Source organism: Rhinatrema bivittatum, chromosome 7, assembly GCF_901001135.1.
Source record: "Rhinatrema bivittatum chromosome 7, aRhiBiv1.1, whole genome shotgun sequence".
Lineage (NCBI taxonomy): Eukaryota > Metazoa > Chordata > Amphibia > Gymnophiona > Rhinatrematidae > Rhinatrema > Rhinatrema bivittatum.
Genome location: NC_042621.1, coordinates 307,590,871 through 308,091,609, shown reverse-complemented (window position 1 = coordinate 308,091,609; position 500,739 = coordinate 307,590,871). Strand labels below are relative to the sequence as shown.

Genomic DNA, 500,739 nt, shown 5'->3' with positions numbered 1-500,739 from the left:
TATCAAGGACTTCCGGACCCCTCTGGCTCTTCGTCTTGCACGCCCCCCCAGCTGACCCCAAACCCTCGAGCTCTGCTGAAAGCCGTAAAACTCCAGATTTCCAGAGCTGCTCCTCATCAGCTCCTCAAAAGTGAGGGACTAACAAAACAGCAAGGAAGGCTGCTTAATAAAGCCGGGGAAGCAAAACTACACAATAAGCAGCCTAATGTTCAACAATATCAAATTTATTACGTAGAATCAAATTATGCATTGAGCCCGACTCCAGCCGAGTTTCGCCCTTTTTCAGTAGGACTGCATCAGGGGAATTTGCATATGATAATCTAAAATCCTCATCAAGGAGTTGTGGGTAAAGCTGTGAAAAGTACAGTACCATGGTTTCGGAAGAGACTGAAGTGATTTACTATACTGAGATCCTGAATGTTTGTTGTGCACCAGGTCGGCATCTAAATCCTCAGCACGCCGGCGCTGGCGTTTCAATGGTTTCGTAAGAGATTGCAGTGTTTTGCAATACTGAGATCCTGAATACTATATCTGTTTCAAAGTGTGTTGCATACAAGGTCAGCATTTGAATCCTGTACTTTTCACAGCTTTACCCACAACTCCTTGATGAGGATTTTAGATTATCATATGCAAATTCCCCTGATGCAGCCCTACTGAAAAAGGGCGAAACTCGGCTGGAGTCGGGCTCAATGCATAATTTGATTCTACGTAATAAATTTGATGTTGTTGGACATTAGGCTGCTTATTGTGTAGTTCTGCTTCCTCATCAGCTCCAGCAGGAAAGTCCCGCGGATAACTCGCCGGCCCGCAACATAGTCAGCTTTCTCTAAAATTTGGAGTCACACTCGCCAGTCCTGGCCCTGCCCTGGAACGCCCCCTGCCGTGCCCCTTTTCCGATCTCCTTCCTCTTCACGCAGGCACGGGCATGGACACGCGCGCCTGGCGCACGGCCCGCACACGCACCGACGTGGCCCTTTCTGCGTGAGCAATCCTCGTGTCCTCTGGGGGCCCTTTCCTGCCGCCCACCCGGGAGGGAAGGTGACGGTGCAGACAGGTAACCTCGCTCGCCCTGCCCCGAGCGCCAGGTCTGAGGGAGCCCTGGGGGAGAGGGCAGGAAAGGCTGAAATAATATCAAATGGAGAAGTGAATAAAGCACAAGCAGAAGCCTTCATGGTGGCCCTAATGAAGCCACATTCCCACTTACCGGGGAGACTCAAGCATCGCTGGAAATCACAGAGTTAGGGGGGGGGGCAGACCCAGCCCACAGAAACTGGGAAGCAACGAGTGAAAGAGGGGAGAGGTGAGTGACTGCGCGGAAAAATATGAAACACCCACTGTGCATTATTTTTTACCCTTTGTGAGCTGAAATGTTGTATTTCCACCACCCCAGAGCTCGGTGGTCAGACTGAATGGCCCTGTTCTGTGAAATGTTCTGGGGGGGGTGGGTAACGTCCAGAGGGGCAGAGAGGATGGGGCTTAGAGATGATAAATCCTGTGCTGTTTTGGGCGAGGTCAATGCCCTTAATCCCAGCCTGGACAGAAGGACACATGCTGGTGTCCGCCAGGATGTAAGGCCATTCTCTGCTCAGAAAGGTGCAGAACATCTTGGCATGTCGAGGCAGATGAAGACAACAAAGTAATCTGCTGGGAAAATATTAAAGGAAGCAGGTGCTTCATCTCTTACTCCATCGATAAGCATGAGGTGCCTGGAGAGAGTCGTGGGGGACACACAGCGCAGCTTGCTGCAGATGCATTCATGATGGGTTTTCTCTAACATGGACTTTTTTAGACTCTGAATTGCAACTCTTTGCACACTGGATAAATAGGCTTGATAAACATTTACAGTTTATAATAGTACGGCATCACTTTGGGATTTCATATCTAGATGTTTTAATTTACAAGAATCAGGACTGAGGCCATACTGAGTGAGGAGTCTCGTAAGCTGTTGAGGTTTCAGAGTCATCACACTAGCACATTTAAACTGGCCAATTTATTCCTGTTATTGATGAATACAATAAACAGGTGAATGTGCTGGTTCAACGGGTATCCAGTGAACTGATAAAGCAGACTTATGAAACAGTTCGATTTTCTGATCACCAGGATCTCTTAAAGTACAAATGTCATCCAGATTCTTCCAGATTAGCGTTTGTATTAAAACGCACAACAGCAGCAGCGGTGGCAATCACCATGTCAGTAGAAAAGCATTGGCCTATCCTCCTTTTATATGAAATTTTGTAAAGAACAGCCATTAACTGCGCTCTCCCATCCTGTACGTTCGATGTTTCTGACCACTCACATACAACTGCAAGGACCACTGAACGTCATGCCTGCAATGCTTGCGAATTCTGTGCGAACGCTATTGCGGGACTGACCCCGTAACTGGAAACCAAGTTAAAAGAAAATTGGGATAGACTGCAGTTCAGGCTAGGTGGTATATATATGTTATAATATGTTATAATTGTTTTTTGTAAAATAGGGCGGACTACGCCCTATTCCCTTGGTTATCTGGAAACCGATGTGATATCTCGATTGAATGTCGGTATATAAAAGAAATAAATAATAATAATAATAAATATCTAATTAAATCCTGGCCCTAAATTATACATTAGATGGAGCAAGAGGAAGATAAGAACCAGACTCGTTCAACACGGCATGGGTAAATGCTCCCATAGTGCAGCTCTGTATCGATCTTTGATCATCTTGAGTGGACTATTCTGGAGCGAGTCCAAAAGTCTACACGTGCAGGAAACAGCCAGGATCTAATACTTAAAAACCTGTGCTCCGTCTGGACTGAACGAAGCCTTCGATCGGGTCTCACTGATATAAACCCTCTTTTTTTGATTGGTCAACTGTATTGCATGCTCTCATTGGACGCTTCCAGGTCAAAGTGCAACTTTAAAATGTAAGAGCGAAAAGGAGGCGTGAGATTATGTCAGTGGGGTTCTGCTGGAGTCCAGCAGCCAAATAATTCATTTCTGCCCCCTGATGAAGAGAGTCCTTCGAAACGCAGCCACGTCGGGTCATTGAAAGATTGCAATATTGGATGTATTGACGGCCGCAGTTATCATGGCTTAAGTGCTTTTAATTTGCAGGTGTTTAAAAGAAAGCTTTTAAGAGATGGAAGTAATCTGGAGGTTACAGTGGAGCTGATGATTCTATCCGGGCACCTCAAGTGCATTTAACTTAGAAGCAGCCACCTACTTTCTGTAATGTTTTCAGAGCAGACTATTTGGTTTGGGAATGATCTGTCTATCTGGAGATCGTGGAAATTCATTCCTATAGTGGAGATTGATTGGATTAATATGGTAGATGAAATGATATCACTCTCCAGGAGAAAGCTGTATGACCTTGCACTAAGGAGGTCATTCACCGGTGGCCTTGCCTTGCCTTGCCTCAGGTATCCTCCAGGAACCCACCGTCTGTGCGGAATTCCCTGTTGCTATCAGTACTGGGGCGACTCCGTGTTCATGCTAACATGAGGGGTGGCGCTATATGTTACAGAGCATTCACTCAAGCAGGGTGAAAGTTCTGCAGGAGACAAAATCTAATGTTGAATCTTTATGGATAGAATTCCAGGTGAAAAAGGGAATAAAATAGTAGTGGGGCCAGAATGAACTGACAGACAATGAAATACTAAAAGAAATTAGGGAAGCTAACAAAATCAGCAGCACAGTAATAATGGGAGATTTCACTTACCCCGGTACTGACTGGGTGAACGTTACACATCAGGACATGCTGGAGAGGTAAAGTTCCTGGATGTAATAAACGACTGCTTCATGGAGCAGCTTGTAGAAGAACCAGCAAGAGGGGAAACTATTTTAGACCGAGTCCTTAGTGGAACACAGGATTTGGTGTGAAAGGTGTTGGAGCCACTTGGCAACAGTGATCACAAAATTATCAATTTGACTTAACTGGAGGGAGCACAAAAAAAGAAATCTACTGTGACAACATTTAATATTAAAAAAGGTGACTATGATAAATGAGGGAAATGGTTAAGAAAAATGGAAAGGAACTTAAGAGTTTAGCTCAGGCATGGACCTTGTTTAAAAATACCATCTTGGAAGCCCAGATCAGATGTATTCCATGCATTAGAAAAGGTGGAAGAAAGGCTAAATGACTATCGGCATGGTTAAAAGGCGAGGTGAGAAAGGATATAATATCTAAAACAACATCTTTCAAGAAATGGAAAAGCCTTTCTGTGATTACTCATTCTAATTGTTTGATTTAAATTTGGTACACTATTGTTGCGTGCACATATTAAATACCTAACATTTTGTTTCAAGTGTTACTGTTCAGTCTAAGTTATTTGCCGCACATTAATACTTTGTTGCTAGAGATATACCCATACCAGAAATTATATTCAAAGATGATGATTCAGAGGAATGAAACAAATCTCAGTGAACCTGGAAGATGTACTAGGGTAAATTGACAAACTAAAGAGTAGCAAATCACCTGGACCAGGTGGTATACATCCCAAGTGCTGAAAGAACTAAGAAATGAAATTGTGGACCTGCTATTGGAAATTTGTAACTATCACTAATATCATCTATGGTACCTGAAGACTGGAGGATTGCCATTGTAATGCCAATTTTTAAAAAGGGATGAAGGAGAGATTCAGGAAACTACAGACCAGTTAGACTGACATTCGTGCCAGGCAAAACGGAAGAAACAATCATAAAGAACAAAATTGCTGAACATATAGATAAGCATAGTTTAATGGGAGAAAGACAACATGGATTTACCCAAGGGAAATCTTGCCTCACAAATTTGCTACATTTTTTTGAGGGAATAAACAAACCTGTGGATAAAGGATGAGCTATTTGATACAGTGTATCAGGATTTCCAGAAAGCATTTGACCAAGTCCCTTATGAAAGACTTCATAGGAAATTAGAAAGTCATGGGACAGGTGGCAGTGTCCTAATGTGTATTACCAACTGGTTAAAAGGCAGGAAACAGAGAATAGGACTAAATGTGCGCGCCGAGCATATTTTGCTTCTCATGAGGGACTTTGTCAAATGCCTTCTGAAAATCCAAATACACTACATCTACTGGTTCATCTTTATCCACATGTTTATTAACCCCTTCAAAAAAATGAAGCAGATTTGTTAGGCAAGACTTCCCTTGGGTAAATCCATGTTGACTGTGTTCCATTAAATCATGTTATTTAAAAGTTCTGTGATTTTATTCTTTATAAAAGTTTCCATGATTTTTCCTGGTACTGAAGTCAGGCTTACTGGTCTGTAGTTTCTCAGATCACCCCTGGATCCCTTTTTAAATATCGGAGTTACGTTGGCCACCTTCCAATCTTCAGGTACAATGGATGATTTTAATGATAGGTTACAAATTAATTGAAATAGGTCTGAAATTTCATTTTTTAGTTCCTTCAGAACTCTGGGGTGTTTACCATCCGGTCCAGGTGATTTACTACTCTTCAGTTTGTCAATCAGGCCTACCACATCTTCCGGGTTCAATGTGATGTAGTTCATCTGAATCGTTACCCTTGAAAACCTTCTCCAGTACGGGTACTTCCCCAACATCCTCTTCAGTAAACACTGAAGCAAAGAATTTATTTAGTCTTTCTGCAATGGCCTTATCTTCCCTAAGAGCCCCTTTAACCCCTCGATCATCTAACGGTCCAATTGACTCCCTCGCAGGTTTTCTGCTTCGGATATATTTTTAAAAGTTTCTACTGTGACTTTTTGCCTCTATGGCAAACTTCTTTTCAAATTCTCTCTTAGCCTGTCTTATCAATGTCTTACTTTTAACTTGCCAATGCTTATGCATTATCTTATTTTCCTCTTTTCTGGATTCTTCTTCCAATTTTTGAATGAAGATCTTTTGGCTAAAATAGCTTCTTTCACCTCCCCTTTTAACCATGCCAGTAATCGTTTTGCCTTCTTTCCACCTTTCTTAATGTGTGGAAAACATCTGAACTGTGCTTCTAGGATGATATTTTTTAACAATGACCACGCCTCTTGCACACTCTTTACCTTTGTAGCTGCTCCTTTCAGTTTTTTTCTATTTTTCTCATTTTATCAAAGTTTCCCTTTTGAAAGTTTAGCACGAGAGCCATGGATTTACTTTCTGTCCCACTTCCAGTCATTAATTCGAATTTGATCATATTATGATCACTATTGTAAGTGGCCCCACCACTGTTATCTCTCTCACCAAATCCTGTGCTCCACTGAGAATTAGATCTAAAATTGCTCCCTCTCTCGACGGTTCCTGAACCAATTGCTCCATAAAAATGTAATTTATTCCATCCAGGAACTTTATCTCTCTAGCATGTCCCAATGATAAATTTACCCAGTCAATATTGGGGTAATTGAAGTCTCCCATTATTACCGCACTACCAATTTGGTTAGTTTCCCTAATTTCTCTTAGCATTTCACTGTCAGTCTCATCATCTTGACCAGGTGGACGGTAGTATACCCCTATTACTATAGTCTTCCGACACACAAGGGATTTCTACCCATAAAGATTCAATTTTGTATTTAGTCTCATGCAGGATGTTTATCCTGTTGGACTCTATGCCATCCTGGACATAAAGCGCCACACCTCCTCCCGGGTGCTCCTCTCTGTCATTGCGATATAATTTGTACCCCGGTATAGCACTGTCCCATTGGTTGTCCTCCTTCCACCATGTCTCTGAGATGCCAATTATGTCAATCTCATCATTCACTGCTATACATTCTAATTCTCCCATCTTACTTCTTAGACTTCTGCCAATTACAAACATTTCACAGCGTGTTTTTTGTTTGTATTAACATTCTGCTTTTCAGTTGATAGGAAAAATTTGGAATCTTTTAGCTGAATCTTTACTTATAGGCACATGGGCTCCTTTTCATATTATTGGAACCTTTCTGTTGGGATGCCCTAACTCTAATGCTTCATTAGTATCTTTGGAGATACCTCCCTCCGAACCTTCTGCACTCCAACACACCTACCCACAACAGCAAGGCTCTCTGTACCCAACACACCTACCCACAACAGCAAGGCTCTCTGTACCCAACACACCCGCCTACAACAGCAAAGCTTTCTGTACCCAACACACCCACCCACAACGGCAAAGCTCTCTGCACTCCGACACACCCGTCCACAGCGGCAAAGCTCTCTGTACCCAACACACCTGCCTACAACGGCAAAGCTCTCTGTACCCAACACACCCGCCCCCAACACAGCAAAGCTCTCTGCACCCAACACGCCCGCCTACAACAGCAAAGCTTTCTGTACCCAACATGCCCGCCCACAGCAGCAAAGCTTTCTGTACCCAACACGCCCGCCCACAGCAGCAAAGCTCTCTGTACCCAACACACCCGCCTACAATAGCAAAGCTCTCTGTACACAACACACCCACCCACAGCAGCAAAGCTCTCTGTACCCAACATACCCGCCCACAACACAGCAAAGCTCTCTGTACCCAACACAACCAACCCCAACAGCAAGGCTCTCTGTACCCAACACACCCGCCCACAGCGGCAAAGCTCTCTGTACCCAACACACCCGCCCCCAACAGCAAGGCTCTCTGTACCCAACACACCCGCCCACAACACCAAAGCTCTCTGTACCCAACACACCCGCCCACAACAGCAAAGCTCACTGTACCCAACACACCCCCCAAGCAGCAAAGCTCTCTGTACCCAACACACCCACCCACAACAGCAAAGCTCTCTGTACCCAACACACCCGCCCACAGCAGCAAAGCTATAGATTTTAGAAAGTTTGCTTTAATAAATACGTTTCTTGAATCTTCCTATTTATTTTGCCTGTGGGTCTTGATTGCATTGTAATCTCCAGAGAGCAGGAGCTCTGTCTGACAAAGTGAAGTCTTATCTGCAAAAGCTCATTTCTCAATAAATCTGTTAAGCTTACAAGAAGCCGCCGTTCCCATTGCTCGGTGCATCTGAATAGTGCTGCACACAGGACTCCAGGAATGATAGGTAGTGTTATATCCCTCAGTGCTCTCCCGGCTCAGGTGCAGATTCTGATACAATCACACAGGAAGATGCTGAGGCCTGGCAGGACACTTTCCACACAAAACAAAAGGCTGCGGGATGAACCTCCTGTCTGTTCCTGCATCTTGTGGAAAATATAGCCCAGCTCAGAGCCCAAAAGCCAGGGAAAGCTTCTGCCCCAGTCACTTACCCAAGCTGCCAGGGGAGGAGAAGCTCTGGATGTTTACAGCGCTCAGGGTCTGGGACTCAACTTTCCAGCAGCTCTCAGGCTCAGGATGGGGCCTCTGCTACCAGCGCCGGACCCGGTGCCTCCAAGAAGAAGTTTGAAAGCTGAGACACACAGGAGGCCAGGGCAGAGCAGAGCAGTGCAGGCTCCACCCCGCAGCTCCCCGGGGAAGGCAGGCTGCATTACCTCACAAATATGCAAGTGCTCCAGAGGCATCTGTGCTTCCCAGGGCTGCAGGAATGCAAAGCCCACACTGCTGTGGCATGCCCCAGCACATCCAGCATCGGCTCACCCAAACTCAACTCTGGGCTTTACTGCTGCTGTGTGTGTGTGCTCAAGCAACATGTGTGTGACTGGCTCTGTACATTGTGTCTGGGGGGGTGTACGCTGCGTGTGTGTGACTGGCTCTGTACATTGTGTCTGGGGGGCTGTACACTGTGTGTGTGTGACTGGCTCTGTACATTGTGTCTGGGGGGGTGTACGCTGCCTGTGTGTGTATGACTGGCTCTGTACATTGTGTCTGGGGGGGTGTACGCTGCCTGTGTGTGTGACTGGCTCTGTACATTGTGTCTGGGGGGGTGTACACTGTGTGTGTGTGACTGGCTCTGTACATTGTGTCTGGGGGGGCTGTACGCTGCCTGTGTGTGACTGGCTCTGTACATTGTGTCTGGGGGGGCTGTACGCTGTGTGTGTGTGACTGGCTCTGTACATTGTGTCTGGGGGGGCTGTACGCTGCCTGTGTGTGACTGGCTCTGTACATTGTGTCTGGGGGGGCTGTACGCTGCCTGTGTGTGACTGGCTCTGTACATTGTGTCTGGGGGGTGTACACTGTGTGTGTGTGACTGGCTCTGTACATTGTGTCTGGAGGGCTGTACGCTGCCTGTGTGTGACTGGCTCTGTACATTGTGTCTGGGGGGGTGTATGCTGCCTGTGTGTAACTGGCTCTGTACATTGTGTCTGGGGGGGCTAAACGCTGCCTGTGTGTGACTGGCTCTGTACATTGTGCCTGGGGGGGTGTACGCTGTGTGTGTGACTGGCTCTGTACATTGTGTCTGGGGGGGTGTATGCTGCCTGTGTGTAACTGGCTCTGTACATTGTGTCTGGGGGGGCTGAACGCTGCCTGTGTGTGACTGGCTCTGTACATTGTGTCTGGGGGGGTATACGCTGCCTGTGTGTGTGTGACTGGCTCTGTACATTGTGTCTGGGGGGGTGTACGCTGCCTGTGTGTGTGTGACTGGCTCTGTACATTGTATCTGGGGGGCTGTACACTGTGTGTGTGTGACTGGCTCTGTACATTGTGTCTGGGGGGTGTACGCTGCCTGTGTGTGTGTGACTGGCTCTGTACATTGTGTCTGGGGGGTGTACACTGTGCGTGTGTGACTGGCTCTGTACATTGTGTCTGGGGGGTGTACACTGTGTGTGTGTGACTGGCTCTGTACATTGTGTCTGGGGGGTGTACACTGTGTGTGTGTGACTGGCTCTGTACATTGTGTCTGGGGGGTGTACACTGTGTGTGTGTGTGTGTGACTGGCTCTGTACATTGTGTCTGGGGGGGTGTACACTGTGTGTGTGTGTGACTGGCTCTGTACATTGTGTCTGGAGGGGTGTACACTGTGTGTGTGTGACTGGCTCTGTACATTGTGTCTGGGGGGGGTGTACACTGTGCGTGTGTGACTGGCTCTGTACATTGTGTCTGGGGGGTGTACACTGTGTGTGTGTGACTGGCTCTGTACATTGTGTCTGGGGGGTGTACACTGTGTGTGTGTGACTGGCTCTGTACATTGTGTCTGGGGGGGTGTACACTGTGTGTGTGTGTGACTGGCTCTGTACATTGTGTCTGGGGAGGTGTACACTGTGTGTGTGTGACTGGCTCTGTACATTGTGTCTGGGGGGGTGTACGCTGTGTGTGTGTGTGACTGGCTCTGTACATTGTGCCTGGGGGGGTACACTGTGTGTGTGTGTGTGTGACTGGCTCTGTACATTGTGTCTGGGGGTGTACACTGTGTGTGTGTGACTGGCTCTGTACATTGTGTCTGGGGGGGTGTACACTGTGCGTGTGTGTGACTGGCTCTGTACATTGTGTCTGGGGGGGTGTACACTGTGTGTGTGTGTGACTGGCTCTGTACATTGTGTCTGGGGGGGTGTACACTGTGTGTGTGTGTGTGACTAGCTCTGTACATTGTGTCTGGGGGGCTGTACGCTGCCTGTGAGTGACTGGCTCTGTACATTGTGTCTGGGGGGCTGTACGCTGCCTGTGTGTGTGTGACTGGCTCTGTACATTGTGTCTGGGGGGGTGTACACTGCCTGTGTGTGTGTGACTGGCTCTGTACATTGTGTCTGGGGGGCTGTACACTGTGTGTGTGTGACTGGCTCTGTACATTATGTCTGGGGGGGTGTACACTGTGCGTGTGTGACTGGCTCTGTACATTGTGTCTGGGGGGTGTACACTGTGTGTGTGTGACTGGCTCTGTACATTGTGTCTGGGGAGGGTGTACGCTGTGTGTGTGTGACTGGCTCTGTACATTGTGTCTGGGGGGGTGTACACTGTGCGTGTGTGTGACTGGCTCTGTACATTGTGTCTGGGGGGGGTACACAGTGTGTGTGTGTGTGTGTGACTGGCTCTGTACATTGTGTCTGGGGGGGTGTACACTGTGTGTGTGTGTGACTGGCTCTGTACATTGTGTCTGGGGGGGTGTACACTGTGTGTGTGTGTGTGTGTGTGTGTGTGTGTGTGACTAGCTCTGTACATTGTGTCTGGGGGGGTGTACACTGTGTTTGTGTGTGAGTGGCTCTGTACATTGTGTCTGGGGGGGTGTACGCTGTGTGTGTGTGTGACTGGCTCTGTACATTGTGTCTGGGGGGGTGTACACTGTGTGTGTGTGACTGGCTCTGTATATTGTGTCTGGGGGGGTGTACACTGTGTGTGTGTGTGTGTGTGTGACTGACAGGATACTTTAGATGCTTGTCTGTCTGAACTTGTAACGCTTTGACCTTCGGTGTGTGAGATTTCTAGCCCTTGTGTTTGCTGAAGTCGTGATGTCCTTTACTGCCCCAGTGTAACCGAGGTCAGAAAAGCCAAGAATGTGACAGCAGAGAAAGAGCAGAGGGCTCATCCAGTCCCGGCCCGTTCCCCCTCCGCTGCAGTATCACCGAGCCCACGCCATGTCAGGCTCTACCTTCACTTCTTCCCAGCACCATTCATGCACCCCACTGCCCTTTCTGTGCTACCCCTCCTTCCATCCTCTGCCCCTACAGCCCCATGTGAGTTCAGTACCATGATCCCTCATTCTAGATGATCAAGAACATGGTTAGTCTCTTGTGTATTATTTATAACTTCCAGGTCTCTATCACTTTCCCCCTGCCACTATGTCTCATCTCATAAGGTTTTTGCTAGAGACCCTGTGCCTTTCTGGGCCGCCTGTATCCAGTCCCTTCGGCACACATTCGTGCCAGTACCACTAATTCTTATCACGTCTATAGCACTTTGCAGCCTAGCATCACTGTACAAAATCATATACACAACAGTCCCTTCTTATTGGAGCTTATAATCTAATTAACATAGAGACAGGGCAAAAGAGACTTGGGGAATTTCATTTGTTAAGAAAATGGTTAAAATCAATAAGTCTGTGAGCAGGATGATCAGGGGTTAAAATTTAAAAGCAGCTTCGACAAGGTGGGCCTATAGATGGGATTTAAATATGGCAAGAGAGAGAGCATGATGAACCAGTTCAGGAAGACTATTCCAAGCACACAGCACATACAGGACTAAACCATGGAGTCAGGAACTGGTGGAGGAGGAGAAGGGCACAGGTAGGAGGGACTTGTCTGATGAGAGGAATGCATGAGGAGGGGTTAGAGAGAGATAAGAGAGGAGAGGGAGTGAGGAGCTGCAGGGTGAAGGCTCTTGTAGCAGGGAGTCAGGAATTGGTGGAGGAGGAGAAGGGCACAGATAGGAGTGACTTGTCTGATGAGGGAGTGCATGAGGAGGGTGTAGAGAGAGATAAGAGAGGAGAGGGAGTGAGGAGCTGCAGAGTGAAGGCTCTTGTAGCAGGGAGTGAGGAATTGGTGGAGGAGGAGAAGGCCACAGATAGGAGTGACTTGTCTGATGAGGGAGTGCATGAGGAGGGGTTAGAGAGAGATAAGAGAGGAGAGGTAGTGAGGAGCTGCAGAGTGAAGGCTCTTGTAGCAGGGAGTCAGGAATTGGTGGAGGAGGAGAAGGCCACAGATAGGAGTGACTTGTCTGATGAGGGAGTGCATGAGGAGGGTGTAGAGAGAGATAAGAGAGGAGAGGTAGTGAGGAGCTGCAGGGTGAAGGCTCTTGTAGCAGGGAGTCAGGAATTGGTGGAGGAGGAGAAGGGCACAGATAGGAGGGACTTGTCTGATGAGGGAGTGCATGAGGAGGGTTGTAGAGAGAGATAAGAGAGGAGAGGTAGTGAGGAGCTGCAGGTTGAAGGCTCTTGTAGCAGGGAGTCAGGAATTGGTGGAGGAGGAGAAGGGCACAGATAGGAGGGACTTGTCTGATGAGGGAGTGCATGAGGAGGGTGTAGAGAGAGATAAGAGAGGAGAGGGAGTGAGGAGCTGCAGGTTGAAGGCTCTTGTAGCAGGGAGTCAGGAATTGGTGGTAGAGGAGAAGGGCACAGATAGGAGGGACTTGTCTGATGAGGGAGTGCATGAGGAGGGTTAGAGAGCGATAAGAGAGGAGAGGGAGTGAGGAGCTGCATAGTGAAGGCTCTTGTAGCAGGGAGTCAGGAATTGGTGGTAGAGGAGGAGGGCACAGATAGGAGTGACTTGTCTGATGAGGGAGTGCATGAGGAGGGATGTAGTGAGAGATAAGAGAGGAGAGGGAATGAGGAGCTGCAGAGTGAAGGCTCTTGTAGGTGAGTAAGAGGAGCTTGAACTGCAGGCGGGAACAGATAAGGAGCCAATGTAGAGAGGAGAACATGGGTTAAGGAAGTGCTGTGCCGGTGGCGTCATCAATGCTCCTCGCGGCAGCGAAAGCACAGAGCCAGCAGGGAGGTGAGAGGTCGCTCGTGGGCTTGTCCCATGATGGCATCGCTACAATTTACAATTTATAAACACCTAAAATCAGAAGCCCTAATCATAATAGTGAAACCAAACTAATAAAAAGAATAAATCTTTCGGAACAGCTGACAAATAGAAATACTAATTTTGAAAGCTTTCCCAAACTCCTCAGCAAATACATCAAATAACAGCAAATAATGAAAAGTAATAAGGATTTCAAAAAATGAGAGTTAAAGAGGTCATGAAGGCAGGCAAGCTTTGTGGAGAGAGAGTGGGGGAGCGAGAAGGGGACAGGGATAAGGTGGAGGTGTGACCTCAGCGAGGAGGGGGAGTGGAGATGGCGGGAGGAGAGGAGCAGAGAAGGGGGATGGTAGACCTAGCAAGGGTTAAGGTTGGGGAGGATTTAGCATCAGGTAGAGCAGATGTAGTGGAGCCACAGAAAAATGTCCTGACCTGAGGGAAAGGAGACCCAGCCAGGTGAGACGGGAAGAGGGCGGGCTGCAGCCAGGGGGGGAGCAAGTGGCCAATAGAGCTGCGAGCCAATGAGAAGGGGAGAAGCAGCGAGGGATTCCCCAGTGCCTGGCCAGCAGCGCAGGGGACGCAGGGTGGGAGCAGCGCAGGGGACGCAGGGTGGGAGCAGCGCAGGGGGCTCAGGGTGGGAGCAGCGCAGGGGACGCAGGGTGGGAGCAGCGCAGGGGACTCAGGGTGGGAGCAGCGCAGGGGACGCAGGGTGGGAGCAGCGCAGGGGGCGCAGGGTGGGAGCAGCTCAGGGGGCGCAGGGTGGGAGCAGCGCAGGGGGCGCAGGGTGGGAGCAGCGCAGGGGGCTCAGGGTGGGAGCAGCTCAGGGGGCGCAGGGTGGGAGCAGCTCAGGGGACGCAGGGTGGGAGCAGCTCAGGGGGCTCAGGGTGGGAGCAGCGCAGGGGACGCAGGGTGGGAGCAGCTCAGGGGGCTCAGGGTGGGAGCAGCGCAGGGGGCTCAGGGTGGGAGCAGCGCAGGGGACGCAGGGTGGGAGCAGCGCAGGGGGCGCAGGGTGGGAGCAGCGCAGGGGGCTCAGGGTGGGAGCAGCGCAGGGGACGCAGGGTGGGAGCAGGTCAGGGGGCTCAGGGTGGGAGCAGCGCAGGGGGCGCAGGGTGGGAGCAGCTCAGGGGGCGCAGGGTGGGAGCAGCGCAGGGGGCTCAGGGTGGGAGCAGCGCAGGGGGCGCAGGGTGGGAGCAGCTCAGGGGGCTCAGGGTGGGAGCAGCGCAGGGGGCTCAGGGTGGGAGCAGCTCAGGGGCCGCAGGGTGGGAGCAGCTCAGGGGGCTCAGGGTGGGGAGCAGCGCAGGGGGCTCAGGGTGGGAGCAGCGCAGGGGACGCAGGGTGGGAGCAGCGCAGGGGGCGCAGGGTGGGAGCAGCGCAGGGGGCTCAGGGTGGGAGCAGCGCAGGGGACGCAGGGTGGGAGCAGCTCAGGGGGCTCAGGGTGGGAGCAGCGCAGGGGGCGCAGGGTGGGAGCAGCTCAGGGGGCGCAGGGTGGGAGCAGCGCAGGGGGCGCAGGGTGGGAGCAGCGCAGGGGGCGCAGGGTGGGAGCAGCTCAGGGGGCTCAGGGTGGGAGCAGCGCAGGGGGCTCAGGGTGGGAGCAGCTCAGGGGGCGCAGGGTGGGAGCAGCTCAGGGGACGCAGGGTGGGAGCAGCGCAGGGGGCGCAGGGTGGGAGCAGCTCAGGGGACGCAGGGTGGGAGCAGCGCAGGGGGCTCAGGGTGGGAGCAGCTCAGGGGACGCAGGGTGGGAGCAGCGCAGGGGGCTCAGGGTGGGAGCAGCGCAGGGGGCTCAGGGTGGGAGCAGCGCAGGGGGCGCAGGGTGGGAGCAGCGCAGGAGGCGCAGGGTGGGAGCAGCTCAGGGGGCTCAGGGTGGGAGCAGCTCAGGGGACGCAGGGTGGGAGCAGCGCAGGAGGCTCAGGGTGGGAGCAGCGCAGGGGACGCAGGGTGGGAGCAGCTCAGGGGGCTCAGGGTGGGAGCAGCTCAGGGGACGCAGGGTGGGAGCAGCGCAGGAGGCTCAGGGTGGGAGCAGCTCAGGGGGCTCAGGGTGGGAGCAGCGCAGGGGGCTCAGGGTGGGAGCAGCGCAGGGGACGCAGGGTGGGAGCAGCTCAGGGGGCTCAGGGTGGGAGCAGCGCAGGGGACGCAGGGTGGGAGCAGCTCAGGGGGCTCAGGGTGGGAGCAGCGCAGGGGACGCAGGGTGGGAGCAGCGCAGGGGGCTCAGGGTGGGAGCAGCTCAGGGGGCTCAGGGTGGGAGCAGCGCAGGGGGCGCAGGGTGGGAGCAGCGCAGGAGGCTCAGGGTGGGAGCAGCGCAGGGGACGCAGGGTGGGAGCAGCTCAGGGGGCTCAGGGTGGGAGCAGCGCAGGGGACGCAGGGTGGGAGCAGCGCAGGAGGCTCAGGGTGGGAGCAGCGCAGGGGACGCAGGGTGGGAGCAGCTCAGGGGGCTCAGGGTGGGAGCAGCGCAGGGGACGCAGGGTGGGAGCAGCTCAGGGGGCTCAGGGTGGGAGCAGCGCAGGGGACGCAGGGTGGGAGCAGCGCAGGGGGCTCAGGGTGGGAGCAGCTCAGGGGGCTCAGGGTGGGAGCAGCTCAGGGGGCTCAGGGTGGGAGCAGCGCAGGGGGCGCAGGGTGGGAGCAGCGCAGGGGGCTCAGGGTGGGAGCAGCTCAGGGGGCGCAGGGTGGGAGCAGCGCAGGGGACGCAGGGTGGGAGCAGCTCAGGGGGCGCAGGGTGGGAGCAGCGCAGGGGGCTCAGGGTGGGAGCAGCGCAGGGGACGCAGGGTGGGAGCAGCGCAGGGGCTCAGGGTGGGAGCAGCTCAGGGGGCGCAGGGTGGGAGCAGCGCAGGGGACGCAGGGTGGGAGCAGCTCAGGGGGCGCAGGGTGGGAGCAGCGCAGGGGGCTCAGGGTGGGAGCAGCGCAGGGGGCTCAGGGTGGGAGCAGCTCAGGGGGCGCAGGGTGGGAGCAGCGCAGGGGGCTCAGGGTGGGAGCAGCGCAGGGGACGCAGGGTGGGAGCAGCTCAGGGGCTCAGGGTGGGAGCAGCGCAGGGGGGCGCAGGGTGGGAGCAGCGCAGGGGCTCAGGGTGGGAGCAGCGCAGGGGGGCGCAGGGTGGGAGCAGCTCAGGGGGCTCAGGGTGGGAGCAGCGCAGGGGGCGCAGGGTGGGAGCAGCTCAGGGGGCGCAGGGTGGGAGCAGCGCAGGGGACGCAGGGTGGGAGCAGCTCAGGGGGCGCAGGGTGGGAGCAGCGCAGGGGGCGCAGGGTGGGAGCAGCTCAGGGGACGCAGGGTGGGAGCAGCGCAGGGGGCTCAGGGTGGGAGCAGCTCAGGGGGCTCAGGGTGGGAGCAGCGCAGGGGGCTCAGGGTGGGAGCAGCGCAGGGGACGCAGGGTGGGAGCAGCGCAGGGGGCTCAGGGTGGGAGCAGCTCAGGGGACGCAGGGTGGGAGCAGCGCAGGGGGCTCAGGGTGGGAGCAGCGCAGGGGACGCAGGGTGGGAGCAGCGCAGGGGGCTCAGGGTGGGAGCAGCGCAGGGGACGCAGGGTGGGAGCAGCTCAGGGGACGCAGGGTGGGAGCAGCGCAGGGGGCTCAGGGTGGGAGCAGCGCAGGGGACGCAGGGTGGGAGCAGCTCAGGGGGTGCAGGGTGGGAGCAGCTCAGGGGACGCAGGGTGGGAGCAGCGCAGGGGGCTCAGGGTGGGAGCAGCGCAGGGGGCGCAGGGTGGGAGCAGCTCAGGGGACGCAGGGTGGGAGCAGCGCAGGGGGCGCAGGGTGGGAGCAGCGCAGGGGACGCAGGGTGGGAGCAGCGCAGGGGGCGCAGGGTGGGAGCATCGCAGGGGCCCTGTCGTGAGGTCCTTGATGAACTATGCAGATGGGCTGCAAACTCTCCACTATCTGCCCACCTGGGGGCTAAGTGAGCTCCTGCAGGATGAAACTGCGCCTGCACAGGGACTAAGAGACTGCAGAGACCTCAGCCGGTGGGACTGCCTGGCCAGATAGAGAGAGACATTCCCGGTAAGTGTGCTTAGGTCAAGGGAGGAGACTACGGGTGTGCAAGGGACCTTTCAGAGCTAAGGTGTCATTCTGCCCCTGCTTCTCTGCCTGGAGCAATAGCAGGGGCAGGTGGGCACTTGTGCACCAGGTCACCAGCAAACACAGAGGCAAATGTTCCAGGAGGAACTACTCGGGGACCTCCTATCCTAAAATTCAGTGCAAGGTCACAGGTACAAAAGAAGCAGTGAACCCTGCAACTAGACAGCTTTAGTGAAAATCCCAGCCCCCTTCCCCTCCAATATAAAAACTACAGGACACAACACAATGTTACTGCTCACAACAATGGGACACCACTGCTCACAACATACTAACCACACTGACACACTACTTCCCACAATGCAACACCACTGCCCACAATACAATGATACTGTTCACAACAAAGTGACACCACTGCTCACCACATGATGATACCAACCACCCTACTTCCCACAATGCAGCACACTGCCCACAGCACAATGTTACTGCTCACAACAGTGTGTCACTACTGCTCACCACATGATGATACTAACCACACTGCCACAATGCAACACCACTGCCCACAGCACAATGTTACTGCACACAACAGTGTGTCACTTCTGCTCACCACATGATGATACTAACCACACTACCACAATGCAACACCACTGCCCACAGCACAATGTTACTGCTCACAACAGTGTGTCACTACTGCTCACCACATGATGATACTAACCACACTACCACAATGCAACACCACTGCCCACAGCACAATGTTACTGCTCACAACAGTGTGTCACTACTGCTCACCACATGATGATACTAACCACACTGCCACAATGCAACACCACTGCCCACAGCACAATGTTACTGCTCACAGCTATGTGTCACTACTGCTCACCACATGATGATACTAACCACACTGCCACAATGCAACACCACTGCCCACAGCACAATGTTACTGCTCACAACAGTGTGTCACTACTGCTCACCACATGATGATACTAACCACACTGCCACAATGCAACACCACTGCCCACAGCACAATGTTACTGCACACAACAGTGTGTCACTACTGCTCACCACATGATGATACTAACCACACTGCCACAATGCAACACCACTGCCCACAGCACAATGTTACTGCACACAACAGTGTGTCACTACTGCTCACCACATGATGATACTAACCACACTGCCACAATGCAACACCACTGCCCACAGCACAATGTTACTGCTCACAACAGTGTGTCACTTCTGCTCACCACATGATGATACTAACCACACTACCACAATGCAACACCACTGCCCACAGCACAATGTTACTGCTCACAACAGTGTGTCACTACTGCTCACCACATGATGATACTAACCACACTGCCACAATGCAACACCACTGCCCACAGCACAATGTTACTGCTCACAACAGTGTGTCACTTCTGCTCACCACATGATGATACTAACCACACTACCACAATGCAACACCACTGCCCACAGCACAATGTTACTGCTCACAACAGTGTGTCACTACTGCTCGCCACATGATACTAACCACACTGAAACACTACTTCCCACAATGCAACACCACTGCCCACAGCACAATGTTACTGCTCACAACAGTGTGTCACTACTGCTCACCACATGATGATACTAACCACACTACCACAATGCAACACCACTGCCCACAGCACAATGTTACTGCTCACAACAGTGTGTCACTACTGCTCACCACATGATGATACTAACCACACTGCCACAATGCAACACCACTGCCCACAGCAGTGTTACTGCTCACAACAGTGTGTAACTACTGCTCACCACATGATGATACTAACCACACTGCCACAATGCAACACCACTGCCCACAGCACAATGTTACTGCTCACAGCTATGTGTCATTACTGCTCACCACATGATGATACTAACCACACTACCACAATGCAACACCACTGCCCACAGCACAATGTTACTGCACACAACAGTGTGTCACTACTGCTCACCACATGATGATACTAACCACACTGCCACAATGCAACACCACTGCCCACAGCACAATGTTACTGCTCACAACAGTGTGTCACTACTGCTCACCACATGATGATACTAACCACACTACCACAATGCAACACCACTGCCCACAGCACAATGTTACTGCTCACAACAGTGTGTCACTACTGCTCACCACATGATGATACTAACCACACTGCCACAATGCAACACCACTGCCCACAGCACAATGTTACTGCTCACAACAGTGTGTCACTACTGCTCGCCATATGATACTAACCACACTGAAACACTACTTCCCACAATGCAACACCACTGCCCACAGCACAATGTTACTGCTCACAACAGTGTGTCACTACTGCTCACCACATGATGATACTAACCACACTGCCACAATGCAACACCACTGCCCACAGCACAATGTTACTGCTCACAACAGTGTGTCACTACTGCTCACCACATGATGATACTAACCACACTACCACAATGCAACACCACTGCCCACAGCACAATGTTACTGCTCACAACAGTGTGTCACTTCTGCTCACCACATGATGATACTAACCACACTACCACAATGCAACACCACTGCCCACAGCACAATGTTACTGCTCACAGCTTTGTGTCATTACTGCTCACCACATGATGATACTAACCACACTACCACAATGCAACACCACTGCCCACAGCACAATGTTACTGCTCACAGCTATGTGTCATTACTGCTCACCACATGATGATACTAACCACACTACCACAATGCAACACCACTGCCCACAGCACAATGTTACTGCTCACAACAGCGTGTCACTACTGCTCACCACATGATGATACTAACCACACTGCCACAATGCAACACCACTGCCCACAGCACAATGTTACTGCACACAACAGTGTGTCACTACTGCTCACCACATGATGATACTAACCACACTGCCACAATGCAACACCACTGCCCACAGCACAATGTTACTGCTCACAACAGTGTGTCACTACTGCTCACCACATGATGATACTAACCACACTGCCACAATGCAACACCACTGCCCACAGCACAATGTTACTGCTCACAACAGTGTGTCACTACTGCTCGCCATATGATACTAACCACACTGAAACACTACTTCCCACAATGCAACACCACTGCCCACAGCACAATGTTACTGCTCACAACAGTGTGTCACTACTGCTCACCACATGATGATACTAACCACACTACCACAATGCAACACCACTGCCCACAGCACAATGTTACTGCTCACAACAGTGTGTCACTTCTGCTCACCACATGATGATACTAACCACACTACCACAATGCAACACCACTGCCCACAGCACAATGTTACTGCTCACAACAGTGTGTCACTACTGCTCGCCATATGATACTAACCACACTGAAACACTACTTCCCACAATGCAACACCACTGCCCACAGCACAATGTTACTGCTCACAACAGTGTGTCACTACTGCTCACCACATGATGATACTAACCACACTGCCACAATGCAACACCACTGCCCACAGCACAATGTTACTGCTCACAACAGTGTGTCACTACTGCTCACCACATGATGATACTAACCACACTGCCACAATGCAACACCACTGCCCACAGCACAATGTTACTGCTCACAGCTATGTGTCATTACTGCTCACTACATGATGATACTAACCACACTACCACAATGCAACACCACTGCCCACAGCACAATGTTACTGCACACAACAGTGTGTCACTACTGCTCACCACATGATGATACTAACCACACTGCCACAATGCAACACCACTGCCCACAGCACAATGTTACTGCTCACAACAGTGTGTCACTACTGCTCACCACATGATGATACTAACCACACTGCCACAATGCAACACCACTGCCCACAGCACAATGTTACTGCTCACAACAGTGTGTCACTACTGCTCACCACATGATGATACTAACCACACTACCACAATGCAACACCACTGCCCACAGCACAATGTTACTGCTCACAGCTTTGTGTCATTACTGCTCACCACATGATGATACTAACCACACTACCACAATGCAACACCACTGCCCACAGCACAATGTTACTGCTCACAGCTATGTGTCATTACTGCTCACCACATGATGATACTAACCACACTACCACAATGCAACACCACTGCCCACAGCACAATGTTACTGCTCACAACAGCGTGTCACTACTGCTCACCACATGATGATACTAACCACACTGCCACAATGCAACACCACTGCCCACAGCACAATGTTACTGCACACAACAGTGTGTCACTACTGCTCACCACATGATGATACTAACCACACTGCCACAATGCAACACCACTGCCCACAGCACAATGTTACTGCTCACAACAGTGTGTCACTACTGCTCACCACATGATGATACTAACCACACTACCACAATGCAACACCACTGCCCACAGCACAATGTTACTGCTCACAACAGTGTGTCACTACTGCTCGCCATATGATACTAACCACACTGAAACACTACTTCCCACAATGCAACACCACTGCCCACAGCACAATGTTACTGCTCACAACAGTGTGTCACTACTGCTCACCACATGATGATACTAACCACACTACCACAATGCAACACCACTGCCCACAGCACAATGTTACTGCTCACAACAGTGTGTCACTACTGCTCACCACATGATGATACTAACCACACTACCACAATGCAACACCACTGCCCACAGCACAATGTTACTGCTCACAACAGTGTGTCACTACTGCTCGCCATATGATACTAACCACACTGAAACACTACTTCCCACAATGCAACACCACTGCCCACAGCACAATGTTACTGCTCACAACAGTGTGTCACTACTGCTCGCCATATGATACTAACCACACTGAAACACTACTTCCCACAATGCAACACCACTGCCCACAGCACAATGTTACTGCTCACAACAGTGTGTCACTACTGCTCACCACATGATGATACTAACCACACTGCCACAATGCAACACCACTGCCCACAGCACAATGTTACTGCTCACAACAGTGTGTCACTACTGCTCACCACATGATGATACTAACCACACTGCCACAATGCAACACCACTGCCCACAGCACAATGTTACTGCTCACAGCTATGTGTCATTACTGCTCACTACATGATGATACTAACCACACTACCACAATGCAACACCACTGCCCACAGCACAATGTTACTGCACACAACAGTGTGTCACTACTGCTCACCACATGATGATACTAACCACACTGCCACAATGCAACACCACTGCCCACAGCACAATGTTACTGCTCACAACAGTGTGTCACTACTGCTCACCACATGATGATACTAACCACACTGCCACAATGCAACACCACTGCCCACAGCACAATGTTACTGCTCACAACAGTGTGTCACTACTGCTCACCACATGATGATACTAACCACACTGCCACAATGCAACACCACTGCCCACAGCACAATGTTACTGCTCACAACAGTGTGTCACTACTGCTCGCCATATGATACTAACCACACTGAAACACTACTTCCCACAATGCAACACCACTGCCCACAGCACAATGTTACTGCTCACAACAGTGTGTCACTACTGCTCACCACATGATGATACTAACCACACTGCCACAATGCAACACCACTGCCCACAGCACAATGTTACTGCTCACAACAGTGTGTCACTACTGCTCACCACATGATGATACTAACCACACTACCACAATGCAACACCACTGCCCACAGCACAATGTTACTGCTCACAACAGTGTGTCACTTCTGCTCACCACATGATGATACTAACCACACTACCACAATGCAACACCACTGCCCACAGCACAATGTTACTGCTCACAGCTTTGTGTCATTACTGCTCACCACATGATGATACTAACCACACTACCACAATGCAACACCACTGCCCACAGCACAATGTTACTGCTCACAGCTATGTGTCATTACTGCTCACCACATGATGATACTAACCACACTACCACAATGCAACACCACTGCCCACAGCACAATGTTACTGCTCACAACAGCGTGTCACTACTGCTCACCACATGATGATACTAACCACACTGCCACAATGCAACACCACTGCCCACAGCACAATGTTACTGCACACAACAGTGTGTCACTACTGCTCACCACATGATGATACTAACCACACTGCCACAATGCAACACCACTGCCCACAGCACAATGTTACTGCTCACAACAGTGTGTCACTACTGCTCGCCATATGATACTAACCACACTGAAACACTACTTCCCACAATGCAACACCACTGCCCACAGCACAATGTTACTGCTCACAACAGTGTGTCACTACTGCTCACCACATGATGATACTAACCACACTGCCACAATGCAACACCACTGCCCACAGCACAATGTTACTGCTCACAACAGTGTGTCACTACTGCTCACCACATGATGATACTAACCACACTGCCACAATGCAACACCACTGCCCACAGCACAATGTTACTGCACACAACAGTGTGTCACTTCTGCTCACCACATGATGATACTAACCACACTACCACAATGCAACACCACTGCCCACAGCACAATGTTACTGCACACAACAGTGTGTCACTACTGCTCACCACATGATGATACTAACCACACTGCCACAATGCAACACCACTGCCCACAGCACAATGTTACTGCTCACAACAGTGTGTCACTTCTGCTCACCACATGATGATACTAACCACACTACCACAATGCAACACCACTGCCCACAGCACAATGTTACTGCTCACAACAGTGTGTCACTACTGCTCACCACATGATGATACTAACCACACTGCCACAATGCAACACCACTGCCCACAGCACAATGTTACTGCTCACAACAGTGTGTCACTTCTGCTCACCACATGATGATACTAACCACACTACCACAATGCAACACCACTGCCCACAGCACAATGTTACTGCTCACAACAGTGTGTCACTACTGCTCGCCACATGATACTAACCACACTGAAACACTACTTCCCACAATGCAACACCACTGCCCACAGCACAATGTTACTGCTCACAACAGTGTGTCACTACTGCTCACCACATGATGATACTAACCACACTACCACAATGCAACACCACTGCCCACAGCACAATGTTACTGCTCACAACAGTGTGTCACTACTGCTCACCACATGATGATACTAACCACACTGCCACAATGCAACACCACTGCCCACAGCAGTGTTACTGCTCACAACAGTGTGTAACTACTGCTCACCACATGATGATACTAACCACACTGCCACAATGCAACACCACTGCCCACAGCACAATGTTACTGCTCACAGCTATGTGTCATTACTGCTCACCACATGATGATACTAACCACACTACCACAATGCAACACCACTGCCCACAGCACAATGTTACTGCACACAACAGTGTGTCACTACTGCTCACCACATGATGATACTAACCACACTGCCACAATGCAACACCACTGCCCACAGCACAATGTTACTGCTCACAACAGTGTGTCACTACTGCTCACCACATGATGATACTAACCACACTGCCACAATGCAACACCACTGCCCACAGCACAATGTTACTGCTCACAACAGTGTGTCACTACTGCTCACCACATGATGATACTAACCACACTGCCACAATGCAACACCACTGCCCACAGCACAATGTTACTGCTCACAACAGTGTGTCACTACTGCTCGCCATATGATACTAACCACACTGAAACACTACTTCCCACAATGCAACACCACTGCCCACAGCACAATGTTACTGCTCACAACAGTGTGTCACTACTGCTCACCACATGATGATACTAACCACACTGCCACAATGCAACAAAACTGCCCACAGCACAATGTTACTGCTCACAACAGTGTGTCACTTCTGCTCACCACATGATGATACTAACCACACTACCACAATGCAACACCACTGCCCACAGCACAATGTTACTGCTCACAGCTTTGTGTCATTACTGCTCACCACATGATGATACTAACCACACTACCACAATGCAACACCACTGCCCACAGCACAATGTTACTGCTCACAGCTATGTGTCATTACTGCTCACCACATGATGATACTAACCACACTACCACAATGCAACACCACTGCCCACAGCACAATGTTACTGCTCACAACAGCGTGTCACTACTGCTCACCACATGATGATACTAACCACACTGCCACAATGCAACACCACTGCCCACAGCACAATGTTACTGCACACAACAGTGTGTCACTACTGCTCACCACATGATGATACTAACCACACTGCCACAATGCAACACCACTGCCCACAGCACAATGTTACTGCTCACAACAGTGTGTCACTACTGCTCACCACATGATGATACTAACCACACTGCCACAATGCAACACCACTGCCCACAGCACAATGTTACTGCTCACAACAGTGTGTCACTACTGCTCGCCATATGATACTAACCACACTGAAACACTACTTCCCACAATGCAACACCACTGCCCACAGCACAATGTTACTGCTCACAACAGTGTGTCACTACTGCTCACCACATGATGATACTAACCACACTACCACAATGCAACACCACTGCCCACAGCACAATGTTACTGCTCACAACAGTGTGTCACTTCTGCTCACCACATGATGATACTAACCACACTACCACAATGCAACACCACTGCCCACAGCACAATGTTACTGCTCACAACAGTGTGTCACTACTGCTCGCCATATGATACTAACCACACTGAAACACTACTTCCCACAATGCAACACCACTGCCCACAGCACAATGTTACTGCTCACAACAGTGTGTCACTACTGCTCGCCATATGATACTAACCACACTGAAACACTACTTCCCACAATGCAACACCACTGCCCACAGCACAATGTTACTGCTCACAACAGTGTGTCACTACTGCTCACCACATGATGATACTAACCACACTGCCACAATGCAACACCACTGCCCACAGCACAATGTTACTGCTCACAACAGTGTGTCACTACTGCTCACCACATGATGATACTAACCACACTGCCACAATGCAACACCACTGCCCACAGCACAATGTTACTGCACACAACAGTGTGTCACTTCTGCTCACCACATGATGATACTAACCACACTACCACAATGCAACACCACTGCCCACAGCACAATGTTACTGCTCACAGTTATGTGTCACTACTGCTCACCACATGATGATACTAACCACACTACCACAATGCAACACCACTGCCCACAGCACAATGTTACTGCTCACAACAGTGTGTCACTACTGCTCGCCATATGATACTAACCACACTGAAACACTACTTCCCACAATGCAACACCACTGCCCACAGCACAATGTTACTGCTCACAACAGTGTGTCACTACTGCTCGCCATATGATACTAACCACACTGAAACACTACTTCCCACAATGCAACACCACTGCCCACAGCACAATGTTACTGCTCACAACAGTGTGTCACTACTGCTCACCACATGATGATACTAACCACACTGCCACAATGCAACACCACTGCCCACAGCACAATGTTACTGCTCACAACAGTGTGTCACTACTGCTCACCACATGATGATACTAACCACACTACCACAATGCAACACCACTGCCCACAGCACAATGTTACTGCTCACAACAGTGTGTCACTACTGCTCACCACATGATGATACTAACCACACTGCCACAATGCAACACCACTGCCCACAGCACAATGTTACTGCACACAACAGTGTGTCACTTCTGCTCACCACATGATGATACTAACCACACTACCACAATGCAACACCACTGCCCACAGCACAATGTTACTGCTCACAGTTATGTGTCACTACTGCTCACCACATGATGATACTAACCACACTACCACAATGCAACACCACTGCCCACAGCAGTGTTACTGCTCACAACAGTGTGTAACTACTGCTCACCACATGATGATACTAACCACACTACCACAATGCAACACCACTGCCCACAGCACAATGTTACTGCTCACAGCTATGTGTCACTACTGCTCACCACATGATGATACTAACCACACTGCCACAATGCAACACCACTGCCCACAGCACAATGTTACTGCACACAACAGTGTGTCACTACTGCTCACCACATGATGATACTAACCACACTACCACAATGCAACACCACTGCCCACAACAGTGTGTCACTACTGCTCACCACATGATACTAACCACACTGACACACTACTTCCCACAATGCAACACCAGTGCCCACAGCACAATGTTACTGCTCACAACAGTGTGTCACTACTGCTCACCACATGATGATACTAACCACACTGCCACAATGCAACACCACTGCCCACAGCACAATGTTACTGCACACAACAGTGTGTCACTACTGCTCACCACATGATGATACTAACCACACTGCCACAATGCAACTCCACTGCCCACAGCACAATGTCACTGCTCACAACAGTGTGTCACTACTGCTCACCACATGATGATACTAACCACACTGCCACAATGCAACACCACTGCCCACAGCACAATGTCACTGCTCACAACAGTGGTCCACTACTGCTCACCACATGATGATACTAACCACACTGCCACAATGCAACACCACTGCCCACAGCACAATGTCACTGCTCACAACAGTGTGTCACTACTGCTCACCACATGAAACTGAAGGGTCACTTGCAGCCTCATGGGTCCTACTGGCCCCATGAAGCAGAACCAGGTAAGTTCTGCTGGCGATATTTATCAGTTCCAGGTCATGGGGAAAAGGAAGCTGGGGCTATTGAAGGAGAGGGAATAGAAGGAAAGGATTGTGTTGGGAGGAAGAGAGGAAAGGAAAAATAAAATGCTGGTTATGAAGGGAGAAGATGGTAGGGAAGAGAAGGTGATGATGATGACATTGACGGGGGGAGGGGGGGTTGTGGGAGAGGGAAGGTAATAAAAGAGGCGGCGGGAGAGACAGAAAGGTAATGATGCTAGGGGGTAGAGGGAATGGAAGAGGAGAGGAGAGGGTGATCATGCTGGAGGGCAGGTGCGGAGAGAGGGAAAGGAAGGGGATGATGCTGGAGGGGAGGGAGAGGGAAGGGAAGACAAGGTGATGATTGTCGTGTAGTGGAGGGAGAGGGAAGAGATGGTGATGATACTGGAGGGGAGGTGGGGGAGAGGAAAGAGAAGATGATGATACTAAATGGGAGGGAGAGGGAAGGGGGAAGGGAAAAGGTGATGTGAAGTGGGAGTGAAGGGACGCAGACGATGCCAGAGGGTGGGGCATAGGGAAGGTGAAGTGAGTCCTAGGCCAGCTCTGCCACGGCACGTGGAGAGCACGGACTGGACAGAGCAAAGAGGAGCAGCTCTGCTCCCCATCCCGCCCCTCCCTTTCTGTGGCTGCAGGGGCAGCAGCGTCCCAGGTGTCCGTCTGTCTGGCAGGGGTGCCCATGGCTCCTGTTCCATTGCATTCTGGGACCACAGATACAGAGCCAACATCTGTCTGAACGCTGGGATCTAATCCCTGCATAAATCCCTGTATGCCCCAAGCCAGGACTGACTCTGCCTGCTGCCTTCCAGTTGTTTGCCATGACACAGACACCATGCACTGCAACCACTGAATGTCACACGAAATACCTTTGCACTCCTGACCTCTGTGTCGTCACATCATGAGAGCCGTGGACTGGGAGGCTCTGGAGACTGGCACACGATGGGACGGGCTCCTGTGTAGTCTCGTGGTGAGTGTCGGGCACTGGGAGGCTCTGGAGACTGGCACACGATGGGACGGGCTCCTGTGTAGTCTCGTGGTGACTGCCGGGCTCTGGGAGGCTCTGGAGACTGGCACTCGATGGGACGGGCTCCTGTGTAGTCTCGTAGTGAGTGCCGGGCTCTGGGAGGCTCTGGAGACTGGCATACGATGGGACGGGCTCCTGTGTAGTCTCGAGGTGAGTGCCGGGCACTGGGAGGCTCTGGAGACTGGCACATGATGGGATGGGCTCCTGTGTAGTCACGTGGTGACTGCCGGGCTCTGGGAGGCTCTGGAGACTGGCACATGATGGGATGGGCTCCTGTGTAGTCTCGTGGTGAGTGCCGGGCACTGGGAGGCTCTGGAGACTGGCACATGATGGGATGGGCTCCTGTGTAGTCTCGTGGTGACTGCCGGGCTCTGGGAGGCTCTGGAGACTGGCACATGATGGGATGGGCTCCTGTGTAGTCTCGTGGTGACTGCCGGGCTCTGGGAGGCTCTGGAGACTGGCACATGATGGGATGGGCTCCTGTGTAGTCACGTGGTGACTGCCGGGCTCTGGGAGGCTCTGGAGACTGGCACACGATGGGACGGGCTCCTGTGTAGTCTCGTGGTGACTGCCGGGCTCTGGGAGGCTCTGGAGACTGGCACACGATGGGATGGGCTCCTGTGTAGTCACGTGGTGACTGCCGGGCTCTGGGAGGCTCTGGAGACTGGCACACGATGGGACGGGCTCCTGTGTAGTCTCGTGGTGACTGCCGGGCTCTGGGAGGCTCTGGAGACTGGCACACGATGGGATGGGCTCCTGTGTAGTCACGTGGTGACTGCCGGGCTCTGGGAGGCTCTGGAGACTGGCACATGATGGGATGGGCTCCTGTGTAGTCACGTGGTGAGTGCCGGGCTCTGGGAGGCTCTGGAGACTGGCACATGATGGGATGGGCTCCTGTGTAGTCTCGTGGTGACTGCCGGGCTCTGGGAGGCTCTGGAGACTGGCACATGATGGGATGGGCTCCTGTGTAGTCTTGTGGTGACTGCCGGGCACTGGGAGGCTCTGGGGACCGGCACATGATGGGACGGGCTCCTGTGTAGTCTCGTGGTGACTGCCGGGCTCTGGGAGGCTCTGGAGACTGGCACATGATGGGATGGACTCCTGTGTAGTCTTGTGGTGACTGCCGGGCTCTGGGAGGCTCTGGAGACTGGCACATGATGGGATGGGCTCCTGTGTAGTCTCGTGGTGAGTGCCGGGCACTGGGAGGCTCTGGAGACTGGCACATGATGGGATGGGCTCCTGTGTAGTCTCGTGGTGAGTGCCGGGCACTGGGAGGCTCTGGAGACTGGCACATGATGGGATGGACTCCTGTGTAGTCTCGTGGTGACTGCCGGGCACTGGGAGGCTCTGGAGACTGGCACATGATGGGATGGACTCCTGTGTAGTCTCGTGGTGACTGCCGGGCTCTGGGAGGCTCTGGAGACTGGCACATGATGGGATGGACTCCTGTGTAGTCTCGTGGTGAGTGCCGGGCACTGGGAGGCTCTGGAGACTGGCACATGATGGGATGGACTCCTGTGTAGTCTCGTGGTGACTGCCGGGCTCTGGGAGGCTCTGGAGACTGGCACATGATGGGATGGGCTCCTGTGTAGTCTCGTGGTGAGTGCCGGGCACTGGGAGGCTCTGGAGACTGGCACATGATGGGATGGACTCCTGTGTAGTCTCGTGGTGACTGCCGGGCTCTGGGAGGCTCTGGAGACTGGCACATGATGGGATGGGCTCCTGTGTAGTCTCGTGGTGAGTGCCGGGCACTGGGAGGCTCTGGAGACTGGCACATGATGGGATGGGCTCCTGTGTAGTCTCGTGGTGACTGCCGGGCTCTGGGAGGCTCTGGAGACTGGCACACGATGGGATGGGCTCCTGTGTAGTCTCGTGGTGACTGCCGGGCTCTGGGAGGCTCTGGAGACTGGCACATGATGGGATGGGCTCCTGTGTAGTCTCGTGGTGAGTGCCGGGCACTGGGAGGCTCTGGAGACTGGCACATGATGGGATGGACTCCTGTGTAGTCTCGTGGTGACTGCCGGGCTCTGGGAGGCTCTGGAGACTGGCACATGATGGGATGGGCTCCTGTGTAGTCTCGTGGTGAGTGCCGGGCACTGGGAGGCTCTGGAGACTGGCACATGATGGGATGGGCTCCTGTGTAGTCACGTGGTGACTGCCGGGCTCTGGGAGGCTCTGGAGACTGGCACATGATGGGATGGGCTCCTGTGTAGTCTCGTGGTGAGTGCCGGGCACTGGGAGGCTCTGGAGACTGGCACATGATGGGATGGACTCCTGTGTAGTCTCGTGGTGACTGCCGGGCTCTGGGAGGCTCTGGAGACTGGCACATGATGGGATGGGCTCCTGTGTAGTCTCGTGGTGAGTGCCGGGCACTGGGAGGCTCTGGAGACTGGCACATGATGGGATGGGCTCCTGTGTAGTCACGTGGTGACTGCCGGGCTCTGGGAGGCTCTGGAGACTGGCACATGATGGGATGGGCTCCTGTGTAGTCTCGTGGTGAGTGCCGGGCACTGGGAGGCTCTGGAGACTGGCACATGATGGGATGGGCTCCTGTGTAGTCACGTGGTGACTGCCGGGCTCTGGGAGGCTCTGGAGACTGGCACATGATGGGATGGGCTCCTGTGTAGTCTCGTGGTGAGTGTTGGGCACTGGGAGGCTCTGGGACCCGGCACATGATGGGACAGGGGGCTGCATCTGGACAACATATGGGAGGCTCTCATCCAAGTGCTGAGTGTCTGGGCCATCGTAAGAGGCAGCGAGTGAGCTTGCAGCTGAATTTCCCTCTGGCCCTGAGCTGGTCTGAGGGCGAGAGCCTTCTGTGCCAGTCACTGCCCTCTTGTTCTGCTCTGACACCACCTCCTCTCGCGCGTTCACCCTGCGACGGCCCAGCGTGTCCTGCCCTGTGGCCCCCGCTCCCAAGCTTTCCGTGCTGGCTCTCCTGGCGCCAGCCCCAGCCAGCGAGGCCCAGCCATCGTCACGGCACGCGTTGGCGAGGCGGCCTTGCGCCTCAGGACGCCCGTGCTGTGCCTCGCCCTCTTTACTCTCCTCTCCAGCGCGCTGGCCTTCCTCAGCAGCCGCCTCCCGTGCTACTGCAGGAGCGGGACGGGCGCCAGGCGGGGACGTCTGCCCAGGGCCGCCTCCCTTGCCGCCTTCGCTCCTTCCCGGCACCGCTTCTTGGGCAGCGCCTTCCTGCGGGTCTTTGCGGAGAGCGCTGGGAGCAGGCGCCCCTGCTGCGGGGACTGCCTGCGCCCCCTCAGTCCTGCTGCCTTCCACGTGTGCCTCCTTGGCAGGCCCTGCCACGCCGCCCGCTGCCACCTCAGCTCTGTGGCGGGATGCGCCAGGTCCCACGGGGAGCTCCGGGGCGAGCGGGGCGGAGCTTTTGCTTTGCCGGTGTTTGGAGGCAGGAAGAGCGGGGTCGGCAGGGCGCACCTCTGACCTCTGCTCCGACCCCTCCTCCTCTCCTGCGTGGCTTTCATGCGTTGGGCTTTCGCTTTCTGAGAATTGAAGATTCTTCCCTGCTTCTGAACCCCTTGCGCCCTCGGTGGCCTCGGCCTCTGGTTGGGGCTGAGGCTCTGCGGGACGTTTGCTCTGCACCTCAGCGGCTCCTTCCTGGCCTGCCCTCTCAGTGCTGCTCTGTGGAGGAGGAGGAGGAGGATGGAGAGCGCCCGGTCCCTCTGCTCCAGAAGGGGGGTGAGGGCACAGGCCAGGTGCACTCTGCTCCTTTGCTGCCGTTCTCCGCTGCTGCCCCTCCGACAGGAAAGTGGCTTCCGGCACAGCAGGCTCAGAGTCCGGCTGCACGCCCGAGGCTGCTCCTGTGAGGCCGCGGCGCTCGACGAGTCCCGGAGCGCGCTGCCGCTGCGATCCAGCCGCGGTCTCCTCCATCACCACAGCCTGGCGCGCGCCGGCTTCGTGGCACCGGGTCTCCTTCCTCGGGTCGGCTGGAAGCCCTGATCCAGGCAGGGCGTGAGCGCCAGGCCGGTGTTCGTCCTCTGCCCTCTGACTGCGGCACAGTTCACCGGAGGCCTCAGCCTGAATGGCCGCGTCGTTCTCCAGCACCTCCTCGCCTGCTCTCTGCTTCGCTGGGACAGAGGAGTCGCTGGGTCCGGGCGCCCTCGCCGCCCTTTCGCTCGCCGCTGTACATGCAAGCTCCGAGGTTGGGTGTTGCCCCTCGGGTCCTTCGTTCCCTTGCGCCCTTGTCGTGTCTCTCGGCGGATCGGAGCCGAGATTCCCGGGAGCTTGGGGGACTCTTGCTGCAGGCTTGGCATTCGTTGGCAATGCCTCTTGAGCGTTGGCGGCAGTTGGCGCACGTTGCGTATCTGATGGGCAAGCTGTGAGCTCCCCGGTCACTGCGGGGGAGCCCGGCACTGCCCGACACACGCTGGCTGGCTTTTCAGCGCACGGTGCCTGGGCTTCCTGGTGCTGCTCCACTGGGAGCACCGGGAAGCTGTCCAGAACCTCTTTGGGTGGCCTCCCACTGTCATCACCGGCGTGGCTCAGCAGGGCCAAGCGACTGCGCTCTGCGTGCTTGTGTTCTCCGTGCTTGGCAGGCGTGGGACGTAAAGATTGTGCTGCTTCAGCAAAGCCCAGGCTGCAGGGGCTCTCGTCACCCTGTGCCGCTGCCCCTGATGCCTCCGGGTCAGCGCGTCCTGCATGCAAAGCTGCTGCAGCTTTGCCCTCCGCCTCCTGCACGCGCTCTGACAGTGGTGGGTGGCTGATTGCTAGCGCTTGGAGGGTCTCACAGGGGCTCAGGTGTGCCTGGATAAGTGCAGCTTGCTCTCCAGCTCTTTCCTCTTGACTTGGCTTTTTATGATCAGGTTTGGCTGGAATTAAAACGTCCCTCTCCCCTCCAGCCTCACACAGCTGTGCTTTCTCTTCATCGTCTCCACTGTCGTCCTCGGCCTTGTCCTTCTCCCCGCAGGACATGCTCTCCACACAAGCCTTAGGGTCGCTGTCGGACGTTTCTGTGGGTGGGAGGCAGGACCGCTCGCTCTCCGGAGAGCCCGCTGGAGAAGCGGGACCTGTGTCCAGTGGTCCTGCACATCCCTTCCCTTCCAGGCCCTCCTCGCTTTCAAGCACCTCCTGTTGCTGAGCTTTGCCGTGGGCTTCGGGTGCAGACTCCCCCGGCGCGTCTTGCCTGACTGTAGGGCCGCGGTGCCCAGGGGATGACCCGTCCGCCCCCACGTCCCGGAAGGGTGGCACAAACAGGTCCCCCTCCTTCCCTTCAAGAGTGGGGACATCAGATCCCGACAGGGCCCCGTCCCTCTGCAAGGCTTCGGGGTCTGGAGGAGGAGGGCTCCTTGCGGATACTCCGGCACCGGTCTCCCCGTGAGCCGCGTCCGAGGACGGGCTCTCGCAGGCTGAGGCTGCCGCGGCTCCGCGTGGATAAGGGAGGCCGTCTCCGGCCAGGCAGCGCCGCTCTCCTGCCTGACTGTCTCTGCTCGCTTCTTGGGCGGTTGGGGCAGATCTCGCCTGCTGGTCGGACTCGGGGCTGGGCGACACCCCCGCCGCGCCGCCGGCCTCTCTTTCCGCTGCACCACTCGCTCCGTTTGCATCCTGCTCCCTCTCTGCGCCCACGGCCTGGGCTGTGCTGAGAGGTAAACCCGGCGCCGAAGCAGAAGTTTCCATCTCTCTCTCGTCGTCACCACACACCAGAAAGGACACTGCACCTGCGCTGGGCACTTCAGGCCGACCCGTTACAGCCTCCGCTGCTCCGCTCGTGCCCGTGTCCGAACCCCGAGGATGAAGGATGGCGTTTTCCTGCCTCGTTATTGGGCCATCTGCGCTCCCTGCAGCCCCTTCTGTCATAGCTGCAGTTTCATGAAGCCCTAGATCCTGTTCGGACTCTTGAAGGGTAACACAATCCTCATCCTCTCTTCCCACAGGGAGCAGGCAGACTGGCGGCTGGTGCTGGACACCCAGCTGTTCCCTGGCCGGGAGCAGCCCCGCTTCCCTGAAAGGCGTCAGCCCAGCCCGTGCTGGCCAGCGAGAGATAAGGCTTCCCTCCTCCGCTCTGCCCTTATCTCCGCTGGCGCTCAGGAAAGCTCCACCACTGTGGCTTTCCACCTCGGCGACAAGCGCCTTCTTCCCTCGGCTTCTCCCGCTGCCCCCGCAGGGGTCCGGCACAGGCAGGGGCAGAACGAAGCCTCGGGGCTCTGCGGCCCCACCGCTGGCGCTGGCAGCGTCCTCTGCAGGCCCCGAGGCCCCTGGCTCCGGCGACGCAGCTCCCGAGCCTGCAGCCTGCGTCTCTCCTCCAGCGCCGCCGCCCTTCCGCCTCCTGCTGTCGAGAAGAGCATCCCATGTTCTACAGCTTTCACAGCGCAGACCGGGGCACAAGACAGCAAGAGATCCACTCCAGCACTTCTCAAGCCTCCGGGGCCACAAAGCAGCATGCAAGACACATGCACGTCCATGCGGGAAACCCGTCCCCAAACTCCACACTGCACCACTCGCCCAGGGAGTTCTGGCACATTCTCTTCCTTTGCCAGAGGATGTGGTTAAAGCTGTTAGTGTAGCTGGGTTTAAAAAAAGCTTTGGGCAAGCTCCTAGGAGAAAAGTCCATAAATTACTATTAAGGTGGATGTGGGGAACCTATCGGCCCTTTGCTATCCTGCCGGGTACCTGTGACCTGGCTTTTGGCCGCTGTTGGAAACAGGATGCTGGGCTCTGATGTGACCCAGTGTGGCAGCTTCTTATGTTCTTATTTTATCTCCTATCGGGCAGGCACTCAGAGGAAGGTGGGACTCAGTAGCCCCCAAGGCCTCTGTCCGTGTAACTGTGTAATAGCAAAGGGGCTGATGGTCAGATGGCTCTAACTGGCTCACAAGTTCCCTGGCTAGGGCTGTTGGGCGGTGAAATTGTCAGCCCACACAGCATCTAAATATGACCCGGAGACAGGGTGCTGGGCTCAGTGGGTCTTGGCTCTGACCCAACCTTTTAAGGTTTGTAGATTCTCTAGGCAGCCTTGTTTAGCTGCTCAGATTCTGGGAGGCTCCAGGGTTTGGCTTAGATTGGAGAACAAACGTTAGCTCGTTGTTAGCTTCAGCAGTGCAGAAAAGCTGCCTTCGTTCTGGCCTGTTATGTTGTAGCCTGCAGGATTTAAGTCCCATTTCAGCCCCCAGCTAGGAGCCAACTAGATGCAAGTAAAAACAGATTACCCTAAAACGTAGTCAGTTGTGCTGGTCACTGCAGATCTTCCTGGGGGTTTCACTCGGGTCCCCCATCAATAAGGAAGAGCAGGTTTCAGCGCGGAGGTGCTGCATGGAAAGACCTGACACACAGCAGCGATGTTCCCAAATTATTGACCGGTACAGCCGATTCCTGTTCTCGTGTGCATTGCGGGGAATCTGAAAACAGTGAATAAGTTTGCCTGCACCCCGGATCTGCTTCCTTTGCTGGGATGGGCAGCGAGTCAGGGTGAATGGATGCTGTGGGCAGGAGAGGGCAGTTCTCGTGCCTGCTTCCTTTTTGTGCCACGGGTCACTGCCATGCACAGGCTGGGGGCAGAGAACGCACCGAAACGCTGCCGTGCACCGCCAGAGAAAAAGGAGACATTCCTGCGGCCACGTGAATGAGTGCGTCTGAGGGTCCTTTACGTCAGGGGAAGCGCGTTCTCCTATCATTGTTATTGATTTGTTAGAGAGCGTTTCTCTCTTTCCCACACACACACAGGGTGGCTATTCACGAGCGATGCCCCCTGTTCAGAGCCCCCTCTCCAGCCCTTACACATCCCAAGTGCTCAGCATGCGCAGGGGGGCAGCGGGACTCTCACTCACCACCACCGCCGGCGGCAGCGGCCACCCCTTCAGCTCTGCCCCACAGAAGAGAAAGCAGCAGGCACAAGGCCCTCTCTGTGATCGAAATGTCAAAGGTCATGGGCCTTCGTCAAAGAAGTGTTCGTTCCCATCCCGCGCCTCTGAAAGGAATCTTTATTGCACGAGGCCCAGCCTGCACCGTGCGCCCCGATCTGCCATGTAATGCACCCCCCTCTCCACCCGAGGAACACACAGGGGAAGGTGCTCACGCTCCGCCTCTGGGACAGGGTCTGCCGGGGGCGTTTTACCCACAAACTCTCTCACGAGCTCCGACGTAAAAATGCGCCCACACCTCTGCTTCAGGACCTGCTGCGGGCACAAAGCACCTGCAGACACCTGCACCCCACTTCTTATGCAGGAGAGTATTTATTTTATTTATTATTTAAAGTCTTTTCTATACCGTCGCAGCGGTTTACGTGCAGGCACATAAATGAATGTGGGTGGATGCGCACTACAGTACAATCTAACAGCTGCCGCCAAAGGTTCAGTCGCTCAACCTCTGTGCATTATCTTTCTCCCCAGCCTAACAGGCTCCTGGGAACGCCTAAAGGTCCCTGTGCTGTGCACTGAGGGAGGGCAGCCTACATCTCTAAAATAACAAAGAGCCAGACTTTCATCACATACGGGCCGATACAGTTAACCCTCTATTGGACGCGCGTTTTCGACGCACTAGCGTTACCCCTTATTCAGTAAGGGGCCGAAAATGCGCGTCCAAGCCCCCCGAACCTAATAGCGCCCGCAACATGCAAATGCATGTTGCGGGCGCTATTAGTCATTCCCGTGCAATTCAGAAAACAAAATGTGCAGCCAAGCCGCATATTTTACTTTCAGAAATTAGCGCCGACCCAAAGGTAGGCGCTAATTTCTGCCGGCACCGGGGAAATGCACAGAAAAGTAGTAAAAACTGCTTTTCTGTGCACCCTCCGCCTTAATATCATGGCGATATTAAGGCGGAGGCCCCAAAAGTAAAAAAAATAAATAAATTTGAAGTTGGCCCGGGACTGTCGGGTCAAAAACCGGACGCTCAATTTTGCCGGCGTCCGGTTTCCGAGCCCGTGGCTGTCAGCCTTTTGCATAGGAGCTGAGCCCAAACTGAGCATAAGTCATGCTTTATGCAGAGAGCAACTGGAACGGCGCACCAGACGGGTTCAAAGTTTAAAAAGTGCTTCTCTGTGGGGAGGACACAGATGCAACTTTCTGTCTGTTGCAGAAGTTACCTGGCCCCAAAGAACTTCCCTTCCACAGCGAGCGGCACGTAAACCAGTCCTGTGGATCCTGGGAAAGAGAGATGGGGCCCTGGGGCCACGGTTTGGACAGAATAAAAGTTAACTCCTCGTGCTGCAGCCATGTGGCTCCCACGTTGCACCCTGCACCTAGGACAGGACGGGAGCAGAGCAGCACAGCAGCCTCAGGAACGGGAGTTACATGCACCCCGTCAGGGTCACACAAGCTTCAGGGCTTTCCCGCCCCTCCCCGCACTGGCGAGCCTCGGCGTCGGAGCTGCACAGCGCATTTTCTGAGCGCTAACATCCTCGCGCCACGGGAAGTGAAGGGACGCACACAACCCCACAGGCAAAGCCAGGGGCGACTTATGAACTCAACAGCCGGCAGCCACACACTGAGGCCCAGGCGATGCCTGTCCTGGCAGAAGCAGCAGCACTTTACCAGGCGTCCCTCGCTCACAAATCATTTTATTATTCTTCACGCGAACGTGCAGAGCGCAAATCCCACATGCCAAGTACATTTCAAACACTCGCATTTGTTAAAGTTTGCTGTCCATGCACCACATAATAAGGACAAGCTGCCCTCACACTCCACAGGAATCCCATCCTGGACATTCACCTGCCTGTGCCTGCTGTCCCTCACCTCCCAGCCTCACTGCACCACATAATAAGGACAAGCTGCCCTCACACTCCACAGGAATCCCATCCTGGACATTCACCTGCCTGTGCCTGCTGTCCCTCACCTCCCAGGCTCACTGCACCACATAATAAGGACAAGCTGCCCTCACACTCCACAGGAATCCCATCCTGGACATTCACCTGCCTGTGCCTGCTGTCCCTCACCTCCCAGAATCACTGCACCACATAATAAGGACAAGCTGCCCTCACACTCCACAGGAATCCCATCCCGGGCACTCACCTGCCTGTGCCTGCTGTCCCTCACCTCCCAGCCTCCCTGCACCACATAATAAGGACATGCTGCCCTCACACTCCACAGGAATCCCATCCTGGACATTCACCTGCCTGTGCCTGCTGTCCCTCACCTCCCAGCCTCACTGCACCACATAATAAGGACAAGCTGCCCTCACACTCCACAGGAATCCCATCCCGGGCACTCACCTGCCTGTGCCTGCTGTCCCTCACCTCCCAGCCTCACTGCACCACATAATAAGGACATGCTGCCCTCACACTCCACAGGAATCCCATCCTGGACATTCACCTGCCTGTGCCTGCTGTCCCTCACCTCCCAGCCTCACTGCACCACATAATAAGGACAAGCTGCCCTCACACTCCACAGGAATCCCATCCCGGGCACTCACCTGCCTGTGCCTGCTGTCCCTCACCTCCCAGCCTCACTGCACCACATAATAAGGACATGCTGCCCTCACACTCCACAGGAATCCCATCCCGGGCACTCACCTGCCTGTGCCTGCTGTCCCTCACCTCCCAGCCTCACTGCACCACATAATAAGGACATGCTGCCCTCACACTCCACAGGAATCCCATCCTGGACACTCGCCTGCCTGTGCCTGCTGTCCCTCACCTCCCACCCTCCCTGCACCACATAATAAGGACATGCTGCCCTCACACTCCACAGGAATCCCATCCCGGGCACTCACCTGCCTGTGCCTGCTGTCCCTCACCTCCCAGCCTCACTGCACCACATAATAAGGACAAGCTGCCCTCACACTCCACAGGAATCCCATCCCGGGCACTCACCTGCCTGTGCCTGCTGTCCCTCACCTCCCAGCCTCACTGCACCACATAATAAGGACATGCTGCCCTCACACTCCATAGGAATCCCATCCTGGACACTCACCTGCCTGTGCCTGCTGTCCCTCACCTCCCAGTCTCACTGCATCACGTAATAAGGACATGCTGCCCTGACACTCCACAGGAATCCAATCCCAGGCACTCACCTGCCTGTGCCTGCTGTCCCTCACCTCCCAGTCTCACTGCATCACGTAATAAGGACATGCTGCCCTCACACTCCACAGGAATCCCATCCCGGGCACTCACCTGCCTGTGCCTGCTGTCCCTCACCTCCCAGTCTCACTGCATCACGTAATAAGGACATGCTGCCCTCACACTCCACAGGAATCCCATCCCGGGCACTCACCTGCCTGTGCCTGCTGTCCCTCACCTCCCAGCCTCACTGCACCACATAATAAGGACATGCTGCCCTCACACTCCACAGGAATCCCATCCCGGGTACTCACCTGCCTGTGACTGCTGTCCCTCACCTCCCAGAATCACTGCACCACATAATAAGGACATGCTGCCCTCACACTCCACAGGAATCCCATCCCGAGCACTCACTTGTCTGTGCCTGCTGTCCCTCACCTCACCACATAATAAGGACATGCTGCCCTCACACTCCACAGGAATCACTTCCTGGACACTCGCCTGACTGTGCCTGCTATCCCTCACCTCCCAGCCTCACTGCACCACATAATAAGGACATGCTGCCCTCACACTCCACAGGAATCCCATCCCGAGCACTCACTTGTCTGTGCCTGCTATCCCTCACCTCCCAGCCTCACTGCACCACATAATAAGAACATGCTGCCCTCACACTCCACAGGAATCCCATCCCGAGCACTCACCTGCCTGTGCCTGCTGTCCCTCACCTCCCAGAATCACTGCACCACATAATAAGGACATGCTGCCCTCACACTCCATAGGAATCCCATCCTGGACACTCACCTGCCTGTGCCTGCTGTCCCTCACCTCCCAGCCTCACTGCACCACATAATAAGGACATGCTGTCCTCAGACCCCGCAGGAATCCCATCCTGAGCACTCACCTGCCTGGGCCTGCTGTCTCATGCCTCCCAGATTCACTGCCTCCTGGACTAGCAAAAAGCAGAGCTGGATCCGATCCTATGGACTGGTTGGAATGAACCTGGTCCTTCTCCCTCAAATCCTTAAAGCCAGAACTAAAGGAGAAAGAGAGGAAACAGTCAGGGGGGTGATTCAGCTTTTCGTACGTTGTCTCACTAAGTCCCTGCAGGAGAAGTGGCAGTGTGTGTGTGTGTGTGTGTGAAGGGAGAGCCGTGCCTGTCCCTCAGCCGTCCACATCATTTATTTATTTCCAAACACTTGGTAACCGGGCCGGACTCAAAGCGGATTACAATAAATTAGAATCGCTTAACAGGTCGATATCAGCGCAGAAGCTCGAGCCCCAGGAGCAGTACAGAATTATTTTTTATTTAACATTGCACAGGGTACAAGTCTATAAGAACGTGTTTAGTAAAAACACCCTGCAGCAGCGCTGCCACACAGAAAACAGGTTTGCACGGTTTCGCAAGCTAACGCGTGGCTGGAAGCAGCGCTCGCTCCAGGGAGTCCTGGATCACTTCCTGAGCCGCTTATGAATCGGTTAGGCCAGTGGTATTCCCTTCCAGTCCTGCACAGCCAACAAACGGGGTCAGGATTTCAGGGCACGAATATGCATGAGATAGATCTGCATACAACTGATAAGTGTGCATGCGAATCTCTCTCGTGCTTCTTCCTTCGGGATATCCTGAACCCCTCGCTTTCTGGAAGGGAATACCACTGGGTTAGGCCACGCAGGGCCAGATTTAATATTCTGGCGCCTATAAGCAGAACCTGAGAGCAGGAGAGGGGAGAGACCCTGTAGATATTGGAGACTGGGGGGCTGGCCTTTGGTGAATGGGAGGAGGGTCCTCTGCGGTGCAGGGATTATTTGGCACCTTCAACGCCTGGTGCTGTAGACATTGCCTGTGCATAAATCCGGGCCTGAAGCTACAGTCTAATGCATCTTTGTTGGCATTGCTACTAGAGACGAACACAGTCGCCCCTCTGAATGTTTAGTATTTGGACAAGATCCTATGTTTGAACTCTTGACCCATCCTGGGCAGTCAAATTAGAATTGTAAATCCCCAGGACTGGAGCGAGCAGACCTGGGAAGAGGGAAGAGATGCTCCTAATTCTAGGCTCTGTAATGTCTTCACGGTTCATAGGAGAATTAATTCTGGAAGAATATAAATATGATGTTTTCAGTCTTCTGGCTCCTGTGGTTGCTCCATTTTCCTCCATCTTTCTTCCGTCGCACTCCCACATGAGGTCTGGGGTAATATTTTTAAGGCCTACGATCTACGCCTGTGCTGCTGTCTCCTCAGGTGTCTCTGTTTTTGCCACAAGGTGTTGAAGGATTGGCTGCACAGGTGACTCTCTCAGACTCGCCAGGGCTTTGGAGGATAAATCGGGTTGTTGCATCAGGTATTTGGTATCCCTAATAGGAAATTTTTTTTGCTTATTTGCAGTTTCGCCACTACTTTTTCTCGTTGGCGCTATCTTCGGGTCAGATTTCGGAGGAGAGGGAAATAGCTGATGGCACGGGGAGAAAAATTCAGTTTCCCAGTGGTCTTCGTACTGGAGAGGCTTGGTGAGCCCAGCCGGGTACTGGCAAAGAGAACCGGGGGTCTCCTCTAAATTCTGGTAACGTAAGCGCTCTGTTCAGAGGATGCAGGGCCTCAGGGAGGTGCCGGATAAAATTCTGCATCACTGCTGTACAGATGTCTGGAAAACTAAAATGGAACCCGCGAAAACCAACATCGCTCACAAATGTAAAACTGAGCAAGGAGCAATGATTCTCTTCCTGCTTTTGTGAGATAAAAAGTGGAGCATTAATGGATGTTAGGGTGAACCTTCCTTTTTGGGGGCGAGGTCTTGGGGGGGACTTGCTGTCGCTATTGGTTTCTTCGCCCCCCCCTCTGTCGTTGGCCTTATTAGAAGCACATAAGTGCATTTCACGCTTTCAGTGCACTGTGGCGAGAGAAGACGCTGCCGTGAATGCAAACAGAGTGACAGGATGTGGGCTTTCTGTTTCCTAAGGGAGCATTTTTCTGTTTGCTGCCGGAAGATGGGGACATTGGCTCCTCTCCAGGGTGGGCAGCAAAGGCCTTGCCACGTTCTGGCTCAGGATAGGGAGAGGAGGGTACGAGTGAGATGTGAGTAATGGACGTGGGGGTTTGGGGGGATAGTGAGAGGGTTGGGAGGGGTAGGAAATCTTCTCTAAAAGACGTGGCACGATGTGGAACTGTTGTATGACGCTGAAGGCCCGCTGTGCATTGCTCTCACCGCGTAATGTTGTCGGGGTATTGATTTAACCTGCTAATAAAAAGATTTAAAAAATAAAATAAAATTCAACTATCCAGCAGGGTTTTGATAAAGCACCAGAAGGAAAGCATTTTTCTAGTGAATGAAAAGCTGAAGGATGAGGGGCCCCTCAGACGAGGCTGAAAAGGGATGTGAGAGCGCACGTTCCCTCTGCAGCAGGCCTCAGAGCAGGCCTGGATTTAGGCCCAGGCGCGTCATCGCCAGCTCCCCGCCCCCGGCAGGGTTTCCATGGTAACAGGAGGCTCGCGCAGGAGGGGGAGACGGTGCCGCGGGGATTCGGAGGTGAGGGAGGATATGAGCAGGGGTGGAAACCCTCCCTGTATCCCCCCATTGCTTGTGGGCTCCCAGGATTTAAATCTGGCCCTGCTGGAAATGAGGAATCACAGAAGTGAAGCGCGCGTGAGATGGACCTCGATGGCAGGACAGTAAGGGGAGGAAGGAGGAGGCCGCAGGCCTGTAATGGCACAGCAGTGACGAGCTGCAGGTCAGCCAGAGGTGAACGGCGCCATTCATCGCCTTCTGCTTTTCCATTTTTTTTCTTTTGTTGTTTTTTGTGGCTTTTTATTTTGTTTTATTCCATTATTTTGAGCTTTTCTACATAAAAAAATGCCAAGTAAGAAAACCAATGCACATCACTGGTGCAGACAGGAAGGAAGATGGGAGGGAAAGAGAGAGGTGGGAAAAGGAGATAGCGAGAAGGGGCACGAGGGCAGACAGAAAGAGACGGGTAAGGAGAGGGTACAGGGAGGGACAAAGAGAGGGTGTAGGGTGTGCCGGCCGCAGCCAGGCCCTCTTACCCTCTTCTGCCTGCTCCACCATCTGGCTCCACTTCCCTCGTGGCCTTGGGCCGCTGCCTATGACCTCGAGACACCCCCCCCCCCCCCCCCCCCGGTGCTCCTGACTCCGCGACGCACGTGCGTGCTCCGCAGGGAGACGCTGCCATCCTGCACCGCGCCCCTCCCTAGGCGCACGCGCATCTCCTCTTCTTTTAAAGGGGCCGCGACGGGAAGCTAACCCGTGGCCCGGGATGATGACGCCACTGGCACCCGGTGTTTAAGGCCAGGCCCAGCCTCAGTTAGTTGCCTTTGCAACAGGTCTCCATGCTGGTCCTGTACTTCGTTGCTTCCTCTGGTGACTCCTCGTGTTCCTGGTTCCTGTCTCGTACGTGTTCCTGATCCTAGTTCCGTTACTCTCCCTTGTTCCTGTATTCCTACGTTCCTCTACTTGTTCTTCGGATTGACTCCTGGACCCGACCTCTGCCTTGCCTGACCACACTACTGAGATCATCTCCTGGACCCGACCTCTCCCTTGCCTGACCACACTACTGATCATCTCCTGGACCCAACCTCTGCCTTGCCTGACCACACTACTGATCATCTCCTGGACCCAACCTCTGCCTTGCCTGACCACACTACTGATCATCTCCTGGACCCGACCTCTGCCTTGCCTGACCACGCTACTGATCATCTCCTGGACCCGACCTCTGCCTTGCCTGACCACACTACTGAGATCATCTCCTGGACCCAACCTCTGCCTTGCCTGACCACACTACTGATCATCTCCTGGACCCGACCTCTCCCTTGCCTGACCACACTACTGATCATCTCCTGGACCCGACCTCTCCCTTGCCTGACCACACTACTGATCATCTCCTGGACCCAACTTCTGCCTTGCCTGACCACGCTACTGATCATCTCCTGGACCCGACCTCTGCTTTGCCTGACCACACTACTGATCATCTCCTGGACCCGACCTCTGCCTTGCCTGACTACGCTACTGATCATCTCCTGGACCCAACCTCTGCCTTGCCTGACCACACTACTGATCATCTCCTGGACCCGACCTCTCCCTTGCCTGACCACACTACTTATCATCTCCTGGACCCGACCTCTGCCTTGCCTGACCACACTACTGATCATCTCCTGGACCCGACCTCTGCCTTGCCTGACCATGCTACTGATCATCTCCTGGACCGACCTCTGCCTTGCCTGACCACGCTACTGATCATCTCCTGGATCGACCTCTGCCTTGCCTGACCACGCTACTGATCATCTCCTGGACCGACCTCTGCTTTGCCTGATCACACTACTGATCATCTCCTGGACCCGACCTCTGCCTTGCCTGACCACACTACTGATCATCTCCTGGACCCGACCTCTGCCTTGCCTGACCACACTACTGATCATCTCCTGGACCCGACCTCTGCCTTGCCTGACCACGCTACTGATCATCTCCTGGACCCGACCTCTGCTTTGCCTGACCACGCTACTGATCATCTCCTGGACCCGACCTCTGCTTTGCCTGACCACACTACTGATCATCTCCTGGACCCGACCTCTGCCTTGCCTGACCACACTACTGATCATCTCCTGGACCCGACCTCTCCCTTGCCTGACCACACTACTTATCATCTCCTGGACCCGACCTCTGCCTTGCCTGACCACACTACTGATCATCTCCTGGACCCGACCTCTGCCTTGCCTGACCACACTACTGATCATCTCCTGGACCCGACCTCTCCCTTGCCTGACCACACTACTTATCATCTCCTGGACCCGACCTCTGCCTTGCCTGACCACACTACTGATCATCTCCTGGACCCGACCTCTGCCTTGCCTGACCACACTACTGATCATCTCCTGGACCCGACCTCTGCTTTGCCTGACCACACTACTGATCATCTCCTGGACCCGACCTCTGCCTTGCCTGACCACACTACTGATCATCTCCTGGACCCGACCTCTCCCTTGCCTGACCACACTACTTATCATCTCCTGGACCCGACCTCTGCCTTGCCTGACCACACTACTGATCATCTCCTGGACCCGACCTCTGCCTTGCCTGACCACACTACTGATCATCTCCTGGACCGACCTCTGCCTTGCCTGACCACGCTACTGATCATCTCCTGGACCGACCTCTGCTTTGCCTGACCATGCTACTGATCATCTCCTGGATCGACCTCTGCCTTGCCTGATCACACTACTGATCATCTCCTGGACTGACCTCTGCCTTGCCTGACCACACTATTGATCATCTCCTGGACCCGACCTCTGCTTTGCCTGACCATGCTACTGATCATCTCCTTGACCCGACCTCTGCTTTGCCTGACCACGCTACTGATCATCTCCTGGACCCGACCTCTGCCTTGTCTGACTACACTACTGATTGTCTCCCGGACTTGACCACTGCCTTGCCTTCCGCCTGCCCTGATTCCAGCCTGTTTAACGCCTCTGCTATACTCATCTGGACTTGGCCTCTCAGGCTTCGGCCTGTTCTTACTCGGGCGCCCCCTGTCTGCTTCTCGTTCCATTTGGCACCCGGGTCTCTGGGACTCCGCCTAATCCATATCTGACCTTCTACTCTTGCTACTGCTGGTCCCTGGCTGACCCCCTCTTTGTCCATCAGAAGACCTCAGATGGAGGCCCACCTAACTCCAGCCGGCCCCGGTACCCAAGGGCTCAACCTGCGGGGAACGAGGGCTGGTTTTGGTGAAGCTCCAGCCAGCTTCCGTCAGTCAGCCAGCTCCGCCTACCGACGGTGGGGACCCGTAGTGCTTGCCCTGTGGGTAGCATCAACCCCACCTCAGCTCAAGGGTCCACCTCCTGTGCAACAGAGGGCACAGAGACAGGTAAGGAGAGAGATACAGGGAGGGACATAGAGAGGGCACAGAGACAGTAAGGAGAGAGGTACAGGGAGGGACATAGAGAGGGCACAGAGACAGGTAAGGAGAGAGATACAGGGAGGGACATAGAGAGGGCACAGAGACAGTAAGGAGAGAGGTACAGGGCGTGACATAGAGAGGGTACAGAGACAGGTAAGGAGAGAGAAACGGGGACAGAGAGAGAGGGAGGCACAGCAATACATAAGGAGGAGTACAGAGACAGGCAGGGAGGTATGACAGAATGTGAGTGTCATTATTCTTCATGCAAAAGACTTGACATGCCTGACCGTGTTATAATGACAGAGAAGGTGTATTTCTTCCTACCTTCTTGCTCTTGCAACTTCTAAGGAGCATTTTTCATCCCAGGGGACAGTAATCTTCAGGCTGGGGGTGTCCTGGTTACCGCCTGGTGATACCGGGGAAGACAGTTCATTGATGGGGAGTCTGCGGCTTAGGCTGGTGTTGTCCTTGCTTACTTCCAAGGTTACTGAAGTAAAGATCTCATGTATGGAAAGTCCAGAGCTCAAATTATGGGTGTCCTGGTTATTTTCTGGGTTTGCTGGGGTGGATATCTCTTTGCTGGGTAGACTGAGGCTCAGGCTGGAGGTGTCCTGGCTATCGCCTAGGACTGCTGAGGCAGAGATATCTTTGATGGAGAACCCAAGGCTCAGACTGGGAGTGTACTGGTTATCTCCTGGAGCAATCTCCTCAATGGGATGTCCAAAGCTCAGACTGGAGATGTCTTGACTTATTCCTGAGGCTACTGAGGCAGAAATGTCCTTAGTAGGGATATTAGAACTCAAGCTGGGGATGTCCTTGTTATTTCCTGGGTTTACTATGGTGGATATCTCCTTGATAGGGAGCCCAAGGCTTGAGGTGCCTTGGTTTACAACTGACGTTACTGAGGCAGAGATCTCCTCGATGGAGAGCCCACGAGTCAGGCTGGAAGTGTCTTGGTTATCTCCTGGGGTCAATGGGGAAGAGATCTCATTGATGGGGAGATTGTGGGTATCCTGGGTGTTATCTGAGATTACTGAAATCTCATCTATGGGGGGCTCAAGAATCAGGCTAGGGGTGTCCTGGTTCTCTCCTAGGGTTACAGGGGAGATCTCATTGATGGGTAGCCCAAGGCTCAGGCTGGGGATTTCCTGGGTATTATCTGGGATTACTGAGATCTTATCAATGGGGAAATTTAGAGCTAGACTGGGGATATCCTGATTCTCTTCTGGGGTTACAGGGAAGGAGATCTCATTGATGGGGAGTCCATGGCTCAATCTGGAAGTGCCCTGGCTTACTCCTGAAGTTACTGTGGTGGAGATCTCATTGATGGGAAGCACAAGCCTCGGGATGAGGTTGGGTTGGTTAACTTCTGAGGTTTCTAGGGAGATGCCATTGATGGGGAGCCCAAGGCTCAGGCTGGGGGTATCCAAGATATCATCTGAGAAGGAAATAGGGAGCCCAAGAGTTAGGGTATGGTTGTTCTGATTCTCTTCTGTGGTTACTGGGGAAGAGATCTCATTGATGGGGAGCCCAAGGCTCAGACTGGAGTTATCCTGGGTATCATCTGGGATTACTGAAATCTCATCTATGGGGAGTTCAAGAATCAGGCTGGGGGTGTCCTGGTTCTCACCTAGGGTTACAGGGGAGATCTCATTGATGGGGAACCCAAGGCCCAGGCTGGGGATTTCCTGGGTATTATCTGAGATTACTGAGATCTCCTTGATGGGGAGCCCAAGAGTCAGGCTGGAAGCATCCTGGTTATCTCCTGGGGTTACTGGGGAAGAGATCTCATTGATGGGGAGCTCAAGGCTCAGACTGGGGGTATCCTGGGTATCATCTGGGATTACTGAAATCTCATCTATGGGAAGTTCAAGGTTCAGGCTGGGGGTGTCCTGGTTCTCACCTAGGGTTACAGGGGAGATCTCATTAATGGGGAACCCAAGGCCCAGGCTGGGGATTTCCTGGGTATTATCTGAGATTACTGAGATCTCCTTGATGGGGAGCCCAAGAGTCAGGCTGGAAGCATCCTGGTTATCTCCTGGGGTTACTGGGGAAGAGATCTCATTGATGGGGAGCTCAAGGCTCAGACTGGGGGTATCCTGGGTATCATCTGGGATTACTGAAATCTCATCTATGGGGAGTTCAAGAATCAGGCTGGGGGTGTCCTGGTTCTCACCTAGGTTTACAGGGGAGATCTCATTAATGGGGAACCCAAGGCCCAGGCTGGGGGTATCCTGGGTATCATCTGGGATTACTGAAATCTCATCTATGGGAAGTTCAAGGTTCAGGCTGGGGTTTTCATGGATATCATTTGGGATTACTGAGATTTCATCAATAGGGAGCCCAAAAGTCAGTCTGGAGGCATCCTGATTCTCTCCTGGAATTACAGAGGCGGAGATTTCATTGATGGGGAGTCCAAAGCTCAAACTGGGGGTGTCTTGGCTTATTCCTGAGGTTACTGAGGCTGAGATCTCATCAATGGGGAACTTGAGAGTCAGATTGGGGGTATCCTGATTCTCTTCTGGGGTTACAGAGGAGGAGATTTCATTGATGGGGAGTCCATGGCTCAATCTGGGAGTGCTCTGGTTTACTCCTGAAGTTACTGAGGTGGAGCTGTCATGGATGGGAAGCACAAGCCTCGGGATGAGGTTGTCCTGATTCTCTTCTGTGGTTACTTGGGAAGAGAACTCACTAACGGGGGGCCCAAGGCTCAGGCTGAGGGGGTCCTGGCTATTTCCTTGGGTTACTGAGGATGGGACCTCATCAATAGGAAAGGTAAGGCTTGTATTTGAAGTGTCCCGGTTAATACTTTTATCTGTGCCTTTCTTCCACTGTTTCTTTTTCTTTATGGTCTGGCTGTGTTCAGAAGGTTTTCCACACTCTGCTTTTAAGATCTTGGGTGATGAAGACTCCTAAATCCAACATAAGTAATAAAAAAAAAAAGTTAGGATAACACAAAAGATATTGTAGTGAAGTCAAAGAAAATTGCATAATCTCATCACTTTTTCAGTTTATAGCCCACTTTCACCATAGGTTCAAAGCAGAGTGCAATAGCCAAAAAAGAAATACAATCATCATCACATAAAATAAATATAAAACAGTAATAACATTAATAAAACAGATTATAGACTTCTTGGGAAAGTATTTTAGAGAAACATAATCAGGGCCAGATGATGACAGACATATTCAGGGATCTTGGAGGCTTATATTCCTGTGGTGGTGAATGAATACAGAATCTAAGCCCTTCCAACCACAGGCCACTACCAATCCAACTGCAGCACCACTAGCCACAGCCACAACTCTCCAACCACAGTCATAACCCATCCAACCACAGCTGCAATCATTCAACTACAGGTCACAAGCCATCCAACCACACCACCACCCATTACAGCTGAAAACTTCCAACCAAGCCTTACTGTTCTTTTGCTGTCTACCACTTGAAACAGCTTGTTTTATGAAGTGCCATAAGAAAATGTTAAATAAATAAATAAATAAAGCCCTTAAAAAAAAAAATAAACAGTCTACAACCTATACAGCTGCAACCCTTAAAACACAGGCCATAAACCAACTCCAGGATCACAAACAAACGCCACAATCCTCCAACTACAGGCCATAAACCATTCAACTATAACCATAGCCTTACCAACTTGAGCTGTAGCCCTTCCAACACAGGCCACAATCCATTCAACCATAGCACCGCCAACTGCAGCTGTAACACTCCAACCACCACAGCAGAAAAGCCTCAAACCACAGATCACAAACCATCCAACAGTAACCAAAGCCTCAACACCGCATCCACAATCATTAAACAACAAGCCACAAATCATCCAACCACAGCACCACCAACTGTAGCTGCAACACTCCAACCACCACAACAGAAAAGCCTCAAACCACAGATCACAAACCATCCAACAGTAACCAAAGTGTCACCTCTGCATCCACAATCATTAAACAACAAGCCACAAATCATCCAACCACAGCATCACCAACCACAGCCACAATCTTCCAATCCCAGCAACATAAACTACAGCTACAACCCTCCAACAATAGACCACAAACCATAAAATTATAGAACCACCAATCAAAAACACAACTCCGCCAACCACAGCCCCTCCAACTTCAGCTACAGCTCTTCCAGCTGAAGTCATAAGCACTCCAACCATAGCCCCTGCATGCTACAACCCTCCAACTGTAAGGAAGTAACCCTCTACAGCAGAAACACCCTCACAACTGCACTCCCTTCAATTGTAGGCCACAAACCATGCAATTGCAGCTGCAACTGGCTAATCACATGCCAGAACCCTTCCAACCAAAGCACCGTCAATTGTAGCTGCAAACACTCAAACCATAGGCCAAAGGCCATCCTACTGGAACCACAGCACTACCAATTGCAGCTGCAACTCTTCAACCAAACCCCCTCCAACTGTTGCGATCCTGCCTGTTATGCAGCCTCCCAACCACTAGAGGTTCCCATGGAGCTACTCCTATTCTCGCTCCAGTCATAACTTCTGTGTTTTCATGACCCAGCAGGACTCAGTCTACTTAACCCTGCCTCTGACTAAGTTCAGCACCTTGTCATTGAGTTTCCTCAGCTCTTTGCTTGGTCCTGTCCTGCCTTGGACTACTCTCTGCTTCTGGGCCTTCCAGCCTTGCTTTTCTTTGCCTTGTGGCCTTCTCAGGCCTTCTGCTCTGGCCTTGCCCTGTGGCCTTCTCCGGCATTCTGTTCCTGCCTTGCTCTGTGGCCTTTCAGGCCTTCTGCCCTAGCCCTGTCTTGTGGCCTTCTCAGGCCTGCTTTCTAGCCTGTTGCCTTTAAGCGTTGTGTTCCTTGTTCTATTCTGTTTAATCCTGTCCTTGTCTTGTCCTGTCCTGTTTTGTCTGTTTCATTTTGTTCCAGTGTTGCAGTCTGACCCGCCCTCAGTTACAGTGTTCCAGTCTAACCCGAACTGTGTTCCAGTCTGACCCGCACTCTGTTTCAGACTCCAGTCCTGCCTTGCCTCAGACTCCAAGTTCCATCCTGTACCTCTAATTCAGTCACAGTCTAAATCCTGCCGGCCAAACCTACAGGGAGGGTGAATGGTATAGGTCAAAGATCCTCCAGCCCTGCCTGCACCTGTCCTGAAGTTCTGGACTGCCCCTATGGGGGTTCACCAGCCCTAGCCAGGACCTCAGCCATAATACCAACCGCAGGCCAAAATCCATCCAACTGGAGCACCAATGACCACAACTAAAACCCTCCTACCACAGGCCACACATGATCCAATCATAACCACAGCAGCAGAAACTGCAACAGAAAACCCTGAAATCACAGTTCATAAACCTTCTGAAAGACTAATTGATCATTTCACAGGCTCATCCACCTCATTTCCATAGCTCAAGCACTGATTTATTCTGTTTATAAAAGTTGATGTCAGATATTAAATAGTTATTGGATAAACTACTGTTAATCGTAAGATATTGTTGTATCTGTACACTGTATATAAATGTTGATGTCAAAAGTACAAAATAGTTAATGGATAAGCTACTGTTAATTGTACGAAGTTGTTGTATATGTAAACCGGAGTAAAGGCAGCTAGCTATACTTCAGTATATAAAAACTCCTAAATAAATAAATAAATAAATAAATAAACCATCGAAACATGGCAACATTCAAACTGCAGGTCACAGCCCCTCCAAATGGAGGCCACAAATCCTCTAATTGTGGCTAACCCCCCCCCCCCCCAGTTGCAACCACAGTCCTTCTAACTGCAAGCCCTTTGACCACAATTCTTCTAAAAGCAGCCTCTCCAATTACAAGCCACAAACCTCCAGCTGAAAGTCCTCCAGAGAGGAGTCATGGATGGGGAGGAAGAGGTCCGTGGTACCCTTCACGTGGTATACTGCCTTCTCAAGGAGATTAATATGAAGCGGAGCAAAACATGTGCCAATCACTTCAATCACCATAGAAAGAGAAGAGGGAAGAACTGCAGGACAGGTAGGAGAAATGGGTCTATTATCATGAGACACAGCTCAACTGGCAGTCGTCTACACCCAACACATATAGGAGAGTGGAGATAAAATGGCAACACATAACCCATATCAAAATATCAAAGCCAGAGTATGTCCTCAAAGGAGAAAGATGCAACTGCATATATTATAACTTTTTCAAAATCAGTTTTTATCTTTAGTGAGAGCTGTAGAATCATGTCAAAAATCATAGCAGAAAAACAAAACAGTGGTAGATCTTATACTTTATCCGGGACATCAGATTGTTGCACTGCAGGGGCAGTATATGTCATATCATGCCCCTGTCCTCTGCTTTACATGAGCAAGACATGCTGAAAATCAGAATATCTGAGCATTGTAGTTGCATTCGTCACTCATTTTACACTGGCTAAAGTTCGATCATGATATCTTGGAACTCAGGTTTTTCGCAATCGAAGTAGTGGAACGTCACACACGGGGTGGCAATTTCGCTGATCAGCTGGTCCATTGGATTTACACATTAAAATCAATGGCACTATATGGCTGTGAGGCAGTGCCCCTATGTTCTCCCTTAAACCAGTGCAGGACCATGCTAGGTGCATGGTCCACCTTAATTCCCCTTTTGAAAGAGAGAGCTCTGTGGGCGGGGCCCAGCAGGGGAGGAATAAGAGCTGGGACCCAGGTGAGTTAGTCAGACCAGGCCTGGGTCTCCAGGAGGAAGGCTGCTCCTGTAGAATATTGCTGTCCAAACACTGAGCTGTAACGAAGCTGTATGAGTCCTGAGGGAAGTGGTATTAACTGTGAGTAACCGGAGTACACCGCTCTGAAGGTAAAGGCAGTCTACTAAGGTGCATGTGTTAAAGTGGCAAATAAAGATAAAGTGATTTAAGAAAGGCTGGAGTCAGTCCAGGCTTGTGTCAGGGGATCATCGCTTGTTCCCACAATGGCCTTAACCAGGAGATTGTGTGGTCAGTGGGGTTTTTTTTAAGCTTTCTTGTATTCACTTCATTCAACCTTTCTTCTTGATTGTTTGACAGATTTAAATCCATAGATAATGGGCTATGACCGGCCCTTTGACACGATGTGATTTCATTTAAGACTTAGCAGTGTTCCCCCTTTCTGTGTTGCTTCTCTGTGATGTGAGTTTTGATTGGCTAATTTCAGTCATGTGATATTGTTCCATTGACTTTGATATATTCCTTCCAGTGTAGTGACTGGCTCTCTATATCACACGATTATTTTTGGCACAGTTTCTTTTATTTTCTTTATATCTGTAAGCATCTAGTAGCATGCTTTGAGAAAGCTCATTCTCAACTGGCTTTGAAGCGCCTTTTGGTGTGTATTTTATATATGTTTATGTTTGATCCTATCCTCCAGTTGTTTATAGCCTGGATCTCTTCTGCTTTGTAACTGTGATTTTTTTTCCTTGTTGCTTTTTAGGTTGTGTTGTCCTTCCCGATGCAGTCTCAGGACAAAACACGGGTAGTTTCAGGGGGACCTATCTTGTTTATGTGCTGTAGTTTTTCTACAACTCTCACTAAAGATACACAGTGATTCTGAAAAAGTTCGAATATGTGTGCTGGCATCTTTCTCCGGTTTGAAAAGAATGCCTGGCAATACCTTTGCTTTGATATTTCGATTCTTCTACACCCACCATTCACTGGCAGAGAGGTTGCAAACTGACCTAACTAGTGGAAGGGAGAAAAAGTAAAAGATTTTCACTGGCATTAGCTTGACCATCAACATACATTTAATAGAAATGAGAGATCACAAACTTACTAGCAAGACAGAGCATAAACAAGGAGTGCGAATCATCCTCAGCTATAACAATTGCCTTACTCATCAGTAAAAGTAAAATCCCGGCTTCCAGCATGCTCATCACTGCTGTTTACCTTTTGTAAGATTGATAGCAGAGCGAGAAGTAAAGGAACGCGCGTGGCCTAGAAGTTATGTTCCCTCCTGCTCAGGGAATCCTGGACATTCAGAGAAAAATTAACACCGGGAGAAAACTTTATTATAGGAGACCTTGTTTGAGATTTGATTCCTGGGCCCCTATTGGGGGTTTGTTAGCCCAGGGGTTACATAAGAAGAGGAAGAAAAGCGAGAGGCAGTACAGAGAGAGCAGGGAGAAGCTGAATGTGTGAGAGAAAGTCTCTATTCTACGGGGGCATTATACAGACCTCCGGCGGAGGGGAGGGAGGTGGGATTCAGACAGGAGGAGGGGCATCACCAGGGCCGTGTGCAAAAGGGAAGGACTTGCTGAACGTGAACTGGAGGCTACCAGCTGCGACGTCAGCTAGGACTGGAGGAGCCCTGGGTGCCTTGCAAGGGGAGTTCCTCGGGCAGCCGGGTGTAAGAGCCCACTCGAGAGGAGGCTACGCTGGACCTGGTGCTGACGCGTGGAGACGGCGCCACCGACCTCACCATAGGAGAATACTGAGGGGCCTGTGATCATTGCGTTGTGTGTTCACCGTTAGGCACAGAATGAGCTGAAGCGGGCTAAGACGAGGGTCCTGGCCTTCAGGAGGGCTGACCTGACTCCAACAGGATGAGAGAGAGTGCGGAGGGGCCCCGCTGGGAACCGTAGCGCAGGAGAGAGAATGGAGAAACCCTGCTCAGAAATAAGAGAGAGAGAGAGCGGTGAGAAAGAAAGAAAGAAATCTCCGTGGAAGAGAAACGGAGGAAGCAGAAGTGGTTAAAGCGAAGAGATCAGCATTCACAGAAGCAGAGAAGGGCCGAGGGAGGGAGCGAAGGCCCCGGGAGAGAAAGCTGCCCAAGCAATAAGAGGAGGAGAGAGAGGGAGAGGGAAAATACAGGGGGAAGGGGAGAGGGCAGGATGAAGAGGTGTAACTGAATGTGAGATTATTACCAAGGGAGTCAGACCAATTATTTACAAAAAGGCCATGGGAGGATACCAAACGAGCTCAGGAATGTGCAGGCCGCACCCTCACAGCTCTAATTAAATTGCTTTTAAAGCAGGGCCTGGCAAACCCCAGGCAGCGAGAGGTTTGAGGGTGGCGCCTGTGAACCACGTAGGCAGAGGCCGTGGCAGCAGCTGCCGTGGGCCGGAGAGGACAAGGCTGCACTCGGCGGCCTGTGCCACCCAATGGGAGAAGGAGGAAGTGACGTGGGCATCCCCCCACGTGCCAAAGGGGAAAGGAGTTTGTTATCGGGGCAGAGACTGATGAGAAGTAAGCGGCTGCCGAGAGCGTAAGGGCAGCGTCTTCTGACGGGGCCCAGGAGAGGAAGGGGGCCCCGGAAGGAGGAGGTGCTCTCTCGGTGAGGAAGAGGAGGCCTACCAGCAGGTCCACTGACGGTCAGAGGAGCCGAGAGGAGGAGCAGCAGGGCTGCATGCGGTCAGGAGGAACAGGAAAAGAAGCAGCAGCAGCTGCCGCTCACTGTGATCAGGAGCAGTAGAAATAGCAGGCTGCAGACAGGCAGGAACAGGAGGCAGGGAATCAGCAGACCCCACGCCTGAAAAAAAAAGGACAAGAGTCCCATGGGCCACAGAGGCTAAAGAAAGAAAAGGCTTCTGCTATCGCATGCACTTCAGGAGGGGGGAGAGTGAGTGAGTGTGTGTGTGTGTGTGTGTGTGTGTGTGAGAGAGAGAGAGATTGAAAGCATGTGTGTGTGTGATTAAAAGCAGGTGTCGAGAGAGTGTTTGTTTGTGTATGAGAGAGTGAGTGAGTGTGTGTGTGTGTGTGTGAGAGAGAGAGAGAGACTGAAAGCATATGAAGCTAAAATGTGTGTCAGAGTGATTGAGAGCATGTGTGTGTGTGAGAGAGAGATTGAAAGCATGTGTGTGTGTGTGTGTGTGATTAAAAGCAGGTGTCGAGAGAGTGTGTGTGTGATTGATACCGTGTGTGTGTTTGAGTATAAGAGAGAGTGTGTGTGTGTGAGAGAGAGAGACTGAAAGCATATGAAGCTAAAATGTGTGTGAGAGTGATTGAGAGCATGTGTGTGTGTGATTAAAAGCAGGTGTCAACAGTGTGTATGTATGTGTGTGATTGATACGTGTGTGTTTGTGTATGAGAGAGTGTGTGTGTGTGTGAGAGAGAGAGACTGAAAGCATATGAAGCTAAAATGTGTGTGAGAGTGATTGAGAGCATGTGTGTGTGTGATTAAAAGCAGGTGTCGAGAGTGTGTGTATGTGTGATTGATACCGTGTATGAGAGTGTGTGTGTGTGTGTGAGAGAGAGAGACTGAAAGCATATGAAGCTAAAATGTGTGTGAGAGTGATTGAGAGCATGTGTGTGTGTGATTAAAAGCAGGTGTCGAGAGAGTGTGTGTGTGTTTGTGTATGAGAGTGTGTGTGTATGTGTGTGGGATTGATACCATGTGTGTGTTTGTGTATGAGAGAGTGTGTGTGTGTGAGAGAGAGAGACTGAAAGCATATGAAGCTAAAATGTGTGTGAGAGTGATTGAGAGCATGTGTGTGTGTGATTAAAAGCAGGTGTCGAGAGAGTGTGTGTGTGTTTGTGTATGAGAGTGTGTGTGTATGTGTGTGGGATTGATACCATGTGTGTGTTTGTGTATGAGAGAGTGTGTGTGTGAGAGAGAGAGAGACTGAAAGCATATGAAGCTAAAATGTGTGTGAGAGTGATTGAGAGCATGTGTGTGTGTGATTAAAAGCAGGTGTCAAGAGTGTGTGTGTATGTGTGTGATTGATACCGTGTGTGTGTTTGTGTATGAGAGTGTGTGTGTGTATGTCTGGGTGATTGATACCGTGTGTTTGTTTGTGTATGAGAGTGTGTGTATGAGATTGAGCCTGTGGAGGAAGAGGAGAAACAGCATCTAGAGCAGCAAAACATGTATCCTGCCACCAGGCCAGAAATGTCATCTGATCTGGGACAATATGGACCAGCTCCAGAACCTGGGACTTGTTATTTCTCCCCTGCACTTTGTAATTCTTCCCTTCTACCACTCTGAATATTAATTTGTGCAATGCATAAATACATCGTCAGGTAGGAGAATATTAGGTGGGAGCTGCATAGCCAGAAAATATAAAAGACAGGAATACCAAGCAGGAGCGTGGCTAGCACCAAACCTGAACATGCCATGCAACTAGAGTACTCCCTGCTGAATACATCCTGCCCCTCCCCGCAGGTGATGCGCCTCTCCTGTATCAGGGGCTGCTCATAAAAGACAGGAGCGTGGCTAGCACCAAACCTGAATGTGCCATGCAACTAGAGTACTCCCTGCTGAATACATCCTGCCCCTCCCCGCAGGTGATGCACCTCTCCTGTATCAGGGGCTGCTCTTAATTTCACCATGGACTCTGCAGGCCCCTGCGCTCAACTGGTGCTTCTAAAGGCTGGGGCTGACGTACCGTCAGCCCCAGTCCTTCCTTGAAAAGCCAAAAGCACCGTCCACACATGGTGGCAACGGGCAGAGTCAGGGCGCCCAGAGCAAGAGGAGGAATCAGTGTCTCTGGGACGAAAGTGTGCTCAGCATGAGGAACGTCCATGCTCCCACGAGGCCTCTCGGCTGATCAGTGTGGGGAACCGGATCTGCCCATCACTGGTTTTGACCTTCCATTACAGAGATCCAGCCCTGGAAACTCAAGCAAACACAAGGTCCTGAAGTGTAAATGAGCACAAGGTGGAGGAGTCCAGCTCCTGTCTGTAACGGAGTTGTTATTCCGCATAATAAAAACTTTTAAAAATATATCCAAAGCAAGAAACCTGCGAGAGAGTCGGTTGGATGGTTAGATGATTGAGGGATTAAAGGGGCTCTTAGAGAACATAAGGCCATTGCAGAAAGACTAAATGAATTCTTTGCTTCCGTGTTTACTAATGAGGTTGTTCGGGAGATACCAGTTCCAGAGATGGTTTTCAAGAGTGATGAATCAATTGAACTGAAGCAAATCACTGTGAACCTGGAAAATGTAGTAGGCCAGAGTGACAAACTAAAGAGTAGCAAATCACCTGGACCGGATGGTATACATCCTAGGGTTCTGAAGGAACTAAAAAATGAAATTTCTGATCTATTAGTTAAAATTTATAATCTATCATTAAAATAAGTCTTCAGGTACAATGGATGGAGGGTGGCCAATGTAACCCTAATAATTAAAAAGGACTCCAGGGGTGATCCGGGAAACTATAGACCAATGAACCTGACTTCAGTGCTGGGAAAAATAGTGGAAACTATTCTCAAGATCAAAATCACAGAGCATATAGAAAGACATAGTTTAATGGAACACAGTCAACATGGATTTATCCAAGTCTTGCCTCACAAATCTGCTTCATTTTTTTGAAGGGGTTAATTAAACATGTAGATAAAGGTGAACCGGTAGATATGGTGTATTTGGATTTTCAGAAGGTATTTGACAAAGTCCCTCATGAGAGGCATCTAAGGAAACTAAAAATCATGGGATAGGAGGCGATGTCCTTTCATGGATTACAAACTGATTAAAAGACAGGAAACAGAGAGTAGGATTAAATGGTCAATTTTCTCAGTGGAAAAGGGTAAACAGTGCAGTGCCTCAGGGATCTCTACTTGGACCGGTGCTTTTCAATATATTTATAAATGATCTGGAAAGGAATATGATGAGTGAGGTGATCAGATTTGTGGATGATACAAAATTATTCAGAGTAGTTAAATCACAAGCGGATTGTAATACATTGCAGGAGGACCTTGCAAGATTGGGCATCCAAATAGCAAATGAAATTTAATGTGGACAAGTGCAAGGTGTTGCATATAGGGAAAAATAACCGTTGCTGTAGTTACACGATGTTAGGTTCCATATTAGGAGCTACCACCCAGGAAAGAGATCTAGGTGTCATAGTGGATAACACATTGAAATCGTCGGTGCAGTGTGCTGCGGCAGTCAAAAAAGCAAACAGAATGTTGGGAATTATTAGGAAGGGAATGGTGAATAAAACAGAAAATGTCATAATGCCTCTGTATCGCTCCATGGTGAGACCACACCTTGAATACTGTGTACAATTCTGGTCACCGCATCTCAAAAAAGATATAGCTTCGCTGCATGAAGCAAATATATTCTGCTTAGCTGTTTTTTTGTTAAAAACGTTATACTGTTATTATAGTTACTATGTAAAAGCTGTTAAATGGGTTACAATGTAAACTAAGTTGCTGATTCCATGTTGACTGTAAACCGATACGATGTCCAACAACAAATATCGGTATAGAAAATCCTTAAATAAATAAATAAATAGATAGATAGATAGATAGCTGCACTGGAGAAGGTACAGAGAAGGACGACCAAAATGATAAAGGGGATGGAACAGCTCCCCTATGAGGAAAGGCTGAAGAGGTTAGGACTGTTCAGCTTGGAGAAGAGATGACTCAGGGGAGATATGATAGAGGTGTTTTGAGAGGTCTAGAATGGGTAAATGTGAATCAGTTATTACCCTGGAATAAAGGAGGAGCAGGGGTGATATGATACAGACTTTCAGATACTTGAAAGGTTTTAACGATCCAAAGTCAACAACAAACCTTTTCCGTTGGAAAAAAATCAGCAGAACCAGGGGTCACGATTTGAAGCTCCAGGAAGGAAGACTCAGAACCAATGTCAGGAAGTATTTCTTCATGGAGAGGGTGGTGGATGCCTGGAACGCCCTTCCGGAGGAAGTGGTGAAGACCAAAACTGTGAAGGATTTCAAAGGGGCGTGGGATAAACACTGTGGATCCATAAAGTCTAGAGGATGTGAATGAAGAGAAGAGGCATGGGGGTGGCTTGCTTGCGGGAATGACGGCTACTACCTGGAGATAATACTCTTATTCAATAAACATACACACGGTTAATGCGACTCCAACATTGCTCTATGCTTCAACGGCAAGAGGAAATGTGGAAAAAAGGATTTGCATTCACAAATAAGCGGGGGAGTAGCTTGCTTGTTGCGGCAGTTACTATCCTGAACCAATTAAGCCTGATACTTCACTTTGAATACATATACAGTGCAGCTCACTGCTTCAATGGCAGGGGTGGATGAAAAAAAGGATTTATATTCAGACAACCACCAACAAGGACTTAATTCCACAGGCTGGGTAAACAAATAAGCATGGGAGTAGCTTGCTTGTTGCGGCAGTTACTATCCTGAACCAATTAAGCCTGATACTTCACTTTGAATACATATACAGCGCAGCTCACTGCTTCAACAGCAGGGGGAATGAAGAAAAAGGATTTGTATTCAGACAACAACCAACAAGGACTTAATTGCACAGGAGTAGCTTGCTTATTGTGGCAGTTACTACCCCTAACCAATTAAGCTTGATACTTCACTTAGATGCAGCTCCAGCACTGCTCTCTACATCAATGGCGGGGGTGGAAGGGAAATAGAACCAAAAAGTTACCAATAAGGGCCCTGACCTCAGCAGTCAGAATAACAGATAAGTATGAGAAAAATAACTGTGAAAGCTTGTTGGGCAGACTGGATGGGCCGTTTGGTCTTCTTCTGCCGTCATGTCTATGTTTCTATGTTACTCTTTCAGATAAAAGAAGGACTAGGGGGCACTCCATGAAGTTAGCATGGGGCACATTTAAAACTAATCGTAGAAAATTCTTTTTTACTCAACGCACATTTAAACTCTGGAATTTGTTGCCAGAGGATGTGGTTAGTGCAGTTAGTGTAACTGTGTTTAAAAAAGGATTGGATAAGTTCTTGGAGGAGAAGTCCATTAACTCCTATTAATCAAGTTGACTTAGGGAATAGCCACTGCTATTAATTGCATCAGTAGCATGGGATCTTCTTAGTGTTTGGGTAATTGCCAGGTTCTTGTGGCCTGGTCCATCAAGCCCAGGATGCTGGGCTTGATGGACCCTTGGTCTGACCCAGTATGGCAATTTCTTATTTTCTAAAAGTGATCTAGAAAGTAAAATTAAACACTAAACCCAATATGTCCAATAATCTCTTTCAATACCATAAAATCAATGTTGTATACCTGTATTAGATCAAGAGAGAGAAAGTGCATCACCTTCAGAAATAAGCAACGTCACCCATTCCCGACATTTCCAAAGCTTCAGTTCTGCTCTAACAGACCCTGGTGGACTCCCTGTGAGAAGGCATGAGCTGGGGACCTCCTCAACCAAAATCCTGTGGCTAAGAATGGACCAGACTAGAGCATCTACATTTTTCCCACAAATATTTAGGACCAGTGTCCCCCACTGAGTGAAACACAATGACAGGCAACTTTAATTTAGCTCGCTCAGCAGTAGGAAGCCAATGGCGAGCTGTTAGCTGGGCCAGGTTTCTGACAGGAGTGGCAGATGATGATACTCTCTCTCCAGAACCCTCCTGCCCGGGATCAGCTGGACGTGACGTTGGGTGACCCTTAGCCTGGAATGGCCTCCGCACGTGTGTGGTCCTGCTCGAGCACTCCCTGACTTTCAGCCTCTCCCAAGAACACCACCTCCCACCACTGCAGTGCTGCTTCTTAAAATTATCCAACCATTTACCTATAGTCCCACCTCATTATCTCACCTCTCTCCCATCTGCCTTGTCCGCTGTCTCCCTCCATCTCCAGCCCCGTGTCTGCCAAGTCTCACCCTTCACCCATCTCCCTTCCCCTCTCGAGAAAGGAGAGGCATTCACCCCCATGTACCACGCCGGAGGAGACAGAAAGCCAGTGAGAGCGGACACTGAATGCTGCCTCACCAAGGACCTCACTCCATCTCTGGCTCTGGAGGGCTCGGCGCGGGGAGGCATTGCCCAGGTTTCCCTGGCCTGAGCTTCAGCTGAATCCTCTGGGGGTCTGCGGCAGCCGGGAAGGGTAAAGCCCCCTCTCACGAGAACGTTCCAGAGATCTGGAAGCCAGACACAGAGTCAGATTTATTAACATCTCTTGTCAGTACAAAGGTTTGATTGTTCCAAGGATTTGTGCTTGGGAAAAAAAGCTTGGGATTATAAGGTAAGAAGACCGTGGCTGCTAGAAACCAAGCAGCACTGCAAATCCTGCATGGAAGAGGATCGGACAAGTGGAAAAGAATGATCTCAGAAAAGGATCTGCACGATTTGGAAGCTGGGGTTCAGCACCAATGTGGGCTAAGTTTTCTTCTGGCATAATAAATGCATCACAGTCTACGGGGAATCCCGAGGGAGACTGAAGGAGCCTTTAGCAGGCTGTGACTCTATATGGTAGGATTCTTTGAAAGGACTCTAGGGATACAGACATGGGGAACAAGACCCTTAGAGAGCCCCTCCACTCCTGCAATTCCTAGGATGCGGCTGTGTAACAGAACTCTGGGGATAAAGGCATGGGGAGCAGCGCCTGTAGAGAGCCCCTCCACTCTTACAGAACCCAGGATACAACTGTGTACAAGGACTCGGCGGACAGAGGCATGGGGAACATCGCCCGTAGATAAACCCCCCACTCCTGCAGCCCCCAGGATACGGCTGCGTATCAGGACTCTGGGGACACAGGCATGGAGAGCAGCACCCGAAGAGAGCCCCTCCACTCCTGCAGGTCTTAGGGTACGGCTGCGTACCAGGACTCTGGGGACACAGGTATGGGGGGCAGCACCTGAAGAGAGCCCCTCCACTCCTGCAGCCCCCAGGATATGGCTGCGTATCAGGACTCTGGGGACACAGGCATGGAGAGCAGCACCCGAAGAGAGCCCCTCCACTCCTGCAGCCCCCAGGATACGGCTGCATACCTGAAGGTCTTAGGATACGGCTGCGTACCAGGACTCTGGGGACACAGGCATGGGGAGCAGCACCCGAAGAGAGCCCCTCCACTCCTGCAGGTCTTAGGATACGGCTGTGTACCAGGACTCTGGGGGACACAGGCATGGAGAGCAGCACCCGAAGAGAGCCCCTCCACTCCTGCAGGTCTTAGGATACGGCTGCGTACCAGGACTCTGGGGACACAGGCATGGGGAGCAGCACCCGAAGAGAGCCCCTCCACTCCTGCAGGTCTTAGGATACGGCTGCGTACCAGGACTCTGGGGACACAGGCATGGGGAGCAGCACCCGAAGAGAGCCCCTCCACTCCTGCAGGTCTTAGGATACGGCTGCGTACCAGGACTCTGGGGACACAGGCATGGGAGCAGCACCCGAAGAGAGCCCCTCCACTCCTGCAGGGTCTTAGGATACGGCTGCGTACCAGGACTCTGGGGACACAGGCCATGGGGAGCAGCACCCGAAGAGAGCCCCTCCACTCCTGCAGGTCTTAGGATACGGCTGCGTACCAGGACTCTGGGGACACAGGCATGGGGAGCAGCACCCGAAGAGAGCCTCTCCACTCCTGCAGGTCTTAGGATACGGCTGCGTACCAGGACTCTGGGGACACAGGCATGGAGAGCAGCACCCGAAGAGAGCCCCTCCACTCCTGCAGCCCCCAGGATACGGCTACGTACCAGGACTCTGGGGACACAGCCATGGGGGGCAGCACCTGAAGAGAGCCCCTCCACTCCTGCAGGTCTTAGGATACGGCTGCGTACCAGGACTCTGGGGACACAGGCATGGGAAGCAGCACCCGAAGAGAGCCCCTCCACTCCTGCAGCCCCCAGGATACGGCTGCGTACCAGGACTCTGGGGACACAGCCATGGGGAGCAGCACCTGAAGAGAGCCCCTCCACTCCTGCAGCCCCCAGGATACGGCTGCGTACCAGGACTCTGGGGATCAGGCTTGGGGAGCAGCACCTGAAGAGAGCCCCTCCACTCCTGCAGCCCCAGGATATGGCTGCGTACCAGGACTCTGGGGATAGAGGCATGGGGAGCAGCACCTGAAGAGAGCCCCTCCACTCCTGTAGTCTCAGGCGACTCTGGAAAAGTAAAAACTAGATCTCCTTTCTCTCCAGCTCTGAGATCGTAAATCCTGTCTTACCGTCCCCTGGCTTCGTCCCTCTGTACAGGTCTCCTGGCTCCAATTCCAGCCGCTCACTGCCTGGCAGCACTAAATGAATGGAGCAAGTTAGTGGCAGCAAAGCCGCCGCCGCTGCCGGTGATTGTGAAGCAGCCCAAAGGTCGTCCCCATGGTGCCGGGTGTCAGGATTACAGCTAACAAGCCCAGTAACCAGGGCTGCCAACTGTCTCTAGACCAGGGGAAGGTAACTCCAGTCCTCAAGCGGTGCAAGCCGATCAGGTTTTCCAGACATCCACACTGAATATGCATGAAGTTCATTTGCATCCATTGCCTAGAAATGCATCTCATGCATATTCAGAGTGGATATCCTAAAAGCCTGGCCAGCTTGCTGCACTCACGGACCGGCATTGCCTTCCCTGGCTGTCGATTTCCAGGTCGCTCCCGTCCCGTGCTGGTCCTGGACCAGCGGCACATGGTGAGGGCCACGGACCACTCGAGGCCCAATGACCTCCTGGGCTTCCCACACAAAGGGGAAAAGCAGAGTCTTTTCTAGGCCTTTAGGGCAAGGGTGGCCAATCCCAGCCTTTGAGAGCCTCAAACATGCCAGGTTGTTAGGATATCCACAATGAATATGCATGAGAGAGATTTGCATACATTAGTGACCGTGCATGCAAATCTATCTCATGCATATTCACTCTGGATATACTGAAAACCAGATCTGTTTGTGGCTCACAAGGCCTGGAGTTGACGACCCCTGGCCTTGTGCTTAGAGCAATGGCGACATGCCCGAATTCAAATCCCACTGCTGCCCCTCGTGACCCTGGGCACGTCCCTTCACCCTTGCTTGCCTCAGCTCTAAAGGTAGATAGTGAGCCCTCTGGGGCCAGGGAAACACCTGCAGTGCCTGAATGTAATCTGCTTTGAAGCGCCTGAAAAAGCACAGAATATAAAATCTTTGGGACAGGTACTCCTGCTAGAGGTAATCTTCTCTCTCTCTCTCTGTCTGGTATCTCAGACTGATTGCACCTGAACCAGTCCTAGACTCTAGTGAGCTTTCCTAGGCAGACTGTCCTTCCTCTGGCCCCTCCCAGTACAGCAGGGAATCCTCTTCTCCTCAGGCTCCCAGCTTCACTCTGGCTGTCCTTCCTCTGACACCTCCCAGTACAGCAGGGAATCCTCTTCTCCTCAGGCTCCCAGCTTCACTCTGGCTGTCCTTCCTCTGGCATCTCCCAGTACAGCAGGGAATCCTCTTCTCCTCAGGCTCCCAGCTTCACTCTGGCTGTCCTTCCTCTGGCACCTCCCAGTACATGCGGGGAATCCTCTTCTGCCTCAGGCTCCCAGCTTCACTCTGGCTGTCCTTCCTCTGGGCAGCCTCCCAGTACAGCGGGGAATCCTCTTCTCCTCAGGCTCCCAGCTTCACTCTGGCTGTCCTTCCTCTGGCAGCTCCCAGTACAGCAGGGAATCCTCTTCTCCTCAGGCTCCCAGCTTCACTCTGGCTGTCCTTCCTCTGGCACCTCCCAGTACACCGGGGGAATCCTCTTCTCCTCAGGCTCCCAGCTTCACTCTGGCTGTCCTTCCTCTGGCAGCTCCCAGTACAGCGGGGAATCCTCTTCTCCTCAGGCTCCCAGCTTCACTCTGGCTGTCCTTCCTCTGGCACCCGTCCCAGTACACCGGGGGAATCCCTCTTCTCCTCAGGCTCCCAGCTTCACTCTGGCTGTCCTTCCTCTGGCATCTCCCAGTACACCGGGGGAATCCTCTTCTCCTCAGGCTCCCAGCTTCACTCTGGCTGTCCTTCCTCTGGCACCTCCCAGTACACCGGGGGAATCCTCTTCTCCTCAGGCTCCCAGCTTCACTCTGGCTGTCCTTCCTCTGGCATCTCCCAGTACAGCAGGGAATCCTCTTCTCATCAGGCTCCCAGCTTCACTCTGGCTGTCCTTCCTCTGGCACCCTCCCAGTACAGCGGGGAATCCTCTTCTGCTCAGGCTCCCAGCTTCACTCTGGCTGTCCTTCCTCTGGCCCCTCCCAGTACAGCAGGGAATCCTCTTCTCCTCAGGCTCCCAGCTTCACTCTGGCTGGTCCTTCCTCTGGCCCCTCCCAGTACAGCTGTGGAATCCTCTTCTCCTCAGGCTCCCAGCTTCACTCTGGCTGTCCTTCCTCTGTCACCTCCCAGTACTGCAGGGAATCCTCTTCTCCTCAGGCTCCCAGCTTCACTCTGCTGTCCTTCCTCTGGCACCTCCCAGTACTGCGGGGGAATCCTCTTCTCCTCAGGCTCCCAGCTTCACTCTGGCTGTCCTTCCTCTGGCACCTCCCAGTACAGCGGGGAATCCTCTTCTCCTCAGGCTCCCAGCTTCACTCTGGCTGTCCTTCCTCTGGCATCCTCCCAGTACAGTGGGGGAATCCTCTTCTCCTCAGGCTCCCAGCTTCACTCTGGCTGTCCTTCCTCTGGCCCCTCCCAGTACAGCAGGGAATCCTCTTCTCAGGCTCTCAGCTTCACTCTGGCTGTCCTTCCTCTGGCATCTCCCAGTACTGCGGGGAATCCTCTTCTCCTCAGGCTCCCAGCTTTACTCTGGCTGTCCTTCCTCTGGCACCTCCCAGTACTGCGGGGAATCCTCTTCTGCTCAGGCTCCCAGCTTCACTCTGGCTGTCCTTCCTCTGGCATCTCCCAGTACAGCAGGGAATCCTCTTCTCCTCAGGCTCCCAGCTTCACTCTGGCTGTCCTTCCTCTGGCACCTCCCAGTACTGCGGGGAATCCTCTTCTCCTCAGGCTCCCAGCTTCACTCTGGCTGTCCTTCCTCTGGCACCTCCCAGTACTGCGGGGAATCCTCTTCTCCTCAGGCTCCCAGCTTCACTCTGGCTGTCCCTTCCTCTGGCAGCTCCCAGTACAGTGGGGAATCCTCTTCTCCTCAGGCCCCCAGCTTCACTCTGGCTGTCCTTCCTCTGGCACCTCCCAGTACACTGGGGAATCCTCTTCTCCTCAGGCTCCCAGCTTTACTCTGGCTGTCCTTCCTCTTCACCTCCCAGTACACCGGGGGAATCCTCTCCTCAGGCTCCCAGCTTCACTCTGGCTCTTCTTCCTCTTCACCTCCCAGTACACCAGGGGAATCCTCTTTTCACCAGGCTCCCAGCTTCACTCTGGCTATCCTTCCTCTGGCACCTCCCAGTACACCAGGGGAATCCTCTTCTCACCAGGCTCCCAGCTTCACTCTGGCTGTCCTTCCTCTGGCACCTCCCAGTACACCGGGGGAATCCTCTTCTCACCAGGCTCCCAGCTCCACTCTGGCTGTCCTTCCTCTGGCACCTCCCAGTACATCGAGGGAATCCTCCTCTCAGGCTCCCAGCTTCACTCTGGCTGTCCTTCCTCTTCACCTCCCAGTACAGCGGGGGAATCCTCTTCTCCTCAGGCTCCCAGCTTCACTCTGGCTGTCCTTCCTCTGGCACCTCCCAGTACACCGGGGGAATCCTCTTCTCCTCACCCTCCCAGCTTCTCTCTCGCACCTTAGCAATGTTGCAAAGATACTTTTGGTGGCCAACCATGAAGAAGGACGTGCAAGTGTACGTGGGTTCCTGCGCTGTCTGTGCCAAGCAAAAGCCACCACCTGCGTGACCTTGGGGCTTATTACAGCTTCTACCATCACCGGATTAGCCATGGACCCATATCGCTACCGATTTCATAGTGGACCTGCCATCATACAGCGGCAATAACACCATATGGGTTACGCCGACCGTTTCTCTAAAATGGCACACTTTGTAGCATTACCAGGATTACCCTCTGCTATTGAGTTAGCAAAACTCTTCATTAAACACATCTTCTGTCTTCATGGGATGCCCAAACATATCCTATCTAACAGAGGAGTGCAATTTACTGCAAAGCTTTGGAGAGCATTATGTCAAAAATTTGACATTACCTTGGATTTAACCTCTGCCTACCATCCTCAGTCTAACGGTCAGTCTGAGAGGATGAATAGGACGCTGAAACAATTTCTGCGATCTTATGTCAACTCTATACAAAATGACTGGGCCGATTACTGCCTTGGGCAGAATTTGCCATCAATTCACATCCTGCTTCTTCGACGGGTTCTTCTCCTTTCCAACTTGTCTATGGGAGACAACCTTTACATCTGCTGCCAATTCCATTGTCAGTAGCCTCTCCTGCTGCCAAAGCTATCGCAGCAGAATAATCCCAACTTTGGAGACAGACGAAGGAACTCCTCCTTAAAGCGGGACAAAAGGCAAAGAGGACCTATGATGCTCATCATCAAAAGGCATCCCAGTTCCAGCCTAGAGACAAGGTTTGGTTAAGCACAAAATACTTCGACTTAAGCTTCCTTCTGCAAGATTTGCTCCTTGCTTTGTGGGACCTTTCACCATCCTTCGGCGATTAGGAAATTTAACATACAGTCTCAAACTGCCTCCCATCAATGAAGATACACAATGCATTTCATGTATCTCTACTAAAGCCAGTGATACTCTCCGAGTTCTGCAGGAAAGAACAGGAGCCTACCAGCCTGGACACAGAAGATGATATTGAATATGCCATAGACGACATCCTTGATGTACGTAAAAGAGGCAAGACATGGGAGTACCTCATCTAGTGGGAGAACTATGACCCAGAGGAAAACTCCTGGGAACCACTGGCCAATATTACAGACAAGGAGATGTTACACCAATTCCACCTGGCACATCCATGCAAGCACAGACCACCTGGAAGTGTTACGGCCGCCGGCCGCAGCGGTCTGCGACCAGGGCCGGCCACTCACCCGCGGCGTCGGGCCCTTCCTGGGACGGCCGCAGGAGCCGGCAGCTGCCGCTGAGATTTTCTTCATGGCTGTGCCGATTCCAAGATGGCTGCCGTTCTGCTGACTCCGCCCCCGCCGGGCCTCCTAGAGCCGCGCGCGCGGCTGCTGAGGTGATTTAAAGGGGCCATGACAGGAAATGGTCATGGCTCCTCTTCGGGACTTCTTCCTGGTGCCCTGTATTTACGGCAAGGTCTGCTCCTCAGACCTTGCCTTGGTATCTTGGCTCTTGGTCAGGCCTTGAGTTCTTAGTCCGCAGGATGCTCGTCTGGTTCCTGTTCGTCTTGGTCCTTGTTCCTGGTTCTCCCCTCGTTGGAAGGATTTCTTCTGGCTTCGACCCCTGGACCGGCTTCCGACCATTCATCTGGCTTAGTCCCTCGGACCGACTTCGGACCATTCTCCGAAGATCTACACTTGAATCGACTTCGACCTGCTGGAGACACCAGCTATCTGGATTACACAACCTGCAGGAGGCGCCTGCATCCAGATCTTCTTCGGTCTCCAGGGAGTCTCCTAAGTTCCATCAGTCAGGTTTCTATGGGCTCCTCCTGGGGGAATCGCGAGCTTCCAGGGTGAAGTCTTCATTCCACATCTACATCACCAGGCCTCGCCTTCTAATGGTAGGGACCTAGGAGGGTTTACTCTCCAAGGTAGCGCTGACTCTACCTCAAACCAAGGGTCCACTGCCAGAACTATAACAGTATACCAAGGCCATGGACCCGGTAGAGGCCTCTGATCTGCAAGTCCATCCAGGTCTCACCCAAAGGATGCTGGAGCAACAGCGGATATCGGAGTCCTTGGCATTTTCTATCGGTCAACTCCACGCTCGCTTGGATGCAGTGGTCACAGCTCAAGCCAGTCCTCCACCAACACCGACAGCATCTGTAATACCGACATACCCCCGTCCGGTAATTCCTCTACCTGCGCTGCCACGTTACTCCGGCATACCTCGTTTGTGTCTGGGGTTTCTCGACCAATGCAACAAGCACTTCCATCTTCAAGCTAATCTCTTTCCAGATGATTTGACGAAGAAGACTTACATCTTGTCCCTGTTAGAAGGCAAGGCATTGGTTTGGGCCTCTCCGCTGTGGCATCGTTCAGATCCAGTTCTACAGGATTTTCCTCATTTTTTGGAGTTATTCAAAACTGTGTTTGAGGAACCTGGTAAAGAGGCAGCCGCGGGGGCCGATCTGCTTCATATCCGTCAAGGAGGACGTACGCTCACCGACTACACAACTGAATTCAGAACTTTAGCCTCTGAAATCCATTGGGAGGAACACGTTCTTCGGACCATCTTTCTTGAAGGACTATCCGCTAAAATTAAGGACAAGCTGGCAGCTCGGGAACTACCTTCTTCATTGAACGCCCTCATTGAACTAGCAAGAAAGGGTTCGTGAGACTCTGGGTTTGAGCAGGCATATGACAGTCCCTTGTCCTCCACACTCTTCTTCTTCTCCAGTTCCCCATACTTCATCCTTCTCTGAAGGAACTACAGAAGAACCTAGGCAGTTAGGACATGGTTCTCTCTCCCCAGAAGAACGACAAAGGCGTTGCAAGGCTGGCCTTTGCCTATATTGTGGAAGTTTGGGTCATTTCATTGCTGGCTGTCCTTTACGTCCCGGGAAATTACAAAGTTTAGGGACCTCCGGGGGAATAACCCTAGGCACCACTTCACCAGCCCCTCTACTTTAATTGCCGGTTACCTTTTGCCTCGGAGGTCAGAAATTCACCACGCTGGCTCTAGTAGATTCTGGAGCCAGAGGAAATTTCATCTTGCAAGATATTGTGAAACAATTGCTTATTCCTATCCGTCCGTGCCCGAGACCGCTGACTATCTCTTCTATCCACGGAGACCCCTTACCAGGAATAATTACACACCAAACGGTTCCTCTGGATTGCTTCATTGCACCTAACCACATGGAACAAATTTCTCTATATGTTATCCAGAAAGCTATCCACCCAGTCGTCCCTGGCTGCAATGCCATAACCCACAATTCAACTGGACATCTTTGAAATTAACTCATTGGGGTGCCGCATGCCATGAAACCTGCCTTAAAGGAACAGCTTCTTCCTGTAGCTATTTGTGCACCTCTATCCTGGAGGGATTGCCAGCTCACTACAATCAGTTTGTGGATGTATTTTCCAAGAAAGCCGTGGACATTTTGCCTCCGCATCGAGAATTTGACTGTGCCACTAATTTAGTCCCTGGAACTACTCCGCCTCGTGGAAGAGTTTATCCCTTATCCGTCCCAGAGACGCAGGCTATGGCTGAATGTATTCAGGACAATCTCAAGAAAGGATTTATCAGACAATGAAAATCCCCAGCCGGGGCTGGTTTTTTCTTTGTTGGGAAAAAGGACGGGACTTTGTGACCCTGTATTGATTTTCGGGGACTTAATGCTATTACTATTAAGGACCGCTTTCCATTGCCATTAATAGCCAATCTCTTTGACCGCCTACAGGGAGCCAGGGTGTTCTCAAAATTGGACCAACGAGGTGCATACAATTTGATTAGGATACGAGAGGGTGATGAGTGGAAGACGGCTTTTAACACCAGGGACGGCCATTATGAATATCTCGTCATGCCGTTCGGTCTAACTAATGCTCCTGCAGTCTTCCAGCACTTTATTTATTTATTTATTTATTTTAAGTTTTTCTATACCGGCATTCGCGATAAATATCGCATCATGTCGGTTTTATTTATTTATTTAGGGTTTTTATATACCGACATTCTCGATATACATATCAAATCAAGTCGGTTTCCATATAACAAAACTGTCGCCGGTAAGGCGTTACATTAAACATGGTAAAGGTAAAGGGAGTACATTAAACAATAGACAAAGTATTGAACAGAGAACGTGCAGCATAACATTAAACAATCAACAAATTATTGAACAAAAGAACGTAGATCAATAAATATAAAATATTAAACGTAAAAAAGATATATAAAATAAAATAACTATGGGAAGAGCATGAGCTAGAAAGCTGATGCTTCAAGAGATGGTTTTTCATAGCAGGTGGGTGGACTGTCCAGAAAAGGTCCTGAAGGTCCTAAGTGTATAAAGTCGGTAGTGGACTTTATATTGTGCTATTTTGCTCTTTGACCTGTGTCGAATTGTTTCTGCGATTCCGAATAGGCTTGTCGGAAGAGCCACGTTTTGAGGTTTTTCTTGAAGGTAAGATGGCAGGTTTCAAGACGAAGATCTGGCGGTAATGAGTTCCATAGGGAGGGCCCAGCAGTGGAGAGTGCTCGTTTTGCTAGCGAAGTTTTAATCGGGGGAGCATATAAAGAACCTTTATAATTATATCTGATGGGTCTTTTTGATGTGTGAAGGCGGAGTTGCGAGGTAGATTTTAGGTGAGCGCTTCCCATAATATCCTTGTGGATCATTGATAATGTCTTGAAGGTGATTCTAGCTTTTATGGGAAGCCAGTGGAGGTAGAGCAGAATTGGAGTGATGTGGCTCTTTTGTTGGTGTTGGTGAGTAGCCTCGCTGCAGCGTTTTGTACCATCTGTAAGGGTTTTATGGACGAAAACGGAAGACCTAGCAGAAGAGAATTGCAGTAGTCTAACTTGGACAGAATTATGGACTGGACTACTAAGCGGAAGTCGTTGAAGTGAAGGAGTGGTTCAGATTTTTTAACACTTGGAGTTTGAAGTAACATTCTTTGGTTGTGTTGTGAATGAAAGATTTAAGGTTGAATTGATCGTCGATGCGCACCCCTAAGTCTCTGACTGAAGGTGAGTGGTTTAAGGGTGGGTATTGTGGATTGTGTTGAGCTTTGGATGTGAAGAGTGTGTGGTTTTCGTCAGGAGAGATGATGAGGATTTCTGTTTTATTTTTGTTGAGTATAAGGTTGAGGCTGGATAGCAGGGAATTGATGGATAGTAAGCAGTTGTTCCAATGAGCCCAGGTTTTTTGGAGTGATTCTGTGATGGGAAGAATTATCTGAATGTCATCAGCGAAAATATAGTGCTTTAGCTTGAGACTGGAGAGTAGGTGGCAGAGTGGAAGCAGGTAAATGTTAAATAGGGTAGGGGAGAGCGATGAACCTTGAGGTACTCCTCTGCTTGATTTGATAGGTGATTCTATGTTATTTATCTTGACTTTGTAGGATCTATTTTCTAGGAATGATTGAAACCAACTATGAGCTTCTCCTTGGATTCCTATATCTGATAGCCGCTCGAGGAGGATGTCATGATTTACCGTGTCGAATGCGGCGGATAAGTCGAGAAGAGCGAGGAGGTACGATTGTTTTTTTTCTAGGTTCAGGAGGATGGTGTCAGATAGTGATGTTAGTAGAGCTTCTGTGTTTTGTGATTTCCTGAATCCAAACTGAAAGGGGGAGAGTATATTGTTCTCCTCCAGGTAATCGGCCAGTTGCTTATTGACGAATCTCTCCATTACTCTTGAGATTAGGGGTAGGTTGGCTATTGGGCGGAAGTTGGCAGGGTCTGTAGTAGGCAAGTTGGGTTTTTTTAGTAATGGTTTCAGAATGGCTATTTTCAGTTGTTCTGGGACCTTTCCTTGAGTTAAAGAGCAGTTTATGATGTTTGCTAATGCTTTGGAGATGGTGTTGGGAATAGATAGTAAGAGCTTGGAGGGAATGGTGTCCAGTGGGTGAGAGGATGGTTTAAGTTTATTGAGGATGTTTTCAATTTCCAGGGATGATGGGGTCTCGAATGCTGATAAGCTGTATTTTTTGATGTGTGTCGGAGTGCTGGGAGGTATTGCTGTCAGAAGTTGAGTGGAGGTTGTGATAGAGGTGCTCTGGGGTGTAGTTGCTGTCGGCTGTTGGGGTGTTGTTGCTGTCAGCTGTTGGGTTGAGATAGTTGGGTTGAGATTGGCGATTGGCTTGAGGAGGTTGGTGCAACTTTAATCATTGGCTCTTTTGAAACAAAAAAAAAATCGCTGCAACTTTAAAAAGTGTAGCAGCAATTGGAAGGGCACTGCTCAGCCCTCCCCGGAAGCCCCGACGCCTCCCCAGAGCCCTTTAAAGGGCGGAATAGGACTGCAGGCACTCCCTTTACCTTCGGCGCCGCCGCCCTGCTCAGCTCCCTCGCTCCAGGTCGGCCCTCCCCGCGCGATCGGCGTCGGCTCATCGGGGCCAGGGGAGGTGGACCAGGAACAAGCCTCTCGCGAGGTCCGAGGTTTGCAACTTTAATCATTGGCTCTTTTGAAACAAAAAAAAAATCGCTGCAACTTTAAAAAGTGTAGCAGCAATTGGAAGGGCACTGCTCAGCCCTCCCCGGAAGCCCCGACGCCTCCCCAGAGCCCTTTAAAGGGCGGAATACGACTGCAGGCGTCTCGCGCCTAAGGGGCGAAACAAAGGGGCCTGGTTCGCCCCTCGCTCTCCCGAGCAGTTGTCCCACCATCAGAAGAGAACTTCCCTGCCGGCGTTCTCATCTGGCCGCTACTCATCTGCCTCACAGCCGGCCACCTCCACCTCATCGGCGCCGCCCCGCCCGGGACCCAAACCCCGCCGACCACCGAGATCGAGGCCCTGCCTCCCTGCGCTCCGACCCGCAGACCATGTGGGAACCGCCGCCACCAATCAGAAACAGCCCCAAGCAGGAACCGACGAAAAAAGAAAAAAAATGGTAAGCCCTTTAAATTCGGGCTCCTTCCCTGCCGGCGTTCTCTTCTGGCCGCGACTCACCTGCTTCACAGCCGGCCACCTCGACCGTATCGACGCATATATACATATATACTAGCAAAACCGCAGTTTCAAACAAATACTCCTACGCCTCTCTGAAACCTCCATCCATTCGTCTTCCAGCACCCACTATATCATCTTCATCCAGCAGCCACGCATTCTTCTTCGTCCAGAAGCCACGCATTCATTTTCAACCAAAAGCCACGCATTCTTCTTCATTCAGCATCCACTTCAACCTGCAGCCACTCATCCCTCTTTCATCAAACAGCCTCTCATCCATCTTACTTCAAGCAACCCACCCTACTCATCTCCATCTTACAACATCAAGACAGACTTTCTTAAAGACTCCGGACAGGATCAAATCAATTAAGATTCAACCAGCATCCACCTAAACCCTCTTTAAGGCTCCCAATTCGTCACAAAACAGTCACTATAACATCTACTTCATCCTCTGAACTCACTCAAGGATTCAATACCACTCACCAGCACCGCATCATGCCCCCATTCTTTATACCTACAATCCCTTACAATCACAAATCTTCACCTAACAAACCCAGGATTCTAGGCATCCGGCAACAGAGATTGATTCCAATCATGATATCTCCCATCTCCCAAACACTTGGACTAACCCTATTCACGCTCACATTGTTCAACGCACAATCAATCACAAAAAAACTCCACCTTCTCAACGACCACCTGACTGATAACAACCCCGACATTTGTGCCATTACAGAAACATGGCTGAAACCCACGGACACAGTTCTATTGAACCAACTCCCCAACCACCTCTATAACGTACACTCTATCCCCAGAAACAAAAAAAAGGGTGGAGGGATCCTGCTTGCCTCCAAAAAGAGCCTAGGGATCACACCACAACTTTCCACTACAATAAACAATACTGAAATTGCCTTTTTCAATTCGGACCATCTGCAAATAGCCATAGTATACTCACCTCCAGGCACCTTAGATACTGACCCCTCACCAGTAATTGAATTCACTACCAAACACTTCAAACAGGACAAACCAGCTATACTGATGGGTGACTTTAACTTACATGTAAACAGCGCTCGTTTAACCCACAACTGTGAAATCCTTCTCACAGCACTTTTGCAAACCTCGGACCTCTCGCGAGGTCCGAGGTTTGCAATTAACAAGTAGATAGGGAACAAAAGGCAATAATTAACAAGTAGATAGGGAACAAAAGGCAATAAATAACATTGATCTAAGTAATAATAATAAAATAATAGAAATAGTAGTTATTAATGAAATATTTTGAGACTTGCTCTATATATGCGTGGTAGTCTACTTGGATGACATATTGATTTTTTCCCGGGATCTACAGATGCATCGACAACATGTGTTACAAGTTTTGCAACGCTTAAGAGGGAATAGACTCTTTGCCAAGGTTGAAAAATGCATCTTCGAAAAAGAATCTCTAACCTTCTTGGGGTACATTATTTCCAATCTGGGCTTTCAAATGGATCCCTCCAAGTTAAAATGCATCCAAGAATGGCCGCAGCCTATCGGGTTACGTGCGTTCCAACGCTTTCTGGGGTTCGCCAACTACTATCATAGTTTTATCCGGAACTTCTCCAAACTGGCTGCTCCCCTCACTGCTTTAACTCGTAAGGGGGCGGACATCAACACATGGCCTGTGGAAGCTGAAGAAGCCTTCCAGGACCTCAAGAAATCCTTCCTGCAGAAACCTCGCCTTTGGCATCCGGATCCTAGACGTCCATTTACGGTAGAAGTAGACGCCTTCGCTGTTGGAGTAGGAGCAGTGCTCAGCCAAAATGACGCATCTGGAACATCTCACCCATGCTCCTACTTTTCTAGGAAATTCTCTCCAGCTGAACATAACTACTCTATTGGTGACAAGGAGCTCCTAGCCATTAAGCTTGCTCTAGGAGAATGGCATCAATGGCTTGAGGGAGCACAATATCATATAACCATTTTTACGGACCATAAGAACTTGATATATCTCCAAGAAGCCCAACATCTTAACCCACGCCAAGCTCGATGGGCGCTCTTCTTCTCATGTTTTAATTTCAAACTCCACTATAGACCCGCTAGTAAGAACATTAAAGCAGATGCCCTGTCCCACTCTTTCTCTGCAGAAGACTCGGAGGAGCCCATTCAGCATATCACTGACCCGGTTCGTATCATCCTCTCTGCTACCTTTACGGTACCACCGGGGAAAACGGTGGTGCCAAAGAGGCTCTGTAGCAAGGTGCTAGCCTGGGCACACGACTCCCAGTTGGCTGGACATCCAGGACGTGACCGGACTCTGAATCTTCTTCGGCAATATTATTGGTGGCCTGAGATGCGCCAGGATGTTCGAGCGTATGTTGACTCTTGCACAATTTGTGCCCAACACAAAATTCCAACAGGGAAAACTTGGGGTCTTTTACAATTGCTTCCTATGCCCACGAAGCCATGGACTCACATTTCCACAGATTTCATCGTGGATCTTCCACCCTCTCAGGGCAGTACAGTAATATGGGTCGTTGTGTACCGATTCTCCAAAATGGCCCATTTCACCCCGCTCCCCTCCCTCCCATCTGCTCCTTGCCTGGCCCAACTATTCATGTCTCATATTTTCCACCTCCATGGCCTGCCACAGCACATTGCATCTGATCGCGGTCCGCAATTCACGGCCCGATATTGGTCCAATCTCTGCAAGAAGTTTCGTATTTCTCTGGACTTTACCACGGCATTCCATCCACAAGCCAACGGTCAAGCGGAACGGATTAATCGTACCTTGAAACAATTTCTATGTTTATATGTTAACACCTGTCAGGACGATTGGGCAGCACTTCTTCCTTGGGCCGAGTTTTCCCACAACTCTCATGCCTGCACTTCGACTGGGGCTTCTCCGTTTCAGATTGTTTTCAATCACCAACCCCGGCCACCTTTACCCCTGCCATTGCCTGTTCCCTCACCTGCAGCACAGCTAACGGTAGCACAATTGAAAAGACTTTGGGTGCATACTCGGCAAATGCTACTATGGGCGGCTCGTACCGCGAAAAAATTTGCAGACAAGCACCGAAGACTAGCTCCTCGTTTCTATCCAGGAAAAAAGGTGTGGCTTAGCACCAGGCATATTTGTCTACGGATTCCATCCATGCAACTTGCTCCTCGCTACATTGGTCCCTTCCCGGTGCTGCAGCAGCTGGGTCCCGTGACCTATCAACTTCGTCTGCCTGCCACATTAAGAATCCACAATTCTTTCCATGTGTCTCTTTTGAAGCCCTTGGTTCTTACTTGGCCTACTCGGAAGGTGCCTGCTGCTCTGCCGCCCACAGCGGAGGAAGGCCCTATATACCAGGTTCTTGAGGTTCTTGATGTCTGGAGACGAGGCAGGAAGTGGGAATATCTCCGAGCTTGGGAGGGATTTGGGCCTGAGGAGAATTCCTGGGAACCTGCTAAGAACATTCTGGATAAGAACCTTCTACACAATTTTCATCTGGATCACCCAGGAAAGCCCAAGCCTTCTAGGGGGAGGCCTAAAGGAGGGGGTACTGTTACGGCCGCTGGCCGCAGCAGTCCGTAACCGGGGCTAGCCACTCACCCGCGGCATCGGGCCCTTCCTGGGACGGCCGCAGGAGCCAGCATCTGCCGCTGAGATTTTCTTCGCTGCTGTGCCGATTCCAAGATGGCCACTGTTCTGCTGACTCTGCCCCCGCCGGGCCTCCTAGAGCCGCGCACGCGGCTGCTGAGGTGATTTAAAGGGGCCATGACAGGAAATGGTCATGGCTCCTCTTCGGGACTTCTTCCTGGTGCCCTGTATTTAAGGCAAGGTCTGCTCCTCAGACCTTGCCTTGGTATCTTGGCTCTTGGTCCTGTGCCTTGAGTTCTTGGTCCGCAGCCTGCTCGTCTGGGTCCTTGTTCCTGGTTCTCCCCTCGTTGGACAAATTTCTTCTGGCTTCGGCCCCTGGACCGGCTTCCGACCATCCTCTGGCTTCGAGCCCTGGACCGGCTTCCGACCATTCTTCTGGCTTCGACCCCTGGACTGGCTTCCGACCATTCTTCTGGCTTAGTCCCTCGGACTGACTTTGGACCATTCTCCAAAGATCTATACTTGAATCAACTTCGACCTGCTGGAGGCGCCAGCTATCTGGATTACACGACCTGCAGGAGGCACCTGCATCCAGATTTTCTTCGGTCTCCAGGGAGTCTCCTAAGTCCCAGCGGCCGGGTTCCTATGGGCTCCTCCTGGGGGAATCACGAGCTTCCAGGGTGAAGTCTTCATTCCACGTCTACATCACCAGGCCTCGCCTTTCGACAGTAGGGATCTAGGAGGGTTTACTCTCCTAAGAAGCACTGACTCTACCTCGAACCAAGGGTCCACTGCCAGAACTATAACAGGAAGAGGTCTTGGAGGGGGCCCTTTGAACGAGGGTACTGTTGCGTCCGTTGATCGCAGACAGTTGCGACCGCTCTGCCTTACCTCTTTTTCTCCCCTTTCACTCTCTTTGGGCAAGATGGCTGTCTCCGGTGCCGAGTGTCTCGGCGTTTCCAGACAAGCATGGGCATCCCCATCTGCCATGCTCACTCCCGTGGTCTCCTAGGCCGCGAGCGCGCACATCTCCTATTCTCAAATACACGTCATGGCGGGAACTTCGGGGGCGGTCCCACCGCATGACGACAGTACCTCCGGGTATATCTAGCCTCCGCCTCCGCTACCACTTTGAGTTAGCAAAGACTTCACTTCGCTACTCTAACTGCTCTAAGCTGCACGCTTAGATGCCACTTTCACGCTAAGGGCCTCACTCCAGGAGAAGCTCTACATACCCGCTCCCTCTCGCTTCCAACTTCCCTTCGGGGTTCCTCACTAACAAAGAGAACCGCTCCTCGGGGTCTTTTCTCTCTATTTTATTTCAGGATATTGGACCATTGGGTACTCGCTCCTCGAGGGCCTATCTACTTCATATCCTGCACCAAGGACCTGCTACCACCAGGAAGACGCCATCACTCTGTGATTACCTCTGCAATCCAGCGCTCCAACTTCACCCATCAGCCGGGCGGTTTCCGCACTGTAGGATCCCGCCTATTGTGAACATCTGGGTGAGACCATACTTCTGAGCCTGTGGAACGTACTGGTACTTCGTGGATCAGTGCCTTACCTTCCTGCTTCACCATCTATCTACAGCAGTACAATAAAGACTCTATCCATTCAGTGTCTGCTATCTGTGTTAGCCTATCGAAGTGGTTCCCCAAGGGGCTCCTCCCCGTGGGTGGAGTCATCTCCATTGCGACCAAGGGTCCACAGTGCTTCAAACACAACAGTGTGAAAGCATGTTTTTATCTGTGTATGTGTGAGAGCGACAGCGCACGTGTGTGTCTATGAGAGCATGTGGGTGTATGCATGTCTGTGAGAGCATTTCTGTGTCTGTATGTGTGAGAGCATGTTTGTGTATATGTGAGACTATGTCTGTGCTGTATGTATGACAGAGTGTCTGTGTGTGTGTGTGTCTGTGACAGCATGTCTGTGTCTGTGTGTGCGTGAGAGCATATTCTGTGTCTGTTTATGTGTGAGAGCATGTTTGTGTATATGTGAGACCATGTCTGTGCTGTATGTATGAGAGAGCGTTTCTGTGTATGTGTCTGTGACAACATGTCTGTGTGTGCATGAGAGCATATTCTGTGTGTTTATGTGTGAGAGCATGTTTGTGTATATGTGAGACCATGTCTGTATCTATGTGTGAGAGCATGTTTGTGTATATGTGAGATCATGTCTGTGCTGTATGTATGAGAAAGTGTCTCTGTGTGTGTGTGTGTGTGTGACAGCATGTCTGTGTCGGTGTGTACGTGAGAGCATATTCTGTGTCTGTTTATGTGTGAGAGCATGTTTGTGTATACGTGAGACCATGTCTGTGTCTATGTGTGAGAGCATGTTTGTGTATATGTGAGACCATGTCTGTGCTGTATGTATGAGAGAGCGTCTGTGTGTGTGTGTGTGTGTGTGTGTGGGTGTCTGTGACAGCATGTCTATATCTGTGTGTACGTGAGAGCATATTCTGTGACTGAGCATATGAGAGGAGACAGATGATGAGCAACAACCCCGTTCCTGTCCCTTGCTAATCAATGACAATCTCAGAGCAGCTGGAAACCTGATGTACCCTCCTTTTCTACCCCTCCCTGCTCACTCCCTTGATCCGTTAAGTTCTTTGAAAATGTTCTCCGCAATATTCTGTTATTCAACGACTAAGAAAATATGTTGATTGTTCACAAAACCCTACTGTTCCCAACTACTATGTTAACTCCATTTGATTGTAAGATAATTGCATATGTTGGATGATAATTGCAGATTTGTAAACCGTTATGATGGCTCTACTGAATAACGGTATATAAAACCCTACAAATAAATAAATAAATAAATAAAAGATCCCAGGTATGGATAGCAGGGGATTTTTTTTCATCCTTTTTAAGTATTAGGTCTGCTGTTTTGAAATATCTTATAGGTCTTTGGGAAATGTATATGAGTTTTATATTATTGGATGTTATTCTGTTTGTCAGCTGTTTTGAAATATTCTTTTTAATAGTATTGTTTTACTTCTATTGATGATTTATATATCCTGATTTTATTGTTTGATGTTTTATGAGGAATTGTAATGTTTCTGTTTTTCCATTGTTGCACGGCATAATAGTCTGGCTTGTTACCGTTTATAGTTCAGATTTTGTCTGTACATTTGTGGATAATACATTGAAATCGTCTGTTCAGTGTGCTGCAGCAGTCAAAAAAGCAAACAGAATGTTAGGAATTATTAGGAAGGGAATGGTTAATAGAACGGAAAATGTCATAATGCCTCTGTATCGCTCCATGGTGAGACCATACCTTGAATACTGTGTACAATTCTGGTCACCGCATCTCAAAAAAGATATAATTGTAATGGAGAAGGTACAGAGAAGGGCAACCAAAATGATAAGGGGAATGGAACAGCTCCCCTATGAGGAAAGACTAAAGAGGTTAGGGCTGTTCAGCTTGGAGAAGAGACGACTGAGGGGGGATATGATAGAGGTGTTTAAGATCATGAGAGGTCTAGAACGGGTAGATGTGAATCGGTTATTTACTCTTTCAGATAATAGAAGGACTAGGGGGCACTCCATGAAGTTAGCATGGGGCACATTTAAAACTAATCGGAGAAAGTTCTTTTTTACTCAACGCACAATAAAGCTCTGGAATTTGTTGCCAGAGGATGTGGTTAGTGCAGTTAGTGAAGCTGGGTTTAAAAAGGTTTGGATAAGTTCTTAGAGGAGAAATCCATTAACTGCTATTAATCAAGTTGACTTAGAAAATAGCCACTGCTATTACCGGCATCAGTAGCATGGGATCTTCTTAGTGTTTGGGTACTTGCCAGGTTCTTGTGGCCTGGATTGGTCACTGTTGGAAACAGGATGCTGGGCTTGATGGACCCTTGGTCTGACCCAGTATGGCATTTTCTTATGTTCTTAAGGCCAGAGGAAGGGTATTAGGTACCCTGGGCAAAACTTACAGCCTATCTCCTCTCTCATCCCTGTCGCGCTCTCCCCACACACCATTAAAAATTAGGACTTCAAATGACAAAACTTCAATAACTGCCAGCACTCAACTACTTATGAAAAAGCAGGAAGGTAAGGCACCAATGAGATGAGGGTCCTCCAACGATGTAGGGATCTCTCAGGCTGCCAATTTGTCTTTCAGAGTGGGCAAGTACCCAAAAACTAAGTCTATCCCATGTAACCATTGCTAATGGCAGTGACTATTCTCTAAGTGAAATTAATAGCAGGTAATGGACTTCTCCTCCAAGAACTTATCCAATCCTTTTTTAAACACAGCTATACTAACTGCACTAACCACATCCTCTGGCAACAAATTCCAGAGTTTAATTGTGCATTGAGTAAAAAAGAACTTTCTCCGATTAGTTTTAAATGTGCCCCATGCTAACTTCATGGAGTGCCCTCTAGTCTTTCTATTATCTGAAAGTGTAAATAACCGATTCCATCTACCCGTTCTAGACCTCTCATGATCTTAAAGACCTCTATCATATCCCCACTCAGTCGTCTCTTCTCCAAGCTGAAAAGTCCTAACCTCTTTAGTCTTTCCTCATAGGGGAGCTGTTCCATTCCCCTTATCATTTTGGTCGCCCTTCTCTGTACCTTCTCCATCGCAATTATATCTTTTTTTGAGATGCGGCGATCAGAATTGTACACAGTATTCAAGGTGAGGTCTCACCATGGAGCGATACAGAGGCATTATGACATTTTCCGTTTTATTCACCATTCCCTTTCTAATAATTCCCAACATTCTGTTTGCTTTTTTGACTGCCGCAGCACACTGCACCGACGATTTCAATGCATTATCCACTATGATGCCTAGATCTCTTTCTTGGGTTGTAGCACATAATATGGAACCCAACATTGTGTAATTATAGCATGGGTTATTTTTTCCCTATATGCATCACCTTGCACTTATCCACATTAAATTTCATCTGCCATTTGGATGCCCAATTTTCCAGTCTCACAAGGTCTTCCTGCAATTTATCACAATCTGCTGGTGATTTAACTACTCTGAACAATTTTGTGTCATCTGCAAATTTGATTATCTCACTCGTCGTATTTCTTTCCAGATTATTTATAAATATATTGAAAAGTATGGGTCCCAATACAGATCCCTGAGGCACTCCACTGTCCACTCCCTTCCACTGAGAAAATTGTCCATTTAATCCTACTCTCTGTTTCCTGTCTTTTAGCCAGTTTGCAATCCACGAAAGGACATCGCCACCTGTCCCATGACTTTTTACTTTTCCCAGAAGCCTCTCATGAGGAACTTTGTCAAACGCCTTCTGAAAATCCAAGTATACTATATCTACCGGTTCACCTTTATCCACATGTTTATTAACTCCTTCAAAAAAGTGAAGCAGATTTGAGAGGCAAGACTTGCCCTGGGTAAAGCCATGCTGACTTTGTTCCATTAAACCATGTCTTTCTATATGTTCTGTGATTTTGATGTTTAGAACACTTTCCACTATTCTTCCTGGCACTGAAGTCAGGCTAACCGGTCTGTAGTTTCCCGGATCACCCCTGGAGCCCTTTTTAATATTGGGGTTACATTTGCTATCCTCCAGTCTTCAGGTACAATGGATGATTTTAATGATAAGTTACAAATTTTTACTAATAGGTCTGAAATTTCATTTTTTAGTTCCTTCAGCACTCTGGGGTGTATACCATCCGGTCCGGGTGATTTACTACTCTTCAGTTTGTCAATCAGGCCTACCACATCTTCTAGGTTCACCGTGATTTGATTCAGTCCATCTGAATCATTACCCATGAAAACCTTCTCCATTACGGGTACCTCCCCAACATCCTCTTCAGTAAACACCGAAGCAAAGAAATCATTTAATCTTTCCGCGATAGCCTTATCTTCTCTAAGTGCCCCTTTAACCCCTCGATCATCTAACGGTCCAACTGACTCCCTCACAGGCTTTCTGCTTCAGATATATTTTAAAAAGTTTTTACTGTGAGTTTTTGCCTCTACAGCCAACTTCTTTTCAAATTCTCTCTTAGCCTGTCTTATCAATGTCTTACATTTAACTTGCCAACGTTTATGCTTTATCCTATTTTCTTCTGTTGGATCCTTCTTCCAATTTTTGAATGAAGATCTTTTGACTAAAATAGCTTCTTTCACCTCCCCTTTTAACCATGCCGGCTGCACACATCACACACCCCAAAAGCTGGCTCTGCCTATTGCTAAAAAGACTGCAACTGGTACTAAATATTGCTGCAAAATTTATTTCTGGGCTAAAGGAGTTTGATCATGTAACTGAGACACTGGAATGGCAGTAAAGTGCTCATCTGAGTATAACTCTGTACTCGGACCTACCTTATGGAACACTTTGCCTGATTCTCTGCGAGCGTTAGATTATCTTGTATTTTTTTATAAACAGCTAAAGGCTCTGTTGTTTCAAGAAATGTTTCTTTCTGCTCGGACTTTTGGTTGTTAAGTGTTCCCTGCTTGTAGTCACTGCGCATGTACTGTTTTATATAGTATGATTATGCTGATTTATTACATGTTCACTGTTTTTTTGCAATTTGCTTAGCACAGCTAGTTCATGATGCGTGAAAAATAAATGTTTTAAATAATAAATAAATATACTGGCTGCCTAATATGCAAAGGATTAGTTTTGAAATGCTTGCAGGGAGGCCAGCCTCAGTATTTAGTGGATTTCCTAGTCCTGTACAAGCCAGGTAGAAATATTGGCTCCTCTCAGTTAGATGTATTAAGAGTTAAGACTGGAAAGGTTGAGGACAGTGTTTGGTTACGCAGGCTCCGTTTGTGGAGCCGAGGAGCGAGTCCAACTATTCAAAGTTTAGAAAGGTAATCAAAACCTGGTGCTATTTTATGTAATGGTTTATTGTGCGATACAATTGTGATTGTATAATAGTGTGAACATTTTAAATATAAACTGCTTTGGATTACAGGAAAGTCGGTACAAGAAAACCAATAAACTAAAGTTTTAATGCGATGCAGCTGAGGAGTAGCAGAGTGGTTAGAGCAGCAGGGCCCAGAGGCTGCTGCTGCTTCCTTTCCTCAGGTGCAAACTCAAGAAGCTGACGTAATGGTAACCCTGTGAATGATGGCAGACGAAGACCAAATCATCCAGCAAGCTGCTTCTGTAGTAAGGTACATTCAGAAGAGCACACACTCGCATGCACGTTTCTTTGTGCGCCAATGTTACTGTGCATGTAAAACTGAGGATCCTGCTCAGTGCCCCCGCATGGAAATCCCCTGCTAATGAAGGCATTAACTGTTACCCCCCCTCCAATGCAGAGCGGGGCGCTGGCTTAACTCAGGCTTTCACTCCTGGTCAGAGGTGGAGGAGAGTTTCCAGCCTATGGGCAGAAGCGGGAGTCTGGATGCAGAAAACAGGGTTTGCACACACAAGAGCACGTCTTCTGCACACAAACTACTTTCTCTGCCGACAACACTTCTCTGCACAAAATCCTGTTTCATGTGCATAAAAGTCATTTATGTGCAGATAAATCAGGGCTGAGAGGCTCCTGCCCTCCCCTGAGCACTCAGTTTAACGTGGGTTTCTGTGCAATCCAACTCTCCACGCACGAGAACACAGCGAGAGTTCACCTTTTAACCTGGGCCTTAGGAAACTGAATTTCAGCTCCAGTTTTAAGCCTCACATTCTGGGCACAGGCAGCTGAACGTAATCCGCTTTCACGGGGCTGAAAGGTGGAATCTAAATGAAATAAATGCATTTACTCAGGCAAACATGTTCCTGCTCAGGAGTGGGGCTCACACGTTTTGAATACGGACCTCAAAGCTATTACGGTATCAGGGGCCCGCCAGACAGACCCAGGCACATTTCCACGAGGGTTTCATGCTAACTAATTCACTATTGGGTCCGGCAGCCCCAGCACCCGTGATGACTCTGCGCCAGGTCACGTCAGGCCCCACAACGTCCGTGCAGCCGTTTATGGGTGCGTGGCGAGGATAAAAAGAGCGAGTTACTGCTCGCACTGCCCAGGCTGCACCTCTCGGCGGGGCTGGATAGGAAAGCTGAGCAGATGTCAGCCCCTGCAGCCTGCACCGCTGCAGCACTGACGCCGGGCTCCCGGGATCTGGCACTACAGCAGCTTTGTGGCCCCAGGAGACAAGCAGAAGACACGGCCCACTGCAGCCTCCCTCCCCAGAAACCCATACTGACCCGACAGCAATGAAGAGGAAACCAGCCCCAGGGCAACGCCCGGAGCCAGCGCATCCCCACTGCAATGGGGAAGTGACACAAGGGGCCATTCACAGCTCCGGGAGCCACAGTCCCTCCACTGCAGCAGGGAAGAGAAGAGCAGGGCCCATTGTGGCCCCAGGGGTCTGTGCACTGTCACTGAAGGAGGGAAGAGAGGAACAGGGCCCATTGTGGCCCCGGGAGTCTGTGCACTGTCACTGAATCAGGGAAGAGAGGAACAGGGCGCATTGTGGCCCCGGGAGTCTGTGCACTGTCCCTGAATCAAGGAAGAGAGGAACAGGGCCCATTGTGGCCCCGGGAGTCTGTGCACCGTCACTGAAGGAGAGAAGAGAGGAACAGGGCCCATTGTGGCCCCAGGAGTCTGTGCACTGTCTCTGAAGGAGGGAAGAGAGGAACAGGGCCCATTGTGGCCCCAGGAGTCTGTGCACTGTCACTGAAGGAGGGAAGAGAGGAACAGGGCCCATTGTGGCCCCAGGAGTCTGTGCACCGTCACTGAAGGAGGGAAGAGAGGAACAGGGCCCATTGTGGCCCCGGGAGTCTGTGCACCGTCACTGAAGGAGGGAAGAGAGGAACAGGGCCCATTGTGGCCCCGGGAGTCTGTGCACCGTCACTGAAGGAGGGAAGAGAGGAACAGGGCCCATTGTGGCCCCGGGAGTCTGTGCACCGTCACTGAAGGAGGGAAGAGAGGAACAGGGCCCATTGTGGCCCCAGGAGTCTGTGCACCGTCACTGAAGGAGGGAAGAGAGGAACAGGGCCCATTGAGGCCCCAGGAGTCTGTGCACCGTCACTGAAGGAGGGAAGAGAGGAACAGGGCCCATTGTGGCCCCAGGAGTCTGTGCACCGTCACTGAAGGAGGGAAGAGAGGAACAGGGCCCATTGTGGCCCCGGGAGTCTGTGCACCGTCATTGAAGGAGAGAAGAGAGGAACAGGGCCCATTGTGGCCCCAGGAGTCTGTGCACCGTCACTGAAGGAGGGAAGAGAGGAACAGGGCCCATTGTGGCCCCAGGAGTCTGTGCACTGCCGCTGAAGGAGGGAAGAGAGGAACAGGGCCCATTGTGGCCCCGGGAGTCTGTGCACTGCCGCTGAAGGAGGGAAGAGAGGAACAGGGCCCATTTTGGCCCCGGGAGTCTGTGCACTGTCACTGAAGGAGGGAAGAGAGGAACAGGGCCCATTGTGGCCCCGGGAGTCTGTGCACCGTCACTGAAGGAGGGAAGAGAGGAACAGGGCCCATTGTGGCCCCGGGAGTCTGTGCACCGTCACTGAAGGAGGGAAGAGAGGAACAGGGCCCATTGTGGCCCCAGGAGTCTGTGCACCGTCACTGAAGGAGGGAAGAGAGGAACAGGGCCCATTGAGGCCCCAGGAGTCTGTGCACCGTCACTGAAGGAGGGAAGAGAGGAACAGGGCCCATTGTGGCCCCGGGAGTCTGTGCACCGTCACTGAAGGAGGGAAGAGAGGAACAGGGCCCATTGTGGCCCCGGGAGTCTGTGCACCGTCATTGAAGGAGGGAAGAGAGGAACAGGGCCCATTGTGGCCCCGGGAGTCTGTGCACCGTCACTGAAGGAGGGAAGAGAGGAACAGGGCCCATTGTGGCCCCGGGAGTCTGTGCACCGTCACTGAAGGAGGGAAGAGAGGAACAGGGCCCATTGTGGCCCCGGGAGTCTGTGCACTGTCACTGAAGGAGGGAAGAGAGGAACGGGGCCCATTGTGGCCCCAGGTGTCTGTGCACTGTCACTGAAGGAGGGAAGAGAGGAACGGGGCCCCATTGTGGACCCAGGAGTCTGTGCACTGTCACTGAAGGAGGGAAGAGAGGAACAGGGCCCATTGTGGCCCCAGGAGTCTGTGCACTGTCGCTGAAGGAGGGAAGAGAGGAACAGGGCCCATTGTGGCCCCAGGAGTCTGTGCACTGCCGCTGAAGGAGGGAAGAGAGGAACAGGGCCCATTGTGGCCCCAGGAGTCTGTGCACCGCCGCTGAAGGAGGGAAGAGAGGAACAGGGCCCATTTTGGCCCCAGGAGTCTGTGCACCGTCACTGAAGGAGGGAAGAGAGGAACAGGGCCCATTGTGGCCCCGGGAGTCTGTGCACCGTCACTGAAGGAGGGAAGAGAGGAACAGGGCCCATTGTGGCCCCAGGAGTCTGTGCACCGTCACTGAAGGAGGGAAGAGAGGAACAGGGCCCATTGTGGCCCCAGGAGTCTGTGCACCGTCACTGAAGGAGGGAAGAGAGGAACAGGGCCCATTGTGGCCCCGGGAGTCTGTGCACTGTCACTGAAGGAGGGAAGAGAGGAACAGGGCCCATTGTGGCCCCGGGAGTCTGTGCACTGTCACTGAAGGAGGGAAGAGAGGAACAGGGCCCATTGTGGCCCCAGGAGTCTGTGCACCGTCACTGAAGGAGGGAAGAGAGGAACAGGGCCCATTGTGGCCCCAGGAGTCTGTGCACCATCACTGAAGGAGGGAAGAGAGGAACAGGGCCCATTGTGGCCCCAGGAGTCTGTGCACCGTCACTGAAGGAGGGAAGAGAGGAACAGGGCCCATTGTGGCCCCAGGAGTCTGTGCACTGTCACTGAAGGAGGGAAGAGAGGAACAGGGCCTATTGTGGCCCCAGGAGTCCGTGCACTGTCACTGAAGGAGGGAAGAGAGGAACAGGGCCCATTGTGGCCCCGGGAGTCTGTGCACTGTCACTGAAGCAGGGAAGAAGCCAGGCCCATCATGGCACCGGGGAACCGGAGAGGGGCAGCAGGAAAGTGGTAATGGGAAGAGAGAGGGTGGGAAATGGCTGGGAGGTATGCACTATCTGCTCTACCCCTCCCTGCTCCCTTGCCGTTTTGTTTATTAAACCCCCTGCCCAGCTTCATGGTTGAGTGAGAGGAATGCAGTGCTTTATTCATTTCTTTGAAGAATTTAGACCCAGCTCTGCAGGCGTTTCCTGTGCTTGTATTGATTGACGTGGCTGCCCTGCAGGGGCAGATGGAGCTGCACTGGGATTGGATGGGCCCTTCTGAGTAAATATTCCCTCTCTTATATTTCCCTGCCCAGTGTCACCCGTTTCCCTCCTGGCACCTTAGGCCAGTTGTTCCTTACCCAGGGGTGCTCGCTCCATTTTAGACACAGGCCACGAGCTAAGCTTGTGACCCTCTCTCTCTCCCCGAGACCCAGAAAAGCTTTGTGGTTTTACCAATTAGTAACTGCATAATCGCATTTGACTGTTTTCAACTAAATCATCACAGCTGCAAGAATGCAAGGAACCTGTAGCATCATTTCCAATCCCATGTCATCCTGCTGTAAGGTCTGTCTTTAGTCACTGCTCTGAAATACATGTTCTGGACGTTAAGGAGGGAGTCAGTCTAAATCTCTAAAGTTATCTGTCACGGAGCGAGGACAGAACTATTTTATACTGCGCCTTCCTGATCGGAAGATCATTCAAAGTGGTTTAGAAGAGCAATAACAAACTGCACCACACCATAAAATACAACACAAACAAACAAACAAAGCAGCCCTCTCAACTGTCCCCCACTACCACCATAAGCCAACCAGACCAACCTGCCCCTTAAACAGAGGCCACACATCCTCTTCTCTCTTCACTTCTAGCAATTCAGGATGCTCTGAGCTTAAACTGCAGCCCCAGCCATGCATGCACCGTCCTGACCTTCCTCCCGAGTCTGCTACCTGCTCATGCTTTCTCCTGGAAATGTAATCCCCGGAACAGTGATCCTTTTATGCTCTGTGTTATTCCTCAGTGGAGTCTGCAGTGTTTCTTCCCATTACTCTGCCAATCCCCAGCTCTCGGCAAAGCTCAGTCCCCCTTTCAGGAGTCACCATGGCGCCACATGTGCCGCACTCCCCTGGCACCACATGTGCCGCACTCCCCTGGCGCCACATGTGCCGCACTCCCCTGGCGCCACATGTGCCGCACTCCCCTGGCGCCACATGTGCCGCACTCCACTGGCGCTTCTCACTCTCCCACTGAGTTTAGGTTTCAATTTGTTTTCTTCTTTTCAAAGGCGCTCATTTTTAAAAGGATCTGCACCATCTGTCAATGCACTTTACCCGTGTAAGTGGGCTTTTGAAAATTGCTGCAATATCTGCCATTGAGTTGCCCAGCGGAAATTCCCCTGGATGAGCGCGTTACACACGTAAATAGCTTTTGAAAATTGCTGCGATTGTATCTCACATTTACAGGTGAAAATGCTCCCCTGTGTGTGCTATAACACAATCAGAGTAAAATTACATAGAAAATAAACCTCATTAATCAACATAAAAACATTTAGAATCGCATCAGATCACCGTGCAATCATGTGATGTTTGTATTGTTATATTTCCCCCAGAATAAAGTCAAACCGTCCTCCCACTCAGTGCATGCGGAGCCTCCAGGCGCACAGCAGAGCAGGAATGGGCCTCAGGCTTAGGAGGCGCTGGGCAGTGTAAGCTGTGCTCATTTCTGTAACCTTCAAGGAGCAGTTTTAGCCCAATTTCTACCGTGTCCGGTTGCAGCAGCTGGGGCACAACGAAGGCTGGGCAAGCAAACACAGATTTCTCTGGCCCACATCGTCATCTCCATGTCCCTTGCAGGCCCACTGCTTCCCAACCCGCTCCGTCTTCTGGTGGATCTGAAAGAGTCCCGAGATCAGCGCCCGGTTCAGATCCACCGGCGGGCAGAGCTGGGCTGCCGGGGAAGGGAGGCGACGGTGCAGGACACCCCCCCCCCCCCGGCTGCTGTCACATCACCCTGCATGGCTGAGCAGAGTATCCTCAGCCCCCAATAATTCTGCTCCTCCTCCAGCCACCTGGAGCCTCTTACAAGCCTTTGCAGAAAAGCAAGCAAAGCGCAGGAACCAGCTAAAGAGCAAGCTGTGCGCAAAGCAGAAGAAGAGATTCAAAGGGGGCGGAGCAAGGGAAGGCGAGCCCCATACCTGCTGGGTCCCCGGCTCTGGAGGCAGCGGGACGTCACCAGCGACCCCAGGCTAAAAACAAACAGTGAGCAGAGTTTAATTCAAGGCACCTCACTGGCTCCTCTCACTCCAGCACCAGAAGCTGTAACTTCACCCCTCACTGCCACCTGCACTCGGAAGCAATGACATGAAAGCCACTAACAGTGCAGGGAGGTGCACGTATCCTTCCGCCACCCACCTCCTTATATAAATAACACAAACTCACTGCCCTCTCACTCCCTGCAAGGATCCCTCCACCACCGATTACCTATCCAATGGTTAGAACCTCAGTGCCCTCTCACTCCCTGCAAGGATCCCTCCACCACCGATTACCTGTCCAATGGTTAGAACTTCAGTGCCCTCTCACTCACTGCAAGGATCCCTCCACCACTGATTACCTGTCCAATGGTTAGAACCTCAGTGCCCTCTCACTCCCTGCAAGGATCCCTCCACCACCGATTACCTGTCCAATGGTTAGAACCTCAGTGCCCTCTCACTCCCTGCAAGGATCCCTCCACCACCGATTACCTATCCAATGGTTAGAACCTCAGTGCCCTCTCACTCCCTGCAAGGATCCCTCCACCACCGATTACCTATCCAATGGTTAGAACCTCAGTGCCCTCTCACTCCCTGCAAGGATCCCTCCACCACCGATTACCTGTCCAATGGTTAGAACCTCAGTGCCCTCTCACTCCCTGCAAGGATCCCTCCACCACCAATTACCTATCCAATGGTTAGAACCTCACTGCCCTCTCACTCCCTGCAAGGATCCCTCCACCACCGATTACCTATTCAATGGTTAGAACCTCACTGCCCTCTCACTCCCTGCAAGGATCCCTCCACCACCGATTACCTGTCCAATGGTTAGAACCTCAGTGCCCTCTCACTCCCTGCAAGGATCCCTCCACCACCGATTACCTGTCCAATGGTTAGAACCTCACTGCCCTCTCACTCCCTGCAAGGATCCCTCCACCACCGATTACCTATCCAATGGTTAGAACTTCAGTGCCCTCTCACTCCCTGCAAGGATCCCTCCACCACCGATTACCTATCCAATGGTTAGAACTTCAGTGCCCTCTCACTCCCTGCAAGGATCCCTCCACCACCGATTACCTGTCCAATGGTTAGAACCTCAGTGCCCTCTCACTCCCTGCAAGGATCCCTCCACCACCGATTACCTATCCAATGGTTAGAACTTCAGTGCCCTCTCACTCCCTGCAAGGATCCCTCCACCACCGATTACCTATCCAATGGTTAGAACTTCAGTGCCCTCTCACTCCTTGCAAGGATCCCTCCACCACCGATTACCTGTCCAATGGTTAGAACCTCAGTGCCCTCTCACTCCCTGCAAGGATCCCTCCACCACCGATTACCTATCCAATGGTTAGAACTTCAGTGCCCTCTCACTCCCTGCAAGGATCCCTCCACCACCGATTACCTGTCCAATGGTTAGAACCTCAGTGCCCTCTCACTCCCTGCAAGGATCCCTCCACCACCGATTACCTGTCCAATGGTTAGAACCTCAGTGCCCTCTCCCTCCCTGCAAGGATCCCTCCACCACCGATTACCTATCCAATGGTTAGAACTTCAGTGCCCTCTCACTCCCTGCAAGGATCCCTCCACCACCGATTACCTGTCCAATGGTTAGAACCTCAGTGCCCTCTCACTTCCTGCAAGGATCCCTCCACCACCGATTACCTATCCAATGGTTAGAACTTCAGTGCCCTCTCACTCCCTGCAAGGATCCCTCCACCACCGTTTACCTGTCCAATGGTTAGAACCTCAGTGCCCTCTCACTCCCTGCAAGGATCCCTCCACCACCGATTACCTATCCAATGGTTAGAACTTCAGTGCCCTCTCACTCCCTGCAAGGATCCCTCCACCACCGATTACCTATCCAATGGTTAGAACTTCAGTGCCCTCTCACTCCCTGCAAGGATCCCTCCACCACCGATTACCTGTCCAATGGTTAGAACCTCAGTGCCCTCTCACTCCCTGCAAGGATCCCTCCACCACCGATTACCTATCCAATGGTTAGAACTTCAGTGCCCTCTCACTCCCTGCAAGGATCCCTCCACCACCGATTACCTGTCCAATGGTTAGAACCTCAGTGCCCTCTCACTCCCTGCAAGGATCCCTCCACCACCGATTACCTGTCCAATGGTTAGAACCTCAGTGCCCTCTCCCTCCCTGCAAGGATCCCTCCACCACCGATTACCTATCCAATGGTTAGAACTTCAGTGCCCTCTCACTCCCTGCAAGGATCCCTCCACCACCGATTACCTGTCCAATGGTTAGAACCTCAGTGCCCTCTCACTTCCTGCAAGGATCCCTCCACCACCGATTACCTATCCAATGGTTAGAACCTCAGTGCCCTCTCACTCGGCAAGGATCCCTCCTCCACCGATTACCTATCCATTGGTTAGAACCTCAGTGCCCTCTCACTCTGCAAGGATCTCTCCACCACCGATTATCTATCCAATGGTTAGAACCTCAGTGCCCTCTCACTCTGCAAGGATCCCTCCACCACCGGTTGCCTATCCAATGGTTAGAACCTCAGTGCCCTCTCACTCTGCAAGGATCCCTCCACCACCGATTACCTATCCAATGGTTAGAACCTCAGTGCCCTTTCACTCTCTCTGCAAGGATCCCTCCACCACCAATTACCTATCCAATGGTTAGAACCTCAGTGCCCTCTCACTCTGCAAGGATCCCTCCACCACCAATTACCTATCCAATGGTTAGAAACTCAGTGCCCTCTCACACTCTGCAAGGATCCCTCCACCACCAATTACCTATCCAATGGTTAGAACCTCAGTGCTCTCTCACTCTCTGCTAGGATCCCTCCGCCAGCGATTACCAATCCAATGGTTAGAACCTCAGTGCCCTCTCACTCTCTGCTAGGATCCCTCCACCACCGGTTGCTTATCCAAAGGTTAGAACCTCAGTGCTCTCTCACTCGGCAAGGATCCCTCCACCACCGATTACCTATCCAATGGTTAGAACCTCAGTGCCCTCTCACTCGGCAAGGATCCCTCCACCACTGATTACCTATCCAATGGTTAGAACCTCAGTGCCCTCTCACTCTCTGCTAGGATCCCTCCAACACCTATTACCTATCCAATAGTTAGAACCTCAGTGCTCTCCCATTCTCTCTGCAAGGATCTCTCCAACACCTATTACCTATCCAGTTGTTAGAACCTCAGTGCCCTCTCACTCCCTGCAAGGATCCCTCCACCAACGATTACCTATACAATGGTTAGAACCTCAGTGCCCTCTCACACTCTGCAAGGATCCCTCCACCACCGAATACCTATCCAATGGTTAGAACCTGAGTGCTCTCTCACTCCCTGCAAGGATTCCTCCACCACTGTTTTCCTATCCAATGGTTAGAACCTCAGTAATCTCCCACTCCCTGCAAGGATCCCTCCACCACTTTTTACCTATCCAGTGGTTAGAACCTCAGTGCCCTCTCACTCTCCACAAGGATCCCTCCACCACCGATTACCTATCCAATGGTTAGAACCTCAGTGCCCTCTCACTCAACAAGGATCCCTCCACCAATGTTTACCTATCCAATGGTTAGAACCTCAGTGCTCTCTCTGCAAGGATCCCTCCAACACTGATTACCTATCCAATGGTTAGAACCTCAGTGCCCTCTCACTCAGTGCCAGGATCCCTCCACCACCGATTACCTATCCAATGGTTAGAACCTCAGTGCCCTCTCACTCAGTGCCAGGATCCCTCCACCACCGATTACCTATCCAATGGTTAGAACCTCAGTGCTCTCTCACTCCGTGCAAGGATCCCTTCACCACTGTTTACCTATCCAATGGTTAGAACCTCAGTGCCCTCTCACTCCCTGCAAGGATCCCTCCACCAGCGATTACCTATCCAATGGTTAGAACCTCAGTGCCCTCTCACTCCCTGCAAGAATCCCTCCGCCAGCGATTACCTATCTAATGGTAAGAACCTCACTGACTTCTCACTCTCTGCAAGGTTCTCTCCAACACCGATTACTTATCCAATGGTTAGAACCTCAGTGCCCTCTTACTGTCTGCAAGGATCCCTACGCCATCAATTTCCTAGCCAATGATTAGAACCTCAGTACCCTCTCACTCTCCGCAAGGATTCCTCTGCCACCGATTACCTATCCAATGGCTAGAACCTCAATGCTCTCCCACTCCCTGCAAGGATCCCTCCACCAATGTTTACCTATCCAATGGTTAGAACCTCAGTGCTCTCTCTGCAAGGATCCCTCCAACACTGATTACCTATCCAATAGTTAGAACCTCAGTGCTTTCCAACTCTCTCTGCAAGGATCCCTCCAACACTGATTACCTATCCAATGGTTAGAACCTCAGTGCTCTCCTACTCTCTCTGCAAGGATCCCTCCAACACTGATTACCTATCCAATAATTAGAACCTCACTGCTCTCCCACTCTCTCTGCAAGGATCCCTCCAACACTGATTACCTATCCAATGGTTAGAACCTCAGTGCCCTCTCACTCAGTGCCAGGAACCCTCCACCACTGTTTACCTATCCAATGGTTAGAACCTCAGTGCCCTCTCACTCTCTGCAAGGATCCCTCCACCAGCGATTATCTATCCAATGGTTAGAACCTCAGTACCCTCTCACTCCCTGCAAGGATCCCTTCACCACTGTTTACCTATCCAATGGTTAGAACCTCAGTGCCCTCTCACTCCCTGCAAGGATCCCTTCACCACTGTTTACCTATCCAATGGTTAGAACCTCAGTGCCCTCTCACTCAGTGCCAGGATCCCTCCACCAGCGATTACCTATCCAATGGTTAGAACCTCAGTGCCCTCTCACTCCCTGCAAGGATCCCTCCACCAGCGATTACCTATCCAATGGTTAGAACCTCAGTGCCCTCTCACTCCCTGCAAGGATCCCTCCGCCAGCGATTACCTATCCAATGATTAGAACCTCAGTGCTCTCTCACTCCCTGCAAGGATCCCTCCACCAGCGATTACCTATCCAATGGTAAGAACCTCACTGACTTCTCACTCTCTGCAAGGTTCTCTCCAACACCGATTACTTATCCAATGGTTAGAACCTCAGTGCCCTCTCACTCCCTGCAAGGATCCCTACGCCATCAATTTCCTACCAATGATTAGAACCTCAGTGCCCTTTCACTCCTTCCACCATCACAATTTCAATATCATAGTAACAGAATAACAGAATAGGTGAACTGGCCCATACAGACTGCCTATTTATTCTCCAACATTTACTTATCAAAAGTGTCAGAATTTCCCTGCAGTTTTACTCCCTATGGGGATCCTTCCACCAACACTTATGAATTCACAAGGCAGAACCTCGGTGCCCTCTGGCTAGCTCTAGGATCCTTCCATCAGCATAATTTATCCTTTGCATTCTTCAGTCCCTCCCTATGCTCTTTCTGATGCTTTGCAGTAGATACAAGCAGCATGCTGCCCTCTCTGAGAAAAGCCTCTCTTCACATGCAGTAACAGTTGCGGTTCATCCAACCCACCTGGTTGTCTGCCTTGCTGGTCTCATTCCCCATGGTGAGGGAGCAGCGCCAACATACAACTCAAGAAACGAACCTGTAAGACAGGAAAGAAGAGGAAAAGCTTCATGACACATGAGAAACCTTCTCAGGCAGACTTTCTCCTCCTGCCTTCAGGCTGCATGCATTTCCTTCCTGCCGGCTCACTATGGAGCAGAGCGGTGAACATCTCCCCAGTAAAGCTACAGACACTTGTACCAAATCTGGCCGCTAGACAGCCCCGCCCTCCCGCCAGCAGAGGGCCACACTGAGCCATGCTCTCTTCCACTCTAGCCACCTCCTTGGTGGCTCCATAATGCAGCAAGGCAAGCCCTATTTAACCCTGCCTGCCCCACAGCTCGGTGCCTCATCCTTGAGTCGCCTTAGCTCTTTGCTTTGGCCTCCCAAGCGCCTTGACGTTACCTTGCTTGTTGTTTGTGTGCTGCCTTGCCTCTTCCTCTGTTGCTTTGCCTTGTATTCAAGTTCTTGAGTTGTCTTGCCTTGCCCAGTCTATGTTCTGATTAGTTGGTCCCTTGTCTGCCTGTGGTTCTCTCTTCCCTGTGGGCCTCCCGGTGGCCTTGCTCTTAGCGCTTTCCCTGCCTTGCCTTTGTCCTGCTTAGGCCTCTCTGTGCCCTATCCCCTCTGTGCGTTCCTGCTCCCTGTCCTGTCTAGTCTGGTTCCCCTGTTCCTGTCTGTCCTACCTTGCTGTCTGTGTCTGTTGTCTCCACTTCCTGCCTTGCCTCCCTGCCCTGTCTGTTCCCGCTTCCCGTCAGCCTCTTCGGACCTTCTTTTCAGTGCCCACTTGGAAAGGACCTTGACCTCGCCTGACTGCTGCCGGCCTTGACCTTCACTTGTTTCTCGGCTCCTGCTGGTAGGCCGCCTGCCTCGACCTCGGCCCAGATCTCAACTGATCACACCCGAGAAGTCCTGCCTGCCACCTGAACCTGTGGGCCCAACCCAAGGGGGAGTTGCCTGGACAGGCAGAAGTCTGTTTGCTACAGAGCCTTGGACTGCTCCTGCTGGGGGAACCCTTGCAGCAGACGCTTCTCAGAACATGCATCTCGCTGCGGGATAGGCACACACGTTCGCCATAACCGGCTGCAGGTGCCATCTCTGGATTGCAGCTTCCTCATTCCTTACATGCCTGCTCAGGAACTTGGCTTCTCATTAAACCCTAGAAGACAACTGTAAGAGATGCAAAGGCCCCTGGAAGGTGACAGGTAACCCTGCCCCAGGGTTTCTAACGCCCATCCCCATGCAGCCTGTGGCTTGCTGCTCTACGGGATACACCGGGGGGGGGGGGGGGGGGGTAGGTGCTGGGAAACCAGGACCCAAATAACATCACCGAATGACATGGACGTTAGGGTGCAACATGACAAGAGAAACACAAAGACCAAGAATTCAATTTAAAATCCTGCAAACCTGCCGGGACCCACCAAGGAAAGAGGGCTCAGAGCACCTCATGCCCGCTCAACTGCTGCAGGCAAGCCAGTCCTGCTATCTCCTGTTTCAAAGCATGCTGGGAGCTTCTCAGGATAAAGACCACTGAAATGGACCAATCTACTTGTTCCTTAGCATTGAAAGCCATGCGGCCGTCCAGCGTCTGGCGCCGTTTCATGTTTCCGAAGTCTGCATGAATGATGTAATGCCGTTGCACTGTTAATCCACTGCAACGTGTGCAAACAAGTGAGACATTTTTATTTCTTTCAGAAAGTTTTATACTGCTTTTCAGGTTAAAACAGCCCAAAGTGGTAATTTTTACCAGGAAAGCAGTACAGAAGATTTTTAAAATACATTTGTGACCATCATTCAACGCCCTTCACCAGCTGAGCACAAAATGAGCTAAGGAGGAAGGTGGCTGATTAGACAACATTATTTTCGGTTGGATTACAACAACAATGGTAGCTGTCAAAGTCATAAGCAGCTGTCCAGCTAGCTCCAGCAGAAGGCCATGTAACTGTGTATATTGTGCTTATTGTTTTCTATTTATGCCTGTCGTGCTGGTTACATCCAAGCATAATTTTACTACCTTTAACATAAGCCATGGGGGTATCATGCACAGAGCGGCAGTTACTATCCTTAACAGAAACATGGGGGTAACCTGCATGGAGCGGCAGTTACTGCCTGTAGTAGAAACCTAGGGGTATCCTTCATGCAGTGGCAGTCACTACCATTAAGAAACTTGCTGGGCAGACTAGATTGACCATTTGGTCTTTATCTGCTGTCATATTTAGATTATTATGTAATTCTCTATTCAAGGAGTTTGCATAAGAAGATACAAGCAAGGTGAGCAGATTTTTAGTGTTTCTGGTTACATGGAAAGATCTCTAATAGCATTAATAAGAAAAAAAATCCAGCACTGTGAGCTCTTTCAGGTAAAGAGAAAAAAATAAGCCCGATCTACCTCGTGAATCTGCTGAAGCCAGGGAGGCCTATGGAGGAATGTTCATTTAATGGGAGAAAGAGGAGAAACAGCAGCTACAAAAGCAAAATCTGTGGGATCCTGCCACCAGGCCAAAAATGAAATGTGACCAAGGACAATATGGACCAGCACAGAACCTGAGACCCGTCCCCGATTCTGTACTTTCTGCAACCTGCACCTTCATTGGAGTTATTAGCATTTTGTAATTTTTCCTCTTCTTAAGTATTCTATAATCTATTTATCTATCTATCTATATAAAAGAATTGTGCCCATTGGTTGATCGATCATGTCTATCTATCTCTATGAAAGGATTGTGGCCATTGGTCAGTTGATCATGTCTATCTAGCTATCTATCTATATAAAAGGATTGTGCCCATTGGTTGATCGATCATGTCTATCTATCTCTATGAAAGGATTGTGGCCATTGGTCAGTTGATCATGTCTATCTAGCTATCTATCTATATAAAAGGATTGTGCCCATTGGTTGATCGATCATTTCTATCTATCTCTATGAAAGGATTGTGTCCATTGGTCGATCGATCATTTGTATCTATCTATATAAAAGGATTGTGTCCATTGGTCAATTGATCATTTCTATCTATCTATATAAAAGGATTGTGCCCATTGGTTGATCGATCATGTCTGTCTATCTCTATGAAAGGATTGTGGCCATTGGTCAGCTGATCATGTCTATTTATCTATCTATATGAAAGGATTGTGGCCATTGGTCAGTTGATCATGTCTATTTATCTATCTATCTATATATAAAAAAGGATTGTATCCACTGGTCAGTCAATCATGTTGGTTACAATGGTTGCAAAGCCCTATTTCTAAAGTTCCCACATACAGGTAGAGGCAGGCATAGGCACACACACACTTGCCAGGTTCTTATGGCCTGGATTGGCCTCTGTTGGAAACAGGATGCTGGGCTTGATGGACCCTTGGTCTGACCCAGTATGGCATTTTCTTATGTTCTTAAGTTCACATAAATGTGCACACACATTCACGTTAGGGCACAGAGGAGAACACAAGCCCACAAAAGTGCGCACAGGTTTCCACGCAAGCACACAACCTCACACACTCATATGCAGACACATACCCACACACTTAGGCACAGGCACACATACACACAGGCTCCTCCAAACACTGCAACATGTCGAAACAAGAGAGACCTTTTTCTTTCTTTATTTATTTTAGAAATTTCTATACTGCTTTCCAGGTTAAAACTGTTCAAAGTGGTAATTTTTATCTGGAAAGCAGATCAGAAGATTTTAAAAACACATTTGTGACCAAATGCACACACGCAGGCACAGGCACCCCCACACACAAATAGGCAGAAGCCCTACACAGGCAGCCACACACACAGGCTCCCCTAACAACTCCAGGCACTTTTCAGTAATTCTATATATTACTTTGTCAACATATGTACAATTGTCATTCCAATAAAGTTATCTGAATGCGAAAAGTCAGGTTAAATCCCCAAGTGACTGCTGCAGGTCAGGAAGCTCAGGATTTGGAGAGATAATGCTCAGGTCTTTTCCTCTCTCTTGTCCCATCATATATGTTCAGTACCGGGACAGAAGGGGAGACAGAAAAGCATGAGAGAGATTGTAAGAAGGACCTGGAGGCACACAGAGTGCCCAAAAGCTGATCGTGCCACACGTTTTTGCAACATATCAAGGCAATCTCAAAATTCAGTGCATAATATCCCATGGCTAAAGTGAAACAAGCCGCAGTGGGAGCAGTCGTGTGTGAGAAACTCCTCTTTCCACTGTACAAGTATTCACTGACCGCCAATACGCAGCCTAGGGCCAGGACGGCTAATCGCGCACCCTGCAAAGGAAGTGTGGCCAGATTGCTGTCGGAGAACGCACCTTTCCACACGGTGCATGCCCACACTTCTAAGAGAATCTTCCAGTTGGGCAATCTTTGCATCTCCAGAAGATTTTGCTCAGCAGGCCTCTGAGACGGCTCCGCAGTTTTATTCTTGGTGCTCTCCATCTTCTTGCATCCAGAAAGCTTACTGCAGAGGGCTGCTTTGCCAGCAGGAATGGCTGATTTTACCGTCAGCCCCTCCTGATGATACAGAATCAGGGTGCAGGAAAGTCGGGAATCCATCATTAGAGATGGGCACATTTGCAGCTTCGTCCAGTTTTCCAAGGACTGCCCTGCATCGCATAGACCATGGCTGAATCCTAAAGAGCAGGTGGTCAGTGGAGCTGTTTGTAAATTCAAAGGATGCTGGTCACCTCCTCAGGGGACGGTGCTTGGTTGCCGATGTATCCATGCACTCTCAATTCTGGAGGTTTCTAGTTCTCAAATAGTAAAATGGCTCTGCTTTAGCTCCACTTGCCGGACTTTCCTTTGTGGTATAGGGGCCTGCAAACCTCTGGCCCTCAGTGATTCTGGGCTTTAAATACAATCATCAGGCGTCGCCCTTCACTGTGCTACCTTCCCAGCTGACCTCAGGGTATTGAAGGCCTGAGCTGGGACTCAATGGCCACGCAGAGCACTGCTGCCAGGCGCTGGGCTTTTCTCCTGTTTTCTGAGCCTCCCTCCAGGCCTCTTAACTTCATGTTGGGAGCCCTTGTCCTTAAGAACATAAGACTTTCCAGACTGCATCAGACCAAGCCCAGAATCCTGTTTCCAACAGTGGCCAACAGCTGGACGTCTCTGCAGCATCCCGAATGGAGCGACACCGGCTGAGCTTCACACGGTCATCGGTAATTAATGCACAGCCAGGAGGCGCCCAGTGCTGGTGTTCAGAATGTGAACGTGCTCACCCCATCCAAGCTGTCGTCCTGACCTTGCTTCTGAGTCCTCCTGTCCGGCAGTGTTCCTGCCTTCTCATCAGGTTCCAGGGTCCTGCTTTATCATCTTCTTCCTGCAGTGCTCTCTTGCTCTGGCGTTCACCATGCCCTGCAGCCTAGCCCCTGTGCTCCTCTTGGATCCTGCCAGGTCCTTGTGACCGGGCTTGGCCACTGTTGGAACCAGGATACTGGGCTCGAGGGACCTTTGGTCTGATCCGCTCTGGCATCTTCGTATGTTCTTGTGTTTTTCTGTTCCTCCTTCAACGAGCCCCGGGCCTCAGCTCTTCAGAGCTCCTTCCCCCTCCAGGGTGGCCTGGCTTGCTGAGCCGTTATGTTCACGAAGCAAACGCAGGATGACGTCCGTCTGACTGACACGCTCCCCTCCAGCTCTAGTCTCGCCACCTCTGCTTGCTCCTCTTCACTCTCTGCCTTGTCACCATCAGACTCCTCCCTCCTCCTCCTCCGTCACTTTGCTCCTCTCTCATCCCGTGATGTTCCGCTATCCTTTCTTTCTTCGCTAAAGTCAAGGAGAATTTTTAGATTTTTATATTCTGCCCTTCAGCCACTTCAAAGCAGATTGCATTCTCTCCTCCTCCAAAGTCACTATTTCTCCTCCTGCCCAGCTCCTCGGCACGTCATTCCTTGCAGTCACCCTTTCCATCCATCTCGCCCTCAGCCTATCACTTGCCGTGATCACACGACTCTTCACAATGAATTCCCGGGCCTCTGCCTGCCCTGCTATCATCCTGCCTCTCTCCTGCGGCTTCCTTCAACGGGCTTTGCCTTGGCTTTTTTGGATCCCAAGCCATTCTTAATCTGCTTCAGCCTGGCCTTTGCCATAATTTCCAGCGACCTCTTCGTGGCTGAGGCGAGAGTCCTCCGCTCAGTCCTCATCCTCTCTGCTGCCTTTCAACGTCTACTCTTTGACAGATTCCGGGGCTCTTTACTATCATGATCCTCCACGCCATCCCCTTCTCGGTCCGCATGACCCAAGTCTCTGTTGTACACTCTCTCCTCTTCCATCTCTGTGCCCGTTCTGATCTCTCGATGACTCCCAGATCTCGTCCTCTGCAATCCAGCTTTAGATCTCGGCTCCTTTATCTGACACAGCCTCCGCCACTTTAAACTTCACAAGGCAAGACTAACATTTCCTGCTACAATGACTTATCCCTTTTCTGTCTCAGTGCATACCGCCCCCATCCTCACTGTCCCCTTGTCCTCTCGCTCCTTCTCCGCATGCATCAAAACATTGCTAAAACATTTTCATTTATTTTAAAATATATGTTTTTCGCCTATAGTGACCATGTCATGCTAAGTGAATTACAACAATTTAAAATGCATAAAATTATCAAGAATATACATAAAACAGCACATCTAGCAGAAGTCGGCATTACCACTGTATACAATTGATTTCTTTCTGTGTTTCGCCTTTCCAAACACCCTCTCAGAGTGTTTATGCACTGTCCCATCACCTCCTGCTCCGAGGTCTGCCGCTGAAGCATCTTTCTCCGCTACAGTCTGAATTCAGCTTGTGCAACTCATGTACTTCCAGTGTCCTTAGGACCTCGTCACCTCCTCTGGAAGCTCTAACTTGACTCCCTATCTGCTTCCACATTCAGTTCAGACTTCTTGTCACCTACAAGAGCATCCATGCTAGCTCTCTCCTGCAGGCCTCCTGGTGACCTCTGTCTGTCAGGAAAGCTGCTCGTCTGTCTCTTTCACCTTGGGCCTTGCCTTTGCACAGTCACATTGGAGATTGCAGGAAGCGTGGTGGGGACCTGCAGGAGCAGGGGAAGAGGTCTGTGCCTGAATGGGGCTGGCGAAACTGCACCTGCCTGAGGACAGGGGAGGAGTCCTGACCTGTCTGTCAGGAACAGGAGATTTTACAGAGAAACCTCCAGCTGTTCCTGAGCCTGCAGAGGAGAGAGAAAATCTGATTTGGGGGAAGTTATTTATTGATTTCTAGAATTTGGACTGATATTGTGATGCAAGCTGTTTTTTTGTCTTCCAGCCTCCTTTTACAGGTGAGGGTCACAGGTTACGCTTCCAGCGCTGCCCTTCTGGCTGTGACATAGGCAGCGCTGGACATCGCCGGGAGTGGGTAAGTTTGGGATTTCTGCAGGAGGGTCCGGAGCGGTGGGTTGCAGCAGCCACTTTAGGTAGATAGTGGGGGTGAGGGTGGGAGGACCTAGGGTATCAGTTCTAATAAAGTCTGGGGGGGGATGGGTGGCTCACCAGAGGACAAACTTTCTTTTCAATGGATGTACCAGGTGATGTGGGGTGGGGTGGGCCAGGTCGCTACGAGGGGGCTGGGAAGAAATCGACTTACCTGGATATCTTTTAAAGATAAATACTTGGTTATCTGGCCACACAAGGCCACCTGCTCAGAAGAAGGTTAAAAAATTACCCAGCTAACTTAGCAAGATATATGCAATACTCGGCTAACATAGCAAGATATACGCAATACCCGGCTAACTTAGCAAGATATTCGCAATATAAGATATACGCAATACTCAGCTAACTTAGCAAGATACACGCAATACCCGGCTAACATAGCAAGATATACGCAATACTCAGCTAACTTAGCAAGATACACGCAATACCCGGCTAACATAGCAAGATATACGCAATACTCGGCTAACATAGCAAGATATACGCAATACCCGGCTAACTTAGCAAGATATTCGCAATATAAGATATACGCAATACTCAGCTAACTTAGCAAGATACACGCAATACCCGGCTAACATAGCAAGATATACGCAATACTCGGCTAACATAGCAAGATATACGCAATACCCGGCTAACTTAGCAAGATATTCGCAATATAAGATATACGCAATACTCAGCTAACTTAGCAAGATACACGCAATACCCGGCTAACATAGCAAGATATACGCAATACTCAGCTAACTTAGCAAGATACACGCAATACCCGGCTAACATAGCAAGATATACGCAATACTCGGCTAACATAGCAAGATATACGCAATACCCAGCATACTTAGCAAGATATACGCAATACCCGGCTAACATAGCAAGATATACGCAATACTCGGCTAACATAGCAAGATATATGCAATACCCGGCTAACATAACAAGATATATGCAATACCCGGCTAACATAGCAAGATATACGCAATACTCGGCTAACATAGCAAGATATATGCAATACCCGGCTAACTTAGCAAGATATTCGCAATATAAGATATACGCAATACTCAGCTAACTTAGCAAGATACACGCAATACCCGGCTAACATAGCAAGATATACGCAATACTCGGCTAACATAGCAAGATATACGCAATACCCAGCATACTTAGCAAGATATACGCAATACCCGGCTAACATAGCAAGATATACGCAATACTCGGCTAACATAGCAAGATACACGCAATACTCGGCTAACATAGCAAGATATACGCAATACTCGGCTAACTTAGCAAGATATACGCAATACCCAGCATACTTAGCAAGATATACGCAATACCCGGCTAACATAGCAAGATATACGCAATACTCGGCTAACATAGCAAGATATACGCAATACTCGGCTAACTTAGCAAGATATACGCAATACCCGGCATACTTAGCAAGATATATGCAATACCCGGCTAACATAGCAAGATATACGCAATACTTGGCTAACTTAGCAAGTTATACGCAGTACCCGGCTAACTTAGCAAGATATACGCAATACCCGGCTAACTTAGCAAGATATACGCAGTACCCGGCTAACTTAGCAAGATATTCGCAATACAAGATATACGCAATACTCGGCTAACATAGCAAGATATACGCAATACTCGGCTAACTTAGCAAGATATATGCAATACTCGGCTAACTTAGCAAGATATACGCAATACCCGGCTAACATAACAAGATATACGCAATACCCGGCTAACATAACAAGATAAAAGCAATACCCGGCTAACTTACCAAGATATACGCAATACCCGGCTAACTTACCAAGATATACGCAATACCCGGCTAACTTACCAAGATATACGCAGTACCCGGCTAACTTAGCAAGATATACGCAATACTCGGCTAACCTAGCAAGATATACGCAATACTTGGCTAACTTAGCAAGATATACGCAATACTCGGCTAACTTAGCAAGATATACGCAATACTTGGCTAACTTAGCAAGATATACGCAATACCCGGCTAACTTAGCAAGATATACGCAATACTTGGCTAACTTAGCAAGATATACGCAATACCCGGCTAACTTAGCAAGATATACGCAATACTCGGCTAACTTAGCAAGATATACGCAATACCCGGCTAGGTTAGCAAGATATGCGCAATAACCGACTAACTTAGCAAGTTATATGCAATACCCGGCTAACTTAGCAAGATATACGCAATACCCGGCCAGGTTCTTGTGGCCTGGTATTGGCCTCTGTTGGAAACAGGATGCTGGGCTTGTTGGACCCTTGGTCTGACCCAGCATGGCAATTTCTTATGTTCTTAGAAAGATATACGCAATACCCGGCTAACTTAGCTAGATATACGCAATACTCGGCTGGGTTAGCCAGATATCTCAGCTCCTCCCCGGAACGCTCCCTTTTTATCCAGCTAAATTATAGACAGATAAGTAGTTCTGATCACCTCACTCGTCGTATTCCTTTCCAGATCATTTATATATATATATTGAAAAGTGCCGGTCCAAGTACAGATCCCTGAGGCACTCCACTGTTTACCCTTTTCCACTGAGAAAATTGTCCATTTAATCCTATTCTCTGTTTCCTGTCTTTTAACGTTTGTAATCCACGAAAGGACATCGCCTCCTATCCCATGACTTTTTAGTTTTCTTAGAAGCCTCTCATGAGGAACTTTGTCAAACGCCTTCTGAAAATCCAAGTACACTACATCTACCGGTTCACCTTTATCCACATGTTTATTAACTCCTTCAAAAAAGTGAAGCAGATTTGTGAGACAAGACTTGCCCTGGGTAAAGCCATGCTGACTATGTCCCATTAAATCATGTCTTTCTATATGCTCTCCCATTTTATTCTTTATAACAGTTTCCATGATTTTTCCTGGCACTGAAGTTAGGCTCACTGGTCTATAGTTACCTGGATCACCCCTGGAGCCCTTTTTAAATAACAACAGTATCAATCTGATTCTTGGAAGAGAACATGAGCTCAGAAGAAGTAGGAGGTGAGACTTTGGGGGTCAATATTCAGCCACTGAGCAGCTAGTTAGCCACTTAGTCTATCCAGCTAACTTTAGACTGGTCCTTACAGAGTGGACGAGTAGCCTCGTGGTTAGAGCAGCAGGGCTACGACCCAGGGGGGCCAGGCTTCAAATCCCACTATCACAAGCCACTTCACCCTCTGTTGTCTCAGGTAAGCTCTGTGGGGATAGGAAAGTACCAAAAAAGCAGAATATAAAAAATCTAAACAAATCAATCTAGAGTTAACTGGGTTAAACTAACTCTGCTCCTTATCACTGGGGGCAGAAACATCTAATCTATGGTGATATTTTATTTTCCATTTGATGTTTACCTGTATTGGTTATTTGTTATTCACCAATAAAAATGTTTATTCAAAAAATAAACTAACTCTGCTCCTGCTCTAAGAACACCCTCAACCTATCTGGCCAGATTCCCATTATCTGTCTCAATGGCTTTTGAATATCTACCCCTAACCATTCAAGTCAGCATGTACATGGGAAGGAAGTTCACTACTGATGCTAATCCAGGAGGAAGGACAAGGAAAACTAGTCATTCATTTGGAGAACTGCCTTTTACATCTTCTCATAAATTAGAGTACTAAAGTTCCAAAATCTTGACTGTAAGATCTCTAAGTAAAGATAGAGCTGTAAAGATCATTTTCAGCACTGCACATCAACTCAGTAAAAGCAATGTTGGAAACCAAGTCAGCTTGCAGTGTGCTTCTTCCTGTTTAATGATCTGAGCACTCATCACTGCAGTATACAAGGACTGTATTCTGAGGATTTAAGTAACTGCACTGTGCATAAAGGGCCTAGAGGACTCGTCTTCCCCCTCTCAGGGAATCCTGGAGATTGATGTCATTTAATATCCAAGGAAGTTTACCACCACAGTGGTGATTTGAGATATGACCTCTGGAACCAGGGGCTGCACTCCCAAGGCAGTGACATCCGTAGGTCACTCTGCACTGACCTGAGGAAAGGAGTATAAATCTCAAAAGACAGTCACAAACAGCTCGGGTTTCACGACAGCTGGCCTGCCGCCGCTCTTTATGGCTATAACGTCCAGATGGTAAGTAATCCTATCCACCCAGGCCAGGCTCATCTCCGACAGCTCAGGATCCTCTGTGGCTGTCCCAGGCTCTCTCTAATTCTTTTACCGTTCTGGGCTCCTAATGACCCCCGGGAGGCTGTTCCAGGCATCCGCTGTTTTTTTTCCATGAAGAATTTTCGTTTAATTAAATGTATTTCTTATCTACGTTACCTGCCCAGGTAACAGAAACTTTTCCTATTACTCCTCAGCCTGGGACCCTGACCTCTTCTTCTACAATCGTTTTCTTGTGTTTTCTTTATACATTTGAGGTATCTCAGCATCGCCACTGCATCCCTCCTTTATTCTAGGCTGCACATATTTGGGTCCTTAAATCTTATCTCCTAGGACTGATGGGGCAGACCCTGCAGCAGTCTCACTTTCTCTTCTGGACCCCTCCACCAATTAAACATTTTACCGCAGGTGCTGCAAGTGAAATAATCCCAGAGATCCCTCATCTCCCACCTTCTGATGTCTGAGAAGCTGCCTGAACACAGGGACCGGACAAAGGTTAAAGAAAACATTGGGTTTCTGAAACCAAATCAAAGTCCTTGCTGAGCTGAAAAATTGTCAAATCTCTTTACAATGTCTCTGCTGCTCCCATAAAGTCTCTGCTCACCACCTACCCTGAGGTTTTACATACAGCAGTCTATCAAAGTCACACTGCATCACTTAATCCCCTCCACTCCCATCCTGCAGTGCACTCTCCCACCCCTCACACTGTCAGAGGGTCACACTGTATCACCTAACCCCCTGCACTCTCATCCTGCAGTATACTATCCCATCCCTCACACTGCATCGCTAAACCCCCTCCACTCTCATCCTGCGGTGCACTATCCCACCCCTCACACTGTCAGAGGGTCACATTGAATCACTTAATCCCCTCCACTCTCATCCTACGGTGCACTCTCTCACCCCTCACACTGTCAGAGGTTTACACTGTATCACTTAATCCCCTACACTCTCATTCTGCGGTGCACTCTCTCAACCCTCACACTGTCAGAAGGTCACACCGTATAACTTAACTTCCTGTACTCTCATCCTGCAGTGCTGTCTCCCACCACTCACACTGTCAGGGGTCACAGTGAATCACTTAACCCCCTGCACTCTTATCCTGCGGTGCTCTCTTCCACCCCTCATACTGTCAGAGGGTCACACTACATAACTTAAACCACTGCACTCATCTTGTGGTGTACTATCCCACCCCTCACACTTTCAGAGCGTCACACTGCATCACTTAACCCCCTGTACTCTCATCCTGAGGTGCACTCTCTCACCCCTTACACTGTAAGGTCACACTGTGTAACTTAGCTTCCTGTACTCTCATCCTGCAGTGCACTCTCCCACCATTCACACTGTCAGGCGTCACAGTGAATCACTTAACCCCCTGCACTCTCATCCTGCAATGCTTATCCCAACCTTCACACTGTCAAGAGGGTCAAACTGTATCACTTAACTCCCTGCACTCTCATCATGCAGTGCACTCTCCCGCTCCTCACATTCAGGGTTCACAGTGCATCACTTAACCCCCTGCACTCTCATCCTGCAGTGCACTATCCCACCCCTCACACTGTCGGAGGCTCACACTGTATTGCTTAACCCCCTGCACTCTCATCCTGCGGTGCACTATCCCAACCCTCACACTGTCAGAGGGTCACACTGTATCACTTAGCTTCCTGTACTCTCATCCTGCAGTGCACTCTCCCACCACTCACACTGTCAGGGGTCACAGCGAATCACTTAACCCCCTGCACTCTCATCCTGCGATGCACTATCCCACCCCTCACACTGGCAGAGGGTGACACTGTATCACTTAACTCCCTGCACTCTCATCCTGCGATGCACTATCCTACCCCTCACACTGGCAGAGGGTGACACTGTATCACTTAACTCCCTGCACTCTCATCTTGCAGTGCACCCTCGCCCCTCACAGTCAGGGGTCACAGTGCATCACTTAACCCCCTGCTCTCTTATCCTATGGTGCTCTCACCCACTCCTCATCCTGTCAGAGGGTCACACTGTATCACTTAACCCCATGCACTCTCATCCTGCGGTGTACTATCCCAACTCTCACACTGTCCAGAGGTCACAATGCATTGCACTCTCCCACCACTCACACTATCAAGTCACACTGTATCACTTAACTTCCTGTACTCTCATCCTGCAGTGCACACTCCCACTGTCATGGGTCACAGTGAATCACTTAACCCCCTACACTCTCATCCTGCAGTGCACTCTCCCACCCCTCACGCTATCAGGTCACACTGTATCACTTAACATCCTGTACTCTCATCCTGCAGTGCACTCTCCCACCATTCACACTGTCAGAAGGTCACACCATATAACTTAACTTCCTGTACTCTCATCCTGCAGTGCACTCTCCCACCACTCGCACTGTCAGGGGTCACATTGAATCACTTAACCCCCTGCACTCTCATCCTGCAATGCTTATCCCTCTCTTCACACTGTCAGAGTGTCACACTGTATCACTTAACTTCCTGTACTCTCATCCTGCAGTGCACTCTCCCGCCCCTCACAGTCAGGGATCACAGTGCATCACTTAAGCCCCTGCACTCTCCCGCCCTTCACATTCAGGGGTAACAGTGCATCACTTAACCTCCTGCACTCTCATCATAAGATGCACTATTCCACCCCTCACACTGTCAGAGGGTCAGACTGTATCACTTAACCCCATGCACGCTAATCCTGCAGTGCATTCTCCCACCCTTCACATTGTCAGAGGGTCACACTGTATCGCTTAACTCCCTTCACTCATCCTGCAGTGCACTCTCCCATTGTCAGAGGGTAACACTGCATCACTTAACCCCTGGCACTCTCATCCTGCGGTGCACTATCCCACCCCTCACACTGTCAGTGGGTCACACTGCATCACTTAAACCCCTGAACTCTCAACCTGCAGTGCACTCTCCCGCCCTTCACATTCAGGGGTCACAGTGCATCACAGTGCATGCACTCTCATCATAAGATGCACTATCTCACCCCTCACACTGTATCACTTAAACCCCTGCACTCTCATCCTGCGGTGCACTATCCCACCCCTCACACTGTCAGAGGGTTACATTGAATCGCTTTATCCCTTGCACTCTCATCCTGCAGTGCACTCTCACCCCTCACACTGTCAGGTCACTGTGCATCACTTAACTCCCTGCATTCTCATCCTGCAGTGCACTCTTTCCCCCTCCCCCACATTCACAGGCTGTCTAGGGATCATATTGAATATCTTAACTATCTACAGTGCATTCTCCCCCTCAACATTCTCGGGGGGTGGGGGTGTGTGTCAAATTACATATCTTATCTCCCTGCGCTCTTACATTGTATTGCACTATTCCACCCCCACATTGTGCTCTCACCCTGCAGTGTACTCTCCTCCCATACACACTGTCAGGGGGATCAAACTGCGTCACTTACATACCTCTCCAGTGTACTCTCCCCCCCCCCCCCACATAGTCAAGGGGTAGCACTATATAACTTAACTCTCTGTGCAATCAGCCTGCCATGCACCCCCCTCCACAAACTGTCAGGAGATCACTCTGCATACCTTAACTACCTGCATTCACTCTGCAGTGCACTCTTTCTCCCCATACAATATCAGAGGGGGTGTCACAGTGTAAATCTTAATCCCCCTGTGCTCTCACACTGCCTTGCAGTATCCCACCTTCCATGTTGTCAGGTGGTCACAATGCATATATTGATTCGCTGTGCTCTCACTCTGCTGTGTACTCTCCCATCCCTCACATTGTCAGGAGGTCACACTGTATATCTTAACCTCCTGTGCTCTCACACTCTCTTGCACTATCCCACCCCTCACATGTCAGGAGGTCACACTATATATCTTAACCCCCTGTGCTCTCACACTCTCTTGCACTATCCCACCCCTCACACTGTCAGGGGGGGGGGGTGTCACACTGCATATCTTAACCTCCTGTGCTCTCACACTCTCTTGCACTATCTCACCCCTCACACTGTCAGGGGGGTCACACTGCATATCTTAACCCCCTGTGCTCTCATACTCTCTTGCACTATCCCACCCCTCACACTGTCAGGGGGGGGGTGTCACACTCCATATCTTAACCTCCTGTGCTCTCACACTCTCTTGCACTATCTCACCCCTCACACTGTCAGGGGGGGTCACACTGCATATCTTAACCCCCTGTGCTCTCACACTGCCTTGCACTATCTCACCCCTCACACTGTCAGGGGGGGTGGGGTGTCACACTGTATATCTTAACCCCCTGTGCTCTCATACTCTCTTGCACTATCCCACCCCTCACACTGTCAGGGGGGGGTGTCACACTGCATATCTTAACCCCCTGTGCTCTCATACTCTCTTGCACTATCCCACCCCTCACACTGTCAGGGGGGGGGGGTGTGTCACACTGCATATCTTAACCTCCTGTGCTCTCACACTCTCTTGCACTATCCCACCCCTCACACTGTCGGGGGGGGGGGGGAGTCACACTGCATATCTTAACCTCCTGTGCTCTCACACTCTCTTGCACTATCTCACCCCTGACACTGTCAGGGGGGTCACACTGCATATCTTAACCCCCTGTGCTCTCATACTCTCTTGCACTATCCCACCCCTCACACTGTCAGGGGGGGGGGGTGTCACACTGCATATCTTAACCTCCTGTGCTCTCACACTCTCTTGCACTATCTCACCCCTCACACTGTCAGGGGGGGTTACACTGCATATCTTAACCCCCTGTGCTCTCACACTGCCTTGCACTATCTCACCCCTCACACTGTCAGGGGGGGTGGGGTGTCACACTGTATATCTTAACCCCCTGTGCTCTCATACTCTCTTGCACTATCCCACCCCTCACACTGTCAGGGGGGGGTGTCACACTGCATATCTTAACCTCCTGTGCTCTCATACTCTCTTGCACTATCCCACCCCTCACACTGTCAGGGGGGGGTGTCACACTGCATATCTTAACCTCCTGTGCTCTCACACTGCCTTGCACTATCTCAACCCTCACACTGTCAGGGGGGGTGTCACACTGCATATCTTAACCTCCTGTGCTCTCTTGCACTATCCCACCCCTCACACTGTCAGGGGGGGTCACACTGCATATCTTAACCCCCTGTGCTCTCACACTGCCTTGCACTATCTCAACCCTCACACTGTCAGGGGGGGTGGGGTGTCACACTGTATATCTTAACCCCCTGTGCTCTCATACTCTCTTGCACTATCCCACCCCTCACACTGTCAGGGGGGGTGTCACACTGCATATCTTAACCTCCTGTGCTCTCACACTCTCTTGCACTATCTCACCCCTCACACTGTCAGGGGGGGGTCACACTGCATATCTTAACCCCCTGTGCTCTCACACTGCCTTGCACTATCTCAACCCTCACACTGTCAGGGGGGGTGGGGTGTCACACTGCATATCTTAACCTCCTGTGCTCTCTTGCACTATCCCCACCCCTCACACTGTCAGGGGGGTCACACTGCATATCTTAACCCCCTGTGCTCCTCACACTGCCTTGCACTATCTCAACCCTCACACTGTCAGGGGGGTGGGGTTGTCACACTGTATATCTTAACCCCCTGTGCTCTCATACTCTCTTGCACTATCCCACCCCTCACACTGTCAGGGGGGGGTGTCACACTGCATATCTTAACCTCCTGTGCTCTCACACTCTCTTGCACTATCTCACCCCTCACACTGTCAGGGGGGTCACACTGCATATCTTAACCCCCTGTGCTCTCACACTGCCTTGCACTATCTCAACCCTCACACTGTCAGGGGGGGTGTCACACTGCATATCTTAACCTCCTGTGCTCTCTTGCACTATCCCACCCCTCACACTGTCAGGGGGGGGTCACACTGTATATCTTAACCCCCTGTGCTCTCACACTGTCTTGCACTATCCCATCTTCCATGCTGTCAGGTGGTCACACTGCATATATTAACTCCCTGTGCTCTCACTCTGCTGTGTACTCTCCCATCCCTCACACTGTCAGGGGATCACACTGCATATCTTAACTCCCTATGCACTGTTCTGTGAACGTTCCCATCCCTCATACTATCAAGGGGGTCACACTGCATTGCTTAACTCCTTGAAGGTGAGAAAAAGAGAGATCTGAGCCAACAGCTCTGCATAATGCACTGCAAAAAGATACAGTGCAGAAGTCTGGCCCAGCTCTAAAATGTGCCCAAGAGAGCAGAGACTGTACAAATAGAACCAGTCCTACCAAAGAAACTCTGCTGAACCAGTTCCTAATAAACAAACAATAAGTTTTAATTGTGCCGCCCCCCTCAGCACTTACACAGCAGGACAGCCAGAGAGTCTGGAACTGATACCGTGAGCCAGGAAGCTGGACCTCTCCAGTCTTCACCGCACTTCCTCCTCCCCTTCCATCTCCTTTTCTCCCTGATTACCCTGGACTAACCTGCTGAGCAAACAACCAAGCTGCCTCCACCCACAGCACAGAGCAGCCGCGCACCCTTCCCTGCCCATTACTCTGCTCCCTACCGCCCAGCAGCACCCACACCCTTCCCAGAACGTCTGTCTGTGCTGCCAATTTCTCTGCCTCCCAGTCAGCAGCACCCGCACCTCCCTGTCTGTCTGTGCTGCCCATCACTTTGCCTCCTACCCTCAGCACAAAGAAGCACCCACTGCCCCCAGGTCTGCTCTCCCTCCCAGGATACGATCAGGGGACAGAAGTCCCACTGACCATGTTCTGAGCTCCCTAAACCCCTCTTTTCCTGCACTCTCTGACAGTTCTGCAGCTGTCTCTGCTGTTGTGGTAGCCCTCCTGGCTCCTTTCCCTAGGTACGGCTAGCAGGAAGGAAGTTTCTGATGCCCAGGAAAGTTTAAGCGTGGAGAATTATGATATTTTTCATACCGTCGAGGGTGCGTCTTGCTTGGGAGCCCAGGTGGTGAAATGCTATGAGGTGAGAAGATTTTGTGGGAAAGTGGAAGGCATCAGGACAGCAGCTGGAAGAGCGAAAAGCTCCTAGCCTCAAAACATCTGCCTTCAGTGTGCTACAAGTCCAGGTAAGCGCCTGTGCTGGAAGGCGTGGTAGAGCAGCTGTGTGTACAGATTACAACACACGTAGCATCACGCAAACTCTAGCAATGTGGTTAGGGCAGCGCGCACATCTCACCTCACAGCTTCATACAGATGATATCGCTGTCTGCTCATTACAACACACTTAGTAGCACATCCAGCATTCCTACTGCATATGTAACAAGCCTTATATATCAGAACGCACATTCTTCCTAACACAGGGCCGATATCACACAGTGTCACATGATGGGAGATTCACTCCTAACGCAGGGCCCGATGTCACGCAGTGTCACAGGGTGTGAGAGTCACTCCTTCCACGGCCTGTGTGAGTCATTTAGCTGAAGGTGAATGACAGCAGCCAAGAATAGCCTCCAGATTTCCCTATAAACAATGCTTGTGAAAGCCTGTTACAGCATTGGGAAGATGATGTATATTTATAATTAAATGCAAATACAAGAGGATAAAAACAGCAGCCAAGGAGTGGTCACTGCTCACGCTGGAAGCACTGTAGCAGTCCCTTATCCAGGTGTATACAGGGCTGTAGGGAACTGTTATTATAGACCTTCCATAGAGTAGAGTGGCTGACAGGTCCTTACTGCACCAAAAACCAACAATATTCTGTGACTTCAGCACCAGGAAGCATGACTCTTCCATCCTGACCCCCAGATTACCTCAGGAGCAGTGACCCCCCCCCCCCCCCCAGGCCTGAAATCTTCCCCCACCCACATACACACATTGTGCTGGCCCTGATCAGTTCACTTCTTATGCGGCTAACGTTTTAGCTGTATAAGGGAAGGGAGAGGGGGGAATGAGTGAGGAGGCAGTGGATGGGCTTGGGGATTGTGGGGAGGGAGATGAGTGAGGTGGCTGCAGATGGGTTTGGGGACTGGGAGGAATGAGTGAGGTGGCTGCAGATGGGTTTGGGACTGGGAGGAATGAGTGAGGTGGCAGTGGATGGGTTTGGGGACTGGGAGGAATGAGTGAGGTGGCAGTGGATGGGTTTGGGGACTGGGAGGAATGAATGAGGAGGCAGTGGATGGGTTTGGGACTGGGAGGAATGAGTGAGGTGGCAGTGGATGGGTTTGGGGACTGGGAGGAATGAGTGAGGTGGCTGCGGATGGGTTTGGGGACTGGGAGGAATGAGTGAGGTGGCAGTGGATGGGTTTGGGGACTGGGAGGAATGAGTGAGGAGGCAGTGGATGGGTTTGGGGACTGGGAGGAATGAGTGAGGTGGCAGTGGATGGGTTTGGGGACTGGGAGGAATGAGTGAGGTGGCAGTGGATGGGTTTGGGGACTGGGAGGAATGAGTGAGGTGGCAGTGGATGGGTTTGGGGACTGGGAGGAATGAGTGAGGGTGGCAGTGGATGGGTTTGGGGACTGGGAGGAATGAGTGAGGAGGCAGTGGATGGGTTTGGGGACTGGGAGGAATGAGTGAGGTGGCTGCAGATGGGTTTGGGGACTGGGAGGAATGAGTGAGGTGGCAGTGGATGGGTTTGGGGACTGGGAGGAATGAGTGAGGTGGCAGTGGATGGGTTTGGGGACTGGGAGGAATGAGTGAGGTGGCAGTGGATGGGTTTGGGGACTGGGAGGAATGAGTGAGGAGGCAGTGGATGGGTTTGGGGGACTGGGAGGAATGAGTGAGGTGGCAGTGGATGGGTTGGGGACTGGGAGGAATGAGTGAGGTGGCAGTGGATGGGTTTGGGGACTGGGAGGAATGAGTGAGGAGGCAGTGGATGGGTTTGGGGACTGGGAGGAATGAGTGAGGTGGCAGTGGATGGGTTTGGGGACTGGGAGGAATGAGTGAGGTGGCAGTGGATGGGTTTGGGGACTGGGAGGAATGAGTGAGGTGGCAGTGGATGGGTTTGGGGACTGGGAGGAATGAGTGAGGTGGCAGTGGATGGGTTTGGGGACTGGGAGGAATGAGTGAGGTGGCAGTGGATGGGTTTGGGGACTGGGAGGAATGAGTGAGGAGGCAGTGGATGGGTTTGGGGACTGGGAGGAATGAGTGAGGAGGCAGTGGATGGGTTTGGGGACTGGGAGGAATGAGTGAGGTGGCAGTGGATGGGTTTGGGGACTGGGAGGAATGAGTGAGGTGGCAGTGGATGGGTTTGGGGACTGGGAGGAATGAGTGAGGAGGCAGTGGATGGGTTTGGGGACTGGGAGGAATGAGTGAGGAGGCAGTGGATGGGTTTGGGGACTGGGAGGAATGAGTGAGGTGGCTGCGGATGGGTTTGGGGACTGGGAGGAATGAGTGAGGTGGCAGTGGATGGGTTTGGGGACTGGGAGGAATGAGTGAGGAGGCAGTGGATGGGTTTGGGGACTGGGAGGAATGAGTGAGGTGGCAGTGGATGGGTTTGGGGACTGGGAGGAATGAGTGAGGAGGCAGTGGATGGTTTGGGGACTGGGAGGAATGAGTGAGGTGGCAGTGGATGGGTTTGGGGGACTGGGAGGAATGAGTGAGGTGGCAGTGGATGGGTTTGGGGACTGGGAGGAATGAGTGAGGTGGCAGTGGATGGGTTTGGGGACTGGGAGGAATGAGTGAGGTGGCAGTGGATGGGTTTGGGGACTGGGGAGGAATGAGTGAGGAGGCAGTGGATGGGTTTGGGGACTGGGAGGAATGAGTGAGGTGGCAGTGGATGGGTTTGGGGACTGGGAGGAATGAGAGAGGTGGCAGTGGATGGGTTTGGGGACTGGGAAGAATGAGTGAGGTGGCATTGGATGGGTTTGGGGACTGGGAGGAATGAGTGAGGTGGCAGTGGATGGGTTTGGGGACTGGGAGGAATGAGTGAGGTGGCAGTGGATGGGTTTGGGGACTGGGAGGAATGAGTGAGGAGGCAGTGGATGGGTTTGGGGACTGGGAGGAATGAGTGAGGTGGCAGTGGATGGGTTTGGGGACTGGGAGGAATGAGTGAGGTGGCAGTGGATGGGTTTGGGGACTGGGAGGAATGAGTGAGGAGGCAGTGGATGGGTTTGGGGACTGGGAGGAATGAGTGAGGAGGCAGTGGATGGGTTTGGGGACTGGGAGGAATGAGTGAGGTGGCAGTGGATGGGTTTGGGGACTGGGAGGAATGAGTGAGGTGGCAGTGGATGGGTTTGGGGACTGGGAGGAATGAGTGAGGAGGCAGTGGATGGGTTTGGGGACTGGGAGGAATGAGTGAGGAGGCAGTGGATGGGTTTGGGGACTGGGAGGAATGAGTGAGGTGGCAGTGGATGGGTTTGGGGACTGGGAGGAATGAGTGAGGTGGCAGTGGATGGGTTTGGGGACTGGGAAGAATGAGTGAGGTGGCATTGGATGGGTTTGGGGACTGGGAGGAATGAGTGAGGTGGCAGTGGATGGGTTTGGGGACTGGGAGGAATGAGTGAGGTGGCAGTGGATGGGTTTGGGGACTGGGAGGAATGAGTGAGGTGGCAGTGGATGGGTTTGGGGACTGGGAGGAATGAGTGAGGTGGCAGTGGATGGGTTTGGGGACTGGGAGGAATGAGTGAGGTGGCAGTGGATGGGTTTGGGGACTGGGAGGAATGAGTGAGGAGGCAGTGGATGGGTTTGGGGACTGGGAGGAATGAGTGAGGTGGCAGTGGATGGGTTTGGGGACTGGGAGGAATGAGTGAGGAGGCAGTGGATGGGTTTGGGGACTGGGAGGAATGAGTGAGGTGGCAGTGGATGGGTTTGGGGACTGGGAGGAATGAGTGAGGTGGCAGTGGATGGGTTTGGGGACTGGGAGGAATGAGTGAGGAGGCAGTGGATGGGTTTGGGGACTGGGAGGAATGAGTGAGGAGGCAGTGGATGGGTTTGGGGACTGGGAGGAATGAGTGAGGTGGCAGTGGATGGGTTTGGGGACTGGGAGGAATGAGTGAGGTGGCAGTGGATGGGTTTGGGGACTGGGAGGAATGAGTGAGGTGGCAGTGGATGGGTTTGGGGACTGGGAGGAATGAGTGAGGTGGCAGTGGATGGGTTTGGGGACTGGGAGGAATGAGTGAGGTGGCAGTGGATGGGTTTGGGGACTGGGAGGAATGAGTGAGGAGGCAGTGGATGGGTTTGGGGACTGGGAGGAATGAGTGAGGTGGCAGTGGATGGGTTTGGGGACTGGGAGGAATGAGTGAGGAGGCAGTGGATGGGTTTGGGGACTGGGAGGAATGAGTGAGGTGGCAGTGGATGGGTTTGGGGACTGGGAGGATGATTTGAGGAGCGTGCACTGTTACTGAAGCAGAGGGAGAAGCTGAGATGGGGTGCATGGCCTCGCCTGGCCTGGCCGGTTTAATGCTGATTTCCAGCAGTGCTTAGAGAGACACCAAGCACTGTTACTCCCTGTCTGTGCAGTTGGTGAGGGAGTAAGAGAAGGCAGTATTTATATAATCAGCCAGATGGTCATTAAACCTATTTAATCTGGTGTTACAATACTATTTCAGCATCTTTCAGCCAGGATACCGAATTAAAACAATAAACTTAGACCCTTTTTGGGTCATTGAGTCGACTTAACTAGGACCTGGCACCCAGTGCGCCTGCCTTGAAGAACTGAAAACCAAAGAAATAAAATAAACCTATGCGAATTATCTGCAGAGCTTGCCATATTCCTGTACATTTCTGGGTGGTGAACAAAAAATGGGAGGGGGGAAGGGTGTAACCTTGGCAAGGGAGCCGGACGGTTAATAAGTGCAGCCGCTGCTACAGCTCTCTGTGTCTGATCAGAAAGACACACAGAGCTCAGCTCTGAATAAACTCACAGGCAATAGAAGAGAGAAGCGGGCAGCTTAATCACAAAAATCAAAAGCATGGCTCGGCCACCTAACCCAAGCCAACCCAAAGGATAAGCCCTTATCCCACAGGACAGGGTCTCTGATGACAGCCTGGGGGGATGCAGGGTGTATTTGTACCCTACCGTCGCCGCCATACTAATATAAGCAAACAGTTTATAAGCCGGCTCAGCTTTCAGACTTAGAAGGGCCGCAGACGCTCTGGCCCTGATTGGCGGATGCTCTTCTCCCATCCTGTGGCAATGAGAAAAGACCTGGATAAGTTGGGCATTAAGTCAATTAACTGCTATTTTAAGGAGCCTCACAGACACAATATTCGGCAAGTCAACGGAAACAGATTTTCTCAGAACTGAATTTTCTATTCAGTTAGCACTGATCCATATGTAGGGAGACCCCCTTTTATTCCTGGGGTGTACAGAAGTCTCTGGTGAGGGAGACCCCCCAGGAGTTAATGTGTCAAGTCTATGGGGGAATAAATGTTTAAATGTTTGAAGAATTGTTGCTTGCAGTACTAATGTTTGGCCACTGCATGGCGCTGTTGATGAGCGAGTGTAATATAATGGTAAAATGGATGTATATTTCCTTAAAGCAGGGGTCAGGAACCTTTTTGGCTGAGAGAGCCATAAACGCCACATATTTTAAAATGTAATTCCATGAGAGCCATACAATATGTTTAAAACTAAATACAAGTAAATGTGTGCATTTTATGTAAGATCACACTTTTAAAGTACAATAAGTCTCTGAAAATATTACACCAGGCCTTAAGACACCAATACATCTCCTATTAGGAAAACGGACCAAGTCAGGCTGCTATAGAGTCCTACACAGAAACTACACGCCAGCAGAAAACCTCACCTGAATCACGTGCTGTCCCTCACCTAACATAGAATAAAGAGACCAAAACGCATAACAAGAAGCATGCAGACAAAAACTGAATTGGAAACTGCAACAAGCCAGAGTCTCTGTATGCAGTGTAACAAAGGAAAAAAGAAACATCACACATCCTTATAAAACAAATCAAGAAATATAAAATCATCAGCAGTAAAACTGTACTAACAAAAAGAACATATTTCGAAACAGCTGATGAGTGGAATATCCAATAATTAAAAACTCATATAAAACATTTCCAGATACCAACAAAATATTTCAAAATAGCAGACACAAAGATCCAGTAATGAAAAATAATAAGGATACAAAAATTTTTTTGCTCTGCATACCTGGGAACGTTTGAATCCAGGTGTCCTGAGATTGTTCTGAATTAGCAGGAGGTGGGGTGGTTTGCTTGGAACTTTCTCCTCTCTCAGTCACATACCAGCGCTCTCTCTCACACTGGCTCTCAATGACACACCTATACACACATGCTCTCAGTCACTCACATATACAAATGTTTTTTCTCTCTCACTTATATAGGCTCTTAATTACACATTTACACACATGCTGTCTATCTTTTCATGCTTACACACACACACGCTTTCAATCACATAAATACATGCTGTCTTTTTCTCTCACACACAGACTCTCATTCACATGCTTATAAACATGTCCTCTCTTTCTCTCATTTACACACAGGCTCTCAATCACATACTCACATGCTCCCTCACCTAAATCAGCTCTCAATCACACACATACACACATGGTCTCTCTCTCTCATTTAAACACAGGCTCTCAATCACATACTCACATGCTCCCTCACCTAAATCAGCTCTCAATCACACAGACACACATGGTCTCTCTCTCTCATTTAAACACAGGCTCTCAATCACATACTCACATGCTCCATCACCTAAACCAGCTGTCAATCAGACACAGACACACATGATCTCTCTCTTACTTATACACACAGGCTCTTAATCATACATACACATGATCTCTCTCACACACAAAGGATCTCAATCATACACACATACTCTTTCAAACAAACAGGTTTTCAATTACAAACTTACACATACAGGTTCCCAATGGTAAACTTACATTCATGCTCTCTCTCTCACAGGCAGGATCTCAATCACAGACATACTCTCTTTCACATATACAGGCTCTCAATCATTCACATACATGCAACCTCTCACTCACACACACAGGATCTCAAACACACATGCTTGCTCGCTCATTCATTCACTCTCTCTCTCCCCCTTCCCCCCCCCCCGGGAACTCGCGGCAGCAGCAGCCACCTCCCAACGCTAACCTCCTTCATTTTCAGCCCTCGCGGAGGCGAAGGCGGAGTCCCATCGGCCGCGATTGAAGATTTTCATTTTCCTCCGAGCCGCGCTGCAGTCTTCTTCCCGTCGGACACTAGCGTGCCTGCGCGGGTCTTCCCGCGCAGGCACCCGATGCTCTCCACTTCCTCTTCCGGGCCGCGGGAAGAAGAGAGCACCGGCGTGCTCTCTTCTTCCCGCGGCCCGGAAGAGGAAGTGGAGAGCATCGGGTGCCTGCGCGGGAAGACCCGCGCAGGCACCCGATGACTCCAGCGCTGGCACCCGGCTGACACCCGATGACTCCCGCGCAGGCACCCGGATGACTCCAGTCGGCGTGCTCTCTTCTCCTCCCCCCCGCGGCCCGGAAGAGGAAGTGGTGAGCATCGGGTGCCTGCGCGGAAGAAGAGACCACGCTAGTGTGGTCTCTTCTTCCCGCGCAGGCACCCGATGCTCTTCACTTCCTCTTCCGGGCCGCGGGGGGGGGGGGGGGGGAGAAGAGAGCACGCCGGTGCCGCTGACTCCAGCTGTCCTGCCGCGTTTCCGCCCGGGCTGACAGCATTTTAAGCCCGGGCGGCGGAGGACCGGGGAGCAGCTGGGTCAGCGGGGAACCGCGAAGTATGGCGACACTTGTCTGCGAGCCAGATGCAGCCCTCAAAAGAGCCATATCTGGCTCGCGAGCCATGGGTTCCCGACCCCTGCCTTAAAGGCTTGGGTCTCTCCTATTGGTTGCTGACAGAGAAACGGACAGTATAAGGGGGAAGGTTCTGGCAGGGTTTTGCTCTTTTACTCCCCTGCCCTTACCCATACAGGGTGGGGATTAGGGACCTCCAGCTATGTAATCAACTTGAGTGCCAAGCCTGCGGTCTGGGAGGCCCAGGCTCCCTTCAAAGGGGAGTGCGACCCTGCTCTTCCCGTCACGGGGAGAGGCCCAAGGCCAAAAAGAGGTGGAGAGGAATTTGTTTCCTACAAGGGTTTGGGACCAGAGCGGAGAAGGAGGACACGGTGGATGCAGCGTGGCCAGGAATGGGTTTTCCTCCCTCCCGGGGGATGTACCATGTGGGGTCTGTTCACAAAATTAGGAGTGGCCTTCGGTGTGAGGAGTTCCGAGTAATCAGCACAGAGAGAAAGGAGCGGTTTCCTCCCCCCCCCCCCCCCCCCCAGGAGCTTACCAGGACGGTGGCATGGACAGAGGACACAGGCCTGAGCTTGGAGTTACTCAGACATGGGGGGCAAAGGAGGAGCACGAGCGGGGTGAGCTCGTATCAAGATATGCCTTAGATGTCTTTAATGCGCAGTGTTAAGAAGGCAGTGATGTGGAAAGAGGTGTGAGGAATATTATGGGAAGTGCAATTATACATTTAGTGCCCATTGAATGAGAGGTTTGAACAACTCAGCCCTATGTGGCTGACACAGAGAGAAAAGGCAGTGGATAAGGATAACAGGTTGATCCTTCTGGCCAATATGTATTTGTTGCATCCGTCGGTCTCAGACGGCTTCGACCTCTGTGCCTCACCTTTCTTCCTTCTCTCTCCTCAAGCCTTGGGAAGATGGCTGCTGCCGCGTCTTCATGCCGCTCTCTTCAGTGTCCCCGGGGTCGGCAACGGCGATGGTGTTCGCCATGGATTTCCTGAGGACCTCCTAGGGTGCGAGTGCACACGCTACCCACGTCTTTATCCACGTCATGGCGGGAACATCGGGGGCGTCCCCTCCGAGTGACATCATCACATCCTGGTATTTAGCCTGCCCTTCGTTTGCTAACAAACTGAGTTAGCAAGGATTGGATTGGACTGCTCCGGTCTAAGCTGCTCTGCCACTTCCTTGCTGCCGCAGGAAGCCTTCTCTCTGCCCTCCGGGGTCATTCATCACTAACTTGGGTACCCGCTCCTCGGAGGTCCTTATGCTTTCTTTCAGGGACCTATCTGGGATACCGGGTACTCGCTCCTCGAGGGCCTGCTCTCCTTTCATTGGTGCCTTCAATTCAACTACGTCTGCCTGCCAGGATCTTCACCAATACAGCTACCAACTTCAGTGAGTAACGAACCTTGCGCAGCCTACCATCTACCTGAGCGTGGGACTGGCCTCCTCTGCTGAGGACCCCTGGACTACTTCTCTGGGTTACCCCGGGCAGTACCATCGAGCTGTATAATAAATACGTATTCTCTGTGTCTGCGTGTATAGAGTCCAGCCTGGTACTGCGGTTCCTCACGGGGCTCCTCCCCGTGGGAGTGGCCATCTCCGCAGTACCCAAGAATCCACTCCAACACCTCATAACCCTAACAGTATTGTGCTCACTCTTCTGGAAACCCATGATCTTCTGACCTGTTCAGTAACGACGTTGTAACATCTTCTCACCCATGCACATAGTTCTGGCTGGCCGGATATTCCTGAGAATAAAGTTGCCCTTGTTTGGAATTGGACTCAGTTCGTCCTATGGATGGAGGCAGGGGTCCTTAATTACATTTATAACAACATCAAAGCCGTAATTTTGAATTAAATATTACTCCATGAATAGTTTAGCACAGTAATCCTTTTTTTGCTTTATTAGTTAATGCATAGTATTTTGATAGGAGAGATCTATATTTTCCTAGGGATTCAGAAGACTTACAGTTCCACCATTGTTTCTGTAACTTCCTGAGGGTCTGTTTGGTGCTTCTTAAATTATCATTGTACCATGGCTTCTTTTGTGCTGTGTCCGTCGGTTCCCGACGTCCTCTCTCCGCCCTCACCTCTTTGGCGCCTCCCTCTTCGACCGCGGGAAGATTGGCTGCCACAGCGTCCTTCTGCCGAAGTCCTCCGGCGTCCCCGGACCGGCTGGACGCTGCAACCCGCCATGTTTACTGGAGGCCTAGGGGTGCGCGCGACGCAGCCCTGACTGAAGTACCAGCGATGGCGCGAACCTCAGGGGTGTCCCCCTGAAATGATGTCACCCGCGACGGATATATAAGGTCTTAGAATTTGCTAACAGATCGAGTTAGCAAGGGATAGGGTTTCACTACCTAAGCTACTCTGCCTCCTCGGACTTACCAGGGGTACCCGCTCCTCGGGGGCCTCGCTCTCTCCTTTGTTTTTCAGGTCAGTCTGGAACCGGTACTCGCTCCTCGAGGGCCCTCGTTCCCAGACTTGCTCCGTATTCTCTTCTGCCTGGAAGTCATCGCTGCCAACTACACCAGTGAGTTACCATCGCTCTCTCAGAGCTTTCCCTGGAACCAGGTACTCGCTCCTCGAGGGCCCTCGTTCCCAGACTTGCTCCGTATTCTCTTCTGCCTGGAAGTCATCGCTGCCAACTACACCAGTGAGTTACCATCGCTCTCTCAGAGCTTTCCCTGGAACCAGGTACTCGCTCCTCGAGGGCCCTCGTTCCCAGACTTGCTCCGTATTCTCTTCTGCCTGGAAGTCATCACTGCCAACTACACCAGTGAGTTACCATCGCTCTCTCAGAGCTTTCCCTGGAACCAGGTACTCGCTCCTCGAGGGCCCTCGTTCCCAGACTTGCTCCGTATTCTCTTCTGCCTGGAAGTCATCACTGCCAACTACATCAGTGAGTTACCATCACTCTCTCAGAGCTTTCCCTGGAACCGGTACTCGCTCCTCGAGGGCCCTCGTTCCCAGACTTGCTCCGTATTCTCTTCTGCCTGGAAGTCATCGCTGCCCACTACACTAGTGAGTTACCATCGCTCTCTCAGAGCTTTCCCTGGAACCAGGTACTCGCTCCTCGAGGGCCCTCGTTCCCAGACTTGCTCCGTATTCTCTTCTGCCTGGAAGTCATCACTGCCTACTACACCAGTGAGTTACCATCGCTCTCTCAGAGCTTTCCCTGGAACCGGTACTCGCTCCTCGAGGGCCCTCGTTCCCAGACTTGCTCCGTATTCTCTTCTGCCTGGAAGTCATCACTGCCAACTACATCAGTGAGTTACCATCGCTCTCTCAGAGCTTTCCCTGGAACCGGTACTTGCTCCTCGAGGGCCCTCGTTCCCAGACTTGCTCCGTATTCTCTTCTGCCTGGAAGTCATCACTGCCAGCTACACCAGTGAGTTACCATCGCTCTCTCAGAGCTTTCCCTGGAACTGGTACTCGCTCCTCGAGGGCCCTCGTTCCCAGACTTGCTCCGTATTCTCTTCTGCCTGGAAGTCATCACTGCCAACTACATCAGTGAGTTACCATCTCTCTCTCAGAGCTTTCCCTGGAACCAGGTACTCGCTCCTCGAGGGCCCTCGTTCCCAGACTTGCTCCGTATTCTCTTCTGCCTGGAAGTCATCGCTGCCAACTACACCAGTGAGTTACCATCGCTCTCTCAGAGCTTTCCCTGGAACCAGGTACTCGCTCCTCGAGGGCCCTCGTTCCCAGACTTGCTCCGTATTCTCTTCTGCCTGGAAGTCATCACTGCCAACTACACCAGTGAGTTACCATCGCTCTCTCAGAGCTTTCCCTGGAACCGGTACTCGCTCCTCGAGGGCCCTCGTTCCCAGACTTGCTCCGTATTCTCTTCTGCCTGGAAGTCATCACTGCCAACTACACCAGTGAGTTACCATCGCTCTCTCAGAGCTTTCCCTGGAACCAGGTACTCGCTCCTCGAGGGCCCTCGTTCCCAGACTTGCTCCGTATTCTCTTCTGCCTGGAAGTCATCACTGCCAACTACACCAGTGAGTTACCATCGCTCTCTCAGAGCTTTCCCTGGAACCAGGTACTCGCTCCTCGAGGGCCCTCGTTCCCAGACTTGCTCCGTATTCTCTTCTGCCTGGAAGTCATCACTGCCAACTACATCAGTGAGTTACCATCACTCTCTCAGAGCTTTCCCTGGAACCGGTACTCGCTCCTCGAGGGCCCTCGTTCCCAGACTTGCTCCGTATTCTCTTCTGCCTGGAAGTCATCGCTGCCCACTACACTAGTGAGTTACCATCGCTCTCTCAGAGCTTTCCCTGGAACCAGGTACTCGCTCCTCGAGGGCCCTCGTTCCCAGACTTGCTCCGTATTCTCTTCTGCCTGGAAGTCATCACTGCCAACTACACCAGTGAATTACCATCGCTCTCTCAGAGCTTTCCCTGGAACCAGGTACTCGCTCCTCGAGGGCCCTCGTTCCCAGACTTGCTCCGTATTCTCTTCTGCCTGGAAGTCATCACTGCCAGCTACACCAGTGAGTTACCATTGTTCTCTCAGAGCTTTCCCTGGAACCAGGTACTCGCTCCTTGAGGGCCCTCGTTCCCAGACTTGCTCCGTATTCTCTTCTGCCTGGAAGTCATCACTGCCAACTACATCAGTGAGTTACCATCGCTCTCTCAGAGCTTTCCCTGGAACCAGGTACTCGCTCCTCGAGGGCCCTCGTTCCCAGACTTGCTCCGTATTCTCTTCTGCCTGGAAGTCATCACTGCCTACTACATCAGTGAGATACCATCGCTCTCTCAGAGCTTTCCCTGGAACCGGTACTCGCTCCTCGAGGGCCCTCGTTCCCAGACTTGCTCCGTATTCTCTTCTGCCTGGAAGTCATCACTGCCTACTACATCAGTGAGGTACCATCGCTCTCTCAGAGCTTTTCCCTGGAACCAGGTACTCGCTCCTCGAGGGCCCTCGTTCCCAGACTTGCTCCGTATTCTCTTCTGCCTGTAAGTCATCATTATCCACATCATTGTGAGTTACCATCGCTCTCTCAGAGCTTTCCCTGGAACCAGGTACTCGCTCCTCGAGGGCCCTCGTTCCCAGACTTGCTCCGTATTCTCTTCTGCCTGGAAGTCATCACTGCCTACTACATCAGTGAGTTACCATCGCTCTCTCAGAGCTTTCCCTGGAACTGGTACTCGCTCCTCGAGGGCCCTCGTTCCCAGACTTGCTCCGTATTCTCTTCTGCCTGGAAGTCATCACTGCCAACTACACCAGTGAGTTACCATCGCTCTCTCAGAGCTTTCCCTGGAACCAGGTACTCGCTCCTCGAGGGCCCTCGTTCCCAGACTTGCTCCGTATTCTCTTCTGCCTGGAAGTCATCACTGCCAACTACACCAGTGAATTACCATCGCTCTCTCAGAGCTTTCCCTGGAACCAGGTACTCGCTCCTCGAGGGCCCTCGTTCCCAGACTTGCTCCGTATTCTCTTCTGCCTGGAAGTCATCACTGCCAGCTACATCAGTGAGTTACCATCGCTCTCTCAGAGCTTTCCCTGGAACCAGGTACTCGCTCCTCGAGGGCCCTCGTTCCCAGACTTGCTCCGTATTCTCTTCTGCCTGGAAGTCATCACTGCCAGCTACATCAGTGAGTTACCATCGCTCTCTCAGAGCTTTCCCTGGAACCAGGTACTCGCTCCTCGAGGGCCCTCGTTCCCAGACTTGCTCCGTATTCTCTTCTGCCTGGAAGTCATCACTGCCAACTACACCAGTGAGTTACCATCGCTCTCTCAGAGCTTTCCCTGGAACCAGGTACTCGCTCGAGGGCCTATACATTCCAGCTCCTGGGCTTCTATGAGACATTGTGTGAGTGTTACCATCGGGTTCAGTACATGAACTCTGCATACCCTGCCTCCTCACTATATTTCAGTTTCTCTACAGCTCAGCCTCCAGGGATCGCTGTTCCAGTATCTGAGGGACTGCAGCCCAGCCGGGCATTCCAGCTCACTACTGCCACCTCTGGTGGTTCAGTATACTGTCTGATAAAAGAACTAGTGTGTGTCTGTCTCCTAACTCTGAGCCTGACCGGTGGTCCCTCTCGGGATCTTCCCCTGATGGAGTGGTCATCTGCCACCAGCCCAAGGATCCACCCACAACTCTCCTAAACAACAACAGATTGCTAACTCCTATCTGATTGCTACTCCCAACAGATAGCAGCTCCTAACAGATTGCTAACTCCCTAGCAGACTGCTAATTCACAACAGATTGCTAACTCCATGGATCCGGTACAACTCAATGCCTTGCAGGCCATACCGGGCCTGGCCCAGCGCATTGTGGAGCAGCAAGACGCCTTGGAGAAACTTACTGCAGCATTTCATCAGCTATACACACAGAAGGTTCAAGGCACAGCTTCCAACCATGAAGATCAGTTACAGGAGGTAACTTTGATGACTGCTGTACCACTGGCAGCTCCAATCCGCTTTTCTGGAGAAATCCAAAAGACCCAGGGCTTTTTGAACCAGTGCTGCATGGACTTTGCCTTACAGCCATTTCTATTTCCTACTGCTCTCTCCAAGACTACCTACATCCTTTCATACCTGGATGGTAGGGCCCTGTCTTGGGCATCCACCTTGTGGGAATGCAAGGACTCCATTTTGCAGGACATAGAAGGATTTATGGACTTATTTAAATCCATTTTCAATGACCCTGCTCGAACCTCTGTAACCGGTTCTGCTTTAGTGGATTTGAAGCAAGGCAAAAGATCATTGGCTGAATTCGCCATAGAGTTCAAACCTCTTGCGGCAGAACTCCGCTGGGACCCCAGATGTCTTAAGACTCTCTTTTGCAGAGGCCTGGATAACCATTTGAAGGACGAGCTGGCCGCTCGCCAAACACCTGACTCGCTGGACGAATTAATAGCCTTGGCCACTCAGATTGATCACCAGCTCCGGGATAAGGTGAAGGAACTCCAGCCTAAGATGTTACCTGGGTTGAAACAGGCTAGTGCTGTCTCTACACCTCGGATGGTTCCAGTAACCCCTGCTGCTGACACAGATGAACCTATGCAACTTGGTCATGGACGCTTGACTTCTAAGGAGAGAAGATTTCAGAAGAAGCGTGGCCTTTGCATGTACAGTGGTCAGCCCGGCCATGATGTCTCTACATGCTCCACTTGTCCGAAAGCACGGACAGGCCAAAGTCCTACAGGAGGACTATTCTTAGGCCGTACTGCGCCCTCTCTTACGCTCTCTCTCCCAGTCTCCTTGACCTACGGACCAGTCACGGTTCAGACTCCTGCCCTGGTGGACTCGGGGGCAGGAGGCAACTTCATTCTCAGAAGTCTAGTGGAATATTTGAGGCTCCCCCTTATCAAGTTGAAAAACCCACTACAATTATCCTCCATGAACTCTGCATACCCTGCCTCCTCACTATATTTCAGTTTCTCTGCAGCTCAGCCTCCAGGGATCGCTGTTCCAGTATCTGAGGGACTACAGCCCAGCCGGGCATTCCAGCTCACTACTGCCACCTAAGGTGGTTCACTATACTGTCTAATAAAAGAACTAGTGTGTGTCTGTCTCCTAACTCTGAGCCTGACCAGTGGTCCCTCTCGGGATCTTCCCCCGGGGGCGTGGCTATTCCCTAAGTAAAATTGATTAATAACCATTAATGGACTTCTCCTCCAAGAACTTATCCAAACCTTTTTGAACCCAGCTACACTAACTGCACTAACCACATCTTATGTATAACTGAGGAGGTTTTAGAATTGCCACATCATAGTGAGGGATAATTTCTACTCTGCAGGGTAATAGTTTAAGTTCTTTTCTACTAATTATTAGTAAACCCCCACCTTTTCATTTAGGTCTGGGGACATGAAATACATCATAGCTAGGATGAGAAATTTGATTTAAGATAACGTTATCTCTGACAGTAAGCCAGGTTTCAGAGATGCAAAAAATAGATGGATTTAAATCCTCTAACCGGTCATTAATTAGAGGGAATTTCTTTTTGCCAGAGACTAAGCATTCAACAGAAGCAGAGTAAACACTAAGCAAGGCAGGATAAGGGAGGAGATATTACTTATCATGGGACTGGCCAGACTTGTGTTCCTTCCTAGCTCCTGTCTGGGGATTCTTCTTCTTAGGTCTCCATACAACCCCTGGCCTGGAATAGGCCCAATGAAGCACATCTGGTCCATGACTGTTGCAGAGACCAAGGCCACTGCCAAGTAAGCCCTTCAGGACTACACTTCGGGCGCGCATGGGAGAGCGCACAAATGCGCACGTTTCTTTGTCGTGCTCCTTCGGGCGCACACCTCTGGCTTCGCCACCAGCCTATAGCAGGCCCTGCTGCCTCCCTGCACCCCCTGCTGGAGTCGGTGGGCACAGATGTACATTAAACAGGGCTGCAACTCATCCCAATCAGACTTTGGATTCCTGCCATGATACCTGGCACTGCCTATTCATCAAATGGGATGTAAACTACTGAACAACTTGTGCCCCCGTTCCAAACTACCGTAATCGATTCAATAAAATGTCACGCTCTACGGTGACATCCAAACGCACACCTAACACTGGTCTATTACTGTCCACCTGCGACACGAGGAGGCTCCCGCACTGTCCCACTCTCTGAATCTGCACTGAACGTGGTCTAACACATTACTGCTCTTCAAAGGCTCATTACACGGCTCCTAAACCGTCTTCTCCAGAATTTTACCAAATGTAATCAAATTAGCAAGTGGCCTCTAACTCAAAGGCTTGTCCACAGGCAAGTTATTTTCCTTAAAAATCAGAGGAAGCGCGGCCCGCTTAAACGCAGCTGGAACTACTCCCTCCAGCAGAGATGGGTTAAAAAGGTTTGTGAACACTTCTGCAAAGTTCTCTCTCAGAAGGTAGACAATCGTTTTCCTAACGCGCATCCAGCCACCTCCCCTGGGCTGCACAGAAAAGGACTCGCTAGGGGAGACCTGTGCGTCCCCAGCGCTCAGATGCATCGGGCGCCCACAATTGCAAGGGGCACTCAGTACGTCTTTATCCCTCATTTTCCTAAGGTTGCTGAAGACGCCCATAGCTAAGCACCCCTTACATTGGGCATCTAAATTGTGTGTCCAGCAGAATTTGTTTTTTTAAATCAAGCCAATCTACATTTATTCTTCACCACCACAAGCAGTAAAATTAAGGGTTACAACGATACTAAGTAGAAGGAACCACAGAGGGCCATCATTTTAAATTTCTCATGAGCCCTTGACTTGCAGATTGACTTTGTGTAACAGGTTAATAAGATTACAGTTTCTTCTTTTCAATACGTTCTCTCTTTGAATTTTACTAAAATGTAAATGTTAAAATTCAATAAAGTATAAATTAAAAAAAAAAGAATCATGGGGTAACCTGCACAGAGCGGCAGTTACTACCCTTAACAGAAACATGGGGGTAACCTGCTTGGAGTGGCAGTTACTGCCCTTAACAGAAACATGGGGGTAACCTGCATAGAGCAGCAGTTACTACCCTTAACAGAAACATGGAGGTAACCTGCACGGAGCGGCAGTTACTACCCTTAACAGAAACATGGGGGTAACCTGCATGGAGCGGCAGTTACTCCCCTTAACAGAAACATGGAGGTAACCTGCACGGAGCGGCAGTTACTACCCTTAACAGAAACATGGGGGTAACCTGCATAGAGCAGCAGTTACTACCCTTAACAGAAACATGGAGGTAACCTGCACGGAGCGGCAGTTACTGCCCTTAACAGAAACATGGGGGTAACCTGCACGGAGCAGCAGTTACTACCCTTAACAGAAACATGGGGGTAACCTGCACGGAGCAGCAGTTACTACCCTTAACAAAACATGGGGGTAACCTGCACGGAGCAGCAGTTACTACCCTTAACAAAAACATGGGGGTAACCTGCACGGAGCAGCAATTACTGCCCTTAACAGAAACATGGAGGTGACCTGCACGGAGCGGCAGTTACTACCCTTAACAGAAACATGGGGGTAACCTGCACGGAGCGGCAGTTACTACCCTTAACAGAAACATGGGGGTAACCTGCACAGAGCAGCAGTTACTACCCTTAACAGAAACATGGGGGTAACCTGCACGGAGCAGCAGTTACTGCCCTTAACAGAAACATGGAGGTAACCTGCATGGAGAGGCAGTTACTACCCTTAACAGAAACATGGAGGTAACCTGCACGGAGCGGCAGTTACTACCCTTAACAGAAACATGGGGGTAACCTGCACGGAGCGGCAGTTACTGCCCTTAACAGAAACATGGAGGTAACCTGCACGGAGAGGCAGTTACTACCCTTAACAGAAACATGGAGGTAACCTGCACGGAGCGGCAGTTACTACCCTTAACAGAAACATGGGGGTAACCTGCACGGAGCGGCAGTTACTGCCCTTAACAGAAACATGGAGGTAACCTGCATGGAGCGGCAGTTACTACCCTTAACAGAAACATGGGGGTAACCTGCACGGAGCGGCAGTTACTACCCTTAACAGAAACATGGGGGTAACCTGCACGGAGCGGCAGTTACTACCCTTAACAGAAACATGGGGGTAACCTGCACGGAGCAGCAGTTACTGCCCTTAACAGAAACATGGAGGTAACCTACATGGAGAGGCAGTTACTACCCTTAACAGAAACATGGGGATAACCTGCATAAAGCAGCAGTTACTACCCTTAACAGAAACATGGGGGTAACCTGCACGGAGCAGCAGTTACTACCCTTAACAGAAACATGGGGGTAACCTGCACGGAGAGGCAGTTACTACCCTTAACAGAAACATGGGGTAACCTGCACGGAGAGGCAGTTACTACCCTTAACAGAAACATGGGGATAACCTGCATAAAGCAGCAGTTACTACCCTTAACAGAAACATGGGGGTAACCTGCACAGAGCAGCAGTTACTGCCCTTAACAGAAACATGGAGGTAACCTGCACGGAGCGGCAGTTACTGCCCTTAACAGAAACATGGGGGTAACCTGCACGGAGCGGCAGTTACTACCCTTAACAGAAACATGGAGGTAACCTGCACAGAGCGGCAGTTACTACCCTTAACAGAAACATGGGGGTAACCTGCACGGAGCGGCAGTTACTGCCCTTAACAGAAACATGGGGGTAACCTGCACGGAGCGGCAGTTACTGCCCTTAACAGAAACATGGGGGTAACCTGCACGGAGCGGCAGTTACTGCCCTTAACAGAAACATGGGGATAACCTGCCCAGAGCAGCAGTTACTGCCCTTAACAGAAACATGGAGGTAACCTGCACGGAGCGGCAGTTACTGCCCTTAACAGAAACATGGGGATAACCTGCCCAGAGCAGCAGTTACTGCCCTTAACAGAAACATGGAGGTAACCTGCACGGAGCGGCAGTTACTGCCCTTAACAGAAACATGGGGTAACCTGCACAGAGAGGCAGTTACTACCCTTAACAGAAGGCATGGGGGTTAGCTGCACAGAGTGGCAGTTACTACCCTTAACAGAAACATGGGGATAACCTGCACGGAGCGGCAGTTATTACCCTTAACAGAAACATAGGGGTAACCTGCATGGAGCAGCAGTTACTACCCTTAACAGAAACATGGGGGTATCCTGCATGGAGCAGCAGTTACTACCCTTAACAGAAACATGGGGGTAACCTGCATGGAGCGGCAGTTACTGCCCTTAACAGAAACATGGGGGTAACCTGCATGGAGCAGCAGTTACTACCCTTAACAGAAACATGGGGGTAACCTGCATGGAGCAGCAGTTACTACCCTTAACAGAAACATGGGGGTAACCTGCACGGAGCAGCAGTTACTACCCTTAACAGAAACATGGGGGTAACCTGCACGGAGCGGCAGTTACTACCCTTAACAGAAACATGGGGGTAACCTGCATGGAGCGGCAGTTACTGCCCTTAACAGAAACATGGGGGTAACCTGCATGGAGCGGCAGTTACTGCCCTTAACAGAAACATGGGGGTATCCTGCATGGAGCAGCAGTTACTACCCTTAACAGAAACATGGGGGTAACCTGCATGGAGCAGCAGTTACTACCCTTAACAGAAACATGGGGGTAACCTGCACGGAGCGGCAGTTACTACCCTTAACAGAAACATGGGGATAACCTGCACGGAGCGGCAGTTATTACCCTTAACAGAAACATGGGGGTAACCTGCATGGAGCAGCAGTTACTACCCTTAACAGAAACATGGGGGTATCCTGCATGGAGCAGCAGTTACTACCCTTAACAGAAACATGGGGGTAACCTACATGGAGCAGCAGTTACTACCCTTAACAGAAACATGGGGTAACCTGCATGGTGCGGCAGTTACTCCCCTTAACAGAATGCATGGGGCTAACCTGCACAGAGTGGCAGTTACTGCCCTTAACAGAAACATGGGGGTAACCTGCACGGAGCGGCAGTTACTACCCTTAACAGAAACATGGAGGTGACCTGCACGGAGCGGCAGTTACTTCCCTTAACAGAAACATGGGGGTAACCTGCACGGAGCGGCAGTTACTGCCCTTAACAGAAACATGGGGGTAACCTGCATAGAGCAGCAGTTACTACCCTTAACAGAAACATGGAGGTAACCTGCACGGAGCGGCAGTTACTGCCCTTAACAGAAACATGGGGGTAACCTGCACGGAGCAGCAGTTACTACCCTTAACAGAAACATGGAGGTGACCTGCACGGAGCGGCAGTTACTTCCCTTAACAGAAACATGGGGGTAACCTGCACGGAGCAGCAGTTACTACCCTTAACAAAAACATGGGGGTAACCTGCACGGAGCAGCAGTTACTACCCTTAACAAAAACATGGGGGTAACCTGCACGGAGCAGCAATTACTGCCCTTAACAGAAACATGGAGGTGACCTGCACGGAGCGGCAGTTACTACCCTTAACAGAAACATGGGGGTAACCTGCACGGAGCGGCAGTTACTACCCTTAACAGAAACATGGGGGTAACCTGCACAGAGCAGCAGTTACTACCCTTAACAGAAACATGGGGGTAACCTGCACGGAGCAGCAGTTACTGCCCTTAACAGAAACATGGAGGTAACCTGCATGGAGAGGCAGTTACTACCCTTAACAGAAACATGGAGGTAACCTGCACGGAGCGGCAGTTACTACCCTTAACAGAAACATGGGGGTAACCTGCACGGAGCGGCAGTTACTGCCCTTAACAGAAACATGGAGGTAACCTGCATGGAGAGGCAGTTACTACCCTTAACAGAAACATGGAGGTAACCTGCACGGAGCGGCAGTTACTACCCTTAACAGAAACATGGGGTAACCTGCACGGAGCGGCAGTTACTGCCCTTAACAGAAACATGGAGGTAACCTGCACGGAGCGGCAGTTACTACCCTTAACAGAAACATGGGGGTAACCTGCACGGAGCGGCAGTTACTACCCTTAACAGAAACATGGGGGTAACCTGCACGGAGCGGCAGTTACTACCCTTAACAGAAACATGGGGGTAACCTGCACGGAGCAGCAGTTACTGCCCTTAACAGAAACATGGAGGTAACCTACATGGAGAGGCAGTTACTACCCTTAACAGAAACATGGGGATAACCTGCATAAAGCAGCAGTTACTACCCTTAACAGAAACATGGGGGGTAACCTGCACGGAGCAGCAGTTACTACCCTTAACAGAAACATGGGGGTAACCTGCACGGAGAGGCAGTTACTACCCTTAACAGAAACATGGGGTAACCTGCACGGAGGCAGTTACTACCCTTAACAGAAACATGGGGATAACCTGCATAAAGCAGCAGTTACTACCCTTAACAGAAACATGGGGGTAACCTGCACAGAGCAGCAGTTACTGCCCTTAACAGAAACATGGAGGTAACCTGCACGGAGCGGCAGTTACTGCCCTTAACAGAAACATGGGGGTAACCTGCACGGAGCGGCAGTTACTACCCTTAACAGAAACATGGAGGTAACCTGCACAGAGCGGCAGTTACTACCCTTAACAGAAACATGGGGGTAACCTGCACGGAGCGGCAGTTACTGCCCTTAACAGAAACATGGGGGTAACCTGCACGGAGCGGCAGTTACTGCCCTTAACAGAAACATGGGGGTAACCTGCACGGAGCGGCAGTTACTGCCCTTAACAGAAACATGGGGATAACCTGCCCAGAGCAGCAGTTACTGCCCTTAACAGAAACATGGAGGTAACCTGCACGGAGCGGCAGTTACTGCCCTTAACAGAAACATGGGGATAACCTGCCCAGAGCAGCAGTTACTGCCCTTAACAGAAACATGGAGGTAACCTGCACGGAGCGGCAGTTACTGCCCTTAACAGAAACATGGAGGTAACCTGCACGGAGCGGCAGTTACTACCCTTAACAGAAACATGGGGATAACCTGCCCAGAGCAGCAGTTACTGCCCTTAACAGAAACATGGAGGTAACCTGCACGGAGCGGCAGTTACTGCCCTTAACAGAAACATGGGGTAACCTGCACAGAGAGGCAGTTACTACCCTTAACAGAAGGCATGGGGGTTAGCTGCACAGAGTGGCAGTTACTACCCTTAACAGAAACATGGGGATAACCTGCACGGAGCGGCAGTTATTACCCTTAACAGAAACATAGGGGTAACCTGCATGGAGCAGCAGTTACTACCCTTAACAGAAACATGGGGGTAACCTGCATGGAGCAGCAGTTACTACCCTTAACAGAAACATGGGGGTAACCTGCACGGAGCAGCAGTTACTACCCTTAACAGAAACATGGGGGTAACCTGCACGGAGCGGCAGTTACTACCCTTAACAGAAACATGGGGGTAACCTGCACGGAGCGGCAGTTACTACCCTTAACAGAAACATGGGGGTAACCTGCATGGAGCGGCAGTTACTGCCCTTAACAGAAACATGGGGGTATCCTGCATGGAGCAGCAGTTACTACCCTTAACAGAAACATGGGGGTAACCTGCATGGAGCAGCAGTTACTACCCTTAACAGAAACATGGGGGTAACCTGCACGGAGCGGCAGTTACTACCCTTAACAGAAACATGGGGATAACCTGCACGGAGCGGCAGTTATTACCCTTAACAGAAACATGGGGGTAACCTGCATGGAGCAGCAGTTACTACCCTTAACAGAAACATGGGGGTATCCTGCATGGAGCAGCAGTTACTACCCTTAACAGAAACATGGGGGTAACCTACATGGAGCAGCAGTTACTACCCTTAACAGAAACATGGGGTAACCTGCATGGTGCGGCAGTTACTCCCCTTAACAGAATGCATGGGGCTAACCTGCACAGAGTGGCAGTTACTGCCCTTAACAGAAACATGGGGGTAACCTGCACGGAGCGGCAGTTACTACCCTTAACAGAAACATGGGGGTAACCTGCAGGGAGCGGCAGTTACTACTCTTAACAGAAACATGGGGGTAACCTGCACGGAGCGGCAGTTACTACCCTTAACAGAAACATGGGGGAAACCTGCACGGAGCGGCAGTTACTACCATAAGACAGGATGGACCATTTGGTCTTTGTTTCTGCCAGCATTACTATGTTACTAGGTATGGGTAAGCTTTAGCTGGTTATCTCAGGTGCTCAGATGGTGGTGGCTGAATATGGGCCCCTTGGGATTTGAGGAAACCTGCAGGACATGAGCCGTTCTGGGCCAGGAGTGCCCGAGGGATGTCTGCTTTAGCCTCCTGTCTCCCCAGTGCATGGAGTCCGTTTCCAGCAGGATTTCCATAAAAGTCATCTGACTACCCTCCCATCTTATTCTTCGGGAATGTGATTCCCAGTTACCTGCCTGGCACAGTCCCCGGGCAGTGCAAGACCCAGACGTACAGAGACATTTTCTCCTTAGACACATTACGGGTCAAACTCCTCGGGCCATTTGGCCCATGCTCTGTCTGCGATAATCTCAAAGCTGAAACGCCGACGTGGGATCCAGACAGAAGGACAGCACAGACAGACCAGAAAGTCTAAATATAAACCAGGGGCCGCAGCAAACAGGCCTCTCCTTCAGTCACTCACAGCTCAGCTTCGTTTTGTCAGATCCGCTTCACAGGGTGCATTAAAGCAGCAACAAATACCGGCAGCAGATTTCTGTCCTACCCTGAGATACTTCAGCAGAAACTTTGCAAAGCAGACCAACGCAGTTACTGGGAAGTGAACTGGCACCTTACCGCATTTCCAGTGAGAGCAGAGGGGTCTCTAACTGCTCTGGGAGGCTCCCTGGCAGCGAAGTGTAAAGGGTCAGAGCCCGGCACAGCAAGTCCCTGCTGGAATGTAAAGAGCAGCTGAGAAGTAATCCTGACAGGTGGGAGAGGGAGCGAGGGGACACTGAAGCGAATGAGGAGCGGGCAACAGTGGGGTCAAGGTGAAAGAAAATGTGTATATATATATATATATAAATGGTTCAAACATGGGCAGCAGCAGTGCAAGCTTCCCTCACTCACACTCACTGTCCCACCAGAGAGCAGGTACAGCACAGGGAGCAGCAGTGCAAGCTTCCCTCACACACACACTGCCCCACCACAGGACAGGTACAGCACAGGGAGCAGCAGTGCAAACTTCCCTCACTCACTCACACACAGTTCCACCAGAGAGCAGGTACAGCACAGGGAGCAGCAGTGCAAGCTTCCCTCACTCTCACTCACACTCTGTCCCACCAGAGAGTAGGTACAGCACAGGGAGCAGCAGTGCAAGCTTCCCTCACTCTCACACACTGTCCCTCCAAAGAGCAGGTACAGCACAGGGAGCAGCAGTGCAAGCTTCCCTCACTCACACTCACACAGACACACACACTGTTCCACCAGAGAGCAGGTACAGCACAGGGAGCAGCAGTGCAAGCTTCCCTCACTCACACTCACACAGACACACACTGTTCCACCAGAGAGCAGGTACAGCACAGGGAGCAGCAGTGCAAGCTTCCCTCACTCACACTCACACACACACACACACTGTTCCACCAGAGAGCAGGTACAGCACAGGGAGCAGCAGTGCAAGCTTCTCTCTCTCTCTCACACACACTGTCCCACCACAAACTCGTGTGTCTGCTCTCATCCTACCTGTGGTATCAGTCTATAGAAACGGTTCTGCTGCCACAAACAGGTAACACTATTAGCTGCAGATCAGCAGCAGGGACAGAGAATCATCTCAGATATTTCTGGAGCTCAGTAGCTGGGAAGAAGTCAGGGCATGGATTAGCTGAGAGTTCCAGCAGCCCTCAGCATCTGCAGAGGCACAAGCTTGAAGGCTTGATGTGAAGTATCGCAGAGTTTGCCAGAAGCACGCTCCAGTCTTCAGGACATTCCACTTCGGTCACCAGCAAAGCTCATGCTAGCTGTTGCCTGGTTTGTTTATATGTGCCATTTATAACTTGCCTCGTCATTGTTTGGAAGAACCCAACGACAGTGCTATGCTGGGATGTAACCAGAAGCGCAGAGATGGCATTAAAGAGACAGACTTTGAGAGGAGGAAGAGATGCACCAGCATTTTCAGTCTGCCTCACTCCCCAAAAGAAACTCTGCAGAAATCCAATACCTTGTAACATAACACACACACACTCAGCCGGCCAGGGCTGGACGTGCTGTGCTCACAGACCCTAGGGAGAGGAGGGGGTCCCAGGCGTTGCGCAAATATGAAGACTACTGGCTGGTTCCAGAGGGAGCCTTGCTGCATGGCCCCCAGCTTCTGGGGAAGAAAGGCAGAAACCTCCGCCACTGGACCAGCTGCTTTTACAAGGAGAGCTAAAACTGCAAGGGCAAAGACTTAGTCAAATAAGCAGGTGGCCGAAGGCTGAGTAAAAGGGATTGATTAATGGGAATCAGGAAGCGTTCCGGGCAACATCAAGTTTCATATTCAAGTGCATTTAGTCGGATAACTAAGATGTTATCCGGCTAAATTAAAATGTGGCCACTTATCTGGCAAAATTCTAACCAGATAACTATTCGTACAGTTAGAATTTGACCAGATAAGTGAGGGGCATTCCAGAGAGAAACTGAGATAAGTTATCCGGCTAACTATGATCGTGCAGTAGAGTAGTTCTGAAGTTAGCTGGAGAAACGCATCCTGCTTCCCTCCAGCTTCCTTCCATTCCAGTCCTGCTTCACTCCAGCTTCCTTGCATTCCAATCCTGCTTCACTCCAGGCTGATCCAGCTCCAAGACTCTTTCCATTCCAGTCCTGCTTCACTCTGGGCTGATCCAGCACCAAGGCTCTTTCCATTCCAATCCTGCTTCACTCCGGGCTGATCCAGCTCCAAGGCTCATTCCATTCCAATCCTGCGTCACTCCAGGCTGATCCAGCTCCAAGACTCCTTCCATTCCAATCCTACGTCACTCCAGGCTGATCCAGCTCCAAGACTCCTTCCATTCCAGTCCTGCTTCACTCCAGGCTGATCCAGCTCCAAGACTCATTCCATTCCAATCCTGCTTCACTCCAGGCTGATCCAGCTCCAAGACTCCTTCCATTCCAATCCTGCTTCACTCCAGGCTCGTCCAGCTCCAAGACTCATTCCATTTGAACCTTGCTTCACTCCGGGCTGATCCAGTTCCAAGACTCATTCCATTTGAATCTTGCTTCACTCAGGGCTGATCCAGCTCCAAGGCTCATTCCATTCCAGTCCTGCTTCACTCCAGGCTGATCGAGCTCCAAGACTCATTCCATTCCAATCCTGCTTCACTCCAGGCTGATCCAGCTCCAAGACTCATTCCATTCCAATCCTGCTTCACTCCAGGCTGATCCAGCTCCAAGACTCCTTCCATACCAGTCCTGCTTCACTCCAGGCTGATCCAGCTCCAAGACTCATTCCATTTGAAACCTGCTTCATTCCGGGCTGATCCAGCTCCAAGGCTCATTCCATTCCAATCCTGCTTCACTCCCAGCTGATCCAGCTCCAAGACTCATTCCATTCCAGTTCTGCTTCACTCCCAGCTGATCCAGCTCCAAGACTCATTCCATTCCAGACCTGCTTCACTCCCAGCTGATCCAGCTCCAAGACTCATTCCATTCCAGTCCTGCTTCACTCCCAACTGATCCAGCCCCAAGACTCATTCCAGTCCAGTCCTGCTTCACTCCCAGCTGATCCAGCTCCAAGACTCATTCCATTCCAGTCCTGCTTCACTCCAGCTTCCTTGCATTCTAATCCTGCTTCACTCCAGGCTGATCCAGCTCCAAGACTCCTTCCATACCAGTCCTGCTTCACTCCGGGCTAATCCAGCTCCAAGACTCATTCCATTCCAATCCTGCTTCACTCCAGGCTGATCCAGCTCCAAGACTCCTTCCATTCCAATCCTGCTTCACTCCAGGCTGATCCAGCTCCAAGACTCCTTCCATACCAGTCCTGCTTCACTCCAGGCTAAGCCAGCTCCAAGACTCATTCCATTCCAATCCTGCTTCACTCCAGGCTGATCCAGCTCCAAGACTCATTCCATTTGAATCCTGCTTCACTCCGGGCTGATCCAGCTCCAAGACTCATTCCATTCCAATCCTGCTTCACTCCCAGCTGATCCAGCTCCAAAACTCATTCCATTCCAGTCCTGCTTCACTCCCAGCTGATCCAGCTCCAAGACTCATTCCATTCCAGTCCTGCTTCACTCCCAGCTGATCCAGCTCCAAGACTCATTCCATTCCAGTCCTGCTTCACTCCCAGCTGATCCAGCTCCAAGACTCATTCAATTCCAATCCTGCTTCACTCCCAGCTGATCCAGCTCCAAGACTCATTCCATTTCAGTCCTGCTTCACTCCCAGCTGATCCAGCTCCAAGACTCATTCCATTCCAGTCCTGCTTCACTCCCAGCTGATCCAGCTCCAAGACTCATTCCATTCCAATCCTGCTTCACTCCCAGCTGATCCAGCTCCAAGACTCATTCCATTCCAATCCTGCTTCACTCCCAGCTGATCCAGCTCCAAGACTCATTCCATTCCAGTCCTGCTTCACTCCCAGCTGATCCAGCTCCAAGACTCATTCCATTCCAGTCCTGCTTCACTCCCAGCTGATCCAGCTCCAAGACTCATTCCATTCCAGTCCTGTTTCACTCCGAGCTGACCAGGCTCCAAGACTCATTCCATTCCAGTCCTGCTTCACTCCTAGCTGATCCAGCTCCAAGACTCATTCCATTCCAGTCCTGCTTCACTCCCAGCTGATCCAGCTCCAAGACTCATTCCATTCCAGTCCTGCTTCACTCCCAGCTGATCCAGCTCCAAGACTCATTCCATTCCAATCCTGCTTCACTCCCAGCTGATCCAGGTCCAAGACTCATTCCATTCCAATCCTGCTTCACTCCCAGCTGATCCAGCTCCAAGACTCATTCCATTCCAATCCTGCTTCACTCCCAGCTGATCCAGCTCCAAGACTCATTCCATTCCAGTCCTGCTTCACTCCCAGCTGATCCAGCTCCAAGACTCATTCCATTCCAGTCCTGCTTCACTCCCAGCTGATCCAGCTCCAAGACTCATTCCATTCCAGTCCTGCTTCACTCCCAGCTGATCCAGCTCCAAGACTCATTCCATTCCAGTCCTGCTTCACTCCCAGCTGATCCAGCTCCAAGACTCATTCCATTCCAGTCCTGCTTCACTCCCAGCTGATCCAGCTCCAAGACTCATTCCATTCCAATCCTGCTTCACTCCCAGCTGATCCAGCTCCAAGACTCATTCCATTCCAATCCTGCTTCACTCCCAGCTGATCCAGCTCCAAGACTCATTCCATTCCAGTCCTGCTTCACTCCCAGCTGATCCAGCTCCAAGACTCATTCCATTCCAATCCTGCTTCACTCCCAGCTGATCCAGCTCCAAGACTCATTCCATTCCAATCCTGCTTCACTCCCAGCTGATCCAGCTCCAAGACTCATTCCATTCCAATCCTGCTTCACTCCCAGCTGATCCAGCTCCAAGACTCATTCCATTCCAGTCCTGCTTCACTCCCAGCTGATCCAGCTCCAAGACTCATTCCATTCCCAATCCTGCTTCACTCCCAGCTGATCCAGCTCCAAGACTCATTCCATTCCAATCCTGCTTCACTCCGGGCTGATCAGGCTCTAAGACTCATTCCATTCCAGTCCTGCTTCACTCCGGGCTGATCCAGCTCCAAGACTCATTCCATTCCAATCCTGCTTCACTCCGGGCTGATGCAGCTCCATAAATCACTGCCCTCTGGCCTGCTCTAGCTCCTGTCTTTGGCTCTGCTCCAGCCCCCAACTGGAGCCCAGCACGTTGGGCCTCCTTATACTATGAGTACCCCCATGGCGATGAATCTGACAGCCTTCCAGGAACCTCATTCTGCCTCCGGTGCACTTGGGCAACAACAATATGAGAGGACTCAACCCCACCCAAGCGAGTAAATCTTTCCAAGGCCAGGGAAAACAGGTCTTGAGGCAGCAAACTGCAAAGCTACAAAAAGAGAATACCGCCCTATGCCCCTATTCCAGACCCCTGGCCAGCTTTCCGCTGTCAGAGTTTCTGAGGATCTCTAAAGCAGCGTTGCCTTTGCTTTCGCCTGTACCTGCAGAAATTCCCAGTGACTGGTACTCAGCTTCTGACCTGGGTCTCCGCATTGCGATAGCTCACGATTGGGAAACTGGAAGGCTTTCCTTTGGTCCTTCTCAAGGATTTTCAGTGATGCTTGTCAGGCCCCCATGGCCTGCAGTGGCTGAGACAGAGGGCAGGCACTATGATATCCTATGCCTCCTGCCTCAGGCAATTGATTGCACTACAGCTTGGAATAAGCCGACCCAGTGGCATCGTTTCAGGAAAAACTTAGCAGAAGAAATAAAGGCACAAACAGCCAGAGGGGATTGACGCTTTCATTGACATATATTTATTTATAAACTTTTCTATACCGATATTCATAGCGACATCATATCGGTTTACAGCATAACAGCAGGTGGAAATTACAATGAACAGGTATAGGGGAGGGATTACATAGGAACAGTAAGCTTAGCAAGGAAACGTAACCATTAAACCAGTGAAATATCAACTACTTAAATAACAATTATAAAATATAATTATAACAGAAGTATGTGCAAGGGTTCAGCTAAGAGGTGGCATGACGAGTAGAGGGAGAGGTGGAGGGCTCGGATTATTGAGGGCAAGCTTGTTTGAAGAGCCAGGTCTACACTGATACCCGCCTGAGCAAGTGAATAAAGATGCAGCACGAGGAGCAAGCAGACTTGAAAGTGTGCCGATATAAAACGGCGAGAAGCTGGGCATTATCTGAGCGCACAGAAGGGATTTAGGGATAATCACGTTGAGGCCTGATTCTTACTTTTATTGCTGGATTTATAATGATTGTTTGTATTATTCCTATTTATTCTATATCTGCTTTTTTTTTTGTCCATTGACTGTACACTGCCTAGGGTTTCTTGAAAGAAAGGTAATTAAAAATGTGACCTAATAAATAATGTCATTAAGGACTAATACCAAATTATCTATGACATTGCACATTGTCTTTCATTCTCCAGCAAATTCGGTATAAAACTGGCAAGATATTATTCTCCTTGGTCTACCATCCTTATACATATTTAGCAGCCTCTGCAGCTCCTGAAATCTTCCCAGAGGGGATTGGTGGATAAACCGCATTGAAAGACAGGCCTGACTTGTGGAGACAAGACACCGTGCTTTCTCCACTGCAGCACCGTGTGCAATTTATGGCAGTCAGACTGTCTAAAGACATTTAAAACAATGTTGAAGACCTTTCTGTAAGTTGGAAGGAGAAATTACTACTTACCTGATAATTCCCTTTTCTTTAGTTCATAGAGGTGAATTCAGAAACAGTGGGTTATGCACCTCTACCAGCAGATGGAGATGGAGCAAAGCTGACATCACAGTATATAGATACCCCTGCAGTGATGTCAGCCTGCCCGTATTCTCTGCAAAAGACAAATGTGGACAAACAAAAACTTGATTATTAACAAACAACCACTCCAGTACTCAACCAACAGGAAACCAATAACTACTCTAGGGTCCGGATTGACAATTACCAGTACTCCCTGGTACGCAGCCACGCGGGAGGACCATAAGAAATTGCCATACTGGGTCAGACCAAGGGTCCATCAAGCCCAGCATCCTGTTTCCAATAGAGGCCAATCCAGGCCATAAGAATCTGGCAATTACCCAAACACTAAGAAGATCCCATGCTACTGATGCAATTAATAGCAATGGCTATTCCCTAAGTAAACTTGATTAATAGCAGTTAATGAACTTCTCCTCCAAGAACTTATCCAAACCTTTTTTAAACCCAGCTACACTAACTGCACTAACCACATCCTCTGGCAACATAGTCCAGAGCTTAATTGTGCATTGACTAAAAAAGAAATTTCTCCGATTAGTCTTAAATGTGCTACTTGATAACTTCATGGAGTGCCCCCTAGTCCTTCTATTATCCGAAAGAGTAAATAACCGATTCACATCTACCCGTTCTAGACCTCTCATGATTTTAAACACCTCTATCATATCCCCCCTCAGTCGTCTCTTCTCCAAGCTGAACAGCCCTAACCTCTTTAGTCTTTCCTCATAGGGGACCTGTTCCATCCCCTTTATCATTTTGGTTTCCCTTCTCTGTACCTTCTCCATCGCAATTATATCTTTTTTGAGATGCGGCAACCAGAATTGTGCACAGTATTCAAGGTGTGGTCTCACCATGGAGCGATATAGAGGCATTATGACATTTTCCGTTCTATTAACCATTCCCTTCCTAATAATTCCTAACATTGTTTGCTTTTTTGACTGCCGCAGCACACTGAGCCGACGATTTCAATGTGTTATCCACTATGACGCCCAGATCTTTTTCCTGGGTGGTAGCTCCTAATATGGAACCTAACATTGTATAACTATAGCATGGGTTTGTTGTGGTTATATATGTTTGGTGGATCGTTGGGTGCTGTGGAGATGACCACGCCCACGGGGAAGAGCCCCTTGAGGAGCCACAGCACTGGGCTAGACTCGGACTACACAAAAACACAATTAGTTCTTTATTTTGACAGCTTGAAGAGAGCCACCTGGTGGCAGTAGTGAGGCAGTCTCAGGGACCTCGGCAGAGGGAGCCCTTCTCTCCCGGATGACGTCAGGAGGTTCCGCAGAAGGTCTCCCAGCGAGGAGATACTGTGGATGAGATAGACTGAGAGTTAGAGTACTCACTAGGTGTTTGCTGAAGATGTGCGATTCCACCAGGTATGTTGTAGAAGGTACAGGCACCAAGGCAGGGAGAGCAGGCCCTCGAGGAGCGGGTACCAAGGTTAGCGATTACTCCGAAGGGCAGAGAGCTTCCTGCGGCAGCACGGAAGCGGCAGAGTAGCGTAGACAGGAATAGATTCGAGTCCTTGCTAACTCAGAGAGCTAGAAAATTGATGAAGGTAATATACCCGGATGGTGTGACGTCAGCATGAGGGAACGCCCTCGAGGTTCGCGCCAAGGGTGGTACAAAGACGTGGGTTGCGCGCGCACCCTAGTATGTACCTGGGAGGCGCAATGGCGGGAGGCTGCACCATAGCCGTTCCAGGGACGCCAAAGAGGTCGACTTGTAGATGCGGCGGTAGCCATCTTTCCCAGGTAAGTGGGAGGAGCTGTGAATAAGGTGAGGCAAATGGGGCGAAGCCGTCTAGGACTGACGGACGCAACAGGGTTATTTTTCCCTACATGCAGCACCTTGCACTTATCCACATTAACTTTCATCTGCTATTTGGATGCCCAATCTTGCAAGGTCCTCCTGTAATGTATCACAATCCGCTTGTGATTTAACTACTCTGAATAATTTTGTATCATCTGCAAATTTGATTATCTCACTCACTGCGAAGGGGACAGGAAGGAAGAGACAAGAGGCACAAAGGAGACAGGGGGACATTGGAGGAAAGCAGACAGAAAAAGAGGAAGGCACTGGGAAAAAGAGGGGGATGGAGACAGGAGGGAAGAAGGAATGAGAGAAAGACAAAGCATGGGGAGGGAGGAGACTAGAGACAGGAGGGCAGCACAAGAGAGGAGTGCACAGAGGAGGGGGAGGGCATATTGAGAGACAGGTGGCACAAGGGAGACAAAGGTGAAAGTTTGGAAAAGTTTTAAGGAAGAGGGAGAGAGAATCACCTGTGTATGATAGAAGAGGTTGTGCATTTGGGTGTGCATGTGTGTGTCTGACGAGGAAGCTGTGTGTTTGGGAGTGTGCATGAGAGATGAGGCTGTGTGTTTGGGCGTTGTGCATATATGTATGATAGAGGAGGCTGTGTCTGATAGAGGAGGTTGTGCATTTGGGAGATGTGCATGTGTGTATGATAGAGGAGACTGTGTGTCTGACAGAAGAGGTTTTGTGTTTGGGAGAGTGCATGTGTAGGTGAGAAAAGAGGCTGTGTGTTTGGGAGTGTGTGTGTGTCTGACAGAGGGGGCTGTGTGTATGAGAGATGAAGCTGTGTGTTTGGGAGTGTGCATGTGTAGGTGAGAGAGGAGGCTGTGTGTATAAGAGATGAGGCTTTGTGTTTGGGAGTGGGAGTGTGCATGTGTAGGTGAGAGAGGAGGTTGTGTGTATAAGAGATGAGGCTGTGTGTTTGGGCGTTGTGCATATATGTATGATAGAGGAGGCTGTGTCTGATAGAGGAGGTTGTGCATTTGGGAGATGTGCATGTGTGTATGATAGAGGAGACTGTGTGTCTGACAGAAGAGGTTTTGTGTTTGGGAGAGTGCATGTGTAGGTGAGAAAAGAGGCTGAATGTTTGGGAGTGTGTGTGTGTCTGACAGAGGGGGCTGTGAGTATGAGAGATGAAGCTGTGTGTTTGGGAGTGTGCATGTGTAGGTGAGAGAGGAGGCTGTGTGTATAAGAGATGAGGCTTTGTGTTTGGGAGTGGGAGTGTGCATGTGTAGGTGAGAGAGGAGGCTGTGTGTATAAGAGATGAGGCTGTGTGTTTGGGAGTGGGAGTGTGCATGTGTAGATGAGAGAGGAGGCTGTGTGTATAAGAGATGAGGCTGTGTGCTTGGGAGTGTGCATGTGTAGATGACAGAGGAGGCTGTGTGTATAAGAGTTGAGGTTGTGCGTTTGGGTGTGTGTACTTGTGTCTGACAGAGGGGGCTGTGTGTATGAGAGATGAGGCTGTGTGTTTGGGAGTGTGTGTATAAGAGTTGAGGTTGTGTGTTTGGGTATGTGTGTGTCTGACAGAGGGGGCTGTGTGTATAAGAGATGAGGCTGTGTGTTTGGGAGTGGGAGTGTGCATGTGTAGATGAGAGAGGAAGTTGTGTGTATAAGAGATGAAGCTGTGTGTTTGGGAGTGGGAGTGTGTGTATAAGAGATGAGGCTGTGTGTTTGGGAGTGGGAGTGTATAAGAGTTGAGGTTGTGCATTTGGGAGTGTGCATGTGTGTGTCTGACAGAGGGGGATGTGTGTATGAGAGATGAGGCTGTGTGTTTGGGAGTGTGTGTATAAGAGATGAGGCTGTGTGTTTGGGAGTGTGTATAAGAGATAGAAACATATAGAAACATAGAAATGACAGCAGAAGACGACCAAACGGCCCATCCAGTCTGCCCAGCAAGCTATGCACTTTTTTTTCCTCTTTCTTGTAACGCTTGGCTCTTAGTACCTTTTAGTTTTATTTCCCTTCCACCCCACCATTAATGTAGAGAGCAGTGTTGGAACTGCATCTAATTGAATATGTAGCTTAGTTAGGGGTAGTAACCGCCTCAATAAGCAAGCTACACCCATGCTTTTGTTTACTCGACTATGTAATTTAGTCCTTGTTGGTTGTTGTCTATATATATAGATACTCTTTTCTACATTGCTTCTGCCGCTGAAGCAGAGAGCTATGCTGGGAGATGAAGCTGTGTGTTTGGGAGTGTGCATGTGTGTGTCTGACAGAGGGGGCTGTGTGTCTGAGAGATGAGGCTGTGTGTTTGGGAGTTGTGCATGTGTAGATGACTGAGGAGGCTGTGTGTATAAGAGATGAGGCTGTGTGTTTGGGAGTGGGAGTGTGTGTATAAGAGTTGAGGTTGTGTGTTTGGGAGTGTGCATGTGTGTGTCTGACAGAGGGGGCTGTGTGTCTGAGAGATGAGGCTGTGTGTTTGGGAGTTGTGCATGTGTGGATGACTGAGGAGGCTGTGTGTATAAGAGATGAGGCTGTGTGTTTGGGAGTGGGAGTGTGTGTATAAGAGTTGAGGTTGTGTGTTTGGGAGTGTGCATGTGTGTGTCTGACAGAGGGGGCTGTGTGTCTGAGAGATGAGGCTGTGTGTTTGGGAGTTGTGCATGTGTAGATGACTGAGGAGGCTGTGTGTATAAGAGATGAGGCTGTGTGTTTGGGAGTGGGAGTGTGTGTATAAGAGTTGAGGTTGTGTGTTTGGGAGTGTGCATGTGTGTGTCTGACAGAGGGGGCTGTGTGTCAGAGATGAGGCTGTGTGTTTGGGAGTTGTGCATGTGTAGATGACTGAGGAGGCTGTGTGTATAAGAGATGAGGCTGTGTGTTTGGGAGTGGGAGTGTGTGTATAAGAGTTGAGGTTGTGTGTTTGGGAGTGTGCATGTGTGTGTCTGACAGAGGGGGCTGTGTGTCTGAGAGATGAGGCTGTGTGTTTGGGAGTTGTGCATGTGTAGATGACTGAGGAGGCTGTGTGTATAAGAGATGAGGCTGTGTGTTTGGGAGTGGGAGTGTGTGTATAAGAGTTGAGGTTGTGTGTTTGGGAGTGTGCATGTGTGTGTCTGACAGAGGGGGCTGTGTGTCTGAGAGATGAGGCTGTGTGTTTGGGAGTTGTGCATGTGTGGATGACTGAGGAGGCTGTGTGTATAAGAGATGAGGCTGTGTGTTTGGGAGTGGGAGTGTGTGTATAAGAGTTGAGGTTGTGTGTTTGGGAGTGTGCATGTGTGTGTCTGACAGAGGGGGCTGTGTGTCTGAGAGATGAGGCTGTGTGTTTGGGAGTTGTGCATGTGGAGATGACTGAGGAGGCTGTGTGTTTATGGGGGAAGTATGGAGGTGGATGTGTATTAGAAAGACTGTAACTGTGATTGGGAGCAAAACTGCATGAGAGAAGCTGATGTGGAAAGTTGAAATAATATTTTATAAAACAAAGTCTATTGAAAGCCAAGTAATGAGTGGATCGACAAATGATGGTCGCCTGTAACCTCCCCTCCAGCGTGAAGTTAATGGGTGTCCAGTTCTGGGCCTTGGAAAAGTTGGCGGCCCAGCACCAGAAGCAGGGCCGTCCCCGATGCTGCACTTTGCTTGTTTACCATTTCGTAGCTTTCCCCCGTCTTTTCCGTTACTCATTCTGTATCTTACTTTCAGAACCCATGGTAGGATTCTCACTGCAAAAAAGGGATTTGACTCTGCTCAACGACAGAGCTGAACTGCATAACCTCGAAGCAGAACGAGGCTTGAACCACTCCGCCGCCATATCTGACTCCCAACACAACTTCCATCGGATCCTCGACCGAGAGCGAGCGCCGTATCTGACTCAGAACGAGGCTTGGCTAGGATCGCCTGCGCAGACCTGACGCGCGAGTGAATGAGAGCGAGGCTTGGCTAGGATCGCCTGCGCAGATCTGACGCGCGAGTGAATGAGAACGAGGTTTGGCTTGGATCGCCTGCGCATACATGATGCGGAGTGAATGAGAACGAGGCTTGGCTAGGATCGCCAGCGCATACATGATGCGGAGTGAATGAGAGCGAGGCTTGGCTAGGATCGCCTGCGCATACATGATGCGGAGTGAATGAGAGCGAGGCTTGGCTAGGATCGCCTGCGCAGACCTGACGCGCGAGTGAATGAGAACGAGGCTTGGCTAGGATCGCCTGCGCATACATGATGCGGAGTGAATGAGAACGAGGCTTGGCTAGGATCGCCAGCGCATACATGATGCGGAGTGAATGAGAGCGAGGCTTGGCTAGGATCGCCTGCGCATACAGGATGCGGAGTGAATGAGAAGGAGGCTTGGCTAGGATTGCCTGCGCAGACGTGACGCGCGAGTGACTCAGAGCGAGGCTTGGCTTAGATCGCCTGCTCTCCTCAGATCTGACGCGCGAGTGACTCAGAGCGAGGCTTGGAACGCGCTGCTCCGTGCCCCTCCCTCCCCCCGGGCTTCCGTCGTTTTTTGCCTTCCTAACGGAAGTCGGTGCGACCGCGCTGTTTGAGTGAGAGATGTCTGAGTGCGGCAGGAAGTCCGGCGGCTCGGGCCATGTCCGCTCCCCGGGCTCCGCCGGCGAGGATCCGGAGGAGAATCCGGCCGAGGACGGCTGTGGCGGGGCGGAAGGGAGCGAGGAGACGCGGCGGCAGATCCGGCAGCAGTACCGGGAGCTGATCAGCTCGGTGCAGCGTGAGTATGCGGCATCCAGAGGTGGAGCAAAGCAGCCTCTGGGCATCCGCGGGGCGACCTGGACTGGCCGCCGGGAGAGCGTGCTGGGCTCCATGGACCTGGAGGCGACCCCGGCTGTGCAGATCACGTGAGACGCGTGATCGGTTCTGCGATGCTGCTAGCAGGGCCGGTCCTACCTGATGTGCTGCCCCCGGATTCTAACGAAGCTCTTCACGGGCTTGAAATTCTGCCCAACAATACTTAATTCAGCGTCCGAGCACTGTCTCCAGGGGATGGTGCTGCGGGGTCAGAGTGGGGCGACCTGATTTCTGATAGTGATTGAGGTTTAGAAACATGTTAAAATGATTATTGCACATGGAAGCTTTTAATTGATGCTATGTTCTGTATGTATAACTTATTTTAATTTGTGCATTCTGCATTGATATTTTGGCAATGTGGAATATAAATAACTGAAAACGAAAATAAACATTTCCAGTGGGTGAATCTGGGACACTTGTGAGAGGGGGGGGGGGGAGAGAGTGGTTTGTCCAGTGGACTGTCCCTTGAAAAGTTGTTTTGTTACTGCAAAATATTTCAAACACAATACAAAAGGAAGACACTTTCCAGCTGGTACCCTCTCAAGGACCAATCACTGTGGCAACCGCTTCCGGTCGGGGCACACTCACCAGGCAAAAATCAGCAAATGTGTCCCAGCATGCTGTAGCAACCCAGGATCAGTGGCTTGGAAGGCAGTGGTCCGTCACGATGGGTTTTCCTGAGTGTGGGACTTATAGTGCACACGTCTGGTTGCAGAGTGAACTGTGGGCATGCTGCCAGGGACGGGCAGAGGTCTGGACTCAGGATCTGTGGAGAGATGGGACTATAATTCTGCTTAATCCCCATCTGTCTAGGGAAAAGGATTATGGAAGGAAGGAAGTGTGGAGGAGAACTATATATGGAGAGCTTCCCAGGACTGAGAGTGGTGGAGAGCCTTCCGAGGGTGGCAGGTGTATAGAGCTGTCCCGGCTGGGGTTGTGGAGGAGGGATAGATTTCTGGAGACTGAAGAGCAAAAAGATCAAATTACATATAAAAGTTCTAGGGTTCTCAAAAAAAAAAAAAGCTTTTTTCCCTGTACGTACCAGGATCAGTCCAGGACACCTGGTTGTGACTCCGCACCAGTAGATGGAGACAGACTAAAACTTGTGGGCGGAGCCATATATGCCCCTGTGCCAGTCACAGCCCCTCAGTCTTACTCTGTCTCCAGTAGATGGTGCAGGTCCAGTCACAGCCCTGCCTGACCTGATTCTGGTGGTTAGTCAGGTTTGATTTTTGGGCTAGTTTTGTTTTTAATTCTTTTCCCGGGTGCCCTGCCTCCCAGGGGAGTTGAGAGGTCCTGAGGGGACTACCCTCCCCCGGTTGAGGCCGCTGCCAGGGTCGAGGACCCGGCTGGACTAGTGGCAGCGTCAGGGGTGACACCGGGGAGCCCGGTTCACTCACCCCTGCAGGAAATAGGGCTTTCAGAACCAGGGACAGCGTGTTTTTTTGTTAAAAAAAAAAAAAAAAAAAAAAAGTTTTACTTTTATTTCTTGCGGCTCTCCGTTGCCTGGCGTTGCCGCTCCGTTTCGGTCGGTGGGGGGCGTCGCCAGCAGGGGGGTGGTCGCCGAATTGCCCCGTTTTGGTTATTTTTAAATTTTTTTCCTGTGTGGTGATTTTGTCGGTGCGCCTCTGTTTTTCCCGCGTTCGCCGGCATGCCTCGGGGTTCGCAGTGCAGGGCCTGCGGCTCGGCGCACGCGCGTCTGTCCCGGGACAGCCTTTGTTCGGCTTGTGTCCCGGGTGATGAGGGTTCCTCGGCAGCACCACGGGGGGCTCGGTCCCGGGTCGCGCGATCGCCGCCGCCGCGAGGTGGGGGCCCCTCTGACAGACCTCAGGAGCTGTTCCTGCTTAGCGCGAGAGTGGCGGCCATTTTGGCCACCGGCCGGGAAATATCGAAGGAAACGGTGGGGGCTTTGTCTTTGCCTCCCGCGCTTTCCCCGCAGCGTGACAAGACGGGGGAGGTCCCCTCGGAGGGGATTCGGTCCCGGGGGGATTCCGATAGTGATTCAGCGGATTCCGGAGAATTTTATGAGGATTTTGCGCTGTTACTGCGCAAAGTCCTCAGATATAAGCGCAGCAAGCGCATACGGGGAGATGTCTCGCGTGCGGCTGTCCGCAAGTCCCCACCACGGAAAAGGAAGGCCAAAAAGGGTGCGGAAATAGCCCAGGGCTTGTTCCAGGGGAAGCGGCTTCCCCGGGGGCTGCCTCAGGAATCGGATTCCGAGAATTCCTCCGGGACGGATACGGAGGCCTCCGAAGAGCCCCTGATGGGGGCCGGGACGGCAGTACCGGATGGAACGGCACAGCCCAGTGCAGGGAAAGGTGCACAGGCCTTAGACGGGGACGACCCCAAGGTGGTGCGGCTATTCCGCAGGGAGGAACTGTCACCTCTCATCCCAGCCATTCTCCAGGAGCTGGGGATTGAGGCTCCCCCGGTGGTGGTCCGCCAGGAGGCGAATATGGATCCCGTTCTGCTCGGCCTCACAGGGCCGGCGGTCGCCTTCCCTTTTCATTTCTCGTCCACGGATATCCTCTTCAAGGAATGGGATACTCCGGAGTTGGGTTTGAAAGTCAGCAAGGCCATGGATAAGCTCTACCCTTTACTGGAGGAGGCGCTGGAGCTCCTCAGGCTCCCCGAAGGTGGATTCGGCGGTGTCCGCTGTCACGAAGAGGTCTACCATCCCGGTCACGGGAGCTACGGCCCTCCGGGATATTCAAGACCGGAAGTTGGAGGTACAACTCAAAAAGATTTTTGAGGTTTCCGCCCTAGGAGTGCGAGCCGCCATTTGCACGAACTTTGCTATGCGAGCTAGTCTGCGCTGGGCCCAGGTACTACAGGCTAATGCGGGTCTCTCTCTGGAGGAGGCTTCCCAAGCAGACAGGTTGGAAGCGGCTATTGCATATGGGGCTGATGCGCTCCATGATCTTTTACGCACTTCAGCTAGGTCTATGGTTGCAGCGGTGTCGGCACGCCATCTCCTTTGGCTGCGCAACTGGGCAGCAGACGGTTCGTCCAAGGCTCACCTCGGGGCATTACCCTTCAAAGGGAAATTGCTGTTTGGAAAGGAGTTAGATGACTTGATGGTTTCACTGGGTGAGAACCAAGCGTTTAAGCTGCCAGAGGATAGGGCCCGGATGCGCTCCTCGTTTTCCAGCAGAGCCCGTTTCTGGGGACCCCGGAAGTCCAGGACGCAAAGATCCACCGGATCCTCGTATAGGCCGTCCTCTTCTCGAAACACTCATTGGCAGCAGTCCTTTCGGGGCAAACGCTTTGGCAGGCCAGGAGGGGCTCCGTCGGGTGCGGGGTCCAAGCCTTCGCAATGAAGTTCGGCCGGCCCATCCCTCGTCGCGCCCTCAGCACCTTGTTCCAAACGTGGGGGCGCGTCTATCCTTATTCCTCGAGGAATGGGCCAGCATGACATCGGATCAGTGGGTCCTCGACGTGATAAGACACGGCTACGAGTTAGATTTTGCTCGCATCCCAACGGACAAGTTCCTGGTCTCGCCCTGCAAGGATCCCAAGAAGAAGGCAGAGGTGCTAGACACCATCCGAAGACTAGAAAGCTTGGGGGCCATCTCTCCGGTTCCGGCCGATCAGTACGGCAAGGGCCGTTACTCCATTTACTTCATAGTTCCCAAGAAAGACGGCACTTTCCGACCCATACTGGATCTGAAAGGAGTCAACAGATGCCTTCGGGTTCCTCACTTCAAAATGGAGACCATTCGTTCGGTGATCGCGTCGGTGTGGCCAGGCGAATTCCTGGCGTCACTAGATCTCACAGAAGCATACCTTCATGTGGGCATCCAACCAGCGTTCCAGCGGTTCCTGCGGTTTTGCATTCTGGGAAGGCACTTCCAGTTCCGGGCTCTTCCGTTCGGCCTGGCTACAGCGCCTCGGACATTCACGAAAGTGATGGTGGTGGTGGCTGCGCAGTTGCGTCGGGAAGGTCTTCTGGTTCACCCTTACCTCGACGATTGGCTGATTCGGGCAAAGTCAGAGAGGCTGTGTCGGCAGGCGGTGGCCAGGGTGCTACAGCTCTTGCAGTCCCTGGGCTGGGTGGTCAACTACAACAAGAGTCATCTGGAACCCACTCAGTCCTTGGAGTATCTGGGAGCCATTTTCGATACGAAACGGGGCAGAGTAGTTCTCTCTCAGGAACGGATATGCAAACTACAGTCTCAGGTGCGACGTCTTTTGTCTCAGCACCGTCCGCGAGTCTGCGATTACCTGACAGTTCTGGGATCTATGGCCTCCACGCTGGCGTTAGTCCCTTGGGCGTTCGCTCACCTGCGGCCGCTGCAGTCTTCATTGCTTTCCCGCTGGAAACCGGTTTCAGAGGAATTTTATCTTCCACTGCCTCTCGAGAGTCAGGCGCGCTCCAGCCTGAGCTGGTGGCTGGATTCCAAACATCTCTCCTGTGGAGTATCTCTTCTCCTTCCCAACTGGACGGTGGTGACCACGGATGCCAGTCTTTCCGGTTGGGGTGCAGTTTTCCAAGGGAAATCGGTTCAGGGTCTGTGGTCAGAGGATCAGACCCGGTGGTCTATCAACTGCCTGGAGTCCAGGGCGGTCCGTCTGGCATTGCAAGCTTTTCTACCCCTCGTACGAGGAAAGGCGGTCCGGGTATTGTCGGACAATGCTACCACTGTGGCTTACATCAATCGCCAGGGCGGCACGAGAAGCTCTCAAGTAGCGGAGGAAGCGCGTTCCTTGATGATCTGGGCAGAGCAGCATCTCAGCGATCTCACTGCGTCTCACATAGCAGGAGTCGACAATGTCCAGGCGGACTTCCTCAGCCAGCACCACCTGGATCCTGGAGAGTGGGAGCTGGCGGACGAAGCGTTTCTTTTCATTTGCAGGAATTGGGGAACGCCCCACATGGACCTCATGGCCACGTGGCACAACGCAAAGTCTCCGAGATTTTACAGTCGACGCCGAGAAAGGGGAGCAGAAGGGGTCGATGCGTTAGCGCTTCCCTGGCCAGCGGAGGTGCTCCTGTATGTGTTCCCACCGTGGCCCATGATCGTCAAGATCCTGCGGCGCATAGAATTGCACCCGTCCAACGTGATCATGGTGGCGCCGGAGTGGCCGTGCCGTACGTGGTTTGCGGACCTGATCCAATTGTCGGTGGCAGCGCCCCTTCGTCTGCAGGGGTTTCCGGGGCTCCTTCGTCAGGGCCCCATCTGTTTGGAGGATGTGGATCACTTCTGTCTCGCGGCATGGCTTTTGAGAGGAATCGATTGAAGCGCAAAGGTTACTCGGATGCGGTAGTTGCCACGTTGCTGAGATCCAGGAAGCAGTCTACGTCTCTGGCTTATGTTAGAGTCTGGGTAGTTTTTGAAAAGTGGTGCGTAGAGCGGGGTCTGGATCCCACTTCCGCTGCTATTCCTGATATTTTGGCTTTTCTCCAGGCTGGGCTGGCCAAAGGTTTAGCGTGCAGTTCCCTACGGGTCCAAGTAGCGGCGCTTGGTTGTTTGCGTGGTAAAGTCCGGGGAGTCTCCCTAGCTCTCCACCCGGATATCACCCGTTTTCTTAGGGGGCGAAACACCTCCGTCCTCCTTTGCGGCTCCCTTGTCCGTCTTGGAACCTCAACTGGGTGCTCTCGGCCTTATGCTCAGCTCCGTTTGAGCCTCTAAAGCGTTCTACGATCAAAGATCTCACGTTGAAGACTGTCTTCCTGGTAGCGATTGCGTCGGCTCGCCGGGTTTCCGAGTTGCAGGCTCTGTCCTGTAGGGAGCCCTTCTTGCGCATTTCCAATTCAGGGGTTTCCTTGCGGACCGTTCCCTCCTTCCTGCCTAAGGTCGTATCGGCTTTTCATTTGAATCAATCGGTTGAACTTCCCACTTTCGCGGTTGGGGAGTCTTCAGACCCAAAATCAAGGGACTTGAGAGAACTAGATGTGTGGAGGTCCCTTCTTCGCTATCTAGAGGTCACCAATTCTTTTCGGTTGACGGATCATCTGTTTGTGTTGACGTCGGGTCCGAAGAAAGGTTCTGCTGCGTCCCGCACGACGATCTCCCGTTGGCTCAAGGAGGCCATTGGTTCCGCGTACATTCTGCGGGGTAAATCACCGCCGGTGGGTCTTCGAGCTCATTCGACGAGATCTCATGCTGCGTCTTGGGCGGAATCTTCTCAGGTGTCGCCTCAAGAGATTTGCAGGGCGGCTACCTGGAAATCGTTGCATACCTTCATTAAACATTACCGGTTGGATGTTCAGGCTACTGATGCTGGGGGATTTGGAGAGAGGGTACTCCGAGCGGGACTCTCTGCTTCCCACCCTCGGTAAGTTAGCTCTGGTACATCCCAGGTGTCCTGGACTGATCCTGGTACGTACAGGGAAAGGAAAATTAGTTTCTTACCTGATAATTTTCGTTCCTGTAGTACCAAGGATCAGTCCAGGATCCCGCCTGCAGTGGTGCGCTATAGTAACGGAGAGTCCGCTCATTGTTGTTTTCAGTACGCTGACCCCTTGTTTGTTCGCTCTCCCGGTTGGGGAGTCTGTTTTCCTGTAGGGGTGTTGGAGTTATCTTTCGTTTACTTAGCAAGTTTCTATGGTTAGCTATGTTGTCTTATGGATTTTTCTACTTTGACATTACGTATGACTGAGGGGCTGTGACTGGCACAGGGGCATATATGGCTCCGCCCACAAGTTTTAGTCTGTCTCCATCTACTGGTGCGGAGTCACAACCAGGTGTCCTGGACTGATCCTTGGTACTACAGGAACGAAAATTATCAGGTAAGAAACTAATTTTCCTTTCACTGAAAAGTTCTCCCAGTAATGGGAGGTGGGAGCTCAGGCAGTGATGGATATTGGGTGCCTTCCCCCAAAGGAGATGGGTTTTAGGTGCTTCCCATGAGGCACGGGGGGAGTTGTTTTGAGGAAGTCAAGGAGTCCTAGCCAGAGTTCTGGGAGAGTGATGGAAGGAACAGTGAAGTACGGTTGGGATCTGCCTGAGTGGATTTAGAGAAGTTGCTCCAGTAGTAGCTGTGGCCAACAGGGAGGACAAGGATCTCACTGGCCAGGGGAAGCCCCAGTCTGAGAGGCTGCAGTCTGTTTGCAGCTTTCCCTTTGGGGGAGCCTGTGGGAAGAGAAGGAACCCAGTAAGAGATGGTGGAGGGCACAGGAGACTTGGATTCAGAGTCATGGATGGAAAAGAACCATTTTTGGCGAAAGTTTGGAGATTTCCCCTAAGAACTGTGATGTGCATTGCCTTGAACTTTTCCTGTCTTTTTTTTTTTTTTTTTTAAATTCCTTCTGAGATTGCTGATTATTCTTGCGTGACTGGATTTTTATTCTGGGATTCTGAATATATTTTTTGTTCTGGAACACAACTTGAGTGCGAACTGAAGGTTGTTTGTTTTTTGGCAAGACTCTTCTTGGGCCTTATAGCTCTGCTGTCCCTTTGATGGAGCTCTGATCCCAGGGCTGCAGTCAAGCTTTTTCTCAACCCTGCTGAAGGTGACCCTATGCAAAGGAGAGGTGGGGGTTACAAATAGAAAGAAGACAGAGGGGTAGGAGAAGGAGACAGGACTCAGGATGGAGGGAAAGGTGTAAGGAGGAGGAGAAGAGGTTGGAGGGGCTAGGGGCCATGGAGTAGGAGAGAGACTACCCTGGCTTGTGGAGGGCGTAGGAGAAGGGAAAGGGTTATTGGATGGAGGTAGGAGAAAAGACCATGATAGGGAAGGTGGGGGAGAGGCCCAGGGATAATGGGAGATGGGGACAAAGGACCCTGGATTTTAGGGGGAGGGGAAAGCATATGGAAGATAATAGAGGAGGAAGTGGATGAGAAATAGGGAAAGGCAAACAGGCAGGAAGCCTAGAAAACAAGGAGCAAGAGAACTGAAGCAGAAGAGAAAGTATTAAAATGTCTGTTAAAAGGAAAGACAAAGAAGGGAACGAGAACTGAAATGAGAGAGGGAGACTAACAGAGGACGGAACAAAGAGGGGTTGAGCCAGGAAATTGAGTCAGAAACACCAATAACTCATCGTAGTGAAATATCCTGGGGCCCAGTCGAACCTCTCTGACCAGGATGCGTCTCCCACACACAATTTACATTTTGGGAATAAAGAATAATTGGGTTTTGTTGGCTGGTTAGAATTTTTCCGGTGCATAATTAATTCACGTACCTGCCAGCCCAGAGGCTTTTCTGTTCTGTTTGAGGAGGACAGGGTATGGGGTCTGAGAGACATCCGGGTAGCTTGCGTGCCCGGGCAGACACTTCCTCTTCTGCTTCCCTTACAGCGAGTCCCTGAGTCAGGGGTCCTATAGGAGCATTACCCCTACCACTCCCCCCTGTGCCTCACACTCTGCTCCCCCCCCCCCGTGCCTCACACTCTGCTCCCCCCCCCCGTGCCTCACGCTCTGCTTCCCTCCCCCCCCCCGTGCCTCACACTCTGCTCCCCCCCCCGTGCCTCACGCTCTGCTCCCCCCCCTGTGCCTCACGCTCTGCTCCCCCCCCCTGTGCCTCACGCTCTGCTCCCCCCCCCTGTGCCTCACGCTCTGCTCCCCCCCCCGTGCCTCACGCTCTGCTCCCCCCCCCTGTGCCTCACGCTCTGCTCCCCCCCCCTGTGCCTCACGCTCTGCTCCCCCCCCCTGTGCCTCACGCTCTGCTCCCCCCCCCTGTGCCTCCCGCTCTGCCCCCCCCCCCCTGTGCCTCACGCTCTGCTCCCCCCCCCTGTGCCTCACGCTCTGCTCCCCCCCCGTGCCTCACGCTCTGCTCCCCCCCCCTGGCCTCACGCTCTGCTCCCCCCCCCGTGCCTCACGCTCTGCTCCCCCCCCCCGTGCCTCACGCTCTGCTCCCCCCCGTGCCTCACGCTCTGCTCCCCCCCCCCGTGCCTCACGCTCTGCTCCCCCCCCCCGTGCCTCACGCTCTGCTCCCCCCCCCCCCGTGCCTCACGCTCTGCTCCCCCCCCCCGTGCCCCACGCTCTGCTCCCCCCCCCGTGCCTCACGCTCTGCTCCCCCCCCCCGTGCCTCACGCTCTGCTCCCCCCCCCCCGTGCCTCACGCTCTGCTCCCCCCCCCCGTGCCTCACGCTCTGCTCCCCCCCCGTGCCTCACGCTCTGCTCCCCCCCCGTGCCTCACGCTCTGCTCCCCCGGGCTCTACAGGAAGGTTTTAGTAAGGAGCAGCTGCCATTGGCTGCAGGATTGGGTGAGTGAGGACTGGAGGTGGAGAGAAGCTGGGCTCAGCACTGTGATCCTGCCCCTTGCGAGCTGCACATGCACAGTGGGTTGCCTCCCTACTGCTGATCATTTCTGTAGTGCTACGAGCCCTGCCCCACTGCTACTGTTAATGGTTTTTTATCTTGGTTAGTGTAATGCCACAGGTTAATTAGTCCTGTTTTACGAGTGTCTGATTATATGATTTGGCTATCAGGTGGGATATAAATACTAGACGTATACAGAGCCCATACCGCTGCCATTACTACCTACTGCTTTCATTTAGCGGGATTCTGGGAGAAGAGATGGTGTCGCTATCTCCTGGCATTTGTTTTTTTTGTTAGAGAATCGGGAGGACATGCTGAGTTCCCGCAGTAACAGGCTGACAGAAGTGCTGGAGGAAGCCAACAAGCTCTTTGTAGGAGGTAAGATTTATTTATTTAAAACATTTTATATACCAGCATTCGTTGTGGACATCATGTCGGTTTACAGTCAACAAGTTAAGTTTGGAAAATTACATTTTAACAGGGAAGTTCAAACTGGGAGAGGGGGTAACGATAGGCAGCTAAGAAAAGACAGGGTAAACAAAACAAGGATCCTCGCAGTGAGGATAGATTATAAAAACATAGTTCCTCAATATGAGAAAAAGGGAGTAGACGTATTGTGGTCTACAATGGCACGGGTTGATGACTTTTTATTCTGGGTAAGCTTGGTTGAACAACCATGTTTTCAATTTCTTTTTGAAGTTGTTCATGCAGGGTTCAAGGCGTATGTCAGGCGGTAGTGTGTTCCAGTGGGTGGGACCTGCAATCAAGAGAGCACGGTCGTGTGTAGAGGAGAGATGGGCTGTTTTCAAGGAGGGCACAAGTAGGGTGCCAGCTTTTGCCGTTCTGGTGGGTCGACTGGACTTAGGAGTTGTAAAAGGGAGGTCTAACCAGTTGGAGTTGTGCGTGTGGATTGCTTTGTGGATTATGGTGAGTGTTTTGTAGATAATGCGTGATGCTATGGGGAGCCAGTGTAAGTCTCTGAGGATGGGGGCGATGTGATCATATTTGCGGGAGTTTGCAATGAGTCTTGCTGCAGCATGTTGTAGCATTTGTAGGGGTTTAATGGTAGAGTAGGGGGAGTCCAATGAGTAAGGCATTGCAGTAGTCCAATTTGGAAGTAATGGTGGCTTGGATAACTGTACGGAAATCATGGGTGTGTAGGAGAGGTCTCAGTTTTTTGAGCACATTAAGTTTGAAAAAGCAGGCTTTGAATATAGAGTTTACGTAGTTCTTCATGCTTAATTGATGGTCAAGGATGACTCCAAGGTCCCTAACAAAGGGTTGTGTAGAGGGGAGGTTGGGTTTAGTAGTGTAAGGCAGAGGAGAGGAGGCGGATGAGTGGGGGGAGATGAGTAGCAGCTCCGTTTTGTTCGTATTGATGGCAAGATGGAGATTGAGAAGGGCGTTAATGGCTGTGAGGCATTTCTCCCAGTGTTCGAGGGCGTCAGCGAGAGAGTTCTGTATAGGGATGATGATCTGAACGTCATCAGCGTACAGGTAGAACTTGAGTTTAAGGTCAGAGAGGAGGTGGCATAGGGGAGTGATATAAATGTTGAAGAGGGTGGGAGAAAGTGAGGAGCCTTTGGAGACTCCCTGCTGGAGAGGTTGTGTGGTGGATGTGGCGTTCCCGATTTTAACGGAGAACTTTCTGTTAGAGAGGAAGGATTTAAACCAGGCAAGAGCAAGACCTGAGATGCCAATGTTTTCCAGACGGGTTAGAAGATGATGATGGCTAATGGTGTCGAAGGCTGAAGAGATGTCGAGGAGGGCAAGGAGGTAGCTGTGGCCTTGACCCATGCCTCGGAGGAGATGGTCAGAAAGGGAGAGAAGTAAGGATTCAGTGTTAGTGTTTCTGGAATCCAAATTGTGATGGGTGGAGGATCAGATGGTCTTTGAGATAAGCCATGAGTTGTGAGTTGACAACTCTTTCCAATAGTTTGGCAATGAAAGGGAGGTTGGAGATTGGGCGGACGTTGGAGGGATCTTTGGGGTCAAGTGAGGGTTTCTTGAGGAGGGGTCTGACCACTGCGTGCTTGAGTGCATCTGGAACGGATCCATGCGCCATACAGCAGTTGATGATGTCTGCTATGGCTTTGACTATAGCGTCAGGAACGGCTAGTAGTGCTAGCCGTTCCTGACGGCTAGCACTACTACTGACGTACTGACGCAGGGGCACTTGGTTTCTGGGGTGTGGGAGTTTCTTTTGTGCAGTGAAAGCCCTGGATCTTGCCCAAAGAGAAATAAAGAGCAGGGAGAAGTAGTCAGAGCAAGTCCATGGAAGGTTTACACTGCTGTCATCAAGCTGGCGTCTTTATTCCGATTCGTTTCTTACTAGGCAAGCAATTCTCAGAGTAGTCGGTAACACTTGGGCGAACTGTAAATGGAAAGTGAGATAAGAATTGGGCTCCTGGTTTCTTTTCTGTGGGCTGCCTTGGGATGCTGCAGAGGCAATGAATGCAGCCTCCTGAGGGCCAGAAGGGGGCATCACAGAACGGCTGGGCCAAAGCCAAGCTAAGATTAGCCTCTTGATGGGGTGGAAGGTGGAGAGCTGCAGGCTGAGGCACTCCTCCTCCTTCCTGTACCACGGGAGGACCAAGCGGGCCCTCGGTCATTGCCACTGGAGACTCGGATGCTTCCAGCTCTTCAGCACTGGCTGAGCTTGTGACAGTGTCAGCGGGCAGGGCTCTGTCGGCACAAGTGAGCTCGTGCATAGCGCCCTCGGGCAGAGCCGTGCTTGTGCGTACATCGTGTGTGTTTGCTCTTCAGGCTGCATTGATAACTATTTCTGGAATGTTTATTTTATTTATTTATTTATGGTTTTTATATACCGGAAGTTCCTGTATACAATACATATCACTCCGGTTCACATTTAACAAAAATAACTATCGCCGGGGAGGCGGTTTACATGGAACATATCGAATGTAATGAACGGATAATCTATAGTACAATACAATCTATAACGGAACAACTAGGATCAACTTAACAACCCAACATGGAACATATAACTGAAGCAATATACACATTAACATATTGTTGTAAGACAAGGATGCTTGTTTTTCTTCTTGCTTTAGCTCTCTGGGAAAGCTTGACGGAAGAGCCAAGTCTTGAGTTTCACTTTAAAAGTAGAATGGCACGGCTCAAGGCGGAGGTCCGGTGGTAGGGAGTTCCAGAGAGACGGGCCTGCTGTGGATAGAGCGCGTTTCCTCAGGGTAGATTTTGCAGGTTGGGTGATCATTCTGTTCTGGTATGCCCTTCTGGTTGGTTTTTTAGAAGAGTGTAGTTGAAGCTGGAAGGTTAAGTTGAGTGGAGAGATGTTATGTAGGGCCTTATGAATCATCATGCAGGTTTTGAACTGAATCCTGTATTTGATGGGAAGCCAATGGAGATGCTGGAGGATCGGGGTGATATGGTCCCTTTTTTTGGCATTGGTAAGGATCCTTGCAGTGGCATTCAGTACCATCTGGAGTGGTTTGGTGGTGTATGCGGGAAGGCCCTGCAGGAGTGAATTGCAGTAATCTAATTTGGGGAGAATGATGGCTTGGAGAACTGTGCGGAAATCCCTGTAGAGTAGTAGGGGCTTTAGTTTCTTTAGCACGTGTAATTTAAAGAAGCATTCTTTTGTAGTGTTATTTATGAATTTATTGAGGCTAAGTTTGTTGTCTAGTAATACTCCCAGATCCCTGACTTGAGGTGCGGTGGAATATCCTGAGGAGTCTAGAGAGCTGTTGGACGTTGGTGGGGTAGATTGATCCGGTGCTATTATAAGGATCTCCGTTTTGTTGGTGTTTAGGACCAGGTTGAGGCTGGTTAGAAGATCGTTGATGGATGAGAGGCATTTTTCCCAGAAGGCCATGGTTTTGTGTATGGTCTCTGTAATAGGGATGAGAATTTGTATATCATCCGCGTATAAGAAATGGGTGAGCTTGAGGTTAGAAAGTAGATGACAGAGTGGGAGAAGGTAAATGTTGAAGAGGGTGGGGGAGAGTGATGATCCCTGTGGTACCACCATCTTGACTTGGATAGGGTGCGATTCCTTGTTGTTTATCTTAACTTTGTATGTTCTGTTCTCTAGGAAGGACTTAAACCAGTTGTAAGCTGCTTCTGTGATGCCGATGTCTGTTAGTCGTTGTAGTAGGCCCGTGTTTTCAGAAGGCGTTTGAAAAAGTTCCTCATGAGAGGCTTCTAGGAGAAGTAAAAAGTCATGGGATAGGTGGCGATGTCCTTTCATGGATTACAAACTGGCTAAAAGACAGGAAACAGAGAGTAGGATTAAATGGGCAATTTTCTCAGTGGAAGGGGTGGACAGTGGAGTGCCTCAGGGATCTGTATTGGGACCCTTACTTTTCAATATATTTATAAATGATATGGAAACCTGGACAGGTTAAGAGGGGGTGCCTTTTCAGTTTTTTTCTCTGACTCCCTCTGCTGGAAGGGGAGACCCAACCCAGCAGTCTGGACTGATCCTTGGTACTACAGGAACGAAAATTAGCAGGTAAGAACCAATTTTCCTTTGCTGCAATTACATGATGTTCGGTTCCATATTAGGAGCTACCACCCAGGAAAAAGATCTAGGCATCATAGTGGATAACACATTGAAATCGTCGGCTCAGTGTGCTGCGGCAGTCAAAAAAGCAAACAGAATGTTAGGAATTATTAGGAAGGGAATGGTTAATAGAACGGAAAATGTCATAATGCCTCTGTATCGCTCCATGGAGAGACCGCACCTTGAATACTGTGTACAATTCTGGTCGCCGCATCTCAAAAAAGATATAATTGTGATGGAGAAGGTACAGAGAAGGGCAACCAAAATGATAAGGGGAATGGAACAACTCCCCTATGAGGAAAGGCTGAAGAGGTTAGGAGTTTTCAGCTTGGAGAAGAGACGGCTGAGGGGGGATATGATAAAGGTGTTTAAAATCATGAGAGGTCTAGAACGGGTAGATGTGAATCTGTTATTTACTCTTTCGGATAGTAGAAAGACTAGGGGGCACTCCATGAAGTTAGCATGGGGCACATTTAAAACTAATCGGAGAAAGTTCTTTTTTACTCAACGCACAATTAAACTCTGGAATTTGTTGCCAGAGGATGTGGTTAGTGCAGTTAGTATAGCTGTGTTTAAAAAAGGATTGGATAAGTTCTTGGAGGAGAAGTCCATAAACTGTTATTAATCAATAAGGAATAGCCAGTGATTGTCATCAGCATCAGTAGCATGGGATCTTCTCAGTGTTTGGGTACTTGCCAGGTTCTTGTGGCCTGGTTTGGCCTCTGTTGGAAACAGGATGCTGGGCTTGATGGACCCTTGCTCTGACCCAGTATGGCAGGTTCTGATGTTCTTAATGTTTATTCTGAACAGTTTCTCGGGCACGGGAGGCAGCCCTGGATGCTCAGTTTCTGGTTTTGGCCTCTAATCTGGGAAAGGAAAAAGCCAATCAGCTCCACTCTGATATGATCGTCTTCGACCCGACGGCCTTTGCTGAAGACCTGGTAAGTGTGGAAAGGGCTCCATATTGATGAAATGTGTTCTAGGGTCGGGCCTGGCTGCGGGTCCTGCTTGTGTCTCTGGCACATTTTCTCTTTTCTCATCCATCTTGTCCTTCCTGTGCCAATCGCTTTCAGAGTGCTAGGTGGATTCCACTAAAACATAAAATGCAGAAGTTCACAGATGAGCAATTAGAAAATACAACGCAGAATGAGTTACGATAGAAGCATCAGCCTTGAGCACTGCTGTGGCTCGTGGGAACAGCTGTGAGACTTGGAGACTGGGCCACCAGAAGTCCATATTTATTTATTTACTTAGAATCTTTTCTATACCGTTGGTAAGCTAGCTGCCGTCACAACGGTTCACAATAAGGCACATAACTTCATGTTGCATAAAATGTCTTAAGTTATATCAACAAAACAGGTGCCATCAAAGTACTGCAACATAGTTTCATAGTGGTTGTGATAAGTCATGTCCAATTCTATCTGTATCAGCTATAAGAGAAATTAATACTTAAATCTCATCCTCTGTTGTTGCAATCTAATAAAAATAAAATACACACACACAATTCGAGTAAGCTGATGTGTGTGTGTGTGTGTGTGTGGGAGTTCTGCTGGCCGCATCCTGCATTTCCCTGGGTTCTACTCTCCATTCTCTGTGTGGTAGGCCTGCTTAAATAGCCAGGTTTTTAGACTTTTTCTGAATGCTTTGATGTCCCTTTGGTTAGACCTGCTCAGCTACCAGAGAGGTGACCCTGCTGTTCCAGCCCTGTGTCAGTGGTGGGGGGAGAAGAGCCCGTCGCTGAGCATTTCACGTTGGATCAGCACTACCCCTTCATGGTGCGAGTGCTCGGGGAGGAGGTGGCTGCTGCGAAGTTCTTGTTGTCCTAGCATGAGTACCAAGCCCCTCTGGATCCATGCAGATCTTCCTGCTTCCCCCTCAGGCCTGTACGTGAAGTAGGGACCTCAGAAGAATGCTCTTGGTCCTGAATCCCTTTTCCAAGAAACAGTGAGATTAATAAAATAAAACACTCAAAGGCAAGTGTGCATTGAATGAGAAATGAGCCTGGCCAGGTGGAGAAGAGAGAGCTCCCTCTATTTCTCCTCTTAGCAGAGGGTGATTTTTCTGTTCCCTCCTGTCGTCTTTCCTGACTGCTCTATAAATCGGTGTAGATGCTGCTTACTTGCACAGCTCTCTTCCGTGGCCTGCGTAGCTGTTCCTCCTCCTCCTCCTGATGTGCGGGATATCTTCCTTCCCTGTACATACCCGGATCAGTCCAAACCATAGGTTATGCCTCCCTTCCAGCAGGTGGAGACAGAGATAAACTTCAAAAGCACCCTCAGTTAAGCCGGTGTGCCTCATGCATCCCTTCAGTATTTCTTTTTTTTTTAATATTTACTCTTTATTGAAATTATAACATTGTAACAATGACATAATTTAAGAAAATAATGATCATATACCATACACATGAAACGTATAAATCATACAATTATAACATTTTTCTTTAGCCCACATCTATTGGTTAGAAGCAGAAAAACCTGATAGCAGTATTTCAGCTTTCTTATTTACAACCGTTTTTCCCCCTTTAAACTTCATTTACCCGACATTCAATCTTATCCCTAAGAAATGGATCCAGGTATATAGGATCTATAAAGACAAATTTTTTATTCTGATAAGTTACCAAGCACTTGCAAGGATATTTTAGAAAAAAACTAGCACCTATATCTAGAGCAGGGATGGGCAATTCCAGTCCTCGGCCGCAAACCGGTCGGGTTTTCAGGATATCCCTAATGAATATGCACGAGAGAGATTTGCATGCACTCTGCCTCAGTCGTATGTAAATCATTTTCATGAATATTAATTAGGGATATCCTGAAAACCCAACCAGTTTACAGCTCTCGAGGACTGGAATTGCCCACCCCTGATCTAGAGCCTTCTGCTTCTAGGAAAGAAATAACTTTCGATGTGCCTGAGTGGCCTTGGAAACATCCGGAAAGATTTGGACTTTTTGTCCACAGAATATTAAATGTTTGTTTTGGAAATATTTATAAAAGACCAAATCTCTCTTCTTTTTCAAAGAAAATGAAACCACCAAAGTGGCTCTGGATGCTATATTGTCAGTTGCATCTTCAAGGAATGTAGTGATACCTGGGCTCTCCAGGACATCCATTCCCCCTTCCTGCACTATTGTCTTTTTCCTATTAGGAATATAATAAATTTTCGATAGAACAGGCAATTTATCTTCCTCAAAAGATAAAATATCACACATTTCTTAAATATTTCCTTAGAGGAAAGTAGCCGGGTTATAGGAAAATTAAGAAAAAGTAAGTTATTAACTCTTATTTCATTCTCTAACTGCGCAATCTGGCTATGAAGAAATAAATTGTCCTGAATAAAGGATGTACATACTGTTTGTAAAGAGCCAGACTAAGCGTTAAGTGTAGAAATAGAGGTTGCAAAATTATTTAACCTGGTATCTTATTCCACTAACTTATCTCTTGTTTGAGATGAAAAGTTATGAATTTGAGATATAGTACTAGTTACCTTCTTATCTACCTGGGAGATAAGTCTCCATAAATCTAACAACGAGACAATTTCTGGTTCTGTGCCTCCCTCCACAGGCTCAATCATAGCAGGTATTATAGAGGGCAAAGGTACAAAAGATGGATTTTTTACAACTGACACATTGTGGGAAGTTCCCATAGTTTTCTCACTCCCAAGGCCTCCCTCCTCAAGAAAAGAATGGAGGTTAGCATTCTGGGTATCAACAGTTGCCCCAGGAAGTGTCCGCTGTCCATTTGCAAAGCTACTGGTTGAAGGGGTGGTTGCGAAGGGCCGGGACTCAAGGATATCCCCGAGGGTGACCCATCCCCCATGGAGTCCTTCATGGACGACGCACCCAAATGTAGAACATGGTCGTCCGTCGGCCCATACTTCGTTGATGTGGAGGGTATAGGAGATGAGGTCCAGGTCTTAGATTTTCTTTTCTTCCTCATTTTCTCTCCCAGGGGTGCGCCCCTTTGGCGCGCGGCTTTGCGCCGCTGAGCCCCTGATTTTAAAGTTCTTCCGGGCTCCTCCCAGCGACGTCAGGGCACACGAGGGGGGCGTTCCTCTCCCTCTCTCTCTCCTGTCATCGGTGCAGCAAGATGGCTTTCGCCTTGGGGATCCTCCTCCTCCCTGCTGCAGGTATCGGCTTCCTCCCTGGGCCCTTCAGTATTTCTCTGTCTCCAGTAGATGGAGGTCGTGCAAACCCTGCAATCTTGCCCTGTTTCTGGGGTGTAGGCTATCCCTTAAATTTATCTAATAGTAAACTAGCTAGTTGTGGCTCCGGAACTGGTCAGCTGATGTTTTCTCCAAGGCCCAGCTTGGTGCTATGCCGTTTAAAGGGGGCTTTTTGTTTGGGGAGGATTTGGAGCAGTTGATCAAGTCCCTGGGGGAGAATAGGGTTCACAAATTGCCAGAAGACAGACCGAAATCCTACAGAGGTTTTCCTTCATCCCGCTCTTGCTTTCGGGGACAGCAAAGATTTCGGCAGAGCAAGCAGCCAATCCAGGGCAAGCAGTACCCAGGAACCAAGCCTGGTCTTCGTCCTTTCGGGGGCGTAAAGCTTTCTGAGAGGGTGGTGCCGCCTCCTCTCCCGCTTCCAAGAATACACAATGAGATAGGGTCGGCCCATCTCTCGATCCCTTGGGTAGGGGATCGCCTGTCCTGATTTTACGAGGCGTGGGCCAACATTACTTCTGATCAGTGGGTGCTAAGCATAATTGAATGAGGCTACGCTTTGGAATTTGCTCTGCCTCTAAGAGACTTCTACCTAATATCTTCTTGCGGCCCACAAGTCAAACGGCAGATTGTTCATCAGACTCTTGAGCGCCTACTGGCTCTGGGAGCGGTCTCCCCAGGGCACTGGGGGAAAGGGAGGTACTCCATTTACTTTGTAGTTTCAAAGAAAGAGGGGTCCTTCCAGCTGGTTTTGGACCTCAAGAAGGTAAACAAGTCTTTCAGGGTGCCACACTTTCGTATGGAGTCCATGCGAGCCGTCATCACGGTGGTACGCAGGGGGGAATTCCTGGCTTCTCTGGATCTGATGGAGGCCTACTTGAACATTCCCATATGCAAAGATCATCAAACGTTTCTTCGATTTATGATCCTGGGAATGCATTACCAATTCTGCGCGCTACCCTTCGGGCTCGTGACTGCGTCCCAGACGTTCACCAAGGTCATGGTGGTGGCGGCGGCGGCGTTTCTCCGGAGGCAAGGCCTGCTTATTCACCCATACCTGGACGATTGGCTTATCAGGGCGAAGTCCAGGGATGGCTGTGTGGAGGCGATCCGCAAGGTGACCACTCTTCTGGAATCCCTCAGTTGGGTCATCAATCAGGCCATGAGCAACCTAGTTATAGTCATTGGAATTTCTGGGAGCCAGGTTCAACACGGCAGTGAGGGAAGTTTTTCTTCCACTAGACTGGAGAAACAAACTGGTGGATCAAGTTCAGTGCTTGTTGGATCTTCCCTTGCCCAAGGCCTGGGACTACCTTCAGGTGCTTGGTTCGATGGCATCCACTCTGGAGGTGGTTCCTTGCGCTTTTGCTCATATGAGACCGTTAACAACAAGCATTACTTTCCCTATGGGATCCCAAGTCAGAGAATTTTCAGTTTCCTCTACCACTCACCGATCACGCCAAGTCCAGTCTTGGGTGGTGGCTTTGCACGCACAACCTGTCTCGAGAAATGGATCTGGAGATTCCGAGATGGACAGTGGTGACTATGGATGCCAGCCTTTCCGGCTGGGGAGCTGTCTGCCAATATCATTCTGTGCAGGGCACTTGGTCCCTAGTGAGTCCGGATGGTCGATCAATCGCCTGGAGACCAGAGCGGTTTGCTTGGCTTTGCAACAATTTCTCCCACTCTTCTGCCACCAGGCGGTTTGGATTTTGTCGTCCAATGCGACGACAGTGGCCTATATCAACTGTCAGGGAGGCACCAGAAGTTAAGCAGTAGCCAGTGAAGCGGAGCTGCTCATGACTTGGGCAGAGCAGAATCTTACGATGCTAGCAGCCTCACACATCACCGGGAAGTACAACATACAAATGGACTTCCTCAGTCTGAGGTGCATAGATCCAGAAGAGTGGGAGCTCTTAAACGAGGCAATGGATCTCATCTCTCACAGGTGGGGGGACTCTCCATATGGACCTGATGGCGATGAGGGACAATGCCAAGACTCCTTGCTTCTTCAGTCGCAGAAGAGATCACAGCGCAGAGGGGGTTGATGCGCTAGTACTTCCCTGGCCAACCTCCGTTCTCCAGTATGTGTTCCCTCCTTGGCCTCTGGTGGGCAAGATGCTTCGCAGGATAGAGGGTCTCCCAGGAAGGGTAATCCTAGTGGCTCCCGAGTGGCCCTGACGTTTGTGGTTTGCGGATCTCATCAATCTGGCCGTGGAAGGACCGCTGCAGCTCGGGCATCTTCCACGTCTACTCCATCAAGGGCATATATATTTCGACCAGGCAGCTCGCTTCTGTCTAGCGGCTTGGCTTTTGAAAGGAGGAGATTGAGGAAGAAAGGATATTCAGAGGAGGTTATCACTACCTTGCCACAAGCCAGAAAAACATCTACTTCCCTATCTTACATCAGGGTATGGAGAGTTTTTGTTTTTGTGTTTTTTTTTTTAGATGTGGTGCTGGGAGAGAGAGATTCTGCCCAGGCACGCTCAGATGCTAAATTTTTTTTGCAAGTTGTTGTGGCCAAAGGTTTGTCCTTCAATTCCCTTCAGGTACAGGTGGCAGCCCTTGGTTCCATGGTTGGTAGCTCGGTGGCATCGCAGCCAGATATGGTGCGTTTCCTCAGAGGAGTACGGCATCTGAAGCCCCCGGTTTGTCCTTGGAGTCTTAATCTGGTTCTTCGCGTATTGTGTGATCCGGTGTTTGAACCCCTTAAAACGGTAACATTGAAAGACCTCACCTTGAAAACGGTATTTTTGGTGGCTACTGTTCAGCTCGCAGAGTTTCTGAGTTACAGGCTCTCTCCTGCAGGGAACCTTTTTTGAGGATTTGGGACTCGGGAGTTTCTCTGCGTACGGTACTGTCCTTTTTACCCAAGGTGGTCTCATCTTTCCATTTAAGTCAATCGGTTGAGCTTCCGGCCTTTCCCGATTTGTCAAATGATGTACAGCATGCACGAGAGCTTCGTCGGCTCGATGTTCGGCGGGCCTTGCTGCATTACTTGGAGGTCACTAATTCTTTCAGACTTTCAGATCATTTGTTTGTCTTGTGGAGTGGTCCCAAGAAGGGGCACAAGGCGTCTAAAACTACGATTGCTCAATGGCTAAGAGAAGCCATATCGTCTGCATACATTTGTAAAGGGAGGCTGGTTCCTGAGAGCCTGAAGGCCCATTTGGTTTGTTCGCAAGCAGCTTCATGGGCCGAATGCCAGTTGGTATCGCCTCAAGAGATTTGCAGAGCTGCTACTTGGAAGACGCTACATACTTTTTCTCACCACTACCGCTTGGACGTTCAGGCGCCCGGAGACTTTGGCAGTGGCGTATTGCGAGCAGGCCTTACGAGGTCCCACCCTTTGTAGGGAAGCTCTGGTACATCCCATGGTTTAGACTGATCCGCTACGTACAGGGAAAAGAAAATTAGTTCTTACCTGATAACTTTCGTTCCTGTAGTACCACGGATCAGTCCAAACGCCCGCCCAAAGACTGGGAATGGGTAACAAGTTAATCTATACAGTCCACGCGCGCAGGTTTCAGTTGTATTATTGCAGCATACTAAGAAAACTACAGTTTTCATGTTTACAGTTCTGTTCTTGCTTGATTCATTGCTAGTCCTATTCTGCTTTGATATTCGATATACTGAAGGGATGCAGGAGGCTCACCAGCTTAACTCAGGGTGCCTTTGAAGTTTATCTCTGTCTCCACCTGCTGGAAGGGAGGCATAACCCATGGTTTGGACTGATCCGTGATACCAAGGAATGAAAATTATCAGGTAAGAACCAATTTTCTTTTGCTTCTTCAGAACACCTAAGTGTTTCCTCCCTCCTGAAAGGAGCTGAATTTACAATCCTTTCAGGTCCAGCATCTTTCCCACAATGAAAAGGGCCGTAGGGTCTACAGACTGAGACATCAACATGAAAAAGGGCCCACTGAAGTTGATGTGGCCGCTCATAGGCCTTTAGTCGCAGTGAAGTCGTACAAGAAGTCATTATTCCTGTTTTGGAAATGCAAATATTATTAAATGAATATTTGGTACCTATTGTGTAAACCGGTTTGATATGTTTGCATGAAAAATTTGGTATATAAAAAAAATAAATACATTTTATTTTTGATCATAGGCAGCCTTTAACAAGTATAATATTGTAACATGACATTTGTGCTACAACCTTGTACTTGTTTTCCTAGATAGTCGGACGCTATAAGCTAGATAAAAATGCAGAAAGAACTGGACCACAGGGTCATAGAAACATCTAGAACAGGGAGAAGGCCATTTGACATTTCATCTAAAGTTATAAAAAAAAAATTTCTTGCAACAGACGCAAGGCCACTAATGCCACAAAATTCCAAGAAAATTTACTTTCCTAGCCAGATGACTCAAGATCAATGGGTTATGCTCCCCTCCTAGCAGACGGAGTCAGGTTTCAAAGCTGACATCACCTTAGATACACCCCTGCAGTGACCTCAGCCCCTCAGTATCTCTCCGGCTCCAGCAGATGCGGACGTGCTTTCCCTATGGGGATCGCTGTACCTTTTGAGAGAAGAAATTCTGCTTTTAAATTGGAGTAAAGATTGAGCCCCGCTCTCCTGCGGTGATACCTAAAGGTCCCTCCCCCAGTTGAGAATTCCTGAGGTGATTTCTGAGATCCCTCAGAGGTGTTCCTTGGTCCGGTAGCCGGTTCCCGGTGTGAACTTTGCTACTTAAGCAGCTGAAAGGCAGAGGGTTCAGGAAGCCGAGCGTGGTGGTGATGGCCAAAGCCCTCTCCCCCCGCAGCCGGAGACCGTCAGCCGGTAAGCGCTGAGCCCGGGTAAGGTTAAAATAAAAAATGTAACCTTCAGATAAGAGGGGTTTCGGTGGGACTTTCTTTGCTCGGCGCGCTATACCAACGTCGTTCTCGATCTTGGGGTAAGGGGAAGTGGGCTTCCGAGCAGGTTGAGCGGACTCCGGTGGGCTAGGCCCTGCTTTAGGCTTGGTCAGCACACCGTGTGATAGGCTGCGGCGGCGCCATTGTGCGCATGTTTGTGCCTGTATTGCCCACCATAGAGGTTCAGTACGCGCAGTGCGTGTCTGCTCTGCGCACTCGCTGTGCGTATAATGTCGCACCCAGACGTCTGCCCACAACTTACTAGGCGCGGAATACAAGTAAAGCCAGGTGCTCGGGCTGTGCGTGCGTCTCGCTGCGGCCCGTGTAGGCACCCGAAATCTGTGCGTATAGAACTTTAACCCCGAGCCATCTGAACACACAGTTCCCGTTGCCAATGGCTCCGGCAGCAAAGATTCCAGCGCAACAGACAAATGAAAGCAAGAAACTGCACGGTTAATACTCTGAATTGCTTTAAAAACATTTTTTTTTTTTTTAAATATTCAATTACCAATTGTCAATGAATACTGTTCAATGGGAGGAAGAGACCTAGAACCCCATATGCATTGTTCATTGCAGGAAAGCATATAGTCCGGTAATCCAGTCCCAGGTCTTAAAAAGCCTCCACACCAACCAATTCCTTTTTATTATATAGTTGTCCCAAAAACCTTTTTCTTTTTTTTTTGTCTCTGTTCGATAGTAAGTCCACAATGGCTTTTGAAGAACATACTGAAGAGCTGAGGTCACTGCAGGGGTCTATCTAGAGCAGTGATGGCCAACCTTTTGAGCTCAGTGTGTCAAAATTCATAAAAAACCCAAGCATAACTCGGGTGGTGTCACTTCTACAAAAATCCATAATTTCCTAGCGTGTAGCAGATGGACTCAGAACAAGTGGGTGTAGTGTGCTCGTGCTAGCAGTTGGAGACGGATCTGACGTCAGCACGGGTACATATACCCCCGCAGGAAGTGAAGCCACTCAGTAATTTCCATCTCCAAAGCAGTTTGGAGCGCCCGCACGCTCGCTGAGCCTGTTTTCCAAATCTACTTTCTACTTTTGACTTCTAAATTCTTGAGAAGATACCGACGAGCCCCGCACTCCTGCGGTGATACCCTCGGGTCCCTCCCCCAGTTGATTTTCCCGAGGTGATTTCCGCGATCCCTCGGAGGTCTAGGCCTCGGTCCGGTGGCCGAATCGCGGCTGGGATCTAGCCCCCGAGCGAGAAGGGCTCGGGCCTGGCAGAGAGGCGCCTCGGTCCCGGCGTGGACTTAGCCCCGAGCGAGACGAGTTCGGCGGCTTAGAGGCAGCGGGTGCACTTTCTCGAGCGCGGCGGTGAAGGTATTTCCCCTCTCCCCCCGCAGCCAGAGACTGCCCGGGTTACAGCCGGGAAGCACCGAGGATCAGGTAAGGCGTACATCTCTAACTTTTGGTCTCCGAGGTACGAGGATCGGCGGCGTTGCTGGTAGGCGACACGGCGTGGAGGTCGCCATTTTGTCTGCCTTGTTAAGGTATTGAGCGCCCAGGATAGGCGCCTGTGGATAGGCACACAACGCAGCACATACATTACTAAGCATATTCTTGAGCGCATACTGTATATTATTGAGCGCATAGTGCTGAGCGCATATTGAATATTTGAGCGCATATTGTACATTATTGAGCGCATATTGCTGAACGCATATTCTTGAGCGCATATTGTACATTATTGAGCGCATATTGCTGAACGCATATTCTTGAGCGCATATTGTACATTATTGAGCGCATATTGCTGAACGCATATTCTTGAGCGCATATTGTATATTATTGAGCGCATAGTGCTGAGCGCATATTGTATATTTGAGCGCATATTGTATATTTGAGCGCATATTGTATATTTGAGCGCATATTGCTGAATGCATATTCTTGAGCGCATATTGTATATTATTGAGCGCATATTGCTGAATGCATATTCTTGAGCGCATATTGTACATTATTGAGCGCATAGTGCTGAACGCATATTGTATATTTGAGTGCATATTGTATATTTGAGCGCATATTGTATATTTGAGCGCATATTGTATATTTGAGCGCATATTGTATATTATTGAGCGCATATTGCTGAATGCATATTATTGAGCGCATATTGTACATTATTGAGCGCATATTGCTGAACGCATATTCTTGAGCGCATATTATTGGCATAAGCCAGCGCCCCACATTCGCAAGACGCGATGGAACACTTGAACACCCCGGCGTTTCCAGAGGCGGCACCTCCTGACTCCAGCATGAAAGCTCTTGGCCTGTGCTCAGCCTGCCAGCTTAGAGTCATGCAGAGCGAGGAGCCAGACTCCCTTTGTGCCCAATGTGAGGAGGCCGTGGGAGCCTCGGGCCAGGACCAGTCTCAACCGAGATTTACCGATAGTTCCCCAGGGGCCACCCCGGATTTAGTGGGGTGCCCTGAACAGCCAGGAATTTCGGGGGACTTGGTACCCCAACGGCTAGAGACCGCTTCCATTTCCTGGGTGGATTTATTTAAGGGGATCCACGCCTTTGTACAGATGCAGTCAGCTTCCCGGCCAGGCCCTGCTGCTGCTCCGGCTGACCCTGCCCCTGGACCTTCTCGCCCTTATCGTGGGCACCCGCCTCCGGGCAGTCTGGTTCATGCGGACCCTGATGTCTCGGAGGACGAGTCCGAACCCCCCGAGGAGGGGGAACTTCCCTCGGGGATTGAGCCATATCGAACCATGAGGCGGTTCTTTCCAAAGGAAGATCTCTCCAACCTGGTTTCTCAGTGCCTGATGGAGTTGGCTATTCCAGGCCCCAGCACCATGGAGGCATCTACGCAGAACCCCCTGCTGGAGGGTCTTCGTCCCACAGCCCGCCATTTCCCCTTCCTGCAAGTGGCGCAACAGCTGATCGATTTAGAGTGGAATGCGCCGGAGGCCTCATTCAAAGGGGGTCGGGCCCTATCTGGCATGTACCCCTTGGATCCGGCAATCCAGGATATGCTGGCGTGCCCTAAGGTGGACGCCTTGGTTAGCGCTGTGGTCAAGCGCACTACCATTCCAGTGGAGGGGGCGGCGGCCCTCAAGGAGGCTCATGACAGACGCCTGGACGCCATCCTGAAACAAACCTTTGAGGTGGCAGCGCTGTCGTTGTGAATCGCAACCTGCTGCACAGTAGTGACGCGTTCCTGTTTGTCACAGGTCAGGAACAATGCTCCGGCAGCGGATATGGAGTCCGCTCTCTCGTTCCTTACGGATGCCGCCTCCGACCTAGTCCGTACGACAGCTAAGGGGGTCTCATCCTCAGTAGCAGCCAGGAGGCAGCTCTGGATACAGAATTGGTCAGCCGATGCTCCCTCGAAGACACGTCTCACTAGAATGCCGTTCAAGGGTTCTCTCCAGTTCGGCAGTGACCTAGATAAACTGGCCAGCACATGGGGTGCCTCTCCAGTACCTCGACTGCCGGAAGACAGGTCTAAGAGGAACCAGCGCGTTTTTCCGAGGCCCTCCAGAGGTAGAAGCTCCCAACGCTTCACTCCTTATAGGAGTCGCTACCAGGCACCTCGTCCTCAGGCCAGGAACCAGTCCTTTCGGACCAAGCAGCACAAGAGGGGAGCCGGCTCGGGTTCGGGGGACGGAGCCATAGGGGGCAGGTTAACCCTCTTCTACCCCAGATGGGTCGATTACGTTGGACCAGTGGGTCCTCGCCATCATCCGAGAGGGGTATTATCTGGACTTCCATCACATCCCTCCAGACAAGTTTGTGGAATCTTCGTGTCCAATACACAAGAAGGCAGCATTGGAAGCTACCCTGGCGAGGCTCCTGTCCTTGAAAGCCATAATCCCAGTACCTGCATGGGAAATGGATTCTGGGCACTATTCCATTTATTTCATGGTACCCAAGAAAGAGGGCACTTTCCGGCCCGTATTGGACCTCAAGTCAGTCAACCGATACTTAAGGGTCCCGAGGTTTCGCATGGAAACTCTGCGCTCAGTCAAGACCGCAGTACAGCCAGGGGAATTCCTCACGGCTTTAGACTTGTCAGAAGCCTACCTGCATATCCTGATCCATCGGGATCATCAGTGCTACCTACGCTTCAAGGTGCTGGGACGACACTTCCAATTTCGGGCTTTGCCCTTCGGGTTAGCCGCGGACCTTCACCAAGGTGATCGTAGTGGTAGCAGCGGTGCTCAGATGGGAAGGAATCCTTGTCCATCCCTACCTAGACAATTGGCTGATCAGGGAAAAATCACGAGAGGAGAGCCATCAGGCAACCAACAGAGTGATCGCTCTTCTGGAAAGCCTGGGATGGGTAGTCAACCTAAACAAGAGTTGCCTACAGCCTTCCCAATCACTGGAATACCTGGGAGTCCAGTTCGACACCCAGGCAGACAAAGTCAGTCTCACCACTAAGAGAAGGTTAAAACTCCAGACGCGTCTACGGTCCTTGATGGGAGCCAGCCGGCCCGTAGCTTGGGATTATCTGCAGGTTCTCGGTCTCATGGCATCCACCCTGGAAGTGGTACCCTGGGCAAGGGCCCATATGAGACCTCTACCGTGAGACATGGAATCTCGATTACGGGAAAAAATAGTATTACGAACAGAAAGGAAGGCGGCTGAGACCGAGAGAACTCCTCTTGTAGAAACTGCCATCTCATGCGATTGTTCCAGAAATTGAGTTGAATTCACTGAGGCTTCTTCAGGAGAATCTGATACCATTCCATCAGACCTAGGAAGAAAATTTGATTTGGTGGTCCCTGGCATAGCTGTTTCAGGAATTTTCAGAACTTGAGAGAGGTAATTTTTAAATAAATCAGTAGTGGGAAGAGATTGTATGACCGGGAAACTCAAAACCCGCAAATTGCAACTCCTTGGATAGTTTTCAATATTTTCCAGCCTCTTTGATGTAATCAAATCAGATTGGACCAAATTTTGCTGCACTGCAGTAAACCGTAAGGCCTCGTCCCATACAGAGAGAGAGAATTAGCATGAGCCAAAACCTTAAGAGTTGGTGTCCATAAAGATCTTCGTAAGATTAGAAATAGAAGATTCTAAAGACATAAAACCTTCTAGCGTTGTTTCTGGGGGTTTAACTGATCCCAAATTTGGAGAAGTAACAATCAGATCTGCACCACCTCTGCTCCTTGTTCCACTATTGGGGTAGATGTTTTAGGCACAGTTGAGGGGAAAGCCCCTTCCAAAGCTTTTCCTTCGGGGCTCAATCCTCCTGCAGTGGCAAGAATGGAATCGAGCCCCAATTTCAGATCAGCTCGGCACAGCTCCGCCATAGGCAGATGTTTAGGGGGACAAGGCGAGGTAGGCACCCTGGGGGTCAATGATGTTTCCTCGGTCAAAAGGGACGGCGTTTGCTCAGCGTCGTTCCTAAAGCGATCACTTCCAGAGCCATTCTCAGGGTGGGAGAAAAAAACCCCTCCGCGGCTGTAGGTTTTCCAGTGACGGGAGCTTTCACTAGCACACTACAACTTACCCTTTCGTTTTGTATGCGACATCTGAAATCCAAACAGGTAACAAAGAAAATTGTGGTAGAGGAGCTCTTCTCAACGTACTTCACCAGCAGCCATCTTGACGAAATTATCAGGTTAGTAATTTCTCCATTACTTCCCTTAACGGAAACATGGGGGTGACCTGCACAGAGGGGCAGTTACTACCCTTAACAGAAACATGGGGGTAACCTGCATGGAGCGGCAGTTACTGCCCTTAACAGAAGGTATGGGGGTCACCTGTACAGGGAGCGGCAGTTACTCCCCTTAACAGAAACATGGGGGTCACCTGCACGGAGCGGCAGTTACTCCCCTTAACAGAAACATAGGGGTAACCTGCATGGAGCGGCAGTTACTACCCTTAACAGAAACATGGGGGTAACCTGCACGGAGCGGCAGTTACTCCCCTTAACAGAAACATGGGGGTAACCTGCACGGAGCGGCAGTTACTACCCTTAACAGAAACATGGGGGTAACCTGCATGGAGCGGCAGTTACTACCCTTAACAGAAACATGGGGGTGACCTGCATGGAGCGGCAGTTACTACCCTTAACAGAAACATGGAGGTAACCTGCACGGAGCGGCAGTTACTACCCTTAACAGAAACATGGGGTAACCTGCACAGAACGGCAGTTACTACCCTTAACAGAAACATGGGTGTAACCTGCACAGAGCGGCAGTTACTACCCTTAACAGAAACATGGGGGTAACCTGCACAGAGCGGCAGTTACTACCCTTAACAGAAACATGGGGGTAACCTGCACGGAGCGGCAGTTACTGCCCTTAACAGAAACATGGGGGTAACCTGCACGGAGCGGCAGTTACTGCCCTTAACAGAAACATGGGGGTGACCTGCATGGTGCGGCAGTTACTGCCCTTAACAGAAACATGGAGGTAACCTGCATGGTGCGGCAGTTACTGCCCTTAACAGAAACATAGGGGTAACTGCACAGAATTTCTTTTAACAGCACTGCCCTCAAGCAGCTGTTTGACAAAACATTATCCCAGTCTTGCTTTGAGAATTGAAATTGACTTGTGCTTCTCCACTGAGAAACTTATGAGTACATGAGCACCTGTTTGTAGTATTGGACCTTCTTAATATGACCCCCAGTCAAGAGACCTCTTTTTATCACCCCTGTATGAATGTGAGTTGGATCCAATAGCACTGTTTAAGGTAAGAGCCACTATTCTCACTTGTTTTTATTTTTGTTTTGGGAGTACAGTGTTTCCATTTTATCAATTTTTGTATTGAAAAAAAAAATTGCAGAGAATGTGAATAATGGCAGTAAAGACTTGAAAGGAGGTTATGACTGATTACACTGATATGCTTGAAGCAATTAAAGGAAAACGGTATGTATTGGTATGGGTGGATAGCTTTTCACATTGGATAGAAGCTTTCCCATGTACAAAAGAAACAGCTCATGACTGAAGAAGTGCTTGCTGTGCCTTTAGTTTTCCTGTTGTGCAGTATCTCCCCGGGAGCCTTGCTGCACTGCATTGTGGGACGCTGACAGTGGCCCGGCATCGCCCCGCTGAGGACTGCCAGATGTGCGGTGCTCAGGGCACTGCTGAGGTTTTCCTTTTTTTGTTTTTTTTGTGCTGCGCAGTTGACGTTCATGGGGCTGAATCGCTTGGAAGGTGAAGGGAGTGACAGTGAAGAGGATGGCATGGCCGATGGCTTCCTCCCCAGAGACGCCTGGCAGCGAGTGGGAACCGAAGCAGAGAAGTACTTCAGGAGGGCCCCCACGTTCCATTACATGTAAGAGCCCCCGTGCCAGGGGAGGGGGCTTCACGCTGGGAGGGCAAGAAAAAGGGGCGGATGTTGGGGTAAGAATGTGCGGGGAGGGAGTAAAGGTATCCTGGGATGTACCAGGGATCCTCCATCCTGCCACAGGAGAGGGGAAATCGATGACAGAGGGCGCATTTCCTTCCCCAAAGAAGGGAGCGTGCTTTGCTTCTGTGCTAGAATTTATGCACTTATTATCTTTCTGAGCTGCCGATCCGGCCAGAGGCTCCAGGAAGGTTTGCTTCTCCCTCTAATGCATCAAAACGGTGCATTTGTGATCTCTCTTTGCTGTAGGCTGGGCTCGTTCAAGACCGATCCTCCAGTTCCAAAGCCGCGTCTGGAGAGGCAGAGACAGAATCCCAAGGCAGAGGAGCGCAGGGCTATGCCGGCACAGGTCAGGGGGGCAGGGCTGAGCGGGAGGAATGACTGTGATAGCTAAGACATCATCTGGGCAGGGTGCGCATGCCTGGGTGTGGAGCAGTCCTTGTGTTCAAATAGTTTCAAAGATCCGAAACATCAAAGCCAGGTAAAGTCAGCAGTAGTGGAAAACTGGAAGAGAGAGCCTCAGTTCAAAGCCCGTGTCTTGTCCCAGAAGCTCTGATGCTGTAACACTGCTTTGAATTTCTCTGCTTTCAGCTGAAGAAGATGGAGGAGTCTCACCAGGAAGCCACAGAGAAGGAAGTGGAGCGGATATTGGGATTACTGCAGGAGTACTTCAGGGCTGACCGTAAGCTCCCCCCCCCAGCAGTCACGCAGTTAGGGAGGCTGACGTCAGTGGCCGGGTCCAGCTTTTGGGGACACGAGAGCAGGGGAGAGGGATTGTAGAGGAGCCTCGAGCTCCCCGGGTGGAGGGCAGAGGCGTTGAGGCAGAACGGGGAGAGAGTTCACGGCAAGTCGGATGTCTGCTCAGTCTTGACGTTTCTCCTTTTTCTTCCGCAGCTAACACACCGATCTCCTTCTTTGATTTTGTGATTGAGCCCAGATCCTTCGCTCGCACGGTGGAGAATATCTTCCATGTGTCTTTTATTGTACGGGTAAGGCTCACCTAACTCTCCTCTCTGAGGGAAGTGATTGAACTCGTTCTTGAGATATTAAGGAAGGGGAAATGTGTTTCTTTTTCTCTAGGACGGCTTTGCGAGAATAAAGCTGGATGAGGACCGACTCCCAGTTATAGGTAAGCTGGAGACTTGCACTGCCAGTGGCAGGAGAGGAAACCTGTTCATGCTGAAAGCTAAGGCTCCTGGGAGTGCAGGTTACGGCAAAGAATGCAAGTTCTATGGGGTTTCTGTTTCTTTCCAGAACTAAGAGAAACTAAAGCCTAAGATGTGCTTTTCTAAATGGACTTGCAGATCTTTTGTACTACTGTTCCCTGCACGTACCCGGATCAGTCCAGACCGTGGGTTGAGCCTCCTTTCCAGCAGGTGGAGACAGACTAAAACTGAAAAGGGTTTCCTACATGAGGACAGAGCCTAGCCTGCAACCCTTCAGTATTCGTCTGTCTCCAGCAGGTGGAAGAGCTCACCCTGTGGTTCCCTGTTCACTTCTGCTTGTCCCTTTTGGGCTTTCTTTCCTTCTGTGTGTCTATCGTGTTTGGATCAAGCAAGTATTTGTCTTATTAATTAAAAAAAAAAAAGTTTGTTCCTGGATTTGCCCTCAGGGACCCGGGCCAGGCCTCCAAAAAAGATTACCCCCGCCGTTCCCGGGCCGTCAAACCGTGGGAACGGCGGACATGTTGGGTTTTTCTCCAGTTTTTCTTGGAGCTCCCTGAAGCTCCAGACCCAATTTTTTTCAGTGCACCCCCACCTCCCCAATTTGAACCCCGCACACTCTCCTCTCCCAGATCCAGACACCCCCAACCCCCAGGGGCGTTAGGACCCGTTTTTCCACTGAATTTGTGCTTTTGCTGCACAAATCCTACTTAGCAAGTTTGCAGGAGGAAGTGGACCCCCCTCCGCCCCCTCCAGTTAAGGTCCCTCAGCTCTCTGTCCCTCCCTTCCCTGCGGCTCCTGATGGGCAGGGGGGTGACCCGGGTCTGTGTGGTTCAGGGGGTCCCCCCTCCCTATCTCCTTCACCGGCTCCCCCACCTGCCCAGGATCTGGACCAGGACCCAGATTCGGCTGACGCCCCCCCCCCAGAGGGGGATGATTCCTGGGTCCTCCATCTTTTCCACAGGGAGGAATTGGAGCCTCTTCTCCCTTTCATCTCCCAGGAATTGGGGATTGACTATCCCCCAGTGGATGAGTTTTCGGCAGCAATGCCAGCTTCTTCGGATCCGGTCCTAGCGGGAGTCAGGGCCCTGCCATGCTCCTTTCCCTTCCATCCCATGCACAAATTAATGCTCCTCAGGGAATGGCAGGCCCCCGAGGCGGGCCATGGAAAAACTTCCCGGAGGAGGGTTTAGAATTATTGAAAATGCCTAAGGTGGACTCTCCTGTGACGGCGATCATTAAGAATACCACCATCCTGGTCGTGGGGGCTACGGCCTTGAGAGATGTCAAAGATCGTAAGCTCAAATTCCATGTCAAGTGCATTTTTAAAATCCTGGCCTTGGGTGTTCGGGCATCCATCTGCAGCAGTCTCATGCAGCGGGCAAGCCTTAGGTGGGTCCAACAATTACTCAGCACCCAAGACCTCCCGTCTGCAGAGGCAGAGCAGGCTGACAGGTTGGAAGGTGCCATAACTTATGGGGCGGATGCCCTATACGACTTGTTCCAGGTGAAGGCGATGGCTTCGGCGGTATCGGCCAGACGGCTCCTCTGGCTCTGACACTGGGCGGCTGATTCGTCTTCTAAGGCACAGCTGGGAACTCTCCCCTTTAAGGGTAAGTTGCTCTTTGGCGAAGATCTGGACCAGCTTATTAAATCCCTGGGGGAGAACAAGGTCCATAAGTTGCCTGAGGACCATCCGAAACAGGCTAGATCCTTCTTCCCTACTCGTACTCGCTTCCGGGGCCAACGTTGCTATAATCCAAGAGCAAGGGGTGCCTTCCCTAGGGGAAATTCTTCTCTGGCCCAGTCCTGGCCCCAGTCCTTTCGAGGCTGTCGGCCCTTTCGAGATGCCACTACCCTCCGTTCCCAACTTAGGTGGTCGTTTGTCCCGGTTTTTGGAGGAATGGGCCAAGATCACATCGGACCAGTGGGTCCTCGAAACAATCGACAAAGACTACGCTTTAAAGTTTGCTCGTGACATCCCGAACTTGTACATGGTTTCTCCGTGCGGCCACCGGAGGCGGGCTGCGGTGACCCAGACTATAATCAGACTCCAGAGGCTGGGGGCCATCTGCCCGGTTCCGGTGGCGGAGTGCGGCGCCTGCCAATACTCAATCTACTTCGTGGTCCCGAAGAAGGACGACTCCTTCCGTCCCATCCTGGATCTCAAGAGGGTCAACTGAGCCCTCAAGGTACCCCATTTCCTGATGGAAACCCTTCCGGCGGTGATAGCGGCAATACATCCCGGAGAATTCTTGGCCTCACTCGATCTGACGGAGGCCTACCTGCATATACCAATCCGTCCCGAACATCAGAGGTTTCTCCGGTTCCACATCTTGGGTCAGCATTTCCAGTTCAAGTCTCTGCCCTTCGGTCTCGCCACGGCACCACGCACGTTTACCAAGGTGGTGGTGGCGGCAGCCCTCCGGAAGGACGGTGTCCTGGTCCACCCGTACTTGGATGATTGGTTAATCCGGGCCAAGTCAGGGACTCTATACCGCCAGGCAGTGGACTGCGTACTCGCTCTCCTCTCGTCCCTAGGTTGGATAGTCAACTTCTCCAAGAGCAATCTCCATCCGTCCCAGGTCTTGGAGTTCCTGGGGGCTAGCTTCGATACCCGCATCGGCAAGGTCTTTCTACCGGACTCGAGAGCTTTCAAGTTGATGCCTCTCCCGACGGCATGGGATTATCTGCAGGTCCTGGAGACCATGGCTTCCACGATCGACCTGGTCCCCTGGGCGTTTGCACATATGCAACAGTTACAGAGAGCTTTGCTGGCATGTTGGCAGCCGGTATCAGAACAGTTTCAGATGCAGCTCCCGCTTTCAGACTCTACCATCAGTTACTTACAATGGTGGCTTTCTCTCAAGCACCTCCTCCATGGAATGTCCCTTCGGACTCCGCAGTGGATGGTAGTCACGATGGATGCCAGCCTGTCCGGTTGGGGAGCGGTTTACCAGTCTCGGACCATGCAGGGGCACTGGTCCCCAGCCCAGTCTCGCTGGCACATCAACCGCCTGGAGACCCGGGCAGTTCATCTAGCACTCAAGGAATTTCTCCCACTACTTCAGTGACGGGCGGTCCGGGTGTTCTCGGACAATTCTACCACGGTAGCGTACATCAATCGCCAAGAGGGCACCAGAAGTCGACTGGTGGCCCTCGAAGCAAGTCGCCTTCTCGCGTGGGCTGAGCAACACCTGGACTGCCTCGCGGCCTCCCACATAGCGGGCAAGGAGAACGTGCAAGCCGACTTCTTGAGTCAGCACCTGGACCCAGGCGAGTGGGAGCTGTCCTCTGCCATGGCCCTCATTATCGACAGGTGGGGTCCACCGCACCTGGATTTGATGGCAACTCTGAACAACGCCAAGGCTCCCCGGTTCTTCAGCCGCTGGCGGGAACACTGCTCGGAAGGGGTGGATGCCCTAGTCCTTCCGTGGCCGCGCGACGTTGTGCTGTACGTGTTTCCTCCGTGGCCCCTCATAGGGAAAGTGCTCAGATGGATAGAGCTCCACAGAGGCCCGGTCATTCTAGTAGCTCCCGAGTGGCCTCGCAGACTGTGGTTTGCGGATCTAGTCAACCTGGCGTCGGACAGTCCTCTTCGTCTAGGCCATCTTCAACACCTTCTCTGTCAAGATCCCATATTTTTCGACCAGGCGGATCGCTTCTGTCTTGCGGCTTGGCTTTTGAATGGCTAAGGCGGAAGGGATATGCTGAGGACGTCATCTCCACTATTTTGCAGGCCTGCAAAACTTCTACTTCCCTGGCCTATGTCCGGGTCTGGAAGGTTTTCGAGCTGGCCTGCGTGGAAGCGGGCGTTACAACACGGTTGGCCCCAGTCTCGCTCATCCTCTTTCCATCAAAGAGGTCTCTCTAAAGGTCTCTCTTTTGGCTCACTCCGTGTTCAGGTGTCTGCTCTGGGTTCTCTTTTGGGAAGCCTCGACGGCTACGCGGTTGCGTCTCATCCGGATATTGTCCGGTTCCTCAAAGGGGTCAAACATTTGAAGCCACCGTTGCGTCCTACTTGTCCCTCGTGGAGTTTGAACTTAGTCCTTCGGGTGCTCTGTCAGGCTCCGATTGAGCTCCTTTGCCGTTCCACGCTCAAGACGGTATTTCTGGTTTCTATTTGCTCCACCAGACGGGTGTCTGAGATCCAAGCGTTGTCTTGCCGCGAGCCCTTCTTACGTTTTTCGGATTCTGGGGTCTCTCTTAAGACTGTCCCGCCATTCTTACCGAAGGTTGTGTCTTCCTTCCATGTCAATCAGTCGGTGGAGCTACCTGCGTTCTCTCCTGCGGACATTGCAAGCCCTGGCAGGGATGACCTACATCGTCTGGATGTGAAACGTGCTCTCATGCGTTATCTGGAGGTCACTAATGACTTTCGAGTGTCGGATCGTCTTTTTGTCTTATGGAGTGGCTCCAACAGGGGCAATCAGGCCTCTAAGACTACGATATCTTGCTGGTTGAAGGAAGCAATCTCTTCGGCTTACATCTGTCAGGGACGTCCGGTCCCAGATGGCCTTAAGGCTCATTCCTTGCGTTCTCAGGCTGCTTCCTGGGCGGAGAGCCAGTCGGTCTCCCCGCAGGAGATATGCAGGGCAGCTACTTGGAAGTCCCTGCATACTTTTGCTCGACATTACCGCCTTGATGTTCAGGTGCCAGTTTTTGGCTCTTTTGGGTGGCAGGTACTTCGAGGGGACCTGTCAAGGTCCCAACCTGTCTAGGGAAGCTTTGGTACATCCCATGGTCTGGACTGATCCGGGTACGTACAGGGAAAGGAAAATTAGTTCTTACCTGTTAATTTTTGTTCCTGTAGTACCAAGGATCAGTCCAGACGCCCTTCCCTTTCTATCTTCCTGTCCGCTCGAAGATCCTTATGCTATGTGTCCCTTCATTGGAAGCACCGGAAGCATCCATGTGATGATTGTGGGCATTCATGCAAGAGTGTCCATGCACGGAGTTAATTCATTCATCCATCCACTGTTTTTCTCTTGTTCAATATTTTCAGAGTTCTCCTGTTATTTGCTCGAGTTCTTCTGTTACTTGCTTGTTCCATGGTGTTTATCTTCTCTGCTTTGACATATGTTATACTGAAGGGCTGCAGGGTAGGCTTTGTCCTCATATAGGATACCCTTTCAGTTTTGGTCTGTCTCCACCTGCTGGAAAGAAGGCTCAACCCATGGTCTGAACTGATCCGTGGTACTACAGGAACGAAAGTTAACAGGTAAGAACTAATTTTCCTTTGGTTCTCAGCTGTGACTTTGGCATGCTACAGGGACAGTGGGATCCTGGCCTCTCGTCTCACTCTGTAGTGACGTTTCCTCAGCATGGTACGGGGATGGCGGGATCCTGGCCTCTCGTCTCACTCTGTAGTGACGTTTCCTCAGCATGGTACGGGGACGGCGGGATCCTGGCCTCTCGTGTCACTCTGTAGTGACGTTTCCTCAGCATGGTACGGGGACGGCGGGATCCTGGCCTCTCGTGTCACTCTGTAGTGACGTTTCCTCAGCATGGTACGGGGACGGCGGGATCCTGGCCTCTCGTGTCACTCTGTAGTGACGTTTCCTCAGCATGGTACTGGGACGGCGGGATCCTGGCCTCTCGTGTCACTCTGTAGTGACGTTTCCTCAGCATGGTACGGGGACGGCGGGATCCTGGCCTCTCGTGTCACTCTGTAGTGACGTTTCCTCAGCATGGTACGGGGACGGCGGGATCCTGGCCTCTCGTGTCACTCTGTAGTGACGTTTCCTCAGCATGGTACGGGGACGGCGGGATCCTGGCCTCTCGTGTCACTCTGTAGTGACGTTTCCTCAGCATGGTACGGGGACGGCGGGATCCTGGCCTCTCGTCTCACTCTGTAGTGACGTTTCCTCAGCATGGTACGGGGACGGCGGGATCCTGGCCTCTCGTCTCACTCTGTAGTGACGTTTCCTCAGCATGGTACGGGGACGGCGGGATCCTGGCCTCTCGTCTCACTCTGTAGTGACGTTTCCTCAGCATGGTACTGGGACAGTGGGATCCTGGCCTCTCGTCTCACTCTGTAGTGACGTTTCCTCAGCATGGTACGGGGACGGCGGGATCCTGGCCTCTCGTCTCACTCTGTAGTGACGTTTCCTCAGCATGGTACGGGGACAGTGGGATCCTGGCCTCTCGTGTCACTCTGTAGTGACGTTTCCTCAGCATGGTACGGGGACGGCGGGATCCTGGCCTCTCGTCTCACTCTGTAGTGACGTTTCCTCAGCACGGTACGGGGACAGCGGGATCATGGCCTCTCGTCTCACTCTGTAGTGACGTTTCCTCAGCACGGTACGGGGACAGCGGGATCCTGGCCTCTCGTGTCGCTCTGTAGTGACGTTTCCTCAGCATGGTACGGGGACAGCGGGATCCTGGCCTCTCGTCTCACTCTGTAGTGACGTTTCCTCAGCACGGTACTGGGACAGCGGGATCCTGGCCTCTCGTCTCACTCTGTAGTGACGTTTCCTCAGCACGGTACGGGGACGGCGGGATCCTGGCCTCTCGTCTCACTCTGTAGTGACGTTTCCTCAGCATGGTACGGGGACGGCGGGATCCTGGCCTCTCGTGTCACTCTGTAGTGACGTTTCCTCAGCACGGTACGGGGACGGCGGGATCCTGGCCTCTCGTGTCACTCTGTAGTGACGTTTCCTCAGCACGGTACGGGGACGGCGGGATCCTGGCCTCTCGTCTCACTCTGTAGTGACGTTTCCTCAGCACGGTACGGGGACGGCGGGATCCTGGCCTCTCGTGTCACTCTGTAGTGACGTTTCCTCAGCATGGTACTGGGACAGCGGGATCCTGGCCTCTCGTCTCACTCTGTAGTGACGTTTCCTCAGCACGGTACGGGGACGGCGGGATCCTGGCCTCTCGTCTCACTCTGTAGTGACGTTTCCTCAGCACGGTACGGGGACGGCGGGATCCTGGCCTCTCGTCTCACTCTGTAGTGACGTTTCCTCAGCATGGTACGGGGACGGCGGGATCCTGGCCTCTCGTGTCACTCTGTAGTGACGTTTCCTCAGCACGGTACGGGGACGGCGGGATCCTGGCCTCTCGTGTCACTCTGTAGTGACGTTTCCTCAGCACGGTACGGGGACAGCGGGATCCTGGCCTCTCGTCTCACTCTGTAGTGACGTTTCCTCAGCACGATACGGGGATAGCAGGATCCTGGCCTCTCGTCTCACTCTGTAGTGACGTTTCCTCAGCACGGTACGGGGACGGCGGGATCCTGGCCTCTCGTGTCACTCTGTAGTGACGTTTCCTCAGCATGGTACTGGGACAGCGGGATCCTGGCCTCTCGTCTCACTCTGTAGTGACGTTTCCTCAGCATGGTACGGGGACAGCGGGATCCTGGCCTCTCGTCTCACTCTGTAGTGACGTTTCCTCAGCATGGTACGGGGACAGCGGGATCCTGGCCTCTTGTCTCACTCTGTAGTGACGTTTCCTCAGCATGGTACGGGGACGGCGGGATCCTGGCCTCTCGTGTCACTCTGTAGTGACATTTCCTCAGCGTGGTACGGGGACAGCGGGATCCTGGCCTCTCGTGTCACTCTGTAGTGACGTTTCCTCAGCACGGTACGGGGACGGCGGGATCCTGGCCTCTCGTGTCACTCTGTAGTGACGTTTCCTCAGCATGGTACGGGGACAGCGGGATCCTGGCCTCTCGTCTCACTCTGTAGTGACGTTTCCTCAGCATGGTACGGGGACAGCGGGATCCTGGCCTCTCGTGTCACTCTGTAGTGACGTTTCCTCAGCATGGTACGGGGACAGCGGGATCCTGGCCTCTCGTGTCACTCTGTAGTGACGTTTCCTCAGCATGATACGGGGACAGCGGGATCCTGGCCTCTCGTCTCACTCTGTAGTGACGTTTCCTCAGCATGGTACGGGGACAGCGGGATCCTGGCCTCTCGTGTCACTCTGTAGTGACGTTTCCTCAGCATGGTACGGGGACAGCGGGATCCTGGCCTCTCGTGTCACTCTGTAGTGACGTTTCCTCAGCATGGTACGGGGACAGCAGGATCCTGGCCTCTCGACTCACTACCTGATATTTCCTGCATGATGTTGCAGTGAAGAATGGCTTGCTTTTTGAAATGGATGTCGTTTCTAATCTCTCGCTGCCCGTTGTGGTTTTAGTGCTTGCGTACTGTTCTTCCCAGGTGTAGTCCCAGTTCCCTCTATTAGCATAATCTCTGCATAGTTGGGAAGGTGTTTGAAGGTGCTATTGAATTGCACATAGTGATGCAGTCAGATGTGAGCCAGAGGTGTAAAAGAATCACCTCAAACACTTCCTGAGCCTTTGTGATGTTTTTTCTTCCAGAGCCTGTAGAGAATGAGGAAGGACAAGGAGGTGAGCGCGAGAACCATTTACGGAACCAAGGCATCATTTCCCTCAGCCAGCAGGACTGGAAGGTGCAGGCTCCAGCTTCTATGCTAGGACAGTTGCAAGAATTTGGATGACCTGGGCTGGTTGGACAAACTGTGTGCAAGGGTTAAGAGCTGACCATGACTGCAGATCCGGCCTGAGTGGGCAGAGGGCATAGGAGGGATTGTGTGCGCTGACCCGACTGGGATCTGGGTGATTGGGTGGAGGCTGTGCGAGGGGAGTGACTGTGCTATCTCTGCTGGGATCTGGGTGATTGGACGGAGGCTGTGCGAGGGAGTGACTGTGCTATCTCTGCTGGGATCTGGGTGATTGGTGGAGGCTGGGCGAGGGAGTGACTGTGCTATCTCTGCTGGGATCTGGGTGATTGGGTGGAGGCTGTGCGAGGGAGTGACTGTGCTATCTCTGCTGGGATCTGGGTGATTGGGTGGAGGCTGTGAGAGGGAGTGACTGTGCTATCTCTGCTGGGATCTGGGTGATTGGGTGGAGGCTGTGAGAGGGAGTGACTGTGCTATCTCTGCTGGGATCTGGGTGATTGGGTGGAGGCTGTGCGAGGGGAGTGACTGTGCTATCCCTGCTGGGATCTGGGTGATTGGACGGAGGCTGTGCGAGGGAGTGACTGTGCTATCTCTGCTGGGATCTGGGTGATTGGGTGGAGGCTGTGAGAGGGAGTGACTGTGCTATCCCTGCTGGGATCTGGGTGATTGGACGGAGGCTGTGCGAGGGAGTGACTGTGCTATCTCTGCTGGGATCTGGGTGATTGGACGGAGGCTGTGCGAGGGAGTGACTGTCCTAGCTCTGCTGGGATCTGGGTGATTGGACGGAGGCTGTGAGAGGGAGTGACTGTCCTAGCTCTGCTGGGATCTGGGTGATTGGGTGGAGGCTGTGAGAGGGAGTGACTGTCCTAGCTCTGCTGGGATCTGGGTGATTGGACGGAGGCTGTGCGAGGGAGTGACTGTGCTATCCCTGCTGGGATCTGGGTGATTGGACGGAGGCTGTGCGAGGGAGTGACTGTGCTATCTCTGCTGGGATCTGGGTGATTGGGTGGAGGCTGTGAGAGGGAGTGACTGTGCTATCCCTGCTGGGATCTGGGTGATTGGGCGGAGGCTGTGCGAGGGAGTGACTGTGCTATCTCTGCTGGGATCTGGGTGATTGGGCGGAGGCTGTGCGAGGGAGTGACTGTGCTATCTCTGCTGGGATCTGGGTGATTGGGCGGAGGCTGTGCGAGGGAGTGACTGTGCTATCTCTGCTGGGATCTGGGTGATTGGTGGAGGCTGTGAGAGGGAGTGACTGTGCTATCTCTGCTGGGATCTGGGTGATTGGTGGAGGCTGTGCGAGGGAGTGACTGTGCTATCTCTGCTGGGATCTGGGTGATTGGGCGGAGGCTGTGCGAGGGAGTGACTGTGCTATCTCTGCTGGGATCTGGGTGATTGGATGGAGGTTGTGCGAGGGGAGTGACTGTGCTATCCCTGCTGGGATCTGGGTGATTGGACGGAGGCTGTGCGAGGGAGTGACTGTGCTATCTCTGCTGGGATCTGGGTGATTGGGCGGAGGCTGTGCGAGGGGAGTGACTGTGCTATCTCTGCTGGGATCTGGGTGATTGGACGGAGGCTGTGCGAGGGAGTGACTGTGCTATCTCTGCTGGGATCTGGGTGATTGGACGGAGGCTGGGCGAGGGAGTGACTGTGCTATCTCTGCTGGGATCTGGGTGATTGGGGCGGAGGCTGTGCGAGGGAGTGACTGTGCTATCTCTGCTGGGATCTGGGTGATTGGTGGAGGCTGTGCGAGGGAGTGACTGTGCTATCTCTGCTGGGATCTGGGTGATTGGGTGGAGGCTGTGAGAGGGAGTGACTGTGCTATCTCTGCTGGGATCTGGGTGATTGGACGGAGGCTGTGCGAGGGAGTGACTGTGCTATCTCTGCTGGGATCTGGGTGATTGGTGGAGGCTGGGCGAGGGAGTGACTGTGCTATCTCTGCTGGGATCTGGGTGATTGGGTGGAGGCTGTGCGAGGGAGTGACTGTGCTATCTCTGCTGGGATCTGGGTGATTGGGTGGAGGCTGTGAGAGGGAGTGACTGTGCTATCTCTGCTGGGATCTGGGTGATTGGACGGAGGCTGTGCGAGGGAGTGACTGTGCTATCTCTGCTGGGATCTGGGTGATTGGGTGGAGGCTGGGCGAGGGAGTGACTGTGCTATCTCTGCTGGGATCTGGGTGATTGGATGGAGGCTGTGCGAGGGAGTGACTGTGCTATCTCTGCTGGGATCTGGGTGATTGGATGGAGGCTGTGCGAGGGAGTGACTGTGCTATCTCTGCTGGGATCTGGGTGATTGTTGGAGGCTGTGAGAGGGAGTGACTGTGCTATCCCTGCTGGGATCTGGGTGATTGTTGGAGGCTGTGAGAGGGAGTGACTGTGCTATCTCTGCTGGGATCTGGGTGATTGTTGGAGGCTGTGCGAGGGAGTGACTGTGCTATCTCTGCTGGGATCTGGGTGATTGTTGGAGGCTGTGCGAGGGAGTGACTGTGCTATCTCTGCTGGGATCTGGGTGATTGGGCGGAGGCTGTGCGAGGGAGTGACTGTGCTATCTCTGCTGGGATCTGGGTGATTGGGTGGAGGCTGTGAGAGGGAGTGACTGTGCTATCTCTGCTGGGATCTGGGTGATTGGGTGGAGGCTGTGCGAGGGGAGTGACTGTGCTATCTCTGCTGGGATCTGGGTGATTGGGTGGAGGCTGTGCGAGGGAGTGACTGTGCTATCTCTGCTGGGATCTGGGTGATTGGACGGAGGCTGTGCGAGGGAGTGACTGTGCTATCCCTGCTGGGATCTGGGTGATTGGGTGGAGGCTGTGCGAGGGAGTGACTGTGCTATCCCTGCTGGGATCTGGGTGATTGGGTGGAGGCTGTGCGAGGGAGTGACTGTGCTATCTCTGCTGGGATCTGGGTGATTGGGCGGAGGCTGTGCGAGGGAGTGACTGTGCTATCTCTGCTGGGATCTGGGTGATTGGGTGGAGGCTGTGCGAGGGAGTGACTGTGCTATCTCTGCTGGGATCTGGGTGATTGGGCGGAGGCTGTGCGAGGGAGTGACTGTGCTATCTCTGCTGGGATCTGGGTGATTGGACGGAGGCTGTGCGAGGGAGTGACTGTGCTATCTCTGCTGGGATCTGGGTGATTGGACGGAGGCTGTGAGAGGGAGTGACTGTGCTATCTCTGCTGGGATCTGGGTGATTGGGTGGAGGCTGTGAGAGGGAGTGACTGTGCTATCTCTGCTGGGATCTGGGTGATTGGTGGAGGCTGTGAGAGGGAGTGACTGTGCTATCCCTGCTGGGATCTGGGTGATTGGGTGGAGGCTGTGCGAGGGAGTGACTGTGCTATCCCTGCTGGGATCTGGGTGATTGGTGGAGGCTGTGAGAGGGAGTGACTGTGCTATCCCTGCTGGGATCTGGGTGATTGGGTGGAGGCTGTGCGAGGGAGTGACTGTGCTATCCCTGCTGGGATCTGGGTGATTGGGTGGAGGCTGTGCGAGGGAGTGACTGTGCTATCTCTGCTGGGATCTGGGTGATTGGGCGGAGGCTGTGCGAGGGAGTGACTGTGCTATCTCTGCTGGGATCTGGGTGATTGGTGGAGGCTGGGCGAGGGAGTGACTGTGCTATCTCTGCTGGGATCTGGGTGATTGGGCGGAGGCTGTGCGAGGGAGTGACTGTGCTATCTCTGCTGGGATCTGGGTGATTGGGCGGAGGCTGTGCGAGGGAGTGACTGTACTATCTCTGCTGGGATCTGGGTGATTGGGTGGAGGCTGTGCGAGGGAGTGACTGTGCTATCTCTGCTGGGATCTGGGTGATTGGGCGGAGGCTGTGCGAGGGAGTGACTGTGCTATCTCTGCTGGGATCTGGGTGATTGGACGGAGGCTGTGCGAGGGAGTGACTGTGCTATCTCTGCTGGGATCTGGGTGATTGGACGGAGGCTGTGCGAGGGAGTGACTGTACTATCTCTGCTGGGATCTGGGTGATTGGGTGGAGGCTGTGCGAGGGAGTGACTGTGCTATCTCTGCTGGGATCTGGGTGATTGGGCGGAGGCTGTGCGAGGGAGTGACTGTGCTATCTCTGCTGGGATCTGGGTGATTGGACGGAGGCTGTGCGAGGGGAGTGACTGTGCTATCTCTGCTGGGATCTGGGTGATTGGGTGGAGGCTGTGCGAGGGAGTGACTGTGCTATCTCTGCTGGGATCTGGGTGATTGGGCGGAGGCTGTGCGAGGGAGTGACTGTGCTATCTCTGCTGGGATCTGGGTGATTGGACGGAGGCTGTGAGAGGGAGTGACTGTGCTATCTCTGCTGGGATCTGGGTGATTGGGTGGAGGCTGTGAGAGGGAGTGACTGTGCTATCCCTGCTGGGATCTGGGTGATTGTTGGAGGCTGTGCGAGGGAGTGACTGTGCTATCCCTGCTGGGATCTGGGTGATTGGTGGAGGCTGTGCGAGGGGAGTGACTGTGCTATCCCTGCTGGGATCTGGGTGATTGGGTGGAGGCTGTGCGAGGGAGTGACTGTGCTATCCCTGCTGGGATCTGGGTGATTGGGCGGAGGCTGTGCGAGGGAGTGACTGTGCTATCTCTGCTGGGATCTGGGTGATTGGACGGAGGCTGTGAGAGGGAGTGACTGTGCTATCTCTGCTGGGATCTGGGTGATTGGGTGGAGGCTGTGAGAGGGAGTGACTGTGCTATCCCTGCTGGGATCTGGGTGATTGTTGGAGGCTGTGCGAGGGAGTGACTGTGCTATCCCTGCTGGGATCTGGGTGATTGGTGGAGGCTGTGCGAGGGGAGTGACTGTGCTATCCCTGCTGGGATCTGGGTGATTGGGTGGAGGCTGTGCGAGGGAGTGACTGTGCTATCTCTGCTGGGATCTGGGTGATTGGGCGGAGGCTGTGAGAGGGAGTGACTGTGCTATCCCTGCTGGGATCTGGGTGATTGGACGGAGGCTGTGCGAGGGAGTGACTGTGCTATCTCTGCTGGGATCTGGGTGATTGGGTGGAGGCTGTGCGAGGGAGTGACTGTGCTATCTCTGCTGGGATCTGGGTGATTGGGCGGAGGCTGTGAGAGGGAGTGACTGTGCTATCCCTGCTGGGATCTGGGTGATTGGACGGAGGCTGTGCGAGGGAGTGACTGTGCTATCTCTGCTGGGATCTGGGTGATTGGGTGGAGGCTGTGAGAGGGAGTGACTGTGCTATCTCTGCTGGGATCTGGGTGATTGGTGGAGGCTGTGCGAGGGAGTGACTGTGCTATCCCTGCTGGGATCTGGGTGATTGGGTGGAGGCTGTGCGAGGGAGTGACTGTGCTATCTCTGCTGGGATCTGGGTGATTGGACGGAGGCTGTGCGAGGGAGTGACTGTGCTATCTCTGCTGGGATCTGGGTGATTGGGTGGAGGCTGTGAGAGGGAGTGACTGTGCTATCCCTGCTGGGATCTGGGTGATTGGTGGAGGCTGTGAGAGGGAGTGACTGTGCTATCCCTGCTGGGATCTGGGTGATTGGGTGGAGGCTGTGCGAGGGGAGTGACTGTGCTATCTCTGCTGGGATCTGGGTGATTGGTGGAGGCTGTGAGAGATAGTGACTGTGCTATCTCTGCTGGGATCTGGGTGATTGGGTGGAGGCTGTGCGAGGGAGTGACTGTGCTATCCCTGCTGGGATCTGGGTGATTGGGCGGAGGCTGTGCGAGGGAGTGACTGTGCTATCCCTGCTGGGATCTGGGTGATTGGGCGGAGGCTGTGCGAGGGAGTGACTGTGCTATCCCTGCTGGGATCTGGGTGATTGTTGGAGGCTGTGCGAGGGAGTGACTGTGCTATCTCTGCTGGGATCTGGGTGATTGGACGGAGGCTGTGAGAGGGAGTGACTGTGCTATCCCTGCTGGGATCTGGGTGATTGGACGGAGGCTGTGCGAGGGAGTGACTGTGCTATCCCTGCTGGGATCTGGGTGATTGGGTGGAGGCTGTGCGAGGGGAGTGACTGTGCTATCTCTGCTGGGATCTGGGTGATTGGGTGGAGGCTGTGAGAGGGAGTGACTGTGCTATCCCTGCTGGGATCTGGGTGATTGGACGGAGGCTGTGCGAGGGAGTGACTGTGCTATCCCTGCTGGGATCTGGGTGATTGGGCGGAGGCTGTGAGAGGGAGTGACTGTGCTATCCCTGCTGGGATCTGGGTGATTGGGTGGAGGCTGTGCGAGGGAGTGACTGTGCTATCCCTGCTGGGATCTGGGTGATTGGGTGGAGGCTGTGAGAGGGAGTGACTGTGCTATCTCTGCTGGGATCTGGGTGATTGGACGGAGGCTGTGAGAGGGAGTGACTGTGCTATCCCTGCTGGGATCTGGGTGATTGGGCGGAGGCTGTGCGAGGGAGTGACTGTGCTATCCCTGCTGGGATCTGGGTGATTGGACGGAGGCTGTGCGAGGGAGTGACTGTGCTATCCCTGCTGGGATCTGGGTGATTGTTGGAGGCTGTGCGAGGGAGTGACTGTGCTATCTCTGCTGGGATCTGGGTGATTGGACGGAGGCTGTGAGAGGGAGTGACTGTGCTATCCCTGCTGGGATCTGGGTGATTGGACGGAGGCTGTGCGAGGGAGTGACTGTGCTATCCCTGCTGGGATCTGGGTGATTGGGTGGAGGCTGTGCGAGGGGAGTGACTGTGCTATCTCTGCTGGGATCTGGGTGATTGGGTGGAGGCTGTGAGAGGGAGTGACTGTGCTATCCCTGCTGGGATCTGGGTGATTGGACGGAGGCTGTGCGAGGGGAGTGACTGTGCTATCCCTGCTGGGATCTGGGTGATTGGGTGGAGGCTGTGCGAGGGAGTGACTGTGCTATCCCTGCTGGGATCTGGGTGATTGGGTGGAGGCTGTGCGAGGGAGTGACTGTGCTATCCCTGCTGGGATCTGGGTGATTGGTGGAGGCTGTGAGAGGGAGTGACTGTGCTATCCCTGCTGGGATCTGGGTGATTGGGTGGAGGCTGTGAGAGGGAGTGACTGTGCTATCTCTGCTGGGATCTGGGTGATTGGACGGAGGCTGTGAGAGGGAGTGACTGTGCTATCCCTGCTGGGATCTGGGTGATTGGGCGGAGGCTGTGCGAGGGAGTGACTGTGCTATCCCTGCTGGGATCTGGGTGATTGGACGGAGGCTGTGCGAGGGAGTGACTGTGCTATCCCTGCTGGGATCTGGGTGATTGGACGGAGGCTGTGCGAGGGAGTGACTGTGCTATCTCTGCTGGGATCTGGGTGATTGGACGGAGGCTGTGCGAGGGAGTGACTGTGCTATCTCTGCTGGGATCTGGGTGATTGGACGGAGGCTGTGCGAGGGGAGTGACTGTGCTATCCCTGCTGGGATCTGGGTGATTGGGTGGAGGCTGTGCGAGGGAGTGACTGTGCTATCTCTGCTGGGATCTGGGTGATTGGTGGAGGCTGTGCGAGGGAGTGACTGTGCTATCTCTGCTGGGATCTGGGTGATTGGACGGAGGCTGTGCGAGGGGAGTGACTGTGCTATCTCTGCTGGGATCTGGGTGATTGGTGGAGGCTGTGTGAGGGAGTGACTGTGCTATCCCTGCTGGGATCTGGGTGATTGGGCGGAGGCTGTGAGAGGGAGTGACTGTGCTATCTCTGCTGGGATCTGGGTGATTGGACGGAGGCTGTGCGAGGGAGTGACTGTGCTATCTCTGCTGGGATCTGGGTGATTGGACGGAGGCTGTGCGAGGGAGTGACTGTGCTATCCCTGCTGGGATCTGGGTGATTGGTGGAGGCTGTGAGAGGGAGTGACTGTGCTATCCCTGCTGGGATCTGGGTGATTGGTGGAGGCTGTGAGAGGGAGTGACTGTGCTATCCCTGCTGGGATCTGGGTGATTGGGCGGAGGCTGTGCGAGGGAGTGACTGTGCTATCTCTGCTGGGATCTGGGTGATTGGTGGAGGCTGTGTGAGGGAGTGACTGTGCTATCTCTGCTGGGATCTGGGTGATTGGGTGGAGGCTGTGCGAGGGAGTGACTGTGCTATCTCTGCTGGGATCTGGGTGATTGGGTGGAGGCTGTGCGAGGGAGTGACTGTGCTATCTCTGCTGGGATCTGGGTGATTGGACGGAGGCTGTGCGAGGGAGTGACTGTGCTATCTCTGCTGGGATCTGGGTGATTGGTGGAGGCTGTGCGAGGGAGTGACTGTGCTATCCCTGCTGAGATCTGGGTGATTGGACGGAGGCTGTGCGAGGGGATTGACTGTGCTGACCCTGCAGGGATCTGGGTGATTGGGTGGAGGCTGTGCGAGGGAGTGACTGTGCTATCTCTGCTGGGATCTGGGTGATTGGACGGAGGCTGTGCTATCCCTGCTGGGATCTGGGTGATTGGACGGAGGCTGTGCGAGGGAGTGACTGTGCTATCTCTGCTGGGATCTGGGTGATTGGGCGGAGGCTGTGCGAGGGGAGTGACTGTGCTATCTCTGCTGGGATCTGGGTGATTGGTGGAGGCTGTGCGAGGGAGTGACTGTGCTATCTCTGCTGGGATCTGGGTGATTGGACGGAGGCTGTGCGAGGGAGTGACTGTGCTATCTCTGCTGGGATCTGGGTGATTGGTGGAGGCTGTGCGAGGGAGTGACTGTGCTATCCCTGCTGAGATCTGGGTGATTGGACGGAGGCTGTGCGAGGGGATTGACTGTGCTGACCCTGCAGGGATCTGGGTGATTGGGTGGAGGCTGTGCGAGGGAGTGACTGTGCTATCTCTGCTGGGATCTGGGTGATTGGACGGAGGCTGTGCGAGGGAGTGACTGTGCTATCTCTGCTGGGATCTGGGTGATTGGATGGAGGCTGTGCGAGGGAGTGACTGTGCTATCTCTGCTGGGATCTGGGTGATTGGACGGAGGCTGTGCTATCCCTGCTGGGATCTGGGTGATTGGACGGAGGCTGTGCGAGGGAGTGACTGTGCTATCTCTGCTGGGATCTGGGTGATTGGGTGGAGGCTGTGCGAGGGGAGTGACTGTGCTATCTCTGCTGGGATCTGGGTGATTGGGTGGAGGCTGTGAGAGGGAGTGACTGTGCTATCTCTGCTGGGATCTGGGTGATTGGGTGGAGGCTGTGAGAGGGAGTGACTGTGCTATCTCTGCTGGGATCTGGGTGATTGGACCGAGGCTGTGCGAGGGGAGTGACTGTGCTATCTCTGCTGGGATCTGGGTGATTGGGTGGAGGCTGTGCGAGGGGAGTGACTGTGCTATCTCTGCTGGGATCTGGGTGATTGGGTGGAGGCTGTGCGAGGGAGTGACTGTGCTATCTCTGCTGGGATCTGGGTGATTGGGTGGAGGCTGTGCGAGGGGAGTGACTGTGCTATCTCTGCTGGGATCTGGGTGATTGGGTGGAGGCTGTGAGAGGGAGTGACTGTGCTATCCCTGCTGGGATCTGGGTGATTGGACGGAGGCTGTGCGAGGGAGTGACTGTGCTATCTCTGCTGGGATCTGGGTGATTGGTGGAGGCTGTGCGAGGGAGTGACTGTACTATCTCTGCTGGGATCTGGGTGATTGGGTGGAGGCTGTGCGAGGGGAGTGACTGTGCTATCTCTGCTGGGATCTGGGTGATTGGACGGAGGCTGTGCGAGGGAGTGACTGTGCTATCTCTGCTGGGATCTGGGTGATTGGACGGAGGCTGTGCGAGGGAGTGACTGTGCTATCTCTGCTGGGATCTGGGTGATTGTTGGAGGCTGTGAGAGGGAGTGACTGTGCTATCTCTGCTGGGATCTGGGTGATTGGGTGGAGGCTGTGAGAGGGAGTGACTGTGCTATCTCTGCTGGGATCTGGGTGATTGGGTGGAGGCTGTGAGAGGGAGTGACTGTGCTATCTCTGCTGGGATCTGGGTGATTGGGTGGAGGCTGTGCGAGGGGAGTGACTGTGCTATCCCTGCTGGGATCTGGGTGATTGGGTGGAGGCTGTGAGAGGGAGTGACTGTGCTATCCCTGCTGGGATCTGGGTGATTGGGTGGAGGCTGTGAGAGGGAGTGACTGTGCTATCTCTGCTGGGATCTGGGTGATTGGACGGAGGCTGTGAGAGGGAGTGACTGTGCTATCCCTGCTGGGATCTGGGTGATTGGGTGGAGGCTGTGAGAGGGAGTGACTGTGCTATCTCTGCTGGGATCTGGGTGATTGGGTGGAGGCTGTGAGAGGGAGTGACTGTGCTATCTCTGCTGGGATCTGGGTGATTGGGTGGAGGCTGTGAGAGGGAGTGACTGTGCTATCTCTGCTGGGATCTGGGTGATTGGGTGGAGGCTGTGAGAGGGAGTGACTGTGCTATCCCTGCTGGGATCTGGGTGATTGGGTGGAGGCTGTGAGAGGGAGTGACTGTGCTATCTCTGCTGGGATCTGGGTGATTGGACGGAGGCTGTGCTATCTCTGCTGGGATCTGGGTGATTGGGTGGAGGCTGTGCGAGGGGAGTGACTGTGCTATCTCTGCTGGGATCTGGGTGATTGGGTGGAGGCTGTGAGAGGGAGTGACTGTGCTATCCCTGCTGGGATCTGGGTGATTGGATGGAGGCTGGGCGAGGGAGTGACTGTGCTATCTCTGCTGGGATCTGGGTGATTGGGTGGAGGCTGTGAGAGGGAGTGACTGTGCTATCTCTGCTGGGATCTGGGTGATTGGGTGGAGGCTGTGCGAGGGAGTGACTGTGCTATCCCTGCTGGGATCTGGGTGATTGGGTGGAGGCTGTGAGAGGGAGTGACTGTGCTATCTCTGCTGGGATCTGGGTGATTGGACGGAGGCTGTGAGAGGGAGTGACTGTGCTATCCCTGCTGGGATCTGGGTGATTGGGTGGAGGCTGTGCGAGGGAGTGACTGTGCTATCTCTGCTGGGATCTGGGTGATTGTTGGAGGCTGTGCGAGGGAGTGACTGTGCTATCCCTGCTGGGATCTGGGTGATTGTTGGAGGCTGTGAGAGGGAGTGACTGTGCTATCTCTGCTGGGATCTGGGTGATTGGACGGAGGCTGTGCGAGGGAGTGACTGTGCTATCTCTGCTGGGATCTGGGTGATTGGTGGAGGCTGTGCGAGGGAGTGACTGTGCTATCTCTGCTGGGATCTGGGTGATTGGACGGAGGCTGTGCGAGGGAGTGACTGTGCTATCTCTGCTGGGATCTGGGTGATTGGGTGGAGGCTGTGCGAGGGAGTGACTGTGCTATCCCTGCTGGGATCTGGGTGATTGGACGGAGGCTGTGCGAGGGAGTGACTGTGCTATCCCTGCTGAGATCTGGGTGATTGGACGGAGGCTGTGCGAGGGGATTGACTGTGCTGACCCTGCAGGGATCTGGGTGATTGGACGGAGGCTGTGCGAGGGAGTGACTGTGCTATCTCTGCTGGGATCTGGGTGATTGGACGGAGGCTGTGCGAGGGAGTGACTGTGCTATCCCTGCTGAGATCTGGGTGATTGGTGGAGGCTGTGCGAGGGGATTGACTGTGCTGACCCTGCAGGGATCTGGGTGATTGGACGGAGGCTGTGCGAGGGAGTGACTGTGCTATCTCTGCTGGGATCTGGGTGATTGGTGGAGGCTGTGCGAGGGAGTGACTGTGCTATCTCTGCTGAGATCTGGGTGATTGGTGGAGGCTGTGCGAGGGGATTGACTGTGCTGACCCTGCAGGGATCTGGGTGATTGGTGGAGGCTGTGCGAGGGGAGTGACTGTACTATCTCTGCTGGGATCTGGGTGATTGGACGGAGGCTGTGCGAGGGAGTGACTGTGCTATCTCTGCTGGGATCTGGGTGATTGGGTGGAGGCTGTGCGAGGGAGTGACTGTGCTATCCCTGCTGGGATCTGGGTGATTGGACGGAGGCTGTGCGAGGGAGTGACTGTGCTATCCCTGCTGAGATCTGGGTGATTGGACGGAGGCTGTGCGAGGGAGTGACTGTGCTATCTCTGCTGGGATCTGGGTGATTGGGTGGAGGCTGTGAGAGGGAGTGACTGTGCTATCTCTGCTGGGATCTGGGTGATTGGGTGGAGGCTGTGAGAGGGAGTGACTGTGCTATCTCTGCTGGGATCTGGGTGATTGGACGGAGGCTGTGCGAGGGACTGACTGTGATATCTCTGCTGGGATCTGGGTGATTGGACGGAGGCTGTGCTATCTCTGCTGGGATCTGGGTGATTGGGTGGAGGCTGTGCGAGGGAGTGACTGTGCTATCTCTGCTGGGATCTGGGTGATTGGGTGGAGGCTGTGAGAGGGAGTGACTGTGCTATCTCTGCTGGGATCTGGGTGATTGGACGGAGGCTGTGCGAGGGACTGACTGTGATATCTCTGCTGGGATCTGGGTGATTGGACGGAGGCTGTGCTATCTCTGCTGGGATCTGGGTGATTGGACGGAGGCTGTGCGAGGGAGTGACTGTGCTATCTCTGCTGGGATCTGGGTGATTGGGTGGAGGCTGTGAGAGGGAGTGACTGTGCTATCTCTGCTGGGATCTGGGTGATTGGGTGGAGGCTGTGAGAGGGAGTGACTGTGCTATCTCTGCTGGGATCTGGGTGATTGGGTGGAGGCTGTGAGAGGGAGTGACTGTGCTATCTCTGCTGGGATCTGGGTGATTGGACGGAGGCTGTGCGAGGGACTGACTGTGATATCTCTGCTGGGATCTGGGTGATTGGACGGAGGCTGTGCTATCTCTGCTGGGATCTGGGTGATTGGGTGGAGGCTGTGAGAGGGAGTGACTGTGCTATCTCTGCTGGGATCTGGGTGATTGGGTGGAGGCTGTGAGAGGGAGTGACTGTGCTATCTCTGCTGGGATCTGGGTGATTGTTGGAGGCTGTGCGAGGGAGTGACTGTGCTATCCCTGCTGGGATCTGGGTGATTGGACGGAGGCTGTGCGAGGGGATTGACTGTGTTGACCCTGCAGGAATTAAGGTGAAGGGCTGGTTGCAGAATGTGTGCGTTGTCTGTTCCCCAGAATCCCCCATGACTTTTTAAGAGACAGAATTGGGAGCCCTGGTCTTTGCTGTGATGTAATCTCAGAGGGTGTGGGTGCTGTTTTACTGATTTTAGGACGCAATAAAAGCATTGAATTTTCTGTGGAAAGGATGGATGGAGTGAATGCTTGGCTTGCTGTGATTTATTCTGTATTAGGGTTTATCCCCTTTGCCCCTCTGTCCCTCTGTTTGTGCATTCTTGTGATTACCAACACTGCCTTTTGGTTTTCTTCTCTTCCCTTAGGATATTGTGGAAACCTTTGAAATCACAGAGCCCATGATCCCCACCTTGCCAGCCTCTGAGTGAGACGTCTCTGCCGTGCACTCATCACGTGGGTGACGGGGTCCGGGGGCCTCCCAGAACAGCACTGCCACTTCATTGAGCCGGAGTTGTACAAAACAAAATCAGTAAGGTCCCCTTTAAACCTCTGTTCCCGAAGGATCATTTATACAGGAGGTTTTGCTATCTAACTGTTCCCACCGTTGTGAACTGAAGTGCATGAAGGATGCTGCTGTGCAGTTAATCATCAGGAGGCGCATTGTTCTGAACAGCAAGTGTGGACACAGTAGTTTGCTTTTTATTTCAAAAAGGATTAAAAAAAACTGCAGTAAAGGTCAAAACAAAAGGAAATGTTGGAATAGCCCCACGTCCCCCAAAAGGAAGCCGCAGTGTCGAGAGCTGGGAAATTAATTTCCTCGGTTAATTCCCAGCACCAGCTCTCTGGCCGTCCGCACCACGGCTGCTTCTTCCCTGCTGAGTAACTTCCATCCTTTGCCAGTAAAAGCTCTAAACAAAGACTGAGGACCTTGGCCCTCCTCTCCTGCGCTCTCCCCACTTTCTTTCAGCTGCACCGTGAGCGCCTGCTCCGTCGCCGTGTGCCTGACCTCCTCCTCCTCCGATGCTTCGTCCTGCCGTGCCAGATCTGCCTCTGACCTTCGGCGCTTGAGCGATCTGGAAAGGGATCCTGCCCTCCCTTCTGACTGGCTGATCGTCCTTTCTTCAGAGTAAATAATAAAGCACTTCCTGTAACAGAGTAATTGCCTTTTCTTTTAATAGGTTGGTGCCAGGCAAAGCAAGGTAACGCAGTTTCTTGATGAACGCGAAAAACTTTGGTTAACTTTTGCAAGAAACCATGAAGCGATCCTTTAAAACAGGGAAGTGAGATGCGGCTGAGGCTTTTAGCTGCCGGAGGCTGGGAAGAACACGAGCACCGAAAGCCCATTCACACACAGGTCAGATCCCTGGTGCCGGGAGCGGAGCGGGAAAGCTTTAATAAAGTCTGGCAGGATCCAGCAGTCTCACACCTTGCTGGGAGGCCGAATGGAGCATTCGGTCTTTTGTTCTTCACCAGGCTGAGCAGTTTACATGGCCCGAGTAAGATTTCCTTTTTCAGAGTGGGAAGGCGCCACGGAGCTGCTGTAGATACTTTGCTAAGCTGGGAAACCGGGATCCTTTGCTGCCATACGGCATAAACACTCCCGCTGCCAAAGTCTAAAGAAGTGTGCCTCGATGCCATCGAGCCTGGCCTGGGAGCAGATCCATGGGACAGCGCCGTGATCAGGCCCCCACTAACGCTCCACCGCCCATCTCAGTAACCGGTTACTCATCTCAGCTGCATCATAAGCAAGACCAGGACAGCAGCTTCCTGTTCAGGCCTGGGTACATGGGCACGGCCCCTGCGGTCCAACACTGGAGAAGACCTGAAGCTCTGCTGCGGCAGCTCGAGGCTGCTTCTCGCTCCTCCATTCTGGAGATTGCAGGTCTCCCCTCAGAAAGATGTCGGATATTGAAAATAGCACAGCGAAAACCACCTTAGTTTTGTGCATTCCTGGAGCAGAAAGGCCTTTTCCTCTGTAACAGGTCTTTTATGGTATTTCTGAAACTCAGCCCGAGTGTTTCTCCAACCACCTGGGAAGATTAACGCCGTAGCTGGGAGCCTTGACTGCTGCGAGCAATCCTGAACAGGGGAGGAAGGGCGCTGGCGTCCGATGGCAGGGGAATGTAATGTGCAATGCGCTTTGGGTTCATTCCTCGTGAATAGTAAAAGAGCTTCCCTTGGGCTCTCCTCGTCTTGCTGTCGGGCTCGTGGAGTAGCAGGAGGGCTTTTACCTGTATATATTCTCTGATATTACACAGCGAGACTGTTGCATAAGCCACACTGACTTTTAATGTACAGCAATAACATTACAAAAGGCCTTATTTTTAAGGTAAACTTGTATGAACTCTGTTTAATAATATAAATAGAAAACCTTCTCAGCCTATTGTGATTTTCTTTCTGAGGGGAGGGCTCTTTCGTGGGAATAGTTTAGGCTTTCTGGTGCCAGAAATGGATGCAGAGCAGAATTAAGATGTTTTTTTTTTCTAATTCTGGTGTCCTCTCTAACAGCAGTACAGACTCCTAGGCACATTGTACAATAAAGAAAACACTTGGCACATGTGTAGCAACCTAATGCCGTGCAGCACTAACTCCAAGGACTGCAATAGGAATCCATGCAGGTCTTGTTGAGACAACAGAGCAAAGTAAACTCGTACGAATGCCGACCTCGCTCCAGTCACACACACAGAATAAGACTTCAGGTTACACATGGGGGCAGGCTCTGTTGCTGAGGAGATGAGCAGGCTCGCAGAGCTGCTGCTTTCAATGCGCTTCATGGCAGGCCTGTGAAATTCTAGCTGCTCTGTCCAGGTCCTGACCCCTAAGGCCGGGGGCACACTGGGTACAGTCCATTCAGGAGGTAACATGGTCTGATCATTCGCCCAATTCTTTTTCCGTTTATCGGGGCCCATGAACTGCTAAGAAGACTCCCCAGAGTAAGACATGGGAGGCACCATCCAGTAAGAGCAGAATTTGTTGGACTGGAAAATTCAGTTTGAAAATGAGGATTGGGCCTTGGCCTCCATTGAAGAATGAACTGATAAATGCTAGTCCAGTCTGTCTATGATAAGGTGGCCGCACAGTGGGGAGTGTGGGTCCATGTTCGAGTCTCGCCTGTATTGCTGGCTCCATGGAAAGCTCTTGGAAATGCTTAAGAACAGTGATGATAACTCGGAGTCTGTGTAACACTGGAGCTGGGATGGGAACACTAGAGAAGTCTCTTAGTTGACACTTGGAGCTATTTTCGATAGTAAAAAGGATGGCGTCAAGACTACTGATGAGTATTTATTTATTTAAATAGATTTCTTGACCGTGCCCTCGAAGGTTGGGGGCAGTTTATAATAAGAAACTCAGTACAGCATTGCATATAACATAAATGAAAAGTATAAGATGGATAAATGCTGCCCCCATGTCACACCTCCCAGGACCTTTACGACACGGCAGTGTCTTCTTGTGCGCCTATTGAGCACGGCTGCTTGAAAGCACCTGCATAGCTTCCTAAATTCCTTAAGGAGTCCTAATTTAAAAAAACAATAAACATTTATTTATTTATTTAAAGCTTTTTTTTATACCGACGTTCGAAGGACGTCACATCGGTTTACATATAACATTCGGGGAAACATTACAAAGAACTCGGTAACTTTACAGTAAATAAATGTAAAAAGGAGGAGTTAATAGTAAAAAAAAAATCTAGATACTGAACGTAAGTGCGAAATGTTAGGGCAAACTAACTTGGAAGAACAAGAGGCAAAAGTTAAGCATGGGCAAGAAGTATGTGGAGGGAAATGCCTTTCTTATGCAGTATTTTTTATTTGGAGGTGGGTTGAGATATTTGACAGGAACAGTCCATGCTGGAAGCCAGTAACATGAGCTGGAGAGAGAACAAAACTGCGTTCTAGGCTCACCCTTTGTGAATGTTCAAAATAGGATTAATTTGTAATTGTGTGAAATGGTGCTGTGCCTTCTTTTGGCTCTTGGAGTCATGGTGGACAAGACTTTAAAAGCCTCAGCGGAGTGTGTGTTGGTCAAAACAAACAATATTAGATGGTATGTGGGGAAAAAAATGGAAAATAAAACAGAAGTTCCCTGTACATACCCGAATCAGTCCAGACTCCCTGCCAGCAGATGGAGACAGAGAAAGCTTCACTGCCACTGCTTGATAAGCACTGGTGCCACCTGCAGTTCCTCAGTATTGCTCTGTCTCCAGCAGATGGTGGCTGGTGCATTCACCTGCAGTTTCTGGTGGTCTTTTTTCTTTTTCTGTTTCTTTTTCTCAGGAGCATTTCTCCCAGGGGTCGGGTTCCCTGGGGGGAACCCATCCCTGTTTGGGTTGAGGTGGACAAAGCTGGAGGTCGGTAACCTTTTTGTACGCTCGCTCCAGCTCCCGTCCGTGAGGTGCAAATCTGGTGGTCCAGATCCCTCCCATCACAAGGCCGCCTAGTGGCTTTTGAGCTCGGGGCAGCTGCTTTTGTTTTTAGGGCGCTCTCTCTTCTAGCTTTCAGGCTGAGCTGAAGCTGGACAGCTCCCCTCGGCCTTAGGAGAGCAGAGGCCCGGTTATTTTTGTAAAGTAAAAAAAAAAAAAAGTCTCTTCCGGGCTCTATGGGCGGCATTTTCGCTATCGGGGTGGCATTTTTCAGGGGATGGTCTCGCTGGGCTCCGTGGATAACCCTGTGCTATGGTTCGCATTCGAGCTTGCCACGGTTCCTGCCTGCCTCAGCCGTCTCTCTCTGCTCAGTGTGTGTTTCAGGTGGTGAGGGGCCTTCTCTTTCTCCTCCCTCCGCGAAACGCTGGCGCATCAGGCCTCCTTCCGCCACCCGTTTGGTTGCTGTTGCAGATGGGGTTTCCTGCGTTGGGCCTTCGGGAACAGTGGCCATTTTAGGTACCCCGGCAGACTTGGCAGTGCTTTCAGGGTGGCTGGAGGACTCCCGCCCCCTGGCTTTCCTCAGTGCACCCAGGCCCTGTAGAGGGGTAGGGGAGCCTGGATGACTCGCCGAAGGATTTAGCTCGTTCAGGGGGTGCTGGGCCTACAGGGTCTGCTCCCTGTACTTTTTTGGCACAGTAGGAATGGTCAGACCTTCAACTGGGGAGAATGGCCCCTCCTCCCTCCCTCCCCAGCCGTTCAGGGGGCTGGGTCTGATTCTATTCGGTCGTGAGGTACTTTGTTCCCCGGGGTGCAGCGTTTACTGGGGCCACTGTGGTCAAAGGGGGAGATGGGGGGATTCTGAGGGGGCCCTCAGAGACTCCTGGGGATACAAGGCTCTCCTTGGAGAGGGTTCTAGCCCCTAATCGTGGGGCAGACTACCCAGATGAAGCGAACTTGGATGCTGTCAATACAGATCCGGGGAACAATGTGGCTGATATGCCAGTGTCCGGGGATGATCCCAAGATACTTTGTTTTGTCAGGAGGAATTGGCCCCCTTAATTCTGCTGGTCCTTGAGGAGCTTGGTTTGAAGCTCCCTCAGTCTGATTTGGACCTAGATAGGGCAGACCCGGTTGTGGATGGGACTCGTGGTCCTCCCTCGGCCTTTCCTTAGCATAGGACCGTGCAGAAGATGGTGGACCAGGAGTGGAGTTCTCCGGACGCGGGATTACGGGTGGGCTGAGCTATGTCAAAGCTCTATCCCTTACCCGAGCAGATATTAGAGCTCTTCGCTATGCTGAAGGTGGGTGCTGCGGTATCGGCTGTCACCAAGAAGACTATTATTCCGGTGGCGGGGGCTGTGGCTTTAAAGGATGTCCAAGACCGTAAGCTAGAAATTCACCTCAAGCAAATCTTTGAGGTATCTGCTTTGAGCTTTTGGGCGCCTATGTGCTCCAGCTTCATACAGAGGGCATGCTTGCGTTGGGTATAGCAGCTGCAAGGGGACCAAGTTGGTCTTGCGGAGCATTTGGAGGCTTTAGTGGCGTATGTGGCTGACGCATTGTACGACTTAGTGCGGACCTCTTCATAGCTTATGGCTTCTGCGGTGTCGGCCAGGAGATTATTATGATTGCGGCACTGGTCGGCGGATGTTTCGTCCAAATCTCAGTTGAGTTCCCTGCCGTTTAAGGGCCATCTTTTGTTTGGAGAGGACCTTGAGCAGTTGGTAAAACAGGGGACAACAAAGTCCACAAGTTGCCAGAGGATAGGTTTAAGTCCTTTCAGTCTCGGGCCCTTTTCCGTGAAGGCAGAAGGCCTCGATATGCGAGGCGGGCAACAGCGCCGCAGAGGCAGTTTGCGGGCCATGGTCAGTCCTAGGCGCAGATTCTTCGGAGAGCTCGGAGACCTTTTAGAGCCCCCTCTGGAGGTGGGGCTCTGGGGGTAAAATCCTCCCAATGAGGCGAAGCTGGCCCACTCCATCTTCTTAGGGGGGCATCTAGAGCTTTTCTATGAGGCATTGGCCAATCTCACTCAGGATCAGTGGATTCTCTCATCATAAGAGACAGTTATGCTTCAGAATTTGCTCGTCCTGTCCACGACCTCTTTTTGTTCTCCCCTTGTGGTTCATTGGCAAAGCGACATGCAGTTCGAGAGACCTTGGACAGGTTGCGGGGTTTAGGAACCATGGTGCAGGTTCCCCTGGAAGAACGGGGCACCAGGTGGTACTCTGTTTATTTCGTGGTTCCCAAAAAGGCAAGCACTTTTCCACCTATTCTGGACCTAAAAAGAGTAAATGCAGTTCTGAAAGTCCCGAGATTTCGCATGGAAACCATAAGGTCTGTGATTGCGGCAGTTCACAGTTGGGAATTCCTATCTTCCTTGGATCTAACGGAGGTGTATCTTCATATCCCCATTCATTGGGTTCACCAGCATTATCCGAGGTTCATAGTTCTCGATCAGCATTTCCAGTTTCAGGGGCTTCCTTTCGGCCTAGCCATGGCGCCGCGGACCTTCACCAAGATCATGGTAGCACGAGGGAGTTCTGGTACATCCTTATCTCGACAATTGGCTCATCAGGGCAAAGTTAGAGGCTAGTTGACACTCAGCGGTCAGGAAGGTCATTCAACTTCTTCAGCTGGGCTGAGTGGTGAATTTCGCCATCTCAGTCCAACCCAGTGTCTCAAGTATCTAGGAGCCTGGTTTGACACAAGTGTGGGCAAGGTGTTCTTGACAGACAAGAGAGCGAACAAATTCCAGTCACAGATCCACTGTCTATTGGCGTTGTGGTTGCCCAGAGCTTGAGAATTTTTGCAGGTTCTGAGATCCATGGCTTCCACTCTCGAGTTGGTTCCCTGGGCTTTTGCGCATATGAGACCATTACAGAAAGCTCTGTTGGCACAATGGAATCCGCTGTCGGAGCTTTTTCATCAGCCGTTATCGCAGGATGTTCCTACGAGGAAGAGCCTCTCTTGGTGGCTCCAAACATCTCACCTTCTTCATGGGGTCGCTCTAGATCATTGGATTGGATCGTTGTTTCTACTGATGCTAGTCTGTCTGGTTGGGGGGGCAGTTTGCCAGCTTCAGTCTGCTCAGGGTTTGTGGTCGCCAGAAGAGCGCTCCTGGTCTATCAACCACTTGGAGGCCAGGGCGGTGTGATTAGCGTTGCTGGCCTTTGTACTGATGGTCCAAGGTCATTCAGCCAGAATTCTGTCAGACAATGCGACGACCTTGGCTTATATCAGTCGACAAGGCAGTACCAAGAGCCGGACAGTAGCTCAGGAGGTGCAGGAGTTAATGATCTGGGTGGAGGCACCCTTGACCCAGATAGCAGCCTCTCATATTGCGGGCAACAAGAATGTCCAGGCGGATTTTCTAAGTCTCAGTCTTCTAAATCTGGGCAAATGGGAACTGTCAGTCAGCGATGTAACTCATTCGCGAGAAGTGGGGTTGTCCACATGAAGATCTGATGGCATCTCACCACAATGCAAAAGCCCCACGATTTTTCAGTCACAGACAAGACTACGGAGCCGAGGGAGTGAACACTCTAGTGATTCCTTGGCCTCAGGGAGTTCTACTTTACATGTTTCCTCTGGTGGGCAAGGTTTTGCACAGAATAGAGAGACACCCTGGGGATATCGTATTGGTGGCTCCGGAGTGGCCATGTCGCTCTTGGTTTGCGGATCTCGTCAACTTGGCCATGAATGGTCTGATTATGGTTCAGTCACTTCTCTCATCTGCTCCATCAAGGTCCCATATTTTTCGATCAGGCAGATCTTCGGTCTAGCAGCTTGCCTTTTGAGAGGCAATGTTTAAGGCACAGGGGTACCCAGAGAAGAAAATTATTACTTACCTGCTAATTTTCGTTCCTGTAGTACCATGGATCAGTCCAGACAGTGGGTTATGTCCCCAATCCAGCAGATGGAGTCAGCACAAGCTTTGAGGGGGCGTATCCATATATCCTACTACCCCCTCTGCAGGAGTTCAGTATCGAGTATATCAAAGCCAGAGTAGAAACCCCCGAAGGATCAAGTTTGTGGAAACAGATAATTAAAACAATTGTAACCGCAACAAGTAACTGCAAACATCCTATCAACTTGTAGGGAGTTGTGAAAAACAGCAAAAGAAAAAAAAGAAACAACTGTGAAGACACAGAGCACTGTGAACAGGAAATAGCGCAGAGCTGAGCAGGATCAAGAACCCAAAACGTGGTGGGCGTCTGGACTGATCCATGGTACTACAGGAACGAAAATTAGCAGGTAAGTAATAATTTTCTTTTCCCTGTACGTACCTGGATCAGAAAAAGATCGTACGAGGCGTCCGCCCCATACGCCACTGCGGCCTCCAGCCGATCCGCTTGGGCAGCCTCATCGGCCGGCAGATTCTGAGACGTGAGGAGTTGCACCCAAAGGAGACTAGCCCGCTGGGCAAGCGAACTGCACATCACTGCCCGCATGCCTAGCGTGGAGACCTCGAAGACCCGCTTAAGGAAAACTTCCAACTTACGATCCTGTGTGTCCCGCAACGCCGCACCTCCCGTTACTGGGATAGTCGTCCTCTTCGTGACCGCCGACACCGCGGAGTCCACCTTTGGGACCTTGATGAGGTCCAGAAAATCTTCAGGGAGCGGGTACAGCTTTTCCATCGCCCGGCTGCTCTTCAGGGAGGCCTCCGGGGTGTCCCATTTCCTGGTGAGAAGTTGTAAAAACGAGTCATGGATAGGAAAAGCTCGAGCCCTCGGCCGAAGCGCCACCAGGACAGGATCTCCCTTCTTTGAGGAGGTGATGACAGCGGGAGCCACTGGAGCAGGCGGGTCCGGTGGAGGGTCCAAATCTAATTCCTGAATGATCTGCGGGATGAGGTCGTCCAGTTCTTCCCTCTGGAAGAGGCGTAGGGTACGCGGATCATCCCCCTCCTGCGTGCCGTCCCCTTGGCCCCCGTCCGGGAGGTCAGGTCCCTGTCCCGCTGGGTCGGGCACCGCCCCCACTGCCGCTGGCGCCGAACGGACCCGAGTAGGAGGACGTGAGGCCCCCGCTCCCGAAGGGTCGGGGGGGGGCCGGCGCCGAGGGCGACATCCGTGGGATCTTAAGGGGGGGGTCCCACAGGTGTGTCCAGTCCCTGTAGATAAGCGGTATGCATGAGCAGGATAAACTTCGGAGAGAATCCCGGCCTGCCCGGGTGCGTTTCGAGGGGCGGCGTGGTTCCTGCTCCCTGGCTCTGGGTGCTTGGCTCCTGCACCAGAATGGGGGGGGTGCCCCCGCTTGTAGAGTCTTCCCGAGAGACGTTCTCCCTCGTGGCCTGCGCCTCCGGGCGCTCAGAATGTAAGCTGGCCCCCGTTCCCGCCAAAAATGGCGGAGTGGCCGGCCCGTGCCGCCCGGGCAAAAAAGAAAATTCAGTAAGGGACTGTGAGGTACCTTCCCCCCCCCCCCGGGAAGGCATCGTGCACAGATGCCCTCCCGGGAAATCTGGGACCCCGGGTCGCCGCAGGCCGCACAGCACGACGGCCGCGGCATCGGGATCACCGGAGGAGAGAGGAAAAACGGCGGCAAAAAAGAGCAAAAGCCTCGGGGGGGGCCACGCGCATGAAAGCGCTGCTGCGGGGGGGCCCGGGCGGCCCGCACTGCCCGAAATTACAGGAGGGTGCCGCGGGGGGCCTTTCCGGCCACACAACCCGCCCCAGAAGACTTTCCCAAGCGCGGCAGCAGCCCACGAGGAGCTGCAAAATGGCCGCGGGTGAGTGAAGAAAAACGAAGAGGCCGGCACCACCGGCTTTCGCGGGCCCCGGGAGCTGTGCTGTGAAGAAAAACTACAGAGGAATAAAACTTACTTACCCCTGCTGCAACGACAAAGAAAACAGCACGGCTGCAGCAAAGAGACAGGAGAGACAAGCCACTCCCCAAAAGGTGAAAGGACCCTGCTTTACTTTCTTTTTTTTTTTAAACTTTATACAAGACTTGATACAAACTTGATCCAGAGAAAAAGGCAGCAAAATAATCAAGCAAAAGAAGTGAGAAAGAAGGAAAAGGAGGAGAAGCCTGATTCCCCTACTCGCATCTGCTGGAGTCAGAAGATACTGAACGCCTGCAGAGGGGGTAGTAGTACTTATGGTGACGCCCCCTCAAAGCTTTGGGCTGACTCCATCTGCTGGATTGGGGACATAACCCACTGTCTGGACTGATCCAGGTACGTACAGGGAACTGGTTATTAGTACCCTTCTGTATGCGAGGCGCACATCTGCCTCGTCTTGCATCAGAGTCTGGAAGACATGTGGCCAAAGGTGTTGCTACTTTGCGGGCTTTGGTGTCCCAGATTTTATCCTTCCTGTAAGATGGCTTGGGGAAAGGCTTGGCATTTAACTCTCTCTGAGTTCAGGTAGCGGCTCTAACTTCTTTGTGAGGGATGATTGATGGAAGATCTTTTCCTCTGATCCTGATGTTGTACGGTTTCTTTGAGGGGTCAAGAATTTATGTCCTCTGGTACAGAAGATCTGTCCATCTTGGAATCTTAATCTGGTCCTTCGAGCTTTGTGTGAACCACCTTTTGAGCCTCTTTGTAGGGCAACTCTTAACGATTTGACTTTGAAGGTTGTTTTCCTGGTAGCCATTTGTTTGGGGCAGAGAATATCCAAGTTGCAGGCTTTATCTTGTAGGGACCCGTTCCTACAGATTTTGGATTTAGGGGTGTCCTTACGGGACTGTTCCATCTTTTCTTCCCAAGGTGGTCTCAGCTTTTCATGTTAATCGGGTGGTCGAACTTCCAGCTTTTCCCAATTTGGATACTACTTCTCCTCCTCGAGGGAACTCAGGCATTTGGACGTTCAAAGGGCCTTACTGAGATATCTGGAGATGACCAATGCCTTTCAGAGATCTGATCACCTATTTGTTTTGTGGAGCAAAGAAAAGGCTCCAGACTTCCAAAGCTACCAGTGCGAGGTGGCTCAAGGAGACTTTTGGGTCAGCCTATCCTCTTAAGGGCTGCCAGACGGGCGCATTCTACTTGATCGCAAGCGCCCTCATGGGCGGAGGCTCAGTTGGTGTCGCCACAAGAGATTTATCGGATGGCTTCATGGAAGTTGCGTACTTTTTCAAGACATTATCACCTAGATGTGTGGGATCCAGAAACTCATTCTTTTGGCGAGTATTTTGTGAGGTCCCACCCCAGATAGGGCAGCTTTGGTACATCCCAGGAGTCTGGAATGATCCGGGTATGTACAGGGAAAGGAAAAGTTGGTTCCTACCTGTAATTTTCGTCGTCGTAGTACCACGGCTCACGCCAGAGCCCGCCTGCTTGATAGAGTTGGAAAGTCTTCTGCTCAGCTATGCAGATTTTTCTTCAGAGCTTTAACAAGGGTTTTCATGTTTTTGCAAGTTAGTTTTTGTGCTTGGGTACATATCAATACTGAGGAACTGCACGTGGCACCAGTGCTTATCAAGCAGTGTCAGTTAAACTTTTTCTGTCTCCCTCTGCTGGCACGGATGCAAAAACCCAGGAGTCTGGAATGATCCGTAGAACTACAGGAATGAAAATTAGCAGGTAAAAACCAGTTTTCCTATATAATGCCTGTATTAATCTATGGTGATACCACACCTTCAGTGCAAAGAGAAACCAAAATGATAAAGGGGATGGAATGGCTTCCCCATGAGGAGAAACGAAAACAGGTGATAGAGCTCTTCAGGCTGGAGAAGAGATGGCTTGAGAGGAGATAGGATAGAGGTTTATAAAATCAGGAGTGGGGTAGACCGGTTATTTACCCGAACCAATAGTCCTAAGACCATTGGACACTCCGTGAAGCAGCTAGGTAACAATTTTAAAACATTGGAGAAAGTATTTTTTTCACTCTATGCACAATTAAACTGGAATTTGTTGCTGGAGGATGTGGCAAAAGCCTTTAGTGGAGCTGGGTTTAAAAAGGGTTTGGACAAGTTCTGGAAGAAAAGTCAAATCACAAATGAGAGCCAAATCCATTTATAATAAATTGTTAGAGATATAGCATTAACAAGCAAAGCGGCATGACTGAGCTTCTGCTGCTCTTTCATCCCTTGTCATGTGCCAGTTCAAAATTAAAGTGTCCAGGTTAGCTTTTTAGATGTGCATTTTACCCAAATGAAAATACTTACAAACAATGCCAGCAAAAATCAAATGCAGTCTGAAAAGGAGAAGCTAAACTTGTTTTGCTGTAGAAACAATATTTCAAAGTGAAGTACTTTTCAAAGCAGCTTCCTCCCATGAGTCAAGTTACAGTGACTTTGGTGCAATTACAGTAAAAAGGATATCCACTCTTAGAAATCCTCTAAGGTCCTGACATTGATGTTTTGTTAGCTCAGGAAGCCTAGAGACAGCTAGCATTAAATCACATCAATCCACCATCTTTAATTAGGTTTACTCAACCACATGACCATGGTCACCTTTCCTCATTGTATCACCCACTTCCACCTATTGTCCACTCAACTTCCATATCTAAACCATGGGGCATAAGTGATGTCAAGTTTTGTATATACACTGCTATTCCAGCTGCAACAATTTTAAATCCAAGTTGCCCCCTTATAATTGCTGGAGACAAAATATCCAAAATTGCCCATTTAAGATCATCCCAAACGCAATGAGAAACCATTGGGGTCTTGACCCAGCTCTAATTTCATGTATGTATGAATCATTCTCTGGGTTTTCCTTGTGTTTAGTGACATTTGTTTCAGTCCTTTTTGTGGATTTATGGAAAAGTCTATAAACTGTTATTAGCCATGTAGACTTGGGAAAGCCACTGCTTATCCCTGGTTATGAGTAAGAAGGACTGGAGCTATTTTTTGGGGATCCACCCTTGGAAGACAGGATGCTGGGTCTGGTGGCCCTTGCTCTGACCCAGGAGGGTAGTTCTCATGTCATTATGCTATTGGTGCGGCTGGAGATGAGACTGGGTATATGAACAATAAGTTGTTGGAGGTATAATAAATGTTTCCACAGCAGAAAATAAGCTTTCTCTGGAAGCAGATACAATGGAGTTGTGTTTCTGCAGCAACTAAATCTTTTTACCTATGAAACTATTAGTTCCTTGTAGAACTAATGTAACCTGTCTTCCTGAATACCCATAGCAATGAGTATCTGTTTAAAAAAACAAATGTCAGACTCCTCTTGGCCCCCCCTGACATTTCTTGCTAATTTTATGTCCATTGGATGCAAAACCAAAATGTGGTTAGGTGGTGTAGATGCACACGTGTATTCATCGAAGATGTGGATCCACCCAAACTATGTAATGATTCTTGCACGTCCCCTGCAGTAATCAAAATGTGTTCTGGATCAGATGTCTAATTGATGAAAAACAAAAGGACAAGCAGCTGGATCAAATTTATTTATTTAAGGTTTTTGGATTTTGGATTTTCAGAAAGCATTTGCCAAAGCCACTCTAACTAGCTGTGGCCATCGTAGAGGAAGGCAATGATGATGGGAGAGAATGTGACACCTGCCTTACATAAAAAGCATCACCTTGGCTCTGTATTGCTCCAGGCTGTGACCACTCCTTGAGTACTGGGTGCAGTTCTGGCCGCTCCCTCTCTAGAAAGACTTAACAGAACTTGAAAAGGTGCAGAGGAGAGTGACAAAGATGAGAGGGGCTGGAATGGCTCCATATGCTCAGGTGAGGGCCGACAGGGGACATTAAAGGAGTTTTGACAATCACAAATGGGGTAAAACTGGTAAACAAGGGACAGTTATTTACCCTTTCAAATAATATTAAAACAAGAGGGCACTCCATGAAATCAACCAGTAGCTTCCAAACAAGATATCTTTCCCTTATGTATCCTCTCTCACCCTCCCCCCTCCCCCTCCTTTGTCTCGTCTACCCATATCCCTCCCTCCCCTATTTATTTACTTTCGTGTTTATTGCTATATCACTGAGTTTATGAGTTTTATGTTACAATCTGTTCATTGTAAAGGCATTGCCTATATATCCCTGGTTGTAAGTTATTTGTAAACCGGCACGATGTGCAAACGGTTGCCGGTATATAAAATAAAATAAATAAATAAATAAAATAAATAAAGTACTTTTTCACGCGGTGCACCATCAAGCTGTGGAATCCGGTGCCAGGGGCCATGATTAGTGACGAGTGTAGCAGGATTTAACTTTTGTACAAGTTTGGGAGGAAATGTCCATAAACTTAGATTGTGAGCCCTCTGGGGATAGGGAAATACCTACAGTACCTGAATGTAATACACTTTGAAGCCTGAAAAAAGTGCAAAATGCAGAATATAAATCTAAATAAATAAATAAAACAGACAATTAGATTAGAAACATCTACTTTTTGGGATCTGCAGTGTACTTGTGCCCCAGACTGGCCAGGCAGAGACAGGATGCTGGTCTGAATCAGCATTGGCACTTTTTATGGTTATTTTCTTGTAGGGCACAGCTATGGGCTGTCCTGGAGGTGCAGCTGTACCACGTCTCTTAGCATTACTTATCACTTTTATGGTGCTACTTGCTGTATGCAGCATTGTACAAAATGTGTAAGACTCAATCCCTGCTCAGTAAAACTTATAATCTAATCAAGACAAATATCCAGGACGAATGAAAGCCTGGGAATTTCATTTGTTCAGAAAATGGTTAAAAACTAATGAAGCTGTGAGCAGGATCAGAATCAGAGTTGTTCTTTTAAACGATTTTACCTCTGAGATGGACTTTTAAACAGGGTTAAGATTTAAAAGTTTCAAAAGGTGTTTTTTTATATGGGATTTAAATAAGGTGAGAGAAGGGAGTATGAAGCACCAACACAGCGAAATGTCCAAGCTTCAATAATACAGGGAGCGTTATCTCTTTCTAAAAAAGTTGAAACTTTGGAAAATACTGTTATGTTAGGTATACAAATTTAAGAATTGTTAATTTTCCAAAGTGTAAGATGGTGTCTGCCAAGGAACAATTAAAAAATTATTTCCTTGAAATATTGCTATGGAATCCTGACAATCTTCCAATGATTGCAAATGTATATTTTGTAAATGATAAAAAAACAGAGTGAAACAATAGATCAAGCAATTCAAGAAATATCGTTAAATGTTACTGAGTTAGAGACTTCTTTTAGTTCCCAAGTGGAGAAGAGAGGCACGCTTATGGCTAAATTTGCTCTGCCTTCTGACAGAAAGTATTAAAAGCATTTATGTTAAAACTTACTTCTCTCTACTTGGGACAAAAAATCTGGATTTATCCGGATGTGTCTAAGGAAACACAAGAAAGATGGAAAAAAATTATAGAATTAGCTAAAGTGGCAAGAACGTTTGGAATTCAAATTTTGATTAGATTTCCTTGTAAATGTGTAATGTGAATTGAGGGAGCAAGGTATGTGTAATATGAGCCAAGTCAATTAGAAAAATTCGTGGAAGAGCGTAGGACCTTAAGGGGGGAGAGTGGCACCTAACCTATATCTATATCTATATATATATATATATATAAAAATAAAATAAATTGGACAATATAAAATATCTGTATTGCTGTAGTATTGTGTATTTTTTTTCTTTTTTCTTGTTAACTACTTGCTTAGTGAGCTCCCACCTTGTTTGGTAATTGGAAACTGGTGAATTATAACTATAAGTGTTAATTAACAAGTTGATTTTGGTGTTAGTAATTGGTCTTTGATTATAAACCTGTTTCCTTAAAATATTCAATGAAAATTGGATAATGTAATTTTGAATTTTTATTTGAATGTAATTAAAAATTCATAAAGAATTGAAAAGAAAAAAATATATAAAAAGTGCAGTGGGGGGTGGTGGCATTTGCATGGCTCCCTAGCCAAAATGGTGTTGTACTGGTCCTGTGATGGAGTGTAGTGCAAAGAGATGGTTCACTGGGACAGGGTCCAGCCTATCTGGTTTTCAGGACCTCTAGAATGAATATGCATGAATTTACTGATTGATTAATTGATATTTCATTTATTACCCATCCTTCAGAGCAGGGCACAATAAGAACATGCACAGCGTGCAGTACACTGATTATATAAACGGTTAGATGGACAGGCTGAGATAGGACAATGCAAGGTTCAAAGATAGGGGGATGGTATCATTCTTTGGGAAGGGGGAGGAAGACAAGCAGCTAGGGCACAGATTCCATCATATGAGGGGCCAGGGGAGAGAGCAATTGTCAACTAAATAGTACTCTGCGGGGCTGGGACTGGGAAACAAGATAGGGCCATTGTCGTTCAGATGCTGGAATGCTTTCTAGAAGAGGAAGGTTTTTAGGGCTTTCTGTTTAAAGGAAGTTCTTTCTTTGGGAAACCTGAATAGAAGGGTGTGGCCCCAGCACGGGATTGAGAATCATCTAACTAGGAGGTGATAAGATCATAAGACGTTGCCATGCTGGGTCAGACCAAGGGTCCATCAACCCCAGTATCCTGTTTCCAACAGTGGCCAATCCAGGCCATAAAAACCTGGCACCTACCCAAGTACTAAGAAGATCCCATGCTACTGATGCAATTAATAGCAGTGGCTATTCCCCCAAGCCTGCTTGATTAATAGCAGTTAATGGACTTCTCTAATAACTTATACAAACCTTTTTTTTTAAACCCAGCAACACTAACTGCACTAACCACATCCCCTGCCAACAAATTCCAGAGCTTAATTGTGCCTTGAGTGAAAAAGAATTGTTGCTGACTTGCTAACTTCATGGAATGCCCCCCAGTCCTTCTCTGAAAGAGTAACTGATTCACATTTACCGGTTCAAATCCTTTCATGATCTTAAACACCTCTATCATATCCCCCCTCATCTGTTCTCTTCTCCAAGCTGAACAGCCCTAGCTTCTTTAGCCTTTCCTCATACGGGTGCAATGATGAGAGAGCCGTAAGCGAGGATGACTAAGTGTGGTCCTCAACGCCACCAACAGGTTTGTTTTTCAGGATCTGCCTGAGATATCTCTGCATACAGGGGCAGCACTGCTTGTAAATCTTTCTGCTTCGTTGTTGCTGTTCTGAAACCCAGGCCGGTGGGTGGTTCTGGCGGGGTGGAGGCGGCCATGCCTGCGAGAAGTGGAGGTTTGCGCGTGCTGCCAGCAGGGGGCAGCCGTGGGGCTTTCTCCCTGCGGCGCCGCCTCCCGCCTGCAGAGTGCGCTCGCTCCCGTTTACTTTGGTGCTGCTGCTGAAGGTGGCGCCGGCAGATCCGTTCCGGCGAGCGGTGGAGGGGGCCTTTTCACCGTGCCGCCCTCTGGACCATGTGCTCTATCATGGAATACCGGGGCCTGCGGGCGGGAGGCCACTGCGGTTACTGTCGCTCCGCGGCGGGTAAAGCCTCGTACGGTGAGTGACGTGGCCTCCGCTCGTGTACCAGCAAGAAGGGCACAGGGTCCGCAGTAAAGATGGCGGCGCCGGCTTCCCTCCCCGTCTGCCCACGTCACGGGCGCCTGCGCAGTGCGGCGGCCGGTGAGGACGGGCCGGGAAGATGGCGGCGGCCGGCAGTATAGTGGAGTACTGCGGCGGAGGCGCCGGCTATAGCTGCGGCTACTGCAAGAGCAGCACCGGCAACCTGTCCCACGGTGAGCGGTGCGGGGGACACGGGAGCCCTGTGACCTTCTTCAGGGGCAACGCTGGGCGGATGTGGCTTACGAGCTCCTCTCGATCACTTTCCTCCCCTTCCTCTCGCCCACTCCCCCTCCCTCTCTGACTCCTCTCCCCTCCCTTCACTCTGAGTCCCCTCTTTCCTTTCCTCCCCTCCACTTCTGTTCCCTCTCCCCTTTCCTCTCATTCACTTCCCCCTCCCCTTCACTCTGACTCCTCTCCCCTTTCCTCTCATTCAGTTCCCTCTCATCCCTTTACTCTTACACCTCTCCCCTTCCCCCATTTACTTACCTCCTCTCCCTCCCCTTCACTCCGACTCCTCTCCCCTTTCCTCTCATTCACTTCCCCCTTCCCTTCACTCTGACCCCTCTTCCCTTTCCTCTCATTCAATTTCCTCCCATCCCTTTACTCTTACACCTCTCCCCTTCCCCCATTTACTTCACCTCCTCTCCCTCCCCTTCACTCTGACTCCTTTTCCCTCTTCTCTGTCCTCTCATTCACTTCCCTCCTCTCCCTTTACTCTCACTCCTCTTCCCCCATTCCCTCCCCTCCCTTAACTCTGACCCCTCTTCCCTTTCCTCTCATTCCCTTCCCTCCCCTCCATGTATTTATTTTATTTATTTAGGCGTTTTATATACAAAAGGAGATCACAGCGGTTTACACAATCAGCATTCACGTACTTGGATAACATTCATAATTTAGGTCCACACAACAGCAGCTACGTATTCAAAGTCATCTTCATACATGTTCTAGGTCAACACAACAGTGAATACAAATTCTAATTCTGCTATCATTCCACAATAAATAGTTCAGTCCTTATTGCTCACTTTACTAATATTGACTGTGTTACAGGCAGTGAAGTTATCAGCATATTGGTGTTTTATGTTAGTTCCTATGCATTTCTAAAGAGCCATGTTTTCAGTTCACGCTTGAAACTCTCTCTGTTTTCTGGCGTAAAGACTCTGGGAGAGAGTCCCACAGCTTGGGGGCCCGCTATGGAAAGCATTCGGTCTCTTATTTACCTTAGACTTGTGCTCCGCTTTGGGGGTACCTTTGCTTTGGGATTTAGGGCTCTCTGTGGTGTGTGTACCTTTGACGTGTCACTCCTGTTAAGCATGGATTAATGTTAGCAATGATATTAAATTTATAATGAATTCTGGATTGTACAGGAAGCCAGTGCAGTGCTATCAGCGAGGGGGTGATATGGTCAAATTTCCTTGTCCCTAATAAGTCTTGCAGCACATTTTGAAGTAACTGTACTGGTTTTAATAGTCCTGAGGGTAGGCCTAGTAATAGTGAGTTGCAATAAACTATGTTTGAGAGTATTAGTGTTTGTAAGACAGCACGGAAGTCCTGAATTATTAGTAAAGGTTTTAACCCGTGTAATATTCTCGGCTTGGAGTATCCTGTTTTAATTTAATTAATTTATTTATTTGTAAGCTTTTATATACCGACGAACGTTGGGAACATCTCATCGGTCCACTAGCTGTTTGCCTTTGCTAGTGGAGTTCTGCTATCGCGAATGCTTCAAGACGCAACATAAGAGATCATACAGCTCTTTATATGATCACATTATATTCTTAGTCGATATATAACTAATGAATTCAAGAAGATTATTGTAAGCCCCTGAGGCAGCCGTTTTGAAACGGCGAAACTCGGCCAGAGTCGGGCTACCTTTGTGTCTCCACTGCAATAAAGGATTGTTTTAAGACTACAGGCATCTATTTCTTTTCTTTCATCCTTTTGGAGTAATTGTAAAGGCAGTAGTGTGCTTTTGGGTAAACCTAGTAGTAAGGCATTGCAGTAGTCTATTTTGGAAAGGATAAAAGCTTGTAATATGGTGCGAAAGTCACTAAGGTGCAGTATGGGTTTAATTGTTTTGAGGGAGTGGAGTTTGAAATAACAGGCTCTAAGCGTGTCGTTGATGTGTTTTTTTGAAGGAAAGTTGGTTGTCAATAGTAATGCCAAGACTGCGTTACCTGTTGGTTGAAGGCAGTGGTGGGATTGGGGGAGCAACCTGTCTGCAGGGGAGGGGATATACCTTGTGTAGAGATGTACAAAAGCTCTGTTTTGGCCGTGTTACGAGCCAAGAAGTTGCTTGTGAGGAGTGTATTAATAACAGAGTGGAATTCCATGAATCAATAGCTTTTTGGAGCGTGTCTTTAACAGGTATAAGGATTTGCACATCATCAGCGTAAATGAAGTGCGGAAGGCCTAGATTAGATAAGAGAGGAGGTAAATGTTGAACAGTGTGGAGGAAAGGGAGGAGCCTTGTAGAACTCCTTGTGGCAGGGGGATGGTTTTGGAGGTACAGTTGCCTATCTGTCTTGCAGGTAGGATTGGAACCATTGCAGGGCAGTACCAGTGATGCCAATGTCTGAGAGGTGTTGGGCCAGAATTTTATGATTGACAGTGTCAAAGGCCGCTGAAATACCCAGGAGGATCAGGATATGTGATATGCCTTTGTCTAAGCTTTTGAGAATGTAGTCAGACATTGCAGTTAGTAAGGTCTCAGTGCTATGGTGTGTACGAAAGCCGTATTGCGAGAGAGAAAGAATGTTATGTTGGTTGAGGTAATCAGTTAGTTGTCGGTTGATTGCCTTTTCAAGGATTTTGGCAATAAAAGGGAGGTTTGAGATGGGGTGAAAGTTGGAAAGGTCGGAAGGGTCAAGTGTGGGTTTTTTTTTTAGGATAGGTTTGATAATAGCATGTTTAAGCTTCTGGGGGACATAACCAAGCATGATGGAACTATTAATAATATTAGAGATGGGTGAGGCGATGGTGCTAGGGATGGTGAGGAGTGTAATTAATTTGCTTATATGTTTTTTTTCTCTGTGACATTCTCATCGATCTGTATTCCTAGGTCTCGCACTTGATCCAAGGGAACGATGTTAAAAGCTCCTAGGTCTAGTGTTGGTGGGTTGATTATTGTTGTATTTCTCCATAACCACACAATTTCGTTTTTTTGGGGGGTTAGTGTTAGTTTCAGTTGAGAGAGTTTTTGTTGTATAACCTTCATGTATGTTGACAGTTACCATGGTTTTTTTTCAAATGTTTTGTCGAAAGGGATGTAGAATTGTATGTCGTCTGCATATCAGAAGTTGATTTCTAGATTTGCTAGCAAAATACATAAAGGCAGTAAATGTTGACTAGTGTAACTGAGAGTGCTGATCCCTGGGGGACTCCTGTATTGATTGTGAAGGTGTCAGAAATTTGATTTCCCACATTGACTTGGAATGTCCTATTTTCTAGGAAGGAAGAGAACCATTTGTTAACTTTTCCGTCTGTCCCGATTTTTCTCAGCTGATGGCATAGCAGGGTATGGTCAACTGTGTCGAAGGCTGCTGTTAGATCAATTAGTACCAGGATGAAGGATTCATTGTTCTCAAACTCTTGCAGTACCGTGTCAGTTAAGGAGATGAGTAGGGTTTCTGTTGAGCAGTTTTTTTGGGTTTTTTTTCTGAATCCAAATTGTTTTGGGTATAGTATGATATTGTCTTCTAGGTGGTTCTCTGATTGTGATAACACAGCTCTTTCTAGGACTTTAGCAATGAGAGGAAGGTTGGATATTGGTCGATAATTACACCAGTCATCGATTTTGCCAGTTTTATTTTTTAAGGTTGGTTTAATCACGGCTTGTTTTGCCCTAGCGGGGACCCATCCTTCTGCTAGCGAGTGGTTTATTATGGTTATGATTGTCAGAGTGATTACGCTGTGTTTACTCTAAAGAAAGTACAGCTGCAATAGGTAACTTGAGACTTTATTAGGGAAAGACAAAGGGATAGGGACAAGGAACAGAACAAAGCAGGAGGAAAGAGTCTGTTCTGGGGGGCGACAGGTCCATACAACTGTACAGTCGCCCATCCACCCCAGAGTTCTAGTGAGGTGCACAATCCTTTATACCTTCCATACTGACCAATCAGAGCGCATGCCAAGGGTGGATTCTAGATTAGTGCAGTGCATTTGAGAATGTATTAGACCAATCAGCTAATGGGTCTGGGGTGTTGCCTGGCTGCATTCCAGCACGGAGGCAGAGTCCTTTGCATTCTGTGTCTAACGCTAGTATACAGGAATACAGCACTACGAGGTGTCAGAAAGATAGTGCATACCTACATCTGTGTACTGTTTTCAGGGCACTTGCAGGAATTGGGTCTAATGGGTGAATTGCAGGCTTGATTTTTGTAATGATTTGCTTTATTTCAAGTTTAGATACTGGTTTGAATGTGTTCCAGTTTGGTTGTACGAGTTTTTGTTCCGGCTCTTTTGCTAGTAGCCAGGTTGAGAATTGTTTTTATTGTATTAAGAACATAAGAAATTGCCACGCTGGGTCAGACCAAGGGTCCATCAAGCCCAGCATCCTCTTTCCAACCGAGGCCATACCAGGCTACAAGTACCTGGCAATTACCTGAACACCAAGAAGATCCCCCTTGGTGCCTGACGCCGGACTTCTCCAGTGCCCTCTCTTCGACGCGGCAAGCATCGGAGCTCGCACGTGCCCAGCGCTGCATCTTCGGGGCAGGAGCCTCCCCTTGGTGCCCCGGCAACGGCCCTATCCAGCGGGCAGCCAGCTGAGCAAGGAAGGTGCAGAGACCACGCCTCCATGCACGGCCGGTAGGGCAATTAAAACCTCCAGCAGCGCCGTGATAGCGCTGCGACGCCGAAAAGCCATTTAATCCGGGCTCACCGGAACGGCGCAAGGTGTCGCATGCACGAAGGAGCACGAACAAAGGGGCAGGCCTCTTCGTGCGCCCCTTCGTGCTTCCCCATAGTGCTCATTTTAGAGCTTCCGGATCCTTCGGGAAGCAGCCCCCCAAGGGGCCTGGAAACACTGGCTTTGCAATAAACCTAGTATACATGGCATCCCGCTCTGAACAACACCAACAAGCATGCCAATCCATCACATCCCAACCAATGGACGAAGCAACATGGATACCCCTACTCCTCGACTAGAAAACACACCTCATGAAGAACACAGAACATTCAAGAAAAAAAGTTAGTACTTGCGATCAAACATCACATACAAGAATTTGAAAACTTACACCAAATGCATGATACTATCTTTCATACTATTACACAATCCATAGTAAAAAAAAAATGCCCATCCTCACAGATTTACCTAATGATAACAAACCAGACTTCATAGCAATCACAGAAACCTGGATCAAAAACTCTGACAACGTATTAATCAATCAAATAGATGACCCAACCTACAAAACTATCTCAATCCCAGACTAAAAAAAAAAAGGTGGAGGTCTCATGTTAATTAGCAAAAAAAGCATGCAGATGAAACTAATCACTTCCAAGATATCTTCCCCTTTTGAAGTCGCACTTTTCGACTCACCTAAATTACAAATTTGTCTAGTATACTGTCCCACTAGCTCATTAGAACGAAACTGCTCTCCAGTAATAGAATTCTTCATAGCCAACTTAACACTCAACAAGCCAATCATCATCCTAGGAGATTTCAACTTGCATATGGACACCCACCTTCTTACAGCCGTATGCAAAACAATCACGGATGCATTAGCAACAATGAGACTGGAACAAATCGTCGAGGGACCAACTCACAAAGCAGGACACACTCTTGATCTAATTTTTATGAACATGGACACCTGGGATACACACCAAACCAAAACAACTGAAATCCCTTGGTCAGACCACTCTGTCATCCACGCCTCCCTTGCCTACAGCACGAAACCCACCAAAAACAACATGAGAACCTTCACATATCACCCTCCCTTTGGTAGTGAAACACTGCAAAAAATTCTACAAGATGAACTCTCGAACATTACAAACGCAGAAACAGCCACAAACTCATGGCTCAACATCACCAAACACAACAAAATAACCCACATCCACTGTACTCCAGTGAACCGAATAGTCTACCAACAATATCAAAAAACAAAAGGTATCACCAGTATATTTTTTATCACTTAACAATATATGCAAAAGCCCAAATGTATGTAGGCCCCTTACTTACAGAGTCTGTATTATGTAACAGACACTATTTTTGTATAGGGTCACCTTGCTTTAATTTAAATTAATCATCAATAGTCCATTTTTTGTTAGAAATTTTTCATTATAATAAAAACTAATGTCACACACTCCAAGAAAAGGGACACAAATACTCATCTACTCCGTAGATGAGTATTTGTGTCCAAATAGTCCTAATGTCACACACTCCAAGAAAAGGGACACAAATACTCATCTACTCCGTAGATGAGTATTTGTGTCCAAATAGTCCAAATAGGCTTGTTGCTCATCTGACAGGGTAGGCAACGTGAGAGATGAAAGATAATCTTGAATGTTCGCCTTTGTAATATTAGTAGCTTTACTATATAGCGCGGAATAAAAGTCGGTAAAGCATTTCCGGATATCAGTACTAGCAGTAAGAATACGACCCTGTTTGTCTTTGATTTTTGCAATGTTATTAAGGAGCTGATGCTGCTTAAGCCTTCTTGCCAAGATCCGTCCCGCCTTATTACTACCCTCGAAATGTTTTTGCTTGATTTTGTCTAGATCATGAGCAATTTGTGTTGAGTCCATGAGATGTAATTCAGAGCGGGCCGCCTGAAGTTGGTGAAGGAGCTTGGAGGTCGGCGTTCTGACATGTTGGTGCGTTAAAGATGTGATTAAATGTAGGAGGTCTGAGCGTCTTCTGTCCCGTTGCTTTTTCAACGCTGTTGCTAGTGCAATAAGGCGGCCTCGAATAACCAGTTTAGAGCATTCCCACAAAGAACTGGCCTTCGGCACCGATCCTCAATTGAGAGCGAAATAGTCTCGAAGAGCCTCCTGTATCGTTAAGAGGTTGTCCTTAGATTTTAAAAGGTCTTCTCTAAGGCGCCAAAAATGGAGTCCAGAGTCTGAATCAGTGAGGTTAAAAACGATCCAGACCGGTGCGTGATCCGACCACGTGATTGTGCCAATGTCTGCCTCAATTACCAAATTTTGCAGGTGTTTGTCTATGAGGAAGTAGTCTAGTCTAGAGTACATACTGTGTGGGTTGGAATAGAATGTATATGTCCGTTCAGTAGGATGTCGTTGCCTCCAAATGTCTACAAGACTCCAAGTGTTCATCAGGTGTGTTAGCTGAGAGGAGGCTTTCCATCCCGCCACCGTCCGCCTGTTGGAGGTGTCCACTCTCGGGTTACGTACTAGATTATGATCCCCACCCCAGAGGATTTGGCCTTCAGCAAAAGTCAGCAATTTCTCATGCACAGACTGTAAGAAGAGATCTTGACCCACATTTGGCGCATAGATGTTAACAAGGGTTAAAGTGGTGGTATCACATAGGATTTTTAAAAATTGAAAACGTCCTAAAGGATCAGGATAATGGTCTTTTACAGTGAAGGTTACTTTGTTAGCCATCAGGATGCCCACTCCAGCATACTTGGAGTTCTTGGTACTAGCTGCAAGGAATACCTGTGAGAAGCCAGGGAAGCGCAACAGTCCTTCATACCGTTTGCGGACATGTGTTTCTTGAATAAGAGCGATGTCGACATGATGGGCGAGCAGGTCGCGGGCTAAAAACTGACGTTTCATATGAGAGTTGAGCCTTTTAACATTAAGGGACCAGACTTTCAAAGCCATGATTCTTCCAGAAAACTGTTCCTGAGTATCCCCATATAAGCAATAAAGAAAACAAATATCCCCAAATAAATAGCAGAAGTGGAGCGTTGTCCTGCAGACTGTGGCTCATGGATGGTAAATTCCCCCTCCCATCCCAAATCCCTATCTCTGGCATCCACCCGCAGGATACCTCCTTTCTCAGGGGTCTTAGCCACCGGTGGGGAGGAAGCCGCCTACCCCGCGACGTAGAAATAGGAAAAAAAATTGTAAACAAAGCCTTAAGTTGCAAAGAAAATGTCTAATAAACACCCAATATCTGAGCAATACCTGGTGCCCTCTGAAGAGAATCAGAGAAAAACGAACACTTCTCTAGTCAGGGCACAGTTGGTGCTTGAGTAGATCGAGCAGAGCCTCTCTGGCATTCTAGGCGTCTAGAATTACCAGCTCGCTGCCATCTTGGGGTGTTAGGTAGTCTTCGAGGTTTAGATTGTGAAGAGACTGCTGGGGTTGGTGAAGGTAGATGAGCTTTATCAAAGGCATCCGACGCCTCATCCAGGTCACGAACCCTGTAGGTTACCCCATCCACTGAGAATTGTAAACTAAATGGAAAAGTCCAACGATAGCGGATATTTTTATCCTGAAGGATAGTGGTAGCAGGGCGTAGATCAAATCTTTTGCGCATGGTCGCAGCCGCAAGATCATTAAATATATGCAGTTTATGATTTTCCCATGTCCACTCTCTTTGTTGCCTGGAAGCATTATAGATAAGATTTTTTTCCTGAAAAGTCTGTAAACACGTCAGTATATCTCTAGGCCTTTCAGTATTACGGGGGTCCCTGGACTCTATGAGCACGTTCGATGTGAAATGGTGCTGTGCCCGCTGCCATCGCTGTCTCCCCGTCATCCGCAGTGAGAAGTATAGCTTGAAATATTTTAGTGACCACCTCAGTGCAATTATTGTATTCTGGGAGCTCGGGAACCCCTCGAATTCGAATATTATTACGACGGGATCTATTTTCAAGATCCTCCACTTTTTCATGTAACATTTTGAGAGAGGCCTGAGCTAGTTTCGAGTCATCCGCCATTTTATGGATGTCTTCCTCGTGTTGTTCAACGCGGATGTTGAGCTCATCAACGCGGTGCCCCACCGCCGCTAAGTCTTCCCTTACCTCGGAGACAGAAGTCAATAGTTCTTGTTTATGCTGTTTAAGGTCCCGTCGCAAATCTATGAACCACTCCCTGAGTTCGGTACGGGTGGTAAGCTCCGCGAAGGACACAGGAGTCGCATGGTCAGAATCGAGCTCCGAGGTCTCGGCTGAGGCCTGGTCTCCCGCCAGTGCTGCGGGGGTGTCAGGCAATTTATTATAAGAAAACTGTGCGAGGTCCGGATTTTTGCGTTTCGCTGCCATCTCTGCTCCTTCAGGTGAAATCCTAGGGTGTTATTAGCTGAAAAATCGAGCTATTGCGTGTCGTTTAGGCTTTAGAAAGGAAATGTCGCAGGGAGCTGTTGCTTCAGGCGGCCATTCCCGGCGGTGACGTCAGCGCGCCCCATGTATCAGCTTTTTATAGTTTGCTAGGTAGGTTTGGTAGGCATTGAGTAGTGGGTCAGTTTTGTTCTTGCACCAGGATCTCTCTTTTTTTTCCTGAGTTCTCTTTTGGCTGATCTTATGCTATCGTTGTACCATTGATTTTGGTGTTTTGGGGTTTTTTTATTGACTTGATTTCTATCTGCTATGTCTTTGGTGATGTTGACCAACAATATCAAAAAACAAAAGGTATCACCAGTATATTTTTTATCACTTAACAATATATGCAAAAGCCCAAATGTATGTAGGCCCCTTACTTACAGAGTCTGTATTATGTAACAGACACTATTTTTGTATAGGGTCACCTTGCTTTAATTTAAATTAATCATCAATAGTCCATTTTTTGTTAGAAATTTTTCATTATAATAAAAACTAATGTCACACACTCCAAGAAAAGGGACACAAATACTCATCTACGGCATCTACGGCATAAGATCAGCCAAAAGAGAACTCAGGAAAAAAAAGAGAGATCCTGGTGCAATCTAACACTCCGATTACTATGGTGGAAGTGCAATCAGCTATTAAAGATCTGAAAAGCGGGAAATCACCTGGCCTGGACGGCTTCACGGGGATTTATTATAAACAATGCCAAGCACAAATACTGGACCCTCTCGTAGACTTCTTTAATAGCCTATCGGAGGATGAACATCTACCTCTTCATTCAAATGTTGCTGGAATTACAGTCATAGTGAAACCGGGACGTGACCCTACTCAGTGTGGCTCCTATCGTCCTATATCTTTGCTGAACATTGACCTTAAACTGTTTGCTAAAGTTCTAGCTAATCGATTAAATGTCATTCTCGCACAATTGGTACATAAAGATCAGGTGGGTTTTATACCCCAAAGGACAGCAGCGGATAATGTCCGTAAAGTGATTGATATCTTATGGTGGGCTAAACGTACACAAACACCTTTAATTCTTTTAGCCGTTGATGCCGAAAAGGCTTTTGATCTTGTACATTGGGATTTCTTATTTGCTACTCTACTTAAAATGCGCTTTGGGGAGAGATTCCTGGGCTGGATCAAATGTTTGTACCATAATCCGAAGGCAAGGATAAAAGTGAACGGACGTTATGGCAATCCCTTCTTAGTGCAGAGAGGCACGCGACAGGGATGTCCCCTATCACCTCTACTATTTGCCCTCTTTTTGGAACCATTTACTACCCGCATTCGAGCCTCCACACAGATAGAAGGGATTGCCATTGATACTAACAACTTGAAAATGTCTTTATTTGCAGATGATATCCTCCTGACCTTAACTAATCCTATAGTTTCCCTGCAAGGTGTCACAAAAGAGATATCAGCCTTTAGTGCAGTTTCAGGCTTCAAAATTAATTTAGATAAAACTGAACTCCTTAATGTATCGGCGGACCCAGCTACCATTGCAACTATCCAACAGACATACCCATTCAAGATTGCACATAAATCACTTAAATATCTGGGAGTACATATAGGCCCTGACATTCAACGCCTTTTTCATCTCAATTATACACCTTTAGTAGACAAAGTGAAAACAGATTTACGAATCTGGGATAGGGATTTTTATTCATGGTTCGGTAGGGTAGCAATCGTAAAGATGAATATATTGCCTAAATTCTTATATCTGTTTACTACCTTACCTATTTTCATCAGCAGCGCCATTTTACGATCATGGCAAAAAATTCTCTTTGATTTCATTTGGAAAAGACGACCCCCTAGGGTGGCCAGGAGCATCTTGTACCAACCATGGCGGAGAGGAGGGTTAGGCGCTCCACATATTGAACATTATTATGTAGCTGCGCAGCTTGCTGCCATTCCAGATATACATAGACTGACCTATGTAAAACAATGGGTTAAACTTGAAGAATCTCTTATAGGGGGTTACCCGCTCAAGGCCCTTTTCTGGCAGCCTAGGGACACGTGGTTACCTATCCGGGACCTTCCTATAGCCCTAGATACCACTATCAGAATATGGACTAAATGGAAAATGCGCCTTGTAGGCAACAGGAACTACTTTTATTCCACTCGCCTCTATTATAATTCTCATTTTCCTGCCGGGCAAGGTAATAGCGCATTTCAGACCTGGCATAAGCATGGGATTATTAAGATGGAGCATTTACTTAGTGGGGGTACTCTCATGTCCTGGGCGGATATACAGTCCGTGTACAACCTTCCTCGGCGAGATGTTTTAGCGGGGGGTCAGCTCCTTCACTTTCTGAGGACTCCCATCATATCCCAGGATTTGGCGCTTGGCAAGACCCTCTTTGAACACTTTTGCGAGCATGTAGATAAACAAAGGGGGATGATATCTAAATTATACTCTTTGATGTTGGGTCCCGACGCCCCATCTCATCCTTATCAGTCAAAATGGGAAGCGGACTTAGGATACACTATTACCCCCGATTCTTGGACGCAAATCTACACTCATGCACGCAAATGCTCAGTATCGGCCATATTGCAGGAGAACTGTTATAAGCTTATTACTAGATGGCACCTTACCCCCAGTACTTTACACAACAGATATCCCCATGTAAGTAATCAATGTTGGCGGGGTTGTGGCCAAACAGGCACCTTTTTTCATACTTGGTGGTCTTGTGACAAGATATCTCCGTTATGGCGGCTTGTTGCCCAGTGGTTGGAACATATTTTGGGCATTCAGGGGCTGTTTGACCCTGGTTTTATGCTATTATTACATCCCCACATTCCTATGGAAAAACCACACATGGCTTTTTGTCAACAAGTTTTTATTGCCACTCGGTTAACCATAGCCAGTTACTGGAAACAGAATATGACACCTTCGATAGCAATCGTACAGCATAAAATACACTTCTATTGTAAAATGGCAGCCATCACAGCTGAGTTACATGACTCTTCGCAGAAATTTCAGAAAGCGTGGGCACCTTACCTAACCTGGGAAACAAAACAAGCAGAGCAGTGAATTCTTCATCTTGCATGGTTCACTTTACAGTTAAAAGGTCGATTTAGATTTTACTTTCCTGATATCCCTTATTTGCTTCTTATATTTTTCCTATGATTGTCTTATATTCTTGTTTAACCCCAATAACATTTCCGTTTATCCTCTGAGGCTATTCTCCATTATTACCTATGGGTCAGGCTCATGGAGGGGGGGGAGGGGGAATTCTGAGGGTTATACACACCCAACTGTAACCTGTCTACTTCATTGGTATGTACGCTGTTTATTCCATTTATGATGCTGTAGTTTTGTTTGTTGGCATTATTTGGGTGTTTTGTATTTTTGTATTTTTGAAAATGCAATAAAATTTCAATTGAAAAAAAAAAAGCTGATACATAATGCAAAAAATGACATCTAATCGAACAAAATAAATAAATACCACCTTAACCCCAAAATGCTATTCAGCATCGTACAAAGCCTCACCAAACCACCAAATGAACAAAGAACACCTTCCAGCAATAATACCAGCAATGAATTTGCAGAATATTTCACCAGTAAAATCAAAAAACTAATAAACAGCTCCATCACCAACAACAACCCACACACCCAAACCCCAAAATTGCAGCAGAAAATTACAGCAACATGGACCAATTTCGACACTGCATCCTTTCTGGAAATCCAAAATATAATCAAAAAAATGAATCCAGCAAACCATCCCATCAATAGTATCCCCATTCAGTCAATTAAACTGGTTGTAAACTCAATAAACAAAACAATTACAGACATAGTCAACCTTTCCCTCACCAAAGGCCAATACCCTGAATGCCTAAAATCAGCAATCATTAAACCATTACTAAAAAAGAACAACCTAGACTCCAAGAACATTCAAAACTACCGACCTTTATCAATCTTACCGTTCACTGCAAAAATCTTAGAGAAAATCACCCAATCCCAACTATCCTACTACCTAGACACAAACAACATTCTTCACCCCTCTCAATTCGGGTTCAGGAAAAACTTAAGCACAGAATCTCTCTTGCTCTCGCTAAATGACACAGTATTCAGAGGATTTGACAAAGGACAAAGTTACCTATTAATCCTCCTGGATTTATCAGCTGTATTCGACACAGTCAACCATTCCATCCTAATCGACAGACTATCTGAAATAGGAATCACGGGTAACACATTTAAAATGGTTCTCCTCCTACCTATCACAAAGAAATTTCCAAGTAATGTTCAACAACAACCTCTCGAATAAAGTAAACCTCAACACAGGAATGCCACAAGGATCCGCCCTGTCAGCTACACTCTTCAACATATACCTCCTCCCAATCTGTCACATGCTAGAACGCCTTGGACTAACCCACTTCCTATACGCTGATGATATACAAATACTGGTCCCCATACAAAATACTCTGGAAGATACATACGATAGGCCATCTATCTCTCGGAAATCAAAAAGCAACTAAACGACCTGAAACTCATAATAAACATTGATAAAACTGAATTAATCATTCTAGACAAAAAAAACACCACCACCCTCACGAAACCACTCAAAACTGAAAACCTCAAAACAGTAATCTCACCTGTCACACATACTCGAAATCTAGGAATACCATCGACAAGGAACTATCTTTCAAAACCCACATAACCAACAAGAATAAAGGAAGGATATCACAAACTACTGACACTGACGTCTCAAACCATTCCTTACACAAGATGATTTCATAACAGTTCTGCAACTACTCATCTTCTCCAATATAGACTACTGCAACGCTCTACTTCTTGGACTACCTCTCACTACCATCCGTCCTCTCCAAATCCTACAGAACACAGCCGCCAGAATTCTGACTGGATGAAAAAAAGATGAACACATCACACCAACACTCATCTCATTACACTGGCTCCCAATAAAATACCGAATAGAATACACAGTACTGACAACCCTGCATAAAATAATCATAGGACAACAAAATAATTGGCTTAACAAATACATCGTAACACACTCCTAAATGAAACCTACGCTCAATGAATAAAGGTCTCATCAAAATCCCTCATGCAAGAACCACTCGACTAAACACAACACGTGAGAGAGCCATATCTATCGCCAGCCCCACACTATGGAACTCAGTTCCGTTGGAAATAAGAACTCAACCATGCATTAAAATGTTCAAAAAAGAATTGAAAACCTGGTTTTTCACCAGAGCATACTCAAATTCACTCAACCAATCAGCCTACCAAGTACACTCACAACCCAACAACAAGAAAAATGCTACTCCCCCAGATCTACCAAGGAATTCTTAACAATGGATTACCCAACCGACCTCATACAGTATACATTACTTCATATAAAGATACTTTGAATTTCTAAACCCCTACAGTTAAAGATCCAAATGTATATACATTCCTCTCTTCCTCACTTATTAACCAAGCCTATATGTAACAACAGTATATATGTAATATCTTTGCTGCAAGTAATACCTTACTGTATATAATGAGCCTTACAAGTAATATCTAATATATGTAACCAACTTACACTACATAAGTTACTGTGATGATGTGTATACAACCTGTTACATGACTCTGTAAACTGTTCTGATGGCGAAACCGAATGACGGTATACAAAACACATCAAATAAATTCCATGCTACTGATGCAATTAATAGCAGTGGCTATTCCCTAAGTAAACATGATCAATAGCAATTAATGGATTTCTCTTCCAAGAACCTATCCAAACCTTTTTTGAACCCAGCTACACTAACTACACTAACCACATCCTCTAGCAACAAATTCCAGAGCTTAATTGTGTGAGTGAAAAATTTTTTTCTCCGATTAGTCTTAAATGTGCTACTCCCTAGTCCTTCCATTATCCAAAAGTGTAAATAACCGATTCACATCTACTCGTTCAAGACCTCTCATGATCTTAAAGACCTCTATCATATCCCCCCTCAGCCATCTCCTCTCCAAGCTGACTAGTCCTAACGTGTTATGGTTAGTGGTGTTTGGGTGGATCCTTGCCACTGTGGCAGCTGACCACGCCCACGCGGGGCAGTCCCGTGAGGGACCACGGTGTCAGGCTAGACTCTGGACACACAAACACAGATTTGAATCTTTTATTAAACAGTTTTGGAAACCACCAGAGGTGGCAATAGTGAGTAGTGGATGTGAAGCCCGGCTGGGCAGGTCTCCCACAGGATGCTGGAACAGCGAATCCTCTGTAAGGCTGTGCTGTAGTGGAAAGAGACGGAGAGTTATGAGTACACAGTAAGAAGCATTCAGAGTCCCAGGTAGAATTAGGAGAAGCTCCGAGACAGGGAGAGCAGGCCCTCGAGGAGCGAGTACCCTGATCCCTTAGAGTAGAGAGACTTAGTTGTATTGTACTCACGTAGCAGTAACAGATTCCACTAGACAAGAGGTCTGGCACCGGAGCAGAGGGCAGGCCCTCGAGGAGCGAGTACCTGGTTCCAGTGAAGCAGTACTGTGGAATAGATGGTAGCTGTACCCAATGATGGAAACTGTTAGTGAAGAGTTCCAAGTAGAAGGGTGTGAAGATGCAGGCAGCGACTCAGGGAGCATGGGCCCTCGAGCAAGTACCGGTTTCCTGATGGCACCTGAAAGAAGCAGAAGAGGCCCCCGAGGAGCGGGTACCCCGTTAGTAACACCGAAGGGTATAAGAGTTCCAGAAGTGCTGGAGTGGCAGAATAGCTTCGGTAGGGAGAGCGAATCCCATCCGTAAGGTATCCGTTGCTAACTCAATGATCTAGCAAATACTGTAGGCTTAAATATCCGGGAAGCGTGATGTCATATCAGGGGGACGCCCCTGAGGTTCACGCCAACGTGAGAATAAAGATGAGGGCAGCGTGCGAGCGCACCCTAAGGACCTTGGAGGAGCATGGCGTGAGGCAGCGCCAAAGCCGGTCCGGGGATGCCGGAGAGGACGGCAGACAGATGACGCGGAGGCCATTAGTCCGAGGTGAGTGGGAGGAGCTGCAAGAAGTGAGATGTAGGCGGGGCGAAGCCGTCGTAGACCGGTCAAAATATAACCTCTTCAGCCTTTCCTCATAAGGGAGCTGTTCCATCCCCTTTATCATTTTGGTTGCCCTTCTCTGTACCTTCTCCATCGCAACTATATCTTTTTTGAGATGCGGTGACCACAATTGTACACAGTATTCAAGGTGTGGTCTCACCATGGAGCGATACAGAGGCATTATGACATTTTCCGTTCTATTAACCATTCCCTTCCTAATAATTCCTAACATTCTTTTTGCTTTTTTGACTGCTGCAGCACACTGAGCCGACAATTGCAAAGTATTATCCACTATGATGCCAGGTTCTTGTGGCCTGGATTGGCCACTGTTGGAAACAGGATGCTGGGCTTGATGGACCCTTGGTCTGACCCAGTATGGCATTTTCTTATGTTCTTATGATTTTTTTCCTGGGTGCTAGCTCCTAATATGGAACCTAACTTTGTGTAACTACAGCAAGGGTTATTTTTTCCTGTATGCAACGCCTTTAAATTTCATCTGCCATTTGGATGCTCAATTTTCCAGTCTCACAAAGTCCTCCTGTAATGTATCGCAATCCGCTTGTGATTTAGCTACTCTGAATAATTTTGTATCATCCGCAAATTTGATTACCTCACTCCATGGTATCCCTTTCCAGATCATTTATAAATATACTAGCTGTGGCTCAGTCTGGTTAAATGGAAAAGAAAGAAAAGAGAAAGCGCATGTTTCGAATATGGTTAATTTCACAATGCTTGTGGGTATACAATATTTTTTGTTGTTCCATTGTCTGTGCAGATATAGAGATTGTCTGGTTTGCCAACTCTAGAACACGCAACATATAATTGTCCATGTGAGAAGCAATCCATGTCTAGATGTAAACCGCATAATTCTAGAAATGAAAAAGAATGAAAAAAGAAAAACCATAAACTATACTCACTAAATGAGCGGTATGGTAAACGACACAGCTCAATTCCAACGCAATGTCACACGAAATAATTAAATCAAAATGAAAATAAATCGAAATCTCTGAAAATTCAACTTAACAATGCAATCGGAAACATTGAAATGGAATCGTAAAATATTTAGTCCAAGCCGTTAAGCCCGTTAAAACAGGCGAGATTTTTGTCCCCTCTCCTCCTACGTCTTTGCTCTGCTCCGCTTCCTCCCCCCTCCCCCCAGCACCATGAAGGGCCAGAGGCGGCGGCGGTGGGAGGAGCTGCAGCGATGGCCGAGGGGGCTCTCGCGAGGCGTAATGGTCCTGCCATCCCAACTCCCTCCCCCCTTCCCCGGTGGCGGAGGGACAGGCTCAGACCCCTTTCACTCTATCCTTACAGGCCCCAACTCCTCTGCTCTCCCATTCCCCTCTACACTCAACCCCTTCCACTCTAACCTATAAGTGGAGAGCTGGGGGGAGGGGTAGAGAATCTCTCGCTCATACAGCCCCCTACATAGGCTTCCTCTCTCTCTCTTGCACATACACTCTCCCTCTGTCCCTCACACACGCATGCCCAATCCCTCTGAGACACATACACAATCCCTCACATAGTCTCCCTCTCTCTCTTCCACTCACACTTGCCTTCAGCGCACATTACCACACTTCTCTCTCACACAGTTAAAACAGGCGGGATTTTTGTCCCTCCCCACCTTTGCTCTGCACTCGCAAAAGCTTGCAAAGTTCCCACGCCAGTTGTGTCTGGGAGAGAGAGGAAAACAGTCCGTCCGTTCCCCCCCCCCCCCCCTGCAAAGGGCAGGCGGAAGGCACTGCAACAGATTTGGGACACGTTGCCTAGCTTACTTTGCTCTTTCTGGCAGATCTGTGCCTTTAAGAAATCCGATCAGGGGGCTTGAGAGGGACGAAGGAGCAGGGCTCTGGCTTTCACTTTCGTCACGGTGCTTTCCTGGTAGTGGGGGTGGAGCGATGCCCATGTAAACTCTTCCCGTGGCGGCTGAGACCCATGGGCGGGCGGACAGCACTGCCCCCCCCCCCCCACTGCAGTTGTGGGATATTTACTTGGCTTCTCCTTATCTGTGGGACTCAGGGGGCGGGGGAGGAGGGCGAGCTGTTCTCTGTTCAGCTCTTTGTGCTTTGGCTGCTGCAGGCTGCAGCTTCTTGTGATCTCTTCACAGCCGCTTTCTACTGCATTTGCTCTGTTCTGGCCGTCCCAACTCCCTCCCCCCCTTCCCCGGCGGTGGACGGACTGGCTCGGCGACTCTTCTACCCTTTCCTCCTGCTGTGTGTAACTGTTCGGCAGTCCATACTCCCTCCCCCTTCCCCAGTGGCGGAGGAACGGGCTGAGCCGTTTCTCGGAGCGGCGACTCGTCTGCCCTTTCTTCCTCCCCTCTGTGACACCCAGCACATAGTGCAGAGCTCAGTGGTCCGCACATGCGCGGCAGAGCTGCTCTCTACTGCGCATTTGCGGGCCGTGGGTCAGAGCCCATTTATATTGTAGATAGCGTGTGTTGCTTGTACGTCCAACAGATGGTGCTGTTTTTCTAAAAAAGCATGTTTTTACCTGTCACAGGTGTGACATCTATATAATATAGGTATAAAAAAACACGCGCGTATTCGAATGCAACGTTGTGTCAAAAGTTCAAAGCAATCGGTGAAGAACTTTCGGAGATTTAAGATTTTGAACAAATGAACATTTACATTTTATTTAAATAAATAAATAAATATATATATATATATATATATATATATATATATATATATATATATATATATATATATATAAATTAAATAATATATATAGAAAGAATAGAAAGATTGAAAAGCACCGGTCCAAGTACAGATCCCTGAGGCACTCCACTTTTTACCCTTTTCCATTGAGCACATTGACCATTTAATCCTACCCTCTGTTTCCTGTTTTTTAGCCAGTTTGCAATCCACGAAAGGACATCGCCACCTATCCCATGACATTTTATTTTTCCTAGAAGCCTCTCATGAGGGACGTTGTCAAACGCCTTCTGAAAATCCAAATACACTACATCTACCGGTTCACCTTTATCCACATGTTTATTAACCCCTTCAAAAAAATGAAGCAGACTTGTGAGGCAAGACTTCCCTTGGGTAAATCCAGGTTGACTGTGTTTATTTTATGTATGTATGTATTTATTTATTTATTTATTTAAAGGTTTTTATATACCGGTATTAGTGTGAAACATCATATCAGTTTACATCATAACTGCAGTTTGGAAATTACATGGAACAAGGGTAGGGAAAAAACGGATTAAAAATGTGGCAGAGGAAAATGACTATAGAGAAGACAGAATGAAGATGGAACAAGATAATGCACTAAACAGCAATAATAACAGAAACATGATTAACTCATTACATGGGTCTGAGTTAAGAGGAAATTACAGCAAGGAAGAGGGGAATGAGGTAAACGGGGCATAAGGGAAATGGAAAATGGAATGAGGGAGAGACTAGCTTAGTGGGAGGTAAGTGTGAAAGAGTAGCAGGGGAGGGTAAGAGAAACGAGGGTGCAAGAAAAAATTATCATAAAGGGATGATAGAGGGGGATGCAGGGGATGGAAATGTGGTCCTATTCAGGGTATGCTAGATTAAAGAGCCAAGTCTTTAATATTTTTCTGAATTTATTGTTACAGGGCTCAAGACGAAGATTCACAGGTAGTTTATTCCAATGGGATGGGCCAGCAATGAACAGGGCTCGGTCTCTTATAGATGTGCCTTTTTGAGGGATGGAGTTTGGAGCATGCTATTGCTGTTAGTTCTGGTGGGATGGGTGGATTGTATGAATTGAAAAGGCTCATCCAACCAGTTTGAGTTATGTGTGTAAATAGATTTGTGAATGATGGTTAAGGTTTTAAAGAGAATGCGGGACGGCATAGGGAGCCAATGAAGGTCTTTCAGGATTGGTGTAATGTGGTCGGATTTGCATGCGTGAGTGGTTCTAGCTACAGCATTCTATAGCATTTGGAGTGGTCTTATGGTGGAGTAAGGAAGGCCAAGGAGGAGGGAGTTGCAATAATCGAGTTTGGAAGAGAGGGTTGCCTGAATGATAGTACGAAGGTCGTGGGTGTGGAGGAGCGGTTTGATCTTTTTCATGATACTAAGCTTGTAGAAACCTTCCTTCAGGACTTTGTTAATATGTTTTTTCATGTTTAGTGATTGGTCCATTAGGACTCCAAGGTTTCGTACGCAGGGTTGAGAGGCAATGGAGGTAAAGGCTGGGTCACTAAGGTGTGATGGCGTCAGGTTTTTTTGGTTGGATATGAGGAGTAACTCAGTCTTAGAGGAGTTAAGAGCTAGATGGAGGGTTGTAAGTAGGTTATTTATGGAAGTTAGGCATTTCTCCCAGAATTTTAGAGTATCTGATAATTGAGTCTTGTATTGGGATGATGATTTGAACATCATCCACGTAGATGTAAAATTTGAGTCCCAGGCCGGTGAGGAGGTGGCAGAGAGGAAGGAGGTATATGTTAAAGAGGGTGGAGGAGAGGGAGGAGCCTTGAAGAACACCTTGGGTGAGGGACTAATGTGAGGATTCCGAGTTGCCTATTTTTACAGAGAATTTTCTGTTAGCTAGGTAAGATGTAAACCAAAGGAGGGCAGTGCCAGAGATGCCTATATCTGCGAGGCGGGCTAGGAGGAGGTTATGACTTATTGTGTCAAATAAGAACATAAGAAAATGCCATACTGGGTCAGACCAAGGGTCCATCAAGCCCAGCATCCTGCTGCCAATCCAGGCCACAAGAACCTGGCAAGTACCCAAAAACTAAGTCTATTCCATGTTACCATTGCTAATGGCAGTGGCTATTCTCTAGGTGAACTTAATAGCAGGTAATGGACTTCTCCTCCAAGAACGTATCCAATCCTTTTTTAAACACAGCTATACTAACTGCACTAACCACATCCTCTGGCAACAAATTCCAGAGTTTAATTGTGCGTTGAGTAAAAAAGAACTTTCTCCGATTAGTTTTAAATGTGCCCCATGCTAACTTCATGGAGTGCCCCCTAGTCTTTCTACTATCCGAAAGAGTAAATAACCGATTCACATCTACCCGTTCTAGACCTCTCATGATTTTAAACACCTCTATCATATCCCCCCTCAGTCGTCTGTTCTCCACGCTGAAAAGTCCTAACCTCTTTAGTCTTTCCTCATAGGGGAGTTGTTCCATTCCCCTTATCATTTTGGTAGCCCTTCTCTGTACCTTCTCCATCGCAATGCTGCAGAGATGTCAAGGAAGGCGAGGATGTAGCTGTGGCCTTGACCTAAGCCTATGTGAATGGCATCAGAGAGAGTGAGAAGGAGGGTTTCTGTATTTAGTTGTTTACGAAAACCAAATTGTGTGGGGTGAAGAATGTTGTTGTCTAGGAAGTCCGTGAGTTGAGCGTTGACCACTTTTTCCAGAAGTTTTGCAATGAATGGGAGATTGGAGATGGGTCGGTAGTTTGCAGAGTCTTTTGGGTCCAGTGTGGGTTTTTTGATAAGGGGTTTGACAACAGCGTGCTTAAGTGCATCAGGGACTGTGCCAAGGGTTAAGGAACGGTTGATAATGTCCGTTTCCTAGCGTGTAGCAGATGGACTCAGGACCAATGGGTATAGTGTACTCGTGCTAGCAGTTGGAAACGGATCAGATTTCAATACCCCTGCAGGAAGTGCAGATCCTCATTATTTTCCGTCTCTAAAGCAGTTAGGAGCTATCTCACGCTCGCTGAGCGTTTCTACCAAATTTTAAAGAAAATTCCTACCTGAAGACGAGCCCTGCACTCCTGCGGTGATACCCTCGGGTCCCTCCCCCAGTTGAGTTTCCCGAGGTGATTTCCGTGGTCCCTCGGAGGTAAGAGCCTCGGTCCGAGATGCAGGTTTAAGTTTTTTAAGGATAGTTTCAATTTCTTTTGATGAAGTGGGGTTGAGTGAGATTAGGTTAGCATTGGTGGTGGTGGGGATGGTGGGCATGGGGGGGTGGGGTGATGGGGAATCTGAGAAGGATGTTGGCTATTTTATTATGGAAAAATAGGGCCAGTTCTTCACATTTGCTGGAGGTTTCGTGGTCAGGGATGGTGTGCGGCAAGGACTTGGTGAGATCGGATACGTAGGCAAAAAGAACTTTCAGGTTGTACGTGTATTTGTGAATTTTGGCGGCATAAAAGTCTCGTTTGGTTTTAAGAGTGGCAAGTCGGTATGTGTGCAGGCTGGATTTGTAGATAGCTGCTAGTTGCGCGGATGGGGTCTTTCGCCAGTTTTTCTTTAAGTCTAAGATTATAGAAACATATAACATAGAAACATAAAGAAGACCCTGGAGAAGGACCATCTCTACACAACAAGAAACTGGAGGGAAGTGGAATAGATGAAAATCCTTTTACAGTAGAAAATGTGTGGGAAGAGCTAAAGAACCTGAAAGTGGACAAAGCCATGGGGCCTGTTGGGATTCATCCAAGGATATTGAGGGAGCTCAGAGATGTTCTGGCGGGTCCGCTGTGTGACCTGTTCAATAGATCCCTAGAAACGGGAGTGGTGCCGAGAGACTGGAGAAGAGCGGTGGTGGTCCCGCTTCACAAGAGTGGGAACAGGGAGGAGGCTGGCAACTACAGGCCGGTTAGCCTCACTTCGGTGGTGGGAAAAGTAATGGAGTCTCTGCTGAAAGAGAGAATAGTGAACTATCTACAGTCCGGAGAATTGATGGACCAGAGGCAACATGGATTCACCAGGGGAAGATCCTGTCAGACAAATCTGATTGACTTTTTTGACTGGGTAACCAAGGAATTGGACCAAGGAAGAGCGCTCGATGTCATATACTTGGATTTCAGCAAAGCTTTTGATACGGTTCCGCACAGGAGACTGGTGAATAAAACGAGAAGCTTGGGAGTGAGTGACAAGGTGGTGACCTGGATTGCAAATTGGTTGACGGACAGAAGACAATGTGTGACGGTAAACGGAACCTTCTCTGAAGAGAGAGCGGTTTTAAGTGGTGTACCGCAAGGATCGGGTTGGGACCGGTCCTGTTCAATATCTTTGTGAGCGACATTGCGGACGGGATAGAAGGTAAGGTTTGTCTTTTTGCAGATGACACTAAGATCTGCAACAGAGTGGACACGCCGGAAGGAGTGGAGAGAATGAGACGGGATCTAAGGAAACTGGAAGAGTGGTCGAAGATATGGCAGCTGAGATTCAATGCCAAGAAGTGCAAAGTCATGCATATGGGGAGCGGAAATCCAAATGAACTGTATTCGATGGGGGGGGAAAGGCTGACGTGCACGGAGCAGGAGAGGGACCTTGGGGTGATAGTGTCTAATGATATGAAGTCTGCGAAACAATGCGACAAGGCAACAGCAAAAGCCAGAAGAATGCTGGGCTGCATAGAGAGAGGAATATCGAGTAAGAAAAGGGAAGTGATTATTCCCTTGTACAGGTCCTTGGTGAGGCCTCACCTGGAGTACTGTGTTCAGTTCTGGAGACCGTATCTACAAAAAGACAAAGACAAGATGGAAGCGGTACAGAGAAGGGCGACCAGGAAGGTGGAGGATCTTCATCGCATGACGTACGAGGAGAGATTGAAGAATCTAAATATGTACACCCTGGAGGAAAGGAGGAGCAGAGGTGATATGATACAGACTTTCAGATACTTGAAAGGTTTTAATGATCCAAAGGCAACGACAAACCTTTACCATAAGAAAAAAATCAGCAGAACCAGGGGTCACGATTTGAAGCTCCAGGGAGGAAGATTCAGAACCAATGTCAGGAAGTATTTCTTCACGGAGAGGGTGGTGGATGCCTGGAATGCCCTTCCGGAGGAAGTGGTGAAGACCAGAACTGTGAAGGACTTCAAAGGGGCGTGGGATAAACACTGTGGATCCATAAAGTCAAGAGGCCGCCAATGAAGAGTGGGTGACTCGCCAGAATGATGGCTACTGCCTGGAGACAATACCCTTATTCAATAAACATACACATGGTTACTGTGACTCCAACATCACTCTAAGCTTCAACAGCAAGAGGAAATGTGGAAAAAAGGATTTGCACTCACAAAGACGGGAGTAGCTGGCTTGTTACGGCGGTTACTACCCCAAACCAAATATCCAAATTACTACCTCCACCTTCCTCTATTCCTGATGCCTTTCAACTAGCTTGATCACTCCATTCTTATACTTCACTTCAATGCATATCCAGCATAGTTCTCTGCTTCAACAGCAGGGGAAAAGAAAAACTGTTACTTCACACATCCAGCAGAGCTCTCTGCTTAAACGGCAGGGGAGAAGAAAAAAGGATTCACACTCACAAAGCGGGGAGTAGCTGGCTTGTTACGGCGGTTACTACCCCAAACCAAATGTGCCTGATACTTCACCTTCAATGCATATCCAGCATAGCTCTCTGCTTCAACGGCAGGGGAGAAGAAAAAAACTGATACCTCACGCATATCCAGCATAGCTCCCTGCTTCAACGGCAGGGGAGAAGATAAACAACCAATAAGGGCTGTATAACATAATCTGGGTAAAAACAAATAAGCATGGGTGTAGCTTGCTTATTGCGGCGGCTACTACCCCTACTACCTCTAACTACTCAAGCTAGATATTTCACTTGGATGCAGCTCCATCACCGCTCTCTACATTAATGGCGGGGGTGGAAGGGAATTAGAACCAAGAGCTAAGAGAAACAGATAAGTATGAGAGAAGAAATGACTTCCACCCCCGCCATTAATGTAGAGAGCGGTGATGGAGCTGCATCCAGGTGAAATATCTAGCTTGATTAGTTAGAGGTAGTAGGGGTAGTAACCACCGCAATAAGCAAGCTACACCCATGCTTATTTGTTTTTACCCAGATTATGTTATACAGCCCTTATTGGTTGATTATCTTCTCCCCTGCCGTTGAAGCAGGGAGCTATGCTGGATATGCATGAGGTATCAGTTTTTTTCTTCTCCCCTGCCGTTGAAGCAGAGAGCTATGCTGGATATGCATCGAAAGTGAAGTATCAGGCACATTTGGTTTGGGGTAGTAACCCCAAACCAAATGTTTTTCATCGTCTTTAATTCTGGTGTGTACCAGGGATTTCTATTTTTTTGAGTTTGGTGTAGGTTTCGGGTGCTTAGGGGGCATAGTTCATTAGCTATGTTGAGGGTAATTTTGTTCCAGGAATTGAGAGCCGTTTCCGGGGAGGTGCAGTCTAGATTAGGAAGGGAGTTGGTGAGTGCTGTTATAAGGTCCCCTGAGGGGCAGGGTTTTCTAAAGGTGATGGAGTTTTTGTGGGAATTGTTATTGGGGTTCAGGGCGTTTATGAATAGTTGGGCATCAATACGGAAGTGGTCTGTCCAGGGTACTGGAGTGCATGAGGGTGTAGTGGGGGATGTGATGCTTGAGTTGATGAATATAAGGTCTAAAGTGTGTCCTGCTTTATGAGTAGGGGCTGAGATAAGCTGACTAAAGCCGATGGTTTGGAGTGAATTAAGGAAGGTGTCGCAGGAGGGTGAGAGGGGGGAAGAGTCAACATGTAGAGTCAACCTGCCCTCACCCAGGGCCTTCCCCTAAGTATACATCCCATATATTAATAAATCGATAGTTTCACCTTTCCCTCTTCCCCCCTTCAGCCATCCCTCCCCTACCTGCAGGCTTGATACCCCACAAGTCCAGCGGCTACTACTACTACTTTATTTCTCTGGTTCTTCCAAGTTATGTTCATTCAAGTTGTTCGCTTCCCTGTTCAATGTAAAACAATTGTTGTCGTTGTTTGCGTGCTGTTGGAATGTAAACCGAACTGATAAGTAACCCTGTTACTTGAACTTCGGTATATAAAAGCTATAAATAAATAAATAAATGTATTTATTTTTTATTTATTTAGCATTTTTTATATACCGAGGTATAGCAGAGTTGCCTTCACTCCGGTTTACATACAGAACAACATGTTACATTGAACGATGTTGGAAATATAAAAATATCAAAAATTAACAATGATGAGCAAAGACATAACAAGGAGAATGAGTATAACAGGATAACACAGGGTGGAAACCCTGAGTAGGTGAACAGAGATATCTGGGAACAATGAAAAACAGAGGACATCTGCGTCATGAAACAGGGAGATTGATTGAAGGAGATATTGAAAGATAGCAGGCTATGTTAATATACTATAAGTTCATTGATTGCAGTCTTTAAAAGATTGGCTGAGTAGCCAGGATTTTAGGTCGTTTTTGAAGGATTTTAAGTTTTCTTGATTGGTGAGGAAATGAGGTAATGAATTCCAGAGTTTTGGGCCAATAATGGAAAGGGCTCTGTTTCTGGTGGAGGATAATTTGGCCTGTGGGAGTGAGGGAATCACAAGTTGGATTTTACTAGTCGTTCTTGTTGTTCGTTGAGAGCAATGTAAGTGAATGATGTCATCAAAGGTGGAGTAATCGGCTTTGTATATTGCATTGTGAAGAATAGAGAGAACTTTGAATTCTACTCTTTTTTCAATAGGGAGCCACTGTAATTGATTGAGAACAGGTGTAATGTGATCGGCTTTTCTTTTACCTGTTAGTACTCTGGCTGCAGCGTTTTGAAGGAGCTGTAGGGGTCTCAAAGAAGATTTAGGAAGGCCAATCCAAAAGGGAGTTGCAGTAATCCAGACTGGAAAATAAGAGGGCTTGTAGGACGGTTTTGAAATTGTGGGGGTGAAGCAGAGGTTTTAGATGTTTTAATATTTGAAGTTTGTAGAAGCCTTCTTTTATTTTTGTAGCGATGTGTTTTTTGTAGTTTAGGTCGATGTCTAACCAAAATCCCAGATCTTTAACGTTCTCTTTAAGATGGACGAAGGTCTTATCAAAGTGGAAGGGAGGAATTGTTTTATGATCAGGATTTTTTTTGGCAATTAGGATACATTCAGTTTTGCTGGTATTTAGACATAGTTTGAGATGAATTAGCATGTTTCTGATTGTGTCTAGGTGTGAAGCTGCTTTAGACATAGCATCTTCTATTGAGGAGGAAATTGGAATGAGGAATTGTATATCATCGGCATACATGTAGTACGTTATGTCGAGTCTAGATAGGAGATGGCAAAGAGGGGTAAGGTAAATGTTGAATAAGATGGGTGAACGTGCTGATCCTTGTGGCACACCTGTTTCGAGGGGGATGGGGTTTGATGAGCAATTGTTGTGAGAAACTTTGAAGTGTCTTTTATTGAGGAAGGATGTAAACCAACTAAGAGTCTTGCCAGCTAGTCCAATGGATTCTAGACATGAGATAGACATGTAGATTGAAATCACCAAGTATAACTGCTGGGATTTCGATATTACTGTTTTCATATATTACTGTTTTCAGATATGAATTCTATTAGGGGAGATGGATTGTGCTTTAGGAGACCAGGTGGAGGCAGATTTGGATTTCTGGTGATTTGAAAAGGCCTAGTTCGAATTTGGAAGGGGTGACAATGTTTATGTGTCTGAGTTTGAGGTATATCTTAACGGCTATAAGGAGGCCTCCACCTCTTTTTTTGGGTCTGGGAACAGAGAAAATGTCATAAAATGGTGTAGGGAGCTGGTTTATGGAGCTGGTTTAGTAGGACTATGTCTGGATCCTTGAGCCATGTTTCTGTGACTGCACAGATGTCAGGCTTGCAATCCTATGAGAAGGTCATTAAGAATGGGTTTTTTTTTTTTGGTTAAGGATTGTGCGTTGAAAAGAATGATAGAGAGGGTAGTAAGTCCTAGTAGTTGGGTCATGAGGGAGATGAGGATGGGGAGAAGGGATTTGCGCTGAGTTGTTGGTGGGGGAGGAGGGGGTGACAGCGGGGCTGATGGAGAATACAGGGAATAGGGAAGTTCGTCATGGTGGTGGAGGTAGAGAGGAGGGTGGGTGGTATAATAGGACGAGTAAGGAAGAGGTTGAGTCGATGAGAAAGGTGCTGGATAAAGAGGATAAATGGACAACGTAGTTCAGCTGAGTATCGTTAGACGGTACGGCGTATCTCACTTTTAACAAGAGGTAGTCCTCTGATGGTGATGTCAGATTCGGTCTCGGTGGATGATGTCAGCGAAGGGGCGGACAGGCCAGCGCACGAGGACCGGGGGGGTTGTAGCCGCAGAGAGAGACAACGCGGTGCTTGGGAGAGCAGAAATCCGGGCCAAGGCATCCTGACCCCGATGAGTCTGTGCCGAAGGCACAGGTGCAACAGTAGCTAGGCTTAGGCAGGCAGCAATCCCGGGCCAGGCACCCCGACCCCGATGGGTCTGTGCCGGGAGCACGGGTGCAGTCGCAGCAGGAGTGGAGTGGCGAGGAGCTCGGGTGGGCGGCGCAGCGAAAGAGGAGCGAGAGGCAGGCGTATCTCACTTTTAAGAGGAGGTAGTCCTCTGATGATGATGTCAGATTCGGTCTCGGTGGATGATGTCAGTGAAGGGGCAGGCAGGCCAGCGCACGAGGACCGGGGGGTTGTAGGCCACAGAGAGAGACAACGCGGTGCTTGGGAGAGCAGAAATCTGGGCCAAGGCACCCCGACGGGTCTGTGCCGAAGGCACGGGTGCGGCACGGATGCAACAGTAGCAAGGCTTAGGCGGCGATTCTGGGCCAGGCACCCCGACCCCGATGGATCTGTGCCGGGAGCACGGGTGCGGTCGCAGCAGGAGTGGAGCGGCGAGGAGCTCGGGCTGGTGGTGTTCCACTCCTGCTGCGACATGGTTTAATGTGTTCCATTAAACCATGTCTTTCTATATGCTCTATGATTTTGATCTTTAGAATAGTTTCCTCTATTTATTCCAGCACTGAAGTCAGGCTCACTGGTCTGTTGTTACCTGGATCACCCCTGGAGCCCTTTTTAAATATTGGGGTTACATTGGCCACCCTCCAGTCTTCAGATACAATAGATGATTTTAATGATAGGTTACAAATTTTAACTAATAGTTCAGAAATTTAATTTTTTAGTTCCTTTAGTACCCTAGGATGCATTCCATCCGGTCCAGGTGATTTGCTACTCTTTAGTTTGTCAATCTGGCCTTCTACATCTTCCAGGTTCACAGTGATTTGGTTCAGTTCGTCTGAGTCATCACCCCTGAAAACCATCTCCGGAACTGGTATCTCCCCAACATCCTCATTAGTAAACACGGAGGCAAATAATTCATTTAGTCTTTCTGCAATGGCCTTATCTTCCCTAAGAGCCCCTTTAACCCCTGGGTCATCTTAAACATAGAAACATAGAAACATAGAAATGACGGCAGAAGAAGACCAAACGGCCCATCCAGTCTGCCCAGCAAGCCTCACACATTTTTTCTCTCATACTTATCTGTTTCTCTTAGCTCTTGGTTCTATTTCCCTTCCACCCCCACCATTAATGTAGAGAGCAGTGATGGAGCTGCATCCAAGTGAAATGTCTAGCTTGATTAGTTAGGGATTAGTTAGTTATGGTCCAACTGACTCCCTCACAGATTTCTTGCTTCGGATATATTTAAAAAAGTTTTTATTGTGAGTTTTTGCCTCTATGGCCAACTTCATTTGAAATTCTCTTTTCGCTTGTCTTATCAATGTCTTACACTTAGCTTGACAATGCTTATGTTTTATCCTATTTCCTTTTTTTTTGGCTAAAATAGCCTCTTTCACCTCACATTTTAACCTTGACTATCTCTGTTCTACCTATCTATATATCCCCCTTTTTGAAATATGTAAACCTTTATATCCCCTTGTTGAAATATGTAAACCGTTGTGATGGCATTACCGAATGACGGTATATAAAACTTGATAGATAAAATAAATACATAAATGAGGTAATCGATTTACCTTCCTTCCACCTTTCTTAATGCGCGGAATACATCTGGACTGTGCCTCTAGGATTGTATTTTTAAACAATGTCCAAGCCTATTGAACAGTTTTAACTTTTGCAGCTGCACCTTTCAGTTTTTTTCTAACTATTTTCCTCATTTTATCAAAGTTTCCCTTTTGAAAGTTTAGTGTTAGAGCTGTAGATTTACTTATTGTCCCACTTCCAGTTATTAGTTTAAATTTGATCATGGTATGATCACTGTTGCCAAGTGGCCCCACCACTGTTACCTCTCTCACCAAATCCTGCGTTCCACTAAGAATTAAATCTAAAATAGCTCCCTCTGTTGTTGGTTTGTGACCCAATTGCACCATTAAGTAGTCATTTATTACATCCAGGACATCCAGGAACTTTATATCTCTAGCAAGTCCTGATGTTACATTTACCCAGTCAATATTGGGGTAATTGAAATCTCCCATTATTATTGCACTGCCAAATTGGTTTGCTTCCCTGATTTCTCTTAGCATTTCATCATCTGTCTGACCATTTTGTCCAGGTGGACGGTAGTATACTCCTATCACTATACTCTTACCCAACACACATGGGATTTCTACCCATATAGAAATCCCATGTGTATTGGGTAAGAGTATAGTATAATTGTACATATTCCATGGTCTCACTTTGTTCACTTGTTAAGGTTACTCACCGTCTGTACCCTTTAATGGTACTGTTCCTTTTGTTTCTCCACTTACTCTCTTAATTTCCCAGCTGCCGCCTCCTTTTCTTCAGCCTGCCCCACCTTGTTCATTGTAATTTCTAATCTTTCAAAGTTACCTGTAAACCGGCGTGATGTTCCCACGAACGCCAGTATAGAAAAGTTTATACATAAATATAGATTTTACTGAGCATTTAGTCTCTTGTACGATCTTTATCCTGTTGGACTCTATACCCTCCCGGACCTAAAGTGCCACACCCCCACCAAGTTGATCCTCCCTATTATTGTGATATAATTTGTACCCTGATATAGCACTGTCCCATTGGTTGTCCTCCTTCTACCAGGTCTCTGTGATGCCAATTATGTCAATCTCATCATTTGCTGCTATACACTCTAACTCTCCCATCTTACTTCTTAATTTTATTTAACAGAGACGTTGCATATTCATTGCAGGAGTTCTTTGAAGATTCGTTATTTGAGATGGAGGAAGATGGGTGTTTAAGTTTTGGGCTGTTTCAAAGTGTAATTTTGAATTAAATATTACAACATGAATCTGTTTTGCATAGTATTGTTTGGTTTTTTTTTTTTGCTTTACTGATTTGTTCACTTTATATTGTTAATAAGGATTTGTATATTTCAAGGGATTTGTGATTTTCTAGGTATTCCATAGATTGGCATTTCCTCCATTGCTTTTCATGTTTTCTCAGGGTCTGTTTTGTGTGTCTTAGCTCTTTCTTGTACCAAGGATTCTTTTATTTAGCTGTACTGCCTTCGTTCAGGAATGCTTTTTCCTGGATAGGGCATAGGGTGTCAGCTATTTCATTGATAATTTTATCCCAGGAGACAAAAGATAAGGAGGCATTATTGTGATCCAAATCAGTTCTTTTATTTTTAATTCTTTCTTCAAGTACTTTTGGTTCTATCTTTTTTCTGTATGTGAAAGATTGATTATTCTGTGAGTTTGCTTGCTGTGTGGTGAGGAGGGTTATTTCTGCTTTAATTAGTTGGTGATCTGACCAGGGCACTATGTTGTGAGTGGAACTAATTAAGCAGTTATTGTGATTGGCGAAAATCAGGTCAAGTATATGTCCTGCTTTATGAGTAGGATTGGTTATGAATTATGAGCAGCCCATTGCTTCCATGGTGTTTACAAAGATTTTGCATGTTGCAGTTTTAGCTATGCTGGCTACATGTAGGTTAGCGTCTCCTAATATTAGGGTTGATTCAGGAGCTGGAAACATTTTAGAGAATATTTCGATTAGAGTTGAGCAGTCCTTTTGTAGTGCTCCAAGTGGGTTATAGACCAAACCAGTGTGTAGTTGTGGTGATTTTAGAATGGCCACCTGGTAGGGAGGGTTATCTTCAACTTTGTAGGGTTTTAGTTTTAGGTTTTTTTTTTTGTTTTACAGATTATTAATAGTCCCTCGCCTCACTTTGTGGTGATCAGTTTGATTTTCGAGGACATTGTCATTGTCTTTTAGCCATGTTTCAGTGATGCAGAAGATAGTGTGATTTAGTTCCTCTAGCAGATCATTTATCGGTGGGATTTTTTCCTTTAGCAGATCATTTATCGGTGGGATTTAGTTCCTTTATCGGTGGGATTTAGTTCCTCTAGCAGATCATTTATCGGTGGGATTTAGTTCCTTTATCGGTGGGATTTAGTTCCTCTAGCAGATCATTTATCGGTGGGATTAATTCATTTATCGGTGGGATTTAGTTCCTCTAGCAGATCATTTATCGGTGGGATTTAGTTCCTTTATCGGTGGGATTTAGTTCCTCTAGCAGATCATTTATCGGTGGGATTAATTCATTTATCGGTGGGATTTAGTTCCTCTAGCACATTGGTTCTCAACCTTTTTCCCATCGTGACACACCTGACAGACCACATTCACATGTGAGACACACTGCTCATTATAATTTATGGCTGAAATAAAAAAATAAAGTTCCAGTATTATTTTTATTGTTAAGAATGACACAAGGAAAAGATACATATTGTATCTGAACAGAAATTGCATAAACGGTAAACATCCCACACCAAAACAGCACCAATTTCCAGCACTTAAGAGTAACCACCTTACCTATGAAAAGGCAACACTGAAAATATTACACCAGGCCTTAAGACACCAATTCATCTCCTATTATGAAAATGGACCAAGCCAGGCTGCTATAGAGCCCTACACAGAAACTACACGCCAGCAGAAAACCTCACCTAAATCACATGTGCTGACCCTCACCTAACAAAGAATAAAGAGACCAAAACGCATAACTAGAAGCAAGCAGACAAAAACTGAATTGGAAACCACAACAAGCCAGAGTCTCTGTATGCAGTGCAACAAAGGTAAAAAAGAAACATCACCCATCCTTATAAAACAAATCAAGAAATATAAAATCATCAGCAGTAAAACCATACTAACAAAAAGAACAGATTATTTCAAACAGCTGATAAGTGGAATATCCAATAATTAAAAACTCATAAAAAAAATTCTAGATACCAATAAAATATTTTAAAAAGGCAGACACAAAGACCCAGTAATGAAAAATAAGGGTAAAATAATGTTTTGCTCTGCATACCTGGGAACATTTGATATCCAGGTGCCCTGAGATTGTTTTGAATTAGCAGGAGGAGGGATGGTTTGCTTGCAACTTTCTCCTCTCTCTCTCTCACACATGGTCTCAGTCACTCACATATACACATGCTTTTTCTCTCTCACTTATATAGGCTCTTAATTACAAATTTACACACATGCTGTCTATCTTTTCAGGCTTACACACATACATGCTGTCCTTTTTCTCTCACACACAGACTCTCATTCACATGCTTACAAACATGCTCTCTCTCATTTACACACAGGCTCTCAATCACATACTCACATGCTCCCTCACCTAAACCAGCTTTCAATCAGACACTGATACACATGCTCTCTCTTTCTCTCATTTACACACAGGCTCTCAATCACACACACACACACACACACACACATGCTGTCTTTCTCTCACTTTCAAACATGCTGTCAATCACATACTTACATGCTCCCTCACCTAAACCAGCTCCCAATCACACACACACTCTCTTTCACATGTACAGGCTCTCAATCATTCACATACATGCTATTTCACACACACACACACACAGGATCTCAAACACACATGCTTGCTTGCTCATTCACTTTCTCACTCCCTCCCCCGAACTAGCGGCAGCAGCCTCCTCCACGTCTAACTCTAAAGGCAGCAGCAATCTACTTCATTTTCCACCCTCGCAGAGCAAGGAGTCCCATCGGCCGCGGGGATTGACAACATTCTTCGTTTTTCTCTGAGCCGTGCTGCTCATTCCTCAGGCTGTGCCTCTCTTTTTTTCGGGCAGACGCTGCCTGCACTAGCATGGTCTCTTCTTCCCGCGCACGCACTCGCTGCTCACCACTTCCTCTTCCGGGCCGTGTGTGGGGGGGGGGTGTGGGAAGAAGAGAGCATGCCGGTGCCGCTGACTCCTGCTCTCCTGCCGCGTTCCTCCCAGGCTTTCAGCGTTTTAAGCCCGGGTGGAGGAGCAGCTGGGTCAGCAGGGGACCGGGAAGTGTGGCGACACACCGGTTGAGAACCACTGCTCTAGCAGATCAGTTCTCGGTGGGATTTAGCTCCTCTAGCAGATCATTTCTCGGTGGGATTTAGTTCCTCTAGCAGATCATTTCTCGGTGGGGTTTAGCTCCTCTAGCAGATCATTTCTCGGTGGGGTTTAGCTCCTCTAGCAGATCATTTCTCGGTGGGGTTTAGCTCCTCTAGCAGATCATTTCTCGGTGGGGTTTAGTTTCTCTAGCAGATGATTTCTCGGTGGGATTTAGTTCCTCTAGCAGATCATTTCTCGGTGGGATTTAGTTCCTATATCAGTGGGATTTAGCTCCTCTAACAGATCATTTCTCGGTGGGATTTAGTTCCTATATCGGTGGGATTTAGCTCCTCTAACAGATCATTTCTCGGTGGGATTTAGTTCCTCTAACAGATCATTTCTCGGTGGGATTTAGCTCCTCTAGCAGATCATTTCTCGGTGGGATTTAGCTCCTTTAGCAGATCATTTCTCGGTGGGATTTAGTTCCTATATCGGTGGGGTTTAGTTCCTCTAACAGATCATTTCTCGGTGGGATTTAGCTCCTCTAACAGATCATTTCTCGGTGGGATTTAGCTCCTCTAGCAGATCATTTCTCGGTGGGATTTAGTTCCTCTAGCAGATCATTTCTCGGTGGGATTTAGTTCCTTTAGCAGATCATTTCTCGGTGGGATTTAGTTCCTCTAGCAGATCATTTCTCGGTGGGATTTAGTTCCTTTAGCAGATCATTTCTCGGTGGGGTTTAGTTCCTCTAACAGATCATTTCTCGGTGGGATTTAGCTCCTCTTACAGATCATTTCTCGGTGGGATTTAGTTCCTCTAGCAGATCATTTCTCGGTGGGATTTAGCTCCTCTAGCAGATCATTTATTGGTGGGATTTTTTTCGCAAGCGATTGACCATGTAGCAGAAGGAGAGAAAACATTAGGCAGGAGGAGATTATGGGGGATAGAGCAGGTTCAAGCTGTTTCTTATTATGTTTTGTGCTTCTCTAAGGATTTCCATAACTTCCTTGTCCTGTAATAGTTTCAGTGATGTGGGCTGGTTCCATTATTGGGTCTGTTTGGTAAGACTGTAATCACAATTTACTCAATTCAGACGTCTCCTCACGCGTGCACAAAGGGGCAAGCTCCTTGGTTGTGCACCTGCCGGCACCTGCGTTGGTGCCGCTCCTAAGTGGACACCGGTGCTGTGGTGGACGGGCCGAGGGAGGGATCGACATCCTGGCGCTGGCTTTCCCTTAGTTCCCTTCTCGCTGCGTGGGGAGGAGCGCCTCCGGCACGCTCTCCTCGTGGTCTCCTGGTGCCGGTTAAAGCGGCCAGGCTGCCGCTCCTCTCCCCTCTTCCCTTTCCTCTCATTCACCCTCTTCATTTATTTTCCTGTCTTCTCTCTCACTCACTCCTCTTGACACAACTTGATCTTTTGCTGGCGGGGCTTGGCCTCTCTACCAGTACTTTTTTTTTTCAAGGGCTGGCTCTTCTGCTGGTAGGACCTGGGAAACTACCATTAACCTTTCTGCCACCACCACATGTGGGAAAAAAACAAACTTCCCAGTGGAGCTGATGTGGCTGCTCAGAGGGCCATGCTTTGGGGACCCCTGCCCTAGAACGAGGGCTCATGGGATGAAAGTGAAAGGGGAAAGATACAGGAGTAACGTGAGGAAAGGGCGGTGGATGCATGGTGGAGATGAGGACAGTATCTGAAGTCAAGAAAGCATGGGACGAACACAGAGGATCACTGAGGGATGGTCTGGGGTTCTATGGCATCCTGTCTTCACCACTTTTTCAGGTCTTGCTGGGGAGCCACAAGGGCTCGGAGCATTATTTTAAAGTGCAGCCCTGTGCCAGGGCTCCTTGCAGAAGTCTGCAAATCATAGACCCTAAATCTGGCCACTGGGTGTCAGCTTTGAATGATGGCCACAACTCTCTTCCTCAGGAGCCAGGAGTGCTGACTTGGGGGCCGATGCAATAATTTTCACGGAAAGCGGATGCTGACTTTTCAGCGCCCGCTTTCTTAACGCACGCATGGCGCCTGCAAGGGGGGGCCGCCATGCAATAGGCAAATTAGGGGGTTGCGCTAGCAAGGGGGTGCTAGGGTCGCTTGCACGACCTTAACACCTCCTTGCTAACGCGACCCCGCGGCGGCTGCCGGTTATGAAGACCAACGCCGGGAAACTCTGCATCTGTTTTCATAACCTGCCTCTCTGCCAGTATTAAAACAGACACCGAGTTTACCGGCGTCAGTCTTCAATAACTTGGCGGTCTGCCAATGTATTTTTTTTGTTTCTTTACTCAAGCAGTTTTTTCGGCTTTTCTGTACTTTTTACATGCGCTCAGCTATTAATGCCTGATCCAGGCAGGTGTTAATAGCTGAGCGATAAATGTGCGAATGAGACGCACATTTATTTTTTTGAATGTGGAGTGAATGAGTAATTTGCATTTGCATGTGATGAGCGCCATCTCATTCACTCCACGTTGGACGAGGGTTAAATGGGCGCTAATCCCCCTATTGCATTAGGGGGTGGATTAGCGCCCATTTAACCCACGTCTGACAGTGAGCGCGCTGTATTGCATCGCCCCTTGGGGAGCAAAGGATCAGAATAGGGGTCTTGTGCACTGCCCTTTCACGATTCAGGGAGTGGCTGTGGATGAGGAGCTTTCAAAATCTCCAATGGTTTTGTTTTAACCACCAAGGAAATAATGTAAGACTGTTGCTGGTAGAACTGCCGTCTGGTGTGTTTCTTGGACTGTATGGCACATGGTTTCTCTGACTGGCTGCTGAGCATTTATGATACATTCATTTTAAACACAGATACTTGCTTAATGCTTAAGATTGTTCAGCTTGTTGGATGGAACTGGATGTTCTCGGTGTGCAGCTTTCTGGGAATAGCTGAGTGTTTTCTGGCTCCAGGAAGTGACCTCAAGTTGTTTCTACCTCTTCCAGGGATGTGGGCGCACTCCATGACTGTTCAGGACTACCAGGACCTCATAGACCGTGGATGGCGAAGGTGAGTCTGGAGCACAGAGAGTCAGTTCAGCTTGCCTGATGAAGGTTCAGATTTTTAACCCAAGATGGAATAGGTTTTAACTGCTGATCTTGGAGTACCTTTCCTTTTTCATTACAATTCAGGATGTTTATTTGGGTATCTTTTACATTTGCCAGGAGCACCTATAATTACTTTACATTTTATAGTGGAGAGAGACTCTGTAGTACAGAAACTGCTTTTCCTGGACATACCCAGATCAGTCCAGAGAAGTGGACCAGCAGATGGAGTCAGAGAGCAAATCTTCGGGCACTGCCATATATACCAGAGTGCCACCTGCAGTCCCTCAGTATTTCTCTGTCTCCAGCAGATGGCAGAGGTGCCACCTGCAGTCCCTCAGTATTTCTCTGACTCCAGCAGATGGCAGAGGTGCCACCTGCAGTCCCTCAGTATTTCTCTGACTCCAGCAGATGGCAGAGGTGCCACCTGCAGTCCCTCAGTATTTCTCTGACTCCAGCAGATGGTAGAGATACAGCTGCAGTCTTAGTGTGTTTTAGTTGGATTTTTTAAAATTAGAATGAATTATTTTCCTTTTGGCTACAGTCGCTTCCTGAGGTGTTAGGCACCTTCGTGCGTCATCCCTCAGTCGAAGCCAGTCACCCGGGAGGTTAGACACCTCTGTCTGAGTCTCGTCCGCTACAGTTCGGTGGGTGAAAACCAGGAGCTCCTGGTTACTCACCCCCGAAGCTGCTTCAGCTGCTCTCTTAACCCCTGCAGGAGGTGAAGATTTGGCTCCATAAAGTTGCTTGACAAAAAAAAAAAAAGAGCAACTCTTTTTTGCCGTCTGCTGCTTTCTTCAGCCGAGGTGAGGAGTTGGTACAGGGGGGAGGCCTGCTTTGCAGTGGCCGCTTTGGGAGTCTGACTGACATTTTTCCTCGGCTCCTGGGGCTCCGGGGTGCGTCTGGAGGGAGGAGGTGAGTTTTTTCTCGGCTGGCCCGTTTTCAGCACGTTTCGCCGCACTTCTCAAATCAGCTGTTTTCGGCTGTGCCCGGCTTGCATCTTTTCCTGCATCGCTGGCAGCGCACGATTTTTTTCTGTCTGGGCCTGCTCTCCTCACTCACGGACCGCGTGGCTGCGCGGCCTTGCTCATGTGCCCTCGATTCAGGTCGGCTGCCTGCCATGCGTGTGGTGCACGTGGGCAAGTGTTAAATCTGGCCTCCTTCTATTCAGCCTGTTCCTCGGGAATGGAGGGCTCGTTGGGGGTCAAATTCCCCCCCCCCCCCCCCGCGGATCGTGTGTAGAGGATTCTCGCCCTGTTTTAGTCCCAGTGGGAGACTATCTCATTTTTGGGGATGGCGAGTCGGTGCCTCGCGATGCCCTGGAGGGGGAGGGGACCCGGATGGGTTTTCCCATGAATTCATTTTGTTGATGCACCAAGCCTTTCTGGCTTAACAGGCCGGGGCAGCCGGGGGACCGGTCGGAACCACCTGAAAAGTTGGGTCAAGGCGCAGAGCCGCAGCAGCGTCCAGGAGAGCACCCTCTTCTGATGGAAGACGCCCGAGGGGCACAGGATCCGTCTTTGGGGACAGGGGTTGCGTCAGTCCTGGACGTGGATCTGGGGTCAGACCCGATGCTGGATTTGAGAGATGTGGATCCGGATGACTTGGATGGTGATGACGTCCCGCCGGCGGAGGGTGACGATCCCAGTGTGGTCCGTCTGTTTAAGTGGGATGAGCTGCGACCCCTTATCCCCCAGGTGTTGGATGTCCTAGGCCTTAAGGTTTCACAAGAAGACTCTGACAATGAAGGGGTTAATCCAATCATCGATGGGATCCGGGGTCCCACAACATCCTTTCCGCTACCTAAGAAAGTCCGCAAGCTGGTTACCCGTGAGTGGGATGCTCCGGATGCGGGGCTGAAGGTGGGCGGGGCTATGGCAAAGCTATATCCCCTATTAATGGATGTTTTAGACCTTCTGAAGATCCTGAAGGTGGACGCGGTGGTCTCTACGGTCACAAAGAAGACCACGATCCCAGTAGCTGGGGCTGCTGCTTTGAAGGACATGTTGGAGATCCAGTTGAAGCGGGTCTTTGAAGTGGCCGCGTTGAGCCTCCATGCGGCAGTTTGTGCTAGCCTTATGCAGAGGGTGTACCTGTGTTGGGTCCAAGATTCTGCGTCCGGCTCAGCGGCCGGTGATGCCCTGCATTCCGCTCGTTTGGAGGCAGGCATCGCGCACGTGGCAGGTGCGCTATATGATCTGGTGCGGACTTCTGCACGTAGTATGGTGTCTGTGGTAGCGGCGCGATGGCTCCTCTGGCTTCGAAATTGGGCGGCGGATTTGTCCTCCAATTCCCAGCTTTGTAATCTTCCTTTTAAGGGAAAGCTTCTTTTCAGGGAGGAACTCGATCTGTTGGTCAAGCTGCTCGAGGAGTCTAAGGGCAATAATTTGCCAGAAAATAGGAGATCTTCTAAGAAGGTTTTTCCCACTCGATCTCGTTTTCGGGATTCTCGCTATTTTTGAACTGGCAGATATTCCAAGCCTTCTGGTCCTAAGCAAAATACGGGACACCAGCAGTCCTTTCGTGGGGGTCGCCGTTCCAGTAGGGACTCTGGACCCCTCGATGCAGGAACCAGTAAACCCTCCCAATTAAGCCTCAAGCACCCATTCCGTCATCGAAGCTGTCGGAGGCAGATTATCCAACTTTTACACGGAATGGGAAAGGATTACCTCAGACCGCTGGGTCTTGGAGGTGATCAGAGACGGCTACGCACTAGAGTTCTCGCAGCCAGTTCGGGAGGTTTTTGTGGCGTCCCGTGTGGCCTCACGCAACAAGTGCAACTTGGTTCGGGTAATTCTACAACATCTCCTCGAACTCCGAGTGATTGTCCCCGTTCCGGATGCACAGCATGGGTGCGAGGACTCGGTTTACTTTGTGGTGCCCAAGAAGGAGGGCACGTTTCGTCCCATCCTCGATTTACAGAAGGTGAGCCGTTGTCTTCGGAACCCTCATTTTCGAATGGAAATCCTGAGGACTGTAATGGCTGCTGTGCGGAAAGGGGAGTTTCTTGCGTCCCTGGACCTCACGGAGGCGTATCTACATATACCTATCCGGCTGAGCCACCAGCGGTTTCTGTGCTTCAAGGTTTTGGGGCAGCACTTCCAATTTCGGACCTTCCTGTTTGGTCTCGTAACAGCTCCTCGAACGTTCACCATGGTGATGGTAGTAGTAGCGGCTTTCCTTCGCAAGGAGGGGATTTTAGTCCATCCTTACCTGGACGACTGGCTCATTCGCACGAAGTCACGGGAGGACTGCGAGAGATCGGTTCGCATGGTGGTGATTACTTTACAGTCGCTCGGATGGGTCATCAATGTGCAGAAGAGTCACTTGGAACCCACCCAAGAGCTGATTTATTTGGGAGCAGGGTTCGATACCTTGCGCGGCAAGGTGTTTCTGGTGGCGGAACACGTGACAAAGTTACAAGACCAGATCCATTCTCTTCTTCAGAGGAAGAATCCCACAGTATGGCATCACCTACAAGTTCTGGGGTCCATGGCTTCCACCTTGGATTTGATTCCGAGGGCGTTCGCACACTTATGACCATTACAGGGTGCGCTGTTGTCACGATGGAGTCCGATCTCCAAACAATTCCGCCTACCAGTGCTGCTGCTTCCAGAGTCAGTCTGTTGTGGTGGCTATCGCGCGACAATCTCGAATGGGGGGTGGACTTGGACACCCCGAATTGGCTGATAATCTCCACCAATGCCAGCCTATCCGGTTGGGGAGCGGTGTGTGCAGACAAATCCGCCCAAGGTCTCTGGTCACCGTCGAGGGCTCCTGGTCCATCAATCGGCTCGAGACAAGAGCAGTCCAGCTTGCCCTACAAGCATTCCTACCCTTGATCCGGGACAGAATGGTAAGAGTGTTCTCCGACAATGCGACAACAGTGGCTTACATCAACTGGCAGGGTGGGACAAGAAGTCTTGCGGTAGCGCTCGAAGCGCGACTCCTGTTCGCCTGGGCGGAACGTCATCTCGGGGGACTTGCCGCCTCTCATGTCGCAGGAGTGGAGAATGTACAGGTGGACTTTCACAGCAGACAACAACTCGATCCAGGAGAGTGGGAGCTGTCTCCCGAAGCCTGGAACCTAATTTGCGCCAGGTGGGGCGTACCGTAGTTGGATCTGATGGCAACGCGGATGAATGCAAAGACAGAACGCTTCTTCAGCCGTTGACGGGAGCAGGGCTCGGTGGGTCTTGACGCTCTGGTGTGCCCAAGGCCTACGGGAATTCTACTTTGTCTTCCTTCCCTGGCCTCTCATCGGTCGGCTTCTCCGGCGCATAGAACTCCATCCAGGCAGGGTGGTACTGGTAGTGCCAGAGTGGCCGCGTCGCCCGTGATTCGCGGATATGTTCGCATGGCTCTAGAGGGTCCCTTGCAACTGGCTTATCTGCTGCGGCTGCTTCGGCAGAGTCCCATATTTTCGGATCGGGAGGATCACTTCTCTCTCGCGGCCTGGCTTTTGAGAGGCGACGTTTACGCTTGAAGGGTTATTCTGAGCAGGTCATTTCCACGCTCTTGAAGGCGAGGCGTCCAGCCACCTCTGTGGCCTATGTTAGAGTCTGGAAGCTGTTTGAGACGTGGTGCCAACAGCATTCCTGCAATCCGTTAGCTGTGGATGTCCCATGGATCCTGGAATTTCTGCAATAGGGGCTCGCTAAGTGGTTAGCATTCAATTCCCTTCGTGTTCAAGTGGCGGCTCTGGGTGCCTTGATTGGAATGTTTAATGGCTGTTTGCTGGCAGTGCACCCGGATATTGCCCAGTTTCTCAAGGGGGTTAAATATTTGCAGCCTCCCATCTGTTCTGTGTGTCCAGATTGGAGTTTGAATCTAGTGCTGCGAGTGTTTTGAGGTTCCCCTTTTGAGCCTCTCCGCAGAGCTTTGCTGAAAGATCTGACTTTGAAGATGGTCTTTTTGGTGGCCATTTGCTCAGCTCATTGGATTTCAGAGGTTCAGGCGTTGTCGTGTCGGGATCCCTTTCTTCGGATTTACGATGATAGGTATCTTTGCGCATGGTTCCGTGGAGCTTCCGGGGTTCCCTCAGTAGTCTCGGGAGTCCCCTCAGGACAGAGATCTTCATCTTTTGGACGTGCGACACATCTTATTGCGGTACCTGGAAGTTACCAATGACTTTCGATGTTCCGATCATTTGTTCATTCTCTTTAGTGGTCCTAAGAAGGGGGGCAAAGCGTCTAAGGTGACCATCTTTCGTTGGATTAAAGAGGCCATTTGTTCGTCATACATAGCCCGCTGACATCAAGTTCCATTGGGCCTCCGAGCTCATTCCACCAGGGCCCAGTCTACTTCCTGGGCAGAATGTCAGTTGCTGTTGCCTCAAGAAATCTGTAGGACGGCTGTGTGGTCTTCACTTCACACTTTCACTAAGCATTATCAACTGGACGTTAGGGCTCCTGTTGAATCGTCCTTCAGTGAGAGTGTCCTGCGTGCAGTTCTTTCAGGTTCCCGTCCAGTGTAAGGTGGCTTGGGTACATCCCACTTCTCTGGACTGATCTGGGTATGTTCAGGAATGAAAATTGGTTCTTACCTGTAATTTTCGTTCCTGTTATACCACAGATCTGTCCAGAGGCCTGCCCCTTTCTTCAGCTACCGAAAGATTGCCTTGCTGAGTTTTTTCTGTAGTTTGCACGGATCTCCGTTTTTTTGCAAACATGGTTGATGGAGCAGTTCTCTAGCAGTTGGTTTGGTTTATAGAATTTCTGAGGGCAAAGAGGTATTCCGTTTGGTTGGGTTTCTTCGCCCGTTAGTTATGTTAGTTCTATATATGTGGGCTTGAGTACAGTTCAATACTGAGGGACTGCAGGTGGCACTCTGGTATATATGGCAGTACCCAATGTTTTGCTCTCTGACTCCATCTGCTGGTAGGGATACACAACCCACTTCTCTGGACTGATCTGTGGTATTACAGGAACGAACATTAGCAGGTAAGAACCAATTTTCCTTTCTCAGCATTATATGAGGGACCCACACTCTCAGCAGTGCTCGCCTGTGCTATATAGACCTGTGTGAGAGATGCATGCTGCTGACCTGTGTGAGGGACCTACACACTCAGATGTGCTCCCCGGTGCTACAGCCCTACGTGAGGGACTAGCAGCGCCCAGGCTCCAGTGTTCAGTATTGCATTAAAAGGTAATCCTGGGTTCAGAGAGGGAATATTGGCCTGGACTTTTCACCCCTCCCATACATTTCTTGACTCTTTATCTTAGAAATAATTTTAACTATATTTTTTGTGATTTTAGGAGTGGGAAGTATGTCTACAAACCAGTGATGAATGAGACTTGTTGTCCTCAGTACACCATTAGGTGAGGGCCTCTTATGAAGCATTACTGTATTTTTGTGGGTTAAGCATGGTGCTTGTAAAATTTGTACAAGATGGACATTGCAGGAAATTGTGTCATTTATTCTGGCAGCAGTGCAGGCTTCCCACACACACTGTCCCATCGTACAGCAGATACGGCAGCAGTGCAGGCTTCCCACACACACACACACTGCCCCATCGTACAGCAGATTTGGCAGCAGGGCAGGCTTCCCACACACACACACACACTGCCCCATCGTACAGCAGATACGGCAGCAGTGCAGGCTTCTCACCCACACACACTGCCCCATCGTACAGCAGATACGGCAGCCGTGCAGGCTTCCCACACACACACACACACTGTCCCATCGTACAGCAGATACGGCAGCAGTGCAGGCTTCACACACACACACACACACACACACTGCCCCATCGTACAGCAGATTTGGCAGCAGGGCAGGCTTCCCACACACACACACACACACTGCCCCATCGTACAGCAGATACGGCAGCAGTGCAGGCTTCTCACCCACACACACTGCCCCATCTTACAGCAGATACGGCAGCCGTGCAGGCTTCCCACACACACACACACACACACTGCCCCATCGTACAACAGATATGGCAGCAGTGCAGGCTTCTCACCCACACACACTGCCCCATCGTACAGCAGATACGGCAGCAGTGCAGGCTTCCCACACACACACACACACTGTCCCATCGTACAGCAGATACGGCAGCAGTGCAGGCTTCACACACACACACACACACTTGCCCCATCGTACAACAGATACGGCAGCAGTGCAGGCTTCCCACCCACACACTGCCCCTTCGTACAGCAGATACGGCAGCAGTGCAGGCTTCCCACACACACACACACTGTCCCATCGTACAGCAGATACGGCAGCAGTGCAGGCTTCTCACCCACACACACTGCCCCATCGTACAGCAGATACGGCAGCAGTGCAAGCTTCCCACCCACCCACACACACACACACACTGCCCCCTCGTACAGCAGATACGGCAGCAGTGCAAGCTTCCCACTCACACACACACTGCCCCATCGTACAGCAGATACGGCAGCAGTGCAAGCTTCCCACCCACACACACACTGCCCCATCGTACAGCAGATTCGGCAGCAGTGCAGGCTTCCCACACACACACACATACTGCCCCATCGTACACCAGATACGGCAGCAGTGCAAGCTTCACACACACACACACACACACACACACACTGCCCCATCGTACACCAGATACGGCAGCAGTGCAAGCTTCACACACACACACACACTGCCCCATTGTACACCAGATACGGCAGCAGTGCAAGCTTCACACACACACACACACACTGCCCCATAGTACAGCAGATACGGCAGCAGTGCAGGCTTCCCACACACACTGCCCCATCGTACAGCAGATACGGCAGCAGTGCAAGCTTCCCACCCACACACACACTGCCCCATCGTACAGCAGATACGGCAGCAGTGCAAGCTTCCCACCCACACACACACTGCCCCATCGTACAGCAGATTCGGCAGCAGTGCAGGCTTCCCACACACACACACACTGCCCCATCGTACACCAGATACGGCAGCAGTGCAAGCTTCACACACACACACACACACACACACACACACACACACACACACACACTGCCCCATAGTACAGCAGATACGGCAGCAGTGCAGGCTTCCCATCCACACACACATTGCCCCCTCGTACAGCAGATACGGCAGCAGTGCAAGCTTCCCACACACACTGCCCCATAGTACAGCAGATACGGCAGCAGTGCAGGCTTCCCACACACACTGCCCCGTCATACAGCAGATACGGCAGCAGTGCAAGCTTCCCTCCCACACACACACACACTGCCCCATCGTACACCAGATACGGCAGCAGTGCAAGCTTCCCACCCACACACACACACACTGCCCCATCGTACAGCAGATACGGCAGCAGTGCAGGCTTCCCATCCACACACACACTGCCCCCTCGTACAGCAGATACGGCAGCAGTGCAGGCTTCCCATCCACACACACACTGCCCCCTCGTACAGCAGATACGGCAGCAGTGCAAGCTTCCCACACACACTGCCCCATCATACAGCAGATACGGCAGCAGTGCAGGCTTCCCACACACACACACACTGCCCCCTCGTACAGCAGATACGGCAGCAGTGCAAGCTTCCCACACACACACGCACTGCCCCATCGTACAGCAGATACGGCAGCAGTGCAGGCTTCCCACACACACTGCCCCATCGTACAGCAGATACGGCAGCAGTGCAGGCTTCCCACACACACACACACTGCCCCATCGTACAGCAGATACGGCAGCAGTGCAGGCTTCCCACACACACACACTGCCCCATCGTACAGCAGATACGGCAGCAGTGCAGGCTTCCCACACACACACACTGCCCCATCGTACAGCAGATACGGCAGCAGTGCAAGCTTCCCACACACACTGCCCCATCGTACAGCAGATACGGCAGCAGTGCAGGCTTCCCACACACACTGCCCCATAGTACAGCAGATACGGCAGCAGTGCAGGCTTCCCACACACACAGTGCCTCATCGTATAGCAGATACAGCAGCAGTGCAAGCTTCCCTCCCACACACACACTGCCCCGTCATACAGCAGATACGGCAGCAGTGCAGGCTTCCCTCCCACACACACACTGCCCCATCGTACAGCAGATACGGCAGCAGTGCAAGCTCCCCCACACACACACACACACTGCCCCATCGTACAGCAGATACGGCAGCAGTGCAAGCTTCCCACACACACACACACACACACACACTGCCTCATTGTACAGCAGATACAGTAGCAGTGCAAGCTTCCCTCGCAGTCACATTATCCCAGGCAGGTGAAAGACTGTATGCTGGCATCAATCCCCCGAGCATCCTCTTATAGAAGGATCTGCATTTGATTACCTGTCTTTCTGAATCTGAGCCCGAGGTGAGTTACAAATTCAGATACAGTAGCTAGGTCCATGCTCCAGAGAGCTTACAATCTGTTTGCACTGAGGCAGTGGAGAATGAGCTGCATCAGTGGGATATGAACCTTGACGTTCCTGGCTCTTAGCTTGCTGCTCTGACCACTATCACTGCTGTGTTTTAGTATTACTCTGTTCCTTTTTATGTAAACCACACTGATATTCTGATGAAATCGCAGTTCCCTGTACGTACCTGGATCAGTCCAGACCGTGGGTTATGTCCCCATTCCAGCAGATGGAGTCAGCCAAAGCTTTGAGGGGGCGTCACCATAAGTACTACTACCCCCTCTGCAGGAGTTCAGTATCTTCTGACTCCAGCAGATGCGAGTAGGGGAATCTGGGCTTGCTCCCGATTACCTGTAACCATTGTTCCCTTGATTGGGTTTTTCTTCTCTGTCTATTATATTTAGTTGTTTTGGATCAAGTTTGTTCTTTAAAAAAAAAAAAAAAAAAAAAAAAAGTTAATTGGTTTAATTGGAGAGGCGTGGCTTCCTTTTGGTGCTGTCTCTCTGTCTCTCTCTCTCCTTTCTCGGCGACTAGGCTGTTGTTGTCCACCGGGGTAAGTTGTATTGGTTTTTGCTGTATTTTTCTTTTGCAGCTTATTTGGACGCGGCGGCCGGTGGAACCGGCCTCCCAGCGTTTTCTCCCTCTCCCGCGGCCATCTTGCCGGCTCCTCGTGGGCTGCAGCAGGGAGCAGGGAGCTCTTCTTCGGCGGGTTGTGAGGCCAGGAAGGCCCCCCCGCGGCCTCGTGGCCTGCAGCAGGGAGTAGGGAGCTCTTCTTTGGCGGGTTGTGAGGCCAGGAAGGCCCCCCCCCCCCGGCGCCGTTTTTCAGCCGGCGGGCAGTGCAGGCCGATCGGGCCCCCCCGAGGCTTTCTGATTTTTTTTTTTTTGCCTGCCTGCTCCGTTTTCGCCAGCGCTCCCGATGCCGCGGCCGTTGCGTTGTTCGGCCTGCGGCGATCCGGGATCGCGCATTTCGCGCGAGGGGATCTGCGCTCGGTGCCTCCCCGGGGGGGAAGGCACGTCGCGGTCCCGGGACGATTTTTCCTTTTTGGCAGGCTTGCCCGGGCGGTGCGGGCCGGCCCCTCCCCCATCCCTGGCGGGAACGGCGGCCATATTGCATCCCCTGCGCCCTGAGGGGACTCAGGCAGCGCGGGAGGACAGGGATTCCTCCAAAGTTTGTTTTACTTTAAAAAAAAAAAAAAAAAAAAAAAGTTAAAAAGGGTTCAATTTGGGACGGCGTGACTTCCCTTTGCGTTGTCTCTTCCTTCCTCTCTCTCTTGGTGCGAGCTGTACCTTGTGAACCGGGGTAAGTGCATTCTTCTGTGTTTTTTTTTCTTTACAGCTGATTTTGCTCGTGGCTGCTTCGGCTTCGCCGCGTTTTTCTCACTCACCAGCAGCCATTTTGCCGGTTCCTCGTGGGCTGCGGAGGTGAGCGGGGAGATCTTCGTTGGCGGGTTGTGAGGCCAGGAGGGCCCCCCCGCGGCACCGTTCATCAGCGGGCAGTGCAGGCCGCTCGGGCCCCCCCCGCGGCATCGTTCTTCATCGGCGGGCAGTGCAGGCCGCTCGGGCCCCCCCGCGGCGCCGTTCTTCATCGGCGGGCAGTGCAGGCCGCTCGGGCCCCCCCGCGCCGGCGTTTTTTCCTTCTCGGCCCCCCCCGAGGCTTTTCGTTTATTTTGCCTGTCTCCTCCGTTGTCAGCAGTGCTCACGATGCCGCGGTCAGCACGTTGCTCGACCTGCGGTGAGCCGGGATCGCGGATTGCTCGTGAGGGGATCTGTGCTTGGTGCCTCCCCGGGGGGGAGGGCCCGTCGCAGTCCCTTAGCGAATTTTTCGTTTTTGACAGGCATGCCCGGGCGGCGCGGGCCGGCCCCTCCCCCATTACTGGCGGGAACGGTGGCCATTTTACATGCCCAGCGCCCTGAGGGGACTCAGGCAGCGCTGGATGACAGGGACTCCCCCGAGGGCTCTCCACCGAATTTGCTGCCGGACAACAGCCTGACGGGCCGGGGTCCCACGGGGTTCCCCCCACCGGGGCTTCCTCGAGTAGGCTGGGATTCTCCCCGGACTTTGTACGGTTACTGCACACTGCGTATTTGCAGGGCCTTGTCGCTCCCGCAGCACCGTCTCCAGCCAAGGTCCCGCGGCTCTCGCCTCCCTCTCAGGCCCCCCCCGTCCCGGCGGGTGTGGGGGCCACCCTGCCTCCCGCCCGCACCTGGATCCTGGGCCGGACCTGGGAGAAGGGGGCCAAGGGGATTCCACCTCAGAGGGGGACGATCCGCACACGCTGCGTCTCTTCCAGGGGGAAGAGCTGGACGAACTTATTCCACTCATTATCCAGGAGCTGGATCTCAATCCGCCGCCGGACCCGCCCGCTCCAGTAGCGCCCGCCGTCGTCTCGTCGGCCAAGAAGGGAGATCCGGTGCTGGCAGCCCTCCAGCCGAGGGCTCGGGCGTTTTCCCAGCCATGATTCCTTCCTGCAGCTTGGGACGCCCCGGAGGCTTCCCTTAAGGTCAGTCGGGCCATGGAGAAGCTGTATCCGCTACCAGAGGATTTCCTGGATCTCATCAAGGTTCCGAAAGTGGACTCCGCGGTGTTGGCGGTCACGAAGAGGACGACCATACCAGTGATGGGTGGCGCGGCCTTCCGGGATACGCAGGATCGCAAGTTGGAAGTCTTCCTCCAGCGGGTCTTCCAGGTCTCCGCGCTGGGGATGCGGGCGGTGATGTGCAGCTCGCTGGCTCAGAGGGCGCGCCTTCTCTGGGGGCAACAACTTCTCCCCTCTCGGGTTCTGCCGGCTGAGGAGGCCGCCCAAGCGGATGGGCTGGAAACTGCGGTGGCGTACGGGGCTGACGCCTCCTATGACCTGCTTCTATGACCTGCTTCGGGTCCTGGCCCGAGACATGGTCTCGGTAGTGGCGGCGCGTCACCTCCTATGGCTGCGCAACTGGGCGGCGGACACTTCCAAGTCGAGCCTGGGTTCCATGCCATCCAGGGGTAAGTTCCTGTTCGGAGAGGATTTGGACCAGATCATCAAGTCACTGGGGGAAAGCGCAGTTCATTGCCTGCCGGAGGACAGGTACCGGACCTCCAGGGCGTTTTCGTCCTCCCGCACCAGATCCAGGGCGCAACGGCGCTATAGGAACTACAGACCGGCGGTCTTCAGGCCCTCTGCCCCCAGGTCACAGCCCTGGTCCCGCTCCTTTCGCGGGTGTAGGCCTGTGCGTCCCGCCTCGGGAACGGGACAACCCTCTCCCAAGTCCTCCCAATGATGTTCGGCTCGCCCACTCCACCGTCCCCCGGTTTGGGGGACGGCTGGCATTCTTCTACCAGGAGTGGGCGCGGATCACCTCGGACCAGTGGGGCTTGGACACCATAGAAAATGGCTACGCGTTGGAATTTGTCCGCGCTCCAAAGGGACGGTTCATTTTCTCCCCCTGCGGATCGGCCTCCAAGCGAAGGGAGGTGCAGTTGACACTGGACAGGCTTCGGGTGATTGGCGCCATTGCGCCCGTGCCCTCCAGAGAGGTGGGCTTGGGCCCTTATTCCATCTACTTCGTGGTACCCAAGAAGGATGACTCCTACCGGCCCATCCTGGACTTGAAGGAAGTCAACAAATCCCTCCGGGTGGTTCGGTTTCGGATGGAAACGCTGTGCTCGGTGGTGGCGGCGGTGCATCGAGGGGAGTTCCTAGCCTCCTTGGACCTGACGGAGGCCTACACGGAATCGGGAGGTTCGGGTCCTATCGGACAACGCGACCACGGTGGCCTACATCAACCGGCAGGGCGGCACTCGCAGTCCACAGGTCGAGCTCGAAGCAGCCATGCTGATGCAGTGGGCGGAACGACATCTGGTCCGTCTGGCGGCCTCGCGCATCGCGGGCGTGGACAACGTCCAGGCGGATTTCCTCAGTCGCCAGCGCCCTGGGGAATGGTCCCTCTCCGACGAGGCGATGCAGCTGCTTGTTCGCCGGTGGGGAACTCCCCACAGGGATCTAATGGCGTCCGCGCAAAACGCAAAGGCTCCCCGTTTCCTCAGTCATCGAAGTGAGCGAGGAGCAGAGGGTGTGGATGCTCCGGTGCTCCCGTGGCCGGACCATCTTCTTCTCTATGCGTTCCCGCCATGGCCTCTGGTGGGAAGACTACTCCGCAGAATAGAAGCTCATCGGGGACTCGTGCTCTTCGTCGCACCAGAATGGCCACGGAGACCCTGGTTTGCGGACCTTCTCCAACTGGTGATCGACGGCCCCATCCGCCTGGGACATCTCCCTCGCCTCCTGCATCAGGGCCCGGTATTTTTCGACCAGGCAGAACTCCTCTGTCTTGCGGCCTGGCTTTTGAGAGGCAACGTCTCCGCTGCCGAGGTTACCAGGAGGCGGGAGTGTCAACGCTCTTGCGTTCCAAGAAGACTTCGACGTCGGCGACCTACGTTCGGGTCTGGAAGGTTTTCGAACTGTGGTGCACCGACCAGAACACGAGACCCACAAAGGCTTCGGTTCCTCAGATCCTTCAGTTTCTACAAGCGGGGGTAGACAAGGGGCTCGCCTATAATTCACTGCGAGTTCAGGTGGCCGCCCTTGGGTCGCACCCGGATATTATGCGTTTCCTCAAGGGTGTCAAGCACTTGCGACCTCCGGTCCGGGAACCTTGTCCCGCTTGGAGTCTTAACCTCGTGCTCCGCTCTATGTCGGAACCTCCGTTCGAACCATTGCGCAATGCGACGATTAAGGACCTCACTCTCAAGACAGTGTTTCTGGTGGCCATTTGCTCCGCTCGACGCATCTCGGAACTGCAGGCCCTGTCGCGTAGAGAACCCTATCTCCACTTCTCTGACTCCGGAGTTTCGCTCCGCACTGTTCCCTCCTTCCTTCCGAAGGCGGTGTCTGCGTTCCATGTGAATCAGACGGTGGAACTGCCGTCTTTCTCGTCGTCTGAACCAAGGGCTCTCCGACTTCTGGATGTCAAGCGCGCTCTGCATATCTATCTGGAGGATACGAATGAGTTCCGGACTTCCGACCATCTCTTCGTACTTTGGCCCGGTCCTCGGAAGGGTTCCCAGGCCTCAAAGACGACCGTGGCCCGATGGCTGAAAGCCAGCATTGCCGCTCCTTACGCTGGGGCGGGGCGGACTCCCCCGCCCGGCATCGGGGCGCATTCTACGCGTTCGCAGGCGGCTTCCTGGGCGGAGACTCGCTCGGTCTCCCCACAGGAAATCTGTCGTGCGGCCACCTGGAAGTCGTTACATACGTTCTCAAGGCACTATCGTCTACACCTCGCCTCTTCTGTCTCTGGGCATTTTGGCGAGCAGGTTCTCCGAGCAGGCCTCGCAGGACCCCACCCGGTTTAGGGAAGCTTGGGTACATCCCACGGTCTGGACTGATCCAGGTACGTACAGGGAAAAGAAAATTATTACTTACCTGCTAATTTTCGTTCCTGTAGTACCATGGATCAGTCCAGACGCCCACCACTTCTGGGTTGTAATCCTGCTCAGCTGTCTTCTATGGGGCGATAGTGATCATTCCTGTTTTTCACGATTTCTCAGTTCTCACTGTATTTCGCAGTCCCTCTTGGGGTTGGCGTGCTGTATTCATGTCCTCCTACCCGTTGGTGGGAGGGTTACAGTTCATTCTTTGGGTGTGCGGCTGTTTGTTGCCGTTCACTTTAAACTTGATCCAATACGGGGGTTTGTTTGTTTACTCGGGCTTTGATATACTCGATACTGAACTCCTGCAGAGGGGGTAGTAGTACTTATGGTGACGCCCCCTCAAAGCTTTGGCTGACTCCATCTGCTGGAATGGGGACATAACCCACGGTCTGGACTGATCCATGGTACTACAGGAACGAAAATTAGCAGGTAAGTAATAATTTTCTTTTAGCAATCCCTCCAGGGGCATTTATTCAGACTGTGATAATGAAGGTCGCAGGGACTTTTAATTTTGGGAGACTGCTGACCACATCGTCTAGCTCTTGCCCTACGTAGGTTGACATCACTTTAATTTAAACAGGCATTTCTGCTCTGCATTTATCTGAACTTTGTATGTTTAGGGCAAATTACAGCAATACGGTATTCCTTGATTAAGGACATTGACACGTATCAGTAAACAGCAGGTAGGAATTAGCTTAAAGTTAAAAAAATAAATAAATAAAATTGCTCAAACCTTGTTTCCCTGTACGTACTTGGATCAGTTCAGACTCCTGGGTTTATTCATCCCTGCCAGCAGATGGAGACAGAGAGAGTTTCACAGAAGCTGCTTGATCCGCCCTGGTGCCACCTGCAGTTCCTCAGTATTTCTCTGTTCCTTGTACGTACTTGGATCAGTTCAGACTCCTGGGTTTATTCATCCCTGCCAGCAGATGGAGACAGAGAGAGTTTCACAGAAGCTGCTTGATGCGCCCTGGTGCCACCTGCAGTTCCTCAGTATTTCTCTGTGGCTGGTGCTTAAACCTGCAGTTTTTTTTTTAGTTTTTTTTCCCTTTTTCTTTTTTGGGTGAGCCTTCCTCCCAGGGTTTTGGATCTTGAGGGGACCCTATCCCTGTTTGGTCGAGGTAGATGAGCTGGAGATCAGTGACCTTTTGGGGCGCTCGATCTTTAGTGATATGTGGGGTGCAAATCTGGTGGTCTAGATCCCCCTCCCTCCCACGAGGCGGCTTTCAGCCTTGGGGTGTCTCTCCCCTCTGCTCCTTTTTTCTTTTTCAGGGCCTCTTCCTCTCCTAGGCTGTTTTTGGCTGAACTGTGCTGGACAGCTCCCTCCAGCCGTAGAGGAGGAGAGCCCTTGCTTTTTCTGTTTTAGTAAAGTAAAAAGAAAAGTTTAGTGAAACAGGAAGGTGTCACTTAAGGAGCAGCTGAGCGGCGAGGCTCTGGAGCTGCCCCATCTGTGCGTTTTTTACCAACGTTTCTTTTTATTTTCTGTCAGCGGGGAGGGTTTGTCTTTTCCTGCCTCTGGGGGGAATGGTTCGCAGCTCAGCGTTCCACGCTTGCAGTGCGGCTCTGGCGCGTCTCAGCCGAGCCAGCCTTTGTTCTGCAAGTATTTCGGGGGGGAGGGACCCCCCTCTCAGTCAGGGTTCTGTCGGACAATGCGACGACAGTGGCTTACATCAATCGACAGGGTGGCACCAAGAGTCTGGGGGTGTGTCTCGCTGGGTGGAGCAGTACTTGGTTCAGATAGCAGTATCTCATATTGCGGGCGTTGAGAATGTCCAGGCCGATTTCCTCAATCGCAAGAGCTTGGATCCAGGCGAATGGGAATTGGATTCAGCGATGCAGCTCATCCGAGAACTGTGGGGTTGTCCCCACGTAGAGTTGATGGTGACCCGGCTCAATGCGAAAGCTCCTTGTTTTTTCAGCCTCAGAAGAGAATACGGGGCCGAGGTAGTCAACGCTCTGGTGGTACCCTGGCCTCAGGGGATTCTGCTCTCTGATTTTCCTCCTTGGCCTCTAGTGGGCAAGGTCTTGTGTCATAGAAAAGCATCCAGGGGATGTAGTGCTAGTAGCCCCGGAGTGGCCGCGTCGACTGTGGTTCGCAGATCTCGTCAACTTAGCAGTGGATGGACTGCTACGCCTAAGTCAGCTTCCTTGTCTTCTCAGTCAGGCTGGATGTTGGGGACCCGGGCTGGATCGTTTGGCGAAAAGTGTCTTGCGAGCGGGACTCTCCAAGTCCCACCCTAAGTAGGAAGCTTTGGTACATCCCAGGAGTCTGGACTGATCCGGGTACGTATAGGGAAAGGAAAATTGGTCCTTACCTGCTAATTTTCGATCCTGTAGTACCACGGATCAGTCCAGAACCCGCCTGATTTTTGAGGTGGAGAGTCCTCCACTCAGCTGAAATCCTTTTGGCATATGCCTTTCGTTTTGGTTAAGTACTGCTAGTTTTTTATTCACAATTTTACCAGTTTTGCCAGTTTGTTTCAAGTTTTGCGCGTCTTTTTTTTTTTCTTTCTTGGGAACATATCAATACTGAGGAACTGCAGGTGGCACCAGTGCTTATCAAGCAGCTTCAGTGAAACTCTCTCTGTCTCCATCTGCTGGCAGGGATGAATAAACCCAGGAGTCTGGACTGATTCATGGTACTGCAGGAATGAAAATTAGCAGGTAAGGACCAATTTTCCTTTAGTCCAATTAGACCCGAACACAAAGCAAACAAATAAACAAAACCACCAACCCATAAACATCCTGATCCATCCACAGAGCAATACACTGGGCAGGAGTGTAATCAAACTACATCTGTTCTAACAGCGGCATTAAAGTGTGGAAACCAATTATGACCAAGAGCCCCGTGAAGGGAGTCCAGAATCTTGTTGAGATACCCCAGTCCTCATCTGGTGCACTAAAATTGCCACCAGTACCATCTCCCCTTTTAATACCACCCTCTGGATATATAAAATCTACCTAGATCTCTGTCCAGGCAGTAAAGTGCCTGATTTTGAGGGAATTGTTGTTTTCTCCATCATGGCCTTCTGAACAGGACACCTGACACTGTCTTCCTTTCCTCTTGTAGGTGCTCCGCTCTGGATTTTCACTCTTCCAAATCTCATAAGAAAGTTTTGAAGAAAATGCTGAAGTTTCTTTCTAAAGGGGAAACCTGCAGAGGTGGGTGCTCATCGACTCCTGAGCTGCTGCAGATGTCCCTGGGGCTCCATCTGGGTGATGTCTGCCTGAGCAGCACTGGAGAGCTTCTCTCATGAGAACGTAAGAATTGCCAGACTGGGTCAGACCAAGAGTTCATCCAGCCCAGGGTCCCGTTTTCTTCAGTGACCAATCAAGGTCACACAGCCGCTGAGAGTTTGTGAATTGGCGGAATAAACAATTTAAATAAATACCTGGCAAGATTCCAGATGGTAAATGGACAACCATGCTGCTATTGTGCAGTGATAAGCAGTGGCTATTCCCTAAGTCTACTTGGTTTAATAACAGTTTATGGACTTCTCCTCCAGGAACTTGTCCAAACCTTTTTTAAACCCAGCTATGCTAACTGCCTTAACGTCCTCTGGCAGTGAATTCAGAGCTTAATTGTGCACTGAGGCAAAAAGAATTTTCTCCGATTTGTTTTGAATGTCCTACTTATTAAATTCATGGGGGTAACCCCCCCCTAGTCCTCCTATTATCTGAAAGAGTAAATAACCGATTCAAATTTATCTGTTTAGACCTCTCATGATCTTAAAGACCTCTACCATATCCCCCCTCAGCCGTCTCTTCTCCAAGCTGAACAGCCCTAACCTCTTCAGCCTTTCCTCATAGGGGAGCTGTTCCATCCCCTTTATCATTTTGGTTGCGCCTCTCTGTACCTTTTCCAACGCAATTATAAACGGCGACCAGAACTGTCTCAGGCATAGCTTTGAAGCATTTTGATCTACATTTTCTCACCATGTCCCCGTTCGGTGAATAGAAAGATGTCTAAGTCTGGTTATTCTGATAGCTCTAGCGTGGCCTAGATGCTCATGGTTTGCAGATCTAACGAATGGGCTGAGGATGTCATTATTGTAGGCTATAAAGGCATCACTCGTATGGCCTGGCCTGCCTGGCCTAGAGAAAAGTAAATAATCAGGTAAGAAGTAATTTCGCCCAGTATTAAAGGTATTTTTGTTTGTAGGGCTGGAGGTGTTAGGATTTCCTTTGGAGTTCTGTATAGTTAGGAGTGAATGACCTCACTCCCATAAAAGAGGATTAACTCCTGCAGGGTGCTGCACTGATTCTGACCTCTCTCTTTACTCATCATGCAGGTGAGCCAATGGAGTCTCATGCTGAGGCTCTCGTTGCCCCAGCCTTTGCATCAGTCAGTGAGGCAGAGCTGAGACTGCTGGATGCTGGAGAAGAGGAAGCTTGTGCCTTGAGCAGTCAGGAGCCGTGTATGGGGGTGAGCACAGAGCAGGAGATGCCACAGTGCCCAGAAACTGCTGCTGCTGCTGCTCCATCGCAGGCTGAATGTGCACCGAGAGCAGGTGAGTGAGAACTGTGCCAGGGTGAAAGGCAGTAGCTGTGTACTGCACTCAGCAGAACTGTACATCCGCTGCCAGGGTACAGGGTGGGTGGAGTGTGTGCTCCTGGGGACCAGTGGGACGGTAAAGGAGATTTGTGCCTCGCTGCTGTATGTCTGGTAATCCCTCAGATATTCAAAGGACTAATGAAATTGGAGGAATATTTGGCACAGTGCTGGAACCTCAGGAAGGCTCAGGAAAAATCTCCCAATTTTCCTCTGCATAGCAATAAGCTTTATTGTATACCGCCTAGAGTTTTAGATAGTGTGGTCTATAAATGTTTTATAAATAAATGAGTAATATGAGGGACGTACAGTGCCTTGTAAAAGTCTTCACACCCTTGTGCATTTTTCATATTCTGTCTAAAACATACAAATCAAAATGCATTAAAGAAGGAGTTCCCTGTACATACCTAGAACAGTCCAAACTCCTGGGTTTTGCCTTCCTGCCAGCAGATGGAGACAGAGAAAATTTCACGGACACTGTACATAATCCAGGGTGCCACCTGCAGGCCCTCAGTATTTCTCTGTCTCCAGCAGATGGTAGTGGTGTAAAACCTGTAGTCTGGAGTGTATATATAAAAGAGAAGAGAGCTCTCCAGTTCCTCCCAGGGGGTTGTTAGGTCCTGGTGGGGCCATCCGCCCCTGGTTTGAGGTGGACGAGCAGGGGGTGGTGACCCTTGATGACAGCTTGCTCCGAGATTCCGTGGGGCTGTATATCTGGTGGTCCAGATCCCTCATCTCCCATGGGGCAGTGTTGGTTCCACTGGCAGTTCTGCCTTTTGGGTCCCGTCTGAGGAGGGAAGAATTGAATTTCTGTTCCTGTACCGGGACAAGTTACAGATGTGGATGCGGTTTAAAAAAAAAAAGCAAGTGTGACCGGGAGGCAGTGGAATCGTTGTGCAGGTCACTCAGGACCTCAATCGCTGCTTCACCCGTCACCCAGGGTTTTCTGAGGGTCAGGTAAATGGGGTGGCGATAGCGATGCACTGCTCGCTCCGCATGGCAGTGACATAAGGCAGGCAGTGCCCTTCGTGTGCAGACTTGCGGTCATGCCTAAAGTCAGATGACTTCTATTCTTTGTGCATCCCTGGTGGGGAAGGCACTTTGGGGGAGCCCAGCGCCAGACCGACAGCTAAACAAGCTTTGCGGGTGGCAGGATCGAGCGCTGAGGCTCTTCCCATCAGTGCGGGAGTGGTGGCCATTTTCGATTCCCTAGCAGTGTCGGCAGCGTTGGTGGAAGAGGCAGGGGAATCCCTCCTCAACCAACGCCTTCGGTTCCCTGTACGTACCCGGATCAGTCCAGACTGCTGGGTTATGCCTCCCCTCCAGCAGATGGAGTCAGAGAAAAGCTGAAAAGCACCCCCCAGATATCCCGGTGTGCCTCCTGCGATCCCTCAGTATTTCTCTGACTCCAGCAGATTGAGAGGCATAACCTGCGGTCCTGGTCTGGTTAGGTTTGTGGTCTGCGAATTTCCAGTTTTCACCAATTTAATTTTGTTTACTGGCTAGATCAACTGGTTTCTCCCTTATTGGGGGATTCTTTAAAAAAAAAGTATGTTTAATGTGTTTGTGTGGTGTTCGCAGCGCAGCGAGGGCATTGCCCCCTGACTTTCCCCGGAGCTAGTGTGTCCCAGTAGGCTGGGGGAGAGCTTACCGGTGGGCCGGTCACCCTCCCCCCACTATTCCAGGGTTTTGTGCTCTGAAGGGGGCTTGCATTTGGTTTTTCTCTCTTGTCACAAAAAAAAATAAAAAAGGGCACTTAAGCCCTGTTGGGGACAGGCAGTGCGCTTGGAGTTACAGCCCCGGCCTGCCGCGTTTACTACTGAGTCACAAAAAAATAAAAAGGGCACTTAAGCCCTGTTGGGGACAGGCAGTGCGCTTGGAGTTACAGCCCCGGCCTGCCGCGTTTACTACTGAGTCACAAAAAAATAAAAAGGGCACTTAAGCCCTGTTGGGGACAGGCAGTGCGCTTGGAGTTACAGCCCCGGCCTGCCGCGTTTACTACTGAGTCACAAAAAAATAAAAAGGGCACTTAAGCCCTGTTGGGGACAGGCAGTGCGCTTGGAGTTACAGCCCCGGCCTGCCGCGTTTACTACTGAGTCACAAAAAAATAAAAAGGGCACTTAAGCCCTGTTGGGGACAGGCAGTGCGCTTGGAGTTACAGCCCCGGCCTGCCGCGTTACTACTGAGTCACAAAAAAATAAAAAGGGCACTTAAGCCCTGTTGGGGACAGGCAGTGCGCTTGGAGTTACAGCCCCGGCCTGCCGCGTTTACTACTGAGTCACAAAAAAATAAAAAGGGCACTTAAGCCCTGTTGGGGACAGGCAGTGCGCTTGGAGTTACAGCCCCTGCCTGCCGCGTTTACTACTGAGTCACAAAAAAATAAAAAGGGCACTTAAGCCCTGTTGGGGACAGGCAGTGCGCTTGGAGTTACAGCCCCGGCCTGCCGCCTTTACTACTGAGGACTCCGGAGGGGGAGGCTGGCTCACCCGGCGCGTGCTTGCTGACAGGGTACTTGCCTGCTTATTTTGGCGCGCTTTTCCTGCTGGATGCCGCGATCTTCGGCCTGCACGGCCTGTGGGGGGGCGGGGGCGCGACTCCCCCGAGAGGGTCTCTGCTCCCGATGTCTTCCCAGGGGCGAGGGACCCTCTCGGGGGCCGAGCGCTGCCTGCAGCGGAACCTCTCTCCCCTTCTCAGCGCGGCAAAAGCGAGTTCAGGGTTCCCGAGCTTCGGCCCCGCCTCCCCTAGACAGGGGGGGCGGCGGCCATCTTGGCCACGCGGCAGACAAGAGGAATCGGCGTCGGAGGAGGAAGTCTCCCCTCCTCCTTCACCGCCTGCCTTAACTCCACAGAGCACACCCGATTCGGAGGCGCATCGACCCGCGGGGGACAGTTTAAAAAGGTGGGTGGTTCCTTTTTCTTCGCGGTTTGTGCTGTTAATGCACAAAGCGTTTTTAGAGGCAGAAGCTGGTTTGGAGGTGGAAGGTCCCCCTCCACCAAAGATCCCCAAGGCAGGTTGAGATATGGGGAAAGCTGGGGCTCACTGCCCTCGTCCGCAGGGGGGTTCCGGAGGCGCCGGACCTCGCTCCGGACTCCCCGGGGGCGCCCGGGTTGGATGGCAGGTGGCTGTGGATGGAGATGACCCCCAGGTGCTCAGATTGTTTGGTAAGGACGAGTTAAGCTTTTTAATCCTTCCTGTCTTGAAGGAATTGGAAATCGCGGCCCCAGAATGAGCCAGTTGTCCAGACACGGATGCACCAACACAACCACCACCACCACCTTGAAGGTACATGGAGCCGTCGCCAGCTGAAGGAAAGGGATTGAAACTGAAAATGCTCCCCTAGGACCATGAACCTCAGGAATCTCTGGTGCTCCGGCCTGATGGCTATGAGCAGATACACCTCTGTCAAGTCAAGAGATGCCAAGAACTCTCCCTTGCGTACCACAGCTGTAACGGACCTCAGAGTCTCCATGTGGAAATGGGATACCTTGAGAGTCGCATTTACCTTCTTTAAATCCAAAATCGGCTGAAACGTCCATTTTTTTTTTTTTTTTTGGAACCACGAAATAGATAGAATATAGGAAAATTGGTTCACCCCTTTTTTAAAACTTGCCTTTGGGGCATTCTACTAAAGGCCAATTAACTCTTTAATTAGATACAGAGGGGAAAGAAACAGGATGCTTAACTTAAATTGACCTTTGGTCTTGCCTAGCGCATTCAGGGACTGAGCCAACAAACTCAGCAAGACATCTCTGTGAAAAAAAGAGAACCTCTGAGCAGAGTCCAATGCAGCTCTCAATCAGATGAGATTTCTCCCTCTTCTAGAGGTGAGAAGAAAAAATTCCATCAGAATCTTTCGGTGTCTCATGATCCACATCCCCCTGAATATTATCATGGACAGCTTCCCTGAGGCGTTTGCCCACCATGACTGACAAAATGATCCTTACATAGTAGGTTGCTTCACCTTCGCTGGGTGCCCCTGCAGAAAGGTCTGCAGACCCTGGAAACATTCCACCGAGGAGGAGGAGGAGGATGGATCTATACCAGAGCCCATAGGCCCAACCTTGCTCTCTCCAACCCTCTCTCTCAGGGAAACTTCTGCCGTTGGGAACAAGGGAGGAGAACTGACCATTGCCTCACCTCCCCCACACCACTTCCCTCCAGAGAAACCGCAGGCCAAGGGGATGTCCCAACATGGACAAAAGCTATAGTAGCCAAAATCACTTTGAGCATCTAAACAGCGATGACACAGACAGAGAGAAAGCGAGGACTGAATTGCTCCCAGATGGCAAGCCTCACAGATAGCAAGACTCTCAGACCTGTTCGTCCCCGGCACCTAAGCTCTCCTGAACTTCAGCTCTACGCGGCCTCCTGCGCACACACCGCTGCCACCCGGGCATACGCACGCATATGCGCTGGAGACTAAGTCGTGGTCCTATGTGCATAAGTACCCTCACAAAGACGTAGTCAAATCTAGGTCATGGTCTTAGGTGCACAATTAACTGCACAAATATGCACTGAAGTCTGGGTCGCGGACGTCCACGCACAGGTCTCTGCGCATGCAACTGCCATGCAGTGAGACACGCGTGCCTACGTGCGCAGGAAAAGAAGCACCGCCATGGCCTACCACATGGCTAAGCAAAGCCTGCCTGCACCTTCAGCGCGTTTAGGCCTGGATCTGTTCAACATAAGAAATTGTCATACTGGGTCAGACCAAGGGTCCATCAAGCCCAGCATCCTGTTTCCAACAGTGGCCAATCCAGGCCACAAGAACCTGGCAAGTACCCAAACACTAAGTCTATTCCATGTAACCATTGCTAATGGCAGTGGCTATTCTCTAAGTGAACTTAATAGCAGGTAATGGACTTCTCCTCCAAGAACTTATCCAAACCTTTTTTAAACACAGCTATACTAACTGCACTAACCACATCCTCTGGCAACAAATTCCAGAGTTTAATTGTGCGTTGAGTGAAAAAGAACTTTCTCCAATTAGTTTTAAATGTGCCCCATGCTAACTTCATGAAGTGCCCCCTAGTCTTTATATTATAAGAAAGAGTAAATAACCGATTCACATCTACCCGTTCTAGACCTCTCATGATTTTAAACACCTCTATCATATCCCCCCTCAGCCGTCTCTTCTCCAAGCTGAAAAGTCCTAACCTCTTTAGTCTTTCCTCATAGGGGAGCTGTTCCATTCCCCTTATCATTTTGATTGCCCTTCTCTGTACCTTCTCCATCGCAATTATATCTTTTTGAGATGCGGCGACCAGAATTGTACACAGTATTCAAGGTGCGGTCTCACCATGGAGCGATACAGAGGCATTATGACATTTTCCGTTTTATTCTCATTTCCTTTCCTAATAATCCCCAGCATTTTATTTGCTTTCTTGGCTGCTGCTGCACACTGAGCAGAAGATTTCAAAGTATTTTCAACGATGATACCCAGATCTTTTTCCTGAGTGGTGACTCCCAATGTGGACCCTTGCATTGTGTCGCTATAATTTGGGTTGCTCTTCCCTAAGTGCATCACTTTGCACTTGTCTCTGTTAAACTTTGGGAACCTTTAACACCATCAGCTCTCCCCCTTAACACCCTGCTCACTGGGCCGGCCAAGTGGCTACCCTGCTCCATTCCCATGTCTGGTCTTCCACTCCCTGGATGAGCTGGGGCTGCCGCCGAGGCAGTGGTGACATCTGCTGGCTGGTTTCAGGGCCTGCAATCGCTGGGTTGTGGGAGAAGCCCCGGTGCATGGTCCCTGGCCCATTGACCGGATGAGGTATGCTGATGGGGATATAAAATACAGGGCAGCCCTGCTCCCATTAGAGCAGGCTGAAATAAAAGAAATGAGAGCAGTTTATTTTTCAGAGAGAGTTGCCCAGGCCCCTCCCTCAGGCTGAGAATGCTGTTTAACAGGGGCAGTTTGGGGGTTTGTGTACTTTACTGTGCATGTATGGCACCTGTTGGACTTTCTACCGGCCCTGAATTTTCCACCCTGCTGGGGGTTTCCATTTGATGCTGATTTTCCAGGACATGAAAGCCATCTGGGTGCTTTAAAAATTGCCTGCAGGGACTTAACTCCCAGTAAAGTTGTTGCTAATTTGCATCCTTGGAAGGCCTCCTCTATAGCTGGACTATCCACACCAGACCGTTTCCTGGCTAGAAAGGCTTCTGACCTTTAGCCTTGCTATTGCCGCTGGGAAGTCTCTGAGGCCGAGATACTGCAGCATCTTTTGTTGGTCCAAGAAGAGGTAACAGAGCATCCAAAAATCCCCGTATCTGGAGGAGGTGAGATTTTGGACATAGAGATGAGGAAAAAGCATCCCATAGAAGCATAAGAACCTCCATACTGGGTCCAAGCAAGGGTGGAAGCAGCCCAGCCGAGGGGACTCGGGACTCAGGGAGGTGGCGTAATGCAGCCTGCACTGCTTTCAGGCAGACAGATGGGGAGCACGTGGACAAGAGAAGGGGAGCAGCAGATTAGCGCACTAACGAGAGAACGAGCAAAGCACTCGGGTGGCCGACACCTTTCTACGTCCCAGGAACGGTTTAATGGTGCGGGGCAGCCCATGCGTGTAATGCCTGGCTCGTCCTCTGCACGTGGTAGCCCCAGAATTATGAATCTTTCATTTCCACCTCGCTGCTCGCCAGCTTTCTTTTAGGAAAGCCTAGCTATTGGCGTTATCTCCCCGAGCGGTAGACTTCAACGGCTGCCGGGTTTGACTTTCTGAAAATGTCACGGAGAGGGGGGGAGAGCACAGTGACGGAGATGAGTAAAGAAGCAAATGTAACTAGAGAAGCAGAGAGATAACATTATCACGGTCGGAAAGCGAGCATGAAACCAGCCGGGCTCTTGGTGTATATCTTTGTATAGTTTTAGTTATAAGTATGTAGGCTACACTGTAAATCACCTCCAGCCTTGGCAGGCGATGAATAAGATTGTGCTAAGCATGGGGCTCCCTGTGCCCTACAAAGCTGCCTGACTTCTCACCTGCTGTTACAGTACCCAGCCCGCAGGGGTCAGCCTCGTGCCTGCTTGAGAGATGGACCATGATTTAGTCTGTCAGAAGTAATTAAACATTAGCCTGCCTGTTTACGTTGTCAGCGGAAGGGCTCAGCTCGCAGTAATCCTCTTCGTCTCTGAGGTCTTGCACCCGAGTGCCGTCAGCCAGTGCCAGAGGTTACCTTCAGTTTAAAGAAGCCCAGACTGACAGATGTGAGCTCTCGCCTTGGAAGGGAAACACAGAGATTTTCCATGATAGCACGGTTCAAAGAAGAATTAGGAAAGGGAGGAAGTGGGTATTGAAGAGCGCGGTCGTTGCCCTGTGCAGAGCGGCTTGGTGTCTCTGCACAGCCTCACAAGTTAGGCATGGGGAGGGGGGGCCTGCGTCCCTGCTGTTTATTTCTGGGGTCACATGAGCCGAGGTGGAGAGAGGAAGCAGAAAATCACAGGATGAAGAGGATTTGTAAAAAGACAAACTATTCCGAGACCACGTCACATCTGCAGAGCTTTAGGATTGGGCTCGGGGGTTATGAAGAGGAAAGAAAAGCAAATTGCTCCGGTCTTAAATTTATCCCCTGGACAAGACCACGATGGTCATTGACTGGGTCAGCTGGAACCCAGGGATTGAGGAGATCTGGGGCTGCTTGTGTGTGTGTGTGTTGGTGCCGGGACATGTGCTGTCCAGTTTATACTACGTCAGCATCGTATGAGCCATCACAACTGGAGAGAGAGGATAGAGAACTGTAGAAATGTCAAATGTATTCCCAAAGTAGCCGAAGCAGCCCATGACAAATGGCCTGCGGTGGCCTCTGCACGGGAGGCGCAGGTGCAGACCTTGTTCATCTGCAGCAGCGTTATCCAAAAGTAGCAGAAGCAGCCCATGACAAATGGCCTGTGATGGCCTCTGCACTGCGCCTCCCGTGCAGACCTTGTTCATCTGCAGCAGCGTTATCCAAAAGTAGCAGAAGCAGCCCATGACAAATGGCCTGCGATGGCCTCTGCACTGCGCCTCCAGTGCAGACCTTGTTCATCTGCAGCAGCGTTATCCAAAAGTAGCAGAAGCAGCCCATGACAAATGGCCTGTGATGGCCTCTGCACTGCGCCTCCCGTGCAGACCTTGTTCATCTGCAGCAGCGTTATCCAAAAGTAGCCGAAGCAGCCCATGACAAATGGCCTGCGGTGGCCTCTGCACCTGCGCCTCCCGTGCAGACCTTGTTCATCTGCAGCAGCGTTATCCAAAAGTAGCAGAAGCAGCCCATGACAAATGGCCTGCGATGGCCTCTGCACCTGCGCCTCCCGTGCAGACCTTGTTCATCTGCAGCAGCGTTATCCAAAAGTAGCCGAAGCAGCCCATGACAAATGGCCTGCGATGGCCTCTGCACCTGCGCCTCCCGTGCAGACCTTGTTCATCTGCAGCAGCGTTATCCAAAAGTAGCAGAAGCAGCCCATGACAAATGGCCTGCGATGGCCTCTGCACTGCGCCTCCCGTGCAGACCTTGTTCATCTGCAGCAGCGTTATCCAAAAGTAGCAGAAGCAGCCCATGACAAATGGCCTGTGATGGCCTCTGCACTGCGCCTCCCGTGCAGACCTTGTTCATCTGCAGCAGCGTTATCCAAAAGTAGCAGAAGCAGCCCATGACAAATGGCCTGCGGTGGCCTCTGCACCTGCGCCTCCCGTGCAGACCTTGTTCATCTGCAGCAGCGTTATCCAAAAGTAGCCGAAGCAGCCCATGACAAATGGCCTGCGGTGGCCTCTGCACCTGCGCCTCCCGTGCAGACCTTGTTCATCTGCAGCAGCGTTATCCAAAAGTAGCAGAAGCAGCCCATGACAAATGGCCTGCGATGGCCTCTGCACCTGCGCCTCCCGTGCAGACCTTGTTCATCTGCAGCAGCGTTATCCATAAGTAGCCGAAGCAGCCCATGACAAATGGCCTGCGATGGCCTCTGCACCTGCGCCTCCCGTGCAGACCTTGTTCATCTGCAGCAGCGTTATCCAAAAGTAGCAGAAGCAGCCCATGACAAATGGCCTGCGATGGCCTCTGCACCTGCGCCTCCCGTGCAGACCTTGTTCATCTGCAGCAGCGTTATCCAAAAGTAGCAGAAGCAGCCCATGACAAATGGCCTGCGGTGGCCTCTGCACCTGCGCCTCCCGTGCAGACCTTGTTCATCTGCAGCAGCGTTATCCAAAAGTAGCAGAAGCAGCCCATGACAAATGGCCTGCGATGGCCTCTGCACTGCGCCTCCCGTGCAGACCTTGTTCATCTGCAGCAGCGTTATCCAAAAGTAGCAGAAGCAGCCCATGACAAATGGCCTGCGGTGGCCTCTGCACTGCGCCTCCCGTGCAGACCTTGTTCATCTGCAGCAGCGTTATCCAAAAGTAGCAGAAGCAGCCCATGACAAATGGCCTGCGATGGCCTCTGCACTGCGCCTCCCGTGCAGACCTTGTTCATCTGCAGCAGCGTTATCCAAAAGTAGCAGAAGCAGCCCATGACAAATGGCCTGCGATGGCCTCTGCACCTGCGCCTCCCGTGCAGACCTTGTTCATCTGCAGCAGCGTTATCCAAAAGTAGCAGAAGCAGCCCATGACAAATGGCCTGTGATGGCCTCTGCACTGCGCCTCCCGTGCAGACCTTGTTCATCTGCAGCAGCGTTATCCAAAAGTAGCCGAAGCAGCCCATGACAAATGGCCTGCGGTGGCCTCTGCACCTGCGCCTCCCGTGCAGACCTTGTTCATCTGCAGCAGCGTTATCCAAAAGTAGCAGAAGCAGCCCATGACAAATGGCCTGCGATGGCCTCTGCACCTGCGCCTCCCGTGCAGACCTTGTTCATCTGCAGCAGCGTTATCCAAAAGTAGCCGAAGCAGCCCATGACAAATGGCCTGCGATGGCCTCTGCACCTGCGCCTCCCGTGCAGACCTTGTTCATCTGCAGCAGCGTTATCCAAAAGTAGCAGAAGCAGCCCATGACAAATGGCCTGCGGTGGCCTCTGCACCTGCGCCTCCCGTGCAGACCTTGTTCATCTGCAGCAGCGTTATCCAAAAGTAGCAGAAGCAGCCCATGACAAATGGCCTGCGGTGGCCTCTGCACCTGCGCCTCCCGTGCAGACCTTGTTCATCTGCAGCAGCGTTATCCAAAAGTAGCAGAAGCAGCCCATGACAAATGGCCTGCGATGGCCTCTGCACCTGCGCCTCCCGTGCAGACCTTGTTCATCTGCAGCAGCGTTATCCAAAAGTAGCCGAAGCAGCCCATGACAAATGGCCTGCGATGGCCTCTGCACTGCGCCTCCCGTGCAGACCTTGTTCATCTGCAGCAGCGTTATCCAAAAGTAGCAGAAGCAGCCCATGACAAATGGCCTGCGGTGGCCTCTGCACCTGCGCCTCCCGTGCAGACCTTGTTCATCTGCAGCAGCGTTATCCAAAAGTAGCCGAAGCAGCCCATGACAAATGGCCTGCGGTGGCCTCTGCACCTGCGCCTCCCGTGCAGACCTTGTTCATCTGCAGCAGCGTTATCCAAAAGTAGCAGAAGCAGCCCATGACAAATGGCCTGCGATGGCCTCTGCACCTGCGCCTCCCGTGCAGACCTTGTTCATCTGCAGCAGCGTTATCCAAAAGTAGCCGAAGCAGCCCATGACAAATGGCCTGCGATGGCCTCTGCACCTGCGCCTCCCGTGCAGACCTTGTTCATCTGCAGCAGCGTTATCCAAAAGTAGCCGAAGCAGCCCATGACAAATGGCCTGCGATGGCCTCTGCACCTGCGCCTCCCGTGCAGACCTTGTTCATCTGCAGCAGCGTTATCCAAAAGTAGCAGAAGCAGCCCATGACAAATGGCCTGCGGTGGCCTCTGCACCTGCGCCTCCCGTGCAGACCTTGTTCATCTGCAGCAGCGTTATCCAAAAGTAGCAGAAGCAGCCCATGACAAATGGCCTGCGGTGGCCTCTGCACCTGCGCCTCCCGTGCAGACCTTGTTCATCTGCAGCAGCGTTATCCAAAAGTAGCAGAAGCAGCCCATGACAAATGGCCTGCGGTGGCCTCTGCACCTGCGCCTCCCGTGCAGACCTTGTTCATCTGCAGCAGCGTTATCCAAAAGTAGCCGAAGCAGCCCATGACAAATGGCCTGTGATGGCCTCTGCACTGCGCCTCCCGTGCAGACCTTGTTCATCTGCAGCAGCGTTATCCAAAAGTAGCAGAAGCAGCCCATGACAAATGGCCTGCGGTGGCCTCTGCACCTGCGCCTCCCGTGCAGACCTTGTTCATCTGCAGCAGCGTTATCCAAAAGTAGCCGAAGCAGCCCATGACAAATGGCCTGCGGTGGCCTCTGCACTGCGCCTCCCGTGCAGACCTTGTTCATCTGCAGCAGCGTTATCCAAAAGTAGCAGAAGCAGCCCATGACAAATGGCCTGTGATGGCCTCTGCACTGCGCCTCCCGTGCAGACCTTGTTCATCTGCAGCAGCGTTATCCAAAAGTAGCCGAAGCAGCCCATGACAAATGGCCTGCGGTGGCCTCTGCACCTGCGCCTCCCGTGCAGACCTTGTTCATCTGCAGCAGCGTTATCCAAAAGTAGCAGAAGCAGCCCATGACAAATGGCCTGTGATGGCCTCTGCACCTGCGCCTCCCGTGCAGACCTTGTTCATCTGCAGCAGCGTTATCCAAAAGTAGCAGAAGCAGCCCATGACAAATGGCCTGCGGTGGCCTCTGCACCTGCGCCTCCCGTGCAGACCTTGTTCATCTGCAGCAGCGTTATCCAAAAGTAGCCGAAGCAGCCCATGACAAATGGCCTGCGATGGCCTCTGCACCTGCGCCTCCCGTGCAGACCTTGTTCATCTGCAGCAGCGTTATCCAAAAGTAGCAGAAGCAGCCCATGACAAATGGCCTGCGATGGCCTCTGCACCTGCGCCTCCCGTGCAGACCTTGTTCATCTGCAGCAGCGTTATCCAAAAGTAGCAGAAGCAGCCCATGACAAATGGCCTGCGATGGCCTCTGCACTGCGCCTCCCGTGCAGACCTTGTTCATCTGCAGCAGCGTTATCCAAAAGTAGCCAAAGCAGCCCATGACAAATGGCCTGCGGTGGCCTCTGCACCTGCGCCTCCCGTGCAGACCTTGTTCATCTGCAGCAGCGTTATCCAAAAGTAGCCGAAGCAGCCCATGACAAATGGCCTGTGATGGCCTCTGCACTGCGCCTCCCGTGCAGACCTTGTTCATCTGCAGCAGCGTTATCCAGGTGCTGCGTTGGAAGATTTGCTCAATGGGACTGGCCCTATGAGGCAGGCCCACCCCTCAGTTTCTAGAGCCGTGAACTGCATGGGGAACCGAACCCTCCTGACTGTCATATTGGTTCTGATATTCGTTGTACCCTCCTCTTGCTCCTTTAGGTTTCCAGCTCAGTTGGCTTCTATTGCATTATGAGCTCTTACTCGAGGTTTCTTCCCTTACCCCAAACCATTTCAGTGACCGCCCTTGGAAAGGTGCATTCACAGCTCGGTTCAGTGTTCTGCTTGGATTGATGGTTATGGCGAGACGGGGTTTTGTGTTTACTGTAATGTCTTGCTTTGCATCAGGCCTTGTGTTTTCTCCTAGAAAGAGCTCATTTTCTCGGAGCTGGCCTGCTGGTAGTGTGTGACGTTTGCACAATAGTTCACAGGCCTGGGATCCTGGCAGGACTTGGAGTGAGGCTTGCACAGCATACATAACCCAGCATCCTTGGGGGAAACTGTAAGAATGAAACATCCTGCCGTGCTATTGGCCAGAAAGCTATTACTAGTCAGAAGGCCATTGGTCAGAGAGCTGAAGCTAGCACTGTGTACCCTGACTGGCCAGCTCGGAAGGTTCAGGAACGCTCTAGTCTGGGCTCTGCCGAGCACTTTTTCCTGATCTCCCTAGGCAATAAAAAGGAGTGAAAAGTGTTCAGTTAACTTTTGCTGTTCCTATTGGCAGATTAAACCTTTATCTTCTCTTTCTTTTTGTTAAATTCATAAGTTTGTTAGCTCTGCCTGTCTTGCGCTGATTGATCCCGGTGCTTTTTGTATTTGGCCTAGGAGTGTTCCTAGAAACCACCAAGGGATGGCTGGCAGGTGGGATACTCACCCAGAGGCAAGCAGGACCCAGTGGGCGGGTGGGAGGTTGCCAGTGTAGGACCATGTGAGTAGGGGCCAGTGGGCCTGCGAGTGGCCAAAGGGTTAACCCTGGGTGGGTGTTAGGGATGGTGCTGAGGTATTATGTGACATTGGTTCTTTATTTAAAACATTTATATGCTGCAACAATCCATTGTGTTGGCGGATTACAATAAAAGCATATATAGCCACCCCAAAACAGTCCCGTAACAAAAAACAGTGAGCCTGCTACCGTGGCTAGATGAGTGAGTTAAACCACCATCCTAATACAAAATTGGTTTATACTCTTTGTAGGAGGGTGGTGGTTAAGGCAGTTAGCATAGCTGGGTTTAAAAAAAGGTTTGGCTAAGTTCCTAGAAGAGAAAAAAATAGGACTAGGGGGCACTCCATGAAGTTAGCAAGTAGCACATTTAAGACTAATCGGAGAAAATTCTTTTTCATTCAACGCACAATTAAACTCTGGAATTTGTTGCCAGAGGATGTGGTTAGTGCAGTTAGTGTAGCTGGGTTAAAAAAAAGGTTTGGATAAGTTCTTGGAGGAGAAGTCCATTAACGGCTATTAATCAAATTTACTTAGGGAATAGCCACTGCTATTAATTGCATCAGTAGCATGGGATCTTCTTAGTGCTTGGGTAATTGCCAGGTTCTTGTGGCCTGGATTGGCCACTGTTGGAAACAGGATGCTGGGCTTGATGGACCCTTGGTCTGACCCAGCATGGCAATTTCTTATGTTCTTATGTCATAAATTGTTGCTAACCAAGTACGCTTGAGGAACAGCCACTGCTTATCACTGCATGTTACTTGCATGGGCTGTATTTAATATTTGGGATCCTGCCAGGTACTTGAGACCTGGATTGGCCACTGTTGGAAACAGGATGCTGGGCTTGATGGACCCTTGATCTGACCCAGTATGGCAAGTCTTATATTTACTTAAATCTCAAATGGTTCCATAAAAAGAGAGATCTTTAAAGAGCACTGCTTCTCCTTCTTTAAAAATCAATGTAAGTCTTCAGGCAGTGGTTTCCATAGTAAGGGTGCAGGGACTGGGCTTATTTAGGATGCATCAGGAGGCAGTGTCCCCGAGATGTTAAGCTCCTCTAGCTTTGAGTGTGCTAATACATGGAGGGCATTTCATTGCTTTTAGGGCCTTGTGAAACACAGTCGGGATCTTGCATTTTATTTTCCATCTTATTGGCAGCCAATGAAGATGAAACAAAGCAGGTGTAAGGTATTTGCTGCGAGTAGCTCCAGTTAGGACTCTAGCAGCTGGATTTTGAATTATTTGTAAGGCTGTAAGCAATGACTCAGGCAGACCTAGATAAACTGAGATGCAACTGGGTCAGTAGAAGTGCAAAAATCATCAGCGGTTAGATAAGCTTGCGAAGCATCCTTGGCTTGAAAAAAAGAGTCCTTCACGACAGATTTAATGCTGGGGACTGCAAACCTGCTCAGAAATTGATAAGTCGCAGGTGTTTCAGCTTAAGGAAAGCGACTCAAAATAATTTCCGTTTTACTGATGCTGAACACACGTCTGTTCCTTTTCAACCAGTGCTTCATTGTGCTGAGGTAAGTTGTTAAAGTCTCCAAAACTTGGAACACTGTCGATGATACAGGGAAAAAGAAGTGAATCTCATCTGCATGGATGTTCTAATGCAAACCAAGACCTGCTGACAACTTACAAATGGGGCTGATGTGTAGATATTGAGGAGGCTGCATGGACTTGCTTTAAAGATGTGCTCTTATGCCTCTCCCATGTGTCTTCTTTCCCTGCCAGGCATAGGTGCTGACCCAAGCAAGCCACCGTGCCGAAAAGCCAAGGAGCTGCGGAAGGAGCGCAGGCTGCAGAAGCTGCTCCAGAGGCAGCAGGAGGAGCCTGTCCCCGAGCCCCAGGCTGTGCTCCTGAAAGCCAAGGGAAACCAGCAGAAGTCCATTGAAGATTTCATACTTGAGGCCTTACCAGACACTGTGGCGCATCACCTAGAGGTACAGAAGCTGCTTCACCTCCTGTGCACGGATTGATGTTTGAAATGGAGCAGGGCAATTGAAAGATTCCTGTGGTTAGATTCAGCAGCAGCTCAGGGGATGGGTGTGGTTGAAAGATGTATGTGCCATGCATGTCACAGGATCATCAGACGCAGCGGGCGAGAGCGTTGTTTTGGAGTAGTTTTACCCGCTTGTGACGCACCTTTCAGAGCTCTCCTCCCCTTTATCGGATCCATGCAGGATGAACTTTGTGTAGCGCTGCCCAAGTAACAGCTTGCATTGCAGTGGGGGTGGCATAGCTGGAGACAGCTACTCCAAAATGCACTTAAGTCCAATAAGTAGGCATCACTTAAAGCTTGCTTGTTTGACCTTTATTTCTACATATCCACATGGACTAATAAGTCAACCCCTGTACTTTGTACAAACAACCCCAGACACTGCCAATTGTTGATTCCTCTCTGACCTGCCACCAGTGCCAATCACTTTGTGTTTCAGGTTCTCAGTGTCCCAGCAGGGAGAGATGTGTGGGGAGCCTCAGTAACCAGTAGGAAGGAAGCCGGCTTCTTTTACAGCTGAAACCATCGAGCTGCCTGTTAGACTACTCCAAAAATTCCCAAACACTCAATTCTGCCTGTTCTCTCCCTTCACTTTGTGGCATCACAATACAAGAGCTAGGAGACCAACAGTCTGCATAACATCACACTGTGTCCAGGCCTCTCTCCGCTTAGAGAATACAGCAGCTGACCTGGAAGTCAAGTTTTTATAGCTTTCATGTAATGAATCCCAAATTAATTGTGTTCCATAGTGGCATAGAATGTAATGGCAGATAAAGTCCATATGACCTCTTTCTCTAATCAGATGTTCTCCAGGGACAGCAGTGCAAACAGCCACAGAAGTCATCTGATGGCATGGAGATCGGGCAATGTGCTCCCACATCTAAGCATGCATCATCATGTTCATCTTCTCACTCTAATACAGAGCTATATAGCTTTCTGGAGAGGCGGGAGGGACTGTGTGGCTGTTTGCACTCTTGTCCTTGGAGAACACTTGTACATGGACAGAGATACAGCTATACAAGTGAGGGTTGCCAGTAATTTTAACTTTGTCCATTGTTGCAACCCAAGCTGAATTTGTAGAAAACTGGAGATTAAATGGTGCTAAAAGAAATTAGGGAAGCTAACAAAATGAGCAGCATAGCAATAATGGGCAATTTCAATTTCCTAGCGTGTAGCCAGATGGACTCAGGACCAATGGGTTATGCTTCCCTGTGAGCAGATGGAGACGGAGTCAGGTTGTAAAGCTGTCGTCACCGTACATACATCCCTGCAGTGACTTCAGCTCTCCAGTATTCTCCGTCTCCAGCAGATGGTGAATGGATCTCTCCCTATGGGGATTGCTGTACTTTTTGGAAGGAAAAATTCTACATTCTAAATTGAAGAAAATTGAGCCCCGCTCTCCTGTGGTGATACCTAAAGGACCCTCCCCCAGTTGAGAATTCCTGAGGCGATTTCCAAGATCCCTCAGAGGTGTGCCCTGGTCCGGTAGCCAGTTCCTAGCATGCACTTTGCTGCTGAAGCAGCTGAAAGGCAGCGGGTGCAGGAAGCTGAGCACGGTGGTGACGGCCAAAGCCCTCTCCCCCTGCAGCTGGAGACCATCTCTGTACTCAGCCAGTAAGCACTGAGCCCAGGTAAGTAAAAAAAAAAAAAAAAAATTTTACTCCAGATTCAGAAACGATTAGCGGTAGATCTCCCCCTCTGTCTCCTTGCTCGGCGCGCCGTGATACCTCAGAGGTGTGCCTTGGTCCAGTAGCAGGTTCCTGGCATGGACTTTGCTGCTGAAGTAGCTGAAAGGCAGCGGGTGCAGGAAGCTGAGCACGGTGATGACGGCCAAAGCCCTCTTCCCTTGCAGTTGGAGACTGTCTCAGTACTCAGCCAGTAAGCGCTGAGCCCAGGAAAGTTTAAAAAAAAAAAAATTACTCTCAATTCAGAGACATTGGAAGGGTTTTGGTAAGACTTCCTCCACTCTCCTTGCTCGACGCGCCGAACTGACGTCATTCCCAATCCCGTAGGATAAGTGAAAGTGGACTTCTGAATGGGATGAGCGGACCCTGGTGCACCAGGCCCCACTTTAGGCTTGGTCGCACATCGTGTGGTAGGCCGCAGTGGTGCCATTTGGTGTGCGTTTTTGTGCCTGTATTGCCCACCATAAAGCTTCGGTACGCACAGTGCGTGTCAGCTCTGCGTACACGCTGTGCACACAGCATCATGCGTGTACATACGCGTACAACTTACTAGGCACAGAATACAAGTAAAGCCGGGCGTACGCTTTGCTGTGTCCCGTGTAGTTGCCCGAAATCTGTGTGCATAAAATTTTAAGCGCGAGCTGTCTGACCACGCAGTTACCATCGCCATGGCTTCGGCAGCAAATAAACATAAGCGCCTTTCTCTCTGCGCTGCTTGTCATATTAGGGCTGCACAGTCTGCGTTTCCCAAAAGTGGACACCCTGGTCTGTGTCGTCTGGAAGCAAACAACTATCCCAGTAGAGGGAGGAGCAGCCTTGAAGGATGCTTAGGATAGGTGGTTGGAATCCATCCTTAAGCAGGCCTTCCACCCGACAGCAATGACACTGTAGATCGCTTCCTGTTGTGCCTTGGTGGCTCATTTGTGTCTGCTTCTCGAGAGAGAGGCAGAAAGCTCAGGGGCGCATACCAGAGAGATGATTGAGCCTGCCACGGCTTTCCTAATGGATGCAAGCTTGGACCTAGTACACACCTCGGCCAGAGGAATAGCCTCAGTGGTGGCGGCCAGAAGCCAGCTATGGTTGTGAAATTGGTCAGCGGACGTGACCTCTCAGGCGAACCTCACAAAGATGCCCTTTAAGGGATCCCTCCTATTCGGTAGTGAATTGGAAAAACTAGCCAGTAAGTGGGTGAATCTCCAGTCCTCCGCTACTGGAAGATAAGAAAATGAGGTTGCATCGCCCCCTCCCATGAGAGGTTGGGCCAGGGACTCCCAGCGCATCCGGCCCTAGAGAAACTCATCATTTCAGACATCTCGGCCCTTTTGGAACCGACAGCCAAAAAGAGAAACAGGTTTGGGCTCAGTTCCGACCTGAAATTCCCAATGAAGTTTGGCCGACCCATCCATGGGACGAGGAGATAGGGGGCCGACTATCCCTCTTCTTTCAGCAGTGGGTCAAGGTCACATCGGACAAATGGGTACTGGACATCATACGAGAAGGATACGCTCTGGAATTTTGCAGCATCCCTTGGGACATGTTCATGATGTCACCTTGCCACTCCCAGCACAAAAAAAACTGGCAGTGGAATCCATGTTGATAAGGCTCCTCAGTCTGAGGGCTATAACCCTGGTACCTACACCCCAAGTAAATACGGGGCATTATGCCAACTATTTCATTGTACCCAAGAAGAAGGGGTCATTCCGACCCATCTTGGTTCTCAAGAGCATCAATAAGCATCTGCGGATAATTCATTTTCACATGGAAACTCTTTGCTCCGTCATAATGACCGTACAACCAGTAGAGTTCTTAACCTTCCTGGACCTCTTGGAGGCCTACCTTCATATCCCAATCCGTCAAGACCACCAGCGTTTCCTACGCTTTGTGGTACTGGGCCGCTATTACCAGTTCAGAGCGCTGCTCTTCGGCCTGGCAACTGCCCCCAGAACGTTCTCCAAAATGAAGGTGATCGTGGCAGTGGCACTGAGGAAAGAAGGGATCCTGGTGCACCCTTACTTAGATGACTAGCTGATCCAGGCGAAGACGTTGGAAGAGAGCCTCCAGGTGACCAGCAGGGTCAAGTCCCTTCCACAAGAATTTGGTTGGGTCGTGAACATGGACAAGAGCAGCCTCAATCCCTCCCAGTCATTGGAGTGCCTGGGAGCCTGGTTCGACACTAAGCAGAACAAGGTCTTCCTCCTTCCTTCGAGGATAAGCAAGCTGATGTGCCAAGTGCATCTGTTGATGAACATGATGCGCCCCAGGGTGTGGAGCTACCTCCAGGTCCTCGGCCTCATGGCGTCAACCCTGGAAGTAGTACCGTGGGCGAGGGCAACCATGCGGCCACTTCAACACTCCCTGCTGTCACGTTGGAACCCACTGTCTCAAGAGTACTCGATCCGCCTCCACCTACCGATGGAAGTATGTTCTCGGCTCCAGTGGTGGCGGCTACAGTAAGCTCACCTAAGCAAGGGTGTAAGTCTATCCCCATTGAACTGGATCGCCCTCACAACAGATGCGAGCCTCCGAGGGTGGGGAGCTCACTATCAGGAGCGATGGACCGAGGAAGAGGCGTGCTGGAACATAAATCGCCTGGAAGCACGGGCAGTCAGATTTGCATTCTTGCAGTTCAGCCACTGGCTCCAGGAACAGGAGGTCCGCATGATGTCGGACAACGCAACAATGGTAGCCTACATCACCGCCAGGGAGGCACCAAAAGCCACCAAGTGTCTCTGGAAATAGACCCCCTTATGGAATAGGCGGAGTTAAATCTACAAGGGATCTCGGCTGCCCACATCACGGGAAAAGACAACGTCAGAGCAGACTTTCTCAGAGGGAGAGTCTGGTTCCAGGGGAATGGGTGTTATCGACCAGAGCCTTCCAGCTCCTAATAGATCGCTGGGGCCTCCCGTCCATCGATCTACTGGCCACATTTCACAATGCAAAGGTCCCCCGATTCTTTAGTCTCAGACGAGATCTGCGCTCCCAAGGGATCGATGCCCTTATCCAGACTTGGCCAGAGGAGGACTTACTATACGCTTTCCCTCTGTGTCCTCTCTGGGCAAGATCATCTGCAAGATCGAACCCCTCAGAGGATTGGTCCTTCTGGTAGCCCTGGATTGGCTCAGACGCCCATGGTACGCAGACATGTGGAAGCTTCTTGTGGAGAGTCCCTTCACCTTCCCCCGCACAGGGACCTTCTCCAACAAGGTCACGGTCTGGCCCTTGAGAGAGCTCACCTGATGAAGCTGGGATATTCGGCAGCCATAATCGCCACCTTGCTCCGTGCGAGAAAGTTCTCAACATCTCTGGCATACATATGGATCTGGAGAATATTTGAGGTCTGGTCCATGGACCGCGGGATGCCCTCGTGAACGACCAAGATCCCTATGATTCTGGAATTTTTACAGGATGGTCTGAACAAAGGATTGTCCCTCAACTCCTTGAAGGTCCAGGTGGCGGCTCTTCTGTTTCAGGGGAGAGGTGAACGGAACCCGCCTGTCGACGCATCCGGACTTGGCCTGTTTCCTAAAAGGGGTTAAACACCTCCAACCACCCTATAGAACCTCAATCTAGTATTGGACTTTTTAGCAGGACCTTCCTTTAGGCCACTGCACAGTCTGTCTCTATGCCTATTAACACTGAAGACTGTATTCCTGGTGGCAATATGCTCGGCTCATCGCATCTCTTAACTACAGGCGCTGTCATGTCAGGAACCGTCGCTTCTTTCTTACCAAAGATAGTCTCTGAGTTTCACCTGAACCAAATCATCTCCTTACCATCCCCGGATGGACACAAGGACATGGAAGACTACCATCCCCGGATGGACACAAAGACATGGAAGACTACCGCCTACTATGCCACTTAAACATCAGTAGGCTTTTAGTACGGTACCTGGAACACTCGGAACCGGTGCGCAAGACAGACCGCTTGTTTGTCCTTCACGGGGGAAGAAAAGGCGAAGCGGCTTCATGAGCTACCATAGCCCGCTGGATCAAGGAAGTGATCACGGGAGCTTGTGGAGGCAGGAAAGCCTTTACCCCTTCAGGTCACAGCGCATTCCACTAGGGCCCAGGCCGTATCCTGGGCGGAAGCTAAGCTGTCTCCCGTCGACAGGTGTGCAGTGACGTGGTCTTCCTTGCACACCTTCTCCAGGTTCTGTCGCCTGGATGTCCATGCCTGAGAGGACGCAGCCTTTGCGAGGGCAGTGCTAACCGGACCTCGGGCAGCCTCCCGCCCCATTCAGGAGTATCTTTTGTACATCCCATTGGTCCTGAGTCCATCTGGCTACACACCAGGAAATGGAGAAATTACTTACCTGATAATTTCATTTTCCTTAGTGTACAAAGATGGATTCAGCATCCCGCTCACGGCTGCCCAGGAAAGGCACCGAGGAATCACCCATGAGGTGAATATCAATTCCATGTGGTTACGGGGAAGCCGTTGCCCTACCCCTAGTTCAGGGCATCTATAGTATTGCTGGGATACAGCGGTTATGTTGGTTGAGTACAGTTGCGGTCTCCAGTTTTTAATCAAGTTGTATCCAAATTCTAATGAAGTTTTTCAATAGTAAGTTTACACTGGCTTTTTGAAGAGAATGCTGAATGGCTGAGGTCACTGCAGGGGTGTATCTAGGGTGAAGTCAGCTTTGAAACCTGACTCTGTCTCCATCTGCTGGCAGGGGAGTACATAACCCATTGGTCCTGAGTCCATCTGTCTACACTAAGGAAAACAAAATTATCAGGTAAGTAATTTCTCCATTAATTAAGTTGTCTTAGAGAATAGCCACTGCTATTACTGGCAACAGCAGCATGGGATCTACTTAGTGATTGGGTATTTGCCAGGTACTTGTAGCCTGGATTGGCCACTGTTGGAAACAGGATGCTGGGCTTGTTGGACCCTTGGTCTGACCCAGTATGGCAATTTCTTATGTTCTTATGAAAAAGGATGAGTGTGGTGTGAAGATTGAGAGAGAAAGAGAAACAGGATGGGACTGAGGAGAAACTTGTGGGGTTGGTAGGGAGACTGACTGGGACAGATTGGGAGGACTGAGAGAGACTGACTCGTGGAGAAAAGGGTAGGAGAATTGACAAACTGGTAAGAAGAGGTTGGGATTGAAAGAGTGAGGCTGTGTGTTACTGTGTATTCTCTTCCCTTGCCTGCCGTTTGTCTGTAAGTAAAATCTCTCCGAGCTGATCCCCTGGGTGGCTGATAAGTCGCTAGAGGGCAGTGTGCCCCTTCTGTCGCTGGCCACTCGTGCGTGCTCTTACTTTACAGCAGGCGAAGCTTGGGAAGAGTCGGGTCTGTCTGTTTTTTCCAAGGATTGCGAGCTTGTCGCCACAGATCATCATTGTTTTTCGGTCAGCTTGTTTGGATCTTTCCAGATATTACATGTACTACACTGGAAGGAAGGGAAAAAATTATTGTGCTGCGTCAAGAGGCTCCATCCCTTGGAGCTAATTTCATTCTTCGTTACCTTTATCCATTCAAATTCTAAGTTTAGCTGAGATCATATCTGGATGTTCTCCTCTCTAATTAATATCTTTTTGATCGGGTATTGCATGTTTCCTTTGTCTTAATTTCTTTTATAGCCTCTCCTTTGATCTTGTGTCCCATTGAGACTTTGGATTCTGAAATAATGGCTGATATTGTTTATATATTGCTTTGTTTCCTTCTTTGTGTATTCAGTCTCAGTGCTTTTCTGTCACAAGTGCATTCTTGTTATTTTTTTAAATAAATAAATAGATGTCAGGTCTGTGGGATTTTAGCAGTTTTTCAGGCAGAAGAGCTCACTGATGCTGTGTTTTAATCCTTACTCCTGTCTCCGTGACCTCCTAAACAGAGCCCCACGTCTCCCACCACATCCCTGATGCAGCGAGCGAGAGCCCAAGCCCAGTCCTGTTAGAAACACCTCTTTAGCTGCTCTGCCGCGGTATAAACCTTTTATGGTTTCTTTAAACAGGCCGGACTGATCTGCTGCCACTGCACTTATCAGGCTGTTTACACGCCTAATGGAGAACAGCTGCTCCGGGATGGAGCGCGGGGACAAAGGCACTCGCTGAAGGACTTTGTGTATGTTTGGGGTTTAAGTCCCAGACCTGCAGGCAGGGGGGCATGGGTCCAATTTTCACTCTTTCGAAAACAATTTGGAAGAAATGCTAGAAACTGCAAAGACTTAACGTGGGGCAGTGACCTTTCCTTGCCCGAGCGGTGGCTGCTCCTGATGTGATGGAAGGCTTGAGAAATGCCAGGATTCGGTAGGAATTCTTTCTGTGGTGGGGCAGAGGGCACATGAGAACGTAAGAACCTGCCATACTGGGTCAGATCATAGGTTCATCAAGCCCAGCGTCCTGTCTCCGACAGCGGCCACTCCAGGTCACAGATATCCAGCAGAATCCCAAGGCTTTTCCCATCTCTTCATGGCTAATAGTGATTTATGGACTTTTCTTCCAGGAACTGGTCTAGACCCTTTTTAAATCCAGCTACACTAACGAACTGCTTTCACCACATCCTCTGGCAACAAATTCCATAGCTGAATGAAAACATACTTTCTCTGATTTTGTTTTAAATGCTGCCTGTTAGCTACATGGAGTGTCCCCTAGGCCTAGTACTGCTTGAAAGGGTGAAGGGAAGCTGCTTACTGAAAGAGGTGTTCCCCATGGAAGGGTGACAACATCCAAGAGCGCAGAGTTGGGTCATTTTTTTTCTCAAAGTCCAGAAGGTTCTACTTTGCTCTCTTCGTGCCTTCCCGTGCTAGCATCCCCGCACATGAGTCTCCTCAGCCTGCTTTCATCCGCTCAGCAGTCAGGAGGTTACTTTCCTCAGTGTCTCAGGTGCCTCAGACCGGATCATGACTCTAACAGTTGTGGCCCCTGCGGACAGATGTTCACCTTGACCTCTGACTCGGATCCACTGGATGTTTGTGTGTTTTCTTGGGACGCTTTCTTCCAATTTTGACAAGATTGGAGGAAGAGCTTGGTGGTGGATGATTTTGCGGCTTGTTAGTAGGTTTGTGCCGAGGTTTTTCCCACGCTGGTGACTCTCCGTGCCCATCTTCTGATGCTGGGAGTACTTGGGCGGTGGTGAATCTTGGCACTGATGGATCTGCACTCTGCCTTTTAGACGCTGGCACGTCTCGGCCCTGATACTTTGGCGCTGCTGTTTTGAAATATTTTAGTGTTTTTTGGGGAAATAGAACATTTTATAATTATTGGATGTTTTGAAATATTTAATTGGTGTTTGAGAAATATTAGAACAAATTTTGTTATATTCTCTTTATTAAATTTCTCCATTTAATACAATGAAAAAGAAAAAGCAATATTGGCTTGTCACCATATAAACATAACAAGAAATAAAAAGAATAAACATTTCAACAGACAAAACATCAGCAACTCTCCTCTAATCAATCCAAAATAAACGTTTCGAAATGCAAAGGATCCAAGAATGTAAACTTATTATTTTGGGAAGGAATTATACATTTGCAAGGAAATTTAAGGTAGAAGGTGGCTTCAATAGCCAACATTTTTTGCTTCTGGGAAAACCTGGCTCCTTTGACAGCAGAAGAAAATAGCCTTATTCTTAATCTCGTGGCAGCGGCCAAAGCCATGCACCCCTATGTGCAAATGGAGAGGAAAAGCAAAGTGATGACTTCACCTCCAGCGCTGGGGGTGACTCGAGGGCCTATGGATGATCATATCCAGCAACTTGAGGAAAGGCCTGTGAGTGGTGACTTTGCCTCCAGGACCTGGGGTGACTCAAGGGCCTATGGATAAGAACATAAGAACGTGCCATACTGGGTCAGACCAAGGGTCCATCAAGCCCAGCATCCTGTTTCCAACAGTGGCCAATCCAGGCCATAAGAACCTGGCAAGTACCCAAAAACTAAGACTATTCCATGTAACCGTTGCTAGTAATAGCAGTGGCTATTTTCTAAGTCAACTTAATTAATAGCAGGTAATGGACTTCCCTTCAAGAACTTATCCAATCCTTTTTTAAACCCAGCTATACTAACTGCACGAACCACATTCTCTGGCAACAAATTCCAGAGTTTAATTGTGCGTTGAGTAAAAAATAACTTTCTCCGATTAGTTTTAAATGTGCCCCATGCTAACTTCATGGAGTGCCCCCTAGTCTTTCTATTATCCGAAAGTGTAAATACCCGATTCACATCTACCCGTTCCAGACCTCTCATGATCTTAAACACCTCTATCATATCCCCCTCAGCCGTCTCTTCTCCAAGCTGAACAGCCCTAACCTCTTTAGTCTTTCCTCATAGGGGAGCTGTTCCATCCCCTTTATCATTTTGGTCGCCCTTCTCTGTACCTTCTCCATCGCAATTATATCTTTTTTGAGATGTGGCACTCCAGAAATCGGCTTTCTACTCAGTGAATTCCATTTACCCATTACCCTCTCTCGTTTCAATCAACCAATGTAATCTTTTTTTTGCAGTTTGTTTTTTATTGAACTATAAGCAACATACAAACAACAAGTAGATAACTAATACTCAGAAGCCTATCACAAAACCTGCATGCCAGCTGCTTCACCATTACCTGTGTCCCCCTCCCTTAGCTCAGCACACCCGTCTTTATTCTAAAGGAGCAGAACACCCCAGCACGGCACCATTTTTCAGACGGCTCCCAGACATGTCAAGTCTGATAAGAGTGGCATTTCTGATCCTCGCACTTAGTTTCCACATGAGCAAGATTTTCCAAAGGTGTTATTGTAGCAATTTCTTGGAAGGTAGTTGCAGCTTTTTTTTTTTTCTTTTGCAGTCTGTCACGGTTCCACCGGTCCGTACACCGTCAACTGCATCAGTTCCAGGGTCTACTCCCTGAAAGAGCTTTCCTGGCCACTTGAAACTCAAATAGAAGTTCGAGGTTATTTATCTTTACAAATCCTCAGGTGGGGTTTGAGCCCTCCCCACTGAGACTCAATTTCAAAAGTTCATCTCAAGTCTTTAGCCTTTGCTGTCTTTCTGGTAGGCCGTTCACAAGCAAACAAACAAAACTCTTCATATCTTCTCATAAACATCAACAAGAGAGAGAGCTTTCTCCATCGCATCCCCCAATCTTTGGAACACTCTACCTGAAGACCTGAGAACTCAACACAACATAAAAACCTTCAAAAAAGACCTCAAAACTTTACTGTTTCGCAAATTTTTCACAGACCCCCCAATAATCTGCTCATACCACCTCTCAAATGAACTAAGAACTATAATTTTCCCGTCGATAGCAGGGCTGAATTAGCCATGCTGTCATGGGATCTGTCCATCAGGCCCAGAGGGCGGAGCTTGACAAAGCAGAGGTTAGACCTTTAGTCCCTCTGCGGCTGCGCATGGGTTCCCGCGCAGGAAGTACAGATTCTCCTCAGTCTGTTCTTTCCGCGCGCCAGAACGCACGCGGAGCTTGTAATGTCTACAAAAATGTCATCAAAATCGGGTTTTAAACGTTGCCGATGTGGCAGAGTGATGGCAAAAACGGACGGTCATGACCGCTGCTATCGCTGCCTCGGCATTCATCATAAACCAAAAGAATGCGAATTTTGTTCAAAAATGTCGCCTCGGGCGCTACGACAAAGAGCTTACCGCATTCAGGAATTAATTACTACCTCTGATCCTTCAGAGGTTCAGTCCTCACCGGGACCGGTGAAGACCAACCAACAAAAGAAGAAAAGACCCACTTCATGTGATAACGTATCGGGTAACGGTCGGAGCCCAAAACAACAAAGAGGCCGCTCACCTGCCCGAAATCCGCAGCCGTCCACTGCCAGACATGCCAAACATGGCGCGGACCGCGCCACCCGACCAAGTAAGTCGGCACATGGCAATGTGCGCCATACTAAGGCGCAGGACACAACGGCGCCATCGACCACGGCGCAGGACAAGAAAAAATTAAAGGCGCATAGGCATTCTACGGCGCGGTCAGCGCCAAGATCCCTCACTGCGCAGACGGTACCGTTTGTGGACCTAACGAAGACAGCGCAGCATTCAGCACAGTCGGCGCACACTGCGCAGCAACCTCCTGCGCAGACTACGTTACCATCTGCGTAGACGGCGCCGCAGACTCCTTCTCCGGCGCGGTCCTCTTCCCATTACACTTCAGCGCTGCATTTCGATTCGGCGCAGACGGCGCCTTGTCCATCTACTGCGCCGTCAGCGTTACCTCCTGGTGGCTTAACGGCGCAGCAGCACCATTCTAATTTAACTGAATCTGACAAAATAATACGGGGGATAAATATTCCTGCAAAAGATTCCACCCGCAAACTAAGCGTAATAGAGAAGTCTCATAGGAAGGATTGGTACTCTCTCTCCAGGAAGTCCATATCTGAGGACACTACACATGGAGTAAAATCTCTCAAAGTTCATCGCAAACGGAAGCGTCATTCATCTCATTCCGCTAACTCTTCTAGCTCTCATCATCCTTCCAAAAACTCGTCTCATACACGGAAAAGAAGTCGTAGTCCAGTTCTTCGGACTCATCAACACCGTGCGGAAACTCATACTCATCATTCCCCTTCAGATGAGAGTCTCTGGAGCCAGTAAAAGAAAGCTTTCTTCCTCGACTTCGTCATCTCGCTCTAAGTCTATTACCAAGTCAACAACTTCTGTTTCTGTTTCTCAACGTTCTCTCTCTAGAAGCAGATCTCTTACCCCGGTTTCTAAATTGCCTCCGAACCAACCGGAAATCCGTGCAAATCAAAGGCCAACAATGCCATCTCACGCTAAAGAAGCGTTTTTCCAGCTATCACAATCTTTGACTGGCTTCTATGAAACCATAGAATCCGCTTTTCTGATGCCTACTCAGAATGAACCACCACCAGCTATATCAGCATCTCCACTGAAAACTGCTTCTCATCAGCGACGATTGCAGTCTCCAGTTTCAAATCACAGTCTATCACCTTCGTCTAGACACCATACACATCGTGGTTCTCCTTCGATGTCCCCATCTCTGTCACCGTCCTCCTCAACGGGGTTCCCTTCCGACCCATTAGATGTACCTGCTGAACCGTATTCTCCACCAGAGGATCTTACATATCCAAGGTTTTTGGAAAAGATAGGAAAGATTCTAAATTTACCATTACAGAAGGAAGTGGACCCTCGGGCTGAAACCCTTGGCCTCCTTCGTATTTTTGAAACTCCCGGTGAACCTCTGGCTATACCGCCACACGAATTGCTTCACCAAGTTCTATTAAAATCATGGGAAACTCCTCAATCCATTACATCTGTTTCGAGAAAATCGGACCTCAAATTTCGTATAAAGAAAGAACCACCTTATGCACTTCCACAGCTTCCACATGACTCCATTGTGGTAGAGTCAGCTATGCAGCGGTTTCGGAAAATGAGAACTCACGCTTCCTACCCGCCAAATAAAGATAACCGCTATCTAGATGAAGTTGGAAGAAAGCTTTTTCAAAATTCCATGTTGAGTACTAGGATATTGAACCACCAGTTTTACATGGTTCAATATCTTTATGAGTGTATCCAGGCGACTAAGGGTCTCTTGACCACTTCAGCCACTACTACCCCTCAGACCCTCCATGATATGGAGGAGTGCACCAGGCATTTATTACGCTCCATATACGAAGGCATGGAGACTTCCTCCAGGGCGTCCGCAATTTCCATAGCGGCTAGACGTACCGCATGGCTTCGTTCCAGTTCCATAAGAGAAGATGTCCATCACAAATTGGCGAATCTTCCGTGTGTCGGAGATAATCTATTTGGCACCAAACTCCAGGAAACGGTGGGGAAGCTAAAAGATGAGGCACTCGCGGTGCAGTCTCTACAATCTTCTGCTTCAACTCAATACCCCAGGCGCAATTTTACATCTAGTCGCCGTTCAAACTATAACCGCAGACCTTATAGGTCTTACCAACCCTATAGACCTCCTACCTATCCCACCTACCAGAGGCCACAGCAACAGTCTCAGCAAACTCAACAGCCACGACGAGGACGCCCTCGTAACCAACGTTCTCAACCACAATCTTCCACTACAACAACAAAACCTGCACAGGCTTTTTGATTTCGCAGCCACCACTTTCCCTCCATGCTCCTCCGGGCAGAATTCAAACTTGTTTTCCCAAATGGCAATCCATTACGTCCGACCAATGGGTACTGCAGATAGTACAAACCGGTTATCAGTTACAATTTCAACACAGACCGAACCTCCCGGTTCTTCCCCTACCCCGGGCTACGAGTTCGGAAACTCAACTGCAGTTAGAAATCTCCTCTCTCCTTCAAATGCGAGCCATCAACAAACTCTCACAAGCACAGATCAACCAGGGATTTTATTCCCCATATTTCCTTGTGCCAAAGAAGACGGGAGGACATCGCCCCATTCTAGACCTGCGAGAGCTCAACAAATTTCTTGTGAAAGAGAAATTCAAGATGGTATCCTTAAAGACCATTCTCCCCTTACTGCAACCCAACGATTGGATGTGTTCCATCGACCTCAAAGATGCTTACACTCACATTCCAATCCATCCAGAGTCATGGAAATACCTATGTTTCAAACATCGGAGCATACATTATCAATACAAAGTACTCCCCTTCGGCCTTTCAGCGGCCCCCAGAGTATTCACCAAGTGCATGGTGGTAGTGGTGGCTCATCTTCGAAAGCGTGGAATAACGATTTTTCCATATCTAGACGACTGGCTCGTAGTAGCCTCTTCCAAGGACGCATTACTCAATCAACTTCAAGTGATAATACCCTTTCTACAGGAGCTCGGACTGGTAGTGAATTTTTCAAAGTCCCAACTCCAACCGACACAGAAATTAACTTTCATAGGAGCTCAACTCGACACCACTCGCTGCAGAGCTTATCTTCCACAGGAAAGGCAACTTCTCTTCAAACCTCTCCTCCTCCATCTCTCCGAGATTCGTTCATCGACAGCGAGACAATTGTTAGTAGTCTTGGGTCATATGGCGGCGGCCAACTTCATGGTGCCCAACACCAGGCTTCACATGCGCAATCTTCAGTGGGGGTTGAAGCGTCAATGGAAACAGCACGCCCAACCACTTACACACATGATCACAATTACTGCAGCCATGCGACAGGACATTTTATGGTGGATGAAACCCACTGTTCTAAACAAAGGAGCGTTATTTCGCACTCCCACTCACGACTTAGTTCTAACTACAGACGCCTCAAGAAAAGGTTGGGGAGCGCACCTGGACATATACGAGACACAAGGTCTCTGGACTCCGTCCGAACGCGACCTTCAAATCAATTTGTTGGAACTCAGAGCCATCAGGAAAGCGCTTTTAGCATTTCAGAGCTACTTACAAGGCCACAGAGTAATGATTTACACGGACAATCAGGTGGCCATGTTTTATATCAACAAACAGGGAGGGACGGGATCCTGGACCCTTTGCAGAGAAACGTTGTTGATATTTCAGCATGCTCATCTCCATTGCATTCATCTACAAGCAACATATTTACCAGGAGTGGACAACACGAGGGCCGACAGATTGAGCCGAGTATTCCACCCTCACGAGTGGACTCTACATATGGAAGTCGCCCAACATGTATTCACACAGTGGGGAACCCCCACAATAGACCTCTTCGCTACGGAAGCCAATACACGGGTTCCACGTTTTTGCTCCCTTCGGCCAAGCCAATACAGGGAAGCGCAGGATGCGTTCCTGCTCTCATGGTCGCACGATCTCCTATACGCATTTCCACCCATTCCTCTCATTTCCAAGACCATCCAGAAATGTATAGAGGACAAGGCCTTTCTGATACTAATAGCTCCTGCGTGGCCTCGCCAACCGTGGTACAGTTTTCTACTCCGCTTGTCGCAGCAGCCTCCCATTCATCTCCCACAACGTTCCGATCTTCTAGCTCAAGATCAGGGAACACTGCTACACCCCATGCATGCCTCTCTGCATTTGACAGCATGGCTATTGAACGGAGCTATTTCACCGATTACAACGTCTCTGACCGGGCACAACTCATTCTTTTAGAATCCAGAAGGCTCTCGACCAGACGTAATTATAATTATAAATGGAAACGTTACGCTGTTTGGTGTACAAACAACGGGTTACATCCAAAAGATTGCCCTCCGGACAAACTGCTGGATTACTTATGTACACTTTTTGACACTGGGCTTGCTGCCTCTTCAATTCGGGTACATCTCAGTGCCATTGCAGCTTACCATACGTTGTGCAACAACGCAAGTATCTCCACTCATCCACTCCTTTCACGTTTCATCAGGGGACTTTATCGCATATGTCCACCTGCATCCAAACCACTCATACCATGGGACATTAACACGGTTTTGGAACGTCTAATGCTTCCCCCATTTGAACCAATGGAATTGGCACATCCCAAATACTTAACCTGGAAGGTAGTCTTTCTGGTAGCCGTAACATCGGCAAGAAGGGTGAGTGAGTTACAAGCATTGGTACACTATTTTCCTTACTTTCAGTCTCACCCACACAAGGTAGTACTCAGGACACACCCCTCCTTTTTACCAAAAGTGGTCTCGGCTTTTCACCTCAACCAAACCATTGAGCTTCCAACTTTTTTTCCACCACCTCATACCAATGATAGGGAAAAGCTGCTTCATACCCTGGACTGCAAACGAGTACTACAGTGTTATCTTTCCAGAACACAAGCAGTATCGAGACCGTCACAGTTGTTCCTTTCCTTTGACCCTAAAGCACCGGGTCTACCGGTCTCTAAGCGGACCATTTCTAGTTGGATTGTACAGTGCATTCAGTTTTGCTATAGATCTAGCAACATACCACTGTCCTCCACTCCTAACGCTCATCAAGTCAGAGCTTGGTCAACCTCATGGGCTCATCTTAACAATGTCCACCCAACGGATATCTGCAAAGCAGCAACGTGGACTACTCTCCACACATTCACTGCTCATTACTGCCTCCATCAGCAAACCACTCAGGACGCAAAGCTGGGGCAGGCTGTACTCCATTCCTTATCATCTGTTCCTCAAGGACTGCCACTATGATCTGATCACGAACAGTTACCACTTATATCAACCGTGATCGGGAGCTTTGGACTCCCATGACAGCATGGCTAATTCAGCCCTGCTATCGACGGGAAAAGCAAGTTTGCTTACCGTAAACGGTGTTTCCGTAGATAGCAGGATGAATTAGCCATGCTGACCCACCCTCCTCCCTGGCAGTCCATATGTCTTCAACTACCTTAGCTTAATCACAGACTGAGGAGAATCTGTACTTCCTGCGCGGGAACCCACGCGCAGCCGCAGAGGGACTAAAGGTCTAACCTCTGCTTTGTCAAGCTCCGCCCTCTGGGCCTGATGGACAGATCCCATGACAGCATGGCTAATTCATCCTGCTATCTACGGAAACACCGTTTACGGTAAGCAAACTTGCTTTACTATCTAACTCATGTTTTTACTGTAATGTTCACTTTGTTATAATATTTCAAATTTCCTTGGTTATGTTTGTTCACTATGTAAACCGTTATGATGGCTTTTCCGAATAACGGTATATAAAACTTTTCAAATAAATAAATAAATAAAGTTCCAAAGTCTGGCCCCACTGGTCCTAACTGCCACCTCCCACTGTATCTTCCCGGGATATTTTACTCGACCCTTTAGATACAACCACCCGCCTGGCAGTTCTCCTGATAAATCCAGACACACAGAAGCTCTTATATCCCCGCGCTCACCTTCTTTGTGATAAACTGTTGCCGTCCTTCTTCACACGGTAGTGGAATATCCAGAAACAAAGTCTCCCGGAGCAAACAGGTAGTCCAGTCCTTCCTCCTCAGTCCCCGGCAGGAGACTGACTCTGCTCTACTGGGGAGTCCTTTTTATCCTGTGGAAACTCCTCCTCCAATCGTAGGCGATTGGCTCGGGGGAGTCCCACCCTTAATCTCCCATACCTGTGGTTCTTCTGGGGGAAGGAACCAAGGGACGTCTCTAGCCTGGTGTTGCCGTATTTTCCTTCCCCCCTTCTCTTGAATCTTTGGTTCCGGGTTTTTTAACTGACCTCTCAGGTTTGGGACACAGACCCCGTCACACAGTCTTACAATGAGCGGTAACAGTGATATGCAAGATCAATTTCACCGTCCTAGCAGGAACATCAGACGAGGGTAATCCCAGCAACAATATTTCAGGATCTTTCTTTAAAGTAATCTGGGCCACTTCTTAATGAAATTGACAACTATTTCCCAGCCCTGGGTACTTATTGACAACTATTTCCCAGCCCTGGGTACTTATTGACAACTATTTCCCAGCCCTGGGTACTTATTGACAACTATTTCCCAGCCACTGGGTACTTATACCAGCAGGTATAAGTACCCAGTGAACCACAGTTGCCCCTTGGATTAGGAGACACATTTTGCAACCTATTAGAATCAGCTACCATCCTATATAATATCTTAAACCCATTTCCTGCAATAGATGCAGAAAGTGAGCTTTTCTCTGTCCTTGAAAAACAGAGCCTATCAATTTCACCTCCCAGATACCTTTCCCATGTGACCTATAGGTTTAGGTTTCCCAGTTCTGCAATTAATATCATTTATATTCCACTTATATCAAAATATGTGCTAAACGGATCACAAAATTAATATAAAACTATATTAAAACATCAAAAATAAAAATTCATAATACAATAAACACAAATATACTGCATAATAAATCAAAATTACATATCATAAAATATATCATCGTGTTTCAAATGCCTGTTGTTGCAACCGTCCCTTTCCGACGGCTTCACTCCGCCTACCTCTCTTTGTTTGCTCCTCCTCATGCTGCGGATGGACGCCTGGCTACCGCGGCATCTGCCTGCCGTCCTCTCCGGTGTTCCCGGACCGGCTTGGGCGCTGCCTCCCGCCATGCTCCACTTGTACCATAGGGCGTGCATGCTGCGCAGCCCTTCTTCTTATTTCCTACTTGGCGCGAACCTCCGGGGTGTCCCCCCATGATGACGTCATGATGCCCGGATATTTAAAGCCTACAATGTTTGCTAGCCTTTGAGTTAGCAAGGGTTATCCTACGGGAATCCTAAGGATGGGATTCGCTCTCCGTACCCAGCTACTCTGCCTCTCCAATCTCTATTGGACTCTCTAACGGGGTACTCGCTCCTCGGGGGCCTCACTTGCCTTCCAGGTCGCTATCAGGAAACCGGTACTCGCTCCTCGAGGGCCCATGTTCCCTAACTCGCTGCCTGCTCTTACCTTCTCTTCTGCCTGGAAGGATTCGCTAATCTTCATCAGTGAGTACTACCATCTTCACCTCAGAGCTGTTCCCTGGAGCCAGGTACTCGCTCCTCGAGGGCCTGCCTCTGATCCAGCCCCAGTGCCATCTCTGTGGAACTGCTGCGTGTGTACATCATCTGCAAGCCTCCCAGCTCTCAGGGTTCAGGTACTCGCTCCTCAAGGGCCTGCCTCCGTTCCAGCCCCAGTGCCATCTCTGTGGAACTGCTGCGTGTGTACATCAACTGCAAGCCTCCCAGCTCTCAGGGTTCAGGTACTCGCTCCTCGAGGGCCTGCCTCTGATCCAGCCCCAGTGCCATCTCTGTGGAACTGCTGCGTGTGTACATCATCTGCAAGCCTCCCAGCTCTCAGGGTTCAGGTACTCGCTCCTCGAGGGCCTGCCTCCGTTCCAGCCCCAGTGCCATCTCTGTGGAACTGCTGCGTGTGTACATCATCTGCAAGCCTCCCAGCTCTCAGGGTTCAGGTACTCGCTCCTCGAGGGCCTGCCTCTGATCCAGCCCCAGTGCCATCTCTGTGGAACTGCTGCGTGTGTACATCATCTGCAAGCCTCCCAGCTCTCAGGGTTCAGGTACTCGCTCCTCGAGGGCCTGCCTCCGTTCCAGCCCCAGTGCCATCTCTGTGGAACTGCTGCGTGTGTACATCATCTGCAAGCCTCCCAGCTCTCAGGGTTCAGGTACTCGCTCCTCGAGGGCCTGCCTCCGTTCCAGCCCCAGTGCCATCTCTGTGGAACTGCTGCGTGTGTACATCAACTGCAAGCCTCCCAGCTCTCAGGGTTCAGGTACTCGCTCCTCGAGGGCCTGCCTCTGATCCAGCCCCAGTGCCATCTCTGTGGAACTGCTGCGTGTGTACATCATCTGCAAGCCTCCCAGCTCTCAGGGTTCAGGTACTCGCTCCTCGAGGGCCTGCCTCCGTTCCAGCCCCAGTGCCATCTCTGTGGAACTGCTGCGTGTGTACATCATCTGCAAGCCTCCCAGCTCTCAGGGTTCAGGTACTCGCTCCTCGAGGGTCTGCTCTCCCTACCCTGGGGATCTCCATACTGGGGTCTTCGCCGCCAGCATAAATTCAAGCCTAGATTTCTCTTTCATCCAATCATGTTTAACTCCCTTTATTTCCATTATAGTGCTGCAATTATAAGAAATAAAATCAATAGTTCTTATGTAAATGCTTTTCTCTTTTAATTTATCAGAGTCAACTAATTTTCTAATCCAGCCCTTCCCCACGCTACTCACGCCTCGTTTGCAGGACTGTACTAAAAGCTTTGCCAAAATCCAAGAAAACCGAATCCAGCGCATGACCTTGATCTCATTCTCTGGTCCCCCCCTGTGACCTCCAGGTCAGCTGCTGTATTCTCAAACCGGAGGGAAGCCCGGTCACACTGTGATGTCATGCAGACTGCTGGCCTCCTAGCTCTTGTATTGTGATGTCATGCAGACTGCTGGCCTCCTAGCTCTTGTATTGTGATGTCACGCAGACTGCTGGCCTCCTAGCTCTTGTATTGTGATGTCACGCAGACTGCTGGCCTCCTAGCTCTTGTATTGTGATGTCACGCAGACTGCTGGCCTCCTAGCTCTTGTATTGTGATGTCACGCAGACTGCTGGCCTCCTAGCTCTTGTATTGTGATGTCACGCAGACTGCTGGCCTCCTAGCTCTTGTATTGTGATGTCATGCAGACTGCTGGCCTCCTAGCTCTTGTATTGTGATGTCACGCAGACTGCTGGCCTCCTAGCTCTTGTATTATGATGTCACGCAGACTGCTGGCCTCCTAGCTCTTGTATTGTGATGTCACGCAGACTGCTGGCCTCCTAGCTCTTGTATTGTGATGTCACAATGTTCTACATTGTTCCTGTACTTTTAGTGCTGTGCTTATTTAATGTGCTGTATTTATTTGGTATAAGTTGCATTGGGTTGAACTGGTTTCAGGAAAACAGTATAAAAGGACAACATAAAAAAAGGTGAAGCTCATGACCAGGCAGACCAGAACTCGGTGTTTGGGAATTTTCGGAGCCGTCTGATAACCAGTTTCAGCAGTAAATGAAGCTGGCTGCCCCTGCTCACTCTTTCCCCGCTGGGACACAGAGAGCCTGAGCCACACGCACGGACTGGAGCTAGCGGCAAGGCAGCGAGGAGAGGCTTACTGAGCTGCCACCTCACATGGGATAGAGGGAGCCCACAGGCTGTTTTCCTGGTCCTGTTAATCAGCTGGAATGGCTCTGTACAGTACCACGTCCATGTGGTATTGTATAGAATAGGGTGAGGAACCTGGGGGACGTGAACAATCCTGGAATAAAAACCTGGCTACGCCGTTAAGTCTGGCTGCTGTGGAGGTGCTTGCAAGCTCAGGAGGAAGGAGGGAGCTGTCGGGACACAACTTAGCCATGTCGCTCCTTAGGTGGGCCAGGGAGTCACTTACTCAGTGTCCACATCGCTGGAAGAGCTGCTACTCTCAGACCTCAGCCCAGGAAGAGTCCTGCTGCTGCTGGGTAAATACCCAGGCAGAGAGACCCCAGCTGTCTGGGCCTGGGCAGAGAGAATGAGGAGGTGGAGGTGAGAGAGGGAGCTTAAAAGCAAAAAGCCTGGAAAAGTCAAAACAGGAGAAAATAAAAACCATAAGCAAACTACAAAAAATACAAAAAGGGAGAAAAATCAGTCTAAACTGTAAAACAAAAACAAAAGTCGGGCAGGGTGGGAAGGAGGTTTCTCAGCTGCTAAAACAATTTTGGCTGCTACCTAAGTTTTTTGCAAACCTTCCAGCCCTTACCATTCTGGTGTGTGGCCTTCGCCTGGATGTGGTCTGAGTGTGTCTCTGTGTTTGGGATGGTCTGTGAAAAGTGGCATTTGTGTCTCTCTGCTTGTCTGGTGTGTTCTATGCCTGTGTGTAATGTGGCCTATGTGTCTCTGTGTTGTCTGGTGTGGTCTGTGTGTTTTTGTGTTTGTCTGTTGTGGTTTGTGGCCTGTGTGGCTGAATGTGGTCTGTGTCACTGTGTAATGTGGCCTATGTGTCTCTGTGTTTGTCTGGTGTGGTCTGTGTGTTTCTGTGTTTGTCTGGTGTTGTCTATGTGGCTTGTGTGTCTGGATGTGATCTGTGTATGTGTCTGTGTAATGTGGTCTGAATGTGTCTGTACGTTTATCTGGTGTGTTCATTGTCTCTCTGTGTAATGTGGCCTGTGTGTCAGGATGTAGGCTGTGTGTCTCTGTGTTTATCTGGTATGGTCTGTCTCTTTGTGTAATGGGGCCTGTGTGTATCTCTGTTTGGTGCGGTCTATGTCTGGGTGTGATGTGGCCTGTATGTGTCTCTGTGTTTGTCTGGTGTGGTCTGTCTCTGTGTGTAATGTGGCCTATGAGTCTCTGTGTTTGGTGTGATTTATGTCTCTTTGTGTAATGTGATCTGTGTGTCTGGATGTGGTCGGAGTGTGTCTCTTTCTGTGTAGGTGGGGTATGTCTGTCTCTCTGTGTCTGTCTGGGTATTGGGGTTTTTTTTCTGTCTGTGTGGAGTCTCTGTCTGTCTGCCTTTCCGTGTGTGTGTGTGTGTATGTGTATGTGTGTGTGTGTGTGTGAGAGAGCTTACTCCTTTCAGCAGCTTGAGCAGAAACAAAATGGGGGCTTTGAGTGACTGGTTGGCAGTGTGGCTGCCTGGCGAATACCCTTCACATACCTTTGTGTGTGTCTCCATCGTGCTTAGCGATGAAGTAAGGAGCCTGATCGTGGGATGAGAATGTGCTGGGAACACCAAGTTTGTTTTAGTGTAGTGCAAAGAGTAAACAGTAAGGTCTGCTTTCTCACACTCCTCATGAATGGAGTGTTTGTACGCTCCTGAAAACCTTCTGCTTGGCATCTTCTGCATTTGGCGGGCTTGGATACTGCTCCTCTGCTCGTCAGAGAGCGATGTGAACACTGCATGAACAGGGTGTGCAGAGGAGAGGAGCCACTGCTGCAGATTACAATGGGGAAATTGGTTTGGGACGTGAGAGACAATGAGCTCTGCTTTATGTGCTCTGGGGTCATTCTCGTATCCTCTAACCAGACCAGGGGGAAGTCTTGCTGTCCAGCAGATAGGGGCGACTGGGAATATTTATCAGGGGGCAGCAGTGCAGCTTGCCGTCTCCTCCAGGTAAGCATGCACTGGGTTTGGATGCCATCAGTACTATGCATGCTTGGGCTAAAGCTCAGTAACGTGATACCGACCTGCCATTCTGTCTTTTGCACTGCTAGTAACTAGCTCTTTGATTCTTTCTGAAGGTGAGGTTGGTGAGGTCATCTCCAGCCAGCTCCCAGTTCAAAGCCACGTTTCAGGAGTCTTACCAGGTCTATAAACGCTACGAGATGGTGATTCATCAGCGCCCACCTGATAAGCCAAGCACAAGCCAGGTCAGACGACACGGTGGGGAACGTACATGCACTGGCAGGAAGAAAGAGCACCCACTTAGTGCTTTTTGTAATATTTATTTAGGTTTAATAATACCGCCTGTAAAGAAATTTATCTGAGCAGGGGTCCCAGGTTCACAGGCTGGACATGTGCTGTCATCGTGCTGAAGCATCAGTGCCATCATCCCCTGTCTGTCGATGCTTTGTAGTGTGTGTGTGTATGCTAAACGTATTACAATATTATTTTACCACTATGGTATTTTGGAAACACATAACAGTACATGACGGTGGAAATCGAGCAACCGACCCTTTTCTGAGGTCAAGCACAGAGTCGACCCCCTGCTTTTCCAGAGGTTTGTAGGAGATGCTTCAGCATCGCTGGACATGCATAGCAGTTCCCACTCCACCGCATGCCTGCAGTGCACCTCGGTCGCGGTGTTCTGGGGTTTTCATCAAACCTGATCAAAAACTCAGCCTCTTTTCTCTGCCTGCTTTTAAGGATTTTTCTTTCTTGTGACTTGAATTGGCCACTGTAGGACACAGAATGCTGGGCTTGATGGACCCTTGGTCTGACCCAGTATGGCAAGTCTTATGTTCTTATGTTCTTTAAGTTTGCTTTATTTTATTCTTGTCATCCCTACATCAGGCCTGTCTTTTCATGGCTTCCTGCTAGACCCTGCATCAGTGCTGCTACATTTTCTCTCTCCCAGCCATCTTTTCTTCAAGGAAGTCTGTTTTTGGTTTGATTTAGATTAAATTTTTTTTTGACAGTGACAGGAAGTCACTAAAAAATGGCTGCTCTGTTGTCAGAAGATTTCCCTCATTTTGGCATGTTGTAAGTATCAGGGTGAGGGCCATTAGGTGATCCTTCAAGGAGAGGCTTGATGCCCATCTTGCACTCAAGAAGAAATCCACTGATGTCATGGCAATTGAAATAGAAGCTTTATAGAGCAGCATTGACTGCTGGATGGACAGACAGAATTGCACAAGGATGCTGTGACTTGTGCCAAAGCTCATTCCCTGTACGTACCCAGACCAGTCCAGACTCCTGGGTTTTGCTTCCCTGCTAGCAGATGGAGAGAGAGAAGGTTTTACTGACGCTGCCACGTAATCACGTGTGCCACCTGCAATCCCTCAGTATTTCTCTGTCTCCAGCAATTGGTAGATGGTGCAAAACCTGCAGTTCTGCAGCCAGGAGTTTATTTTGGTTTTGTGAGCCTTCCTCCCAGGGGTTTTTGGGTTCTAGTGGGTCCTTCCCTGTCTGGTTGAGGTGGATGAGCTGGGGGTTGGGGACCCTTTTGTACGCTCGCTCCTTGATCCCCTGGGGTGTAAATCTGGTGGTCCAGATCCCTCCCCTTCACGAGACTGCTGCGGTGGCTGTAGGCTCAGGTCGGCTGTTTTTGTCAGTCTGTCCCTTTTCAATTAGGCTAATCTCTTTTGGTGCCTTTCCAGTCTAGGGGAGTTTGGTTAGTTTTGTGGGAAAAAAAAAATAGTTGATCTGAAGAGGATTGCAGGCCTCGGTAAATTCAAGGGACAGCTCCTTGCTTTTGTGGTTTTGGCAGCCGGGGAAGGGTTTCTTTCTCTCCCATGGTGTTGACAGCGTCAGTGGGCTCAATCGCGTTGTGTGGGGGTTTTCCCGCCAGGAAGGTGATAGTGCTCTGCTCCTGTGCACCTGAGCAGCGTCGGGTTGTGTTCTGCCTGTGTATCAGTTGGAGAGGGGTCGTCCGATGGCCCAGTGGCCACAAAAAAAAAAGAAGGTTTCTCCCGCAGCAGTTCTTACTGCGAGCCGGAGTTCGGAGCAAGTCGGGGACTTTGTGTCCGTCTGCGCAGGAACAGCAGCCATTTTGGATTATCATGCAGCTTTTGCTGTGCCGACGGAGACTGGGGGATTTTACCCTGAGACTGTCTTTGGCCTGTTCGGGCTCGGGGAGAAGCAGGGGAGTCCATATGTGGTGAAGGCTCCCATTCTGCCTGTGGCGGGGTCCTCTGGTGCTGGGACATATCAGCTGTTGGCTGGTGCCTCTTGGCCCTTTTCGGCAAATTTTGTCCTGTTGTTGCATGAGGCCTATTTAGCTCAGCAGGCAGGGCTAGGGATCCGGACCCGACCTTCCAAAGTTCTGGAGTTGGGTTCCAGACCAGGGCAGTCTCAGAGAAAGCAGCCTTCACTGGTTCAGCATCCATCTGGCGATGAATCAGAGGATTCAGAGTGGGCACCCGGGAATCCGGGGCTACCTCTGTCACAGGACCTCGGATGTGGCCAGCACAGCTCCGGGGTATGATCTGGAGGAGATCCCGATATCTGAGGGGGATGAACCTAAGGTGGTCAGTTTGTTCTGTAAGGAGGGGTTAGGACCTTTGATTCCTCAAGTTCTAGAGGAGCTTGGGCTGAAGGTTCCGCAAGAAGATTCTGACATGGAAGGGGCGTACCCAGTCCTGGATGGGCTTAGGGGTCCCGATAAAGCCTTCCCGTATCATAAGTAGGTGAAGAAGTTAGCGGATCGGATGTGGAGTACTCCTGACACTGTGTTGGGAGGGTGATGGCGAAGATTTATCCTTTGCCTGAGCAGATGACGGAGATATTTTCCCTTCCAAAGGTGGATGCTGTGGTTTCAGTGGTGACAAAGAAGACGACTATTTCGGTTGCTGGGTCCACGGCTTTGAAGGATGTGCAGGAATGAAAACTGGAGGTTCATCTCAAAAGAATTTTTGAGGTGTCTGCCCTGGTTTTACAGGCAGACATCTGTTCCAGCTTTAATCAGAGAGCTTGTCTGTGTTGGGTGCAGCAGCTTACGAATGGTCTTGCAAGGAGGCAATTAAGGCTGACCGCTTAGAGGTGACGGTGGCGTACATTGCAGATGCTCTGTATGACTTGTTGAGAACTTCTCGGATTATGGGGTCCACCTTATCAGCCAGAAGGTTGTTATGGTTGCAAAACTGGGTGGCGGATATATTGTCTAGGTCCAAGTTGGGTTCTCTGCCCTTCAAGGGCCGGCTTTTGTTTAGGGAGGACCTGGAGCAGTTGATGAAAGATCTGGGTGAGAATAACGTGCATAGGTTGCTGGAGGATAAGCCTTAAGGGCAATAGGTTTTTTCAGGCTCGGTCCCATTTTCAAGACAGTAGGAAGTTGCGCCCGGTGAGAGGAGCCCCAGGTCCACAGAAGCAATTTTCTCTCCTGGGTTAGTCCTGGGGTCCTTTCGAGGAGGCCCTTCAGAGCCACTGCAGGTAGTGGCACAGCTGGGCTAATTCCTCGCAATGAGATGAGGCTGGTCCACTCCACAGTTGCTTTTATAGGGGATCGCTTAGCGTGGTTTTATGGGGAGTGGCCAAGATTACGCAGGTTCTCAGCATAATAAGAAATGGCTACACATTAGAATTTGCTCGGCCCATCCACGATTTGTTTCTAGTTTCCCCCTGCGGGTCTTTAGAAAAGCAGCTTGTGGTGCGAGAGATGCTGGACCGGTTGCGGAGGTTGGGGGCGGTCATTCCAGTCCCCCGGGTTGAACAAAGCAAGGGAAGGTATTCCATTTGCTTCGTCGCTCGAAAGAAGGAAGGCACTTTTCGCCCAATTCTGGACTTGACGTGGGTAAACGTAGCGCTTGACGTTCTGGATGGAGACCCTGGGGTCGGTAACAGTAGCGAAGCGCAGGGACGAATTCCTGGCTTCTCTGGATTTGACAGAGGCGTACCTGCACACTCCCATTTGGGTGGATCATCATCAGTTTCTGCAGTTCATGGTTCTGGGTCAACATTTTAAGTTTCAGGTCATTCTCTTTGGTTTGGCCACAGTGCCACGCACCTTCACCAAGGTTATGGTGATGCTGGCGGCGGTGTTGCATCGCAAAGGAGTGCTTGTGCACCCCTATCTGGATGACTGGCTCATCAGGGAAAAGTCGGAGGAACTTTGTCGCTGGTCAGTGCAGAGAGTTATCAGTACTCTGGAGTCGCTCAGCTGGGTGGTTAACTTAGCGAAAAGTCACTTGGTGCCGTCACAGTCCCTCGAGTATCTTGGTGCTTGGTTCAACACTAGGAGGGGTAAGGTGTTTCTCATGGAGGATCGGGTTCTCAAGCTGTAGGAACAAATTTGGCGATTATTGGGGTTGCTGATAACCCAGAGTGTGGGATTATTTGCAAGTTCTGGATTCAGTGGCTTCAACCCTGGAGTTAGTGCCATGGGCCTTTGTGCATATGAGACATGCATATTTATTTATTTATTTACAGAGTTTTATATACCGGGGCACGTAGGTAACATCACCTCGGTTTACAGTCAAACATTAAATCAGCATAGCGCTTTACAATATAACATCATAACTGAAAGAATACAATATCATGTATAACTTTGTATTAAGAGAATAAAATCAATATATGAGTGTCTGTGGAAATAAACTAGGATGAATAGAAGAGGACTCAGTTCATTAATAGTAGGCTTTTTTAAATAACCAGGTTTTTAAGTTTTGTTTAAATGTTTTGTGGCAAAGTTCCTGGCGTAATTCAGAGGGCATGGTGTTCCATATTGTGGATCCAGCAATGATGAATGAACGTTCTTTCGTAGAAGAAAGATTGGTCATATTAGGCGCGGGGATCTTCAGTTTAGCTAAATGCTGGAATCTAGTTGGGCGGATTGATGTTTTGAATTGTAGATGATCGGTGAACCACAGCATATCTCTGTTGTGAATGGCTTTATGTATAAGTGTCATGGATTTATATATTATCCTGGAAGCCACGGGTAGCCAGTGCAAAGACTGAAGTGCTGGAGTGATGTGCTCATGGCGGCTTGTGTCGGTGATGATGTGGGCAGCTGCATTTTGAACATTTGCAAAGGTTGAATTGTAGTTTTAGGTAAACCTAGTAGCAGTGCATTGCAGTAATCAATCTTTGATAAAATAGTTGCTTGTAAGACTGTGCGGAAGTCAAATTGATATAATAGAGGTTTAATACGTTTTAGTGTGTGTAGCTTAAAGAATCCATTTTTAACCGTTTCAGCGATGAATTTTTTAAACGTGAGATTGCTGTCAATGATGATGCCAAGGCTGTGTACTTGCTGTTGTACACTGTTGTCTCGGTGGAACCCGCTCTTGGAGGAATTTTCACTTGCCGCTCGAGGATATTGCACGGGGACAGCCTGTCTTGGTGGCTGCTGACTTCCAAACTAGTTCGTGGTGTCAACTTGGAAGTTCCAGATTGAATAATTCTTTACTACCAATGCCAGTCTTTCTGGTTGGGGAGCGGTTTGTCACAAGCAGTCTACCCAGGGCAGCTGGTCAGCGACAGAAGCTTCCTGATTTATCAATCGATTAGAGACCAGGGCGATGCGTTTAGCTTTACTTGCGCTTCTGCCATTGGTGTGAGGTTGGTCTGTGAGGATCCTGTCAGACAATGCGATGATGGTAGCCCATATCAAATTGGCAAGGAGGAACCAAGAGTCGAGCAGTGGCCCAGGAGGCTCGGGAGCTAATTCTTTGGGCAGAGCAACACCTGGAACGGATGGCAGCATCGCACATTGCAAGAGTAGAAAACATCCAAGCGGATTTTGTAAGTTGCAGGTTATTAGATCCAGGAGAGTGGGAGCTATCCGAGACAGCGATGCAGCTCATCCGTGAGAAGTGGGGTTGTTCCCTTGTGGATCTAATTGCGACTCAGCTCAATACAAAGGCGGAGAAGAGAGTATGGGGCTGAGAGCGTCGACGCTTTAGTGTTTGGCTTAGTCTCAAGAGTTTCTGCTTTAAGTGTTTCCTCCTTGGCCTCTAGTAAGCAAGTTTATTTATTTTATTTATTTAAAAACTTTTCTATACCGTCATTTAGTAGTGCACCATCACAACGGTTTACATTTAGGCACGAAATAGGTTTGATAGTTTTCTAAGTTATCCAAGCGGTGCCAATATTTTATGGTTACATTGTTCAATAATATACTCTAATTGAAAAGTGGGTTGGAGATGCTATTTACGATTGCCGTGCTAATCGTATATGTGCATACTGTATTTAAATTAATATTTAATTATGAGTAAAATAAAAAATAATAAAAATATAAAGACAAACAACTCTGCTTTTATAGGTGATTTTCAGCTGAATGTATTTGTTGTTTCTTCAGCGACCTCACTGTGGAATGCTTTTTTGAAGAGCCAAGTTTTTAAGCTTTTTTTGAAGAGTTTTAAATCTTTCATTAGTCTTAGCTCAAGTGGTAATGTGTTCCATAATAATGGTCCTGCCAATGATAGTGCTCTCTCTCTAACCTGGGTCAACTTTGCTGTTTTTATTGAGGGTATGGTTAGTAGAGCTTTATTGGCACATCCAGATTAAATAGTATTGGTAGCCCCGGAGTGGCAACGCAGATGTGGTGAACTTAGCCATGGACGGTCCGTTACGCTTCAGCCATCTTCCAGTCCTTCGGTAGGGGCCAATGTTTTCAGACCAGGCTGCTCATTTTTGTCTAGCAGCTTGGCTTTTGAGAGGCGGTGATTGAGATGCAGGGGGGTACCCAGAAGCAGTTATTGCTACTTTCCTTCAAGCTAGACGAACGTCTACTTCTCTATCGTATGTGAGAGTCTGAAAGGTTTTTGAATCCTGGTGTATTGCTAATGGTGTGCGAGAGTTATGATCTTCAGTGTCTCAGATCTTGTCCTTTCTTCAGGAGGGTTTGGTCAAGGGTTTGGCTTTCAACTCTCTTGGGGTCCAGGTGGCTGCTCTGGCTTGCCTAAGAGTTAAAGTAGAGTGTTGCTCTCTGTCTTCTCATCCTGCCATAGTCTGGTTTCTTCCGGGGGGGGGGGGGGGGGGGGGGGGGGGGGGGGGGGGGGGGGGTTTTTAAGAATTTGTGTCCACGGGTTAAGAGAGTTTGCCCATCCTGGAAACTTAATCTCGTCCTCAGAGGTTTGTGTGATGCAGCTTTTGAACCTCTTCAGAGAGTGGCGTTTAAAGATTTGACCCTTACGGCCGTTTTTCTAGTGGCCATTTGTTCAGCTAGGAGAATTTCTGAGTTACAGGCTTTGTCTTACTGTGATCCATTTCTACAGTGTTCGGACTCAGTAGTGTCCTTGGAGACAGTACCCTCCGAAGGTGGTATTGGTGTTTCATGTGAATCAGTCGGTGGAGCTTCTGGCTTTTCCTGAGATGGACTCTTCTGCACATCATGTGAGGGAGCTTAAGCTTTTGGATGTACACAGAGCTTTGTTGAGGTATCTCAAGGTAACGAATGATTTCAGGAGGTTGGATCATCTCTGTTTTGTGACGCAGTTCCAAGAGAGATTCTCAGGCTTCCAAGTGTACTGTTTTGCAGTGGTTCAAGGAGGCCATTGGATCCATGGACATAATGAAGGGACGTTTGATTCCGAGGGTTTGAGAGCTTACTCTACACGATCTCTTGCAGCCTCTTTGGCAGAGGTTTAGCTGGTTTCGCCACAGGAAATTTGCAGAGCAGCGACTTGGAAATTGCTGCATACTTTCGCAAGGCACTATTGCTTAGATATGGGGGATCCGGAATCTTGGTCATTTGGCGAGAGTGTTTTGCGAGTGCGACTCTTCGGATCCCACCCTAAATAAGGAGCTTTGGTACATCCCAGAGTCTGGACCGATCTGGGTACGTACAGGGAAAGGAAAATTGGTTCTTACTTGCTAATTTTTGTTCCTGTAATATCACAGATCAGTCCAGAACCCACCCAATCTGTGGAAGTGAAGAGTCATCCACTCAACTGATTTTTATTGGTAGGGAATACAGAGTTCATGGTATGGAATACACACTTGTTGAAAGTTTTTGTGAATTTGTTGGTGTTTTTACAAGTTTGTGCTTGGGTACAGGTCAGTACTGAGGGACTGCAGGTGGCACACATGATTATGTAGCAGTGTCAGTAAAACTTTCTCTGTCTCCATCTGCTGGCAGGGATGCAAAACCCAGGAGTCTGGTCTGTGGTACTACAGGAACACAAATTAGCAGGTAAGAACCTGTTTTCCTTTGCTCGGCTTAAAGAGCAAGTCCACTTTTGGTTTTCTAGCTTGTGCTGACCAGAAGGCTCTGAGAGCATTAAGAGGCTATTTAAAGAGAAGGACCCCATGCTCTGAGAACGGGCTATATACTAGACTGCTCTCAAATTCCTGGAGGAGAGTTCTCCCAGCAGTCTCTGCAGGTCCAGCCTCATGCTGTTCACTACCCTGGAAGCATCCTGAAGGGCCCTCCAACTGCTGGGTTTTAACTCTTTGTTTCGTCTGTCACAATTATAGACCTTATGTCTACAGTGGAGGAACTCGGGCAGAATCAGCAGATACCAGTCTGGTGCACATTGATGATGTGCAGTCTTATGGATTCAACAGTTGATGTTCTGCCTATGACACGTCTCCATGTGAGACATTCTCAGTGGTCACTGGCCATTCAGGATCTAAAGCTTCAGGAACTCTCTTCCTGCTGGCAAGCCTTTCCAAGTTCAGCCTCACTCTGTTCTCTTAATCATGGATGCATTCAGCTTGGGCTGGAGAGTTCATTTCGATGAACTGCATACTTGGGGCCCCTGGTCCCACCAGGAAAGGTTACACATCAGCCTCCTGGAGTTGCAAGCTGTTTGTTATGCTCTAAAGTGTTTGGAAATTAGGTGCCCAATTAGTGTTTTAGGGCTAACAGCCAGCCACATACCAATATTCTGCTTGAACAAGCAGAAAGGGTTGGTTTCACTCCTGTATCGGGAAGCTCTCGAGTTCTGGCGTTGGGTCATTTTTAAGAGCAGGAAAGTTAATATTCTGACAGGCTGAGTTGTCAGCTGGACCCCCCCATAAGTGACCTCTGGATAAGGATTTAGCAAGTAAGATTTTCTTTTGGAGGGAAACACCCAACTGCTCAGAACAGAGATTTGCCAGCATTTTGTTCCCCAAGTGTATTAGAAAGCAGTCTGGCTATAGATGCCTTCTCCACTAGTGGGGGCAACTTTAAAATCAGAGAAGACTGAGAAACTGCTGGTTCTCATAGCATGACCCTGATCAGCTGCTGGTTCTCATAGCATGACCCTGATCAGCTTCTTCGATTGGGAGATCAGAGGAAAGCGCTACCTGTACTTGGATGTCACGGCTCTGCATATTGAGCATTCTTGGTATGGACCCTAAAGTGACAGAATGGAGGGGATGAAGGATACTGGGAAAGGGTGTTCATTACTGGCAGTGTGCCGAAAGGGCTCTTTTCAAAGGATTGCTGGGAAAGATTTGTCTTTTTGCCAGTAGCAAAGTCTGCAGTAGGAAGGAGTAGGAAATACGAGGCATGATCTCAAAGCTCAAGGATTGCTCTGGGGTCTGGCAGCTAAGATTTAATGCCAAAAAATGCAGTATTATGCATTTAGGCTGTAGTATGGGGTGAAATTCTTCTAAACACAAAAGAAGAGCGGGAACTGGAGGAGAACGTATCTGATGATCTTAAGTTGGTCAAATAATGGATAAGGCGACAGCAAAAATAGAGATTTCCTATTTGATATGATAAGGCTTTAGACCCTCTTTCCTGCTTCACACTAAAGCTGCTTGGTCCTTTCTAGAGATTGCAGAGTTTGCGCTCTAAACCACTTTATTTAGTAGATTTATATACCACTTATCAATTACTAAATAGTAGAGATGTGAATCGGAACCAGAATCGGTTCGAATTTCAGTTCCGATTCACATCTCTACTAAATAGTTTACAGTAAGACAGTCATAATAAGTAAAACAAACATAACTAAAACATATTATAAAACCATAATATAATAAAAACAAACAAATAATTCTGAACTCCTTGGTGCATTTTGCAGTTAGCAGTATTGTTTAGTAGAATGGAGACCAATTTCTGTACAACCCTTAGTTGTGCGATTGATGTGGGGATTGCTTCATTTAAAGCATCCTGCTGTGTTATGGGACCTCAGCGAGTTGATACAGGTCCGTCCCCCCCTTTTTTTGACCCACTGGTTTACTCTGCTCTTTTATACTTCCAGCTCAGTTGGAATTACGATTGAAATCTGGTGGTATGCGCATTCATTCACAACTACTCTAGGACTTTTTCCCCTACAAAATACCTCTTCTGGTCATTTCAGTGATGCCAGCGGCCATGCACCAGGGCTCCTTCTGGGCCCTAAAACTGGCCAGTAGGTGTGACCCATAAAGCAGACAATGATTCCCTACTCATAGGAGACTGTGACTGCTGGATCCACAGCAGCCCCAGTTGACCACCTGCATAGCAATAAGCCACTGAGCCACCAGCCAGCCCTACGAAAGCCCTTCTGAGCCTCTGGCATCCTCGGGGCTGAGGAACATGACCTGGCAGCTTTTACTTTTGGTGCTTGTCACTTCGGCACACAGAGTTCTTAGTAATGTATCCATCTTATACAAACTGTTATCTTAAGAGACTGGTACTTTACATACATACTTTCTGCCAAGGTGGGGTCAGACTTTCACCTTCCACCAGTCAATCGTCCTACCAACACTTTTTCTGAGGCTCCATCCCAGCAAAGGTGAACAAGCCCTTCCTACTTTGGATTGCAAGAGAGTCACTGCCGTCTACCTGGAGTGGGCTAAAGAACTTAGAAAGTGCGCCCAACTGTGTGCCCCAGCAAGACCGGGATAGCCGAATCCAAGAGGACACTATATCTGGATAGTGGGTTCCTAAGCGGTTAAACGTTGGAAGGGCGTGGCAGGAGAGTGGCTGCAAAGGTGGCCTGTTCAGTGTCATTCCATTATTGCTTCGACAGTGACTTTCATCACAACAGCAGATTTGGGCCATTCATTCTTCAGTGTCGCTCTTAGGGTTAGGGCCCATTTCTGTTCATTCAGGTGGACTTGTTCTTTTGTTTAAAAAAAAAATAAAAACATTAGGGAGGTGGAACCTTCCAAAATAGTTGCTCTGTCTCTTGGCAGGTGCTGTTGGTTTCTTTTCCTGTTAGCTAGGGAGTCCCAGTTGTGTGATGGGTCAAACAAAGATAATTGCTTATATTAGTTGTTCTCTCAGGACAGCCATTTACTAGCCACACAAACCTACCCGCCTCCCCTTCTGGGGCTGAGCTAATTAGTTTAATTACAGCACTGAGGCATGTTGCAGGTTGTGTTGGAACTACTGCATATGCCCAGTGGAATTGAAGAATCTCCTAAAAAGCTCTGGTGCTTTTGGGATGACGTCACTGAGTTGCATGACTGCTGAACCTGCTGCCCTGGATAAGTTAATTGGTCATCCATTCTGCCTAGTTATTCTGTCCCATTGCCAAGGAGATATGCGGGTGCGTGGAGGATCTCTCTTCTTAGTCAGGACATTCTGCTGTCTTCCTCATTTTTTTTTCTTCAGCTTTCTCATGACTAACCACAACGTTCTGTAATCATCTAAAGAGCCAACAATACTAGCTTGGCTGCTGACCAGACATCCACTCTTTTAAGTCCCCTGCGTCTCCTGTCCGGGACCCAGCTCCATGAGCACTGGTGTTTCCGCTAGGTTCTTCTGTCCTTACAGCCTGCCAGACAGACCCAGCTATGTTACTAGCGCTTCTAGTTGTGACCGCACTTGCAGTCTGCCAGACACCCATGGTAGTTTGAGTCTATCATCACAGCCTGCCAGACGCATCCAGTCACATGGTTGCCTGCATGTTCACTAGGATATCCTTTCAGTGTTAAACACTTTGCCATTTGTCCTGGCAGCCTCAAAGCCTGTTGTTGGATTGGTTGAGTGCAGCGTGCGGCTAGCTTGTTCTTTCTTCTCTCTCTTCACTTTAACAATTGGGCATTCTCTCTTGCTTTTCCCATGCCCTCTCAAATTGTGATTATTTTAGCTTCCGCCACCCACTTTGGGTGGGCATTCCACTTATCTACCACCCTTTCTGCGTGTGTTAGTACCGCAGTAATACGGTTTGAGTGTTACTGTGCATATTTTAGTAGTATTGACACATGCTTGCGAAGTCAGTATAAAGGGGATGCAGTCTGTTGCTGACAACACAGGTCCCACTGTAAGCCCTCATAGTGTATGTACTTCTCATTTGCTGATAGAAGGCATCTCGACTGGCTGCAGGAGTTGGCTTCAGACATGTCCTGCTTAGACAGGCTCCACAGAGTGACGTCTTCTTGCGACTCCCTGTCTGGTAAAGGACCAGCTGCATGGCTGAACTCTGGAAGCAGGCCTGAGGAGACCTCCCACCAACCTTCCTTTGGAAGCACTGACTGTAGAGATGCTCATTTCAATACTGTCTGCTTGAATTTCCCCTTGATCTGAAGGTGAGGTTAGTTCCCGTCTCCACAGATGACCCAGAATTCACAGAAACCTTCAGCCACTCAGCAGCTCTGTTTGCCAAGTATCAGATGTCTGTACACCAGGATGCTCCGTTTGAATGTGGAGAAGCCCAGGTAAAGTCCCCATGTGCATGCTCTCACTCTCATCTCTTCCACTCTGTATTCTCTATATTGTGCTGCATGTACATGTGTACAGTCCATGAACGGGTACAATCCTTGCTTACATGCTCTCATCTCTTCAGCTCTGAGTTCTCTGTATTACAGAGATACGGGCCTTTTGTACACATTCTCCTTTCTTTAGCTCTCTGAGTCATGCTAGGTGTACACCAGGCAATGAAGAGGTATGGTCCCTGTATATATGCTCTTATCTCTTCAGCTCCTCCTGCCGCATTCTGTGTAGTGCTGTCTGTGTGGAGACTGAGATGCAGACCCTGGGAACCCAGAGCTGAAGCGATGTGAGCATTCGTGCAGGGACTATGCTGCCACTTCGCTGATGTGACCCAGAGCTGAAGAGAGGAAAGGCACAGAGGGATTGTGTATTCATATCTCCATGCTCAGTACACAGAGCGACTGACTGCATCTTTTCCTTTCCTCTTGCTGTACCACAGAGCTTACTTGATCTGTGGCTTTATCTACACTTCCTAGCAAGAAGGATTCTCTGTGCTTATCCTAGACTTTCTTGAGTTCTCTTGACTTCACCAGCTCTGAGAGGTAGTTCTATGCATCCATCACCCTTTCAGTGAACAAATATTTCTTTGGTGCTGATCAGTGGGGGGACATGGAGCAAATGAAATTGTAAGAGACCAGGAAAGAGAAAATCATGTCTTTCCTGTACGTACCCAGATCAGCCCAGACTCCTGGGTTTTGCCTCCCTGCCAGCAGATGGAGACAGAGAAAGAGTCACTGACACTGTACATAACCTGGTGTGCCACCTGCAGTCCTTCAGTATTTCTCTGTCTCCAGCAGATGGTAGTGGTATAAAATCTGCAGTCTGGAGGGAGAAAACAAAAAAGATTAAAAGACAAGAACATTTCTGGATCCTCCCAGGGGGTTGTGAGGTCCTGGCGGGAACCTACCCCTGGTTTGATGTGGACGAGCAGAGGGTTGGTGACCCTTCTGATAGCTCGGTCTGGAGGTCCATTGGGTGGACATCTGCTGGTCCAGATCCCTCATCCCCCCGAGACAGCGGTGGAACTTGCTGGCACTTCTGCACTGCAAGCCCAGTGGAGCAGGGAAGTGGCCCTTTTATACGGTTTGTCCTGGGCTGGGTCGCTAAAGTTTGGCAAAAGAAGACTGATATAGCCAGTGGTCTGGCTCTCTTCTGATCTGCCATGCGGCCTGCGCTCCTGGAACCTGAAGGTCTGCACCAAAGGAAAGGATTGATTTCTATGCATCTTTATTTGTTCTGGGAGAGTAAAAAAAAAAAAAAGTGAAGGTACAAGTTAGAGGAATCTGTGCAGCAGCGGGGTTTGGGGGAGCTCTGCAATGGGGTTTTTCAGCAACTTCTCTGCTTGCAGAGGAAACCGGAATTTGGCTCCGTGGCACTGAGGGGACTGTTCCCCTGTTTGCCATTGAGATGCTGCGGGTGCAGGGAGGAACAATGTGTGCATACAGCAAAAGCAGCATGGCGTTGAGCATGACTGCATCGGTAGACTGAGCAGCGCAGGTGACGGGGTTTAACGCTGAGGCTTTCCCTGTCTGTGAGGAAACTGTCCATTTCTGATTTCCTAGCAACGTCTGTGGGGGAGACAGGGAAATTCCCTCCTCAACTATCACTGGCGATACCCTGTCCCACGGAGGTGGAGAGAGGCACTTGAACTATAGAGGAGTATCTGGTTCTGGTAGAGCTCTTCTACCAGTTTTAATTTGCTTACGTGTGTAAGCTTGTTTAGTGGAACAAGCAGCAGGGGATGCTGGCAGTCGGTCCCACTCTCCATGGATTCTCGGCCGGTCAAGAAACCTGAGCTGTTGAGAAGCTCTTCAGGCCTTCAATGATATTCGGTGCCCAATGTAGAATGGATATGGGCCTAAACGTGCTGAAGGTACAGACAGGCTTTGCCTAGCCATGTTGCAGGCTGCGGCTGCGGTTCTTTTCCTGCGTACGTAGGCATGTGCACGCATTCTCGCTGCATGGGGGTTGCATGCACAGAGACCTGAGCGTAAGGCCGCAGCCTAGATTTGAGCGCATACGTCTGCGACCTAGACTTGAGCGAGTATTTGCACGGGTACTTGAGTGTGTACTTGTGCGGGTACTTGTACGCGTACGACCATGGCTTATATGAGCACATTCGCGCATGTCCTTGTGTGCATACGACTGTGACCTAGTCTTGAGTACTTATTTGCGCGCGTCCTGGAGGATGTGTGAGTACGTCGTGGTAGCATTGGTGGGCGTGCAGGAGGCTGCCTAGAGCTGAGGTTCAGGAGAGCTAGGCACCGGGGACGAATGGATCCACGTGCCTTGCTATCTGTGAGGCTTGCTGTCTGATAGTAATTCAGTCCTCACTATTTCTCCATCTATGTCAGTGCTGTTTAGATGCTCAGAGCGATTTGACTGCTACAGCTTTTGTGCATGTTGGGACTTCCCTTTCGCCTATGGTGTCTCTGAAGGGGAGTGGAGTGGGAGGCAAGGCAACGGTCAGTTCCAGAGGGCAGAAGCTTCCCTAAGAGAGTGGTTGGAGAGAGCAAGGTTGGGCCTATGGGCTCCCGTATAGATCCATCCTCCTCCTCCTGAGTGAAATGTTTCCAGGGCCTGTAGACCTTGCTGCAGGGGTGCCCAGTAAAGGCGAAGCAACCTGCTATGTAGGGATCGCGTGCTCAGGCCTCCCATTTTTCAGTCACGGCAGCCAAATGCCGCAGGGAGGCTGTCCCTGGTAATGTTCAAGGGGATGTGGATCATGAGACATTGGAGGATTCCGCTGGGGAATTGGCTTTCTCGCCTCTAGAAGAGGGAGAAATTGCGTATGACTGAGAGCCGCTTTGGACTCTGCTCAGATTTTCTCTTTTTTCACAGAGATGTCTTGCTCAGTTTGATGGCTCAGACCCTGAACACGCTTAGTGTGGCAGGAGATCAATTTTAAGTTACGCGTCCTGTTTCTTCCTCCCCCCCCCCCCCCCCATCCAATTCAAGAAATATTGGATTTAAAGAAGGTAAATGCGGCTCTCAAGGTTCCTCATTTTTGCATGAAAACTCTGAGATCCAACTTTGAGGTCTGTCTTAGCGGCAGTATACAAGGGAGAGTTCTTGGCATCTCTCACCTTGACAGAGGTGTATCTGCACATAGAGCACCAGAGATTCCTGCGGTTCATGGTCCTAAGTGAACATTTTTTTTAATCAGCTTTATTTATGTTAGTTTTCAGAGAATACGTTTCCAGAAATTGTTTGACAATAGTGAAGACAGCATCAACCTTAAAAATTGGACATATATTTATTTATTTATTTTATTTAAGAGCTTTTATATACCGATGTTCATGTACTGGTACATATCACGTCGGTTTACATAGAACCAAAGTTGGAAATTACATCGAACAAGAAATTAGAAAATTAAAAAATTAGAAAAATTACATCGAACAGGAAAAATTAAGAAACAAGATAATTACATTGAGTAAGAGGGTGCAAATAACAGGGCTAACTTCATGAGAACTTATAGATAAAGCTGAGGAAGACTTAAAATTTAAAATATTACCAATAACAAAAATAAGTCAACAAAATTTAAAATTATAAAATTATTATAAATAACAAATAGCGGACAACAAACTCTGGGATTATGACCGACTTAATAAGCATGAGTGCAAATTAAAGTACAGCTAACAGGAAATTTATGTATATGGCATCAAACATCTGGTGTAATGGGGTAAGAAATACGTGAATCAATCCCAAAGGGAGAGACCTTTAAGTGAAGGCTTTTGTAAAAAACCAAATTTTGAGCTAGTATAGTTTTGAGATAGTATAAGACAAAACACAGCTACAAAGGTTGAATACCTTCGGTTTTGGTTTCGAGCCCTTCCCTTTGGCTGGTGAAGGCTCCCACGTACCTTCACCAAAGTGATGGTGATGGTGGGGGCAGCCACATTGCAAAAGGAGGGGTGTTGGTGCATCCATGTTTGAACAACTGGCTCATTCGTGCAAAATCGGAGAACCTCTGTCGACAATCAGTACAAAAGGTACTGATGCACTTGAAGTCTCTAGGATGGATGATAAACCTAGCAACGAGCCATTTAGTCTTCTTTCAAATTCTGGAGTATCTGGGAGCTCAGTTTGACAGGCTGGTGAAGAGAGTGGTTCTCGCGGAGAGAGATTACTGAAATTGCAGAGTCAGATTAGGCTTCTCCTACAGCGTTCGGTGCCCAGGATCTGGGGCTATTTACAGTTCTTGGATTCTATGGCATCGACATTGAATTTTATGCATTGGACATTTGCGCATATGCAGCCTCTGCAGGAGGCTCTTTTTTCTCCTGCTGGAATCAGTTATTTTAATCTTCCTCTTCTGTTAAAGGGGAAGCCAGGAACGGTCTTTCGAGGTGGCTTACTCATACCAATCTCGAGCATGGTGCGGCATTGGAGGTTCTGAATTGGGTAATAGTCACTACCGATGCAAACCTCTCCAGATGGAGGGCGATGTGGCAAGATCAGTCAGCGCAGGGCCAGTAGTCGAAACAGGAGGCCTCATGGTATGAGAGTGGTGCATTTGCGTTTCTTGCCAGTCTGCCAAGGTTACATGGCCATCCAGTACGGATCCTATCAGACAGTGTGATGACGGTAGCCTACATCAACCATCAAGGTGGAACCAAGAATCAGGCAGGGACACTGGGCAAAGCAGCACTTGGAGTGGCTGACACCATCTCACATCGCCAGTGAACAACATTCAGATAGATTTTCTCAGTTGGAGAAAGTTAGACCCGGGGAATGGGAGCTGTCAGAGGCAGCGATGTCTCATTCACGGAAGATGGGGGTATCCCAACCAAAGAGAACACTAAGCGTCGCAGTTTAACAGCCGCTGAGCAGAACATGGTATGGAAGAAATCTGAGCTCTGGTGCTGCAGTGGTCTTGAGGGATTCTTTATTTTCTTTTGTGGCCTCTGGTGGACAAGAGATTACAGCAAATAGAAAAACATCCAAGCAACATGATCCTGGTGGCTCCAGAGTGGCCACATCGACCATTCTTCCCAGATCTGATCAACATGGCCATATACTGGCCCCTGAGGTTCGAACATCAACTCTCTTCCATCAGGGCCCAATATTTTCGGGTCAGGCAGCTCACTTCTGTCTCGCGGCTTTTATTTTGAAATGGAGGGGGTATTCCAAAGCAGTTATTTCCACCTTATTGCAGGCTAGGTGACCGTCTACATCCATGATGTATGTGCGAATTTGGAGGATCTTTGAGTCCTGGTCTTCTGTTGGTGGAGTGTAGCCTCAGCCTGTTTAGGCTATGGTGTTGCATATTTTGGCTTTTCTACAGAAAGGTTCTAGTCAAGGGACTGGCCTTTTAACTATCTGAGAGTTCAGGTAGCGACATTGAGTTGTCTCCGAGGTAAGATGCAAGGGTATCCTCTGCCCGCACCTTCGGATGTTATGCGGTTCCTTCGGGGAGCTAATAACTTATGTTCTCAGATGCAGGACATTTGTGTGTCTTGGAATCTGATTCTTGTCCTTTAGAGGATTTTGTGAGGCTCAGTTTGAACCAATAAAGAGGGCTACTGTTAAGGACTTGACTCCTAAAGTGGTTTTCTTGGTGGCTATTTGTTCAGCCAGGAGATTTTTGGAGCTCCAGGCACTGTCGTGTTATGATCCCTTCCTACAGATGTCGGATTTGGGGGTATCTTTATGCATGGTGCCTAATTTTCTGCCTGAGATCATCTCTGTGTTCCATCTTAATTACAGTGGAGCTTCCAGCTTTTCCAGGTTTGGATTCCTCTACGCCTCACACACAGGAATTTAGTCTCTTAGATGGGAGGCGTGCATTATTGTGGTATCTAAAGATCACTTATGATTTCTGTAGATCGGATCACCTCTTTGTGCTGTGGAGTGATCCAAAGAAGGGGAAGTAAGGTGTCTAAGGCTACAATTGTGTGGTGGCTGAAGGAAGCGATCGAGTCGACTTAATTTCTAAAGGGCACCTACTGCCAGGGGGTTTGGGCGCACTCAACGCATTCTCGGGCAACTTCGTGGTCTGAGTCACAACAGATGTCTCCTAATGAGATTTTCTGGGCGGCTTCTAGGAAGTCATTGCACACTTTTGCTGGCATTATCGCTTGGATGTCGGGGCTCCAGTTTCCATGTGCTTTGGTGAGTGTTGTACGAGCGGAATTCCCCAGATCCCACCCGAGTTAAGGGGAGGTTAGGTACATCCCAGGAGTCTGGACTGATCTGGGTACGTACAGGGAAAGGAAAATTGGTTCTTACCTGCTAATTGTAGTTCCTTCAGTACCAGTCCAGAGACCCGCTCATTTACTGGGTTGAGAGAGTCTGCCGCTCGTACTATTGCAGAGTTGTTTGAAACGCATTTTCCATTGTCTCTTTGGGCAATTTCATTTTTTTTGGCTCGTTGGATGGGAGGGAGTTTGCTTAGAAATGTATGGTTGTTGCTGTCATATTGGCTTGGGCACAGGTCAGTACTGAGGGACTCCAAGTGGCACACTGGGTTATGTACAGTGTCAGTGAAACTTTCTCTGTCTCCATCTGCTGGCAGGGAGGCAAAACCCAGAAGTCTGGACTGATCTGTGATACTACAGGAACGAAAATTAGCAGGTAAGAAAAATGTTCCTTTCTGACTGAAGACAATGGGGAGAAGATCTTGTAAGACTCAGCAGGGGAAGGAGATTCCTTGCAGGGGCAGTGGAATATGTGTTTGGAAGGCAGAGAGAGAGAGATTCCATGAAGGAAGAAGCAGGCCCATAATAGTCTCCTTAACACTGGAAGCAAGATCCAAGGCCCAGCAGGACTAACATATAACATAAGATATGCCATACTGCGTCAGACCATTGGTCCATCAAGCCCAGTATCCTGTTTCCAACAGTGGCCAATCCAAGTCACAAGTGCCTGGCAAGTACCCAAACATTAAATAAATCTCCAGCTACTATTGCTTATTATGTTGTAGCAGTTTATCCTCTAGGAACTTATACAAACTTTTTTCTAAACCCAGTAACACCTAACTGCTGAAACCACATCCTCTGGCAATGAATTCCAGAGCTTAACTATGTGCTGAGTGACAAAGAATTTTCAAGGTAATTCATTCTTCCAGGGGTTTGTTCAGAAGACTTGTTACAAAGCTCAACACACAACACCTTTATTACAAGAAAAATTAGACTTCCTAGATCAAATATTATTGCCTTTCGTTCCAAAAAGTTTATAAATAGCGTTGCGTAACAAGCCCTATTGGCTGAATGACAATATTAATGATATTACTGTATGCTAATAGTGGCTGTCCTTTAGGTTCAAAGAGATGCTAGTATTGAAACCAGTTGTCACTTAATTGGCCATAGTCCAGCTCAATACGTACAGCTGTGGGTATTTGTTCTCCACCTAGAATATGAGATCGTGTATGATATACATTTTTTAAATATATAAAATAGAGAAAACTACTTTTGAGAAAGTGACAATCTACCACCTGTGTCTAGAAGGCAAAATAATATAACACAATAGGTGGTGATGAGCTTGATTGCTCAGTTGGCTTGTAAGAGTGTTTTGAGTGGGTTCTCTGTGGAGACAGATTAAGTGGTGGTGAAGAAACAGAAAGATAACAGTACAATAAGATTGTACTGATAGACTAGTAGCAATAGCCAAGGCTGTTGAAATGTTTAAAAGTATGCCAAATGTTAGTATGTCAAAGGTCAACATTGTTTTGCTTCTGTCTTCTGGGCTCATAAGAACATAAGATCATGCCTTACTGGGTCAGACCAAGGGTCCATCAAGCTCTGCATCCTGTTTCCAACAGTGGCCAATCCAGGCCATAAGAACCTGGCAAGTACCCAAAAACTAAGCCTATTCCATGTTACTGTTGCTAGTAATAGCAGTGGCTATTTTCTAAGTCAACTTAATTAGTAGCAGGTAATGGACTTCTCCTCCAAGAACGTATTCAATCCTTTTTTAAACACAGCTACACTAACTGCACTAACCACATCCTCTGGCAACAAATTCCAGAGTTTAATTGTGCGTTGAGTAAAAAAGAACTTTCTCCGATTAGTTTTAAATGTGCCCCATGCTAACTTCATGGAGTGCCCCCTAGTCTTTCTATTATCCGAAAGAGTAAATAACCGATTCACATCTACCTGTTCTAGACCTCTCATGATCTTAAAGAGCTCTATCATATCCCCCCTCAGCCGTCTCTTCTCCAGGCTGAAAAGTCCTAACCTCTTTATTCTTTCCTTATTAGAATAAATGAGATAAAATATGCAGACAAACAAATCCATTGGTGTGATTGTAATAGCTCAATAGATGTAATACTGATTAGTCCACGCTGCTTGATAAACATATAAAAAATTAAAAGATTTGTCTTTAACTGGAGTTGCACATGAGAGAATTGCTTGGTGGAGAGAGAGAGATTCACTGGTATTAACCTCACAGTCGGGAGCTGGCAGCATGTGCAACTTTGATCTTAGTGTCACAAGCAGGTCTGAATGTTAGGACAGGCGATCGGGCTTGGAAGGCTTTACGTGCCTCTCTCTGCCCCTGGTGACTATAAGGGAGCCCTCAACCTTACCGTTGTGTTTTCTGCTTCCACTGCTCTGCCTGTAGGGCAGGATTGCTAGGGAGAGAAGGGACCTTGGCAGGAATGTGCGTAAGTGCTGGCAAGTGCAGATCTGCTGTTCCGTCTCCTAGCTGGAGTTTACTTACTATTGCCAGAGTCGCTGAGGCAATGCCTGGAAAATGTGAAGCAGAAGGGCAGCCTTACAGCCTGCACAGAATGTGACACTTGGATTTCCAGGCATTGATGCACATGAGAAGGAAATGTTAGGCCTGGGGTGGGGATGAGGAAGAGCTGAGACCAGCTGCAGGGAAAATGCCACTGAAATACCTCATCTTTGCTATCATTGCAGACAGAAATTTCTCTCTGCTCTGCACAAAACAGGCAGGCTTGGATGGCAGCTGCTGCTCCTTGAGTTCTCCTGTCGGGAACGCTGCACTTTGGCTTTTGAGTTTGTCTTCATGAAACATTTCCACTTGAGACTTTGTATTGCTGGACTTCATGAGTTTTATGCTTTCTACGTTTTGTGAGGTTTTTTTTAGCAGGTGCTTGATGCTTTTGTTCTGTCAGGGATGCCTAGCAGAGCATTGCAAGGAGCTCCCGGTCAAGCTGTGCACTCATATCAGGACAGGCATGCAGAGCGATCCATCCGCCTGCGAACACGCCCTGTGCTCCATGTGAGTCCTCCCTCACAGCCTGCATGCCTTATCTCTTTAGAAGCTGCCCTGAAATCACACGGGGGTAGTAGGTTCAGGCTTCTGCTCTCCCATCCCCAGCCTTTCACGCTCTTCACTATTAAATAGCGCGCCGGTCTACTTTAACATCCAGCATAAGGAGCACGGCAGGTGAACAGTGATGAGCACTAAAGGCTGAGCTTCTCCATATCTGCTCTAGTTGTGTTTGTCTGAAACTCTCTATCTGACAACTCCCCAAATAGGTGAAATGAAAGACCAGTCTTCTGAAAATACAACTGTGATGCATGTGTGTACACACGAGTGACATGTGAGGCTCATTAGAAAAGCACTGCCTCAGAGAGGAGTATTAAGTGACTGGCACAGAGAGGAGCCTCAGAGAGGAGTATCAAGTGACTGGCACAGAGAGGAGCCTCAGAGAGGAGTATCAAGTGACTGGCACAGAGAGGAGCCTCAGAGAGGAGTATCAAGTGACTGGCACAGAGAGGAGCCTCAGAGAGGAGTATCAAGTGACTGGCACAGAGAGGAGCCTCAGAGAGGAGTATCAAGTGACTGGCACAGAGAGGAGCCTCAGAGAGGAGTATCAAGTGACTGGCACAGAGAGGAGCCTCAGAGAGGAGTATCAAGTGACTGGCACAGAGAGGAGCCTCAGAGAGGAGTATCAAGTGACTGGCACAGAGAGGAGCCTCAGAGAGGAGTATCAAGTGACTGGCACAGAGAGGAGCCTCAGAGAGGAGTATCAAGTGACTGGTACAGAGAGGAGCCTCAGAGAGGAGTATTAAGTGACTGGCACAGAGAGGAGCCTCAGAGAGGAGCATTAAGTGACTGGCACAGAGAGGGGCCTCAGAGAGGAGTATTAAGTGACTGGCACAGAGAGGGGCCTCAGAGAGGAGTATCAAGTGACTGGCACAGAGAGGGGCCTCAGAGAGGAGTATTAAGTGACTGGTACAGAGAGGGGCCTCAGAGAGGAGTATTAAGTGACTGGCACAGAGAGGAGCCTCAGAGAGGAGTATTACGTGACTGGCACAAAGCTATTAGGAACTGGACCTTCTGAGATTGCTCTGGAGTGACACTCGGTGAGATGATATCCCTAGTGCAAGGTGTCTTGTGTCTTACAAACTGTTTGACACACACCTCTCACCATTCGTGGACATGTTTGTCGTATGATTACAAATGTATCTGAGAAACTCGTAATCTTTACAAGTCTCTGTATACCAAGAAGTAATTGGCGTTTTACAGGCTTCCTCTGCTCCTTTATTTCCAGACCTGTTTTGTACTTAGGAAATTGCCTGTAACCCAACAGCTGCTCTGCCTTGCTTTTCTCCAGGTTTCTCTCAGGTGGACTGGGTGCATCCTCCTGCTTCCAGCACAGGTTTCTGATAGCAAATCTTCTCCTTGCTTGCCTTTGTGCTGGACACCAGTTTCCTCATTCCAGTCATTCAGACCATTACCCCAGAACTCATTTTCTCTGCAGGCTCTCCCACCTACTTAAACCTCTCAGGTCTCTGCTTCCCTTTCTGGATTTTTCATTCAGCACTGTCTGATCCTGTCCTCTTAGAAATTGCTCTCCAGCAGCAGCTAATGTGCCAAGGATGGCAAGACTAGTGAGATTAATGGAGAATAAGAACATAAGATATGCCATACTGGGTCAGAACAAGGGTCTATCAAGCCCATTATCCTGTTTCCAACAGTGCCCAATCCAGGTCACAAGTACCTGGCAGGATTCCAAGCTGCTTATGCCAAGAATATGCAGTAGGGATGTACATTCGTTTAGGACGAGGTTGCACCATGGAGTGATACAGAGGCATTATGATATTCTCTATTTATTCTCCATTCCTTTCCTAATAATCCCCAGCATTCTGTTTGTGTATGATATATGAACACAAGATGAGGATGCACCATGGAGTGATACAGAGACATTATGATATTCTCTATTTATTCTCCATTCCTTTCCTAATAATCCCCAGCATTCTGTTTGTGTATGATATATGAACACAAGATGAGGATGCACCATGGAGTGATACAGAGGCATTAGGATATTCTCTGTTTTATTCTCCATTCCTTTCCTAATAATCCCCAGCATTCTGTTTGTGTATGATATATGAACACAAGATGAGGATGCACCATGGAGTGATACAGAGACATTATGATATTCTCTGTTTTATTCTCCAGTCCTTTCCTAATAATCCCCAGCATTCTGTTTGTGTATGATATATGAACACAAGATGAGGATGCACCATGGAGTGATACAGAGACATTATGATATTCTCTGTTTTATTCTCCATTCCTTCCCTAATAATCCCCAGCATTCTGTTTGTGTATGATATATGAACACAAGATGAGGATGCACCATGGAGTGATACAGAGGCATTATGATATTCTCTGTTTTATTCTCCATTCCTTTCCTAATAATCCCCAGCATTCTGTTTGTGTATGATATATGAACACAAGATGAGGATGCACCATGGAGTGATACAGAGACATTATGATATTCTCTGTTTTATTCTCCATTCCTTTCCTAATAACCCCCAGCATTCTGTTTGTGTATGATATATGAACACAAGATGAGGATGCACCATGGAGTGATACAGAGACATTATGATATCCTCTGTTTTATTCTCCATTCCTTTCCTAATAATCCCCAGCATTCTGTTTGTGTATGATATATGAACACAAGATGAGGATGCACCATGGAGTGATACAGAGACATTATGATATTCTCTGTTTTATTCTCCATTCCTTTCCTAATAATCCCCAGCATTCTGTTTGTGTATGATATATGAACACAAGATGAGGATGCACCATGGAGTGATACAGAGGCATTATGATATTCTCTGTTTTATTCTCCATTCCTTTCCTAATGATCCCCAGCATTCTGTTTGTGTATGATATATGAACACAAGATGAGGATGCACCATGGAGTGATACAGAGACATTATGATATTCTCTGTTTTATTCTCCATTCCTTTCCTAATAATCCCCAGCATTCTGTTTGTGTATGATATATGAACACAAGATGAGGATGCACCATGGAGTGATACAGAGGCATTATGATATTCTCTGTTTTATTCTCCATTCCTTTCCTAATGATCCCCAGCATTCTGTTTGTGTATGATATATGAACACAAGATGAGGATGCACCATGGAGTGATACAGAGGCATTATGATATTCTCTGTTTTATTCTCCATTCCTTTCCTAATAATCCCCAGCATTCTGTTTGTGTATGATATATGAACACAAGATGAGGATGCACCATGGAGTGATACAGAGGCATTATGATATTCTCTGTTTTATTCTCCATTCCTTTCCTAATAATCCCCAGCATTCTGTGTGTGTATGATATATGAACACAAGATGAGGATGCACCATGGAGTGATACAGAGGCATTATGATATTCTCTGTTTTATTCTCCATTCCTTTCCTAATAATCCCCAGCATTCTGTTTGTGTATGATATATGAACACAAGATGAGGATGCACCATGGAGTGATACAGAGGCATTATGATATTCTCTATTTATTCTCCATTCCTTTCCTAATAATCCCCAGCATTCTGTTTGTGTATGATATATGAACACAAGATGAGGATGCACCATGGAGTGATACAGAGACATTATGATATTCTCTATTTATTCTCCATTCCTTTCCTAATAATCCCCAGCATTCTGTGTGTGTATGATATATGAACACAAGATGAGGTCGCATCATGGAGTGATACAGAGGCATTGTGATAATCTCTGTTTTATTCTCCATTCCTTTCCTAATAATTCCCAGCATTCTGTTTGTGTATGATATATGGACACAAGATGAGGATGCACCATGGAGTGATACAGAGGCATTATGATAGTCTCTGTTTTATTCTCCATTCCTTTCCTAATAATCCCCAGCATTCTGTTTGTGTATGATATATGAACACAAGATGAGGCTGCACCATGGAGTGATACAGAGACATTATGATATTCTCTGTTTTATTCTCCAGTCCTTTCCTAATAATCCCCAGCATTCTGTTTGTGTATGATATATGAACACAAGATGAGGATGTTGCGGTCTCGGTCGCCACGGTGGCGTCCGAGGCCTTACCTTCTCTTCCGGTCCCGGAGTCTCGCCGCGTTCCGCGGACTCGGGACCCTGACTGCAGCTCCCTTCTGCCGCTCCGACCCTGCACCACAGCTCCCGCTCTCTGCTCTGACCCTGCACGGCCTGCAGGGCCTTCAGGCGCCATGCACCGGCTCCCTCTTCGCCGCCGGCGTTGGCGTCCTCCCGCGGCTAGCCCCGCCGGCGCCGGCGTCCTCCCGCGGCTAGCCCCGCGGCTAGCCCCGCCCCGCCACAGAGGCATTCACGGAGCGGGATGCCAGTGGCGAGTAGTTGTTCCACCTTCAGGCAGCAAAATACTGCACGGAGCGGCAGTAGCCACAGAGGCATTCACGGAGCGGGATGCCAGTGGTTTGTGTTCCACCTTCACGGAGCGGAAGGTTGGAGGGCTGCCATCTCCAAAAAAAACAAAAAACAAAAAAACCAAAACAAAAAAACAAAAAACAAACAAGCAAAACAGAGGTGGGTAAGAGTATGGGGCAGGGGTGTGGCCGTTTATTGTGGCAGTTGCTACCCCTGATTGAACTGGATGTTCATTGGGATGCGGATACGGCACTGCTCTCTGCATTGGTGGAGGGGTGGAAGGGAATTGGGGCCGGAGGGTGCTGGAAGCCAATAGTGACGGGGGAGGGGGAGAAAAAAAGGGGTGGGGGGGAAGATAAAAAAAAATAAAAAAAAAATGGATAAACTGCGTAGCTTGCTGGGCAGACTGGATGGGCCGTTTGGTCTTCTTCTGCCGTCATTTCTATGTTTCTATGTTTCTAGGCACGCGCGGTTCTGCCCTGTTTTTAAAGGGCCCAGCGCGGGAAAGCACGGCTCCTCCCTTTCCTGACGTCAGACGCTGCAGGGCTATTTAAGCCCTGCAGTTCCTAGCCTTCCTTGCCTTGCAACGAGGTTCCCTACTTCTGGTAGCTCTGAGTTGCGTTCCTGGATTGCCTGTTTCCTGCCTGACTCCGCTTTGCCTGACTCCGCTTGCCTGTCTCCTGCCTTGACCTCGGATAGCTTGACCACGCTTGTCTTCAGCCTGCCTTGACTCCGGTCCGTGACTTCGACTCCTGTTGTCTTCAGCCTGCCTCGACTCCGGTCCGTGACTTCGACTCCTGTTGTCTTCAGCCTGCCTTGACCCCGGTCCGTGACTTCGACTCCTGTTGTCTTCAGCCTGCCTTGACCCCGGTCCGTGACCCAACGTCTGCTTGCTTGCCGCCCGCCCAGACTCCTGTCTGGGATCCACTCCTGGGTTTCTTCGTTCTCGCCTAAGTCCCAGCGGTCCGGGTCCCTACGGGCTCCTCCTGGGGGGACCTCGGGCTTCCAGGGCGAAGACTCCTAAGTCCTAGCAACCCGGGCTCCCACAGCTCCTCTGGAGGAGTCACGGGTTTCCAGGTGAAGCTCCAATTGCCCAGTGGGAGTTCTGCCTACCGACTGTTCCTTCGGGTCGGTCGGCCTAAGGATCCACAACCGGATTGTCTCCATCGCAACAGTTTGCAAGGCCATGGATCCGGCAGACCTCGCCGGGCTACAGGCCATTCCGGGTTTGGCCCAGCGCCTAGTACAGCAACAGCAGGTCCTGGATTCCCTGGCTACAACGGTAGAGCGGCTGGCCGCTCGCATGGATGATGAGCCACCCGCACCTGTTCCGGTACCAGCACCTGCTCCAGCACCACTGGTAACCCTCCAGTCCACTACACAGCTTCCAGCACCCTCTCGCTACGCCGGGGATGTCAAGGCGTGTCGAGGGTTCTTAAACCAATGCTATGTGCGCTTTGCCCTTCTGCCTAACCAGTTTCCTACAGATGGCACCAAGGTGGCGTACATTTTTTCCCTTTTGGACGGAAGGGCCCTGAACTGGGCTTCTCCCATGTGGGAGAACAATGATCCAGCGCTGGGGAATTTGAATCGTTTTGTGGAGGAGTTCAAAGCGGCTTTTGATGAACCAGCACGACAGGCATCCGCTACCTCAGAGTTACTCCAGCTCCGGCAAGGAACGCGGACTCTGGCGGACTACGCCCTGGAATTCCGCACGCTCGCCCACGAGGTAGGCTGGCAGGATGAGGCTCTCCGGGGCGTGTTCCTGGAGGGATTAGCCGGTCGTATTAAGGACGAGCTAGCGGCTCGGGATCTGCCAGAGACTCTGAGTTCCCTTATTGATTTAGCAGGCCGAATTGATCGGCGTTTGCAGCAGAGGGCGAAGGAGGGGCGCCCTTTCCGACGCTTGACGTCCGTGACTCCCAGGATCTCAAATTCGGGGTCACAGGGAACTGCACCTGCACCAACAACTTCCCCTGACGAGCCCATGCAACTGGGCCGCTCGTCATTATCACCCGAAGAAAGGCAGCGACGTCGCGACTTGAGGCTGTGCCTGTACTGTGGCGGTAAGGGCCACTACCTAGCACAGTGTAAGGAACGAGCGGAAAACTCCCGCGCCTAGGTGTAAGGGAGGAGTGTCCCCTAGGCTGCCTTAGTCCTGCTCCTCAATGTACCATACCGGTAACCTTGGAGTATCCTGGTGGTTCCTTCCTCACGCAAGCTCTAGTCGACTCCGGGGCAGGAGGCAACTTCATTACTAAGGATCTGGTGCAACAGCTGAATCTGCCTACACGATCCAGGACCCCGGCCTTACGGGTAACTTCTATTCAGGGTACTCCTTTGTCGGGGTGCATTTCCACTGAAACCTTGCCGTTGATTTTGCAAACAGGTTTATTGCACACAGAGGAGATTTCGCTGCTAGTGTTGGAGAGAGCCGTACACCCGGTGGTCCTTGGTTTGCCCTGGCTCCAGAAACACTCTCCTGTGATTCGGTGGAAGGACTTTCAGATTACCCAGTGGAGTTCTGAGTGTTTCCAATCCTGCCTCCAAGCGAAAGGATTACAACGGATTCCGCTGGCTCTCACTTCTCCGGTATTACCGGCTCCGTATGCTGACTTTCTGGACGTCTTCTCCAAGGAAAGAGCAGAATTGTTGCCACAACACCGACCTTTTGACTGTGCGATAGAGTTGCTCCCAGGTACTACTCCCCCGCGGGGTCGGGTATACCCATTGTCTCAGCCGGAGACTCGGGCTATGTCGGAATACATCACCGAGAATCTGGCTAAGGGCTTCATCCGCCCTTCAAAGTCTCCCGCCGGAGCGGGTTTCTTTTTTGTTGCTAAAAAGGACGGAGCCTTGCGGCCTTGCATTGATTACCGGGGGCTCAATGCTATCACCAAGAAGAACCGGTACCCGCTTCCTCTCATTCCAGAATTGTTGGATAGACTTCAAGGAGCCCGAGTTTTCACGAAGCTGGACCTCCGCGGCGCATACAATCTGGTCCGTATCCGTCCCGGGGATGAATGGAAGACGGCGTTCAATACCCGGGACGGCCATTATGAATACCTGGTCATGCCGTTTGGACCGCTGGCTCTCACTTCTCCGGTATTACCGGCTCCGTATGCTGACTTTCTGGACGTCTTCTCCAAGGAAAGAGCAGAATTGTTGCCACAACACCGACCTTTTGACTGTGCGATAGAGTTGCTCCCAGGTACTACTCCCCCGCGGGGTCGGGTATACCCATTGTCTCAGCCGGAGACTCGGGCTATGTCGGAATACATCACCGAGAATCTGGCTAAGGGCTTCATCCGCCCTTCAAAGTCTCCCGCCGGAGCGGGTTTCTTTTTTGTTGCTAAAAAGGACGGAGCCTTGCGGCCTTGCATTGATTACCGGGGGCTCAATGCTATCACCAAGAAGAACCGGTACCCGCTTCCTCTCATTCCAGAATTGTTGGATAGACTTCAAGGAGCCCGAGTTTTCACGAAGCTGGACCTCCGCGGCGCATACAATCTGGTCCGTATCCGTCCCGGGGATGAATGGAAGACGGCGTTCAATACCCGGGACGGCCATTATGAATACCTGGTCATGCCGTTTGGACTGTGCAATGCACCCGCCGTTTTCCAGCACTTGATGAACGAGATCTTGCGAGAATTATTGCACTCCTGCGTGATCGTCTACTTGGACGATGTTCTTATACATTCCCCGGATCTTACCTCTCATCGGCAACATGTGAGACAAGTACTTCAGGTCTTACGAGACCATCATTTGTACGCAAAGTTCGAAAAGTGTCTCTTTGAGCAAGAGTCGCTACCCTTCCTCGGGTATATTGTCTCATCCACTGGTTTCCGGATGGACCCCTGTAAGGTCTCCGCCATCAGGAGATGGCCCCGTCCTGAGGGGCTAAAAGCGTTGCAACGTTTTTTGGGGTTTGCTAATTTCTATAGACACTTTATTCCCCAATACTCTCGCTTGGTGGCACCTTTAACCGCGTTGACTCGGAAAGGGGCTAATACCCGCCTTTGGCCTAAGGAGGCTTGTGAGGCTTTCGAACAATTAAAGGAGGCGTTTCTCCGGGATACTTGTTTACGCCACCCGGATCCCACACGGCCATTCTTCGTTGAGGTCGATGCCTCTAACATTGCTGTAGGGGCGGTCCTCTCGCAAGCCTCTACCTCCGGACATCTCCTACCCTGCTCCTATTTTTCCAAGAAATTCTCGTCAGCCGAGTGCAATTACGGCATTGGGGATAAGGAGTTGTTGGCTGTCAAACTTGCGCTGGAGGAATGGAGACAGTGGTTGGAGGGCTCCCTTCATCCGGTCACGATTTATACAGATCACAAGAACCTGGAGTTCCTCAACCAAGCTCAAAGACTTAACCCCCGATAAGCACGCTGGTCCCTTTTCTTTAACCGTTTTGATTTCATTTTGAAGTATCGGCCCGCTTCGAAGAATGTACGGGCAGATGCGCTCTCCCGTTTCGAGATTCAGGAGGGGGGAGGAGGACCTCCCACAACACATCATTGATCCCGCTAAAATCCAGGTAGCCAGTACCACAGTTTCCACCCTAGGACGAGTGGTGGTTTCCCGCAAAGACCGCAGGAGGGTGTTGGCATGGGCCCATGACTCCCTTTCAGGAGGTCACGCCGGCAGGGAGAGGACGCTCGATCTGCTTAACCGCTATTACTGGTGGCCTCGAATTTGCCAGGATGTGCGAGTATATGTAGATTCATGTCCAGTATGTGCCCGGCAAAAACCGCCTAGTGGTCGGCCCTGGGGGCTCTTGCAGCCACTGCCTATTCCCGCGGAACCATGGTCCCACATAGCCACGGACTTTGTCGTGGATCTGCCACCGTCGGACGGTAATACGGTGATTTGGGTAACCGTAGACCGTTTTTCTAAAATGATTCATCTGGTACCTTTGCCTAAGCTACCCTCTGCGCCTGAACTCGCGCTCTTGTTTACCCTACACATCTTCCGGGCTCATGGACTACCTCAGAGTATCGTATCGGACAGAGGGCCACAGTTTACGGCCCGTTTCTGGCGTGCCCTTTGTAAAAAATTTGGGGTCCAATTAAATTTGTCCACGGCATTTCACCCCCAGTCTAATGGCCAGACAGAGCGCATGAACCGCACTCTGAAAACCTTTCTTCGTAGTTTCATCTCCGAAAGAGGAACTAACTGGGTTTCTCTTCTGCCTTGGGCTGAGTTCGCATACAACAATCATACCCATGCTGCCACGGGACAAACTCCGTTTCAGGTTGTCTTTGGACGTCACCCAAGGCCTCCAATACCGCTTCCTATTTCCATTCCATCACCAGCGGCTTTAACCACAGCACGTCAAGTACATCACCTCTGGAAGGGGATTCAACGCAAACTGACCACTGCAGCAAAAAAGGCCCAGCAGTTTACTAACCGTCATCGACGTCCAGCGCCAGTTTTCCTGCCAGGTACCAAGGTGTGGTTAAGCACCCAGAACCTCCACTTTCCTAACCGTTCGCGTAAGTTGGCCCCCAAGTACTGCGGGCCTTTTCAAGTTGCGGAGCGTATAGGAACGCTATCCTACAGACTTCGCCTTCCGTCTTCACTTCGCGTTCACAACGTGTTCCACGTCTCCTTGTTGAAACCAGTGGTACTTTCCCGGTTCCACCGTCCCTCCACCGACGCACTATCATCATCTTCTTCTACAGAAAATACATATCAGGTACGAGAGGTGTTGGACGTTCGCTTCCATGCCCGTCGCTGGGAATACCTGCTGGCATGGGAGGGGTGCGGCTCCGAGGAAGACTCATGGGAACCAGCTCGGAACATTTTGGACAAATCATTGCTAACTCAATTCCATCTGGACAATCCCGGAAAACCCGGTCCCCGACGGAGGGGGCGTAAGAGGGGGGGGTACTGTTGCGGTCTCGGTCGCCACGGTGGCGTCCGAGGCCTTACCTTCTCTTCCGGTCCCGGAGTCTCGCCGCGTTCCGCGGACTCGGGACCCTGACTGCAGCTCCCTTCTGCCGCTCCGACCCTGCACCACAGCTCCCGCTCTCTGCTCTGACCCTGCACGGCCTGCAGGGCCTTCAGGCGCCATGCACCGGCTCCCTCTTCGCCGCCGGCGTCCTCCCGCGGCTAGCCCCGCCCCTAGGCACGCGCGCGCGGTTCTGCCCTGTTTTTAAAGGGCCCAGCGCGGGAAAGCACGGCTCCTCCCTTTCCTGACGTCAGACGCTGCAGGGCTATTTAAGCCCTGCAGTTCCTAGCCTTCCTTGCCTTGCAACGAGGTTCCCTACTTCTGGTAGCTCTGAGTTGCGTTCCTGGATTGCCTGTTTCCTGCCTGACTCCGCTTTGCCTGACTCCGCTTGCCTGTCTCCTGCCTTGACCTCGGATAGCTTGACCACGCTTGTCTTCAGCCTGCCTTGACTCCGGTCCGTGACTTCGACTCCTGTTGTCTTCAGCCTGCCTCGACTCCGGTCCGTGACTTCGACTCCTGTTGTCTTCAGCCTGCCTTGACCCTGGTCCGTGACCCAACGTCTGCTTGCTCGCCGCCCGCCCAGACTCCTGCCCGGGATCCACTCCTGGGTTTCTTCGTTCTCGCCTAAGTCCCAGCGGTCCGGGTCCCTACGGGCTCCTCCTGGGGGGACCTCGGGCTTCCAGGGCGAAGACTCCTAAGTCCTAGCAACCCGGGCTCCCACAGCTCCTCTGGAGGAGTCACGGGTTTCCAGGTGAAGCTCCAATTGCCCAGTGGGAGTTCTGCCTACCGACTGTTCCTTCGGGTCGGTCGGCCTAAGGATCCACAACCGGATTGTCTCCATCGCAACAGAGGATGCACCATGGAGTGATACAGAGACATTATGATATTCTCTGTTTTATTCTCCAGTCCCTTCCTAATAATCCCCAGCATTCTGTTTGTGTATGATATATGAACACAAGATGAGGATGCACCATGGAGTGATACAGAGACATTATGATATTCTCTGTTTTATTCTCCAGTCCCTTCCTAATAATCCCCAGCATTCTGTTTGTGTATGATATATGAACACAAGATGAGGATGCACCATGGAGTGATACAGAGACATTATGATATTCTCTGTTTTATTCTCCATTCCTTTCCTAATAATCCCCAGCATTCTGTTTGTGTATGATATATGAACACAAGATGAGGATGCACCATGGAGTGATACAGAGGCATTATGATATTCTGTTTTATTCTCCATTCCTTTCCTAATAATCCCCAGCATTCTGTTTGTGTATGATATATGAACACAAGATGAGGATGCACCATGGAGTGATACAGAGACATTATGATATTCTCTGTTTTATTCTCCATTCCTTCCCTAATAATCCCCAGCATTCTGTTTGTGTATGATATATGAACACAAGATGAGGATGCACCATGGAGTGATACAGAGACATTATGATATTCTCTGTTTTATTCTCCATTCCTTTCCTAATAATCCCCAGCATTCTGTTTGTGTATGATATATGAACACAAGATGAGGTCTCACCATGGAGTGATACAGAGGCATTATGATATTCTCTATTTATTCTCCATTCCTTTCCTAATAATCCCCAGCATTCTGTTTGTGTATGATATATGAACACAAGATGAGGATGCACCATGGAGTGATACAGAGGCATTATGATATTCTCTATTTATTCTCCATTCCTTTCCTAATAATCCCCAGCATTCTGTTTGTGTATGATATATGAACACAAGATGAGGATGCACCATGGAGTGATACAGAGACATTATGATATTCTCTGTTTTATTCTCCATTCCTTTCCTAATAATCCCCAGCATTCTGTTTGTGTATGATATATGAACACAAGATGAGGATGCACCATGGAGTGATACAGAGACATTATGATATTCTCTATTTATTCTCCATTCCTTTCCTAATAATCCCCAGCATTCTGTTTGTGTATGATATATGAACACAAGATGAGGTTGCACCATGGAGTGATACAGAGGCATTATGATATTCTCTGTTTTATTCTCCATTCCTTTCCTAATAATCCCCAGCATTCTGTTTGTGTATGATATATGAACACAAGATGAGGATGCACCATGGAGTGATACAGAGACATTATGATATTCTCTGTTTTATTCTCCATTCCTTTCCTAATAATCCCCAGCATTCTGTTTGTGTATGATATATGAACACAAGATGAGGTCACACCATGGAGTGATACAGAGGCATTATGATATTCTCTGTTTTATTCTCCATTCCTTCCCTAATAATCCCCAGCATTCTGTTTGTGTATGATATATGAACACAAGATGAGGATGCACCATGGAGTGATACAGAGACATTATGATATTCTCTGTTTTATTCTCCATTCCTTTCCTAATAATCCCCAGCATTCTGTTTGTGTATGATATATGAACACAAGATGAGGTCACACCATGGAGTGATACAGAGACATTATGATATTCTCTATTTATTCTCCATTCCTTTCCTAATAATCCCGAGCATTTTATTTGCTTTCTTGGTTGCTGCTGCTGCACACTGAGCAGAAGATTTCAGTGTATTATCAATGATGACATCTAGATCCTTTTCCTGAGTGGTGACTCCTAATGTCTCGCTGTTTTCTGCCTTTTAACCAGTTCCCGATCCACAGTAGGACACTGCCCCCATCCCATAACGTTTTAATTTCCTAATAAGTCTCTCATGAGGGACTTTTTCAAATGCTTTCTGGAAATCCAGATACACTATATCAGCTGGCTCACCTTTATCCACATGTTTGTTTAGGCCCTCAAAAAACAATGTAGCAGATTGGTGAGGCAGGACTTCCCTTGGGTAAATCCATGTTGGCTTTGTCCCATTAACTATGCCTATCTATATATTCAGTAATTTTGTTCTTTATGATAGTTATTACCATTTTGCCTGGCACAGATGTCATTCACTTGTCTCTGTTTTCCTGGATCATCCTTGGATTTCTTTTAAAAGTTGGTATTACATTGGCAACCCTCCTGTCTTCCGGTACCATATACTATGTTAATGACAGTTTAGAAATTGCCATAGCAAGTCTGCAATTTCAATTCTCAGTTCTTTCAGCACTGGGATGTATACCAACTGGTCCAGGTGATTTGCTACTCTTTAGTTTGTCAGTTTTCCCTAGTTCATCTTCAGGATTCACTGAGATTTGTTTCAGTTCCTCTGAATCATCTTTGAATATCATTTCTGGTGTGGGTATCTCTCTTAGATCTTCCTCAGTGACGACCAAAGAAAGAATTAATTGTGTCTTTCTGTTATGGTCTTGTCATCCCTAAGTGCCTCTTTTATTCCTTCAAAGGTTATAACCATGTTAGTCTGGTGTAGCAAAAATAACACAAGGCATGTGGCACCTTACAGATTAATCAATTGTTTGAGGCGTGAGCTTTCGAGGACCGCGTCCATTTCATCAGCTGCATTCTGTGTCAGTAGCTTGAGGAGAGTTCTGTAATGTTTAGAGTCTGCGTGGATGACATCCAGCTATCTTTTCCTATATTGAATAGTTTAAATCAGACATTAAGTGAGATAACAGATATCCTTACTGTAATTCACTCATGGATGTCATGCAACCAGCTTCTGCTTCACCCCCCATCACTGTTACCTCTCGCATCAAATCCTGGGTTCCACTAAGGACTCGGTCTAAAATGGTTTCCCCTCTTGTTGGTTCTTGTTCCATCGGTTCCATGAAGCAGTCATTTATTACATCCAGGAACTTTACCTCTCCAGCATGTCCTGATTTGACGTTCACCCAGTCAGTACCGGGGTAATTGAAATCTCCCATTATTATTGTGCTGCTGATTTTGTTAGCTTCCCTAATTTCTTTTAGCATTTCATGTATCTAATGTTTGGGTACTTGCCAGGTACTTGTGACTTGGCTTGACCACTGTTGGAAACAGGATGCTGGGCTTGATGGACCCTTGGTCTGACCCAGCATGGCATGTTCTTATGTTCTTATATTGTCTGTCAGTTCATTATCCTGTTTGACTCAGTGCTCTCTTTAACACACAGTGCCACCCTACCACTAATCTGATCCATCCTATCATTTCAATATAATTTGTATCCTGGTATCACAGTGTCCCATTGGTTATCCTCCTCCCACCAGGGCTCTGAGATGCCAGTAATATTCACCTCTTCATCCAGTGCTGTACTCTCTAATTCTTCCATCTTATTTTTTAGACTTCTAGCAGTTGTATACAGACATTTCTCAAAGTATGCTTTTGGTTTGTATTAACGACCTGCTCATCACTTTGCAGGGGTAATTTGGAATCTTTCAGCACTTTACTTAAAGAGGCCTGGGCTACTTTAGCATTACATAAAAACATAAGAACATGCCATGCTGGGTCAGACCAAGGGTCCATCAAGCCCAGCATCCTGTGTCCAACAGAGGCCAATCCAAGTCACAAGAACCTGGCAAGGACTCAAACAATAAATAAATCTCAAGCTACTACTGCTTATTAATAGTTTATGGATTTGTCCTCTAGGAACTTATCCAAACCTTTTTTAAACCCAGTTACACTAACTGCCGTAACCACATCCTCTGGCAATGAATTCCAGAGTTTAACTATGCACTGAGTGAAAAGGAATTTTCTTTGATTGGTTTTAAATGAGCTACTTACTAACTTCATGGAGTGCCCCCTGGTCCTTCTATTATCTGAGAGAGTAAATAACCAATTTACATTAACTCGTTCAAGACCTCTCATGATTTTAAACACCTCTATCATATCCCCCCTCAGCCGTCTCTTCTCCAAGCTGAACAGCCCTAACCTCTTTAGCCTTTCCTCACAGGGGAGCTGTTCCATTCCCCTTTATCATTTTGGTTGCCCTTCTCTGTACCTTCTCCATCGCAATTATATCTTTTTTGAGATGCGGCGACCAGAATTGTACACAGTATTCAAGGTGCGGTCTCACCATGGAGCGATACAGAGGCATTATGACATTTTCCGTTCTATTAACCATTCCCTTTCTAATAATTCCCAACATTCTGTTTGCTTTTTTGACTGCTGCAGCACACTGAGCCGACGATTTCAATGTGTTATCCACTATGATGCCTAGATCTTTTTCCTGGGTGGTAGCTCCTAATATGGAACCTAACATCGTGTAACTACAGCAAGGGTTATTTTTCCCTATATGCATCACCTTGCACTTATCCACATTACATTTCATCTGCCATTTGGATGCCCAATCTTCCAGTCTTGCAAGGTCCTCCTGCAATTCATCACAATCACCTTGTGATTTAACTACTCTGAATAATTTTGTATCATCTGCAAATTTGATAACCTCACTCGTCGTATTCCTTTCCAGATCATTTATAAATATATTGAAAAGCACCGGTCCAAGTACAGATCCCTGAGGCATTTATTGCACTCACTCTATTGGGATGCCCTATAGTTTCCCCGTTCTCTTAGTATCCTTAAAGATACATCATTCTGAGCCGTGCACTTCTGAGTGGCTTTCCCCATCTAGTTTACAAGCTGCTCTATCTCCTTTTATAGATTAGTGCCAGCAGCCTGGTTCCACTCTGGTTAAGGTGAAGCCCATCATTTCAGAAAAGGATCCCCCTTACCCCAAAATGATGCCCAGTTCCTAACAACCCTAAAGTCCTCTTCCCTGCACCATCGTCTCATCCATTCATTGAAACTCTGGAGCTCTGCCTGCCTCTGGGGTCCTGTATGTGGAGCGGAGAGCAATTCTGAGAATGCTCCCCTGGAGGTTTTGGATTTCAGCTTCCTACCTGAAATATTAAATGTGGTTTCCAGAGCCTCCCTACGCCATTGGTACCCACATGTACCAAGACAGCCGGTTCCTCCCCATCACTCTCTAAAATTCTGTCTATGTGGCACATGAGGTCTGCCACGTGGCACCAGGCAGGTGAGTTACCAAGTGATCTTCACGTTCACCAGCCACCCAGCTCTCTAACTTCCTAATAATCGAATCGCCAACCACAGTGGCTGTGCTAATCCTTCCCTCCTGGGCACGTGAGAGGCTATTACACCACCTTGAAGGTAGGCCCTAGATACAGGATTGCTTCCTGCTACACCAAGGTGATGCTCTCCTTCCCCTTTCCCCTCCAAGGCAGTACAGGGGCTGTCAGATTGGAGGTGGGACAGCTCTCCGATGTTCTGAAGGTCTCCTGTATATAATTGTCTGCGTCCCTTAGTTCTTGCAGGTCTAGCACTCTAGTCTCCAGAGATTGGACCCGTTCTCTGAGGACTAGGAGCTCGTTGCAGCTAGTGCACTCGTACAACCTCTTGTCAACTGGGAGATAATCATATATGTGGTACTCTTTGCAAAAGACCGAATAGCCTCACTCTTATGCTGGACTACTATCTGCATCTTAATTTTGTTGAATATTATCATCTAAGGGAGTAGGGATGTAAAGCTAATCTAGAGCACTTTGTTTATTGATTTATTTAATATTTGTCTCGGTGACCCTCAAATACTACAGTTGATCTACTTATAACTGGTAACTTAGCCACTTTGTAGACTCTTGTTTTGAATTAAATTCCTCTATCAAATCATTAGTAAATTTACAGTAAGGAGTTTTGAGGTGCATGTGTTCTGGTCCTCTTCTGCTGGAAGGTGTGTGGGGCCTGTGAAAGCTGGGGCTGTGGCGACTGAAGCCTGGGTCACTCCTGGTGACCTCTCCCGGGGGCTGCTGGGTAAGGTATGCGGACGAGCCTTCCAGTCCTCTTCTGTCACAGGCTTCTCCCTGAACCCATTTCTTTCCTGCTTTCAGATAACGAAAGAGAGAAAATATGCTTGCCCTACTAAACCACAGCCACATGAGAATGTTTGCTGGAAGGAAAGGGTTTGACTTACAGCCAGAATGTTACCCTGGAAATTGGATAAAAATCAGAAGTATCATAGTAACTAAGGAAACTTTGCTTTAGCTTCTCACCACATTATGAAAACAAAATTCTGTTGAGTGCTGCCCTTGAGCAGCATTGTGGCTTTTAATGCTTGTGTTTGAATGGTGACTGCTATTGTGCAAGCAAAGCACATCCATGCCCCTTCAGATGCCCCTCAGCCAGACTCGGGCATGGGCGTGGGAGCTTCGATTTTCTTATTTTAGATATTAAGAATGAGATTTGTGTATGTGGGGGGTTAAGTTTTCCACTGCAGAGCCTCTTTCCCTTACACTTAGCTAAATATTAGTTTTGGAAGAAAAGCAGTGTAGGTCCTAGAAGAAAGTCGCTGTCAGAAGTCTGTTACTCAGCAGGTCATAAATACCATGGGCTTTTTTATCTAATAAGTTTTCCCAATTTTTTTTTCTCATTTACCTCCCTGAAAAGGTAACAGAGGTCACTGAATATTCAGCATGTCAGTGAAAGTCAGGCATAGCAGTGTCTACGTACCTAACACTTGTGTATTTACTTAGTGCAAGGCGTGCACTTGGAGACATTCTAGTTGAGTAGAGAGGCCTAGTACTCACAAGAATGTTTGCATGTGAAACAGTGGGTCGCTCAAGATCTTCAAAACTAAAAGCAGGACAGAGATTCTATTTGCTCTCTGCAGGACAGTAATCTCAGTTTTACTAACAGGAGTGAACTACTTATGAAACATCCATTGCTTCACTTCAGAAAGGCAAATCGCCAGTGAACAGGAATAAAAAATTGTATGTCGTCAGCATAAGGCCTGTAACCCGAGCATAGACCCGCAAGCAGCCTGCAGAATAGGACCATAAAGGTAAATAACTAAGGGGAACAAGCTGAATCAATGAAATGTTTGATGCGATCTTTCAGACATGCCAGACCTAAACCATTCTAGCATCACTCCCGATATTCCACATTCCCTTAAACGATAAAGCAGTATCTCATGATTGAGAGTGTCGAAAGCAGCAGAGATAGCCAATAAGTCAAGTTCTCATAAGATGTCAGAGACCTACTTATGGGTCCTGCCCGATGCAGTTTTGTACGAAACACGGCCCTTGCAGGGGACCGTTGAATCTGGATTATGAAGTAATATGACACCCTACTTCCATTGAAACATATATAGAAACATAGAAATGACGGCAGAAGAAGACCAAATGGCCCATCCAGTCTGCCCAGCAAGCTTTCATACTTATCCGTTACTCCGACTGCCGAGGTCAGGGGCCTCACTGGTAACTTTTTGGTTCCAATTTCCATCCACCTCCGCCATTGATGTAGAGAGCAGTGCTGGAGCTGCATCAATGTGAAGTATCAAGTCTAAATGGTTAGGTGTAGTAACTGCCGCAATAAGCAAGCTACTTCCATGCCTATTTGTTTACCCAGCCTGTGCAATTCAGTCCTTGTTGGTTGTTGTCTGAATATAAATCCTCTTTTCTTCATCCCCCTGCCATTGAAGCAGTGAGCTGTGCTGTATATGTATTCAAAGTGAAGTATCAGGCTTGACTGATTCAGGGTAGTAACCGCCGTAACAAGCAAGCTACTCCCACGCTTATTGAAAACATTAAATTCATTTCATTAAACTCTGAACTCATGGACAATGTGATTTACTACCAGTCCTTTTGCAATTTGTCTGACTGTATTACATAAAATGAGAATGTGAGTATAGTGTGCCCCAGTAACTTACCCTGATAGATGAATGAAATACGTGCATACATGATAGTAATAAGGGATGAGAGAAAAAATGCATTACAGAGGTGGAGGAATAACGACTGCAAAAAATACACCATAGAGGGTTGGAGGACAATCAATAACCACAGAGGAACAGAGGAGGTATGGTGAGCACAAAAGGACAGAAGAAGGTACCGCAGAGGGATGGAGGAGGATTAGAGGAGCAGGGACACACGTGTCATGGCATGCGGCTCCTTGCATGCCAGCATCATGAGCATTCTGAAAACTTGCAAGCTCAGCACAGCCAAACTGAGATTTCCACATCTCTCCCATCCCATGGCTGGATTTTGTCAGCAGCCTCTGGGGTTGGTGATTTCCCAGTGCAGAATTCTGAACTTACAGTTTAAGATTTGCCTGGCTTCTCAAGCTGAATATGAACGCTAGAAGACAGAATACAGTCTGTGTGACGTAGGTAGGGAAGCAACGGTATCTGAGAGAGATGCTCGTGTCTCTTCCTAGCCTTGCTGTGTCAGACTTATTTACATAAACTTAAATACTGCTACTTCCAGAGCAAGAGTTCAGCACGGATCACAACAAGCAAGCATTCATAAATCATAAATCTCATCATTCAAAACCATTAAAAAACATAAATGACATGGCAGCACCTGAAGGCAGGTTCAGAGTTTCATTAAAGGACTGGTAAGCTGCTTCTGTGAGGCCTGGAATAACTGGGCAGACTGGATGGGGTGGTTGATCGTTTTCTGCTGTCACCTGCCACGTTTCTGTGGTCTGTAACCATTTGTAAGTCTTATACTGTTGCCTGCTGTGCTACATTTTGTGTTGTCTTTTAAAAAGGTAAAGTCTCAGTAGTGAAAGAGGTCCTGCAATGTGAGCAGTGTTCCCTGTGCCATGGCGCCTGCTTCCTATGACTCCTGACTCCCCGGGGAGCAGGCGCATGCCTGACTTAGTGAATCTGAAGAAGTGCAGCTTGCGAGGTGGGCCAAGGAACTGCTTTCTCTCTCAACATGTCCCAAGTGTTTGACGTGGGAGCCAGTACGGAGAGTGAAGCATCCCAGGCTGGCCAGGCCCACGTGTTTCCAGACTGAGTAAACACGCTGCCCTCGGTCTCTGCAGCAGGAAGGTGTCGGGTTTACACCTCTGACAGGGGAGCACTGAGAGCCTTCAGCTGAACTCGGAACGTGTATATTTTAGTAGGGGCGCAGGACAGTGTGTTTATTTGGATAAGGTTGGTTCAGATGAGCAGAAAGAGGCGCCCATGTTCTTACACTGTATTGTGACTCGCCGCTTTTTCCCAGCAGAAGCCACTTCTGAAGCTCTCTAGGCTTGCACTGCGTTAGCAGCCCGCCTAGCATGCGCCCTTCCCACTGCTGGACTTGGCAGCAGAGCGTGCACAGTGCGAGGGAAATGGCAGTTACAGCGCAAGCAAAATGTGTTTGCTGCTGTCAGTGTAATATAGAAGCTCCGACTGCGCTGCTCACTAATGCATGTGCACTGCTGGTGCTACGGTACTAATGTGTTTATCGATGCTCTGCTGCTGCTTTTCTCACCGATGTGTTCAGTGCTGGTGGTACAGTGCTTCAGGCAGCAACACGATCATCGTTTGGAGATTAGGAGTGGCCTTTGGGTAAGTCCTAGTATCTGTTAGCCTCCCTGCCCAGAATATGGTGAAAATGGCGGTAGGATATTGAATGAGCTCCTCAGCACGTGATTTAAGACCATGGGGGAGGGGGTTCTCCTGCTGGCTAGCAGATGAGCTCACGAGTCAATGGATGGCAGCAGTAAGACCAGATAGTGGCTACTCTGCGGCAGCGTCTGTCATCTACCAGTGTGCCACTGGACAGGAGCCCGGAGAGAGCAGCTCTGCAGGATGATATTTTGGGGAAAGGCAGCAGGCCTGAGGCTGCCAGCTGGACATCTGCATATAGGCAGCCTAAATATGCTGACCGAGCAACAGCAGACTAAGGCAGCCCATTGCCTGCTGCTATTGGGGAAGGCCCTGGGAAATAGTGGAGTAAAGAAAGCTTGCTCTCTTTAACGTGCTTGGGCCTTTTTATCGATGATAAAAACAGCATCAAAACACTAACTAGGTGACCTGGAACGTTCATACTTTTAGATAACTGGAAAGGGTGAGTGCAGTTGTTACCAGTGAGTTAGATCATTTCAGCCTTGCAAGAGACTAGACTGGAGGGTCAGAGACAGGGTTGTGAGTAAACTCCTACTATATTCTGCTCTGCTGAAAGAAGAGATGCAGGAGTAGCATTTGCCACCAGGAGCAATCTTGCTGCCAGGCTAACTTCAGTTATAAAATCTACCAGACTGAACCATATCTGTTAGCATACCCTTACCAAGCAAAGGTTTATTACACTTCTGAGTGTTTATGCTTCAACAATACTGCATGAAAATGAGGTAAAGATGAGATGTACTCTTCACTTGACAGCGCTGATAAATGCCATTCCGTCAGCTGACAATACCAATGGAAGAGCTGGTTGTGATTTTAGAACCTATAGACCAACTTCAGCAAATTTGGCAAGGGCAATGTAATGTAGATGGAAATTGTTCCTACGTGTAGCAACAGCTTGTCATCACCAATACTTATTTCTACCAACCAGAGAAGTACTTCTTTCAATGGAAGCATCCACGGTGAAAGCTTTACCATCTTTTGGCTTTGTGTCCTGCTAAGGCGGAATTGTTTGAAGGATCTTCTTAGTATGCAAGCTGAGCGTGGTCGTGGGTGCTCCACACATCACTTGTTTGTTAAAAACTGTATGCACCTTCCAGGTCTCCATACTGAGATGCAAGATTGCTCCTGCTGCTCCTAAAAGCTTGATAGCAAGAAGCTGGAGTCTATGGATGTTCGGGATCACTCAGGAATTGCAGTTAGGCTTTAGGGCCTGATAACACATCTGGCAAAGAAACAAGAGTCATAAAATTCTCTTAAATAGTTTATAATGCTTCATGGAACACATTTCATTTCATTTATTATTTTTGTTACTTGTCCTTCAGGTGGACACTCAAAACCAGTAGTAATGCATTAAAAATACAAAGTACACATAAGTCACAACCAAAAATGTACCACAAAAGACAATTGCACAATATAAATATAATTCACAGCTATAATCAAATACCACTTGATCATTTCAAAATCCTCCTTAGCCCCTTCTCCCATGCACTCTTTTCTTTATTTCCATCCTCTAGATTTTAGGGGTTCATAAGAGTTTACCCCTCGCCCCTTTGAAAACTTTCACTTGTTTTGTCTTCACCACCTCCTCCGGAAGGGCCTTCCAGGCATCCACCACCCTCTCCCTGAAGAAATATTTCCTGATGGTTCTTAGTCATTCTCACTGGAGTTTCATTTTGTGACCCCTACTTCAAATGAGTTCTTTTCAACGGAAAAGGTTTGTTATTGATTGTGCATCATTAAAACCTTTCAGATATCTGAAGATCTGTATCATATCTCTCCTGCACCTCCTCTTCTCCAGGGTATTCATACTCAGATCCTTCAACCTCTCCTCATAAGTCATTTGATGGAGAACCCCCACCATTTTTGTCACCCTTCTCTGGCCCGCCTCCAAACCTGTCTCTGTCCCTTTTGAGATGCGGTCTCCAGAACTGAACCCAGTACTCCAGGTGAGGCCTCACCAAGGACCTGTACAAGGGGACTATCACCTCCTTTTCCTTACTGTTATTCCTCTCTCTATGCAGCCCAGCATTCTTCTGGCTTCAGCTATCGCCTTGTCACACTGCTTTGCCATCTTCAGATCGCTAGACACTTTCACCCCAAGGTCCCTCTCTTGCTCTGTGCACAACAACCCTTCACCCCCATCACATAAACTGCAGATGCATGACTCTGCACTTCTTGGCATTGAATCCCAGCTGCCATATCCTCACCCACTGTTCAAGTTTCCTTAAATCCTGTCTCATTCTCTCTGCTCCTTCCAGCATGCCCATTCTGTTGCAGACCTGGCTGTTTAAAAAAGCTTTCCCGGACACCGATTAATTCTATTCAGCCAGATTCTACCACTTCCACATGTAAAAATGTTATTACTAATGTAAATACCTATACCTAATGTTATTCTCTTTCTTTTCTTCTCTCCTCCCAGTTCTATTACCTTGTTATTTGTAACTGCTTCCTTCTACACAAATAGGTTATTGAATTGTTTACTGTACACCCCTGTTATATGTAAACCGGCATGATGTGTTTGCAACATGAATGCCGGTATATAAAAATTTTAAATAAATAAATAAATAAATCTTAGAATCATCCACAAATAGAGAAACTTTACCTTCTATCCCTTCTGCAATGTGGCTCACAAAGATATTGAACAGAACTGATCCTAACACCAATTCTTGTGGCGCTCCACTTAACACTGTTCTCGATAAAGTAATTAAAACAATTAGAGCAGGAAAGCTCTAGGCCTAGATGGGATAATTCCTGAAGTGTTTAGATGTCGTGGGAATGAGCTCAAACATTTTTTTTTCTTGATGCTTGAAAGATGCTGTAATTATTTACAAAAGGAAAGGAGAAAGGACCGTCTGCGATAATTATCACGGTACTACCCTGTTATCAGGTGCTAAAATTCTTATGCTCAGACTAAGAAGCATATTAGAAAGTGGTTTCCTTGCCAGAAAATAAGGAGTTTTTTTCTGTATGTCAACTGCAAGAAAAGGCGCTTTGAACAGCATCAAGACCCCTCTGTAGTTTGCCAGCTTTTCTGAGGTGCTTTAGAGGATGACTATCCCGAGCAATTTTGCCAAAGTAATACAAGGACTTTGCCGTGTGTCAGTGTAAGACTGGGCTTTGTTCTTACTGCGGTTCCAGAAATCTTTATATTCGTATCAGTAGGCAATTCAGCACTGGTTGCTCATTAATTTACAGATATCTAAGAGATAACATGGTAAACATATAGTAATGATAGCAGAAAAGGACCATCAGTCTGTCCCGCAAACCTCTCATGATTACCCCCATATTTCTCTTAAGGGTAGCAACTGCCGCTCTGCGCAGTTATCCCCAAGCCTTATGGTAACCCATAAAACATTTTACTGCTAGTACCATTTTTACTGGTTGATGAGCCTTCTTGAAAATGCAGCCAGTGCTGACATTTTTTACTTATGGATTTGGCCTTACCAGTCCTGTGTTTTTCCCTTATGTCTGCGAATCAGTACCCAGACCATAAAAGTCAGGGCCCGTGTTGATTGTCGTCTGAATCCAGTTCCACTCACCACCCCCATCAAAGCGGGGAGTTATGTTGTAGTTGCGTCAAAGCATCAGGCTTATTGGTTAAGGGTAATAATCCCATGCCTTCTGTTAAGGGTAGTAATTGCTGCCCCCATGCTTATCAGTTCCCCAGATCATAAAAGTTGGGGCGCTCATTGGTTGTCTGAATCCAGCACCCTTTGCCCCCTGCTGTTGAAGTGAAGAGCAATGTTGCAGTTGTATCAACAATATTGAAGGCTTATTGGTTAAGGGTAGTAACTGCCAAATCAGCAAGTTACCCCCATGCACCCTTTTCTTTATTTCCATAACCATTCTTCTTGTGATAATAGTAAAGCAATTTGGGCTAAATAAACACTACTAAAACTAAACTTCTCTGTCAGGCACCTAACAGGCAAAATGCAGATAGTGATTCCCTGCCTGATGTTTTTTGTTGGTGAAAAGTCTCTCTAATATGCTAATTCTTTTGGGAAGCACAGTTTTTAGTGATAGCAGCCCTAATGCAGAGGTTGCATATCACATTGTTGGCATCCAAAGTATTTATTTATTTAAAAAGTGTGCAAGAGGCATGGTCATTGTTTTAAAAATAAATAAATAAATAAAAATACCATCCTAGAAGCACAGTCCAGATGTTTTCCACACATTAAGAAAGGTGGAAAGAAGGCAAAACGATTACCGGCATGGTTAAAAGGGGAGTGAAAGAAGCTGTTTTAGCCAACAGATCTTGGAAGAAGGATCCAACAGAAGAAAATAGGATAATGCATAAGTGTTGGCAAGTTAAATGTAAGACATTGATAAGACAGGCTAAGAGAGAATTTGAAAAGAAGTTGGCTGTAGAGGCAAAAACTCATAATAAAAACTTTAAAAAATATATCCGAAGCAGAAAGCCTCTGAGGGAGTTGATGGACCGTTAGATGATCGAGGGGTTAAAGGGGCACTTAGAGAAGATAAGGCCATCGCAGAAAGATTAAATGATTTCTTTGCTTCGGTGTTTACTAAAGAGTATGTTGGGGAGATACCCATTCTGGAGAAGGTTTTCATGGGTAATGATTCAGATGGACTGAACCAAATCGCGGTGAACCTAGAAGATGTGGTAGGCCTGATTGATAAACTGAAGAGTAGTAAATCACCTGGACCGGATGGTATACACCCCAGAGTTCTGAAGGAACTAAAAAATGAAATTTCAGACCTATTAGTAAAAATTTGTAACTTATCATTAAAATCATCCATTGTACCTGAAGACTGGAGGATAGCAAATGTAACCCCAATATTTAAAAAGGGCTCCAGGGGCGATCCGGGAAACTATAGACCGGTTAGCCTGACTTCAGTGCCAGGAAAAATAGTGGAAAGTGTTCTAAACATCAAAATCACAGAACATATAGAAAGACATGGTTTAATGGAACAAAGTCAGCATGGCTTTACCCAGGGCAAGTCTTGCCTCACAAATCTGCTTCACTTTTTTGAAGGAGTTAATAAACATGTGGATAAAGGTGAACCTGTAGATGGTAGTGTACTTGGATTTTCAGAAGGCATTTGACAAAGTTCCTCATGAGAGGCGTCCAGGAAAAATAAAAAGTCATGGGATAGGTGGCGATGTCCTTTCGTGGATTACAAACTGTCTAAAAGACAGGAAACAGAGAGTAGGATTAAATGGTCAAATTTCTCAGTGGAAGGGAGTAGACAGTGGAGTGCCTCAGGAATCTGTATTGGGACCCTTACTTTTCAATGTATTTATAAATGATCTGGAAAGAAATACGACAAGTGAGGTAATCAAATTTGCAGTTGATACAAAATTGTTCAGAGTAGTTAAATCACAAGCAGATTGTGATAAATTGCAGGAAGACCTTGTGAGACTGGAAAATTGGGCATCCAAATGGCAGATGAAATTTAATGTGGAAGGTGATGCATATAGGGAAAAATAACCCATGCTATAATTATACAATGTTGGGTTCCATATTAGGTGCTACCACTCAAGAAAGAGATCTAGGCGTCATAGTGGATAACACATTGAAATCGTTGGTTCAGTGTGCTGCGGGAAGAGAATGGTGAATAAAACGGAATGTCATAATGCCTCTGTATCGCTCCATGGTGAGACCGCACCTTGAATACTGTGTACAATTCTGGTCGCCGCATCTCAAAAAAGATATAATTGCGATGGAGAAGGTACAGAGAAGGGCAACCAAAATGATAAGGGGAATGGAACAACTCCCCTATGAGGAAAGACTAAAGAGGTTAGGACTTTTCAGCTTGGAGAAGAGACAGCTGAGGGGGGATATGATAGAGGTGTTTAAAATCATGAGAGGTCTAGAACGGGTAGATGTGAATCGGTTATTTACTCTTTCGGATAGTAGAAAGACTAGGGGACACTCCATGAAGTTAGCATGGGGCACATTTAAGACTAATCGGAGAAAGTTCTTTTTTACTCAACGCACAATTAAACTCTGGAATCTGTTGCCAGAGGATGTGGTTAGTGCAATTAGTGTAGCTGTGTTTAAAAAAGGATTGGATAAGTTCTTGGAGGAGAAGTCTATTACCTGCTATTAATTAAGTTGACTTAGGAAATAGCCACTGCTACAGTATTACTAGCAATGGAAACATGGAATAGTCTTAGGGCCGGATTTTAAAAGGGTTACGCGCTTAAGTTAAGCACGGAACCCTTAAAAAAAAAAAACAAAAAAACCCTGCACATGTCGAGCTTATTTGCATAGGCTCGGTGGTGCGCGTAAGTCCCGGGGCGTGTTGGAGGCGGCACGACGTTCGGGCGTTCCGGGTGGTGCTGGCCCGGGGGCGTGACCGAAGCAGCCGGCGCGCGTGCAACTTGTACGATAAAGGTAGGGGGGGTTAGGGAGGGGAAGGTGCTGGGGGGTGGGAGGGAACGGGCAGCGCGCGCAAGTTGCACAAATGTGCACCCCCTTGCGCGCGCCGACCCCGGATTTTATAAGAACAAAAGTACGCGCGCGCAGTTTTTTTAAATGTACCCCTTAGTTTTTGGGTACTTGCCAGGTTCTTGTGGCCTGGATTGGCCACTGTTGGAAACAGGATGCTGGGCTTGATGGACCCTTGGTCTGACCCAGTATGGCACGTTCTTATGTTCTTACTTACTGCATATGCTTCTAGTATAGCCAAAGTGGTTTACAATAAAACATATGTAAAATTGTCATAAAATAAAATTCTTTAAATGACTTCCTATTTGCAAGGTTATGTAAACAGCTTTGATATTAGCACAGTGTCATTGCAGCAACTAAGATAGTCTACTGTGCTTCTGTGTCCATAGAAACAATAACCCTGTATAGGTAACACATTAAAAAGCTTACAAGCCTGCAAATGAGACACCTGCAGCAGCTTTTGGGAATTTAGTAAGACAGTGTTGAAGCTCTTGAGTTATTGAGAAGAGCTGGCAAGCCTGGTCTTAGGAGCTTATAATAGCTGTGCAGCTGAGATGGACACGTCATGTTGTATAAGCCTAAGAGTTGGTGCTCAGAGATTCTCCTTTACAGTGATTTTAGGAAGATAAATAGATCAAAAGCTGCAGTACAAGGTGTTTACAATATCATAAGAACATGCCATGCTGGGTCAGCCAAAGGGTCCATCAAGGCCAGCATCCTGTTTCCAACAGAGGCCAGTCCAGCAGTTCTCTTAATTTCTTTTGCCGAAATTGTCTCAGAAACTTAATTTCAAATGCTGGATTTGCATCTCATTGCTGAGCTAACTGGTGTTAAATTTCCCTTTTCTACATTCATCATCATCTTTACTGATTTAATGTCTCTTGATATTTATTTCATCCTTTGTGGGTTATAGTAAAATATAAAAACAGTCAAAATGTAATGTAGTAAAGTAGACAATACAAAATTGAACAAGATATAAAATGAAACTGTATAATCAATGAACATCAAACAGCAGTAACTAAGGATTTTTAAGCATAAGGTCAGTTGATAAGCACGCAACTTGCAGTAACCTATTCCGCCGATTTTCACCTGCATAGGCAAAATAGTGATTTCGGGCCATGGTTGAGGTTAAAGTAAATAGTGGTAGATTTACTATCACACTGCTCTTCTTACCAGTGTGTTTGGCTCTAGTGTTGCGGTACAGACCACCTCAGGTGGCTCTTCTAACTCATGCATACTGTGAATGTTTTGAAAAAATGTCCATTTAAACTATTGAAATTAACGGTTAGCAAGAGCAGAACAGGTGAATGCGGAGCAGAGTAGGAACCCGAGCCCAGTGGCAAAGTGGAGCTATGGGTGAAAAATGACGGGGGGAGGGGAGTGGACTCTGTCCCTTGAAGCTCCTGCCTCAATAAATTGGTTAGTTTATAAGGCGCCGCTCTCCTCTTGTCAATGTTTGTAGCCTGGGTGTTTCTGGAGTCCTCTGAAGCACATAATTGTAGAAGTCCTTTAACTGCTTTGGTGTTAGGTTAAAACAAGTTTGAAAGGCATACTGCCAGATTAAGCAATGCATTTTCCTGTTGGCACAGAATGGGATGGAATATTTTGATAAAAACAGATTCTTAGTGAGCAGTAGACCTATGCCACTGTTTCTGAAGATCTGGCCAGGAAGAGTGACATAATGGTAAGAGGGAAGGGAAAGTAGGGTTAAAATGAAATCTCCCCCTTCTCTAACCAAACACTCCTTGCGATCTGAGCAAGTCACTTTATCTCCCCTTGCCTCAGATATCCATTAGATTATAAGTACTCTGGGGCAGGGATTTATTATAACTGAATTCTAAGAAATGCTATAAGCCACATAAAACATTTTGGAAAAGTGGGCTAAAAATCCAAGCACTGTTCGGGTTCCTATAATGGCAACCTTTCAACTCCTACCTGGATTCCCTCGTAGCCTCTGGTCAAGCACTTTGCCCTACAAGCTATCTCCTGGTGCAGTCTTCTGACGGGACTCACCTGACAGATGGTTCTCACATGCATGAGAGAACACATGACCATCATAGGGCTAAATGTAAAAGTACAGTTTGCATCCATAGGAACCCCCCTGACCCACAATAATGGATGTAAAGAATTATGACATTCCCTGTACAACTCACCTTACAAAAAAGATATTCTGATTGTAGTGTCATCTCAGTAACAGCAACACAAACTCCTACTACCAGGCTCAATAGCCCTACTCATGAAAAGACAGCAGTTTATCACCAATGCATGCCCTCTTGAGAAAATGCAACAAATAAGACTGATACAAACGCGTACACGTTACCTCTGCCACATACACAGAACCGTCCTAACACACTCCCAGGATCTGTAGTAATGCACATAAACTAATCCGCACACAGTTACACCTGTATTATGGAATGCACTCAAACAGGAACAACCGTACCTATGAAAAGGCAACACTACAAATATTAAATCAGGCCCTAAACACCAATTTCCCTGTACGTACCTGGATCAGTCCAGACCGTGGGTTATGTCCCCAATCCAGCAGATGGAGTCAGCCCAAAGCTTTGAGGGGGCGTCACCATAAGTACTACTACCCCCTCTGCAGGAGTTCAGTATCTTCTGACTCCAGCAGATGCGAGTAGGGGAATCTGGGCTTGCTCCCGATTACCTGTAACCTCAGTTGTTTCCCTTGTTTGGGGCTTTCTTCTCTGTTTTGTTAGCTTTGGTTGTCTTGGATCAAGTTGTACTTCATTTAAAAAAAAAAAAAAAAAAAGTTAATTAGTTAATTGGAGAGGCGTGGCTTCCTTGTTGTGCTGGCTCTCTGCCTCTCTTTCTCCTGTCCCGGCGCTAGTCTGTCTTTACCGGGGTAAGTCGCATTTCTTTTGTTTTTCTTGGCTGTAGTTTTCTCTTTCAGCTAGGTTGGACGCGACTGCCGGTGGGACCGGCCTCCTAGCGTCTTCTCTCTCTCCCGCGGCCATTTTGGCGGCTCCTCGTGGGCAGCAGGGAGCAGGGAGATCGCTTTCAGCGGGTTGTGAGGCCAGGAAGGCCCCCCCGCGGTGCCGCTTTTTCTTCGGCGGGTAGTGCAGGCCATCCGGGCCCCCCCGCAGCGGCGCTCCGTCTCGCGGCCCCCCCCCCCCCCCCGGAGGCTACCCGGGTGTTTTTGACTGCCGGGGTTGTTTTTGCTCGCGCTTGTAATGCCGCGGCCGTCGCGTTGCTCGGCCTGCGGCGAGCCAGGATCGCGCATCTCGAGGGAGGGCATCTGTGCTCGGTGCCTCCCCGGGGGGGAAGGCATGTCCGGGCCCCTCATTCATTTTTCAACGTTGGCAGCCTTGCCCGGGCGGCGTGGGCCGGCCCCTCCCCCATTCCTGGCGGGAACGGCGGCCATTTTGCACGCGCTGCGCCCTGAAGGAGCTCAGGCAGCGCTGGGGGACGGGGAAGCCTCAGAGGGCTCTCCCCCGAACTTACTACCGGAGACAGATCCGGAGGCAGACCCGCAGGGGCAGGATCCCCCGGGGCCCCCACCCGCGGAGGTCCCCCCGAGTAGGCCGGGGTTTTCCCCGGAGTTTATCCGTCTGATGCACACAGCGTACCTGCAGGACCTGGCTGCTCCCGCGGGACCTCCACCTCCCAAGCTACCGCGACCCTCGTCCCTCTCTCCGGCCCCCTCCCGCTCCGGCGGGCGTGGGGGCCTCACAGCTCCCCGTCCACACCCGGCTCCCTGTGGGCTCGGGGGAGACTGGGTCGGCCCCAGTTTCCCCTGGGTCGGACCCTGCAGCTTCGGGACAAGGGGACTCTACTTCAGAGGGAGAGGATCCACGCACGCTGCGCCTTTTCCAGCGGGAAGAGCTGGATGACCTAATCCCGCAAATCATTCAGGGGTTGGACCTCGATCCCCCGCCGGACCCGCCAGCTCCCGTTGCGCCCGCTGTCGTCACTTCTTCAAAGAAGGGGGATCCGGTACTGGCAGCCCTTCGTCCGAGGGCTCGGGCTTTTCCCATTCACGAGTCGTTTCTGCAACTTCTCACCAGGGAATGGGATGCCCCGGAAGCTGCTCTAAAGGGCAGCCGCGCCATGGAGAGGCTGTACCCGCTCCCGGAAGATTTTCTGGATCTCATCAAGGTACCCAGGGTGGACTCCGCGGTGTTGGCGGTCACAAAGAGGACGACCATACCGGTGACGGGTGGAGCGGCGTTAAGGGATACGCAGGATCGCAAGTTGGAAGTTTTCCTCAAGCGGGTCTTCGAGGTCTCTGCAGTGGGGCTGCGGGCGGCGATGTGCAGCTCGCTTGCCCAGCGGGCTAGTCTTCTCTGGGTGCAGCTACTGCTCACTTCTCAGGTGTTGCCACCCGAGGAGGCCGCCCAGGCGGATAGGCTGGAAGCCGCGGTGGCATACGGGGCTGACGCCTCCTATGATCTTTTTAGGGTCCTCGCCCGCTCCATGGCCTCGGTGGTGGCGGCACGTCAACTCTTATGGCTACGCAACTGGGCGGCGGACACGTCCTCCAAGTCGAGTCTGGGTTCCCTGCCATTCAGGGGTAAGTTCCTGTTCGGGGAGGATCTGGACCAGATCATCAAGTCTCTGGGGGAAAATGCGGTCCATCGCCTGCCGGAAGACAGATATCGCTCCACCAGGGCATTTTCGTCCTCCCGGACCAGAGCCAGGGCGCAAAGACGCTACAGGAATTACAGACCGGCGGCGTCTCGGCCCTCTCCCTCCAGGTCTCAGCCCTGGTCACGCTCCTTTCGCGGGCGCCGCCCCGCGCGTCCCACTTCCACGGCGGGACAACCTTCTCCCAAGTCCTCTCAATGATGTTCAGCTCGCCCACTCCGCCGTCCCCAAGATTGGGGGGCAGCTGGCGTTCTTCTACGAGGAGTGGGCGCGGATCACCTCGGATCAGTGGGTCTTGGACACCATAGGACACGGCTACGCGTTGGAGTTTGTCCGCGCTCCCAAGGGGCGGTTCATCTTCTCTCCCTGCGGCTCGGCCATCAAGCGAAGGGCGGTGCAGCTGACGCTGGACAGACTGTGGGAGATAGGCGCCATTGTGCCCGTACCCTCCGGAGAGGTGGGCTCGGGCCATTATTCCATCTACTTCGTGGTACCGAAGAAAGACGGTTCCTTCCGCCCCATACTGGACTTGAAGGAAGTCAACAAATCCCTTCGGGTGGTCCGGTTCCGCATGGAAACGCTGCGTTCGGTGATCGCGGCGGTGCATCGAGGGGAGTTCCTGGCCTCCTTGGACCTGACGGAGGCCTACCTTCACATCCCCATCCGCCGGGAGCATCATCGTCTTCTACGTTTCAAGATTCTGGATCAGCATTTCCAGTTTGTGGCGCTTCCGTTCGGATTGGCAACGGCCCCGCGCACCTTCACCAAGATCATGGTAGTCGTGGCGGCTGCCCTTCGGAAGGAGGGTATTCTAGTCCATCCTTATCTGGACGATTGGCTCATCTGAGCGAAGTCTTTTCGGCATGGACAGGCTGCAGTGGCCAGGGTGATAGAGTTTCTGCAGTCCCTGGGATGGGTGGTGAATTTCTCCAAGAGCTCCCTCGTGCCTTCGCAGCGCTTGGACTTCTTGGGGGCGACCTTCGACACCCGTCTGGGCGCGGTTTTTCTACGTCAGGACAAGGCACAAGCCCTGCGGGAGCACATACAGCGGTTCTCTGCATTACCAGCTCCCACCTCCTGGGACTATCTGCAGCTCCTGGGGGTCATGGGTTCCACCATCGACATGGTCCCTTGGGCATTTGCGCACCTCCGGCCTTTGCAAAGAGCACTTCTATCCCGTTGGAAACCACTTTCGCAGGACTACCAGGTGATACTCCCGCTGCCCCAGTTTGCCAGGAGCAGTTTGGCCTGGTGGATGGTCCCGGAGCATCTGGCTCGCGGCGTGTCCCTCGATCTACCAAATTGGGTAGTGGTAACCACCGACGCCAGTCTCGTAGGCTGGGGAGCAGTCTGCGACCGCAGCACCACGCAGGGGACGTGGTCCGCGGAGGAGGCGAAGTGGTCCATCAATCGTCTGGAGACCAGAGCGGTCAGGCTGGCGCTTCTCCACTTCCTGCCACTCCTTCGAAATCGGGAAGTCAGAATCTTATCGGACAACGCGACTACGGTGGCCTACATCAACCGACAGGGCGGCACTCGCAGCCCGCAGGTCGCGCTCGAGGCCGCGATGCTGATGCAGTGGGCGGAACGGCATCTGGGCCGTCTGGCGGCCTCGCACATCGCGGGCGTGGACAACGTCCAGGCGGATTTCCTCAGTCGCCAGCTTCTGGATCCCAGAGAGTGGTCCCTCTCCGACGAGGCCATGCAGTTGCTCGTTCGGCGGTGGGGATCCCCCCACCTGGATCTCATGGCGTCCGCCCAAAACACCAAGGCTCCTCGTTTCTTCAGTCGCCGGAGAGAGCGGGGGGCGGAGGGCGTCGAAGCTCTCGCGCTCCCGTGGCCGGCCGATCTGCTCCTATACGCGTTCCCCCCGTGGCCGCTGGTGGGAAGACTACTACGCCGGATAGAGGCTCATCAGGGGACTGTAATCTTCGTCGCGCCAGAGTGGCCAAGACGACCTTGGTTCGCGGACCTCTTCCACCTGGTAATCGACGGACCCATCCGGCTGGGACATCTTCCCCGCCTCCTTCACCAGGGACCGGTATTTTTCGACCAGGCAGAACTCTTCTGTCTTGCGGCCTGGCTTTTGAGAGGCGCTGCCTCCGACGAAGGGGCTACCCGGAGGCGGTAGTGTCAACACTGCTGCGTTCTCGGAAGACTTCAACGTCGGTGGCCTATGTGCGGGTCTGGAAGGTGTTCGAGCTGTGGTGTACCGGCCTGAACACAAGACCCACGGAGGCGTCGGTTCCTCAGATTCTCCAGTTCCTACAAGCGGGAGTGGACAAGGGGCTCGCTTACAACTCCCTTCGGGTTCAAGTGGCCGCTCTTGGCTCCCTCCTGCGTGACGGAGGATCTCTGTTACAACACCCGGACATCGTCCGTTTTCTCAAGGGGGTCAAGCATTTGCGGCCTCCACTGCGGGACCCTTGTCCCTCCTGGAGTCTCAATCTGGTACTACTTTCCATGTCGGGACCTCCGTTTGAACCGCTGCGGAATGCGACGATCAAGGATCTCACTCTCAAGACTGTGTTCCTGGTGGCCATCTGCTCTGCTCGGCGTATTTCGGAGCTACAGGCTCTGTCGTGTAGAGAGCCCTATCTCCGGTTCTCCGATTCGGGAGTTTCCCTTCGTGCTGTGCCCTCCTTCCTTCCGAAGGTGGTGTCTGCGTTCCATGTGAATCAGACGGTGGAACTTCCATCCTTCCCTTCGTCTGAGCCGAGGTCTCTCCGTCTCCTTGATGTCAAGCGCACCCTGCGTATCTACCTGGAGGCTACGAATGATTTCCGGACTTCTGACCATCTCTTCGTCCTTTGGTCCGGTCCCCGGAAGGGATCTCAGGCCTCGAAGACGACCATTGCCAGATGGCTGAAGGCCGGCATTGCCGCTTCCTACATTGGGGTGGGGCGGACTCCTCCGCCCGGCATTGTAGCGCATTCTACTCGATCTCAGGCGGCCTCCTGGGCGGAGACCCGCTCGGTCTCTTCGCAAGAAATCTGTAGAGCGGCCACCTGGAAATCGTTGCACACGTTCTCAAGACACTATCGACTACACCTCACCTCTTCCGTCCATGGACACTTTGGCGAACAGGTTCTACGAGCAGGCCTCGCAGGACCCCACCCGGTTTAGGGAAGCTTGGGTACATCCCACGGTCTGGACTGATCCAGGTACGTACAGGGAAAAGAAAATTATTACTTACCTGCTAATTTTCGTTCCTGTAGTGCCATGGATCAGTCCAGACGCCCACCACATTTGGGTTTTCATCCTGCTCAGCTGTATTTGGGTGCTGATTCGGCTCAGCTGTTATATGGTAGTGTCTTTACTACTGTTTCTTTCACGTGTTCACTGTTTCACTGTTTGTCACCGTTTTCTTGGGGGTCGACACGCTATACCCGTGACCTCCCACCCATTGGTGGGACGGTACAGTTTCTCTATTTACATTCAGCGGCTTATTGTTGCCGACTTGTTTAAACTTGATCCAATTCAGGGGTTTCTGTTTACTCGGGCTTTGATATACTCGATACTGAACTCCTGCAGAGGGGGTAGTAGTACTTATGGTGACGCCCCCTCAAAGCTTTGGGCTGACTCCATCTGCTGGATTGGGGACATAACCCACGGTCTGGACTGATCCATGGTACTACAGGAACGAAAATTAGCAGGTAAGTAATAATTTTCTTACACCTCCTATTAGGAAAACAACCAGCCAAGCAGCTATAGATCCCCACACAGAAATAATTGTAAAACTATACTAATTTACTATATACTAATAAGCAGAATAAATGTTACTATATACTAATAAGCAGAATAAATGTTTCACAACAGTGATGAATAGAATAATATCCAACAATTAAAAACTCATAAATTATTTAAAATTCTCCAAACACCAATAAAATATTTCAAAACAGCAGACACATCACATAATATTCAGTAATTAAAATGGCAGTCAATCAAGAAAAATAAACTTAAAAAGCCACCTTTACTAACCCCCCTCAGCAAGCCTCCTACTCCTCTTCCTTGCAGGCCAGTAGCACACACCAGAAGCAGTAGCAGCTGAAGCTCTGTACTCATGGTCCTCTTCCTTAGGGCCCACGACCAGTCTCTGTCTCTCACACACATACATACCAGTCACACCCCCATGACCAGTTTCTGTCTTTCACACACCAATCATCTCTCGACCAGTCTTTCTCTTACATACACACCAGTCACCTTCCCGATCAGTCTCTCTCTCTCTCATGCACACACACACATACACACTTCCGTGTTCTGTCTTACATAAACAGGCTTCTCACTCCCATGCTGTGTCTCACACACACCCAGATTTCTCACTCCTATGTTAGCTCTCGCCACATGCACAGGCTTCTCATTCCCATAATCACATTCTCTCTCTCTCTCACACACACACACACACACTCCAGTCATCTCTCTGACCAGTCACTTCCATTGTCTCTCCTGTATACACACATCACCTCTCTGACCAGTTTCTCTCAATCACACACATGCGCTCTCTCACACACTTTACATAGGTGATCGCAATCAAATGCTCTCACTTACACATAGGCTCTCAATCACACTTACACATGCACACTCTCAATCAGACATACATGCTCTCACTTACAGACAGACAGGCTGGCTGGCTGTCTCTCACTTCCTGCCCCCCCCCCCCCTCCGAGCACAAATGGTAGCTGCAGCAGCCTCCTCTTCTAGCCCCCACAGGCCAAGAAAGAAGAATCCCATCGGCCTTGGGAGGCTAATTCTGCTATCTCCTGTGCCGATTTCTGGCTATTTCTGATTTTGCTCCGGGCCAAAGCTGCCGCCGCTACTTTTTCATGCAGCATGGCTCTTTCTTCTTCCCGCACACCACACTGCACATCACTTCCTGTTCCAGGCCAGGGTGCAGGTGCAGAAAGAAGAAAAGGCCCAGCCACAGTTGCGAGCCTCCACTAACAATGCTGCCGTTCCCATCCGGTCTTGAACGTGCTGATAGCCTGGGCGGCAACAGTGGAAGACTGTCCCTCTCTCACTCGGTGAAGGAAGAGGAGGGAAGAGCAGTGGGAGTCAGGTAGCACGCGACACACCTGCCACTGCTTGGCGACACACTGGTTGTGAATTGCTGTCCTAGTGGTTTCTAGGAACATTGTGTCCCAGCAAAACACAGGGGTCACACTGTTCTAAAGCAAGTCATCTCTAGACTAAACACACAAAAAGGTATCACCCAGCGATGCACTTCTGTGAGTTAGTGAGCAGTCACAGATACAGAGCTAACAAATTAAGAAATTTATGAAGAAAAAAGAAGGTACAGAGGTCATGAAAAGATTAAATCTGTGAACAACAAGCAAGAAAAAAGGATTATACCATTAACACTACCTAAGCTTTACTTTAACTAGCCTGCAGATCCAGATCACTGTGCCTCCCCAGTCAGGACTGGAAATTTATGGCAAGAGCTCAACCAGTTCTCAGGTTGATCCTATGTAGACATTTTGAACCCAGGACACTGGTTCTGTGACTAATAACACGGCCTGTTAGTAATATGCTCACAGAATTTCATACTGCTATAGCTCTTTGCAAGCAACTGAAGAAATGCAACTAAACGTCTTATTTTGAATCAAGGCAGCAGGCTTAATACTTTAGTCCTGACTGCCAGGAACAGCAGAATGCTGCAGGGGGTTAGATGTTGCCTGAAGTTTAGCTGAAGAGTTTATAAGGTAAAGGAGTTCTCGTTAGGGAAAACAAAGGTCTTTGAGCAAAATTTGGAAATGACGGCAGCACATAAAACCCTCATTTTGCTACAATCTGTATAGTGTAAAACAAATTCAGATCAGTGAGAGCTTGCTTTCCTGCCATAAGTCAAGTAATGTATTGTTACATCCCAGTCCTTCAGAGCAGTGACTATACATTTCTTATTCTTTTACATCAGTTCCAGGTTGCTGGGTTCGATGGGCTATTGGTCTGACCCAGCATATCATTTATTGGGTTATTCTTTGCCCCACTGCTTTAACGCTCTTGTGTTTCACACGTGTCCCCTTTGCCTCATCGCTGCAGATATACAAACCTCTAGTGTACTAGATTAAAACTTAGCAGGGGAGGCACTTAATAAGGAGCAGGGCTGTTTGTTGGCTTGTGACCTAGATTGACCACTGTTGGATACAGGATACTAGACTTGATGGACCTTTCGTCTGACCTGATTCGGTAAATCTGATGTACTTATGACCAGCTGCAGAAGTTTGGAAAACGTCAGGACTGCCTGGTTTTGACTCTAGACAAAGGCCAATTTATACCACCTCACTCAGTCATTCTAGGTTGTGAGCGCAGAGTCAACACTGAGCCACTTGAGGTTTCCGTAGCACAAGGATTGAGATTTTAGTTATATTTATACAAAGTGAAATGGTCGACTTGGGATTGGAATCCACTCTTCTCTGCTCAAATATACCTTTCTTTTTTCCCCCTAATTATCATCTGACAGAGTTACTGAAAGTCTTTTGGACTCTTCTCTCATTTGATGCAAGCCAGCCCCAGCCCTCAGTGTGAGCAGCTAGCAGTGACATTTTCAGTCTGTACAGGGTGACTAGCTGCTGATAAAACGCAGGCTCGGCCTCCTGCGGTGGTTCGGCCCTCCCAGGAATGTGTTTTTAATTGCCTTGTAGTGTGAGAGTGCGCTGGGGTGATGCCTTCTCTGTTAGCTTTGTAACCTCCTCCAGCCCAGAAAAGTGAGGTGGGGTCAGCAGCCAGATGCACAGGAAGCAGTTCTCAGACTCGGGTGGAATTCTGGAAGGATTTTGCTTTCTTTGAATGCCAGCATGCAAGGAAAGGACATGCTTAGGATTTCTTATCAGCTGTATACTGAGAATCTGTGGTTGCACCATTGGCCATCGGCCACTGTTCTCATTTGCAGGAGTTGAATTAGCAGAAGGGTAAAACTAGTGAGCAGTAACACCAGTTGTCAGGACTTAACAGCCGACCATTCCTGCAGCTTTTCATAAACATTCATACTTCAATCATTACCTTTCAATCTAAACAAATATAGGGGGAGGCAGTAAATGAGGTGGATTTTAGCATAGGATCAGACAGCTTAAATTCCCCTTATTTATTGGCTCTCCCTTCTCTCTCTCTCTCTCTCACAATAGATAGATAGATAATCTTGCTTTCTACATATACATAAAATGTGACATGCTTGGTTAGACTCGGCATCCTGTTTTCAACAGTGGCCAAGCCAAGTCACTTGGTCTAGTTTTGCCTAGCCTTGACACCATGAAAAAACACCCAGTGTGCAGTCGATGACCTGCGGCCACCGTATGGTGAAAAGTCGGGAATCGACTGCAAAGTTGGAAGAAAGGTAGGAAAAAAACCTAGGAGGCACCAACCGCAAAGGGGGACCCGACAAGGAATTTGGAAAAAACTCGAAAACTATCGAGAAAAGAAGAAGAAAATTGGGAGCTCCAAGAACCGCAAGGCAACTGAACCGCTCGTATTTTTCCATCCATATTATGAGACTGAAGGGTGACCTTGCATGGACACGCGGATAGGAGCATGCTGGGCAAAGCTTCTAGAAACTTTGACAAAAGTTTTCCGTGCCGGGCTCTATCAGATGATGTCACCCCACATGTGAGGACTACCATCCTGCTGTCCTAGGAGAACACCTGTTACAGGTAAGCAACTGCGCTTTCACCATGGATGGAGCACTGAGAAACATTCACTGAATCGTCTGTCATAGTCCGTACAGGAACCAGCACCAGAGTAACTTCGCCAACTCAATGCACGAATTGCTGTCCCCACTGCATAGCTAGAAATTCTACACTTGCAAGTGAGTAACGTGATACAAGAAATGTTCCAAGGAATGTCTTGCTCGTCACCCTCTCTAGGATAATACCAGGACATCTGTAAGACAGCACTTTTTCCAGTCTCCAGCTAATCTGAGGTAGTCTTCAAAGACCATTTTCGAAAACATGAATGAAAGGAGGGCATAGGAATTGGAATATATTCATCCATTGGATTGCAAAACTTAATTGACTAAGCCAGGCCATCGGGTTCATGCCTCATCATTCCTTTTACACCTTCTGCTCTTAGTCCTGATGAGGTGTCACCTTACTACCCTGCTTGCAGTGTTTCTAATATTTCCAGAGGCTAAAGGTCTGCTAATTGCTACTAAATGATGCTATTGTAATCTCCATCTGCTGCCAGCTGAGCACTTCTACACTGGGACTGTAATGCTAGACCCTGGAAATGGGTGAACATGAGCAGGAGGAAAGCCTGGAAACCTTTGGGAAGGGGAATAGAGCAGTGGTTCCGAACCTCCTTTCTATCGAGGCACATCCGCCACATGGTTCACGTCATTGTCATTCCCCACCATCAATTTCTCTTCTCTTCCTTCCAGCAGGCATCCTCGGCTTCCCTTCCCTATCCATCCCTCAGGCATCAACATCACCTTCCCTTTCCCACCCTCCAGCATCATCACCATCTCTTCCTTTTCCCCTGGCATCTTCACCATCTCTTCTTTCTCCTCCACCCCTTGGCATCATCATCATCATAGATGGACTGAATCAAATCACGGTGAACCTAGAAGATGTGGTAGGCCTGATTGACAAACTGAAGAGTAGTAAATCACCTGGACCGGATGGTATACACCCCAGAGTTCTGAAGGAACTAAAAAATGAAATTTCAGACCTATTAGTAAAAATTTGTAACTTATCATTAAAATCATCCATTGTACCTGAAGACTGGAGGATAGCAAATGTAATCCCAATATTTAAAAAGGGCTCCAGGGGCGATCCGGGAAACTACAGACCGGTTAGCCTGACTTCAGTGCCAGGAAAAATAGTGGAAAGTGTTCTAAACATCAAAATCACAGAACATATAGAAAGACATGGTTTAATGGAACAAAGTCAGCATGGCTTTACCCAGGGCAAGTCTTGCCTCACAAATCTGCTTCACTTTTTTGAAGGAGTTAATAAACATGTGGATAAAGGTGAACTGGTAGATATAGTATACTTGGATTTTCAGAAGGCGTTTGACAAATTTCCTCATGAGAGGCTTCTAGGAAAAGTTAAAAGTCATGGGATAGGTGGCGATGTCCTTTCGTGGATTGCAAACTGGCTAAAAGACAGGAAACAGAGAGTAGGATTAAATGGGCAATTTTCTCAATGGAAGGGAGTGGACAGTGGAGTGCCTCAGGGATCTGTATTGGGACCCTTAATTTTCAATATATTTATAAATGATCTGGAAAGAAATACGACGAGTGAGATAATCAAATTTGCAGATGACACAAAATTGTTCAGAGTAGTTAAATCACAAGCAGATTGTGATAAATTGCAGGAAGACCTTGTGAGACTGGAAAATTGGGCATCCAAATGGCAGATGAAATTTAATGTGGATAAGTGCAAGGTGATGCATATAGGGAAAAATAACCCATGCTATAATTACACAATGTTGGGTTCCATATTAGGTGCTACAACCCAAGAAAGAGATCTAGGTGTCATAGTGGATAACACATTGAAATCGTCAGTACAGTGTGCTGCGGCAGTCAAAAAAGCAAACAGAATGTTGGGAATTATTAGAAAGGGAATGATGAATAAAACAGAAAATGTCATAATGCCTCTGTATCGCTCCATGGTGAGACCGCACCTTGAATACTGTGTACAATTCTGGTTGCCGCATCTCAAAAAAGATATAATTGCGATGGAGAAGGTACAGAGAAGGGCTACCAAAATGATAAGGGGAATGAAACAACTCCCCTATGAGGAAAGACTAAAGAGGTTAGGACTTTTCAGCTTGGAGAAGAGATGGCTGAGGGGGGATATGATAGAAGTGTTTAAAATCATGAGAGGTCTTGAACGGGTAGATGTGAATCGGTTATTTACTCTTTCGGATAGTAGAAAGACTAGGGGGCACTCCATGAAGTTAGCATGGGGCACATTTAAAACTAATCGGAGAAAGTTCTTTTTTACTCAATGCACAATTGAACTCTGGAATTTGTTGCCAGAGGATGTGGCTAGTGCAGTTAGTATAGCTGTGTTTAAAAAAGGATTGGATAAGTTCTTGGAGGAGAAGTCCATTACCTGCTATTAAGTTCACTTAGAGAATAGCCACTGCCATTAGCAATGGTTACATGGAATAGACTTAGTTTTTGGGTACTTGCCAGGTTCTTATGGCCTGGATTGGCCACTGATGGAAACAGGATGCTGGGCTTGATGGACCCTTGTTCTGACCCAGTATGGCATTTTCTTATGTTCTTATGACTTCTACGCTCGCAGAATCCAACACCTCCAATTTAATCCTAGAACCCTTTTCGAATTAGTAAACAACTTAACGAAAACCAGCCCAAACTCCACACCAGACATAGACGATCAGGCCAAATGCGAAGACCTAGCTACCTTCTTCCACAAGAAAATAGACATCATGTCTCGCTTTCCCCCTACACAGTCATCCACTGAAATCTGTTTTGACATCACCACTGCGAGATTATCTGCACTCGAAACCACATCATCATTAGAAATTGAATCCATCCTAAAAAAAAATCAGACCCTCCACTCACCCATCATACACCATCCCAACAAAAGCCCTCCTCACCATCATCTCTAAACCTATCTCGAATATCATCAACAGATCCATCTCGCTTGGCAATGTTCCTAAAAATCTTAAACATGCCATTGTTAAACCTATTTTAAAAAAAACCCACCCTAGATCCTTCCGATCTCGCCAACTTTCACCCCATCTCGAACCTGCCCCTCATAGCGAAAATCTTAGAAAAATCAATCAGCCGCCAATTAGCTGAATATCTGGACGAACATAACATTCTCTCACCTTCACAATACGGCTTCCGCCGACATCACAGCACAGAGAGCTTGCTCATTTCAATCTCCGACCACATCCTAAAAAGCCTTGACAAAGGTCTCTCACATATCTTGATACTCCTTGATATCTCATCCGCTTTTGACACGGTCAACCACAAAATATTATTAGAACGCCTCACTGAAATCGGTATTACAGGCTCTGCCCTCCTCTGGTTCCAATCTTTGTTGCATGATAGACAATACAGTGCCCAAATTGGTAACTCTATATCTAAACCTATCACCCTCACTCAAGGTGTTCCGCGAGGCTCCTCCCTCTCCTCCACACTTTTCAATATATACCTCCTCCCACTCTGCGATCTACTGTCTAAGCTAGGCCTACCGCATTTCATATATGCGGATGAGGTTCAGATCCTGGTACCCGTAACTGACACGCTACACAAAGCTATCGGGACCTGAAAATCCACCCTCTCGGTCATTAATACCCTCCTATCAAACAATTTCCTCCCGCTCAACACTGCCAAAACAGAGCTCCTCTTTATCTCACCCCACAGCATTTACCCACCGCTACCGTCAGTCAACGCACCCCCCTCCAGCACTATCCTCCCCCAACACATGCGCAGTCTCGGCATTACAATTGATAACCACTTTAACTTCAAAAAATTCATTAACACCACACTTAAAGACCTTTACTTCAAATTGCACACCTTAAAAAAACTTAAACCTCTACTACACCTCAGTGACTTTCACACCATACTCCAAGCCTTCATCCTATCGAAAATTGAATACTATGCTCTTGGGCTTACCCAAAAGTTAGATCCAACCACTTCAATTACTCCAAAATGCAGCTGCCCGGATCCTCACTAACACCCACAAAAACGACCACATCACCCCTGTCCTCAAACACCTACATTGGTTACCAGTTACCTCAAGAATCACTTACAAATCCCTCACTCTCATCCACAAAGCTCTTCACAACCAAAACATGCACTGGTTTAAAGAACATCTCACATTTCATAACACAAACAGACCCACCAGACAGCAACACCGAGCAACACTACATATTCCATCACCTAAACTCACTAAGCTTTGCTCCACCAAAGACCGGGCCTTCTCCTTAGCTGGGCCGCACTATGGAACAAGCTTCCATTCTCTCTACGCCAAGAATCATGTCCGAAAAAATTCAAACAGAGCCTGAAAACTTGGCTCTTCAAGCAAGCATACACCTAACGGCACACCCTCTCCCCTGCTATCCATTGCCCATTGATCCCCTTCATCAACCTATCCAACCCCATCTAGTTTATCCCTACCGCCTCCGTAACTCCCTCTTTTGTAACAGATCCTATGAATCTAACTAGAAGTATTATACGCCAATTTTCCCCTTATTTATATTGTAACATAACATGTAACATAATATGTTAATAGTTGAGTCTTAATTATATGCCCTGTTATCATATTGTTGCTTAAAGTTATGCTCCTAAATGTCAATTCCCTTATCTTTCCCATTTTTCCATCTTCCTAGTTATAGCCCCCCCTTCACCTCCCTTCCCTGATCCCACCCTTCCCCCTCTCATATCCACCAGTTCCGTGTTTCATTGTAAAGCCTGTTGCTGCATTTTGTTCATTGTTAACCGATGAGATGTTCCCAACGTACATCCGTATATAAAAACTATTAAATACATAAAATATAGGAGAAGATGGGTTCCTGAGGTCCAGCAAGAAGGCCCATTCAATTTCCCCCCAGGCACTGGCAATGCGTCACCTCTCCGCTCGGCAGACCATTCCTCCTGCACGCGTGATTCTTGCACCCGCATCAGGGTCCAGTGACCTCATTTCAGGGGGACGGGTGTCTCGTGTGATGGCAGGGCCCTCCGGGGGGGATGCTAGTTTCGGGGCTCAGCAAAGCGCTGTATCCCAGGGAGGATGAGGGCAACTCTTCCCCCTCCACTCCACCCAACGGGCCAGCTGAAGTGGCTCTTTCAGCTCCTAACGCTGAAGGAAGAAATCCATCAGGCCGGTGGGAGGGGGAATAGAAGGCACAGCAGGGAATGCAGCCTGCTGTGCCTTCCTACTGATGTGAAGGTAAGTCACTTTTAAATGCATATAAAATAGTCTGTACTGTGGAGAATGAAGGCACTGGAAAATGTAAATATTCCACTGAAAGACTGGTTTTATGGTGACCGATGATTATAACATTGAATGTGCATGAAATCAGTTCACAAGAGACTATATTAAAACATAAACAGGCTGATCCAGTACAGTGTGCTCAGCCGAGCACACCCTTTAACCCACGGTTGGACATGTGTCCAACCCCCTGCGAAACTAATAGCGCTCATCACATGCAAATGTGTGCTGATGAGGCTATTAGCTATTCCCCCGATCCCAAAAAAAGTGCCTGCCCAGAGCAGGTGTTAATTTCTGAGCAGCCCAAAAATGTGTACAGAAAAGCAAAAAATACTTCCTTTCTGTTCATCCTCCAGCTTAATATTGTGGCGATATTAAGTCAGAGGAGCAAAAAGAACAGTCGGGTTAGGAGAAGGGATGCTGGTAAAACTGAGTGTCCGGTTTCCTAACCTGCCGACGGGCGACCTCTCCAGGGCGCCCGCTGCCGAGGAGGTGCTAGGGGGCACGCGTTTGTCCCTAGCGCCTCCTTGGCGGCGCGACCCCTCATTTAAATATTCGCTCCTTCGCCCAGGAGAGGTGGCCGGATGCTCAACACTGAGTGCCCGTTTCCGCTGCTTTATTGGATGGAGGTGACGGCGTTTGTTTCGTCAGCTTCTCACAAGAGGTTTTTTTCTCTTTTGCAATGATTAATGCAAACCAGGGCAGTGGCAGGGATAAAGACACCTTTAGAGCAGGTGTGAATTGGTGACATCTTCACATTCATGAAGCAAATAGGACAGTGGCTTTCACCTCAAAGCAGGGAAATAAAGATTGGCGCCTTTAAGCAGGGGTGGAGTAGACAAGTGCCTCCAGCTTAGCCGCTCCCATGTGGCAGCAGCCCTGCCTTCTTGAGTCACTGCGGCATCTCACTCTCTTATGTGGGAGATGTAAATCTGCTGCTGCTGCCGTTACGGTAGAAACCTCAGACATGAAGAGCGACTCCCCAAACCTGATAGTCCCCCGCGGCTTCAGGCACCTGCTCTTCTCTGAGAGCAATTTCTCGCCTTCTAAACTTCGTGTCTTCCACCTGCAATGAGGAATGAGATATTTCATAGTAACTCTCTTTTATTGTTACGTCCTTATAAAGCTGCTTGGCTTCCTCTGGTACAGCACATGCCTCCTTGTTATGCTGTCATTTCAGCCTGTCTAATGTGTTTTGTTGTTTGTGTTTTCTATATCTTGTTGACCTTCATCATGGGACCATCTGAATCCATGTCTGGATCCTGCCTTACAGTTCACCAGGTTTCTCTGCGATTCCCCGCTAAAGGTAAGAGTTGAGTGTGTGACAGCTGTTTTATTAGCTAGGATAACTAAGTGTGGCGCCTGACCACCTTGCCCGGCTGCTCTGTATGGTTCTAGTACATAACCAGGTCGGAGATCCTTGTTTACGTATTATAAACAGATGCCACACAGAGACCTCCAGTCTGCTCGCCAGCTGGGCACCTCGCCAGGGACTTTCTGCTCACGTTAGCAACCTGACTTAAACAGCATCCTTATCCATTATCTTACTAAAAAGGGATTTCCTAGCGTGTAGCCAGATGGACTCAGGACCAATGGGTTATGTGCTCCCTGCCAGCAGATGGAGACGGAGACAGGTTTCAAAGCTGACATCACCCTAGATACACCCCTGCAGTGACCTCAGCCCTTCAGTATCTCTCCGTCTCCTAGCAGATGTAGACGTGCTTTCCCTATCGGGATTGCTGTACCGCTCTCCTGCGGTGATTCCTAAAGGTCTCTCCCCCAGTTGAGAATTGCTGAGGCAATTTCTGAGATCCTATAGCCGGTTCCTAAGAACATAAGGTATGCCATACTGGGTCAGACCAAGGGTCCATCAAGCCCAGCATCCTGTTTCCAACAGTGGCCAATCCAAGATTTAAGAACCTGGTGGGTCAAGGACAGGTTGAAATGTTTGGGGGTATAGCTGATATCTTCCGGTTTAATTATTCTATCCACCGGGAGCTAGATAAGTGGGGATCTTGTAACCTGGCCTCTGTTAAGATGACCATCTTGCCATGTATTGGTTATCTGTTTCAGTCGTTGCCCATTCAGGTGCTGGACATGTTTTTGAAGGGCCTTCAGAGGAGCATTTTGAGTTATATCTGGACGTGGAGGCCTTCCCGGTTGGCTAGTAAAGTTCTTTATCAGCCTAAAATGGTCCCCAGTTTTGGTAAATATTTCTTGGCCTCCCAGATGAAGTCATTATAGATTGTAAACAGGGGCTCCTATTGAACCACACCCATTAGGGTATTGTTTTGGCTGCCCAAGAGGGGAAGGCTGCTCCTGGTCTTTCTTTCCCACTTTTCCACTTACATCTTCAACTATTGGGATAAGTGGAGGTCAATGTTGCTGGGGACAGAAATGTATTTTTTAGGGCGCCTCTCCACTTTAATAGGGACTTTCAACCGGGGTTGACAAAATGGGTGATGAGAACACATCATTCAGGCAGTTTCAACTGCCCCACTTGGGGTAACAGGGGCATTCAACACCAGCATTTGGTCTGCATGGAGCGGCAGTTACCAATATAAGCAGCTTGCTGGGCGGACTGCACGGACCATTTGGTTTTTATCTGCTGTCGTTTTTCAACTTTTATTCATCCGAGAAGTTCCAAACCACTTAACCTTGGGGGGTCCCCACACAGCCACTAGAGCTCTGTCCTTCTGTATACTTAGAATTCCCTAACCCTCGGTCCACTTGCTTCTTACGGTTCAGGGGTTGGATTAAAGACCAGACTTAAATGTTGCTTATCCAGAGAAGGAGCCGCTCGTACGGCAGAGACAGCAGGTGCAAAGTCAGGAGCTGCGAGATTGGCATTGGGTATAAGAAATCAGGGCACGTGTTGGAGCATGTGGTCATGTGAATATTTTCTGTAGCATTTTGTGCTTGTTAATAATGGGATAAAGGTCTCCCTACTGTTTCTACCAAAGAGTTACTGAAAAGATCACTCTGAAGACTGCATTTAAATAGTTTATTTGGTTTGGTTTGGTTTGGTTTTGGGGTTTTGTTTTTTTTTTTACAAAAGATTATTTCTCCCTATAAAAAGTTTTACTAAGAATATTGAAAGGTCTACAGTTATATACACGACAAATTTTACCACCTTTCTACTCTTGCCCTGCCCCCAAAAAAATCTAAAACAATTTCTATTGCATCTCAGTAGATTTGTAAGAGCAGTCTGATATATTGATTGACCCCTTACTGACCGCACATTAATCACTGCCTCTGGGTTGGTGAGTCTGTGCATTCATTGCAAGCTGTGGGCTGAGAGGTGTCTATGTGCATTCATTTCTGGGTTGAGGACGGTGTCCATGTGCATTACTTGTGCGCATTGATTCCTTGTTTGTGACATACGGGTACTAAATTCTGGTTGAAGGATATCGTGTAATCTGCATGTTCTCTTCTCCACAGGCAGAAGCTGCCCCAGGTGCTCCTGACTGTGGCTACGGCTCCTTTCACCAGCAGTACTGGCTGGATGGAAAGATCATTGCAGTGGGCGTGTTGGATATCCTGCCAAGCTGCGTGTCCTCCGTCTATCTCTATTATGATCCGGACCTCAGCTTTCTATCCCTGGGAGTGTACTCAGCCCTGCGGTAAGGGATACATCATCATTCCTGTGGCTTACTATGCACACCCCTTCTCCCTTAATACCCCACACACCCATGCCCTTCTATATACCCCTCTATCTTGCAGCTCTGCGTGCGCCCTTCCCTCTCATAGAAAGCATTACAACAGGAAATTGTATGGATTCAAATGGGAAAAATTCTCCATATAGTGTGATGAAAGCAATTGTGATCTGAGAAGTCTGTGTCCAAAATGTATTCCATCTTTTATTGTCTGATCTCAGCACCCCCTCGGTGAAAGTGCACCCTCATGGCAAATCAGCATATCTCTCACAGCGGAAAGATCGTCCCGTATCACCTGGTGATGTCCAAGTTCATGAAAGGTCTGTGGCACACCAAGCCTCCAGTCAGGTCCATGAGATTCGAATGTGGTCCTAGCATAGCTCATGAAACACCTTTTCAACTGCTGGAACTGAAGTTTGTAATTTGAAAAGTTCTATACTTGGTAGTGGTTACCTCCTCCCAAAATGTATGTATTTACTTACATCTCTTTTTTATTACCTTATCTTTAAGTTACATCTCAACGTGATTTACGATGCAGAATAAAACATCCATATAAAAATAATGCCATACCTTCCCTTCCTTAACCGCCCCTTCTTTCAGTATTAAACCATTGTGAATATATCAGATCCAAGAACCCCACTCAACACATTACACTCCTCCGCCAATCTTATTTTATTTTTATTTTAAAAATTCTTGTATACCGCTGTTCCAAAAAAGATCAAAGCGGTTTAGAACTAAACATGCATAATAAAATAACATAAAAATAAACAGCTATCACAATATCATCATATCATAAACACATTAGAAATCATAAGAACATAAGAAATTGCCATGCTGGGTCAGACCAAGGGTCCATCAAGCCCAGCATCCTGTTTCCAACAGAGGCCAAAACCAGGCCACAAGAACCTGGCAATTACCCAAATCGAATAACATTAAAAAATAAATAAATAAAATAAAAAAAAACTAAAAACAAAAAAGACAAATTTGCACTCTGGGATATATAGCTATACCTTAAGAGTTTAACCATATTCTTCTTTAAACAGCCATGTTTTTCTGAACAATTTTGTCAGTCATTGATCTTATCCAAAAGCAATGTCACATCATATCCCAATATCCAAATATGCTCTTCTCCAATTATAGGGCTGCAGCAGGACAACTTACAGTAATATACACAGTAAAAAAAAAAAATCCCATCTAATAAGATAAATCCTCCCAATGTATGGAACATAAAAATTCAAGTAGAAAATAAGAACATAACATAAGAACATAAGAAATGCCATACTGGGTCAGACCAAGGGTCCATCAAGCCCAGCCATCCTGTTTCCAGCAGTGGCAAATCCAAGTCACAAGTACTTGGCAAGTACCCAAGCATTAAATAAATCTCAAGCTACTATTGCTTATTAATTAATAGCAGTTTATCAGTTTTTCCTCTAGGAACTTATCCAAACCTTTTTTAAACCTAGTTACACTAACTGCTGTAACCACATCCTCCAGCAGTGAATTCCAGAGCTTAACTATGCGCTGCGTGAAAATAACTTTCTTTGATTTGTTTTAAATGAGCTACTTGCTAACTTCATGGAGTGCCTCCTATTCCTTCTATTATCTGAGAGCTAAATAACCGATTTACATTAACTTGTTCAAGTCCTTTCATGATTTTGTAGGCTTCTAGCATATGCCCCCTCAGTCGTCTCTTCGCCAACTGAACAGCCCTAACCTCTTTAGTCTTTCCTCATAGGGGAGCTGTTCCATGCCCCTTATCATTTTGGTCGCCCTTTTCTGCACTTTCTCCAGTGCAGCTATATCCTCTTTGAGATGTGGTGACCAGAATTGCACACAGTATTCAAGTTGAGGTCTTACCATGGCGCGATACAGATGCATTATGACATCCTCAGTTTTATTTTTCATTCTCTTCCCAATAATTCCTATCATTCTGTTTGCTTTTTTGATTGCCACAGCACACTGAGCCTACGATTTCAATGTATTATCCACTCTGATGCCTAGATCTCTTTCCTGGGTGGAAACTCCTAAGATTGAACCTAACATTGTATAACTACAGCAAGGGTTTTTTTCCCCCTATATGCATCACTTTGCACTTGTCCACGTTAAATTTCATCTGCCATTTGGAAGCCCAATCTTCCAGTCTTGCAAGGTTCTCCTGAAATTCATCACAATCCACTTGAGATTTAACTACTCTGCATAATTTTCACTCTTCGTATTCCTTTCCAGATCATTTATAAATTTATTAAAAAGTACTAGACCCATGTACAGATCCCCGAGGCACTCCACTGTATACTTTTTCCATTGTGAAAATTGATCATTTAATCCTACTCTCTGTTTCCTGTCTTTTAACCAACTTGCAATCCACAAAATGACATCACCTCCTATCCCATGATGTTTTAGTTTTCTTAGAAGCTTCTCATGTGGGACTTTGTCAAATGCCTTCTGAAAATCCAAATACACCCTTTTCCACATGTTTATTAACCTCTTCAAAAAAATGGAGATTTATTTTATTTTATTTATTTATTTAACACTTTTTATATACCGGCATTCGTAGGACACATCATGTCGGTTCACAATTAACTGAGAAAGGAAATTACAATGAACGAGGATAGAGAGAGTCAACGATATTACAAACGAGATTTGTGAGGCAAGACTTCCCTTGGGTAAATCCATGCTGGCTGTGTCCCATTTAACCATGTCTATCTAAATGTTTTGTGATTTTATTCTTTATAACAGTTTCCACGATTTTTCCTGGCACTGAAATCAGGCTCACTGGTCTATAATTTCCCGGATCCCTTTTTAAATATAGGGGTTACATTGGCCATCTTACAATCTTTCAGGTACATCGGATGATTTTAATGATAGGTTACAAATTTTTACTAATAGGTCTGAAATTTCATTTTTTAGTTCTTTCAGAAGCCTGGTCCAGGTGATTTACTGCTCGATAGTTTGTCATTCGGGTCTACCATATCTTCCAGTTTCACAGTGATCTGGTTGTTAATTTGAATCATCACCCATGAAAACCTTCTCTGGAATGGGTACCTCCCCAACATCCTCTTCAGTAAACTCTGAAGCACAGAAATCATTTAATCTTTCCGCGATGGCCTTATCTTCTCTAAGTGCCCCTTTAACCCCTCGATCATCTAACGGTCCAACTGACTCCCTCACAGGCTTTCTGCTTCGGATATATTTTTAAAAGTTTTTATTGTGAGTTTTTGTCCTAAATAACCAGATTTTCTGCCCTTCCTAAAAGATAGATGATCCTTTTGTAGTCTCAGATCATCAGGGAGGCCATTCCAAAGCCTGGAAGCAATTACAGAAAAAGCACGTTCTAATGTTTGAATAAGCCAGTTTCAAGCACTCATATCATAATGTCTGTATTTACAGTTTTTTTGGGGGGGGGGGGAGGGGGGGTGGTTGTTTTTTTTTTTTTAACAATACAGTGGTCCTCTGGACATGTCCTAAATTCTTCCCAAAGGTGGTATCAGCTTTCCACATCAACTAATCAATAGTACTACCGATCTTCTTCCCAAGACCACAAACCCACAAAGTTGAATAGACCTTTCATTTGCCCGCTCATGGACGCTCCTATCAACCAGTGCAATCACCCAGGCTCCCTGACCGGGCATGTGGCAGGAGGCCACCCTTCCTCTCTCTTGCAGCAGGATGCTGCCACTCTCCCTGCCTTCCAATGTGCCCCTAGGCCCACGTGTGCTGGAGTCAGCCAAACTTAAAGGGTCTGCAGCGCGAAATTGCCGCGGCCCCAATGGATGACGTCACCGGCTTAGCCCTGTAAAGGCCTCTCCAGACAGTCAGTCACTGCCTCAGCAATGGGTCGCCTGCATCCTAGCAGTGGTGAGTTGCTGCATCCTGAGTTGCTGATCCTTCATTCCTGTACCTGCCTACCTTATCCTGCATTTTAGATTCTGCCTGCCTAGTCTCGCCAAGCCCAGCCTGCCGTGTCTTTTCAGCCCTGTTTCATTCTCCCCAGTGCCTCCTTCGCCTGTCCTCTGACTTGACCATAGCCTGAATTCTGACTATTCTTGCTTGCCACCTGGACCTCGACCACCCTCATCTGCCCCCTGCCTCTGAACCTAGCCACAACCAGAACTTCCATCAGTTCCAACTTCCACAAGACTCACACTTAAGTCCTGCTGGCCCTCAAAACCTGAGGGCTCAACCTAAGGGGAAAAGGGGCTGGTATAGGTGAAGATCCAGACCAATCTCTACCCTGCTTAGTCCCACCAGCTATCGGGGAGGACCTACAGGGTTGAGCCATCCCCCCCCCCCCACCCTCCCCACCCCCCCCCCCCACACACACACACACACAGCAACAAGGGTCAACAAGCCTTACACACCTGCTGGTTTGCAAAAGGGCTCTGGCTTGCTACTTGAAGAGGACACAGCCACATCATCAATCCACTCAATTCATAACCTTCAGCCTAAACAAGCTAGGAATCACAGTAGCAAAAATAACCTTATCCAACGAGTTAGTGGATTGCTTTACACTTTGTTATAATCTAGGAGGACTGTAGCTAATAAGAGCACATCAAATACGAGCTTTCTCATCAGCCTATTCACATTGTCTTTATAGCAGATATATGCAATGTGGTCTTCCATTTACACCTTCACATCCCACCACTGCCTAGACAATGTGTTTGGAAAGGACAATGCATTTGGACAAGCAGTTCTTCAGGTCATCTCGGTTAAGCCACAATGTGGTCTTCCATTTGCACCTTCACATCCCACCACTGCCTAGACAATGTGTCTGGAAAGGACAATGCATTTGGACAAGCAGCTCTTCAGGTTGTCTCGGATAAGCCACAATGTGGTCTTCCATTTGCACCTTCACATCCCACCACTGCCTAGACAATGTGTCTGGAAAGGACAATGCATTTGGACAAGCAGTTCTTCAGGTCGTCTCGGTTAAGCCACAATGTGGTCTTCCATTTGCACCTTCACATCCCACCACTGCCTAGACAATGTGTCTGGAAAGGACAATGCATTTGGACAAGCAGTTCTTCAGGTCGTCTCAGTTAAGCCACAATGTGGTCTTCCATTTACACCTTCACATCCCACCACTGCCTAGACAATGTGTCTGGAAAGGACAATGCATTTGGACAAGCAGCTCTTCAGGTCGTCTTGGTTAAGCCACAATGTGGTCTTCCATTTACACCTTCACATCCCACCACTGCCTAGACAATGTGTCTGGAAAGGACAATGCATTTGGACAAGCAGTTCTTCAGGTCGTCTCGGTTAAGCCACAATGTGGTCTTCCATTTACACCTTCACATCCCACCACTGCCTAGACAATGTGTCTGGAAAGGACAATACATTTGGACAAGCAGTTCTTCAGGTTGTCTTGGTTAAGCCACAGTGTGGTCTTCCATTTGCACCTTCACATCCCACCACTGCCTAGACAATGTGTCTGGAAAGGACAATGCATTTGGACAAGCAGTTCTTCAGGTCGTCTTGGTTAAGCCACAGTGTGGTCTTCCATTTGCACCTTCACATCCCACCACTGCCTAGACAATGTGTCTGGAAAGGACAATGCATTTGGACAAGCAGCTCTTCAGATCGTCTCAGTTAAGCCACAATGTGGTCTTCCATTTGCACCTTCACATCCCACCACTGCCTAGACAATGTGTCTGGAAAGGACAATGCATTTGGACAAGCAGCTCTTCAGATCGTCTCAGTTAAGCCACAATGTGGTCTTCCATTTGCACCTTCACATCCCACCACTGCCTAGACAATGTGTCTGGAAAGGACAATGGATTTGGACAAGCAGTTCTTCAGATCGTCTCGGTTAAGCCACAATGTGGTCTTCCATTTGCACCTTCACATCCCACCACTGCCTAGACAATGTGTCTGGAAAGGACAATGCATTTGGACAAGCAGTTCTTTAGGTTGTCTTGGTTAAGCCACAATGTGGTCTTCCATTTACACCTTCACATCCCACCACTGCCTAGACAATGTGTCTGGAAAGGACAATGCATTTGGACAAGCAGTTCTTCAGGTCGTCTCGGTTAAGCCACAATGTGGTCTTCCATTTACACCTTCACATCCCACCACTGCCTAGACAATGTGTCTGGAAAGGACAATGCATTTGGACAAGCAGTTCTTTAGGTTGTCTTGGTTAAGCCACAATGTGGTCTTCCATTTACACCTTCACATCCCACCACTGCCTAGACAATGTGTCTGGAAAGGACAATGCATTTGGACAAGCAGTTCTTCAGGGTCGTCTCGGTTAAGCCACAATGTGGTCTTCCATTTACACCTTCACATCCCACCACTGCCTAGACAATGTGTCTGGAAAGGACAATGCATTTGGACAAGCAGCTCTTCAGGTCGTCTCGGTTAAGTCAACTCCCCCTGTTAGCCGAGATCCAGGTTGCCCTTGGCCAGACTTGGACCTTTCACATTTTGCAGCAACCTTCAGCCTGGGATTCCCCATTAGTGTGGCTGAATCATCCTGCTTGTCAACAGAGAAATGAATTGCTTACCTGTAATGGGAGAAATCAGGTACATGCACCCAACAGCCACCTAAGGAGTTGACTTTCAAGCTCTGTAATAGACTGAGGGGTCTTGTGAGGCAGCGGCTGCACAGGATCTCCCTCACAAGCTCAGGAGAGCTGGGTCTGTATTGGTGCCATCTGACAATGTCATCCATAGTGGCCTGATGTATCAAGAATGCTGTTGCAGGTAAGAACCCGCCGTCTCAGCCGGCTTGTTTGACACTTCTGTCCCAGACCACAAATAAAGCAAAGGACAAGAGGAATAACAGCTACCTACCAACAACATCAGGAGTGCCATCTGTTTAATTACAAGAGCACTCCTTACATCTGGAGTATGGACAGGGACAGATTGAAGTTTTTTCCACCCCTAGCACTGTTGGTGATGTTGCTCCCCGCCCCCCAAGACGAGTCATGACCAATGAAATTAACATTGACCAACTCAGAAAAAAACTTTAAGAAAATATACAACGCTCTGCTACAAATTATGTAAACAATGTACTTATCCTTCTGGATGCCCATGCCTAAAGCTGCTTGTGCCGTGTTTCTGCTCATCGAAGCTTTGAATGACAAAGAACTTGTCAATGTAGATAGGAGAGTGAGGCCTGGGGTCTCTGCATGCCAGGCCGCTTTAACCACTTATGGGCCCAGGGCAAACGTCTGTTTTTTTTCCCAGCTTGATCCTCCACCCTCATGTAAGGAACAGAGAAACACTAGACATAATTATTACAAAATAAAATAACTGATCTAGAAAGAGAACAGCAATATCGCTAGCTTTCTCATGCTTATTCACTTCTCTTTGCACTAAAATACCAATGAAATTGCAGCGCCACTGTTAGTAATCTGTAAACTATCATTAAAATCAGCTACTGTACTTGAAGAATGTAGGGTAGCTTTTTAAAAGGGTTCCAGGTGTGATCCAGGAAACCACGGACCAGTGAGCCTGATGTCTGTGCTGGGAAAAATGATTGAAGCTATTATAAAGAACCAAATTACTGAAGATATAGATATTCATAGTTTAATGGCACAAAGTCACCATAGATTTAGCCAAGGGAAGCGTTGCCTCACCAGTCTGCTACATTTTTTGAAGGCGTGGATAAAGGTGAGTCAGTTGACATAGTGTATTTACACTCAGTGTTTGACAACGTAACCTTTGAGGAAATTAAAAAGTCATGGGATAGGAGGCAGTGGTCTATTTTGGACAGAATATTGGTTAAAGGATAGAAAACAGAGAGTAGGGCTAAACGGTCAGTTTTCTCAAGGGAGAAAGGTGAAAAGTGGAGTGCCCCAAGGGTCTATACTGGGTCCACTGCTTTTTAACGCATTTATAAATGATCTGGAGATGGGAAGAACTAGTGAAGTGATCAGAGTTGCTGATATATAAAATTATCCAAAGTTGTTAAATCATAAGAGGATTGTGAGAAATTGCAAGAGGAGCTTGGGAGCCTGGGAATCTGAGCATCCAAATAGCAGTCCCAGCCAGAAGCACTTGATGTACCATCACTAGAGTATGCCTTACCCTTACGGAAAACCTGCGGTGAACAGGATGCTCAAAGATACTTTAAGTTTTACAAAAAAAGTTTTTATTTAAATAAGCTAGTACTGATTTGGTATCTTAATTTTTATTTGCTCTCTGAAACTATATGACCACTTCAATTTTATTAGATTGTAAGTCATTTTTATTTTATTATTTTTGAGATTTTAGCTATTTTAACTATGATCAAGAATACTGTTTGTTTTTTTTATGATGTAAGATGTCTGTGTATGTTAAAAGTCGTCTTAAAGCCTCAACAAGTAGGTGATTAATAAATACGAATAAATAAAATACATTTAATGTGGGCAAGTGCAAAGTGATGCAGTTAGGGAAGAGGAACCCAAATTATAGCGACACAATGCAAGGTTCCACATTAGGAGTCACCACTCAGGAAAAGGATCTAGGGGTCATCGTTGATAATACATTGAAATCTTCTGCTCAGTGTGCAGCAGCAGCCAAGAAAGCAAATAAAATGCTGGGGATTATTAGGAAAGGAATGGAGAATATAACAGAGAATATCCTAATGCAGGGGTCGGGAACCCATGGCTCGCGAGCCAGATATGGCTCTTTTGAGGGCTGCATCTGGCTCGCAGACAAGTGTCGCCACACTTTCCAGTCCCCCGCTGACCCAGCTGCTCCCCGGTCCTCCTCCGCCCGGGCTTAAAATGCTGTCAGCCCGGGCGGAACGCGGCAGGACAGCTGGAGTCAGCAGCACCGGCGTGCTCTCTTCTTCGAAGTGGAGAGCATCAGGTGCGTGCGCGACGAAAAGAAGACTGCAGCGCGGCTCGGAGGAAAATGAAGAGCTTCAACCGCGGCCGATGGGACTCCGCCTCCGCGAGGGCTGAAAATGAAGAGGTTAGCGTTGGGAGGAGGCTGCTGCTGCTGCCGCGAGTTCCCGGGGTGGGGAAGAGAGAGAGTGAATGAGCGAGCAAGCATGTGTGTTTGAGATCCTGTGTGTGTGAGTGAGAGATTGCATGTATGTGAATGATTGAGAGCCTGTATATGTGAAAGAGAGTATGTCTGTGATTGAGAGCCTGCCTGTGAGAGAGAGAGCATGAATGTAAGTTTACCATTGGGAACCTGTATGTGTAAGTTTGTGATTGAAAGAGTATGTGTGTATGATTGAAATCCTTTGTGTGTGAGAGAAATCATGTGTATGTATGATTAAGAGCCTGTGTGTATAAGTAAGAGAGAGAGCATGTGTGTCTGTGTGTGATTGAGAGTTGGTTTAGGTGATGGAGCATGTGAGTATGTGATTGAGAGCCTGTGTTTAAATGAGAGAGAGACTATGTGTGTCTGTGTGTGATTGAGAGCTGGTTTAGGTGAGGGAGCATGTGAGTATGTGATTGAGAGCCTGTGTTTAAATGAGAGAGAGAGACCATGTGTGTCTGTGTGTGATTGAGAGCTGGTTTAGGTGAGGGAGCATGTGAGTATGTGATTGAGAGCCTGTGTTTAAATGAGAGAAAGAGAGGACATGTTTGTAAGCATGTGAATGAGAGTCTGTGTGTGAGAGAAAAAGACAGCATGTATTTATGTGATTGAAAGCCTGTGTGTGTGTAAGCGTGAAAAGATAGACAGCATGTGTGTAAATGTGTAATTAAGAGCCTATATAAGTGAGAGAGAAAAAGCATGTGTGTATGTGAGTACTGAGAGCATGTGTGTATAGGTGTGTCATTGAGAGCCAGTGTGAGAGAGAGCGCTGGTACGTGACTGAGAGAGGAGAAAGTTCCAAGCAAACCACCCCTCCTCCTGCTAATTCAGAACAATCTCAGGACACCTGGATATCAAACGTTCCCAGGTATGCAGAGCAAAAAAATGTTTGTATCATTATTATTTTTCATTACTGGGTCTTTGTGTCTGCTATTTTGAAATATTTTGTTGGTATCTGGAAATGTTTTATATGAGTTTTTAATTATTGGATATTCCACTCATCAGCTGTTTCGAAATATGTTCTTTTTGTTCGTACAGTTTTACTGCTGATGATTTTATATTTCTTGATTTGTTTTATAAGGATGGGTGATGTTTCTTTTTTCCTTTGTTGCACTGCATACAGAGACTCTGGCTTGTTGCAGTTTCCAATTCAGTTTTTTCTGCTTGCTTCTAGTTATGCGTTTTGGTCTCTTTATTCTTTGTTAGGTGAGGTCAGCACATGTGATTCAGGTGAGGTTTTCTGCTGGCGTGTAGTTTCTGTGTAGGACTCTATAGCAGCCTGGCTTGGTCCGTTTTCCTAATAGGAGATGTATTGGTGTCTTAAGGCCTGGTGTAATATTTTCAGAGACTTATTGTACTTTAAAAGTGTGATCTTACAGAAAATGCACACATTTACTTGTATTTAGTTTTAAACATATTGTATGGCTCTCATGGAATTACATTTTAAAATATGTGGCGTTCATGGCTCTCTCAGCCAAAAAGGTTCCTGACCCCTGTCCTAATGCCTCTGTATCGCTCCATGGTGCAACCTCATCCTGAGTACTGTGTGCAGTTCTGGTCGTCACATCTCAGGGAAGATACAGCAGAATTAGAAAAGGTACAGAGAACGATGACCAAGATGATAAAGGGGATGGAACAGTTTCCCTATAAGGAAGGGCTGAGGAGGTTAGAGATGTCCTGTTTTGTGACCTCACTGTCTCCCTTTGCTTTCATCCTCTGCTTCCTGGTTTGCTCCTAACTCCTTGCCATACCACAGCCTCCTTGAGCCACATTCCTTCTGCATTGTTCTACCTGGTCAAGGTATGTGCTTCCCCCACAGACATTACTGTTTATCCAAGGGACTTTCATAGATGCAAAAGATATGGATATTTTAACCTGGGGAGTGTCTCTGTGCAAATTAACAGAAAATGCCCCTACAAAAACAGCCTGCAAACTTTGCCCCAGCAGGGAGGGGGTAGATCACATGTATTGCACCTCTTTTTAAACCGAGGGAAGCCCTTGTGTACTTTTAGCTGGATAGGTCGGTTTCCCGGGTAAAATTTCCTTCCAGCTGCCTATGTATACTCTCACTGATGCAATTAGCTGATGTGGCAACTCCCAAATATTTACGCCGAACCTTTAGCTTTGTGAAAACTAGCATTTTTCCTCGTGTACTGGCACATGTTTTGTTCTTCTAGTCTTGGCAGTGGAATTCAGTGCCCTCCGATCTTAGAATCCTGTCAGATTCGAAGCAATTCAGAAAAGCTTTAAAATATTATCTATTTAACCAAGCACTCCCAGAACTCTGCAATAGCACTTAAACTCCTTATTTTATGTTTTATTCATGAATATTATGTTATATCTGTGTATTTTATATTCAGTTTGTTATATTCATGTTTTATTGTTACCTGCCCCGAACCTTGATGGGTGTGGGATATAAATTATTTTAAATAAATAGATACATTTATGGCCACTAACTCACCCTGCCAGTGAGGTATCCCTTTGTATTTATACATTTTAGTCTACTTTCTGAAGGGAAAACCTCCATTGGAGATTGCTGCATCTCTGTATTTCACTAATGACTTTTGCGTTTGATGTCCTATCCCTAGCACATTTTCAGGACAGGATCATTCTGATGGGTGTGTTGTCAGATTCACACGTGTGTGCCTGCCAGCAAGTAGGTTCCATTAGTTCCAGGTGAAACTTATTGATGGAAAGGTTAATAACTTGTTCTTATCTGTAGCTTTTAGGTTGTTGGAGTACATTAGCCAGATGCTTTTGCTTCTCAGTTTGGTCCATGGCTGTGACCTAGAGAGGAATTAGCATACTATTTATTAATTTATTTACACGTGTTCTTTTCAGACGAGAAATCTCAACTTGCTCAAATTTTGTTCTGGCGATCACCTTTTCTCCTGCTCCTTTGGGCTTCCAGATTAGTTAGAATGGGCCAGAACTGGGACTATGGCACAGTGAACCTTCATTCACAACTACTTGAGAGTTTTCCCTGGTTTAATCCTCCCCCCATTTTATCTAGTCCAGTAATGGCTGCCAAGGGCCATAGACTGCATCTGTCTCTGAAACCCGGTATATAGGTGTCTCTGAGTTAAGGCCATTTCAGGCTGGTCTGAACTGGCTCACTTTGAGGTAACAATAGACGAGGAGAAGGTTTTAAAACATTGATTAGTAAAATACTAACAAATCACTAGGACCAGATGGTATTCCTCCAAGAGATTTAAAGGAGCTTAAATATGAACCTGCAGAGCTCCTTGTAATAGAACGTAATATTTCATTAAAATCAGTCTTGTGCCAGAGGGCTGAAGATGTGGCAGCGTAACCTCTCTTTATAAAGGGCTAAAGAGGTAAGCCAGGGAGTTTCAGGCTGGTACGTCCAACCTCTGTGCAGACCGTAATAAGCAATGGACTCCTTAGTCATCTAGGGAAGGGATACTTTGGGGAATGGTCAACATGGTTTCTGTAAAAGGAAGTCGGGGCTTAGCCTATTGGAGTTCTTTGAGGATATCAACAAGCACAAGAGCAGGGGGGCATCCAGTTAATGGAATGTGTGCGCATTGTCAGTAAAGCTTTGGATAAAGTCCCTTACCAAAGGTTCTTTCATGCATCAAAAAACTAGAAACCAAGGGCAAGTAAAAGAGTGTAAACAGTGAAGTGGTAATGTGAGGAGAGGATGCAGAGCTGAGCTTGAAGAGTTACAATGAGTGAATGGGCAATAAAGCGATAGATGGAATTTCACACAGCGCAGATAATGGGCTCTAGTTTGGACATCATTGTAAAAGAAAATTCCCTAAAACACTGGCTCTCAACCTGGGGCATGCAAATGCCTCTCAGGATCCATGAGTGAAGGTGGCCCAGGACAGCCAGCAGAATCTATCACCCTTGGCTGCTTGAAGAGTGGAGATAGCCCAGGGAAACTAGCAGAAGCCAGCCTCGTTGCCAGAGAGTGGCTGCAGCCCTTGGTGGCCAGCAGAAGCCATCCTGACGCTTGCCAAAAAGTGGAGTGAGGCCCAAGGTAAAAAACCAGTGTTCATTTCCAAAAGTCGGGCTGCTTGGGCTTATCTCACTGTGCATGGCCATGCCGGCCTGGGAGATTGGAAAACCACAAACAGGCTGCTGCTGCCCCGAAGAGCGGAGTGGAGTGGGGGTGAGGATGAATAGTTAGGGAAGGAGCCCTGGCTTTTGCAGTGCGGATGTTTCCTATGTGACTTGGGAGGACAGAAGATTGATCAGAACTCTTAAAAGGACTGCACTGCTCCTGAAAAGTTGAGAACCAATGTTCTAAAGTTTTGGCTTCATGTGGTCAAAAAGGCAGATAGCAAGTTATGAAAAAGAATTTGATTTGTGTATTGCTTCTGGGTATTTATTGTTTCTATACAAGAGATTGTGTGCAGTCTGATGCATTTCATAGGCTTCTAATTGTACCCATAATGGAATATTTGCAGTGTTTTCATAAAGAGCTATTAAAGGATGTGAAAACAACATAGGAAATGTTGTCGTGAAGACTGGCTGCACATCTGCTCACCCCTCCTCTTCTCATAATAAAGATTCAGAGGAGGGCAACAACTATGTCTATACAGGGAGAGACTCCGAAAACAAGGCCTCTCCAGCTTGGAGGAGTGGCAGGACTAAAGAAGGAAGTATTATTCCCTGCCTCATAATGCAGGAATGAGGAGCCCTTCTTCCCAGCACACATTATCCCTATCACAGGAGAAAGTGTAACGAGACACATATCCCCTGTCTCATAATGCAGGAATGAGGAGCCCTTCTTCCCAGCACACATCCTTATCACAGGAGAAAGGGTAACGAGACACATATCCCCTGTCTCATAAGGCAGGAACGAGGAGCCCTTCTTCCCAGCACACATTATCCCTATCACAGGAGAAAGTGTAACGAGACACATATCCCCTGTCTCATAATGCAGGAATGAGGAGCCCTTCTTCCCAGCACACATTATCCCTATCACAGGAGAAAGGGTAACGAGACACATATCCCCTGTCTCATAATGCAGGAATGAGGAGCCCTTCTTCCCAGCACACATTATCCCTATCACAGGAGAAAGGGTAACGAGACACATATCCCCTGTCTCATAATGCAGGAATGAGGAGCCCTTCTTCCCAGCACACATTATCAATATCACAGGAGAAAGGGTAACGAGACACATATCCCCTGTCTCATAATGCAGGAATGAGGAGCCCTTCTTCCCAGCACACATTATCCTATCACAGGAGAAAGTGTAACGAGACACATATCCCCTGTCTCATAATGCAGGAATGAGGAGCCCTTCTTCCCAGCACACATCCTTATCACAGGAGAAAGTGTAACGAGACACATATCCCCTGTCTCATAATGCAGGAATGAGGAGCCCTTCTTCCCAGCACACATTATCCCTATCACAGGAGAAAGTGTAACGAGACACATATCCCCTGTCTCATAATGCAGGAATGAGGAGCCCTTCTTCCCAGCACACATTATCAATATCACAGGAGAAAGGGTAACGAGACACATATCCCCTGTCTCATAATGCAGGAATGAGGAGCCCTTCTTCCCAGCACACATTATCCTATCACAGGAGAAAGTGTAACGAGACACATATCCCCTGTCTCATAATGCAGGAATGAGGAGCCCTTCTTCCCAGCACACATCCTTATCACAGGAGAAAGTGTAACGAGACACATATCCCCTGTCTCATAATGCAGGAATGAGGAGCCCTTCTTCCCAGCACACATTATCCCTATCACAGGAGAAAGTGTAACGAAACACATATCCCCTGTCTCATAATGCAGGAATGAGGAGCCCTTCTTCCCAGCACACATTATCAATATCACAGGAGAAAGTGTAACGAGACACATATCCCCTGTCTCATAATGCAGGAATGAGGAGCCCTTCTTCCCAGCACACATTATCAATATCACAGGAGAAAGTGTAACGAAACACATATCCAGAACAGAGCTCAGTCTGGGGATGTTTAATGTCACCCGGGAACTGGGAGGATCTGACAAGACGGGGGCAGCCCTTTTTTATACGGCTCCTCTGAGCCCTTGCTGCTTGTTGCTGACTCCCATGCCAGTTCTCAGTGTTATATATACCATGACGAGCCTTGTTTGAATTTCAGGTTTGGCACATGCTGCAGTGGATGCATGCGATGGATTTCTGAAGCACTTCATAAGAACACAAGAACATGCCATGCTGGGTCAGACCAAGGGTCCATCAAGCCCAGCATCCTGTTTCCAGTTCTTTTTTTTCCAGTTTATCTAATCATGCATCTTCTGTCCTTTATCAGAAAACAAGACCCTGGAGCATAGAAAACCATTCATTTTTCCCTCTTCCTAACTATGAATATAAATATGGTTTGCAAATGTCCCCTGAGTGAATCCCTGATGCTTTTGTTCCCTGTCCTGCAGGGAGATCGCTTTCACCCGGCAGCTCCATGAGCAATCACCTGATCTCCACTATTACTACATGGGTTTCTACATCCATTCCTGCCCCAAGATGAGATACAAGGTAAAGCCAAACTTTGATGCCTTCTCACACCTCAAGACCCAGGGTAATGCTGACCTGTCTCCTACCTTCTCACACCATGAGACCAGGGGTAACACTGACCTGTCTCCTACCTTCTCACACCATGAGACCAGGGTAACACTGACCGACCTGTCTCCTACCTTCTCACACCGCGAGTCCCGGGGTAACGCTGACCTTTCTCCTACCTTCTCCAGACAAGAGCGGGCAGGAATGGTTCAGGAAATCTGTCTGGGATGCATTGAACTAGAAATGGTAAACATAATTCTGTTGAGAATTGATGTCAGGCGCATAGTGGGAACACAAAACTTGGGGAGGAGAGGTTGTCAGAATGAGCCCACGGTTAATGTTCGGCAGAGAATAGGACTTAAGGCTTCTGAAAACGTTGAGAGGGTGAAAAATGGTGACTTAGACTTGGCGGGGGTGCGCTGAAAGTGCAGAGATGCACTTCTGTAGAAATGGACAAAAAGGCAATATCTGGAAAGCTCTGCACACTACTGCTCATATTATGGGGAATAACATCCCAGGTCTAGAGGCAGTCATGCAAGAAGCTGATTTAGATATATAGTGGCTGTCACAGAGACCTGGCACACAGAAAACCATGACTGGGGGGGTATAGTTATACCTGGTACCATCTATTCAGGAAGGAAGGGAGGAGGCGGGCACTATTTACAAAGCAGAGTATTAAAGCACAGCAGTGCAGGGTTTACGAGGTGAGGAGGAGGCACTATGGGTTAATGAACATCTCTTTATATTGGTGTCACACACAGACCTCCATCACAGACAGAGGGGATGGAGAGAGATTTAATGGAGGATACTCACAGGATTGATGTGAAAGGGGAGCTGCTGTCGCTAGAGGATTTCAATCTGCCGGATGTTGATTGGGACATCCCGGCTGTGACGTCTTCTAGCGGCAGCGAGATCCTGGATTCTCTGCAGGGAGGACGGTGCTGTCAACTGGTAACTGAGCCCACACGGGAGGGGGCAATGCTGGGCCTGGTGCCTACCAACAGGGACAGAAATAAAGCACAAGAGACGAAGGTTCACTAAAGGCAAGGGTCCTAGACTTCGAGGAAACTAACTTTGTTAAAATGGGGGAGTATCTCAAGGAGTCGTTAGCAAGATGGGAGAATTTAGGGGAAGCAGAAGAGAAGTGGGCAATACTAAAAGGAGATCATAGAAGGGCAACTAATCTTTTTGTTAGGAGCGCAAACAAAGGGAAAGAGGCCGCTATGGTTTTCTAAAGAAGATGCTGAATAGGAAAGGGAGAAAAAGTTGATGTTTAATAAACTACAAGAGGTCACAGAAAGGGGAAGCTAAGAGAAGCTGGGAAAACAGGAATGCAAAAAGTCAAATGGAGGAAAAAATAGCAAATACGGTAAAATGGGGAACAAGACTTTTTTTTTCTTTTTTTTTTTTTAGATATATTCATGATACCGGTAGAAGGAAGTGCAAAAGTGGTATTGTGAGACTCAGAAGTGAAGGAGAGGAAATGTAGAGGCTGAGGAGGAAAAAGCAAAATTGCTTAAATAATTTTTTAGTGTTTACTGTGGAAGGGCTTGGTGCAGGACGACATGAAACGAGCACAAATACATTTGGAAGTAAAGTAAACTTCAATCAATTTTCAGAAAAGTGTGTTGTGAGGAGCTAACTAAACTTACAGTAGATACGGCGACTGGGGCCGGATGGGATACTCTCGAGGGTACTAAGGGAACTTAGAGAAGCCCTGGCAGCTCCGCTGGTGACCTTTTCAGTGCTTCCTTAGAGTCTGGAGTAGGCCCGGAGACGGGCGGATGTGGTTCCTGTACATAAAAATGGAAGTAAGGAGGAGGCTGGGAGCTACAGGCCGGTCAGTCTGCTAAAACAGAGGACAGTTCAGTTTCTGGTAAAAGCATGCTGCCTTGCAGAGGTGAATCTTGTCACTTTCTTAGATTAGAGCTGGATGGAAGGAGAGCTCTAGATGTAGTGGGCTTGCATGTTAGTAAGTCCTTTTACACAGTTCCACACAGAAGACTTGTATATAAATTGTGCGCCCTTGGTATGGATCCCGGAGCGACGTCCTGAGTGGGAGGCGACAGGGGGGGGTGGTGAATGGCGATTTCTCTGAGGAGGGGGCTGTTACTAGCGCTGTGTCTCGGGAATCAGGCCTTGGACTGGTTCCTTTCAACAGGAGCAACATAGTGGAAGGATTATCGGGAAAGGTTTGTCTGTAACAGGGTGAACAACCAAAAAGGTGCGGGAAAACATGAGGAGAGATCTAGCGAAACTTGAGGGATGGTCTAAGGTCTGGCAGCTAAGTTTAATGATTAAATAATGCACTTAGGGTGCAAAAACCCAAGGGAAAGGTGCAGTATTGGAGGTGAAATTCTTCTAAGCACAAAGGGAAGAGCGGGATCTAATGAGCTTAAGGTGGCCAAATAGATGGATAAATTGACAGTAAAAATCAGAAAGCTGCTTGGCTGCACAGGGAGAGGAAGGGTCAGCAGAACAAGGGAGGTGATGTGGCCCCTGTACAGGTCCCTGGTGAGACCTCACTTGCAATACTGAGTACAGTTCTGGAGACCCCGCCTTCAGAAGGACATAAACAGGGTGGAGTCGTCCAGAGGGGGCTACTGAAATGGGCAGTGGTCTTCATTCTAAAGCTTATGGGGAGAGACTTAAAGATGTGAACATGGACACCCCTAGAGCAGTGGTTCCCAGCCTTGCCCTGGGGACCCCCCAGCCAGTCGGGTTATCAGGATATTCACAGTGAATATGCAGAGAGAAAGTTTGCAGGCACTGCCCCCATAACATGCACATTCTCTCTCATGCATATTCATTGTGGATATCCTGATAACCCGACTGGCTGGGGGGTCCCCAGGGCAAGGCTGGGAGCCACTGACCTAGAACAAAGGCAAGATAGGGGAGATGTGATAGAGACATTCAGATATCTCCAAGGTTTCCATGCAGAGGAGCTGAGTCTCTTTCAGAGGAGAGGAGGCTCTAGAATGAGGGGTCATGGGGTGAGGGTGAAAGGGGGTAGACTCAGGCGTAAACTTAGGAAATATTTCTTTACAGAGAGGGTGGTGGATGCATGGAATGGCCTTGCAGTAGAAGTGGAGACAAAAACGGTCTCTGAATTCAAGAAACTTTGGGATAAATGCAGGGGATCTCTGAGGAAGTGATGCTAAACTAATTGTGAGGATGGGCAGAGTGGACAGGCCATCGTGTTTGTATGAATGCCTTGTTACGTGCAATGTGCTCCCTCACCAGAGTATGTGCAATAAATGGGATCGGTTCCCACGCTGTGTCTCAGTGTAATTTATCTGCTACTCTTAGTAAAGTCCTTGTCGTGGGCAGTACTTTCTGTCAAGGACCGCTCTTTCCTGGATAGAGTTGTCTGTGTAATGTATTTATTGGATTTATATTCTGCTTTTTGGTGTCAAAGCCTTTGTTTTAGGATGGACCTTATATGAGTGAAATCTGCTAATAAAGAAAAAGTTCTCTCACAGGCTTTCATGGCTTCATGAAATAACTTCGGCTGTGGGTGGGCTCAAGGGACAGGGCCTTAAATCAATCACCAGATCTGGGCTTGGAAGGAAATTGTTTTCTTTTTTTTTTTTTTTACTGTTAGTGTTTTTGTGCAGCGGGAGCCGTTAGACTTCATGGGCCTCTGGTAGTCTTCACGCTTAACCGGTTATATAAGGTAGCATTGTTGCTTTAAACATCCCTGGCTGGCTCTTTAAGGCTCTGGTTCATCGGCTTCTGTTCTGGTACATGAGCGTGTATTTGTGCAACTCTACGCTGAGAAGAGAGAAAGAAGGCAGTTTGCCTTGACTTCTAGGCTGCTGCTGCTGCTGCTTTGAGGTTAGCATGCGAGTGTTTGCGTAGAGCAGGGGTTGGCAGTACTAAACCATGCACGCCATCTCTTCTTGAAACTGAGCATGGGAAGGCGCTTTTTGTGTGCTAGTTTGCCAAACCCCTGGGGTAGAAGATGGGGTGCATCATGTCACTGTAGGCTTTCCTGCTTTATAGTAAGGTAGCCTTAGCTAGCGAGCTGCACCAGCATGGTACGAGCTTTCTTCCTTTCCTGCCTCATGTTTCTGCAGACTCCAACCTTAGCACATAGCTTGTCATTAATTGGATCACCTGATCGATCCCGTCGCACACCCAGGAACGTCGCACGGGATGGGGAAGAAGGGAATCAGCCCAGGGTGGCGAGCTTGGTGTGTGGAGATGGTGGGGGGGGGGAGCCTTTGAGCTTGACAGGGAGAGGAGAGGAGCACCTCTTCAACAAATCTCTCTCTAATACACTGACTGAGATAAATTGTTTCTGCAGTCACTACTGTTTCATTGTACAGTTCCTTGCCAGCCAGTCCACACCAGATGCATGTCAGGTAAATTATTTCATTGTACCTGTAACATAAGTAACATAAGAACATGCCATACTGGGACAGATCAAGGGTCCATCAAGCCCAGCATCCTGTTTCCAACAGTGGCCAATCCAGGCCATAAGAACCTGTCAAGTACCCAAAAACTAAGTCTATTCCATGTTACTGCTGCTAGTAATAGCACAGATCCAAGAGGGAAACTCAGAAGTTACACATGTGTACATCTGAAAACTGTAGTGTTACAACAACTTTTGTTGGGCCAGTAAAAATCATCACAACATACACAGATTCTAAGTACAAACCTTACAGTGAGAGCCACATAGTGTGCACAAAGGTTGTAGCCCAGGTACGTACCATATGCACCTGCTGCAGTTCCGCCTAAGCTGTCTGTATCAAAAGGGGGGAAAAATTGCATATGCGTATTATCTAGGCTTGATAGCAGCAGCTGTCAGTCCAGGTCTCTGCATCTTTAAGATATTTACACACACACTGCTGTGTTTGAGGAATGGAGTAAATCATCCCTGTCTTTCAGCAGAACGTTATTCCTTGAGGAGCTGAATACCTGGCAAGGACCTGCTGGGTACTTGCCAGGTACTTATGGCCTGGATTGGCCACTGTTGGAAACAGGATGCTGGGCCTGATGGACCCTTGGTCTGACCCAGTATGGCTTGTTCTTATGTTCTTATAAAGCTGTGTGCTTAAATTCAGTGCGGAGGTTCTTAATACACACACTAAAAAAAATGTTTTTTATTCCTGATGCAGCAAGCTAATGGTATACTAATGCATTGGGAGTACAAATAAATGTGCTGAAACCTGAAAATGTACATAAAGAAAATGCTTTTGCTTAACACACACACAGACATGGTTTGTGCACATAAATTGTTTTCTGCACATAATGTGATTTATGTACAGAAAATAAGCTTTGTGTGCACAAAAACCCAACTACAGGCCCTGGCACCAGAACTCCAGCTTCCACCCATAGGCTAAATCTAGTCCTGGAAACTTTACTCCACTTCTGATTAGGAGTTAAGTTTCCTTATGCTAAGAAAACACAGCTCTGCACTGGAGGGATAATAGCTAATGCCATTATTAGTATGGGACTTGCATGAGAGGGCACTAACCCATACTGACATTGTTGTGCACAAACTCCTAGTTGCATCAGCAGTAAAGTTTGTGCATAAAATATTTGCACATAACTGTGAGCTCAGCCATGCACTCTACCAAGTGCACTTTATTATATGGGCCCCTCAGTCTCTGGATAAACATTTGTCATGGAAATTCTGGGAAAGCCACCAAACACAGATCCACTTTCAAGAAGACCAACTTTTCCATCAAATCTGGCACCAGATTTGAATGATGAGGGATCAGAGTGTTCCCTACATTCCCTGGATATGCTGATTGGCAGGCAAGAAAGATAGTGCTGAGCCACTTTGGCCAGTGTCTGGCCAGACCGTGGACTCCAGCAGATCTGTGATTTTGTCCTTGATGGGCACTCTCAGCATGGTTTCATTTGTTCCATTTTACCCATTCGTTTCAAATGAATGCACATCTCTACTGTCTACCTTCAGGATAGGTGAACTGTCTGAAGCACTGCCACCACAAGAGTTTGAAAGTGTAATTATCCACTGATGTGGAGTGAGAGAAAAGAATGCCCATCTGGCAGCACTGATAGGATGAGATAGGCAAACGTGATAAGGTGGAGAGAATAGCTAGTAAAGAGTTGGGTAATGCATTAGTGAATTTGAAATCATTAACTTTAATTTTAAAATATGTTGACTCAGACTAGAGCCACTTTTTGTTGGCTGGATCCTTGTGAAGCTAAGTTGATGAAAGTTCTGTCTGAAGTTGATTTGCTTTTTTTTAATGGATCTTTGGTGGAAGGAATAATTCCCTCATTTTTCAAAATTTCCATTATTAATCCTATTTTAAAGAAGTCTCTGCTGGATGTTATGTCACTAATATTCCTTTTCAAGATGTTGGAAAAAGTTGTTTCACTGCAATTTAGAACAGAATGCAAATCAGGCAGGGTTTAGAGCTGGGCACAGTATTAAAACGGTTCTCTTTCAGTTTGAGATGATGTACTACATTGGGTGGATGAGGGACAACAGGCGCTCTTAATCCAGTTGGATCTCTCATCTGCCTTTGATTTAGTGGATAATACTGTTTTGCTGTCCCAATGTAAAAATATGGGTTTAGATGGATCTGTGCAGGGTCAGCGAAATGACTTTTTGGTCAGGATGGGGACCATCCAAGCACCCCAGCTCCACCTCCCAGCTTCTACTGCCAGTTCCTTTCTTTACATTTACAGTTAAATGTTCTTCTTTCTTACCTCCATTCTTCTTGTAAATCAGAGTATAGACATAAGACTTGCACTACTGGGTCAGCCCAAAGGTCCATGAAGCCCAGTATTCAACAATGGCAATCCAGGTCACAAGTACCTGGCAGGATCCCAAGGGGTAGAGAGATTCCCTCTGCTTATCCCAAGAATATGCAGTGGATTTCTACAACCCTGCCTTAATAAAGGTTAATGGACTTTTCCTCCAGCAATTTGCCCAAACCTTTTTTAAACGCAGCTATACTAACAGCTTTCACCACATCCTCTGGTAATAAATTCCATAGTTTAATTAAGCGTTGAGTAAAGATAAAAGGTATTTTCTCTTATTAATTTAAAATGTACAACTTAGTAACTTCATTGTTTGAAGTCTCTTCACTTTTTGAAAGAGTAAACCACTCGCACACCCGTAACCTGGGTGTTCTTCTCGACAACCAACTCTCCTTCAAACCCTTCATCAAATCTATCTTAAGTGACTGCTATTTCAAGCTACAAACTATCAAAAAACTCAGCCCCCAACTGCATTTCTCCGACTTTCGCACAGTACTTCAGTCTATTACAAGTCATCTTACAAGTCATCATGAGGACGGCTCCTTGCCTCCCTCACATACTCTCTTGTATATTATACTCTATCTTCGTTCCCCCTTTCTTATTTCCTACTCCAAGTTAACGCATCCTTGTTATAATGTAACTTTATACTCCTTCAAATTGTCTCTTGTTTATTGGTTGGTTATAGTTACTGCTTGTTCGATGTAAACCGAGTTGATTTGATTTGTATCAAGAAAGTCGGTATATAAAAGCCTTTAATAAATAAATAAATAAATATTATATTCTCCAAAATCGACTACTGTAATGCTCTCCTCCTTGGCCTCCCCTCCACGCACACTAAACCTTTGCAACTCCTACAGAACGCCGCAGCACGTATTCTTACAAACACAAAAAAAAGAGACCACATCACACCAACTCTTATCGAGCTTCACTGGCTACCAATACGATCACGTATCCTTTTCAAAACACTATCCCTCATCCACAAAAGCATTACAAATGAAAACCTCCACTGGCTCTGCCCCCCCTCGCCTTCCTCGCTCCTCCACAAGACCCACCCGTCCCGCCCTTCAAGGAACACTCCGCACTCCCTCTATCAAACCCTACATACTGATCTCCACAATGATAGAGCTTTTTCCCTCGCTGGCCCTACTCTTTGGAACTCCCTCCCCCCAGATCTGCGCACAGAGACATTCACACCTAAATTTAAAAAAAACTAAACTAAAAACATGGCTTTTCCTACAGGCCTACCCATCTTCTAATCCCACCATATGATTGATACCTGAAATCTCTGTGGTACAGTCACTGATTATTTTTGTAATTTTTGTAATTTAGTTTTCCTCTTTTGTAAATTGGTTTCTTGTTTCTCTTTTAATTATAGTTACTGTTCCATGTAAAGGCCTTGCCTATAAGTTCCAAGTTATTTGTAAACCGATACGATGTGCAAACGGATGTCGGTATATAAAAATGCCAAATAAATAAATAAATACTCGTTCTACTCCACTCATTTAATGAACATGTCATATCCCCCCTCAGCGGTCTCTTCTCCAAGCTGAAGAGTCCTAATCTCTTTAGCTTTTCCTCATAAGGAAATCATTCCATCGCCTTTATCATTTTGGTCGCCCTTCTCTGTACTGATATGGTGACCAGAACCTTGCGGACACTCTGAATGATCTATTTAAGTTAAACTATCCACCGCTTATGGCCCGGATATATAAACATCTTGAAGAATGGGATCACTATCCTATAGCGACCATCAGAATGAATGTATTGCCCTGCATCAGTTATCCTTTCCAGACCTTACCTGTTGGAATACCGGTCACCTGCTGAAAGCTTGGCAATCGAGGCTTATGAGGTTTATCTGGAAGGGTCAATCTCCCAGAGTAGCTAAGTGGCTTTTATTTTTATCTAAATTGAGGAGAGGACTGGGGGTTCCTAATTTGGCCTGATATTTTGCAGCCTCATCTTCGGGCTGTTGTGGACTGGCATCGGTTACAAAATTGTAATCCATGGGTGGTTTTGGGGAACATTCCCATCTCCTGCATGGAGATGACCTTGTGCAGTGTCTCCTTCCCTTTCTCTTTCTTTAAAGGTTTGGACTAGGTCACGATCTTTCCTTGTGGGGCCCAGGGATTGTTTTATAAAGACCGCTTTCCCTGTACGTACCAGGATCAGCCCAGACTGCTGGGTTATGCCTCCCCTCCAGCAGATGGAGTCAGAGAAAAGCTGAAAGCACCTCCCATATAACCCGGGGTGCCACCTGCCATCCCTCAGTATTTTCTCTGACTCCAGCAGATTGAGAGGCATAACCTGCGGTCCTGATCTCAGATTTCCTGGGGCCTTACCCCATCAGGTTTGAATTTCTTATTAAAAAAAAACAGCTTTTAGAACTTTTGACTGGATCATTTAAAAACAAAAAACCAGGGTATTGGTTTTCTGTTTCCTTCTGATTTTCTCAAAAGTTTTTCTGCAGCAGCCAGCCAGGGGCAGGCAAGGCAGGGCATTGCCCTACAACCAATTCCCGGAGTGGTCACAGCAATAGCCCGGTGAGAAGAGGGGGAGGATTTACCGGTGAGCCAGTCACTCTCCCCCTCCCTCAGAGATGCTTTAATTCCTCTGGCATTCCCCCCCCTCCCCCCAGCGCTGTCCCCTGTGGGCTGAGTACTTTAAAAAAAACAAAACCAAAAAACCAGTGCAAAGTAAAACAAGGAGATTTGATTTTAATACTTTATTATTTATTTATTTATTTATTTATTTATTTATTTATTTAACACTTTTCTATACCGACCTTCATGGTAATGACCATATCAGATTTAGTTGCAATATCCTACCTCAGCCATGCCTACCTACAGTCTCCCGGGCCTCTGGAGGGGGTGGACCTTCCACCCGGCTGCCAACAATGCCGAGGGGGACAGCATGTAACCCTTGTGGAGAGCCGGGGCTCCGGCTCTCCCGCGAAGACCTCTGCTCCCGGTGTCTCCCTGGGGGCGAGGGGCCTTCGCAGATGCGGCACGGGGGCGGCCATTTTGTGGTGAAAAAATTCACGCGGTGCGCACGATGCTGAGGGGCAAAGGCCTGGCTCGCTCCCGATTAGCGCGGGAGCGGTGGCCATTTTGTCTGCCTCGGACAGAGGCGCTGATTGCTCTGAGGAGGGAGAAGATCTCCCTCCTCCGCTGTCCCCGCCGCACGGTTTGTCTTCGGACACAGCCCCTCCTCCGTCCAATCCCCCGGGGGCGGGGGGGCCTTAAAGCGGCAGCATCCATTTTCTTCAAAATTTATCTTATTATTGCATAAAGCATATATGGAGGCGGAGACTGAGTGGGATTCCCAGTCTCCTAGCCCAGCAAAGATCCCGAGGGATTCCATGGGTCAGGGAAAAGCGGATTCCCACTTCCCTTCCTTTCCCCCGGGGAATAGGCTGCCTGACCCGGTGGCCCTGGTGGATCCAGGGTTTCAGGATTCATTCACCCACGATATGGGCGATAAGGGGGACAATGCCACCCAGGTGGAGGGGGATGAACCCCAGGTCCTCAGTCTGTTCTGACAGGAAGAACTGGATCCCTTAATCTTACACGTACTTCAGGAGCTGGAACTTCCTCTGTCTCAGGAAACATCAGATTTATCTACGGGGGATTCAGCTTTAGCGGGGCTTCGCGCTCCACCGTAGACGTTTCCCTTTCACCCGAAGCTGTCACAGATTGTGTCCTGTGAGTGGGAGACCCCAGAGGCCTCTTTGATGGTTACCAGAGCCATGGAGAAATTATATCCACTTCCTAATGATTCGCTTGACCTCCTTAAAGTTCCAAAAGTGGACTCGGCAGTCACGGCCATGGCCAAGCATACTACTATTCCGGTGACTGGAGGCACAGCACTCAAAGACCTTCAAGATAGGAAGTTGGAAGTGTTGCTCAAGCGCATATTTGAAGTATCCACCTTAGGGATATGGGCCACTGTATGCAGTAGCCTTATGCAGCGGGTTTTGCTATGTTGGGCTCAGCAAATGTTGACGGCCCAAGACCTTCCCCTGGGGGAGGCTGAACAGGCGGCCCGTATGGAATCAGCAGTCACCTATACGGCAGATGCCCTTTATGATCTTCTATGTACTTCGGCACGCACTATGTCTTCAGCGGTGTCCGCAGGCGTCTGTTGTGGCTCCGGAACTGGTCCGCGGATGCCTCGTCTAAATATCAACTGGGGTTCTTGCCTTTCCGGGGCAAGCTGTTGTTTGGTGATGAGCTGGAACAACTCATAAAAGCCTTGGGAGACAACAAGGTGTATAAGCTGCCAGAGGACAAACCGAGGGCGGCCCGCTCACCGGGTAGCTACAGGGGCCGCTTTAGGGGGCAGCGTTGTTTCCGGTCTGGTAGGGGTGCGTCGAGCTATACCCCTAGGCAAACAGCTTCAAGAGCACAGTCGTGGTCGTATTCTTTTCGGGGCAGGCGGCCTCCTCGTGCCGGGGCCCATGCCTTCGCACACAACAGCAAACCAGCACAATGAAGGGACGCTGGCCTATTCCTCCATACCTAAGATCGGGGGTCGGCTATCCCAGTTTCACGAGGAATGGGTCAAAATTACCTCAGATCAGTGGGTACTAGATATTATAAGTCGCGGTTACACTTTGGATTTTGCTCGTCCCCTCCGGGATCTCTTCCCAGTGTCTCCTTGCAGACCACCGCAGAAGCAGCAGGTGGTCCTTCAGACCCTAGCTCGGTTGAAGGCTCTGGGAGCCATTATGCCAGTTCCTCGATCAGAATGCCGGACTGGTTGTTACTCCGTTTATTTCGTGGTACCCAAGAAGGATGGAACTTTTCGACCGATTTTGGACCTCAAACAGGTCAACAAGGCATTGTGGGTGCCTCGTTTTCGTATGGAAATGTTGAGATCGATCATTGCGGCGGTCCACAAAGGCGAGTTTTTGGCTTCTTTGGACCTGACGGAAGCTTATCTCCACATAGGAATCCAAGAACACCATCAGCAGTTTCTGAGATTCATGATCACGGAACAACACTATCAGTTTTGTGCCCTACCCTTTGGGCTGGCGACTGCACCCCATGTGTGGTGGTGGCGGCGAGCTTACGACGAGAAGGGATTCTAGTACATCCCTACTTGGACGACTGGCTCATTCGTGCAAAGTCGGAGGACCTCTGCAGGGCGGCGGTTCGTTCGGTCGTGTGTCACCTGCGGTCCCTGGGCTGGGTTGTCAATTATGCCAAGAGCCAGTTGATCCCAACCCAGGTGTTAAGAGTTCTTGGGGGCTCGATTCGATACGTTTGTAGGCAAAGTCTCGTTACCCCTCGATCGCATGAACAGGTTGATGTCTCAGGTGCAGCGGCTGCTGTCGCTCCCCTCCCCAGTGGTGTGGGACTATTTACAGGTTCTTGGGTTTATGGCATCTACCCTGGAGCTAGTTCCTTGGGCTTTCGTGCATCTGAGACCTTTACAGAGAGCACTGCTGTCTCATTGGGATCCCAAGTCAGAAGAGTACCAGATCCCCTTGCCGCTGCTCAAACCAGCCAGATCCAGTCTGGACTGGTGGCTCACTTCGGATCACTTACTGAGGGGGGTAGACCTCGAGAGCCCCCAATGGGTAGCGTAACAACCGATGCCAGCCTCTCCGGTTGGGGGGCAGTGTGCCAGTCGAGGTCGGCTCAAGGTCTTTGGACTCCGTTACAGGCGAAGTGGTCCATCAACAGGTTGGAGACCAGGGCGGTCCGACTAGCTCTACAACACTTCTTACCAATGTTATGCGACAAAGCGGTGCGGATTCCCTCCGACAATGCGACCACGGTGGCCTACATAAACAGACAAGGAGGGACCAAAAGTCGTCCCGTGGCCGACAAATTGATGAGCTGGGCGGAGCGTCACCTGGACCGGATTGCGGCGTCTCACATAGCCGGGGTCGACAACGTTCAGGCGGACTTCCTCAGCCGACAGCAATTGGATCCCAGAGTATGGGAACTGTCGGAGGAAGCGATGCGAATGATCTCGAGACGATGGGGAACCCCCCACCTGGATCTGATGGCGACTCGTCTGAACGCAAAGGCAGCTCGCTTCTTCAGTTGCAGAAGGGACCACGGGTCCGAAGAAGTGGATGCTCTTGTCCTTCCTTGGCCGCCACACATTCTCCTCTATGTATTTCCTCCATGGCCACTAATAGGAAAGATATTGCGTCGCATAGAATCTCACCAGGGGCCAGTGATCCTAGTGGCTCCCGAGTGGCCACAAAGACCATGGTTCACTGATCTGATCAATCTAGTGGTGGACGGTTCGATTCACTTCAGTCACCTGCCCAACCTTCTAAGGCAGGGTCCAGTATTTTTAGATCAGGCCAATCGATTCTGTCTAGCGGCCTGGCTTATGAAAGGAGGCAGTTAAGAAAGAAGGGTTACCCGGAGGCAGTTATTTCTACTCTTCTGCGTGCCAGGAAAACTTCTACTTCTATTACTAATTAATCAACTAACTAATCAAGCTAGATATTTCACTTGGATGCAGCTCCATCACTGCTCTCTACATTAAAGGTGGGGGTGGAAGGGAAATAGAACCAAGAGCTAAGAGAAACAGATAAGTATGAGAGAAAAAATGTGTGAAGCTTGCTGGCCAGACTGGATGGGCCATTTGGTCTTCTTCTGCCGTCATTTCTATGTTTCTATATGTTTCTATATTACCTACGTTCGGGTATGGAAGGTCTTTGATTCTTGGTGTTGTGGGTTGAACTTTTCCCCGCGACGGGCCACTGTTGTTCACATCCTGTCATTCTTCTTACAAGACAGCTTACGGAAGGGTTTGTCTTACAGTTCGCTCAGAGTTCAGGTTTCGGCCTTGGGCTGCCTTCGTGGTAAGGTTGATGGTATGTCCATTGCGGCACACCCGGATGTGATACGGTTTTTGAAAGGGGCCAAGCACTTGAAACCACCAGTATGCGCGATTTGTCCGTCCTGAAGTTTGAATTTGGTTCTTCGTTGCCTTTGCGGGCCACCTTTTGAGCCCTTGAAGCGAGCGACAATTAAGGACTTGGCGCTTAAAGCGGTATTTCTCGTGGCTATCTGTTCGGCTAGGCAGGTTTCAGAGCTCCAAGCCTTGTCCTATCGAGAGCCTTTTTTGCGTATTTCTGATTCGGGTATTTCTCTTCGCACAGTACCCTCCTTTCTGCCCAAGGTAGTCTCGGCTTTTCATGTCAACCAGTCAGTCGAGTTGCCGGCATTCTCTGATGAGGATAAGGATCTGAGGAGATTGGATGTCCGTAGGGTCCTTTTGCGGTACTTGGAGATTACTAATCCGTTTCGATTGTCTGATCACCTCTTCGTTTTGTGGAGCGGTCCTAAGAAAGGGGCTAAGGCTTCTAAAACTACTATCGCCCGCTGGTTGAAGGACGCTATTGCTGCCGCTTACATATGTCACGGACGTCCAGTACCAGAAGGCCTTAAGGCGCATTCTCTTATGTCTCAAGCGGCATCATGGGCAGAAAGCCAGTGTGTCTTGCCACAAGAAATTTGTCGGGCGGCCACTTGGAAATCCTTGCACATGTTTGCTAAACATTACCGTTTGGATGTTCGAGATCCAAGGGTGGATTCTTTTGGCAGCAGTGTGCTTTGCCCGGGACTCTCCAGGTCCCACCCCCTCTAGGACAGCTTGGGTACATCCCAGCAGTCTGGACTGATCCTGGTACGTACAGGGAAAGGAAAATTAGTTCTTACCTGTTAATTTTCGTTCCTGTAGTACCAAGGATCAGTCCAGACGCCCGCCCGTACACAGGAGAGTCCACTCAGCTATTCATATTCTCTTGACAGTTTGTTTTTGCAGCACCAACACAGTTCAAATTGTTCTTCTTTCAGGGTCATGCACGTTCTACCTTTTTTAATTGGTTTAGTTTTTAACTTGATCTAGTCATTGGTTGATAAAGCGTGTTTACGCCTGCTTGTTTATGAAAATTGTAGCTACAGCCATTCATTCTGCTTTGATATCGATAATACTGAGGGATGGCAGGTGGCACCCCGGGTTATATGGGAGGTGCTTTCAGCTTTTCTCTGACTCCATCTGCTGGAGGGGAGGCATAACCCAGCAGTCTGGACTGATCCTTGCTATTACAGGAACAAAAATTAACAGGTAAGAACTAATTTTCCTTTAAGCCAGGTTTGCAAGACTCGGCATTTAGAACTTGGGAACGTTCTGGTATCTCACGCTGGGAGCATGTATGGGGCTTATCAGGATTTATAATTTCTCGGAGCTACAATCTAAGTACAACCTCCCCGATTCTGCTGTATTTCCTTATTTGCAGCTTCGCCATTTTCAGCTAGAATCTAATATTGGGGTTCATCTGACTCAAGATGTCTCCTATTTTGAATCCTTATGTAAAAGTGCAGATAAGGTTACAAAGGTTTTATCTAAACTATTTGTTACTCAGTTGGGATTTATTGGTTAACCCCCCCATATTAGAGCTTGAGAATCTGATCTCGCAGGATATGTAGGCTCCCATCTATAGCGCTGCTTTGTCATTTATCACCTGCCGCTCTTGTACGCTGCTCGTAGGCTCCCATCTATAGCGCTGCTTTGTCATTTGTCACCTGCCGCTCTCATCGTACGCTGCTCGTAGGCTTCCATCTATAGCGCTGCTTTGTCATTTGTCACCTGCCGCTCTCATCGTACGCTGCTCGTAGGCTTCCATCTATAGCGCTGCTTTGTCATTTATCACCTGCCGCTCTTATTGTACGCTGCTCGTAGGCTCCCATCTATAGCGCTGCTTTGTCATTTGTCACCTGCCGCTCTTATTGTACTCTGCTCGTAGGCTCCCATCTATAGCGCTGCTTTGTCATTTGTCACCTGCCGCTCTCATCGTACACTGCTCGTAGGCTCCCATCTATAGTGCTGCTTTGTCATTTGTCACCTGCCGCTCTCATCGTGCGCTGCTTTGTCATTTGTCACCTGCCGCTCTTATTGTACTCTGCTCATAGGCTCCCATCTATAGCGCTGCTTTGTCATTTGTCACCTGCCTCTCTTATCATACGCTGCTCGTAGGCTTCCATCTATAGCGCTGCTTTGTCATTTGTCACCTGTCGCTCTTATTGTACTCTGCTCGTAGGCTCCCATCTATAGCGCTGCTTTGTCATTTGTCACCTGCCGCTCTCATCGTACACTGCTCGTAGGCTCCCATCTATAGTGCTGCTTTGTCATTTGTCACCTGCCGCTCTCATCGTGCGCTGCTTTGTCATTTGTCACCTGCCGCTCTTATTGTACTCTGCTCGTAGGCTCCCATCTATAGCGCTGCTTTGTCATTTGTCACCTGTCGCTCTTATTGTACGCTGCTCGTAGGCTCCCATCTATAGCGCTGCTTTGTCATTTGTCACCTGCCGCTCTTATTGTACTCTGCTCATAGGCTCCCATCTATAGCGCTGCTTTGTCATTTGTCACCTGCCGCTCTTATTGTACTCTGCTCGTAGGCTCCCATCTATAGCGCTGCTTTGTCATTTGTCACCTGCCGCTCTTATTGTACTCTGCTTGTAGGCTCCCATCTATAGCGCTGCTTTGTCATTTATCACCTGCCGCTCTTGTACTCTGCTCGTAGGCTCCCATCTATAGCGCTGCTTTGGCATTTATCACCTGCCGCTCTTGTACTCTGCTCGTAGGCTCCCATCTATAGCGCTGCTTTGTCATTTGTCACCTGCCGCTCTTGTACTCTGCTCGTAGGCTCCCATCTATAGCGCTGCTTTGTCATTTGTCACCTGCCGCTCTTATTGTACTCTGCTCGTAGGCTCCCATCTATAGCGCTGCTTTGTCATTTATCACCTGCCGCTCTTGTACGCTGCTCGTAGGCTCCCATCTATAGCGCTGCTTTGTCATTTGTCACCTGCCGCTCTTATTGTACTCTGCTCGTAGGCTCCCATCTATAGCGCTGCATTGTCATTTGTCACCTGCCGCTCTTATTGTACTCTGCTCGTAGGCTCCCATCTATAGCGCTGCTTTGTCATTTGTCACCTGCCGCTCTTATTGTACGCTGCTCGTACGCTCCCATCTATAGCGCTGCTTTGGCATTTATCACCTGCCGCTCTTGTACGCTGCTCGTAGGCTTCCATCTATAGCGCTGCTTTGTCATTTCTCACCTGCCGCTCTTATTGTACTCTGCTCGTAGGCTCCCATCTATAGCGCTGCTTTGTCATTTGTCACCTGCCGCTCTTATTGTACTCTGCTCGTAGGCTCCCATCCATAGCGCTGCTTTGTCATTTGTCACCTGCCGCTCTTATTGTACTCTGCTCTTAGGCTCCCATCTATAGCGCTGCTTTGTCATTTGTCACCTGCCGCTCTTATTGTACTCTGCTCGTAGGCTCCCATCTATAGCACTGCTTTGTCATTTGTCACCTGCCGCTCTTATTGTACTCTGCTCGTAGGCTCCCATCTATAGCGCTGCTTTGTCATTTGTCACCTGCCGCTCTTATTGTACTCTGCTCGTAGGCTCCCATCTATAGCGCTGCTTTGTCATTTGTCACCTGTCGCTCTTATTGTACGCTGCTCGTAGGCTCCCATCTATAGCGCTGCTTTGTCATTTATCACCTGCCGCTCTTATTGTACGCTGCTCGTAGGCTCCCATCTATAGCGCTGCTTTGTCATTTATCACCTGCCGCTCTTATTGTACTCTGCTCGTAGGCTCCCATCTATAGCGCTGCTTTGTCATTTGTCACCTGCCGCTCTTATTGTACTCTGCTCGTAGGCTCCCATCTATAGCGCTGCTTTGTCATTTGTCACCTGCCGCTCTTGTTGTACGCTGCTGTTACGAGCTATGGGTTTTCCACTGGAGATACTTTTGGGTTTTCCGCATGCCATATTATGAAGTTTGCTGTGTGCCACACTGACTCCAGGGTTTTCAGTGGCGGCGGCCACCTTTTTGCTGATTAACGTCTAATCACAGGAATTGTTGAATAGTGTCCTCTTGTAAAGCTGGCGCCGAGCAGATGATATAGTAAGATAGTGATGCCGGCAGGAAAGGTCCATCCAGTCTGCCCAGCAAGCTTCTTTTGGTAATATCTGCTGCTCAGACCTTTGCTGGGCCTGCTGGATGTGTAACCTGGTCCTTTTCTGCTGTCATAAAGCAGTCGGAGTCAGTCTTTGTAACTGAAAGAGGTCCTTCGGAGATGATATTTAATAATTCCTTTCTGTTCTGTGTTGTTAGACTGAGGGGCACTTCAGGACCAGCACATTTCTTCTCCACTTCCTGCAATTTGCAAGCCTAACTGACTTCAGATGTTACACCCTCTGTCTCCATCATTCCCTGCTCAGATTACCCCTAACGCACCCTCCCGAGCTCTGCTAAAGTCACTGCTTGTGTAATGAAATCGGGGAGCATGGGGTCTGGTTTCTGCCTTCATGAGCGGAATTCGGGAGGTGTTGCCTTTCACTATAATAAAGCTCCCTTCTGTACAGCTGGCTCCATCTCCAGGTGCCAGGAATAATTTCAAGATGCTTGCTTTAATAGTAAAGGAGGTTTCTGAAAAGAAAGGCCCCTGTAATACAGTTTTAATGAAAGATCAACAAGGTTTATTGAACAAGAATACAATACAGGTGACGGGTGTCAGCTGATGAAAGAGAACTGTGTGTTTAACCTTTCCCCTCTCCTTGTGCAGTGCTGCTTCTACTGCTGCTCTCTCCTCCCCTCTCCCTGTGCAGTGCTGCTTCTACTGCTGCTCCTTCCTCCCCTCTCCCTGTGCAGTGCTGCTTCTACTGCTGCTCTCTCCTCCCCTCTCCCTGTGCAGTGCTGCTTCTACTGCTGCTCGCTCCTCCCCTCTCCCTGTGCAGTGCTGCTTCTACTGCTGCTCTCTCCTCCCCTCTCCCTGTGCAGTGCTGCTTCTACTGCTGCACCTTCCTCTCCTCTCCCTGTGCAGTGCTGCTTCTACTGCTGCTCTCTCCTCCCCTCTCCCTGTGCAGTGCTGCTTCTACTGCTGCTCGCTCCTCCCCTCTCCCTGTGCAGTGCTGCTTCTACTGCTGCTCTCTCCTCCCCTCTCCCTGTGCAGTGCTGCTTCTACTGCTGCTCTCTCCTCCCCTCTCCCTGTGCAGTGCTGCTTCTACTGCTGCTCTCTCCTCCCCTCTCCCTGTGCAGTGCTGCTTCTACTGCTGCTCCTTCCTCCCCTCTCCCTGTGCAGTGCTGCTTCTACTGCTGCTCCCTCCTCCCCTCTCCCTGTGCAGTGCTGCTTCTACTGCTGCTCCTTCCTCCCCTCTCCCTGTGCAGTGCTGCTTCTACTGCTGCTCCCTCCTCCCCTCTCCCTGTGCAGTGCTGCTTCTACTGCTGCTCCTTCCTTCCCTCTCCCTGTGCAGTGCTGCTTCTACTGCTGCTCCTTCCTTCCCTCTCCCTGTCCAGTGCTTCTACTGCTGCACCTTCCTCCCCTCACCCTGTGCAGTGCTGCTTCTACTGTTGCTCCTTCCTCCCCTCTCCCTGTGCAGTGCTGCTACTCCTGCTCTTTCCTCCCCTCTCCCTGTGCAGTGCTACTACTACTGCTCCTTCCTCTCCTCTCCCTGTGCAGTACTATTACTGCTGCTCCCTCCTCCCCTCTCCCTGTCCAGTGCTTCTACTGCTTCTCATTCCTCCCCTCTCCCTGTCCAGTGCTTCTACTGCCACTCCTTCCTCCCCTCTCCCTGTGCAGTGCTTCTACTGCCGCTCCTTCCTCCCCTCTCCCTGTGCAGTGCTGCTTCTACTGCTGCTCCTTCCTCCCCTCTCCCTGTGCAGTGCTGCTTCTACTGCTGCTCCTTCCTCCCCTCTCCCTGTGCAGTGCTTCTACTGCTGCTCCTTCCTCCCCTCTCCCTGTGCAGTGCTTCTACTGCTGCTTCTTCCTCCCCTCTCCCTGTACAGTGCTATAACTGCTGCTCCCTCCTCCCCTCTCCTTGTACAGTGCTGCTGCTCCCTCCTCCCTTCTCCCTGTGCAATGCTGCTGCTGTTCCCTCCTCTCCTCTCGCACTGCTGCTGCTCCCTCCTCCCCTCTCCCTGGGCAGTGCTGCTGCTCCTTCCTCCCCTCTCCCTGTACAGTGCTGCTACTCCTGCTCCCTCCTCCCTCTCCCTGTCCAGTGCTGCTACTGCTGCTCCCTCCTCCCCTGTCCCTGTGCAGTGCTACTGCTGCTCCCTCCTCCCCTCTCCCTGTGCAGTGCTGCTGCTCCTTCCTCCCCTCTCCTTGTGCAGTGCTGCTGCTGTTCCCTCCTCCCCCTCCCTGTGCAATGCTGCTGCTGCTCCCTCCTCCCCTCTCCCTGTGCTGAGCTGCTGCTCCTGCTCCCTGCTCCCCTCTCCCTGTGCTGAGCTGCTGCTCCTGCTCCCTGCTCCCTGCTCCCCTCTCCCTGTGCAGTGCTGCTACTACTGCTGCTCCTTCCGTCCCCTCTCTGAGTAGCATTTCTACTGCTCTCTCCTCCCCCACCCCCTCACTGTGCAGTGTTACTACTCCTCTATTCTCATTTCTTCCTCCTCCTCCTGTAGATTACTGGAATCCCATAGCATACAGGGTGTGCAATTTACCTTTGTCTGGGTTTGGTTTATTTGTATCTCAATGCCTTGTGTTCTTTCCAGGTCTTGTTTGGATTACTGATGTCTTGCCTGAGTTTGTGTCTCATAGCCTGGGCTTGTGGCGGTTCTGGGCCTCCTCTGGATTACTGGTGTCTCGTAGCCTAGGCTTGTGGCAGTTCTGGGCCTCCTCTGGATTACTGGTGTCTCGTAGCCTGGGCTTGTGGCGGTTCTGGGCCTCCTCTGGGTTACTGGTGTCTCGTAGCCTGAGCTTGTGGCGGTTCTGGGCCTCCTCTGGATTACTGGTGTCTCATAGGCTGGGCTTGTGGCGGTTCTGGGCCTCCTCTGGATTACTGATGTCTCATAGCCTGGGCTTGTGGCGGTTCTGGGCCTCCTCTGGATTACTGATGTCTCATAGCCTGGGCTTGTGGCGGTTCTGGGCCTCCTCTGGATTACTGATGTCTCATAGCCTGGGCTTGTGGCGGTTCTGGGCCTCCTCTGGATTACTGGTGTCTCATAGCCTGGGCTTGTGGTGGTTCTGGGCCTCCTCTGGATTACTGGTGTCTCGTAGCCTGGGCTTGTGGCGGTTCTTGGCCTCCTCTGGATTACTGGTGTCTCGTAGCCTGGGCTTGTGGCGGTTCTGGGCCTCCTCTGGATTACTGGTGTCTCATAGCCTGGGCTTGTGGTGGTTCTGGGCCTCCTCTGGATTACTGGTGTCTCGTAGCCTGGGCTTGTGGCGGTTCTTGGCCTCCTCTGGATTACTGGTGTCTCGTAGCCTGGGCTTGTGGCGGTTCTGGGCCTCCTCTGGATTACTGGTGTCTCGTAGCCTGGGCTTGTGGCGGTTCTGGGCCTCCTCTGGATTACTGGTGTCTCGTAGCCTGGGCTTGTGGCGGTTCTGGGCCTCCTCTGGATTACTGGTGTCTCGTAGCCTGGGCTTGTGGCGGTTCTGGGCCTCCTCTGGATTACTGGTGTCTCGTAGCCTGGGCTTGTGGCGGTTCTGGGCCTCCTCTGGATTACTGGTGTCTCGTAGCCTGGGCTTGTGGCGGTTCTGGGCCTCCTCTGGATTACTGGTGTCTCGTAGCCTGAGCTTGTGGCGGTTCTGGGCCTCCTCTGGATTACTGGTGTCTCATAGGCTGGGCTTGTGGCGGTTCTGGGCCTCCTCTGGATTACTGATGTCTCATAGCCTGGGCTTGTGGCGGTTCTGGGCCTCCTCTGGATTACTGATGTCTCATAGCCTGGGCTTGTGGCGGTTCTGGGCCTCCTCTGGATTACTGGTGTCTCGTAGCCTGGGCTTGTGGCGGTTCTGGGCCTCCTCTGGATTACTGGTGTCTCATAGCCTGGGCTTGTGGCGGTTCTTGGCCTCCTCTGGATTACTGGTGTCTCGTAGCCTGGGCTTGTGGCGGTTCTGGGCCTCCTCTGGATTACTGGTGTCTCATAGCCTGGGCTTGTGGCGGTTCTGGGCCTCCTCTGGATTACTGGTGTCTCATAGCCTGGGCTTGTGGCGGTTCTGGGCCTCCTCTGGATTACTGGTGTCTCATAGCCTGGGCTTGTGGTGGTTCTGGGCCTCCTCTGGATTTCTGGTGGTCCTGACCCAGGGGTTGAACCTGGTGTTTTTGTTTAACGTCAGTATGATCAGAAAGAATGGCCAAAGGGACACAAGGAACCCTTATCAGTCCCATTTCTAAATTTATAGCTGAAAGGTCAATAATCATTGATAATTAGATACGTTAAAGAGTATCCGAGGGATGTTAACAGATCTGATATTCTGAGTTTCTTTCCAGCCACTGTCTGCTTTGACCTAAGTGTCCTCCCCAGTGCCCTGCACACACGGGGTCCATCCCCGTCTTCATCTCCTTAGACCCACATCCCCTCTTTCTTGGTGTCCCCCAACATTCAGGCACTTAGTAACTCCAGGCTTATCTTTTAGCCCAGTTTTACTAATACCTCTCCTTTCCGTTAATTCCTCGAACCTCTCCCATGCTCTCGTCACTTCTTCCTTTACCATTCTAATCGTCTCTCTCTGTAGCTGCTGCCAAATTCCTCTTCCATTCTCGACGCTCTGACTCTCTCTCTTGCAGTATAAAATCCCGTCATATATTCCCCATCTCCTTCTGGGGCAAATCCAAATGCCACGCACATTCCTCCTTCACGCGGCCACATCTCCTGCTTCTGCTCCGCCTGACTCCTGAAGCAAATATTTTTCAGTGCAAAGGGAGCTGTAAGGTGAAGAGGTCAAAGTAGGGTAAACTCAAGACTAAGAAAATATTTCTTCATGGGAAGGGTGGAGGATGCGTGGAACGGCTTCCCAGTGCAAACCGAGGCAAGAACAGTATTCAAGTTCAAGATAACCTTCTATACACATTGGACACTTATGAAAATATTGAAAAGCTTGGGAATTCTTTTATAACTTTGCACCAGCACAAATTCGACAAAAACTTAGTTGTGCATTATTCCGTGAATTGGACTTGTAAGAGCTGAATTAGTGTTGTAGCCAGGGCCGGCGCGTCCATTAGGCGAGCTAGGCGGTTGCCTATGGCACCCGACCCTTAGGGGGCACTGAACAGCAGCCATGTGATGCCGCGAGCAGGATAGCACTCGCGGCAAAGAGGAGTAGAGCTTCATCGGGCCGTGAGCAGCGCGTGAACGAGGTAGGAGTCAGAGCCAGGCAGAAGTGTAGGATGCGCTCTGTAGAACGCCCACGTACATTGCCCTAAGCTATACCTGGGTGTATTGTATTTTTTATTTCTTCGTTCAACGCCAAATGATAAGATGATATGATTAATCTATTTTAAAGCTGTCCCAGATAAGAAAGGACATGATGTATCACACCCACCAGTGCGTATTTATGGTGAGACTGTGTTACCGTAACTTGATGGCACCTGGTTAGTGGAAATAAATCAAGACATCTACCAACATTAATATTTGTGCCTTGTTGTAAACCGTTGTGATGGTACCTAGCTTAACGACGGTATAGGAAAGATTTTAAACAAATAATAAATAAATAAATAAGTCGCCTAGGGCGCCTACTACCCTAGCCCCGGCCCACTGTACGAATGGGTACAAATGGACTAAGGCAGCTTAATTCTGCTACTAAACTGTGATGAAATGGCAAGAAGCTGAGATTGTATTTCAGTTGCAGGTCATTTTGGCATCTCATCTTAGAAATAAAAATTCAGGAAAAGCGAGAGGCAGAAGGGGGGGGTCCCCTAGTGGTGAAGACATGAAGAGTAAGGTCAAGCAGGATCTATGGCAGGGTTGTGAGCATTCCTTCAGGACATATTGCCCTGTACTCTCCCCTCTCCCCACCCCGAGAGGGAGGGCGCCCTGGAAGGTCCTCCCCTTCCCCAGCTTCCTTCCCGTGCTTACCTCTTCTCCCCACCCGTACTCCACCTTCCCCACCTCACTCCCATGTTCAGCTGAAATCCCTACCGCCTCCTGGTCTTATCAGCTGAGAAAATCAGGGCGACGGCATTTTCAAACATCGTGCACACTACTTGGGCCTTGCAGCACTCATCTGCCGTCAAACTCTCTTATAAAACTGAGGAGGTTAGCAGGGGTGGAGATTCCTTCCTGCCATGTATGGCGACTCCTCTTCCTCCAGAGGTCTGGGCTCATCAAAGTCTCTTTCTTAAACTTTTCCCGAAAAATGTTCAGAGGCCTGGGAGAGTGTCAGGGTCAGGAGGTGTAAGTGTGCACGAGGGCTCCTTTACCTTCAGGCAGGAGTTTGCTTTAAGGTTCCCAGTTATTCAGAGGCCTGGGAGAGTGTCAGGGTCACGGGGTGTAAGTGTGCACGAGGGCTCCTTTTACCTTCAGGCAGGAGTTTGCTTTAAGGTTCCCAGTTATTCAGAGGCCTGGGAGAGTGTCAGGGTCACGGGGTGTAAGTGTGCACGAGGGCTCCTTTTACCTTCAGGCAGGAGTTTGCTTTAAGGTTCCCAGTTATTCAGAGGCCTGGGAGAGTGTCAGGGTCAGGAGGTGTAAGTGTGCACGAGGGCTCCTTTTACCTTCAAGCAGGAGTTTGCTTTAAGGTTCCCAGTTATTCAGAGGCCTGGGAGAGTGTCAGGGTCACGGGGTGTAAGTGTGCACGAGGGCTCCTTTTACCTTCAGGCAGGAGTTTGCTTTAAGGTTCCCAGTTATTCAGAGGCCTGGGAGAGTGTCAGGGTCAGGAGGTGTAAGTGTGCACGAGGGCTCCTTTTACCTTCAGGCAGGAGTTTGCTTTAAGGTTCCCAGTTATTCAGAGGCCTGGGAGAGTGTCAGGGTCACGGGGTGTAAGTGTGCACGAGGGCTCCTTTTACCTTCAAGCAGGAGTTTGCTTTATGTAAAACAGTGAGAGCTTGCCCAGGCCCGAGTGTCAGCCCTGTGCACATTTTATTTTACCTGATGAAGATAATCACTGGTGAAAAATATTTAGAAAACCTGTGGGATAGTCACTGTTTTAAAGAAGCAGAGCAAAAAGTGTTCCTTTCCTGGTTTTTGTTTTTTGCCTCTACCTTCTAACTTATTTTGATTTTCTTTCATCTCCCCTCTGCCCCCTCTTTTATTGCTCCAGCCTTTCCTCTCATCCTTCCCTCTCTTTCCAGCCATCCACCTTCTTCTTGCTTTCCTCTCTTCCTTCTAGCCCTCCAGCCTTCCATTCTCTCCTGGCTTTCCTCTCTTCCTTCCCTTTCTCTCCAGCCTTCCACCATCTCCTCGCTTTCCTCTCTTTCTTACCTCTCTTCAGCCTTCCACCCTCTACTCACTTCTCTCCCCTCTGTCGCCAGCCTTCCACCCTCTCCTCGCTTTCCACTCTTTCTTCCCTCTCTCTCCAGCCTTCCACCCTGTCCTCGCTTTCCTCTCTTCCTTCCTTCTTTCTCCAACTGTCCACTCTCTCCTCGCTTTCTTCTCTTCCTTCCCTCTCTCCAGCCTTCCACCCTCTCCTTGCTTTCCTCTCTTCCTGCCCTCTCTCTCCAGCCTTCCATCCTCTCCTCGCTTTCCTCTCTTCCTGCCCTCTCTCTCCAGCCCTTCCACCCTCTCCTCGCTTTCCTCTCTTTCTTCCCTCTCTCTCCAGCCTTCCACCCTCTCCTCGCTTTCCTCTCTTCCTTCCCTCTCTCTCCAGCCTTCCTCCTTCTCCTCGCTTTCCACTCTTCCTTCCCTCTCTCTCCAGCCTTCCACCGTCTCCTCACTTTCATCACTTCCTTCCCTCTCTCTCCATCGTCCACCATCTCCTCGCTTTCCCTTTTTCCTTCCTTCTCTCTCCAGCTGTCCACCCTCTCCTCGCTTTCCTCTCTTCCTTTCTTCTCTCTCCAGCCTTCCACCCTCTCGTGGCTGACCTCTCTTCCTTCCCTCTCTTCAGCCTTCCACCCTCTCCTCACTTTTCTCTCCTCTCTCTCCAGCCTTCCACTCTCTCCTTGCTTTTCACTCTTCCTTCCCTTTCTATCCAGCCGTCCCCCACTCCTCGCTTTCCTCTTCCTGCCCTCTCTCTCCAGCCTTCCACCCTCTCCTTGCTTTCCTCTTCCTGCCCTCTCTCTCCAGCCTTCCACCGTCTCCTCGCTTTCCTCTCTTCCTGCCCTCTCTCTCCAGCCTTCTACCCTCTCCTAGTTTTCCTCTCTTCCTTCCCTCTCCAGCCTTCCACCTTGTCCTCGCTTTCCACTCTTCCTTCCCTCTCTCTCCAGCCTTCCACTGTCTCCTCGCTTTCATCACTTCCTTCCCTCTCTCTCTCCATCGTCCACCCTCTCCTCGCTTTCATCACTTCCTTCCCTCTCTCTCTCCATCGTCCACCCTCTCCTCGCTTTCATCACTTCCTTCCTTCTCTCTCCAGCTGTCCATCCTCTCCTCGCTTTCCTCTCTTCCTTCCCTCTCTCCAGCCTTCCACCCTCTCCTCACTTTTCTTTCCTCTCTCTCCAGCCTTCCACCCTCTCCTTGCTTTCCTCTCTTCCTTCCCTGGGCGAGGAGAGGGGATGGAGCAGTGAGCTCCCAGCATGCAGAGCAGAGAAGAGCCCTGTACTCCAGGCAGTGGGTGGGGGAGGAGAGGGGATGGGGCATTGATGCTCTGAGCATACAGAGCAGAGAAGAGCCCTGTACTCCAGGCAGCAGGTGGGGGAGGGGATGGAGCAGTGATGCTCTGAGTGAGCAGAGCAAAGAAGAGCCCTGTACTCCAGGCAGCGGGTGGGGGGGAGGGGAGGGGATGGAGCAGTGATGCTCTGAGCGAGCAGAGCAGAGCCCTGTACTCCAGGCAGCGGGTGGAGGAGGGGAGGGGATGGAGCAGTGATGCTCTGAGCGAGCAGAGCAGAGCCCTGTACTCCAGGCAGCGGGTGGGGGAGGGGAGGGGATGGAGCAGTGATGCTCTGAGCGAGCAGAGCAGAGCCCTTTACTCCAGGCAGCGGGTGGGGGAGGGGAGGGGATGGAGCAGTGATGCTCTGAGTGAGCAGAGCAGAGCCCTGTACTCCAGGCAGCGGGTGGGGGAGGGGGAGGGGATGGAGCAGTGATGCTCTGAGTGAGCAGAGCAGAGAAGAGCCCTGTACTCCAGGCAGCGGGTGGGGGAGGGGAGGGGATGGAGCAGTGATGCTCTGAGCGAGCAGAGCAGAGCCCTGTACTCCAGGCAGCGGGGGGGGGAGGGGAGGGGATGGAGCAGTGATGCTCTGAGCGAGCAGAGCAGAGCCCTGTACTCCAGGCAGCGGGTGGGGGAGGGGAGGGGATGGAGCAGTGATGCTCTGAGTGAGCAGAGCAGAGCCCTGTACTCCAGGCAGCGGGTGGGGAGGGGAGGGGATGGAGCAGTGATGCTCTGAAGCGAGCAGAGCAGAGCCCTTTACTCCAGGCAGCGGGTGGGAGGAGGGGAGGTGGATGGAGCAGTGATGCTCTGAGCTGAGCAGAGCAGAGCCCTGTACTCCAGCAGCGGGTGGGGGAGGGGAGGGGATGGAGCAGTGATGCTCTGAGCGAGCAGAGCAGAGCCCTGTACTCCAGGCAGCGGGTGGGGGAGGGGAGGGGATGGAGCAGTGATTCACTAAGGAAACTGAGCCCAGCTAGTAATGAAAGGGATTCTAGGATGTGCTTGCAGTCGCTCCTGTAGAGTTGCTTGCTGTACTGCAGATATTGTCAGGGGTCTGCGGTCTGCCATTCTCCTCTTTTCTCTTCCTCTTGCAGGGTCAGTATCATCCCTCAGCCTTGCTGTGTCCGGAGACATACATTTGGGTGCCCATCGAGCAGTGCCTCCCCAAGCTGGAGACTTCCAAATACTGTCGCTTTTCTACAGAGCCCGGAGCAGGTAGGCAGCAGGTCCTGATGTGAGGGGGGAGGCCCCGAACCTTCACTGCGTCTCTCGTTGCCCTGCTCCTTTTCTCTTGGTGCTTAATGTGAGCTGTTTCTTCGCAACGCTCTTACCCATCTTAATTAGAGTCCTTTTGCATTCCCTAATAGCCCTACATGTCATTTTAGCTTAAGCAATTCCAAACACGTTTCCATGCCTGAGTGAGTTTTTCCAACAAGAATGCAAAAAATGCATCTCTGCAACCTTGAAACGTTGCCACGTGTAAGTTCTTAGAGCGTGCTGCTGGAATCGCTCTCCAGGACGTGTGGCTCAGAGCTTTCTTCCTCTCCCTCCATGGTCCAGTCCAGCACTTTCTGCAAAAACCTCAATAGTGTGAAGGTATTAGAGAAAACCTGAACGTGGGCCATCTGGTGCCCCTTCCTCCCCTAGCTGCTGATGAGGGAGCAGGATACACAGCTTTCTCTGTCCAGTTGTGAAAATGCCTGTAGAAGCATTCAGAGCTGGGGCTGAGTTACTACTCCCAGTTATACTGTAACAGCATGGACTCCCAGTCCCAGTCTGCAATAATATGCTGTAGTTACACAATGTTAGGTTCCTTATTAGGAGCTACCACCCAGGAAAGAGATCTAGGCATCATAGTGGATAACACATTGAAATCGTCGGCTCAGTGTGCTGCGGCAGTCAAGAAAGCAAACAGAATGTTAGGAATTATTAGGAAGGGAATGGTGAATAAAACAGAAAATGTCATAATGCCTCTGTATCGCTCCATGGTGAGACCACACCTTGAATACTGTGTACAATTCTGGTCGCCGCATCTCAAAAAAGATATAATTGCGATGGAGAAGGTAAAGAGAAGGGCAACCAAAATGATAAAGGAGATGGAACAGGTCCCCTATGAGGAAAGGCTGAAGAGGTTAGGGCTGTTCAGCTTGGAGAAGAGACGGCTGAGGGGGGATATGATAGAGGTGTTTAAAATCATGAGAGGTCTAGAACGGGTAGATGTGACTCAGTTATTTACGCTTTTGGATTAATAGAAAGACTAGGGGGCACTCCATGAAGTTAGCATGGGGCACGTTTAAAACTAATTGGAGAAAGTTCTTTTTTACTCAACGCACAATTAAACTCTGGAATTTGTTGCCAGAGGATGTGGTTAGTGCAGTTAGTATAGCTGTGTTTAAAAAAGGATTGGATAAGTTCTTGGAGGAGAAGTCCATTACCTGCTATTAAGTTCACTTAGAGAATAGCCACTGCCATTAGCAATGGTTACATGGAATAGACTTAGTTTTTGGGTACTTGCCAGGTTCTTGTGGCCTGGATTGGCCACTGTTGGAAACAGGATGCTGGGCTTGATGGACCCTTGCTCTGACCGAGCATGGCATGTTCTTATGTTCTTATGTAGCTCCCATCCGTGTTCGGGGTCCTGGCATGGTGCTCCCATTAGAGGGATAGCACCTGGGAGGTCAGATCCTTCCTTGTAGTCGTTTGACAGGTGGGGACCTGCCGTAGACCCTAATGCTTTTTGTCGCTGCTTCTTCCAAGCCAGTGCTTGAATTCTATGCTCATTGTTCCTCTTGGCAAACATCTGGGATAACTATGCAAATGAAATCACTTCTTCTTCCTCAGATACTAGTGAACTGCAGTTTTCTTTCTGGGCGTCTCTCTAGCCAGAGAAATTCTATGCGGTGTTTGTCTAATCTTAATCTTGGTTGATGATTTGTGCCTTTTCATGTTCAGGAGGACCTATAAGGACTCTATGACCGCATTATGTGCCTGAGGGTCTCTTTGAGGTTTAGAACCCAACTCTTTATTCTCCTGGAGCCCTTTCTGGGTTGGGGAAAGGTAGTGCGTCCCACACGTTGGGATTTCCCTGCTTTTTTCTTGTTTTTGGACAGCCTGTAGCTTGGGATTCACCCATCTGTAAGGACTGCCATCCTGCTTGTCCTCGCAGAAAGCAGATTTGCTTACCTGTAACAGGTGTTCTCCTAGGATAGCAGGATGTTAGTCCTCATGAAACCTGCCCACCTCCCCTGGGAGTTGGTTTCTCCATGTATGAGCTACATCATGGACTGAGGCTCTGCCTAGGGGCAGGGTGATGATTATTTATTTTATTTACATAAGAACATAAGAAGCTGCCATACTGGGTCAGACCAAGGGTCCATCAAGCCCAGCATCCTGTTTCCAACAGTATTTATCGAGTTTTGTATACCGTCGTTCGGTTTCGCCATCACAACAGTTTACAAAGTTTCGATGTTTAACAGAGTGTACAAAAATTCATATGCTTGTTAATAAAGTTATCTTAGTCATTAAAACATAGTTTGGTTGTTAAATTGTACAGGTTAAGTTCCGTGCTTTGGATTGGTTCTGCATGTTTATATGGGGCCGGTAGGGAGGGAAGTTGTAGCAGAGAGTCATAGGGTGTTTTGGTAGGCTTTGGTGAACATCCAAGTTTTTAGTTCTTTTTTCAAGGTTTTTAAATTTTATTGTGTTCTCAGTTCGGTTGGGAGGGAGTTCCAAAGTTTGGGGCTTCCTAAGGATATGGCTCTCTTCCGAGTTGAGGTAAGTTTGTGACGAGCAGGTGGAATTTTTAGTAGACCTTTGTTAGCTGAATGGAGATTTCGGTTTGGTGAGTGGAGTTTTATGGATGCACTTAGCCAATTTGTTTTTCATATATTATTTTGTGTAGTATGGATAGTATTTTGTAGTCTATCCTGTACTTTATTGGGAGCCAGTGTAGTGAAATGAGAGTTGGAGTAATGTGATCGTATTTTTTCGTTCCTGTGAGTATTCTGGTGGCTGTATTTTGAAGGATTTGGAGAGGTTGGATGGTGGTGAGAGGTAAGTTGAGAAGCAGGGAGTTGCAGTAATCCAGGTTGGAGAAGATGAGTAGTTGGAGGACTGTTCTGAAGTCCTTGGGGGAAAGGAAAGGTTTTAGGTGTCGTAGGGTTAGGAGTTTGTGATATCCGTCTTTGATTTTTGCGGCGATGTGGTTCTTGTCAATTATGACTCCTAGGTTGCGGGCATGGGTGACGGGGGAGATTGCTGTCATTTGATTCATTATGTTGAGTGGTGGTATCTGCGTAGGGTTGTTCTTCCTATCCAGCATGATTATTTCTGTCTTATCAATGTTTAGGATAAGTCTCATGTTGGTTAGTAGTTGCTTTATTTTGGTGAGGTAGTTGGCTGTTTTTTTGTAGATGTCTTCCAGAGAGTTTTGTATTGGGATAAGTATTTGGATGTCATTAGCATATAAGAAGTGAGTCAGTTTAAGGTTTGAGAGGAAGTGGCATATCGGGAGAAGATAAATGTTGAAGAGTGTTGCTGATAGGGCGGATCCTTGGGGCACTCTGATGTCCAGGTTTATCTTCTTTGAGAGGGGTGTCGTTGATTGATACCTGGTAGGTCCTTGGTGATAGATGGGATGAGAACCATTGTAGGGTTTTTTAATTTACACCGATTTTGGAGAGACGGTCATTACTGCTGCACATGCTCAGTAGGGCCTGTTTGAGAGTTCTAGATTCTTTGAGATCAAAGTTCCGTGCCGGGCTGCATATGATGATGTCACCCAGGTGTGAGGACTGCCGTCCTGCTTGTCTTCGGAGAACACCTGTTACAGGTAAGTAATACTGCTTACAATGGGAAAAGAGAGAATAAAAAGCCACAATATCCACGGAATAACACAGTAATCAAAATCAGTGTTCTAGAAGGGGTTGGTACCCTGTTTCCCCGAAAATAAGACAGTGTCTTACATTAATTTTTGCTACCAAAGATGCACCAGGCCTTATTTTCAGGGGATGTCTTATTTTTCCATGAAGAAGAATTCACATACCGGTATATTGAACAAAAAAATGAACTCGCTCCTCGAGGGCCTGCTCTCCCTGCCTCGGTGCCTGTATTCAACTACTTCTGCCTGCTGGGATCATTTTTAACTTGCTTCCTTTTCTCCATTGGGAAAAACTGAAAGGTGGAGGCTGCTGCTGACTCAAACCTAGAAAATGACCACTGATGTTATTGAATCCTGAGAGAACGGGGCGTTGAGCACATTGTCCATTTCCATCCATTCTTCTCCATTCATTTGTTGATCTCTGAGAGAATGCAGAAGAAAGGAAACTCAGACTAATCTGATTAATTTGATTCCTTCCTTCTTATAGCAATTTGTATGAGATTTTATTAATCTAGATGTCCAGTTATATCACCAATATATAGGGCAGTTGCTGAACAAAACAAAGCTTGCATTCTCTTCCCTTTTGGGCTTGCGTGCTCACAGAATCACAGATTGACGCTCTTTATACAGTAATTTGAAAAAATGCAAGCTGCGTCTATGGTAAGAAGCGTTAGGCCCGCGCAACCCATTTTACTGTTTAGAGCGCTATACAGTATCCTGGGTGCGCTGGCCTAACGCTTCACGGCCACGATGGTATCTGTCATTTCAAATGACAGGTACCAGGAAGTGGACGGTTCTCCTACGCTCGGGATTGCCCGTCCTCTCTCCCCTCCTCCCGAGGCAAGGCTGCTTTTCATGCCTTGCTTCGGGAGGAGGGGAGAGGGACTGGCAATCCCGAGCGTAGGATTGCCCGTCCTCTCTCCCCTCTCTCTCTTGCAACTTTTTTTTTTTCGCTTTTTTTCCGCTTTCGTTGCTTCGGGAGGAGGGGAGAGAGGACTGGGGCTTCCCCTGAGACCAGCACCCATGGATGCGGCCAGGGCAGGTGAGCGGGGGCCAGGGGAAAGTTTGCCGCCCACCCTTACCCCTGCCTCTAACGCAGGGGTAAGGGTAGGCGGTAAGTTAGCAGGTTAAACGCGCGGCAAAACGGAGGGGCGTGCGTTACTGTATGGGAGGGAATACCGTAGCTAATTCAATCGTTTACATGTAATATGTGCTAGGTCTAACTTTCGGGGGAGATCTTATATTTAGCAATTTGGCAAAACCTCTACTAGGGTCTTATTTTCGGGGAATCACGGTATTGAGACCAATGGGGACACCAAACACTGATATGGCCATGCGAATCTCTCTCTCAGGTAAAGGAAATTGTTTCTGTGGCATTGAGATCTTAAACTTGCATCTTCCAGGACTGAAGCAAAGGGCAATCTTTCCAGAATTTAGCCATCGTGCATGAATTGTAGAAACATAAGACAGGTATGGCTGACAGTACAGCTAGGAATGGAAGAAATCTCAGCTTCCCATGCACCTCAAAAGCTGAACTAGAGGGCAGAACTCAGCCCATGTCCCCAGGGCTCCTGCAGCGCTATCGGTGGGTAGGGTGGCGGAGATGCATAAGCAGAGCCAGTGCACGGTTTCTCTAGTAAGCTGCTAATCCCCTTTTCTCTGGTTTCTCTTCTTCCGGCAGTGGATAAGGACCTTCTTAAAGATTTGGACCACGCTCAGGTTCTGTATAAGATGACCAGAATGCCGTACAGGGTGTATAAGAAGAAGCGCAAGGGGCAGAACGATGAGCCCAGCGTCCGGGAATACGCCAGCCTGGTGGGGCAGACCTGTGCCGAGCGAATGCTACTCTTCAGACACTGAGGGACGGGGACGTGGCCTGTGTGTGTGTGCTGCTAAGAGGCAGAAGTCCTCCTCTAGCAGGGCTGCCCAATCTCTGCTCCTCAAAAGCCACAAGCACTCGTGCATAGGAGATCAGGGTGGCGATGTCCCAAAAACCAGCCCTGTTTGTGGCTCTTGAGGCCCGGAGTTGATCATCCACTGTCCTAAAGCGTCATCACATGTTGGCGAAAACCGATGACCAGCTCAGTGGTCATGCTTGCCACGCCGGTCAGAAGGTCGTCTTATAAAATATGCAACTTCGAAAAGACAAGAAGAGAGTTAACGAATTCTAAGCACCTGTCCCCAACACCATTAACCTCTTTATTTCCAAAGCGTGACTTCCCAAGGCAGCCTCGTAGTATGAAAGAGCTGGGACGTGAGCACAGCCCAGCGCTCTGCAGTGGGACGAGAAGCCAGCAGGACTCTTGCATGAAAGCATTTGGTAGTGCGTGGCACGGGAGAGTCAGGCACGCTTTCAGGGTTGGATTGAAAGGAAAAGACGGTGCCATGCCTTGGGAAGGCTTCTAATAATGTCTGCTCAGCTTTCCTTATTTACTTTCTTTACAACATGTTTGAAACTAACTGGACAGGGGCCGACCTTCTTACAAAATAAACCAAAGTGAACCAAATCTAAGAAAATAGAGATTGCTCTTAGAACTCGCTCTTATTAACCACATTGTGGGAGGACATTTCTCTGCTTGCCAAGATAAAAATTCCTCACAGAGGAGCAAACCAGAATATTCAGAGGTAAAAACCACTCACAGCTTATAGAATCATCCAGTGAGCTAAAACCACAACCCCCAGCACTCACTGCAGCTTTCCCAGGAGCTGAGTCACAGAGAGAACACTCACTGCTCACAGCTCTGTCCTATGGGAGAAACCACAACCCCCAGCACTCACTGCAGCTTTCCCAGGAGCTGAGTCACAGAGAGAACACTCACTGCTCACAGCTCTGTCCTATGGGAGAAAACCACAACCCCCAGCACTCACTGCAGCTTTCCCAGGAGCTGAGTCACAGAGAGAACACTCACTGCTCACAGCTCTGTCCTTTGGGAGAAACCCACAACCCCCAGCACTCACTGCAGCTTTCCCAGGAGCTGAGTCACAGAGAGAACACTCACTGCTCACAGCTCTGTCCTATGGGAGAAAACCACAACCCCCAGCACTCACTGCAGCTTTCCCAGGAGCTGAGTCACAGAGAGAACACTCACTGCTCACAGCTCTGTCCTATGGGAGAAAACCACAACCCCCAGCACTCACTGCAGCTTTCCCAGGAGCTGAGTCACAGAGAGAACACTCACTGCTCACAGCTCTGTCCTATGGAGAAAACCACAACCCCCAGCACTCACTGCAGCTTTCCCAGGAGCTGAGTCACAGAGAGAACACTCACTGCTCACAGCTCTGTCCTATGGAGAAAACCACAACCCTCATCACTCACTGCAGCTTTCCCAGGAGCTGAGTCACAGAGAGAACACTCACTGCTCACAGCTCTGTCCTATGGGAGAAACCACAACCCCCAGCACTCACTGCAGCTTTCCCAGGAGCTGAGTCACAGAGAGAACACTCACTGCTCACAGCTCTGTCCTATGGGAGAAAACCACAAACCCCAGCACTCACTGCAGCTTTCCCAGGAGCTGAGTCACAGAGAGAACACTCACTGCTCACAGCTCTGTCCTATGGGAGAAAACCACAACCCCCAGCACTCACTGCAGCTTTCCCAGGAGCTGAGTCACAGAGAGAACACTCACTGCTCACAGCTCTGTCCTATGGAGAAAACCACAACCCCCAGCACTCACTGCAGCTTTCCCAGGAGCTGAGTCACAGAGAGAACACTCACTGCTCACAGCTCTGTCCTATGGGAGAAACCACAACCCCCAGCACTCACTGCAGCTTTCCCAGGAGCTGAGTCACAGAGAGAACACTCACTGCTCACAGCTCTGTCCCATGGAGAAAACCACAACCCCCAGCACTCACTGCAGCTTTCCCAGGAGCTGAGTCACAGAGAGAACACTCACTGCTCACAGCTCTGTCCTATGGAGAAAACCACAACCCCCAGCACTCACTGCAGCTTTCCCAGGAGCTGAGTCACAGAGACAACACTCACTGCTCACAGCTCTGTCCTATGGAGAAAACCACAACCCCCAGCACTCACTGCAGCTTTCCCAGGAGCTGAGTCACAGAGAGAACACTCACTGCTCACAGCTCTGTCCTATGGGAGAAAACCACAACCCCCAGCACTCACTGCAGCTTTCCCAGGAGCTGAGTCACAGAGAGAACACTCACTGCTCACAGCTCTGTCCTTTGGGAGAAAACCACAACCCCCAGCACTCACTGCAGCTTTCCCAGGAGCTGAGTCATAGACAGAACACTCACTGCTCACAGCTCTGTCCTTTGGGAGAAAACCACAACCCCCAGCACTCACTGCAGCTTTCCCAGGAGCTGAGTCACAGAGAGAACACTCACTGCTCACAGCTCTGTCCTATGGAGAAAACCACATCCCCCAGCACTCACTGCAGCTTTCCCAGGAGCTGAGTCACAGAGAGAACACTCACTGCTCACAGCTCTGTCCTATGGAGAAAACCACAACCCCCATCACTCACTGCAGCTTTCCCAGGAGCTGAGTCACAGAGAGAACACTCACTGCTCACAGCTCTGTCCTTTGGGAGAAAACCACAACCCCCAGCACTCACTGCAGCTTTCCCAGGAGCTGAGTCACAGAGAGAACACTCACTGCTCACAGCTCTGTCCTATGGAGAAAACCACATCCCCCAGCACTCACTGCAGCTTTCCCAGGAGCTGAGTCACAGAGAGAACACTCACTGCTCACAGCTCTGTCCTATGGAGAAAACCACAACCCCCATCACTCACTGCAGCTTTCCCAGGAGCTGAGTCACAGAGAGAACACTCACTGCTCACAGCTCTGTCCTATGGAGAAAACCACAACCCCCAGCACTCACTGCAGCTTTCCCAGGAGCTGAGTCACAGAGAGAACACTCACTGCTCACAGCTCTGCCCTATGGAGAAAACCACAACCCCCAGCACTCACTGCAGCTTTCCCAGGAGCTGAGTCACAGAGAGAACACTCACTGCTCACAGCTCTGTCCTATGGAGAAAACCCCAACCCCCAGCACTCACTGCAGCTTTCCCAGGAGCTGAGTCACAGAGAGAACACTCACTGCTCACAGCTCTGTCCTATGGAGAAAACCACAACCCCCAGCACTCACTGCAGCTTTCCCAGGAGCTGAGTCACAGAGAGAACACTCACTGCTCACAGCTCTGTCCTATGGAGAAAACCACAACCCCCAGCACTCACTGCAGCTTTCCCAGGAGCTGAGTCACAGAGAGAACACTCACTGCTCACAGCTCTGTCCTATGGAGAAAACCACAACCCCCAGCACTCACTGCAGCTTTCCCAGGAGCAGAGTCACAGAGAGAACACTCACTGCTCACAGCTCTGTCCTTTGGGAGAAAACCACAACCCCCAGCACTCACTGCAGCTTTCCCAGGAGCTGAGTCACAGAGAGAACACTCACTGCTCACAGCTCTGTCCTATGGAGAAAACCACAACCCCCAGCACTCACTGCAGCTTTCCCAGGAGCTGAGTCACAGAGAGATCACTCACTGCTCACAGCTCTGTCCTATGGAGAAAACCACAACCCCCAGCACTCACTGCAGCTTTCCCAGGAGCTGAGTCATAGAGAGAACACTCACTGCTCACAGCTCTGTCCTTTGGGAGAAAACCACAACCCCCAGCACTCACTGCAGCTTTCCCAGGAGCTGAGTCACAGAGAGAACACTCACTGCTCACAGCTCTGTCCTATGGAGAAAACCACAACCCCCAGCACTCACTGCAGCTTTCCCAGGAGCTGAGTCATAGAGAGAACACTCACTGCTCACAGCTCCGTCCTTTGGGAGAAAACCACAACCCCCAGCACTCACTGCAGCTTTCCCAGGAGCTGAGTCACAGAGAGAACACTCACTGCTCACAGCTCTGTCCTATGGAGAAAACCACAACCCCCAGCACTCACTGCAGCTTTCCCAGGAGCTGAGTCATAGACAGAACACTCACTGCTCACAGATCTGTACTATGGGAGAAAACCCCAACCCCCAGCACTCACTGCAGCTTTCCCAGGAGCTGAGTCACAGAGAGAACACTCACTGCTCACAGCTCTGTCCTATGGAGAAAACCACAACCCCCAGCACTCACTGCAGCTTTCCCAGGAGCTGAGTCACAGAGAGAACACTCACTGCTCACAGTTCTGTCCTATGGGAGAAACCCACAACCCCCAGCACTCACTGCAGCTTTCCCAGGAGCTGAGTCACAGAGAGAACACTCACTGCTCACAACTCTGTCCTACGGGAGAAAACCACAACCCCCAGCACTCACTGCAGCTTTCCCAGGAGCTGAGTCACAGAGAGAACACTCACTGCTCACAGCTCTGTCCTATGGAGAAAACCCCAACTCCCAGCACTCACTGCAGCTTTCCCAGGAGCTGAGTCACAGGGAGAACACTCACTGCTCACAGCTCTGTCCTATGGAGAAAACCACAACCCCCAGCACTCACTACAGCTTTCCCAGCAGCTGAGTCACAGAGAGAACACTCACTGCTCACAGCTCTGTCCTATGGAGAAACCACAACCCCCAGCACTCACTGCAGCTTTCCCAGGAGCTGAGTCACAGAGAGAACACTCACTGCTCACAGCTCTGTCCTATGGAGAAAACCACAACCCCCAGGACTCACTACAGCTTTCCCAGGAGCTGAGTCACAGAGAGAACACTCACTGCTCACAGCTCTGTCCTATGGAGAAAACCACAACCCCCAGCACTCACTGCAGCTTTCCCAGGAGCTGAGTCACAGAGAGAACACTCACTGCTCACAGCTCTGTCCTATGGAGAAAACCACATCCCCCAGCACTCATTGCAGCTCCCTGTGGACTTTTCCTTTAAAAACTGGCTATTTGGTGCTGAAGAAATTATGCAGGGAAAAGTGAGGAAGCGAGCATGGGGATATTTCTGAATGAAATCCCAACGCATGCTTCCAGTGTGGCCCCTTTGCCGTGACTTGGAGGAAAAGCAATATTCAAACGGCTTTGTTTTTTCCTGAGGGTAAATGTTTACGCACAGTTTGACTATTGCCCCTGCAGAGCCCCAGTGAGTAGAATGACCAGGGGGCTTTAATGAGGTATGATGACATTATCTGGAGCTGAATAGATGCCAGCAGCGAACATAGAGCAGGCCAAGCACGGTCAGATTAAGGATGCTGGGCTCAGTGGTCCAGTCTCCAGCAGTAGCCAGTCCAGGTCGCCTGAGGTACCATCAGGTCCCAAATTGGAAAGCCCGTTCTCTGTGCTGCTCTGGCACTGTCACTTCTGGAGGTGCCTTTCATAAATTAATATTATGTAGGACTGGATCTTGTCAGCACTGGCAAAATTTGAACAGTTATCACTCAAATATCTAAGCTTGAAAACCTTAACTTGTACAAACATTGTCCTTAAAATGTAACAAACATTTCAGTAGGGGAGCTGGCCAAAGGCTTTCTGTACAAACAGAGGTGATGGGCACATGAAGCCGGCAACGGAGCCAGGTTACGCAGGCACACACCATGTGGGGTGGGCGAGCCGGCGCCATGCTGGTTTCCTGACATGAGAGACAGGGGGGCTCCATGCTGCTGTCCTGACGAGAGAGGGAGGGGGCTCCGTCTGCTGTCCTGACACAGGAAGAGGGGGCTCCGTGCTGCTGTCCTGACACAGGGAGAGAGGGGGCTCTGTGCTGCTGTCCTGACACGAGAGAGAGAGGGGGCTCTGTGCTGCTGTCCTGACACAGGGAGAGGGGGCTCCGTGCTGCTGTCCTGACACAGGAAGAGGGGGCTCTGTGCTGCTGTCCTGACACGAGAGAGAGGGGGCTCCGTGCTGCTGTCCTGACACAGGGAGAGGGGGCTCCGTGCTGCTGTCCTGACACAGGAAGAGGGGGCTCTGTGCTGCTGTCCTGACACGAGAGAGAGAGGGGGCTCCGTGCTGCTGTCCTGACATAGGAAGAGGGGGCTCTGTGCTGCTGTCCTGACACGAGAGAGAGGGGGCTCTGTGCTGCTGTCCTGACACGAGAGAGAGAGGGGGCTCCGTGCTGCTGTCCTGACATAGGAAGAGGGGGCTCTGTGCTGCTATCCTGACACGAGAGAGAGAGGGGGCTCCGTGCTGCTGTCCTGACACAGGGAGAGGGGGCTCTGTGCTGCTGTCCTGACACGAGAGAGAGAGGGGGCTCCGTGCTGCTGTCCTGACACAGAGAGAGGGGGTCTCCATGCTGCTGTCCTGACACAGGAAGAGAGGGCTCTGTGCTGCTGTCCTGACATAGGAAGAGGGGGCTCTGTGCTGCTGTCCTGACACGAGAGAGAGAGGGGGCTCCGTGCTGCGGGCCTGACACAGGGAGAGGGGGCTCTGTGCTGCTGTCCTGACACGAGAGAGAGAGGGGGCTCCGTGCTGCTGTCCTGACACAGGGAGAGAGGGGGCTCTGTGCTGCTGTCCTGACACAGGGAGAGGGGGCTCCGTGCTGCTGTCCTGACACAGGAAGAGGGGGCTCTGTGCTGCTGTCCTGACACGAGAGAGAGGGGGGCTCCGTGCTGCTGTCCTGACACAGGGAGAGGGGGGCTCTGTGCTGCTGTCCTGACACGAGAGAGAGAGGGGGGCTCCGTGCTGCTGTCCTGACACAGGAAGAGGGGGCTCTGTGCTGCTGTCCTGACACGAGAGAGAGGGGGCTCCGTGCTGCTGTCCTGACAAGAGAGAGAGAGGGGGCTCCGTGCTGCTGTCCTGACACAGGAAGAGGGGGTCTCCATGCTGCTGTCCTGACACGAGAGAGAGAGGGGGCTCCGTGCTGCTGTCCTGACACGAAAGAGAGGGGGCTCCGTGCTGCTGTCCTGACACAGGGAGAGGGGGCTCCGTGCTGCTGTCCTGACATGAGAGAGGGGGCTCCGTGCTGCTGCCCTAACATGAGAGAGGGGGCTCCGTGCTGCTGTCCTGACACAGGGAGGGGGGGCTCCATGCTGCTGTCCTGACATGAGAGAGGGGGCTCCGTGCTGCTGCCCTAACATGAGAGAGGGGGGCTCCGTGCTGCTGTCCTGACACAGAGAGAGGGGGCTCTGTGCTGCTGTCCTGACACAGGGAGAGGGGGGCTCCGTACTGCAGTCCTGACACGAGAGAGAGGGGGCTCTGTGCTGCTGTCCTGACACAGGGAGAGGGGGCTCCGTGCTGCTGTCCTGACACAGGGAGAGGGGCTCTGTGCTGCCGTCCTGACACAGGGAGAGAGGGGGGCTCCGCATTGCTGTCCTGACACAGGGAGAGGGGGCTCCGTGCTGCCATCCTGACACAGGGAGAGGGGGGTCTGTGCTGCCGTCCTGACACAGGGAGAGGGGGCTCCGTGCTGCCGTCCTGACACAGGGAGAGAGGGGGGCTCCGCATTGCTGTCCTGACACAGGGAGAGGGGGCTCCGTGCTGCTGTCCTGACACAGGGAGAGAGGGGGCTCCGTGCTGCTGTCCTGACACAGGGAGAGGGGGCTCCGTGCTGCTGTCCTGACACAGGGAGAGAGGGGGGCTCCGCATTGCTGTCCTGACACAGGGAGAGGGGGCTCCGGGCTGCCCTCCTGACACAGGGAGAGGGGGCTCTGCATTGCTGTCCTGACACAGGGAGAGAGGGGGGCTCCGTGCTGCCCTCCTGACACAGGGAGAGAGGGGGGCTCCGTGCTGCCCTCCTGACACAGGGAGAGGGGGCTCCGTGCTGCCGTCCTGACACAGGGAGAGGGGGCTCCGTGCTGCTGTCCTGACACAGGGAGAGGGGGCTCCGTGCTGCCCTCCTGACACAGGGAGAGGGGGCTCCGCATTGCTGTCCTGACACAGGGAGAGAGGGGGGCTCCGTGCTGCCCTCCTGACACAGGGAGAGGGGGCTCCGTGCTGCCCTCCTGACACAGAGAGAGGGGGCTCCGCATTGCTGTTCTGACACAGGGAGAGGGGGCTCCGTGCTGCTGTCCTGACACAGGGAGAGAGGGGGCTCTGTGCTGCTGTCCTGACACAGAGAGAGGGGGCTCCGTGCTGCTGTCCTGACACAGGGAGAGAGGGGGGGCTCCGCATTGCTGTCCTGACACAGGGAGAGGGGGCTCCGTGCTGCCCTCCTGACACAGGGAGAGGGGGCTCCGCATTGCTGTCCTGACACAGGGAGAGGGGGCTCCGTGCTGCCCTCCTGACACAGGGAGAGGGGGCTCCGTGCTGCCCTCCTGACACAGAGAGAGGGGGCTCCGTGCTGCTGTCCTGACACAGGGAGAGGGGGCTCCGTGCTGCCCTCCTGACACAGGGAGAGGGGGCTCCGTGCTGCTGTCCTGACACAGGGAGAGAGGGGGCTCTGTGCTGCTATCCTGACACAGAGAGAGGGGGCTCCGTGCTGCTGTCCTGACACAGGGAGAGGGGGCTCCGCATTGCTGTCCTGACACAGGGAGAGAGGGGGGCTCCGTGCTGCCCTCCTGACACAGGGAGAGGGGGCTCCGTGCTGCCCTCCTGACACAGAGAGAGGGGGCTCCGTGCTGCCCTCCTGACACAGGGAGAGGGGGCTCCGCATTGCTGTCCTGACACAGGGAGAGGGGGCTCCGTGCTGCCCTCCTGACACAGGAAGAGGGGGCTCCGTGCTGCTCTCCTGACACAGGGAGAGGGGGCTCCGTGCTGCTCTCCTGACACAGGGAGAGAGGGGGCTCCGTGCTGCTGTCCTGACACAGAGAGAGGGGGCTCCGTGCTGCTGTCCTGACACAGGGAGAGAGGGGGGCTCCGCATTGCTGTCCTGACACAGGGAGAGGGGGCTCCGTGCTGCCCTCCTGACACAGGGAGAGGGGGCTCCGCATTGCTGTCCTGACACAGGGAGAGGGGGGGGCTCCGTGCTGCCGTCCTGACACAGGGAGAGGGGGGCTCCGTGCTGCCCTCCTGACACAGGGAGAGGGGGCTCCGCATTGCTGTCCTGACACAGGGAGAGAGGGGGGCTCCGTGCTGCCGTCCTGACACAGGGAGAGGGGGCTCCGTGCTGCCCTCCTGACACAGGGAGAGGGGGCCTCCGCATTGCTGTCCTGACACAGGAGAGGGGGCTCCGTGCTGCCCTCCTGACACAGGAAGAGGGGGCTCCGCATTGCTGTCCTGACACAGGGAGAGGGGGCTCCGTGCTGCCCTCCTGACACAGGGAGAGGGGGCTCCGCATTGCTGTCCTGACACAGGGAGAGGGGGCTCCGTGCTGCCGTCCTGACACAGGGAGAGGGGGCTCCGTGCTGCCCTCCTGACACAGAGAGAGGGGGCTCCGTGCTGCTGTCCTGACACAGGGAGAGGGGGCTCCGTGCTGCCCTCCTGACACAGGGAGAGGGGGCTCTGCATTGCTGTCCTGACACAGGGAGAGAGGGGGGCTCCGTGCTGCCCTCCTGACACAGGGAGAGGGGGCTCCGTGCTGCCGTCCTGACACAGGGAGAGGGGGCTCCGCATTGCTGTCCTGACACAGGGAGAGGGGGCTCCGTGCTGCCCTCCTGACACAGGAAGAGGGGGCTCCGCATTGCTGTCCTGACACAGGGAGAGGGGGCTCCGTGCTGCCCTCCTGACACAGGGAGAGGGGGGCTCCGTGCTGCCCTCCTGACACAGGGAGAGGGGGCTCCGTGCTGCCCTCCTGACACAGGGAGAGGGGGCTCCGCATTGCTGTCCTGACACAGGGAGAGGGGGCTCCGTGCTGCTGTCCTGACACAGGGAGAGAGAGGGGGCTCCGTGCTGCTGTCCTGACATAGGAAGAGGGGGCTCTGTGCTGCTGTCCTGACACGAGAGAGAGAGGGGGCTCCGTGCTGCTGTCCTGACACAGGGAGAGGGGGCTCTGTGCTGCTGTCCTGACACGAGAGAGAGAGGGGGCTCCGTGCTGCTGTCCTGACACAGAGAGAGGGGGTCTCCATGCTGCTGTCCTGACACAGGAAGAGAGGGCTCTGTGCTGCTGTCCTGACATAGGAAGAGGGGGCTCTGTGCTGCTGTCCTGACACGAGAGAGAGAGGGGGCTCCGTGCTGCTGTCCTGACACAGGGAGAGGGGGCTCTGTGCTGCTGTCCTGACACGAGAGAGAGAGGGGGCTCCGTGCTGCTGTCCTGACACAGGGAGAGAGGGGGCTCTGTGCTGCTGTCCTGACACAGGGAGAGGGGGCTCCGTGCTGCTGTCCTGACACAGGAAGAGGGGGCTCTGTGCTGCTGTCCTGACACGAGAGAGAGGGGGCTCCGTGCTGCTGTCCTGACACAGGGAGAGGGGGCTCTGTGCTGCTGTCCTGACACGAGAGAGAGAGGGGGCTCCGTGCTGCTGTCCTGACACAGGAAGAGGGGGCTCTGTGCTGCTGTCCTGACACGAGAGAGAGGGGGCTCCGTGCTGCTGTCCTGACAAGAGAGAGAGAGGGGGCTCCGTGCTGCTGTCCTGACACAGGAAGAGGGGGTCTCCATGCTGCTGTCCTGACACGAGAGAGAGAGGGGGCTCCGTGCTGCTGTCCTGACACGAAAGAGAGGGGGCTCCGTGCTGCTGTCCTGACACAGGGAGAGGGGGCTCCGTGCTGCTGTCCTGACACAGGGAGAGGGGGCTCCGTGCTGCTGTCCTGACATGAGAGAGGGGGCTCCGTGCTGCTGCCCTAACATGAGAGAGGGGGCTCCGTGCTGCTGTCCTGACACAGGGAGAGGGGGCTCCATGCTGCTGTCCTGACATGAGAGAGGGGGCTCCGTGCTGCTGCCCTAACATGAGAGAGGGGGCTCCGTGCTGCTGTCCTGACACAGAGAGAGGGGGCTCCGTGCTGCTGTCCTGACACAGGGAGAGGGGGCTCCGTACTGCAGTCCTGACACGAGAGAGAGGGGGCTCTGTGCTGCTGTCCTGACACAGGGAGAGGGGGCTCCGTACTGCAGTCCTGACACGAGAGAGAGGGGGCTCTGTGCTGCTGTCCTGACACAGGGAGAGGGGGCTCCGTGCTGCTGTCCTGACACAGGGAGAGGGGGCTCTGTGCTGCCGTCCTGACACAGGGAGAGAGGGGGGCTCCGCATTGCTGTCCTGACACAGGGAGAGGGGGCTCCGTGCTGCCATCCTGACACAGGGAGAGGGGGGGTCTGTGCTGCCGTCCTGACACAGGGAGAGGGGGGCTCCGTGCTGCCGTCCTGACACAGGGAGAGAGGGGGGGCTCCGCATTGCTGTCCTGACACAGGGAGAGGGGGCTCCGTGCTGCTGTCCTGACACAGGGAGAGAGGGGGCTCTGTGCTGCTGTCCTGACACAGAGAGAGGGGGCTCCGTGCTGCTGTCCTGACACAGGGAGAGGGGGCTCCGTGCTGCTGTCCTGACACAGGGAGAGAGGGGGGCTCCGCATTGCTGTCCTGACACAGGGAGAGGGGGCTCCGGGCTGCCCTCCTGACACAGGGAGAGGGGGCTCCGCATTGCTGTCCTGACACAGGAGAGAGGGGGGCTCCGTGCTGCCCTCCTGACACAGGGAGAGAGGGGGGCTCCGTGCTGCCCTCCTGACACAGGGAGAGGGGGCTCCGTGCTGCCGTCCTGACACAGGGAGAGGGGGCTCCGTGCTGCTGTCCTGACACAGGGAGAGGGGGCTCCGTGCTGCCCTCCTGACACAGGGAGAGGGGGCTCCGCATTGCTGTCCTGACACAGGGAGAGAGGGGGGCTCCGTGCTGCCCTCCTGACACAGGGAGAGGGGGGCTCCGTGCTGCCCTCCTGACACAGAGAGAGGGGGCTCCGCATTGCTGTCCTGACACAGGGAGAGGGGGCTCCGTGCTGCTGTCCTGACACAGGGAGAGAGGGGGCTCTGTGCTGCTGTCCTGACACAGAGAGAGGGGGCTCCGTGCTGCTGTCCTGACACAGGGAGAGAGGGGGGCTCCGCATTGCTGTCCTGACACAGGGAGAGGGGGCTCCGTGCTGCCCTCCTGACACAGGGAGAGGGGGCTCCGTGCTGCCCTCCTGACACAGGGAGAGGGGGCTCCGCATTGCTGTCCTGACACAGGGAGAGGGGGCTCCGTGCTGCCCTCCTGACACAGGGAGAGGGGGCTCCGTGCTGCCCTCCTGACACAGAGAGAGGGGGCTCCGTGCTGCTGTCCTGACACAGGGAGAGGGGGCTCCGTGCTGCTGTCCTGACACAGGGAGAGAGGGGGCTCTGTGCTGCTGTCCTGACACAGAGAGAGGGGGCTCCGTGCTGCTGTCCTGACACAGGGAGAGGGGGCTCCGCATTGCTGTCCTGACACAGGGAGAGAGGGGGGCTCCGTGCTGCCCTCCTGCCACAGGGAGAGGGGGCTCCGTGCTGCCCTCCTGACACAGAGAGAGGGGGCTCCGTGCTGCCCTCCTGACACAGGGAGAGGGGGCTCCGCATTGCTGTCCTGACACAGGGAGAGGGGGCTCCGTGCTGCCCTCCTGACACAGGAAGAGGGGGCTCCGTGCTGCTCTCCTGACACAGGGAGAGGGGGCTCCGTGCTGCTGTCCTGACACAGGGAGAGAGGGGGCTCCGTGCTGCTGTCCTGACACAGAGAGAGGGGGCTCCGCATTGCTGTCCTGACACAGGGAGAGGGGGCTCCGTGCTGCCCTCCTGACACAGGGAGAGGGGGCTCCGCATTGCTGTCCTGACACAGGGAGAGAGGGGGGCTCCGTGCTGCCGTCCTGACACAGGGAGAGGGGGCTCCGTGCTGCCCTCCTGACACAGGGAGAGGGGGCTCCGCATTGCTGTCCTGACACAGGGAGAGAGGGGGGCTCCGTGCTGCCGTCCTGACACAGGGAGAGGGGGCTCCGTGCTGCCCTCCTGACACAGGGAGAGGGGGCTCCGCATTGCTGTCCTGACACAGGGAGAGGGGGCTCCGTGCTGCCCTCCTGACACAGGAAGAGGGGGCTCCGCATTGCTGTCCTGACACAGGGAGAGGGGGCTCCGTGCTGCCCTCCTGACACAGGGAGAGGGGGGCTCCGCATTGCTGTCCTGACACAGGGAGAGGGGGCTCCGTGCTGCCGTCCTGACACAGGGAGAGGGGGCTCCGTGCTGCCCTCCTGACACAGAGAGAGGGGGCTCCGTGCTGCTGTCCTGACACAGGGAGAGGGGGCTCCGTGCTGCCCTCCTGACACAGGGAGAGGGGGCTCCGTGCTGCCGTCCTGACACAGGGAGAGGGGGCTCCGCATTGCTGTCCTGACACAGGGAGAGGGGGCTCCGTGCTGCCCTCCTGACACAGGGAGAGGGGGCTCCGCATTGCTGTCCTGACACAGGGAGAGGGGGGCTCCGTGCTGCCCTCCTGACACAGGGAGAGGGGGCTCCGTGCTGCCGTCCTGACACAGGGAGAGGGGGCTCCGTGCTGCCCTCCTGACACAGGGAGAGGGGGCTCCGCATTGCTGTCCTGACACAGGGAGAGGGGGCTCCGTGCTGCTGTCCTGACACAGGGAGAGGGGGCTCCGTGCTGCCCTCCTGACACAGAGAGAGGGGGCTCTGTGCTGTGTTGCTGTTCTGACAAACGGGCAGGGGAAGGATGCAATGGTGCTGTCCTGGTACCTTGACGCAGGCTGAGGATGAGGGTCCTGGTTTCTGTATAAACCCCAGCCTTGTTGCTGTCCTGACAGTCAGGGCAGGGGGGGTCATGCTGTTCTGACCCAAGGTTGGGGGAATGGGTGGGCAGTGCTGCTATCCTGTCACTGAAGGGGGGGTGTTATGGTGCTTTCCTGATACAGGGGGGGTTACTGTTCTGCCACTATGAAGGTGCCTTGCTGCTGTTCTCCATCTCCTACTCAGATGGGGAGGGGTGCAGGTGAGTGGGGGGTGCCCTGCTGCTGTGGGGGGTGGGGGAGGAGCTGTTGTGATCATTCGACACCAGGTATGTGTGTGGAGGGGGGAGAGGGGAAGGTGCCCTGCTGATCTCCTGCCTTGCGGGCTGCCACGCTGCTGTCCTGACATTCATGGGGGGGGAGGGTGCTACATTGCTCTTTTGACACCAAAATGAGGATGGAGCCCTGGTGCGGTCTTGCTACTCCGGGAGGGTGCTGGGCTGCAATTATGAGACCGGGTTTGGGGTGCCAGGCTGAGATTTGGAGTCCCTATGATCCTGTCCTGGGGGTCAGGGGTAGACAGGGCGTAGCTGTAGTGCTGTCCTGATAATCGGGGGCGCCATGCTAGCAGATGGGTAAGGAAGGCTGCTCTGCTGCCGTCCCGGGTATATGGGGCAGTGCTGGCAGAGAGCCAAACTCTTTTTGGAGCTGTGAAGGCGGCTGTGGGTATAAAAACACTGCCCTATCCGTCATCTCCATGGCCCTTGCAACACAGGTAAGATCTTGGAGTTCTGGATAATTCTTTAACAGTAGCACAAAGCGCACTGATGGCCAACAAGCAAAACACAGCGTTAAGAATTAGAAACGATTTACCAAGCAACCTCGACATGTTCTCCTACCATTATATAGTTTGTTTATTCCTCCTAGGACAGCAGGATGGAGGTCCTCACACACAGGCGACATCGTCGGACGGAGCCCCGATGCACAAAACTTAGGTCAACGTTTCTGGAACTATGACTGTGCACACTGAGCATGCCCAGAACGCCCTGTACCACGCGTCCTCGTGGGGCCCTCTTCAGTCTGTTTTTCCGCAGTTCGCATTGCGGTGAAGTTTAGCTCATGGCTTTTTTTGCTTGAATTTGCCTTAGAAAACATTTCCATAATTCTACATCACAAGACTGAAGAGGGACCCCGCATGGATGCATGGTAGAGTTCTAGAAACTTTGACATACGTTTTATGTGCCGGACTCCATCCGATGATGTCACCTGTGTGTGAGGACTGACATCCTGCTGTCCTTGGAGAACAGCTGTTACAGGTAAGCAGCTCTGCTTCATCTGATTTTTATATTTGCGTTTTTCAAGCACTTCAGAGCAGATTGCATTGGGATACAGTTGGGGTTTCCCTGTCCCCATTGGGCTCCAACCTAAGGGTCTGATTTACTAAGGCTTTTCTCCCATTCTGCTGAGTGAAGGAGGCTCCGAGTTTGTACCCAAGAGCTTTCAAATGGAAGGGCAAAAATGAAGCGAGACAGTTTTTCTCCGAGGGGAAGCAGGATGGAGGTCCTCACACATGGGTGACGTCATCAGATGGAGCCCGACATGCAAAACTTAGGTCAAACGTTTCTAGAACTTTGACCGGCACTCTGAGCATGCCCAGCATGTCCTATACCACGTGCCCCACCGGGTCCCTCTTCAGTCTCTTCTGCGGAGCTGTAAGCCTTGCGGTGTGTTTGAGCTCTCTTTGGTTGTTTTTTGCCTTGTGGAAAACATTTTGTTTCTTTTGATAAGAATAGGATGGACGTTGCTGTTGCCAAACAGACACTATCCAATTGGCTAGCAGATTGCAACTCCTTCTGTTATGCCCAAGCAGGACTGCATCTTGGGGGTCATGTCAAGGCTCCTTCTGGCAGAGCCATGGCAGCATCAGTGGCCCAGTTGCGAGCAGTTCCCGTGGAGGAGATCTACAAGGCTGCGACTTGGAGTTCTCTCCTTACAAACATAAGAAGCTGCCATACTGGGTCAGACCAAGGGTCCATCAAGCCCAGCATCCTGTTTCCAACAGTGGCCAATCCAGACCACAAGAACCTGGCAATTACCCAAACACTAAGAAGATCCCATGCTACTGATGCCAGTAATTTTATCTATTTATTTTATTTAAAATCTTTTCTATACCGTCGTTAAGTTATATACCATCACAACGGTTTACAGAAAGGCACATATAGAATTATGGGGATTGTATATATTAATGCTATCTATAAAAGTGCCATTAAAGTCCAGTGACATAGTTTCATAATAAAGACTAGTTGATGAAAGTTATAAATATTGTCCTTTTTTATATGTCTATGCAAAGCAGTGGCTATTTTCTAAATCAACTTGATAGCAGTTGATGGATGTCTCCTCCAGGAACTTATCCAATCTTTTTTTTTATACCCAGCTACACTAACTGCACTAATTAGTCCACACATTCACATCACATTGCTGTCTGGATAGGGATGGCCGACGTGATAGTAGGTTTGGCCAGTCTGTCCTTCGGAACCTGTTTGAGGTGTAGAATCCAATTCTCCCAACCTAGGGCCCGTTGTTTGGGTTCACCCTGTCACCCCCTCTGTTACCAACAGCATTGGTGTTGTGCCCATTGACACCTGGTTGAGTGTCTGTTGGTCTCCTTTTGTGTTGGGGAGCAGCCTCTAGCTTGGGAATCACCCATATGTGAGGATTACCATCCTGCTTGTCCTTGGAGAAAACAGAGTTGCTTACCTGTAACAGGTGTTCTCCGAGGACAGTAGGATGTTAGTCCTCTCGAAAGCTGCCCACCACCCCGCAAAGTTGAGTTTCTCCTGTTTTTTATTTTTAATCATAATTCTAATGTATGAGACTGAAGAGGGACCCTGCGTGGACACATGGTATAGGGCATGCTGGGCAAGCTCAGTGTGCCTAGTCTAAGTTCTAGAACCTTTAACATAAGTTTTCTGTGACGGGCTCCATCTGATGATGTTCTGTGTTCAGTTCTGGAGACCACATCTTCAAAGGGACAGAGACAGGATGGAGGCGGTCCAGAGAAGGGCGACCAAAAAGGTTGAGGGTCTACATAAAATGACTTATGAGGAGAGATTGAAGAATCTAAATATGTACACCCTGGAGGAGAGGAGGAGCAGGGGTGATATGATACAGACTTTCAGATACTTGAAAGGTTTTAATGATCCAAAGACAACGACAAACCTTTTCCGTAGGAAAAAAATCAGCAGAACCAGGGGTCACGATTTGAAGCTCCAGGGAGGAAGATTCAGAACCAATGTCAGGAAGTATTTCTTAAGGGAGAGGGTGGTGGATGCCTGGAATGCCCTTCCGGAGGAAGTGGTGAAGACCAGAACTGTGAAGGACTTCAAAGGGACATGGGATAAACACTGTGGATCCATAAAGTCTTGAGGATGTGAATGAAGAGTAGAGCCATGGGGGTGGATTCTGGATTGGAGGCTACTACCTGGTAGAGATGTGAATCGTGTCATCGATCATCTTAACGATCGATTTTGGCTGGAGGGGGGAGGGAATCGGATCGTCGCGGTTTTCTTTTTTTAAATATCGTGTAAATCGTAAATCGGGGGAGGGCGGGAAAACTGGCACACTAAAACAACCCTAAAACCCACCCTGACCCTTTAAAATAAATCCCCCACCCTCCCGAACCCCCCCAAAATGTCTTAAATTACCTGGGGTCCAGTGGGGGGGGTCCCGGTGTGATCTTCCACTCTCAGGCCACTGGTGCGTTGATAGAAATGGCACCGGCGCTACCTTTGCCCTGTCATATGACAGGGCAAAGGTAGCGCCGGCGCCATTTTGGTTCCTGTCCACGACGTCACGAGCGTAGGAGATCGCTCCTGGACTCCCGCTGAACCCCCAGGGACTTTTGGCCAGCTTGGGGGGGGCCTCCTGACCCCCCCACAAGACTTGCCAAAAGTCCAGCGGGGGTCCGGGAGCGACCTCCTGCACTCGAATCATGTTGCCGTAATGAAAAATGGTCCCCATATTTCTGTTAAGGTTAGTAACTGTCGCTCCATGCAGGTTACCTCCATGTTTCTGTTAAGGGTAGTAACTGCCGCTCCGTGCAGGTTTCCCCCATGTTTCTGTTAAGGGTAGTAACTGTCGCTCCATGCAGGTTACCCCCCATGTTTCTGTTAAGGATAGTAACTGCCGCTCCATGCAGGTTACTTCCATGTTTCTGTTAAGGGTAGTAACTGCCACTCCATGCAGGTTACCTCCATGTTTCTGTTAAGGGTAGTAACTGCTGCTCCATGCAGGTTACCCCCATGTTTCTGTTAAGGATAGTAACTGCCACTCCATGCAGGTTAGCCCCATGTTTCTGTTAAGGGTAGTAACTGCTGCTCCATGCAGGTTACCCCCATTTTTCTGTTAAGGATAGTAACTGCCACTCCATGCAGGTTACCCCCATGTTTCTGTTAAGGATAGTAACTGCCACTCCATGCAGGTTAGCCCCATGTTTCTGTTAAGGGTAGTAACTGCCGCTCCATGCAGGTTACCCCCATGTTTCTGTTAAGGATAGTAACTGCCACTCCATGCAGGTTACCCCCATGTTTCTGTTAAGGGTAGTAACTGCCTCTCCGTGCAGGTCACCCCCATGTTTCTGTTAAGGGTAGTAACTGCCGCTCCATGCAGGTTACCCCCATGTTTCTGTTAAGGATAGTAACTGCCGCTCCGTGCAGGTTACCTCCATGTTTCTGTTAAGGGTAGTAACTGCCTCTCCGTGCAGGTCACCCCCATGTTTCTGTTAAGGGTAGTAACTGCCGCTCCATGCAGGTTATCCCCATGTTTCTGTTAAGGGTAGTAACTGCCGCTCCGTGCAGGTTACCCCCATGTTTCTGTTAAGGGTAGTAACTGCTGCTCTGTGCAGGTTACCCCCATGTTTCTGTTAAGGGTAGTAACTGCCTCTCCGTGCAGGTTACCCCCATGTTTTTGTTAAGGGTAGTAACTGCCTCTCCATGCAGGTTTCCCCCATGTTTCTGTTAAGGGTAGTAACTGCCGCTCCATGCAAGTTTCCCCCATGTTTCTGTTAAGGATAGTAACTGCTGCTCCGTGCAGGTTACCCCCATGTTTCTGTTAAGGGTAGTAACTGCTGTTCCGTGCAGGTTACCCCATATTTCTGTTAAGGATAGTAACTGCTGCTCCATGCAGGTTACCCCCATGTTTCTGTTAAGGGTAGTAACTGCCGTACTGTGCAGATTACCTCCATGTTTCTGTTAAGGGTAGTAACTGCTGTTCTGTGCAGGTTACCTCCATGTTTCTGTTAACGGTAGTAAATGCCGCTCCGTGCAGGTTACCTCCATGTTTCTGTTAAGGGCAGTAACTGCCGCTCCATGCAGGTTACCCCCATGTTTCTGTTAAGGGTAGTAACTGCCGCTCTGTGCAGCTTACCCCCATGTTTCTGTTAACGGTAGTAACTGCTGCTCTGTGCAGGTTACCCCCATGTTTCTGTTAACGGTAGTAAATGCCGCTCCGTGCAGGTTACCTCCATGTTTCTGTTAAGGGCAGTAACTGCCGCTCCATGCAGGTTACCCCCATGTTTCTGTTAAGGGTAGTAACTGCCGCTCTGTGCAGCTTACCCCCATGTTTCTGTTAACGGTAGTAACTGCTGCTCTGTGCAGGTTACCCCCATGTTTCTGTTAACGGTAGTAACTGCCGCTCCGTGCAGGTTACCCCCATGTTTCTGTTAAGGGTAGTAACTGCCGCTCTGTGCAGCTTACCCCCATGTTAAGGGTAGTAACTGCCGCTCCTTACAGATTACCCCCATGTTTCTGTAAGGATAGTAACTGCCGCTCTGTGCAGGTTACCCCCATGACTTCTGTTAAGGTAGTTAACACATGTGCCATGCAGTTTGAGTCAAGTGTTTTTCTCAGATGAGCATAATAGTTTTTTGGCAGGGGTAGTAGCAGGCTGAAAGGAGGTGATTATGAATGAAGTCAGCTTAGAGGGAAGAGTCCCAGTTCTGGCTCCCTGGGAATTTTTCCCTTACTCCCATGCTGGGGCACTGGGTCAGTTCTGGCTTAGAGAAGAAAGTGCCCCTCTACCTCTGCTGTACATTCGGTTTCAGATACAATCCGTCCTGTGTAATGATAAAGCAGCAGTCCCTCGCTGTGGTTGTCGTGTGAGGGGCTGGCGAGGAGTTTCCATTTACTGCACTGCATCAGGGCAGGCTTGGCACAGCAGTGCATAGGAAAGAAGGAAGGTTGCACATTATTTCTTTCACACTGTAGGGCAGTTATTTTCTATTTGTGCTTCTTCCTATACCTGTGACCTCTTTCTGTCTAATAGACGGGTGTAAATTGTGCCTGGTGTGGATCAGTGTGAGAATTAGTGTGAAGGAGATGTGGGAGAGGGGACAGGTGAGGAAAAGCGAGGTTTCCAAGGCAGCTTAGTAGCAGACATGAGGCAGGGGAGTCAATCTTGAGCTGTAAATAAGGTTGGGTATGAAACAAGCACCTTCAGGGAGATTCAGTAGGACCTGAGGGAAAATGAAAGCACATGAGCTCCATTCGTCCAGATTGTTTGTGGCTGGAAGGGGCCATAAATGGGAGATATTTGTATTTGCTGAATTTCCACACCCTAGCAGAATACCTCACCTTGATCACACAAGCAGAACCCAGACAGACCCTCACCAAATACAGAAACGTGCAGTCAAAATCTGAACAGGAATCTGCAGCAAGCCAGACTCTATGTACAGTGCAACAATGGAAAAACAGAAACATCACCATTCCTCAATCATCAAACAATACAATCATGAAATAGAAATTAGCATAATAGTAAAAACAGAAAAACAAGGAATATTTCAAAACAGCTGATGAATAGAACATCCAATAATTACAAACTCAAGTAAACATTTTTTACAAATTTCCCACACCAATAAATAAAATATATTGAAAAAGAGCAGACACATCACATAACACCCAATAATTAAAGCTAATAAGGATTTTAAATGCCCGCACTCTCCATACCTGGAAACGTTTGCTTTCCAGTTGCCCTGAGATGGTCATGAATCAGTGGGCAGGGGAGGGTGTACAAATGTTCTCCCCCCTGAAACCGCATGTGCTCTCTCTCTCTCTCGCTCACACATACACACTCCCTCTCTGGAAGGCTCAAGCTGCAGCAGCTTCTTCCTTTGGCCCGTGAGAATGAAGAAGTGCCTCCTTTCTTTCAGCCGCAGGGGCCAGTGCTGCTCCACCCTCCTGCTCTTCTCTCTTCGGGTGGCGCTTTTCTGTCTCCTGCTTCCCTTCCTTCAGGCTGCACAGGCTCTCCATGCTCTGCCTCCTCTTCCTGGGCTGCACTGGCACAGGCATCGGCAGGGAAGCCGTCCCTGCCGATGCCTGTGCTCCTTCTCCTCCTCGCGGCACAGAGCTGCTCCCGCAGCCTGCCTTGCTCCAGTCTTCACGGCAGGGCTTCCACCGCAGATGCTGCCGTTCTTCGGGCCTCCCACGCGGCAGGGCTGCCGCCGCCAAGCCTGTCTTCTCTCCTGCCTCTCCTTAGGCGCGGGCGCACGCCTCTCCCCGACATTTAAAGGGTCAGCAGCGTGAAAAGCCCCGCGGCCCTTTGTGATGACTTCATCCACCACTTCCTGCTTCAGCCCTATAAAAGGGCCCTGCCTGCCTTCCTTCAGTGCCTTCGGATCGGGTTTGCACAGCGTCTGTGATCTTCCTTCCGTTCCAGGTCTTCCATGGTCTCCTGTGCCTTGATGGATCTTTGTTCTATGTTCTTCGTGTTCCTGAACTTCGTCTCCTTGATATTCCTGGTCTCGTGCCTCGTTGGACCTCCCTCGTCGCCTGTCTTCTGTTCCTGATGTTCCAGATGTTCTGTGTCCAGATGCCCTGATGTCCCAAGACCTGAGGTGCTATGTTCCATGTTCCTGATGTCCGATGTTCCTGTCTTGACTTCGTCCGTCTCATCTTCAGCTCTTCGTCCAGTTCCCAGGTCCCTCGTCTGTCCACCTCTCTTGGCGTGCCATGTCGTGGTTCGTGACCAGCCCATGGGATGGTTGTGTAGGGCATCTTGTGGTACAAGACCTTCTTCTCGTCTGTACCACAAGCCTCCAGGAGACTTCTGTTTTTAATGCCTTGCTTCTGAGTCTTGAATCTCATCCCAGACTATGGAGTTCCCTTGTGCCTGCTTCCGTCCATGCCTAAGACTCTGCCAGAACCTGCTCCGCTCCAGCATGGTCAGCACCAGCCACAGGCGGCTGTGTAGGGTGCACCTCGGTGCAGGCCTCTACTGAATCTTCGTCATGTTCCAGTCTCAAGTCCCATGTCTTCGCCTGGAGTCTGCTTCATGTTCAGCGTGGTCTGCGATCAGCCATGGCAGCTGTGTAGGGCACGCTGTGATACAGTTCTCCCTCAGTACTTTCGCCTGACTCTTGAATCCTTGCCTGAAACTTCCGAGCAACCTGAATACTTGTCCAAGTCTTCTGAGTATCTAAGTTTTCGTCTGAGTCTCCTGAGTATCCTAGTCTTTGTCTAAGTATCGAAGTCTATGTCTGAATCCTCCGAGTATCCTGAGTCTTCGTCCAAGCCTCCGTCTGGCCTCACGCACTTGTTCCCCAGCGACGGGTCCAGAAGGGCTATCGAGTGGCCGGAGGGCTACTCTCGAGATCAGCATTGCATTGCTGGATCTCATTGGTGTGTGTAGGTCCAGTGGAGGGCTGAGCCTGCCTTGTTCCTGTTCCAGAATCCTCGCCTTGTCTTCACTCCAGCCTCGCTCCTGCTCCACCCACGCTCGTATCAGCTCACCTCCCACATTGTGTCTTGGGGCTCCTCCCTGAGCTGTGCCGCGGCTCAAGGGCTCACATTCTTCCTTAGTTGGGACCGCGCCTCCGAGCTCCTAACCAGGCCTGAGGGCGAGCAATGGCCGGAGGGACATCACATGGAGCATTTCCCTTTGAAAACTGAGTGCAACGTAAACTAGCTAAAGGGATCTGCATATACTGCAGACAAAGGGAATCTGTTCAAAACTGCCCCCAAGATAAGTGTACAAGACTTGCAAACCAGCTGTTGGAGGTAAATAATTGCCCCCTTCAGAAACATTTGATGGTTGTAATGTTGCAGATATGTATGAAGGTGTGAGCACCATGTCTACGATTTTTTTTTATATCTTAGTAATAAAGAGCACCAAGGGGACTGCAAGTCATTTTGAAAAAAGGGAAACCCCTTGCAGAGTTTCCCTTAAATGAAGTCTGATACACACACACCCTTATGGCCATTTGTGTAGGGCGTAAGCTCCGGGGTTCAAGCCCCCAGGTATAATCCCAGTACTTGCGTGTGTTTATATGAGATTAACCCCCCCCAGGTCGGAGCCCCTGGGCAGGATACCGGTGTGCACGGTCTGAACCCATAACACGACCTCTGTGGACATTGAGCCAAGAGATGGCTTTGGGCTGTGCAGTACAGGAGAGGCCTTGCTGTTTGCAACAGAGCCTCTCTTCTGGGGCCAAGCGGCAGCGTCCCAACTGCATGGGCTCTTCTGGAAGCAGAGAGGACAAGGTTATGGCAGCTGGGGGCGAGAGGGGGTGTTGTAAAGGTGGAGCCAACAGGACATCCCTTTGTGCGGGACAGGTCTCTCGAGCTCTCTGCTGCAAGCGGCGATCTGTTTTGCTGGACAGGGCAATGAGGGCCCCTAACAAGGTGGGAAGATTCCTGGTGGCATGCTGGTCTTTAATCTTCCCTGAGGCCTTCCAAGAATATGGCAACTAGAGAGTCCTCGCGCCAGTTCAGTTCAGATCAGTGGCGTAGCCACGGGTGGGCCTGGGTGGGCAAGTGCCCACCCAACTTAGACCCAGGCCCACCCAACTAGCACCGGAACTGCAAGGCTGTCACAGGATCCCATCCCCGCGACAGCGAACAAGAGAACCCACGCCTCGCGCACCATCACGGCACACGTGGGGAAGCGCTGCTGCGGCCGTATGGCCAACCGGTCTTCCTGTTCGGGGGGGGGGAGAGCGGAAGCGCGCGCGCGCGCGCAGCTTCCGCTTCCTCCCCCCAATGCAGGAAGATCAGCTGCCTCTCCTGCTGCCACCCGTTCTCCTGCTATCTTCGGGTCAAACGGCCCGCCGAACTTCCTGTTTGGGGGAGCGGAAGCGCTGCGCACAGCTTCCGCTTTCTCCCCCAATGCAGGAAGATCAGCTGCCTCTCCTGCTGCCACCGGCCTCCTGCTATCTTCTTCGGGCGTCGGGCCCTATGGCCCGCCGATCTTCCTGCTTGGGGGGGGGGGAGGGAGGAAGCGGACGTTGTGCGCTGCGCTTCCGCTCCCCCCCGACAGGAAGGTCGGCGGGCCATAGGGCCCGACGCCCGAAGAAGATAGCAGGAGGCCGGTGGCAGCAGGAGAGGCAGCTGATCTTCCTGCATTGGGGGGAGGAAGCGGAAGCTGTGCACGTGCTTGAATGTGTATGTGTGGATGAGAATGGGAGTGTGTGTGGGTGAAAACTGGAGCCTGGGTGTGTATGTGGGTGAGAATGGAAGCTTGAATATGTGGGTGAATGGGAGCTTGAATGTGTGTATATATGGGTGAGAATGAGAGCCTGGGTTTGTGTGGGTGGGTGAGAATGGAAGCTTGAATATGTGGATAAGAATGGGTGCTTGAATGTGTGTATGTGTGGGTGAGAATAGTACCTTAAATGTGTATATGTATGGATGAGAATGGGAGCTTGAATACGTGTGGGTGAGACTGGGAGTCTGGGTTTATGTGTGTGGGTGAGAATGGGTGCCTGGATGTGCATCTGTGTGTGCATAAGAATATAAGCCTGGGGAGGGGTGAGAAAGTGAGAACTTGAATGTGAGCTTGGGGGGGGGGGGGGGGGGGGGAGAGCATATGAGAGTGAGAGCTTGAGTGTGTGAGAGGGAATCTGTGAGAGAAAGCGTGTGTGTGTGTGTGTGTGTGTGTGTGTGTGTAAGGGAAGAAGACAGTAATAGAAGAAAGACACTGAAAAGGAATTAGGAAATGAGCTATAAGGGAAAAAATGGGAAAAAGAGACCAGGACCAACTGATTAGAAAAATACAAAGATCAGACAACAAAGGTAAAAATATATATCTCTATTTTGAGATGTTAGCAATTTAAATATAAGCAACACACCCGCTCTCTCAAAATTTATGGACAGGTAGGAGCCGTGTATAAAATCGTAATAATAAGAAGGCTAAAGTACCACAAATCACCGTGAATTATGTTTGTATCATTAAGTAAACCTCATACTTAGGCGCAGATGTGAATGCTATGCTGCATAATTTGGCATTATTTATCAGTAAAAAAACAACTAGTAGACCTGCATGCCTACAGCCCACCCATGTTAACCTTGTGCCCACCCAAAAAATCAATTCTGGCTACGCCACTGGTTCAGATGCCAGTGTCCGGAATTCCACTGTGCATTCTGCAAGGGGTCGGGAGCCTTGCCATTGTGAAATAGACTGGAGGCCATGGCTGCCGCACGACCTGGCTCCTTGAAAACAATGCGGAACTGCTCTACGAACTGTTTCAAGTCTAGCAAAAGGGGGTCCCTCGCTCCCAGAGGGGAGAGATGCCCAGGCCAGTGCTGTTCCATCAAGCAGGGAGGGGATATACCTGGCTTTAACCTGATCATCAGGGAATAACGGAGCCTATAATTGGAAGTGCTTCTGCACTGGTTCAAGAATCCCCGACACCACTTCGGGTGCTCAGCATACAGGGTGGAGCTGGCTGACTGGATGCTGCAGGCGCTGGCGGTACTGGTGCGGGTGAGGGTAGCCTTACAGGAGTGGCCAGTGCATCCAGGCAAGTGGAGAGTCGGACCATGAGAGTGGCCAAGTGTTCCAGGGTACCTTGTTGGTCTTGCAGCTTCTGGGCCATGCCAGAGAGGGCTTGCAGTGAAGTAAAGTCTGCCAGGTCCATGGCATCAGCAACCTTTTGTCTTTGTAGACACTTGGGCTGAGGCAGGATTGGCTCTACCTGAAGGGAGAAGCCCTCAGGTTCCCACCGTCAGCAGGGTGGACCCAGGCAGTGCAGAGATCTGTCAGAACCTTCACCTATACCAGTTCTTGTTCCTCTCGGGTTTAGCTTTCGGGTGCCAGGGCCGGCAAGACTCAGGAGGTGTCTCTGTGGATGGCAAGAGAGGACGGTAGTAAACTGAGTCTTAGGCAAGCAGCTATCAGGTGTAGCGGAGGTCCAGGAAATAGTCAGAGACAGGCAGCAGTCAGGTGTATCCAGGGTCCAAGCTGAGGTCAAAACCATGATTCTGTTCGAAGGAAGCGGGACGGATAGGCAGGCAAGGGCAAGCACAGGAGGGCAATGAGAAGGGAATAGCAAGGCATGGAGACAGAAGAGAGCTGGATGAAGACTGAAGACAAGGCTGGGACAGGCTTTACTGGGAAGTAGCTGGCCCTGGTGCTCAGGCAGTGAGGGAAGGAAAGAGTGAGCCCTTTGTGGGTCTTGGCATGTGATGTCATCATCCGGCGCCGCGCTGGCCATTTACAAAAGATAAGGTCTGGTGCGCTTGTGTCAAGATGGGGCCGGTGAGATCCTGCCGCGTGAGGAATCGTCAGTGTCTCACCGCGTCGGAGCACGGAGCACCGATTGCCGGAAGGAAGGGCCTGGCTGGGGAGGTGAGTGTGATGGTCCATGGGAGCAGCCCGCGGACTGCCAAGTGTAAGACTGGTGCTGGAGGTAGGAGGATGAGGAAATACAAGCTCTCTAAATCCCCTTATAGGGACCATGCTGGGTTATGGCTGCAGGGATTGAGGGCTTTGCTGAATTGCTAATAGAAAAGTTGTCTGCCTATATTTTTAAATCTTTATGGAATAATCCAATGGATAAACATTTTATTTGCGATTAACAACATTATAGAAAATGTTGCATATTACAACGTTCCATGCTGAGCATTTGAATTAGCTAGGAAAGGTGCCCAGTACTATTGCCTGTAACATCAAAATGCTGATCCACACCCATTTTTAGTAATCTGAAAGAGTCCTGGATACCTAAATGTACAATTTATTAACAGCTAAAAGCAAGAGCCCTAGCTGGACTTCTCTGGGCAGTGGAGCGAATCCTGCATGAGTAGCCCTGCAATGCGACCCTCGCAGACACACACACAACGAGCGGACACCCAGCTGCACGTCCTCTCATTGCCCCTTCCCGTCCCTGCGCACATCCACCGAGGACTGGTGACCCGCCACCCACCTTTACCAGGACGTCCCTACGGATGAACTGGGATTCAGGGGACAGAAAGAAGACATTCCCTGTGATGTTTCTTGAGTCACAACTATGAATGTCACTTTGTAAAGCGGGGCGATCTGTATATGGAACGATGGTATGAAAAAAAGGTCTAAATAAATAAATAAACAATGCCACTCAGCAGCCCGGCGGGTTTGAGAGCTGAGCAGATTCAGAACAAGCCTAGGACCGGGTGCCGCTGATCTTCGCCACTTTATGTACGTAGGCTGCGGTCAGACAGTGTCACATACTGCCAGCTCCTCTCCTCTGGCCAAACGTCCAGGTGGTGCGAGAGAGCCCAGGTCAGCGTGGGAGAAGGCCGTCGCCTGGCTTCCTGCTTTTGCATTCAGCAGATACATGGTGTGGCAGCCCATCTGTTGGTGCATGTCAGAGATACAAATTCTCGCTTCCTCCTGGCGACTTGAGGGATCATTGGAGAAGATGCAAATGGCATTCTAGAGAGAAAAGAGAAGCTGACACCATGGGAGGAAGCACGGGGCCAGCCTCAGGCTGCAGTAACTGTAAGCACTACAGAAGAGCTAAATTGCATGGGGCACAAGCGGTGCCTGCATAATCATCTGAGACACGGCTGCTTTTATTCCGGATTTCTGGAACAGTCCATGTGGGCTCAGGAAGATAAGAGGGTGTCCAGTTTGATAATGAATTGCTCCCCTGGATGTGCCTCTTCCTTCCCTCTGTTCACTTAGCACTGAAGTCTGGGAGGCTGCTTTTGAGTGTTTATTTCCCCAGCTCTCGCTGTACTCCCGTGCCCTGTTGAGCCATTCATCCGCAGGTACAGTTAACATTCCTTCCACCGCTCAGACTTTCCCTACTCGGATCTCCCACTCTCCTTTTCATGCATGAGGAAATATTCTAGAAGGGCTGAGAAGCAAAAGCTAATTTTAATTTTTAATCTGGATCTTTGACCCCCAGCTGCATCATTGCAATGATGTGGGGACAGAGAGTCACAGAAGATTGGTCTTTGATGACACATCAGGAGCAGCCTGCACATTCGTTCTGAGCCTCCCAGTCTCAGGATTCATCCTCCCACAGCTCCAGGCTTACGAAACACGCTACCACAGGTAAAGGGCTTGCAGACTAAGGATACACGCTACCACTGGTCCAGGGCTCGCAGACTTAGGATACACGCTACCACTGGTCCAGGGCTCGCAGACTTAGGATACACGCTACCACTGGTCCACGCTTGCAGACTTAGGATACACGCTACCACTGGTCCAGGGCTTGCAGACTTAGGATACACGCTACCACAGGTCCATGGCTTGCAGACTTAGGATACACGCTACCACTGGTCCAGGGCTTGCAGACTTAGGATACACGCTACCACTGGTCCAGGGCTTGCAGACTTAGGATACACGCTACCACAGGTCCAGGGCTTGCAGACTTAGGATACACGCTACCACTGGTCCAGGGCTTGCAGACTTAGGATACACGCTACCACAGGTCCAGGGCTTGCAGACTTAGGATACACGCTACCACAGGTCCATGGCTTGCAGACTTAGGATACACGCTACCACTGGTCCAGGGCTTGCAGACTAAGGATACACGCTACCACAGGTCCAGGGCTTGCAGACTTAGGATACACGCTACCACAGGTCCAGGGCTTGCAGACTTAGGATACACGCTACCACTGGTCCAGGGCTTGCAGACTAAGGATACACGCTACCACTGGTCCAGGGCTTGCAGACTTAGGATACACGCTGCCACTGGTCCAGGGCTCGCAGACTTAGGATACACGCTACCACTGGTCCAGGGCTCGCAGACTAAGGATACACGCTACCACTGGTGCAGGGCTTGCAGACTAAGGATACACGCTACCACTGGTCCAGGGCTTGCAGACTTAGGATACACGCTGCCACTGGTCCAGGGCTCGCAGACTTAGGATACACGCTACCACTGGTCCAGGGCTCGCAGACTAAGGATACACGCTACCACAGGTCCAGGGCTCGCAGACTAAGGATACACGCTACCACAGGTCCAGGGCTCGCAGACTTAGGATACACGCTACCACTGGTCCAGGGCTCGCAGACTTAGGATACACGCTACCACTGGTCCAGGGCTCGCAGACTTAGGATACACGCTACCACTGGTCCAGGGCTCGCAGACTTAGGATACACGCTACCACTGGTCCAGGGCTCGCAGACTAAGGATACATGCTACCACTGGTCCAGGGCTCGCAGACTTAGGATACACGCTACCAGAGGTCCAGGGCTTGCAGACTTAGGATACACGCTACCACTGGTCCAGGGCTTGCAGACTTAGGATACACGCTACCACTGGTCCAGGGCTTGCAGACTAAGGATACACGCTACCACTGGTGCAGGGCTTGCAGACTTAGGATACACGCTACCACTGGTGCAGGGCTTGCAGACTTAGGATACACGCTACCACAGGTAAAGGGCTTGCAGACTAAGGATACACGCTACCACTGGTCCAGGGCTTGCAGACTTAGGATACACGCTGCCACTGGTCCAGGGCTTGCAGACTAAGGATACACGCTACCACTGGTGCAGGGCTTGCAGACTTAGGATACACGCTACCACTGGTGCAGGGCTTGCAGACTTAGGATACACGCTGCCACTGGTCCAGGGCTTGCAGACTAAGGATACACGCTACCACTGGTCCAGGGCTTGCAGACTAAGGATACACGCTACCACTGGTCCAGGGCTTGCAGACTAAGGATACACGCTACCACTGGTGCAGGGCTTGCAGACTAAGGATACACGCTACCACTGGTCCAGGGCTTGCAGACCTAGGATACACGCTGCCACTGGTCCAGGGCTTGCAGACTAAGGATACACGCTACCACTGGTCCAGGGCTTGCAGACCTAGGATACACGCTGCCACTGGTCCAGGGCTTGCAGACTAAGGATACACGCTACCACTGGTCCAGGGCTTGCAGACCTAGGATACACGCTACCACTGGTGCAGGGCTCCCAGTCTCAGGATTTATCCTACCAGAGCTCCAGGCTTACGATAAACACTACCAGAGGGCCAGGGCTCCCAAGCTCAGGCTTGCAGGCCATAGCTCCCGTCCCATCCTGCCTTGGGTCAGGGCTTCCAGCCTCACGGTGCCTGAGTTGTTTTCACCGTGTGCATATGTCTGACTTCTCTCTCCCCCATCCCCTGGAATTTGAACTCACTTCTAGTAAATGTTTAAGAGACCTTCAGCCTGAGCGGACCAGTGAGAGCTCCGACTAGAAAGGGCCCTTGTTCTCAGCTCGCGGTTACATTTCTGTGGTGTTGGCCACGCTCCAGCTTCTGCCACAAGACTGTTTGTTTAGCAGATTGGCTGACTAAGAGGCGGCCAGCATGTGTGGCCTCCGTTCCTGCTGGGCTGGCCTTTATTTCACGCTCCCCAGCAGGCAGTGCGGGATCTCCTGCTCTCACCCTGCATTTGCTGCCATTTCTCCATGACTTAGGCCAGGGGTCCTCAAACTTTGTTAAGAGAAGGGTCACGTCAGACATTTCAAATCGATGAGAGGATTGCGGGGACAAGGAGGGTTTCCTTGCATTTTACTGAGCTGGGGTTGGGGTGAGGGAGGGAGAGTGCCCCTCAGAGCTGTTTGCTGGGGGAGAGCATCACTTCTGGTCCTTCCTGGAGAGGTGGGGAGGCAGCGGGCAGGGCTCTCAGTGGCAGATAGAGCGTCAGTAATAATATTTCTAGATTTCTCCTAAATCTGCCAGGAGGTGGGGAGGGTGACTGAGTGGTGCACTCTCTCTCCCTCATCTCCCCCCATGCATGAGCGTCGGAGGTGGACCCTTGGGCCGAGGTGGGGTTAGGTAGGGACCTGCGGGTCCCCGCCGTCAGCAGGTGGAGTGGGCTGATAGGCAGAGGCCGCTGGAGCTTCTCCTATACCAGCGGGTTGAGGCTTTGGGGGCCGGCAGGACGTAGGTGGGCCTCGGTGTGGAGACACAGTGAAGTCTGATGCAGCCCAGAGGCAGTGGGGTCAGGATGGTGCAGTCTTACTCAGGAACAAGGCAGCGTCCTGGAAACCCGAGCGCCAATGGAACGAGAGCAGACAGGGGGCGCTCGAGCAAAAGCCTGAACAAACCACGTTCAGGGAGTAAGGGGAAGAGGCGTCGAAAAACAGGCTTGAGTCTGGGCTGGCGGCAATCAAGGCTGAGATCTGATCACGAAGATAGTTAGGCGAAGCAGAGGTCAGAGTCCAGAGAGAGTCAATGGCATGGTCAGGCGAAGCAGAGGTCAGAGTCCAGAGAGAGTCAATGGCATGGTCAGGTGAAGCAGAGGTCAGAGTCCAGAGAGAGTCAATGGCGTGGTCAGGCGAAGCACAGGTCAGAGTCCAGAGAGAGTCAATGGCGTGGTCAGGTGAAGCAGTGGTCAGAGTCCAGAGAGAGTCAATGGCGTGGTCAGGCAAAGCAGAGGTCAGAGTCCAGAGAGAGTCAATGGCGTGGTCAGGCGAAGCACAGGTCAGAGTCCAGAGAGAGTCAATGGCGTGGTCAGGTGAAGCAGTGGTCAGAGTCCAGAGAGAGTCAATGGCGTGGTCAGGCAAAGCAGAGGTCAGAGTCCAGAGAGAGTCAATGGCGTGGTCAGGTGAAGCAGAGGTCAGAGTCCAGAGAGAGTCAATGGCGTGTTTCAGGTGAAGCAGAGGTCAGAGGCCAGAGAGAGTCAATGGCGTGTTTCAGGCGAAGCACAGGTCAGAGTCCGGAGAGAGTCAATGGCGTGGTCAGGCGAAGCACAGGTCAGAGTCCGGAGAGAGTCAATGGCGTGTTTCAGGTGAAGCACAGGTCAGAGGCCGGAGAGAGTCAATGGCGTGGTCAAGCAAAGCAGAAGTCTGAGTCCGGAGAGAGTCAATGGCATGGTCAGGCAAAGCAGAGGTCAGAGTCCGGAGAGAGTCAATGGCGTGGTCAGGCGAAGCAGAGGTCGGAGGCCGGAGAGAGTCAATGGCGTGGTCAAGCAAAGCAGAAGTCTGAGTCCGGAGAGAGTCAATGGCGTGGTCAGGCAAAGCAGAGGTCGGAGGCCGGAGAGAGTCAATGGCGTGGTCAAGCAAAGCAGAAGTCTGAGTCCGGAGAGAGTCAATGGTGTGGTCAGGTGAAGCACAGGTCAGAGGCCGAAGAGAGTCAATGGCGTGGTCAAGCAAAGCAGAAGTCTGAGTCCGGAGAGAGTCAATGGCGTGGTCAGGCGAAGCAGAGGTCAGAGTCCAGAGAGAGTCAATGGCGTGGTCAGGTGAAGCAGTGGTCAGAGTCCAGAGAGAGTCAATGGCGTGGTCAGGCAAAGCAGAGGTCAGAGTCCAGAGAGAGTCAATGGCGTGGTCAGGTGAAGCAGTGGTCAGAGTCCAGAGAGAGTCAATGGCGTGGTCAGGCAAAGCAGAGGTCAGAGTCCAGAGAGAGTCAATGGCGTGGTCAGGTGAAGCAGAGGTCAGAGTCCAGAGAGAGTCAATGGCGTGTTTCAGGTGAAGCAGAGGTCAGAGGCCAGAGAGAGTCAATGGCGTGTTTCAGGCGAAGCACAGGTCAGAGTCCGGAGAGAGTCAATGGCGTGGTCAGGCGAAGCACAGGTCAGAGTCCGGAGAGAGTCAATGGCGTGTTTCAGGTGAAGCACAGGTCAGAGGCCGGAGAGAGTCAATGGCGTGGTCAAGCAAAGCAGAGGTCAGAGTCCGGAGAGAGTCAATGGCGTGTTTCAGGTGAAGCACAGGTCAGAGGCCGGAGAGAGTCAATGGCGTGGTCAAGCAAAGCAGAAGTCTGAGTCCGGAGAGAGTCAATGGCATGGTCAGGCAAAGCAGAGGTCAGAGTCCGGAGAGAGTCAATGGCGTGGTCAGGCGAAGCAGAGGTCAGAGGCCGGAGAGAGTCAATGGCGTGGTCAAGCAAAGCAGAAGTCTGAGTCCGGAGAGAGTCAATGGCGTGGTCAGGCAAAGCAGAGGTCAGAGGCCGGAGAGAGTCAATGGCGTGGTCAAGCAAAGCAGAAGTCTGAGTCCGGAGAGAGTCAATGGTGTGGTCAGGCGAAGCACAGGTCAGAGGCCGGAGAGAGTCAATGGCGTGGTCAAGCAAAGCAGAAGTCTGAGTCCGGAGAGAGTCAATGGCGTGGTCAGGCAAAGCAGAGGTCAGAGTCCGGAGAGAGTCAATGGCGTGGTCAGGTGAAGCAGAGGTCAGAGGCCAGAGAGAGTCAATGGCGTGGTCAGGCGAAGCAGAGGTCAGAGGCCGGAGAGAGTCAATGGCGTGGTCAGGCGAAGCAGAGGTCAGAGTCCGGAGATATTCTATGGCGTGGTCAAGCGAAGCAGAGGTCAGAGTCCGGAGAGAGTCAATAGCATGGTCAGATGAAGCAAAGGTCGAAGTTCAAGAAGCAATCCGAAGAAAAAGACACAGAAACTTGAGGAAACTCCTGGAGCCAACAGAGAAGGAAGGAACCTGTTGCAAAGGCAAGATCTGACCGTCAGAGCTTGCCTTAAATAGGCCCGGGCGCGTGACATCATTCGGGACGGGCCGGCAGCCCCAGCTTGCTGCGGGCCCTTTAAGTCAGTCAGAGAGGCGCGCGCAGGCCTGGAGAACCCAGAAGGAAGAGGCGGCCGGCAGCGGCGTATCTGCCGTGGGGCAGCCCCGCGAGGAGGACGGCAGTGGCGTCTCCACCGCGCCACGATACCGAGGGCCGCAGGCAGAGTCGCAGAACGGAGGGGAGCGCAGGAGGCCCTCTCACCGTGGCGCGGAGGGGCCTGCGCTTGCTCCTGGAACGGCAGCGGCGTAGGGTGAGGAAGGCCGGCCACGTTACAATGCACTCTTGCTCTCTCTCTCTCTACCTCCTTCCCCTTTCTCTCGGCCCTCCTCCCTTCATCTCTCACCCTCTCTTGCAGCCTGCTAATCTGGTGGTATGTGCAAAACAGCCTCCTCTGCAGACCCTGATCCAGGGAGAGACCCTCAGGCTTGGCACCTGGATTACAATAAAGAGGATTCTGCACCAGATCCTTAGGGGACCACGTCCACGCCCTCTCCTCCCAGCTCCGTAGCCACGGCTCCAGGAACTCCCTGGCTTTGTTACCACCAGTGCTCTTCTCCCCTCCACAGCAGCTGAAAACTGCTTATGGTGGTGCTGCAGCTTCTCTCACAGCCTTGACCCAAATGGCTCCACCCGCACAAGACGCAGCGCTGCAGACTGCAGCCAGTTAGTGGCTTACCCCACCCACGCTGCTCCTGCCACTGGCAGGGCGGCCGTCAGACCAAGCCGGGAGCTGGATGAAACTCATCCAAGGGTGCATCCACCCCTCTGGGGAAAGGACGACCACCACCCCCTGCTCCCCTGTGCTCCTGCTTTAGGGCTCAATGAGGCAAGTTCCCGTGGCTGTTGAATTCCGCCACCAACATTTTACAGTATCGTGTCCTACCTGGGGTACAAAAGTACAGCCCTCTATTGCCATTTAAATGATATGAAAGGAAAATAATGACATGTTGAAATCCATATTACTACAGCTGTTTGATTATGTGTAATTATGTCAGGTTTCATGGCTTGATCTGTTTAACATACAATCTGAATACAGATACATTTCCATAGGCATCCAATGAGAAAGACGGAGTATACATACTGTAAATATGCTTCCTTTTAATTGTGGACGACTTTTCCTGTATGCCTTTTGACGATGCTCTTAGTCACGCATTCTTTACTAGAAGACCAAAGGATTTTGCACCATGTTAAGGTACTCATGCTTGGTCTGTAACCTATGTATAACGATCTCTGCTAAATCTAGCTGAGGCTGTTTCTGGGAATGCTGAGTGGGTTTCTGCTGAAGAAAGCATGTATTCTTTATATGAGAACTTTTTTGCCTCCTGTGTTACAGAGCAGTGTATGACAATGCTTCATATAAACGACAAATAATTCTTTTTAAAATCATGAAATCAAAGCAGGCAGGCCTTGTCCTGATAATCTGACCATTCTCTGTCAGCAATGACCTCTGTTTTCAGGACATACACTCTAGTTTAGTCTGTTCTGAAGGGGCAGGACACTGTGAAGGGACATCTCTACCCTGTCAGTGCTTGTGACGTGGAATTTTTGGGAGGGCAGTTAACAAAAGTGGCTTTTTTGTATGTTTCCAACATAAATGTGTGTAAGACATTTTTTGTGTTTACATATAAATGCAAAGATCCAAATTTTGGTGTATAGCTTGAGACCTGGAGCTTGTGTTACATGGCAGGGTGAGCTTTTAGCTGGTGATATTGCTCTGCTTGGAGGCTCTTGTGTCTGTGGCTCTGACATTACTTCTAAGCCACCCAGTTCTGTGTGTGTGGGCGTCCCCGACTGTATTTGCGTGGATGTGGGTGTGTGTATATGTGTACATATATGCATGTGTCTGTGAAGATATGCGTGTATGTGTATGTGCACATACGTATATGTGTCTGTTCCAAAATCCGTCTTGCAATCACCTTCCTCAAGTTACAGGAAACAATAAGGAATGGGAGCTGGCTGTGGAGGAAGGGCTGTGCTGGGTGCTGAGAAGCTGACACTGGGCTTGTGTTTCTGCACAGACTGATAGGCTGAACACACAGTTTGTGCAGTAAAGTGTGCTCAGGTGATCTCTTGCTTTGACCCCCCTCTTGAACGCCGATTCAGTGAGAAGTGTGGCAGAACGCGTGCTCCGTGCTGAGCGCCCAGCCACTTCTCCTGGGCGCGTGATCCTTTATTTAAATGAGGGGTTGTGCTAAAAAGGGGGCCTTAGGGATGATAGCGCGTCCCTAGTGTCTCCTTATTAGCAGCAGCCCAGGAGAGGTGGCTGTCAGCAGCTTCAGGAAACCCAGGCTCAGTTTTACCTGCTGACAGCCAGAGGTTAGGAAAACGGAGCGTCCGGACCGGAGCAGCCAGCACAAGTTTTTACATTTTTTTTTTTTTTAACATTTTTGGTTCCTCCGACTTAATCTCACTAGGATATTAAGTCAGAGGGTGTACAAAAAAGCATTTTTTTTTCTGTTCACTTTTCTGAGAGTAAAATGTGTGGATTGGCCGCACATTTGACTTTCAGTATCCCGGGTGAATAACTCATAGCCTCATTAACGTGCATTTGCATGTGATGAGCGCTTTTAGTTTCTGGGGCGCTGGCTGCATGTTTTTGACACGCTAAACCCCTTACAGTATAAGGGGTGGTGGACACACGTCCTAAACCATGCGCCCCAGCACGCGTGCGCAGTACCGGCCAGAAATCCCGTGCAGAGGAGGGCATTAAGCAGCCCCCACCTCCCAATGCAGAGAGCTGCGCTGACCCTAAGCCCCCAGGTGTCCCTCATGCTGGAGTAACCTTCCCAGCCTGCATTAGAGGAAGGCTGGAGAGGCCGAGGCAGAGCGATAGGTTAAATGAATACCAAGCCAAGCTGCCTCTGACTTTTGCAAACCTTCTGGCTGCCTTACTGTACCCCACACCTTACTCCTGGCAGGAGAAAATGATGGCATTCCTTATGTTCGGCTGGACAGCGCAAAACCCACCACTCGTATTTCTGCTGAACACAAGACTTTGTATTCCTAGCCCTAGCAAGTGACTACCAAGCAGCTGGCAGAACGCCCTGGTGCTCGTCCTCGGCACCCAGCAGCCCCCGAGTTAAAATGTGCGTTCCTCTGCTCCCGAGGCATTAACTTACTGCAGCAGGAATTTGTAAAGCATTTCGCCTGTGCGCTGCTTTCCTGCGTGGGGCTGTGAGACTTTACAGGCTTGCAGGGGGATAGGATGGTGCATAGTAACAGCTGTTAGCATTTAAGGACCCTGCTTCTTGTGCTGCTCCTTCTCCTGTTACCACTTATACTATTTATATTTGATATCAGGATTTTCTGTTGGATTATATGCTCTGCATTGGGCAGCTGGGGCTGTGGTTCCTAAGGCCATTTAAATAAATAAATATGCATACATCCGGATTTGCATCGGTGTGAGGAGCAGCAGCCTTTCCCAGCCCTCTCCTGGAGACTCACCTCTCCATTTGGGTTTTCAGGACTGCCACAATGAATTTGCATGAGATAAATTTGCATACCGGTGGTTCTCTGATGTATGCAGATCTCTCTCATGAATATTCATTATGGATATCCTGAAAATCCAAATGGTTAGGTGTGCCTCCAAAAGAGGGCTTTGAAATAGAGAGTTAGAGCAATTCTTGTGGCCACATCTGAAAAAAGATATAGTGAAACTAGAAAAGATATAGAGAAGGCTGACCAAAATGAAAGAGGGGTTGGAAGGATTCCCCTATGAGGAAAGGCTAAAGAGGTTAGGGCTCTTCTGCTTGGGAGAACAGTTTGGCCTATGGGAAATATGATAGAGGCTTATAAAATCATAAGTCTAGAAGAACAAGTAAACGTGAATTGATTATTTACTCTTTAAAAAAACCACAAGGACCAGGGGGCACTTCATGAAGTCAGCAAGAAGCACATTTAAAACAAATCAGAAACGATTCTTTTTCACTCAACGCATAATTAAACTCTGGAATTCATTGCCAGAAGATGTGGTAAAAGCAGTTAGCATAGCTGGATTTAGAAAAGGTTTGGATAAGTTCCTGGAAGAGAAATCAAGAAACCACTATTAACCAGGTGGACTTGAGGAAAGCCACTGCTTATCCCTGGGTGTTAGCAGCATGGGATCTATGGGATCCTGCCAGGTGATTGTGATCTGGATTGGCCACTATTGGAAACAAGATACTGGGTTTGATGGACTTGTGGTCTGACCCAGTATGGCTGCTCTCAATTAGGGTGAGAACCAGAGATACCAGGATCAAAATCCCACTTCTATTGACCCCTCTTGTAACTTTATACAGTTCACTTTATCTTCTGTTGCCTTAGGTATCCACTTGGACTGTAAGATCTTTAGGACAGGGATTATCACCATAGTGCAGTTGCTCTCTCATAATGATAAGTGGAATTACTGTATGTGCATTTCTGAAATTTGAAAGGCTAACCCTTATTGTGAACTCTCTACGTTGGCTTCTGATACTCCAGGGCAAGCCAAGTTCAAAATCCTGAGGCTAGCTTTTAGGGTCCTGAAAGATTGTGCACCACTGCCTTCTCACACCTTTAACTACTAGTACTGCTTAACATTTCTAAAGCGCTGCACGACATACGCAGCGCTGTACAAACATACAAAACGACAGTCCCTGCACTACAGAGCTTACAATCTAATAAGACAAACATCCAGGACAAGAAACTTGGGGTATAAAGCAAGATAATGTTTAAGAAGAAAAGAAAGTTAGTTAATAAGACTAAAAGGAAACAACCAGGCATAAGACTTACAAGCGGTTTCAGAAGGGTGGGTCTTTAGGTGGGATTTAAACCCGGCGAGAGAGGGAGCGTGACGCACCGGTTCAGGAAGACGATTCCCTGCATTCTTTGTCACATCTCTGCTTACTTGTGCCGGTACCTAAGATAGCGCCCAAGCACCACAGAAAAAAACTCTGTGGGATCAGTTCCAACGCTAAAGGAATCGCTGCTGCCAGACATTAAATTAGCCCGGACCCTGCTAGTCCTCAGAAAAGCCCTCTAAAGCAGCTTTTGTTCCCACGAGAAGCTGATGCAGAGCCCTCCTTGCAAACCACAGCCCCGGTTTCCAAACAGACTGACGTGGAGCAGAACTGCTCTCAGGCTCTTTAGGCATCTTCATGCCTCACCTTTCTGTTTCGGATATTTAGTGACTGTGTCCTATAATCATTTTGCCTTTGCCTCTTTGTGCCTTATTCAGAGAGTTACCCTGTTGTATTACTGAATGGCTGTATTTTGTCACAGATTCTAACTCGCTGTGAGCACCTTCGTTGGAAAACAGAAGAAATAAAGGATGATGTTGATGACTGTGGGCTATATTTATTGTGCATTTCTAGTCTGCCTTTCCAAAAGAAGCTCAAGGAAGATTCTAACAAACAGCACAAAAGGTGCATGTGTGCCTGCCTGTCTGTGTGTGCCTGCCTGCCTGTCTGTGTGTGCCTGCCTGTCTGTCTGTCTGTGTGTGCCTGCCTGCCTGTGTGTGCCTGCCTGTCTGTCTGTGTGTGCCTGCCTGCCTGTGTGTGCCTGCCTGTCTGTCTGTGTGTGCCTGCCTGTCTGTGTGTGCCTGCATGACTGTGTGTGCCTGCCTGCCTGTCTGTGTGCCTGCATGACTGTGTGCCTGCCTGTCTGTGTGTGCCTGCATGACTGTGTGTGCCTGCTTGTCTGTCTGCGCCTGCATGACTGTGCCTGCATGTCTGTGTGTGTCTGCCTGTCTGTGTGTGCATGCATGACTGTGTGTGCCTGCATGTCTGTGTGTGCATGCCTGTCTGTGTGTGCATGCCTGTCTGTGTGCCTGACTGTGCCTGCCTGTCTGTGCCTGCATGACTGTGCCTGCCTGTCTGTGTGTGCCTGCATGACTGTGTGTGCCTGCATGACTGTGTGTGCCTGCATGTCTGTGTGCCTGCCTATCTGTGTGTGCATGCCTGTCTGTGTGCCTGCATGACTGTGTGTGCCTGCCTGTGTGTGCATGCATGTCTGTGTGTGCCTGCATGTCTGTGTGTGCCTGCATGTCTGCATGACTGTTTGTGCCTGCCTGTCTGTGTGTGCATGCATGACTGTGTGCCTGCATATCTGCGTGTGCCTGCCTGGACTCCTAATAAATGTTCTTGTCAGAGAGAGCCCTATGTATTGAGTATGTTCCTCATGGATGCAAAACAGGAATGGCTCTTTAAGAACATAAGAAATTGCCATGCTGGGTCAGACCAAGGGTCCATCAAGCCCAGCATCCTGTTTCCAACAGTGGCCAAACCAGGCCACAAGAACCTGGCAATTACCCAAACACTGAGAAGATCCCATGCTACTGATGCAATTAATAGCAGTGGCTATTCCCTAAGGGGCGGATTTTCAGAGCCCTGCTCGCCTAAATCCGCCCAAATCCGGGCGGATTTAGGCGAGCAGGGCCCTGCGCGCCGGTGAGCCTATTTTACATAGGCCTACCGGCGCGTGCAGAGCCCCGGGACTCGCGTAAGTCCCGGGGTTCTCCGAGGGGGGCGTGTCTGGGGCGGGCCCGGTCGTCGCGGCGTTTAGGGGGCGTGTCGGCAGCATTTTGGGGGCGGGTACGGGGGGCGTGGCTACAGCCCGGGGCGGTCCGGGGGCGTGGCCGCGCCCTCCGTACCCGCCCCCAGGTCGCGTCCCGGCGCGCAGGAGGCCCGCTGGCGCGCGGGGATTTACGCCTCCCAGAGGGAGGCGTAAATCCCCCGACAAAGGTAAGGGGGGGGCTTAGACAGGGCCGGGTGGGTGGGTTAGGTAGGGGAAGGGAGGGGAAGGTGAGGGGAGGGCAAAAAGAAGTTCCCTCCGAGGCCGCTCCAATTTCGGAGCGGCCTCAGAGGGAATGGGGGTAGGCTGCGCGGCTCGGCGCGCGCCGGCTATACAAAATCAATAGCCTTGCGTGCGCCGATCCAGGTTTTTAGCAGATACGCGCGACTCTACTAAAATCCAGTGTACTTTTGTTTGCGCCTGATGCGCCAGCAAAAGTAGGCCAATTCGCGCCATTTGAAAATCTACCCCTAAGTATACTTGATTATTAGCAGTTAATGGACCTTTCCTCCAAGAACTTATCCAAACTTTTTTTGAACCCAGCTATACTAACTGCACTAAGTTGGCCACAGAGGCAAAAACTCATAATAAAAACTTTTTAAAATATATCCGAAGCAAGAAATCTGTGAGGAAGTCAGTTGGACCATTAGATGACCAAGGGGTTAAAGGGGCTGTCAGGGAAGATAAGGCCATTGCAAAAAAGACTAAATTAATTCTTTGTTTCTGTGTTTACTAATGAGGATGTTGGGGAGATACCAGTTCCGGAGATGGTTTTCAAGGGTGATGAGTCAGACGAACTAAACCAAATCACTGTGAACCGGGAAGATGTAGTAGGCCAGATTGACAAACTAAAGAGTAACAAATCACCTGGACCGGAAGGTATGCATCCTAAAAGGAACTAAAAAATGAAATTTCTGATCTATTAGTTAAAATTTGTAACCTATCATTAAAATCATCCATTGTACCTGAAAACCGGAGGGTGGCCAATGTAACCCCAATATTTAAAAAGTGCTCCAGGGGTGCTCTGGGTAACTATAGACCAGTGAGCCTGACTTCAGTGCCGGGAAAAAGAGTGGAAACTATTCTAAAGATCAAAATCGTAGAGCATATAGAAAGACATGGTTTGATGCCCATTACAACTTGTTCAGAATTCAGCTGCTCGAGATCTAAGATGGCCGACGGTCACAAACGCTGGTGAGAGCAGTGTCTGGGCCTTGAGCAAAATGCCACACTCTGGCAGAAAACATCGAGCCAGAGAGCGTACTACTTTACCTGCTGCCAATTCTGAAAGAATATTGGGCCCGATGGACTCCCATGTGTTGAGGGGAACATTGTATCTGGGAGTAAGTTCGCTGGAGGTAAGTTGGGAGGCAGAGGAACCCGACCCCCTCCCTGAACTGATGACATCACTGTCCCCGGAACAACGGTCTGCTCCAGCAAATCCCGCGGTGGATAGATCAGCGATGGAGGCGCTGGAAGCAGTTTCTTCGTTGGAAGAGAGGGGGAATAGTCCTTCTCAGTCGGCAGAGGATAATGCAGCCCCGACTTTCTCGGGAGAAGACACGCGGGATGCTGAAGCCCAAGCAGGTTTGCCATGTCAACGGCAGCTGGAGGTAGAGCCTATGCTTTCATTGCCAGAGCTGATAAGACCTAGCATTATAACGCTTGAATCTATTTGGGACGCTATACAAACTTTGAATAAAAATATTTCTGAGCAATTGAGCCCTATTTGTGTGGCTGTGAATGCTCATGAAAAATGGATGGACACTATTGAGAAAAAAGTTTCTTCCAATCAAGATGTCTTGGAGAAAGTTAAAGTAGAAGTCTCAAGTATGCCTGTGACCCACCATTTATTGGTTAAAGAAAACCAGTTACTTCAAAACAGGATTGAGCAATTGGAGAATAAGACCAGGGGGAAAAACCTTCGGGTTATAAATTTTCCCAAGGAACCAATTGTGCCTGCAAAGGATATGTGGAAAAAGTATCTCATAGAAGTATTAAAACTCCCAGAGCAGACATTACCTTTGGCTTCTAGAATTTATTATTTACCACCATTTAAGAAGATAACTTCAGATCAAGAGGGTTTCAATGTAATAACACCTTTGGATACCCCACAACTTGATGTTTCAAAACCACTGGAGTATACTCAAAGTGATTTAATAACTCCGTCCACTTTAATTGTATCGTTCTTACTAGAATCAGATCGAGATTGGGTTATGCAATCTTTTTTTCGCCATAGAGGAGAACTTTTCTTAGATTTGAAAGTTAATATTTATCCTGACTTATCAAAAATTACTCAAAAGAAAAGGCAATTTTTGCTATTGAGGCCTACAGCATTGGCGATAGGGGCATTTTTTATTTTAAAATACCTCTGTAAGTGGATACTTAAGTATAATAATGTATCTTATATTTTCTTTATGCCTAATCAACTAGCAGCATTTCTTGCTGATAAGAATAAACCTGAGCAAAATAAAGCTTTAATTTCTCCAATTGCTTTAGAAGGGAATGAATAACCTGTTTTTGAACCATTGAAAAAATAGTGATGTCCCCGTGCCTGATTGCTTATAAAGAATTTTCCTAGGGTTGATAAATTAGATCTCTCTATTTGAGGACTCAGATTGAAGAAAGGATTTATAATTATATATGCCTAATTTCAAATAGAAAGAATTTGTTTTTCTTTTTTTTCAATTTCTATTAATATTGAGTTTTTCTGTTTGTTAAAGTTTTTGAAATTTTGTATTATCTGTTTTTTTTTGTTTTCCATTCAAGTGTTATCTTGAAGATATTGTAAAAAAGTTTAAAATTAAAAAAAAAAAAAGAAAGACATGGTTTAATGGAACACAGTCAACATGGATTTACCCATTTTTTTGAAGGGGTTAATAAACATGTGGACAAAGGTGAACCAGTAGATGTAGTGTATTTTCAGAAGGTGTCTGACAAAGTCACTCATGAGAGGCTTCTACGAAAACTAAAAAGTCATGGGATAGGAGGCGATGTCCTTTCGTGGATTACAAACTGGTTAAAAGACAGGAAACAGAGTAGGATTAAATGGTCAATTTTCTCAGTGGAAAAGGGTAAACAGTGGAGTGCCTCAGGGATCTGTACTTGGAACGGTGCTTTTCAATATATTTATAAATGATCTGGAAAGGAATACGACGAGTGGTGGCATCTCGAATATTTTAAGAATTCCCAGCATCTCAGCTCTAGGATCAGGAATTTTACCTGTCTCCACTTGAAGAAGATTTCCCACTTTCTGTATGGCACCGGACGAGAGCATGGACCCCTTGCCCAAAGTGAGGTTGGCACAACCTGAGAGGGCGAACCCCCGCAGGACCCCACCGTCGGAAGGCGAGGCCGGGCTGGTGCAGAGAGCCAGCTGGAGCTTCGCCAATACCAACCCCGCTCCCCGCAGGTTGAGCCCTTGGCTTCGGGGGCCAGCTGGTCTTAGGTGGGCCCCTGTGAAGAGAGTGGTAAGCGTCAGCAGAGTCGTCCAAGATCAGTCCATAATCAGAAGCCCAAGGGTCGCTGATAAGCAGTCCAAGATCAGAAGCCCAAGGGTCACCGATAGCCAGTCAAGAGAAGCCAGAGGGTCGCTGAAAGCCAGTACGAGATCGAAGCCAGGAAATCCATCCGCAGGAGACCAAGGATGGGAGTTGGAATGGGAAGAAGGCGCAGAAGGCAGGAACAGGACTTTGAAGGCAGGAACGGACTCAGGAATCAGGAACAGGAAACCGGAACAGGACTCAGGATACTACCGAAGCCAGAAGGACTTCACCGAAGCAAAGCAGACTCGTTGCCAAGTCATTGAATGTCCAGGGAAACCTCCTTATATAGCAGGTGAGGCCTGACGTCAGCTAGGGGCCAGGACAGGTTTTCCCACCGCGGCCCCTTTAAAAGGCGGGGCCTCGGCACGCGCGCAAGTTTGGGAAGGCCCGGAGGAGTCAGGGCCTGTGGCATCCCAGCTCCTCATGCATGCAGGATGGCCCAGGGAGCGACGGTAGTGGCCTGCCGCTGCAGCGCAGCACGCAGGGGAGGCCTGAGCGAACGGACCGCAGGTAAGACTCGGCTCCTGCGGCCCATTAATGCTGGCAGCACTAACACTTTCTCAATGAATTTTGCATATGAGAGGTCCTCCGGCGGTGAATCGGCTCTGGTAAACCTTCTGGCGGGTCAGAGGGCATTCCCGTGGAGGAATTTGGGGAGGATGAAGTTATTTGTGAATCCGGGCTGTGTGGGAGAGCCGGTGATGGAAGATCAGCTGGAGCAAGAGGTCTAGGAGCAAGCAATGAAGGTGGAGAGTGGTGAGGAGACTCTACCGGTGGATCCGATTTCGCATGCTCAAGATCTTCAAAAAATGAACTTAATGCCTGTGAAATTTTCATCATGGCCATGGATGCCAGGGATCCTGGTTGTGGCGGTAAGTGCCTCGGCATTGGGAATGGTCTTGTAGGTCTTGTAGGTAATGCAGCCAACAAGATATCTTGTTGGCTACATTCTGAGCTGAGGTGTAGGTGGAATGACCGGAGATGGTCTGTGCCTTTTAACAAGGGGTATTTGCAGTTGAGGAGATAACCTTTTGCTGCGAGATACCGAAAACAAATCTGAAAAAGAACCTCCACTGATTGATACATCCTTTGAAGACTGGGAATCGGGTCAGAAAGGAGCTCAATATCTATATCTGGACTGTTACGTGGATGTTTAGGTGTTGTAGAGCATCCAGAGTGAGTAGATGAGGCTCTATGTGTGTGTTTGTCTCTGTGAGATTTCTTGTGGAACAGTAGTTGTTGTTCCTGACCTGGTTGCATCGGTGGCTTCGAAGCGTGCGTTGCATGCGTTGTGGCTTGCGTCGGACGCTTGGGGTGCGTCATAGGCATTGAGTGTTTCTTATGCGCCGTACGCTCAGGTCGCTCTGTGTGCTTTGAGTATGTTAATGGAGTCGAGTGCATTGAAGGTGCACCATGCGTCGAGTGCGAAGGTGCACCATGCATCAGCTTTTTCTGATGCTTCGACTGTGTCGAGTCCTTCAGCGCCGGGGAGCGGGGTCGACCGGGAACAGAGCCCTGTGGCCTGATTGACGCACCCGTGACTCTTTTGTCCTGCTGAGGTACCTCTGCCTGCGCCCCAGCTTTTTTGGGAGGCTCTAAGGATCTGTCAAACCCGGGCCCGGTATCTGAATCGGCGCAGCGCATTTCACTTGGTCCAAGGGAGTAGGCCCTCTTCATGGACGAAGAATGTGTGGAGACGCTCCATCTTTTCAGCGTGCTGGCGCTGGGCCTTCAGGGACATCCGACCACAGTCTCTACATGAGGCTTGGGCATGATCTGGGCCCAAACTTAGGGGGTCATTTATCAAAGTGCTATATGGCATTTTCGCATGCAAAAAATGCCTTTAATGCATGCAAAAGCACCATAACATTTGGTGCAATGCAAATGAGAAGATATTGGGGTGGGAATTTTGGCCAAGTGGGCTGGGCTCACAGTTTTGCGAAGCCACGGCTTTAACTACACCTTTTTCATTTGTGTAAAGCCAGCTCTGGAGAGCCAGCCAAGCTATCAGGGCCCTCCTGGGGGGGGAGGGGGGGGGAAGTGAGGGAGTGAAAGAGAGAGAGAGAGAGAGAGAGACTAGCCATAATGCCCTCACGCTAGATTGGTATTTATATCTCTATGGGACATTGGACAAATCTCATCTTTGGGTGAGTTTCCTCACTCTGAAGGTCATCAAATCTTCATAAGAGAGCATTGAATATCAAAGTGGCCCCTAACCCCCTACACTGATACCTAAACCTCACCTCGAGTGACTAGGTGGGCCTCCCATAGAGATACAAATACCTATCTAGCATGAGGGCATTATGGTTAGTCTCTCTCTCTCTCCCTCCCTCCCTCCCCCCCCCCTTAAACCTACTAAACGTGGTCCCCCCAGTGATTGTATGTAGGAAATACATCAATTCTGGCACTTTGCGCAAAGTGTGAAAAAGACAGCATTCGCATACGTATTAGCGCAAATTGCGATAAACTACCTATTACCATAAAACACACCCCTTTTCCTATCGCATGCGATATTTAGTGCATTTTGATAAATCGAGGCCTTAGATTGTAAGCCCTCTGGGGATAGGGAAATACCTACAGTACCTGAATGTATCCTGACAGGAAAAAAGGTCTGAGAGGAAAACCCCGCATGCGAATGGCTCGAGGAAAAAAAGAAACTGAGGAGAAGAGGGGAAATATGTGGGATGATCGCTGCGCAGCTGTACAGAGTCAAAGCTCTGTGACTCACTGAGGAAACTCCGCCTACTTCGAGTCGCGAGCGCTCCCAGACAGCAGGGCTAATTCAGCCCTGCTATCGACGGGAACACAGTCCTTAGAGGGTTGGACAGTGGACAATCTTAGCTTTTATTTACGCTGGACATTTCGGTGGCTGTTGACACAATTAGTCACGAAATATTAATCCATAGACTAATTGAAATTGGTATATCAGATATAACCTTGCGCTGGCTCGAATCTTATTTGAAGAATAGATTTTACAAAGTGAAGGTTGGAATATTCGAATCTGAACCAGTGTCACTCTCTACTGGTGTACCTCAAGGGTCATCTCTATCTGCAACAATATTTAACATCTATATGTTGCCTTTATGTAAACTGCTCTCAGGCTTATGACTAACTTACTATGTCCAAATTGTGCTTCCAATTTCTGGCTCTCTTGATAATTCTCTAAAATTATGGGAAATATATCTTGCTTCTATCCAACAATTACTAGCCCATATGAACTTATCTTTAAATCAACAGAAAATGGAAATTTTGTATATTTGCAACAAGCTCAATGATAAGAGGATATTGGATATTAACAATATGCAGCCTAGGCATGCTATAGTTAACGAAGTAAGGGATTTAGGGGTTATCTTAGATAATCTTAAATTGAGTTCACTAACAACCTGATCAAAGATGTTTTTTTTAAACTTCAAGTTCTAAAGAAATTGAAAACATACTTATACCCCAATGATTTCAGAACAGTTTTACAAGCTTTGATATTCTCAAAACTGGACTATTGTAACGCTCTGCTCCTGGGCCTTCCACTAGCTACTACCAGGCCCCTCCAACTGCTCCAAAATGCAGCGGCAAGAGTTTTAAGCAGTACTAAGAAATACGATCATATTACACACATCTTGAAAGACTTGAAAGACATACAGAATCCAGTTTAAAGTTTGATTTCTGATCCACAAAACGCTATTTAATGAAAATGTTGAATGGTTCGGCACAGCACTTCATTTCCGTACACCACAACGGAATTTGCGTTCTGCTAATATAGGTTTACTTTCAATACCTTCTCCCAAATTAGCACATTTAAATAGTGTAAGAGAGAGCGCTCTTTCCTTAGCAGGTCCTAAATTATGGAACTCCCTACCATCTGATTTACGGCTTGAGTGTCATTTTCAGACACTTAAGAAGAAACTAAAAACCTGGTTATCTCAGCAGGCGTTTAGTTGAGCATATAATATGAAATCGCCATCTCTCCCCTGGACATATTTTTGTCCCCGCCTAATCTAATGTCTTTTTTTTCTTTTTATTACCTTTTAATTTGATTCATTTTCTATTGTATTGATATGTGTTTTAGGTACTAATTGATGATGTATTGTATTTTAATTGATGTATTTTAACCAATTCTGCTATTTTTTGTATTTCAATTATGTGAACAAGTATGATGCCCTACGAATATCGGTATATAAAAAAGAAAGAAAGAAAGAAAACAAGGGGTTGAATCCACCCAGGCAGTCTTCCAGAGACAGAGAGGAAAGAGAGAGTCTTGAAAGCAATAATCATATGGATTACAATTGTTATAATAATGATAACTTTAGGAGTTCGGTTTTGTTTGTAACACTCTGAAAATATTTGCAGACTTATCAACACATTTATTTATTTATTTGTTTGTTTTTCTATACCGAGGTTCAATTAGACGTATCACAGCGGTTTACAGGGTAACGGAGGATTCAGTAAGAATTAGGCTTCTTATTTTACACTGTAACTTCGTAACATATGTAACAATATAACTTGTGGAGTAAAAATAGGCAGCAATATAAATTATAATAGGGATATTATAATAAGACATTTACATTAACAGTGTTAACATCAACATTTAACACTTTTCTCTTTTCTTTGTACAGGTACCAATACAAACCCGACTAAGAAAAGAATAAAACCGGTTCTCGCAACTATTTGGGCTACTCATCAGGTAAGTATTTGTTACTGAAAGAAACTTTACTTTCTCTAAATGTACTTGTTTGACTACTCAACCTTTAAAGAATTTGAGTCTTTGTGTCCACCTTTTGTTTTCCAGGTGCTGTGTAATGCGGCTGTTTGTTCTCCTCTCTGTCTGTGTTTCTCTTGACTTTTTCCTTAAGTAAATGTCCCTTTTCTTTGTTTGCGAATTCTGCACCACTCTGCAGGTGCTCGCTCTCTCTCCTTTTTGGTATTATTGCATCAGAACTAGGAGTGCTCTTATCTCAGTCTCTCTCTTTCTCTCTCTTACATTGTTTCAGGCTGTGAAAGTGTTTCAGTTCTGATTTCTTTCTCTCTCTCGTACACTGTTTCAGGCTGTGACAATGTTTCAGTTCTGATGTCTCTCTCTCGTACTCTGTTTCAGGCTGTGACAGTGTTTCAGTTCTGATTTCTTTCTCTCTCTCGTACACTGTTTCAGGCTGTGACAGTGTTTCAGTTCTGATTTCTCTCTCTCGTACACTGTTTCAGGCTGTGACAGTGTTTCAGTTCTGATTTCTCTCTCTCTCTCTCGTACACTGTTTCAGGCTGTGACAGTGTTTCAGTTCTGATTTCTCTCTCTCTCGTACACTGTTTCAGGCTGTGACAGTGTTTCAATTCTGATTTCTCTCTCTCTCTCGTACACTGTTTCAGGCTGTGACAGTGTTTCAGTTCTGATGTCTCTCTCTTGTACATTGTTTCAGGCTGTGACAGTGTTTCAGTTCTGATGTCTCTCTCTCGTACATTGTTTCAGGCTGTGACAGTGTTTCAGTTCTGATTTCTCTCTCTCTCTCTCATACACTGTTTCAGGCTGTGACAGTGTTTCAGTTCTGATTTCTCTCTCTCTCGTACACTGTTTCAGGCTGTGACAGTGTTTCAGTTCTGATTTCTCTCTCTCTCTCGTACACTGTTTCAGGCTGTGACAGTGTTTCAATTCTGATTTCTCTCTCTCTCTCGTACACTGTTTCAGGCTGTGACAGTGTTTCAGTTCTGATGTCTGTCTCTCGTACATTGTTTCAGGCTGTGACAGTGTTTCATCAGTTCTGATGTCTCTCTCTTGTACATTGTTTCAGGCTGTGACAGTGTTTCACTTCTGATTTCTCTCTCTCTCGTACACTGTTTCAGGCTGTGACAGTGTTTCAGTTCTGATTTCTCTCTCTCTCTCTCGTACACTGTTTCAGGCTGTGACAGTGTTTCAGTTCTGATTTCTCTCTCTCTCTCGTACACTGTTTCAGGCTGTGACAGTGTTTCAATTCTGATTTCTCTCTCTCGTACACTGTTTCAGGCTGTGACAGTGTTTCAGTTCTGATTTCTTTCTCTCTCTCTCTCATACACTGTTTCAGGCTGTGACAGTGTTTCACTTCTGATTTCTTTCTCTCTCTCTCTCTCATACACTGTTTCAGGTTGTGACAGTGTTTCACTTCTGATTTCTCTCTCTCTTGTACACTGTTTCAGGCTGTGACAGTGTTTCAGTTCTGATTTCTCTCTCTCTCTCTCTCGTACACTGTTTCAGGCTGTGGCTGTGACAGTGTTTCAGTTCTGATGTCTCTCTCTCGTACATTGTTTCAGGCTGTGACAGTGTTTCACTTCCTATTTCTCTCTCTCTCTCTCGTACACTGTTTCAGGCTGTGACAGTGTTTCAGTTCTGATTTCTCTCTCTCTCTCTCGTACACTGTTTCAGGCTGTGACAGTGTTTCAATTCTGATTTCTCTCTCTCGTACACTGTTCTGATTTCTTTCTCTCTCTCTCTCATACACTGTTTCAGGCTGTGACAGTGTTTCACTTCTGATTTCTCTCTCTCTCTCTTGTACACTGTTTCAGGCTGTGACAGTGTTTCAGTTCTGATTCAGTGACCTAGCTAGCCTATGTATTAGTTCCATGATGAATACACTTAGCTGCATCCACTGATTTCTAGCTGGGCTTTGTCCCGTACACCAGAGTGGACCTGCTGAGTTAGGGAAACACTGGTAGCAGGCATACTTTAAGGAAATGAATGAACTCCTTCTCCAAGGTCTGAGTGGGGAGTTTTGTCTCCTGGCTCGCTTCTGGACCGATCTAAGCTTTAACTAAAATGGAGAAATTACTTACCTGATAATTTCGTTTTCCTTAGTGTAGACAGATGGACTCAGGACCAGTGGGTTATGTGCTCTTCTGCTAGCAGATGGGAGATGGAGCCAGATTTCAAAGCTGATGTAACCCTAGATATACCCCTACAGTGAGCTCAGCTCTTCAGTATTCTCTTCGAAAAGCCATTGTGGATATAATTTTGCTTAAATAACTTGATTAAAACTGATTCAACTTGATTGAACTGATTCAACTGATTTCAAAAAACTGGAGACCGCCAGTGCACTCAACCAATTAACGCCAACACCGGACAAACTGCGGGTGTCTTGAACTAGGGGTAGGCAACAGCTTACCTGAATTTGCTTAATCTCGAGGTTTGCTTCCTGAGGTTCTCTTTCTCGGGGGCAACCGTGGGCGGAATGCTGAGTCCATCTGTCTACACTAAGGAAAACGAAATTATCAGGTAAGTAATTTCTCCATTTCCTAGCGTGTAGCCAGATGGACTGAGGACCAATGGAATGTACAAAAGCTACTCCTAGACAGGGCAGGAGGCTGCCTGTAGCCCACTTAGTACTGCCCTTGCGAAGGCTGCGTCTTCTCGGGCTTGAACATACAGGCAGTAGAACCTGGAGAAGGTGTGTAGGGAGGACCACGTCGCTGCCCGACAGATCTCGACGGGCGACAGCAGCTTGGTTTCTGCCCAAGAGACTGCCTGGGCCCTAGTAAAATAAGCCTTAACCTGTAGGTGTAAGGGCTTTCCTGCCCCTATGTAGGCTGCCTTGATTACTTCCTTGATCCAGCGAGCTATGGTCACCCGCAAGGTCACTTCTCCTTGATTCTTCCCACTGTGGAGAATGACAAGCAATCCGTTTTGCGCACCAGTTCTGACCTTTCCAGGTATTGCACCAGGAGTCTGCCAATATTTAGATGGTGAAGAAGGCGTGAGTCTTCAGAGTCCTTATGTTCATCTGGAGATGGTAGGGAGATGGCTTGGTTCAAATGAAACTCAGAAACCACTTTCGGTAGGAAGGAAGGGACGGTGTGCAGCTGTATGGTTCCAGGAGTGAACCTAAGGAATGGTTCCCGACAGGATAGTGCCTGTAGTTCGGAGATGCGACGAGATGAACATATTGCCACCAGGAATACCATCTTCAAAGTTAAGAGGTATAGTGACAAACCGTGGTTGGTCTGAAGGAAGCCCCCGCTAGGAAGTCTAATACCAGATTGAGGTTCCATAGGGGCACCGGCCATTTTAGGGGTGGCTGAAGTTGTTTAACCCCTTTTAGGAAACAGGTCAAATCCAGATGAGCTGATAGACGGATTCCATTCACTTCAGCTCTGAAGCAGGAGAGGGCTGCTATTTGGACCTTGAGGGATTTGAGTGACAACCCCTTCTTCATACCGTCCTGTAGGAACTCCAGAATCATGGGGATCTTGGCCGTCCATGGGAGTATCCTGCGGTCCTTGCACCAGGCTTTGAATATTCTCCAGATCCGTATGTATGCCAGAGATGCTGAGAACTTGCGCGCGCAGAGCCAGGGTGTCAATCACGGCCTTCGAGTAACCGCGCTTCTTCAGGCGAGTCCTTTCAAGGGCCAGACCGTAAGAGAGAATCGAGATGGATCTTTGTGAAGAATCGGGCCCTGCTGGAGAAGGTCCCTGTGTGGAGGTAGGCACAGAGGGATCCCCACAAGGAGACTTTGCATGTCTGGGTACCATGGGTGTCTTGGCCAACCTGGGGCCACTAGTAGAACTAGTCCCTGTGGTTTTCTATCTTGCAGATGACCTTGCCCAGTAGTGGCCATGAGGGGAAGGTATACAGTAAGTCTTCCTCTGGCCAGGTTTGGACGAGAGCGTCAATCCCTTGGGAGTGTGCCTCTGGTCTGTGGCTGAAGAACCTGGGGACTTGGGCACTGAGAGAGGTGGCCAGTAGGGCCATGGCTGGGAGGCCTCAGCGATTTACTATCAGTTGGAAGGCTGTGGTCAACAGCGTCCATTCTCTCAGGTCCAGGCTCTCTCTGCTGAGGAAGTCTGCTGAGATGTTGTCTTTTCCTGCAATGTGGGAGGCCGAGATCACTTGTAGATTTATCTCCGCCCATGCCATAAGAGGGTCTATCTCCAGAGACACCTCCTGGCTCCTGGTTCCTCCCTGGTGGTTGATGTAGGCAACCGTTGTAGTGTTGTCCAACATTACTTGAATCGCTTTGCCTCAGAGTCTGAGGCTGAATTGCAGGCACACTAGTCTGACTGCTCGAGCTTCCAGGTGGTTTATGTTCCATCCTGTCTCTTCCTTGCTCCATTGTCCCTGGGCCATCAGTTCCTGACAGTGGGTTCCCCACCCTCATAGGCTCGCATCCATGGTGAGCACGATCCAGTTCGATGGGGATAAGCTTACTCCTCTGCTTAGGTGGTCTTCTTGTAGCCACCACTGAAGCTGAGAACGTACCTCTGCTGGTAGTTGGAGAATTGAGTAATCCTGGGATAGTGGGTTTCAGCATGACAGTAAGGAGCACTGGAGTGGTCGCATATGAGCCCTTGCCCATGGAACGACCTCCAGAGTTGATGCGATGAGGCCGAGGACTTGAAGATAGTCCCATATCTTGGGGCGTGCATTGGTCATCAGTCTTCGTAATTGTTCCATCAACTTCCTTCTCCTTGGGGGAGGGAGGAAGACTTTGTTCTGTTTGGTGTCAAAACAGGCCCCCAGGTACTCTAGAGACTGAGAGGGCTGAAAACTGCTCTTGACCGTGTTCATGACCCAACCAAGATCCTGCAGTAGGTTCTTGACTCTGCTGGTCAGCTGCTGGCTCTCTTCCGAAGACTTTGCCCTGATCAACCAGTGTCCAAGAAAGGGTGCACCAAGATCCCTTCCTTCCTCAGTGTTGCCGCCACGACTACCATAATTTTGGAAAATGTTCTGGGGCAGTTGCTAGGCGTAGAACACGCTGTTGATCTTGATGGACTGGAATGTGAAGGTAGGCTTCAGAGAGGAACTCTCCTGATTGTACTGCCATTATTACGGAGTGAAGAGTCTCCATGCGGAAGCGTGTTATCCGCAGATGACGGTTGACGTTCTTGAGATCCAAGATGGGTCGGAATGATACTTCTTTCTTGGGGACGATAAACTAGATGGAATAGCGCCCCGTATTTTGTTGGGGCATAGGAACCGGAGTTATTGCCTTCAGACTGAGTAGTCTTGTCATAGTGGCTTCCACTGCCAGCCTCTTGGTGTGGGAGTGGCAGGGTGACATCATAAATTTGTCCCGAGGGATGCTGCGGAAGTCCAGAGAGTAACCTTCTCGAATGATGTTTAGTACCCACTTTTCCGACATGATCTCAACCCATCGTTGATAGAAGAGGGAAAGTCGACCCCCTATTTCCTCTTCCTGTGGATGGGTCGTTCCATTCTCATTGGGGAGTACGGCTGGAGCCTGCCCCCGGGCCTGTTCCTCTTTTGGTTTGTCGGTTCCAAAAGGGATAAGACCTTCCTGAGGGATGAGGGGCAAAAGTGTTGATAGCCTCTGCCCCTAGTTCTTCTGGGGGAGGGGCGCTGGGATCTTTTACCCCTGTCCTCTGGTAGCCGAGACACTGGAGATTCGCCCCATTTGCTGGCTAACTTCTCCAATTCGCTTCCGAATAAGAGAGATCCTTTAAAGGGCATCCTTGTGAGATTCACTTTAGAGGTCACGTCAGCAGACCAATTCCGCAACCATAACTGTCTTCTGGCCGCCACTACCGAGGCTATTCCTCTGGCTGAGGTACGCACCAGATCTGAGCTTGCATCCATCAGAAAGGCTGCTGCAGGTTCAATCGTTTCACCGGTATATGTTCCTGAGTTGTTTGCCTCTCTCGAGAGGAGCTAACAAGAAAGTGCCACCAGTGTGCAGCAGGAAGCAATCTGTAGTGTCATTGCTGTTGCGTCGAAGGCCTGCTTAAGGATGGATTCTAATCGTCTATCCTGAGACTGTGATACATTACAGGAGGATCTTGCAAGACTGGAAGATTGGGTATCCAAATGGCAGATGAAATTTAATGTGGACAAGTGCAAGGTGTTGAATATAGGGAAAAATAACCCTTGCTGTAGTTACACGATGTTATGTTCCATATTAGGAGCTACCACCCAGGAAAAAGATCTAGGCATCATAGTGGATAATACTTTAAAATTGTCGGCTCAGTGTGCTGCAGCAGTCAAAAAAGCAAACAGAATATTAGGAATTATTAGGAAGGGAATGGTGAAGAAAACGGAAAATGTCATAATACCTCTGTATCACTCCATGGTGAGACTGCACCTTGAATACTGTGTACAATTCTGGTCACTGCATCTCAAAAAAGATATAGTTGCGATGCAGAAGGTACAGAGAAGGGCTACCAAAATGATAAAGGGGATAGAACAGCTCCACTATGAGGAAAGGCTGAAGAGGTTAGGGCTGTTCAGCTTGGAGAAGAGACGGCTGAGGGGGGATATGATAGAGGTCTTTAAGATCATGAGAGGTCTTGAACGAGTAGATGTGACTCGGTTATTTACACTTTTGAACAATAGAAGGACTAGGAGGCATTCCATTAAGTTAGCAAGTAGCACATTTAAGACTAAATCAGAGAAAATTCTTTTTCACTCAACGCACAATAAAGCTCTGGAATTTGTTGCCAGAGGATGTGGTTAGTGCAGTTAGTGTAGCTGGGTTCAAAAAAGGTTTGGATAAGTTCTTGGAGGAGAAGTCCATTAACAGCTATTAATCAAGTTTACTTAGGGAATAGCCACTGCTATTAATTGCATCAGTAGCATGGGATCTTCTTAGTGTTTGGGTAATTAGCATTAGCAACGAGATCAATTAGCATTAGCATCGAGATCATCGAGATCATCGAGATCAATTAGCATTAGCAACGAGATCAATTAGCATTAGCAACGAGATCAATTAGTAAGTTAACAGCTAAGGACATACCAATCCCAAACTTAACCAATATGAGAACTATCCAATGCAACTGTTGTAGAGCCTTTATTCTGAGGGAAAGCATCTGGAGACTTGGAGCTTGCCCGATCTGTGCACAGCTCTCTTCTTTGAAAACGGAGCTGACTGAGGTTAAAGCTCAATTAGCTTCAATTAAAAGGATTACACCCATATTGCATTACTCAGAAAATAATTCCCCAACACCAAAGAATAACCAGGAGTCAAGAAAAAGAAATACAGTAGACTCAGGTAGGATAACACATGTGTCCCACAGTCACCCATTCTTGACAGATGGGAAGCCAACAAGTACACCCTCCCACTCAATCAGTTCATCAAGTAAATCATTAAAAAACAGGATCACAGTGGGCTCTGGTAGAATTAGACCTGTAACAAGGAGACACACACAGTATCATATGCAACAAGAACATAAAGCCCTCCCTATATTAACTGAAGAAATTCTAGAGAAAAACATTGAGATGGATAACTCTGTCATCAATGGCACAACTGCAAAAGGAACGAGTAAAGTGAATAACAAATCTCAACTAAAGTCTCATAAGGAGTACAGGAAAAGCAATAACCGTAAAGAGAGTACCTGGAAAGCTATGACTACAAATGCTCATAGTTTGGGAAATAAAATCCCAGATCTGCAGGCCCTAATGACAGAGGCAGAATTGGACATCGTTGCTATCACAGAGACATGGTTCACAGAATCTCATGATTGGGACATGGCAATACCAGGCTATAACTTGTTAAGGAAGGACAGAGTGGATAGAAAAGGGGGAGGTGTGGCTCTTTATGTCAGAAATAATATCCAAGCATCTGAGCTGCAAGGTAGTTGGGGCAAGGAAGAAGCACTATGGGTCGACCTAAAAACAGATGATGGAGCATCCATTTATATTGGAGTGGTTTACAGGCCTCCAAACCAAAAGGAAGAGCTGGATAGAGATCTGGTTGAAGACATCCATAAGATAGGTAAGAAAGGGGAAGTGGTGATCATTGGTGACTTTAATATGCCAGATGTAGACTGGAAAATCCCATCTGCAGAATCTAAAAACAGTAGAGCAATACTGGATGCCATGCAAGTATCTTTGTTCAAACAAATGGTATTGAAACCCACGAGAGAAGGAACTATTCTCGACTTAGTGCTCAATAATGGAGAAATCGTCTCTGATGTCAAGGTGGGCGCCCACCTCAGCACCAGTGATCATCAAACGGTATGGTTTAATATCACTAAAAGAATAGGGAAAAGAACCACAAAGACCCGAGTTTTACAGTTCAAAAACACAGACTTTGAGGAAATGGGGAAGTACCTAGAGGAAGAACTAAATGGATGGGAAAATGAGAGAGATGTGGATCAACAGTGGACCAATCTAAAAGGAGCAATCGCCAAGGCAACTGCTCTATATGTTAGAAATGTAAAGAAAAGCAAAAGAAAAATGAAACCTATCTGGTTCTCAAAGGAGGTGGCTGACAAAATTAAAGCTAAAAGAACTGCATACAAGAAATACAAAAGATCCCAAAGGGAGGAGCACAAAGAAGAATATCTGATTCAACTGAGGGAGACTAAGAAATTAATCAAGTTGGCAAAAAGTCAAGCAGAAGAGAGGATTGCCAAGGAGATAAATATGGTGACAAAACATTTTTCAGATACATCAGCGAAAAGAGAAAAGTCCAAAGTGGTATAGTGAAATTGAAAGGTGGAAATGATCAATGTGTGGAGGGAGACGAAGAAATGGCAGAAATATTAAACGAATACTTCAGCTCTGTGTTCACTAAAGAAGACCCTGGAGAAGGACCATCTCTACACAACAAGAAACTGGAGGAAGCGGAACAGAGGAAAATCCATTACAGTAGATAATGTATGGGAAGAGCTAAAGAATCTGAAAGTGGACAAAGCCATGGGGCCTGATGGGATTCATCCAAGGATACTGAGGGAGCTCAGAGATGTGCTGGCGGACCGCTGTGCGACCTGTTCAATAGATCCCTAGAAACAGGAGTGGTGCCGAGTGATTGGAGAAGAGCGGTGGTGGTCCCTCTTCACAAGAGTGGGAACAGAGAGGAGGCTGGTAACTACAGACCAGTTAGCCTCACTTCAGTGGTGGGAAAAGTAATGGAGTCACTGTTGAAAGAGAGAATAGTGAACTATCTACAGTCCGGAGAATTGATGGACCAGAGGCAGCATGGATTCACCAGAGGAAGATCCTGTCAGACAAATCTGATTGACTTTTTGACTGGGTAACCAAGGAATTGGATAGAGGAAGAGCACTCGATATCATATACTTGGATTTCAGCAAAGCTTTTGATACGGTTCCGCACAGGAGGACTGGTGAATATAAACGAGAAGCTTGGGAGTGAGTGCCGAGGTTGTGACCTGGATTGCAAATTGGTTGACGGACAGAAGACAATGTGTGATGGTAATGGAACCTTCTCTGAAGAGAGAGTGGTTTTAAGTGGTGTACCGCAAGGATCGGTGTTGGGACCGGTCCTGTTCAATATCTTTGTGAGCGACATTGCGGACGGGATAGAAGGTAAGGTTTGTCTTTTTGCGGATGACACTAAGATCTGCAACAGAGTGGACACGCCGGAAGGAGTGGAGAGAATGAGACGGGATCTAAGGAAACTGGAAGAGTGGTCGAAGATATGGCAGCTGAGATTCAATGCCAAGAAGTGCAAAGTCATGCATATGGGGAGTGGAAATCCGAATGAACTGTATTCGATGGGGGGGGAAAGGCTGATGTGCACGGAGCAGGAGAGGGACCTTGGGGTGATGGTGACTAATGATCTGAAGTCGGCGAAACAATGCGACAAGGCGATAGCTAAAGCCAGAAGAATGCTGGGCTGCATAGAGAGAGGAATATCGAGTAAGAAAAGGGAAGTGATTATTCCCTTGTACAGGTCCTTGGTGAGGCCTCACCTGGAGTACTGTGTTCAGTTCTGGAGACCATACCTTCAAAAAGACAAAGACAAGATGGAGGCGGTACAGAGAAGGGCAACCAGGAAGGGGAGGATCTTCATCGGATGACGTACGAGGAGAGATTGAAGAATCTAAATATGTACACCCTGGAGGAAAGGAGGAGCAGAGGTGATATGATACAGACTTTCAGATACTTGAAAGGTGTTAATGATCAAAAGACAACGACAAACCTTTTCCGAAGGAAAAAAATCAGCAGAACCAGGGGTCATGATTTGAAGCTCCAGGGAGGAAGATTCAGAACCAATGTCAGGAAGTATTTCTTCACGGAGAGGGTGGTGGATGCCTGGAATGCCCTTCTGGAGGATGTGGTGAAGACCAGAACTGTGAAGGACTTCAAAGGGGCGTGGGATAAACACTGTGGATCCATAAAGTCAAGAGGCTGCCAATGAAGAGTGGGTGACTCGCCAGAATGATGGCTACTGCCTGGAGTCAATACCCTTATTAAATAAACATACACAGGCTTACGGTGACTCCAACATCGCTCTAAGCTTCAACAGCAAGGAGGAAATGTGGAAAAAAGGATTCACACTCACAAAGAGGGGAGTAGCTGGCTTGTTACGGCGGTTACTACCCCAAATCAAATAAGCCTGATACTTCACTTTCAATGCATATACAGCAAAGTTCTCTGATTCAACGGCAGGGGAGAAGAAAAACTGATACTTCACACATCCAGCAGAGCTCTCTGCTTCAACGGCAGGGGAGAAGAAAAGAGGGTTCGCACTCACAAAGCGGGGAGTAGCTGGCTTGTTACGGCGGTTACTACCCCAAACCAAATGTGCCTGATACTTCACTTTCGATGCACATCCAGCATGGCTCTCTGCTTCAACGGCATGGGAGAAGACTTATACGTCACGCATATCCAGCATAGCTCCCTGCTTCAACGGCAGGGGAGAAGAAAAACAACCAATAAGGGCTAATAACATAGTCTGGGTAAAACAAATAAGCATGGGTGCAGCTTGCTTATTGCGGCGGCTACTACCCCTAACGAATCAAGCTAGATATTTCACTTGGATGCAGCTCCATCACTGCTCTCTACATTAAAGGTGGGGGTGGAAGGGAAATAGAACCAAGAGCTAAGAGAAACAGATAAGTATGAGAGAAAATATGTGTGAAGCTTGCTGGGCAGACTAGATGGGCCATTTGGTCTTCTTCTGCCGTCATTTCTATGTTTCTATGTTTTTAATTGCCAGGTTCTTGTGGCCTGGTTTGGCCTCTGTTGGAAACAGGATGCTGTGCTTGATGGACCCTTGGTCTGACCCAGCATGGCAATTTCTTATGTTCTTATCCTTCAATGCATCCCCTCCCTCAACAGGAATGGTTGTTCACTTTGAGACGGCACAGACCATGGCGTCCACTTTTGGAAAACACAGGTGTTCCTTGGTCGCTGGTTCCAGAGGGTACAAGGCTTCCAAGACCCAACCTCCTTTAAAGCTGGCCTCCAGGGCATCCCACTCCAGGTCAATCAGTTCCTGGATGGCTTCCATCATTAGGAAATAGCATGAGGCCTTATGAAGGGACACCAAGATGGGGTTTCTTCTTTGGTTCCACCATAGGATCCATGCCTGAAATATCCAGAGTCTTCAGAGTCTGGGAAATGAGGGCTGGTAATTCATCCCTGTGGAGAAGCGAAGCATGGTTCTGTATGGTTCCAGGCCTGGAGGGATTTCTCCTTCTTCCAGGGAGTCGCCATCATCATCTGAGGTGTCCAGGTCCCTGTCAGGGAAATTGTTGGTTAGGCGAGGCATTTCTCGAGGCATCCCAGCAGGGCCAGCAGGATTTTGTGCTTCCGGCAGGGGTTGAACCCAGATCGCAGCTGGGGCTGATTGTGCCTGAACGAAGGCTTGCAGCCCTTGGAAATATTTTAACCAGGAGAAGGTCTCTGGGTCCATGTTAATCAAAGGGGGGGGGTCAGATTAGGGACCTCTGAGGTGCCCTCTTGTGGAGAAGCCATTTCAGAGTTGCATCCATCCTCAGACAATGAGGGACCAGGCTTTGATTCCCCCTGGGCTTCTTCGCAGTGATGACACAGGCAGGAGTCCAGTTCAGGCTGTGTGGCTCTGATGTGTGCAGGCTGTGCAAAGAGAGTGCCTTCTGGGCTTCTTGGACGTCGGCGCCATTGCCTCTATGTCTAGGCGCACAGGTAATGTGCTTCAAAGTGCGCTTAGTTTTGCGCATAAGCACAATGCGCGCGTGTAGCTGTAAGCGCGGCTGTGAGTGAAGTTATGCGCGCATCTACGTTGACGGTGCACAAGTCGGGTGCATTGACTGACCGGCCTGCCCCTCGCATGCCGCCGGATGAGAAGGGAAGATGGTGCCGACGCCCCCGTAAGATGGCGCCCCCCGCCCCCTGAGGGTCTCCACGTGTTTGGACCCCCTTCACCGGACTGGGGCCTAGCCCAACCAAGGCTGCTCAACCCGATCCGTGCTCCCTTTTTATCTTGCCGGGTGAAATTCGGAATTGGGACGGCAGTCCGAGCCCCGGAGACCGGAGACTTTAGTTTAACGTTTTCCTCTTACCTGGTCTCGGCGCTTACCGATCGCGTCCCGGGACGGTCTCCAGCTGCGGGGGGAGAGGGCTTTACCTTCACTGCCGCACTTGGATGTGCACCCGCTGCCTTTCAGCCGCTCTAGGGGCTAAGTCCACACTGGGGTTACCGGCTACCGGACCAAGGCTCACCTCTGAGGGATATCGAAAATCACCTCAGGAATTCTCAACTGGGGGAGGGACCCTTAAGTATCACCGCAGGAGAGCGGGGCTAACTCTTCTTAAGGTAAACTTTATCTTCTTGCTGTAATTTCCTAACACTGTGCTAGTGTGTGGGATAGTGACCGCATCTACTAGGAGACGGAGAGATACTGAAGGGCTGAGGTCACTGCAGGGGTGTATCTAGAGTGACATCAACTTTGAAATCTGACTCCGTCTCCCATCTGCTAGCAGAAGAGCACATAACCCACTGGTGCTGAGTCCATCTGGCTACAAGCTAGGAAATAATAGTGTTCCTCCATTACTCTATCCCTGATTTTCTTCTGAAAATTTACTAGACAAGAGTTCCCTAAATGTATGTCCATGAATGCTTGTTGGAATTTTGCTAGATAATTTTGTATAAAGAAAATAATAATAATTAAATTTCTCTATTCTCACTGGAGCACTGCTGCTGCCTGTGCTGTACCTGTCCTGTGGTGGGGCAGTGTGTGTGTGTGTGAGGGAAGCCTGCACTGCTGCTGCCTGTGCTGTACCTGTCCTGTGGTGGGGCAGTGTGTGTGAGGGAAGCTTGCACTGCTGCTGCCTGTGCTGTACCTGTTCTGTGGTGGAGCAGTGTGTGTGAGGGGAAGCTTGCATTGCTGCTGCCTGTGCTGTACCTGTCCTGTGGTGGGGCAGTGTGTGTGTGTGAGGGAAGCTTGCACTGTTGCCTGTGCTGTACCTGTCCTGTGGTGGGGCAGTGTGTGTGTGTGTGAGAGAGTGTGTAGATTGCACTGCTACTGCCCAGCCCCAGCATGACTGGGTGTGCATGCCATGCATTTGCATGCGGTGGAACACCCGGGGGGGGGGGGGGTAGCGGGCCGGCGGCAGATTTCAACCCATCGGCGGCTGAAGAATGAGAGAGGATTGAGCTCCGCCGGCCTCTCTCCTTCAGCGGCCTTCAGCCTCTCTCCTTCCTCACTGCCGAGGTTAAGCCCTGCCCCCGGTTTAATCCCCGCCGGCGGTGAGGAAGGAGAGAGGCTGCCGGCAACAGACGAATGAGAGAGGCCACCAGCGGCTGAAGGAGAGGCTCGTGTTCGTGCCCGCACACAACGTCTGCTCCCCGCCCCCAAGCAGGAAGGTGAAGCTCAACCCACCACTGCCCAATGACAATAGGAGGCAAGGTATGTATTTGTGTGAGCACATATATGTGTGTTTCTGTCTGTGTGACAGCCTTTGTGTCTGTGTGAGCACATGTGTGTGTGTGAGAGCCTATGGGGTCGATTTTAAAATGTCTGTGCATGCGTCCATGTGCACATGGATGCGGCTATTTTATAACCTGTATGAGTATGTGCACGCACGTTATAAAATATAATTCCCGCACGCAAATGTGCGCCGGATTTTAAAATCTGCATGTGCGGCCAGATTTCCTCTGATGCGCGCAATGGGGGGGAATATTAGAAAGAAACGGGTGCCGACACAATCGGGCCTTCCCCAGTTCCCTCCCAGTCTACTCCAATTAAGGAGTGGACTAGGAGGGAACTTCCCTACCCCTAACCTTATCCTTCCGCCCAACCTCTACACTAAGAACATAAGAAATAGCCATGCAGGGTCAGATCAAGGGTCCATCAAGCCCAGCATCCTGTTTCCAACAGTGGCCAATCCAGGCCATAAGAACCTGGCAAGTACCCAAACACTAAGAAGATCCCATGCTACTGATGCAATTAATAGCAGTGGCTATTCCCTAAGTAAACTTGATCAATAGCAGGTAATGGACTTCTCCTCCAAGAACTTATCCAATCCTTTTTTAAAACCCAAATACACTAACTGCACTAACCACATCCTCTGGCAACAAATTCCAGAGCTTAATTGTGCATTGAATGAAAAAGAATTTTCTCCGATTAGTCTTAAATGTGCTACTTGCTAACTTCATGGAATGCCCCCTAGTCCTTCTATTATTCGAAAGTGTAAATAACCGAGTCACATCTACCCGTTCTAGACCTCTCATGATCTTAAAGACCTCTATCATATCCCCCCTCAGTCGTCTCTTCTCCAAGCTGAACAGCCCTAACCTCTTTGGTCTTTCCTCATAGGGGAGCTGTTCCATCCCCTTTATCATTTTGGTTGCCCTTCTCTGTACCTTCTCCATCGCAATTATATCTTTTTTGAGATGCGGCGACCAGAATTGTACACAGTATTCAAGGTGCGGTCTCACCATGGAGCGATACAGAGGCATTATGACATTTTCCGTTCTATTAACCATTCCCTTCCTAATAATTCCTATCATTCTATTTGCTTTTTTGACTGCCGCAGCACACTGAGCCGACGATTTTAAAGTATTATCCACTATGATGCCTAGATCTTTTTCCTGGGTGGTAGCTCCTAATATGGAACATAACATCGTGTAACTACAGCAATGGTTATTTTTCCCTATGTGCAACACCTTGCACTTGTCCACATTAAATTTCATCTGCCATTTGGATGCCCAATCTTCCAGTCTCACAAGGTCCTCCTGTAATGTATCACAGTCTGCTTGTGATTTAACTACTAACCCTACCTATGGTGCTGTCCTGGCCTGCCTCCCGCCCCTCCCCACCCAGACCCCGCCCCTTTCTTTAGGCCGGGCACTTCTGCGCGTATTGGTGGTTATGCGTGTGGCTGGGCCCTTTAGAAAATGCACGCGGCACACGCAGGGCCCGGCCCCGCACGTAACCGCTGGTATTTGCGAGCGTGGGCCTCTTAAAATTCGGCCGTTTGTGTCTATGTGAACACATATATGTGTGTGAGAGCCTTTGTGTGTGTCTGTGTGAGAGCCTATGTGTCTATGTGAGCACATGTGTCTGGGAGAGCCTGTGTACTTGTGTGTGTGTTTGTGAATGTTTGTGTGCCTGTGACAGCCTACGTGTGACATATAGGCTCTCACAAGCACACACAGAGGCTGTCTCTCTCTCACACACACACACACACACATAATGTACCTGTGAGAGAGAGAATGTGTGAGAGAATGAATGTGTTACTGTTTGTGTGTGAGAGCGGGAAGAAAACATTTGTATAGCCCTACCTTCCCCAATCCACGATGACCTCAGGGTGACTGGAAATGAAAAGATCCCAAGTATGGAGAGGCGGAGATTTTAAAATCCTTATTAGTTTTAATTATTGGGTGGAATTTAATGTTTCTGCTCTTTTGAAATATTTAATTTTTTTTGGGGGGGAGGGGAATAGAACATTTTTTAATTATTGGAGTTTTTATTCATCAGATGTTCTGAAATATTTTATTAGTGTTTGGGAAAATTTTGGATATTCTTACTCATTAACTGGTTTGAAAGGTTTATTCTTTTTAATATTATGATTGATGCTTTCTATTTCTTGATTTTATTTACTGTTTTATGAAGCACGGTGATGTTTCTGGTTTTCCGTTGTTGTGTGCTCAGTTTCTGTTTATACTTTCTCCTCTCGTCATTCTCTGTTCGGTGAGGTGGAGGTTCTGCCTGTGTGTCAGGTTGTTTCCGGCCTCTTGTTTACATTTCTGATAATGTTTTGTGTTTCTGGATATTGGGAGGATTGGGACGAGCGGAGGCGCTGCTTGGGAGAGGGGTCAGGCTCAGCCTTTGAGCCCAACTCGGTCTCCACATGCCCGCAGCCTCCCTTTGGTGTTCACTGCTGGACCTGGCGATTCTGCATGTGTCAGGCACAAGAGAATCCATTTACTCTGCCAAGAAAAATATACACCCAAAAGCAAAATTAAAGGCTGCAATTACAATTCTGGACCACAAATATGTGTTTTTATGCAAGAGAGGGAGTGGGAGGATTGTATTCACTGGCTACGTCCACGGGAAGCCGGGATGAGGCTTAATTCTTGGTGTCCTAACCCGCATCCCGTGCTGCCTTCCTGCCCTCGCCCACCCAGCTTTGAAATCTGGTGTTTTGGGCACAACACTGGAACATTTCACAGCTCTCTGAGTGCAAAGGGCTGAACTCTCTGATCCCTTGTTCTAACCGGATCCCCCCCTTCTGTTCCTTGTCTGTGAGATCCCTGAAATCCTCCCCAACGCTCTACGCCGGACAGAAAGAACCCCAGCTGTGAGGATCCTTTAGAATTATTAAGGGGCCCTCCCTCCGTGTCCCCTTCCTCGCTACTTCTTCAAACATCGCAGCCGATGCAATAAGCTGTGTTCAACAGAGCACACCTACCGGAAAACTGGAAATC

The 500,739-nt window shown here is 49.8% G+C and overlaps 3 protein-coding genes across 7 annotated transcripts; 2 read left to right on the top strand and 1 right to left on the bottom strand.

Moving 5' to 3' along the window:
* Positions 1 to 28,820: 28,820 nt before the first annotated feature.
* On the bottom strand, positions 28,821 to 140,593 carry LOC115096245. Its single transcript, XM_029610754.1, has 7 exons — positions 140,310 to 140,593; positions 139,425 to 139,520; positions 97,186 to 97,258; positions 91,655 to 91,705; positions 47,158 to 49,745; positions 40,832 to 40,963; positions 28,821 to 35,268 (listed from the first exon to the last, which is right to left on the bottom strand). Exons 3-7 carry the CDS (start codon positions 97,216 to 97,218, stop codon positions 28,821 to 28,823), a joined length of 9,252 nt encoding a protein of 3,083 aa, XP_029466614.1. The 5' UTR covers positions 97,219 to 97,258; positions 139,425 to 139,520; positions 140,310 to 140,593.
* An 11,523-nt stretch (positions 140,594 to 152,116) lies between these two features.
* On the top strand, positions 152,117 to 207,376 carry NSMCE4A (NSE4 homolog A, SMC5-SMC6 complex component). 2 transcript variants are annotated; one of them, XM_029610561.1, is made up of 10 exons: positions 152,117 to 152,504; positions 162,081 to 162,161; positions 167,137 to 167,267; positions 182,425 to 182,576; positions 182,898 to 182,997; positions 183,240 to 183,330; positions 183,543 to 183,637; positions 183,729 to 183,777; positions 192,138 to 192,167; positions 205,364 to 207,376. In XM_029610561.1, exons 1-10 carry the CDS (start codon positions 152,330 to 152,332, stop codon positions 205,381 to 205,383), a joined length of 924 nt encoding a protein of 307 aa, XP_029466421.1. In that variant the 5' UTR covers positions 152,117 to 152,329; the 3' UTR covers positions 205,384 to 207,376. The 2 variants fall into 2 exon arrangements, with proteins under 2 accessions (XP_029466421.1, XP_029466420.1); XM_029610560.1 differs by having other exon boundaries at positions 152,126 to 152,504; positions 192,138 to 192,229.
* A 15,108-nt stretch (positions 207,377 to 222,484) lies between these two features.
* On the top strand, positions 222,485 to 436,518 carry ATE1 (arginyltransferase 1). 4 transcript variants are annotated; one of them, XM_029610557.1, is made up of 12 exons: positions 222,485 to 222,616; positions 259,855 to 259,918; positions 266,211 to 266,273; positions 277,763 to 277,854; positions 278,985 to 279,203; positions 294,122 to 294,330; positions 329,817 to 329,945; positions 385,018 to 385,050; positions 387,186 to 387,367; positions 402,772 to 402,871; positions 430,215 to 430,335; positions 435,681 to 436,518. In XM_029610557.1, the coding sequence occupies exons 1-12, from the start codon at positions 222,532 to 222,534 to the stop codon at positions 435,857 to 435,859; spliced, it is 1,476 nt and encodes a 491-aa protein (XP_029466417.1). In that variant the 5' UTR covers positions 222,485 to 222,531; the 3' UTR covers positions 435,860 to 436,518. The 4 variants fall into 4 exon arrangements, with proteins under 4 accessions (XP_029466417.1, XP_029466415.1, XP_029466416.1 ...); XM_029610555.1 differs by lacking the exon at positions 222,485 to 222,616 and adding an exon at positions 222,717 to 222,852; XM_029610556.1 differs by lacking the exons at positions 222,485 to 222,616; positions 329,817 to 329,945 and adding exons at positions 222,717 to 222,852; positions 317,510 to 317,638.
* Positions 436,519 to 500,739: the final 64,221 nt, after the last annotated feature.

Coding starts and splice junctions, on each gene's coding strand:
- LOC115096245 (XM_029610754.1), bottom strand. CDS start 97,218: ATGGGGAATGAGACCAGCAAGGCAGACAACCAG. Junction 40,964..47,157: donor GAAGTTGCAAGAGCAAGAAG/GTAGGAAGAAAT, acceptor TTTCTCCTTTAG/TTCTGGCTTTAAGGATTTGA. Junction 35,269..40,831: donor GAGACAGCAGGCCCAGGCAG/GTGAGTGCTCAG, acceptor TCTTCTCGACAG/CAGGAGGCGGAAGGGCGGCG.
- NSMCE4A (XM_029610560.1), top strand. CDS start 152,330: ATGTCTGAGTGCGGCAGGAAGTCCGGCGGCTCGGGCCATGTCCGCTCC. Junction 182,998..183,239: donor GCAGGGCTATGCCGGCACAG/GTCAGGGGGGCA, acceptor CTCTGCTTTCAG/CTGAAGAAGATGGAGGAGTC. Junction 183,331..183,542: donor GGAGTACTTCAGGGCTGACC/GTAAGCTCCCCC, acceptor TTTCTTCCGCAG/CTAACACACCGATCTCCTTC.
- ATE1 (XM_029610555.1), top strand. CDS start 222,759: ATGGCGGCGGCCGGCAGTATAGTGGAGTACTGCGGCGGAGGCGCCGGC. Junction 294,331..329,816: donor CTGTGGCGCATCACCTAGAG/GTACAGAAGCTG, acceptor CTTGATCTGAAG/GTGAGGTTAGTTCCCGTCTC. Junction 387,368..402,771: donor GGAGTGTACTCAGCCCTGCG/GTAAGGGATACA, acceptor CCTGTCCTGCAG/GGAGATCGCTTTCACCCGGC.